At 37.8% G+C, this 463,117-nt stretch overlaps 1 protein-coding gene across 1 annotated transcript; it reads right to left on the bottom strand.

The window, feature by feature from the left end:
* Positions 1 to 79,811: 79,811 nt before the first annotated feature.
* Positions 79,812 to 402,116, bottom strand: gabra2a (gamma-aminobutyric acid type A receptor subunit alpha2a). The gene is made up of 10 exons (XM_088933041.1): positions 400,817 to 402,116; positions 400,101 to 400,186; positions 397,749 to 397,864; positions 374,984 to 375,051; positions 321,072 to 321,292; positions 313,255 to 313,337; positions 271,772 to 271,915; positions 228,464 to 228,616; positions 152,420 to 152,622; positions 79,812 to 81,664 (listed from the first exon to the last, which is right to left on the bottom strand). Exons 2-10 carry the CDS (start codon positions 400,169 to 400,171, stop codon positions 81,359 to 81,361), a joined length of 1,365 nt encoding a protein of 454 aa, XP_088789167.1. The 5' UTR covers positions 400,172 to 400,186; positions 400,817 to 402,116; the 3' UTR covers positions 79,812 to 81,358.
* Between the last annotated feature and the right edge of the window lie 61,001 nt (positions 402,117 to 463,117).

The raw sequence follows: 463,117 nt of genomic DNA, 5'->3' as shown, positions 1-463,117 counted from the left end.
AGATTCAGCAACCAGCTTTGGCCCTCTGTCAGCTCTGCCAGAAATTACTGTTGCTGAACTTCAGTCTGTGCACATTCTTCTTGGGTCCGGCAACAAAGTAGACAGTTAGGAGAACTCGGTTTGTTCCGGCTATAGCTTGGTGCTGAATATGCTCGGATAAAGAAAGTCTTTCATAAAAAGAAAGTCTTATTTTGTTGATCAAAAATAATGATGGTTTTGCAAACACAAGATTTCTTCTACTCCAGAAAGAATATCTTGGGCAGAAATCCATACTTTACTGTCTCACTTTCTCATCCTGGCATCTTGGAGAAATGTTTAAGTCCTGACTTGGACAGCTTGAGTCAATTTGTTGGAAAAGTGATATTGGGAGAGAGAAGAGGAGCATGAATAATGAATTCATGAATAATGAATTGGGTGCTATCTTTTAAGATGCATCAACTGGTAATTAGTTGATGAGATTATCAGGTATAATCCTGGTACCCACCCTGAAGGTCTCCCATTGGTGGATCTTCTTTTGAATAATGATCTTTGATCCATTGTTTTAAGGAGAAACAGAATTTATGGAGCCCATCTGTACTATATATAATTATGTTCAGCTTGGATACAGTTTTACGAAGTATCTTATCAGAAGGGGCTCTTATCAGTTTCCTGTGCACATACAGAGAGATGCCAGTCTGCCTTGTCAAGGCAACATAAAGATTGCTAGAAATCTTTAATAACACTTAATTCTTAGTTAAATAATTTGCTTTTCCATTACATTGATTAATCTAATTTTCCACACAGGGTGTTAATGGAAAAGAGTTTAATAAATGGAGCTTCTAACCCTGAATGATGTGTACAAAATTTCTGTAATCCTAGAAAATGGGTTTTAGTATGGTAGCAATTAAATTATTGTAGCCACTGGGTATTTGGCAGGGAGACACAGTGGTATGACTGTCTGTTCCAGACGCAGGTTGGTAATAACTGGGGCCAGAATTGCATGTTACCCTGCTAACAGGGAGGGCAGAAAGGCTAAATGTTAAATTTTCTAAATGCTCACTAGTAAGTACAGTGTTCTCAACAAAATTCACTGACGAAGAGAAACACTCAGTCTTTCATTGTTTTACTCGGGTGTAGTCAGTTTCATTTTGGGATTAGCCCTCTTTGTGTTTGTAAAAGGCATTAAAATTACAAATTCTTTCTTTAAAACTAGGGTTTTTTAGTCTCAAAAACTTCATAGTACACCTATAAACCTTAATGCAAAATGATTGTCCAGAGAGGTTAGAGGGGGAAGCAGCAACAGCCTGGGTATAGGCAAACTAGGTGAATGCCTAGGACCCCAAGGTTGCCAGCTGAATCAATGTGCAACATAAAATATTTTTTTATCAGTACGTTCAAATGTGAGAGAAAAAATCCCTATATCTTAATGAAGTACATAATATGTTTCTGAAGCACAGAAAAAAAGAGCAGGATAAGTGATCTCAAAACAGAGGTACACCAAATCATTTATTCCATCCATAATATGCATAATAATGTAAAATATTTTTATTTGGTTTTGAGTCTGTGAGGTTCATGTAACTACCAAACTGTAGACATGACACATTTTCAATCAATAGAAATAGACTAATGGAGGTGTTTTAGGTTTAGGATTCACATTTCCTTCAATTGTACACATGCCATGTGGGTTGCCTGGCTGAAATCGTCATGCCCCGGCCAAACAAAGGTGTAATAGCAAATGTACAGTACAAAAGACTGTTCAGTGATTATACAGTATTTAATCAGCATTAAATCACATTATTTTACTTACGGTTTATCCTGTATTTCATTAAATGGACGTATTGTGAGCTCAACCTATAGCTCTTTGGATTGCAGTCACTCTCGCAGGGAGTCTTTGTTCCAAAGAGCAGAGAGGAGTTTTTCAAAGGTCAAGTTGATTGAGACATACCTGAGGTTCATCCATGGCATAAAACCATCTCAGTGGACTGACCATCACGAGCACCAGTCATTCAGTAGTCGACTTCCATCATATGAAGATGTAATTCATGATAAAAAAACACAATTTCACACCTACATGATGTTCCCAGCACTTGTTTTATTTTGCTACTCTATGAATTATTCCCTGAAGCATACCATCAAAGATTTCAAAATTATAGAGTAGCTGATTTTGACAAAGTTAAACAATTAATTTTGCTTGCAGTATTTAGAAACTGTCCACCTGACTATATGATAACTTAATTGAATAAGCAGACTGTTACATTGCTCTCACAAGTGGCAGAGTTAGCAGGTGAATTTCTGTTGACTTATAAAAATGTGTGTACTATTTACGTTCAACCCTCCTCTCAGGGAAATTATAAAAACACAATAGCTATGACATCTAGTGTGACATTCAATCTTTACCTAAGGTCTGTTTCTTTGAAGGTCTTATTATGCAAAATGTTTTAGATCTATGTGCTTGGAGATCCTGAGTGATTTGACTTTCTTTTTGTCTCATTTAACTGAAACAGAAAAAAAAGACTTTCTTATTCTTATTGGAATTTGATTTATTATAAAACCACTAACATCGACACAGGACAAGGACTGCTGCAGTTTATAGCCTCCCATTTACAAATGTGCTGAACTCTGCAACACTGTACCCTTTTGACTGGATATAACACCTCAGTTACAGCACATTATTCCATATCAATATTCCATATTAAGTGGATTTATAGATGGACAGCAGAGAAACATTAATGAACTAATCATTTTACTAGCATCTAATGCACCACAAGTACCACCTATAGATTGCATTAGACAGTGAACCAAACATCCTGCTGCACAGTACCCGCAACACAGAAATAAGAATTAAGTGGCTGCATTTGTATATTACACATAAAATTGAATTTTATAAAGTATAAAAGTTTAGAATTTCTAAAACTTGATTTAAAGTACCACAGATAATTAATGCTGTTATTTTCTATTTATTTTTTCTATGATTATAAAAGTCCTACTGTAATTGAGTGTTGTTTTATAAAGGTCAATTAACAAATTGTTCAATATTCTAAGAAAAAAAATTGTTTTTAAAACTTTTCATCTTAATTAAAGATGTGGAAATGTTTCATTGAGTTAAATGAATGTACCTGAATAATTCATTGTTAAGTATTAATACTTTGAAATGGTTGAAAAATATTTGTATATTTATGTTTTAACGTGCTTAGTCTAACATTACTAAGCTTATATTCTGTACTTCATAAAAAGTTATAACATTTTATCCTTTTCTAAGAGTACGTAGTAAGAACACTACTTGCTGTTATTGTAAAAAGATAAATGTTGTAGTGATTTAACATCACTAGATAGTTATACTAATTTGAAATCGTGTAACTAAACAGCTAAAGAATCACAAATGGACGTTTTGGAAACATTTTGACATTCCTTTCTTTAAAAAAAAAAACGTATATTGTTCTTGTAGTGGTAATGAGTACTGTAATGTAGCAAGCTGCACCCAGGCAGTTCAAAGCGCGATCAGAGCATTACTTTTTGTTTGTTTGTCATTGAGCCGAATGCATAAAAATAGTCCACTATTATAGCTTATTGTGAACATGATGTGTCTTCTTCAGGGTTACACCTGAATTGAGAAAATCTATATTTTGTATTAATCCAAATGTCAGCAGCCAGTAATCAGCCAACTATTTAACTTGAAATTGAAAAATAATAGTCTAAACTGTACTATACAGATGCAGCCATTCAAAATGCATGGTAGAACCCTGTACCGCGCGAAATTATCTACAGTTCACCGCATTGTACCGCAGTATGTGATTGGCTGGCCAAAATGACCGACAGGGACACTCGTGGTTCAGTGGTTGTCAGTGAAACGATTTCATTATTTAATCTCCTTACTGTGCATGTTTTAATCTGATTAATATTGAATATTAATATGGAAATTTACAACTAAAGGGAAATTTTACTAGCTGAGCATAAAAAGAAGAGGAGCACAACATGTCTGAAGGTCATAAACGATATTAATTTAGGAACATAAACATACTGTTGTATTTCACTTTCTTCCTAAACATTTTAAGCATCAAAGTCTTTCGGTTTCATACTGTGGTTATTTTGGAAAAGTTTTTTATGTGTTCCTTCTGACTATATTAAGTTTATATATTTTGTAAAAAGTTATAATGTTTTAACCTTTTCTATGAATATTTGCGCTCGTTGTCACAATAAAAAAACACATGCTTTTTAGAATTTGATTAATAAGGAATATAATATGGAATCATGTATCTAAAGAATAACAATATAATTATATTTATATAGCTCAAATTATCACAGTAGTACACTTTCTTTATAATCATCTGCATCAATTTAACTCATTCAGGAGCGATTACTTGGAAACTTTTTGCCTGCCCTTTTCAGCTACAGCTTAAGTTATTAAGTGGAACGTTGGTGTAATTGCTTAGGTTTAGGTTTGAATCCTGCTGTCGCCATGAGTTTTCTTTTAACAAATAAACATTTCTTTGAAAAACCAATAAAGTAAATATTATCAACACTATATTGAATTTGTTGGTATTTCTAAATATCACAACACGTTCAAAGTTAAGTGAGTTAAGTGATTAACCTTTTCTATGAACCTTTTCTCGTTATCGCAGTAAAAAACCTCATACTTTTTAGAATCCGCTAAATAGGAATATACTATGGAATTGCTTATCTAAAGAAATTAATAACGACATTAATTTAAGGATCTAAATAAATGTATATATATAGCTGGTAGTATTACTGTAATCCACTTTCTTTGTAAACACGTTTTATTTTTAATTTGACTCATTCATGCAAGATGAAGTGTTATGTCCACTATATTAACATGCTTTCTTTTGTATATGTATTATAACATTTTCAATGTTAAGTTATATTAATAATGAGATAAAAATGTGAATTAGCAAATGTGAATACTGTCAATTGTTCAACTGGTTTAATTCAAAAGACTTTATTCAGTGGGGCAATTTAACAGATGCCTCAAGCCTTAAAATGAAATCGTATATATTGTAATTAGAGAATAACAAAGCAGTATTAAAAATACCACTGAAACTATAATAATGTGTCTGATCATTATTAACAGTATTAATTTAATAATAATAATAATAATTTCAAGCTTCTTGTATCTTTTTCTGAGTATTTTTTTCTTCGGTTTTCATAAGCTTTCCTTATTAAAATACCTATTTATGAGATGTTTCAAATCTCAATAACTTTCTGAACAAACGACACAGAGCCTGCAACCTACAGGTTTAAAGATCGCAATTTATAAAATTTTTCACAGCTTTTATTTAAACAATATCTAGTACACTGATTGTATTTCTGACTGTTATGTCACAGTTCAATATTTGAACAATGCCTTGTTTCGAATCCCGCACACTGCCGAGGGACAATCTTTTTCCAATTAAGAATTTACGTTGTATACTCTTTAGGCTTTTAAAAATTTTAAACTGTGTATTATAGCATGTTAATCATTAAACATTTAAAAGTCAGTATATTTTATAAAAACAAGATTGTTCTGTTGGACAAAAGTACACAACCTTCCACCTTCATCATAAATATTTTAATTATGCAGAAATATTTTATGCACCAAAGTCTTTACGGAAGATATTACTAATACTATTAATAACGTATGACCTTGGACAGGCTGTAAGCTAAAAGTTCACTATCTTTGTAACCGTCTGCATCAGTTTAACTGTTGCAACACAAAAAGCCTTTATTTTTTTATTGACAAAAAGTAACACCACACTCTCTTGTTTAAACGGATTGTTTCATTGCTGCACAGACTGTTAATCCAGAGGAAAAGAGTGCCTCTTTCTTCAAAGCATTTTGTTGATACGATCATGTATTCTTTTCCAATCATACAAAGTAAGTGCCTATAATGGTTTCCAGGAGATTGCTCATAAATGATATCAATTTAGGGGGTTCACTTTTTTTCTGTCTTTCCCTACTCTCTCTCACCCACTGCAATTCGGACACAGAATGGTTAAAAATGGGAACAGGTCAGGCAGATTGAGGGATGGGGGAGGCGTCTTCCCACCTATATCACTAAAATGCCAAAGAGAAATGGCTTGAGTGACATACAGAGTCAAAAACATATGGTGTCGTCTTCTCCCCTTTAAAGGTACACTCCTTGTGGAAGAATTTTCACCCGAACATATGCCCATATGCGAACATATGCAAAAGCAAACTGAATACAAAATGTACTTGCAAGAATTACAAACATTAAAAAAACATACTTGCTTCATACTGTTATACTGCACAGTGTATTAAAACACTCTATGGTCACTACACTGTGAGTAACGCTGCACACTAAACCTCTTTCCCGCTATTTTCACAGGGGCAAGGTCACATACTGTAGCTGATTCACAGCTGGATACAATTTTATCTTGCCTCATGAAAGCAAAAAATCAGATATTTGTCAACATATTTACTAAAACTATTCATCTCAGTAATCCCATTGTGTTAGTCTCACTGTATGCCCCATTGCTCACTCAATGTTCACACTCCCAGTAAAATAGAAAACCCGTTTTCCACATTATCACCTCGCACCAGGGGGAAAGGAAAAGTGCCCGCGGTCAGTTTTTTCACTAACAAAGTTAATTAAAACAACAGACAACTTACTGCACTATAGCTTTGGTAAAGAGACAGACTATGGCAGACTACTGTATGTCATCCCACTGTGCTTTCACAAACAAAGATGTCCATGGAAGCCAAGTTCAAAATCTACTTTGAACAAACTGCAGTATGTCCAAAATTCAGCAGCCAGGATCCTGACCAGGTCTAGTGCAAGTGATCCCATTACTCCTATCCTGGAGTCCTTGCACTGGCTTCCTGTCAAATTCTGTGTGGACTTTAAAATCCTCATGCTCACATATAAGGCCCTGCGTGGCTTGGCACCTCAGTACCTGTCTGAACTATTATCGCCTTACTCCCCACCTCGCAACCTTCGCTCTTCTAATTCTGGTGTCCTAACTGTCCCCCAAGCCTGTCTACATTGTATGGGTGACAGGGCCTTCTCCTGTTATGCCCCCAAGCTCTGGAACTCTCTGCCCAAGGATATCAGAGAGTCACCTTCTGTAAACTTCTTCAAATCCAGACTCAAAACCTTCTTCTTTAGAAGAGCCTTTACTTAACTTGTTCCATTCTTCACCCTTCTGCTTTTCCTAGTACCACCATCCACGGTCTCCTCTGTATATTGTAATTGTTTTTTATCTTGTGTATTATTTTTATTTATTGTTATTCTCATTCTGTAAAGTGGTTTGAGAAGCCACCTTTAAAGGCTCTACATAAAATAAAGTTTATTATTATTATTATTATTATTATTATTATTATTATTATTAGCCAAATGCTATACAGTGTCTCTTGTTGACTTCCCATTTCTTTTCATCTTCATTATTTGGTGTAAGAGAGTCTTCCTGATTTTGGCCATAGTCCGTCTCCTTTCCAAAGCTATCGTGCAATAAGTTGTCTGTCCCGACAAATGGTACAGATAAACGTGTACTGTACTGACGAGCTAATATCTGGAAAATGTTTCTTTCCTCAAATGGAACACAATACAAAATACTGATAATTAACACAATTCGCCAGGAAATGTGATAGACGCATTAGCAAGTTAATGCAATTCTGTTGAGAAGCCGGTCGTGATCTTCTCTCCTAGCCTCAGCAGCAGACAGCAGATAATTGTTTTCTTCCCTGTTTAGCTGATCTGTCTGCTGCTATTGAAAAGCCGGGCATGATTTTTTAGCACCAAAGAAAGTGTACTACTGTGATAATTTGAGCTACAGTATATGAATATAATTATATTGTTATTAATTTCTTTAGATACGTGATTCCATATTATATTCCGTATTAATCAAATTCTAAAAAGTATGTGTTTTTTACTGCGATAACAAGCTTAAGTATTCACAGAAAAGGTTAAAACGTTATACTGTAACACATACGGCCACCATTGGTTGTGAGAGCCAGCTTACCAGCGCGGTGACATCACCGCCCTTCCTGAATAACAGGGACCGGAGCCGCCGGGCTAGTGGGAGATTTCCCTTTGGCTCAAGTGGCTGGGTCCCTGTTGAGTGACACTGGAGGCCCAGATTCGAGTCCCTGATGGTGGGGGGCCGACCTGAGGCAGCAGAGGCGAACGCGTATACCCACGTGAACCCCGGAGCATTACATTGGTGTCAGAAGCGGGCAGGATGGACTACCCGTGGCAGTCAAGCCCCGGCTGACCCTAAAAGAGACCGAACCCACTGGCAGCGCACACACAGAGCCTGAGCAACTCCTAGGTGCAACAGGCGGCCACAGCCCTTACCAGGGCTAGCCAGTAGTGGTCCCGCTGGTAGAACTGGGGCGACTGCCCACTACTCCCTCCCAGCAGATGCCCCAGAGAGGAGATACTCTCCTCGCAGGAGCTGGCCAGCTATTCCCACACCCGCCAGCGTGGGTACGACCCAGTTGCTACGACGAGGAAGTGCCTTGGGAAACATACGAGGTGCAGTTCCAGCTTGTGGCCCGGACGAATGGCTGGAGCCAGGCAGAGGTGGTCGGCCACCTGGCGGCGGCACTGGAAGGAGCGGCCTGCCAGGTGCTCCTGGATGTCCCGGAGGAGGACCGAGGTGAATACGCAGCGCTGGCAGCAGCTCTCAAGTGGCACCGAGCAGGAGAGCGACTGGGCCCGGTCGCCGCTGATGTCATGTTCCTCCCCCGCCGAGGATACCCAGTTTTCCCCCAGGAGGTGCAGCAGGAGATGGCTCTCCAGGCCTTTCTCAAGGCCTTCTCACCTGAGGAGCTGCGGCACCATGTACAGCTGGCCGCGCCGGCCTCGCTGGATCAGGCCTTGGCTCTTGCTACATGGGCTGAGGGGGAAGAGGAGCCAGCCTGCGCAGCGACCCCCATGGAACAGCCCCGCAAGCTGTTTTGGCGACGCTGCGGGAAGAGGGGACACCAAGCCCAGGACTTCCGGACCCCAAAGCCTCGCACTCCTAGATCCGCGTTCGGAAATGGGAACGGGGCGGCTCAGCACGGGGATGGCTTGCCCTTGAACACCTCAACCCCCTCTCCGGAGTGCACTGTGAAGACCGGCGCCCCGCACGCCACCGTGGGGCAAGTCGATTGTAGCTGAGGCCTGTACCTCCATTGCCAAATCAAGGACCAACCCTGCCTGGCCCTGCTTGACACCGGTTCATCAGTAACCCTACTCTAGCCTGGCGTCCTCCCCGACACCGAGGGCACCAACCCCCCAGGATGGGAGGCCTCCGGCCTGTGGCTGAGGACCGTGACGGGACAGCTTACTGCAGTCCGGGAGAAACAGATTCTTGCCTTCCATCTAGGGCCCTCACACCCATCCAGGTGGACTGCATCCTGGGGTTGGACCTGCTGCAGCGGGCAGGGGCCAGTTTAGACTTGGGCCGACAGGAGTTGGTGTGGCAGGGAGAGCAACTTCACCTGATGGAGGGCAGGCCGGAGCCGGGGGAAAAAGAGGCAGTGGCAGTGGCGGTGGCAGTCGCCGGGGCGGACCGGGCCTGCGAGCCGGGGAGCGAGCGTGCCGAATCCTGCCCTTGAGTCACCTGGGGGGCGAGACAAGGCGGCGGTGGTGGGGGCTGAGCGTTACATTGGCGTCAGAAGCAGGGTGGGATAGCCCTTCGCCGAAGACGGCGAATTAGGCGGGGGAGAGAGTAACACATACAGCCACCATTGGTTGTGAGAGCCAGCTTACCAGTGCGGTGACGTCACCGCCCTTCCCTGTGAATAGCAGGGACCGCAGCTGCCAGGCTGACGGGAGATTTCCCTTTGGCTCAAGTGGCTGGGTCCCTGTTGAGTGATGCCAGAGGCCCGGGTTCGAGTCCCCGATGGTGGGGGGCCGACCTGAGGCGGCAGAGGCGAGGGCATATACCCCTGTGAACCCCGGAGCATTACAATACATTTTATAACATTTCGTAAATATATAGTACAATCACATTCTCCTGTCTTCCCGTGGTGTGAAGCAAATTAACAGGTGATTGAGAAAACAGCCACTGCCCACTGAGCTGAGTCAGCGAAGAGGCGGCGCCGTAAGGAGACCGTTCTGCAGCTTACAGTGTTTATGGCACTGAATGCGTCTGCCTTTAAAACTTAATAATGGAATGTAAATCATTTCTTTTAACTTTAAATCTATTAATTATCATTAAATATAGCTTTCTCACCAGTTAGTTTTATATTTGAAACCATCGTTAGATAAAGCGGGGGCTTATTGTACTTTCTAATGACATTACACATGGAAAGATTATACATTTTGAAATTTATTTACATGTATTCATTTTGAAATTGAAAAGTTTTATCAACACAAATATCACAGACTATTTTTGATTGGGTTTCTGACTGTTATGTCACAGTTCAATATTTTAAATACATCTAAATAAAGTCAGGTGTCAGGTGCATAAACTATTAGTAATCGATAACTAATATTATAATTCGCACTGTGATAAATTGTTGCACTTCCACATCTTGTAAAAACATTAATTTGCAGGACTGTGTTCAAACATACATTAAATCTGACGATCAAAAAATAAGTAAAATACAAACTTATAAAATAAAGATACAATATCATTTAAAATTAAACCAGGGTTCATCTGTCAATCCCTACTCTCTCCCTCACCTGCTCTGATTTGGACACAGAATTGTTAAAAATGGGAACAGGTCAGGCAGGCAGAGGGAAGGGGGAGGGGAGAGGCGTCTTTGCCAAAGATTAATGGCTTGAGCGACATACAGAGCCAAAAACGCTTGGTGCCGTCTTCTCCGCTTTAAAGGTAAGCTCCTTGCGGAATTTTCACCTCGAACATTTGTCCACTAGCTAACATGCAGAACTGTGCAAACTGAATACAAAATGTACTTGCAAGAGTAGCGATTATAAACATAAAAAAACATACTTGCTTAATACCAGTGGTTCTCAAACTTTTTGGACCAAGTACTACTCCTGATCAAAATATCCAAGTACCACCTAAAAGTCATCTTATCATAGGAACCCCAGAATAAAATTTGTTTGATATAGCGACTTTAAAGGTGGCTTCTCAAATTACTTTACAGAATGACAACAGGAACAACAACAATTAAAAATAAACAATGAAAAAGCACCATTTCAGTGAGAGGGGTGAGCCTGTTCAGTTGAGCAAAGCAGATGTGAATTCATTGGTCAAGTCTTGATACAATTCACAACAGAGTCTAACAGATTTTAAATCGTCAGGCATTTTTTTGACGGCAAAGGCCAGTAGTATAAAGCGACACCTTTCGTCAAACTTTTTGACAGGTGCCACGCCCCCTTTTTCAGCCAATGGGTGTCCACGGTGGGGCGGATGACCCGCCCCCTTTTCATCCAATGGTGCATTGTTATGGTCGGATGTCCCGCCCCCTCCCGAGCCAATGGTGTGTCGTTAAAGGTCAGATGTCCTGCCATCCCCCACCAAGCGGTCCTGAGCCTCAGGGTCCAAAAGCCCCTGCCACCGCATCCCTCCCGAGCCAATGGTCAGCGGGGGGGGCACTAAAATTGATCTCATAGCGAAAGTTCATAAAAGTTTTAAATTTTAAGCCCGTTCAATTAACAGTGACAATAAACGGATGGATATCGGAGTTATAGTTTTTCTTTTGTTTTAAATGCTGTTTTGTATATACATTTTAGGTTTATATTAATGTAAAGTTTTCTAATTTATAATCACTACATGTATTTTACGCAAAATGTAAATGTTCTTAAAAGTGCATTGTGGAAAAATAAAACCCTCAAAACGTCAAGGAAGGTTTGTGAACACGCAGCTATAAAGAAAAGATACATTTTCTTATAGCGATACTGTTGCAACACAAAAAGCCTTTATTTTTTTATTGACAAAAAGTAACACCACACTCTCTTGTTTAAACGGATTGTTTCATTGCTGCACAGACTGTTAATCCAGAGGAAAAGAGTGCCTCTTTCTTCAAAGCATTTTGTTGATACGATCATGTATTCTTTTCCAATCATACAAAGTAAGTGCCTATAATGGTTTCCAGGAGATTGCTCATAAATGATATCAATTTAGGGGGTTCACTTTTTTTCTGTCTTTCCCTACTCTCTCTCACCCACTGCAATTCGGACACAGAATGGTTAAAAATGGGAACAGGTCAGGCAGATTGAGGGATGGGGGAGGCGTCTTCCCACCTATATCACTAAAATGCCAAAGAGAAATGGCTTGAGTGACATACAGAGTCAAAAACATATGGTGTCGTCTTCTCCCCTTTAAAGGTACACTCCTTGTGGAAGAATTTTCACCCGAACATATGCCCATATGCGAACATATGCAAAAGCAAACTGAATACAAAATGTACTTGCAAGAATTACAAACATTAAAAAAACATACTTGCTTCATACTGTTATACTGCACAGTGTATTAAAACACTCTATGGTCACTACACTGTGAGTAACGCTGCACACTAAACCTCTTTCCCGCTATTTTCACAGGGGCAAGGTCACATACTGTAGCTGATTCACAGCTGGATACAATTTTATCTTGCCTCATGAAAGCAAAAAATCAGATATTTGTCAACATATTTACTAAAACTATTCATCTCAGTAATCCCATTGTGTTAGTCTCACTGTATGCCCCATTGCTCACTCAATGTTCACACTCCCAGTAAAATAGAAAACCCGTTTTCCACATTATCACCTCGCACCAGGGGGAAAGGAAAAGTGCCCGCGGTCAGTTTTTTCACTAACAAAGTTAATTAAAACAACAGACAACTTACTGCACTATAGCTTTGGTAAAGAGACAGACTATGGCAGACTACTGTATGTCATCCCACTGTGCTTTCACAAACAAAGATGTCCATGGAAGCCAAGTTCAAAATCTACTTTGAACAAACTGCAGTATGTCCAAAATTCAGCAGCCAGGATCCTGACCAGGTCTAGTGCAAGTGATCCCATTACTCCTATCCTGGAGTCCTTGCACTGGCTTCCTGTCAAATTCTGTGTGGACTTTAAAATCCTCATGCTCACATATAAGGCCCTGCGTGGCTTGGCACCTCAGTACCTGTCTGAACTATTATCGCCTTACTCCCCACCTCGCAACCTTCGCTCTTCTAATTCTGGTGTCCTAACTGTCCCCCAAGCCTGTCTACATTGTATGGGTGACAGGGCCTTCTCCTGTTATGCCCCCAAGCTCTGGAACTCTCTGCCCAAGGATATCAGAGAGTCACCTTCTGTAAACTTCTTCAAATCCAGACTCAAAACCTTCTTCTTTAGAAGAGCCTTTACTTAACTTGTTCCATTCTTCACCCTTCTGCTTTTCCTAGTACCACCATCCACGGTCTCCTCTGTATATTGTAATTGTTTTTTATCTTGTGTATTATTTTTATTTATTGTTATTCTCATTCTGTAAAGTGGTTTGAGAAGCCACCTTTAAAGGCTCTACATAAAATAAAGTTTATTATTATTATTATTATTATTATTATTATTATTATTATTAGCCAAATGCTATACAGTGTCTCTTGTTGACTTCCCATTTCTTTTCATCTTCATTATTTGGTGTAAGAGAGTCTTCCTGATTTTGGCCATAGTCCGTCTCCTTTCCAAAGCTATCGTGCAATAAGTTGTCTGTCCCGACAAATGGTACAGATAAACGTGTACTGTACTGACGAGCTAATATCTGGAAAATGTTTCTTTCCTCAAATGGAACACAATACAAAATACTGATAATTAACACAATTCGCCAGGAAATGTGATAGACGCATTAGCAAGTTAATGCAATTCTGTTGAGAAGCCGGTCGTGATCTTCTCTCCTAGCCTCAGCAGCAGACAGCAGATAATTGTTTTCTTCCCTGTTTAGCTGATCTGTCTGCTGCTATTGAAAAGCCGGGCATGATTTTTTAGCACCAAAGAAAGTGTACTACTGTGATAATTTGAGCTACAGTATATGAATATAATTATATTGTTATTAATTTCTTTAGATACGTGATTCCATATTATATTCCGTATTAATCAAATTCTAAAAAGTATGTGTTTTTTACTGCGATAACAAGCTTAAGTATTCACAGAAAAGGTTAAAACGTTATACTGTAACACATACGGCCACCATTGGTTGTGAGAGCCAGCTTACCAGCGCGGTGACATCACCGCCCTTCCTGAATAACAGGGACCGGAGCCGCCGGGCTAGTGGGAGATTTCCCTTTGGCTCAAGTGGCTGGGTCCCTGTTGAGTGACACTGGAGGCCCAGATTCGAGTCCCTGATGGTGGGGGGCCGACCTGAGGCAGCAGAGGCGAACGCGTATACCCACGTGAACCCCGGAGCATTACATTGGTGTCAGAAGCGGGCAGGATGGACTACCCGTGGCAGTCAAGCCCCGGCTGACCCTAAAAGAGACCGAACCCACTGGCAGCGCACACACAGAGCCTGAGCAACTCCTAGGTGCAACAGGCGGCCACAGCCCTTACCAGGGCTAGCCAGTAGTGGTCCCGCTGGTAGAACTGGGGCGACTGCCCACTACTCCCTCCCAGCAGATGCCCCAGAGAGGAGATACTCTCCTCGCAGGAGCTGGCCAGCTATTCCCACACCCGCCAGCGTGGGTACGACCCAGTTGCTACGACGAGGAAGTGCCTTGGGAAACATACGAGGTGCAGTTCCAGCTTGTGGCCCGGACGAATGGCTGGAGCCAGGCAGAGGTGGTCGGCCACCTGGCGGCGGCACTGGAAGGAGCGGCCTGCCAGGTGCTCCTGGATGTCCCGGAGGAGGACCGAGGTGAATACGCAGCGCTGGCAGCAGCTCTCAAGTGGCACCGAGCAGGAGAGCGACTGGGCCCGGTCGCCGCTGATGTCATGTTCCTCCCCCGCCGAGGATACCCAGTTTTCCCCCAGGAGGTGCAGCAGGAGATGGCTCTCCAGGCCTTTCTCAAGGCCTTCTCACCTGAGGAGCTGCGGCACCATGTACAGCTGGCCGCGCCGGCCTCGCTGGATCAGGCCTTGGCTCTTGCTACATGGGCTGAGGGGGAAGAGGAGCCAGCCTGCGCAGCGACCCCCATGGAACAGCCCCGCAAGCTGTTTTGGCGACGCTGCGGGAAGAGGGGACACCAAGCCCAGGACTTCCGGACCCCAAAGCCTCGCACTCCTAGATCCGCGTTCGGAAATGGGAACGGGGCGGCTCAGCACGGGGATGGCTTGCCCTTGAACACCTCAACCCCCTCTCCGGAGTGCACTGTGAAGACCGGCGCCCCGCACGCCACCGTGGGGCAAGTCGATTGTAGCTGAGGCCTGTACCTCCATTGCCAAATCAAGGACCAACCCTGCCTGGCCCTGCTTGACACCGGTTCATCAGTAACCCTACTCTAGCCTGGCGTCCTCCCCGACACCGAGGGCACCAACCCCCCAGGATGGGAGGCCTCCGGCCTGTGGCTGAGGACCGTGACGGGACAGCTTACTGCAGTCCGGGAGAAACAGATTCTTGCCTTCCATCTAGGGCCCTCACACCCATCCAGGTGGACTGCATCCTGGGGTTGGACCTGCTGCAGCGGGCAGGGGCCAGTTTAGACTTGGGCCGACAGGAGTTGGTGTGGCAGGGAGAGCAACTTCACCTGATGGAGGGCAGGCCGGAGCCGGGGGAAAAAGAGGCAGTGGCAGTGGCGGTGGCAGTCGCCGGGGCGGACCGGGCCTGCGAGCCGGGGAGCGAGCGTGCCGAATCCTGCCCTTGAGTCACCTGGGGGGCGAGACAAGGCGGCGGTGGTGGGGGCTGAGCGTTACATTGGCGTCAGAAGCAGGGTGGGATAGCCCTTCGCCGAAGACGGCGAATTAGGCGGGGGAGAGAGTAACACATACAGCCACCATTGGTTGTGAGAGCCAGCTTACCAGTGCGGTGACGTCACCGCCCTTCCCTGTGAATAGCAGGGACCGCAGCTGCCAGGCTGACGGGAGATTTCCCTTTGGCTCAAGTGGCTGGGTCCCTGTTGAGTGATGCCAGAGGCCCGGGTTCGAGTCCCCGATGGTGGGGGGCCGACCTGAGGCGGCAGAGGCGAGGGCATATACCCCTGTGAACCCCGGAGCATTACAATACATTTTATAACATTTCGTAAATATATAGTACAATCACATTCTCCTGTCTTCCCGTGGTGTGAAGCAAATTAACAGGTGATTGAGAAAACAGCCACTGCCCACTGAGCTGAGTCAGCGAAGAGGCGGCGCCGTAAGGAGACCGTTCTGCAGCTTACAGTGTTTATGGCACTGAATGCGTCTGCCTTTAAAACTTAATAATGGAATGTAAATCATTTCTTTTAACTTTAAATCTATTAATTATCATTAAATATAGCTTTCTCACCAGTTAGTTTTATATTTGAAACCATCGTTAGATAAAGCGGGGGCTTATTGTACTTTCTAATGACATTACACATGGAAAGATTATACATTTTGAAATTTATTTACATGTATTCATTTTGAAATTGAAAAGTTTTATCAACACAAATATCACAGACTATTTTTGATTGGGTTTCTGACTGTTATGTCACAGTTCAATATTTTAAATACATCTAAATAAAGTCAGGTGTCAGGTGCATAAACTATTAGTAATCGATAACTAATATTATAATTCGCACTGTGATAAATTGTTGCACTTCCACATCTTGTAAAAACATTAATTTGCAGGACTGTGTTCAAACATACATTAAATCTGACGATCAAAAAATAAGTAAAATACAAACTTATAAAATAAAGATACAATATCATTTAAAATTAAACCAGGGTTCATCTGTCAATCCCTACTCTCTCCCTCACCTGCTCTGATTTGGACACAGAATTGTTAAAAATGGGAACAGGTCAGGCAGGCAGAGGGAAGGGGGAGGGGAGAGGCGTCTTTGCCAAAGATTAATGGCTTGAGCGACATACAGAGCCAAAAACGCTTGGTGCCGTCTTCTCCGCTTTAAAGGTAAGCTCCTTGCGGAATTTTCACCTCGAACATTTGTCCACTAGCTAACATGCAGAACTGTGCAAACTGAATACAAAATGTACTTGCAAGAGTAGCGATTATAAACATAAAAAAACATACTTGCTTAATACCAGTGGTTCTCAAACTTTTTGGACCAAGTACTACTCCTGATCAAAATATCCAAGTACCACCTACAAGTCATCTTATCATAGGAACCCCAGAATAAAATTTGTTTGATATAGCGACTTTAAAGGTGGCTTCTCAAATTACTTTACAGAATGACAACAGGAACAACAACAATTAAAAATAAACAATGAAAAAGCACCATTTCAGTGAGAGGGGTGAGCCTGTTCAGTTGAGCAAAGCAGATGTGAATTCATTGGTCAAGTCTTGATACAATTCACAACAGAGTCTAACAGATTTTAAATCGTCAGGCATTTTTTTGACGGCAAAGGCCAGTAGTATAAAGCGACACCTTTCGTCAAACTTTTTGACAGGTGCCACGCCCCCTTTTTCAGCCAATGGGTGTCCACGGTGGGGCGGATGACCCGCCCCCTTTTCATCCAATGGTGCATTGTTATGGTCGGATGTCCCGCCCCCTCCCGAGCCAATGGTGTGTCGTTAAAGGTCAGATGTCCTGCCATCCCCCACCAAGCGGTCCTGAGCCTCAGGGTCCAAAAGCCCCTGCCACCGCATCCCTCCCGAGCCAATGGTCAGCGGGGGGGGCACTAAAATTGATCTCATAGCGAAAGTTCATAAAAGTTTTAAATTTTAAGCCCGTTCAATTAACAGTGACAATAAACGGATGGATATCGGAGTTATAGTTTTTCTTTTGTTTTAAATGCTGTTTTGTATATACATTTTAGGTTTATATTAATGTAAAGTTTTCTAATTTATAATCACTACATGTATTTTACGCAAAATGTAAATGTTCTTAAAAGTGCATTGTGGAAAAATAAAACCCTCAAAACGTCAAGGAAGGTTTGTGAACACGCAGCTATAAAGAAAAGATACATTTTCTTATAGCGATACCGTTAATAAAAAAACATTTTTCTTAATAATATTCATAGAGGTCTGTTGCTGAATCAATCACAGGCACCAGTCCACATTTTTGGCGCGTTTTAACAGCTATGAAATTTAGGCAGACACAGATGTATGACTTAAAATAATGTAGACTTTAACATTATAATAGTCTTTTCTAAAATGTTTTTTAAAAATGTTTCTTTTAAAATAATTTCTACATCCCAACACGGTCACACCCCATGGTACCTAAGATTAAAGGATATGGTGGTGTAGAGAAATGTTTATCTTACAAAAACATGTGTTTCTTAGAAACGGATGCTTATCGGGGAGGGAGTTCAGACAATGTGTATAAGGACACGAAGCCTAAGTGCTGGCTAGCGGCCGGTCAGTCTCGAGTGATCTACTAACTTGTCAGAAATTGGAGAATGGACCGCAGTGATCAAATCCCACACTCTGAAGACGCTGTGTTTTCAGACCTAACACTACACGACTTGATAGATGTTGATGATTTCCAAGATTTCCCAGGTATGTATATTTGGCTTATTATGAGATAAAATTATAACGTTACTTTGCTTGTCTCATGTAGCCATGTTGTTACCTATAGATGCAAAACGTTGTATAATATTTGTATATTATACAATATTGAATTATTATAATGGAATTACAAGGGAGTAATGTGGCAGTGACTGCTGGCATCCATTCTTTTCCATTAGATGCACCGAAAACAACAACGACACAGACCGTCGGTTCGATAGCTGTCAAACGATGCCGTTGCCACTGCCAGAACTTTACGGCATTAACTACATGCTGCTGAACGAGAAAGCTGAGTTTTTGGTTTGGTATGAAGAATGCAAGGGAACTGTGTTTAACTTACAGACTGAGCTGAAACGCTACAGCCGACTGGATGTAGCAATTCTAAGAGAAGGATGTGTCAGGTTTCGGGACGAGTTCATGAACATGACCAGACGGGTGCGTGTGACTGAGTTGGGGGCTGCTTGCGTCGACCCTTTTCAGTTTGTGACCATCGCTAGTGCGTGTATGGCCATGTTCAGATTGATGTTTTTACAGGAAGAGATGATTGCGTTGCTACCCCATGACAATTACCACAACCTGCAAAAACAATTTTCTACACCCAGCATTCAGTGGCTTATGTACATCGAACACACAGAGCACGTTAAAATCCAACACGCATTAACCACACCTGGTGAGTTCAAGGTCAGGCCATATTTTCTGGATGGTTGTGTAGTAATTGGTGGAGTGCAGACAGCCTTTGAATTCAACGGTTGCTTTTTTCATGGCTGTAGTGTTTGTTATTGTGAAAACGATTTTAATCCACTGACAAACACTACTTTTGGTTGGTTGTACAGAAAGATGATGGTGAAAATTAATTTTATCAAAATGAGAGGTTTTAAAGTACGTGTTTTGTGGGAGCACGAGTTCAGAGACATGCTTGATGAAAATGGAGACTTGAGGAAATTTCTCGCAGTTGCACAGTTACCAGAGCCACTGCAGCCGCGCGATCGCTTTTTAGGGGGAGAACAAATGCCATTTGTTTGCATTACACAGGGCAGCCCGGTGAAAAAAATAATTACTATGATTTCACCAGTCTGTATCCGTTTGTGAACAAAACTAAAAAAACCCACTGGGTCACCCCAGAATAATTTCTAACAACTTTGGAGATTTAAAACGGTATTTCGGTTTAGCAAAGGTGAAAGTTTACCCACCCAGACGTTTGTACTTTCCAGTTCTTCCAACCAAAATTGACAATAAACTGTTTTTCACACTGTGTCATATGTGCACTGAAACAAAACAGACCACATCCTGTGAGCACAATGATGAAAATGGCGCTTTGACTGGTGTCTGGTGCACTCTGGAATTACAGAAGGCCTTAGATCTGGGGTATAGGGTGGGTGAAATTTATTAAATTTGGCATTTCGAAAAGTCCTCACGATCTTTTTTCCGCCTACATCAAGCTGAGTCTGAAAGGGAAACAGGAAGCTTCGGGGTTTCCAGACTGGTGTACTGATGTCTCGAAACAACAAAGATATGACGGATATGATATGGCCAAAAGACAGCTTTCAAAAATTGCCTTGAACAGTTTGTGGGGCAAGTACGGGCAAAGACCCAATTTACCACAGACCACCATTGTGAGAAACCCCGATGAATTGTTCAGGTACTTATTTGCGCCTTATCATGAGGTGTCAGCCTACGAGTTTATCGATGAAAACACAGCCTGTGTTATGTGGAAACACACTAAAGACCACTATACATGCCATTCAAACACTAACATTTTCATCGCTAGCTTTACAACCGCCTATGCCCGCTTGGAGTTATACAAGCTGCTAAATGCTTTGCAAGACCGCTGTCTGTACCACGACACAGACTCCATTATCTTTGTATCTTTGACTACTTGGGTGAGCTGACCAACGAAATTGATGCTGGTCAACACATCACTGAGTTTGTGTCAACTGGACCCAAGTTGTACGGGTACAAGCTGTCTGGAGGGAAAGCCTGTTTAAAGGTGAAAGGTATTACGCTCAATGTGAACAATTGCGAAAAAGTTAACTTTGAGAGTCTGCGGGACTTGGTTTTTGACTATGGCATTAACCCTTATGATGAGTGCCGGGAATTTAAACACATTTCTATTCAACAGCCGCTGATCGTGCGTGTTAAAAAGGATTGGCGCATTGAGACCCGGACCTTAAAGAAAACCCAGAAAGTGGTGTACGACAAGCGGGTGCTGCAAGAAAATTTTACATCGTTGCCATAAGGATATTAACACGATGGATGTCAGGTTAAAGCACCCTTTTTCATGCATTTTGTCCGAACCCTCGAATTGCGGTAAAAGTTATTTTATAAAACAACTCTTGGAGAACGGTAATGTTGTTATGACTCGTAAATCCGAAAACATCGTCTGGTGGTACAGCTGCTGGCAACCTCTATACGTGGAGTTGCTTGTGAAATTTCCATACATCCAGTTTATAGAAGGTCTACCAATGTCGTTTTCTGATGACCAGCTACTGCCGCCTGATAGAGTAAATTTGATTATAGTTGATGATTTGATGGAGTCTGCGTGTGAAAGTAATGAGATAGAAAAAGCTTTTACCAAATACATACACCACAGAAACCTTAGCATTATGTATACTGTCTAAAATGTGTTTTGTCAAGGCTGGAAAAGTAGAACCATAGCGTTAAATACAAAGTACACGGTGCTGTTTAAAAACACTAGAGATAAACTACAGATTACAACCCTGTCCTGGCAGATGTACCCTGGTAAAGCCAAGTTTTTTTTGGAAATGTTCAATGACGCTACTAAAAAACCTGTCGGTTACTTGTTGGTGGATTTAAATGCCGACACCCCAGATGACTATCGCTTGCGAACAGGTCTTTTCCCCCTAGATGTACCCGTGGCTTTTGTATTTCAAAAATCTAAAAGCCGGTGATCTCGCAACCATAGACTCAGTCGAAAAAACACGTTCGGTCCATCTAAATGTCTTCACGTGTTCGGAGAAACCTGACTCTCTTACATTTTCTGATAAAAGCCGGCCCCAATCAGCGGAAAGCTATTCTCTGCTGGGGCTTCAAATGATTTTGTACAAGCCATAGCTGAAATCGCCTTGAATACCTTGAAAGGGAACATACTGTTATCTGCTAAGCAGTTTGGGGCCCTGAAGAGAAAGCCTAAGCTTATAAAGACTTTGAGTCGAATGGGTCTTTCCTTCAAAAGAAAGAGACTCTTGGTGAACCAGTCCAGCGGTTTTATCGGGACACTGTTGAGTATTGCAGTACCCTTGATTACGGGGCTTCTACAATGCCGATAATGGAGCACGCTGAAAAAATGTACCTTGTACCTCAGAAACAACTCGATCGCCTCCGGGAGCGGTCCAGCAACGAAAGCGATGTGAGAAAAATAACAACCCGCAGGTTGGATGATGAAATGAGAGACATTCTTCAGAACTCGCATCTGGCCGAATATGAAAAAGTGAAATTGTACAACCAGGTATTACAACATATTTGACATTAGTATGCCAGGAGACTTCTGAAAAGTGGACTTTACCTGTTGTGCTACCCGAAAATGCACCCACCGAGCTATCACACATGTTACCGCAACAACCGTCATCGATCGATGCTGACTTTGGGTATATTTTAGACAGCGTGTCTCAGCGGTTCCGGAGAAATGCCGAGATATTGTTAAAGACTATAGCATGCAATGAACCGTTAATAGCCTGGAATGAAAAAGGAGAATTTGTGTACATGGGGGTACCCGTTGAGGGCTCTCACATGATTAATCTTGTCAGAGCTCTCACGCAGCAGCAACCAGTTGCGGCCGGTAAGAAGCCAAAAGGTTGGGATGTGTTCATGGAGGCTATGGCCGAAATCAACGTACCGGGCACATTGCTAGCCAACGTTGGCAACAGAGAGCTACTTAAAAAACTCAAGTCTGCCCCGTTGGGGTGTGCAGCGTCTGTCAAAACTTTAAAACCCCCTGTAGAGATGTCGACGCCCGACCTGGTCTCTATGATAACTGCAGAAACGTCTAGGAGACGATCATTAATACCGAGACCGATATGGTTGTCTTTGTAACATTTTTCTCTCACCTAAGGGTATGTGTGTTTGTGATAAATGACTTGACTTGAAATGTATATTAAAAAAGCGTGAGCGTTATAGTTACGGTAAAAATGTTTGTTATAAATGACTTGGATGCAATAGGTATTAAAAAAAGCTTGAGCAATATAACTGTGATTCGAATAATGGTTCGAATTCATTTTTATTTTAGATGGCTGATTAACATTTATGACATGTTTTAAATCAGGGGTGGGGAACGTCCGACCCGCAGGCCGTATATGACCCGTGAAATCATTTGGTCTGGCCCTGCCAAGGCAACCGCAGGTGTAGAGCTAATTTTAACAAAAGTTCGATAAATGTTCGATATATATGTTTATGCTTTGCGCATGCGCACAAAATACTGCGCGAGTGTGTGTGCGTGTTGCAGACCGGGCAGCTAACAGATTTGTTTAATGTTTCTGCTGTTTGGCAAGTGTTTGTTGTGTTCTTAAAATAAAGAGTTGTTTAATTTACCAATTAACTGTCTGGTTTATTCAACTTTCACTCAGGAGAAAAAATCTGCCTTTAAACTTGAAAGAAATAATGATTTGACATTTATCGTGATAATTATCGATATCGACTGATATGAAAATTTTTATCGTGATAATGTTTTTGGCCATATCGCCCAGCCCTACGGAGGCGGGACTTGAAATTCAATAAATCTAGGAGATTTTTCATAGCAACATAAATTTATATTAAGTGAATCATAATAATAACGTAAATTTTGAGGGACAAGCAAGGAACGTCCATTACGGGATAAACAGGACATATACGAGTACATGACGGGACAGACACGTATGCTTCTCATCGGCTGCCTGCGGCCCGTCTGCCTGTATTGCGGTGACTCAGAGTACAGTCAGTGCCAGGCAGGCTGGGAGTGTATATGTTGCGAAAGTGTTAACACACTGTGGCGAAACTACGGCGATCCGGTGATGATGAGACGAGATGCGATGAGATGTTGTCTACTTCTTTGTCGACACAGATGATAACTCCAATCCAACCTTTATCCACATGTCCAGGATCAACAATCCTCAGAAAAACTAAATCTCAGATGAAGATTAAGGAAATTACGGGAACATGCTCATGAGGTTTTATGAACTGTGGGATGAAGTCAAGCAGTTCATAAAGATGAAGGGAAAACCTGTCAGGGAACTCAATGATAGCAAGTGGCTGTTTGATCGACTGTGCTCCAGACTGACCGACACAAACCTGGAAAAGCAGTTGCGAGTAGCAACATCATCAATACCAGCTAACATCACACGCCTCACCAAAGAGAAACAATTCCAGCCATCACATTAGGGGTGAGTTAATTAAATGTTTGACCAAATATAGCAGGCTAATTTTTCAATTGATAATTTTGTATGGCCCGCGAATGATGTTATAAATATCCAAATGGCCCTTGGCAGAAAAAAGGTTCCCCACCCCTGATTTAGATGATGCTTTCATGCTATATCATGAATACATCACTCCACTGAGTACTGAGTGTTTACTTATCATTTACTTATCTATCATTTGCCTGTATCTTGTTCCATCAATTTCCTGATCAATCTTGACAAGCTCCACAGTTCCAGCTGATGAGAAGCCAGAATAGCCAGACATAACACTTTACATTTAGACCAAAATGTTCCAGCTTTTTTTGCTCCAAATCTCTCTTTCCATCTGTTTTCAACATTTACAGAAACCCTGCTGTGATGTTCACATTTACTTGACTTTTAACATCCCTAGTGAGTTTTACATGCAGACATCAAAAGGACAGTGCTCCAATACATGTGTGACATAAAGGTCACTGCATATCCTGTTCGAAACAAAAGTGGTCAACATAGGATAAAAGGAAAATACAATGTTTTATAATGCAATGAGCATGAAGAATACATTTCTGTACCTTTAATAGTATCTTAGCTATGGCTTAGCTGAATTGTTCTCAATATCACTATGTGTCTCTCACTATGTGTCTCTTGATCTCCTCTGCCTGTGTGTGAACAAACATTGGTGCATGAAGCTAGGCTAGCTTGAGTCTAGATATGATTTTAAAATAATCATTATGTAAAATAGTAGGTGGGTTGGCAGTGCTTAGCTGACACCAAAACACGGCTGTCTTCCCTTTTAGCTGCATGTACTGTGTGAGAAAAAGAAAAAAAGATGATTGCATTAAAAAACATGCATCAATACATTCATGGATGCACATAATCTACACTCAAAATATATGCAATTATATAAAAGGCAAGATGCTGAAATATTTTTCTTAACTGTGAAATGCCAAATATATATGAAATGCAAAATACATTTGAAATGCAAAATTCATAAAAACAATCTAAAGATAGATACGTATTAATATGCATAAACATTGAAACTTCAAATTTAAATATGATCAAGTAGTCTAGCCTACTGTATGTCTGATGTTTGATGCATTAATTGTCCACAAACCTTAAACCTGGATGTACATATACTGTAGATGAATACCACAGTATCTTCTTGCAGTGCTACATAAATTGAACAAACATCTTTGTGAAATTGAAGGCAAATAGAGATAGTGTTTAGTTATATTTAAAGAAAGCTCTTGTTTTATTGGTGTAACATACATTTATAATTTGGAAATGTTTATCACTGCTCTGTTGTTTGGAAGCTACAGGTATTATATAACATAATCTCTCATGAAGCAATGCCAAGGTCAAAGAGGCAAAGAACAATCTATCCTATAAATATAATATGCCTTAGTTCAGTGGTTCTCAAACTGTGGTACGCGTACCAGGAGTGGTACGCAGAGTGCCGCCAGCTGGTACGCCATATGACTCTGAAACTTTGCTGTGTGCGCTGAAAAATCGGGACGGGTTTTCATATTTTCTATTTTAAGACGTTTCGAATACTCAGCCTCTGTACTACGATACAGCGCGCTAATACTTGAGTGGACACAGAGCTACAATGTAATTCTATACCACTCTATAGGAATGCATGCTATGAACGTAAGTGACCAATTGTATTTAAAAAAAACGTATCTCCAGCAATTAGAGAGGTGGGAGAATGTGCGTGATTTTGGAATAATGCCAATGTTGTAAACACAGTAATGCATAGAAATGCGTGCTAGGAATGCTGGTAATCTTGTTAGCACTGGAAAGTGTGATAGATAACAGAAAAATATTTAAGAACTGTACTTGGTTCATTTGAGAAACATACAAAGAGCGCCTCTGAGTTTCGCTCCCATGCACGTGAAATAAAAACTTATTTTAACTTCTGAGACAGACTCCTGAAACAGAAACGAGGAAAACTGCAAGCTTGCGGATTGCTAAAGCAGGTACACCCCACACTTTTTTGAAGAACCTTATTTACCATTGGCAAAAGAGCTGACACATATTATGTGAGGAGAAAAAGCTGCTAAACAGCTCGACCTGCTGCCCCCTCTGAAAGACAATCACTCATAGAATTATTGGTGGATGATATCAAAAGTAAGATGAGCAGATGCTTTTCACTGCAATTAGATGAGTCTGTAGTCGATTTGGCCAATTCGCTCGTTTACGTTAGATACGAGTTTGATGTACGTCCCATGAGGACTTTCTGTTCTGTAAACCACTACCAACAGGAACTACAGGAGAGCACATATTTTGTTCAGCTTCTGAATGAATTTATCAAAGAGAATGGCATCTACTGGATAAAATGCGTCAGAGTTTGTACAGACGGTGCTAGAGCAATGACAAGCCGACACAGCGGTGTAGTTGCACGAATTAGAGAGGTTGTTGCAGAAATGAATGGACGCATTGCAACATCCACCACGAGACCTTGGCCGTCAAGAAAATGCCTGACGATTTAAAATCTGTTAGACTCTGTTGTGAATTGTATCAAGGCTCAAAAAATGAATTTCATCTGTTTTGCTCGACTAAACAGGCTCACCCCTCTCACTGAAATGGTGCTTTTTTTATTGTTTATTTTTATTTGTTGTTGTTCCTGTTTTTTTTCTGTAAAGGGCTTTGAGAAGCCACCTTTAAAGGCGCTATATCAAATAAAGTTTATTATTATAATATGTATTATTTGTGTATGTGAGTGTGTGCGCACACGCACGCTCATGTTGGTCATTGAGAATTTCTGGGGTTCCTATGAGAAGATGACTTGTTCCTATGAGAAGGTACTTGGATGCTTTGGTTTGATCAGGGGTGGTACTTGGTCCAAAAAGTTTGAGAACCACTGCCTTAGTTAATAAATACATTATTATAAATACAAAAAAGACATAATAAAATAGGCTAGACAGAATACATTCATGTCTGAAAGGTGTTGTCTCCCAAATTAGTTATTGTTAACAATAATAAGCATAATCCAAGGATGGAGAGTACATTATATTATACTGGAATGGTAACTCGTAATTAGAGCTCTTGCTGCTTGCCACACTATTTGGTCTTGTATTTACCCCCAACCCATCTTCTTTTCCATTATATTTGTATTGGTGTGGTGTCTAAGATGTCAGTTACTTGGATGAAAACCAACTCTTTTCCAGCCTGGCAGGATTCCATTCTCCTGAATTAGCTAAAGTTGACAAACTGCTGATTTGGTAGTGCTGATTTTACAGATTACTGTGACAGGTACAGGCTTAAAGTAAACACTAAGATATCAACAATTGTAATTGTTCTTGAAACAGATCTTTAAAATGTATAAACAGAAATTGATCTTGAAACTGACAAGTGAAAGGGAGAGAAAATTGTACAGAATGCTCCTAGATTGAAGTTGAAGGATAACTTGTATTGCAACATTAAAACTGGGATACATTTGCCACAGGCGATGGAGTCAAATGATCCAGTTAAATTCTTGAAAAGGGCCCAATGTGGTTTCCTGGTTTGTTGAAGCTGGAATTCGTAGTGGAGATGGCACACAGGATCTGTGGAAACCATTTTACAAGCACCCAAGAAAATATATAGTGTTCTATTTTAATTCATGGCTCCAGTTTCTCTGCTGAGGAATTTTAATGAAAGTATGCAGTTGTTTGTTTTAGAATATGTTTTATTGTTTTCACAATACTCAAAATCCTTCAAATTGACAGACTTTTTTATGTGGCAAAGTGTAGCAAAGTGAAAAAAATAGATTAAACTGTACTATACAGATGTAGCTATTCAAAATACATGGTACAACCCCGTACCGCGCGAAATTACCCACAGTTCATCCCGTTGTACGACAGTACGTGATTTGGCTGGCCAAAATGACAGACAGAGGCACTTGATTGTTAATGAAACAATTTAATCATTTAATCTCTTTACTGTGCATGTTTTTATTTGCTTAGTATTGAAAACTTAAATGGAATTTTACAGCTAAAGGGAAATTTTAGTTGCTGAGCATAAAAAGAAGAGGAGCATACCGCATCTGAAGGTCATAAACAATATTAATTTAGAAACATAAACATATTATGTAAACTGTATATGGCTGGTATTGGTAGTTTAAATAAAAAAATAGACACCAGTATTCCACTTTCTTCCTAAACATTTTAAGCATCAAAGTCTTTCATTCAGTTACATACTGTGGTTCTTTTGGAATAGTTTTTTTACGTTCTCCTTCTGACTATATTAAGTTTATACACTTCATAAAAAGTTATAAGTTATATAAGTTATAATGTTTTAACATTTCCTGTGAATATTTGTGCTTGTTATCACAGTAAAAACGCATACCTTTTAGAATTTGATTAATAGGGAATATAATATGGAATCGCGTATCTAAAGAAATTGATAACAATATAATTATATTAATATACTGTACTGTATTGTTAAATACAGTAGTATTTAACAAACATTTCTTTGAAAAACTAAAATAACAAATATTATGGGCACTATATTGACTTTTTTATATTTGTAAATATCACATGTTCGAAGCAAAGTGATTTATTAATAACAACGAATAATTTCAAACTTCTACTGTACTGCCACTGTAGTATAGCTTGTTGGAAATACATTTATTTGATCTGCAGCAAAGTTGAACTTGTTCAGAGCACCCTACATTACAAACTTTCTTCACAAAATTCTTAAGTTCAACAAATGAAGGAAGAAGGGTTATTTTTACAATTGGCACTCCAAGATTCTGACTGATTTAATTCCCCTCATTTAGCTGAAATAGAAAGTGATAAAACACAATGTTTCGGCTGTTTTCACAAGAGACAGCTTGTGAAAACTCCAGCTGAATCCCCAGATTTAAATCCAATAAAGATGGTATGGCATTCCTGACTTGAGTGTTGTACTGTGATATAGACGTTGGTAATGTCATCCCCATTAAACAATGTGCTTATCGCGCAAATCCTGCTAAACTAAAAATTAGACACAAGAAGAGTATTATTGGACAATGTTTTGAGAATCTGGCGGAATTTCTCTGTAAACTGACGAGTTATAGAAGAGACACATTGAGTATTGCTTCTTTTTACACTTGTAAAAAATAACATTCCGATGTTAATGTGACACGGCTCACACAACCTGTAATGTTGGCTGTATGCGTCACAATAACCTTTTAAATCTCAAGCTGTTAACTATACTTCACACCTGCCTGTCAAGATCATGGTTTCAAAATTAAAAAAAAAACATTAAACCTTTATTGGATGAGAATGTTACAATTGTTTCACAAGGATGTGAAACATGACAGTTGTTACATTGGAACAATAATAGGTTTATTCCATGCTGAAAAGAGAAAAGTTGTTTTCTCTCTTCTCTTTTAAGCATGGAATAAACCTATTTCTTGTTCCTTTGCAGACTACGCATGCTGACGCAGCTACCCATCTGAATTTGTTACAGTTACCATCAGGAGAAAGTAAAGTTTATTTTTAAATTTATTTATGACTGAATAGTTTCTCAATTGCTTTGTCAATCTGCCCGTGGGGGGAAGGGGGACTCGTATGCTGGGCAAACGTTCAATGACAAATTCTTCCACGAGGGTACCAAAGTATAAAGTATACAAAGAATATACTGTAGGGGGGAAGGAAAAGTGCCCGCGGTCATTTTGTTCACTGACAAAGTTGTATTGTCAGTATGCTTAAAAGCCGCTTGTAAGAGCAAGGTGTCTAAACCATGATTTACAGCTTTTAAAGTCACGCAATGTTCGAGTTAGGCAGGAACATGTCATTCTATCTTATTTTTTATTTAATTTTTTAAAATAAATATAAGGTAACCAGCAATCAAATGTCCTATTTTTTCTTAACACTCGTTTTAACACTTGAATTTTGGTCACTGTTTTTTAGGTGTAGCCATTACTTTAATACTCTTTTCTGTATGATTATCAATAGTGGGTACATCTCTCTCTCTACACTGGTGCGTAGGCACGGGGGTTGTTCTGGCTGTGCTAAAAAATAAAAGTGCCATTTTTCAGTCAATAATAGGTTTATTCAGGTGTCTGAATCACTGTGTCCGTCCTCGCCGAACCCGAAAATACTACAATATATATTTCTCAATATCACCTAGTTTGCCTAGTTTGTAAAACTCTTAGTTGCTACATTGTGGGTGTTGTGGTTTAAATGTTATTAGCTCGTGAAAAGCATCCCCCTATCCCAGTGCATAGTGCCACATTAAATAAAACCACAAGAAAAAGAGATTCACAACGCAAAGCTGTGTCATTCTTCTGTGTAAAAAATCGGTTTGAACATCATGGGTGCTGTTTTAAAAAAGCTATTGAGTAAAGAATATGAATTTTCCTGCTGTCAGCAGTATTGTGAATATAGTTCACCCTTACCTGAATTAAAACATGACATAAAGAAAGGGCTTCAGAAATCAAACAAACCTGTATATTCCCTGCTTACAGCCTGGATAACTGGAGACTTCTTTGTTTGTTTCGGTGCTGTTCTGTGTTCCTATGGTCATATCCGGGTTGTATGTACAAACTTGTATTGAGTGGTATTTCTCGCATTGTGAACATGTGTACACAGCGGTCCCGCAGAGTGTAGGGCGCAAACCCATGTGAGCCTGAAAGTGTTACATTATTAATAATACTGTGTCTTCCGTGTCGCATTAACATTGGAATGCTCTTTTTTACAAGTGTAAAAAGAAGCGATACACAACGTGTCTCCTCTATAACTCTTCAGTTTACAGAGAAATTCTGCTAGAGCCTCACAACCTTGTCCAATAATACTCTTCTTGTGTCTAATTTTTAGTTTTGCAGGATTTAAGATACAGTATATGAATATAATTATATCATTATTAATTTCTTTAGATACGCGATTCCATATTACATTCCCTATTAATCAAATTCTAAAAAGTATGCGTCTTTTTACTGCGATAACGAGCATAAGTATTCGCAGAAAGGTTAAAACATTATAACTTTTTACAAAGTATATACACTTAATATAGTCAGAAGGAGCACGTAAACACTTTTCCAAAATAACAACAGTATGTAACCAAATAAAAGACTTTGTTGCTTAAAATGTTTAGGAAGAAAGTGGAATACTGGTTTGTATTTTTTATTTTAACTACCAATACCAGCCATATACAGTTTACATAATATGTTTATGTTCCTAAATTAATATCGTTTATGAGCATGTGAAAGGCATGGTGAATCACAGAGTCTCAAAACTTGATTTCAAACAAATACGTGATCGGATCAACGAAATGCTGTGGTGTTACTTTTTGTCAACGAAAAGTCTTTTCGTGTCGCAACAGTTCAACTGATGCAGACAGTTACGAAGAATATGGAACACGGTAATACTTTGAGCTTACAGCCTGTCCAAGGTAATTCATTATTAATACTATTAGTAACATCTTTGTTAAAGACTTTGATTCATGAAATATTTCTGCATAATTAAAATATTTATGATGAAGGTGGAAGGTTGTGTACTGTTGTCCAACTGAGCAATCTTTTTAATGTTTAATGATTAATGTGCTGTAATACACAGTTTTAAATTATTAAATGTCTAAAGAGTATACAACTTAAATTCTTAACTGAAAATGATTGTCCTTCAGCAGTGACCAGGATTTGAAACCAGGCATTTTCTGGTGACAGCTCAAATGCTGTACATGAGAGGTTACGCTTTATTAGCTCCACCTGGCGGTTTTAGAAGGTGATTCTGGATACTATTATCATAACTGCGGTATGTGTCACACACCACGCCTCCTGCATTTTACCACAGCGTACTTTGTGCATTTTGAATGGCTGCATCTGTATGTTGTGTGCAGTGTAGTTTGTGTCCTGTCATTGTGATAAATATCTGTTTAACCAAGTGTGTCTGGATTATTACTCTATCCTCTGTGCTGGAGAACAAAAAATTCACGTGCCTCTAATTATACCTGCCACTCAGGTTTTGACACGACCACCAGTCATCGGAGATCTATCTACCTACAAACAAGCTAACCAGTTCCAGCAGCTGACTAATCACAACAAGCGCCACTGTATGTGTTAACCATCACTACCCGCTATGCCATTTTCTCTCATCTCTATTGAAACCCTCTGAACTCTCTGCTCTTTGCTTGGTATTGAATTCTCTCCTAGAGAGCTCCTACCTCGCCCTTTTTGGAAAACTTTTTGACTAAACCACTCGGTCAATTCCTGATTTCACCATTTTCGTAACCCCCCATTTTTTTGTGTGTGGAACAATGTGTTATTTACTTTTTAAAAACAGTCCAATCTTTTAAATTGTTATAATAATAATAATAAACTTTATTTTATATAGCGCATTTAAAGGTGGCTTCTCAAAGCGCTTTACAGGATGACAATAACAATAAATAAGAAGAATTCAACAATAAATAAGAAGAATACACAAGATAAAACACAATTACAATTACAACAATACAACAATAACAATAGAGGAGACCTGGGAAGGTGGTACTAAGAAGAGCAGAGGGGTGAAGAATGGAACCAGTTAAGTAAAGGCTTTTCTGAAGAAGAGGGTTTTGAGTCTGGATTTGAAGGAGTTTAGAGAAGGTGACTCTCTGATATCCTTGGGCAAAGAGTTCCAGAGCTTGGGGGCATAACAGGAGAAGGCCCTGTCACCCGTACAATGTAGACAGGCTTGGGGGACAGTAAGGAGGGCAGAATTTGAAGAGCGGAGGTTGCGAGGTGGGGAGTAGGGTGATAATAATTCAGACAGGTATCGAGGTGCCAAGCCATGCAGAGCCTTATAGGTGAGCATGAGGATTTTAAAGTCTACACGGAATTTGACCGGAAGCCAGTGCAAGGACTCCAGGATAGGAGTAATGTGAACACTTGCACTAGACCTGGTCAGGATCCTGGCTGCTGAATTTTGGACATACTGCAGTTTGTTCAGAGTAGATTTAGCTACCCTAGCGAGTAGAGCATTGCAGTAGTCAATTCGAGAGAATACAAATATGTTGATCAGCTTTTCAGCCACAGTTAATGATAGCATAGGGCGTAGTCTTGCCATATTTCTAAGGTGAAAAAAATATGTTTTGACAGTACACTGCACATGTGGGTCGAATGTTAAGCCAGAATCGAATATAACCCCAAGGTTTTTCAATTTTGATTGAAGCTCAAGTACAGAGCCATCTACAGATAGGGTTACAGGACTGGCTCTACGAAGCCAGTACTGTAACCTGTTACAAATTGTTGTACAGGTCTTCCAGGTGGATAGATACTGTATGCGAGGCTTAATCAAACCATGCCTGTCCTTCAAGTATACTTGCTGAGAAGGATCTTCGGCCTGACTCCTGCCTGACTACCGCCTAACTAGGAGATCAGTGAGAGGCCTGATTGACATACTGTAAATGGGAGCAGGACCATAATTGGAAACATCACTTGGAAGTCCTCATATTTGTGTACTGGCTTGCCCATTGACTCTCTTATAGTTACAGCACGAGCTTTCTCTGTACCCAGATCCACAGTTTGTTGTGTGGTTCACAACATTGCACAGCAGATTAAAGAGAAGGTCAGTGAAGGAAGGGTCATTTGTTATCCCTAGAATGACCAGCTTGATGATATTGGGTGTGGTTTTGGATGACTGGACAGGCATTCAGCTTTTAATAAAGCTGTTGGTGCAGTTGACAGATGTCACATTTGCATCAAGCCGCCAAAGTGGAGTAAGGAATATTATTTCAATTACAAGCAGTTCTTCTTCATGCAGATGCAAGATATCGGTGACACCAGCAGACATTTCCCCAACATCTTTGTGGGGTACCCAGGTTCTGCTCACAATACTTATGTTTTTAAGAACAGCCCAATTTATGTCAGTGTTTAGTGTCCTCCACCAGGATTTTTTCTGCTTAGTAATAGTTGGTATCCCTACAAAGAGAAACCATTTGCAGTTATTACACCATTCAAGCTGCCCTTTCAAGGAAGGGTACAAGAGAGATTTAATCATTTTCATATTATTATTGAGCAGGCCTTTGGGATGATGAATGACTCAATGGAGGGCAACACTATTTAAGGAGTTGGAGGTGATCATTGCATGTGCATTTTTGCAAAACATGTGCCTCAGCAATGGAGATGTGGTAGAGCCAGAGTCAGAGGATGTTGATGATTCTCTGATTCAGGATAGTAGTGGCAACCACATCGGGGAAAGCTCTCAGCACAAGTTTCCACTCCTGATACTGTTCAGGGTCACCTGGTGGAGCACGATTATACACTGCGAACACCTAAAATCTCTCAATGAGGATCAATGTTTTAATGTTTCACATTTACAATTTTTAAAGTTTGTTAGGTATATATACATTTTAGGTTTCAAAAACTCTCTCTATCATCCATTTAGAGTTCATTTTTTTCTGTTAGGTTCTACACTACAGATTAGTTTTGATAATGGCTTCACCTTTCTTTGTTCCCTTGTCACCTTTGTACTGCCCTTAACCAAAAAAAAAACAGATTTCTGTGAAGTTGTGTTCTGTGTTCCTGCAAAAAATAATCAGATGAAGTCAAGTATTACTTTGAAATGATAAAACATTGAACAGTAATCCCCACGTTTATGTAAATAATTTTGTATGTGTGTGTATTTAAGCACACGATAGTTGAGCATACAATGACAGTCCACAGAAGCCAACATGACATGATGGAAATAAATGTTTTCTTCTATTTTCATCCTGGTCCAGCAAGAATGACAAGCCATCAAAACTGATTGTAACTTCTGAATATAGTAAAAAAAGTAATGGATAAAAAATAATTAAACTCTTAATTTTCCTGAATTTGCTCTTACATTGCCACTCACTGAGAAACCAAAAATTCACATTAACATCTTGAAATAACTATGTACACAATCGCTGAAAGCAAAAACCTGAATACAAAATGACCATGCTAAGTGTAGGTTATTAATCAACCATTTTTTCCGCAGAGATCCAGCATTCTGTCCATTTGTTCCTCTGACTTTTGGAGTCGGGCTACATCTCTGTTTTCTGCCTTTTCTTGTCTCTTCTCTTGCCACTTGCAATACTCTTTAAAGAACTTTCCCATTCCCTTATACTTCTTTTGCATTTTCTGGGGCTTTTTCCTGTACTTCTAGGTTTTCCTGAAGGCCCTGGTCTCTCCTGCTCTGGCTCTTATTTGGTGGTTGTCTGGGGCTCAGTTGGGTTCTGAGCTGCGGTGGGGGGTAGAAGAGTTTGGAGGTCTAAATGAATTGATGTGCTTGATGTGTCCGACCTTATCCCATTAGATTGTGTCAGTGGCCTCTGTTGAGCACTGTGCTTAGAAGAAAACACTCTTACAGGCCTAAGTGAGGGTCTCTGGTCAATGGCCTTCTGCATCGCGGCATAGAAAGCCATGACAAGGTTTTGATGTCATCTTGGACATCCTAAAGAAAGAGAGATAGAAGAAGCTCATAGGGGGTCTACAAATGCAGTTACCTTTGTCAGGGAGGTGAGAAATGGACAAGGTCAAGGAAAATCAAAGATTCTATCTTGCATAAAGCTCTATCATGGGACATGAGAGTGGACCTTGGAGGAAGGCCGCAGTTTCCCGAGGTTGTACAGACATCCTTAATGCCCAATGTGGTACCCAGAAGTGAGAAAGATCATCCTCATTGAACTGACGGTGCTATTGGGAAGAAGGATGTGGGGACAGTTGAGGACAGCCAATTGAAAGAAAGTTGATTTATGTGCAGTAAATGCACATTATGAATTCCACACACTGAAGAGTTATTACTTTACCAATTCCCTTTGCCACAGGTATTATTTCACAGCAATGAAGGACAACCCACTGCTTGGGATCTAAACGTAGCACCAAATTCATCAGTAATGCCAGATGAGACAGAGTTGAGCTCTGTCAGCTAATAAGTAATGTCAACTAATAACTATACTGATGGAAAAAAGAAACGCAACACCTCCTTATCAACTTTGGCCCTCCCGTCTGTGCGGAACATGCTGAAGAGTGACTCATCCGTGAAGAGGACCTGATGCCACTGTTGACAAGTCCATTGCAGCCTCTGTCTGGCCCAAGCCAGTCGGGTGTGACGTCTAGGAGGTGTGTGCAGAGGGCCTCTGACAGGTCGCCCTTGCTCTAAGGCCAGCAGCATGGAGCCTCACTGTTCTCTCACTGAGGCGGGCATTGTGTCTGCCAGCAGTTTCAGCAGCTATAGGGGTGGAAGATCTGAAATGATCTCACAGATGAACCAGTCTGATGTGTCGGTCCTGCTCTGGTGTGGTCCACAGATTCAATACACGGAATACATTTATTAATACATAGAACTGTGCATTCAGTCTGCCTGGATACAAATGGCAAATCTTACTGTGAGGGTTATCATAATGCAAGGTATATAATCACGAAGAGATGCAAAACACAAAGAGATACAAACAAGTAATATGCATTCAGTATACCATTCAGCTATACCGTTTCGTTAATCAGTCTCATGAATATAAATTCTACATTAGCTACTCATAAGTGCGTTACTCATGCGAATTAAATTGATGTCAACCCTTGTTGAGGTATAATCGAATTCTCAATCAGGAATGTAGAATATTGGGTTACTTATCCAGATATGGATTCGTATTTCCTGGTACAAACACCAAAGGCCAGCTGGCAGCTACATCCAATCGCTGCAGTGTTCGATAGTTGTCTCTATGCACAGAGGTTGACTGCGGGTCTGCGCAAGTCACTCCTTAGATGGGAAGAAGACTGGTTCGTTCCCAGTGCAGTGCTAATTCTGACTAAAACTATCCAGATTGTCGACAAGAGTCCAACTATAAGCTTCTGTTGATCAGGGTGTTCATGTTGGCTTTTTGCAGAATTCTGTCTGGTTACGTACGGGGTCCTCGACCTCAGCGCTTAGAACAAAGTCCAAGTCCCAGTGCAGATAACACAAGCAGTCATGTGATTATCTCTGAGGATAAGTGAAAACGGCTGAGGAGAGCAAGTTCTGAGCTGCAGTGCACCTGCAGTGTCTCTTTATCCAGAACAAATACAGGTGATGATTGGTCGAAAGTTTAACGGGCATTTGAGACCCACGAGACCCACATGGGGATACCACTCCCTGATTGGTTGCTCAAGGTGAGAGATGAGTAACAATGACCTCTGACATCTAGGACTGCAATCCAGATGTTCCCAAGAATGTCATAGACAGACGCCAGGAATGGCCATTGATTATGATAGCCAGGCATGGCTGGGTGCATCCCAATTTGGGAGGTGCTCCTTGTCCAAAATCAGAAACTACATAAATTAGCTATGAAGAAAGATGGGGTCTCATTTAGGTAAGCACAGGAACACTTAATTCTGTCTTATTAATAAGCATTGCTGCTTCAGTAGAAAAAATATGTTTATACCCATCACATTTTATTTCAAGTAGGAAACGTTTAACAAAATAGCAAAAATGTTAAATACACTTGATTATATAACTCAACTTGTATTTTAAAAGACTGTATTTACTGTTTGACATGGGTCTTAACAAATTCCCCTACCTCACTATATGGTTCAGGCTGTAGATTTAAAAGCCTGAGAATGTGCAAACCTTAACAAAAACCTAACATAGTTGGTTTCTCTGCAAGGTACAACCGACCATACAGCAAGGTTTAAACAGCCATTACAATAAATGTACAATATCAACAGGACATTATGAATATATATATTAGAGGTCTCTGTTTTCTCATTTGACATTTGGTAGGGAGACATCCTGGGGGAAGCTGAACTTGAAGCTCCATTCTCAGATCATCATCTCTGGGTGGAGTAAGGCAACTCAAGCAACCAAAGTAGCTCTGAAGGACACAACCATGGATCAGAGAAATGATGTGAGTTCTGTGAAAACCTGCTGGACCACACCACATTGTCCTCCAACCAGCTGACACACCACAAGGACCACTTCTCTAAGTTGGCTGTGGAGGCCGTGCTCGGGGAACTAGAAAGCCATTTCACTAATCTATTTCACTAATAAACTTGGAGGAAGTATGACAGACTACTACCTAGATGAGAGTTTTTTTGCTTCACAAGAAAATAGGTCTCAATCAGACGGGTAGAATTGCAATGGATGATACTCATTGCAAATACTGGTCTGGACACAGACAAGATCTAGATATTTGACTCATGTGCATGGGTTGACTCAACAGCCAAGGTGACGTAGGGACACTGAACATAATGCAGTGAACTGTGTGTGGTTGTGCCAGAACTGACTGGCAGCTAAAGAGACTGTTCTGTACTTTTTTGGTCTTGAAATAGCCCTTTCCATACTAAAAACAGCAATTAATAGTTCTTTGTACATCCCAGTATCGACATTAATCACTCACTCTATAAGTGGTGTCAGAAGCTGGATGGAGCCGGTGTACAGAGATGCAGGAATCAAGGTAATGGAGGCAATAGGCAGTAGCTACTCATGGTCTCAAAAGCAGTTAGAGAGATGGTGTTGAAGGTGGTCCATGGTACTCCCAGTTGTGGGCAAGACCCTGCAAAGGCAGAGGACTCATCTCTGCTGCTGCACATGTTACATCTGTGTGGCACTGAAGGGCTCAGTAGGCTGGTCTCATGCTCCTTTGCAGTAGCTACAGACAATAGAGCGCATGGAGCACATTGGAGTGAATTTCAAAGTCCCTTTTCAAACAGTGAGGCCCGAAATCATTTTATCTTGGTGGACATGGAGCATTTAACAAAGTGGCAGGAGGCTTATGCCTTGCCTGATCAGATCGCACCCACAATGGTTGAAGGTAGCAGGAAGGTAGCAAGCATCGGGGTGCTTGAATGTCCAGGGGTGAAAATTTGAATCCTGGGTCTTTTGAGAGCTGTGCCAACAGCTGGGGATTAAGACTTGTGCCACCCACCTGCACCTACAGAGTAAAAAGTTAGTGGAATGTTTCACCCTTGCCATACGTTTTTCCACCCTTACTGCAAAGCAACAGAGGACTGGGACCATCAGGGCTGGGACTCCCCCAGGCCCTGCTGGTGTATTGACCAGCACTGCATAGGTCCACTGATTGCACTCCAGCACCTCTCATGTTTGGGATGGAGCTCCAAACCCCTATAGACCTGACATTTGGAGTGATGCCAGGTAGGGAATCAGCTGGTACTGACCCCAATTATCTGGCTGACCTTCAGAAGAGGATGGAGGGAACCCACTTGACAGAGGTAAACATTTGCAAGAAAAGATACTATGATCTAAATGGTAGGTGGCAGCTTTTTGGTCAGGTGAAGGTTTTCTGCCCCAGGCATTAAAAAGGTGTCTTGGCACCTTTTATACATTGGCTGAGTAATATTGCTCCAGGGTATTAGTTTACCACACACGTTCATCCATATTATTGCTATTTATTTTCAATGTGAATTTAATATTGAAGGTACTTGTTAGGGATTCGGTACGAGGGACTGAACCAGTGAGTGAACCCACTTGCAGGAGCGAACAAAGCCAAGCCGTAATCCGAAAGCAAGCCGTAATCGTAGGAACGAGCCGAGAGTCCAGGGGAAGCCAGATATCCGAAAGGGAACGAGTACCGAAGCCGAAGCGTGATCCGAAGTCGTAGTCAGTAGAGCAATCCGATAATCCAGGGGTAGCCAGTGATCCGAAACAGAGCGAAAGTAACCAAGCCAAACCGAGATCCGAAAAGCCGAAGTCCAAAGGGAAAAACCACAAACCGAAAGCCAAGACGAACACAGAGTAGAAGTAGCGCAACCAGGAAGCTCGAATGGAAAAACCAATACTGAGCAACGAGGTAGGGAAGGACAGGTGTTTAAGTAGGATGAGACGGGGGTGTGGTGGTGAATGGGAAAACTCATAGGTGAACTGATGGATAGGGGCTACGCCTACTTCTGCCTCTCCTTTGCCGGGAGGCAGGGATCGTAACAGTACTGGGATGTACAGTATAAAATTAATGAAAATGGCAATATAGTATACATATTATATTATTAAAGCAAGAGTCTGTTAGAAGTACAACTTGTGTACTTGCCAGGCATTTAACCCAGGAATTTTCAGGTGGCAGATGAGAGCAGTACCACTGAACTAAAGAGAATGGAAAGTTGCAATATTAACTTTTTAAATATATTGATCAAAAGATAGTATAGACTTCAACAAAAGTGATTGCTTGTATAAACTATAATGCAATTTACAGTACATGACAAAATTATTCTAATCACTTCTTAAAACTTTTATTTTAATGTGGCTTTTTTAAGTAATTATTTACTTTAAAATGCATTATGTTTTTAAAACCACGTTGTGTAATATTAAGCTTTCTAATTTAAAACACTAGTTTTAGTGTGCTACTTCTACAATGTGCTACTTCTACATTTCTTCAGCTTCTGCCTCTTCCTATTTCCCTTTACACAAAGTTGACCATCATATAAATATGTTCATCTCTAGGAACTACTTCAAACATACACAACATTTATATGAGCTTTCTAGACTGTTCTGATCACAGTCTCCCTATCTCCTTCCCTTTCCCCAGTGACAGCTAATATAATACTCCACCATGAAATCCCATTCACTTTATCCTTCTACCATTCTTTCTCCACATTCTCCCACCTTTTGCCCATTAACTCTTTAACTAAACTTGATAAGGATGCTGCCACCTCTACACTCAACCAATTTAAACTGTGCTTAACTGAGAATGAAGAAGATGTTTACTGCCCTTGGCCTAAGACCACTATTGCTCAATCCCATCTTTCTCCTTAGATGAAACTGAAGTAAGACTAAGTTTTCTTTTATTTTGCTAACATAATAATAATAATAATAATTGCTTACACTTATATAGAGCTTTTCTGGACACTCCACTCCACCTTTTCTGGACAGGTAATGGGGACTCCCCTCCACCACCAATGTGCAGCATCCACCTGGATGATTTGGCGGCAACCATAGTGTGCCAGAACGCTCACCACACATCAGCTATCAGTGGGGAGGACAGCAGAATAATGAAGCCAATTCATAGATGGGGATTATTGGGAGGCCATGATTGGTAAGGGCCAATGGGAAATTTAGTCAGGATGCCGGGATTACACCCCTACTCTTTTTGAGAAATGCCCTGGGATTTTTCTAATGACCACAGAGAGTCAGGACCTCAGTTTTACGTCTCATCCGAAGGACATACCAGATGATTAATAACAACTTGACTGATCTAAACCCAGGCATTAAAATATCCCCAAATCAATTAAAAAAAAACACTATTTTATAATATTAATGTACTATGCAGTTGTATTCTATAACAATCTAAACTTGAGTTCATCTGCTTATGTGGTTGCAAAGCTTTTGAGATGATTCTGTTTTAAGGTGGCCTTAAGTTCATTCTTACTGAGTCATATACAAGTGTATGATCATAATATAATCATTAAGCAAGGCAGTTTTTGCACATGAAACTATCTGTTTCATACTGTTTAAATTTCAGGATTGTACATATACCTGTAATTAATGTCTTTTAAAGGTCTTATATATGCACACGTATATGCTATAGTCAATGTACCATCATTTGTTATGGAAACAGATAGGTGGAGTTCTAGCGGAGAAGCGGGGGGTGCCCCGCCCCTTCCTCTATCATTCAATTATCTCTTTACTATTTAAACCCTAGCCCTGTTAACACACACATCTAGAGTTTTTTTAATTCCACTTACTAGAATTCTGAGCGCTAGACCTATAATGGCTCACAGGCCTAATTGTCCATCATCTACAGACCTCCTTCCTCTGCTTCAGCACCTTGAAGATTCTCCACGCTGGTCGTTTTCTGCTGTTTTGCCATCTCGGCCTTCTAATTTTCAACCTAATCCCCCCTCCCTTGTCGCCAATGCTTCTGCATCTCCCATCCAGCCTCCCACATTACGCCGGTCAAACCTCAGATATGCCGACTCATCTGTTTTACAAGGACTGGCCTCTTCTAAGGCTGCTCAAATCTCTGTTTGACAGATGTATTCCTATTCCTCCTCACTCTGACCATTTAGCCCCTTTTTCTACTTTTATTCGATTCAGTTTTAGCTCAACCAGTCCTCCATCCTTCTCTCTCTACAGCAGTACCTGCAGCTCTGCCTTCTGCAAATTAGACAACCCGTCCTCCTTCTCTCAACTCTCAAGTTCCGCCTTCTCCTACAGAGCTACCCAGTTCTCTAACAGATTCTCTTTCTGTGCAGATTTCCAGGCAGCTTTCTCAAACTCACGAACTACTTTCTCTCTCTGTAGCCAATATTAACTCCCGTCTGCTCAAGCTTGAAAATTTCCTTCATTCAGCTCAGCCTCTTTCAGCCCCGCTCCAGTCTCTTTTTTTTCCACCCTCAGTACAGCTAAAGTCTCAGACTCTATGCTGCTCTCAGGCCACCCTCATTTTTACTGTCAGATCCTTGAAGGTAAAGATGTAAATTCTGTTTCCCTCATATTAGATGACTCTGATCGCAATTACTGAGTAGTGGAATCTGGTGATCTATAGTTTGCTCTAAATCGTGGGATCTACGTCTTCTTAAGTTTCACTCTTGGCAAATTTATTCTGAATGTCTCTATTTTCAGGGATGCCATCTGTTCTTTCCACCCTCCGCGGTGCCAAGAGTGGACTACTACTGCTTATCTTTGTTTGTTAAAGTGGTTCTTTATTTTGCCAATTAAATTTTCAGTTTGAACCGATTTGTAATTTTTCCTCTCTTCCTGTTCTTAAGTACATAAGAAAAAGATGACCAAACTCTGGGTCTTCAGTTTCCTATGATAGAATCCCCAAACCCCCAGGGCGTCAACCCTGTTTTAGTTTTTTGTCCGTGTAAATTAGCAGAACTGGCAGCCGTAATTGGCGAACTACTAAACCCCAAGACAAACCGGTGAAAACAGACCACCGCCTTGCGGCATCTAGTCACTCAATGTAAGCCCATGAGCAGTGAACTAGAGAGTGTTTTTTTCAAAGAGACCCTGAAGCTTGACTATGGCGATGTGCGTGACACGTTCAATCCAGACGTGGTGTATGACGCTGCCATCGGCAGTGGGTATCAGACCCAGCTAAACGGCATTTGCCAGAGAATAGAAGCAAAGTATCCCCCTAAAATAGACTGGTTCATCTTGAGACAAACCAAGCAAAAGCCTGGAGAAACATGTAATGATTTCTTGGAGAGACTGACCCCCCTCTTCAGTGACCTCAGTGTCCTGCCCCTGCCTGCTCCTAACGACGATGGCTCAGTATACGAAACTCAACTTACCTGTCTTTTCGTGGATGGCCTGCTCCCCAAAATAAAACTCATGCATCGACTGGGACACCTCCCGGTTGACTGAGGTGTGTAGCCATGCTTATCATGCTGAGAGACATTTGGCATCAAAGAAAGAGAGAAAGGCACGGAAAGACAGCCATCAGCTACACCAGCTCCAGATGGCCCAGCTCCAGTTCTATCAAGGAGGAAGAGGAAGGAGCCGAAGGAGGGGACAAGGAGGGCCTGGCCGACACGAAGGCTACCGAGGAAGAAGGAGAGACCGAGGAGAAGGAGATCGCAATGCATGTTCTCACTGTGGAAAAACAGGACATTGGGCAAGAGAATGACCCAACAAGGAGGGGGGAGAGGAAGATGATGGGGGCTGGGACTCGGGCACCCCCGGTAGGAGTAACAGTCAGCACACCATGGCAACGGAAAAAGAAAGATTGACTGAGGTAGGGCCTGAGGGCACCGCTTTCATACTGCCTGTCGTCTCCTCCCCTTCCCAGTTGCCCAAATCACCCTGTACATTAATGGCGATCCCTACGACTTTTTAGTTGACACAGAGGCAACCCATTCTCAGCTTAGAGATGATGCGCACCGTTTCAAGTTGTCATCAAAATCTATGCTGACAAGAGGAGTAACTGGCACTCCGACAAAAGCCCATTTTACCACACCACTCACTGTGGAATGCCAGAAGCATGGGTTTGGGCCTACCAACCACTCATTCTTACTCTCAAGAGAATGCCCTGTTAATCTGTGTGGCAGAGATTTGCTCTGTAAAATGGGCCTCATCATTATCTGTTCAGAACAGGGACTCAAGCTAACCTGCAATGAAGACTGCTTGCCTGAACCATGCTTGTCCAACAATCCCCCACGGTCCCGGACTATTACTACAGCTGGGACCTATTAGGAAAGGATGTGGGTCAGGTTTCCCAAATGATTCTAAATGACGCAGCCAGACTGTGGCCTGGCCAGGGGAATTTTCAAGATATTGATAAGTTGCATTGTACGGCCTTGGTTAGTTGCGGGGGCCAGGATGAAGGGTTTGAGGAAGTCTGCTTTAGAGATAGACAGTGCAGCGATAGACTAAAAGGGAATGGTTATCTGGTCTCAAGGGATTTTGCTGCCCTTGCCGTGCCCCTGACTACCGAATAGCAGTCTCTGTATCAGGTAGGTACGCACCCACACGTGTCTCTGGCAAAAGCTGCAGGCTTCCGCTGGAAAGATGTGGGTGTCTTTGTCCAACAGTGTGTTACTAGCCAAGCATGGACAGCCCCAGATGCTGAAGGCATTAGGCGTAACTCTGCTCTCCAGGCCAGCTGGCATCCCTGCTCACCTGTTTTTAACACCTGGAGGACAGTGCACCTGACTACCTCTGATGACAGGATGGGCTGATTGTTTGCCTCAGTCCCAGTTCACACTACACATCCTGCACTGGAGGGAGTCCCGGATTCCCACTTGGCCGCCCACAAGTGCGACGTGGGCCTGATAAAGGATGTCGCCCCCCTAGAGGTGGTACCAAAATCTACCTTTAGGCCCTGCAGGCCGCAGTATCATTGAGACCTGATGTTGAGGCTGGATTGGAACCTGTTGTGGACAACTTGGTTGCTGAAAAGATTTTCATCCCCTGCCTAACATCTCCATGTAACACTCCAGTTTTTCCTGTGCAAAAGGCCGATGGGGAATCTTGGCATCCAGTCCAGGACCTATGTGCAGTAAATGCCTCCATCCATGCTCAGGCTCCAGTGGTCCCCAACCCCACCACCATTATGTTTGTTTTTTTTATCCCCGGGGACTCAAAGTTTTTCTCTGTCATTGATTTGGCAAATGTTTTTTTCAGCGTTCCGGTTCATCCTGAGTCTCAGTTTTGGTTTGCTTTTACATTTAAAGGGAAAAAGTACACATGAACTCGGATGCCCCAGGGGTATACCGAGGCACCTACTATTTTCTCCTTGACACTGCAAGAGTGTCTCTCAGGGTTCTCTTTTAAGCATGGCAGCACCCTCGTCCAATATGTGGACTACCTGTTGGTTTGTTCGTTTAGTGAGGAAGCCTGCACTCTAGACACTAGAGATCTCTTAATCTTTTTTAGCTGAAACCGGTAACAAGGCCTCACTTTCTAAAGTACAGCTCGTTAAAGAATGTGTTAATTAGGCCACGACATCTCCACCAATTCTCGTTCGATTGGCACTGAACGAGTGGCAGCCATTCAAAAGATTCCAAAGCCTCGAACCAAAAAGGAGATGATCTTTCCTTGGTTGTACGGGATACTGCAGGTCCTGGATTCCTGGCTATGCCTGACTAGCACAGCCCCTGTCTGACATGACTCATGCTCCAGGTCTAACCGTGACTGACTGCTTGACGTGGACTCCCGATGGAGAAAAAGCTTTCGTCGACCTTAAAACAGCCCTGATGTCAGCCCCTGCCTTGGGCCTTCCTGACATGACTAAGGGTTTCACGCTGACTGTTGACGAGAAACATGGGTTCTACAGTGCTGTACTTTTACAGGCCCACGAAGATTGTTTTAAGCCTGTGGCCTATTACTCTCAGTGCCTCACTTCTGTGGCCCATGGCCTGCCAGCCTGCCTTCGTGCTGTTGCAGCAGCAGCTGCAGCCTTTATGGCCTCTGCTTCCCTGGTGTGCTACTGCCCTCTTATGGTCCTTGTACCTCATGCGGTGGCCTCCATCCTCCATCCTCCTCCAGAGTAAGACCTCACACTTTTCTCCCACGTCCACCCTCCATTTCCATCACATGCTTCTGTCCCTTCCTCACGTCACTATTGAACGGTGTACGGTGCTGAATCCATCCACCCCATTGCCCACGGAGGATGAGGGGGAACCACATGATTGCCTGGAGGCCAACACCTCTCAGGAAACCCCCAGATAGGATCCTTGGCTCCCACGTCAGAAAAGGGGTAAGTGGAAAACAGCTGAATATTCTTTCTCCAACGAGGTGTGGCTGGGGCCCACGGGTAAACCCTGCTTACCCAGCCATTTTTTTCTCTTCCCTACATTGCAAAGTTGACACATGGAAAGGACCATGTTTCAAAAGAAGGGATGGTGAGTATGGTAAGTGCACAGTGGGATACAAGGGGGTTCATGACCTTTGCCGAAAATTTCCGGTAAGCCTTTCAAACCCTCGGGGTATGTCCACAGACCTCACAACTCTTGATGAGTTTCTGGTGGCATACTACCAGAAAATGTCTAAACTTGTCTAAAAGCAGACATATCACTCTGCAACGGAAGCTAAGCAGGTGTGAGCCTGGTCAGTATCTGGATGGGAGACATGGGAAAAACTAAGGTTGCTGCTGGAAGAGGTGTTAGTGGGGCCAGCAGGGGGTGCTCACCCTGCGGTCCATGTGGGTCCTATTGCCCTAGTATAGTGATAGGGACAATACACTGTAAACAGGTTCCATCCTTCGGATGAGATGTAAAACTGAGGTCCTGACTCTCTGTGGTCATTAAAAATCCCAGGGCATTTCTCGAAAAGAATAGGGGTGTAACCCTGGCATCCTGGCTAAATTTCCCATTGGCCCTTACCAATCATGGCCTCCTAATAATCCCCATCTATGAATTGGCTTCATTACTCTGCTCTCCTCCCTACTGACAGCTGATCTGTGGTGAACGCTCTGGCGCACTATGGCTGCCGTCGCATCATCCAGGTGGATGCTGCACATTGGTGGTGTTGGAGGGGAGTCCCACTACCTGCAAAGCTCTTTGAGTGGAGTGTCCAGAAAAGCGCTATATAAGTGTAAGCAATTATTATTATTATTAATATTCACAAACAGGTTAAAGCTGCCCTACCTACACCAGACCAAGACTACTGCCACGCTCTCCAGCCAGGAGATTGGATCCTGGTGAAAGTCTTCAGGAGGAAAAAGTGGTGTTGGCCCAGGTGGAGAGGCCCATACCAGGTGCTACTAACCACAACCACCGCCAGTAAGGTTGCAGAAAGAGTACCATGCATCCCACTGCAAGAATGTGCCAAGCGATCTACAAGTAGACAGCCTATCAGAGCAGTGATGACGTCTCAGCATCTTTGGCACCCATTCCGATGCTTGGGGTTGTCACTCGGTACAAGCCGTGTGGACTCGTCTCCCTCAGTCTGTTCATCATTGTCCCCATTTGTTTGACAACTGACTCTGTGATTACTGGAGGCCTGAACGGGACTACTCCAGTTCCGAAAAGCAGACAAAAGAGAGACATTGTTTCCTCACTGGACTGTCTGAATGAGACTGATCATGCTGATTTTCAAGACAATTTGTAGTATCGTTACATGAACTACACTGTGAAAAGTACTCGACCAAATGCATTCTGTTATGTGTGTAGCTTGATGACTCATTCTACAGCCTCTCCTGGTAAGTTGAGCCCGCAACCTGTGGCGGGACTCTTCTCGAAATGTATAGGTCTAAGTCTCCAATCTGTAGCTAATTTTCGCTAGCTGCAAATAACCCGCTATGAAATGTACTCCTTTATTAATATAACGGTGGATGGCTTCGACACAATTAAGCAAGAATTAAGAGGGGTCAGGCTGATGGTATAGCAAAATAGGTTTGTGCTAGACCTCCAGAATGCAGCCTCTGGAGGGGTGTGTGCTTTGATAGGGGATTTGTGCTGTACCTATATCCCTGCTAATGATGATGACCATGGTAACCTCACAATTTAAGCAATACACAATACCCTCACAATACACCAGCTGAAAGAACTTAAGGACAGAGTAAATCAAGAGCAGGGCATTGACTATTGACCCCTTCTTTTCATGGTTAAAATTCTTATTTGGGTCATGGGTAATGTTTTTTTTTAAACTATACAGGTGTTTCACAGACGTAAGCGTAGTACGTAATCCAGGCTTTAAGTTTACAAAATCAAAGTGTTTCAAATGTTTAATAAGAAGTAAAAACAACTTACAGCTTACACAAAGACTCAAACCACAGTTTGGAAACACAAGTGTTAAGAAGTTGTGGTGCTCTAGCAGTGCTCTCCTAAGGCTTGCCACTTATAGAATTTTAGAATTTGATTAACAGGGAATGTAATATGGAATCGCATATCTAAAGTGCATGCTTACCAGCGCGGTGACGTCACCGCCTTTCCCTCTGAACAGCTAGTAAAATAATAGGCAGTGAAAACATTTGTCTGTCTGTGGGGGGAAGGGTGGCTGTCTTTCATTGGAAGGTCCACCTATTCTACTCTGAGAATGTAGGGGGGAGGAAAAGTGGCCGCGGTCTATTCACTGATAAAGTTGTCTTACCAAAAAGTACAGTATGCTTAAGAAATGTTAAACCGATTCTATTTATTTTTTTGCACGGCCAGCCGGTCCGAACCACACAGACACCAGCTAGCCTGCTAGAGCACCACAATTCACACTCAACCACATCACAGATCACAGGTCAGTCCCAGTGTCATCAGTCTCGGTGTTGAGGGCAGATCTCACTGTAGCTCGACTGGTTGCTTCCCTGTTGAGTGACGATGGAGACCTGGGTTCAATTCCCCAGCTGGAAGGGCATGAGCCCGAAAGCGCTACATCATTAATACTGTGTTGCATTAACTAACTTTTCAGTTTATTCCGCCAGACAGTACATGAATATAATTATATCGTTTTTAACTTGTTTAGATACATGATTCCATATTATATTTCCTGTGTAGTATCCTCTCACGAGGCACAAGTAATGTAGGGGTTTGGGCATTTACTGGGACAATTGTTAATTGTGGCAGTAAATCACAAAATTATTCTTTTAATGGTCTTAGAATCCAACCATGCGGTATAACTCAAACAATGCACACACATAGGTACTAATACACGAGAATACATTTATTAATACATAAAATGTGCATGTAAACCTAACAGATCTTATCGTGAGGGTTAGCAGAATACAAAAGGCATATTCATTCAGTTACGAAGAGTTACACATATCAAGAGGGACATACGTTCAGTATATCATTCATTTAGACCGTTTCGTAAATGAACTTGGTTACATTAGATACTCAAAACAAGTACATAACTCTTAGGAATTAAATTGATATCAACTGGTTAGAATAACAATTGAATTCTCGAGCTGTAATGCAGTGACGTTGAATACTCATCCAATCTCTGGGGATTCAGATCTCCTGCAGACACAAGCAAAGAAACTCTGGCTCGGTGCCAAGCAGTGCTCGGTGCGGCTTGCAATGTGGTGGAGAAGTTTCCTGCGACTGTTGAAGCTCTCTGACAACCAGCTAGTTAGTGTTGGCTGAAACTAGCAAGAGTTTGTGCACAAGAGAATAGTCTGTGGGTCCCAGCAGGTCAGGAAGAAGACCGGTTAATTCCTGATGAAGCGCTAGCTCTGAATACTGATTCAGCTGTCCACAGTTCCGACCTGTTCACGAGGCTTGCTGCTGATGCTAACCTCGGGTGGATCCTTTGGTCACGTGTTGGCAACCTCCGTTCTCGACTCTTAGAACAAAGGAAAGTTCTGGCACTTGGACATACTGGCCGTTACGTGGTGGTCCAGGCTGAGTCTCAGGATGGTCAGGAGGCATGCTGCGAGAATGTCCTGCCCTTGGGATCCTTTCTGCTCCTGGGCCGTCCTGCCCTGGAATTCTTCCCTTGGGAACTGTTCTGCGCTTCCCAACTGTTCTGGCCTGTGGGCCGTCCTGCCCTGGAATTGTCCTCTTGGAATTCTGTGTTGCCTGTTTTTACCTGGAGGAACTTCAGGTCGTTCATTGGCTGAAAGTTTCATGGGCATCAGAGACCCACGTGGTATTACCACGCCCTGCTAGTCCCTGATTGGTTGATCAAGGTGAGATATGAGTCACTCACCCCTGACACTTAGGAATGCAGTCCAGATGTCCATCTGGCACACCCTAGACAGATAGGTGCCAACGGATGACCATTGATCATGATAGCCAGGCTTAGCTAAGTGCATCCCCATTTGAGAGCTGTCCCTTATCAAAAGAAAACCTTAAATCAGCCTGCATGAATAGCTTCTCTGTGGCTGCACCACAGAGATGAAGAGAGAGATGGGGCCTCATTTGGGAAAGCACAGCAATGCTTAATTCTGTCTTATTAACAAGCATTGCCGCTACACCTGCTAATCAAATTCTAAAAGTATGCTTTTGTTTACGCCGATAATGAGCGAATTCACAGAAAAGGTTAAAACAATCAATTTTCACAAAGTATATAGACTTAATATGGTCAGAAGGAGCACATAAAAAAGTTTCCAAAATAACCAGATGTAAGACTTTGATGCTTAAAATTATTAGGGAGAAAGTGGAATACTGGTGTGTATTTTATCTTTAAAATACCAATACCAGCCATATACAGTTCACATAATATGTTTATGTTCCTAATTTAATATCGTTTATGAGCATGGTGAATCGGAGATTCTCAAAACTTACTTTGTATGATTGGAAACGAATATGTGATCGGATCAACAAAATGCCATGGTGTTACCTTTTGTCAATGAAAAAAATGTCTTTTTGTTTACAATGATGGTTACAAAGAAAGTGGACCAGGGTAATACTTTGAGCTGACAGCTTGTCCAAGGACATTCATTATTAATACTATTAGTAATATATTCGATAAAGACATTGATGCATTAAATATGTCTGCATAATTAAAATATTTATGATAAAGGTGGTAGGTTGTGTACTTTTGTCCAACTGAGCAATCTTGCTTTTATAAAATATACCAACTTTTTAATGTTTAATGATTAACACGCTGTAATACACAGTTTAAAATTTTAAAGTCTAAGGAGTATACAACTTAAATTCTTAATTGAATAAAGATTGTCCCTCAGCAGTGATCGGGCTTCGAAACCAGGTGTTTTCTGGTGACAGCTCAAATGCTGTACATGAGAGGTTAAGCTTTATTAGTTCCACCTGGCGTTTTTACAAAGTGATTCCGGATACTATTAACATAATCTAATTTGCATGTGGTAAAATGCAGTATGACGTGATATGACACGTCCACCACGTTGTACCTCACTCATTTTAAATGGCTGCATCTGTATACGATTTCATTTTAAGGCTTGAGGTGTCTGTTAAGCATAGTGTAGTTTTTGTTACCACAACACAACTTTGTCAGTGAAAAAAATGACTGCGGGCACTTTTCCTTCCCCCTTATATTCTCATGTACAAGTAGAATAGGCGAACCTTTCAATGAAAGACTGTCCCCCTTCCCCCCATGGACAGACTGACAAAGCAATTGAGAAATGTTAGCTATAAATAAAAAATAAATAAAAAATAAACTTTCTTTCTCCTTATAGTAACTGTAACAAATTGTCACATTTCACATCCTTGTGAAACAATCATGACATTCTTATCCAATCAAAAGTTTGATGTTTTTTTTTTATTTTGAAACTGTGATCTTGACATGCAGGTGTGAAGTAGAGTGAACAGCTTGAGATTTAAAAGGTTATTCTAATTACAGGTTGTGTGATCCGGCTTGCTGGCTTGCCAGCGCAGTGACATCACTGCCATTCCCTGTGAATAGCAGGGACCTAAGCCGGCAGGCTGAGAGATCTCCTTTTAGCTCAACTGGCTGGTTCCCTGTTGAGTGACGCCGGAGGCCTGGGTTTGATCCCCCAGCGTTGTAGGGTGCATACCCACATGAGCCTGAAAGCATTACATTATTAATAATATCTTCCGTGTCGCATTAACATTGGAATGTTCTATTTTACAAGAGTAAAAAGTGGCGATACACAACGTGTCTCCTCTACAGTTTACAGAGAAATTCCACCAGAGCCTCACAACATTGTCCAATAATACTTTTCTTGTGTCTAATGTTTAGTTTAGCAGGATTTGCACGATAAGCACAATGGGGATGACATTACCCACGTCTGTATCACTGTACAACACTTGTCTGAGTAGGAGTGTCTGTTAATAAAACAGAGTGCCTTGCAATACATACAGTGGTGTGAAAAAGTGTTTGCCCCCTTCCTGATTTCTTATTTATTTGCATGTTTGTCACACTGAAATGTTTCAGATCATCAAACAAATTGAAATATTAGACAAAGATAACACAAGTAAACACAAAATGCAGTTTTTAAATGAAGGTTTTTATTATTAAGGGGAAAAAAATATCCAAACCTACATGGCCCTGTGTGAAAAAGTGATTGCCCCCTAAACCTAATAACTGGTTGGGCCACCCTTAGCAGCAACAACTGCAATCAAGCGTTTGCCATAACTGGCAATGAGTCTTTTACAGCACTGTGGAGGAATTTTGGCCCACTCATCTTTGCAGAATTGTTGTAATTCAGCCACATTGGAGGGTTTTCGAGCCTTAACCACTTTTTTTAAGGTCATGCCACAACATCTCAATCGGATTCAGGTCAGGATATTGGCTAGGCCACTCCAAAGTCTTCATTTTGTTTTTCTTAAGCCATTCAGAGGTGGACTTGCTGGTGTGTTTTGGATCATTGTCCTGCTGCAGAACCCAAGTGCGTTTCAGCTTGAGGTCACGAACAGATAGCTGGACATTCTCCTTCAGGATTTTTTGGTAGACAGCAGAATTCATGGTTCCATTTACCACAGCAAGTCTTCCAGGTCCTGAAGCAGCAAAACAGCCCCAGACCATCACACTACCACCACCATATTTTACTGTTGGTATGATGTTCCTTTTCTGAAATGCTGTGTTACTTTTACGCCAGATGTAATGGGACACACACCTTCCAAAAAGTTCAACTTTTGTCTCGTCAGTCCACAGAGTATTTTCCCAAAAGTCTTGGGGATCATCAAGATGTTTTCTGGCAAAACTGAGACGAGCCTTTATGTTCTTTTTGCTCAGCAGTGGTTTTCGTCTTGGAACTCTGCCATGCAGGCCATTTTTGCCCAGTCTCTTTCTTATGGTGGAGTCATGAACACTGACCTTAACTGAGGCAAGTGAAGACTGCAGTTCTTTGGATGTTGTTGTGGGGTTTTTTGTGACCTCTTGGATGAGTCGTCGCTGAGCTCTTGGGGTAATTTTGGTCGGCCGGCCACTCCTGGGAAGGTTCACCACTGTTCCATGTTTTCGCCATTTGTATATAATGGCTCTCACTGTGGTTCGCTGGAGTCCCAAAGCTTTAGAAATGGCTTTATAACCTTTTCCAGACTGATAAATCTCAATTACTCTGTTTCTCATTTGTTCCTGAATTTCTTTGGATCACAGCATGATGTCTAGCTTTTGAGGATCTTTTGGTCTACTCCACTTTGTCAGGCAGGTCCTATTTAAGTGATTTCTTGATTGAGAACAGGTGTGGCAGTAATCAGGCCTGGGTGTGGCTAGAGAAATTTAACTCAGCTTTCCAAAGATGTGATAAACCACAGTTGATTTATGTTTTAACGGGGGGGCAATCACTTTTTCACACAGGGCCATGTAGGTTTGGATTTTGTTTTTCCCTTAATAATAAAAACCTTCATTTAAAAACTGCATTTTGTGTTTACTTGTGTTATCTTTGTCTAATATTTCAATTTGTTTGATGATCTGAAACATTTCAGTGTGACAAACATGCAAAAAAATAAGAAATCAGGAAGGGGGCAAACACTTTTTCACACCACTGTATACTGTAACTACTTCAGGTGGGTGGCTGCGTCAGCATGTGTAGTCTGCAAAGGAACAATTAATAGGTATATTCCATGCTGAAAAGAGAAGAGAGAAAACACAATGTTTTGGCTTTTTTCACCACACTGTATCCCAATATTTTGTTTTTATTCTTTCATTACATAGTCTAGAAGCTAGGTTAATAGGTTCTAGTTTGCTTTGTGCCTGTACTGTTTTATGGGTGCACACACTGAGTAATACAAAAGTTCTAAATGTCTTTGAAATTAAAAATGCAACATAAGAGACAACAGTAATACTTACCTTCTGCTTTAAGGATCACGAACAATCAGAAAAAATACCATAATAGGTGGTTTTATTGTGATTGAAGAAAAACAATTTCCAGAGATGAGAGACAAATTAATTCTGTTTGAGTTAATTATATATAATAATATTAATTGCTTACACTTGTATATCGCTTTTCTGGAAACTCCACTCAAAGCGCTTTACAGGTAATGGGGACTCCCCTCCACCAACACCAGTGTACAGCATCCACCTGGATTATGGGATAGTGTCCCCGCCACTATACTGGGGCTTTAGGACCCACATAGGCTGCAGGGTAAGCTCTCAATGCTGACCCCTTTAACACCTCTTCCAGCAGAAACCTTAGGTTTTCCCACGAGGTCTCCCATCCAGGTACTGACCATGCTTGCCTCGGTTAAACTGATGTTTTCGTTTTCTGGTGCTTTTTGGCCCGTGATCCTCTCACTGAAGAAGGAGGTGTGACATGTTATATATATTTTTGTTACTCACACACATGTCTGCATTAAACATCATCTGCTAGGTGTTTGCCCAGTCTTGAATTTAAATTTAATTCAGTCTTGACTATAAATCATTTTAAATGGATGATATCCTCAGATCAGCAAGCAACTAGCAAGTAATGAATGGCCTTCTCTCTGCTTAAACATATTTATTTAAAATGCCATCTTTTTTCTGTTTAACATTCAAACTGAATTATTAGTATTGATGAATAACCTTGTTATAGACAAATGTTTTTACTGCCTCTTTCTTTTTGCACTCCTTTCATTGTATATGATTCTCTGAGAATCCAGAACATTTCTGAGTAACTTCTTTGCAGCCCAATAGTAAAAGAAAAATCCCCATACAGTTTTCTGTTTGTGTAGGTGGTCTTTTCCTCTTATCATTTTATATTGCAATTATTTGTATATTTCAACACATTTACAGAGTTTTCAGTTAGTGTTTTAATTTCATTCGTGTGCACATCAAATCAAGTCTACCGGAGTAAGGGTTTGCTAATATATTTGCTCTCTGTCTTACATGAAAAACTGTTTCTGCTTGAAGTGTCAGGTCAATTTAAAAATCTATACAATTTCCCAAGTGTTTAAAAATGCAATGCAGAAGTCCAAATGTACATGTATCTCAGCAACACACCCACGCATTCTAAGCAGTCATGTGCTAAATTTATATCCACCTCTTGAGATACTGGAATGAAGTACAAAAACTTACAGTTTTCTACAATAAATAATTAAACCTTCATGCTCATTACCACCAATGCTAAAAATATATTTTTAAGTAAAAGTAAGAGTAAGCTTTGACACTCATAGAATGTAGAGCAGAAGTTTATAAATTGTGACCAATAATTTCAATTCACAGATTTTATCAGTTGTTATAAAATGTGATGCAGAAAAAAAGCATGCACCTTCATTTTTCCATGAATGTTAATCATATCAACAAATTACAAAAATGCAGCCATTCAAAGATCGTGGTACAAACCTGTACCGCACGAACCACCGCACCGTACCACGATACGTGACTGGTTGGCCAAAATGACCGACAGGGGCACTCGTGGTGCATTGTTCGGTAGTGAAAAGATTTAATCATTTAATCTCTTTACTGTGCATATTTTAATCCGCTTAGTATTGAATATTTATATGGAATTTTACCACTAAAGGGAAATTTTAGTAGCTAAGCATAAAACGAAGAGGAGCATAATGAAGGTTATAAAGGTCATAAACGATATTAATTTAGGAACATAAACATATTACGTAAACTGTATGTTGCTGTTATTGGTATTTTAAAGAAAAAATACACACCAATACTCCATTTCTCCCTAAACATTTTAAGCACCAAAGTCTTACATGTGGTTGACCTTCCGACCATATTACTGTAATATCTGTATTGCTGTTTCAGTGCATGTAGGTCGGGTGTTCAAATCCAGCAACCGCTATGAGTTTTCTTTTAACAAAAACTAAAACTAAATAGCAAATATTATAAACACTACAGTATATTGACATTTTTGATATTTTCAATAACACATGTTCATACTGTATGTACAGTACACAGCGGTACTGCAGGTTGAACTGTAGGGCACAAATCCACCTGAGCCCAAAAGCCCAACATTATGTGCATTCGCCTGGGGCAGCGCGGTTTTCATCGCTCTTTGCGGGAGTGCTGGCTGTGACGAATTAAACCGGTTTCACAGGTATTTTTAAAGTAGAAGGGAACGAGTCTTCCAGCAACAGACACCTTCCCCCTCCTCCAAAACCCCCTTTTTTGCTTACAGTAGTACTACTTACAGTAGTACTTAAGTACAGTACTTACTTATGGTAGTACTTCTCCCGTTAAGAAAGCTAGGTGTTAGCATAAACTATTAGTAATCAATAATATTAAATTTAGCACTGTAATAAATTGTGCTAATAATAAATTCTATTCTACTCTGAGAATGTAGGGGGGAGGAAGAATGCCCGTGGTCTTTTCACTGATAAACTTGTCAACAAAAACTTCAAGCTGTCAACAAAAACCATCTGTCAAAAAAAGTTTTTTTGTCCATAATATTGCTATTTTGCTATTGCTAATTGCTATTGCTACTGAGTCTCTCTGTCTACAGTACATTGTTTGTGAACAAACCGGTTTCACAGGTATTTTCAACCCCCAGCCACTGTTGTTTCATCAGTTGTTATCCTGTAAAGCGCTTTGAGAAGCCACCTTTAAAGGCACTATATAAAATAAAGTTTATTATTATTATTAATATTGATCATATTTTTCCTCTCAGAACTTATAAATTGTTGTTGTTATTGTTGCTATCCTGTAAAGCGCTTTGAGAAGCATACTGTCCAGCTTGTCAGATGCATTCTCTTGTAAAATAATAAGTAGAGCTTTGGGCTTATTAGTGCTCCACTTACAGCAACCCAATGTAAATACATTTTGTCTCCAAATCCACCACCACTTGTATGAATCATAGCCCTGCCAAACGATGCAAATTACGCTGCAATGGTTGTGTGCAGGAATTATTCAGTATGGCATCTCCATGTTCAAGTAAACACTGCTCTGTGTGCAAATGCAAATGCATTTAAAAAAAGTTTTAAACACCCCTTCTACCTCGCCCCAGTCTGCGAGGACTGTATCCTGGGGTTGGACTGGTTACAGCCAGTGGGTGGTTGCCTTGACTTGGGCGTGGGGGACGGGGTGCTGGGCCGGGGGTGGCGGGTGCCCTCCAGCGGCAAGGTCAGTTGGCAGTTTGTGGTTTCGTGGTCGCTCCGTGGGGGAGTTCTCCAAGCGATGCACGGCCAGCCGGTGGCCGCCAAGCAGTGACCTCACAGCTGGAGGGCACCTGCCACCCCCGGCGCAGCACCCCGTCCCTCACCTCCAAGGCCTCCCACAGTGCACAGAGTGCCTTACAGACTTGGGGTGATGGGCAAGCTTATCTCATCATCCTGGGAGTCAGCTCTGCCACGCTCGCTCCGACAGCCCCCTCCGCTTCCCGCTCCGGTCAACCCACACGCCCTAGACACCTCCTGCCCTGCCCACCGCGAAACTGATTCGTTCCCCCTGCCCCACCAACTCTCGCCGGCCCAAGTCAAGGCAACCACCCACCTGCTGCAACCAGTCCAACCACAGGATACAGTCCTCGCGGACTGGGGCGAGGTAGAAGGAGTGTTTCACCCATGCAGCCCCAAAGTGCACGGTGAGTGCCCTGGGGGTCTGGCTGCCTTGTGCCCGGCAGGACACCAGGCCGCAGCAGGGTGATGGTTGAACCGGTACCCCTCCGTTGATGCCCACCGGTCTCCTCGAATACGGCATCAGCCTGCTCGGCCAGAGCCAGGGCCTGCTCCAAGGGGACCAGCGCAGCCAGCATCATGTGGCGCTGCACCTCAGTCGGCGTCAGGACCCAGAGGAACGCCTGGAGCGCTATCACCCGGTGGGCCTCCTCTGCGAGAGTAGGGTAACCCTGGCGGGCTAAGTAGACCACGTCTGCAGCGACGGGACCCAGTGGCTATCCCGCTAGGCAGCAGCGTTGGGCCAACCTCGCTAGCAGTAGTCCTGGCGCCTCCCCTCTCCTGCTAAAACACCTCTGGAGGGCCGACACCAACACTACGTAATCGTACCGCTGGTCCCCGGGTAAATCCAGCAACGCCTGGTAGGCCTTCCCCTCTAGGACCGCAGCGAGGTTGACCTCCATCTCCACCTGAGACCAGCCGTTTGCCCAAGCTGCCATCTGGAACTGGGCCTCAAACATTTGCCATGGGACCTCCCCATTATAACGGCTCGACCTCACCGGCGCAGGCTGGTGCAGGGGTAGCGGGCTGGATCCCACTGGTCTGGCGTCTCCTTCCCACCACACGGCCTGAGGCAACCCAGAAAAGGGCCCTCCTTCTGCTGAGTAGGTCACCGTTGGGTAGTCCTAATAAGGGCTGTGGCCACTAGCAGTGCTGAGGGGTCGTCCCGGCCCCTGTCGGCTGCTGCTCGCCCCCAAAAGGTGCTTTAGGGGGTCACTCGGCTGCTGGGGGAACCAAGGGGGTGCGGAACCAGGGAACTATTAACATGGAAAATGGGTGATCTCCCCAGACTGTACGCCCGTTTCACTGTTACCTGGATACCTCTTGGGGGATATCCTCTATATTCTCTTGGGGGATATTCTAACAACAAGTGATTGTAAGACGATCTGTCAAAGTGCAATGAAATACAATTTGCTGGACAGTATGCTTCTCAAAGCACTTTACAGGATAACAACAATAACAACAACAATTTTACAAGTCCTGGGAGGAAGAATATCATCAGTATTAATAATAATAATAAACTTGATTTTATATAGCGCCTTTAAAGGTGGTTTTTTTAAAAAAAAACTTTTTTTAAATGCATTTGCATTTGCACACAGAGCAGTGTTTACTTGAACATGGAGATGCCATACTGAATAATTCCTGCACACAACCATTGCAGCGGAATTTGCATCATTTGGCAGGCCTATGATTCATACTCTCACGGCAGGACTGACTGCGGAGGATTGGGATCCTATGCGGTGCTCTTCGGAAGGATAAATGATAGACGAAGGCGTAGTCAGAGTAGTAGCTGAGTCCAGAATCCGGGTAGGCGTATCAGGTACGTAGGTACAGAATCGGGAAACTAAGGCGTATTCGAGGAAGCAAGCAGGGTTCAGGTTCCGGGAAGGCATTGTAGAAGTGTCGGTACAAAATCAGGAGGCGAAGACGTCGTCAAGGAGGAGAAGCAGGGTCCAATATCCAAGAGTGTGTAGTAGGGGCGTAGGTACTAAGTCGGGAGGCAAAGGCGTGGTCAAAGAACAACAGGGTCAAGATCTAGGAGTTACAGGAGATACAGTAGTATCGCAGAATGAGAACTAAGGATGCAGCTCAGGGAGAAAATCTCAATCGTGAGCATTGAAAGGGGGTCTGGCGAAGGTTAAAATAGAGGACAGATTGGTGCGTGCACGTTTGGTACGGAAAGAGCTCATGGGAATGTGGGAGCACTTGCCTGCATGGGAGCGATTCATGACAGTACCCCCCCCCCCCATTAATGGGAGGCTCCGGACGCCGTAGATAGAGGAGGAGCATGGGAGTGAAGAAAGTCCGAGATAAAGGTCTTGTCCAGGATGTCACGGGCCGAGACCCAGGTTCTCTCCTCAGGACCATATCCGAGCCAGTGAACCAGAAATTGTCTCAAACCCCTATACCAACAACATTTGAGAGTCTTGTTGACTGTATAGTTGGTAGATCCAGCGATGGAGCGAGGTGGAGGCGGACGAGGTTGTGGCCTGGAGAGGGTTGACCTGTGGTAGGGCTTGAGAAGGGAAACATGAAAGGTGGGGTGAATGTGAAGGGTGGGGGGGAAAGCCAGGCGGTAAGTGACTGGAGTGATCTGGGAAATGATCCGGAAGGGACCAATAAATCTGGGCCCCAGCTTGCGAAAGGGTTGATGGAGAGAGATGTTGTGTGTGGAGAGCCAGACAAATTGTCTTCTGCGAAATCTGGGAAAAGGCCTTCTGTGCTGATCCACGAAGGTCTAATAGCGGTGTGAGGCTTTTAGGTGGGCACGCCGGGCCGTCTTCCAGAGTTTCCTTTGGCAGAGATATATAATTGGATCGAAGGGAGGTCCGAGTCAGAAACCGGTTTCTGGAGGAGCAAAGGTTGATAACCCAGGGAGCATAGAAAGGAAGACATGCCAGTAGCTGAAGAGTCTAAGGCATTGTGAGTGTACTCAGCCCACGGCAGTAAGGAGGTCCAGTCTTCCTGAGTGGCTGAGACATAAGCCCGCAGGTAAGTAAGTAGGTCCTGGTTAAGTCTTTCAGTCTGGCCGTTGGCTTCCGGATGATAGCCAGAGGTGAGAGAAACGTTGGTGCCCAAAGCACGGCAGAAGGCCTTCCAGAAGCGCGAGATAAACTGGGGACCTCGATCGGAAACGATGTCCTCAGGGATCTCATGGAGATGAAAAACCTGCTGTACAAACAGGTTGGCCATTTGTTGGGCGGAAGGCAGGGAGGAGCAGGGAACGAAATGAGCTGCCTTGGAGAACCTGTCAACGATGACCATAACCACCGTGTTGCCCTGGCTCCTGGAAAGGTCCGTGAGGAAGTCCACAGAAATATGAGACCATGGCCGTGTGGGTACTGGGAGGGGTTGGAGAAAACCAGCCTTCTGGTGACAGGGTGTTTTAATCCGAGTGCAGGTGGGACAAGCTCTCACATAATCTGAAACGTCAGCCCGTAAGGAGGGCCACCAGAAGTCCTCAGAAACAAGTTACAAAGTCCGGCGGACACCAGGATGACCAGCAAAGCGAGAGTCATGAGCCCACTGAAGAACATCGGAGCGGACCTGATCAGTCACAAACAGTTTGTCCGAAGGGCACGAGGGAGATACGGACTGGTCCTTGAGGGCGTTTCGGACGAGGTACTCGATGTTGGGGCGGATGGCCGCAATGATCTGGTGAGAGGGTATGATGGGTTCAGGAGGGAGTTCGAGCTCCGGTGAATCAAACAGACGGGAGAGGGCATCCGCCTTGATATTCTTAGAGCCGGGGGTGTATGTGATGAAAAAGGCAAAATGGGCAAAAAAAAAAAGGGACCATCTGGCCTGGCGAGAATTGAAGTGCCGATCAGACTGGAGATAGGAGAGGTTCTTATGGTCAGTGAGAATGAGCTCCCTCCAGCCAATGCCTCCATTATTCCAGAGCGAGCTTGATGGCCAAGAGCTCTCTGTCTCCCACAGCGTAGTTAACCTCAGCCGGGGAGAGGCGCCTGGAGAAGAAGGGACGGGGTGGAAAGTAGTGCTATCACCGTGTCGCTGAGACAGGACAGCTCCAACGCCATGGGCAGAGGCATCGACCTCCAGGACGAAGGGCAGTGAGGGATCAGGATGACGAAGGAGGGGAGCCGGAGTGAAGAGGTGTTTCAAACGTACGAAGGCCCGATCAGCCTCATCGGTCCACTTGCCCAAAGTCTTGCCCTTACGAGTGAGGGCAGAGGTGGGAGCGGCGACGGAGCTGAAATCACGAATAAAACAATGATAGAAGTTAGAGAATCCGAGAAAGCGTTGAACCTGCTTCAAGTTCCGGGGGGTTGGCCAGTCCCTAATGGCAGCCGTCTTGGAGGGGTCCATCTGGATGCCCAGGGAAGAGATGACATAACCAAGAAATTCAACAGTGGAAACATGGAAAGAACATTTTTCCAGTTTGGCATAGAGGCTGTTCTTTATAAGACGGGTTAAGACCTCCATGACGTGAATAACATGCTCCTGAAGGCTAATGGAAAAAAACAATATATCGTCCAGATAGACGAGCGCGTACTGGTAAATGATGTCCCTGAAGATGTCGTTCATAAAATTCTGAAAGATGGCCGGAGCGTTGGCAAGACCAAAAGGCATGACTCGATATTCATAATGGCCATGAGTGGTGATAAAACCCGTCTTCCATCCGTCCCCCTCTCGAATACGGATAAGGTTGCAAGCGCCCCGCAGGTCGAGTTTGGAAAAAATCTTTGCACTCCAGAGCAGCAGGAATGAGAGGCAGAGGGCAGCGGTTCTTAATAGTGATTTCGTTCAGACCGCGGTAATCAACGCACGGTCGTAGAGAACCATCCTTCTTTGTAATAAAAAAGAAACTGGAGCAAGCAGGAGATGAGGACGGACGGATGAAACCAGACTGCAGGGAGTCCTGAATGTAAGTATCCAGTGCCTTGGTTTCTTGCATGGAGAGGGGGTAAACGCGCCCTCTAGGTGGTAAGGCTCCGGGGACCAGATCGATAGCGCTATCGTAGGGGCGATGAGGGGGAAGAGAAAGAGCTCTTCGTTTGCTAAAAGCCACATGAAGGTCGGCATAATTGGGGGAAATAAGAGGGGACGTGACGTGAGAGATCTGCATAAGGGGAAGTCTCGTGGGGAGCTGCCAACAGTGGGTTAAGCAATGGGCACCCCAGGCAGTGAGTTCCTTGTCAGACCAGGAAATGTGGGGATTGTGTAACTGTAGCCAAGGGAAACTGAGAATAAGTGGGAGAGAAGGAGAGTGAAGGAGGAGAAGCTGAATACGTTTCAGGTGGGTGCTGACAGATGCGAGGCGGCGAAGTAGAAAGATTGAACCTGACTGAAGGTGGCCGTCAGCGCTGCCTGGAACTGCGCTAGGTCCGAGGTTTCGGGGGCATTCCTGGCGAGCAAACCTGCAGCCCACTCCATCTCGCGGCCAGAAAGGTAGGCGACCATAAATACAATACGTTCGCGGTCGGTCGGAAAACAATCCGGACGAAGGTTAAAAGCCATCCAGCATTGTGTCAGATAAGCCTGACACATATTCGGGGTGCCATCGAATCGGTCCAGTGTGGGAGGAGGCAGAGGATAAGAGGAGGCAAGAGAAACTGGAGGCAGAGTGGGATTAGCGGGAGGGTGGGAAACGAAAGGCTGAGGAGGGGAACTGGAGACCAGGTTAGCGAGGTGTTGGACCCTGGCATTGAGCTGGTCAAGTGCCTGGGAGAGCTGGGACAGGAGGGCCATGGGATTAAAGGAGCCTGTGGGATCCATATTTTGGCTCATGATTCTGTCACGGCAGGACTGACTGCGGAGGATTGGGATCCTATGCAGTGCTCTTCGGAAAGATAAACGATAGACGAAGGCGTAGTCGGAGTAGTAGTGTAGTCCAGAATCCGGGTAGGCATATCAGGTGCGTCAGTACAGAATCGGGAGATGAAGGCGTAATCGAGGAAGCAAGCAGGGTTCAGGATCCGGGAAGGCATTGTAGAAGTGTCGGTACAGAATCAGGAGGCGAAGACGTCATCAAGGAGGAGAAGCAGGGTCCAATATCCAAGAGTGTTTAGTAGGAGCGTAGTTACTAAGTCGGGAGGCAAAGGCGTAGTTGAAGAACAACAGGGTCAAGATCCAGGAGTTAAACAGTAGTATCGCAGAAGAAGAACTAGGGACGCAGCTCAGGGAGAAAATCTCAAACGTGAGCACTGAAAGGGGGTCTGGCGAGGGTTTAAATAGAGGACAGATTGGTGAGTGCACGTTTGGTACGGGAAGAGCTCGTGGGAAGGCGGGAGCGCTTGTCTGCGTGGGAGCGATTCATGACACATACAAGTGGTGGTGGATTTGGAGACAAAATGTATTTACATTGGGTTGCTGTAAGTGGAGCACTAATAACCCCAAAGCTCTACTTATTATTCTACAAGAGAATACACCTGACAAGCTGGACAGTATACTTCTCAAAGCGCTTTACAGGATAGCAACAACAATAACAACAACAATTTACAAGTTCTGGGAGGAAAAATATGATCAATATTAATAATAATAATAAACTTTATTTTATATAGCGCCTTTAAAGGTGGCTTCTCAAAGCGCTTTACAGGATAACAACTGATAAAACAACAGTGGCTGGGGGTTGAAAATACCTGTGAAACTGGTTTGTTTACAAACAATGTACTGTAGACACAGATACTCAGTAGCAATAGCAATTGGCAATAGCAAAATAACAATATTATGGACACTCAATTGACTTTTTTTTTTAAACTTTTTTTTGACAGCTGGTACAGCACCCCACCTCACCAGCATTATATTCTCATGTATGGGTAGAATATGTTCATTGTCTTCCAATAAAAGACGGGTTCCTTTCGCTGAAGTCGGGAGACATTAGAAGCTTGCCACACCCGGACTGTTACACCAACGCATTAGCAAGTTAAAGCAATTCCATCAAGGAGCCGGGTGCGATAATTGTTTTGTTCCTTGATTTTCTGATCTGCAAGGCCATTTGGCTGCAGCGAATGTGAATTCTGTCCAGCATTGCCAGATTGTGAAAAAATAAAAGTATTTTAATCAAGATGGGGGGTAAGGGAGTCGTCTCTATGACACTCTCCCTTATAAAATTAATGTGAAACAAAACAAAAACTAAAAATAAGATACAATCTACAGACATTCACAACATAGACATATCTTAAAACATTTACATATATTGTTAAATTATTACTTTAAATATATACATTAAGTTACTGAAACAGCCAGTTAATAAAATCGTTGCAATTTTGTTCTTGTTTGGAGGTGAGGATATTCTGACAACAATTGATGAAAAGACAATCTGTCAAAGTGCAATGAAATACAATATTATGCTGGGTAAACATTCCGAGGTCAAATTGTTCTGCGACAGGGGTACCTTTAAAGCGCTGGCCAAATACGAAGACAGTACGTACAGTTATAATTCAAACTGAATTAAAAACTACACATCCCAGTTACCATGGTGGTGCTTATGATGATTGTGTTTAACCAATGAAACAGGGCAAAAAGTCATTCACATGACTTTGGGGTCTAGAAAGCTTAACCTATCAGCAACAAAGTGAAATTTACACGATAGGCCACCTCAAACTGTCAGTTACACGACTGTGTATGTCGCTTAAGCCACTCCTATTTGGCATTTTAGTTATGGAAGCGGAAAGACGCCCCCCTCCCCCACCTCTGGGTGCCTGACTTGTCGCCATCTTTAACCGTTCCGTGTCCGAGTCGTAGTAGGTAGGGACACGTACGAAAAAAAGTTCATCCCAGCTACAATACATATATATTTTTGTGGTAAGAGGGAGCAAAACATCAGTATTTACTGCTAGTAATTAGTGTACAATTTATAGTTGAAATCTGAGCCTAAATATAAAGTTCATATCTTGACAAACAAAGCAATGTAGGAAATGCACACACAGAAATACACAGAAAATAAATCCGTTCTGACATCTCAAATCAGTTTCGATCAAGGTCTCCAAAACAAACAAGAAAAAGAGCATTTTCAGAGAGCAATTACGCTGTGTTTATGTTAAATAAATGATTAGATTTATGAGAAATCTAATGTCTTATTCGTTTAAAACAGTGAAATGTCAGCTGCAAAAGATCACCCGTTTTTCGTGCATAAAAAGTGGTTATTAACTCTTGAAATCTGTTTTTATAGGCTTTAAAGTCGTGCAATGTCTAAGCCGGAATACATCATTATATCTAGTTTTTTATTTCTTTTTAAAAAAAATGTTTAAATCGTTTGCCCAGCCTAACAGTATTGTTGTTATTGTTGTTTTTATCCTGTAAAGCGCTTTGAGAAGCCACCTTTAAATGCGCTATATAAAATAAAGTTTATTATTAATTTGCTGGACAGGTGAACATTATTATGCAGAAGACAAAGATAACGATTTACGTTGCATTGCCAGATTGTGAATCAATAAAGACATTTAATTAAACACGGGTTTGCAATTTAAATGGAAATGGGGGTGACGGGAACTCTTAATCTAAATAAAAATAAAATAAATAAAACAGGTTTCGATAGTTAATAACCACTTTTTATGCGCGAAACACGGGTGATTTTTCTTCCTCCTGATCAGCTTAGAAATCTGTGTATGCTGTAAGGTTTTTACTTCTTAATTAAACTTTTAAAATACATGTTTTGAATAGAAACAACATATGCTGTTGTCTTTCTGGTATGTAGAACAGATCAGCAGGTCTTTTTTCCCCAATCAGAGGGGTTTCAGATGGTGTCAGCCAATCACCATTCTGAAGCCGTATCGTAATCTCTGGTATAGGGACATCCCAGAATTCTGTTGCATAGTTTAAATCATTTTCATTTTAGGAAATTATGAAACGCTCGATTAAAAGCAAGGGAGATTGTCTGTTATAGTGGACATAAAAACAAGAGTTTGCTGCGGCATTATTGGAAACCCAATTTTAACAAAAAATCGCCGGCATTATATCCTAGAAGACACAGACTGGCGCCAGACCAGGAGCATGCCCGGAGCGTAAAAGAAAATGCCTGACGAACTAGGGATTGGACAGTTTCCAAGTGTTTGTACAATCGATGGAAATGTTCAAATAAATGTCCAAAAGAAATAAACAAAAAAATCATTTATTCCTTTATCATATTGGCTAGCTAATGTCCTCTCTTTGCTAGTTAGTGGCTGTGTTTCTGCATTGCGTAGCAACGAGTGACTATATTCTCAGGCGGAGGAACGTAAATAGCTTAATTTTTTTGTTAAATATTTTTTTTAAAATTAAAATTCATTTTATACAGCAATCGCATATTTGGGGACCGTTTCATAAAACTTTGATGCTTAAAATGTTTAGGGAGAAATGGAATACTGGCGTGTATTTTTTCTTTCAACTACCAAGACCAGCCATATACAGTATAGCTTACATGCAGTAATATGTTTATGTTCCTAAATTAATATCTTTTATGAGCATGTGAAAGGCATACTTTTTATGATTGGAAACGAATGCGTGATCGGATCAATGAAATGCTGTGCAATCTTGCTTTCATAAAATATACCAACTTTTTAATGTATAATGACTAGCATGCTGTAATACACAGTTTAAATTTAAAAGTCTTAAGAGTATACAACTTAAATTCTGTATTGAATAAAGATTGTCTCTCAGCAGTGATCGGGATTCGAAACCGGGTGTTTTCTGGTGACAGCTCAAATGCTGTACAGGAGAGGTTAAGCTTTATTTGCTCCACCTGCCGGTTTTACAAGGTGATTCCGGATACTATTAAAATAATCTAATTTGCATATGGTATATTGCGACACGCCCACCGTGTTGTACCGCAGTGCACCCCGATCGTTTTGAATAGCTGCATCTGTATATTGATCTCTTTAGCAATGTCCAAGTTTTAAAAAAAACATACTTATTTCGTCAAAGATGTGGAGTCCACAGTTGTTTGTTAAAAACAGAAATCACAATGCAACAGCGTTCACCTTGACACCTTTATGACTTTATGGCTGATGACGTTTTATGATTTGAAATAGTTTAATACAGTACACGTTGCATATTACAGCACAATACACAATGAAACTCAGCAGCAGTACAGCACATGTAATGGAAGCTTCCATGCATGCATCATGAAACAAACCCTGAAGACAGCAAGGTATTAAGAACAGCTTTGTTAAAAAAGCAATACATTTAATAACTATCCAAAACACAATATTTTCTGTAAATAAAACATACTTTTTTATTGTGGAACTTTGTTTCCATAATATTCTGCATACCGCTTCAACTTGTACATTTACAAATATAAACCAAGTGTTTTCTTTCTCTGTGTTAATTCCAGGTATGCTGTAATTTCTATGTACTCTTGTTTTAAAATCAATTTAATATATTTTGCTTCTTATTCAAACATATTCAATATATCTAAAAAACATGAAGTGCATTAATCTAGTTATTTTCATGTCCATAAATCATGTTAAATATTTGAATTATGCTTTTTTTAATATTAAAAACAGAACTAGCATACTTTATACTTGTCTCAAAATCACATTAATATTTTAACATAGAAATCTATACTTTTTTGATATTCTTCTCAAATTCTTCTCCAAATTCAACAGAAAGTGTTTATGTTGTTGTGTCAAAATACTGAGTTTTGACTGTAAAACATTCATATGTATGAGGATGCCAGGCTGAGATTCAACCTCATGCGCAAATAGACCTTTGGATTTAGGGTTAATTAGCATTTTTTAAGAATGCTGATTTTCTTTCTCTTTTGACCTAGGTTTCACTATTGAACTCATCAGATATTAGAAAATTCACTTCAGATATTATGCTAAATCATGTAAATGTAAAGATCCCCACAAACCAGATGTATTTTATTTCAAATAACAAAATGCTTCTGAAAAACAGCAATCCTAATAATACACTGTTTCTGTTTGTTTACAGGGAGTGACTGACAGATGCAAAAACTGCCAACAGAAACCATATTTCTAGCCACAAATAACTATTAAACGCAAGGGGGCAAATTGCAGATTCCACTTTTTGAGTGAGGGAACTTAATGGTTTCATATCTCTACAGATATCTGTGAACACTTAGTGGAATGTTGACATGTTGCAGCTATAATCACTGCTGGATGTAGACTAATCCACTATTAGAGCTATTGTCTAATACTGTATTTTGGTAGGGGTGTTTAGAAATACAGACCATTTAATTAAATTATTGAAACTCATCTCTCAAAATAATGCATTTTGGTCATGAATTATTACAGTAAATATGGACTGTTAATGAATTATTTCACCTAGAGTATAAACTCTAGATAAATATTGACAGTTTGTGTTTGTTTTTTTTCTCATATCTAGACGCCAGTTAAATGTACTACTCTAAATCACTGCCCCCTTATATAGATAAAAAACAAAGAGCATACTCACTATAAATGAAAAGACTTTGTAAACTATAGTTTAAAGTTTAAAGTTATCAATTTATTGTAAAAATCACATAGGATATTTATATAGTGCAATCTGCAGTATTTTGGGTTTGATTCAGACGAAAGCTTATTGTTTCATCGAAAACTTAAAATAATTTGTTATCATTCCACATAGTCGCTTTAATTGGTGTTCTTTTTATTATTACTGTAATACGAAATACAATGTCTTCACATTTCAACAATTGGTGCTTTTACGTTTTCAGGGTGCGTTGATAATAATAATAGTAATAATAATAATAATACACATATAAGGATCTTGTACATTACACATCTTTGCATTTTAATTGACAAATACATGCTTTTTTTGTTTTCCTAAATTATAAATATATTCATAACCAGAACAGTGTTAAAATGTTGAGTGAGACCCTCTCTGTCAATTTCAGTATAATGCAGTACTAACTTCTCTCCAATATGCAGTCAATGTGGTTTATACCAAAATTGACAGTTCTACATTTACACAAAAAACAATTTAAAGTCTTTAAAAATAATTGAATAGTGTCATTTTAATAATTGAATCATTAGTGTCATTATATGTGTCTCTTTTACTAAACAATCATGGTACACAAAATATACAGCACCTATGAATCATGGCTATGGAAGAATAGAAAGAATGGAAAAAACAGACAACTAATATTCTTCTATTATAATCTCTCTATATAATATTTATATATAATTTAAAATGAAATATTTTATTCGTAATTGCACTGCTTATGCCTTGCATGCACATGAGATGCATGCATTCTGTCCTCATTCATTACATCCATTTTCTGTCTAATTTAGGATTTTTTTTAAGATTGCTGTTTTGACATGAGATTCTGCTTTTTTATAATTAAATTATCCCCTTCATATTACTTCTAACTGTGCTTGCATACCTTAGGACCAAACTGAACACCCTGAAAGACATTTCCTCTTATATCGCTCTTTTAACAAGCTTCATATCACAACATGGGGCACCATGGGGGATATTGTATGTGTCAAGTTAATACTCTGTTAGAAATGTCGCTTTTTCTAACACGGTCTATAGTTAGTTCTCACGGACACTCTACAAAATGAAATATTGTAATTATATGCAGAGGATTCCACATTCAGGATTCCACATTTGTTCCATTACAAAGGATGACAAATAACAGTAAAATCAGTGAAATGTGTAATCATCTGCGTTTTTCTTTTTTGTGAATTTATGGTAAACCATCCCATAGGTAATTGCAGCTAAGCTAGAAATGATTTTTTAAATATTGGTGTGTAGAAGCATTTTTTAGGAAACCAATAATTTGGATGTTAATGTATATAAGATAGAGACACACATGTCTTTTTCATAGATCTCTAGAATCTTGACATGTTGAGGAACTGTATAGCAGCATGCATCAACCTCCACATGGTGGATTAGCATTTATATATATGTAAAATGGGTAAAGACCTGAATTGTATACCAGGTAGTTTGTAGCAGAATCATGAAACTTCTCCGATACTCAAAAAAACGTCAGTGGAGCCTGCTGAAGAATTATGCAATATCCTTGAAAACTAATGGTGTGAAGCTCTTTTGTTACATCTTACAATCAAATCACAGTTCTAAAGAATGACTTCAGTGTGATTCCTTCCAATGAAGTAATTGTAGAACAATAAATATGCAAGAGGAAATATTTAATATTTTTATGTGCTATAACATGAGGCTAAAATACCTATTATCATACTGTAGATAATATGGAAGATACATGTCTCAAAAAAAGTTCATCAACCCGTGCCAAAGGTCTGCAGTTACTGGTAAAGCCTTAGCATTTACTGTACTGTAGAATAAATGTTATACTATCATAATGCAATGATTTCTGGATTTCATTCATTTTCTAACATATGATTATGCTTTTTTTTTGTTCCATGTACTTTAAAAACATTATTCTCTCTTGATAGCATGGAAGTTAAGGACACAAGTATGTAATGTAAACATCCATATTCTTAAAAACCACATGCACGTCTTTGTAATTAATGCTTGTAAAGTATAGGCATTTGATAAGGTATATATCATATAGAATGTTGATTGTACAAAATTCAAAAACCCTGCATTACTGGATTCACCCTGAGAATAAAGAGAACACCCATCAATTCAGAAAAAAATGAAAACTTAACAGTTATTGGAAAATCATATACAACTCAGACCTTTGTTTCATTTGCCATTAAAAGTGACATGCTTCCTCATGTTTTCATACACACTGGGGCCAAATTAAAGCACTTTGTAGTCATACTGGATGCGTATGAAACTGAACAGCAGACATAGAAAGATATTCAGATAAATACAGTATACAGTATCACACTATTTTGTCAATTAGGAAATGACAAGTTACTTTGACTTTTGTGCTTTGTGCAAACATTTGTTTAATTATTTTTCATGCATTAGTAAATTGGGACAATGAAAATAATTAGCTTTTAATATTTGAAGATGTATTTCAAAATGATAACATCTTTTGACACAGCAAGTATTGCTATTGAGGTGAAAGTGAATTGTTCATACTCAGATAATATTTCAAACAAGGCTCAAGTTTACCACTAGTAAACTTGAGCTAGTATCATAATTACAATATATAACATGTATATTATCCAAGCAGATCAATCAGAATAATTTGTTGAATTACACAAAACATAATAAATATATATATATATTCCTTCTTGTTATCAAGGACTAAACCTTGAGGGTACTTGCTTCTTTCTGTAAATGATACACAAGTAGCTGACAAATATTATAATTAGAAATCATGATTCTTGCCCTGGAATTGCATTGTAAACAAAGGTCTTCAATTTAAGAAAATGTGAATAAATAAATTTAAAATACTGTACGTTCTAATTAATTTGTATTTACCGTCCTCACCATTGTATAAGCAGGTTGATTATATTGTGTTGTCAGAACAAAACTAATGCAAAGTTCTCTTTAGATGTTTATTAAGTTAAAAATGTCTAGCCATTTAAACTCAAGTCCTCAATAAATTAAACCAAATTCCAATGCCTATGAATGAGAGCCTGGTGAAGTAGGAATATAATATCAGGTGGAATCATTTTATATACAGTACCTGCATACATGAAAATAAACACTTTTCATAGGTTACTACTAATACATGTATATAAATAAAAAATACATAAGCATTGTGTAAAACTCTATTTTAGGCTGTGCAGTGCCTAAGAGAACATTTTTTTCTCAAGGAAATAAATAAATAGTCAAAATCTAAATTGTCTTTATATTTTTAAAGCAAAATAAAATTCATTTTTTGCACTCCAAACATTGCTTGTACAAATAAACAATGAGCAGAAAACAGCATAGTGGTGTGAACAAAATGAGGGTTGCAAGCAGGTATTATCATTTACCCTGCCCTTTTATTTTGCATGTCTTCATATAACCTTTAACAGAAAAGCACACGAATCATCACAAGGCAAAAGATTGCTAAGAAATAAACCGATGTTTAAAAGGACATTCGTATACTATATACACTGATGCACAATGAAAATGCAATAGTCATTATATCAATTTCTCATTGGGCACACAAAGTAATTTACATTTAATACTGAGCATGTAGGCTTCTGAATTAACTTAGGAGTATAGTTCTTTGGAGTAATAATGTACTGATACCAAATATAGCCAATACCAATTTTATGGAAATATTAGGTGCTTATAGTGTTAGTGATGAAGATCGAGTTAAGATTGGCAAACTGGGATCTATATAAATGGCCAGCATATGAAGGATTTCACAAGATGTTCTTTCTTTATCCCCAAAACTACCATTTAATTTATCATTCTCGGGGAGCTAAAATTATGCCCCTCTCAGGGTTACTTTTATTATTTGTATCAAAGGCTCCGATGAGGTGTACAAAAAATAGGCAGCTGCATAGGATGTCAGACAGTTGGGCATACATTGATATCACATATACTCAACCCAATTTATTTTGATATTGCTGCCTTACATTACAAAGTGAATTAATTAAGAACAAACTTGAATTTACAATGTACAGTATACATATCTTTATATCTCTTCACATACTGCAAACTTCAAGCTAATAAATTAGCAGTAATGAAGAACATGTGACACTCAAACAGTGAAGGGGAAGTGTACATTCAGAAGAAGATTGAAGAAAATACAGTGGTTGTTCAGTGAATAATGGATCAAAACATGAAAAAGTCTACTAAACCCAATATGTAGTTTTACAAAATATGAACAAAATAAGAATCATTTGAAATGTTCAAATATCTTTATATGTATAATATACAGGTAAATGTATTTCTTACATAGCTCAAATGTATTTAAAACAGGAATTTAAGACAACTTCAGAGTACAGAGTCAATATTAATTACAGCCTCTATAATCACAGCACATTTTCAACTAGATTTGGAACTACAGGTGACAAGAAATATAAGAAGTGATTTTTTTTAAATGAGGGTAGTCCATTCACCACTCAGGTGCATTTTTTTTTTAGTAGTAAATTGTATCTGAAGATCTCATTTAGCTGTTAAGGTGTTTCTTGAAGGAAACAGAGGTACTGGCTTCAACACAATGGCTGTGGGTAGTTTGTTCCAGGCTCTCACAACCCTTTGTGTAAATGCATGTCCGCAGTTCTCGTTCCTAAGTACAGATGCAGCCATTCAAAGTGCGCGGCACAGACACGTACCAGAGGCAATTGGCTACGGCCTCACGCATCTTGACGCGCGTTGACGCAAAATACCGCAGTACGAGATTGGTTGACCGACAGGGGCACTCGTGGTGCGTTGGTCGGTCGTAGAAAGATTTAAATGTCTTTACTGTGCCCGTTTTAGTATTGAATATTTATATGGAATTTTACCACTGACCGGAAATCTTAGTAGCTGAGCATAAAAAAAAAGGAGCATATTGTAACACGTGTGAAGGCCATAAATGATATTAATTTTGGAACATAAACATACAGTATATAGCTGGTCTCGGTACTTTAAAGAAATACACACCAGTATTCCATTTCTCCCTAAACATTTTAAGCATTGAAGTCTTTAACTAACGTGATACCGGAGACAACAAGCATACTTTAAGAATTTGATTAAAAGGGAATATAATATGGAATCGCGTATCTAAAGAAATTAATAACGATATAATTATATTCATGTACCGCAACACAAGAATTGTACACGCTGTACGATGTCTGTTGATAATGTTTTGTAGGGCTTTTTCAACACTCCTCATGCGACCTTGCCGGTGGCGCTGTGGGTTAGGTTCCTGACTCCCACATCACCCGCTGGGTGTTTGAATCCAGCTGGAGCCGTGACTTTTTTTTAAACAAACATTTCTTTGAAAAAATAAAACATTTCCCTGGGTCAGAGATTAAATAAAACTTCACTCGCACCAAACAAATTTATATTTCTAACTATCACAACATGATCGAACTTAAGTCATTTTAATAACAATGAATAGTCACCTAGGCGTTACAATATAAACATTTATATTGATTTAAATCGCGTTTTGATTTAAATCGCAAACGCATGTTTAAATATATGTGTTTTTTGTTTCACAATCAGACAAATGCAACATAAATTGATATCTTTGTCTTCTAAGTATCTTAATAAACTTTCAGCATAGCTTTCTCCCCGTTTAGATTTATTTTTCTTGGGATCTTGGGATCAAACGTGGAAAGATTAGATTGTAATCGTTTTTATTTTTTAAATACATTTTATAAAAGTGTAATCTATACTAAAAAGCTGTACACCACCTGCTATAAAGATACATATTGTAATACTTTCGGGTTTGGATAGGACGGACACAAGAACTCAGACTTCAGAACTCAGAACTCAGACTTGCGGAGTTAAAGCAAGTTAAAGTTAAAGCACCTTGAATTGAATTGAATTGAGAGAGAGAGTACAGCCAGGACAGACAGGCAAAGAACATACACTCCACAGACATTCACAACAGCGACATATCATAAAACGCTTGCACATATTGTTAAATTATTACTTGTTTTTCAGGAAGTTAAAAAAACACTTGAATTACTTAACCAGTCTCTCGAAATAAAATTATTTTTCAAGCAATGCAACTAACGAAGGGCAAGGTGTTTTTTTAATCCAACATTGACAGCCACATCTTAAATCTTGTCAGTCAGCTCTTTTTTCTCTATTTGAATTGTGGCGATTCAAACAACTTGGGATAACAAGTGGTCTCAAAGTCACCATCGTACAGGGTGTACAATTCTTGTGTTGCGGTACATGAATATAATTATATCATTATTAATTTCTTTAGATACGTGATTCCATATTATATTCCCTTTTAATCAAATTCTAAAAGTATGCTTGTTGACTCTGGTATCACGTTAGTTAAAGACTTCGATGCTTAAAATGTTTAGGGAGAAATGGAATACTGGCGTGTATGTTTTCTTTAAAGTACCAAGACCAGCCATATACTGTATGTTTATGTTCCAAAATTAATAACATTTATGGCCTTCACACGCATTACAGTATGCTCCTATTCTTTTTATGCTCAGCTACTAAGATTTCCCTTCAGTGGTAAAATTCCATATAAATATTCAATACTTAAACGGGCACAGTAAAGACATTAAATATACATATACATACTGTATACAGTACAGTTTGCATACAGTAATATGTTTATGTTCCTAAATCAATCTCTTTTATGAGCGTGTGAAAGGCATGGTGAATCGGAGATTCTCAAAAATTACTGTACTTTGCATGATTGGAAACAAATGCGTGATTGCGAAATGCTGTGGTGTTACTTTTACAAAGACGGTCAATGAAAAAAAGAATGTGGACCAGGGCAATACTTTGAGTTTACAGCTTGTCCAAGGTCATTCATTATTAATACTATTAATAATATCTTCGTTAAAGACTTTGATGGTGACAGCTCAAACATGAGAGGTTGAGCTTTATTAGCTCCACCTTGCGGAAATTCCGGATACTATTATTTTCTTTGCGGTACTATACGAGAATTTATGTTAACTCGCGGTAGACTGCGTAAAGCGCACCGCAAAATAATGCGGTATCGCCCGCTTGTTTTGAATGGCTGCATCTGTACACTTCCCCTTAGTTTTTATTTGTGCTCTTTGGGTAGTACTACACTGTTGTTTCTGAAGAGGTCCATAGAGTTAACTTTATAAATGTTTGTGAGGGTTTTAATATTTGAATCAGATACCATTACAGTTTTAAATTTTCAAGATTAAAAAAGATTTAGTTCTTGTTGCCTGTCAGTGTGTGACAGAGCATGGGGCATTCCTATATATAGTTCATGTGGGTAGTTGCATCAGCATGTGTAGGCTGCAAAGGAACAATTAATGGGTTTATTCCATGCTGAAAAGAGAAGAAAGAAACCATACACCCGAAGAAGGCTCCACAGCCAAAACGTGTTTTCTTTCTTCTCTTTTCAGCACGGAATAAACCTATTACTTGTTCCTTTGATTCCTATATATATCTCATTAGTAGATAAAATCATTGTTCAGAAAACTAAAAAAAAAGTTGCACCCTAATAAACATTTTTTTTATCAAGGTAAATTTCAATCTCACTGAGCCCTATTTCATATTTATAGTTTATGGTGTTTCTGCCTAAAATTTATATTTTTGCTATTTATGACCTATATATAGTAATACATACATATATAATACAGTTTGTGAATTACTCTTTTATATGGAACTTTATTAAAAGTCCTCTAAAAATTTAATTTTGTTTACTTATATCTATTACTGCTATATCTTGTTAAAAAAACTCTGTCAGTTAAACAAAGCTTACCCTTAGTCTGGGTCCAACATTAGCAATTAATGGTTAATGGGTATTATCCCTCTCTGGAAATATATCTGCAATTTATTTAGGCCCATAAGTACCAGCTCTTGTTTCCTTAAGTAAATTAAGTACTGACCTTTGATTTTTCACATATTGTAAGTAGAGGCCTATGATTAATTTAATCTTTTGTGAACACTTGAGTAAAATATTCATTTAATACTTCTCACTACCATTTTTTCCTATCTTCAGCACTGAGACTTTTAATTTAATTATTTGCTGTTCTTTAGCTGCTATTGTATTTAAAAAAAGTTACTTTAGTCTTCCATTGCAATCTTTATTTCTCTGATTCTGTTAGCTTTTTAATATCCTTTCTCACATCTTAATGAATTGCCCTTCATTAATCTCCTTTTTAACTAGATGATTCCCAGTCATTTTAAAAATTGATTTCTTTATCCTTATATTCATAAAATATTTATTAAGCAATTTGGACTACTGCTTTCTAAACTTGGGTCTGCCTAGTTCTTGGATGAAACTGTTCTGTGCTTCATTCTCAACTGATTCCATATCTGTTCTATTCCATTCTTTTTCACTTAAGCTCTGAATCAATTAATCATAGTCAGCTTTCCTGATAAAATAATAAACGCCAGCAAAAACCTTAGTTTTTTTTACAGTAACTGGTGCATATAGTTTAAAATGCAGTTTTTTATATGTTATATTATGATTAAAGCTACTTAATGTTTCTCTCACCTTGGTTTTCCTCACTCACACCTATTTAATAATAAAAACAATAATTGGTAACACTTATATGGTGCTTTTCTGGACACTCCACTCAAAGTACTTTACAGGTAATGGGGACCCCCCTCCACCAACACCAGTGTACAGCACCCACCTGGATTATGCGATGGCAGCCATAGAGTGCAAGATTGCTCACCACACATCAGCTATCAGTGTGGAGGCGAACAGCGTAATGAAGCCAATTCATAAATGGGGATTATTAGGAGGCCAGGATTGGTAAAGGCCAATGGGACATGTGGCAAGGATGCTGGGGTTACACCCCTACTCTTTTCGAGAAATGCCCTGGGATTTTTAATTACTACAAAGAGTCAGGACCTCGGTTTTATGTCTCATCCGAAGGACAGCGCCGTCACTATACTAGGGCATTAGGACCCCCTGTAGGCCCCTCTAATACCTCTTTAAGTAGCAATCTGGTTTCTCATCTAGGTACTAACTAGACTCACACCAGTTTAGCTTCAGTGGGTTGCCAATTGTAGTTTTAACTACTGATTTGATCCTTGATGCTGTTTCCTAGTTAATGTGAGGAAAATTAGAATATCCAAAGATGTTCATTTTTTCCTTTGCACATAACTGATTTGATTATATATATATATTATAATTTGAATCTGAGAGGTCAAATCAGATCCATGAATATGTTAAATTCCTCTGTCTGGATACTCTTTTTGATGTTTAGTTCTAAACCACCACCTCTTCTATTTATGTTTTTCTATTTCCTGTTTCCTCAGAATTCTGCATATCTTGGAATGTGTAATTCAAATTCCAATTGCATTGTAATTGACTGCTAATGGAGTAGCTCCTAATTTTTCTAGTTTAATCCTAACACCCCCTGAAATTTAGATATAATAATTTAATCACTTAGTTTTTTTCATTTTTCTCCGGGATTCTGTTTTTATATCCCTGTATATCTACCTTGCAGGTTCTACCCTCCCATTCTTACAGTTCCATTCCTTCTTAGTGTTTTTAAATGTATTTTTAGTTTCTTTCCATAAGCTTCCTTATACTCTTTCAAGTGTAACCCATCACATCCTTACAAATAGAATTAGCCAAATAAAAGTTTCCATTTACTGAGAAATTTGGAGCCTTATTCTGCACATTATGTTCTCAGCCATGTGTTATGTTTGTGGATTAACATTTTCATTTGTTGAACATGTAACATTTTGTAATCAAGCAATCATGCTTTGCTGACAGAAGAATGAGTTCAATCAAATAAAATATTTATCTATTTTGTTGATATATTTATAAAACATAAGCTGCTGAGGTTTCTGGCAATTAAGTGATTCATATACAGTGCTATTACCTTGAAGTAATAAAGTCTAACTGTTAAATATAATAAAAATGATCATCCTTACTGATTAATTTGTATACCACAGAAAAATAAAATACATATACCTTTAATACCCCATCCTCTAGAAATCTGAAAAATTCAGGCCTGTAAATAATCTTTAAAAACAGTCACAAATTTTAAATAAAACAAGAACAATTAATGGTACAACCATGCACCACTTGAGTAATTAAGATATCTTGATTGCTTACAAAAATCTTCTCCAGTAAACAACAGCCATGGGGAGATAACAGACTAACTACCATTAAAACCACCAAGATGCTATCATTTTGTTTGAAGATGGCTTGATTGTGAGAAAACTTTCATGGAGAATAATAATCAGATGTGCTTAAATAATAATCAGTCTGCTCCTGAGACATCCGCTCTGTGAGAAAAAGGCTATGTCCTTAAAGGTAGAAGTACATGGTACCTACACCGATCAGGGTACATTTAATTTATCTTAGCCATCTGCCTAATAATTTTCAAACTGCCAATAGTACAGTATGGGGAATTTCAGAAAGAAATAACCTCACCAGAGTTAAGTAGCTCACCACTTAAATATTAGGGAGTCATTTGGTGAGAGAGAAAATCATCATATTCGTTTCACAAAACATCTGAAGCTGCAACAGAGAGAGTAGTGGAGTGTTTTAAGCATTTTGTTGCATTACTCAAGCTAACTGATGAGATTTTGGAAGTATTATGATGTGGGGAGAAATCTCTTATAACACACACACACAAAACAAAATTTTGTAGATTGACAGCATCCTTACTTTTCAGCAATACATTGACAAAATCCCTGAGACACCAGTTTTTTCATTTCTGCGAGCCAATACAGAAGTTTCAATTTTCCAGCCAGATAATATAAGATCACAATATGATTGAAAACACCAATCAAGGTTTTGCCATGGCAAGCTTCTTCTTCTGACCTCAATCAAGCAGAAAATCTATGATACCAATATGATAATACCATAAACAAGAAACAGCTTTGCCACTTCACTGGTGCATGATGGAAAAATAGCAAAAAATACCAAAATAATCCATCCAGAAATTGACCAAGTTACCATTGCCAAGATTAAAGTAATGCACATTGAGGTCACATGTGATACTAACCTTTTAATATTTTCACTTTAACAATTTGTTCACATTTTCTGTGACTTTGGTCAAATTACTAAATTAAATGCATTGGAAACCATAGTTGATTTTACTTTGTGCATCAGTATATGTTTGCTTCACAACACAGATTATTACAAGATACTTTGCAACTTAATTTAGAAAAAAAGGCATCATGGAAACGTCCTAGGCATATTAAAAAGCTTCCACTTCCTTACATTTCTATAGATCATGTGTAATATCAAGTGGGTTTTATTGCTTAACATACTCTGCATACTATACTATCATACAATTCTTTTTAAAGTAATTGGAAAATAAAAAATGCCTAGAACAAGTGAAATAATAGACTTTGTTAAAGTGCATCTCTCAGTTTGACAATTTGACTGTAGGAGGAGGAAGTACATTTCAAGTTTAATGACAACTTTAATTGGGAGCTGAACAAGAAAAAGGAGGTGTTAAAAATTTTATTTTTTTAAATTATAATGTGACTTTGACAGTAATACCACCATGCAAAGGACTAAAGAATTATAATAAAGGAATTGCTTTAAGAAACAATGAGTTTTAACATCAAAAGAATATCTGATGTACATTAGGACTCAGTCTTTCTTCAGTTCCATGTCAGACCCTCCCAATATTTTAATAAACATATATACAGTGTACTGAGATTAAATGTGTGCCACAGCTCTGAACGTATTAGAATAATTACTGTACACTACTGTAACAGTTTGCACTAAACTACATATTTACTTACAATATAAATGTTTATAACAAAGATTTATTCATGTTCAGATCAACTAACAACTGCTAATTTATGTAAAATTAATAAAAAATAAACATTGAATCTATATATCTAAAATGTTCTTCAGTACAACATGATGGCCTGCTCCAAAGAATTGCAGTATACATTATATAGAAATACAAGGATTTTTTTCAAACATATTCCTAAAGATTACTTTAAGTTAAATTAGATAGTATTTATTACAATTTCTCCAATTTAAATAATGTATTATTTAAATTTAACACAAATCAGTCATTCAATCTTAAAAACTATTCCCTGCAATTTAGTATGTGGCCACTAAAAAGAAGTAGTCATACTCATAATGCAAAATGTTAAGTGTTACAATACTAGATTGTTGTTATGTATTTAAAAAGAAGATGTATTTGTGAATCATTTAAAAAATCTTTAGTCCATAATTTATGGGTTATATACATAATAATTCTTCTCAGTACATAAAAATATACAAATAAGGGCTTGACTTTTATACAGTGTATTAATATAATAAATCAATTTTCCTTTAAAAAACAAGCCAATGCGCAACCTGTAACTGATTGTAATGTATTAAATAATTTTGGAATAATACTAACCAAAGATAGTATATGTACATAATGACAGAACATAAGATTAGATTAGCAATAAAACAGAGTACCAATTTTCCATAGCAATAAAACCCTGTGTAGGAAACAAAATCAAAGCTTTCATAAATATTCTCACAGAAAATTAAATACAAAATATTTTGCTATGAAACATCTTTCAAAATTTAAGCACTTGTAGGTATTTTGGTCCATTAAAAATCACTAACTGAAGACAACACTAAGCTATACAACTGCTGCCTACAAGAGCTTATGCTAAAAAGCTGAACAAATTGAAGTGCACACATCATCATTGATTTTATTAGTCTCATATCACAAAAATGAAGAAAAATATTTTTAAAGCAGGGATTCATAACATGACTAGAAACATCTGAAGCACAAATATACTGTGTGAAGAAAAAATATCAAAATTAATATTCTGAAACAATGTATATACAGTACAACCTAATGACAAGTCAATCAAAGAGCTTTGCAGAAATAAATCGGGGAAAAATTCTTAAATAAAATTTAAAAAGCTTGGCTATCTTAGGCCAATTTACCAAAGCACATAGATTAGCAGTTATTTGTTGTATTTGGCATGTCTTCAGTCCTATATTTAGAATAATTTACATTGTGTTTTACCATCTACTTTGACGGTACCAGACCTTTTATGACAGGTTCCCTGTTTAAGTATGTAGCCCAGTAAACTAGGTTAAAACTTCCAAATAGAACAGGAAACATTATTCGTGACATCCTATCAATTTTGCTTACACTGTTGAATGTCTTCTTGTTTTCCACTGGTTTGGCTTCTGGTTTGGTCTTGTTTGGATCTGAGGTGGCACTTTTGGATATTGTGGGTAGCACAGAGTCCTTTGTAATATTTGGTGCATAGTTCGCTACTGCCACTGCATATGCATTGTTTTTCTTAATGATGGAGGCCTTTTCTTTCTTCTGTAAAAAGAAAACCAAGAGCATTGATTTTGAAAGGTCAGTTTTGCAGGATTTGTTAACATCAAAATTGATTGATGCATCCAGGGCATTCTTAATAATCATTAATGAAATTACAGAAAGGCTAAGGTATCAATCTGAATTCAAAAAGAAACAGAAGGTTGGATCTAGAACAGTAAAGCACAGTGGTTGCATTTAACTCATTACACCACGGTACAGAATTATTTGACTTAAACATCAATATGAAAAAAAAAATCAGTATATACATTCCAATAACATCTTTAGTAATAAACATTCACCTTTTTGTGTCTATAACTGGGTAAATGTATACTTTAAAATATGAATTGATGTAAACAAGCTTAATGTTTTTCTTCTTTATTCTTTTTTTATGTCTGCTCTACATTTTTTTTCCCCACTCAAAGTAAGTATATAAAAGTTTGCCTGGATACAAACAGCATCTTGCTATGTGAGGGTTATAAAGCTATAACAGATATCAAGAGATACAAAAACAAGGCTTATACATTGAATATACCATTGTCTATACTAAGTCATTAATTGGACTCATTAATCATACACAACATTCAGACACTCATAAGTGGATAATGTTACTTAGATGAATTAAATTGATATTAGCATGTGTTTGGATTGCAATTGATTTCTCAAGATCGGTAATGTTCAATATTGAGCTAGAAATCCAGCCATTCAGAATGCACAGTGAATAATGTATGCTGTAACATGTAACGTGATACTGGTATATCTATGGATATGAATTCAGGTGATTTACCTGTGTGTCATGTCCCTGTTCTTGTACTCGATTCACGTGGCCGACGTTTTAAAACTACATTACACACTGTTACATTACACCCCCACTGCGAGTTGTGAGAAAGCGCTTTAAGCAAAAGTGAGAAACCACTTTAAAAAATCCTAATTTGGAGAAAAAAGTCCTGTATGTAATTTTTTTCCACATTGCAGTGTATAGTCTGACTGTGTAACTTAACAATAAGTAAGACAAACTATTCCACAGATAAATAAAAATTATTATTTGAGTTATTGTAAAACCAGCACAGCAAATGCACATATTTTTCAATGTGAAAAACCTAAGACCAAACCTATGAGTACCCCAACAACCAGATCACTGGTACAACACACATGTATAACAATTGCAATATTAGGCAATAAACAGTAGAACCACAATTTTATTTGCCATTGTATTATCAATTACAACAGATACAAAGTTTAAAACAAATCTGAAACCTTTCAAAAACAGAAGTTATTAACCTACTGTATTTCACATGTGCATATAAGATTATGGTGTGCCCAGTGGGGGTTTTGTTTTGATTACATTATGAATAAGTCCCTGAGACACATCGTCAAAGGTTTTGAAATGACAAAACAATCAAAACTTGTCACAGATGTCAGAAAGGCATGCTGTGGAATGGCAGGAGAGTGAAAAAAGACCCTATGCGTAGCGGCGAAACGGGGGTTAACCCAGGCTCAGGAGGTCAGATGATGTCTGGTAGAAACCTTTGCCCTCAGGCCACTGACATGGGGAGACATGGTGCAAGGGTCTCAAGACATCCCATCCCTTAATGCTGAGCAAGGAGGAAAGAGTGACCTGGAAATATATAGCCCCAGACAAAGACAACCCAGAAGGACAAGCAAAGCACAGGGAAACTAGGGATAGGACAGAATAGGAGGGCCCTTTAGCTGTAGAGGGCGTGACAAAATTTTGTTGAGTTTGCGTGTGAGGAAGGGATACTTTCTGATATGTCATTAATTGCTTGCAAAGTAGCTGATTTTGACCAACTTAAACAGATATGTTTGCTTAAAGAATTTAAAATCTGTCTGCCTGACCATATTGTAACTTATTTCATTGAGCACAAAATTATCTTGCTCTTACAACTCGCTGTGTTAGCAGATGTGTTAACACGTGGGAATGTGTTTATTACTTCTGTTAAGTCCTTCTCTCAGGGAAGTGATCAAAGCTCAACAGTTGTGATACCTACTGTGATATCCAATCTTAACTGAAGATTTGTTTCTTTGAAGGTCTTGTTATGCAAAATATTTTAGACCTATGTATTCACTTATTAAACTTTGATATCCTGTCTGATTAGTCTTCCTGTTTGTCCCATTTAGCTGAAACAGTAAAAGCAGACATACTGTTGTTAATCTTAGTGGTATTTCACATATTATAAAACCACTAATATCAACGCAGGACTTACAGCTGCTGCAGTTCATAGCCCCTCATTAATGTACAAATGTGCTGAACTCTGTGACACTGCACACTTTTGACTGGTTATAACACTTTTCCCAGTCTGGGGGTGGGGCTGAAGTTAGTGTCGTCCTTCCTAAATGTAATAATTGACACGACTCCAATACCACCATGGACTTGAGAGATTGTGAATGTAAAGTGAAAATGTAACATAAAATGATACAGATGCAGCCATTCAAAATGCGTGAGGTATTTCGCGGCATACCCCGGTGGGCGTGTCACAGTATCACGCGGTATGACGCAGTTAACGTGGTGTCACGTGGTTAACTATCCGGCGTCGCCTTGTAAAACCGCCAGGGGGAGCTTAACCTCTCATGTACAGCATTTGAGCCTTTAATTTTGAACTGTGTATTACAGCATGTTAATCATCAGTCATTAAAATGTTGGTATATTTTATGAAAGCAAGATTGCTCAGTTGGACAAAAGTACACAGCCTACCTTTATCATAAATATTTATGCATCAAAGCCTTTACTGAAGATATTACTAATAGTATTAATAATGGATGACTTTAGACAAGCTGTATACTCAAAGTATAATTTCTTTAGCACATTTGTACAAGCACTTGGAATCTGTCCAAGCCATACTTTGTCAGGCATTTTGTTTTACTTCAACGGGCATAAAAACTTCCTTGCTTTTAACAGGGCGTTTCATAATTTCTAACTACGAAAATGATTTAAAATGCGACACTTATCATTCAACTAGAGCTTAAAATATCACAAGGATCCTCAAGAGCACAGCAAAGAGTGTATTAAAAGACACTTGTATTTATCAACGCTTTCTTTTCCGTATACCAGATTTTATGGAACCACTTCAGAGGGGTGTCAGCCAGTCAGATTCCAGGATTCGGCACTTTAAAGGAAAAATACACACCGGTATTCCATTTCTCCCTAACGATTTTAAGCATTTAACTAGCATGTGAAATAGCGTGTGAAAAAGTGGTAGTTTTAAGCTTTTCTGCTAATATAATATGGAATCGATATTGATTTAAATCGTGTTCTGATTTAAATCGCAAACGCGTGTTTAATTATATGTGTTTTTTAATCATAATCAGGCTAATGCAACATAAATTGATACAGTATCTTTGTCTTCTAAGCATCTTAATAAACTTTCAGCATAGCTTTCTACCCGTCAAGATTTATATTTCTTGGGATTTTGGGATCAAACGTGGAAGGATTAGATTATAATCGTTTTTATTTGTCAAATACGTGATTGTATTTCTGAATGTTATGTGACACCTACAGTAGTTCACTGCTTTAAATACATCGAATTAAGAAAGTTATGTGTAGCACTTTAGATCTTTTTTCTGAACCAGGGAAAATCTGATCATGTTTCTCTATAACAATAATAAAAAAAACTTTATTTTACATATCGCCTTTAAAAGTGGCATCTCAAAGCAATACAGTAGATCGAAAAACAGTTAAAAGGGACCAGATTAAATACCAGACAATCGCAAACGCATTTTCAATAAAATTATTTTATTCATTCAGCAGTTTGTGAGAGGAACATCCAGCAGGGAGAGACACACACACCGGTTTTCATTGACAAAATTGTTTTTTTTCAATTCCTTTTGTCTAACAGGAATGTTTTGTTTGTGGACAAACTGTTAGACAAGAGGAAAAGACCGCCTCCTCCTACGAAGCATTAATCGCGTATCTAAGGAAAATTGCAGTATACCTTTGTTCATGCACATCATTATACAGTACAGTATCTCAATTTGTATTTCGATAAAAAAAATCGTTTGCCCAGCCACTACTGTTGTTATTGTTTTATCCTGTAAAGCGTTTCCTTTTTCTGCGTTTTCCATTTCCTTTTTCTGATCACTCGCTTTCTGGATACACATCTCACCTGTCCTGTTCTTTGTTTTCCTGGTTTGCTGATTATGCCTGCTGCGGTCCACTCCTACCCTCACACCTAAAGAATACTATTTTAAATTTCTTGGCGCAGTTCATTAACCCTTGTATGTGCTGTCCGCGCCCAAAATGCAATTAAAAAAAAGTAAAAAACCGCGCTCAAAATGCAATTTAGAGCTTAATAAGATACACTCCACAGGCAAAATTAAAGACAAAATTAAAGACGATTAAAATCTGTAATCTTTCCACTTGTACTGTGAGTCATCGGACAGTTTCTGCTTTGTGTAAGGATGGTGAGAAAGCTGTGTTCAATGTATTTAAGGGACTCAGAAGTAAAAGAAGATGCTTCATATTGCGTGACTAATTTTAAAAACCAAGTTATAAATGCAGACGCTCCCTCGGTGCCGCGCCGGGTGTAAATATCAAAGTATACATTCCCAACAAGAATTGTACCCATCTGTCAAACAAATAAAACACCTTGAATTGAACTGAGGGAGAGATGGGGGTAGTGGGACAGAGATACTGTAGACAGACTCAAGGCAAATAAGATACTTATGGGTACGCAGACATTCACGACAGCAACATACGAAACGTTTGCACGTACTGTATAGTTAAGTTATTACTTGGTTTTCAAAGTGCAACGAAATACAATATTGTTGTTGCTGCTGTTCTGGTTGTTTTTATCCCGTAAAGCGTTTTGAGAAGCCACCTTTAAAGGCGATATATACTGTAAAACCACTGATTCTTATGGAATGTGCTCCGCAGGAGATTCAAATTTTTATTTATTTATTTTTTAATCGCGTATCTTAGGAAATCTCAGTATAACTTTGTTCATGAACAGTGGCATGTTACATTATCATTCGTTTTTTTAACAAGGCTCGCCAGCTAATGTGAATCGAAACCTGTCTTGCTAGCTTTTAAAGTCGTGCATGTGTAAACTGTACTAGAGGGCATGCAAGTTACTCTGCCCCTTTCAGCTGCAGGGAGTCCCTCTGCTGCAACACACAGCAGACAGAACGGGAGACTATTGCCTTTCATATCTGACACCAGTGAAGTAAAAGGGGTGTCTAAAGGGGTGATTTTAGACCACATTTTAGTTACTTTATTTTGTTTACTTTTAACATTTCTGTAATTTACAGTAGATGTCACAATAGAAGCCCGAAGCCTATTATACTCAGTCTAGCCTTGGATCCTCTGAGTCCCTTGACTCAGTTATTGCATATTAATTTCTTGAGATACGCGATTCCATATTATATTCCCTTTTAATCAAATTCTAAAAGTATGCTTGTTGACTCCGGTATCGCGTTAGTTAAAGACTTCGATGCTTAAAATGTTTAGGGAGAAATGGAATACTGGTGTGTATGTTTTCTTTAAAGTACCGAGACCAGCCATATACTGAATGTTTAAGTTCCAAAATTAATATCGTTTATGGACTTCACACGCGTTGCAGTATGCTCCTATTCTTTTTATGCTCAGGCACTAAAATCTCCCTTCTGCTTTGTGTAAGGATGGTATCAAGAGCAATCTTAAGTGGTGAGAAAGCTGTGTTCAATGTATTTAAGGGACTCAAAAGTAAAAGAAGATGCTTCATATTGCTTGACTAATTTTAAAAACCAAGTTATAAATGCAGACGCTCCCTCGGTGCCGCGCCGGGTGTAAATATCAAAGTATACATTCCCAACAAGAATTGTACCCATCTGTCATGCAAATAAAACACCTTGAATTGAATTGAGGGAGAGATGGGGGTAGTGGGACAGAGATACTGTAGACAGACTCAAGGCAAATAAGATACTTATGGGTACGCAGACATTCACGACAGCAACATAGGAAACGTTTGCACGTACTGTATAGTTAAGTTATTACTTGGTTTTCAAAGTGCAACGAAATACAATATTGTTGTTGCTGCTGTTCTGGTTGTTTTTATCCCGTAAAGCGTTTTGAGAAGCCACCTTTAAAGGCGATATATACTGTAAAACCACTGATTCTTATGGAATGTGCTCCGCAGGAGATTCAAATTTTTATTTATTTATTTTTTAATCGCGTATCTTAGGAAATCTCAGTATAACTTTGTTCATGAACAGTGGCATGTTACATTATCATTCGTTTTTTTAACAAGGCTCGCCAGCTAATGTGAATCGAAACCTGTCTTGCTAGCTTTTAAAGTCGTGCATGTGTAAACTGTACTAGAGGGCATGCAAGTTACTCTGCCCCTTTCAGCTGCAGGGAGTCCCTCTGCTGCAACACACAGCAGACAGAACGGGAGACTATTGCCTTTCATATCTGACACCAGTGAAGTAAAAGGGGTGTCTAAAGGGGTGATTTTAGACCACATTTTAGTTACTTTATTTTGTTTACTTTTAACATTTCTGTAATTTACAGTAGATGTCACAATAGAAGCCCGAAGCCTATTATACTCAGTCTAGCCTTGGATCCTCTGAGTCCCTTGACTCAGTTATTGCATATTAATTTCTTGAGATACGCGATTCCATATTATATTCCCTTTTAATCAAATTCTAAAAGTATGCTTGTTGACTCCGGTATCGCGTTAGTTAAAGACTTCGATGCTTAAAATGTTTAGGGAGAAATGGAATACTGGTGTGTATGTTTTCTTTAAAGTACCGAGACCAGCCATATACTGAATGTTTAAGTTCCAAAATTAATATCGTTTATGGACTTCACACGCGTTGCAGTATGCTCCTATTCTTTTTATGCTCAGGCACTAAAATCTCCCTTCTGCTTTGTGTAAGGATGGTATCAAGAGCAATCTTAAGTGGTGAGAAAGCTGTGTTCAATGTATTTAAGGGACTCAAAAGTAAAAGAAGATGCTTCATATTGCTTGACTAATTTTAAAAACCAAGTTATAAATGCAGACGCTCCCTCGGTGCGCTGCTCTGGTGCGCCGGCTGTTACACAGTGCCTGTCTGCCGTAAGCGTTACAATATACATACCCAACACTGCTTGTACCCATCTGTCATGCAAATAAAACACCTTGAATTGAATTGAATTGAGGGGAGAGGGGGGGAATACTAAAGCCAATACTGGCTCAATACCCTCAATGGGCTTTGACGTGCTAATGCGTTGGTTTAACAGTCCGGGTGTGGCAGGCTTCCAATGTCAACTCGACTCGATTGGAAGACAATGAACGTATTTTAGCCCTAAATGAATTAATAGCAAACATGGTTTACATAAAATACATTTTTCCAAGAAAGTTTATAATAATACGATCTATAGTTGAAATCTGAGCCTACTTTAAAAATAAAGGAAAAGCATTTTCAGAGAGTAATCATGCTGTGTTTATGTAGAAAAAGCGATTAGGTTTACGAGCAATCTAATTACCTATTCGCTTAAAACGCTATTAAAAATTTACTCTGTTGCACACACACACACAATAGAAGCAGGCACCGCTGTCAGAAGGGAAGATATGTTCAAAATATCGCAAATATCGATCATGTTGCGATATTTTGAAATATAAAAGTCAATTGATTGTCCATAATATCGCTATTCTATTTTTTCGAAGAAATGTTTGTTAAAAGAAAAGACCAGCACCAGCTGGATTCGAAAACACAACCTGTCAGCTGGTAGTCACGTCTACAAGACAGCTCACATGAACAGGCAGGCGAAACAGCCCTACACAGCCCTACACAGCCCTGTCGCAGCACACGAATACCGTTATTAAATTCTTTAGATACGCGATTCCATATTATATTCCCTTTTAATCAAATTCTAAAAGTATGCTTGTTGACTCCGGTATCGCGTTAGTTAAAGACTTCGAAGCTTAAAATGTTTAGGGAGAAATGGAATACTGGTGTGTATTTTTTTCTTTAAAGTACCAAGACCAGCTATACACTGTATGTTTATGTTCCAAAATTAATATCGTTTATGGCCTTCACACGCGTTACAGTATGCTCCTATTCTTTTTATGCTCAGCTACTAAGATTTCCCTTCAGTGGTAAAATTCAATACCTACAACGGGCACAGCAAAGACGTTTACTGTCTTTCTACGACAGACCAACGGACCACGAGTGCCCCTGTTGGTCAACCAATCACGTACTGCGGTGCCACGCGTCATCTTGCGTCATACTGAGCGACGTCACCTGCGGTACGTGTCTGTAACGCGCACTTTGAATGGCTGCATCTGTACATAAAATTAATAAACACATCAATATAGTATACATATTAATTTCATATTTTAATTACAGAAATATATTTGAATATATACAGAGAAATATATGAATAGTAATTCTCACTTTATAAACTTGCTAAAACCATGGATGTGCTTTATTCAGGCCTGTGTGTATAAACAAGTATATACAAAAAAGTATAAACAAAAAAACTAAGGTTTCTAAAAATGCAACCAGGTACTAGATGTTGTTTAAGAAAAAGTTGTAAATATTCTTATAAATTGCAGTGTTTAAAAAGCCTGTGGCTTGAATGTTCTGTGTGTTTTGCTCTCAAGGTTATTGACATCTGAAACATCATGTCTCAAAAATAAGTATTTTAATGATACATTGAAAGTTGTGAAAACAATGAAAAATCACCCTCAAAATATAGTTTGCAATTATTAATTATTCACAAATTAATATTCTTAATAATGTTCTGAGATATTATTGTACTTCAGTTGTTTTTATTTTAGCTACCACTCTACCTTCACTTTTTTGCATTTTTTTATTCTGGGGGGGGTTTGTTTCAGTATTTTTAATACCACTTTGTTATTCTAGATAATTATATATGATTTTGTTTAAAGACTTGTTGTAAACTGGTAGAACTGGTTTTTACTCCCGCCATTGACAGTTTTCATGTTTGTTAACTCATTCATGTCCATTCATGTTATTAATTTATTAATATTATTTTAATATTTAACATGTTGTGATATATAAAATATAAAACAAGTAAATATAGTGTGCATATTATTTACTATTTTATTTTCAGAGAAGGAGTCTTTATTTGTTAAAGATAAAGATTGTGTTCTAACCAGGAATTGAACCTGGGACATTCTTAATGATAGGCAAGCACTTTACCACTTTACCAAAGCATCACTTAGCAATGTACTTAGACACGGCAAAATAATTCCAAAATAACCAGAAGTAAATAAGGCAAAGAAATTGATGTAGGTTTTTATAAAAAAAGTGGAATACAGTACTACTGCCAGTCATATAAATATATTATATTTTGATCCATAAATTAATATAGTTAATGACTATAACTATAACTAATAACTATTTTTAATTTTTAGGTACCAACATTTCCATATTACTATTCTCTATTAAGTGGATTTTAAAAAGTACTACAATTTTTTAACATCAATAACAACAGCAAGTATTCATAGAAAATGTTAAAACATTATAGATTTTATAAAGTATATATATACGTACAGCTATATACAGTATGTATAATATATTTATATATTTTTGTTGTCAGCTATCATTTTTTTCTTTTAGTTACAAAATTCCATATTAATATTCCATATTAAGTAGATTGAGTGAATCACATAACTAACTGCACTGCATTACAGACACCACATTACTGAGAAATGATGCACATTCTGTGTGGCTGCATCTGTATACTCATCCATAGCAGTGGATTCATAACTCCTGTACAGAAGAATAAGGGAGCAGGTGATAGGGTGCTTTGCATTGGTGTCTAATCCATGCTGTACTGGCTACATGCTCATCCAAACCAGGTGCAGCTTGTAATATCAGGAAGAGAGAGGTTCTGCTGAAGTTTCGTGCTGACAGTAAGTGCTCTCCAGTGGGTTGTTTGGGTTAGCATTTAGCTGAACAGGAGAAAAGTATTTGCATGTTGATAACTGCTTGGTCTAGGTGAGTCACACAAAAGGGGCCAAACTCGGTTGGCTCCCAGAAAATTGGTTACTGCTGAATAATGAGATACTCAGGCGTTTTTATGAAAATCTAATCATATTATTCAGGTGATTGAGCAGATACACAGTGGAAGCTAGGTAGTTGTGAGGCCCTGGCTGAAGGCTAAACCTTGGGCAGAAGTTTGTCTTTACATATTAGCTCACTCTCTAACTCAGTGATTCCTAAATCTTAGACAACAGTTGTGATGGTTCTGTTTTCAGCTAGCCAATTTAGTTCAGTGGAGAGAATTAGAGTTAGAAGTGATGTGTACTACTTGGGAAAATAAGGTTGGTGATTGATTAAAATGTCAATGGGTCTCCATGTTCTACAAGTACCTGGTTGGTTGGTCATCTTTTTAGATGATTGATGACAACCTGTGACTTTAAGACTTTATTTAATATTTGTGCAATACTAGATAAAACATCACTATGGAATCAGTCTGTATTATTATGTTTATGACTTTCAGATCACCTTCCAAATTAAACATATTTGCTGCTGCTTAAGTTTGACAAAACAGACACTATGTTCCTTGGTTGTTCACATTACCACAATATTTTTGGACATTGCTACAGATGCAGCTATCTAGAATGCGCAAGGTGTCTGGCTGTATGCTGCTGAAGGCAATGCGGTATTCCAGACAGCACCACATCATTGTGCCTTTTTCCTAATAAATTGATGCAGAACTGCACTCTGTAAAATTGTAACAATACATAATACATAGTGGCTTTAAATGATATTTAAAAGCAAATAGTCATGCAAAAACAAAACAGATGTCAAATACATTTTAAGTAGTGATTTGAATGATTTTGTCAGTGGCATACTGTAAGTTTCACTGTAGTTGGAACAAGACTGCATTATATATTTTTTTTCTAAAAAAGTAATATTGCAATTTGCTGCCAAGATACAGTATGCACTGCTCAAACATTTATTTAATATAATTTTAATAAACACTTTCGGAAAACAGTACTAAATACCAAAACCCAAGCAAAATGTACCGCAATCGATTTGTAGCATGCCCAGCTCATGGAAATGTTTCACACTATTGTGCCCATCTTTATTGGTGACATTTTAGATATTAAACTGAGAAGAACATACATTTTTAATAAAATTAATTATATATTGATACAGTACAGTGCATTGTGTGGAATGAACTGGGTTTAAGAAGCCAGCAGAATGTCCTGATTGGTGGCAAAACACACACAATACTCAGGAGCTTGGTAGTGAGAGGGAGAACAAACAACATAGTGTAAAACCCACACAGACAGGGAAAAACCTGTTGTTTCAAAAGAGCTTTTAGTTTCTTTTCTCTCTATCTGGCCTTCTGGTTGTTTTATTGACAGGTAGTTTTCATTTTCTTTTATATCTCATAGTGGTATTATAAACCAATTAACATGGTAACAAATTGCTCCACAGCATAAAAAGCTTTCAGTGTGAGCTTTTTCACACATCAAGATGTATAAAACAGGTACCCACAATATGCTCTGCAAGAGAAAGTGCTTCAACATTTTTGATGAAGCCAAATGATTATATAAACTATGATTACATCAACATCTAAGAAAAAGGTAGCTACAGAAAAAAACATTAAATATTTTAGATTTCAATTATACATACTGGCTTTAAAAGTAGTATTTAAAGGTACATAATATACATACAAAACTTCAATGTGGCTTTTGTGGTTCAGTTACTGGCAAAACTAATTTTCTTTACTCTCCTATTGCAGAACAACTTGGAAAAACTTTATGAGCTTGCTTTTCACTGTAATAAAATAAACATGCTTTCTATCCTGACAGCCCATACATTTTATTTCTGATAAATGCCTATGAATCATATATTGTGTTAAATTCTAGTAAATTGTAATCTCTTATTCAGATCAATTAAACATTTTGATTCAAAGGATGATTGAATTGATTTAAAATAGAGTTATGACTACATTTATTCATACTAACTTAATATTTAACATTCTATGGTATATGAAATGAACAAAATTTCAGTATACATATTATTTATAATATTCATTTTATGTTTAGAGAGAGCATTATCCCCAAGTGGCAATTTGTTAAAAAAAGAATACAGCATGTCATTGTCCAGAAATCAAACCCAGGCCTCCCACATGACAGGCGAGAATTTTGCCATTGAACTACCATAGCTTCACTATGATCGAAAGACCAAATGTGTGGGACAGTGAAATTTATTTTTGTTACTTCATGTATTTATATGCCATGAGCTACAAGCTTTGCTAAGTGATGGGTTTATTTGATATGAAGTTTTATTTTCCATTACACTGCAAAGAAACAGTATCTAATGTGTAAATATTATATATAGACAACAAATCTGTACAATTACTGTATAACTGATGTTATAATTGTTTGGAGAGGAAGTGAAACAATATGAACAAGAAGTATTTTAAAATAAAACAATATGAATTTAAAAAAACACTGAAAATAAAAAATACACAAAATATCTGAGAACACACAAAAAACATCATATAATAAATATTGAAATGCTGTGGCAAAAGTGTGGTTTCTTCTCCTTAAAAATAATATTTTGTGCTCATTGAATCTTTATGGGATTGGGTAAAACCCAGAACAATGGAACACAGACGATAACTGAACAGACTTTAGGATTTTTTTTAACTGGTCTATTTTAATACATTTCTGTACTGTTTACTTAAAAAAAATCTATGGGAAAGGAATCAAAACACAGTTCACTTTATAAAGGTTTGCTTTCCATAGTGTTTGCTCATTTTCCTGAGTTAGTATAATCTTCAGACATGACTAGTTTACTAACTTTCATTTACTTCTGCATTTTCTGAAAGGTTAGCAATGTTTACAATTCATAAATTGATTGACTGGATCACAGAGCAGTTCAATTAAGGTTTCACAATTTTACTTTACACCTGGAGACAAAGAAACATCTTCCAGATGAGAGTAGTGTCAATTCACAGTGGAGGAGGTGTGCCGCATACTCCATAATGCTCTTAGGCTTCTTTAGAAACCTCTGTTTTCAAAAGGCATTTAGATTTATTTGATTCTATATGCAAAACTTAAAAAAAAACAATTGAGGAAAAACACATTTTTCATATTTGATTCAGAAATTAATCAATCAGAGATAATCAAAATAATTCCAAAATAACACCAGAGAAAGTAAAGTTAAAGAAGGCTAATTGGGAATACCTGCAGGTCCCACCCAGCATTGGTGGTTTATAAGTATGTTGTTTATTGTTTTTATTTTCAACCTTGCAACTAAGTGTACATGGAAAAGGTAGTTAAATCAAGCATGTCAACATTTTCCCCAAATAAGTACAGCAAGTGGCCAAGTTAAAGAATGCAATGCAGAAAATGTATTTGAAGAAAGTGGAAAATTGTTTTATAATTTATATTTTATTTTCAGCTACAACCACCAGCTATATAATTATATTTATATTCAAAAATTAAGAATTATCAATGTTTTTAAAAATTATTATACGTTGGCTTTGGTACATGGCTTTGGTACATGGAAAAGGCAGTTAAATCAAGCATGTCAACATTTTCCCCAAATAAGTACAGCAAGTGGCCAAGTTAAAGAATGCAATGCAGAAAATGTATTTGAAGAAAGTGGAAAATTGTTTTATAATTTATATTTTATTTTCAGCTACAACCACCAGCTATATAATTATATTTATATTAAAAAATTAAGAATTATTAATGTTTTTAAAAATTATTATACGTTGGCTTTTTTATTTTCAGCTACCAAAACTATGCTCAACATATCGCATGTTTTATGAAATAGGATAATAGTACCTTGTAAAACCACCAGGTGGAGCTAATAAAGCTTAACATCTTACAGATGCAGCCATTCAAAACACTGCGGTACAATGTGGTAGGCGTGTTGCATCAAAACGCGTCATAACGTGTCTGTGTCTTTACCATATGCAAATTAGATTATGTTAATAGTATCCAGAATCACCTTGTAAAACCACCAGGTGGAGCTTATAAAGTTTATCCTCTCGTGTACAGCATTTGAGCTGTCACCAGAAAACACCTGGTTTTGAATCCCGATCACTGCTGAGGGACAATCTTTATTCAATTAAGAATTTAAGTTGAATACTCTTTAGACTTTTAAATTTAAATTGTGTATTACAACATGTTAATCATTATACATTGTTGGTATATTTTATGAAAGCAAGATTGCTCAGTTGGACAAAAGTACACAACCTACCACCTTTATCATTAATATTTTAATTATGCAGCAATATTTCATGCATCAAAGTCTTTACCGAAGATATTACTAATAGTATTAATAATGAATGACCTTGGACAAGCTGTAAACTCAAAGTATTATCCTACATTCTTTGTAATCGTCTTTGTAAATGAAAATATTTTATTTTTTCATTGACAAAAGTAACACCACAGCATTTCGTTGATCGTTCTTTCGTTCTTTGTTAAAAGAAAGCTCAGGCCAGGAGCGGGTTCAAACCCCGCCTGCCAGCATGGGAGTCACATGCCAAATCCATTACACCACCGTGTCGCTTGATAGCTTAAGCTTCAACTGAAAAGGGCAGGCAAAATGTTTCCAAGTAACCACGGGTGAATGAGTCAAATTCATGCAAATGTTTACAAAGAAAGTGGACTACAGTAATAATTTGAGCTATATGAAAAAAAATAAATTATTAATTTCTTTAGATTAATTTCTTCAATATTATAATCCAATTCTAAAAAGAATGCCTTTTTTACTGCGATAAGGAGTGCAAGTATTCATATAAAAGGTTAAAACATTATAACTTTTTATAAAGTAGATAATATAATCAAAAGGAGCACATAACAACTTTTCCAAAATAACCACAGTAAGTAACTGAATGAAAGACTTTGATGCTTAAAATGTTTATGAAGAAAGTGGAATACTGGTGTGTATTTTTTATTTAAACCACCAATACCAGCCATTTACAGCTTACATAATATGTTTATATTCCTAAATTAATGTCATTTATGACGTTCGGAGATGTTATGCTCTTGTTATTTTTGTGCTCAGCTACCAAAATTTTCCTTTTTTGTTGTAACATTACATATTAATATTCAATATTAAGTGGATTTAAACATGCACAGTAAAGAGATTAAATAAAGCAATCGTTTCGTATATAACAACCAATGCACCAAGAGTGTCGCCTGTCGGTAATTTTGTCCAGCCAATCACATACTGCGATATAATGTGCTAATCTGTAGATAATTTCACGCAGTACAGGGTTTTATCACGCAGTTTGAGTGGTTGCATCTGTACATGATTCCATATTAAGTAGAAAAGTAGGCTTTCAGAATGTTATGGTACTGTACTTCAGAGTACAACTACTTAGTAGTCTAATATGAGAGTGTTATCTACTGGATCCAGGCTCAACATGTGGCATGTAATCCCCGTCACAGAAAAACAACAGTACAGCCATGTTATATTTTTAAGTGGTACCTAAGCTATGCATTTTTTCTAAATGTGATAATTAGACTGAGAAAAGTATATAATATGAAACTACCTTGTCACTAACATCTAACACGGTCCTTTCAACCTTCTTTGGGCAGTGAAGCTAAAAATTTGGAATAGGGTGCAGTATACAGCTGTTTGCTTCTTCTAATGCATGTTTGATACAAATTCTAGATGGCTGCATCTGTAACTTTAATATGTTAATTAAAAAGCATACCAGAACATCTTTAACTTATTGGCAACTGGCTATATTATTAATACCTTGATTAAAAGTGTTTCAATGAACTTTATTAAAATCCTGTACACCAAATAAAATGTGTCTCCTTGTGTTTTAGCTGGAAACATTTTACTTGATCATTTTAAGTCATACCTTACATTCCTTCTTTTGGTTATCTGGAATTTTAACTTTTGCTTGATTGCTGATATGGTTTTGATTATTCTAACTCTGTCATATTTGAAGTACGTATGGTTGTTCTGCTGCCTCATACCACACTACAATCTGAAGATCTCTCCAACCAAATATATTCCCATGACAAGTCTTTGTTCCATGGAATAAAGGTCATCTGCAACTTGATCCCAAGATTTGTCTAAATTTCTTTCCCAAGTGTCATAGATTCTCTTATTTTAAAGTGATTAATGTAAAATTGTTTTGTTTGCTGTGGTTTTTTCATTGAAATGGTTGTATATTATTATGAGTGGGATTATAAAAATAATCCATTCACATATAATTAGAAACTGGAAACTGGAACTGGAAGTCTTGGAAGCAAATAGCACAAGGCAGAAAAACAGTCAGTCCAGGGCACTTGCAGGACACATATTTTAGAGATACCAGTTAATGTAGCTAGCAGGTTTTTGAAAGGTTGGAGGAAACTGAAGAATCATTGGCAGAGCATGCAAACCACACAGTATCCCAGGTAGGAATCAAACCAGGATGCTAAGAAATGCAAAGCAACTGCACTTACTGAAACATAACCATGTTACACCTGAGCAAATTCACCAATAAAGATTATATTATTTGGCTGATGTTTTTACCCAAAATACCTTACATTATCAGTAATGTATACAGCTAGGAGACATTCATGGAGCAATTTGGATGATTTTTTTTGCTCAAAGGTAAAATAGTACTGCCCCACCTGGGACATGAACCCAAAACATTGTTGTTACAAGTCCACTACTCAATTTTACTATCTAACAAAAATGTAGTTGTTTAGTTAAACACCAAATAAGACAAAGAAGAGGCATGATTCAAAAAGTTTTAATAGCTATTGGTGTAACTTGCCTGGCTGAGGAGAAAGACAGCTCAGCTGAGAGACCCTATAACAGATGCTAAATTCAGAAGTTACAAAAACTAATGATAACATATGAACAAGGATATGGTTAGTAGGTTGAATATTGATTAAAAATAGCAGACTGAATGCATAAGAAGGAAAATATCCAAAAGAAGCTATAATACCATTTAAAAATCAATTAAAGAGAGAATATTTTAGGATATGCAGTATTTATGTATCCCAAGATACACAAGATACAGTGAACCACATAGCATAGTATGCTGTATAGTAATGTAATAAGTCTAACACAGCTTGAAAGTTAAGTACAGATACAGCCATTCACAATTTATGGTACAACCCCGTACCACATGCAATTACCCACAGTACACCGCAGTACATGATTTGGCTGGCCAAAATGACCCACAGGGGCACTTGTGATGCATTGGTTGTTAGTGAAACAATTTAATTTCTTTACTGTGCATGTTTTAATCTGATTACTACTGAATATTTATATGGAATTTTATAACTAAAGGGAAATTGTGTTAGCTGTACATAAAAAGAAGAGGAGCATAACGCATCTTAAGGTCATAAATGATATTAATTTAGGAACATAAACATATTATGTAAATTGTATATGGCTGGTATTGGTAGATTAAAGAAAAAATACACACCAGGCATTCCACTTTCTACCTAAACATTTTAAGCATCAAAGTCTTGTATTCAGTTACATACTGTGGTTATTTTGGAAAAGTTTTTACGTGCTGCTTTTGATTATATTAAGTTTATATACTTTGACCTTTTTTGCAAATACTTACACTCGTTATCGCAGTAAAAAAACGCATACTTTTTAGAATTTGATTAATAGGGAATATAATATGGAATTGCATATATAAAGAAATTAATAACGATATAATTATATTCATATACTGTAGCTCAAATTTTCACAGTACTACATTTTCTTTGGAAATGTCTCCATCAGTTTCACTCCTTCCCATGTGATTATGTCTGTGGCGTAATGGGATAGGCATGTGAGTTCCATTCTGGAACCCAGCAGTTGCCGTGAGTTTTCTTTTAACAAATACAAATGTATTTGAAAAACTAAAATAGCAAATATTATGGACACTATATTGACGTTTTTTATATTTCTAAATATCACAACATGTTGGAAGCTAAGTAATTTATTAATAACAATGAATAATTTCAAACTGCAACTACTGTCGTTATTACTGATAATAAATATTATCAACCGTGTATTGAATTTGTTGGTATACCTAAATATCACAAAACGTTCAAAGTTAAGTGAGTTAAGTGATTACCATTTTCCATGAATACTTGCCCCCATTATCGCAGTGAAAGAAACGCATACTTTTTAGAATTTAATTATTAGGGAATATAATATGGAATTACGTATCTAAAGAAATTAATAACAATATTAATTTAAAGATCTAAATATACAGATGCAGCCATTTAAAACAAGCAGGCGATAACGCATTATAATGCGGTGCGCTTGTCGCGGTGTAACGCAAGTTACCGTATTAATACCGTATATTCTCACATAGTACAGCATGGTACCGCAAGTAAAATAATAGTATCCGGAATTTCCGTAAGGTGGAGCTAATAAAGCTCAACCTCTCATGTTTGAGCTGTCGCCATCAAAGTCTTTACCGAAGATATTACTAATATATTTACAAGCTGTAAACTCAAAGTATTGCCCTGGTCCACATTCTTTGTAACCGTCTTTGTAAACGAAAAGATTTTATTTTTTCATTGACCGTCTTTGTAAAAGTAACACCACAGCATTTTGTTGATCCAATCACTCATTTGTTTCCAATCATGCAAAGTACAGTAATTTTTGAGAATCTCTGATTCACCATGCCTTTCACATGCCCATAAAAGATATTGATTTAGGAACATAAACATATTACTGTATGCGCAAACTGTACTGTATACAGTATGTATATGTACATTTAATGTCTTTACTGTGCCCGTTTTAGTATTGAATATTTATATGGAATTTTACCGCTGAAGGGAAATTTTAGTAGCTGATCATAAAAAGAATAGGAGCATAATGCGTGTGAAGGCCATAAGCGATATTAATTTTGGAACATAAACATACAGTATTACAGTATGTAAACTGTATATGGCTGGTCTCGGTATTTTAAAGAAAAAATACACACCAGTATTCCATTTCTCCCTAAACATTTTAAGCATTGAAGTCTAACATCGAACTAACGTGAAATAACGTGTATAAAAAGTGGTAGTTTTAAGCTTTTCTGCGAATACGGTCGATACCGGAATAAACAAGCATACTTTTAGAATTTAATTAATAGGGAATATAATATGGAATTGCGTATCTAAGGAAATGAATAATTATATTCACGTACTGCAAAACAAGAATAGTATACGCTGCACAATGTCTGTTGATACTGTATGTGTAGGGCTGTTTCACCACTCATCATGTGACCATGCGAGTGGCGCAGTGGTCTAAGTTCCCGACTTCTAAGCGAGAGGTCGGCTGTTCAAATCCAGCTGGCGCCATTGGTTTTCTTTTAACAAATAAAAATTTCTTCAAAAAACTAAAATAGCTAATATTATTGGGATTATATTGACAGTGATAAGTTCTTGCTTTGTGCTGGGTTTAGCACTTTTCCAAACATAGTCTTTCAGCGAATGCCATAACATCTCTATTGGATTTAAATCTGGGGATCCGGCTGGAGTTTTCACCCAGTTCACTCCTTCTGCTATAAGCCTCGCCCTTGCTGCTGTGTGTTTCGGATCGTTTCGGTGCCTTGATGCAAAGTGCTCCCTGATATATGGGGTGGCATGCTGTTTGACCATGACTTCCTCGTCACAAAGCTTTAGAGAACTTAACATTTTTATGATCAACAAATTGTAAATACGACGTTTACATTAGTGTTATTAATTTTTCACTTGAGTGTATGGAGGATTGTCAGCTGTCACTGAGAGCAGACCTCCCCTCTTAGGCTGCGCAAATGATTTTTTAAATTTTTATAAAAATATGGAGGCTGTATTTGTTACAATATAAAGATTTATTGTTGTTGTTTTTATCCCATAAAGCGCTTTTGAGAAGCCACCTTTAAAGGCGCTATATAAATGCGCTGATTCTTATGGAATGTGTTTTCTTTCTTCTTTTTTTCAGCATGGAATAAACCTATTACTTGATTCTTATAGAAGCCCGGTTCCGCCAGGGATTAAAAAAAAAAAACATGGAATTGCGTATCTAAAGAAATAACAGTATAACTATATTCATGCACAAACAGTAGCATGTTACAATATTAATTTGGGTGTCTCCTCTTGCCAGAAAGCGCTAAATTGCATTTTGAGAGCGGTTTTGGACTTTTTTAAAATTACAACCCATAAATAAAGTTGATACTGTTTAGACTTTTAATTATTTTAAACTGTATTACAGAAGCACAATGCACAATGCAACATAAATCGCTACCTTTGTCTTCTGCATAATAATGTTCACCTCTCTGTCCAGCAAATTAACAATAGTAATAATAATGAACTTTATTGTATATAGCGCCTTTAAAGGTGGCTTCTCAAAGCGCTTTACGGGATAAAAACAACAGAGCTGTTAAACCGTTTTTTATCTATTTTTCAGTGCAGCCAGCCGGCTGTCAAGTGGTATTAAATGCAACTTTTTTGTATAGATGACTTTGCTAAAATGTATTTAAAAATAAAAATGATTACAATTGGCACGCCTGAAGCTTTTTCACAAAACCTCCTAGAGTAACGAAATTTCTTGCGTTGTACAGCTTTCAGCTAAATATATTTATCGCTTACACCTGACATTTGAGGTGCCCGATAAAAACCGGTTTAACAGCCGGTTACACTGGTACAATTTTGGCATGTTCCTTGTAACTACACTGCTGTCAATATTGTAGCAATAGACAAAATGAAATGCTTGGAGTACGTAATGTAGGGATTTCTATATTTATGTCTTTATTTAGTGGTTTCATTAGTGACAAAGGCTAAACTTTCAGCTTCAGTAACGTGTACGCCGTATGGCCGACATTAGAGGTATTTTGCGAGCTGGCTTGCCAGCATGGTGACGTCACTGCCTTTCATGTGAATAGCAAGGACCTGCTCTCACTGTAGCTTGACTGGCTGGTTCCCTGTTGGGTGATGCCGGAGGCCTGGGTTTGATCCCCCAGCTGGTAGGGTGCATACCCACATGAGCCTGAAAGTGCTACATTATTAATAAAATCTTCCATGTCACATTAACATTGGAATGTTGTTTTTAAGAAACAACATTCCAATGTTGTTTTTTAGAAGTGTAAAAAGAGGCGATACACAACGTGTCTCCTCTATAGTGCTTTAGTTTACAGAGAAATTCTGCCAGAGCCTCACAACATTGTCCAATAATACTCTTCTTGTGTCCAATTTTCAGTTAAGCAGGATTTGAGCTACAGTATCTGAATATAATTATATTGTTATTAATTTCTTTAGATACGCGATTCCATATTATTTTCCCTATTAATCAAATTCTAAAAAGTATGCATTTTCTTACTCTATTCGCAGAAAAGGTCAAAATATTATAACTTTTTACAAAATATATAAACTTAATATAGTTATATAGTCAGAAGGAGCACATAAACACTTTTCCAAAATAACCACAGTATGTAACCGAATGAAAGACTGTTTTCACAACCTTCAAACTATTAAATGTCTATTTTTGAGACAGGGTGGTCCAGACCAATCTTTAATTTTCTACAACTCCCTCTATATTCCGTGTTCTAACCTTTTGTATGATTACAAAAGTACTTGCACAGTTTTTAGAATTTGATTAATAGGGAATGTAATATGGAATCACATATCTAAATAACTTATTAATGATATTGTATGATTTAATTATATAAATATATATTATTACCATAGTCCACTTTCTTTGTAAAAATCTGCATCATTATGACTCATTCACTCACTGATTACATAGAAACATTTTTCCTGCCCTTTACAGCTATAGCCTAAGCTGCCAAGCAGCTTGTTGGCATAATGCCTTCAGAGTGTGATTCGCTTTTTGGAAGGTTGGTGGGGTTCAAATCCTGGTAGAGTTCTCCTTTAAAAAATATGCATTTAAAGAAGTTAATATTATGTACATTATATTGACTTTTTTATATATCATGTGTAACATGAACAATGTAACATTCTCTGGCACAATAGGCAACTGATTCTTTTAAATTTAAAGAAAATCAAAAATAAGAAATAGCCTGTCCCTACCTTAAATTGCATGACTTTCAAATACATGAAAAAATAAGGGTTAGATAGTTATTTATGAGTTTAGATATTTATAGAGGATATAGACTTTTATACATGATCATCTTAGAATCCTTGTGTAAGATGGATTTTTAACTTTTTAATTAAACATTATACACTGTACAGATGCAGCCATTCAAAGTTCATGGTACAAACCCCTACTGCACGCATCTACCCACAAACCACCGTGGCGTACCACGGTACGTGATTGACTAGCCAAAATGATTGTCGGGCACTTGTGGTGTATTGGTCAGAAGTGAAAAGATTTAATAATTTAATCTCTTTACTGTGCACATTTTAATCCGCTTAGTATTGAATATATATATGAAATTTTACCACTAAAAGGAAATTTTAGTAGCTAAGCATAAAAAGAATAGGAGCATAACACATCTGAAAGTCATAAACGATATTAATTTAGGAACATAAACATATTATGTAAACTGTATATTGCTGGTATTGGTATTTTAAGGAAAAAATACACACCAGTATTAAATTTCTCCCTAAACATTTTAAGCATCAAAGTCTTACATGTGGTTATTTCTAAATGTTTTTACGTGCTCCTGACCATATTACTGTATGTTTATATACTTTGTGAAAAGTGATTGTTTTAACCTTTTCTGTGAATACACTCGTTATCGGATTAAACAAAAGCATACTTTTAGAATTGGATTAATAGGGAATATAATATGGATTCGCGTATCTAAATAAATTAATAATAGTATAACTATATTCATGTACTGTTGCACAAACAGTAGTATAAGACTTTCCATTGATATGTGTATTGCTGTTTCAGAGCTTAACACACGACTTGCCTTGGTGGCCTGATAGATTAAGTGACTGACTTATACCCTGAGGTCGGGTGTCAGCTGTCGCCTTGAGTTTTCTTTTAACAAAGTCACATGACTTGTCACAGCAAGTCATGTGACAAGCTCTAAAACAGCAATACACATATCAATGAAAAGTCTTATACTACTGTTTGTGCAACAGTACATGAATATAGTTATACCGTTATTAATTTATTTAGATACGTGAATCCATATTATATTCCCTATTAATCCAATTCTAAAAGTATGCTTCTGTTTACTCCGATAACGAGCATATTCGCAGAAAAGGTTAAAACGATCACTTTATAAACGTACAGTAATATGGTCAGAAGGAGCACGTAAAAACGTTTCCAAAATAACCACATGTAAGACTTTGATGCTTAAAATGTTTAGGGAGAAATGGAATACTGGTGTGTATTTTATCTTTAAACTACCAAGACCAGCCATATACAGTACAGTTTACATGCAGTAATATGTTTTTGTTCCTAAATTAATATCTTTTATGAGCATGTGAAAGGCACGGTGAATTGGAGATTCTCAAGACTCACTTTGTATGATTATAAACGAATATGTGATCGGATCAACGAAATGCTGTGGTGTTACTTTTTGTCAATGAAAAAATAAAGTCTTTACGTTTACAAAGACGGTTACAAAGAATGTGGACCAGGGTAATACTTTGAGTTTACAGCTTGTCCAAGGTCATTCATTATTAATACTATTAGTGATATCTTTGGTTAAGACTTTGACGCATAAAATATTTCTGCATAATTAAAATATTTATGATAAAGGTGGTAGGTTGTGTACTTTTGTTCAACTGAGCAATCTTGCTTTCATAAAATATACCAACAATGTATAATGATTAACATGCTGTAATACACAGTTTAAATTTAAAAGTCTAAAGAGTATACAACTTAAATTCTTAATTGAATAAAGATTGTCCCTCAGCTGTGATCGGGATTCGAAACCAAGTGTTTTCTGGTGACAGCTTAAATGCTGTACATGAGAGGTTAAACTTTATAAGTTCCACCTGGAAGTTTTACAAGGTGATTCCAGGTACTATTAACATAATCTAATTTCCATACGGTACAGCGCGGTATGATGCAAAATGACGTGTTATGACACGTTTCATTGTGACACACCCACCGCGTTGTACCGCAGCATACCCCACTCATTTTGAATGGCTGCATCTGTACATTTTGGATTTGTAAACGCATCACGCATATTGTACAGATAAAATTCCATTCCTTCTCAACTCTTCCTTATGTGTGAAACAATCAGCAGGTTGCTTAGGAAGGTCACCACCTGCTGAGCTCAAAGAGGCAGACCTGAAAGGAGGCGTGAAGTTTAGCAATACATCAAGACCATATTGCAGGTTTACACTGAGCATGTCTGTCTGCCTTTAAAATTTAATAATCTAACAAAAATAATTTATTTTAACTTGAAGTCTTTTTAATTCCCATTTAACATAGCTTTCTCATCAATTTTATATTTGAAACCATTGTTAAACAAAGCAGTTGCTTATCGTACTTCTTAATGGCATTATATGTGGGAAGATTATACATTTTAATCATTTTTATTTTTCAAATACATTTTAGAAAAGTTTAATCCACACAAATACCAAACATTATTTTCGGTTGTATTTCTGGATGTTATGTCACACTTAGTTCAATATTTTATATACATCTAAACAAGTAAGTCAGGTGTTAGCATAAACTATTATGATAAGATCACGTTATAAGCCACATACAATTTCTTGCATTAGGAATTCATCTTTTCGCATACCCCAGCTTGCTCTCCATGAGACACAGACAGGGAGAGAGAAGCTTGGGGTCAGAGCACAGGGTCAGCCATTGTCAAATCAAATCAAAGTTTATTTATCAAATGCACAACAATACAGCGTGCAGCAGTAGTTGCTGGCAATGAAATGTCTTTTCTGCAAGCTCCCAAAAATCACAAGAATCACAAAAACACAAAAATCACAAAATTAAGGTTACGAAAATAAGGTAACATAATAATAGATGTAATAGGAATTGAATAAAACTCAATATGAATAGAGCTGCTATGTGTCCATGGTGTATGCAATATATACAAGTAGTGCAGAATGCTGAATACAATGAAAACTGTACATCCATGTAGCCATTACAGGTGATTTGCTAAGGGAGCTGCAGGTTGGCTATTTAGCAGTCTTATTATCTAAAGGTAGAAGCTGTTCCGTAGTCTGTTGGACTTGGACCAAATGCTTCGGTACCGTTTACCGGATGGTGACTGGAATGACTGGGGTCCTTGAGAATGGACCTGTCCATCTTAAGACATCTAGCTGAGTAGATATCCTGGATGTTTGGTAGCTCACAGCCGGTAATGAGCTGCACTGACTTCACCACCCTCTGCAGTACTTTGCGATCCCGGGCGGAGCAGTTCCCATACCAGGCAGTGATGCAACCAGTCAGGATGCTCTCAATAGTGCACCTGTAGAAGTTGGCCTGGATATGTGATGGCATGCCAAACCTCTTTAGCCTACAGAGAAAGAATAGGCATTGCCGTGCTGTTTTGAACACGGTGTTGGTGTGGTGGGTCCAGGTTAAGTCCTCTGAGATGTTATCTCCCAGGAACTTAAAACTGATGACCCTCTCCACTGCAGTCCCACTGATGTAGATAGGTGTGTGATCTCCTCCCTGGTGTTTTCTATAGTCCACAATCATCTCCTTAGTCTTACTGATGTTCAGAGAGAGGTTGTTCTCCTGGCACCATGCTGCCAGGGTTTCAACCTCCTCCCTGTACGCAGACTCTTCACCACCTGTGATCAGGCCGATGACTGTTGTATCATCCGAAAACGTAATGATGGAGTTTGAGTTATGGCTGGAGACACAATCATGGGTAAATAAGGAGTAGAGGACAGGGCTAAGCACACAGCCTTGGGAGGCTCCAGTGTTTAGAGTCAGGGTAGAGGATATGTTGGTGCCCATCCTCACCACCTGCGGACGTTCTCTCAAGAAGTCCAGGATCCAGTTACAGAGGGAGGTGTTCAGTCCCAGGTCCTTGAGCTTGATGACAAGCTTTGAGGGCACTATGGTATTGAATGCTGAGCTGTAATCAACAAACAACATTCTCACATATGTTCCTTTCTTATCCAGGTGTGAGAGGGCAGTATGGAGGGCAGTGGCAATAGCATCTTCTGTTGACCTGTTCTGGTGATACGCAAATTGCTGTGGGTCTAGGGTGTCAGGCAGTGAGGAGGTGATGTATGCTTTGACCAACCAATCGAAGCACTTCATGATAACTGATGTGAGTGCAACAGGGCGGTAGTCATTCAGGCAGCTGACTCTGGGTTTCTTAGTAACAGGGACATTGGTGGCTTCTTAAAGCAGGAAGGAACTTTAGACTGAGTTAGAGAGAGATTGAATATGTCCAAGAAGACATCTGCCAGCTGGTCTGCACATGCCTTCAGAACACGGCCAGGGATAGCATCAGGGCCAGGAGCCTTGTGTGGATTGGTCTTTTTAAAAACTTTACACACATCCGCTTTGGATATGATCAGTGGGTTTCCGTCTTGGATTTCTGGAATCTTCCTGACTGAATCTGCATTACTGACCTCAAACTGAGCATAGAATGAATTTAGCTCATCAGGAAGAGAGGCAGACTGTTGTGCGATATACAGATGCAGCCATTCAAAACAAGCGGGGTATACTGCGGTACAAAGTGGTGGGCGTGTCGCAGTATACCGCGATTACCATATGCAAATTAGATTCGAATTCGATTATGTTAATAGTATCCAGAATCACCCTGTAAATCCGGCAGGTGGAGCTGTCACCAGAAAACACCCGGTTGCGAATCCTGATCACTGCTGAGTGACAATCTTTATTCAATTAAAAATTTAAGCTGTATACTTTTTAGACTTTTAAATTTAAACTGTGCATTACAGCATGTTAATCATATACATTAAAAAGTTGGTATATTTTATGAAAGCAAGATTGCTCAGTTGGACAAAAGTACACAACCTTCCACCTTTATAATAAATATTTTAATTATGCAGAAATATTCTATGCATCAAAGTCTTTACCAAAGATGTTACTAACAGTATTAACAATGAATGACCTTTGACAAACTGTAAACTCAAGGTATTACCCTGGTTCACATTCTTTGTAACAGTCTTTGTAAATGAAAAGACTTTATTTTTTTATTCACAAAAAGTAACACCACAGCATTTCATTGATCCGATCACGCATTCGTTTCCAATCATACAAAGTAAGTCTTGAGAATCTCCGATTCACCATGCCTTTCACATGCTCATAAAAGATATTAATTTAGGAACAAAAACATATTAATGTATGTAAACTGTACTGTATACGGCTGGTCTTGGTAGTTTAAAGAAAAAATACACAACAGTCTTCCATTTCTCCCTAAACATTTTAAGCATCAAAGTTTTATAAAACGGTTCCCAAATATGCGATGGCTGTATAGAATTATACGCACCATCACAGACTACAAAACGCAACCCAGCTACAGATGCAACCATTCAAAGTTCGCGGTACAAACATGTGCCGCAGGCATTTCCCTACGTCATAACGCATCATACCGCGGTACGTGATTGGCTGGCCAAAACGACCGACAGGGGCACTCGTGGTGCATTGGTCGGTCATGGAAAAGATTTAATCATTTAATGTCTTTACTGTGCACGTTTTAATCTGCTTAGTATTGAATATTTATATGGAATTTTACAACTAAAGGGAAATTTTAGTAGCTGAGCATAAAAAGAAGAGGAGCATAACGCATCTGAAGGTCATAAACGCTATTAATTTAGGAACATAAACATATTAATGTATGTAAACTGTACTGTATACGGCTGGTCTTGTTGGTTTAAAGAAAAAATACACAACAGTCTTCCATTTCTCCCTAAACATTTAAAGCATCAAAGTTTTATAAAACGGTTCCCAAATATGCGATTGCTGTATAGAATTAATTTTAATTTTAAAAATGTATTTAATATGAAAATTAAACTGTTTATGTTCCTTCACCTGAGAATATAGTCCCTTGTTGCTATGCAATGCAGAAACACAGCCACAAGTAACTAGCAGAGAGAGGACATTAGCTAGCCAATATGATAAAGGAATAAATGACTTTTTTTGTATTTTTGTATTTCTTTAGCACATTTATTTGAACATTTCCATCGATTGTACAAGCAATGAAAAACTGTTCAATCCCTAGTTCATCAGGCATTTTCTTTTACTAAAACAGACATAACAACTCCCTTGCTTTTAACAGAGGGTTTCATAATTTCTAAGAATGAAAATGATTTGAACTATGCGACACTTATCATTCAAAGAGAGCTCAAAATATCACAAGGATCCTCAAGAGCGCTACAAAGACAGCAGAAAAAGATATGTGTATCAGATACATGAGAATCCAAGCTTTTTTATCTACACTAAGAAGGAGCCTTTAAAATTTCTTTATCACACAGTAAAAAGTCAAAATTCTGGGGTGTGCATATATGAGAGAATATGGCACGGCTTCAGAAGGCTGTCAGACAATCAGATTTCAGGACCGGAATTATCTGTTTTATAATCGGGAATATAATATGGAATCACGTATCTAAAGAAATTAATAATGATATTAATTTAAGGATCTAAATATCTAAATCTATGTATCTATATAGCTGGTAGTATTACTGTATTCCACTTTCTTTGTAAACATGTTTTGTTAACACCCGAATCGCAGGTGGATTCTGTTTTTTGTTATGGTCTGTAGGTAGTCAAATCCCGCTTAACTAAAAATTAGACACAAGAAGAGTATTATTGGACAATGTTGTGAGGCTCTGGCAGAATTTCTCTGTAAACTGAAGAGTTATAGAGGAGACACGTTGTGTATCGCTTCTTTTTACACTTGTAAAAAAAACATTCCAATGTTAATGCGACACGGAAGATATTATTAATAATGTTGTGCTTTTCGGTTTGTGGTGTATTGGTCATTAGTAAAAAGATGTAATCATTTAATCTCTTTACCGTGCACATTTTAATCCGCTTAGTATTGAATATTTATATGGAATTTTACCACCAAAGGGTAGCAAATTTTAGTTGCTGTGCATAAAAAGAATAGGAGCATCTGAAGGTCATAAACGATATTAATTTAGGAATGTTAACATATTATGTAATCTGTATGTTGCTGGTATTGGTATTTTAAAGAAGTACACACCAATATTCCATTTCTCTCTAAACATTTTAAGCATCAAAGTCTTATAGGTTATTTTGAAATGTTTTTACGTGGCGCGTCTGACTATATTACTGTATGTGTGTTGCTGTTCCAGTTGTGTCACATGACTTGCCTTGGTGGCGTGATGGCTTAAGTGGCTTTATTACAGTATAAGCGTGAGGTCGGGTGTTCAAATCCAGCAGTCGCTACGAGTTTTCTTTTAACAAATAAACATTTCTTTGAAAAACAAAAATAGCAAATAGCAATATATTAGCAAATAGCAAAAATATTATGGACACTACAGTATATTGACATTTTTTTATATTTCTAAATATCACAACATGTTCATACTGTATGTACACAGCGGTACCGCAGGGTGTAGGGCGCAAATCCACATAAGCCCGAAAGCTCTACATTAATGTGCATTTGCCTGGCGCTGCACAGTTTTCATCACTCTCTGCGGGAGTGCTGGCTGTGCTGAATTAAACCGGTTTCACAGGTATTTTCAAAGTAGAAGGGGGCGAGTCTTCCAGCGAAAGAGACCTCCCCCCAAGGACACATGGTTTCTTAGAAAAAACACTGCGTCACACCACACAGCTGCCAGCAAACTGCACCGTGCCGGGCCACCACTGCATCACACAGCTGCCAGCGCACCTCACCGTGCCCGGCCACCTCTGCATCACACAGCTGCCAGTGCACCTCACCGTGCCCGGCTACCACTGCGTCACACAGCTGCCAGTGCACCTCACCATGCCCGGCCACCACTGTGTCACACCACACAGCTGCCAGCGCACCTCACCATGCCCGGCCACCACTGCGTCACACCACACAGCTGCCAGTGCACCTCACCGAGCCTGGCCACCACTGCGTCACATAGCTGCCAGCGCACCTCATCGTGCCAGGCCACTACTGCATCACACCCTGCAGCCAGAATACTATACTATGCTGACAGTAGGAAATTTCAAATATTCTTTACTCAGCAGCTTATTAAAAACAGCTCCCATGATGTTCAAACTGAATTTTTACACAGAAGACTGACACAGCTTTCCATTCTAAATCTCTTTTTCTCATGCTTCTCTTTAATGTGGCACTATGCACTGGAATAGGGGAATGCTGTTCACAAGCCAATAGCATTTAAACCACAGCAGCCACAATGCTGCAAGTAAGTGTTTTACACACTAAGCAGATCCTTGCTTTGGCTTGTGAAACCTGTTTTTTTAATATGGTACCATTAGACGTGCAATACACTGGGATAGTGGGGTCTTCTTCATGACTCAATAGCTTTTTAAGCACAACAGCCACAATGCTGCAACTAAGTGTTTCACACACCAGACAGCCTCTCTCACCTTATACATGCTTTGAGTTGTGAAACCTTTCTTTATTTTTATATGATTTTTTTACTGTAATCAAGAGTTGTGCACACTAGGCAGGCCTTTTGACCTTTCACAGTCATGCTTTGTTGTGTGAAACTTTAATTCTCTTTTTAGGAGTTTTTGAACATGGTCTTTTTTTCCCCAATCAGAGGCTCACCACAATTCACACTCAACCACATCACAGATCTACCACACACGCCTCAGGACGGTGACGTCACTGCCTTTCATATGAATCCTTTCATATGGAAACATTTTGACACTGTGCTTAACAATCCTAGGAAGATCACAAAACAAGCCTGTTAGCCTGGTTTTTGCCTAAAAAAATCACCCAAGAAAGTGAAGTACTGTAGCATTAACTAGCAAAGGTGTTTCGCAGATGTAGGCATAGTACGTAATACAGGCTTTACGAACTCTAATAATTAATAACCCTAATTAATTGAATCCCAGGTGTGAGTTCATAAAGCCTGAATTACGTACTGTGCCTACGTCTGCGAAACACCTGATCATCTACTCGAAAGATTTCAGTGCTTTGTGTATATTCTAATCGCAGTGGGGGCAGTGTGTGTGGGGACAGGTTTGGTTGACATTGCATTGGGGATCTGTGTTCTTGAAACCTGAAACATTTTCTCTGAAAACGTTTTCTTCCCAGTTTAGCTGATCTTTTGCTGCCTACAAATGCTTACACAGCTCCCTAGGTAAATTATCATACTCGACTGAGAAAGCTTTAGAGAACTTAACATTTTTATTATTAGCAACTTGTAAATACGACGTTTACATTGGCGTTATTCATTTTTCACTTGAGTGTATGGAGGAGTGTCAGCCTGCTATGTTTTGGCTGTGAATCCTTCTTCAGGTGTGAGGGTCTTCAGCTCAAAATGAAACGCTTGGAGTTTGTAATGTAGGGAGCTCTGAATGAGTTAAACTTTAATGCAGGAAAACTGTATTTCCCAGAAGCTATACTGATTCTTATGGAAGCCCGTTTCCACCAGGGAGTAAAAAAACGCGCTATGGTATTCTCTACGATGCAGTGCAGTTAAAACTGTTTACTGTTAGTGACCATACTGCCTGCCTGCGGGCACTTTTCCTGTCAGTGGGGGAGTGTGGACTGTCTTTCATTATAAGGTTAGTCTATTCTACTCTGAGAATGTAGAGGGGGTGGAAAGTGCCAGCGGTCATTTAATTAGTATTACAATTCGCACTGATTCCCTTGCGAAGATATGGACATAAGAATATTTGTGCATGGTCAAAAAAAATGGCATAAAAACAGCAAAGTGAAGGCTGTGAAAACATTCACAATGTACTGTATACACAAAGCAAGTGTTCTCACAACTCGAGAAGGTTTCGTGAAAACTTTATATCATGAAAAAATAAAGTATTTTCGTTTACAAAGACAATTACAAAGAATGTGGACCAGGGTAATCCTTTGAGTTTACAGCTTGTCCAAGGTCATTCATTATTAATACAATTAGTGATATCTTTGGTAAAGACTGACAGCAGGAACATTCCTATTCTTTACTCAGCAGCTTATTAAAAACAGGGTGTTCAAACTTTTTTTTTACACAGAAGAATGGCACAGTTTCGTGTTGTGAATCTGTTTTTCTATGTTTACAAAGAAAGTAGAATACAGTTATACTACCTGCTATATAGACACATATTTTTAGATATTTAGATCCTTAAATTAATATCATTATTAATTTCTTTAGATAAGTGATTCCATACTATATTCCCTATTATAAAACGGATTATTCCGGTCCTGAAATCTGATTGGCTGACACACATTCGAAGAAGTGCTATATTCTCTAATATACGCACACGCCGGAATTTTGACTTCACTGTGTAATAAAGAAATTTTAAAGACTACTCCTTAGCATAGGTAAAAAAGCTTGGATTCTCATGTATCTGATTATCTTTTTCTGCTGTCTGTTGCACTCTTGAGGATCCTTGTGATATTTTGAACTCTCGTTGAATGATAAGTGTCGCATAGTTTAAATCATTTTCATTCTTAGAAATTATTATACACTCTGTTAAAAGCAAGGGAGTTTTTATGTCTGTTATAATAAAAGAAAATGCCTGATGAACTAGGGATTGGACAGTTTTTCAGTGTTTGCACAATTGATGGATATGTTCAAATAAATGTGCTAAAAAATAAACAAAAAACAAGTAATTTATTCCTTTATCATATTGGCTGGCTAATGTCCTCTCTCTGCTAGTTAGTTGTGGCTGTGTTTCTGCGTTGCATAGCGACGAGGGACTATATTCTCAGGCGGAGGAACGTAAACGGCTTAATTTTCGTGTTACATTTTTAAAATTAAAATTCATTCTATACAGCAATCGCATATTTGGGAACCGTTTTATAAAACTTTGATGCTTAAAAGATGCTGGAAAACTGTTGTGTATTTTTTATTTAAACTACCAAGACCAGCTGTATACAGTACAGTTTACATACAGTAATATGTTTATGTTCCTAAATTAATATCGTTTATGACCTTCAGATGCGTTATGCTCCTCTTCTTTTTATGCTCAGCTACTAAAATTTCCCTAGTTGTAAAATTCCATATAAATATTAAATTCTAAGCAGATTAAAACGTGCACAGTAAAGACATTAAATGATTAAATCTTTTCCACATCCAAATTTTCCAAATCTTTGCCAGCCAATCACGTACCACGGTATGATGCGTTATGACGTAGGGAAATGCCTGCGGCACATGTTTGTACCGCGAACTTTGAATGGTTGCATCTGTAGCTGGGTTGCGTTTTGTAGTCTGTGATGGTGCGTATACCGCTCCACATGGTCCGTGTGTTGCAGCCATGGTAATATGACTCTAATTGTATTTAGCTATTTTGATAGCTTTCCTGAGATCGTATCTGGATTTTTTGTATTTATCCATATCACCAGAATTGAAAGCAGCTGTCCTAGCTTTAAGTTTGGCGCGTATCTCGCGATTTACTCACGGTTTTTGATTTGGATATGTGCGAACAGTAATCCTGGGAACCATGTCTTCAATGCATTTACTGATGTAGCCAGTAACATAGTCCGTATACAGATTGATATAATTTCCAGCAGCTTCACGGAAGATCTGCCAGTCAGTGTTAGCAAAACAGCGATTTTGTATAAAATCTGATTCATCCGACCAATGTTGAATGGTTCTTAACGCTGGCCTCTCCTGTTTAAGCTTCTGCTTGGAAATGGGAAGTAGCAGAATGGAGGCGTGATCGGATTTGCCGAAAGGAGGTCGGGGGAGGGCTTTGTAACCATCCCGGAATGGAGTGGAAACATTGTCCAACGTGTTTGTTCTGCACGTCGGGCAGTCGATGTGTTAATGTAGATTAGGTATTGTTTTCTTCAAGTTCGCACCGTTCAAATCACCCGCTATGATGAATGCCCCCTCAGGATGTGTATTCTCGTGTCTGTTAAGGTAAGAGTGTAGTTCATCCAGTGCCTTTGCGAAATGTGCCTGCAGTGGAATATAGCAGTACACGAATTCTCAAAAGGTACCTTTTGTCTCTCGTGTAAACTCATAATTTTGAAAGTGCCTTGCAAAAGTATTTACCCCACCTTGGACTTTTTCACTTTACTGTGTTACCGCATGGAACAATGATGAACTGAGACGTTTTTCCACTCATCAACACAAAGTACTCTATGATATCAAAGTGAAAAAAAATCCAGACATTTTACTAAATTAAAAATAAATAAAACAGAAAATAACTGTAATCCAGTTTCTTTGTAAAAATGTTTTATTTTTAACTTGACTCATTCACGGATGATTACTTTTGAAACATTTTTAAGCTGTTTGTCTCAGCTGTGTTTCTGAGCAGCCTGTTGGTACAGTGGGTTTGTCAACAGGGCTTCTGTCTAGGTGATCAAAGTTCAATGCCTGCTTTGGGCACACGTTTTTCTTCTAACAAAGACTTTATAAAAAGTAAAATAGTAAATATTCATTTTTTTATATAACATATTCAATATTAAGTGATATTAATAATAAAATAACAATGTGAATTTGCAAACGCGAATAGGTGTGAACAGCTTAGAATCTTTGTGTAAGCGGTAAGATTTTTTAAACTTTTTAATTAAACATTTTAAACACTTTAATTTTGTAAGCGCAACACGCATTCTGTACAGATACAATACAATCATATTATCCTGTCTTCCCGTGGTGTGAAGCAGGTTGCTGAAAAAGTAGCGTACTGCCCACCGTTTTGCAGCTTGCAGTGTTTATGGCACGGAGCGTGTCAGCCTTTAAAACTTAATGATGCAATGTAAATCATTCCTTTAACTTGAAATCTTTTAATTATCATTAAACAGCTTTCTCACCATTTAGCTTTATATTTGAAACCATTGTTAAACAAAGCAGGGGCTTATTGTACTTTTGAATGACTTTACACATGGAAAGATTATACATTTTAATAGTTTTTTAAAAATAAATTTTAATCTACAAAAATATCACAGGATATTTTCGATTGTATTTCTGAATGTTATGTCACATTTAGTTCAATATTTTATATACATTTAAATAAAGTCAGGTTTCAGATGCATAAACTATTAGTAATCAATAATTAGTATTAAAATTCGCACTTTGATAAATTGTTGCACTTTTTCCACATTAAAAACATTAATTTACAACACTGTGTTCAAGCATACATTAAATCTGACTTATCAGAAAATAAGTAAAATACATACTTATAAAATAAAAAATGAAGGTAAAATATAATTTAAAATTAAGACTTTTACTTATTTTCTGTCTCTGTGTATTCTCACCCGCTGCGATTCGGACACAAAATGGTTAAAAATGGGGACATGTCTAATCTATGACTAAAGAAAATGTCAAAGAGGAATGGCTTAAGTGACATACAGGGCCGAAAAAGTTTGGTGCGGTTTTCTCTTCTTAAAAGGTACAGATGCAGCCATTCAAAGTGTGCGGTACAAACCCGTACTGCATGCAACTACCTATATCATACCGCAGTACGTGATTGGCTAGCCAAAATGACCGACAGGGGCACTCGCAAATTAACGATATTAATTTAGGAACATAAACATATTATGTAAACTGTATATTGCTGGTATTGGTAGTTTAAAAAAAATACACACCAGTATTCCATTTCTCCCTAAACATTTTAAGCATCAAAGTCTTACATGTGGTTACATGCTCCTTCTGACCATATTACTGTACGTTTATATACTTTGTGAAAATTGATTGTTTTAACCTTTTCTGCAAATATGCTTGTTATCAGAGTAAACATAAGCATACTTTTATAATTTGATTAATAGGGAATATAATATGGAATCGCGTATCTAAAGAAATTAAAAATGATATAATTATATTCATGTACTGTACCACAAACAGTAGTATAAGACTTTCTATTGATTCTGTATTGATTCTGTATGGGTGTTTCACTGCTTGGCAAGCGACTGCATCTGTGGCCTGATGGCTTAAATGACTGACTTATAAGGCTGAGAGCGGGTGTTCAAATCCAGCTGTTGCCATGAGTTTTCTTTTAACAAATAAACATTTCTTTGAAAAACTAAAATAGCTAATATTATGGGCACTATATTAATCATTTTATATTTCTAAATATCCCAACATGTTCGAAGCTAAGTCATTTATTAATAACAACGAATAATTTCAAACTGCTACTGATATTACTGACAATAAATATTATCGACACTATATTGAATTTGTTGGTCTTTCTAAATGTCACAAAACATTCAAAGTTAAGTGATTACCATTTTCTTTTAAATTATACATTTTAAACACTTTAATTTTGAAAACGCAACACACATTCCGTACAGATACAGTACAATCACATTCTCCTGTCTTCCCGTGGTGTAAAACGATTTAGCAGGTGATTGATATAACAATGCATCGCCCAAACCAGGGTAAAGTTAGCTTGAAGTTTGAAAATGATTTTGGCACGCTTGTATGTTTTCCACGAAACCTCCTAGAGTTACGAAAACACTTGCTGTGTGTACAAAGTACATTGTGACTGTTTTCACAGCCTTCACTATGTTGTTTTTAAGCCATTTTTTTTTTTACCACGCTCTAATATTTTTTTGTAAGGGAAACACAGAAAGCCTTCAAAACCAAATGTATTTTAAAGACCACGACTTTTGAAAATTTTCACAGCCTCCACATAAAACTATCAGTGAGCTAATTCTCTTTTTTTAAAACCTCTGTTTTTTCATTGATGCGTAATTACTCACTAACTGGAACCTAGGGGGACCGCTGTGTACATAAGTTCACAATGAGAGAAATACTGTTCAATATGGCTTCGTGCGAAAAACCCGTATATCACCATAGGAAGCAGAACATTGCAGCCTCCAATTACCCAGACTGTAAGCATGGGAATAAAGCTTTGTTTGATTTCTGAAACCCTTTCTTTATGTCCTGTTTTCATTCAGGTAAGGGTCAACTATATACACAATACTGCTGACAGCAGGACAATTTAAAATATTCTTTACTCAGCAGCTTATTAAAAACAGCTCCCATGATGTTCAAACCGATTTTTTTACACAGAAGACTGACAAAGCTTCACGTTGTGAATCTCTTTTTCTAATCAAACATTTGTCAGTCTGTCCATGGGGGGAAGGGGGACTGTCTTTCATTGGAAGGCTTGCCTATTCTAATTTGAAAACGAAAAGGAAAAAAAAGTTGTAAAACTGTTTTTTTTTACAAGCAATTTATCCAGTGGGGCAATTTAACAGTATATACCCCAGCAACTTTAGCAAAGACACTTATCTGACAAAAACATGGTGATTTTCTATTAGCTGAGGGTCTGTAGAGTAGATTTGAGGTATTTTTGGAGAGGCACAAACGTTTGTTTGGTTGGGAGGGGGGTGAGACCGCTCCCTGCCAATCGCTGCACGGTCCCAGTCTGGGAATGGGTGGTGCTATATAACCCCCAGCAGTTTTGACAGAGATGCTTATCTGAGAAAACCATGGTGATGTTCTATTACCTGTGGGTCTGTAGAATAGATTTGAACTACTTTTGGAGAGGCACATTTTTTTGTGTCAGGAATGAGACTTTTTCCTGTCTAGCAGTGCATAGCTCTGTGTCAATTTGCAAGGAGGAAGTGATATAAAAACACCAATAAGATTGCAAGAAAGCAAACAATTAATGAAGAATGGCTCAACTGCAAAATTTTATTCTGCCTGGCATGCCTTTTTAAACTCTTTGCAAGTTTGCAGCTCGACCCAGACATATAAAAGACCTTCAAGAATGTGGCTTCCCTCTTCTGTCTTTTCACTACCTTGTTTTTCTTTAATTTCTCTTTTTCCATTGCTTTGCTTTTCCAAATCTCTGGTTTCCTTTTTTCCTACTCATTTATTCCTGTTTTTTTATATTATTGTTGGATTTACAGTTTGCTTAGGTACCAAATCTTTCATGCCATGATGATTGTTTACATTTGTTCATTATTTTATATGGTATCATGTAATAATAAATATAAATATTTTAAATATATAAATAGTTTAATAAACTAACCAAGTTTCAATATGTCACTTGATCATTTGGCATCTTTCAGTACTCTTAAAGCCTTATCTAACAACAATTTATTGATACTGAACTGAAAGAATGTTCACATGTCCCAATATTGGTACAATGGGGAACATGTCTTATATCATATCATTTTTATTTGGGGACATCTTTTTAAATGTTTCTGTAACATTTTAATCCAAAATTGGATTTAGTGGATTTTAGTGCTTGTGAGGACATTGTACCAGGACCAATGCATATTATTGCACTGCTTGTTAATAAGACAGAATTAAGTGTTACTGTGCTTCCTAAATGAGGCCCCATCTCTCTCAACCTCTAGCTATTCATGCAATCTGATTTAAGGTGTTTTTTTCTGATAAGGAGCAGCTCCCAAATGGGGATGCACTTAGCTATGCCTGGCCATCATGATCAATGGTCATCCCTGGCACCTATCTGTTTATGGAATTCCTGGGGACATCTGGATTACAGAACTAGGTGTCAGGGGTCATTGACTCATCTCTCACCTTTGTCAACCAATCAGGGACTTGCAGGGCGTGGTAACCCCACATGGGTCTCTAATACCAAACTCTCAACCAATCATTGCACATCTGTGTCTTGGTTAAAATGGTGGCACAAGCTCAGATCTTTACTCTTCTTGGCCATTTTCACATACCCTCAGAGACAATCACGTGACTGCCGGTGTTGTCTGCAATGGGACTTGGACTTTGTTCTAAGCGCGAACCAGAGGATCCCGTACATATTCAGGCATAATTCTGCAACGACCAACGTGAATGCTCCGCTTGATTAATGGAAGCCTGCAGTTGGACCCTTGTTGACAATCTGGATAGTTTTATTCAGAAGCAGCGCTTGACCGGGAACGAACCAGTCTTCTTCCCGCTAAAGAGTGACTTGCAAGGACCCACAGTCACTTTCTGTGCATTGAGAACTTCTACTAGTCAGCCAGACTACTAGTAGACCCCTGGGAGAAACGACTGCACTGTGAGCCGCAGTTAGATTCCTCCCTCTGTCCTACTCTGAGCTGCACCTGACACCTATTGGACGACCACTGCGACAGAGTTTGCAACAGCTGGCTTTGGCGTTCGTGCCTGGAAATCCATACACAGTAGATAAGTAAACTCAATGTTCTACATTGCATCTCGGGAATGTAATTGTTACCTCGACACAAGTTGTTATCAATTTAATTAATGAGTAATATATTTATTTTCTAGTGTAATAGTGGTTAATGAGGCTGATATAACGTTTCTCTGTTGTGTATCTCTTTGTGTTTGAATCTCTTCATGATTATATACCTTGCATTTTAGATAACCTTCACAGTAAGATCTGCCACCTGTATCCAGGAAGTCTGATATATATGTTTGGTGCACAATTTATGTTCAATAAATGTATCTCGTGTATTGAATCTGCGTGTGTGTGTGTATGTGTTGCTGGTTGTTCTGACGATTGATTGTCTAATAGCCATAACGAATCAATCATCAATCATGATTATTGCTACAATTAACCAATTATCCCAGTAAATTCACAAAACTGCTATATGGGGCGGAGCAGTAGCTCTCTGCCTAAGGAACTACACCTGTGGCTGGAAGGTTGCTGGTTCAAATCCTGCAGCCAGCAGAGGAATACTACTCTGTTGGGCCCCTGAGAAAGGCCCTTAACTCCAACTGCTCCAGAGGTGCTGTACAATGGCTGACCCTGCACTCTGACCCCAGGCTTTTTTCTCCCTGTCTGTGTGTCTGTGTCTCATGGAGAGCAAGCTGGGGTATGTGAAATGGTAAATTCCTAATACAAGCTAATAAAGTAATCTTACACCGTTTAATCATTCATGCAGCCATCCTGAAGGAGGCTTTATATTCTGTTATATATTTTAAGTTTGATGTTGAACTAGATAACCCAAACTTATAATCTGTAAATGCTGTGAGTTACGGTTTTCACCTGTACACCTGTATCCTAAAAGTATAGTTTTATCTTTGATAACATCACTACCTGTTTTAAGTTCTAACTGGCCTCAGTCGATAACAAATCTGAATGTTGTACACTGCAGTATTATTTTGTGAAAAAAGGAATTTAATGATTTAAAATAGCTAATTTTATGGAAATTAAAATTAGGAAAATGTCAGACTCTTCGTACTTTAAAACTTAGATCATATTTATATTTTATGACACGCAAAACTTAGCTTTAGTGGCTACTATAACTATTAATATTCATTTATAGCACTATTATACTGTTTAAACCTAATTTAATCTAATTAGATGCATTAAATGCATCTGTATCACTAGTAAATGTTTGAAGTGCTTTTTCATATTTTCTGTCTTACATACTGCTTGAAGTATAAATACACAGTTTGTAATGTATAGTTTTCTTTTAAAAATCATTGCTCGAGGTTTTAAACTCTGCAGAACAGCAATAGTCAGTGTACAACAAAACACCACCACTATTGTAAAAAGTTAATCTTTTTAATAAAACAATTAATTTATAATATTCAAGCTATAATTTGTTCTTATTCTTGGCTTTACTGTCATTATTTTTACAGCTCTCATAGAAAGTCTGTCTGCTGTGTGAAGGAAATGAGGTTATTCATTCTCTTTGGGAACCCCCTGAGCATACTTTTTTCTGTATTCAAGCAGGGATTTTATAATAGACCTGCATTCATAACAATTTTGATTCCAAATTAAATCTAGGATCCCTGCATATCATTTTAAGTATGAAACCTTTGGGAGTTTTTTTGTGAATAAAACATCAAACATGGGATTGTGTATAGCACAAACAAAATCTTGTTAAAATTTGAAAACTCTAAACAATAAAGGATGTTTTAATTCTTAACTTGTGAACCATGCCAATAAAAAGCATCCTTGTGAATATTTGTATTACTTATGAAAGGAAAATAAAAATGTTAGGAGCTCCCAAGGGACAATGATTCTCTTGCTGGAAATGTATATTTCTTGAAAGATTAGTTTCTTTGTTTGTTTAGTTGTTTTGATGGGTTTTATCATGATGAAAACATTTGATTCTTTTCCATGAAAAATATGTATAAACTTGCCAAGCTAAAACTATACAGAAAATATTTTCTTCCTACCATACATGTTTTTCATTTGCAATAAAATGTTTATACCCACTCTTAACTGTGTATATTGAGGTCCTATTACTTTTCAAAACAAATGACTCAGTAGATTTAATTTAAGTAAGGTATATCATATTATCTGATATTAGGGTTTGTGTGTTCATTTCATGCCATGCTAACAAATAAGCCTGCTTGCATCTCCCACCTGGGATATCAGTAAATAATGGCGCATTTGCTCTCCCATTGGTACTTCAAAGATAAGAAGGGCTGTGAAACTCTGAAGTAAAGATAAGTGTTGCACAGACACCTCCATAAAACTTCTCTGCCATGAAGGAATTAAGCTTGTAGATTCTGAAGTCAAAGAGAAGAGACCCACTATTCCAGAGACAAGAGTAGAAAATTAGGGTCATAAATTGAGAGGGTATGCAAGATAGCCACACCAATCCTTTTGTCAAGGTTCAGTTTAGGGAACTGGGCAAACATACCTTAAAATCATCCATATATATATGTACGACACGTAACATGATCACCTTATTGTACATTTCTGTTCATTTTAAACAAAATAATAGCAAAGTTATACTCAAAAGAAATTATAAATAAAAAGTAATCTAAATATCAAACCTGTATCAGTCACACATAAAATGTTATGAATTTTCACAAATACAAGGTATTTTGTCCTGTTCCTCCTTAAAGACACAGTTAGAATTCCTGATCTCAGATTTGAATCCAGCCAACAAACAATCTACTTGTACTCCACAGGAATGCTTTCAGATTGGTTCCAAAACTGGCTTATACTGCACCTCATACTGAAGAATCCTAAAGGATCAGGTGATGACTACTTCCCCAGTATCCAAAACAAGTTGAACAAACACACCAGAAGTCTTTAATTTGTGCACCTCCTACAGAAATAATTCACATTTACCTTGTGCTTGGGTTCTCTGTTTGACCTTCATAAGTAATTAATGTAACACCATGCTGTTTGGCTCAAACTAAAATTTAGGTAGCAAGTGTAGTTGTTCTACACCTGAGTAACTTTCGCTTTTTTATCTTTTCTCTGTTTCAACCATTTTCTTGGTTCTATTCATAATGTATTATTTTTATGATTTTATTCCTGATAAACTCATCTATTTTAATAAAATGAAGCAGTCCTGAACTGAGTTCACACAGAACCACCTCACCACTATCTTGAGTTTGGGTTATGAAACATTGTTACACTGAGAACATTAACACTTTTCAGAGCACACAATCATTTAAGGCAGGCATTGGCAACCTTTCAGAAGGGGCATGCCAAGAGTTAGCTCATGCATTTGATTTGACTGATTTGCGTCCAATTGATATTTTTTAATGTCAATAATAACTACTTAAAATTAATCAATAAAAATGTAATATAAAATATAATAATATCAACAGTTAATAAAAATGAATATGCATGTCTCATCGTTTACTGTAATCCTTGCTTTCCCTTTCTGAGTTCCTCAGACTCAGGCTTGTAGCTTGACACTTTAAGTAAGCACTGTCAATCTCCTGAAACAAAATGTATTTATTTATGAGGCAGCATAAACTGCCAGTGCATCAAGGCAGATAGAGTAACAAGAAAATTCTTTATTTCCACCACTGTAGTCATCTCATTATTAAGCTCATAATTCAAAACCCTGACACAAAGATTTTGCCAATGAATAATACAATGCAATTTTACCATGAGGTGGCCAATGTGATCCATAATGATCTTTAAGAATTCCTTCTTTCTTCTGACTATAGCAGTGGCACCGTCATCTCTCACAGAAAATATCTTCTTGATGTCAATTCTTCTTTCCTCAAAATGATTAATAAACATTTTAGCTATGATTCCCCTATAGATGTGCCATTTATGCATTTTAGCTAGCACAGCTCTTCTTGCTAATCACTGTACATTGTTTATATCCATGCATTTAAAAAGCACAATGCTAAATACTTGTACATTTTTTAATGCCAGAGTCTGTTGTTTGTTAACATTTTTGGCCATTTTACTTGCATGCATCTCTCCATTGATCTAGCAGACTCAGGTAAATTTGATAGACTCAGCCTTGTTTATCTTATCCTTGAAGTTGTTGTCGTTTTTGTCTGAAAATGTCATTGGACACTTGATGTCTGACAAACAATGCTCTCACAACATAGAGCACAAACAGCACATCTTGATGTTGAAAAAAATAATTAATTTCTTCAAAAGGGGTGAAAAGAGCAAACATTACAAGATTTGATTACACTAGTTTACAAGATTTATTTTATATCTTCTCATAGTGTTTCTATAACGTCTAGCACACATGGTATGAGTCTTGCGTTTGAAAGTTTTGACAGTAAGATTGATTGATTGACTAAAGATTTACACCTTTACTGCAGTATCTATAATTCACAGAAATCAACTATTTTCTGAACTAAAATTAACTCAGACTATTACATTGTCCATACTGCTACCACAGATGCATTAAATGCAAAATGCATTATATTCTGCCTTCAGTTTTAAGTTTTTGTAATTTTGCTCCTCTGCTGGCCATTTGTATATAGTTAACACTAGACCAAAATTAAAACTCTATGGTATCTTTAACTTTGAACCAGGAAAGAGGATGTAATGTTAGTACTGAAGCACATCATCAGTAATGGGCTGCTAGTGTATCGATCTGCTCTAATCTACTTGATTCCTCCAATGAAAGCATAGCCTGTGAGATAATATGTCATGTCATGTAATTTGCCAAACATGCTTTATACCATACGGTGTTGCGGGAAGCCGGAACTTACCCGGCAAGCAATGAGCGCAAGGCAGGGAACACCCTGGACAGGGTGCCAGTCCATCGCAGGGCAAGTGCAAGCCAATCCAACATGGCGACAATTTGGAGACCGTGGTAAAGGCCTAGGGGGGAAATTTGGCCTGGATGCCAAGATAACTCCCTACTCTTATCGAAAAATGCCCTGGGATCTTTAATGACCACTGAGAGTCAGAACCTCGGTTTAACATCACATCCAAAAGACGGCGCCCACTATGGTGTAGTGTCCCCGTCACTATACCGGGGAATTAGGACCCACACAGACCGCAGGGTGGGCGCCCCCTGCTGGTAGAGTTAATATGTGTTTATTATTTAATCTTTACATGTTATATAGTTATGTTTTAGAAGAATATTCTTGGGTTAAATTGCTTAGAGAATCTAAGCTAAGCTTAGGAAACTTAGTACAGTTTAACAGTCTACTTTATTTTGTATATTAATAGTACAGTTAATATTTTTCATAATACAAATCTAGAATGACATTTTTGTTAATATATTATTATAAATTTATAATCTGTAAATTGTAAATCATTATAAAATTAGAAATACAAACTGTGAACCAATGTTAATTAGTAATTAAGTTTATTTTGCATCGTTTTAGTTTACTCACTATATAAAGTTAAATGCTTGGTGTTTGTGTCAATAAAACACTGAAGCTTGGATTCCTGACTCCGACGTAATTTTTGAAGTTTTTTTAGCTTGGCTGGCTGTCAAATTGCGGTAGTAAATATGCAAGGAGGACAGTACTGTAAAGGGCAATAAATCCAGCTGCTACACCAAGATACCACAGCAGAAGACTCCTGTAGAGTGCAGCACACTCTGTTGTTCTATTATAGAGGATAGACAGTCAAGATTAGCTCTATAAGCTCCAGCTCATCATCTAAATCAGTTAGCACAGCCACAGCCAGAGCCCACGCCAAAGCAGAAGCAGAAAAGGTCAGTGTATCCTTTGCACAGAAAGAGTTAACCATGAAGAGAGTGAAAGCCGACCTGGCACATGCAGCCACAGAGGCCACTTTAGACAAACTACAGCTTGAAAAAAAGACAGCTGCAGCTCTAGCTCAAGCTGAATTTTTGAGGCAGCAGTACTATTGGAAGGGGAGGAATTTTGCAACAAGACTAGTGTCACTGTAGCGAACCAAAGTGTAGCTCAACACACAGAAGAGTATGTCCAGAAGCAAGCTAGGTTGCTAAATAAACCTCAGTCCTTGCCAGGCTTAGAGCCAATGAATTCGATGTCATTATCACCAGCCCAGCATGATGTCACTCAGGTGACACATCATTCAGCTGATAGAGATGACACCGAACCAGACTCAAGAGCAGCCCCAGGCAAGAGAGAGTCAAGCAGGCTGATGAACACACACACAGCAGCTCCTAACACTCACTCTCTGTTCCTCAAGCAGAAAGATACCACCCCTGCTGGAGATCTGCACATTAAGACTGAGTGCTAGTCATGTTCTAGTTCTAGGACTCAAGCTCATAGCATGATGGACTTTGCTAAATATCTAGCACGTGGGGAGCTTGTGAACATCTTTCATCAATGGCAGATGTCAGAGACTTGGACCTTACTGCCAGTAAAGAGCTGGATCTGCTAGCAAAATGGCTGGCAAGGAGTCATCACAGCATGTTAAATGGATCCAATCTGTGTATATTAACAACCTCACAGCAGCTCTTAAAATGATATGGAACAGATTAAGAGAATGCTACTGTGCACCAGAAGCGCACTTTTTTTGAAACTGGACAGCTTCGTGGCATCAATCTCATAGTGGAGAATCTGCCGCATGCTGTGTAGGAGAAATGGACATGACATGTCCTTTCCTCCATTCTCCTTCTTCACAAAATTCATTGGTCAAAAAGCTAAGACCAGAAATGACCCCAGCTTTGCACTCTCCAGCTGCAACTGATCTCAAACATAGACCCGTGATGAAGAACATCAACACAAAAATGCTCATATTCATCCAGAAGACTTATGTTGCAGCTACTGTAGAATCCTGCGCAGACACCACCAAGAAGGTGGATAAATCTGGAAAACAGTGCTCCATCCACAGCAAGTCACACCCTCTCAGTAAATGCCTCTGCTTCAGAGCAAATAATTTGGAAGAGCATAAATCCTACCTATAGACAACAGATTGTGCTACATCTCACCATTCCACATCACAAAGGACTGCAGGATAGCAGCGAAGTGTAAGGAATGCATTATTGAAAACCACTGCACAGCCAAGCACCCTGGCCCTTGCCCCTGGACCTCAAAAGCCTCCACTCCTGCATCTGAGGGCAGGAGCAAGAAGACCGAACAGCAGTGCCTGCAGTCAGCTCTCGATGTACTGAGGTGTGTAATGAGTGGTTAGCAGCAAAATCTTGTTCTGAGATATGTCTGGTGTAAGTTTATCCAAAGGGACATCATGAAAATTCAGTCAAGATGTACGCCGTACTTGATGACCAGAGCAACCGATTATTGGTGAGATCAGAATTCTTTGACTTGTTAGGCATTGAAAGCATTTCATCTCCTTATTCACTGAGGAGTAGTTCTAACAATAGGAAGACAAGCTAAAGGCTTCCACGTTGAAGCAGTAAACAGAGGGATCAGTCTAGACCTTCCTCCTATAATTGAATGTAACCAAATTCTAAATAACAGATCTGAAATACCTAGCCCAAATGCAGCTCTTCACCATACCCATCTGATGCTCATTGCAGCCCACATTCCAACTGGATTCAAATGCCAAAATCCTTCTCTTGCATGGAAGAGTCAAAATCTGAGTTCATAAGGTGAGGCAACAAATTAATGGCCCACACAATGCCCCATTCACTCAGAAGCTAGATTTTCGATGGGTCCTAGTTGGTGAAGTATCCTTAGGGAATGTACACAAGCCATGCGTATGCACCTATAAAACTAATATTCTAGAGAATGGTTGCTCTAGCTTCCTTTCCCTATGCCCAAATTATATCCACCTGATAGAAAGACTGAGCCATGACAGAGTGCAAAAGGATTTTCTTTTTGATGGCCTCCCAGAAAGCCTGAAAGAGAAAGCAGCAGAAGACAAACTTGGGAAAACAGTGTTCAACACAACACAGAATGATAACAAGCCAACTCTCTCCATCAAAGAAGAAGCCTTTCTAAGGATTATGGATGAATAATTTTACAAGGATGAAACAAACAGCTGGGTGGCTCCACTCCCTTTTAGAGATCCGAGATGTCACCTTCCAAACAATCATGTACAAGCATTCATGCGTCTTGCCTCTCTACATCGCACTTCAAACAAGAATCCAGAAATGAAAGAGGAATTTGTGGCCATTGTGGAGAGAATATTCAAAAATTCCATGCTGAGCCAGCACCTCCTCTGAAAGAGGGGGAGGAGTGCTGGTATCACTCTTCGGAGTCTAACACCTGCATAAGCCAGGTTAGATCAGAGTGATCTTTGTATCCAGTGCACAACATGGCATGTCCCTCAACAATGTGCTTCTCACAGGTCCAGACTTAAACAACAGTCTGCTGGAAGTCCTGATGCGTTTCAGAAAAGAGCAGTGGCACTATGTACCCACTGAATACCAATCCAGCTGATTATGCCTCAAGGTCAGTTCCTGCATCCCGACATGCCAGCACTACATAGCATACAGGACCAGAATTATTGTACAAACCATACAAAGGTGTACCAGAGAAACACTATGCCTATGGGTTAGTCAATCCAGAGTCTGACACTGAGGTCCAACCCCAGGTGATAGGTTTCATCACTGAGATTAAAGACAGACATCTCATCTCCAAATGCTTTGAATTTGAATGTTTCTCCACCTGGAACTCACTCTTGAGAATTGTAGCATTCTTAATACACATAGAACGTTTAACTTTGATCCACGAAACATGATGCAATATCATTACTGAAGCACATTGTCAGTAAACGGCTGTCAGTGTATCAGTCTGCTAAAGTCTACTTGGTTTCTGCCAGGGAAAGCATTGCCTGTGAGTAAATAATAAACACATATTAAATCTTTACATGTTATATAGTTATATTTTAGAAGTTAAATTGGGTTCCAAAGAGTGGAAAACTCCGGTTTCTAGTCTATTGTGTATAGTAATAACATAGTTAATATTGTTCATAATACAAACCTAAAATTATCTTTTGTTTATATAGTATTATACATTTGTAATCTATAATAATATTAAATTATCATAGAAATAGAAATGCACTGTGAACCAATGTTAATTAGTAATTAAGTTTATTTTGTATCTTTTTGGTTTACTCCTAATTCAAAGTTACATGCTTGGTGTTTCAATTAAACAATGAATTCAATGAATGGATTGTTGACTCCAATGAGTTTGGCTGGCTGTCAAATTGCAGCAGTAAACACTCAAGGACGATTGTACACCTTACCTTAAATTGTAATTTGTGCCAAAAGTCTGGGAGAACAAATCCATATTCTTGAGAATAACTGTCTGTTATATTTTCCAGTTTTGTAATGCTAAGATCCCTCCACATTACACAGAACACCAACAAAGCAGAAATTCTTGGCTTATCAAACGGGTTCTGGCAGCAATGTTCATATGACCTATTCGTTGTTCCTCAAACCAAGCATGTTAAAATCAAACATATAAAAAATGCACTTTCTTTATCACAGTCAAGTTATTCAGTTATGTCTGTATCTTCTGAAATCAAGTTTCAAAGCACAATATAACACAAACAATTTAGTATGCAGTAACATACTATGTAAAAATATAGCATATTAAAACAACACAAGGTTTTACTTTATACAGATCCAGCCATTCAGAATGCGCATGGGATAATGCAGTACTGTGAAGTTTACTTCGCCTTCTTAAAAATACTCAGTTGTTGGACTACACTAACTTGTCAAACTGCCAGGTGGAGCAGTGAAACCTTAATGTGGCATCTAGAAGTATTTGGGCTGTCGCCAGAGAACATCTGGTTTCAAATCCTGGTCAATGCTAAGGGACAGTTTTAACAGTGAATAACATTACAATAAGAACATTACTAATTCAATATATGAAAATAGTTTATTATTCTACTGTCACTTGTTGTGAACCTATGTCCTTCTTTTGGGCTTACATCCACATTGAGATAATCTATATAGTGCCTTAATGTAAATTTCAGCAATTAATAATCAGGATAAGTTAACTTTAAATTTAGATTGTGATAAATATATTTCATACTGTAGTTGAAATAAAAAAGACTATGATGCATAAAATGTTTATGAAAAAGGTTGGATACTGTTGTGTATTTTTTTTTATTTTAGCTACCACTACCAGCCATATACAGTATGTATGATATACTTATATTAACAATATAAATGAATATTGTTTATGATGTTATGCTCCTGATATTTTTATGCTTAACTACCAAAAGTTCCCTTTAGTTGAACTTTTGGTTTTAAAATTTCATATTAATATTCCATATTAAGCATGTACGGTAGAGAGATTAAATGAATTAATAATTTCACTAACATCCAATGCACTGCAAGTGCCACCTGTCGATCATCTATGTCCAGTGAATCACATGCTGCGGTAACCTGCAGTCCCAATCCCGCATTACAGAGTTTTAATGCACATTTTGAATACATTTTTGGTGTATTTACTGAATTTGTAATTAAAAACATTAATTAAAAAATGTTAAATAAAATTCGATAAATACTACTTATTTAATTTAATGATATTTTCAGTTAACAAAATGTTGTTTGTGTAAAGTGAATAATCTGAACTGGTGCTCATATTGGTAGAACCCAAATTTCTGATTAAATGCCTCCATAATTAAGGCATGCTCCTGAAAATTATGTGTTTAGGAAAACAAATCCCTCTGTATAATTTACAAAAGCTCTGATAACTTGATGCCAGCTGAGTACCAAAAACCTGCAGTGACAGTCATAAGGAAGGTTTCAGTGAAGATAAGGTGCTGAACTAACCTTTTATACAAAATACGATGTGCTATTATCTTCCAGTGTCTGTTTCAGTATTTGCTTACAATAAATGCATAGATATTGTGCACTTTCTGTTTCCAGGAAAATGAGAAAGTTGGTCTTTAAAAACATTCCCACTATTTATTTTGTCAAAGTATGCATTGCTGAAAAACAAACATTAAATACATTTATGGGATAAACATGATTAAAATCGATTATAATAACAGAATTAAGATGCAGCCATTCAAAATGTGCGCTAAAAATCTGTAATTCACGAAATTATCTACAGTTTAGCACATTATACTGCAGTACGTGATTGGCTGGCCAAAATGACCAACAGGTGGCACTCGTGGTGCATTGGTAAAATAATATTGTGTGGCACGATGGGCAACCAATTCTTTTAATATTAAAGAAAATCAAAAATAGGAAACAATAACGTGTGTGCCTCAAATAGACATTGCATGATTTCAAAACCCATAAAAAATGGGTTTAGAGAAAAACACAAAATCCACAAAAAATGGGTGATTTTCCTTCTGAACAGCTTAGAATCTTTGTGTAAGCTATTAGTTTTTTTTTAAATTAAACATTTTAAACACTCACAAAACAATTTTGTAAATGCAACACACATTTCGTAACGATACCGTACAAACACATTTTCCTGTCTTCCCGTGGTGTGAAGCAAATTAGCAGGTGGCTGAGAAAATAGCACATCGTCAACTGAGCTCAGTCAGAGAAGAGGTGGCACCATAAGGAGACTGTTCTGCAGCTTGCAGTGTTTATGGCACTGAGCGTGTCTGCCTTTAAAATTTAATAATGGAATGTAAATCATTTATTTTCACTTGAAATCTTTTAATTATCACTAAATATAGCTTTCTCACCAATTAGTTTTATATTTGAAACCATCATTCAACAAAGCAGGGGCTTATTGTACTTTCTAATGACATTTATACAAATGATTATAAATTTTAATCGCTTCTAATTTAAAAAAAATAAATTTTAGAAAGGTTTCATCTACACAAATATCACAGACTATTTTCGATTGTTTTTCTGAATGTTATATCACAGTTCAATATTTTATATAATCTCACTGTGTTAATTTCACTGTATGCCCCGGTACTCACTCAATGTTCACACTCCCAGTAAAATTAAAAAGACATTTTCCGCGTTATCAGCTCACACCATTGGCGAAGGAAATGTGCTCACAGTAATTTTTTTCACTGACAGACAAAGTTGATTAAAACTCATTCAAAAGGCTGTGGTGTGTTAACACAAACTCGGTTTAACAGAGCCACTTGTAAGAGCAAGGTGACTTTCTACTCGATTAAATAAAGCTATAGTACAGACATATTTTAAATTCTTAAAGCAAAATTAGCTGTTTGTCAAAATCTGCTACTTTGCAAGCAGTACACGACTTCTCAAAAGGTAACTTTTGTCTCTCGTACAAACTCAACAAAGGTTTATTTTTTATAATTCCAAAATTTGAATGCCTCGGGGACCATTATAATATTGTAGTGCATATGGTTCGTGCACGAAAATCAAAATACCGCCCCCCCTCCCAGTCGTGTCTCGTCACCTGCTGTTCCAAAGCCATATGGTTTCAAAGTATGTGTGAAATATCTTTTCTTACTCTAGTTACTAATCCAATCTATTTTTACTCTTCTGGCTATGTAAAAAATATAGCCAAAAGGATTGCTGTAAAGGTAAAATTTCAAGCTGAAAAGACAAGACTCAACGTGTCGTCTAACTCTTCAGTTTACAGCTCATTCACGGTAATTCATTATTAATATTGTAACAATGGCAGGCATACAGATAGAACACGCCAGTTGCATCGGGGTGACAGTACAGCCCTCTACTTCCCTGCACATTTTAGGGATGTTGTCTGCATAGACTGAAAAAGGTCTTCTGTAGCCCAGCCACCAAAACCTCTGTTGAGCAACACAGGAGAATTTGTTACAATAATATTGTAGCGGCGAGGCTTATTAAAGTACAGGAATTAAGTTTTCTGCTCCCTTGCCAGTCCCTCTCTCCTTCATCTCAGTGGTGCTTGATACAGAGAGGCCATTCCATTTGATTCACAATTAAGGTGTTTTTCTAGCTGATAGAGTGTCCTGATAAGGAACAACTCCTCAATGCTGAGATTCTCCATCAACCCTAACAAATGGTTATCTGGCGCCTTAATGTCTGGGAGATTCCAAGGGAGTCTTATTCAAAGTTGGTTTACAACTCTAAGGTCAGAGTGCATGGTTACTCATCATCAGCCAATCAGGAACTGGTAGGACAGTTTAACCCCATGTGGGTCTCTGATGTCCATGAAACTTTCAACCAATGAACGACCTGCATTTCCTCCAGGTAAAACAAACATCACAGAGCGCCTGTAGAACAGTTCCCAAGGGCAGAAAAGTTCCCAGGAGCAGGACATTCGCGCAGCACGCCTGCTGGACATTCAGCCTCAGGGCTCCTCCTGAACATCCTCAGACTCAGCCCGGACCACCACGTAACGGCCAGTGAGTCTTTCCTTTGTTCTAAGAGTCGAGAACGGAGGTTGCCAGCGAGTAACCGAAGGATCCACCTGAGGTTAGCCTGCAGCAAGCCTCGTGAACCCAATCTGAAGCTAAGGATTCAGGACTAGTGCTTCATCAGGAACGAACCGGTCTTCTTCCTGACCTGCTGGGACCCGAAATCACTTTTCTCCGGTGCACAAACTTTGCTAGTTTCAGCCAACACTAACTAGCCGGTCTTCAGAGAGCATCAGCAGCGCATCGCCGAAGGAATCTCTCCCACCACGTTGCAAGCCGCACCGAGTATTTCCTGGCACCGAGCCAGAGAGCGCCGATTGGACAGCAACAAGCTTGCCACTGCTTCTTTGTGCCTGCAGGAGATCTGAATCCCCACAGATTGGATGAGTATTCAACATTCTGCATTACCGCCTATTTATGATTGTTCATAAATCACTTATTCTATATAAACACAGCGTAATTGCCCTCTGAAAATCCTCTTTTTCTTGTTCGTTTTAGAGACCTTGATCGAAACTGATTTTAGATGTCAGAAAGGATTTATTTTCTCTGTATTTCCTACATTGCTTTGTCGAGATTTTAACTTTATATTTAGGCTCAGATTTCAACTATAAATCGTACAGTAATTAATAGCAGTAAATACTGATGTTTTGCTCCCTCTTACCACAAAAATATATATGTTTTATAGCTGGGATGAACTTTATTTCGTACGCATAGCTACTACGGCTCGGACACGGAACAGTTAAAGATGGCGGCAAATCACGGACCCAGGGGGGGGGGGGGGGGGTGTCTTCTCGCCTCCATAACTAAAATGCCAAATAGGAGTGGCTTACGCGACATACACAGTCGTGTAACTGACAGTTTGAGGTAGCCTATCGTGTAAATTTCGCTTTGTTGCTGATAGGTTAAGCTTTCGAAACTCTGCCCCAAAGTCATGTGACTGATTTTTCGCCCTGTTTCGTTGGTTAGACGCAATGATCACAAGCACCACCATGGTAACTGGGATGTGTAGTTTTTAATTCCGTTTGAATTATAACTGTACGTACTGTCTTCATATTTGGCCAGGGCTTTAAAGAGAGGGCGCACAAAAAAATGTTGGTGCCGTTGTCTCCGCTTTAAAGGTACCCCCGTGCCAGAAGAATTTGACCTCGGAACGTTTGCCCAGCGTACTAATATAGGCACATCCCAGAATTTTGACTTCACTGTGTAATGAAGAAATTTTAAAGACTACTTCTTAGCGTAGATAAAAAAGCTTGGATTCCCATGGACAGTATCTTATACATATACAGTATCTTTTTCTGTTGTCTTTGTTGATCTCTTGAGGATCCTTGTGATATTTTGAGCTCTTGTTAAATGATAAAAGTGTCGTAGTTTAAATAATTTTCGTTGTTAGAAATTATGAAACACTCTGTTAAAAGCAAGGGAGTTTTTATATCTGTTATAGTAAAAGAAAATGCCAGACGAACTAGGGATTGAACAGTTTTTCAGTGCTTGTACAATTGATGGAAATGTTCAAATAAATGTGCTAAAGAAATAAACAAAAAAATTATTCCTTTATCATATTGGCTAGCTAATGTCCCATCCTTGTTAGTTAGATCAACGAAATGCTGTGGTGGGTGTTACTTTTTGTCAATGAAAAAACAAAGTCTGTTCATTTAAAATGACGGTTGCAAATAGTGTGAACCAGCGTAATACTTTGAGTTTTACTGGTGGAGCTCATACAGCTGTGTCTGGATATCTTGGTCAAATATTCGGCTAGTGTGTATTGTCTGTTTAGGGTTCTGTAGCATTCCACACGGCTGGGCAGCTTGTTCCCCCCTCCCGCTGGAAGACTCGACCCCTTCTACTTTGAAAATACCTGTGAAACTGGTTTAATTCGTCACAGCCAACACTCCCGCAGAGAGTAATGAAAACCACATGTAAGACTTTGGTGCTTAAAATGTTTAGGGAGAAATGGAGTATTGGTGTGTATTTTTTCTTTAAAATACCAATAACACCAACATACAGTTTACATAATATGTTTATGTTCCTAAATTAATATCGTTTATGACCTTTATGACCTTCGTTATGCTCCTCTGGGTTTTATGCTTAGCTACTAAAATTTCCCTTTAGTGGTAAAATTCCATATAAATATTCAATACTAAGTGGATTAAAATGTGCACAGTAAAGAGATTAAATGATTAAATTTTTTCACTAACGACCAATACACCACATTATCTTCCGTGTCGCATTAACGTTGGAATGTTTTTTTTACAAGTGTAAATACATTTTAGCAAAGTCATGTACCATAAAAGTATGGTAATTAAAAACCATAAATACTTTCGCTGGAGTTTAAATAAAGTCGATGTTTTCTCTTTTGGCTAGACTTGATTATTTAACCATGAGATAAACAATAGATTGTCATTAAACAATCTTATGTTTATTAACCTTCCTTGTTATGCACAGTGAGAATGATAATGTAATGAGAATTAATTTAATCACAGAGTGCTCATAAATTGTGCTAGGAAGAAAACAGATAGGTGTTCTGAAAGGTCACATATAAACAGGTTTTCGATGGACAGAATGATAGTGTAACGATTTCGGGTTCGTATAGGATAGACCCAAAAACTCAGACTTGCGGAGTTAAAAGCTGCCTTTATTTTCTTCTCCGTCACCACCTGCCAGCGAGCTCTCCCGCTCCCCGACCAGAGAGAGATACACGACGAGCCCTGCTGATAAAGCACCTTGAATTGAATTGAATTGAATTGGGGGAGGGCAAGAGAGAGAGAGGGCGAGCGAGCGAACGAGCGAGAGAGAGAGAAACACCCAGGGGTGCAGAACCAGGGAACTATTTACATATTAAAACTATTTCCCAAATTTAAAATGTGCTTTTCTATATTTATTGTCAATTAATTGTCCATAATATTGCTATTCTATTTTTTCAAAGAAATGTTTGTTAAAAGAAAAGTCACGGCAGCAGCTGGATTTGAATACACAATCTCTGGTTTACAAGTCAGGCACCTAGACCACAGTACCATCACAAGGTCACATGAGGAGTGGTGAAACAGCCCTACACAAACAGTATCAACAGACATTGTACAGTGTGTACTATTCTTGTGTTGCGGTACATGAATATAATTATATCGTTATTAATTTCTTTAGATACGCAATTCCATATTATATTCCCTATTATTCAAATTCTAAAAGTATGCTTGTTGACTCCGGTATCGAGCGTATTCGCAGAAAAGCTTAAAACTATCCCTTTTTATATACGTTATTTCACGTTAGTTAAAGACTTCGATGCTTAAAATGTTTAGGGAGAAATGGAATACTGGTGTGTATTTTTTCTTTAAAGTACCGAGACCAGCCATATACTGTATGTTTATGTTCCAAAATTAATATTGTTTATGGCCTTCACACGCGTTATGCTCCTATTCTTTTTATGCTCAGCTACTAAGATTTCCCTTCAGTGGTTAAATTCCATATAAATATTCAATACTTAAACGGGCACAGTAAAGACATTAAATATACAGATACATACTGTATGCAGTACAGTTTGCATACAGTAATATGTTTATGCTCCTAAATCAATATCTTTTATGAGCATGTGAAAGGCATGGTGAATCGGAGATTCTCAAAAATTACTGTACTTTGCATGATTGGAATTAAATGCGTGATTGCAAAATGCTGTGGTGTTACTTTTACAAAGACGGTCAATGAAAAAAAGAATGTGGACCAGGGCAATACTTTGAGTTTACAGCTTGTCCAAGGTCATTCATTATTAATACTATTAGTAATATCTTCGGTAAAAACTTTGATGGCGACAGCTCAAACATGAGAGGTTGAGCTTTATCATCTCCACCTTGTGGAAAATCCGGATACTATTATTTTACTTGTGGTACCACGTGGTATCATGCAGCACTATGCGAGAATTTACGGTATTACACTGTGTCAAGCGCACCGCAAAATAATGCGGTATCGCCCGCTTGTTTTGAATGGCTGCATCTGTAAGTGATGGTTTAGTGATTAAGGATTTCTTCACGGAATTCTGTAAGTTAAACAAAGGGGGGAAGAAGGGTTATTTTTACAAGTGCCAGTAACTGGAGAACAGCAGATCAATATGTTGAAACCGTACCATGACAGTGAAGACGTGTTACACCTTTAAGTGAGCCAGAGACTGTTGTTTATGTTGTGACAATGTTGTGTGGCTCTGTGGGAACGTTTCTGTAAACTGAAGTGTTATAGAGGAGATACGTGTATCACCTCTTTTTACATTAGTAAAAACGTTCCAATTTAAATGCAATACGGAATATTGCAAACACGTTGGATATTGTTTACACTCCCTTCCAGGATTGGACCTCGTTTCAGCAAATCCGATTACACCTCCATTCTGCTACTCCCTGCCTATAGGCAGAAACTAAAACAAGAGAAGCCTGCAACAAGGACCACCCAGCTCTGGTCAGAGGAATCGGACTCTATTCTAAGTCACCGCTTTGCCACCACTGACTGGCAGAATTTTTGCGAAACTGCCGGGAACAACATTAACCTATACAAGGACTATGCTACTGGCTACATCAGCAAATGCATAGAAGATGGTGTCCCCAGGATTACTGTTCACACATACCCAAATCAAAAACCATGGGTAAATGACAAAGTACACACTAAACTCAGAGCTAGTGCATCCACCTTCAACTCTGGAGACAAGAACAAGTACAGAAAATCCAGATCTGATCTCAGAAAAGCATTAAAAAAACCATAGCTACAATGTGAAACTGGAACCACAATATCACGATGACTGGGACACTCAGAATATGTGGCATGAAATCCGAACCATCACAGACTACAAAGCAAAACACAGCAACATGACACACACCGCCTTTCCCCACGATGAACTAAATTCATTATACACACGGTTTGAAGTCCATAACATGGAACAAGCTAAGGAAATCCCAGTAAACCAGGGGGAATACCCACTGTCTGTCTCCAGACCTGACGTGTACAAAGTCGTTAAAAAGAATAGTCCACACAAAGCTCCTGGCCTTGATACTATCCTTGGTCGAGTCCTGAAGGCCTGTGAAGATCAACTAGCGGACATCTTCATGAACAAATTTTATCTCTCCCTCACTCAATGCACAGTCTTCCCTTGCTTCAAGAAAGCCATCATTGTTACAATCCCCAAGAAAACCAGAGTTAGCTGTCTTACCGCCCCATTGCACTCATGTCAGTCATGAAATGCTTAGAGCGGCTGATCAAAGCACATATCACCTCTTTACTGCCTGACACCTTGGACCCACTGCAATTTGCATATAGACAGAACAGATCAACTGAGGATGCATTCACCACTGCTCTACACACTACCCTTTCACACCTAGATAAGAAAAGAACATATGTGAGAATGCTGTTTGTTGATTACAGCTCAGCATTCAACACCATCGTACCCTCAAGGCTTATCACCAAGCTCCAGGACCTAGGACAAAGCTCCCCTTTCTGCAATTGGATCCTGGACTTTCTGACGGGCTGACTGCAGGTGCCAAGAGTAGGCACAAGTAAATCCTCCACCCTGAGTCTGAACATCAGCGCCCCCCAAGGCTGTGTGCTCAGCCCTCTCCTCTACTCCTTATTCACCCACAACTGCATCACCAGGAACAAAACAAATTCTTGCAGACGATACAATGTTATAACGAACGGTTATGAGTCTGAGTACAGGGAGGAGGTAGAAATGCTGACAGCATGGTGCCAGAACAACAACCTTTCTCTGAACACCAGCAGTACTAAGGAGTTGATCGTGGACTACAGGAAGCATCGGGGAACAGACCATACACCCATTCACATCAGTGGGTCCGCAGTGGAGTCAACAGTTTCAAATTCCTAGGTGTCAACATCACAGATGATCTAACCAGGACCCACCACACCAACCTCATAGCCAAGACTGCACGGCTGCACGGCAGCACCTATTGTTTCTTCGCAGACTAAATAAGTTCAGCATACTGTCACACATCCTTTCCAACGTCCACAGGTGCACCACTGAAAGCATCCTAAACGGCTACATCACTGCCTGGTATGTTAACTGCTCCGTTCGAGAGGTACTCAAGAGGGTGGTGAAACTGGTTCAAAACACAAACTGTGTGCTACCAGACATCGATTATATCTACTCTGTTAGATGCCTCAAGAAGGCCAAGTCTATCCTCAGGGACCCCTGTCACCCTAACCACAACTTGTTGTGGTTTCAGTTAACATACCATAACTTGTTGTGGTTACCAAGTGGTTACCGAAGTATACAGACCAAGACCAAAAGGTTTCATTACAGCTTCTTCCCCCACACAATAAGACAGCTAAACAGCCTACCACAGCAGACACCTGCAATTACCCAAAAGGCCACCGGTGAATAGGCAACCTACTTGAACTGATAGGGTGCACCAGCGCCCTCCTGTCACCTTGCACTCTCAGGACACATATGAACAGTGCTAAATACCTACTATCCTTGTATTACTTTCGCACAATCTGTAATTGTATTGTAAATAGCAATTGTATAATTTATTGTATTGTAAGCTTAACCTAATCCCTATAAACTTCTGTCCTACTATTATTTTATCCCTCTTAACCGGCTCGCAGATAAAGCATTTAATTGCCGACAACACTGCTGTATGCTGTTCTGTTCGTGCATTGATAAATAAACCTTGATTGATTGATAAATTATTAATAATATTAGTAATAAATGACCATGGATGAGCTGTAAACTAAACACGTTGAGTCTTGCCTTTTCAGCTTGGAATTAACCTTGGCTATATTTTTTTACATACTGTAGGATGTGTAAAATATTTTGTTATTATAGCTTGTTGCAAACGTGATGTGCCTCTTTCAGGTTTACATCCTTTTTAAGAAAATCTATATTTTGTCTTAATACAGATTTCAGCAATGAGAAATTTAACTTTAAATTTTGATTAAGAAAAATATTTCACACATACTGCACTGTTCACACAACAACCCCAAGTTCAGCATGCGTAAACCGAGGAAAAAATATCAGCTCCACAAAACAGATCAAAGATCCTGAACAAGCCCCAAGATATGCTACATCTCCACTATAGTTATGGCAAGGTGAAAGTGGGGAGCTGATTTTTAAAAAAAACAAAAATATCAAAAATAAGAAACAATGAGAAGCCCCTGCCTAACTCATGACATGTCTAACAAGCACATTGATTTTTTTTTAAAAAAGCCATGACACACTGCTGTCTGGCATACCATGATCTACTGCAAATTTCACATTTTAAATTACTGCATCTGTATGTTGCTGACTACAGGGCTCAGTCTGCATTTTTTGCAAGTGCATTTAACAGATGAGCTACTCAAGAGACCTTTGTGGTGCCATGTTTTACTGAAAATATAGAAAATAGTAACATTTTAGCAGTTATCCTATACTAGTCACAGAAATTGCACAGTAAGTGGCTAGCAATCACTGTAGGATATACAGTTGAGAAATAGAATTATTATAGAACATTTGCATTTTAATAAGGGGAAAATTCCTGAAATTAGATATCGCAAGACAATTTACTGGATGAACAGTCAAAGTTGTAGTAAAAAAAATAGTTTGTAAAATAATTGGGTGTGCATGTATTTTAAGAGATCCTTTCTTTCAGACAAAGTAGATCTTTCCCTCTTGTGTCATCTGTTTTGAGACATAGAAAACAAATTTGAAAATAGACCAGGCTTTTTTCAGGGATGAGGTAATAAATTTACATTTTCTATCCCTTAGAATCTTTGTTGAAATTCATGCTGTTTTCATTTACATTTTATAGTAATATAGTAAATCTCAAGAGTCTATGATTTAATCTGAACTAGATAATGAAAACAGAGCTATACACCATTTACAATTATTGTCCCTCCACCTACTACCTCCATATGGAAACAATCTGTAAAACTGAAAGGACTGCCTTTAATAGACTTAATCATTTTGCAGAAAAGTTTGATAAACTGTCCAATCACTAAACAAATTGGACAGGGTATAAATATATGAAAATCTGAAAGTGGGCTATTTGAGGTGAGTGCCATTTAATATAAATGTCATTTATTTTCTTATTAAAGTTGCTCTAGAATTATCTTAGAAATACAGTCATGTCACTTCTGCTTCATTGTTTCCCTTGATTTCCAGCCACAGTTATATTCTTTTTATGTATTTTCCTTTATTCTGGCTTGTTGCATAATGTAACTTTTAAGCTTCAATTAGAAATAAAAGCATTGCAATATAATATAGTACTGCTAATCTTCAGGGTCTGTAGAAATGCAAATAATTTCAAAGAAAGGGTGCATTGTACCTAGATCTAATCAAAATGTATGGGAAGTCTTATATGAGTAAACTAATCTTTATTTTATAGCACTTTTCATGTAAAACATGCAAAACAATTAAACATTGTAAGTATTAAAAGAAATCTTCACCTATTGTTGAGAGGGTCTTTGTGAACTTCATACAGATGCAGCCATTCAAAGTGCGCGGCACAGACACGTACCGGAGGTAATTGGCTACGGCCTCGTGCATTGTGACGCGCGATGACGCAAAATACCGCGGTACGTGATTGGTTGACCGACAGGGGCACTCGTGGTGCGTTGGTCGGTCATAGAAAGATTTAAATGTCTTTACTGTGCCCGTTTTAGTATTGAATATTTATATGGAATTTAACCACTGAAGGGAAATCTTAGTAGCTGAGCATAAAAAGAATAGGAGCATACTGTAACGCGTGTGAGGGCCATAAACGATATTAATTTTGGAACATAAACATACAGTATATGGCTGGTCTCGGTACTTTAAAGAAAAAATACACACCAGTATTCCATTTCTCCCTAAACATTTTAAGCATCGAAGTCTTTAACTAACGTGATACCAGAGTCAACAAGCATACTTTTAGAATTTGATTAAAAGGGAAGATAATATGGAATCGTGTATCTAAAGAAATTAATAACGATATAATTATATTCATGTACCGCAACACAAAAATAGTACACACTGTACGATGTCTGTTGATAATGTTTCTCCAGGGCTTTTTCAACACTCCTCATGTGACCTTGCCGGTGGCGCAGTGGGTTAGGTTCCTGACTCCCCCATCACACGTTGGGTGTTCGAATCCAGCTGGAACTATGACTTTTTTTTAACAAACATTTCTTTGAAAAAATAAAACGTTTCCCTGGGTCAGAGATTAAATAAATCCTCACTCACACCAAACAAATTTATATTTCTAAATATCACAACATGATCGAATTTAAGTCATTTTAATAACAATGAATAGTCACCTATGCATTACAATATAAACATTTATATTGATTTAAATCGTGTTTTGATTTAAATCGCAAACGCGTGTTTAAATATATGTGTTTTTTAATTCACAGTCAGACAAATGCAACATAAATTGGTATATTTGTCTTCTACGTATCTTAATAAACTTTCAGCAAGCTTTCTCCCCGTTTAGATTTATTTTTCTTGGGATCTTGGGATCAAGCGTGGAAAGATTAGATTGTAATCGTTTTTATTTTTTAAATACATTTTAGAAAAGTGTAATCTATACTAAAAAGCTGTACACCACCTGCTATAAAGATACATATTGTAATACTTTCGGGTTCGGATAGGACGGACACAAGAACTCAGACTTGCGGAGTTAAAGCAAGTTAAAGCCTGATTTTATATATCACCTTTAAAAGTGGCATTTCAAAGCAATACAGTAGATGTAAAAACAGTTAAAAGGACCACAGATTACAAAGTAAATACCCAACACTGATTGTACCCATCTGTCATGCTAATAAAGCACCTTGAATTGAATTGAATTGAATTGAATTGAATTGAGGGGGGGGGAGGGCGAGTGAGAGAGCACAGCCAGGACAGGAAAATAAGATACACTCCACAGACATTCACAGCAGCGACATATCATAAAACGTTTGCACATATTGTTAAATTATTACTTGTTTTTAAGGAAGTTAAAAAAACACTTGAATTACTTATCCATTCTCTCGAAATAAAATTATTTTTCAAGCAATGCAACTAACGTCGGGCAACGTGTTTTTTTTAATCCAACATTGACAGCCACATCTTAAATCTTGTCAGTCAGCTCTTTTTTCTCTATTTGAATTGTGGCGATTCAAACAACTTGGGATAACAAGTGGTCTCAAAGTCACCGAACTCACAGAGCTTCAACAACAGATGACAATTTCCTTAGTCCTTCCTTAGTCTTCCTGAAATTGTCAGATTATGAGTGAATAAAAGCATTTTATTAAAAACACATTTGCGTTTGTTTGGGAGCTATATTATGTATTTTTCATATGTAAGATATAATGATGTGTTCCTGCTTACACATCGCACGACTTTAAAAGCTAGAAAAACAGGTTTCGATTCACATTATCTGGCAAGCCTTGTTTTGTCAGGACAAAGGACAGCACACTCTCTCTCGCTTGCCCTAAACAGACAATACACAGAGGGGAGGGCAAGCGAGAGAGAGAGAGAGGTGGGGGGTGATATGTGAATATGATAATGTGAATTCCATCAAGTCAGGCACCTGTGAATTTGCAGTATTCCCAGAAAGAGCCGCATCCCATCCACTGTTCCTCCAGAAAGCTTATGCAGAAGTGTAGGAATTAAATATGGAATTAATATGGAATTTAATATGGAATTAAACCGGTTTCACAGGTATTTTCAAAGTAGAGGGGGGCGAGATTTCCAGCGAAAGACAACCCCCCCCCTCCAAAACCCAGTAAGTACAGTACTTACTAGTTAAGAAAGCTAGGTGTTAGCATAAATTATTAGTAATCAATAATATTAAATTTAGCACGGTAATAAATTGTGCTAATAATAAATTCTATTCTACTCTGAGAATGTAGGGGGAGGAAGAATGCCCGTGGTCTTTTCACTTACTGCAATGTTATGGACATTCAACTGACTTTTAAAAAAAAAAAAAACTTTTTTTTGACAGCTGGTACAGCATCCCACCGCGCCCAAGCGCCAGCATTATATTATCATGTACGGGTAGAATATGTTCATTGTCTTCCAATGAAAGAAGGGTTCCTTTCGCCGTAGTCAGGAGACATTAGAAGCTTGCCACGCCCGGACTGTTACACCAACGCATTAGCATGTTAAAGCGATTTCATTGAGGAGCCTAGCTTTCTTAACTTGTAAGTACTGTACTTACTGGGTTTTGGAGGGGGGGAGGTGTCTTTCGCTGGTAATCTCGCCCCCTTCTACTTTGAAAATACCTGTGAAACCGGTTTAATTCGTCACAGCCAGCACTCCCACAGAGAGGGGGGTTGTACTTGCAGTGCATCGGTATAGATGGGAATGCCAGAGCCGAGTCAAGTCTAGCCATGTGTGAGTCTAGTCTCACAGATCTTCAACAGCAGATGACAACTTGTGAGTTCGATTAAGAATGAATAAAAGCATTTCATTAATAACGCGTTTGCGTTTGTCTGGGTGCTGACAAAGTAAAAAACAATTACTTTTTGACAATGAAGAACTGTGTGTGTGTCTCTCTCTCTGCTGGCGTTTGTAATCGTTTTTATTTTTAAATACATTTTAGCAAAGTAATGTACCATAAAAGTATTGTGAGACATATTTGGGTTAACATGTTCAGTGTTCAGTGTGTGGTAATTTGTTTGGTGCGAGTGAAGTTTTATTTAATCTCTGACCCAGGGAAAAGTGTGGTGTGGACGGCTGAGGAGAGAATGCAGGCTCGCGCTGTGTCCGTTATTCTTTTTGTCTTCTTCAGGCTTGGTCGGATAGTTTTTGTTTTTGTTTTATCAATAAAGTTTGATAATCGGCCAGTGAAAGCTCTGTTGTCCTTCACATGAATGCCTGAAACATAATACCGAACCCAGGATTTTACAGTATTTTTTCTTTAAAATACCAATAACAGCAACATACAGTTTACATAATACATTGATGTTCCAAAATTAATATTGTTTATGACCTTTATGACCTTCGTTATGTTCTTCGTTAATGTCTAAGCCGGAACACATCATTATATCTCATTTTGTATTTCTTTTAAAAAAATAATTAAAATCGTTTGCCCAGACTAACAGTATTGTTGTTATTGTTTTTATCCTGTAAAGCGCTTTGAGGAGCCACCTTTAAAGGCGCCATATACAATAAAGTTCATTATTATTACTGTTGTTAATTTGCTGGACAGAGAGGTGAACATTATTACGCAGAAGACAAAGATAGCGATTTACGTTGCATTGTGCATTGTGCTGCTGTAATACAGTTTTAAATAATTAAAAGTCTAAACAGTATCAGCTTTATTTATGGGTTTTAAATAAAGGCGATTTAAACACGATTTAAATCAATATAAATGTTTATATTGTAACGCATAGGTGACTATTCATTGTTATTAAAATGACTTAACTTCGATCATGTTGTGATATTTAGAAATATAAATTTTTTTGGTGCGAGTGAAGTTTTATTTAATCTCTGACCCAGGGAAACGTTTTATTTTTTCAAAGAAATGTTTGTTAAAAAAAAAAAGTCATGGCTGCGGCTGGATTCGAACACCCAACATGTGATGTGGGAGTCAGAAACCTAACCCACAGCACCACCGGCAAGGTCAAAAAGGAGTGTTGAAAAAGCCCTGGAGAAACATTATCAACAGACATCGTACAGCGTGTACTATTCTTGTGTTGCGGTACATGAATATAATCATATCGTTATTAATTTCTTTAGATACGCGATTCCATATTATCTTCCCTTTTAATCAAATTCTAAAAGTATGCTTGTTGACTCCGGTATCACGTTAGTTAAAGACTTCGATGCTTAAAATGTTTAGGGAGAAATGGAATACTGGTGTGTATTTTTTCTTTAAAGTACCAAGACCAGCCATATACTGTATGTTTATGTTCCAAAATTAATATCATTTATCGCCTTCACACGCGTTACAGTATGCTCCTATTCTTTTTATGCTCAGCTACTAAGATTTCCCTTCAGTGGTAAAATTCCATATAAATATTCAATACTTAAACGGGCACAGTAAAGACATTAAATATACATATACAGATGCAGCCATTCAAAATGCGCGGGCGATACCGCATTATTTTGCGGTGTGCTTTACGCAGTCTACCGCGAGTTACTGGTAAATACCGTTAGTTACCGTAAATTCTCCTATAATACCGCAAGCAAAATAATAGTATCCGGAATTTCCACAAGGTGGAGCTAATAAAGCTCAACCTCTCATGTTTGAGCTGTCGCCATCAAAATCTTTAACGAAGATATTACTAATAGTATTAATAATGAATGACCTTGGACAAGCTGTAAACTCAAAGTATTGCCCTGGTCCACATTCTTTTTTTCATTGACCGTCTTTGTAAAAGTAACACCACAGCATTTTGCAATCACGCATTTGTTTCCAATCATGCAAAGTACAGTAATTTTTGAGAATCGATTCACCATGCCTTTCACATGCTCATAAAAGAGATTGATTTAGGAACATAAACATATTACCGTATGCAACTGCTCCCATTGTTAGGTGTTAATGTGTTGTTAAGTGTGAATTTGTACCTGTTTCCCTGAGGTCTGGCTTTTTTTCTGGAAAACCATAACTCTGGTCTTGTCCAGATTGACTGTCAGCGCCCAGGTCTGACAGTGCTGCTCCAGCAGTGACAGGTTCTGCCGCAGCCTCTGTTCTGTGGGCGACAGCAGGACCAGGTCGTCTGCAAAGAGCAGGAACTCGATTTCTGTAATTAATGCAGATCAGTAAATCAAGGGACAAAACAATTGTTGCGCCCGGCTCCTCAATGGGCTTTGACGTGCTAATGCGTTGGTTTAACAGTCCGGGTGTGGCAACCCTCTGATGTCTCCTGACTTCAGCAAAAGGAACCTGCCTTTCATTGGATGGGAAAGCAAGAGCCGACCGCTACGCCGCCCTCGTGTTTCGAAATCTTGTGACTTTTGAAATTTACTGGGGGTGGACCACGTCTGTAAATTTCGATGGGTCCAGAGGCAAAAGTGCCTTGCCTTGCAATCTCCGGGAAACCATTAGTAGCATGGTGAATCGGAGATTCTCAACCCTTACTTTGTGCGACAGGAAAAGAATTTGTAATCGGATCAACGGAATGCTCCGTAGAAGGAGGCGCTCTTTTCCTCTAGTCTAACAGTCTGTCCACAAACAAAACATTCCTGTTAAGCAAGAGGACTGTAAAAAAACAATTACTTTTTGTCAATGAAAACCGGTGTGTGTGTCTCTCTCTGCTGGATGTCCCTCTCACTCTCTGTTGAATGAATAAGAGCATTTTATTAAAAACGCGTTTGCGTTTGTCTGGTATTTACTTTGGTCCTTTTAACTGTTTTTCCATCTACTGTATTGCTTTGAGATGCCACTTTTAAAGGTGATATGTAAAATAATGTTTTTTATTATTGTTATAGAGAAACATGATCAGATTTTCCCCGGTTCAGAAAAAAAGATCTAAAGTATACTAGTTTGTCACTCTTCTCATCCCCTCTCTGCTAAATGGCTTTTGAATAGAGTCACATGAAGAAAGAGGTGAAACAGCCCTACACAGCCCTGTCGCAGTACACGAATATAATTATATCTTATTAATTTCTTTAGATACGCGATTCTTTTAATACAGTCTTTGCTGTGCTCTTGAGGGTCCTTGTGATATTTCACGCTCTGGTTGAATGATAAGTGTCGCAGTTTAAATAATTTTCGTAGTTAGAAATTATGAAACGCTCTGTTAAAAGCAAGGGAATTTTTATGTCCATTGCAGTAAAAGAAAATGCCTGACAAAGTAGGGCTTGGACAGATTCCAAGTGCATTTTTGCAATTTACGTTGCATTGTCCATTGTGCTGCTGTAATACAGTTTAAAATAATTCAAAGTCTAAACTGTATCAGCTTTATTTATGGGTTGCAATTTAGAAAAAGTAAAAAACCGCACTCAAAATGCAATTTAGAGCTTTCTGGCAAGAGGAGACACCCAAATTAATAATGTAACATGCCACTGTTTGTGCATGAACAAAGTTATACTGCTATTTCCTGAGATACGTGATTAAAAAAAAATTTAAAAAATTTTGAATCCCCGGCAGAACACATTCCATAAGAATCAGCGCTTTTATATATCGCCTTTAAAGGTGGCTTCTCAAAACGCTTTACAGGATAAAAACAACAATAACAGCAACAACAACAATATTTTATTTCATTGCACTTTGAAAACCAAGTAATAACTTACCTATATGTGCAAACGTTTTATGATATGTCGCTGTTGTGAATGTCTGTGGAGTGTATTTTATTTGCCTGTTCGCCTGGTTCTCTCGCTCACCCTCCCCCCCTCTCTCCCTCAATTCAATTCAATTCAAGGGGCTTTATTAGCATGACAGATGGGTACAATCAGTGTTGGGTATTTACTTTGCTTTGAGATTCCACTTTTAAAGGTGATATATAAAATCAAGGCTTTAACTTGCTTTAACTCCGCAAGTCTGAGTTCTCGTGTCTGTCCTATCCGAACCCGAAAGTATTACAATATGTATCTTTATAGCAGGTGGTGTACAACTTTTTAGCATAGATTACACTTTTATAAAATGTATTTAAAAAATAAAAATGATTACAATCTAATCTTTCCAAGTTTGATCCCAAGATCCCAAGAAAAATAAATCTAAACAGGGAGAAAGTTATGCTGAAAGTTTATTTAGATACTTAGAAGACAAAGATATCAATTTATGTTGCATTTGTCTGATTGTGAATCAGAAAACACATATATTTAAATACACGTTTATGATTTAAATCAAAACGCGATTTAAATCAATATAAATGTTTATATTGTAACGCATAGGTGACTATTCATTGTTATTAAAATGACAAAATTCGATCATGTTGTGATATTTAGAAATATAAATTTGTTTGGTGTGAGTGAGGTTTTATTTAATCTCTGACCAAGGGAAATGTTTCATTTTTTCAAAGAAATGTTTGTTAAAAAATAAAGTCATGGCTCCAGTGGGATTTGATCACAGACCGTGTGATATGGGAGTCAAGAACCTAACCCACAGCGCCACCGGCAAGGTCACATGCAGAGTGCTGAGAAAGCACTACAGAAACATTATCAACAGACAATGTACAGCGTGTACTATTCTTGTGTTGCGGTACATGAATTTAATTATATCGTTATTAATTTCTTTAGATACGCGATTCCATATTATATTCCCTTTTAATCAAATTCTAAAAGTATGCTTGTTGACTCCTGTATCATGTTAGTTAAAGACTTCGATGCTTAAAATGTTTAGGGAGAAATGGAATACTGGTGTGTATGTTTTCTTTAAAGTACCGAGACCAGCCATATACTGTATGTTTATGTTCCAAAATTAATATCGTTTATGGCCTTCACACGGGTTACAGTATGCTCCTATTCTTTTTATGCTCAGCTACTAAGATTTCCCTTCAGTGGTAAAATTCCATATAAATATTCAATACTAAAACGGGCACAGTAAAGACAATTAATGTAAATCTTTCTACGACAGACCAACGGACCACGAGTGCCCCTGTCGGTCAACCAATCACGCACCGCGGTACCGCGCGTCATCGTGTGTCACAATGTGCGATGCCGTAGCCAATTACCTCCGGTACGTGTCTGTACCGCGCACTTTGAATGGCTGCATCTGTACATACAGTATACAGTACAGTTTGCATACAGTAATATGTTTATGTTCCTAAATCAATCTCTTTTATGAGCATGTGAAAGGCATGGTGAATCGGAGATTCTCAAAAATTTACGGTAACTCGCGGTAGGCTGCGTCAAGCGCACCGCAAAATAATGCGGTATCGCCCCCTTGTTTTGAATGGCTGCATCTGTACATACTTTTTTCTGCTGACGCTACAGTACTTTATAAGGTGGACATACAGAACTGTTTGAACTGGAATGTAAGAATATTGGACACAAGGGCTGCTATATAATTCTGTACTGTGTTATATAGGAACCCATGTTACGAAATTAAGCAACCAATTGTATTAAAATAAGTTATCTTTGGTAAACAGGCAAGAGGAAGATGAGCATGATCTTGGAATGCTGCCAATCAGATAAGCAGAGGAAAGGATGAAATATGACAGAAACATTTAAGGACTCTTCTAGTTTAATCACTTTAAGAAAAATATCCCAAGCATCTCTGTGTTTTGCTCTCATGTGGATGAAATAAAAACTTCTTTAAACTTCAGAGACAGACTCCTGTTTATTTTTTAGGGAGAAGCGGAAATGGTTCTCCAAAATATACTTTCAACAAACTATTATTAAGAAATTGCCAGAATCTTTTTTGTAGCAGAGGCACTGACATTTGATTGAAATGGTTATAGGATTATTATCATTTTTTATCAACAGGGGAGACATTGCCTCATATAGTGTGTCCACCCCTAAAAGCAATACAGTTATAAATCTGTTGTCATAATTCTGTCTCATTCCTCTTGTAGTGGCTGAACAAGACTCTGTGTATTTGCTGGTAATAAATGCCAAATTCCAGTCTTTTAAGAAAGTTAGACAAACAGAATAAAAGCACATGCTGTCAAGTGAGGGTGAACTCACAGCAATAGCAGCAAATGAAGTCTCAGGACTTGATCTGTAGTTGCCATCAAATATTACAAGTAAAGTTCTGCAGTAACAAGATAGTCCAGCTCAGCTCAGAAGATTACATTTGTATCATTGATTGGTTTACTGTTAACAACAACTAGCATTTCATTCTGTATGTCTGCTCCACACTCATTGATATTAATTAGGGTGATCTACATAAAAAGCTAGATTCATTTGCAAATGAAGTGGTGGCTGTGTTGTAGTTGGAATGGTTCTGGAATCATAACTGGAAAGTTTGGCATTCAAATTATGGACAGGATGTTTCTGTTGTATCCTTCTTAAAGGTACATAATTTAACCTGCTTCTATAAAAAACCTAGCTGTACAAATAGATACAATATACATTCTTTTGGATAAATTCAACAAATAAATGAATAATGATTTAAAGAGGAGTTAGTGACATACTGTAGCACCTAGTCTGAACTTCAACATACCAATAGTTTTCTTGATGAGTTGGGTATATTGGCTGCATTCTGTGTTTTGTCTTTCTTGATTTTCACCTGACATACAGCAAGTCAAATCACCTCTACTCTCTCACTTATGAGGCAGTCTTATAGATCTTTTACATGTCAATGTCACTTGACATTGTATCATAGTCGTCTTTAATAATCAATTAACCAAAATGACACGAACTTATTTAATCAATATTCCTAATTTTATCCATCCATTTTTAATTATTCAAAGGGCCTTGAGGGAGCTGGAGCCTATCCCAGTAACCAACGGGTGCAAGGCAGGATACACCCTGAATGGGATGCTAGTCTGTTGCAGATATCCTATAGTATCCTTTTTTATTCTAAAACTGCGATGCAAAAATAGAATTATAGGTTTATTTTGAAGTTCAGCATATATAGATATATGAAATATAAAAGATTGTGAAGCTGAAGAAGGCTCAACAGCTGAAATTGTGTTTCCCTTTTATGTTTTTCAGCATGGAATTAAACTTTACTTGTTTCTATATAAAATATAATGTATTAGCAATATAAATTTGAAGGAATAATGTGTTTTAGTGACTTGTTATAGCTATGTCAATACACGTACCATTATTTTTTAAACAAATTCTGCAGTAATTTATTATTCACATAGATTTCCAAATTGTAAATACTTTACCTTGTCATTCACTACACTTTTCCCATCCCAGGCCCATCCACGTTTTGTAAAGTAATTCACTGTTGCAAACTCTATCAGTGCAGAGAAGACAAAAGCGTAACACACAGCGATGAACCAATCCATAGCAGTTGCGTAGGCCACCTTAGGGAGTGAATTGCGGGCACTGATACTCAGTGTTGTCATCGTAAGCACAGTTGTAACTCCTGAAAGTGAAAAAAGACATTTAATAAATAGATCATCAGTTGTGATATATGAAACATATCAATCACTAATATACAGTTATATGCAAAAGTTTGGGAACACCTGGAAAAATTACGTTTTGATGATTTTCTAAGTGAAAAGAAGTTAACACAACCTCTGCAGCAAACAAATTTAATGCACAGTTACTATTTATTTGCTGAATTTAACAGATGGGAAATAAATAAATAAATGTGTAAAAGTTTGGGCACCCTATCAGTCAGTATTTAGTAATACCCCCTTTGGCAGAAATCACAGCCTCCAAACGTTTCTTGTAGCCTGTTACGTCCCAGTGTGTGTTCTGTGTGTGTTTTTTCTGTTATGTCCACACTGCTGACCCTTGATTGTTCTCCCTTCCCCATTGGCTAACCATCACACCACTGTTTCAATATGATGTAATCATCAATCAGCCCTCAGCCAATCAGAACTCATTTTATTCACTATATAGCATGGAGGCTTTCAGAAAGAAAAGGCCTTTCGTTTGACTTTGGTCCCGTTTGGTTTTGGTTATCGCTTCGCTTCGCTTCGCTTCGCTTCTGGTTATTGCTTCGGCTTCGTTTGTTGGTTTGTTTTGCTTTGTGTGTGTGTGTGTTTTCGTATAGCTTCGGCTTTGTTGTTTTGTTGGTTTTTTTGTTAGTTTCTTTGTATTTTCGTTTGTTTGTGTGTTCATCCTTGTTTTGCCGTTACCTTGCCCCAGTGTTACATGTTCAACTTTTGTGTTCTTTTGTACCCTGCTCCTGTTGATTACTCTTGTTTTCCCTTATTTGTATTCCTGGTTCACTTGTGTTTTTGTGTGAACATTTGTATATAAGGTTAGTTTAGGTTGTTGGGTACACTTACACACTTAGTTGATTTTGTATTAGTACACTAGTTTAGTACGGGTGAGTGCCGTTTGTCTTGTATGGTTTTGGGTAGTCAGTGCAGGTTAGCTAGGGTGTTGAAGACGCCGAAGAATGTGTGTTTCGGGTTTTCTTTTGTAGTCAGATTAGCTTTCCCTCACTGTCCTAGCCAGCTCCATTTTGTTTCTTATTTTCTTTTCTTTGGCACCATTCTAGTTCCTTACCCTTGTTATCATACTTCCTAGTCCCTCACCAAACCCACCCCTGCTTCCAAAAGAATTATCCTAAATGTTACACCCCTTTACCCCTAGACACTTGGGGTTGTAACATAGCCAGCTTACAGTCTTTCTATTCTTGCTTTAGGAATTTTTTCCCACTTTTCCTTGCAGAACGCTTCTAGTTCAGAAATATTCTTAGGTCATCTTGCATGCTATGCATGTTTGAGATCTACCCACAGATTTTCAATAATATTAAAGTCTGGGGACTATGAAGGTCATTCCAAAACATTAACCTTTTGAAGTCATGGTTGATTTTGAGGTATGTTTTGGATCATTGTTTTGTTGTAATATCTAACCTCTTTTCAACTTCACTTTCTTCACTGACTGTGCTTCCAGGATTTTTTTATACTTGGTAGAATGCATTCTTCCCTCTACCTGCACAATATTTCTTGTACAACTGGCTGACACACAACCTAACACAAAGCATAATAGATCCACCCCAATGCTTAACAGTTGGCAAGGTGTTCTTTCCTTCAAATGCTTCTCCTTTTTTTCTCCAAATGTACCTTTGGTGATTGTAGCCAAAGAGTTCAATTTTTACTTCATCAGCCCACAGCACTTGGTTCCAAAATGCCTCTGGCTTATCTCAGTGTTGTGTTGCATACTTCAGATGTTGATTTTTGTGATAAGATCGCAGGTAAGGTGCAGGTCCTTTGCAGTGATTTGGAGGTTTTTCTTTGCATTTCTGACCAGTCTGCAAGCGGTTCTATCAGAGATTTTTCTTGGTTTTCCAGATCTTGTCTTGACTTCAAAAGTTCCCCTTAACTTCCATTTCTTAATGACATTTCGGACAGTGGAAATTGCAAACAGGAAGCATTTAGATATCTTTTTATAGCCTACCCCTGCTTTGTAAGAGTCAATTATCTTTATTTTCTGATCCTCAGTCAGCTGCTTAGAGGTGCCCATGGTTGTTGAGTGTAAGCACAACACCCTGAGAGGTTCGAAGAGTCAGAGAATTTATTAAATTCTGGAATTGTCATGATCTGACTTAGATTAAGGCCTAACAAATTTAGTTCTGAGCCCTTACAAAAAAAATAACACCAGTGGATCAACTGGAAGGGTGCCCAAACGTTTGCACATGCCACATTACTTTTTCAATCATACTTTTTCAATCTGTTAAATTTAGCAAATAAATAGTAACTGTGCATTAATATTTGGAGAAACATGTCAAGTTTAAGTTTGGCCGCTGCAGAGGTTGTTAACTTCTTTTCACTTAGAAAATCAACAGAACACTTTGGCCAGGGGTGCCCAAACTTTTGCATAAAACTATCCCCTCTAGTACATTATATAGTTAATATTTAATTAAATTTAACATCTTTTATTAATTTTAATTAGGCTATTAGTACTTCGGTTAACACTAAAATAATTAGGAATTACAGACAAACACAACATTGCAACAATATTATTTCTATATTTTGCTTGGTGTGCTCAGTCTGCCTGGTATGTGGGAAGACAACCTAACCATATAGACAGACTGCTACACTGATGAAGACAATTTTAAATATGCTCAAAACCTGGGGTATAATTGTATGAATTTACTGTATTGACATCTTACAGATGCAGGCAGGTTGAAATTTGTAGTTTGTTATCCTGACAACTTTAAATTATGAACTTCAGTTATAATAAAAAATATAACAAGGTTAAGAATAAAAGGTGTATCTTTCATAATACAGTATTTCCTGATTAGCTGGAATTAGAGAGACAAAAACAGTCCCAAAAATACATGGAACGAATACGAAAAATGCTTTGAATACAGTTTTTTAGGAAATACTCTCTTTAAGCATTGTATTTCATATACAAATAATTTTCAAATACAAATAAATGAACAAATAAACCCCTGTAGTAATGTGGAGTTAGCAATTACAGATATTTTTCCAGATTATTTGAATTAATTTGTATTTGTATAATTCACTTGCAAGTTGCCTGAAATGCAAGTCAAAAATTCAATTTGCAGAAACAACCATAATTGATAAAATGTGGATGGAAATTATTACATCATCTCATCTAAAGGAATGTAATAAGAATCACAGTATTACAGTATTTAAAACATATTTGCAATGCATTTTGAAGAATTTGAAATATTCTTCACTTCCAAGGCATTATATGAAATGACAGCATTAAAAATATCGTATGAGCAACTATACTTTAAAATTAATATCTATTTGAAATTTTCTCAAACAAAAGTATTTGAACCGGATCTTGTCTGAAATGTATCTGATTGTGATGGTTTATAATAGGCAACTTAGAAGTACTGCAGAACATTTAACTGAATATCAAAGTGATAAAACTGGAAGCAATGTGAATTTAATAAAATTAAACAGGAATTTCACATGGAAAATAACTTTAATATTCTTTAACTTGAGATAATAATTGCACATTATTAGGAATTAGGCATTTCATGAAATGAAATTGACTAATTTCACAACTTCCCTGCAATGTATTTATGTGTGTGTATGTACAGTTAATATGTACAGATACATGCTTTGTGATGCCACTCTTTTGCCTTCTAAAAGGTGGTAATACCTTATTGTATGGATAAGATTGCAGTTTGGACCTATAGCACTGCAGCCCTAATTACAGTACTTGCATTAGTAAAGATACATACAGATGTAGCAAATCAAAATGCACAGTAAAACCCCATATCCAGGTTTTGGGATGCAGGTTGAAATGATACGTGATTCGTTGACCAAAGATGACCGACAGGTAGCACTTGTGGTGGAATGGTTGTTAGTTAAACAATTGCTTCATTTAATCTCTTTACTGTGCATGTTTAAATCCGCTTAATGCTGAATATTAATATAGACTTTTACAACTAAAGGGAAATTTTGGTGTAGCTGAGCATAAAAATAAGAGGAGCATAACATCTCTGAACGTCATAAACGATATTAATTTAGGAATATAAATATATTACACTATAAAAAGCATTCCTTTTAGAATTTGATGAATATGGAACATAATATGGAATCGCATATCTAAAGAAATTAATAACGATATTTAAAAATTTATTTATTTTCATAAAGCTCAAAGTATTACCGTAGTCCAGTTTCTCTGCATCAATTTGACCCACCTGTGATTATTTGAAAACATTTTTCCTGCCCCTTTCAGCTACAGTTTAAGTTGTCAAGCAGCGTATTGCTGTAATGGCTTTGGCATGTGACTCGCATGATGGAGGTTGGGGGTTCAAACCCAGCTCCCAGCATGAGTTTTCCTTTAGCTTATAAACATTCCTTTGAAAAACTAAAATAGTAAATATTATGGAAACTACAGATGCAGCCATTCAAAATGCACAGTACAAACCTGTACCGCGGGCAACTACGCGTGCACCACCGCACCGTACTGCGGTACGTGATTGCCTGGCCAAATGACCGACAGGGGCACTTGTGGTGCATTGGTTAGTAGTGAAAAATTTAATCATTTAATCTCTTTACTGTGCACATTTTAATCCGCTTAGTATTGAATATTTATATGGAATTTTACAACTAAAGGGAAATTTTAGTAGCTGAGCATGAAAAGAAGAGGAGCATAATGCATCTGAAGGTCATAAACGATATTAATTTAGGAACATAAACATATTACGTAAACTGTATATAGCAGGTATTGGTAGTTTAAATAAAAAATACACACCAGTGTCCCACTTTCTTCCTACACATTTTAAGCATCAAAGTCTTTCATTTGGTTACATACTGTGGTTATTTTGGAAATGTTTTTGCATGGTCCTTCTGACTATATTAAGTTTATATACTTCATAAAAAGTTGTAATGTTTTAACCTTTCCTATTTGCGGTTGTTATTGCATTAAAAAAACGCATGAATTTGATTAATAAGGAATATAACATGGAATCATATTTCTATAGTTAAAGAAATTAATAACTATATAATTTTATTGATGTAGCTCAAATTATCACAGTAGTACACTTTCTTTGTAAATGTCTGCATCAGTTTAACTCATTCACCTGTGATTATGTGTGTGGCATAATGGCTTAAGCGTGTGCCTTGCATGCTGGAGGTGGGGGGTTTGAACCCAGCTGTCACCATGAAATTACACAATATAAGCTTAATAATGTTAGAACAAATACATTAAAACCAAAACCCATTTAAGTTACCAAGTTAAAAAGACTTTGATAAATGAAATACTTATGAATAATTAAATTAGTTATGATGAAGGTGGAAGGTTGTGTACTTTTGTCCAACTGAGAGATCTTGCTTTTATAAAATATACCAACTTTTTAATGTTTAATGATTAACATGCTGTATAGTATACACATTTTAAAATTATTAAAAGTCTAAAGAGTATACAACTTAAATTCTTAATTGGAAAAAGATTGTCTCTCAGCAGTGACCGGGATTCGAAACCGGGCATTTTGTGGTGACAGCTCAAATGCTGTACATGAGATGTTAAGCTTTATTAGCTCCACCTGGTGGTTTTACAAGGTGATTCCAGATACTATTATCATAACATGCGCTATGATGTGTGATGATGCACTGTGATGCACCACGCCTACCGTGTTTTGACGCAGCCTATTTCGCGCATTTAGAATGGCTGGATCTGTAGAAACCTCAGAAATTGTGAAAACCTCAAAACTTGTGAGTTCCATTTAGGGGTTTCTTTACATTTCTATAGTCTCTCTCATCATTCTGGAGATTGTTGGGCTGGTGGTTAAGTGACCTGTAAAACTGTTTTTTTACTCCCTCTATGGCACAATTTACACATTTTCTACAGTAGCTCTATGATATGCAGGTTCATCCATATTATTGATGCTCTTATTATTAGTGTTAGTTTAATGTTTAACACTGTGTTAGGTAAAATTAATAAAAGTCGACATACAGTAGCATACATATTAATTATTATATATGATTACTAGAGATAGATATTTTTTTAACCCCAAGGGGCAGTTAAAATAAGGTGCATTGGCTGGGAATCAAACTCAGGTCTCCTGCATAGCAGGCAGTGCATGTACTGTATCTACATTATTAACAAAGCTAGAAACATTGCTTAGTGATGTGTTTATTTAATCTGACATTTCATTTTCTATTACACTGCAAAATAAACATTATATAATATATAAATATTATATAAAAAACACCCATAATTAAAATTACGGATGTTATAGCTGCTTGAAGAGGATGTTCATGGAAAATATAGTTAAAACAAGAATATCAAAGCTGTGTTCAGTTAAAGAAAAACCTTGCAGCATACAGTACACGACTAACAAAGTCATTCAAATCACTACTCAGAACTTATATTACTCTGGATTTATGTAAAAAACATAATCTTAATGTGTTTATGTGCTTTTGAAAATTATATTTTTTAAACCACTGTGTATATATTTTAATAATGACAATATTAAATAATTTGTTTTCTAATTATAATTCATACATAATTAGTAATAAGTCTCTATACTGTATACAATAAAAAATTATCATTCTGATAGTGTTATAGAGCACTGTGACATAAAGTATCTCATGTGTGTAATTATTGTATTTAATGACATTTTTGCTAGTACACTGTGAATACAGTATAATTAGTACAGGAAAGCACTAATGGGTTAATAAACAATACTCTACTGATTTGTCTGACTTTAAGAATTCACTGCACCACCTGGCCAGTTTTACAGAGTAGTGCATCAGAGTCTGCATCGGATTATTAAAAAAAAACAAAAAAGTTTTATGACAGAGTGCTGTCTGTCATACCAAGGCACCTTATGTGATATACTGACTGACACCTTGTGCATTCTACATGGGTGCATCTGTATATTTTATATTGCTTCCCCACATTGTGTAGAATATGTAAATTGTGTTAACATAAACACATAATCTGAGCTATAAGCCTCTTATAGCTTTTTATAGCTTGTTTTAATACCAGTATGCAAAACCTGTACTTTTCTACCTTAGACATTATCTACAATTTCTTTGTCCAGTCTTGAGTTTTACCTAAATATTTCAATTTAATTTGCTACTTCTTCAGTGTTAGTTCATCCTCCTCTGTAAATGTGATGAGTTTAATAACTACGCCAGAATTTAACTGATACAAATTAGGTTGTGCAATGGTCTATGCTTGAATTCCTGTGGTACTCTAATAATTACACCCCAAATGTAGTGTTTTTTCTTTATCTAGACTTTTTGGCTAAAGTAATAAGTATAGAATCTACAGTACCCTCCAAAAATGTTTGGACAAGAGTTCAGATTAGTCCATTATAGATGTACTCGCAGCATATTTGGATATCAAATCACAAGATAAATATGAGACAAGAGCAGAGCACATCCCCTTTTACCTATGGGTATTTTTTATGCATACATGTTTTACCATTATACAACAACAGCATGTTTTTTGTTCAACCCCCACATTTTACATGCATAAGTATTTGGACAAATGGGTTTCCGGTGTTTCTACTTGCCAAGAGGTTACACATTGCAACAATTTCACACACATAAAAGGTCTAGCAATGGTTAAGGTCTTTTGAAATTGCTTCTGAAGTCTTTCACTTGCATGTCAGCAAAAACCAACATAAAAACCAGAGACCTCACTATGACAGAAAAGAAAAGAAGAGAAAAAGAGAGGAAAGAAAATGACCATCGGAGGAATTGTTAAGACATTTGGTATTGCGAAATGAACAATCTGGAATGTTCTTAAGAAAAACAAAACAACTGGAGGAGTCAAGAACACACAGAAAACAGGGTGTCCAAAAAAGACAAATGTAGTGTGTGACAGAAAAATATTTCTAAGTGTAAAGAACAACCCCAAAAGTATTGTTAGTGAAATCAAAAATAATCTCAAGAGTGTGGGGATGCAAACTCAACTACCACAATCTGTAGAAGACTTCACCAAGAAAAATTCAGAGGCTGTACTGCAAGGTCTAAGCCCCTCATAAGCAGCAAGAACAGAAGAGCTTGATCGGAATTTGGAAAAAATACTGATATGAGTAGCAGGAGTTCTGTAACAAGATTTTATGGACAGATTAAACCAAAATAAACATCTATCAAAGTGCGGAGAAAAACAGGAACAGCTAATGAACATAAGCATACCACTTCTTCAGCTAAGTATGGTTGAGGGAGTATCATGGCTTGGGCATGTATGGCTGCTTCTGGAACAGACTCAGTTGGCTTTATTGATGACTTGAAGCTGAAGATGGCAGTATTAGGATGCGTTCAGAGATAAACAAACAAATCTTGTCTGCAAATGTAAGAAAAAGTCTGGCACCAGACTAATTGGGCTGCACTTTATTATGCAGCAGGACAATGACCTGAAACATATTGTATGCTTAACATAGGATCTCTTCAGACAGAAAAAAGTGAAACATTTTAAGCTGGCCAATTCAATCAACAGATCTGAGTCCAACTGAGCATGCATTTTATTTGTTTAAAAGGAAATGTGTTAATTTGTTCTGAAGGCAGAAAGCCCAACCAACAAGCAATAACTTGAGACTGCAGTTAAAGCCTGGCAAAGCATCTCAAGTGAAGAAACAAAGAGTCTGGTGATGTCAATGGTATGGAAGTTTGATGCAGTTATTGCATGCAATTAATTTGCAACAAAAACCGACCTTTTCAGTTCTTTAATTTGCTTAAAGTTAAGGGTCCTAATACTTATGCTCACTTATATTTTGTGGGACTGAACACAACACAACATGCTTTGATTGAATAATGATTAAGTGTGTTTGCAAAATATATCCTAAAATTAAAGGTGACCTTTTGAACTTTGACTCAGCATAATTTGTTTTAGTTCAAGTTCACATTTATTTGTCATTCCAGCCATATACAGCTATACTGTGGAAAGAAATATTGTTCCTCCTGGTCCACGATGCAAATACAGGCAGGACAGATAGGACACTGACATAGACATTGTAGACAGTGTACACATAGTGCAAATTACAAGGCAACACATAATACAATATACACAACACACTGGGGGGATTTAAATTATGTTTCTGGAAATGGGGTGGGCGCAAGAAGATTCCTGGGTGTTGAGGAGCCCGACAGCCTTCAGGAAGACACTGTTACAGAGTCTGGTTGAGCTAGCCCGTACACTGTGATCTTTTCCCAGGTGGTAGGAGGGCAAAGAGTTTATGGGAGGGGTGATAGGGGTCATACACTATACTGGAGGCCGTGTGTAAGCAGCGTTTGCGATAGGTGACAGAAATGGAAGGGAGGGAGGCTCCAATGATCTTTTCAGCCATTTCCACAATTCGTTGCAGGGTCTTGAGGTCTGAAGCGCTGCAATTCCCAAACCAAACAGTGATACAACTGGTCAAGGTGCTCTCAATGGTGCTTCTGTAGATAGTGGGAAGACTGGGTGGGGGAAGGTTTGCCCTCCTCAGTTGCCTCAGGAAATATAGACGCTGCTGTGCTTTCTTGGCTGGGGAGGTGGTATTGAGGGACCAAGTGAGGTTATCTGTAATGTGTACACCAAGAAACTTGGTGCTTCTAACTGTCTCCACAGGGGAGCCGTTGATGTACAGTGGGAAGTGATCGGCATGGGCCCTCCTGAAGTCACTGATTATTTCTTTTGTTTTGTTTACATTAAGAGATAGGTTGTTGTCTGTGCACCAGTCCACTAGTTGCTCCATCTCCTCTCTGTATGGTGCCTCATCGTTGTTAATAATGAGGCCCACCACTGTCATGTCATCAGCAAACTTGATGATGCAGTTTGAAGTGTGTTTGGCAGTACAGTCATGAGTCATCAATGTGAACAGAAGTGGACTGAGCACACAGCCCTGGGGGGTTCCGGTGCTCATTGTGATGGTGCTGGAGATGTTATAACCAAGTCTCTTGGTCCGAAAGTCCAGAATCCAGTTACAGAGGGAAGTGTTAAGGTTCAGCAAGCTCAATTTTTCTGTCAGCTTCTGAGGGATGATTGTATTAAATGCTGAAGTGGTTAATGAACACCATTCTTATATGGCTGACTTCTATGGCACTGGTATAATAGTGGTGGATTTGAAGCATACAGGGATGACTGCCTGGCACAAGGAGATATTAAAAATATCTGTGAGGATGTCAGCTAGTTATTCTGCACATTCCTTGAGCACGCAACCAGGTATATTATCAGGTTCAGCAGCCGTACGTGGATTAACTTTGGCTAGTGTCCTCCTTATATCATCTGCGAACAGGCAAAGCACCTGATCGTTGGGAGGAAGTGTGGTTTTCCTTGCAGGCACAACGTTCATCGCTTCAAATTGTGCATAGAAGTTGTTCAGCACATCTGGGAGGGAGGCATCACTGTCACTGACACGTGGGGTAGTCCTATAATTAGTAATGGTTTGGATGCCCTGCCACATGTGCTGTGTGTCTCTAATGTCCAGGAAGTGGCCATGGATTTTTTGTGCATAGGAGCGCTTTGCCTCCCTGATGGCACGGGACAGGTTGGCCCTCACAGTCCTGAGGGCTGCCCTGTCGGCTGATCTGAATGCAGCATCACAGGTTCTTAGCAGTGCATGGACCTCTGCAGACAGCAATGGCTTGTGGTTGGCCTGTGTGATGGTGGATTTGGAGACAGTGATGTCATCTATACACTTACTGATGTAGCCAGTCACAGATGCTGCATACTACTCTGAGTTGATACTGTATGTGAATTTCAATTTCTTGTTTATACAACAGGGAAATCTCAATTTTAGGTTTTTGTTCCAATACTTTTGGAGGGCACTGTATATCTACCATAACAAAGCTATTTAATTGTGGATCACGCATCAAATTTTGCCTGAGACCACACATTCATATCTTCTTACTTCAATCTGTTAAGTACAGTATACGGCAGAATGTGTATATTGGTGTCTAGCATAATAATAAAGTCATTGTATTCCAGCAGGGAACTGGACAGGAAGTTAAATGCATTTTGAAAGTCATATAACATCAAACAAATATTAAGGCATTTCATACTCATCATCTGAGGGCCTGGAGTTCTCAATCACATTATATTTGAGACACCTAACCTTTTGCAAAGTTGTTCTTATCCTTTCTGTGAATGCAATGTAATCTAAACAGTCAGTAGGTGAACAGCATATAAACTGTGAATACGTATAAAACTAGAATCTAAATATAAGCTCATCTATATGCTTGAGTCTGATAAGGGACAACAAAACATAATTTTCTTAGTACATTTGTATAGAAGTATACTTCTCAAAAGATTGCTTTTATCTTTTCTGTTGTTTCTACACTACAAAAACTGTTGTTAACTCTGTGTATGCTAAAATAACTATCTTCACATGGGCAGATTCTGTTACACAGTTCTATCTTCATTAAGTTACTGCACTCATTTTCTGATTTCATGATCTTGATGATCATTTTAATTCATTGCTACATGGCTGTATCACAAATCTGATACTATTTAATAAAATGGGTACATGATTAAGTGTCAATAACCATATGAAGTAAATTGCTGTTAATCCATGTGCTTATGCACAAAGTGTGTGTAGTAATTTAACAATTAATTGAGATGATATAGGTTGCAAATTGGAATGATTGCTTAATAAGTGTCTTTTTAAGAGACTATATTGACCTCTTAATGCTGGCGGACAGCAATACAAGTAAGAAACTTGATCAAGACCCTGCCATACTCATCATCCCCTGATCCAAGTATTCAAGTTCAAATATTCCATCACAATATTATTAAATGCTCCTTTAAATTTAGTCATTCTTATTAACAAACCTACAAAAATTGAGAACAGGACTCATATTCACTGACTGATTTTCTGGCTCCTCATCATCTCCAGCTAAACTGGCAATCTGACTTTTCCAACCATGTGTAACGGGAGCCGGTCTGGACTCCCGTGTAGTGCGTTTTTAGAACCCTATGCAGATGGTATGATCCGGAAGAGACTGGAGAAGGACAATAGGAAAAAACTGAGAGGAATTGATGGGAGAACTGACAGGGGGCAGTGCCGATGTTGATCCAGGTGCAAGTGGGAGTGCATGCGAACACATCCAGTGGGAGTCCAAAAGGGAAAAACAGGGTGCAGTCCAAAGTCCAGGTAGCCGGGGGATCAATCCAAGGCAAACAGTTAAAAACAGGAAACGGGTCGGAACTGCAACAGGAACTGGAACAGGGAAGTTAAAAACACGATGACAAGGCCAGGCACTCCGAGCCCCAGACCCAGATGGTCAGGACGCCGTAATGAAACCTATGCCGTCGGGTCTTTCCTGGACCCGCTGGTAGGTGGGCTTCCGGGCATTCATCTTCCAATGCTGAGTCCAGGAGGCACATAACTTAGTGACGGGTTAAACAGGATCAGGTGCACATAATAATGAAACTTATAATAAAAGGTCGGAGCGCCCTGTAGAGGAGGGATGATGACCATGACACATGTGACTGCAAGCAGTCCAAGTCTGGACTTTTTTCCTACACAACAGGCCAAGAAAGTGAGTCAATAAAGTACAGAATTCTGTCCAAGATATTGTTTCTAAAACAGAAGAAACCTCACATTTGTGAGACCAATAACAAAATTGATCAACAAAATTATACATTTAGACATATTGGTATTTTCTCCAAGTTCCATAAACACTCCACATTCTGGTACAATTACTTTCTAAACCATGTAGCATGATATGGTTGGTCTAACTCTCAGTTTTAATATATTTCACTTTCTATGGCAGTGCTTGCTGCCATTTTAATACTTAAATCTTAATCATGAACATTTCAATATAGAGAAAAAAAAAACAACTGCAGATATTTTACAAATTGGGGTTTCAAAAATGCAGAATATCAGGAAATAAAAGAGCAGGTTATTCAACACGTAAATTAAATAGTTATAACCCCCGAATAATTTCTACCACGTATATACCCAAGCGGCTGATACAGTTAGAGACATGTGAATTAATGGTTTTTAGACACAGCTTTGTTGAAAAGAGTAGTAATTCAGGGACACTTAGTTAAACAAATGATAAAAATGACAATACACACAAAAACTACACAAGGTATAAAAAAACAACAAATACACTATGTACAAATTTACAAATAAATCCTCCAGAGGCCTAATGTTCTAACCACCTAGACAAAACCCGATGGTTATTAAGTCAGACTTTTATATAATTCCAACCAAGGCCCAAAGAAGAGCTAAGCAGCCTTCTAAACTAACCAGAATACAACCTGCAGTTAAATCTCTCTCTCTCTGTAAACCCAAATGTCCCAATATAAATGGGGACCTATCAGATCAGAATTCCCTAAAAACTACAGAATAGCAAGTTCTCTTAACAAGATACAGTAAATTAGAATTTAGAATTGGTTAAGCCACCCACATCTTTCACACCAGAGTGAAGAATTTAACATTTGTTTGCTTCACATTCCATATGATCACATATAAAGTATATAGTGGGTCTCACGTTCTGCAAATTTAACATTCATGATTTGGTCTGGCCGAAGGGGTCTTGTATTGGAAGAACAACAGATAAAACTGAGCCGAAGATTGTTAAGCACAGCTTTCAAATTAGTTGTGCATTAGAGACTAAAATCATGAGATGGATCTAGCTAGTAAAGAATGAAGAATGGCACAGGGTGAAGAAATATCTGTAGCTGCATTTACAATATCGATGAAGTGGTGAACTTTATTAGATGTCTTTTACAAATCCCTTTTGATATTGGTGTACTAATGAGTTCATATATGTGCCTAGATATGAAAAAAAACCTTGGCAAATAGTAAGGTATTGAGTAGACAGGTCACAGTTTAGGGTATATTTGTATAATTTTCTGTAAAATAAATAAAATGGTAATATTAGCAGCCCTTTACAGTTAACCCTTTTTAATGACAGTATGTGTAATTTAAAGCAGATGGGGACCTAACTGGCCTCAAAAGGTAAGAGAGAATTCAGGAGGACTGCTGTCAATGCCAGGTGATTTATCCTTTTTCATGTTCTGCAAAGCCTCCCTTAGATCACATAGGGATATAGGTACCCGTATTAAAGCTCCTTTTACAGGAGCTTAAACATGTTCCTGAATTGCTTAATTTTGTTTAGAGTTTATTTGCATATGACCCAAAATTAACATCCTCTGTGCCAATCTAGAGACAGCATGTTCTAAAAAAGTCATGTTATGTTAATAAAAAAGTCTTATTAATATAAGACCTGCAGTTCTGAAACTCATACAGCAGAATTATATTTAATGAAACCCTTACATGCTTTCTTTATAAAGTAGCTTCATCAACTGAGACAAGGTTTAAATCACAAAACTAATTAAACTAATACAATTTAGATTCAAACTGTGCCAGAAATGTTTCATTTTGTAATAGTGTGTCAAAACAGTAGTGCGAGACATATAAAACCTTACAACTCTGCAGAAACAGGCATGGTGATTTACCAATTAATTTATTATCAATGTGCATAATATCTCAAATTTGTGTATAAAACATCAGTTCATGAGTACAATTTATGTCTACCTAAAAATATGTCTGTGGCTGAGGGAATAAACAAGCTCCATATACCAACCATAATCAGATGAGAAACAGTTTCTCAAGTGCAGTAGATGCCAGAGACTAGGTATTCATATCCTTTGAGTTTGATCTGTGTGATTCATTACGCCATTTATTTACCCAGTATTACAGTATTACAAACCCAGTAAAAAATGTGGAAATTAAATCTAGTTCTAATATTGATGTGTATTGAGGAGTGTAGATGCACCCAATCAGAATGCTTGGGGTGTAGAGCCTTACTGTAACAACTACCCAGTATGATGGAAAGTACTGCCGAAAACCTTTTTTATTTTTTCAAATACTCTGCACAAATTAAATGTGTATGTGACAAATATTAATCATCTAGTAAGAGATTGTGAGTGTATAGTGAATATTTAACACACATCGTGGCTTTAAAAACATAATATTTAAAAGGAAATTAACATACGTAAAAAAAAAATAAAATAAAAGAATGAAAGAATCATGCCATGCACTATAAGTTGCATTAGTAGATGCAGATGTAGCTAGTAAGTCACCCGTTTGGGTTTTATGGAAGTTGGAGTTCCGAAGCTAATGCGCAGCGTCAGTGAGTGTACTGGAAAAGTGTATTGGGGATGTGTCTAAAATTAAACTAAAAATATATATTTTTTAAATTAAATTCTCTATATTTGACTTAAAGTTCGTTTTACTGACAATTTCATTTTACGTTACACTTGATTTTTGCATCACAAAGAAATTAAAAATTGCAAATTGCAATTTTAACATACTGTCATACATACAATTCATACAAATGTGAATGCAGTGTAGTGAGACATATACAGTATGTATTGCTCATATTCAGCACTACAGTATTACTACTGAACCATGTTGTGGAAGATATTGTGAATTGCTGAGTTCTGTTAATTTAGCCTTTACAAAAAGGTATAGTAAGACAGAATAAAGGCGACTTGACTTATCTGCAGCAACTAATTGGTGTTAAGGTGTTAAGAGTATAAGTAATCACATCTAACGACAAGTGTAAAACCAACTTATGTCATATATGGAAAGAGAGGACAAATACAATCACCTCATAATCATTATCATAATCATCATAAAACAGAGCAAACGTGTAAAACAAAGTTCTTTCTGAGCATGTGTACTGTATATAAAAAGTGGGAAACTCTTGTAGTTTGCCTGTTCTGAACAGCAGACACAGCATGTGTTACTGTCCTTATTGAGCTCAATAAAAATTAATCTGCACAAGGGTGTATCCTGCCCTTTTATGAAGAATTTCCCCCAACAATTTAGCTTAGTTGGCAAGGATTTTTCCAGGTCTCCAGTGATTCCCCGACAGCATACAGGGTGAGTATATTTGAGGTAATTTAATTTCCAGTAAGGGAAGGACCAAAACTGTAGTGAGAATATAAATAATAATTTAAAAGGAAAAGAATAAGGATATGTCTGTGAGAGATTCAGGGCAAAGATCCCTAAACTGAGACAAGACAGTTCCTCTGAGCTTAGTTTCAAAACCAAGACAAGACATGGTCCTATAGTGCCAGCAAGATGCCATCTGAGTCTGATTGGAAAAAGTCCCTAAACGGAACAAGGCTGAGCTGACCAATGATACAGCGCCAGCAAAATGCCCTCTGAGTCCGGGCGGGCTACGTAAATGGAATAAAGCTGACCTGAGTAATGGTATACCTCTAGCAAGATGCTCTATGAGTTTGGGCAGGCTCAAATAAGTTGTACAGATGAATTTAAAGAGTTTAAAAATGGATGAGTAAAAAGAAGAGTTTTACAACTAATGAAAACAGGAACAAGTAGTGTTGGGCTGCAAGCAGCAGGGATGATAGAGAAGAATGCGAGATGTGGAGAGGACACAAAGAAATTTAGTTTAGTGATATACTGCAGGAAAGTATGGAAGTGTAAAATGTAAACCATACAGGGACTTCACTATGAGTAACTTATTTTTTATCATTTGCTCCAAAAGCACAATAAAGAAAAAATGATAAATGTTAAATCACAAACTAATTAGAAGCAACATATACATTGCTGTTGAAGAGTTTCAGCAGATGGTGGCGTGAATGTGTTTAGCCAGCAAGACTAGCTAAAAAAATGACTTTAAATTAATTACACTAAAATTAAGAAGACAATTACGTAACTAGGAAATATAAGAGAATTACAAAAGGTATAAGTACAAATATTGGTACAGTACAGGTGAAACTGGATGAGTTAAGATAAACATAGTATCTGTACAAAAAATAGTTGAAAACTGAAATATATGAGGACAGCACAGTGCAGTCTGGATGGGGTTTGTATGTTCTCCTAGCATTCCTGTGGGTTTCCTCTGGGTTATCTGGATTTCTAGCACAGTCCAAAGGTATACTGGTGGGTTAAAAGGTTTCTAGGAAAATTGGCCTTGGTGTGAGTGTGCACTATGTGTGTCTGTGTGTCCTACAATGGTGCATATTGCAGAACTGATGCCTCATACTGAGTGCTGGATAGGAATAAGCTCCAGCTCCCCTGCAACCCTGAGTTGAATAAAGCAATTAAAAAAAATGGATGGATGAAATATATGATTAAGACCCCTAGTCAAAACAGCTAAGTCTTTAGTCTAGATGTAAAACTGCAAAAGAGTTTACAGTTTACAGCCAGGGAGTGAGCTCTAGAGTTGTGGAACAAGGCTTCTGAAAGCAAACACCCTGAAATGCTTGTGTATTTACAAAGGTACTGTTAAAATATCTGCTTTAGCAAAGAGTAAGGCCCTGCATAATACACAGGGAACATTAAAATGTTAAGCATTGCAGGGATTTGGTGTGTAAGGCTGTAAAAGTTAAAAGTAAAATTTTGAACTGAATGAGCTGAGTCATAGAAAACCAATAAAGACATGTCAGAATTAGGGCAATGTGGTAATAGAGCGTGAACATGTTAGAAGTCACACAGCTGAGTTTTGGCCCATATGACGTGGTTAGAAAACGAGTAGGGTAACCCATTATAAAGACTTATTTAGGCAATCTAGTCTATGTGAGATGAAGGCATGATTCAGGGTCTTTGCAGCAATGTAAAAAATGTGGGCAGTGTTTCTGAGGTGAAAGTTAGACATTACAGGTGGCTTTTATTTGTGCATCAAAACCGAGCTCAGGATCAAACAAGATCCCCAGATTTCACAGAGTAGGGTGTATTGTGAAGCCACTATTATTTTTAAATTTTCCAGGAAAATTGGATTTGCAGGCAGGTAAAAATGCAATACATTTAACACAACATGAAACCATTATCAAATAATAGAAATGCATTTATGCTGAACAACAAAGTAAAATATATAATCTGTTGTCCAAATTAAGTAGGTTAATAGCTGTGTAAATAATAAAGTTAAAAATAAAATAAATAAAATAAGAAAGATAACTTAGTTCTATTGAATTTTAATATGAGTTGTCAAATTAACAACCAGACGGAAGGAGCTCAGATTCACTGTCCAAGGAGCAGTAATGATAGTCAGTGATTATACTGGCCTTCTCCACTGTTTGTTAGATGTAGATGTCTTAAAGCTGGAGTCTATGCTTGGAGAATTGACAAAGAGAGAGTCATCAGCAAACTCAATAATGTGTCTATCCTCAAAAGGGATTATATACTGTAGCTGTCTGTATACAGATTGTATAGGATAGAGGATAACACACAGCCCTGTAGAGACCCAATATAAGAACAAAGCTGCTTTGCTATACTGTAAGACTGCTTAGTCTCACTCTTTGTGATCTTTTGATCAAAATCCAACCTACAATATTAAAGTCTATATTAAAATTTGAGAGTAATCTCTTCACTTACAAGTGTGTCCGAATGGTCTTAAACGTTCATGAGAAATCTATATATATAGGCCTGGCAGATTAATAGGAACCTTCTAGATGTGAATATAAGAGATTCAGTAATATGAAGGTAGCATCTGTGACACCTGTTTTAGCCCTGTAGGTAAATTGCCTGGCATCCTGTAGGTGCTCTAGCTGATGGAGCATATGTCTTTTAACAAGTTTCTCAAATTAATTCCTAACTAAAGAGGTCAATGCCGCATGTCTGAAATCATTTACTGTCTTGGGGAATGTGGTTTTATTACGTTTGTTTCCAAATTTTGTTGACTTTCTGCTGATTCAGAGACATTTTGAAAATATAATGAATTATAGTACTGAAAAAGAGATTATTATATGGGGTAATATTCTCTTGTAGCATTGCCTATATGTTAAATTATGCCAGTACTAATGTAATCTATTCTGAGGCAATCACTGACTCTTTAAGGGTTGCCAACTCAGAGTAGTTCTCTCCCTGTCAAAACATGGTGTGACTATGAGCCCTGTGTTGCCTGGTGCCACTAGAATCCACATTCTGCCCACAAGTGTCAGGCACCTTTACACTAGAAATTGTTGTCATTTAACTCTGGTGGAGTGCATAGCTGTCTGAAGATGGAGAAATAGTAAAGGAGATTAAAGCTGCAGTGTCTAGGAATTATACTTCAGTCCCTCCTGACTTAACAATTCAAGAATATCTTTTTGGCACAATTGCTGAGACACTGGACAGTTGCCACTTCATGAGCCTCAATGCTAGTTTTAGTGATTAGCCTTATCATTGATCATCAAAGTTTGATAATTCTGTTTGTGTAATTCTATTATTCCTTCCAAGAAATTGTCTCAAATCTAAAACTCCCAAGCTCAGGTGCAATAGGGAATGGCTGAGGTCAGAAGAGGATCTGCTGATCTGTACATGGAGGATCATAGGCAATCTACCTGGATTGGCCATCAGGTGGTTAATGAGGAACTGAAGTAGGACATATACTGCACATATACAGCACTACAGTATTACTACTAAACCACAGGGTATTAGAATAATGAAATCTGTTAATTTAGCCTTTACCAAAAGGTATAAGATAAGATAAGATCACTTTATTAGCCATATACAATTTCTTGCATTAGGAATTCATCTTTCCGCACTCCAGCTTGCTCTTCATGAGACACACAGACACAGAGAGAAGCCTGGGGTCAGAGCGCAGGGTCAGCCATTGTACAGCACACCTGGAGCAGCTGGGGTTAAGGGCCTTGTTCAGGAGCCCACCAGAGTAGGATTCCTCTTCCAGCTGCGGGATTTGGCACAGATCCTTAGCCACAAAGCCACCACTCCGCCCCATTGATATAGTAAGACAGCATAAAGGTGACTTGCTTTTAAACCTGCAGAAACTAATCTCCTTCTAAAAGGTGTTAAGAGTAGAAGTAATCACATCTAATGACACAATTAATACTCAAAATGTGAAACCAACTTTTGTCACATATGGAACTCAGGATACATTAACAAGTAATAATGCAATCATTTAAATGTTTTTTGTTGCTGTTGAGTCCATCCATACTTCAATTATCAGAAAAATACATAATCCTTTCAAGGTCTGTGGCAACATGGAGCCTATCCCAGAGGTATAAGGTGCAAGGTGGGACTACACTCTGGATCATAATTTGAAAATGAACCTGTGTTCTTGCTAGAGTATTTTTATATATCTCAAATCACCTTAAATATTGCAATGATATATGCTTGCTGTTAAATTCTAATTGTGATGAGTTTCTATTAAGAAGATGTAAAAATCAGTTGGCAAATAAAAAGCCTCAATCAATGATTGGCTTGACGTTGTGTATCTGATGGATCAGGTTAATGACTTATACCTCTGCATTGTAATCTAAGGTAGACCTAACAATTTTTATTTTTTATCTACCATAGATAAAACAGAAAATAAGTAACGATGGCACCATTCCCACTTAATTAAGGAAAAGTTTAAATATTTGGAAATACAGTAGAATGATAAAAGTAGAGCAGGTTCTTATTCTGCTGATTCAGCATTAAATTGAGGAATAGATTGCACAGCATGATTCTCATTTGTTTGCTTGAAGACATTTATTCTTAATTACCCCCATTCATTGACAGGCTGCTCTTTTAACAGAATGTATCTGGCAATCCTTATAAAGTGTTTCAAATAAATAATGTAGGTAATTACTTAAAAGACAACCCTGTTACCCTTTGAGAGTAATTGATGAAAATGAATCGATATTGTAAATGTATGCAGGTCCCTATTTTTGTAAGTGATTAATTTGATTCAATTAACTCTTTTAAAGGTTTACTCTTTAAGGTGGATGTAGTAAGAGCTGGTATATTTTTCATACGTCCCTTAAGTATTTAAGGGATTTAAGCATCTAACCATGCTTAATAATGCGGATGCCTTAAGTCCCTCTTACTGGTTACTAGTATATTTACAGTATATACAGTACATATTTTACAATTTTTATGTTACTATAATAATGAACTAGAAAAACAGTTTTAAGGAAAACTAGGTTGTTCCTGTTTATGTTGTTAGTGAACCAGTAGGTTGTATTAATCTCCCTAGACCAGAATGTTCAAACAAATGCTGTTCTTCAGATGACACACTAAACCAAGGTCCTGACTATTTTGTCATTACAGATTCCATGCCTTTGTTAGTATGAGAAGAGATGCTAATCCTGGTGTCCAGGATTTCCATACTGAAGTTGGATTCAATCTGTTCTCACTAAGTTTTCATTTCAATTGGTGAATTAATATCTCAATTATCCACCTGATCTGATGTACTATATATGAGAATGCTGGCACACAATGTTGCTACAGATGCAGCCATTCAAAATGAGGTAGGTACGCTGTGGTAAAATGTGGTGGGTGTGGCACAATATACCCCATTTTACCATATGCAAATTAGATTATGATAATAGTACCTGGAAGCACCTTGTAAAACCTTGTAAAACTGCCAGGTAGAGCTAAAAAAGCTTAACGTCTCATGTACAGCATTTGAGCTGTCGCATGAAAACACTGCTGAGGGACAATCTTTTTCCAATTAAGAATTTAAGTTGTATACTCTTTAGACTTTTAATAATTTTAAACTGTGTATTACAGCATGTTAAGCATTAAACATTAAAAAGTCGGTATATTTTATAAAAGCAAGATTGTTCAGTTGGACAAAAGTACACAACCTTCCACCTTCATCATAAATATTTTAATTATGCAAAAATATTTTATGCATCAATGTCTTTACGGAAGATATTACTAATAATGAATGACCTTGGGCAGGCTATAAGCTCAAAGTATTACAGTATTCTTTGTAACCGTCTGCATTAGTTAAACTGTGGCAACACGAAAAGACATTATTTTTCCATTGACAAAAAGTAACACCACAGCATTCCGTTGATCCGATCACTTTTTTTTTTCCAATCATAATTTTCAGAATTCACCATGCCTTTCACATGCTCATAAACGATATTAATTTAGGAACATAAACATATTATGTAAACTGTATATGGCTGGTATTGGTAGTTTAAATAAAAAATACAAACCAGTATTCAACTTTCTTCCTAAACACTTTAAGCATCAAAGTCTTGCATTCGGTTACATACTATGGTTATTTTAGAAAAGTTTTTACGTGCTCCTTCTGACTATATTAAGTTTATATACTTTTTAAAAAGTTATAATGTTTTAACCTTTTCTGTGACTATGTTCGTTATTGCAGTAAACGAAAGCATACTTTTTAGAATTTGATTAATAGGGAATATAATATGGAATCGCATATCTAAAGAAATTGATAACGATAAAATTATATTCATATACTGTAGCTCAAATCCTGCTTAACTAAAAATTAGACATAAGAAGAGTATTATTGGACAATGTTGTGAGGCTCTGGCAGAATTGCTCTGTAAACTGAGTTATAGAGGAGACATTGTGTATCGCCTCTTTTTACACTTGTAAAAAAGAACATTCCAATGTCAATATGACACGGACGATATTATTAATAATGTAGCACTTTCGGGCTCACATGGGTATGTGCCCTACCAGCTGGGGGATTGAACCCAGGCCTCCAGCGTCACTCAACAGGAAAGCAGCCAGTTGAGCTACAGTGAGATCTGCCTTCAAATGTGATGGATCAGGTCCCTGCTATTCACATGAAAGGTATTGATGTCACTGTGCTGGCAAGCTGGCTCGCAAAATACCTGTAATGTCAGTGACGCGTTACTGAAGCTGAAAGTTTAGCCTTCGTCACTAATGAAACCACCAAATAAAGACATAAATAAAAGACATTAATATCATCCCTACATTAAAAACTCCAAGCATTTCATTTTGTATATTGCTACAATGTCACAGCTTGAGGAACAGTGAATCTGTCTCCCAATAATGCTCAATATGTTTACAGTATATATAAATATGTTATGATATGTCTTTGTTGTAAAGGTCTGTAATGTGTCTGTAGATTTTATTTTTGGTTTTGTTTCATGTTAATTTTATTAATTTTATTTGCTTTGGCAACACTGATTGTACGCATCCGTCATGCTCATAAAGCACCTTGAATTGAATTGAATTGAATTGAACTGAGACAGAGAGTGAGGGAAAGAGAGAACAAGCAAGTGCCAGAGAGAGCAAGACAGAGAGTCAACCGTGGTTGAAAACCAAAGAAAAAAATGACTCTGAAAAAGTTACAAGAAGCTTGTAAGTATTATTATTAAATTAATACTGTTAATAATGACCAGACACATTATTATTGTTTCAGTGGAATTTTTAATACCACTTTGTTATTCTCGATTCGAATTACAATATATACGATTCCATTTTAAGGCTTGAGGCATCTGTTAAATTGCCCCACTGAATGAAGTGTTTTGAATTAATCCGGTTGAACAGCTGTTAAGCATACTGTAGTTTTTGTTAACACAACACAACTTTGTCAGTGAAAAAATGACTGCGGGCACTTTTCCTTCCCACCTATATTCTTATATATGAGTAGAATAGGCGAACCTTCCAATGAAAGACAGTCCCCCTTCCACCCATGGACAGACTGACAAATGTTTTCACAAACTTCACTATGTCACAGCCCTCACTCAAATTACCCAGACTGTTAGCATGGGAATAAAGCTTTGTTTTATTTCTGAAACCCTTTCTTAATGTCCTGTTTTAAATCAGGTAAGGGTCAACTATATTCACAATACTGCTGACAGCAGGAAAATTCCTATTCTTTACTCTACAGCTTTTTAAAAACAGAACCCATGATATTCAAACCGATTTCTTACACAGAAGACTAACACAGCTTTGCATTGTGAATCTCTTTTTCTCGTTTTATTTAATGTGGCACTATGCACTGGGATAGGGGGATGCTGTTCACGAGCCAATAGCATTTAAACCACAACACTCACAAAGCCTTGCTTTGGGTTGTGAAACCTTTTAATTTTTTTTAAATACAGTAATACTACCTGCTACAGATGCAGCCATTCAAAGTTCGTGGTACAAACGCGTACTGCACGCATCTACGCACGAGCCACCGCGCCGTACCGCGGTACGTGATTGGCTGTCCAAAATGACCAACAGGGGCACTTGTGATGCATTTGTCTTTAGTGAAAAGATTTAATCATTTAATCTTTTTACTGTGCACATTTTAATCCGCTTAGTATTGAATATTTATATGGAATTTTACAACTAAAGGGAAATTTTAGTAGCTGAGAATAAAAAGAATAGGAGCATAACGCATCTGAAGGTCATAAATGATATTAATTTAGGAACATAAACATATTATGTAAACTGTATATGGCTGGTATTGGTATTTTAAAGAAAAAATACACACCAGTATTCCATTTCTCCCTAAACATTTTAAGCATCAAAGTCTTACATGTGGTTATTCCAGAAACGTTTTTACGTGCTCCTTCTGACCGTGTTGCTGTATGTTTATATACAGTACTTTGTGAGAAAAGTGATAGTTTTAAGCTTTTCTGTGAATACGCTCCATATTGGATTAAACAAAAGCATACTTTGAGAATTTGATTAATAGGTAATATAATATGGAATCGTGTATCTAAAGAAATTAATAACAATATAATTATATTCATGTACTGTAGCACAAACAGTACAGATACAGCCATTCAAAGTGCGCGGCACAAACACGTGCCACAGGCATTTGGCTACGTCATAACTTGTCATCACGTCATCAACGTACATGATTGGCTGGCCAAAATGACCGACAGGGGCACTCGTGGTGCGTTGGTCGGTGGTGGAAAGATTAAATCATGTCTTTGCTGTGCATGTTTTAATCCGCTTAGTATTGAATATTTATATGGAATTTTACAACTAAAGGGAAATTTTAGAAGCTGAGCATAAAAAGAAGAGGAGCATAACACATCTGAAGGTCATAAATGATATTAATTTAGGAATATAAACATATTACTGTATGTAAACTGTACTGGATATGGCTGGACTTGGTAGTTAAAAGAAAGAATACACACCAGTCCTCCATTTTTACCTAAACATTTTAAGCATCAAAGTTTTATGAAACGGTCCCCAAATATGTGATTGCTGTATAGAATGAATTTTAATTAAAAACAATTATTTAACACAAAAATTAAGTTGTTTACGTTCCTCCTCCTGAGAATATAGTCCCTCATTGCTATGCAACGCAGAAACACAGCCACAGGTAACTAGCAAAGAGAGGACATTAGTTAGCCAATATGATAAAGGAATAAATGCCTTTTTTGTTTATTTCTTTAGCACATTATTTGAACATTTCCATCAATTGTACAAGCACTGAAAAACTGTCCAATCCCTAGTTCGTCAGGCATTTTCTTTTACTATAACAGACATAACAACTCCCTTGCTTTTAACAGAGCGTTTAATAATTTCTAACAACGAAAATGATTTAAACTGCGACACTTATCATTCAACCAGAGCTCAACAACAAAGACTGCAGAGAAAAAGATATGTGTATCAGATTCATGAGAATCCGAGCTTTTTTATCTATGCTAAGAAGTAGTCTTTAAAATTTATCACACAGTAAAAAGTCAAAATTCTGGGGTGTGCCTATACCAGAGATTATGGCATGGCTTCAGAATGGTGATTGGCTGACACCATCTGACACCCCTCTGATTGGGGAAAAAAAACCTGCTGATCTGTTCTACATTCTACATATTCAAAACGTGTATTTTAAACGTTTAATTAAGAAGTAAAACCTTACAGAGTACACAGATTTCTAAGCTGATCAGGAGGAAGAACAGTCACCCGTGTTTCGCGCATAAAAAGTGGTTATTAACTATTGAAACCTGTTTTATTTTATTTTATTTTTATTTAGTTTAAGAGCTCCCATCACCCCCATTTCCATTTAAATCGCAAACCCGTTTATAATTAAATGTGTTTAGTGATTCACAATCTGATAATGCAACGTAAATCGTTATCTTTGTCTTCTGCATAATAATGTTCACCTGTCCAGCAAATTAATAATAAACTTTATTTTATATAGTACCTTTAAAGGTGGCTTCTCAAAGCGCTTTACAGGATAAAAACAACAATAAGAACAACAATATTGTATTTCATTGCACTTTGACAGATTGTCTTTAAATCAATTGTTGTCAGAATATCCCCACCTCCAAACAAGAACAAAATTGCAAAAATTTTATTAACTGGCTGTTTAGTAAGTTAAAGTATATATTTAAAGTAATAAATTCACAATATATGTAAATGTTTTAAGATATGTCTATGTTGTGAATGTCTGTAGATTGTATCTTATTTTTAGTTTTTGTTTTGTTTCACGTTAATTTTATAAGGGAGAGTGTCATAGAGACGACTCCCTTACCCTCATCTTGATTAAAATACTTTTATTTTTTCACAATCTGGCAATGCCAGACAGAATTCACATTCGCTGTAGCCAAATGGCCTTGCAGATCAGAAAATCAAGGAACAAAACAATTATCGTGCCCAGCTCCTCAATGGAATTGCTTTAACTTGCTAATGCATTGGTTTAACAGTCCGGGTGTGGCAAGCTTCTAATGTCTGTTGGAAGACAATGAACACATTCTACCCGTACATGAGAATATAATGCTGGCGCGCAGACGCTGTAGGGTGCTGTACCAGCTGTCAAAAATTTTTTTTTTTAAAAGTCAATTGAGTGTCCATAATATTGCTATTTTGCTTTTGCTAATTACTATTGCTACTATCTGAATCTCTGTGTCTACATTGTTTGTAAACAAACCGGTTTCACAGGTATTTTCAACCCCCAGCCACTGTTGTTTCATCAGTTGTTATCCTGTAAAGCGCTTTGAGAAGCCACATTTAAAGGCGCTATATAAAATAAAGTTTATTAATATTATTAATATTGATAATATTCTTCCTTCCAGAACTTGTAAATTGTTGTTGTTATCCTGTAAGGCGCTTTGAGAAGCATACTGTCCAGCATATTGTATTTCATTGCACTTTGACAGATCATCTTATAATCACTTGTTGTCAGAATATCCCCCCCTCCAAAACCCCTTTTTTTTGCTTACAGTAGTACCACTTACAGTAGTACTTAAGTACAGTAAGTAAGTACAGTACTTACAGTAGTACGTCTCACGTTAAGAAAGTTAGGTGTTAGCATAAACTATTAGTAATCAATAATATTAAATTTAGCACTGTAATAAATTGTGCTAATAATAAATTCTGTTCTACTCTGAGAATGTAGGGGGGAGGAAAAATGCCTGTTGTCTTTTCACTGATAAACTTGTGTCAAGCTGTCTACAAAAACCAGCTGTCAAAAAAAAGTTTAAAAAAAAAAGGCAATTGAGTGTCCATAATATTGCTATTTTGCTATTGCTAATTGCTACTGCTACTATCTGAGTCTCTGCGTCTAAATTGTTTGTAAAGAAACCGGTTTCACAGGTATTTTCAACCCCCAGCCACTGTTGTTTCATCGGTTGTTATCCCGTAAAGCGTTTTGAGAAGCCACCTTTAAAGGCATTATAAAAAATAAAGTTTTTTATTATTATTATTATTATTATTAATATTGATAATATTTTTCCTCCCAGAACTTGTAAATTGTTGTTGTTATTGTTGTTATCTTGTAAAGCGCTTTGAGAAGCATACTGTCCAGCTTATTGTATTTCATTGCACTTTGACAGATCGTCTTATAATCACTTGTTGTTAGAATATCCCCCAAGAGGATATTCCCCCCAAGAGGTTATAGAAGATATCCCCCAAGAGGTATCCAGGTAACAGTGAAACGGACGTACAGTCTGGGGAGATCGCCCATTTTCCATGTAAATAGTTCCCTGGTTCCGCATCCTTTGGTGTTTCTCTCTCTCTCTCGGGCCCGCGCTCTTGGTGGGCTTGTCTTGTGTCTCTCTCTCATCTGGGCGCGGGAGTGCTGCTGGCGGGTGGTGACGGAGAAGAAATAAAGTGTAGTTTTTAACTCCACAAGTCTGAGTCTCTGTGTTCGTCCTCAACAAACCCAAATTCATTACATTGGTATCAGAAGCAGGAGGATGGACAGTGAACGGCCGATGATGTCAGACTCAGAGAAGCGCCGGTTCCCCCAGCAGCCGAGTGACCCCCTAAAGCACCTTTTGGGGGCGAGCAGCAGCCGCCAGGGGCCGGGACGACCCCTCAGCATTGCCAGTGGCCACAGCCCTTATCAGGGCTACCCAACGGCGACCTACTCAGTGGAAGGGGGGCCCTTTCCCAGGTCACCTCAGGCCGTGTGGCAGGAAGGAGACGCCAGACCAGCGGGGTCCAGCCCGCCACCCCTGCACCAGCCTGTGCCGGTGAGACCGAGCCGTTATAATGAGGAGGTCCCATGGCAAATGTTTGAGGCCCAGTTCCAGATGGCCTGGGCAAACGGCTGGTCTCAGGTTGAGATGGCGGGCCACCTCGCCGCAGTCCTGAAGGGGAAAGCCTGCCAGGTGTTGCTGGATTTACCCGGGGACCAGCAGTACAACTACGTGGTGTTGGCGTCGGCCCTCCGGAGGCTTTTTGGCAGGAGAGGGGAGGCACTGGGACTGCTGCGGGTAAGGTTGGCCCAACGCTGCTGCCTAGCGGGAGAGCCACTGGGTCCGGTCGCTGCAGACGTGGCCTACTTAGCCCGCCAGGGTTACCCTACTCTCCCGGAGGAGGCCCACTGGGAGATAGCGCTCCAGGCGTTCCTTCAGGCCCTTGCGCCGACTGAGGTGCAGCGCCACATGATGCTGGCCACGCCTGACTGACACAGCTTCGCGCTATGAATCTCTTTTTCTAAGAGAACATGTTTCCGTGGGGGGAGGTGTCTTTCGCTGGAAGACTCTTCCACTTTGAAAATACCTGTGAAACCGGTTTAATTTGTCACAGCCAGCACTCCCACAGAGAGTGATGAAAACCGCGCAGCGCCAGGCAAATGCACATTAATGTTGGACTTTTGGGCTCAGGTGGATTTGCGCCCTACAGTTCAACCTGCGGTACCGCTGTGTACTGTAAATACAGTACAAACGTGTTATTTTGAAATATAAAAAATGTCAATATACAACATAAACAATATCTTGTTTGGAGGCGGGGATATTCTGACAACAATTGATTTAAAGACAATCTGTCAAAGTGCAATGAAATACAATATTGTTGTTGTTATTGTTGTTTTTATTCTGTAAAGTGCTTTGAGAAGCCACCTTTAAAGGCACTATATAAAATAAAGTTTATTATTAATTTGCTGGACAGAGAGGTGAACATTATTATGCAGAAGACAAAGATAACGATTTACGTTGCATTGTCAGATTGTGAATCACTAAGCACATTTAATTATAAACGGGTTTGCGATTTAAATGGAAATGGGGGTGACGGGAACTCTTAATCTAAATAAAAATACAATAAATAAAACAGGTTTCAATAGTTAATAACCACTTTTTATGCGCAAAACACGGGTGACTTTTCTTCCTCCTGATCAGCTTAGAAATCTGTATACGCTGTAAGGTTTTTACTTCTTAATTAAACATTTAAAAACACGTTTCGAATATGTAGAATGTAGAACAGATCAGCAGGTTTTTTTTCCCCAATCAGAGGGGTGTCAGATGGTGTCAGCCAATCACCATTCTGAAGCCGTACCATAATCTCTGGTATAGGTACACCCCAGAATTTTGACTTTTTACTGTGTGATAAATGTTAAAGATTACTTCTTAGCGTAGATAAGAAAGCGTAGATAAAAAAGCTCGGATTCACATGTATCTGATACACATATCTTTTTCTCTGCAGTCTTTGTTGTGCTCTTGAGGATCCCTGTGATATTTTGAGCTCTGTTTGAATGATAAGTGTCGCAGTTTAAATCATTGTCTTTGTTAGAAATTATGAAACGCTCTGTTAAATGCAAGGGAGTTTTTATGTGTTATAGTAAAAGAAAATGCCTGACGAACTAGGGATTGGACAGTTTTTCAGTGCTTGTACAATTGATGGAAATGTTCAAATAATGTGCTAAAGAAATAAACAAAAGAAGTCATTTATTCCTTTATCATATTGGCTAACTAATGTCCTGTCCTTGTTAGATAGATCAACGAAATGCTGTGGTGTTACTTTTTGTCAATTAAAAAATAAAGTCTTTTCGTTTAAAATGAAACAAAAGACTGTGGACCAGCGTAAACGGTAAAACTTTGAGTTAAAAGCTTATCCAAGGTCATTCATTATTAATACTATTAGTAATATCTTCGGTAAAGACTTTGATGGTGACAGCTCAAATGCTGTACATGAGAGGTTGAGCTTTATTAGCTCCACTTTGCGGAAATTCTGGGTACTATTATTTTACTTGCGGTACCATGCAGTATTATGCGAGAATATACGGTATTAATACTGTATTATATAGTAACTTGAGTTATACTGCGACAAGCGCACCACATTATAACGGGGTATCGCCCGCTTGTTTTGAATGGCTGCATCTGTAGTATATAGACATATCTATTTATATGTGTATGGCTGTTTCACTGCTTGTCACATGACTGCGACGTGAAGTGACTGACTTATAAGCGTGAGGCCAGGTGTTCAAATCCAGCTATCGCCACATGTTTTCTTTTAACAAATAAACTTTTCTTTGAAAAACTAAAATAGCAATAGCAAAATAGCAATATTATGGACACTCTATTGACTTTTTTATATTTCTAAATATCACAACATGTTCGAATCTAAGTCATTTATTAATAACAACGAATAGTTTCAAACTGCTACTGATGTCATTATCATCAATATGTGAAAAAAAGTTAATCCTGTTTTTTTATGGTCTATAGCTCAAATCCTGCTTAACTAAAAATTAGACACAAGAAGAGTATTATTGGCCAATGTTGTGAGGCTAAAGAAATCAATAACAATATTAATTTAAAGATCTAAATGTATTTAACGCTTACGCTTGACATTAGAGGGTGTGTCTGCTCGCCTGCGCGGTGACGTCACCATCTTTCCCTTTGAATAGCTAGCATTGACCTGTACCGTGTCGATCCCTTTAGATCTCCCTTCAGATTTAAAAGGTTATTAATAATATCTTCAGTGTCGCATTAATATTGGAATGTTCTTCCAAGTGTAAAAAGAGGCGATACTCAACGTGTCTCCTTCATACATTTTCAGTTTACAGACCGTACAAGATCATTTTGTATGAATAATGTCTTCCGTATCGCATTAAAATTGGAACTCTTTTCACAGGTGTAAATCCACCTATTTTCTAACCGCTTTATCCAGGACAGTTAGTTTCACAACTCACCCTTCCCTCTGCCTGTCTGACTTTCTTTTTAACCCTTCTGTGCCCGAATTACAGCGGGTAAGAAAGAAACAAAGTGAAAGAGCATACATATATGAAAATTCATATTCTTTACTCAACAGATTTTTAAAAACAACACCCAGTGATGTTCAAATCATGATGTCCGTGATTTCTTTACACAGAAGACTGACACAGCTACTGTATATGCGGCTAGTGTGTATTGTCTGTTTAGGGTTCTGTAGCATTCCAGTTAATGTTGTGTTTGTACTTGCAAGAATAGCGATTACAAACATTAAAAAACATACTTGCTTTATACTGTCCAACCGAGCAATCTTGGTCATGGTCTTTTTCATGTTTAACATGGAGTAATACAGTTTAAAATGATTAGAAGTCTAAACAGTATACAACTTGAATTCTTATCTCTGTTAATATAACTATATTAAATAAATACAACTTCTTTGTATAGATGACAATCTAATCTTTCCACGTGTGATCCCATGAAGAAGTACAATATGCTCCTGCTATACTGTGATTAATTTCTTCAGATATGTGATTCCATATTATAGTCCGTATTAATCAAATTCTAAAAATGTTAATATAGTGTCCATAATATTTGCTATTTTAGTTTTTCAAATACATTTTTATTTGCAAAAAGAAAACTCATGACGACAGCGGGGACTGAACACTAGACTTACAGCACAGAAACCATTCACTTAACCCATTAGGCCACAGATGTAATCACATAGGAAGGAGTGAAACTGAAGCAGACATTTCTAAAGAAAGTGTACTACTGTGATAATTTGAGCTACAGTTTATGCATATAATTATATTGTTATTAATTTATTTAGATACTCGAGTCCATATTATATTCCCTATTAATCAAATTCTAAAAAGTATGCTTTTGTTTACTGCGATAATGAGTGTATTCACAGAAAAGGTTAAAACACTATAACTTTTTACAAAGTATATAAACTTAATATAGTCCGTTCAGCAGGACCCCACCTGCTGGATCGGACAAAGATGCGGCGAACAACAACAATAGGTGGGCAGACGCCGGGGGAGACGAGGCGGCGTACTAGCGCGACTACGAAGGCGTCCGCACAGACCACCGCTGCCGTCTATTTTGTTAGCTAATGTTCAGTCACTGGACAATAAGATAGATGCGCTACATTGTCGGATCAACACGGAAAGGGACCTGAGGGAATGCTGTGTATACGCCTTCACTGACACCACCATCCAGCCAAAGGGGTTCACCATTTAACGCATGGACAGAAACCACCAAGCAACCGGCAAACACAAAGGAGGAGGTGTTTGCTTCCTGGTCAACAGCAAATGGTGCACCGATGTGAAAGTAATCTCTAAATCCTGCCCACCAAATCTAGAACACCTGACCATAAAATGTTGACCCTTTTATTTGCAGAGGGAGTTTTTCGCCACCATTATCACAGCCGTTTACATTCAACCTCAAGCCTGCGTGGAAGCAGCACACAGAGAATTCCACGACATTATCAACAAGCATGAAAACTCCCACCCGGAAGCCATCTCAGTTGTAGTCGGGCACTTCAACCACTGCAATCTGAGGAAAGTACTGCAAAAATAAATTCAGCATGTCCCTGTACCGACAAGAGGAGGCAATATTTTGGACCACTGCTACACAACAATAAAAGGAGCATACAAAGCGCTTCCCAAACCGAGTTTCGGTAAGTCGGACCACATCGCTCTCCTGTTGCTTCCTGGGTACAAACAGAAGCTGAAGACCTGTCCCTTTGCGAACAGGTCAGTGCGTTGTTGGTCTGAGGAGATGGAAAGCAGGTTAATAGACTGCTTTGATAGTACAGACTGGGACACATTCAGAGCTCTCGACACAGATTTAAATGAGTATACGGACGCGGTCACCAGCTATATTAAATACTGCACCAACATTTGTGTACCAGAAAAGAAAATTAGGACATTTCCCAATCAGAAACCGTTGTTCAACAATGACATTCGCAGTAAAATAAAAGATAGATCCACTGCGTTCAAATCGGGGGACAAAGAGCTGTACAGGAAATCACGGTATGCATTAGAGGAAGCCATAAAATGCGCTAAACGGAGCTACAGAGTGCAGCTTGAAACGTAGTGCGCTGACACCTGGAGGCTGTGGCAGGGATTACAGTCCATCACAGGCTACAAGGGCTGTAGCCAGGAGATCGACACGAACAACACATCCCTGCCGGACGAACTGAACCATTTCTATGCCCGCTTTGATGCTCTGAACACGGGCACTGCTGAGAAGACCCCAAGTGTGTAGGGTGAGTTTGTTCTGAAACTCTCAGAGCAGGATGTGCAGAAGACTCTGAGCAGGGTGAAAATCCATAAGGCTGCAGGGCCTGATGGGATACCACCTCGCGTCCTGAGGACATGTGCAGCCCAGCTGACCACAGTGTTTATGGACATCTTCAACTCCTCCCTGTCACAGTCCATTGTCCCCACCTGCTTTAAAAAAAACACTATTGTTCCACTCCCCAAAAAGGCAAAAGTGACGTGCCTGAATGATTACCGCCCAGTAGCATTAACATCTGTGGTGATGAAATGCCTGGAGAAGCTGGTGTTGTCACACATGAACTCCTCCATCAAGGAGTCCCTGGACCCCTTGCAGTTCACCTACCAGAACAACAGATCAGTTGATGATGCTGTCTCCCTGGCTCTACATACACTTGGAACACCTGGACACTAAGAAGTCATATGTGAGAATGTTATTTGTGGACTACAGTTCAGCATTCAGTTCCATCATGCCCAGTCAACTGGTGACAAAGCTCAGGGGATTAGGTCTGTGCAACTCTGTCTGCAACTGGCTGCTGGACTTTCTTATCGAGAGACCACAGGTGGTGAGGATAGGCAATAAAACATCAACACCACTCACCCTGAGCACTGGAATCCCACAAGGCTGCTGTCTGAGTCCAAGGTTGTACTCCCTGTTCACTCACGACTGCACAGCAAGACACAGCAACAACCGCATCATTAAGTTTGCGGATGACACCACTATAATAGGACTGATCAGTGATGATGACGAGTCCACTTATAGGGATCAAGTCGTACAGCTGCTTAGGTGGTGTCATAGCAATAACCTGGACTTGAACGTAAATAAAACGAAAGAGCTAATAGTGGACTTTCGGAGACACAGGCCACACACTCACAGCCCACTCAGTATTGATGGAACGGAAGTGGAAACAGTCACCAGCTTTAGGTTTTTGGAAATTCACATCTCTAAAGATCTAACCTGGACTGTGAACACTGACTCTACCATGAAGAAGGCTCTTGAGGTGCCTTAAGCGATGGGGGATGCCAGTACCTGTGTTGGTTAACTTCTACTGCTGCACCATCGAGAGCATCCTCACCAACGGGATCACCGTGTGGTACGGCAACACCTCTTCTCGAGAAAGAAAGGCACTGCAGAGAATGGTCAATATGGCCCAGAAGATCATCAGCTGTGGTCTCACCAACATTAAACAGCTTTATGCGGACTGCTGACGTGGTAGAATTCTGGCCATCACAGAGGACAGTCACCACCCCAGGCATGAGCTCTTCACCCCACTGCCCTCAGGCATGAGATATAAGAGCATACGGACACTTACCACTAGATTCTTCGATAGCTTCTATCCACAAGCAGTGAGATTGGCGAACACATTTAGCCATGCCCCTCGGACCACACCTACACCATCTACCTCATTATGATTTCGTATTTATTGCACATCTCCAGTCATTGTTTACACGTCTGTATTGTTTACATTCAAACTGTTTACTTGTTTACTTGTACATTGTCTAATGTTTGTTTGTATATTGTCTTGATGCACTGTCTGCACTTTGTGTTTTTAAACTTGTTTTAACAATTGAGAGACTTTCTGTAAGTAAGAATTCCATTGTACCAGTACATGTACCAGTTACATATGGCAATAAAGTTCAAGTTCAAGTTCAAGTTCAAAATAACCACATGTAATCGAATGAAAGACTTTGGTGCTTAAAATGTTTGGGAAGAAAGTGAAACACTGGTGTGTATTTTTTATTTAAACTACCAATACCAGTATATACAGTTTACATAATATGTTTATGTTTCTAAATTAATATTGTTTATGACCTTCAAAGGCATTATGCTCCTCTTCTTTTTATGCTCAGCTACTAAGATTTCCATTTAGTAGTAAAATTCCATATAAATATTCAATACTAAGCAAATTAAAACATACACAGTAATGAGATTAAATTATTAAATCTTTTCACTAACAACCAATGCACCATGAGTGCCCCTCTCGGTCATTTTGGCCAGCCAATCACGTACCGTGGTACAATACAGTGAACTGTGGGTAATTGCGTGCGGTACAGGGTTGTACCTTGCATTTTGAATGACTTCATCTGTATGTATCACTGATGTGGCTGATGTGTTTCAGTTTTGACTGAAGATTCCTCCTATATGTGAAGCAGTCTGAGATCCTTTGGCAGGAAAAGTACTGTATAAATGCAAGGCTTGATGAAGATGTACATACTTAATTCTTAAGAATAATGCACAGTCATCTTATCCCATTGTTCAAAGCACATGTAATAAATTAATTAGGAGTATTTCTGCCAGTATATTTAAATTGTGTTTTATTAATGCTATATAACGTTATATATGCTATATTTCTACTATAGTTTTATATTGCTATCTATTTACTTTACTTATTCACATTTTACTGTACCTCTGTATATGTTGTGATTCTTTTCCCTTCAAAAGTCTCTGTGAGAAAACAGCCGTAAACTCAATGCTCTTTGAGTTCAGACAGTGTAGATGTTAAAGTACTAGTAAATTTTAAAATTGAATGTTCTGAATGTCAAAGTTAATTCTTTACGCTATATGATGCACACAGCTTTTTGGAACATGTGCTAGGCAACCCACATGATTTAAAGATCTATTCTGCAGCTTTTTTAAGTTTGCAAACATTTTTTTCCTTCTTCATCATTCCAAACACTGTATTGCTGTTGTCATCCATGAATGCAATGCACTTCTCATTCTTTTTTACAAGTTTCTTTTATTTAATAGACAATCCTACTGGCAATCTCACTGGGTGTGTTATGTACCTCACTCAATTTTGACCAACATTTTTAGTCAAAATACTGAACAATTATTAGAAATATTTTCACTAAACAATAATTACTTTCATCTGTTGTGACTCCATAGTAAGTGATATCATTTTCTTCAAAAGTTTTCAAAGCAGCAGCAACATAATGTAAAGAGATAATAATTACCATTGTCTTGTTTCTAACACTTGCAAACTTTTGTGCCACCTCAAAATCAAAGAATGTCTTCTGCAGCAAGACAAATGTGCAATCCATTGACTTGAAAATATTGTGATACTTAAAAATGTGAATCTGCTGCAATAAAAACATCCTCTGATTTGCTGCTGTGATTTACTGGTGTCCATCAATTCTGATACTCTCTCCTTAAACTGCTTTCTTTTCTGTGTTCACATGAGTAAACCATTTGCTTCTGAGACATAAGAGACATAAGTGCTACATAAGGTCTACAAACTGATCAATTAGCTTTCCATTCTTCTGTACCACTTCAAAAACTTGGGAATCTTCTCTTTAGCAGTGATTTTTTATTATCAAAAAATGTAGTGGTAGCAAAATACAAATATCAAATAAAGATATCTTGACAAAATGATAGCGGTATAGTGTGGGATCAGATAAGATGCTGAAGTTTGCAATGTGCCTGAGCAAGGGATGGGAGGAATTGGAAAAATTGAACTTGTCAGAAAGTAAACTTAATGGGGCAGCAAACTATACATGTTGCTAATCAACACACAATCACTCAATCTTAATAATAAGAACCATTTCACAATTAAAGCCTTTGACGAAAAAGAATCAAGGGAAAAACCCCAGGACATTTTAACACTTTAAAAATATTTGAAAATTCCTCCCAGAGATTTAATTACCAAAAAGGAGGACATGTCTGGGAACAAATGTACACATTTTAACCCTATACTACTCAGATGATAAAACGTATACCTCCCTAACGATAAAATTATTGTATAAATGAATTCACATATCATTAAACATCTCTGCACCATAATCAATTATGTCAATTAAGGTGATTAATCAAAGTCTTGATATATTGCAAAAAATGATTATACAAGTCCAACTGAGTTGCTTCTACAACACATCAATGGCATGTAAGTGTAAATACAGATGCAGCTATTCAAAACACGTGGGGCATTTTGCGGTACACCGCGGTGGGTGTGTCGCATCAAAACGCAGTATCACGCGGTGTAACGCTTCATTTGACATCACACCGGAAAGTATCCGGAATCACCTTGTAAAACCACAAGGAGGAGCCAATAAAGCTTAACATCTCATGTACAGCATTTGAGCTTTTAAATTTAAACTGTGTATTACAGCATGTCAATCATCAGTCATTAAAAAGTTGGTATATTTTATGAAAACAAGATTGCTCAGTTGGACAAAAGTAACAACCTACGTTTATCATAAATATTTTAATTATGCAGAAATATTTTATGCATCAAAGCCTTTACCGAAGATATTACTAATAGTATTAATAATGAATGACTTTGGACAGGCTGTAAACTCAAAGTATTACGCTGGTCCACATTCTTTCTAACCGTCATTTTAAAGAAAAATACTTTTATTTTTTTCTTTGACAAACACCACAGCATTTCGTTGATCTAACTAACGAGGACAGGACATTAGCTAGCCAATATGATAAAGGAATAAATGACTTTTTTTGCTAATTTCTTTAGCACATTTGTACAAGCACTTGGAATCTGTCCAAGCCCTACTTTGTCAGGCATTTTCTTTTACTATAACGGACATAAAAACTCCCTTGCTTTTAACAGAGCGTTTCATAATTTCTAACAACGAAAATTATTTAAACTGCGACACTTATCATTCAACCAGAGCTCAGAATATCACAAAGATCCTCAAGAGATCAAGAGCACAGCAAAGACTGTATTAAAAGATACTTGTATCAGATACATGAGAATCCAAGCTTTTTTATCTATGCTTTCTTTTCCATATACCAGAGATTATGGTACCACCTCAGAAGGGTGTCAGCCAGTCAGATTCCAGGAATCGGAACTTTAAAGAAAAAATACACACCAGTATTCCATTTCTCCCTAAACATTTTAAGCATCGAAGTCTTTAACTAACATGTGAAATAATGTATAAAAAGTGGTAGTTTTAAGCTTTTCTGTGAATACGCTGGATACCGGAGTCAACAGGCATACTTTTAGAATTTGATTAATAGGGAATATAATATAGAATCGTGTATCTAAAGAAATTAATAACGATATAATTATATTAATGTACCACAACACAAGAATAGTACACGCTGTACAATGTCTGTTGATTCTGTATGTGTAGGGCTGTTTCACCTCTCCTCATGTGACCTTGCAGGTGGTACTGTGGTCTAGGTGCCTGATTTATAAACCAGAGATTGTGTGTTCAAATCCAGCCGGCACTGTGACTTTTCTTTTAACAAACATTTCTTTGAAAAAATAGAATAGCAATATTATGGACAATTAATTGACAATAAATATAGAAAAGCACATATTAAATTTGGGAAATAGTTTTAATATGTAAATAGTTCCCTAGTTCTGCACCCCTGGGTGTTTCTCTCTCTCTCTCACTCGTTCGCTCGCTCACCCTCTCTCTCTCTCGCCCTCCCACCCCCTCTCTCTCAGTTCAATTCAATTCAAGGTGCTTTATCAGCAGGGCTCGTCGTGTATCTCTCTCTGGTCGGGGAGCGGGAGAGCTCGCTGGCAGGTGGTGACGGAGAAGAAAATAAAGGCAGCTTTTAACTCCGCAAGTCTGAGTATTTGGGTCTGTCCTATCCGAACCCGAAATCGCGAAAGTATTAATGGTTTTTTTTTACCATACTTTTATGGTACATGACTTTGCTAAAATGTATTTACACTTGTAAAAAAAACATTCCAATGTTAATGCAACACGGAAGATAATGTGGTGTATTGGTCGTTAGTGAAAAGATTTAATCATTTAATCTCTTTACTGTGCACATTTTAATCCGCTTAGTATTGAATATTTATATGGAATTTTACCACTAAAGGGAAATTTTAGTAGCTAAGCATAAAACGAAGAGGAGGATAACGAAGGTCATAAAGGTCATAAACGATATTAATTTAGGAACATAAACATATTATGTAAACTGTATGTTGCTGTTATTGGTATTTTAAAGAAAAAATACACACCAATACTCCATTTCTCCCTAAACATTTTAAGCACCAAAGTCTTACATGTGGTTTTCATCACTCTCAGCGGGAGTGCTGGCTGTGACAAATTAAACTGGTTTCACAGTTATTTTCAAAGTAGAAGGGGTCGAGTCTTCCAGCGGGAGGGGGGAACAAGCTGCCCAGCTGTGTGGAATGCTACAGAACCCTAAACAGACAATACACACTAGCCGAATATTTGACCAAGATATCCAGACACAGCTGTATGAGCTCCACCAGTAAAACTCAAAGTATTACGCTGGTTCACACTATTTGCAACCGTCATTTTAAATGAACAGACTTTATTTTTTCATCGACAAAAAGTAACACCCACCACAGCATTTCGTTGATCTAACTAACAAGGATGGGGCATTAGCTAGCCAATATGATAAAGGAATAACTTTTTTGTTTATTTCTTTAGCACATTTATTTAAACATTTCCATCGATTGTACAAGCACTGAAAAACTGTTCAATCCTTAGTTCGTCGGGCATTTTCTTTTACTATAACAGATATAAAAACTCCCTTGCTTTTAACAAAGCGTTTCATAATTTCTAACAACGAAAATTATTTAAACTACGACACTTTTCTTATTCAACAAGAGCTCAAAATATCACAAGGATCCTCAAGAGATCAACAAAGACAACAGAAAAAGATGTGTATAAGATACTGTCCATGGGAATCCAAGCTTTTTTATCTACGAGTTGTTCGAGTTGAAATTGTGGACTTGTCCTCTACCTGTGAGCAAAATATGAAAAGCCCTTAGCATCTTTGACCTTGATTAGGATGCCATAAGACAGATGCAGAAAGGGGGACGGCGATTCATACAGTGAGCTCTATTTGATGCAGGAGAGTAAGAGCTACAGATAAAGCAAGTGATGCTAGAATGACCAGCAAAAGCGCAGCAGAAGTGCTCAATATTGGGCCTTCCACAATAGATGCTTTACTCAGTAAAAGCAGAGCTTAAAATATACCTATATGAAAGAGACATAATTTGACAGTAAAGGAAGATGAAGAAAAGGGATTCTTCAAGTATACACAGGTTTTGGGCTGGTTTGATATTTGGAATCAAGACAGCTGAAAATATTTATTGCACTGATGTACCTTATACAGTAGGTACAGATGCAGCCATTCAAAACAAGCGGGGTACGCTGCGGTACCACACAGTGGGCGTGTCGCATCAAAACGCGTTATATCACGTCATTTCATGTCATACCATCCTTTACCATATGCAAATTAGATTATGTTAATAGTATCTGGAATCACCTTGTAAATACGCCAGGTGGAGCTAATAAAGCTTAACTTCTCATGTAAAGTATTTGAGCTGTCACCAGAAAACATCCGGTTTCAAATCCTGATCACTGCTGAGGGACAGTCTTTATTCAATTAAGAATTTAAGTTGTATACTCTTTAGACTTTTAAATTTAAACTGTGTATTACAGCATGTTAATCATTATACAATAAAATGTTGGTATAGTTTATAAAAACAAGATTGCTCAGTTGGATAAAAAATTACAACCTACCACCTTTATCATAAATATTTTAATTATGCAGAAATATTTTATGCATCAAAGTCTTTACCGAAGATATTACTAATAGTATTAATATTGAATGACCCTGGACAAGCTGTAAACTCAAAGTATTACCCTGGTCCACATTCTTTGTAATCGTCTTTGTAAACGAAAAGACTTTATTTTTTCATTGACAAAAACCAAAGCATTTAGTCGATCCGATCATGTATTCGTTTCCGATCATACAAAGTAAGTCTTGAGAATCTCCAAATCATCATGCCTTTCACATGCTCATAAATGATATTAATTTACGAACATATTATGTAAACTGTACTGTATATTGCTGGTCTTGGTAGTTTAAAGAAAAAAAACAAATCAGTATTCCATTTCTCCCTAAACATTTTAAGCATCAAAGTCTTACATGTGGTTATTTCGGAAATGTTTTTACATGCTCCTTCTGACCGTATTACTGTATGTTTATATACTTTGTGAAAATTGATCGTTTTATCCTTTTCTGCGAATACGCTCATTATCGGATTAAACAAAAGCATACTTTTAGAATTGGATTAATAGGGAATATAATATGGATTCGCGTATCTAAATAAATTAATAACGGTGTAACTGTATTCATGTACTGTTGCACAAAACAGTAGTATAAGACTTCCCATTGATATGTGTATCACTGTTTCAGAGCTTATCACATAACTGCATCAGTGGCGTGATAGCTTAAGTGACTGACTTATAACCCTGAGGTTGGGTGTTCAAACCCAGCTGTTGCCATGAGTTTTCTTTTAACAAATAAACATTTCTTTGAAAAACTGAAATAGCAAATATTATTGGCATTATATTGACATTTTTTATATTTCTAAATATCACAACATCTTCGTACTGTATGTACACAGCGGTACCGCAGGGTGTAGGGCACAAATCCACATGAGCCCGAAGGCCCTATATTAATGTTGTGCATTCGCCGGGTGATGTGCGGTTTTCGCATCTCTCTCTCTCTCTCTCTTTGCGGGAGTGCCGACTGTGCCGAATTTCACTCCACAAAGTCTGAGTCTCTGTGTCTACATTGTTTGTAAACAAACCGGTTTCACAGGTATTTTCAAAGCAGAATAGGGCAAGTCTTCCACCTTCCACCCACGGACACATGTTTTCTTAGCCAAACAGATTCACAACGCGAAGCCATGTCAGTCTTCTCTGTAAAAAAAATCGGTTTGAACACCATGGGTGCTGTTTTTAATAAGCTGCTAAGTAAAGAATAGGACTTTTCTTTCCTTCGTGTTGTGAATCTGTTGTGAATTCTAAAAGTATGATTTTGTTTAATCCGATAACGAGTGTATTCGTAGAAAAGGATAAAACAATCAATTTTCACAAAGTATATAAACATACAGTAATATGGTCAGAAGGAGCACGTAAAAACATTTCCGAAATAACCACATGTAAGACTTTGATGCTTTAAATGTTTAGGGAGAAATGGAATACTGGTGTGTATTTTTTCTTTAAACTACCAAGACCAGCGAAATACAGTTTACATAATATGTTTATGTTCCTAAATTAATATCGTTTATGACCTTCAGATGTGTTATGCTCCTCTTCTTTTTATGTTCAGCTACTAAAATTTCCCTTTAGTTGTAAAATTCCATATAAATATTCAATACTAAGCGGATTAAAACATGCACAGTAAATAGATTAAATGATTAAATCTTTCCACTACCGACCAATGCACCACGAGTGCCCTGTCGGTCATTTTGGCCAGCCAATCACGTACCGCGGTACGCCGCGGTGGCTTGTGGGTAGATGCATGCAGTACGGGTCTGTACCACGAAGTTTGAATGGCTGCATCTTTATCTGAGGCCTAGGGACAAGTAGCATACATTTTTTAGAGGCAGTGGTGACATGGACTAGTTGCATGGTGTTTTGTCCTACTGTTTTAAACAGAAATAGTGAAAGCGAAAGTAAGTAAGGAAGAAAGGAAAGTGAAATGGGGATTGGCCAAGTGGGCTTCTGTGGAACTATAAAGGTAAGTACAGTATTCCATCTGAATGAGAGTAGCATTTTTGTTTTTACAAAAACTCCCAGATGAAGAAGATAACCATCTAATGGTTGCCCACCACCTCAGGCAGTGAGATTAGGGAGATTCAAAATTACACACACTTCAAATCAGGCCAGGGGCTGTGAAATGAGAAGGTTGAGTGGGTGTTTAGTGACTGGTGGGCTCAAGTGGGAACTGTGAAAAATAGGATTGGAGTTAAAAAAGAGATAAAACGCAGAATACATTGTAGACTGGGGCCATAGACTCAGTGCATTAGATTGGGAATGGGAAAGGTGCAGGCAGAGATTTCAGAAGAGAGGTTGAAGTAAAAAAGCTACTTATTCTACTTCTGTCCTAATTTAGGGGAGGCAAATAGTAGTCAGATCATTGAATTCTATGAGAGAATTTGCTTATGGGTCAAGCAATTTGTATTTGATAAGATATCATAAGATAATGTGAATGATACAGTCAGTGCCGGATTTCCCACTGGGCACTGTGCCTACGAAATATTTAGGGCCTACGAAGGAGGGAAACACTAGTGACTAACGAAAAACAAGCTGAAACAACATGCTTGTGATTGACTCTAGGTGCTCTGAATCAATAATCATATGCTATCTAGTGGCTGTTCTAGAAACTAGAAGTATCGAAGTGATGGTCGAATATATACCACACTTAGCATTAGAATAGTTCAAAGTGCATCATCTCAACTGATGTCAATTAGCGTTTACCCCTCTTTTTGCACATTTCGGAGTGAAGATACCTAGGGCTTACGAACACTAAAATCCGGCCCTGGATACATTAAATACAATATACTGTAGATTTTAAGTGCTTTTAAAACTAAGAACAGTATTTTTTTTTCTTCACACAGTAGTTTGTGGGAGTGTTACAGAAGCTTCCCAGTCACATTTTTGTAACTGATACCCTGATATCTTTTATGAAAGGGTGGGATGACCCTCTTACCTTAGTAACCATTCTTATGTTTGTTTTTAAATTTCATATTTCTGCATCTAAATTTGCTGTAAAGTATGTTTTAGGTCATCAGAAATCTGAGAGGACTGATGCTTGAAATACACCATTTCTTCTAAGTGTTTTTCTAAACTCAATACTGACAGACTAACTGACATTCATAGTCAGTATTTAAGGCTTGCCTCACCATATGTCTGGCACTCTGTCAATGGTGAGTCTAGTTTGAGTGAGCTAGATGACTACATGTCTCTCCCTCTGCAGTCAGAGTTACTTTAGACTATAATTAGGCTTCAGCGTCTCTCACCACTACTATGTTCCAGCACTACTATGTCCAATCCCTAGAAACCTCCTCTTGCCGGACCCTATATCTTTCTCAGCTGCTTAGCTTTTGCCCATCATAAAGCACTAATTCCAAGCAGCTCAAAGTCTACAATAACCAGCTTTATCACAACAGCCAACTACCCAGTTTCACAGCACAACCTCCTAGTAGCCACCTTTAGCCAGTTAATCACCATGCTTTCTGGACAGACCCATCACTTTGGTCCTGCCCACCCGCCTACCATTTCTTCCAATTGGGTTCCTCTGAGGAAACCCAAAGCCTTGTGCTTGGAACTCTGATCGCCAGCCTACTGCAAAGCTGGTACAGTTTATGTCTGTTATGCTATCTTTAGTATTGTGTGGATTCTGTGCAAGAACTAAGCGCTAATACGTTGATTCATGCATATGTGTTCTGGTCTGGCTGCCAAGTTATAATAATAATAATTGCTTACACTTATATAGCGCTTTTCTGGACACTCCACTCAAAGCGCTTTACAGGTAATGGGGACTCCCCTCCACCACCACCAATGTGCAGCATCCACCTGGATGATGGAAGTTGGAAACACATTCTATTTTCAAGTAATTCTGTTATCAAATAATTATGTTTTGATTTTTCTATCCAACTTATTGACTATGCACCTTTATTTCATTTACTTATTTTGTGGAGTTCCATTAGGGATTTTGGAATTAAAATGTACCCTGAATATGTTTTTGCCTAAGTTTTAACTTTTGTAGACATTACTGCACATATTACTTTGCAGAAGAACAATTAATGTTTGAAATTATTTTGTGGCAACATTTCTTTTGTATCCTTCAGAGCAGTGTTCTCAAAGTTATATTCTCTACAATTTGTACAACTTTAGTCTCATGTTCGGAAACAGACGAAGACATCACATCAAGCACACCTTCTGCTTCCTTACACATCACATTTATCAAGCTGATGGAATTAGAATTAAAGCACTGCTGGTATGGTTACCTCACTCGCATTTTCACTTCTATTCTGCATCTTATTTGCACTTCCGCTGTTACTACCATCGCTATATTTGCGTTTAAGAGTCCGAGATTTCAGCCTGTGATCCATAATAACCTTTTTGTTTTGACTGCTTCTTTTAATTACAATTTGAACTTTCAAACTCAAAGTAAGATATTCAAAAGTAAGAACAAAACTGTACGAACAATAATAAGTAGAACAGTCGAACCACACTTGTATATCAAAGTGTAATCAGCGTAACCATGCAATCATGACAACTAGTGATGCGCAGGTTGACTTGGGTTAAAAAAATATATTTTAGGTCGGGTTGGGCGGGTGTGGGTTGATATTTGACCAAAAGCAAAATATTGAGGAAAACAGACCATTTGTATCTTAAATTAAAGTGATTTGAAGGTTTAAAACTGACGTTTTATCATATTTAATCCCCAATTGGTTGTATCACAAGTCAAAGCGAGAGAAAATGTAAGTAAACAGACAACAGTGTATTACAAAGAAAAAAAAATGGCAACCTCGTTGGAGCAGATCAGGACACAACTCCAGAACAGTGAGATAAAAATAAAAAAGAGAGAGGGACAAAAGAGCCAGGTTTGGCAAGCTAGTCAGCACAACTGAAGAAAAAAGCACTGGTTACATTATCTCCATCGATTGTGAGACACTTTACAAAAATGACAGTCACAAGACTAGGCTACTTTAGTCTGTTAAAACAATGAATCTGGATATGCTGTTTCAATAAATGTTAATCAAATGAATGTTCGAATATTGTTTGGTGTAATTTCCAATGGAGCGGGTTCGGACCGGCTTCTCGTAAGTACTTTTATCATTTTAAATTGGGTTGGGCAGGTGCGGGTAAAGAAAAAGCCGACCCATGCATCACTAACAACAATAGACTGCTGCATGGTGGCAAGGATATCGCTGCCAAACTGACTGTCTCGTTTTCAATATGTGACATCATTTCATTCGTGGTGCATTGTGTTGCCTATCACTCTACATAAACTGACACTTTCATTTACAAAAAGTACAGCTACAGATGTAGCCATTCAAGATGCGGTAAAACCCCATACTGCGGGAAATTATCTGCAGAATACCGCGGAATACCGCAGTATGTGATTGGCTGGCCAAAATGACCAAAAGGTAGCACTTGTGGTGCATTGGTTGTTAGTGAAATGTTTGGTTAATTTAATCTCTTTACTGTGCATATTTAAATCTGCTTAATAGTGAATATTAATATGGTATTTTACAACTAAAGGGTCATTTTGGTAGCAGAGCATAAAAATAAGAGGAGCATAACGTCTCTGAACATCATTAACAATATTAATTTAGGAATAAAATGTATTTTATTAAAATGTATTATCAAACTGCATATGGCTGGTAGTGGTAGTTGAAATAAAAAATACACATACGTATTTTACATTCTTCATAAACATAAACAAACTTTAAGCATCAAAGTCTTTCACTCAGTGACTTACTGTGATTATTTTGGGAAAGTCCTGACTACTTTAAGTTTATGTACTTTATAAAATGAATACTTGTGCTTGTTATCGCAGCAAAAAAAAAAATACTTTTTAGAATCTGCTCAATAGGAAATATAAAATAGAATCACATATCTAAAGAAATTAATATTATCTAAATATATTTATATAACTCAAAGTATTACCATAGTCCACTTTCTTTGTAAACATCTGCATCAATAGAACTCATTCCCTTGTGATTACTTGGAAACATTTTGCCTGTCCTTTTAGTGGCACGTTAGTATAATGGCTTCGGTGTGTGACACACATTCTGGAAGATGGGATTCAAATTCCGTTCATGGCATGAGTTCTTTTAAAAAATACTAAAATTGTAAATATTATGGACAAAATATTGAATTGTTTGGTGTTTCTAAATATCACAACATGTTCAATGTTAAATTAGATCAACAACATGAATGGACAAACATCCGCCAGGTGGAGCTAATAAAGCTTGACATCTCATGCACAACATTTGAGCTGTTGCCAGAAAACGCCCAGATTCAAATCCAGGTCACTGCTGAGGGACAATCTTTTAACAATTAATAATTTAAGTTGTATACTCTTTAGACTTTTAATAATTTTAAACTGTGTATTACAGCATGTTAATCATTAAACATTAAAAAGTTGATATATTTTATAAAAGCAAGATTGCTGTTGGACAAAAGTACACAACCTTCCACTTTCATCATTAATATTTTAATTATGCATAAATATTTTATGCATCAAAGTCTTTAACTTGGTAACTTACAGTGGGTTCTGGTTTTAATGTACTTGTTCTAACATTATTAAGCTTATATTCTGTACTTCATAAAAAGTTATAACTTTTTATCCTTTTCTAAGAATACGTAATACCACTTGCTGTTATTGTAAAAAGATAAACGTTATTTAACATTACTTGATAGTTATATTAATATGGGATCATGTAACTAAGCAGCTAAAGTATCACAAGAGGACGTTTTGGAAACATTTTAACATTAGTTTCTTTTAAAAAAAAACTTCTATTGTCCTTGTAGTGGAAATGAGCACTGTAATGTAGAGAGCTGCACCCAGGCGGTTCAAAGCGCGGTCAGAGCATTACTTTTCGTTTGTTTCTCATATAGCTGAATGCATAAAAATAGTTGACTATTACAGCTTATTATGAACATGATGTGTCTCTTTCAGGTTTACATCTGAATTGAGAAAATCTATATTTTGTCTTAATCCAAATGTCAGTAGCCAGTAATCAGCCAATAATTTAACTTGAAATTAAAAATAAAACTTTAAACTGTTGTAGCAGCAAGGCTTATTAAAATACAGGAATTAAGTTTGCTGCTCCCTTGCCAGTCCCTCTCTCTTTCATCTCAGTGGTGCTTGATACAGAGAGGCCATTCCATTTGGTTCACAATTAAGGTGTTTTTCTAGCTGATAGAGTGTCCTGATAAGCAACAACTCCCAATGCTGAGATTCTCCAGCAACCTTAATAAATGGTCATCTCTGGCGCCTCAATGTCTAGGAGATTCCAAAGGAGTCTCTTCCAAAGTTGTTTACAACCTTAAGGTCAGAGTGCATTGTTACTCATCATCAGCCAATCAGAAACTGGTAGGGCAGGTTAACCCCACGTGGGTCTCTGATGCCCATGAAACTTTCAACCAATGAATGATCGTAGTTCCTCCAGGTAAGACTCAGCGCGCCTCCTGGGCATTTCTCAGACTCAGAACTCCTCCTGAACATCCTCAGACTCAGCTCGGACCACCACGTAACGGCCAGTGTGTCCGAGTGCCAGGACTTTCCTTTGTTCTAAGAGTCGAGAACGGAGGTTGCTAGCGCGTAACCAAAGGATCCACCCAAGGTTAGCAGCAGCAAGCCTCGTTTACCCAATCTGAATCTAAGGATTCAGGACTAGTGCTTCATCAGGATCGAACCGGTCTTCCTGCCTAAGTAGTGTGACCTGCTGGGACCTGCAGTCACTTTTGTCCTGTGCACAAACTTTGCTAGTTTCAGCCAACACTAACTAGCCGGTCTTCAGAGAGCATCAGCAGCGCATCGCAGCAGGAATCTCTCCCACCACGTCGCAAGCCGCAACAGCACTGCCTGGCACCGAGCCAGAGAGCGCTGATTGGACACAGCAACAAGGCTGCCACTGTTCTTTGTGCCCTCGGGAGATCTGAATCCCCAGAGATTGGATGAATATTCAACATTCTGCATTACAGCTCGAGAATTCAATTGTTACCTCAACCAGAGTTGATATCAATTTAATTGCTATGAGTGATGTACTTGCTTTTGAGTATCTAGTGTAGAAGTTGTAACCAAGTTCATTTACGAAACGGTCTAAATGAATGATATACTGAACGTTTGTTCCTCTTGGTATTTGTAGCTCTTGGTGATTGAATATATGCCTTTTGTATTCTTCTAACCCTCACGATAAGATCTGTTATGTTTATATGCACATTTTATGTATTAATAAATGTATTCTCGTGTATTAGTACCCATGTTTGTGCGTTGTTTGAGTTATCCCGCAAGGTTGATTCTAATAGCCATCAGAAGAATCATTTTGTGACTTGCTGCTACAATTAATAATTGTCCCAGTTAAGCACAAAACCCCTACATTTACTGGTGCCTCGTGAGAGGATGACTACACTGCACTATATAGTACAACGCCTGGAATTGAACCTGATCCATCAGCGTCATTCAACAGGGAACCAGCTGGATGAATTATTGTAATGGATACGGCCGACATTACAGGTTGTACGAGCTGGTTGCCAGCGTGGTGACATCACCGCCCTTCCCTGTGAATAGCAGGGACCTCAGCGCCCGGGCAGAGGGGATATCTCTCTTTAGCTCAGCTGGCTGGTTCCCTATTGAGTGATACCAGAGGCCTGGGTTTGAGCCCCAGTGGTGGAGGGCCAACGTGAGGCACAAGTGGTGAGGGCACAAACCCACCAGAATCCAAAAAATGTTGTATTATCATATGTGATGGTTTTGTGTTTAAGGATTTCTTCATGGAAATCTTTAAATTAAATGAGAGAGGAAGGATTATTTTTTACAATTGCCAGTAATCAGGGAACAGCTTATCAACACGATGGGCAAATTATTTTTTTATTTTTAAAAATGAAATAAAAAATAAGATACAATGAAGTGTTCCTGCCTAACTCAATTATTGCATGACTTTAAAAGCTGTAAAAATGGTTTAGTTAAAAACCACTTTTTTATGCACCACAAACGGGTGATTTTTAATCCTCGTGATCAGCTCATAATCTTTGTGTAAGCTGTAAGATTTTTACCTTTTAAATTAAGCATTTAAAATACTTGAATTTAATAAAAGTTGTACTGATTTAATACCTCTTGATATTAATATTAATTAGGAGTCACATAACTCAGCAGCTAACATATCACAAGGAGACATTTTGGAAACATTTTGTTTTTTTAATATATATTATTGTCCTTATAGAGGTAATAGGCAATGGACTGTCACGTAGTGCGCTGCACCCAGGCAGTTCAAGCCCGATCAGAAAATTACTTTGTTTCTTACATAGCCAAATATATAAAAATAGTCCACTATTATAGCTTGTTGCTGGCTATGGTGTGAGTGTGTATATCTGGATGAATTATTATAAGTGATGATTTAGTGATTTAGGATTTCTTCACGCAATCATTTTAAGTTAAAGAAGGCAAAATGGTTAGATTTATATGTTGTTTATCGTCTCTTCTTATATTTGTAAAAACATTCCAATTTAAATGCAATATGGAATATATTATTAATAACATTGTAACAAATTCAGATTCTTGGGCTTATGCACTCATTGCTCTTGCCCCAGTTTACCTTTCACTGCATGGACTTGAACCCAGGTCTCTTATGTTGCTTAACAGAGGTTTTTCCAGCTGAGCTACAGAAGACCTCCTTCAGCATCAGCACTTCAGCAGCCCTGTTATGCACAGGGGAGCAGAGGGATGTACTGTCACCGTGCTGCATCCGGCTTGTACCATCTGTATGCTACATTATTAATATTAATGTTACAATATTAATAATGAATGACCATGGACGAGCTGTAAACTGAAGAGTAAGACATGTTGATTCTGGTCTTTTCAGCTTGGAATTTAACCTTTACAGTGATCCTTTTGGCTATATTTTTTACATAGCCGGATGAGTAAAAATAGATTGGATTAATAACTGGAGTAAGAAAAGATATTTCACACATACTTTGAAACCATATGGCTTTGGATCAGCAGGAGGCTAGACCCGGCTTGGAGGAGGGGCGGTATTTTGATATTCCTGCGCGAACCGTATTAGCTACAGTACTAAAATGAGTCCCTGAGGCGTGAAATTTCGGAATTATAACAAAATAAACCTTTGTTGAGTTTGAACGAGAGACAACAGGTACCTTTTGAGAAGTCGTGTACTGCTTGCAAAGTAGCAGATTTTGACAAACAGCTAATTTTGCTTGAATAATTAAAACTCTGTCTGTACTGTAGCTTTATTTAATTGAGCAGAAAGTCACCTGCTCTTACAAGTGGCTCTGTTAAGCAGAGATTGTGTTAACACACCACACCCTTTGAATGAGTTTTAATCAACTTTGTCTGTCAGTGGAAAAAAAGACAGTGGGAACTTTCTGCTTCCCCCGTGGTGCGAGGTGACAATACGGAAAATGTTTTTTTTTTATTTTGCTGGGAGTGTGAACATTGAGTGAGCACTGGGGGGTACAGTGAGAGAGTAACACATTGAGATTACTGATATGGATAGTTTTAGTAAATACGTACAAATATCTGAATTTTTGCTTTCACAAGGCATGATAAAATTGTATCCAGCTGTGAAGCAGCTACATGACCCTGTGAAATTGTGGGAAAGAGGTTTAGTGGGCAGCGTTACAGTACAGTGACCATAGAGTGTTTTAATGCACTGTACAGTATAACAGTATAAAGCAAATATGTTTTTATAATGTTTGTAATCGCTATTCTTGCAAGTGCATTTTGTATTCAGGTTGCTTCTGTGTGTTAGCTGGTGGGCAAAAATTCGAGGTGAAAATTCTTCTACAAGGAATGTACCTTTAAAGCAGAGAAGACTGCACCAAATGTTTTCCACTCTGTATGTTACTTAAACCATTCCTCTTTTACTCTTTCTTTAGTCATAGAGATAGGAAGACGCCTCCCTCCTCCCCTTCTCTCTGCCTGCCTCACCTGTTCCCATTTTTTGCCATTCTGTGTCTGAATCGCAGTGGGTGAGAGAGAATAGGGAGAGACAGAAACAAAGTGAACCCTGTTTTTTTCATAGTCACATTTAATGTATGTTTGAACACAGTCTTGCAAATTAATGTTATTACAAGATGTGGAATTGCAACAATTTATCAATAATAGTATTTAGTGATTACTAATAGTTTATGCACCTGATGCCTGACTTTATTTAGATGTATATAAAATATTGAACTGTGACATAACAGCCAAAAATAGTCTGTGATATTTGTGTAGATGAAACTTTTCTAAATTTATTTTTTTTAATTGAAAGCGATTAAAATGTATAATCTTTCCATGTGTGAGAAAGCTATGTTTAATGATAATTAAAAGATTTCAAGTGAAAAGAAATGATTTACATTCTGCATGCATCCTTACGGCACCACCTCTCCTCTGACTGAGCTCAGTGTGCGGTACCCTGTTTTCTCAACCACCTGCTAAGTCGTTTCACACCATGGGAAGACAGGTGAATGTAATTGTACTGTATCTGTATTAAATGAGTGTTGCGTTTAAAAATGTAAAGGGTTTAAAATGTTTAATTAAAAAGTTAAAAAAAACTGACAGCTTACACAGAGATTCTAAGCTGATCAAAAGGAAGAAAAAACACCTATTTGTGGTTTTTCACTAAACCCGTTTTTATGGGTTTTAAAACCATGCAATGTCTATTTGAGGCACACACGTTATTGTTTCCTAGTTTTTATTTTCTTTAAAATTAAAAGAATCGGTTGCCCATCGTGCCACACATATTATGTTAATATTCTGTTATTAATGTTAATATTATGTTACATTTTTATGTTTTTGAGAGACTTCAGAAGGCTTCAACTGATGCATGAAAAATATAGCATAATGCCTTCTCGCGTTATAAACTTGCTGGCACCTGTGATCCGCCTTACTCAAACTAAGGTTTCTAAAAATGCAACCAGGTACTACATATATTGTTTAAATAAAAGCTGTGAAATTTTTCACAAATTGCGGTCTTTAAACCTGTAGGTTGCAGGCTCTGTGTCATTTGTTCACAAAGTTATTGACATCGGAAACATTGTGTCTCATAAATAGGCATTTTAATAAGCGAAGCTTATGAAAACAGAAGAAAAAAATAACTCAGAAAAAGATAGTATTAATTTAATAATTTTAATTTCAAGATTATTGTGTCAATAATGACTAGACACATTATTATACTTTCAGTTGTATTTTTAATACTGCTTTGTTATTCTTGATTCTAATTACAATATATACGATTCTGTTTTAAGGCTTGAGGAGTCTGTTAAACTGCCCCACTGAATAAAGTGTTTTTAATTAAACCGATTGAACAGTTGACAGTATTCACGTTTGCTTATTCACATTTTTATTTCATTATTAATATAACTTAATATTGAATAGGTTATAATATATATACAAAAAACCCAAACATAGTGTACATAATATTTACTATTTTATTTTTTAATAAGTATTTGTTAGTGAAAAACTTGTGCTGTAAGCAGGTGTTAAATCTGGATCACCTAGACAGAACCTCTATTGTCAAACCCACTGCACCAATGGGCTGCTCGGAAACACACCTGAGATGAACAGCTTAAAAATGTTCAGAAAGTATGAATGAGTTAAATTAAAAATAAAACGTGTTTGCAAAGAAAGTGGATAAAGTAATACTACCAGCTATATAAATACATATATTTAGATCCTTAAATTAACATTGTTATTAATTTCTTTAGATAAGCGATTCCATATTATATTCCCTATTTAGCGGATTCTTTTTTTTTTACTTAAGGTTAATGTTTTTTACTGTGATAACGAACAGAAGTATTCATAGAAAAGGTTAAAACATGGAATACAGAGAGAGTTTCAGAAATTAAGGTCTGGAACACACTGTCTCAAAAATAGACATTTAATTGAAGTTTGTGAAAACAGTGACAAATCACCCCAAACAAAATACAATTTTAAAATACAAGCAGTTTGAAATTATTCATTGTTAATAAATATATTAACTTTGAATTGATATTTAGAAATACCAACAAATGCATAGTGTCGATAATATTTACTATTTTAGTTTTTCAAAGAAATGTTCATTTGTTAAAAGAAAACTCATGGGGAAAGCTGGGTTTGAACCCCCAGCCTGCAGCATGCAAAGCACACACCTAAGCCATTACATCAGCATGCCGCTTGACAACTTAAGCTACAACTTAACAGGGCAGGCAAGTTTCCTAGTAATCATGTGAATGAGAAATTGATGCAGATGTTTAGGAAGAAAGTGTACTACTGTAATAATTTCAGCTATATGAATATAATTTTATCTTTATTAATTTCTTTAGATACATAATTCCATATTACATTCCCTATTAAGCAAATTCTAAAAAGAATGCTTTTTTTACTGCGATAACGAATGCAAGAATTCACAGAAAAGGTTAAAACATTATAACTTTTTATGAAGTATATAAACTTAATATAGTCAGAAGGAGCAAGTAAAAACTCCCAAAATAACATAGTAGTAACCAAATGAAAGACTTTGATGCTTAATGCAGTTTGTTTAGATCTATCAAATTTGTATTGTTTTCCCTATGCTTCTTGGCATATTTGCTCAAGTTCTCTAAAGGTTCTAGTAAATCACTCATGGATAGCACTTATCAAGTCTTTTCATAGATATGCAATAGGATTCAAGTCAGGACTTTGAATTTCTTAATCTTTAAACTGTTGAAGAATTGTTGTGCAAGTTTTAGCTATGCACTCATCATCATTTTTAGAGTTTAGTTATACACTTTTTGTCATATTTAGAGAGATACAGTATTTACTACCTGTCCTAATCTGAGCATTATGGTTCCAGGGATATACAATGCATATAGAATAGCATATCTGAGAAGCAGAAAAGATACTGATTTACAAATGTATACAAATATTTTATTCTTGATGTTAAACTGCAAAAACATGTACAGATGCAGCCATTCAAAATGCGCGGGCGATACCGCATTATTTTGCGGTACGCTGTACGCAGTCTACCGCAAGCTACCGGTAAATACCTCGAGTTACCGTAAATTCTCCTATAATACGACAAGCAAAATAATAGTATCCGGAATTTCCGCAAGGTGGAGCTAATAAAGCTCAACCTCTCATGTTTGAGCTGTGGCCATCAAAGTCTTTAACGAAGATATTACTAATAGTATTAATAATGAATGACCTTGGACAAGCTGTAAGTGTAAACTCAAAGTATTGCCCTGGTCAACATTCTTTTTTTCATTGACCGTCTTTGTAAAAGTAACACCACAGCATTTCGCAATCACGCATTTGTTTCCAATCATGCAAAGTACAGTGATTCACCATGCCTTTCACATGCTCATAAAAGAGATTGATTTAGGAACATAAACATATTACCGTATGCAAACTGTACTGTATACAGTATGTATATGTATATTTAATGTCTTAACTGTGCCCGTTTAAGTATTGAATATTCATATCTAATTTTACCACTGAAGGGAAATCTTAGTAGCTGAGCATAAAAAGAATAGGAGCATACTGCAACGCGTGTGAAGGCCATAAACGATATTAATTTTGGAACATAAACATACAGTATATGGCTGGTCTCGGTACTTTAAAGAAAACATACACGAAACATGGTTTCATTATGACCAGAATCGGTCTTGAGATATTTTTAACTTGATTTACAGTATTTGAGAGGTATGTCTTAACACCGATACTACAGTGCTTAAGTACTGCTCACGTATATGTTTCTAGGTTTATATTATGCATTTCATACGGCCAAATTACTTTTGAGCAACTAATAAGAAGCGCGAAACGGTATGCGTTTTAGTTTCGTTTTGTGCTGGGACCCGTGGATTGATTAGAGATATCAAGTACATACAAGTCATTTTTTAAATGTTGTAGTTCGTCTTGAAAAAATGTTACGAGTACATCATCTATCAACAATTACACAGGTTCTGTTTCCATATTACGGATTTTGGTTACGTAATATTATTTTCTAGATTTCACGTTGTGAATATATGATTTGGGCAAACAGAGCTGCAAAGAAGTACATTATGGGTTGTTGTTTTTTTTTTGCAGTTTTATCTAGAACAAGCGATGCTTAAACCTTTGTCTGATTCTTGTGAAACTATCCACACGACAGTTACAGTACCTAGGAGTTGACTTCAGTGATGTCACTGATGGGATGTTTCTAAAAATCCATCCTCTGTAAAATGTCTTCTCTAGTTGTCTTGCATATGTATTCGCTAATGAAGCTGTGTGTTCTGAGCCTGGATCTCTACATTTCTGTATGAACCAGCTTAGAGGGCTAAAGACAGCTTGTGTTTAAATTGAGTGCAAGGCAATTTATGCTTCTAAAGTCATGGTCAGCATTTATTATTGTACTGTGCTGTAAACTTGTTCAGTGCTAAGTCACATTATTTTATAGCGTTTTTATAGCGTTATCAAATCCGGTGGCGCTGTGTGTTAGTTTCCTGACTCCCATGTCACATGGTCTGTGATTGAAACCTGTAATACCGGTTTAATTCGTCACAGCCAGCACTCCGGTTGTAAAGTAGAAGCAGGCGAGATTTCCAGCGAAAAACACCTCCCCCTTCTTCAGGTGTGAGGGTCTTCTGCTCAGAATGAAACGCTAAAATGTAATGTAGGCTCTGAATGGGTTCAATTATGATTTGGGCTTGATTAAGGTCGCTGCCTTTCATCTAAAACCCTACTTGAATCCTTCTAAACTAAAAATCAGTGTTTGTGAGTTCTAAATAAAGAGGTATCCAGGTAACAGTGAAACGGGCGGACAGTCTGGGGAGATCGCCCGTTTTCCATGTAAATAGTTCCCTGGTTCCGCACCCCTTGGTGTTTCTCTCGCTCTCTCTCGGGTCAACTGATCATTAGCTCGAAAGATTTGAGTGCTTTGTGTATATTCTAATGGTAGTTGGGGCAGGGTGTGTGGGAACAGGTTTGGTTGAAATTGCATTGGAGATCTATGTTCTTCACACCTGAAACATTTTCTCTGAAAGCATTTTCTTCGCAGTTTAACCGATCTTGTTACAGCATGTTACAGTTTACTATTATTAACCATATTAATTTTAAGTGCTTAATGTAAAATCTTGTAAAAATATATTTTCATTGTTCAAATATACATTAAGTCTGACTATCATATAATAATTTAAATACAAAACTAAAGAAAAAATAGGGTTAAATATAATTCAAAATATTTTGCTAACAATGTTAACTGTTTATGAATAATAAAATGTATTAACTAAGGAGTAGGATGGCACAGTTGTTAGTATGTTTTTTGTTTTGTTTCTTTTTCATAAATACAACAGTAGTACCTGATGTCTCAGTGGCTTTCAAAATTAAATTATGCATGCAAACCTGTGAACTAGAAAGATAACTAAGATATCCATCCATTATATTCCATAATATCCATGAAATATATGGCGCTGAAATATGTGTGACGCAGTGGTGGCCTGACATGGTGAGGTGCCCTGGCAGCTGTATGATGCAGTGGTGGCCTGGCACGGTGAGGTGCGCTTGCAGCTATGTGACGCAGTGGTGGCCTGGCACGGTGAGGTGCGCTTGCAGCTATGTGACGCAGTGGTGGCCTGGCACGGTGAGGTGCGCTGGCAGCTGTGTGATGCAGTGGTGGTCGGGTATGTAGAGGTGCACTGGCAGCTGTGTGTTGTGACGCAGTGGTGGCCTGGCACGGTGAGGTGCGCTGGCAGCTGTGTGATGCAGTGGTGGCCTGGCACGGTGAGGTGCGCTGACAGCTGTGTGGTGTGGCGCAGTTGTGGCCTGGCACGGTGAAGTGCGCTGGCAGCTGTGTGATGCAGTGGTGGCCGGGCACGGTGAGGTGCGCTGGCAGGTGGGTGATGCAGAGTGGCCTGGCACCGTGAGGTGCGCTGGCAGCTGTGTGGTGTGACGCAGTGGTGGCCTGGCACGGTGAAGTGCGCTGGCAGCTGTGTGGTGTGACGCAGTGGTGGCCTGGCACAGTGAAGTGCGCTGGCAACTGTGTGATGCAGTGGTGGCCTGGCACGGTGAGGTGCGCTGGCAGCTGGGTGATGCAGTGGTGGCCTGGCACGGTGAGGTGCGCTGGCAGCTGTGTGGTGTGACGCAGTGGTGGAAATGTTCACCATGTTTCACCATGCTGAAAATGTTTGTACCAGACTTTTTTGAGGCCTGTTTAATTGTGTCTGAAGTCTGATGTTGTAAATTTTATTGTTAAAAAGATCCATGAAGTTAGCTGGTACTGTTGGTATTGTAAGTGGCAAGTAGAGCTCATAATTTAGATTTTGTGTAGTTGCTAGCGTTGAACTGTGTGTTGGATGCACATGAATATATTCATTATATGCCAGCGCACCTCACCGTGCCAGGCCACCACTGCGTCACAACACACAGCTGCCAGTGCACCTCTACATACCCGACCACCACTGCATCACACAGCTGCCAGCGCACCTCACCGTGCCAGGTCACCACTGCATCATACAGCTGCCAGGGCACCTCACCGTGTCAGGCCACCACTGCGTAACACCACATAGCTGCCAGCGCACCTCACTATGCCAGGCCATCACTGCGTCACACCACACAGCTGCCAGCGCATGTAACCATGCCAGGCCACCACAGCGTCACACCACACAGCTGCCAGCGCACCTCACCGTACCAGGCCACCACTGCGTCACAACACAGCTGCCAGCGCACTTCACCGTGCCAGGCCACCACTGCGTCACACCACACAGCTGCCAGCGCACCTCACCGTACCAGGCCACCACTGCGTCACACCACACAGCTGCCAGCGCACTTCACCGTGCCAGGCCACCACTGCGTCACACCACACAGCTGCCAGCGCACTTCACCGTGCCAGGCCACCACTGCGTCACACCACACAGCTGCCAGCGCACCTCACCGTACCAGGCCACCACTGCGTCACACCACACAGCTGCCAGCGCACTTCACCGTGCCAGGCCACCACTGCGTCACACCACACAGCTGCCAGCGCACCTCACGGTGCCAGGCCACCACTGCATCACCCACCTGCCAGCGCACCTCACCGTGCCCGGCCACCACTGCATCACACAGCTGCCAGCGCACTTCACCGTGCCAGGCCACAGCTGCGCCACACCACACAGCTGTCAGCGCACCTCACCGTGCCAGGCCACCACTGCATCACACAGCTGCCAGCGCACCTCACCGTGCCAGGCCACCACTGCGTCACAACACACAGCTGCCAGTGCACCTCTACATACCCGACCACCACTGCATCACACAGCTGCCAGCGCACCTCACCGTGCCAGGCCACCACTGCGTCACATAGCTGCAAGTGCACCTCACCGTGCCAGGCCACCACTGCGTAACACCACATAGCTGCCAGCGCACCTCACCATGCCAGGCCATCACTGAGTCAGAGATTAAATAAAACCTCACTCGCACCAAACAAATTTATATTTCTAAATATCACAACATGATTGAATTTAAGTCATTTTAATAACAATGAATAGTCACCTAGGCGTTACAATATAAACATTCATATTGATTTAAATAACGTTTTGATTTAAATCGCAAATGCGGGTTTAAATATATGTGTTTTTTGATTCACAATCAGATAAATGCAACATAAATTGATATCTTTGTCTTCTAAGTATCTTAATAAACTTTCAGCATAGCTTTCTCCCCGTTTAGATTTATTTTGGGATCAAACGTGGAAAGATTAGATTGTAATCGTTTTTATTTTTTAAATACATTTTAGAAAAGTGTAATCTATACTAAAAAGCTGTACACCACCTGCTATAAAGATACATATTGTAATACTTTCGGGTTCGGATAGGACAGACACAAGAACTCAGACTTGCGGAGTTAAAGCAAGTTAAAGCCTTGATTTTATATATCACCTTTAAAAGTGGCATCTCAAAGCAAAGTAAATACAATTGAGAGGGGGGGGGGTATATTTGCTTTGTGTATAAAGTACATTGTGAATGTTTTCACAGCCTTCACTTTGTCGTTTTTATGCCATTTTTTGACCACGCACGAATATTCCTATGTCCGTATCTTCGCAAGGGAATCAGTGCGAATTTTAATACTAATTAAATGACCGCGGGCACTTTCCACCCCCTCTACATTCTCAGAGTAGAACAGACTAACCTTCTAATGAAAGACGGTCCACCCCCCACGGACAGGAAAAGTGCCCATAGGCACTTAAACTTAATATGGTCAGAAGGAGCACGTACAAACGTTTCCGAAATAACCACATGTAAGACTCTGATGCTTAAAATGTTTAGGGAGAAAGTGGAATACTGGTGTGTATTTTTTCTTTAAACTACCAATACCAGCCATATACAGTCTGTAATGTAGGGATTTCTATATGTCTTTATTTAGTGGTTACATTAGTGACAAAGGCTAAACTTTTAGCTTCAGTAACGTGTACATATCTCCCCTTTTTATAAAACGACATGGTTGAAAACTGTTCCAGACCCACTGTTGTTTCATCAGTGAAAAGTACATCATGAAATGCCTCTCCCTGTTCAATCCACTGGAAAAAAGAAAAGGAGCATAAAGCTTCTGATGGTCATAAACGATATTCATTTAGGAGCAGCATCAGAGGTATGTTTTTAACTGCACTGCATTGGAGAGAATACCATAGTGATTTTTTTTTTACTCCCTGGCGGAAACTGGCTTCCAGAAGAATCAGTATGGCTCAGAGATTAAATAAAACTTCACTCGCACCAAACAAATGTATATTTCTAAATATCACAACATGATCGAATTTAAGTCATTTTAATAACAATGAATAGTCACCTATGCGTTACAATATAAACATTTATATTGATTTAAATCGCGTTTAAATCACCTTTATTTAAAACCCATAAATAAAGCTGATACTGTTTAGACTTTTAATTATTTAAAACTGTATTAAAGCAGCACGATACACAATGCAACGTAAATCGCTATCTTTGTCTTCTGTGTAATAATGTTCACCTCTCTGTCCAGCAAATTTACAATAGTAATAATAATGAACTTTATTGTATATGGCGCCTTTAAAGGTGGCTCCTCAAAGCGCTTTACAGGTTAAAAACAATACTGTTAGGCTGGGAAAACGATTTTTTTTTAAGAAATACAAAATGAGATATAATGATATGTTCCGGCTTAGACATTAATGAAGAGCATAACGCGTGTACTATATACACTGCAAGTACAACCCCCCTCTCTGCAGGAGTGCTGGCTGTGACGAATTGAACCGGTTTCACGGGTATTTTCAAAGTAGGAGGCGAGATTTCCAGCGAAAGACACCTCCCCCCCCCCCTCAAAAACCCAGTAAGTACAGTACTTACTAGTTAAAGGCTAGGCTCCTCAATGAAATCGCTTTAACATGCTAATGCGTTGGTGTAACAGTCCGGGCGTGGCAAGCTTCTAATTTCAACCCGACTACGGAGAAAGGAACCCTTCTTTCATTAGAAGACAATGAACATATTTTAGCCCTGAATGAATTAATAGCAAACATGGTTTACATAAAAGACATTTTTCCAAGAAAGTTTAGCCTTTGTCACTAATGAAACCACTAAATAAAGACATAAATATAAAAATCTTAAGATTTTTAAAATACATGACTTTGCTAAAATTTATTTGAAAATAAAAACAATTACAACCGCCAGGGGAGGGAGAGAACAGGGGAGGGATGTTGGTTTTGCATAAGGGGCGGGGCTATGGAAATTAGGTCTGTTTGGGAATGTGTAGTTACATGTTCTGGCTGTTTGTGAATTATCGTTGTTGAGTATGGAGTGTTGAGGTATTGATTTTGTGTAATGCTTTATGTTGAAAATTGAGGTGGATTTTGTTTATGATAAACAGGATAAACTGGGATGGGAGGAAGGTTTGGTTTTGCATAAGGGGCGGGATTATGATAATTGGAGGACTTTGCGAGAGTAAAATGGTTTGATATATTTGATTTTGTATTGTGGTTGTTATCTATGTTTTTGGTTGGTATTATGTTTATATGGTTGTTTTTGTTGGTTGGTTGTTATTATGGTTATTAATAATACGATCTATAGTTGAAATCTGAGCCTAAAAAAAAAGAAAAAGCAAGTGATTAGGTTTATGAGCAATCTAATTACTTATTCGTTTAAAACGCTATATAAAATAAAGTTTATTATTAATTTGCTGGACAGAGCGGTGAACATTATTATGCATAAGACAAAGATAAAGATCCTGATCAGTTTAGAAATCTGTGTACGCTGTAAGGTTTTTACTTCTTAAACTTTTAAAATACACGTTTTGAATAGAAAGAAATCCTCTTCCTGGTACAGTATGTATAGCAAACCAGGAAATTATTAAACGCTCGGTTAAAAGCAAAGGAGATTGTCTGTTATAGTGGACATAAAAACAAGAGTTCGCTGGCATTATATCCTGGAAGACACAGACCGGCGCCAGACCGGTAAAATGCCTGATGAACTAGGGATTGGACAGTTTCCAAGTGCTTGTACAATCAATGGAAATGTTCAAATAAATGTGCAAAAGAAATAAACAAAATAATCAATTATTTCTTTATCATATTGGGTAGCTAATGTCCTCTCTTTGCTAGTTAGTGGCTGTGTTTCTGCATTGGGTAGCAACGGGTGACTGTTCTCAGGCGGAAGATGTAAACAGCTTAATGTTCGTGTTAAATAATTTTTTTAAATTAAAATTCATTCTATACAGCAATCGCATATTTGGGTACCGTTTCATAAAACTTTCATGCTTAAAATGTTTAGGGAGAAATGGAAGACTGGTGTGTATTTTTTCTTTAAACTACCAAGACCAGCCATACACAGTACAGTTTACATACATACAGTAATGTTTATGTTCCTAAATTAATATCGTTTATGACCTTCAGATGCGTTATGCTCCTCTTCTTTTTATGCTCAGCTACTAAAATTTCCCTTTAGTGGTAAAATCCATATAAATATTCAAAACTAAGCGGATTAAAATGTGCACAGTAAAGACATTAAATGATTAAATCTTTGCACTACCAACCAATGCACCACGAGTGCCCCTGTCGGTCATTTTGGCCAGCCAATCACTTACCGCGGTGCCCTCCGGTGCCCTGCGGTGGCTTGTGGGTAGGTTACTGTACCGCGGGTTTTTACCACGCATTTTGAATGGCTGCATCTGTAGATAGGTTGTTGCCTAATCTTTAAACATTTAACAGAATATGTTAAAGACTTAATGGTAAGACTTGTACCTACTGTTGGTTTACTGTTACTGTTGAATAGTTAAGCATACAAAATTGAAAGCTTTCAGCCTTTCATCAAATACATTTGGTATTACATAGCAAACAGCACAAAATGTGTCATGTGAGGGGAGAAGAAAGAAGTGTTGTACTGGTCTTTTTTATAATCTTATTTATACAATATTAATACGTACCTACTGTAAAGATAGAAAATAACATTACAGTTCTTTTATAATTTTAAACAATGTCATTCACTAATAAAATAATTGAATAGACATATACATAAGTTCTTAAAGAATGTGTAGAACTGTTTTTCTTACTCTCCCTATGGCAGGACTCACACTTTTGAGATCTCTATACTATGGAGGTACGTAATAGCAAAAAAAGTTTTATCCCTGCTTTTCAGTCTAACTCTCTCATCCTAGCGCTAATCCCGCATCAGCAGGGTCAGCTTGTTGGCAGCTTGTTGGCACGCCCAACAAGCTGACCCTTTTTACGTACTATGGAGGTACGTAATAGCAAAAAAAGTTTTATCCCTGCTTTTCAGTCTAACTCTCTCATCCTAGCGCTAATTTTCCCATTGATAAAAAATAGTAATTTTCATATACATTGATGAGATTTATTTATTTTGCTGTTATTTATCATGCAAAAAGGAGCTGACCATAAAAGACAGGGTAAGCTTTTATCAACTAAACTGCATATTTACCATATTTCCTAGGATTTTCACAACATGTAAATTGTCTTTTCGGTAATTATTTCTCTTAATATGGTATTCTGTGGCGTTATGTCATTTGGTGGAAACCTGCTATGAGGGATCTATAAGAATTACAATGTAAAGTATTGTTCTGCAAGCTCAATACAAAGTAAATGTGGTTTAAAAAATTATTGAGTTTAAAAAGCATCAATTGAATTAAGGATAGGCTCTTGAATAGCGACATTATGTGATGAGGAAGCATAAGTATTCTTATACAATTAAAAAAAGAAATAAAAGTAGGCTACAGATGAATCAAACTTTCCTGTTATGTTATTTTACATTTTATGTTATTTTTTGGGCATGCTCAAGTTTAACATGTTGAGTACACCACCATGTTGCTTGAATATTGATGTTTATGCTCATAAGAAATTCCAGGTTTCTCATTGTGTAAAAAATATACAGAAAGCATTGTCCAAAACTCTCTCATACTGTACACACAAACACTATTTATTTTCTCTGTTTCTGTATTACAGATTCTATCGTCTAATAAGGGTTACATTTGAAGATGCTATCCACTCACTAACATTAGTTTGTTTAGAAGAATACGTAACTGTGAGATGAAAGTGCTGATTGTATTGAATTAAACCTTTAAGAAATAGACACAAGAAAGCAACATTTAGTGACAACAACTTGCAACCCGATACATTACTTACTTCAGCTGGTGGTACAAAATCAAGATTTTATCTGGGTGTACTGCCAGCTGAAGTAATGCTGTCTTAATGGTGTATTTTACAGTTTACTGGCACATTTATCTATTAGAATTATCAAGACTAAAACATCAGTGAGAAATATATTGTACATAGCTAGGTATATATACAGATGCAGCCATTCAAAACGTGTGAGGTACACCACAGTACAACGCGGTGGGCGTGTCGCATCATAACGTGGTATGACGCAGTGTAACGCGTCATATGACGTCATATCGGAAAGTATCCGGAATCACCTTGTAAAACCGCCAGGAGGAACCAATAAAGCTTAACCTCTCATGTACAGCATTTGAGCTTTTAAATTTAAACTGTGTATTACAGCATGTTAATCATCAGTCATTAAAAAGTTGGTATATTTTATAAAAAAGCAACATTGCTCAGGTGGGCAAAAGCACACAACCTACCTTTATCATAAATATTTTAAGTATGCAGAAATATTTTATGCGTCAAAGCCTTTACCAAAGATATTACTAATAGTATTAATAATGAATGACCTTGGACAAGCTGTAAACTCAAAGTATTACACTGGTCCACATTATTTGTAACCGTCATTCTAAATGAAAATACTTTATTCTTTCATTGACAAAAAGTAACACCACAGCATTTCGTTGATCTAACTAACAAGGACGGGACATTAGTTAGCCAATATGATAAAGGAATAAATTACTTTTTTTGTTTATTTCTTTAGCACATTTATTTGAACATTTCCATCGACTCTACAAGCACTGAAAAACTGTCCAATCCCTAGTTCATCGGGCATTTTCTTTTACTGTAACAGACATAAAAACTCCCTTGCTTTTAACAGAGCGTTTCATAATTTCTAACAACGAAAATGATTTAAACTGCGACACTTTTATCATTCAACGAGAGCTCAAATATATCACAAGGATCCTCAAGAGATCAACAAAGACAACAGAAAAAGATGTGTATAAGATACTATCCATGGGAATCCAAGCTTTTTTATCTACGCTAAGAAGTAGTCTTTAAAATTTCTTCATCACACAGTGAAGTCAAAATGCCGGGATGTGCCTATATTAGAAAATATAGGACTTCTTCGAATGTATGTCAGGCAATCAGACTTCAGGACCGGAATTATCCATTTTATAATGGGAAATATAGTGTAAAATCCTGGGTTCGGTAAAATGTTTCAGGCATTCATGTGAAGGACAACAGAGCTTTCACTGGCAGATTATCATTATTATCATTATTAATAATAATGATATTAATTTAAGGGTCTAAATACCTAAAAATATGTATCTATATAGCAGTTAGTATCACTGTATTCCACTTTCTTTGTAAACACGGAAAAACAGATTCACAACGCGACGCTGTGCCACTGTGTAAAAAAAAAACGGTTTGAACACCCTATTTGTAATAAGCTGCTGAGCTAAGAATAGGAATGTTCCTGCTGTCAGAGGGGGTGGAAAGTGCCCGCAGTCATTTAATTAGTATTACGATTCCCACTGATTCCCTTGCGAAGATATGGACATAAGAATATTCGTGTGTGGTCAAAAAATGGCATTAAGCACTTAATGTTAATATGGTCAGTAACTGTAAACTGTAACATGCTGTAACAAGATCGGCTAAACTGGGAAGAAAATGCTTTCAGAGAAAATGTTTCAGGTGTGAAGAACATAGATCCCCAATGCAATTTCAACCAAACCTGTTCCCACACACCCTGCCCCCACTGCCATTAGAATATACACAAAGCACTGAAATCTTTCGAGCTGATTATCAGGTGTTTCCGTCAACAGCACTCCCATGCCCAGACGAGAGAGAGACACAAGACAAGCCCGCCAGCCCGAGAGAGAGAGAGAGAGCGAGAGAGAAAAGAGAGAGAGTATCACCAAGGGGTGCGGAACCAGGGAACTATTTAGATGGAAAACGGGCGATCTCCCCAGACTGTCCACCCGTTTCACTGTTACCTGGATGTCTCTTTATTTAGAACTCACTCTCCCCCCTGCCTGTCTGACTTTTTTTAATCCTTCTGTGCCCGGATTGCAGCGGGTAAGATATTTTTCCAAGAAAAAAAGATAAATTAAAAAAAGATCAATTTCACCGGAGCCTATTCTCTTCTTGTGTCTAATTTTTAGTTTAGAAGAATTCAAGCAGGATTTCAAATGAAAGGCAGAGACCTCAATCAAGCCCAAATCATAACTGAACCCATTCAGAGCCTAAATTACATTTTAGCATTTCATTCTGAGCAGAAGACCCTCACACCTGAAGACGGCTTGCGTTTTCTCTCTTCTCTTTTAAGCATGTGTACAATGCTGTAATACAGTTTAAAATAATTAAAAGTTTAAACAGTATCAACTAAACTCCATTAATATAAGTATCGAGTGGTATTAAATAAATACAGCTTTTTAGTATAGATTACACTTTCTAAAACGTATTTAAAAAATAAAAACGATTACAATCTAATCTTTCCACGTTTGATCCCAAGATCCCAAGAAAAATATATCTAAACGGGGAGAAAGCTACGCTGAAAGTTTATTAAGATACTTAGAAGACAAAGATAACAATTTATGTTGCATTTGTCTGATTGTGAATCAAAAAATACATTTAATTAAACACGCGTTTGCGATTTAAATCAAAATGGGGGTAACGGGGACTCTCTCTCTTACTATCAACACTAGTTCAATTGTGGTTCTTCTCAGATACTGTAGTTCGGCATTCAGGTAGATTGCCAGGCGAAATAAAAACAGGTTTCGATAGTTTTCCTCCTGATCAGCTTAGAAATCTGTGTACGCTGTAAGGTTTTTACTTCCTAATTAAACTTTTAAAATACACGTTTCGAATAGAAGCAACATATGCTGTTGTCTTCCTGGTATGTAGAACAGATCAGCAGGTCTTTTTTCCCCAATCAGAGGGGTGTCAGATGGTGTCAGCCAATCACCATTCTGAAGCCGTACCGTAATCTCTGGTATAGGGACACCCCAGAATTCTGTCGCATTTCATTTTAGGAAATTATGAAACGCTCGGTTAAAAGCAAGGGAAATTGTCCGTTATAGTGGACATAAAGACGAGTTTGCTGCGGCGTTATTGGAAACCCAATTTTAACACAAATTGCCGGCATTATATCCTAAAAGACACAGACCGGCGCCAGTGGGAGCATGCCCGGAGCGTAAAAGAAAATTCAGACGAACTAGGGATTGGACAGTTTCCAAGTGCTTGTACAATCGATGGAAATGTTCAAATAAATGTGCAAAAGAAATAAAAAAATAATTTATTCCTTTATCATATTGGCTAGCTAATGGTCTTCTCTTTGCTAGTTACCTGTGGCTGTGTTTCTGCGTTGCGTAGCAACGAGTGACTATATTATCAAGCGGAGGAATGTAAACAGCTTAATTTTCGTGTTAAATAATTTTTTTTAATTAAAATTCATTCTATACAGCAATCGCATATTTGGGGACCATTTCATAAAACTTTGATGCTTAAAATGTTTAGGTAGAAATGGAAGACCGGTGTGTATTTTTTCTTTAAACTACCAAGACCAGCCATATACAGTACAGTTTACATACAGTAATATGTTTACTGTATGTTCCTAAATTAATATCGTTTTATGACCTTCAGATGTGTTATGCTCCTCTTCTTTTTATGCTCAGCTAATACAATTTCCCTTTAGTGGTAAAATTTCATATAAATATTCAATACTAAGCGGATTAAAATGTGCACAGTAAAGAGATTAAATGATTAAATCTTTTCACTACCGACCAATGCACCACGAGTGCCCCTGTCGGTCATTTTGGCCAGCCAATCACATACCGTGGTGGCGCACGCATAGTTGCCCGCAGTACGGGTTTGTACTGTGCGTTTTGAATGGCTGCATCTGTACCTATGATTTAGGTATGTACATTCTATGAAAATACTTGTTCCACAAAAACAAAATTATTTAAGTATGTATGACTACAATGATGATCACTATTTATCATTTCTACTTCTGTGACTGTCACTTTTTCAAAATGTTTGAATATACTGCATGTTCAATGCAGTTTAATTTAGCATCCACAAGTATAATGTTTTGTACAGAAATTTTAGGCTAGAAAATACATATGTTAAACATGATTATTTTTTTAAAGATAATGGCTTACTTTGAGATTAATTTTGTTGTAATCATTTTAAATCTAATATTCTTTAAATGTAGAATGTGATTCTGATTTACAGGATCCAGAAATCATTAATGAGAATAATGACTTACTTACCCTCTTGTTTAAATTAACACAATTTCCTAAATTAGCGCTCTATACTACATTTCAAGTGTGGATTTACTATTTTTGTCCTTGCTGAACCAACACTGCAGAACAGTTAGAGTCAGTGAATAATAGTGAAAAATAATTTCTATAATGAAGTTAAGTTTTCTAATTGATATTGAGTAATGACAATTAGTAATTGGACTTAGTTAAATTTAATACATATTGCTTCAACTATATACCATCCATTTCCTAACTCACATGTAGAGACACACACATACTCTGTTACCATGACCAGTTTTCCAAGAAGCCAATTAACATACCACTATGTCTTTGGACTGTGGGAGGAAACCGGAGTACCCAGAGGAAAACTCAGGCGAACTTGGGGAGAAAATACAAACTCCACACAGATAGCATCCCAGGTCCAGGACTGAACCCTGTGCCCCAGCACTGCAGGGCAGTAAAAGTATAATATTGTTTCTAATTATACAGTCCAAAAATTTGAATGGTGCCTGAACAAAGCATCTCTTAATTACAAAACCTACAAATGTCTGTAACTTTATTATTCAAGAGATTTTTGGTAATATTTCAGTTTTTCAAATATATCTCTTATGACTATCCTATGTACAATAACATGACTCCCACAACAGCTATATATTTGTTTTAATTATTTCTGAGATTCAAAAGTATAGCTCATGCCAGTAAATTCAAAGTGTTTTTAAAACTTAGCTGACAAATACAGACGTCTTTTCTTGAACTTTAATAATAATAATTGCTTACACTTATATAGCGCTTTTCTGGACACTCCACTCAAAGCTCTTTACAGGCAATGGGGACTCCCCTCCACCACTACCAATGTGCATCATCCACCTGGATGATGCGACAACAGCCATACTGCGCCAGAACACTCACCTCACATCAGCTATCAGTGGGGAGGAGAGCAAAGGTATGAAGCCAATTCATAGATGGGGATTATTAGGAGGCTATGATTAGTAAGGGCCAATGGGAAATTTAGCCAGGATGCTGGGGTTACACCCCTATTCTTTTCAAGAAACTCCCTGGGATTTTTAATGACCACAGAGAGTCAGGACCTCGGTTTTATGTCTCATCCGAAGGATGGTGCCTGTTTACAGTATAGTGTCCCCATCACTATACTGGGGCATTAGGACCCACACTGGGGTGAGTGCCCCCTGCTAGCCACACTAACACCTCTTCCAGCAGCAACCTTAGTTTTTCCCAGGAGGTCTCCAATCCAGGTACTGACCAGGCTCACATCTGCTTAGCTTCAGTGGGCTGCCACTTCTGAGTTGCAGATTGATATGGCTGCTTACTTTGAGAAGCAATCATAGCAAACATGTTTTCATGGATGACTGTGTATACTAGAGGGTATAGAATTGATTTTATACCTTAAGAAAGACAGCCATGTGAACTGTGAGGCATGCTGATGATGTGAGTGTCATCTGTTATGTATTATCTGTGAACTAAATTTCACTGTTCCTCAATGCAATCTTCACAATACAGTTGTTTCAAAAAGCTGAGTAACAAACAATGTATATTATATACCAATATATAGTACACAATTGGATCCACTAATGCCCTAGTCCTGGGGTAAAATTGTATCCTGTAGATTTGTTCCAGTCAAGTTTTTTTCACAGGATAACAGATTTAAATTTTCTAGTTTGAACACATTTTAAAATTTTATTTTAGTTCTTAAAACAGTATATGTTCTTTATTCTGGTTCTGGTCAAGAGGGAATGCTGGTGCATTTGGCTGCTGTTCCTCTCACCAGTTTTTCATTTATCTACTTATTTATGTTTTTTTTTTCCTTTTTCTTCTCGGCAACACTGATTTCTAATTTATCTATTTTTATCCGCTTCATGTTATCCGCTCCACATTACAAATTCACAAATGCGACTTCCACTTGCATTGTGAATTTGCTCATCTGAGGACCTTCACCACTTGCTACCGCCTTACTGTGGATTTCCTTCCCGTCTTGATTCATCGATCATGTCTCTGAGGTACACTGCACTGCAACTTCTTCAACTAAAACAAAGCTACTTCCTGGTGAAAGACACATTCGATTATTGCCATTTTACTGGGATTTTACGACCGAGTCGCTACATCCATCGCAGCACAGGACGCCGTTTCTTTCATTTGTCTGCCAGCGGAGTCCTATCCCTGCCTTTCGGCGCACGACTGTAAGTCCATCCCGTACCGGCGCCGACCTCAAAAATCTCCTCTCAGTATTGCACCTGGAGCGCACTCCGCTTCCCCCTGAATCCCCGAGACTGGCCAGATCAGCGCTACTCAATACCCGCTTCATAAACAACAAGGCTCTTCTTTTATGTGACATCATCAAAGAAAAAAAACTGGACCTTCTGTGCTTAACCGAAACCTGGCACAAACAAAATGATGGACTCCTGTTCAACCAACTAGTTCCTCCTGGGTATGGTTTGTTTGACCTTCCATGTCTTTCAGGAGGGGGCATCATTGTTATTTACAAACTTTTTTACAGTCTAAGTCCTATTACTATACCTCCTCCCTCTTCTTTTGAGTGTCTTGTTTTAAATGTTTCTATTCCCCAATCTACTATTATTGCCACAGTTTATAGACCACCCAAACCCAGTGAAGCCTTCTTAGGTGAGTTTGCTGATTTTCTCTCATTTTTATGCCTTAAGTTTAAAAGGATCCTTATTCTAGGGGACTTTAATATACACATCGATTCAAGGTCTTCCAGTCTGGCTAAAGACTTCCTTTCTCTACTGGGATGCTTTGATCTTACTCAGTTTGTTTGTACCCCTACACATAACAAAGGACACACCTTAGATTTAATTATTGCAAATGACTCTCTTGTCTCCCACTGCTCTCCTCTTGATCTAGGCCTCTCTGACCACTTAGCCATTCTTTTCAATCTGGAATTACCTGTTTCTAACACTTCCCCCCCACGCTCTGTAAATTTCCGCAACTGGTGATCAATTGATCACCCAAGGTTTGCAAATTCTGTTCTGTCCTCATTATCTTGTTCCTCTTCCTCTGACCCTCTAGAGGACAACATACAGTTACTTGACAGTGCTCTTTTATCTACCCTCGACACCTTTGCTCCTTTAAAAACTCGAACCATCTCCTTCTCTCGCCCTGCCCCCTGGTACAATGACCATCTGCAATCCATGAAGGCAGCCTCTCACAAACTTGAGTGTAGGTGGCATCTTTCTAGCCTAAATATACATTATCAGGCTTGGAGAGATTACTTATCTGAATATAAGGTTACTATAGAGTCAGCTAGATCCACCTACTTCTCTCACATCATTGGAAATCAAAAAAACAACCCCAGACATCTTTTCTCCACCATCAACAGACTGCCCAAGCCAAACTGCCGCACCACATTACCTGCCTCATCACAACTTTGCAACACATTCTTAGATTTCTTTAGTTCTAAGATTGACAACATCCGGCATTACATTCTCTCCACTACGCATATCATTTCCATACTTCCTCCCTCCTCATCCAACTTCTCTGGTTCCCTTCTCTCCAGCTTCTTTCTTCTTGACTCAGCATCCCTCAATAAACTAGTTACACACATGAAACCCACCACATCTATTTTAGATCCCATTCCCACCACTTTATTTCAGTCCTGTTTCTCTTCTCTCTGTCCCATTGTCCTCAATATTATACATGAATTCATGAGCACTGGCATTGTACCAATGGTCCTCAAAACTGCTGCCATTACCCCCGTGCCAAAAAAGCCTAACATGGCTCTCGACAATCTTAACAATTTTCTCCCCATCTCCAACTTACCCTTTCTTGCTAAAATTCTAGAAGGTGCTGTCACACTTCAGTTACATAACCACCTCATGACAAACAATCTTTTCGAACCCCTCCAATCTGGCTTCTGTCAACTTCACAGCACAGAAACTGCCCTGGTCAAAGTCACCAACGATCTTCTAATAGCTTCTGATTCTGGTTCTCTTTCTATACTCATCCTTCTTGATCACAGTGCTGCTTTTGACACTGTTGACCATAACATCTTACCTTTTCGTCTTGAGACTGTGTTTGGAGTTTCTGACACTGCCCTCAAATGGTTCAAATCTTACCTCACTGATCGCTGTCACTTTGTCTCTCTTAATGGGTACAGGTCTGAAATTGGTCTTGTTAAGTCTGGTGTTCCTCAGGGCTCAATGCTGGGCCCCTTGCTCTTCAGCATTTACATGTTCCCACTTGGTCAGCTTTTAAGATCACATGGCCTCAGCTTTCATTTTTACGCTGACGATACTCAAATATACATCCATACCAAACCTGAACTGATGTGGCTGTCTCTATTCTATCTAATTGCATCTTTGACATAAAAATTTGGATGACTCAAAACTTCCTTCATCTTAACTGCAACAAGACTGAAGTCATGCTTATTGGCACCCCCCATCAACTTCGTAAAGCCAGTCCTGTAACCCTATCTGTAGATGGTTCTGTACTTGAGCTTCAATCAAACTTGAAAAACCTTGGGGTTATATTCAATTCTGGCTTAACATTTGACCCACATGTGTAGCATACTGTCAAAACATCTTTTTTTCACCTTAGAAATATCACTAGATTATGCCCTATGCTATCATTAACTGTGGCTGATCAACACAACACATTTGTATTCTCTCGAATTGACTACTGTAATGCTCTACTTGCTGGAGTATCTAAATCTTCTCTAAACAAACTGCAGTATGTCCAAAATTCAGCAGCCAGAATCCTGACCAGGTCTAGTGCAAGTGTTCACATTACTCCTATCCTGGAGTCCTTGCACTGGCTTCCTGTCAAATTCCGTGTAGACTTTAAAATCCTCATGCTCACCTATAAGGCTCTGCATGGCTTGGCACCTCAGTACCTGTCTGAACTTTTATCGCCCTACTCCCCACCTCGCAACCTTCGCTCTTCTAATTCTGCTCTCCTTATTGTCCCCCAAGCCCGTTTACATTGTATGGGTGACAGGGCCTTCTCCTGTTATGCCCCCAAGCTCTGAAACTCTCTCCTCAAGGATATCAGAGAGTCACCTTCTCTAAACTCCTTCAAATCCAGACTCAAAACCCTCTTCTTCAGAAAAGCCTTTACTTAACTGGTTCCATTCTTCACTCCTCTGCTCTTCTTAGTACCACCATCCACGGTCTCCTCTATATATTGTAATTGTGTTTTATCTTGTGTATTCTTTTTATTTATTGTTCTTGTCATCCTGTAAAGCGCTTTGAGAAGCCATATTTAAAGGCGCTTTATAAAATAAAGTTTATTATTATTATTTATATTTGGAATCAGTCCTGTGAGTTTCAGAAATGACACATTTTGGTGTGTTGTGTGAACTGAAACCAACTGGGCCCCTGCATTTCATGGTATGAATGTTTGATACCACTTATGTATGTTCATCATAAAATGGTCACCTATTAATAGCATTTTAGTCAGAAAAATGTGAGGGAAGACTTCTTCAGGTTCTGTATGCTAAAGTTGTTATAATTTGCTTGAAATGATACTACAAAAATAAATAAACCAAAATTCTAAACAAGAAAGCAGACAAGGCCTATTATTTAACTTAGAATTAAGTATTATTAAAGTTTTGATAATAATAATATTATAATAATAAAGATAATAAACTTTGTGTGCTTTGACCAAGCAGCCTGGTGCTGCCTATGTGAAAAAAAGAAATGTAGCTAAACAGCCTACCTCTTTCTGATCTAGTGGTCTAGTGGTCTTTCTGATCTAGTGCAATGACCTAGTGGTCTTTGCATGTAAGAAAGTAAGGGAAATTTGTCTTTTGAATGATGGTCTTCCCCACGACATGGACAATCTAAACTGCCATGCTGGATGTGCACTGGTGGCACCTGGATATCTTGCAGAGGGACATAGGTACATCTGGACCTGATCTTAAATCACAGGCATGGTCAATAACCCAAAGGTAAATCCACAAATAAGTGATCAGCAGGGTGTGTATCACGTATACCTGCGGGCATCTCAGCCAATCACTAACAGTCACCCCATATAAACTGTAACCCATCACATTTTTGCAGGATAACCACTGGCTTCTAATTTCTCTTCTTCTTTGGAAGGCAAAAACTCTTTCTCTCTCTACTCGGTCTGTACCAGGGACCCACCCCACACAGAGAAGCTGCTATGGACAAATCTGCCCTTCTCCTTTTACCAGCATAGCCTTTAAACTCATCAGGCACATTTGGATGATAGATTTTCTGAGTAAAACTTCATTATTAACATAATTCTTGACACCTGAACTATGATTACAAACACAAGGTTTAGTACATGCATATTTACTTGTGTCTGAGAATATAATTTTGATTTAGTTATATGAGGTTGATGGAACCTACGATCTAGATTGTAACATGTTATCGTCAATGCTTACTTTAACTCAAGTTATTAACTCTGACCATTGTAATCCTTGAGTAAATGATCAGCATTCTGTGTTCACAGCATATCATTTCACCTATATATTCTATTATACGTGTTTTTATACATGTTTTGGTTAAATTAGTAAACGTTATATTGTATATTTAGAATCTGTATGTAAGACTGTAAATTATTATGTTTGATTGATTCTTAATAGTTATCAAGTATGCATTTTATTGTTACAATTTCTGATTGTTACAGCAAATTAAAACCTCCCTCTTCTACAGCTGTAATAAAAAAACAGCTGATATAGTAATCACTTAGCATGACGTCTGGGAACTATTGCACTAGGAACTAACAGAATCCTACTGTAATACATGAGAATGATTAGTGTCTACAGGTGATTTACACATTTTCATGTATTTGTAATTCTAAAAGAATCATCTGTAGATATCTGGGTCTCCTGACCTGGCTTCAGGGAATTTTGGGACATACATCAACTGTTGTATGTGACACCAGAGAAATAGCTGAAAGGCAGGACAACATCTTCGAGAAAAGCCACTGGACCATAAGTAGAATTTGGACTCTTAAACCCCGATTCATGGTAATAACATGGCTGGACTCAAACTATATAAACCTCTGTAAAACTGTTGCAATTCAGGGCACTGTGGGAAATGCACCTCGTGTGTGTCTCCTATAGTGTTCTCCGGAAGTGGTCACTTTCGTTACAATTAAACTCATCTCAAACCTTCACTGGACTGCACTGTGACTCCTTGCATCCCTATATACCCAACACAGTCAAATGTAGTTGCTTTTCTCATTTCAGATTAAATGTAGATATTTATCTGAATATTCTGTAAATATTGACTTACCAAAAACTGTCCTTGCAGGCACAGACTCTCTGTTCAACCAAAATGACACTTGAGACAGAATGACTGTCATGATGCATGGTAAGTACGTCTGAATAACAAAATAGCCAATCTTCCTTTTCAAGTGAAAATGTGCTGTCATGACTGTATATTCACCTAGAGAAAAGGGAAAAAAAGAATAGTCTGGTCAACAAGTTTTATTTTGGCACAAAAATATAAGCAATTGCAGATTCAGCCACTTGTAGACCATGTTTTACATTTTCCTAGGTAACAAAAAAATTTTTGTTTTGAAAGAAGATCAAAAAGTGACAACCAATCGTAAAATGGGAAGCAAGTAAAGGTTTATCCCATGCTGAAAAGAGAAGAAAAGAAACAGAATGTTTTGTCTGTGGAGCCTTCTTCAGGTGTGGCAACCTTTACTTATTACTTTGCAGCCTACACATACTGACACAGTTATAGTACCTATATAAAATGGGAACCATCAGGTATAATGTGGCCAGTACAGTGTCTATGTTCTATACACCCTCGAACATGTTTCACTTGTTGTTGTATCAGTACCTCACAGTTTCAGGCATTTACATTATTTTCCTTATCTACTCCTCATACTCAGATTTAAGGGGAAAAAAGTATATATTAAAAATACATAACTGAAATATCTATATTCTATAAGTCTTCACCTCTTTAAGTTAATGCTTGGTGGAAGCTATTTTGGCAGCCATTACACCTGTGAGTCTGAGGGGATAGGTCTCTATCAACGTTACTGCCTGCAGATTAAATGAAAACTGCTCCAGCTCTGTATGGTTCCATGGGAACATTGATGGACTGCAACCTTCACGTTATGACAAACTTTTCATTTAATTTAGATCAGGGCTAAGATACCCTTGGCCTCTTGATAGCCACTCAGATAAGTTTCCTTCTTGCTTGGTCATTCAGTTTGGAGGAACAGCCTGATGTCCTCCTCCCACTTAATAATTGTTTTGACTGTGCTCCAGGGACATATTCAAGGCCTTTGATGTTTGTATACCCATCCCCTGTTCTGTGTCCTCCACAGTTTTGGGTTGGATCTCTTTTGAAAGTTCCTTGATGCTCAAGTCTTTGCTTTGAAATGCAATTCCCAGGTCAACTACTACTGGATTACTGTGCAATTCCTGAACTGATTAATCTACAGTGAAATCATGTGAATCACTACAGTGTAACATACAGTGGTGTGAAAAAGTGTTTGCCCCCTTCCTGATTTCTTATTTTTTTGCATGTTTGTCACACTGAAATGTTTCAGATCATTAAACAAATTGAAATATTAGACAAAGATAACACAAGTAAACACAAAATGCAGTTTTTAAATGAAGGTTTTTATTATTAACTGAAAAAAAAATCCAAACCTACATGGCCCTGTGTGAAAAAGTGATTGCCCCCTAAACCTAATAACTGGTTGGGCCACCCTTAGCAGCAACAACTGCAATCAAGCGTTTGTGATAACTGGCAATGAGTCTTTAACAGCGCCGTGGAGGAATTTTGGCCCACTCATCTTTGCAGAATTGTTGTAATTCAGCCACATTGGAGGGTTTTCGAGCCTTAACCGCTTTTTTAAGGTCATGCCACAACATCTCAATCGGATTCAGGTCAGGACTTTGACTAGGCCACTCCAAAGTCTTCATTTTGTTTTTCTTAAGCCATTCAGAGGTGGACTTGCTGGTGTGTTTTGGATCATTGTCCTGCTGCAGAACCCAAGTGCACTTCAGCTTGAGGTCACGAACAGATGGCCGGACATTCTCCTTCAGGATTTTTTGGTAGACAGCAGAATTCACGGTTCCATTTACCACAGCAAGTCTTCCAGGTCCTGAAGCAGCAAAACAGCCCCAGACCATCACACTACCACCACCATATTTTACTGTTGGTATGATGTTCCTTTTCTGAAATGCTGTGTTACTTTTACGCCAGATGTAATGGGACACACACCTTCCAAAAAGTTCAACTTTTGTCTCGTCAGTCCACAGAGTATTTTCCCAAAAGTCTTGGGGATCATCAAGATGTTTTCTGGCAAAACTGAGACGAGCCTTTATGTTCTTTTTGCTCAGCAGTGGTTTTCGTCTTGGAACTCTGCCATGCAGGCCATTTTTGCCCAATCTCTTTCTTATGGTGGAGTCATGAACACTGACCTTAACTGAGGCAAGTGAAGACTGCAGTTCTTTGGATGTTGTTGTGGGGTTTTTTCTGACCTCTTGGATGAGTCGTCGTGTGCTCTTGGGGTAATTTTGGTCGGCCGGCCACTCCTGGGAAGGTTCACCACTGTTCCATGTTTTCGCCATTTGTGGATAATGGCTTTCGCTGTGGTTCGCTGGAGTCCCAAAGCTTTAGAAATGGCTTTATAACCTTTTCCAGACTGATAAATCTCAATTACTCTGTTTCTCATTTGTTCCTGAATTTCTTTGGATTGCAGCATGATGTCTAGCTTTTGAGGATCTTTTGGTCTACTTCACTTTGTCAGGCAGGTCCTATTTAAGTGATTTCTTGATTGAGAACAGGTGTGGCAGTAATCAGGCTTGGGTGTGGCTAGAGAAATTGAACTCAACTTTCCAAAGATGTGATAAACCACAGTTGATTTATGTTTTAACAGGGGGGGCAATCACTTTTTCACACAGGGCCATGTAGGTTTGGATTTTTTTTTCTCCCTTAATAATAAAAACCTTCATTTAAAAACTGCATTTTGTGTTTACTTGTGTTATCTTTGTCTAATATTTCAATTTGTTTGATGATCTGAAACATTTCAGTGTGACAAACATGCAAAAAATAAGAAATCAGGAAGGGGGCAAACACTTTTTCACACCACTGTAGGTGGAGGCCATTTAACTTGATGTGTGATTTTGAAGGTAAAACACTTGAATTAATTTAGGTTTGCTATTACAAGGGGTAGACATTTATTTGACAAACAGACAACTAATTCATGAATATAGTTTGAAAGTGTTCTATGTAAAAAAATGACTATGCATTTCTTGACTGGCCATGTTCTTTATATACCTGTAGAAAATTAAAATAACAATACAAAACAGATATAACAATATGCTATATAACAATATACTTTGTGCTCTTATTACATTCTAAATGTTTTGAAGAACACTTTTATAAACACATACATACAGGAATCTGTAACCATCAAACATTAATCTGAAAAATTAAATAAAAAGTAATCAATGATAACATCTTATGCAGTCTTTTAGAAAACATTTTTATGGCTCATAAGCAGAGGTTAGTCCAGACATCACCAGCAAATGTTCACACGTTATCTTGATGATTAGCAATTTTATCTGAGGAAGGTATTAAATAAAGAAAATGGTGATTCAACCAATCCACGTGATGTAACTGCTCAATATGAGTAATTATTATTAAGTAAATTATATGTCACAATCATATTCTTATTTAGCAATTGTTTCATACAAAATGTTTCCAGCTTATATTGTCATTGTCATTCTGTGTTGCTGAATTTAAAGATTTGTAACTAATAATATATTTTTTAAAGAAAAGAATTGTTTTTTGGTAATATCTTTATTTTTCCAATATTATTCCTACATTATTCAACATTAAACAGGTCTATCAGCTATGAAAGTCCTATAATGCCTTTCAAAAGTATTTGGTCAGAAAAGTAAAAATAATATTCCACGTGGAATATTATTCTATTCAAAATTAAATACTTGTCTAAAATTGAAATGCATTGTTATGACTGAAAGGTGAGGGGTCAGTCTGAGACGCATCTAAAGTTAGCGTCATTTGAACTTCTATGCGGATTATCCTTTATCTGAAGGCTTTGAACAAAATGTATTTTTGTTCTAATGTTATAATGTATTATAATCCTATATAATACATTTACACAGTAATCCTTTGCTATATACAAATTTACCTTGTGCCAATTTGAGTATCCACACAAAATACTCAGTGTACTACTTTACCTTGCATGACCCCCAGAATGTGAGTACCTGTGAGTTTGAAAAGAATCTGTGAGCTGCAATGTGGAGGAGGAGGAGAGAGAGAAAACCATCCATTTCTTTCTAAGTCAGCTTCCTTTGTGACTAGACATAGTAGGATGCATTATTGCATTGGGCTTTAATGGTTATTGATATTTGATTATGCAGAGAAGTGTTAGTGATTTCCTAAATAAATGTGACAGTCATTAGTTAAATAATAAAATAAACAAATAAATTAATTAATCCTAAAAAGGACGAAGAGTACACTTTTCCTAAGTGGGCTTAATCTGTAAAGAGCTTAGAAGAAAGAGAAAGTGATTGATAAGTTGCATGACTTCTGTATACAGTAATTAAATAAGCAATTCAAATGGCTTAGAAAGGGATATGATTCTTGTAGTTAAATGTGCAAGATTAGTGATGTCTCTGGATATAATAAAAGGTCTTCATAAGTTATGAGAAGGTCAAAGAAGTGCTTTGGTGCTTATAAATCCAAAATGTGTAAACTAAAGAAAATGAGGATGCTATCAGAGCAAATATTGCCAGTGGTATTCCTTCTTTGCTTAAAAGTTTCATACCATATAATCCAGACACTAAAAAAACCCTTGAGTATGTATATAATATATAATAAATATAAGATAATTCACATTCATTGAGAGTAAAGTCCAGGAGTGGTAGACTGAAAGGGGTGGTTCAACAACTTTGAAGTGTTACAGTCTACATAAGGCAGAATAAGCAGATGAGGAGGCAGTATCAAAGCTTCCTGCTGAACTGAAGAAGCTGGTTAATGAAGAAGACTACCGGATCATGTCTTCAGCACTGACGAAACATGGCTATTTTGGAAGCATATACAGTACCTGATTGATAAGATTAAAAAATAGTTTCACTATAATTTTATACAATTTAGGATATAACATTGATAGTCTGTTTTTCTTTTTAATTGAAATATACAACATTTCAATTTAGTCTGATGTTTTTGTGTTCATTTATTGGAAGTGAAAAAAGAATGTGCTTTCATAGGTTCATTCGTGACTTTGGTTCCCCTAACTAGCTATGTGCAACTAGTGTGACATATGGAGCATACTGGAGTAGCTCTAACAGCCAAACTACAGATGCAGCCATTCAAAACGTGTGGGGTATTTCGCGGTATACCGCGGTGGGCGTCATACCGGAAAGTATCCGGAATCACCTTGTAAAACCGCCAGGAGGAGCCAATAAAGCTTAACCTCTCATGTACAGCATTTGAGCTTTTAAATTTAAACTGTGTATTACAGCATTTTAATCATCAGTCATCAAAAAGTTGGTATATTTTATGAAAGCAAGATTGCTCAGTTGGACAAAAGTACACAACCTACCTTTATCATAAATATTTTAATTATGCAGAAATATTTTATGCATCAAAGCCTTTACCGAAGATATTAGTAATAGTATTAATAGTGAATGACTTTGGACAAGCTGTAAACTCAAAGTATTACGCTGGTCCACATTCTTTCTAACCGTCATTTTAAACAAAATACTTTTATTTTTTTCTTTGACAAACACCACAGCATTTCGTTGATCTAACTAACGAGGACAGGACATTAGCTAGCCAATATGATAAAGGAATAAATGACTTTTTTTGCTCATTTCCTTAGCACATTTGTACAAGCACTTGGAATCTGTCCAAGCCCTACTTTGTCAGGCATTTTCTTTTACTATAATGGACATAAAAACTCCCTTGCTTTTAACAGAGCGTTTCATAATTTCTAACAACGAATATTATTTAAACTGCGACACTTATCATTCAACCAGAGCTCAAAATATCACAAGGATCCTCAAGAGATCAACAAAGACTGTATTAAAAGATACTTGTATCAGATACATGAGAATCCAAGCTTTTTTATCTACGCTTTCTTTTCTGTATACCAGAGATTATGGTACCACTTCAGAAGGGTGTTAGCCAGTCAGATTCCAGGACCGGAATTATCTGTTTTATAATCGAAGATATGTAATCATGTATCTAAAGAAATTAATAATGATATGTATTTCACTTTCTTTGTAAACACGTTTTGTTAACACCCGAATCGCAGGTGGATTTAGTTTTTTGGTCTGTTATGGTCTGTAGCTCAAATCCTGCTTAACTAAAAATTAGACACAAGAAGAGTATTGTTGGACAATGTTGTGAGGCTCTGGTGGAATTTCTCTGTAAACTGAAGAGTTATAGAGGAGACAGGTTGTGTATCGCTTCTTTTGACACTTGTAAAAAAAAAACATTCCAATGTTAATGCGACACGGAAGATAATGTGGTGTATTGGTCGTTAGTGAAAAGATTTAATCATTTAATCTCTTTACTGTGCATATTTTAATCCGCTTAGTATTGAATATTTATATGGAATTTTACCACTAAAGGGTAAAATTTCAGTAGCTAAGCATAAAACGCAGAGGAGCATAATGAAGGTCATAAACTATATTAAATTAGGAACATAAACATATTATGTAAACTGTATGTTGCTGTTATTGGTATTTTAAAGAAAAAATACACACCAATACTCAATTTCTCCCTAAACATTTTAAGCACCAAAGTCTTACATGTGGTTGACCTTCTGACCATATTACTGTAATATCTGTATTGCTGTTTCAGTGTGTGTCACATGACTTGCCTCGGTGGCGTCATGGCTTAAGCGAGTGATTTACAGTACTGTATAAGGTTGAGGTCGGGTGTTAAAATCCAGCAATCGCTATGAGTTTTCTTTTAACAAAAACACTTCTTTGAAAAACTAAAATAGCAAATATTATGGACACTACAGTATATTGACATTTTTTATATTTCAAAATAACACATGTTCGTACTGTATGTAGAGTACACAGCGGTACCGCAGGTTGAACTGTAGGGCGCAAATCCACCTGAGCCCAAAAGCATTCGCCTTGTGCAGCGCGGTTTTCATCACTCTCTGCGGGAGTGCTGGCTGTGACGAATTAAACCGGTTTCACAGGTATTTTCAAAGTAGAAGGGGTCGAGTCTTCCAGCGGGAGGGGGGAACAAGCTGCCCAGCCGTGTGGAATGCTACAGAACCCTAAACAGACAATACACACTAGCCGAATATTTAACCAAGATATCCAGACACAGCTGTATGAGCTCCACCAGTAAAACTCAAAGTATTACACTGGTCCACACTATTTGTAACCGTCATTTTAAATGAAAAGACTTTATTTTTTCATCGACAAAAAGTAACACCCACCACAGCATTTCGTTGATCTAACTAACAAGGATGGGACATTAGCTAGCCAATATGATAAAGGAATAACTTAATTTTTTGTTTATTTCTTTAGCACATTTATTTGAACATTTCCATTGATTGTACAAGCACTGAAAAACTGTTCAATCCCTAGTTCGTCGGGCATTTTCTTGTACTATAACAGATATAAAAACTCCCTTGCTTTTAACAGAGTGTTTCATAATTTCTAACAACGAAAATTATTTAAACTGCGACACTTTTATCATTCAACAAGAGCTCAAAGAGATCAAAGAGATCAACAAAGACAACAGAAAAAGATGTGTATAAGATACTATCCATGGGAATCCAAGCTTTTTTATCTACGCTAAGAAGTAGTCTTTAAAATTTCTTCATTACACAGTGAAGTCAAAATTCCGGGATGTGCCTATATTAGTACGCTGGGCAAACGTTCCGAGGTCAAATTTTTCCAGCATGGGGGTACCTTTAAAGCGGAGATGACGGCACCAAAACTTTTTGCTGCGCCCTCTCTTTAAAGCCCTGGCCAAATATGAAGACAGTACGTACAGTTATAATTCAAACTGAATTAAAAACTACACATCCCAGTTACCATGGTGGTGCTTGTGATCATTGCGTTTAACCAACGAGACAGGGAGAAAAATCAGTCTCATGACTTTGGGGCTGAGTTTCGAAAGCGTAACCTTCAGCAAAGCTTCAGCAACAAAGCGAAATTTACACGATAGGCTACCTCAAACTGTCAGTTACACGACTGTGTATGTCGTTTAAGCCACTCCTATTTGGCTTTTTAGTTATGGAGGCGGGAAGACGCCCCCCCCCCCCCCCCCCCCCTCTGGGTGCCTGATTTGTCGCCATCTTTAACCGTTCCGTGTCCGAATCGCAGTAGCTACGCGTACTAAATAAAGTTCATCCCAGCTACAATACATATATATTTTTGTGGTAAGAGGGAGCAAAACATCAGAATTTACTGCTATCAATTAGTGTACGATTTATAGTTGAAATCTGAGCCTAAATATAAAGTTAAAATCTCAACAAAGCAATGTAGGAAATACACACACAGAAATACAGAGAAAATAAATCCTTTCTGACATCTAAAATCAGTTTTGATCAAGGTCTCTAAATCGAACAAGAAAAAGAGGATTTTCGGAGGGCAATTACACTGTGTTTATGTAGAATTAGTGATTTATGAGCAATCTAATTTCTTGTTCGTTTAAAACAGTGAAATGTCAGCTGCAAAATATCGCACCAGAAAGAGCACTCTCTCTGCCTGTCATAGACATTCAGGAAAGGGTGAATGAAGTCATGTCAAGTACAATAATTCAGTGATCAATAATAACAGTTGTAGGACAAGTAACAAAAGATAGTGAAAACTAAAGCTTTTTAAGGCTAAAACTAAAATTCATTCTACAAATTAAGGCAAATGAAAATTCAGGATGTTAAAGTGCTAGAGGTGTAAAAAATACAAAAATGCACATGAGCAAAAAGTTTTAGAAATGGAGCGTTAAGTAAGTAAGGTGTTACTTTGAAATAAGTAAACAGAAAAAAAGCCATGACTATATATAGTGCAGAAGAGGGATGCAGGAACACACTACACAGGTACATCAATTTCCCTTCGCGATCAATAAAGTCTTATCTATCTCTAAACATGAAACAGAGTGAGGAATCAGAAAATATATAAAAAACAGCAATTCTGTCAGTGAGCCCTAAATGAATTAATAGCAAACATGGTTTCATGGAGGGCTTCTCAGATAGTTGGGCATTCAGGTAGATTGCCAGGTGAAAGGATTTGTAAATATATTTTGTTAAAGCAAGTCAGTTTTTCCGCAACACATAAAAGACATTTTTCCAAGAAAGTTTAGCCTTTGTCACTAATGAAACCAATAAATAAAGACATAAATATAGAAATCTTAAGATTTTTTTTATTCAATGTTGGTAGCAGGATGAACTGTCAGGTTGAGCTAAGTGTATATTTTGTCGCAGAGTTGCTGCAAGATGTTAACAGTGAAAAAAGGTATTTAGAAATGAGTTATTTCAAGAAGAAAATTTTCAGAATAATTGCGAATCTAGCAGGATAGAGAACGCACAGAAAATAGACAGATTGATCAGATTAGTATGAAAAGCCATTTAGCAAAGAGGGAATGAGAAGTGTGATAAACTAGTATACTTTAGATCTTTTTTTCTGAACCAGGGAAAATCTAATCATGTTTCTCTATAACAATAATAAAAAACTTTATTTTATATATCACCTTTAAAAGTGGCATCTCAAAGCAATACAGTAGATGTAAAAACAGTTAAAAGGACCACAGATTACAAAGTAAATACATATAAGAAAGACAAGCAGTTAGAGGTGCTACCAAAATTAGAAAATGAAGCAGATACAGACACTAAGTCTTCTGAAAAGAAAGGTTTTGAGGTTAGATTTAAATGCACTCAGGGTACGTGACTGATATCACTGGGGATACAAATCAAGAGTTCTGGGGTGCAGCTAGAGAAGGTCTTGTTACCCACAGAATGTAGATGTTCTTGAGGACAGCTAGAAGACCAGAGTCAGGCGGACAAAGGTGGGGAGTAGACAGATAATAAGCCATATAGGTACTGAATGAGGATGAGGATTTTGAAGTTGACTCGAAACCTGATAGGAAGCCAGTGCAAGGACTTGAAGACAGGTGTAATGCATCCCTGTTAGGATTCGCTGTCATATTCTGAATATATTGAAGATTGCTCAGTGTGGATTTAATTTGTGTGCATTTATTAATTCTAGAAAAAAAAGCCTTTCTTGATTTCTCTAGTTCCTAGTTTCTCTAGTTCACTATAAAATAAACTATTATTCCACAATGCAGAGTATTACATGGCCAGTATTTACATATGATATTTGTGATTTTAAGAAATTAACACAAGCAGCTTTTGGGGATTTAAGTGTTGGCTGAGTTATTGCAGGATAAAAGACTAGAGATGTTGGTAAGAAAAAGAAAAATTTGGGAAAGTTGAGGAATACACTGATAACAAGAACACTTCCTAATGGGGTTAGGCATACTTTTGATGAAGATGATGAAGTTAACAGACTGTTTGTTTACATAGATACTGAAATGAGGATTGCATTTTAGATTTTGTGTAGTTGTTAGCATTGAACTGTGTGTTGGATGCACATAAATTGAAGGAATGGGCAAACATAGCTGATGCTGATCCACAGAGCCAGCATATTAAGATGTTTATAATTAGAGGCAATTTGTTTAAATAACTAGGTATGGATACTGATGTGCAAGAGAGGTGGAAAGGCTGTTTCCTTAAGCCAGCACTATAAAATATTTTTATTCTCAGTGAGATGCTGCCATTTCATAGTGGGTTTCTAACACTGTGTATAGTTCCATCCACACAGTGCCTTTACTTCCATCCATTTTCTAATCTCTTTATCCAGTACAGAGGATTTGGAGCCTATCCCAGTAAGCAACAGACACAAGGCAGAATACACCCTGGACATAGCGCCAGTCCATCACAGGACAGACAGACACAAACACACACACACCAGGGCCAGTTTTCCCATAAACCAATTAACTTACCAGTATGTTTTGGAGTGCGAGAGGGAGTCATATCACACATATGAAGAAAAACCATGTAACCCAGAGAGAACATGCAAACCCCACACACACAGGAATTGAACCTAGGACCCCAATGCTGCAAGATAGCAATGCTAACCACTTTGCCACCATTAGAAATAGATGGATATCTTAGTTATCTTTCTAGTTCACAGGTTTGCATGCATAATTTAATTTTGAAAGCCACTGAGACATCAGGTACTACTGTTGTATTTATGACAAAGAAACAAAACAAAAAGCATACTAACAACTGTGCCATCCTACTCCTCAGTTAATACATTTTATTATTTATAAACAGTTAACATTGTTAGCAAAATATTTTGAATTATATTTTACCCTATTTTTTCTTTAATAGTTTATGCTAACACCTTACTTTCTTAATTAGATGTATTTAAAACAGTGAACTAAGTGTAACATAACATTCAGAAATACAATCAAGAATAGTTTTGTGGTGTTTGTATATACACACACACACACGATAGAAGCAGGAAGCAGAAGCAGGGACCGTTGTCAGAAGGAAAGAAGATGACTATTCATTGTTATTAAAAATGACTTAAATTCAAACATGTTGTGATATTTAGAAATATAAAAAGTCAATTAATTGTCCATAATATTGCTATTTTATTTTTTTAAAGAAATGTTTGTTAAAAGAAAAGTCGTGGCGCTGGCTGGATTTGAACACCCAACCCGTGGTTCAGAAGTCGGGCATATAGACCACAGGACCACATACAGTATCAGCAGATATTGAACAGTGTGTACTATTGTGTTGCAGTATATGAATATAATTATATCGTTATTAATTTCTTTAGATATGCGATTCCATATTATATTCACAGAAAAGCTTAAAACTACCACTTTTTATACACGTTATTTCACATGTTAGTTAAAGATTTCGATGCTTAAAATGTTTAGGGAGAAATGGAATACTGAATACCATATACTGTAATACTGTATGTTTATGTTCCAAAATTAATATCGTTTATGGCCTTCACACGCATTATGCTCCTATTCTTTTTATGCTCAGCTACTAAGATTTCCCTTCAGTGGTAAAATTCCAAATAAATATTCAATACTAAAATGGGCACAGTAAAGACATTTAAATCTTTCTACAACCGACCAACGCACCACGAGTGCCCCTGTCGGTCAACCAATCACGTACCGCGGTATTGCGCGTCACGATGCACGATGACGTAGCCAATTACCCCCGGTACGTGTCTCTGCCGCGCACTTTGAATGGCTGCATCTGTATGTGATAATTGCCACAACATCTAAATCCTGGATGAAACGTTAAATGCACTGGAAGAAGAGCTAAAAGAACTTTGAGGGCTCAAAACAGTGACAACTCTTTAAACTTGTTTCGACTTCACACCTCTCCTCACCTCTCTCCATTTTGCACCACCTGAGTGGCCACTCTGCCTCTCCCCTGCTCCCTCGTCCTCCATTCTCCCATCTTTTGTTCTACCATGCTATTTAATCTTTGCTGTCTGCCCTGTCTTTCTCACACACGAAGAAGGCTCCACAGCCAAAATGTTGTTATCTTTCTTCTCTATTTAGCATCGAATAAACCTAATACTTATACCAATTACTAAGGTGTGTGCAAACAATAAAGAACTACGTACAACATACAACATAAACATACAACACAGGTTACTATATTTTCAATAAGGTCTCCCAGAGTCCTGATGTTCTATTCATCCAAAAAACCCAGACTGCTACCAAGTATTCAACTCTTAAATAAAGCCTACAGAGACCAAAATAAGAGATAAGCTGCCTCCAATACAACCTGCAGTTAAATCTCTCTTTCAGATGCCACAAAATAAATGGGAGCCTATTCTATAAATGTAACGAACAGTTCTTTCCGGACCCTATGCAGACGACACAATCCAGAATTGTGAGGAAACATGGGGGAAAAACACAAGAATAAGTCCATAGCCAGGCAATCCATCCAGGAAATTAAAACCAGGAACCGGGTCGGAACCGGAAAGAGGAACAGGAACAGGAACCGAGACTTAAAACCATGACGGAGCCAGACTCATCAGTACCGGGCTCGCACGATATGGAAATCAGATGCAGAGCCCAGAACTGACTGAGTGTCTGGCTTTTAAGGGGGGCGGGAAGGAGGCTGGAACAAGGGGCAGGTGCACAGAATAAGTCCAAAGTGAAAAGAGCCGGAGCACCCTTAAGGAGGAGGGACTACAATCGTGACAATAAATGCATCCGCAAGAAGGAAAGGCCATCTTTAACCAAGGTATCTTTTACTCAAGAAACCCACGTTCCCTAAAAAACTCTAACAAGGTTCAAATACATAGCTCCAGTGTTCGTCTAGATGATCATGAAATAGGGGCTCTCGCCTGGCACAATATTCAAAGTGAGCTTTGACTGCTCCTGACTGCTCTCAGAGGCCTAATGTACTAATTTGTGCAAGCAAACTCTATGCACCCTCCTGCATATGTTTGTTCTTACCCAAAAGTGTGCAGTACATTTCTGGATTTTATCATGCTGTAGGACTGCATTACCACATCAGAATTTGGGACAGCTTGCTATCATCGACCTTAAAATAAGAAATGTTTCAAGAAGTTCTGGAGGATAATATCAGGCTATCAATTCATCAGCTAATGAGCTGAAAGTGGGTGTGGAATGTTTCTTATATCTTTCAATTCCCTTTTGAGTATGAATTACCACTAATCAGATTATTTGATATGTTAGTGTTCTTATTTTCAAACTGCTCTTTGACATATTGCCTTTTACAATTCTCCTAACCAAACATCTCATATGTGCTAGTTGAAAGTAAGAGAACTACCCTCTAACCCATCCTCCTTACATTGTATCATGGATGTTTTATAGTGCTTCATATTGGAAAAAAAATCACAATTTGTAAATAAGGAAATGCTACTCTTCCTGGCAACCATTCCTCAAAACGTTTGATCAAATCTCACTGCAGCTTCTTATTTGATGTTGAAGTTTCATGTAAACATTTTTATATATCATATAATTATAATTTTTTTTAATTATCTTGGTAACTAATGTATCATCATTTATATAAGATATGATCACTTTATTGGCCATATACAATTTCTTGTATTTGTCTTTTTGCATACCCTAATTTTCTCTCCATGAGACACACACACAGAGAGAGAAGCTTGAGGTCGGAGTGCAGGGTCAGCCATTTATACGGCACCCCCCGGAGCACTGAGGGTTAAGGGCCTTGCTCAGGGGCCCAATTCCTCTGCCAGCCGCGGGATACAAACCAGCAACCTTCCAGCCACAAGCACAGATTCTGAGACATAGAGCCACACCGCCCTGTATTTAAGAATTAACATTGCCGTTGTCATAAGACACTAAAGATCATACAAATCTGCATTTACCTCCACTTCCTTATGATTTTATATTTTATGAGGTCCATCGTGCATAATGGATTCTGTATGAATAGTGGATTCATATGATCCTCTGTTGTTAATGAAGGGCCCACTAACATTACAAAAAAATGGGAAGCCATTGATGAAGCTTTAGAGCACTTTGATAATTCAAATACACTAGATATAAATAATAATTAAAACAGTATAATTCATTTCTGACTGATGGATAAACTAAAAACTCCAAAATACATTATATATTAAAATACATTACATATTAAATCTTTGGGCATGCGCTCTGGTATTAAAGTTTAACTTGAAAGACAATTTCTGAAAAGTTTTATAAATCAGACATGAGTGACATTACAGCTACAGTACATTACACTTGCAAGTTGTCTACCTGTGATTTTGCCTGTATGCCCTGCAATAGACTGCGGTTACATCCAGGGTATAGTCCTGCCTCATGCTCTGTGCTTTCAGCATAAGCCCCCGATTGACATGGCTGAGCCCAGAAATAGAAGACTTCTGGGATTGGATAGATAGATTAATTGCATCACATAAAAAAGAGATGAAAAAGGCCAATAATGTTTATTCTTACTTTCTTCTTCATACTGAAAAGACCTGTGCAATATTTAAAAAATAAATAAAACGGTAAACTCATAAAGGAGACTTACTGAGACTTCCTGCCATAATTAGAATGTCACTGATATTACCTTTTATTTTCCCTTTATACACTTTTTTCACTGTGATGATTTTCTCCTACATGCATACATACAAAAAAACCTTGTCAACACAGACATCAGAAATAGTCTACTATACTGTAAACAGGGCTTTGGAGGTAAGACATTAGAGCTAAAATGAAGCACCAGAAAATGACCAGAAACCATTGTTTGTAAGAATTAATGTTGATAACTCTGATGATATGGAGTATTTTTGTAATATAAATTAGTCTATTATTATAAACATAAATAAAATATTATTCGAATATGAGATTATCTACTTTAATAGTCAAAAAACACATTATATAGTTTCAGAGGGAAATTGCAACTGGCAACTCTATTCTATTTGCTGAAGAATGCAATGAAACTAGAAGCATAAAATATTTATATATAGATAAGAATAATCTAATGCTCAGTTATGTCTTCTGATGCTACTGTTGTCCACAAACTAATAGTGTAACACACACTGGCAGTTGCAGTAGGAAGTAAAGTCAAATAATAACACATTCTGATCCCTTCTCTCATTTGTTCATACCCAATGGATTAGATATCTCTGATACTACATGTTATCACTGACCAATACAAAATATTGTTTTCAAGAGTTTATATATAAGAATCTGGCTGGATAGTGATTTCTGTTTTATAGAATATGAGCCTCTTAGCTTGCACTGTTATGCCCAGTGTGGGCGTGGCTTTGGGAGAGCCTGATGTTGTCCCTAGCAACCAGTGCATTCACAAGGGGTCTCAGCCTTCTTCCAACCTCGTGCAAACCTGCTTAGGATGCATCTCCCAATCACCATTATCAATCAGGCACATCAGAATTCTTCAAATGAGCACACTAGTTAAGGATTATTCCCTGCCTGTTCAGTGCTCTGACATAGAGTTACTGTACTGCTCCTCAGTACTGAAGTGTCTTTAACTTATTCCACCTGTGGTACAATGCAGGGAGTGTCTGGTGTGAGGGGCGGAGCCCCGGATTAAGGAAGATACACTGCGGTGGAAACCACACCTGAGGTGATTAAGTGAATGAATGGCAGTTGTAGAAGTGGTTTAAAGCAGGAAAGATTCAGCAGGACCTCGGCCTTGCTGTGGCTGCAGTGGTGAGATAACAAATGTGGAGGCTCCACTGTGAGAGAGCCGGGCTGAAGCGTGACAGTAGCGGGTGTGAGACGCTACTAGTCGGAGCAATGTTAGAAGGGCGTGCCACCATGTACAGTATGAATGAGCAAAGACTTGATTAGCCACTGTAGAAACCCCGTGAGGGGGTGGAGAAGATCGACAATTCCAGAGGGGATTGTGAGAGGAATAGCCTGCGAGGAAAAGAAGAGACTGACAGAAGAAACAGCTTATGAGATCGTCGAAAGATTTAAAGGGACAGCATCCTGCTAGGGTATGAGAGCAGGGCTGTCGTGTCCGCTGTATGAGTGAGTTGTGATTTGATAAATGAACTACTGTGGGTGGACCACAGTGGGTTGTGTGGTAGAGGGACCCTCCCACTGGCAATACATTGGTATCGGGGAAGCGAGTAGGGTTTATCTAGCTGCACCCTCTGGGAGATAGTGCAGTGGTGGCTGGGCACAGTGAGGACGCAGTATAGTGCAAGTCACGGTATTAATACCGTATATTCTCGCATAGCACCGCATGATACCGCAAATAAAATAATAGTATCCTGAATTTCCGCAAGGTGGAGCTAATAAAGCTCAATCTCTCATGTTTGAGCTGTCGCCATCAAAGTCCTTACCGAAGATATTACTAATAGTATTTACAGTATAATGAATGACCTTGGACAAGCTGTAAACTCAAAGTATTGCCCTGGTCCACATTCACCATGCCTTTCACATGCTCATAGAAGATATTGATTTAGGAACATGTATACTGTACTGTATACAGTATGTATATGTATATTTAATGTCTTTACTGTGCCCGTTTAAGTATTGAATATTTATATGGAATTTTACCATAACGTGTGTGAAATCCATAAACGATATTAGTTTTGGAACATAAACATACAGTATGTAAACTGTATATGGCTGGTCTTGGTACTTTAAAGAAAAAATACACACCAGTATTTCATTTCTCCCTAAACATTTTAAGCATCGCAGTCTTTAACTAATGTGAAATAACATGTATAAAAAGTGGTAGTTTTAAGCTTTTCTGCGAATAGGCTGGATACCGGAGTCAACAAGCATACTTTTAGAATTTGAATATTAGGGAATATAATGTGGAATCGCGTATCTAAAGAAATTAACAACGATATAATTTGGTTTCTGTCAAAGCGCAATGAAACCTATAACTTGATTCTTATGGACGCCTGGTCCCGCCAGGGATTAAAAAATAACATGGAATTGCGTATCTAAAGAAATAACAGTATACGGTAACTATGTTCATGCACAAACAATAGCATGTTACATTATTAATTTGGGGGTCTCCTCTTGCCAGAAAGCGCTAAATTGAATTTTGAGTGCGGTTTTGGACTTTTTTTTTAAATTACAACTCATAAATAAGCTGATACTGTTTAGACTTTTTTTAAAACTATTACAGCAGCACAATGTGCTTTTTCACGAAACCTCCTAGAGTAACGAAATGTCTTGCGTTGTACAGCTTTTCAGCTAAATACTGTATATTTATCACTTATGCCTGACATAAGAGGTGCCCGATAAAAACCGGTTGAACAGCCCTGTTGGAAGTTTCGTGAAAAAGGAGTTTCGTGAAAAAGCTACAGGAGTGCCAATCGTAATCGTTTTTATTTTTAATCGTTCAATGCAGATGGCTGGTGGCATGTTCCATAAGAGTACGGTAATTAAAAAACCATTAATACTTTCGTTGGAGTTTAAATAAAGTTGATGTTTTATCTAGGGGCTGCTCGCCTGCGTCTGAATAGCGGCTTCTTAACTGTGAAAACATGTGTCTGTCTTTCCGTAGGGTGAAGGGAATCTGATCTGCAAGGCCCTTTGGCTACAAAAGTAAAAAGAAGGCACTCACTCTCTCTCTCTCTCTCTTGATTATTACATCCAATAATCAAAAATGACACAATAAACATAATAACGACCAACCAACAAAAACAACCATATAAACATAATACCAACCAAAAACATAGATTAAAACCACAATACAAAATCAAATATATCAAACCATTAAAGCAAAACCGTCCTCCAATTATCAACAAGTCTCAATATCTTGTACGAATTATTCATAATACAAACCAAAAATAGCCCGCAAACTCTCTCAAATTCCTCCAATTATCATAATCCCGCCCCTTATGCAAAACCAAACCCTCCTCCCATCCCAGTTTATCCTCTTTATCATAAACAAAATCCACCTCAATTTTCAACATAAAGCATAAAATCAATACCTCAACACTCCATACTCAACAATGATAATTCACAAACAGCCAGAACATGTAACTCCACATTCCCAAATAGACCTCATTTCCATAGCCCCACCCCTTATGCAAAACCAACATCCCTCCCCTGTTCTCTCTATCCGCTGGCATTTGTAATCGTTTTTATTTTTAAATAAATTTTAGCAAAGTCATGTATTTTAAAAATCTTAAGATTTCTATATTTATGTCTTTATTTAGTGGTTTCATTAGTGACAAAGGCTAAACTTTCTTGGAAAAATGTCTTTTATGTAAACCATGTTTGCTATTAATTCATTTAGGGCTAGACTATGTTAATTGTCTTCCAATGAAAGAAGGGTTCCTTTCGCCGTAGTCTGGAGACATTAGAAGCTTGCCACACCCGGACTGTTACACCAATGCATTAGCATGTTAAAGCGATTTCATTGAGGAGCCTAGCTTTCTTAACTAGTAAGTACTGTACTTACTGGGTTTTGGAGGGGGGGAGGTGTCTTTCGCTGGAAATCTTGCCCCCTTCTACTTTGAAAATACCTGTGAAACCGGTTTAATTCGTCACAGCCAGCACTCCCGCAGAGAGGGGGGTTGTACTTGCAGTGCATCGGTATTGATGGGAAAGCCAGAGCCGACCGCTACACCGCCCATGAGTTATGCTCTTCGTTAATGTCTAAGCCGGAACACATCATTATATCTCATTTTGTATTTCTTTAAAAAAAATCGTTTGCCCAGCCTAACAGTATTGTTGTTATTGTTTTTATCATGTAAAGCGCTTTGAGGAGCCACCTTTAAAGGCGCCATATACAATAAAGTTCATTATTATTACTATTGTTAATTTGCTGGACAGAGAGGTGAACATTATTACACAGAAGACAAAGATAGCGATTTACGTTGCATTGTGCATTGTGCTGCTGTAATACAGTTTAAATAATTAAAAGTCTAAACAGTATCAGCTTTATTTATGGGTTTTAAATAAAGGCTATTTAAACGCGATTTAAATCAATATAAATGTTTATATTGTAACGCATAGGTGACTATTCATTGTTATTAAAATGACTTAAATTCGATCATGTTGTGATATTTAGAAATATACATTTGTTTGGTGCGAGTGAAGTTTTATTTAATCTCTGACCCAGGGAAACGTTTTATTTTTTCAAAGAAATGTTGTTTAAAAAAAAAAGTCATTGCTCCAGCTGGATTCAAACACGCAACATGTGATGTGGGAGTCAGGAACCTATCCCACAGCGCCACCGGCAAGGTCACATGAGGGTTGTTGAAAAAGCCCTACAAACATTATCAAGAGACATCGTACAGTCTGTACTATTCTTGTGTTGTAGTACATGAATATAATTATATCGTTATTAATTTCTTTAGATACGCGATTCCATATTATATTCCCTTTTAATCAAATTCTAAAAGTATGCTTGTTGACTCCGGTATCACGTTAGTTAAAGACTTCAATGCTTAAAATGTTTAGGGAGAAATGGAATACTCGTGTGTATTTTTTCTTTAAAGTACCGAGACCAGCCATATACTAAAACGGGCACAGTAAAGACATTTAAATCTTTCTACGACCGACCAACGCACCACACAAGTGCCCCTGTCAGTCAACCAATCACATACCACGGTATTTTGCATCGTGACACGCAAGGCCATAGCCAATTACCTCCAGTACGTGTCTGTGCCGCGCACTTTGAATGGCTGCATCTGTAGGTAGTGTGTGTTTGTGTAACCCAACCTGGTGGCGTCGGGAAGAGGACGTCAGGGCTGGAGGCAGACCTGGGAGTCTGAGGCACTGATTGTGTATGAAACAGTGGCCTAATGGAGTAGGAGCAGGAGGCTCTGTTTTGGGGTCTGGGAGCAGGAAGTTCCTAGCAGTGAGGACAACAGGATGAACTTGGTGAACTTGAGACTCCGAAGATAAAGGGCCCAGAAGTAATGGAATGCAGAGTCATGTATCCTGTTACCCCGATGAGGGTGTCAGTGTGATCAACACAAGTTCTGCTTTTGTCTATATACAGTATGCTGAATTGTCAACATATGTTATGTTGCAAGGCATAACTGCCATATGTTCCTGGCAGAGTTACAGAAACAATGAGGAACTTGCTTGACTGCTCTTCATGTGCATGGCTAATGTCTAATCCCTTTTATGGACCTGGTTCACAGCAAAACATATGTAATCCATCCATTGCAGAAATAACCATTTAACTTGTTTTACTGTATAAAAAGACCACCCTTTGTAATACTACATTAAGTCCTGCTTGACAAAGCTTGGCTCCCATATGCATTTGCATAAAGGCATTTTCTGCTGCATGAACGCCAGAGTTGTTGCCTTTTACCTGATACTACAGTTTTGGTACTGTGAGCAGTGTACTCCCGACTGGAGGGGGGTCACGGTGGAGAAGTGGAGAAAAAGGATAGGTGGCACTTCATTGAAAGGAGGTAAGGACTCCTCTTTTATTAAAAAATCTCTTTTTCATCCCACGACTCCATCTGGGGTGCTCTTGGTTGTAGCAAGAACTAGTAAATCTATGATGTGTGTGCTAGCAGACATCTGGGTATTGGCGCCGTGTGTGGTAGGTCCCAGGATGCAAAGTGGCAGTGGAGAGAACAGTAATTACAATAGTCTGTGTTCCACCCTGCGGACATGGTAATACCAGGGGAGTATAACCTGGTGCATGGACACGATACAACCAAGGGAGTGTAACTTGGTATTCGTATTGCTTTAAAGCCAGGAGCGATTACCTGGTACGTGTGTTGCAGAGATGCCTGGTGAGGTTAACTGACACGTGTGGAGAATTGTGATAAGCAAGATGGGCTGGTGTGAGAAGTTAGTGGAAGTTTCTCACTGGGTGTCAGAAAGAAAGAAACTTGGCAAGTGTGAGGATAAATTGAAACGGAAATATAAGCTGTCAGACGGAATATGGTCTGGAATGTAGAAAAATATATGAGCAATGGACTAAGAATAAACAGATGAACAGTGGAATGATTTTAGGGAAGCATTTGAGAGCAAGGCAAAACATTGCTGAGAAAACAGAATGGGACAAGACACAGAAGTCCCTAAAAAAAGTTTAAAGCAATGGCGGAGAGAAATGAAATGCTTGCTATCAGTCATGACAAGGCAGACAAAAATGATTAAGGAATATAAGGAAAAAAATGACAATTTAAAGAAAGAATTGGAAAGATATTGTAACAAATAGTTTGGCAATTCAAATCTGAAAATTATTAAGACCCATTCAAAAGAAAAATGAGGATTGGGTTAAATATCCTGATTGGCCATACCCAGATGGAGGGTCAAACTGGTACGATGCCTGGTATGATAGAGACCGGGACGGCTCCTGGCCACCCCCTCATGGCAACCATATATTCGTAGGTTAACGACAGAAGGACTATAAGCAACAGAAGGGTAAACAGCCTGAGGAAGAAGAGGAAGGGGGTGAGGAAGCAGGAGGTACGATACCGCGTAACAAGCCTGAGGATATAGACAGATGGGCAAAAGAAGTACCCCACCCAAAATCAGGCATGCAACAAACATGGAGCACCTTGCAAGAGTTAAAGGATACATATGGTATTAAACCTATAGAGGCAGTCATGATTCTTAGAAGGGTGCGAGAAAAACGGACAGCTGAACTAAGAACATATCTACAGATGCAGCCATTCAAAATGCATGGTACAACCCCTTACCACACGCAATTACCCACAGTGCACTGCGGTGTACCATGGTACGTGATTTGGCTGGCCAAAATGACCGACAGGGGCACTCGTGGTGCACTGGTTGTTAGTGAAACGATTTAATTATGTAATCTCTTTACTGTGCATGTTTTAATCCTCTTAGTATTGAAAATGTATATGGAATTTTACAACTAAAGGGACATTTTAGTAGCTTAGCATAAAAAGAAGAGGAGCATAAGCATCTGAAGGTCATAAACAATATTAATTTAGGAACATATTACGTAAACTGTATATGGCTGGTATTGGTTGTTTAAATAAAAAATACACACCAGTATTCCACTTTCTTCTTAAACATTTTAAGCATCAAAGTCTTGCATTCGGTTACATTCTGTGGTTATTTTGGAAACATTTTTACGTGCTCCTTCTGACTATATTAAGTTTATATACTTTGTACAAAATTTGTTTTAACCTTTTCTGCGAATGTGCTTGCTATCGCAGTAAACAAAAGCATACTTTTTAGAATTTGATTAATAGGGAATATAAAATGGAATTGCATATCTAAATAAATTAATAACAATATAATTAGATTAATATACTGTAGCTCAAATTATCACAGTAGTACACTTTCTTTAGAAATGTGTGCTTCAGTTTCACTCACATAACCACATTTGTACTCTGCATTGTTCTATTTTATACCGTAACACGGGAATACACACTATTTAAATTATTGTTGCTGCTGGGCTTTGAGCTTTAAGTCACATAATTACTTCTTCGACTTGCTTGCAGAGAAAGTCATAATAGAGAGTCCACATTACCCCCGTTTTGAATAAAATCGCAAACGCATGTTTAATTAAATGATTTTATTTATTCACAATCTGACAATGCAAGACAGAACAAAAGCATCTATGAAATAACAAATAATGTCCCCCATTGTCCACCATTCCCCCAGTGAATCTGTCTCCCAATAATGCTCAATATGTTTACAGTACATGTAAATATTTTATGAAATGTCTTTGTTGTAAATGTCTGGTACATGTCCATAGATTTTATTTTATTTTTTGTTTTGTTTCATGTTAATTTTATTATTTTTATTTGCTTTGGCAACACTGATTGTACCCATCAGTCATGCTAATAGAGCACCTTGAATTGAATTGAGAGAGAGAACAAGCGAGTGCCAGAGATAGCAAGAGAGAGAGAATGCAAATCCTTTCACCTAACAATCTACCTGAACATAAAGCAGGTGGTCTCGCAACTCTAGGAGGTCTCCTGAAAAATTTTGTGCCAAAATTGTTTTTGAACGTCAAGCTAACTTTACCGCGGTTGAAAACCGAAGAAAAAATGACGCTGAAAAAGTTACATGAAGCTTGAAATTATTATTATTAAATTAATACTGTTAATAATGACCAGACACATTATTATTGTTTCAGTGGTATTTATTATTCTCGATTCTAATTACAATATATACAGATGCAGCCATTCAAAATGAGTGAGGTACACCATGGTACCATGCGGTGGGTGTGTCGCATCCTAACGCGGTATGACGCAGTGGGACGCGTCATATGACGTCATATCGGAAAGTATCCAGAATCATCTTGTAAAACCGCCAGGAGGAGCCAATAAAGCTTAACCTCTCATGTACAGCATTTGAGTTTTTAAATTTAAACTGTGTATTACAGCATGTTAATCATCAGTCATTAAAAAGTTGGTATATTTTATGAAAGCAAGATTGCTCAGTTGGGCAAAAGTACACAACCTACCTTTATCATAAATATTTTAATTATGCAGAAATATTTTACGCATCAAAGCCTTTACCGAAGATATTACTAATAGTATTAATAATGAATGACTTTGGACAAGCTGTAAACTCAAAGTATTACGCTGGTACACATTATTTGTAACCATCATTTTAAATGAAAAGACTTTATTTTTTCATCGACAAAAAGTAATGCCACAGCATTTCGTTGATCTAACAAGGACGGGACATTAGCTAGCCAATATGATAAAGGAATGAATTACTTTTTTTGTTTATTTCTTTAGCACATTTATTTGAACATTTCCATCGACTGTACAAGCACTGAAAAACTGTCCAATCCCTAGTTCGTCGGGCATTTTCTTTTAGTATAACAGACATAAAAACTCCCTTGCTTTTAATCATCATTTCTAACAACGAAAATTATTTAAACTGCGACACTTATCATTCAACCAGAGCTCAAAATATCACAAGGATCCTCAAGAGCACAACAAAGACTGTATTAAAAGATACTTGTATCGGATACATGAGAATCCAAGCTTTTTTATCTACACTTTCTTATCTACGCTAAGAAGTAGTCTTTAAAATTTATCACACAGTAAAAAGTCAAATTTCTGGGGTGTCCGTATACCAGAGATTATGGTACCGCTTCAGAAGGGTGTCAGCCAGTCAGATTCCAGGACCGGAATTATCTGTTTTATGATCGAGAATATAATATGTAATCATGTATCTAAAGAAATTAATAATGATATTAATTTAAGGATCTAAATATCTAAATCTATGTATCTATATAGCTGGTAGTATTACTGTATTTCACTTTCTTTGTAAACACGTTTTGTTAACACCCGAATCGCAGGTGGATTCTGTTTTTTGGTCTGTTATGGTCTGTAGCTCAAATCCTGCTTAACTAAAAATTAGACACAAGAAGAGTATTATTGGACAATGTTGTGAGGCTCTGGCAGAATTTCTCTGTAAACTGAAGAGTTATAGAGGAGACAGGTTGTGTATCGCTTCTTTTGACACTTGTAAAAAAAAAATTCCAATGTTAATGCAACACGGAAAATAATGTGGTGTATTGGTCGTTAGTGAAAAGATTTAATCATTTAATCTCTTTACTGTGCACATTTTAATCCGCTTAGTATTGAATATTTATATGGAATTTTACCACTGAAGGGAAATTTTAGCAGCTAAGCATAAAACGCAGAGGAGCATAACGAAGGTCATAAACTATATTAATTTAGGAACATAAACATATTATGTAAACTGTATGTTGCTGATATTGGTATTTTAAAGAAAAAATACACACCAATACTCCATTTCTCCCTAAACATTTTAAGCACCAAAGTCTTACATGTGGTTGACCTTCCGACCATATTACTGTAATATCTATATTGCTGTTTCAGTACGTCACATGACTTGCCTCGGTGGCATCACGGCTTAAGCGACCGATTTACAGTACTGTATAAACGTGAGGTTGGGTGTTCAAATCCAGCAATCGCTATGAGTTTTCTTTTAACAAAAACACTTCTTTGAAAAACTAAAATACCAATTATTATGGACACTACAGTATATTGACATTTTTTATATTTAAAAATAACACGTTCGTACTGTATGTACAGTACACAGCGGTACCACAGGTTGAACTGTAGGGCGCAAATCCACCTGAGCCCAAAAGCCCAACATTATGTGCATTCGCCTGGCCCAGCGCGGTTTTCATCACTCTCTGCGGGAGTGCTGGCTGTGACGAATTAAACCGGTTTCACAGGTATTTTCAAAGTAGAAGTCTTCCAGCAAAAGACACCTCCCCCCCTCCAAAACCCCTTTTTTTTGGTTACAGTAGTCGTACTTAAGTACAGTACAGTAAGTACAGTAAGTACTTACTGTACAGTACTTACTTACGGTAGTACTTCTCGCGTTAAGAAAGCTAGGTGTTAGCATAAACTATTAGTAATCAATAATATTACATTTAGCACTGTAATAAGTTGTGCTAATAATAAATTCTATTCTACTCTGAGAATGTAGGGGGGAGGAAGAATGCCCGTGGTCTTTTCACTGATAAACTTGTGTCAAGCTGTCAACAAAAAACAGCTGTCAAAAAAAAGTTTTTTTTTAAGTCAATTGTGTGTCCATAATATTGCTATTTTGATATTGCTAATTGCTATTGCTACTGAGTCTCTGTGTCTAAAGTACATTGTTTGTGAACAAACCAGTTTCACAGGTATTTTCAACCCCCAGCCACTGTTGTTTCATCGGTTGTTATCCTGTAAAGCGCTCTGAGGAGCCACCTTTAAAGGCGCTATATAAAATAACGTTTATTATTATTATTAATATTGATATTCATATTTTTCCTCCCAGAACTTGTAAATTGTTGTTGTTATTGTTGTTTTTATCCTGTAAAGCGCTTTGAGAAGCATACTGTCCAGCTTGTCAGGTGCATTCTCTTGTAAAATAATAAGTAGAGCTTTGGGGTTATTAGTGCTCCACTTACAGCAACCCAATGTAAATACATTTTGTCTCCAAATCCACCACCACTTGTATGAATCATAGCCCTGCCAAACGATGCCAAACGATGCAAATTCCACTGGTTGTGTGCAGGAATTATTCAGTATGGCATCTCCATGTTCAAGTAAACACTGCTCTGTGTGCAAATGCAAATGCATTTAAAAAAAGTTTTTTTTTTTTAAAAAGCCACCTTTAAAGGCGCTATATAAAATAAAATTTATTATTAATATTATTAATATTGATGATATTCTTCCTCCCAGGACTTGTAAAATTTTTGTTGTTATTGTTATTATCCCGTAAAGTACTTTGAGAAGCATACTGTCCAGCATATTGTATTTCATTGCACTTTGACAGATCGTTTTATAATCACTTGTTGTTAGAATATCCCCCAAGAGGATATTCCCCCCAAGAGGATATAGAGGATATCTCCCAAGATGTATCCAGGTAACAGTGAAACGGGCGTACAGTCTGGGGAAATCGCCCATTTTCCATGTAAATAGTTCCCTGGTTCCACAGCCCTTGGTGTCTCTCTCTCTGTCTCTCTCTCTTGGGCCCGAACTCTTGGCGGGCTTTTGTCTCTCTCTTGTCTGGGCGCGGGAGTGCTGCTGGCGGGTGGTGACAAAGAAGAAATAAAGTGCAGTTTTTAACTCCACAAGTCTGAGTCTCTGTGTTCGTCCTCAACGAACTCAAATTCATTACATTGGTGTCAGAAGGATGGACAGTGAACGGCCGATGATGCTGGACTCAGAGAACCGCCGGTTCCCCCAGCCCCTGGGACTCCAGAGGCCGTTGGGAAACGGGAGCGGGGCGGCCTAAAGAGGGGAAGGCCACCCTTGAGCGATGCTACCCCCGCTCCGGAAAGCCAGAAAGAGTGCTTCACCCCGCCTGCTGTGGGAAGGGTTGGCCACAGCCGGGGCTTATTACTTCCCTGCCTCATCGAGGGCAGACCCTGCCAGGCCCTCGTCGACACCGGTTTGACCATCACCCTGCTGCGGACTGGTGTCCTGCCGGGCACCGAGGCAGTCGGACCCCCAGGGCGCTCACCGTGCACTTTGGGGCTGCAAGGGTGAAACACCCCTTCTACCTTGCCCCAGTCCGTGAGGACTGTATCCTGGAGTTGGACTGGTTGCAGCAGGTGGGTGGTTGCCTTGACCTGACCAGCCGTCGTCGCTCCCCCAGCATCGCCACGCTGGCCGTCTCCTCCTCCCCATCTGATTCCCCATGCGCCCCTCCGTTGGTGCCCACCGGACTCCTCGAATACGGCATCAGCCTGCTCAGCCAGAGCCAGGGCCTGCTCAAAGAGGACTGGCGCGGCCAGCATCACGTGGCGCTGCACCTCAGTCGGCGCCAGGTGCAGTTTAGAAATCTGTGTACGCTGTAAGGTTTTTACTTCCTAATTAAACTTTTAAAATACGTGTTTCCAATAGAAGCAGCATATGCTGTTGTCTTCCTGCTATGTAGAACAGATCAGCAAGTTTTTTTTTTCTCCAATCAGAGGGGTGTCAGATGGTGTCAGCCAATCATCATTCTGAAGCCCTACCGTAATCTCTGGTATAGGGACAACCCAGAATTCTGTTGCATTTTCATTTTAGGAAATTATGAAATGCTTTGTTAAAAGCAAGGGAGATTGTCCGTTATAGTGGACATAAAAATGGAAGACTGGTGTGTATTTTTTCTTTTAACTACCAAGACCAGCCATATACAGTACAGTTTACATACAGTAATATGTTTATGTTCCTTAATTAATATCGTTTATGACCTTCAGATGCATTATGCTCCTCTTCTTTTTATGCTTGGCTACTTAAATTTCCCTTTAGTGGTAAAATTCCACATAAATATTCAATACTAAGCAGATTAAAACGTGCACAGTAAAGAGATTAAATGATTAAATCTTTTCACTACCGACTAATGCCCCTGTCGGTCATTTTGGCCAGCCAATCACTTACCCCGGTAGACTGCGGTGGCTTGTGGGTAGTTGCGTGTGGTACGGGTTTGTACCGTGCATTTTGAATGGCTGCATCTGTACGATTTCATTTTACGGCTTGAGGCGTCTGTTAAATTGCCTCCCTGAATAAAGTGTTTTGAATTAAACTGGTTTGTCAGTCTGTCTGTGGGGGGAAGCGGGACTGTCCTTCATTGGAAGGTTCGCCTATTCTACTCTGAGAATGTAGGGGGGAGGAAAAGTGCCAGTGGTAATTTTTTCCACTGACCGCTTTTTCCAAGCTGTTTTGTGTAAACTACAGTATGCTTAAGATCTGTTCAGTCGGTTTAATTCAAAACACTTTAAGCTTTATTAAGTTTTACAAGGTCTTACACTGTGCTTCCAGATCCTATTATCATAATCTATTTTGCATACTGTATAATGCAGTATATTGCGCCACACCCACCGCGTTTTACCGCAGCATACCTTACTCATTTTGAATGGCTACATCTGTAGCAAATAATGAGTGTGAGGGAAGGCCAATGGTGTGGTGGTGGTTTAAGGAGTATTAATTGCCTAAGACTGACTGGAAAAAAATCTCAGTCTGTCAGCAGAAAGACAGTGAGGATGTGTCAGACTTTACTGAACAATTTGTCACTGTATGGCTTGAGTGCTCAGGTCTAGTGAATGATGATGATGTTTACAGTGATACCTAGTCAGTGATTTAGCTAATTTAATATAGTGGGCTCAAGCCATACATTGCCAAAATATACAGTTGCATTCCCCAGACATAGCATGGGACTATCAGTCTTGGTTTGCCACCTTATTAATGAAGCCCAGAAAGTAGAAAGGAATATGTATGCTAAAGTACACACAGTTCAGATGGGGTGCAATTCTGACTACTCCCTCAGGGATATCAGGTAAATCTCCCAAGGAAAAGTTAGTTAATAAGCCGGTATGTAATTTTTGTAAGAAATGGGGGCACTTTTGGAAGCAGTGTAGGAAAAGGCTGGAGACTGAGGTGCAGAACAGCAAAGAAAAGGGAAGAGCCCCTTCCTATAATCCAACTGATAGAGAGGAGCAGAGAAGCCTCGTCTCCCAGTTTAAAAACCTGTCAGAAGCAGAGAAGAGATCTTTACGAAAGATATTCAATTAAAGCTAGAAACCTCCCTTGAAGCCTCCCTAAGCTTAACTCAGAATTTAAGTAAACAAGAACTAATCCTGCAGTATACAGTAAATGGTGTTTCAGTATTCTTTTTGTGGGACACCGAGGCTCAACTGTCATGTTCATCAGCCATAACTGCTGAACGATGCCACTTACAACTTGAAGGCAGCAGGAGGTTACAGGAGTAGGGTGGCAAAGAGTGTGTTTTTTGGTCAACACTTAATCGTTCGCTGTCCTCATGCAGTTCACACGCTGCAGTCGCTTAATCAGGTCAGTCAGGTAAATGCCAGTCGTAGGACAAAATGGCAGGTTATGCTAGAAGCACCCAATATAGCAACTGAACGAGAGTAAGCGCTTAACCCCACGACTCTTTTGCCAGAACCAAATGAAAATTACCTTTTGGAACATGAACAGGAGAATGTTCGGGAAGTGCAGAACACCCCCTTGACAATGCAGATTTAATCCTATACACTGATGGGGCATGTTAAGTGCATGAGGGGGAACGTACGAGCAGGTAGCATGGGAGAGGGAAAGTCAGCACAGCAGGCCGAACTAAAGGCCCTTATCCAAGCTTGTAAATATGCTAAAGATCAAACTGTGACAAATACGGACTCAAAATATGCTTTTGGAGTTTGACATGATTTCGTGTAAACTTTGGAGGAATAGAGATTTCCTGACAGCAGCTGGACCCCGGTAAAAAATGCAGACCTAGTGGCTGATTTACTAGTTCTCGCTTATTCGAAACAGTTAGCTGTAGTGAAGTGTAAAGGCCATTATAAAGAGAACTATTATGTAGCAAAGGGAAAAGCTTTTGCCGACGCTGCTGCAAAACAAGCAGCAATGGAATATGGGTGGCCAGAACAAGAGCCGGAGAGATACTTAAGGACTATGGAGCTATGCCAGACACACATTCAAGAGCTACAGAAAAAGGCTCCACGGAATGAGAAATTGTCTTGGTTGGAAAACAATGTTAGCCTGGGAAAGGATGACATCTGGAGATGTCAACAGACAGGGCATCTGGCCTGTCCAAGGTTTTTGATGCCCTTTGTGGCCAGACAAATGCACTCTGTTTGCCACCCAGGGGTGACCCAGATGGTCCGGAGATTTGCACAAAGCTGGATAGGGGTGGGTTTTGCGGCCTATGCTCAAGATGTTGTGGAGAGATGTGGAGCGTGCCAACAGAAATCTACCTCAGACTCAGTAAAGACCCCTCAACAGCAGCGGCTGGCCCCAAAGGGTCTGTTTTTACATTGACAAATTGACTATTGACTCAGACCAGGGTGTCAATGAGCTTACTGATTGTTACAATACTGCCAACTTCTGACCGAAGCAGTTCAAGGAGCCAGAAAACAGGTGTTGGACACCTGGGGGTCACCTGCCGAAGGCGGACACAACCTGATTCCTGGAGAGTGGGTCTGGATCAAGAAGATACCTTCACAGACTCTCCAGCCACAGTGGGAAGGACCTTTCCAAGTTCTCCTGACTACCAATTCCGCCGTCCGTGTTGCTGGTTGAGACCGCTGGGAATACGGGAGCCATTGCTGATGAGCCAGTTCCCCCCAGGATTAAGGACGATGAAGTTCCTAATGTTATTAACATTGCTGTATGAGGGGAGATTGGGGTTCTTCACGAGAAGATCATTGGTCACAAAACGGAGAACTTGGAGTCAATACATTTGCATCAGTTTGCTAAGGATAATAATAAAAGTTCATGCTGGGTGTGCCTAGCCACTCCCCAGTATATAAAAGGGAGGTTTCCCATGATGCCCATCCCTTATAATTTTCCCGATTATTTAGGGGCACTGCTGAGAATGGATAACATAGTGGGAACTACATGGGAAGGCTGTGGCAACACAATGACGGCTTGCACCTTCATCAGATGGTTACAGGAATTAAATATTAGCTATACACGGTAAATGTGACTAGCTCCGACATGACTTCCCAGTGGCCTATTATGAGAACTATCATGCGAAACAATAATGAAGTTAATTTCAGTACAATGGCCTCCCCAAGGTACCTACTTTATATGTGGGAATAATGCATATACCTGGCTTCCAACAAAATGGAACTGGAGCTGTTATCTGGGTTTTGTGGCTCCTCACGTCCAGATTCAGACCCATAGCCCATTTTCATCTGACCACTCAAGGATATCCCCTCAGGCCATTACATAGACTGAACGCTTCTTTGCCATAGCTTTCCCCATGTATGGCACAGCAAAGTTATCGGTAGAAGTCATCAATAAGGCAGCTTAATTAGAGAAATCGGCTAATAACATGTCAGCTAGTCTTGAAATGATTAACGATGAAATGGTAGCCTTGCGAACTGTGGCCATGCAGAATAGACTAGCCTTAGACTATGTATTACCTGCTCAAGGGGGGACATGTGCAGTGATCGGAGCAGAGTGCTGTATATATATCCCCACCAATTCTTCACAGACTTGGCACAGACTATCTATGATGAGGGACAGAAATACCATAATTATAATCCGAATGATTGGGGAATTGGCAAATGGCTTCAGTCTCTTTTCGGGTCTTGGGGAGGCACACTTGTACAACACTCGTTTCTAAAGTCAAAACAAAAGGAAAGGAAATCTATTGATGCTTATGTGCAGAGAATAGTGGCTTATGCTATATTTTATAAGGGGGGGCTGAGGGAATTATTCTTAATTCCTTTTCTTTTTACATTTGAAACATTTGTGTCTTGTAACTTTCCACTCCAACGGTTGTCAAAGTATGTAGTTCTGCTTTTGTCTATATATGCTGAATTGTCAACATATGTTATGTTGCAAGGCATAACTGCCATATGTTCCTGGCAGAGTTACAAAAACAATGGGGAACTTGTTTGACTGCTCTTCAAGTGCATAGCTAATGTCTAATTCCTTTTATGAACATGGTTTACAGCAGAACATATGTTATCCATCCATTGTAGGAGTAACTGTTTAACTTATTTTACTGTATAAAAAGACCACCCTTCGTAATACTTCTTTGAGTCCTGATTGACAAAGTTTGGCTCCCACATGCATATGCAATAAAGGCATATCTGTCTGAATGTACATCAGAGTTGCTGCCTTTTACCTGATACTACAGGGCCAATGGGAATTTTGGGCAGGATGCCAGGGTTACACCCCTATTGTTTTCGAGAAACGCCTTGGGATTTTTCATGATCACAGAGAGTCAGGACCATGGTTTTACATCACATCTGAAGGATGGCACCTTTTTACAGTATAGTGTCCCCCTCACTGTACTGAGGCATAAGAACCCACATAGACTGCATGCTGGCCCCACTAACACCTCTTCCAGCAGCAACCCAAGAGGTTAGCCTACTGAGCAGTATGAGAACATCTCCTTGCCTTTCACAATTAGCCATACTACCTGCGAGTCTGGCTAGGGGGGACCTTCACTGACTGGGAAATTTCTTTGACCTTGCAACATTCAGACATCTGTTTACTTCCCTGCTTACCTCCACTACCTATTCAGGGGCTAGATGGTTCCCCTCTGGGATCTGGTCTAGTTCAGTTCAAGACACAACCCATAACCCCGGCCATGGGGGTGTTACATCATGAGCAGTTTGAACTTCTCTGTATAACTTTGCCTCTCTGCCCTCTGGTCCTTGGATATCCCTGGCTGTCATAAGCTGATCACAACCTACACCTGGACTGGACTACCAGACACCTCAATGCCTGGAACCCAAAATATCAGGAAACCTGCTTGCAAAACCTGCAACTTCTGGAATGCCTGTCCCTGGCCCTGGCTAGTTTACCAGACTAATGCAAAGAGTTTGCAGATGTTTTCTCCAATTCACAAAGTTTACTGTTGCACCAACCCTATGGTTGTCACTTTAATCTCCTTCCAGTGATGATGCCTCCAAAAGGCAGCTTGTTTGCTTTCTCCATACCAGAAACAAAAATAATGAAGAACACCTTTGAACCTTGTCACCCACAGGGTTGTTTTTTTGTGGCCAAGAAAGATGAATCTCTTTAACCCTTCATGTATTATATCAGTCCAAATAAGATCATGAAGAAAAATCGGTACACTCTCCCACTTATTTCCTCACTCTTAAAGATAGCTGGCCAAGCGACAGTTTTCACTAAAATCAACCTAGAGATCCAGCTGTTCAGAATGCTCACTGGATAGTGCAGAAGATCGCAGTATACACATTGCACACCAACTCACCACACTGCCCTTTTTAAAAAATATTCTGCTGCACTACTTTGTAAAACCGCAAGGTGGCACAGTGAATGCTTAACGTGAAGTTTGGAAGCATTTGTGCTGTTGCCAGAAAACATTTGGTTTCGAATCCTGGTCAATGCTATCTAATTCTAGAATTTAAGTTGTATGGTGTTTAGACTTTTATTAATTTTATACTATATATATACAAAAAATAGTTTATTATTATAGCTTGTTGTTAATGCAATGTGCTTTTTCAGGTTTACATCTGCATTAAAATAATCCATATTTTGTCTTAATGCAAATTTCAGCAACAAGTAATAAGGAAACACTTTAAATTTTGATTATAAAATATATTTCACACACTGTACTATAGTGGCTTTAAAACCCTACAGTACCATACTGTATTTACTGTGTATACTATATATTTAAAAACCAGTTACATAATACTCCAGTTGATTACTGCTCAGTACCATATGATGTGCAGTATTACACAATCTAAAAACATCCTGGGAGCTTAAATGATTCTGGGAAAATTGGCTCATGCATATAAGTGATGGTTTTGTAAATAAGGAATTCTTCACAGAATTCTTTAAGTTAAACAAAGGAGGGAAGAATGGTTATTTTTATCTAGCCTGTAACTAGATAACAGATTATCTAAATGTTAAAACTGTAAAATGATGGAGAAGACAGACGTGTTACACCTTTCAATGAGCCAGTTACTCACTCTGTTGTTTATTAATATACTGTCGAGATACAGATGGTTTTGTTATGTGAATCTTGTTCATAAGCTTGTTATGGTTTTAGAACAATGTGCTCACTTATTAAACTTATTAAACAGATCCTATCTGATTTGACGTTCTTTTCTTTTCATTTGGCTGAAAGAGAAAAATATGTAGTTTTATCAGACACTCTGAGTCAAACCTATGTCATACAGTGATACAGACATGAGCAATGCCACCCCAATATAACAGTGTGCTTAGGGTTAGGGTTAGTTTAAAAACATGAACAAAGATTACATTTCTGACATGTCACATGTGATAATCACATGAAGTCATATCCACAGACATGCCAAACCAATAGTGTAGAGAGCATATTATATTAATATACTGTGTAACAAAGTTTGTACTGTACCAAAGTTTACCTTGGTCATAACACTCTACGTTACAAACTATGAGCGTTTCACTGTCTGTTGCAACAGCATCAACAGCAGAATGTATTTAAAACAAACATGTTAAAATGTTTCCAAAATAACCACAAGTGAAAGAATTAAAGAATTTGATCAAAAACATGCATAGGAATATAATTTTAGATGCTGTATACATGTAAAAAACCTAATTGCAATTTCTGGTTAAGGGCAACTTTAAATTATCCTGCTATTTACAAGGAACCTCGAGATTGTTGGTCTGGAGGTTTTTTCATGTTTTTACTTAATATTCAGAAATGTTAATATACTTTACAGCTTATTTTATTGTTAGAAAGTGTTTATTATGCTTAAGAAACAATTAGTTTTAAAAAAATAACTCAGGGTAGAGCTGGAATCAAACCCCACACCCATTTGCGTGGTACCAGAGAATCCTACCACTGATGTATTTAATGGAACATGTCACCACTTTCCCCAATTAACCACAAGTGGATGCAAGGGATGTTGATGCAGAAAATGTTTATGAAAAAGGTAGAATACTAATGTACCTTCTTTTTTTTATTTTAGCTTGCATACTGTTCCATCCATACCACTACATATGGTGTATTTACAGCCTTATTTTATTACTCACTTTGTTAAGGTGTAGGGGTGAAACCTACACTATTATGTTACAATTTTATGTATTTGAGAGACTTCAGAACTCTTTAAATGATGTGTAAAAAATGTTTCACAATGTGTGCTGTGGTGAAAAAGCTATTGAGCACAGAACATATTTCCTTTATGTAGTTTATTCTTATCTGAGTATAAACAGAAAATACACTTCCATAAATTAAAAAAAAAGTTTCACAAATTAAAGAGAGGTTGAAACCATAATTGTAAAGGATTTTAAATTTGTATTATTCTGCTTTATATGGTCAGGTGTTTCATATATATATAGCTTTTAAATAGCAATTATTGCATTATGAATTTGCTTACACCAGGGTTCCGCTTTCTTCAAGCCTGTGTGTAATAACTATTACATATAGCATAAACTAAAAAAACTAAGGTTTCTAAAAATGCAACCAGGTACTAGATGTTGTTTAATAAAAGTTGTGACAATTTTCACAAACCGTGATCTTTAAAATGCCTGTGGTTTGAAGGCTGTGTGTGTTTTGTTTGCAAAGTTGTTGACATCTGAAACACCGTCTCAAAAAAGTCATTTCAATAAGAAAGTGAAGGCTGTGAAAACACTGCCAAATCACCCGGAGTAAAATACAGTTTGAAATTATTATTTATTAATAATAAACTAATATTGTTAATAATGTTCAGAGATGTTATTGTACTTCAGTTTCAGTGGTCTTTTTAATACCGCTCGAGTCAAGGTGAACAAGTCAAAGAAACTGATGCAGATGTTTACAAAGAAAGTGGAATATGGTACTACTACCAGCTATATAAATATATTATATGTAGATCCATAAATTTATATCATTAATGACATTAGGAAACTATTCTAATTTTCAGCTGCCAAAATTTCTTAAGTTACATGACTCAATATTAATAATTCCTATTAAGTGGATTTTAAAAAGTATTACAACTATTTTTATAACAAAAATGACAGCAAGTAAACAGAAAAGGTATAAAGCTGAGGTTGCTTATAGCCGCAAGGGTGGTAATGTGTCAGAATCCAAGCACAAGAGACGAGAGAGTGGGGAAACACCCGAGGAGACCTGACTGATTGAAGGTGTGGAAGCTCTGGGAGAAAGGGAATCTGAAAGGAAATGGAAACAAAAAGGTGATGACAGAATAATTGATTACCGGCTGACAGGGCTCAATCAATCAGTAATGAAAGGGAAAATGGAAAGCTCTGAGACAGAACTGCCTGGCAGAGCAAGGAAGGCCCCAGTTAGTCAGCAAGAAAAGAAGCAAAGTGTAGCGGCAAGGTTTATTAAAATACAGGAATTAAGTGTGCTTCTCCCTTGCCAGTCCCTCTCTTCTTCATCTCAGTGGTGCTTGATACAGAAAGGCCATTCCATTTGGTTCACAATTAAGGTTTTTTTCTAGCTGATAGAGTGTCCTGATAAGGAACAACTCCCAAGGCTGAGACACATGAACCACCCTAACAAATGGTCATCTCTGGCGCCTTAAAGTCTGGGAGATTCTGGGAGAGTCTCATCCCAAGTTTGTTTACAACCCTAAGATCAGAGTGCATTGTTACTCATCCTCAGCCAATCAGGAACTGGTAGGGCAGGTTAAACCCACGTGGGTCTTGAATGCCCATGAAACTTTCAACCAATGAATGACCATAGTTCCTCCAGGTAAAACAGGCAGCACAGAGTCCCCCAGGGCGCCTCCTGGACATACCTCAGGGAGAACATTCTCTTCACAAAATTAGAAAAATGCAATTCCACACATCTGAAGTGCCCTTCCTGGGACAGAATCTCTCCTAGACAGGCATCCAAATGGACCTCAGGAAGGTTGTGGCAGTAAGGGACTGGCCCACTCCAGCTACATTCCAGCAGATCCAATGTTTCTTCACATTGATGTTTAATTCAAAACTTCAGCACGACTGTGTCTCCAATCACTGACCTAAGAAGGGGCCCAATCAAGGCAAATGGACCCTCGAAGCACAGCATGCCTTATAGGAGCTGAAGAAGAGTTTCACCACAACTCTGATACTCGCCATTCAGATGTTACATGACCATTTGAGCTGGAGGTGGACACCTCAGATGTTGGAGCGGGTGTAGTCCTCTCTCAGCATTTTAGAATGCCACCCAAACTTCACCCCTGTTCATATTTGTCCATCAGGCAGGCTGATGGTCCCTATTCGTCTCCCGATTCAATTTTCCATCATCTATCAAATGGGTCCAAAAAATGTTAAAGCCAACACTCTCCAGAATGTACATCATGAATGACGCGCCTGCTGATCCAGTCCCCATCATTCTGCCACACTGTATCATCATGACAACTCTACTAGAGGTCAAACAGAAGTTCATTGAAGCTCAGAACACTGAGCCTCCCCCTAAAAATACTTTGTCAAAACACAAAAATATGTGCCAGTACAAATCTGACAGGATGTCGTCAAATGGGACCACTCCTGCAAATGGGCCAAGGACTCTCGCCAAGCACATGCGGGGCACCTCTTCTCTTCATATTTCTCCCAGTTCCTGATCGGCCGTGGCATCGTATTTCAGCAGGCTTCATTACAGGCCTTCACTGCTCCTGAAGACACTCCATAATCCTTACTGTGGTCAATTGGTTTTCAAAAACAGCTCATTTTTCCAACATTTGAGACTCCCATCCAATTGGCAGACATTTTTGTAAAAGAGGTATACATCCATGGTCCCTGAGAATATGAGTTGACCTGTCCTCTGGATAAAACACAGAATCAAACAACCAAACAGAATGGGTGAACCAGGATCTAGAGACCTACCTTCACCTTTCTGCCTTTTAAGATGACTTGGCTCCACTACTTCTCAAGAAAATATACTCCTAAAAACCTCCACAGGCAAATCACAGAATGCTCTAATGATCCAGTGGAGAGGATGCTCACAAGGACCACCCAAGGACCATTGGGTAAGTGGAGCGACCTATTTTGCCCAGGGAGGCAGCAGTTCCAGTGCTGCCTCTAGCAGCCAGCATATTTACATGGGGTCTCAGCCTTCTTCCATCTCCATGCAAACTCATGCAGGATTCATCTCCCAGCCTTCATTAATCTATTCAATTGAACAAATTATTTACGGATTATCCCCTGCCTGCTCAGTGCTCTGATGTTAAGCTAACGTACAGTACTACTGCTTAGTACCAGTGCCTTTAATTTTTTCGTCAGGGAATTTTTCTCTATATCATTTTCTTCTAGGGCTACTCTTTCTCTGCTCCACAACCTTCTAACTTTTGCTGTCTTCCTCGCTTTATAGCTCACTAATCTCTCTGTAGTTTCGCCCAACGCTTCCATGTAGGGAGCCTAACTTATCAGATAGCTTCACTACTAAACCCTGCATTCTCCACATCTAGCCCCCATCTAAAACCTAGGTAAACCTCTTTCCCACAAGTTCCGAAGCATTTCTGAGTGCCTGTGCTTTGGCTTGCTATTTGCGCAGATGCTGAGGTTCCGTAGCATAACATGCACCATTCTAAATGTACATACTGCCCTTATTGGACTATGCTGATGAGGTTAATGGAATGAAACAAAACTACTCAAAACTACTGCTGGATACTAGACAGCTTTTTTATAAACTAATTCATGATCTTTAAGTGGGAAAACAACTTCCTATCATACTAATTTATTAGTTTTCTGTAATATCTTACAATGTAAAATTAAGTACTTTAATGAAACTGAATTTTTCAACAACATAGCAGCTGGGTACAAGACAACATTCAAATTGTTGCTGCTAATGACTGTAGCTGCTGAGTAAACTGAAACTATAAGTCTTTGAATCTGAGAGTGGTTTCAGTTCTGTGACTAGATTGTTTTCTGCCTTGCACATGCTTTTGTTAACATTAACATAGCCTGATACATTATTTGTTATTGATCTTTTTTTTCACTGTTTTGTCTTCATTGAAAAATGTGTACAATGCTCTTGGTCAAGTTGCCATTAGCATTTGTTTTCAGTTATATTATCTGCATCTGGTAATGTTTTGCATATTATCCTTGCTACATCACAAATTTTAAATGTTCTACAAGAAATTAGCTATTTAATATGTTTTGTTATTTTTTTCTTTTACATAAACAATACAGTTCTTTAGCTCTCACTAGTGATCATCCTTGCGGTTAAAAAAAATAAACAGTACCTGCAGGGGCAACATTTTGTAATCTATACAGACCATGAGCCATTGTTGGGTACTTTAATTTATGCAAAACTGATGCCCTAATATCGTCTCCTCAAATGCTGTGATGTAGTCTGATGCTAGGAGCATATGAATACGAGCTGGGGTATAGGTCTGGCAGACATCTAACTAATGCTGATGCTTTGAGTCATCTTCCCTTGAAAAATGAGTCATCAGCAATGCCCCCAACATTGGAGGTTCTTTTGTTGGAAATAGTGCCAGATGGACCCCTGTAGGCAAGACAAATTGCTGACATGATAGCAAAAGATCCAGTCTTGTCACGTGTTCTCCATTGGGTTCTGCATGGATGTCCAGCTGCAATTAGTGACTGCTGATTTACAGTGTTTTTCCAGAGGCAGCGGGAACTCAATGTCCACAAGAATAGTGTTTTGTAGAGCTGCCATATGGTGGTTCTTGGGTTGGCAAGAGATAGAGTTTTTAGGTTCTTAGGTTACATGGGGCATGTCCAGGGGTAGTACACATGAAAGCTCTTGAAAGAAGTTATGTGTGGTGGCCTGGTCTGGACATTCAAGTAGAGCGGGAAAGGGGGTGTGCAAAATGTCAGCAAACACACCATGCACCACCAAAGGCACCTCTGCATCCCTGGGAGTACACCTGGACTTTGCAGGACCAGTGAGGGCAAGATGCTATTGGTCATAGTGGATGCCTACTCAAAGTGGCTAGGAGTCATTATAACATTATATCATCCATCTCTTCAAAGGCTGTGACTAAGGCACTACATAGATTATTTGCAAAACATAGGGTACCAGAAACAATTATGTCAGTCAATGCCACGTCTTTCACATCAGATGAATTTAAGAAATGTATATGTCGCAATGCAATACATTATGTTACAGTTGCTCCTAACCACCCTGTGCCAAATGGGCAAGCAGAGAGAATGGTACAGATTAGAGTGGGGGTATAGCTCGCAGATTCCAACCACAGGATTGGGTACATATCCGTATTTACGCTGGGGGCTCAAAGTGGGTACCCCCTACAGTTGTAGAGGCAACAGGACCACTGTCATAATTAGTAGTGATGGCTGATGGTCGCATTCATTGCCGGTTGAGCCTGACAGCTAACAGTCTCTGGTGGCGGGAGACCTGGAGGTTACCTCGACCCTGACCACAGTTGCAGTTGTGCATGAGGAGTCAGATTTGTCCAGTCTTGAGGATTCAGGATGGACCGCCCTGTCCACTTTGACACACACTCTGTTCCTGTCCCTGTTTAACCGGCAATACACACCGAAACAGAGCCTGTGGTTGAAAGGCCTAGAGGCCCCCATCCAAGACATCAGCATCAGGCCCTTCTGTGGATGAAGAATTATGTGGACTAGGGACAAGGGGTGTGGTGTACTGTGGAACTGAAAATTAGCTAGGGGGGTTTAAGTTCTGAGGGGAGTTGTTTTCATAGCTTTCAGTTAGCTGTTCTTTGGAAGCCATGCTGTTTAATAAAGCGTTCAACATAATCCTCGAGTGCCTCCATGTTTTGAGGTAGATACAGATGCAGCCATTCAAAATTCATGGTACAATCCCGGACCACGCGAAATTACCCACAGTTCACTGCATTGTACCGCAGTACGTGATATGGCTGGCCAAAATGACTGACGGGGCACTCGTGGTGCATTGGTTGTTAGTGAAATGATTTAATCATTTAATCTCTTTACTGTGCATGTTTTAATCCACTTAGTATTGAATATTTATATGGAATTTTACAGCTAAAGGGAAATTTTAGTAGCTGAGCATAAAAAGAGAGGAGCATAACACGTCTGAGGTCATATATTAATTTAGGAACATAAACATATTATGTAAACTGTATATGGCTGGTATTGGTAGTTTAAATAAAAATACACACCAGTATTCCACTTTCTTCCTAAACATTTTAAGCATCAAAGTCTTTCATTCGGTTACATACTGTGGTTATTTTGTAAAAGTTTTTACATGTTCCTTCTGACTATATTAAGTTCAAATACTTTGTTAAAAGTCATAATGTTTTTACATGTCCTATGAATATTTGCGCTCATTATCGCAGTAAAAAAACGCATACTTTTTAGAATTTAGAATACGGAATATAATATGGAATTGCATATCTAAAGAAATTAATAACGATATAATTATATTATTATACTGTAGCTTTTAAATGTTAATTAACGTTTTTAAAAATATGCGCACTCTGGAGTCAAGAAAATATTAGATAATTACATAACTGTAAATTAGCATGTAATTATGTGAAAGGAAACAAGTTATTACATACTTCATTATTGTAGAACAGTGAACCTTATCAATTGCACCCAAAAAGTGGGAAAAGAGGCCTGTAATTCTAATTACAGAATTATGCTTATGATTCATATCAGTATTTGTGAAAACAGAAACACAGACAATGCCCATTCGTTATGTATTTGAACAATCCATGCCTATACTGACATTGTAACTGGGAGACTGTGAGTTCAAATTAATGCCAGCATATCACTCTGCAACTCACAACTGGCAACCCACGGAAGCTAAGCAGGTGTGAGCCTGGTCAGTACCTGGATGGAGATCTCCTGGGAGAAACTAAGGTTGCTGCTGGAAGAGGTGTTAGTGGGGCCAGCAGGGGGCGCTCACCCTGCGGTCCATATGGGTCCTAATGCCCCCGTATGGTGACAGGGACACTATAGTGTAAACAGGAAGGCGCCGTCCTTCTGATGAGACATAAAACCGAGGTCCTGACCCTCGGTGGTCATTAAAAATCCCAGGGCGCTTCTCAAAAAGAGTAGGGGTGTAACCCCAGCGTCCTGGCCAAATTTCCCATTGGCCCTTACCAATCAATGGCCTCCTAATAATCCCCATCTATGAATTGGCTTCATTACTCTGCTCTCCTCCCCACTGATTCTGGTTCAGTATGGTTGCTGTCGCATCATCCCGGTGGATGCTGCACATTGGTGGTGGAGGGGAGTCCCCATTACCTGTAAAGCGCTTTGAGTGGAGTGTCCAGAAAAGTGCTATATAAGTGTAAGCAATTATTATTAAAAATTATAAATAATAATAATTATTATTATAAATTCCATGTGAAAGTACCACTGTGATATCCCTGTGATATCCTTGAGCAAGGTACTATACTTGATTTACTCCAATAAAATGCTCTGCTCTACAAATGGATGCAAATCTAAGCCTCTTTGGATAAAAGCATTTGTCAAATGTGATCAGTTGCATATACTGGTATCATGTAATTTTAACATAATTTCAGTATATCAAAACTTATTTTCACCATTATAACCATACAATTATATATATATAATAACCATGCACTTTAAATGATATTGTTCTTTTATGTATTTACATTTTTTCTTTTGATTTCAACAAATTCACCTCCACAAAAATTATATTACTTGAATCAAAAAATACTAATTTACTTGCTAGTATATTTTGATTATAGTTTGAAATACATTTAAAAATATAGAAATGTGGAAAAAATATAAGTATTAGCAATTCATTTTATAGTTCATACAGATTTTTGTAAGCATGATATTGTAAGTGATTTTGATTTTCAAAGCAGTATGTAATTGCATATCTCAATCAATATCAATATCTCATTAGGCTCCAAGTGAAAATAACTCAAAAGTACAAAAGCATTTTTGCTATTTTGTTCTCCACTTTATACAATGCATTAATTTATGTGGATTAAAAAAAATCACAGGAAAGTGGAAGAAGATTTTTCAATAGGTAGGACCACATTGCAATTTGGCCTTATTTTTCTCCACCATACAGTCCATAGAGTACCATTAAAACTCATACCAATGTTCATAACTGTGTTTTCAGGTCTAATTGTGAAGTACATACTGTAGTACTTTATGTGAATACAGTTTTGGTAAAAGAATACTAAATAGCCCTTGAAATAACAAATGCATAATCAAAATATATACCTACGTACAATATTTTTCAATGTATTTTTCAATGTACTCACCAACCAGAATCACTTTGTATCCATAAACATTTGATAGCTTTACTTACCTGTACTAGATTTTATAGTCTCTTTTCCAACAGTTTGACCAAGCAAATCATATTGGTTTAATCGGGAACCATCTTCTGCAACCACCACTGATTCTGATGCATTTCGAGTCCAAATATATGTTACTTCTGTGATTGTGTATGCATCTGTAAAGCACATAAATACAAAAGAAGAGAAAATAAATAATGGATGCAAAGATTAAGCAGAACTATATAGAATTTGTACTCTGAAATTACTGTTAGTCCTTTTACTCTCAGTAGCATTAAGCTTATTTACTGTCTGTGTCTTGATTATGATACAAAATTATACAAAATGAATAAAGGCTATAACTGTAAATTACATTATTTTCCATAATTTCTTATCTACTCTTATCTTATCTACTTATCTACTTTTAATTTTTTTTATTTTTTCAGATACTGTATACTACATATATACAGATGCAGCCATTCAAAACGAGTAAGGTACACCACGGCACAACGTGGTGGGCGTGTCGCATCATAAAGCGGTATGACGCAGTGTAACGCGTCATATGATGTCATATCGGAAAGTATCCGGAATCACCTTGTAAAACCGCCAGGAGGAGCCAATAAAGCTTAACCTCTCATGTACAGCATTCGAGCTTTTAAATTTAAACTGTGTATTACAGTATGTTAATCATCAGTCATTAAAAAGTTGGTATATTTTATGAAAGCAAGATTGCTCAGTTGGGCAAAAGTACACAACCTACCTTTATCATAAATATTTTAATTATACAGAAATATTTTATGCATCAAAGCCTTTACCGAAGATATTACTAATAGTATTAATAATGAATTACCTTGGACAAGCTGTAAACTCAAAGTATTACGCTGTAAGTATTATTTGTAACCGTCATTTTATATGAAAATACTTTATTTTTTCATCGACAAAAAGTAACACCACAGCATTTCGCTGATCTAACTAACAAGGATGGGACATTAGCTAGCCAATATGATAAAGGAATAAATTACTTTTTTTTGTTTATTTCTTTAGCACATTTATTTGAACATTTCCATCGATTGTACAAGCACTGAAAAACTGTCCAATCCCTAGTTCGTCGGGCATTTTCTTTTACTGTAACAGACATAAAAACTTAAACATATAGCAACGAGTGACTATATTCTCAGGCGGAGGAATGTAAACAGCTTAATTTTTGTGTTAAAGAATTTTTTAATTAAAATTCATTGTATACAGCAATCGCATATTTGGGGACCGTTTCATAAAACTTTGATGCTTAAAATGTTTAGGGAGAAATGGAAGACTGGTGTGTATTTTTTCTTTTAACTACCAAGACCAGCCATATACAGTACAGTTTACATACAGTAATATGTTTATGTTCCTAAATTAATATCGTTTATGACCTTTAGATGCATTATGCTCCTCTTCTTTTTAGGCTCAGCTACTAAAATTTCCCTTTAGTGGTAAAATGTCATATAAATATTCAATACTAAGCGGATTAAAATGTGCACAGTAAAGATTAAATGATTAAATCTTTTCACTACCGACCAATGCACCACGAGCGCCCCTGTCGGTCTTTTTGGCCAGCCAATCACTTACCCCGGTAGACTGCAGTGGCTTGTGGGTAGTTGCGTGCGGTACAGGTTTGTACCGTGCATTTTGAATGGCTGCATCTGTATACCACTTAGATGACCACATTGGGTTTAAACTGGGTTGGGTGACAATAATTTTAATTTATTTTTTTTCTACTTTTTGGCCTCTGGCTTCTTAAATGCCTAATTCCAAAAACAGGTATTCCAAAAAGATTCACCAGCTAAAACATTTCAAATGTTTATACATGACTTGCCACCATCATCTAATTAGACAATGCATACCTGCTGGCAGATAAAGATTTGAATTTAGCAAGCCATACGCTGACAACACATTATTACATTATAATAGAATGTACAAGTCAGTTATGTTGATACACTGATAACAGATGACAGGATGTAGTAATTAAAATTTTGACAAACTAGGAAGTCCTACTGAATAACTGCATTAAAAATGATGTAAGAATGCGCTAGGACTAGCATGTCACACAGTTCAACTCACTAGGTTATAAAATTCTTACTGTTATATAAAAGTAAAAAAACTGAAAAAAAGCTTTGACAGAGCCTTAGATTTGCACCTTTGCTGTATCTTTTTCTTTCAATAAAGATAATGAGCAAATAACATTATTTTATTTTAGGAAACAGGTACCAATGATTCGGTTATGAAATTAACTTTTAAAAATAAAATAAATAAAAATCTACAAACAATAAAACTCATCACAATGCACAAATATTGTTGCTGTTGAATGAGGCTTTCAGATATTTATGCACAGTGTAACAATGATATGGACATATTATTGTTCAACCACAAATACAAAAAACAAGTGATTTTACATGGATTAGTATACTGTAGGTGTAGTTTTAGCATTTGAGTGATACTACCAGGCTACTGACTTTGGTTTCCATCTGGTCCTAAAAAGGGAGATGGAAGCTGAACATTCCATTTTACCTGCCTATCAGATGTGTGGGTTTGGTGCCTCTCTCCAAGCTGAATGGGAAATGTAACTGCACATACATACTGTATGCTTACATGTGGTCTAGATTGTCCATCCAAAATAAATTACTAGAAAAATAATCTTATGAATTGTAATACAGCAGGAAGAAAGTATAGATTTGAAGTTGTGACAGAAAAAAAAATATTTCCACTCTCCACCTCAGCACAGACACATCTGGTGCTCCCAATGTACCCCCAAGCATTGTGTAAAATTTTTCAAAATAACAAAATACTACACAATCAAAAAGAATGTCAGTGCATTATGAACGTCACACACATTAGAAAAATGTTCACAAATGTAACATACAGTACCTGTATCTGTGTACAAATGTTAACAAATAGCATCATTACTGTTGTAATAATAAGTGCAGATATTGTACACACATCATTACTGCTATTGTGACAGCTATCTTTTAATAGGACATGTTATTTTTAGTTTTCACTGGGATCCCTGTTCTAAACAAGATTTCTCAGACAACTTAAAAACATATTGTCTACTGTTCTTGTTGGACTAAGTATTTATTCTCTAAACTCTATGGGTTCACTGAAGTTCTAAAAGTCTAGTCCTAAATCGCTTTGTATCAAACTTGCACTTGTTTTGTTTATAGACAGAACATATCCTACTTTAAAATACATTTAAAATAAAGTATTAGCAATATTTAAAGAATGTTAATTACAGATGACCAACTTTCAGAGCATACAAGCATTGCCACCGCAGCTAACTGCCTCCTTTTTTCTTACTCTACATCTGTGTTTAAATGCCATTTATTTGACAGGAGAGCCTACTCAAACACTTTTTCAGCTGCTTCAGATTATGATTCATCTGATTAGTTCTGCTCATACAGAGTAGATGCATTTATTTCTGCAAGAGATATAAGAAGTAAAAAAACTTCCTGCTAACCAGAAGACTTTCATTTTTTCGCCTTATACACAATTTAGGTTTAAAATATAAAATACTCCAGACAAATGGATAAATATTTACTTTGTTCTCTTCCTCTCCTTGGTACATATTTCATTGAAAATGTAGAAATCCAAAAGCATAGACCAAAGTCTATTTATTTTATTCACACAGATTGTATACTCTGCATTAAACCACACCATTATTATTTTTTTTAGACTTTTGACCTATTTTTTTCTTTCAAGAAGACTGTTTTCTAAGACCCCAAAATGGACAGAAATGAATGCAGGACAAAACCCAGGTTCTCGACCCAGGTTCTCTACCACACGGCATCCCATCAATCACATTACTATTCAGAACCAGATATGAGTATAAATAGACAATTATTTTCACTCATATCTGGAATAGAGTATTGCAACTATCACTAGGATTAAAATTCAGATGTTCCTTAAGGGTGTTGACAATTTCATCTCCACTCCACTGGTAAACCTAAATCAGTTAAAACATGAAACAACCATAAAATGCTCACTATTAAATGTTCGCTCACTAGGCAACAAATCAGTTCTGGTTAATGATATGGTGCTTGACACCAACTCTGACCTGTGCCTACTAAAAGAAACCTGGCTTAGGCCCACTGACACTATTCCTTTAATTGAAGCCTCACCTAATGGCTATACTTTTTACAGAAAGCTCATTGCTCAGGGCGTGGAGGTGGCCTGGCAGCCATCTTCAGTGAGTCTTTGAGAATTGAATTAAAAACTATTGATGACTTTCACACATTTGAAGCAATGCTCCTTAAAATAGCATCCAAATCATCTACATAGATTCTTTTAGTGTACAGACACCCAGGACCATTTGCATTGTTGCTTGCCGAATTAGGTGAACTGCTGTCTGATTTAGTTATTAACTTAGACAAAGTTGTAATATTAGGTGACTTTAACATACATATGGACGTACAGACAACACTTTCAGTAAATATTTCTTGTCTCTCCTCGACTCTGTAGGTTGTAGTCCGCATATAACAGGACCAACACACATATACAATCATACACTAGAATTAATTATCACTCACAGAGCTGATATTCATCATGTACTAGTCCATCCCATCAATAACTCTTTTTCTGACCACTCTTTAATTACTTTTAAGATTCAAATGCACTTGAGAGCTGCCAAGGAGAAGACTATTACAACTCGACACATCAACGGAGGTACTTCATTAAATTTTATGAACACAATGAACAATGTTAGCCTCATCTCCAGTAATAATGTTCATTATCAGACATACTGTAATTATAATACAGTGGTCAGACAGGCCCTTGATGAAATTGCCCCATTAAAGACTAAGGTAGTCAAAACCACTACACACTCTCCATGGTAAAATGATCACACACGATCCCTTAAACAGGAGCGCCACAAACTAGAGCACAAATGGAGGTCTACTGGTTTGCAAGTATTCAAGTCAGCATGGACTGATAGCCTGCAACATTATAAGAAAGCCCTAATTAGAGGTCGTTCAGCTTGCTACTCTGAACTTATAGATAGCAACAGAAGTAACTCTTGCTACCTATTTAAGACAATAGCTAATCTAACAAATAAGACAGATTCTATAGCACCATCTAACTTTAATAGTGACGATTTCATTAACTAATTTAACTATAAAATTAACACCATCAGACTTTAAATACAATCAAATAAGCCGCAAAGAAATCTGGTAGAGACACAATATGAGCACCTCTTTTGTGTTTTTCAATTAGTTAATGAACAATAACTCAAGAAATTAATTATTAAGAAAAAGTCAACCACCTGTCTGCTAGATCCCATCCCCACTCAGCTAGTCAAAGATTCCCTCGAAGTACTGGCAGGACCTACAGTATAATTAGTATAATGAACATGTCCCTTGCATCAGGCGTTGTACCTGACCAATTTAAGGTAGCGGTTGTTAGACTGCTCCTTAAGAAGTCAAATTTGGATCCACAGGTTCTTAAAAACTACAGGCCTGTTTCAAACATCCCATTTCTATCTAAAATTCTTGAGAGAATAGTTGTGGCCCAGTTGCAATCGTACCTGGATTCAAATAATATACTTGAGAAATTTCAGTCTGGTTTCTGCCCAGGCCACAGCACTGAAACTGCATTAACAAGAGTCGTAAATGATATTCTGTTAGCTACTGATGAGGGGAATGCAACAGTGCTTGTGCTTCTAGATCTTAGTGCTGCCTTTGACACGGTTGACCACTCTGTTTTGTTACACAGGCTTGAGTTTGAGGTTGGCTTATCTGGAACTGTCCTTAAGTGGTTTGCTTCATATTTAAGTAATCGTTTTCATTATGTTCAAATATCGAATAATTGTACTGCTTCATCAATGTCACCAGTTCAATTTGGGGTACCACAGAGATCGGTGCTGGGACCTATATTGTTCTCTCTTTACAAGCTGCCGCTAGGTAGGATAATATGAAAACAATATTAACTTTCATTCATATGCCGATGACACTCAAATATACATTTCGTTTACTCCAAACGACAACTCTTCTATTATCACTTTAGTTAATTGCATTAATGAAGTAAAGACTTGGATCTGTGAAAAAGTTTTGTTACTTAACTCTGATAAAACTGAGGTTCTGTTGTTTGGAGGAAACAATACTGATAGGACTACTATAAATTCAGCGCTTAACTCAGAGGATTTAAAAAATTGCCTCAAAGACGCAGCACGTAACCTAGGCGTCATATTAGACACAAGGCTCTCATTTAACTCTCATGTTAAAACAGTATCTAAAACATGCTTCCTACAGTTAAGAAATATTGCAAAACTATGGCAGTTTCTCTCCACTCAAGACACAGAGAAATTAATACATACTCTTGTATACAGAAGGTTAGACTAATGCTAACCTTCTGTATACTATTATCAGGGAGCACCCACCACTCCTTCAACACCTTACAGCGAATTCAGAATGCAGCAGCTAGAGTTGTTACTAGGAGCAGAAAGTATGACCATATTACCCCCATACTTAGCTCTCTTCATTGGCTTCCAGTCAGGTACAGGGCGGACTTCAAAATCCTTCTACTTACTTACAAGGCTCTTAGAGGTCAGGCACCTATCTATCTAATGGAACTTATTAATGTTTACCATCCAAGTTGCCTGCTTAGATCACGGAATGCAGGTCTACTTCATATTCCATGAATTAATAAAATAACAGTTGGCGGTAAAGCCTTTAGTTACAGGGCCCCTAGCTTATGGAACAGTCTCCCACCCCATATTCGGGATGCTGAGTCAATCTCAGTATTCAAATCCAGACTGAAGACCTATTACTTCAGCCTAGCCTACTCACACCTTGCATTATAGCCTGCTGCAACCATGGCTGCTGGTGCTGCTGTACATGCCATTGTGTGTCTGAGACTGAAGAGAGAAAAAGAGGTATAGAAGACCTGGGACTGAAGAAAGAAATAAAAATACAGGAAGACTTATGACCAGAGAAGGAAACTGAATAGAATACCTGAACTGCTAGAAAATGAATGGAGCAAGTGTTAGGAAAGCCCTTCTTGTTTTTTTTTATTTAAATAGTGTTTTCATTAGAAGAGGGAATACAAATTTACAATTGGGAGAATATCTGCCCCAGGTATTTAATGAGGAAACTTTGAAGTCATTTAGGAGCTTAAATTAGACCTAGGTTTATTTTTCTTGTTTTGTTCATTAATAAAATAAATACTGTTAACTGACCACTCCATCTCTAACTGTGTCTGTGTGCAGGGATCTGCCTATTTTGTGTATCATAAGATGACCATGTCCCCTGTGGCATTACAGTAGGTACTGGCAGATGTTTACAGCTGTGTCAACAGTTGATTATAGTTAAAGATGATTTCATTAAGTGATTTGTATAACTGGTTTGGTGATCTATTTTAGATACTGATTAAATAAAATGAATATGACACCTTGTGCATTGCCAAAAATTTAGAGCAAGATTCTGAACCAATAAAAATAGTCATATTACACAACATGTCATAAACACAAGATACCCTACAAATTAAAAACATAGTAAGATGACAACACATATTTAAGATGTATTTATGTGAAAAAATATACACTACAAAAATAAATCATCAATGTAAAACTGTAGAAATCAGTCACTACACAATCTGTAAAATGACAAAATATAACTTATAATTTAAAATACTCTAGAATGACTTAAATAATTCATAATCACAATGATATGACATTATACACAATTAATATAAATATATATATATTTACTTTATATTTACATTAATATATTTTCTATCAAACTACTAAACATACTATAAAAATAAACAACAAAATCAAAGAAACCCTAGCTCTTAGTATGACCTCCTGACTAACTCAGAGTTTCCTTTCTAAATACTGGGGGCTAACCTGCTACTGGTATGTCAGAAAGTTTGTCAGAAAGAAAAAAAAAGTCTTTCCACATTCACACTCCATATGTCCTTATTAATTTTATATTACGTTCAGTTTTTAATCTTGCTTCAGTTTATGTCCTATATAGTTCTTTCTTACAGCCCTTTTCACTTGCCTCAAGTCTTACAGTTGTTACATTGTTTTTTCCAGCATTGGTTCTAGCTGTGGTCCTTTTCATTTAATCGGATTCAAAATAGTATAACACCTACAACAATACACAGCATTTGGAGTGTGGCAACTTCTAATCACAGTGTTTCCCGAGCTTCAGGTGCTCAATAGTTGATTTATAATAGGCTGGAGCAGGCCACACAGCAGTTCTCTGTTCCAACAATTGCATATTAACAACATCTTTCATGCTGGCATTCTGTTGCGCCCATCTTAAAAAGTATCCAGGAACTATATAACTTGTAACAGGGTTCCTGTCCGGACTTTGGTGAAATGACATGCAGCAATCGCTGACTCAGTTAATACCTCTTCTTGTAGGTCAGTGATGGGATCTCTTGGGAACAATTATTCTCCTTGAAAAGTATTTATCAGAATTGTAGAAGAAGGATTTTTTTTTTCTGTTCTTAGGAGGGAAAAGAAAAGAGAGCTTAACTATAGAACTTGGACAAGGCTCTGCAACAAATGCTGAACAGCCATGTGAAGTTCTTCCCTAACCCTTCACAGCTACGACTGCCCAACACCTCCTCCATCCCCCCACAACCATGGCCGCCTACAGCTACAACCCCCGACAGCTACTCACCCCCCCTTCCCCCACAGCTGCCACTCTCCAACACCTACGCCATTAACACCTGCAGCACTGAAAGCACTATGAGCAACCTCCCCCAGGCCAGGCTGACCATCACGGCTGACCAGGTCAAGAGGGAAAAAAAGCCTTTCTTGATTTCTCTAGTTCCCTTTAAAATAAACTTAAATAACAGACTTTTTAAATAACTTTTTAAATAACAGACTGTATGTTTACATAGATACTGAAATGAGGATTGTATTTTAGATTTTGTGTAGTTGCTAGCATTGAACTGTGTGTTGGATGCACATTAATTGAAGGAATGGGGCCATTTCATAGTGGGTTTCTAACACTGTGTATAGTTCCATCCACACAGTGCCTTTACTTCCATCCATTTTCTAATCTCTTTATCCAGTACAGAGGATTTGGAGCCTATCCCAGTAAGCAACAGACACAAGGCAGAATACACCCTGGACATAGCGCCAGTCCATCACAGGACAGACAGACACAAACACACACACACCAGGGCCAGTTTTCCCATAAACCAATTAACTTACCAGTATGTTTTGGAGTGCGAGAGGGAGTCATATCACACAAATGGAGAAAAACCATGTAACCCAGAGAGAACATGCAAATCCCACACACACAGGAATTGAACCTAGGACCCCAATGCTGCAAGATAGCAATGCTAACCACTTTGCCACCATTAGAAATGGATGGATATCTTAGTTATCTTTCTAGTTCACAGTTTTGCATGCATAATTTAATTTTGAAAGCCACTGAGACATCAGGTACTACTGTTGTATTTATGAAAAAGGAACAAAACAAAAAGCATACTAATAACTGTGCCATCCTACTCCTTAGTTAATACATTTTATTATTTATAAACAGTTAACATTGTTAGCAAAATATTTTGAATTATATTTTACCCTATTTTTTCTTTAATAGTTTATGCTAACACCTAACTTTCTTAATTAGATGTATTTAAAACAGTGAACTAAGTGTAACATAACATTCAGAAATACAATCGAGAATAGTTTTGTGGTGTTTGTACAGATGAAACGTTTCTAAAATGTATAACGTAACAAAATTAAAGACGATTAAAATCTGTAATCTTTCCACTTGTATGTCATTAGAAAGTACAACAAGTTTCTGCTTTGTCTAAGGATGGTATCAAAAAGTAGTCTAAGTGGTGAGAAAGCTGTGCTTAATGATAATCAAGGGACTTAAAAGTAAAAAGAGATGCTTCATATTGCTTGCCTGATTTTAAAAACTAAGTTATAAATGCAGACGCTCTCTCGGTGCCGTGCCGGGTCTAAATATCTAAACATACTGTAGCGCATTCGCAGAGGCCGAAGAGCACCCGGCTGGGGTGCGCGGGGAGGGGCAGGAGAGGAGTGAAAGTGGTCAGGGCAGGGTTTAGGAAGGCCGGTGACCAGTACGGCTGTCCCACAGTGAAGCGGGCATGCAATCTGGTGAGGTAGCCATTTTCCTTGTAAATAGTTCCCTGCTTCTGCATCCCTGGGTCTCTCTCTCTCTCTCTCTCTCTCTCTCTCTCTCTCTCTCTCTCTCTCTCTCTCTCTCTCTCTCTCTCTCTCTCTCTCTCTCTCTCTCTCTCTCTCTCTCTCTCTCTCGGATGCGCGGGTGGTATGTTGGCTCGCGCTGCTGGCGGCCGGGGGCTTTCTGTCTCTGGTTCGAGGAGCGGGAGAGCCAGGCTGGCAGGTGGTGACGGAGAACAAAAATAAAGGCAGCTTTGACTCCGCAAGTCTGAGTTCTAGTGTCCGTCTTATCCGAACCCAAAAGTATTACAATATATATCTATATAGCATTTGGTGTACAGCTTTTTAGTATAGATTACACTTTTCTAAAATATATTTAAAAAAGAAAAACAATTACACTCTAATCTTTCCAGGTTTGATCCCAAAATCCCAAGAAAAATAAATCTAAATGGGGAGAAAGCTATGCTGAGACTTTATTAAGATACTTAGAAGACAAAGATATCAATTTATGTTGCATTTGTCTGATTGTGAATCAAAAAACACATATAATTAAACACGCGTTTGCGATTTAAATCAAAACGCGATTTAAATCAATATAAATGTTTATATTGTAGCGCATACTGTACAGCCTCCATTTGTCTATAAAAATTTAAAAGATCGTTTGCGCAGCCTTAGAGGGGGGGTCTACTCTCACTGACAGCAGACAATCCTCCATACACCCAAGTGAAAAATTAATAATACCAATGTAAACGTCGTATTTACAATTTGTTGATAATAGAAATGTTAAGTTCTTTAAAGCTTTGTGATAGTTTACCCAGGCAGCAAAAGATCAGCTACACTGCGAAGATGCAACACCGAAGATATGATTAATAACCTTTTAAATCTGAAGGGAGATCTAAAGGGATCACCCCCCCCCCAACCAACACACAAACACACACACACACACACACACACACACACACACACACACGATAGAAGCAGGAAGCAGAAGCAAGGACCGTTGTCAGAAGGAAACTATTCATTGTTATTAAAAATGACTTAAATTCGATCATGTTGTGATATTTAGAAATATAAAAAGTCAATTAATTGTCCATAATATTGTTATTCTATTTTTTCAAAGAAATGTTTGTTAAAAGAACAGTCACGGCACCGGCTGGATTTGAACACACAACCTGTGGGTTACTAGTCCGGCACGTAGACCAGCAGGCTACTGAGGAAGTCGCATGAGGAGAGGTGAAACAGCCCTACACAGCCCTGTCACAGTACAGAAATATAATTATATCATTATTAATTTCTTTAGATATGCGATTCCATATTATATTAGCAGAAAAGCTTAAAACTACCACTTTTTTACACGCTATTTCACGTTAGTTAAAGACTTCAATGCTTAAAATGTTTAGGGAGAAATGGAATACTGGTGTGTATTTTTTCTTTAAAGTACCGATTCCTGGAATCTGACTGGCTGACACCCTTCTGAAGTGGTACCATAATATCTGGTATACGGAAAAGAAAGCATAGATAAAAAAGCTTCTCATGTATCTGATACAAGTATCTTTTAATAGAGTCTTTGTTGTGCTCTTGAGGATCCTTGTGATATTTTGAGCTCTGGTTGAATGATAAGTGTAACAGTTTAAATAATTTTCGTAGTTAGAAATTATGAAACGCTCTGTTAAAAGCAAGGGAGTTTTTATGTCCGTTACAGTAAAAGAAAATGCCTGACAAAGTAGGGCTTGGACAGATTCCAAGTGCTTGTACAAATGTGCTAAAGAAATTAGCCAAAAAAGTCATTCCTTTATCGTATTGGCTAGCTAATGTCCTGTCCTCGTTAGTTAGATCAACGAAATGCCGTGGTTTTTGTCAAAGAAAAAAATAAAAGTATTTTCGTTTAAAATGACGGTTAGAAAGAATGTTGACCAGCGTAATACTTTGAGTTTACAGCTTGTCCAAAGTCATTCATTATTAATACTATTAGTAATATCTTCGGAAAAGGCTTTGATGCATAAAATATTTCTGCATAATTAAAATATTTATGATAAAGGTAGGTTGTGTACTTTTGTCTAACTGAGCAATCTTGCTTTCATAAAATATACCAACTTTTTAACGACTGATGATTAACATGCTGTAATACACAGTTTAAATTTAAAAGCTCAAATGCTGTACATGAGAGGTTAAGCTTTATTGGCTCCTCCTGGTAGTTTTACAAGGTGATTCCAGATACTTTCCGGCATGACGTCAAATGACGCAATACACCGCGTGATACTGTGTTTTGATGCGACATGCCCACCGTGGTATACCGTGAAATACCCCACCCATTTTGAATGGCTGTATCTTTAGGTGCCACTATTAAGAGGAGCAGCTGCTGGCAATGATGTTGCTATTACATTCCTATGTGGCTGTCAGATAGCTGAGGATACCCTCAAGTAGTGGTCAGTGGATTTAAGAGTCAGAAAATGATTGCTGTACTCTTCAGGGAAAGTAAGCTCTGTGAAGATGGTCCCCCTACAAACAGCACAAATGAGAAAACCCATTTGATTAAAACAATGGTGCAGTTTGTTTTGGTGTGATCTTCTTTTGAATCATAATTGTAATATGCATTCACAACTGTAACAATATTTTTCAGGTTTTACTCACATGTGTAACAATCATGATAACAATCATGACAAATTAAGCTTACTAATTTTAAAGAGGTCTTTGCTGGAGATGCAGAAAATATATCAGAAATCATTTCAACTCTAAATGCTGGGGTCAAATCAAATATCACAATTAAGAGATCTGGTTGTTATGATCTTATAAAAAAGGAAGGCACTATATTGAAATGTAAAACACTCACCCCACCGGACTCCGAAAACACACTGCACCCATTGTTTACATCCAGTAATTAAAAGTACAGAGTGTGATAGTAACTGTAAACTTTCTTGTAGACAGTCATGTGATTACCCTAAAAAACAAGGCACTATATCTCAGTAACAAAAGCACAAATGCTACTTTCATCGGCACAAACCAGCTCAAGTGGAGCACTAATGAAGGTAGTGGGTTTCAGTGATTGCCCCGCCCTGACTGAGCAGTCACTACCCTGTGCACAGACATTGTCACAGTTCAGCTCAATGCTGTGGGTTTCAGTGATTACCTCGCCCTGACTGAGCAGTCACTACCCTGTGTGCAGACTTTGTTCCAGTTCAGCTTGTACAGCCATTTGAGGGATTGTCAGCACTAAGTTTCTCTCTCGTCATGATGCCTCACATTGTAGCAAGGATGTTTTTGTAGGAAGTGGTGAAGAGGAAAGTGAAATATATGACATATATGATCTCCAAATACAGACAGACACATCCCTCCTCTATCCTCATGGTAAATAGACAATTAAAGACATTAAAGAACTACTTGGGACAAAACTGATTGTATTACATATCTTAAAAATACTACAATATCCATACACTATGTTTTCTCAGATATAGTCAGACTAATGTAATAATAATAATTTCAGATGATAAGATTTTCATATTGAAAACCCCAAATTAATTATATATGTATGTAGAACATCATATCATATATTGACACTATTTTTACCTTCAAGACAATGTGAGAAAGGCTGTTATTTTAAAATTGTAAGAACACATTTAGATTATTATGCATTATTGGTGCTGAGATTAATCAGATGTACTGTATTTACAGCCTAAAAAAAATAACTAACAGTGATTCAAGTATTCAAAATCCTCACGGCATTGACCAAGGCCGTGTCCCAATATCCATACTCGCAGTCTTCATATGGCCATTCCCATAAAAGAACAAGTAAAGATTTGTTCCATTCTGAAAAGAGAAGAAAAAGAAGCCTTCTTCGGGTGTCAAATGGGTTTCTTCTTTGGGTGTGGAAGGCTCCATAGCCGAAACGTTGTGTTTCTTTTCTTCTCTTTTCCACATGGTAGAAACCTTTACATGTTCCTTTGCAGCCTATGCATGCTGACGCAGCTACCTACTTGAACTACTGTACATTCCCATAAAGGTCTGCAAGAGCTTAGGATGTCCCATTTCTAATTTTTGTTTCACAGGGGTGTTCATGAGTGCACCCAATGAGCCCTTTATGTACTTTTTTTAACTCCACATCAGACCAGACTTCACGGAAAGATATTACCCAAAATTCCATACAAAATTGTAACATTTCATGAGCTAATCTATCAAAACAGAGTGAAGATGACACGGAGAAGAAAATATTCAAATGTATTTTTTTTTTCAGTTTTAAAACTCATTTTACATAAAACACATTTCATTAGGCTGCACTAGATTCATATGTAGGTACGAAGTTTACATAAAGCTTTACTCATTGTAAATCATGCCCCCTCAACAAAAATGAACGTTATGTTCCCATGTATTTAATTGTATAAAGCTTTAAATAAATAGAGAGAATTACTGCCCTTAGCCACTGCAAATAAAAGTAGCAACAACAGAGAGCGTATGGAGCGTGAGCAGTAACCAACAAGTGATGTCATGCGAGGGTGTCCCAATACCCTTTATACAACAGTGCTACCTCCACACCTGCTGTATATTACAAAAGTATAGTCTGAGAGGAAAGGATTAGGGGTTTTGGGACATACAGATGCAGCCATTCAAAGTGCGCGGTACAGACACGTACCGGAGGTAATTGGCTACGGCGTAGCGCATTGTGACGCACGATGACGCGCGGTACCGCGGTACGTGATTGGTTGACCGACAGGGGCACTCGTGGTCCGTTGGTCTGTTGTAGAAAGATTTACAGTAAACGTCTTTACTGTGCCCGTTTTAGTATTGAATATTTATATGGAATTTTACCACTGAAGGGAAATCTTAGTAGCTGAGCATAAAAAGAATAGGAGCATACTGTAACGCGTGTGAAGGCCATAAACGATATTAATTTTGGAACATAAACATACAGTATATGGCTGGTCTTGGTACTTTAAAGAAAAAATACACACCAGTATTCCATTTCTCCCTAAACATTTTAAGCATCGGTCTTTAACTAACGAGATACCGGAGTCAACAAGCATACTTTTAGAATTTGATTAAAAGGGAATATAATATGGAATCGCGTATCTAAAGAAATTAATATCGATATAATTATATTCATGTACCGCAACACAAGAATAGTACACGCCGCACATTGTCTGTTGATAATGTTTCTGTAGTGCTTTTTCAGCACCCTCCATGTGACCTTGCCAGTGGTGCTGTGGGTTAGGTTCCTGACTCCCATGTCACATGCTCTGTGATCAAATCCCACTGGAGCCATGACTTTTTTTTTTAACAAACATTTCTTTGAAAAAATTAAACGTTTCCCTTGGTCAGAGATTAAATAAAACCTCACTCGCACCAAACAAATTTAGATTTCTAAATATCACAACATGAGCGAATTTAAGTCATTTTAATAACAATGAATAGTCACCTATGCGTTACAATATAAACATTTATATTGATTTAAATCGCATTTTGATTTAAATCGTAAACGCGTGTTTAAATATATGTGTTTTTTTATTCACAATCAGACAAATGCAACATAAATTGATATCTTTGTCTTCTAAGTATCTTAATAAACTTTCAGCATAACTTTCTCCCCGTTTAGATTTATTTTTCTTGGGATCTTGGGATCAAACGTGGAAAGATTAGATTGTAATCGTTTTTATTTTTTAAATACATTTTATAAAAGTGTAATCTATGCTAAAAAGTTGTACACCACCTGCTATAAAGATACATATTGTAATACTTTCGGGTTCAGATAGGACAGACACGGGAACTCAGACTTGCGGAGTTAAAGCAAGTTAAAGCCTTGATTTTATATATCACCTTTAAAAGTGGAATCTCAAAGCAAAGTAAATACCCAACACTGATTGTACCCATCTGTCATGCTAATAAAGCACCTTAAATTGAATTGAATTGAGGGAGAGAGGGGGGGAGGGCGAGCGAGAGAGCCAGGACAGACAGGCAAATAAGATACACTCCACAGACATTCACAACAGCGACATATCATAAAACGTTTGCACATATAGTTAAGTTATTACTTGGTTTTCAAAGTGCAATTAAATAAAATATTGTTGTTGTTGCTGTTATTGTTGTTTTAATCCTGTAAAGCGTTTTGAGAAGCCACCTTTAAAGGCGATATATAAAAGCGCTGATTCTTATGGAATGTGTTCCGCCGGGGGATTCAAAATTTTCTTTATTTTTTTTTAATCGCGTATCCAATTAAATAGCAGTATAACCTTTATGTGATATCACCTTAAGGACAGCACATACAAGGGTTAACTGCACAATGAACCACGCCAAGAAATTTAAAATAGTCTTCTTTAGGTGTGAGGGTAGGAGTGGATCGCAGCAGGCATAATCAGCAAATTAGGAAAACAAAGAACAGGACAGGTGAGACATGTATCCAGAGAGTGAGTGATCAGAAAAAGGGACAGCTGTTACGCCCAGGTTTTCGACGCAATTGTTTTAACTTGCTAATGCATCAGACACATTTCCTGGTGTCCTGGTATTAGCTCATCGGTATGGTGTAAGTTTTATCTGTACCATACCATACAGTATATAGGTACAGAATTCAAGCTGCACCACTGTATCACTTTGGTAAGGAGACGGACTATGGCCAAAATCACGAAGACTCTCTCACACCAAATAATGAAGATGAAAAGAAACGGGAAGTCAACACGGGACATTGTCCAGCATTTGGCTTCGACGGACATCTTCGTTTCTGAAAGCACAGTGAGACGACATTATAAAGGGGAGAGGAGGCAAAGAGAATCTAAACCGAGGACAATTCAAAGGTAAATAACTTTCTAAAAATACTTTTATTGCATGTAAATACAACTACGCACATTATTTTTAAAACTAACTGTTGATCTCTTTTTTTTGAGCTATCGACAAACTGACTGATGAAAATGATGAGCTACCGGCGATGCAAGTCCAAAGACGGCTATGGGCTGACCACAGGAGGCTTGGATGGAGATACAGAAAAACCAACACATTCCCCATGATAAGGCTAAAAAACAAAGAGGAAAGACTCAAACAAGCACTCCAATGGATTGAACAGGGGGAGGCATTTCTGGATGTACTTTTCACCGATGAAACAACAGTGGCTCTGGAACAGTTTTCAACAATGTCATTTTGCAAAAAGGGGAGATATGTGGACAAGCCAAAGCCCAAACATCCACTGAAGGTTCACGTCTGGGGGGGTATATCTAGAAGAGGCCCGGGACCACTTCTTCGAAGGAATTATGGACCGTGAATTCTTCGAGGAAGTCCTGGTCACACAGCATGCCGCCCCATATATCAGGTAGCACTTTGGATCAAGGCACCGTCTCTTTCAAGACAATGATCCGAAACACACAGCAGCAAGGGCGAGGCTTGTAGTAGAAGGAGTGAACTGGGTGAAAACTCCAGCCGAATCCCCAGATCTAAATCCGATAGAGATGGTTTGGCATTCGCTGAAAGACTACGTTCGGAAAACTGCTAAGCCCGTCACAAAGCAGGAACTGATCGATGCGATCTATAAATTCTGGGAGGAAGAACTGACCGAACAAAATTGTAACAATTTTATTAACAGGCTGTTTTGTGTTCTTCCTAGGATTGTTGACCGGGGCGGGGGACATTCGGGTCTGTGAGTCTGAGAAAGACAGTCTCACGTTTGTGGACAGTCTGTCCACAAACAAAACATTCCTGTTAGACAAGAGAAATGTAAAAAAACAATTAATTTTTGTCAATGAAAACCTGTGTGTGTGTCTCTCTCTGCTGGATGAATAAAAGCATTTTATTATAAACGCGTTTGTGTTTGTCTGGGTATTTACTTTGTAATCTGTGGTTTACATCTACTGTATTGCTTTGAGATACCACTTTTAAAGGTGATATGTAAAATAAAGTTTTTTATTATTGTTATAGAGAAACATGATCAGATTTTCCCTGGTTCAGAAAAAAAGATCTAAAGTGCTACACCTAACTTTCTTACTTGGATGTATTTAAAGTAGTGAACTACTGTAGGTGTAACATAACATTCAGAAATACAATCGAGAATAGTATTGTGGTGTTTGTATAGATGAAACGTTCCTAAAACGTATAACGTAACAAAATTAAAAACGATTAAAATCTGTAATCTTTCCACTTGTACTGTATGTCATTGTAAAATACAAGAAGTTTCTGCTTTGTGTAAGGATGGTATCAAAAAGTAATCTAAGTGGTGAGAAAGCTGTGCTCAATGTATTTAAGGGACTTAAAAGTAAAAGGAGATGCTTCATATTGCTTGACTAATTTTAAAAACTAAGTTATAAATGCAGACGCTCCCTTGGTGCCGTGCCGGGTGTAAATATCTAAATATACATTTGTCCCGGGCAGAGGCCGAAGAGCGCCCGGCTGGGGTGCGCGGGGAAGAGCAGGACAGGAGTGAAAGTGGTCAGGGTGGGGTTTAGGAAGGCCGCCGACCAGTGCGGCTGTCCCACAGTGAAGCGGGCGTACAGTCTGGGCAGGTATAGATTACACTTTTCTAAAACGTATTTGAAAAATAAAAAGGATTACAATCTAATCCTTCCACGTTTGATCCCAAAATCCCAAGAAAAATAAATCTAAACGGGGAGAAAGCTATGCTGAAAGTTTATTAAGATACTTAGAAGACAAAGATACTGTATCAATTTATGTTGCATTTGTCTGATTATGATTAAAAAAAACACATATAATTAAACACGCGTTTGTGATTTAAATCAAAACGCGATTTAAATCAATATAAATGTTTATATTGTAACGCATACTGTCCAGCCTCCATTTCTCTATAAAAATGTACTCTATTACAAATTTACAATTTGTTGATAATACAAATGTTAGGTTCTCTAAAGCTTTGTGATAGTTGACCCACCCAGGCAGCAAAAGATCAGCTGCACTGGTAAGATGCGTCACTGAAGATATAATTAATAACCTTTTAAATCTGAAGGGAGATCTGAAGGGATCCCCCCCACACACACACACACACACACACACACACACACACACACACAATAGAAGCAGGAAGCAGAAGCAGGGACCGTTGTCAGAAGGGAAGAAGGTGACTATTCATTGTTATCAAAAATGACTTAGATTCGATCATGTTGTGATATTTTGAAATATAAAAGTCAATTGATTGTCCATAATATTGCTATTCTATTTTTTCGAAGAAATGTTTGTTAAAAGAAAAGTCACAGCACCAGCTGGATTTGAACACACAACCCGTGAGTTGGTAATCAGGCACGTAGACCAGTGGGGTACAAGGGAAGTCACATGAAGAGAGAGGCAAAACAGCCCTACACAGCCCTGTCGCAGTACATGAATATAATTATATCTTATTAATTTCTTTAGATACGCGATTCTTTTAATACAGTCTTTGCTGTGCTCTTGGGGATCCTTGTGATATTTCGAGCTCTGGTTGAATGATATGTGTCGCAGTTTAAATAATTTTCGTAGTTAGAAATTATGGAACGCTCTGTTAAAAGCAAGGGAGTTTTTATGTCCGTTGCAGTTTTTTTGCAACATGAATATAATTATATCGTTATTAATTTCTTTAGATACGCGATTCCATATTATATTCCCTTTTAATCAAATTCTAAAAGTTTGCTTGTTGACTCCGGTATCACGTTAGTTAAAGACTTCGATGCTTAAAATGTTTAGGGAGAAATGGAATACTGGTGTGTATGTTTTCTTTAAAGTACCGAGACCAGCCATATACTGTATGTTTAAGTTCCAAAATTAATATCGTTTATGGCCTTCACACGTGTTACAGTATGCTCCTATTCATTTTATGCTCAGGTACTAAGATTTCCCTTCAGTGGTAAAATTCCATATAAATATTCAATACTTAAAAGGGCACAGTTAAGACATTAAATATACATATACATACTGTATACAGTACATTTTGCATACGGTAATATGTTTATGTTCCTAAATCAATCTCTTTTATGAGCATGTGAAAGGCATAGTGAATCGATTCTCAAAAATTACTGTACTTTGCATGATTGGAAACAAATGCGTGATTGCGAAATGCCGTGGTGTTACTTTTACAAAGACGGTCAATGAAAAAAAGAATGTGGACCAGGGCAATACTTTGAGTTTACAGCTTGTCCAAGGTCATTCATTATTAATACTATTAGTAATATCTTCGTTAAAGACTTTGATGGCGACAGCTCAAACATGAGAGGTTGAGCTTTATTAGCTCCACCTTGCGGAAATTCCGGATACTATTATTTTAATTGCGGTATTATAGGAGAATTTATGGTAACTAGCGGTATTTACCGGTAACTCGCGGTAGACTGCGTAAAGCGCACCGCAAAATAATGCAGTATCGCCCGCGCATTTTGAATGGCTTCATCTGTACCCCAAATTATGTCTACCAGCTATATACAGATGCAGCCATTCAAAGTTCGCGGTACAGACCCGTACTGCATGCGTCTACCCACAAGCCACCGCGGCGTACCACGGTATGTGATTGGCTGGCCAAAATGACCGACAGGGGCACTCGTGGTGCATTGGTCGGTAGTGGAAAGATTTAATCATTTAATCTCTTTACTGTGCATGTTTTAATCCGCTTTGTATTGAATGGAATTTTACAACTAAAGGGAAATTTTAGTAGCTGAGCATAAAAAGAAGAGGAGTATAACGCATCTGAAGGTCATAAAGATATTAATTTAGGAACATAAACATATTATGTAAACTGTATATTGCTGGTATTGGTATTTTAAAGAAAAAATACACACCAGTATCCCATTTCTCCCTTAACATTTAAAATATCAAAGTCTTACATGTGGTTATTTCGAAACGTTTTTACGTGCTCCTTCTGACCATATTACTGTACGTTTATATACTTTGTGAAAATTGATCGTTTTAACCTTTTCTGCTAATACAGTCGTTATCGGATTAAACAAAAGCATACTTTTAGAATTGGATTAATAGGGAATATAATATGGATTCGCTTATCTAAATAAATTAATAACGGATTAACTATATTCATGTACTGTTGCACAAACAATAGTATATGACTTTCCATTGATATGTGTATTGCTGTTTCATGTGTATTGCTGTTTCACTTATAACCCTGAGGTCGGGTGTTCAAACCCAGCTGTCGCCATGAGTTTTCTTTTAACAAATCAACATTTCTTTGAAAAACTAAAACAGCAAATATTATTGGCATTATATTGATATTTTTTATATTTCTAAATATCACAACATGTTCGTACTGTATGTACACACCAGTACCGCAGGGTGTAAGGCTGGCTGTGCCAAATTTCACTCCACAAAGTCTGAGTCTCTATGTCTATATTGTTTGTAAACAAACCGGTTTCACAGGTATATTCAAAGTAGAACAGGGCAAGTCTTCCAATGAAAGACAGTCCATCTTCCACGCACTGACAAATGTTTTCTTAGAAAAACACATTCACAGCGCGAAGCTGTGTCAGTCTTCTGTGTAAAACAAAATCGGTTTGAACACCATGGGTGCTGTTTTTAATAAGCTGCTGAGTAAAGAATAGGAAATTTCCTGCTGTCAGCAGTATTGTGTGTATAGTTTAATGTACAGGTAGTAGAGGTCTAAAGTAGAGGTCTTTAAAATTAGGGTGGGCAAACGATTTTTAAAAAATAAATCAAAAACGAGATATAATGATGTGTTCCTGCTTAGACATTGCACGAGCTATAAAAACAGGTTTCGATAGTTAATAACCACTTTTTATGCATGAAAAACGGGTGACTATTCTTCCTCGTGATCAGCTTAGAATCTCTGTGTATGCTGTAAGGTTTTTTCTTCTTAATTAAACATTTAAAATACACAAATTTCATAAAAATACCACACGTTTAGAATAGAAAAAATCATATTCTGTTGTCTTCCTGGTATGTAGAACAGATCAGCAGGTCTTTTTTCCCCAATCAGAGGCTCTGAAAACAACGTGCCACCCACTGCACTGCATTAGAGGGGGAGGTGGCACAGAGAGGGAGGAAGCGTGGAGCTCAGTATTGTACAGTGGTATTTACAAATAACCATAGATTACAGATTTTAATTTTCTTTAATTTTGTTATACATTTTAGAAAAGTTTAATCTATGCATACACCACAAAACTATTCTCGATTGTATTTCTGAATACTATGTATAAAAAAAAAACTTGCAGCTTACTCAAACGATTCTAAGATGATTACGAGGAAGTGTATTGCATGTCTAATGGTCTAACCCCATTTTCCCTGTTTTGATTAAAATCGCAAATGCGTGTTTAATTAAATGCCTTTATTGATTCACAATCTGACAATGCAATGTAAATCGTTATCTTTGCATTCTAAGTCCTTTAATTCACTTTAAGCACAGGTTTCTCACTATTTAGATTTATTTTTCATACCATCGATAAACAAAGCAGGAGTGTATACTACTTCCTCATGGGATCAAACGTGGAAAGATTAGAGTGTAATTATTTTTATTTTTTAAATTAATTTTAGAAAAAATACAAAAAAGTTGCATTTAATACCACTCGGTAGTTATATTAATAGAGAGCTTAAAGATCAAACAGCAATATCTCATACACTGGGACTGATCTGTGATCTGTGATGTGGTTGAGTGTAATTGTAGCGCTCTAGAAGGCTAGCTGGTGTCTGTGTGGTTCGGCTGGCTGGCTGTGCTGCAAAATAAAAACAACTCTTAAGCATACTGTAGTTTTTGTTAGACCATTAGACATGCAATACATTTCCTTGTGATCATCTTAGAATCTTTGAGTGAGCTGCAAGTTTTTTTTACTTTTTAATTATACATTTTAAACACTTTAATTTTGAAAACACAACACACATTCCATACAGATACAGTCCAATCACATTCTCCTGTCTTCCCCTGGTGTAAAACGAAGTAGCATGCGATTGCGATTACAATGTGGTGCCCACACTGGGGTAAAGTTGGCTTGAAGTTCGAAAATGACTTTGACACACCTGTAGCTTTTTCATGAAACCTCCTAGAGTTATGAAAACTCCCACTGTGTGTACAAAGTATATTGTGACTGTTTTCACAGCCTTCACTATGTTGTTTTTAAGCCATTTTTTTATACTCGAATATTCTTTTGTTCATATCTTCGCAAGGGAAACACAGAAAGCCTTCAAACCAAATGCATTTTAAAGACCACGACTTGTGAAAATGTTCACAGCCTCCACATAAAACTATCAGTGAGCTAATTCTCTTTTTTTAAACCTCCAGTTTTTCATCAATGTGTAATTACGCACTAACTGGAACCCGGGAGGACCGCTGTGTACACACATTCACAACGCGAGAAATACTGCTCAATACGGCTTTGTGCGAAAAACCTGTGTATCACCATAGGAAGCATAACAGCGCAGCCTCCAATTACCCAGACTGTAAGCACAGGAATAAAGCTCTGTTTGATTTCTGAAACCCTTGTGTTATGTCCTGTTTTCATTCAGGTAAGGGTCAACTATATACACAGCACTGTCTTAAAAACAGCACCCATGGTGTTCAAACCGATTTTTTTTACACAGAAGATTGACACAGCTTCGCGTTGTGAATCTGTTTTCTAAGAAAACATTTGTCAGTGCGGGGAAGGTGGACTGTCATTCATTGGAAGACTTGCCCTATTCTACTTTGAAAATACCTGTAAAACCGGTTTGTTTACAAACAATGTAGACACAAAGACTCAGACTTTGTGGAGTGAAATTTGGCACAGCCAGCACTCCTGCAGAGAGAGATAGAGATGCGAAAACCATGCAGTGCCAGGTGAATGCACAACCTTAATGTAGGGCTTTCGGGCTCACGTGGATTTTCGCCCTACACCCTGTGGTACTGCTGTGTACATACAGTATGAACATGTTGTGACATTTAGAAATATAAAAAATGTCAATATAATGCCAATAATATTTGCTGTTTTAGTTTTTCAAAGAAATGTTGATTTGTTAAAAGAAAACTCATGGCGACAGCTGGGCTTGAACACCCGACCTCAGGGTTATAAGTCAGTACAACATGCAACAGTACATGGATATAGTTATACCATTATTAATTTATTTAGATATGCGAATCTATATTATATTTCCTATTAATCAAATTCTAAAAGTATGCTTTTGTTTACTCTGATAACGAGCATATTCGCAGAAAAGGTTAAAACGATCACTTTTCACAAAGTATATAAACATACAATAATATGGTCAGAAGGAGCATGTAAAAACATTTCCGAAATAACCATATGTAAGACTTTGTTGCTTAAAATGTTAAGGGAGAAATGGAATACTGGTGTGTATTTTTTTCTTTAAACTACCAAGACCAGCCATATACAGTACAGTTTACATACAGTAATATGTTTATGTTCCTAAATTCATATCTTTTATGAGCATGTGGAAGGCATGGTGAATCGGAGATTCTCAAGACTTACTTTGTATGATTGGAAACGAATGCGTGATCGAATCAATGAAATGCTGACAAAGAATGTTGACCAGGGTAATACTTTGAGTTTACAGCTTGTCCAAGGTCATTCATTATTAATACTATTAGCAATATCTTCGGTAAAGACTTTGATGCATAAAATATTTCTGCATAATTAAAATATTTATAATAAAGGTGGTAGGTTGTGTACTTATGTTCAACTGAGCAATCCTGCTTTCATAAAATATACCAACTTTTTAATATATAATGATTAAAATGCTGTAATACACAGTTTCAATTTAAAAGTCTAAAGAGTATACAACTAATTAAGAAAATATTCTTAATTGAATAAAGATTGTCCCTCAGCAGTGATCGGGATTCAAAACCGAGTGTTTTCTGTTGAAAACTTTATGCTGTACAGTGGTGTGAAAAGTGTTTGCCCCCTTCCTGATTTCTTATTTTTTTGCATGTTTGTCACACTGAAATGTTTCAGATCATCAAACAAATTTAAATATTAGACAAAGATAACACAAGTAAACACAAAATGCAGTTTTTAAATGAAGGTTTTTATTATTAAGGGAAAAAAAAATCCAAACCTACATGGCCCTGTGTGAAAAAGTGATTGCCCCCCCTGTTAAAACTTAAATCAACTGTGGTTTATCACATCTTTGGAAAGCTGAGTTCAATTTATCTAGACACACCCAAGCCTGATTACTGCCACACCTGTTCTCAAAAAATCACTTAAATAGGACTTGCCTGACAAAGTGAAGTAGACCAAAAGATCCTCAAAAGCTAGACATCATGCTGCAATCCAAAGAAATTCAGGAACAAATGAGAAACAGAGTAATTGAGTCTTGGGGATCATCAAGATGTTTTCTGGCAAAACTGAGACGAGCCTTTATGTTCTTTTTGCTCAGCAGTGGTTTTCGTCTTGGAACTCTGCCATGCAGGCCATTTTTGCCCAGTCTCTTTCTTATGGTGGAGTCATGAACACTGACCTTAACTGAGGCAAGTGAAGCCTGCAGTTCTTTGGATGTTGTTGTGGGGTTTTTTCTGACCTCTTGGATGAGTCGTCGCTGCGCTCTTGGGGTAATTTTGGTCGGCCGGCCACTCCTGGGAAGGTTCACCACTGTTCCATGTTTTCGCCATTTGTGGATAATGGCTCTCACTGTGGTTCGCTGGAGTCCCAAAGCTTTAGAAATGGCTTTATAACCTTTTCCAGACTGATAAATCTCAATTACTCTGTTTCTCATTTGTTCCTGAATTTCTTTGGATCGCAGCATGATGTCTAGCTTTTGAGGATCTTTTGGTCTACTTCACTTTGTCAGGCAGGTCCTATTTAAGTGATTTCTTGATTGAGAACAGGTGTGGCAGTAATCAGGCCTAGAGAAATTGAACTCAGCTTTCCAAAGATGTGATAAACCACAGTTGATTTATGTTTTAACAGGGGGGGCAATCACTTTTTCACACAGGGCCATGTAGGTTTGGATTTTTTTTCCCTTAATAATAAAAACCTTCATTTAAAAACTGCATTTTGTGTTTACTTGTGTTATCTTTGTCTAATATTTCAATTTGCTTGATGATCTGAAACATTTCAGTGTGACAAACATGCAAAAAAATAAGAAATCAGGAAGGGGGCAAACACTTTTTCACACCACTGTATATGAGAGGTTAATCTTTATTAGCTCCACCTGGCAGTTTTACAAGGTGATTCCGGATACTATTAACATAATCTAATTTGCAAACGGTACAGCGTGGTATGATGCGAAAAGACGTGTTATGACACGTTTCATTGCGACACGGCCACCGCAGCATACCCCGCTCATTTTGAATGGCTGCATCTGTACATAACTGATATGCAATATTTTAAGGGAATTACCTAAAAGTTGTTACTAAACGTTTGTATTATATCTTGTTAACTATATACCTTTTTAGTTATATTTTACTAAATCCATCTCAGGATATCTGGTCTCAAAAGATAACATAGCCACATGATGTCTTTACGCACAGCTGACATAGTTCTCAGGGGAATGACGGAGTGATCTCTCCTGGAACAAATGGTCTATACAGCAGAAGGAGCTGCTTGTCACGCAAGCCGGCAGTTAAGAATATAATGCTCAGCTTTCTAGAATGACCATATATAGCCACAATGCAAGTAGAGATTAATGTGGGAGTATATCTTGTATCATTTGCTTCACGGTATAAAAGAGCTCTGTAAGCATTGTCTTTAAGTCTTTAAGACTTCCATATGCATATGAAAAAAGATGACTTTCAACACACAAACGCTCAGCTGATGCCGTTTTTCTGGCACAACAAGTAACAAGCTACTTCAAGTATTAGATCTTCTGACAAAGAAAAGACATAGTGCCAGTTATAAAGCACAAATCGGTTTACTGTGATCTATCTGAGACAAAAGATTAGTAAAGGACAAAGGGAACTCACTGAGGATAGATCTTAGGCTATTCAAGGGTTTCTATTACCAAAGATTGTGAAGGAATTGTGATAATTCCTGGGTCTATGTAATTTTAACAGAGCCTGGGTAGATTCCTTCTCAGAACGAGCTTAACTGGTGACGGATTTGCTTAAGGGGGTGTAGTGCAGTCTAAGGACAAAATTGCCTTGACCCCTGCAGCAGAAACCGCTTTTAAGTACGTGAAACAAGCTCTTTTGCAGATGGCCATGGAATAGATTCCCTCAGATGGATCAACTGTTTTTATGTCTATATGTGAGTGAAAGAAATGGGTACTGGGCTTCTGCGCATGGAGGAGCATGGAGGTAGGCATTGCCTGGTGGGTTATACAGAACATCTCGATGCAGTGACTAAGGGGCAGGGGCCATGTTTAAGGGCTGTGCAGGCTACCTGCCAGGCTGTACAAGCTATGAATAATCTGGTGATTAGACCAGCAGGCCGAGCTCAAGGCGCTCATAGAAGCTTGTAAATATAAGAAAGATCAAATTGTAACTATTTATATGGACTCACGGTATGTTTTTGGAATCTGTCATGACTTTTGGAAATTATGAAAAAACGGGGACTTCCCGACAGCTACCGGGACTTCAGTCAAAAACACTAAGCTAATGTCAGAGTTATTGGAAACTCTGTCTCTTCCAAAACAAGTATCTTTGGTAAAATGTAAAGGTCATAACAAGGAAGACACCCTGGTGGCCAAGGGAAATGCTTTAACAGATGCGGCAGCCAGGCAAGCTACCATGAAATATGGGTGGCCAGATCAGGAATCAGAGGTATATTTGAGATCATTGGCCTTTCAGCCTTTCAGAAAGAAGCCCTGAAAGAGGAAAAATGGGCATGGTTGGAGAGAAACACAAGTTTGGGGGGGGGGGAATGGTTTGTGGCAGTGCCGAAAAACACTGGTCATTTAAGGTGATCACAAGACATCCCATGAGGCTACAAGACGCACCAGACTTATCCAAAGGGACTTTGAGTCTAATAATTGATTGTTTGTTGCAGTATTGATAAACTCCTAACAGAAGCAGTACAAGGTGCCAGGAAGCAGGTGTCGGAAGCCTGGGGACTGCCCGCCGAAAGAGGACACGACCTGATTCGAGGAGAGTGAGTTTGGATAAAAAATATATCCCATTTCAGACACTACAACGCATCCAGAGGGCTCCTTCCAAATTCTCTGGACAACCGATCCAGAAGTTTGAATTGAAGGATGGGACTGGTGGATTCATGCATTTTCGACACACACCAGAACCTGCAGGAGACTGATGAAATGTTGATATTGCTGTGTTAAATAAGTTTAACTAGGGATGTCTTAGAACCTCATGCACAGCACCACATGGACATTGGGGAGAGCATGTCATTAATACATTCTTGGATCTCTCTTACCAGCTGGCTTGAGACTAACAAGCGTTCATGTTGGGTGTGTTTAGCCCCAAGTATATTAGAGGGGTGGTTTCCTCTCATGCTCATGCCTTACAATTTATTAGACTATTTAGAGGCTTTGTTGAAACTGGGTAATATAAGATGGTGGGGTTGTAATGATACTTCAGATTATTTTCTTAATTTTCTTAAATGGTTAAGGGACCATGAGGTTACAGATACCAACGTGTCCAACTTGTATTTGCCTACTATTCAAAAGAATGATAACAGGTGGAATCGAAAGAATAATGCATACCCTTGGCTATCTACTAAACGGAACTTTTTTAGGCTTTGGAGTACCACATGTGCGAATACAGACACATAGCCCATTCTCTCCAAATCACTCCAGAATATATCCTAAGGGCTATTACCTGTATTCGGGTCATTCAGGTCACAATATCTAATAACTATTGTCATACTAACTTGTATTAGATCCCTCTGCACTAAAGCTACTACTTCAGTCCTGACCACACGTTTAGGATACCAGAAAGAATAATGAAATTCACTCACAAATAATTCATCAGTAATCACAGGATACATTTAGAAAACAATTGGCTAATCGCAATATTTTCTAAAGGGGGGACTGAGGGAATTAACTAAAAGTTCTTACTAAACGTTTGTATTATATCTTGTTAACTGTGTATATTTTTAGTTATATTTTACTAAATCTGTCTCAGGATATCTGGTCTCAAAAGATAACATACCTACATGATGTCTTTACACACAGCTGACATAGTTCTCAGGGAAATAACCGAGTGATCTCTCATGGAACAAATGGTCTATTCAGCAGCAGGGGCTGCTTGTCACTCAAGTCTGCAGTAAAGAATATATATGTAAAGCTCAGCTTTTTAGAATGATCATATATAGCCACAATGCAAGTAGAGAGTCATGTGGGAGTGTATCTTGTATCATTTGTTTCACTGTATAAAAGATAGCTGTAAGCAGTAAGTGCCACACACCGCAAGACTTCCATATGCATATTAATAAAGATGACTTTCAACACACAAATGATAACGATACTGTTTTTTCTGTCACAACACTTCTTTTGAAGTTTCCACTTGGAAAATGTTCTTTTTCATTCTGGCTTGTAAATGCTAGCTCTCTTTCTACATACGCATCATGAAAAACTTACAGGTAGCTGCAGCATCTTCTGCTTCCCAACAAACTATCTCCTGGTAGTGCTGCTAGCCACTAGTAACGCAACCTGTTTGCTAATGTTCTGTAACCCATATCATACATGATTCTCATCCACTTCATTCACCATCAGTATTCCTCTACTGCATATCTGAGTCTACTAAATCAAAGAAGCTCAGGTTTGCATCATACAGATGCAGCCATTCAAAATGCGCGGGCGATACCGCATTATTTTCCGGTGCGCTGTATGCAGTCTACCACGAGTTACCGGTAAATACCGCTAGGTACCGTAAGCAAAATAATAGTATCTGGAACTTCCGCAAGGTGGAGCTAATAAAGCTCAACCTCTCATGTTTGAGCTGTCGCCATCAAAGTCTTTAACGAAGATATTACTAATAGTACTAATAATGAATGACCTTGGACAAGCTGTAAGTGTAAACTCAAAGTATTGCCCTGGTCCACATTCTTTTTTTCATTGACCGTCTGTAAAAGTAACACCACAGCATTTCGCAATCACGCATTTGTTTCCAATCATGCAAAGTACAGTAATTTTTGAGAATCGATTCACCATGCCTTTCACATGCTCATAAAAGAGATTGATTTAGGAACATAAACATATTACCGTATGCAAACTGTACTGTATACAGTATGTATATGTATATTTAATGTCTTAACTGTGCCCGTTTAAGTATTGAATATTTATATGGAATTTTACCACTGAAGGGAAATCTTAGTAGCTTAGCATAAAAAGAATAGGAGCATACTGCAACGCGTGTGAAGGCCATAAACGATATTAATCTTGGAATTTAAACATACAGTATATGGCTGGTCTCGGTACTTTAAAGAAAACATACACACCAGTATTCCATTTCTCCCTAAACATTTTAAGCATCGAAGTCTTTAACTAACGTGATACCGGAGTCAACAAGCATACTTTTAGAATTTGATTAAAAGGGAATATAATATGGAATCGCGTATCTTAAGAAATTAATAACGATATAATTATATTCATGTGCCGCAACACAAGAATAGTACACGCTGTACATTGTCTGTTGATAATGTTTCTGTAGTGCTTTTTCAGCACTTTGTATGTGACATTGCCGGTGGCGCTGTGGGTTAGGTTCCTGACTCCCACCTCACACAGTCTGTGATCGAATCCCACTGGAGCAATGAATTTTTTTTAACAAACATTTCTTTGAAAAAATGAAACATTTCCTGAGTCAGAGATTACTTAAAACCTCACTCGCACCAAACAAATTTATATTTCTAAATATCACAACATGATCGAATTTAAGTCATTTTAATAACAATGAATAGTCACCTAGGCGTTACAATATAAACATTTATATTGATTTAAATCGCGTTTAAATCGCCTTTATTTAAAACCCATAAATAAAGCTGATACTGTTTAGACTTTTAATTATTTAAAACTGTATTACAGCAGCACAATGCACAATGCAACGTAAATCGCTATCTTTGTCTTCTGTGTAATAATGTTCACCTCTCTGTCCAGCAAATTAACAATAGTAATAATAATGAACTTCATTGTATATGGCGCCTTTAAAGGTGGCTCCTCAAAGCGCTTTACAGGTTAAAACCAATAACAACAATACTGTTAGGCTGGGCAAACGATTTTTTTTTTAAGAAATACAAAATGAGATATAATGATGTGTTCCGGCTTAGACATTAACGAAGAGCATAACACATGGGCAGTGTAGAGGTCGGCTCTGGCTTTCCCATCTACTGTATACACTGCAAGGACAACCCCCCTCTCTGCGGGAGTGCTGGCTGTGACGAATTAAACCGGTTTCACAGGTATTTTCAAAGTAGGAAGTACAGTACTTACTAGTTAAGAAAGCTAGGCTCCTCAATGAAATCGCTTTAACATGCTAATGCGTTGGTGTAACAGTCCGGGCGTGGCAAGCTTCTAATGTCAACCCGACTACGGCGAAAGGAACCCTTCTTTCATTGGAAGACAATGAACATATTTTAGCCCTGAATGAATTAATAGCAAACATGGTTTACATAAAAGACATTTTTCCAAGAAAGTTTAGCCTTTGTCATTAATGAAACCACTAAATAAAGACATAAATATAGAAATCTTAAGATTTTTAAAATACATGACTTTGCTAAAATTTATTTGAAAATAAAAACGATTACAAACGCCAGGGGAGAGAGAGAACAGGGGAGGGATGTTGGTTTTGCATAAGGGGCGGGGCTATGGAAATGAGGTCTGTTTGGGAATGTGGAGTTACATGTTCTGGCTGTTTGTGAATTACGTTGTTGAGTATGGAGTGTTGAGGTATTGATTTTGTGTAATGCTTTATGTTGAAAATTGAGGTGGATTTTGTTTATGATAAAGAGGATAAACTGGGATGGGAGGAGGGTTTGGTTTTGCATAAGGGGCGGGATTATGATAATTGGAGGAATTCGCGAGAGTATAATGGTTTGATATATTTGATTTTGTATTGTGGTTGTTATCTATGTTTTTGGTTGGTATTATGTTTATATGGTTGTTTTTGTTGGTTGGTTGTTATTATGGTTGTTAATAATACGATCTATAGTTGAAATATGAGCCTAAATAAAAAGAAAAAGCATTTTCAGAGAGCAATTACGCTGTGTTTATGTAGAATAAGTGATTAGGTTTATGAGCAATCTAATTACTTATTCGTTTAAAACGCTATATAAAATAAAGTTTATTATTAATTTGCTGGACAGAGCGGTGAACATTATTATGCATAAGACAAAGATAACGATCCTGATCAGTTTAGAAATCTGTGTACGCTGTAAGGTTTTTACTTCTTAAACTTTTAAAATACACTTTCGAATAGAAAGAAATTCTCTTCCTGGTACAGTATGTATAGCAAACCAGCACGTCTTTTTTCTCCAATCAGAGGGGTGTCAGATGGTGTCAGCCAATCACCATTCTGAAGCCCTACCATAATCTCTGGTATGGGGAGACCCCAGAATTCTGTCCCATAGTTTAGACAGATGATAGATACTTTTATTGATCCCGTGAGGGAAATAAAGTAAATCATTTTCATTTTAGGAAATTATTAAACGCTCGGTTAAAAGCAAAGGAGATTGTCTGTTATAGTGGACATAAAAACAAGAGTTCGCTGGCATTATATCCTAGAAGACACAGACCGGCGCCAGACCGGGAGAATGCCTGCAGCGAAAAAGAAAATGCCTGATGAACTAGGGATTGGACAGTTTCCAAGTGCTTGTACAATCGATGGAAATGTTCAAATAAATGTGCAAAAGAAATAAAAAATTTCTTTATCATATTGGCTAGCTAATGTCCTCTCTTTGCTAGTTAGTGGCTGTGTTTCTGCGTTGGGTAGCAACGGGTGACTGTTCTCAGGCAGAAGATGTAAACAGCCTAATTTTCGTGTTAAATAATTTTTTTAAATTAAAATTCATTCTATACAGCAATCGCATATTTGGGTACCGTTTCATAAAACTTTCATGCTTAAAATGTTTAGGGAGAAATGGAAGACTGGTGTGTATTTTTTCTTTAAACTATCAAGACCAGCCATACACAGTACAGTTTATGTACATACAGTAATGTTTATGTTCCTAAATTAATATCGTTTATGGCCTTCAGATGCGTTATGCTCCTCTTCTTTTTATGCTCAGCTACTAAAATTTCCCTTTAGTGGTAAAATTCCATATAAATATTCAAAACTAAGTGGATTAAAATGTGCACAGTAAAGACATTAAATGATTAAATCTTTTCACTACCAACCAATGCACCACGAGTGCCCCTGTCGGTCATTTTGGCCAGCCAATCACTTACCGCGGTGCCCTCCGGTGCCCTGCGGTGGCTTGTGGGTAGGTTACCGTACCGCGGGTTTTTACCGCGCAATTTGAATGGCTGCATCTGTACATGCTTCTCAATCACTACTTATCTAAATCTATTTGAACAAACATGCTCAAGCTGCATTATACACACTTCTCATTCATTCCATGTTACATGCAGCTGAACTGGTTTGCTCTTAGCTTAATGTTCAAGATCTGTATCTGTCTTAGGGATCCTTTTAAAGGAGTGTTACAGCACTGATCTCTGACCAGCTCTGCCATTTCCTTAGCCAGGCCAGTAAACATCAAAGTATTAAGAACACTGTCATTTTATATTTGTTGGCTTCTTTCTTCATAAGAAATTGACCAAACTACAGAAAACAACGTAATAGAATTCTGCGGAATTAACAGCAAACTATAAATTATACAGATGCAGCCATTCAAAGTGCGCGGTACAAACCCGTACTGCATGCAGCTACCTACATCATACCATGGTAAGTGATTGGCTGGCCAAAATGACCGACAGGGGCACTCGTGATGCATTGGTCGGTAGTGAAAAGATTTAATCATTTAATCTCTTTACTGTGCACATTTTAATCCGCTTAGTATTGAATATTTATATGGAATTTTACAACTAAAGGGGAATTTTAGTAGCTGAGCATAAAAAGAAGAGGAACATAACGCATCTGATGATTATAAAGGATATTAATTTAGGAACATAAACATATCATGTAAACTGTATATGGCTGGTATTGGTAGTTTAAAGAAAAAATACACACCAGTATTTCACTTTCTCCCTAAACATCTTAAGCATCAAAGTCTTACATGTGGTTATTTCGGAAATGTTTTTACGTGCTCCTTCTGACCATATTAAATTTATATACTTTGTGAAAAGTGATAATGTTTTAACCTTTTCTGCGAATACGCTCGTTATTGGAGTAAACAAAAGCATATTTTTAGAATTTGATTAATGGGGAATATAATATGGAATTGCATATCTAAAGAAATTAATAATATATAATTATATAATTATATAATTATATTCATATACTGTACCTCAAACAGTAGTATAAGACTTTCTGTGGATATGTGTACATCTGTTTCACTACTTTCCACATAATTGCATCTGTGTTGCGATGGCTTAAGTGTGTGCCTTATAAGCCTGAGGTCCGGTGTTCAAACCCAGCTGTTGCAATTAGTTTTCTTTTAACAAATAAACATTTCTTTGAAAAACTAAAATAGCAAATATTATGGACACTATAATCATTTATTAATAACAACGAGTAATTTCAAACTGCTGCTGATATTATTTCTGACAATAAATATTATCAACACTATATTGTCATTACAAACGTATGTAATGTTGGTCGTACGGCGTATGCGTTACTGAAGCTAAAAGTTTAGCCTTTGTCACTAATGTAACCACTAAATAAAGACATAAGTATAGAAATGTATTTATGTCAAGGTCAACTATCTACATAATACTGCTGACAGCAGGAAAATTCCTATTCTTTACTCAGCAGCTTATTAAAAACAGCACCCAAACTGATTTTTTACACAGAAGACTGACACAGCTTTGCGTTGTGAATCTCTTTTTCTAATAAAACATTTGTCAGTCTGTCCATGGGGGGAAGGGGGACTGTCTTTCATTAGAAGGTTCACCTATTCTACTCTGATAATGTAGAGGGGGAGGAAAAGTGCCTGGGGTCATTTAATTAGTATTAAAATTCGCACTGCTTCCCTTGCGAAGATATGGACATACTGTAAGAGTATTCGTGCTTGGTCAAATAATGGTGTAAAAATGACATAGTGAAGGCTGTGAAACATTCACAATGTACTTTGTACACACAGCAAGTGTTTTCATAACTCTAGGAGGTTTCATGAAAACGCTACCAGCATGCCAAAATCATTTTCAAACTTCAACCTAACTTTACTCCGGTCTTCACAGACTTCCTTCTTTGAACTCAACTGTGCTTCAGTAAATAATGTATGGTTTATCACCTTCTGCAATGCTTTTAGTTTAGCAGGATTTGTGCAATAAGCACATTGTTAAATGGGGATGACATTACCCATGTCTATTATCACTGTACAACACTACTTAAGGTGGGTAGCCATGTCAGCCTGCGTAGTCTGCAAAGGAACAAGTAATAGGTTTATTCCATGCTGAAAACAGAAGAGAGAAAACGCAGTTTTGGCTGCAAAGCCTTCTTCAGGTGTGAGGGTCTTCAGCTCAAAATGAAACGCTTGGAGTTTGTAATGTAGGGTGCTCTGAACGAGTTAAACTTTTGATGAGGGCTTGCCAGATTGGTGATGTCACTGCCTTTCATAAAACTAGGAGGGACCTGGTCTATCAGGGTTGAAAGCATATCTCACTGTAGCTTGACTGGCTGCTTCATTGTTAAATGACGCTGGAGGACCGGGTTCAATTCCCCAGCTGGTAAGGCGTAAGCCTGAAAGTGCTACATTATTAATACTATCTTCCGTATTGCATTAACTAACTCTTAAATTTATTCCGCCAGACAGTACATGAATATAATTATATCGTTATTAATTTGTTTAGATACGCAATTCCATATTATATTCCCAAATTCTAAAAGTATGCTTTTGTTTACGCCGATAACAAGCAAATTCACAGAAAAGGTTAAAACTTTATCACTTTTCACAAACTATATAAAATTAATAAGGTCAGAAGGAGTACGTTAAAACATTTCCAAAATAACCACAAGTAAGACTTTGATGCTTAAGATGTTTAGGGAGAAAGTGGAATACTAGTGTGTATTTTTTCTTTAAAATACCAATACCAGCCATATCCAGCTTACATAATATATTTATGTTCCTAAATTAATATTGTTTATGAGCATGTGAAAGGCATGGTGAATCAGAGATTCTCAAAACTTACTTTGTATGACTGGAAACGAATACATGATCAGATCAACGAAATGCTGTGTTGATACTTTTTTCAATAAAAGAATAAAGACTTTTCGTTTACAAAGAGGGTTACAAAGAAAGTGGACCAGGGTAATACTTTGAGCTTACAGCTTGTCCAAGGTCATTCATTATTAATACTATTAGTAATATCTTCGGTAAAGACTTTGATGCATAAAATATTTCTGCATATTTAAATATTTATGATAAAGGTGGTAGGTTGTGTACTTTTGTCCAACTGAGCAATCTTCCTTTTATAAAATATACCAACTTTTTAATGTTTAATGATTAACAAGCTCTAATACACAGTTTAAAATTAAAAGTCTAAAGAGTATACAACTTGATCGGGATTCGAAACCTGGTGTCTTCTGGTGACAGCTCAAATGCTGTACATCAGAGGTTAAGCTTTATTAGCTCCACCTGGTGGTGATTCCGGATACTATTATCATAGCTGCGGTATTATGCGGGATGGTGCGATATAACGCGTAATGACGCGTTGAGATGCGACTCGCCCACCACGTTGTACCACAGTGTACCTAGCTCGTTTTGAATGGCTGCATCTGTAGGACAATGTGGAAACTATGGGAAATTGCATTATAAAACTAAACACAGGAGGCAGTTTTTACACATATAATTGGGGCAGTCTGGAACAAGCGACTTAACCATATTATGAAAGATCATTCCCTAACATTTTACAAAAAAAGGACTTGATTAAATTGTATCAATTAAGAACTAACAATCTAAGGCAGGGATGCCCAACCTTTTTTAATGTAAGATCTACTTTTTCATTTGCCAGTCCAGCGCGATCTACCAGTTTGAATTTGAAGCTCTAATATAGGAAAAACAGACTGTGGGCACATCAGTAAAATAACGATACCCATTACTAAAATAACAGCAAATAAAAGCAAGTGACTCATGTTACAATGAACCAGTAAAGTTCCCCATTTTAGAAAAAACAATACCCTAACTTAATGCGAGCAATGGCTGAGAAGCTTACTTGAGAACACTTGTAATTTTTTTTGGAACGTGTTGACTGTCACGGCCTCCAGTAATCAAATACAAGCCCCTGCTGCTTTACGCAAACGCACTAATCAGACACAAGCCCCTGCTACTTTCCACAAACACCGATGCACATCCCAATTACCCAACCATGTCCCTCGTCATGCACCACACCAACAGTCAACCCACTACTTAAGGGATCCACACCTGCTTCACCTTGCTCAGTATTGAGTTAATCCTCACAGAACTCCCTTTGCTAACCTTCTTCGCCTGACAAACGGTTCATCCTGAGAAATCCTGGCTACTAGACCCATGCTTCCTCTTGACCACAAACATTGGCTACGCGACTTGACAAAGTAAACCCAGCTTCCATTCTCTGCTTAATATCTCTCTCTCTAACATCTTGTATCAAGAACCGCATAGGGTCCAATCCCCTTTGCTGAGACCTCCATCCCGCTTATCCTCCCTGCACCAAGGAGATAGAGCTTTCCAGGAATATATGATTGAAGAGTCCTCTTGGAACAATGAAGCCCTAATTTTCCAATTTCGCAGAGGACTATCTGAAGAACTGAAGGACCACCTGATGCTGCTACCTCTTGACTGCCGAACGTTAGATGGATTTATCTCCCAAGTGCAAGAACTGGACCATCGCATACAGGATCGCAAAATGGAACACTTACTAACTGAATGGCTTGACCCCCCTCGGTCGCCATCCTCCCCCTTTTTAGAAAAACACACCACTGTCCCACTCTCTCGACTTACCAGTGAGGAAAGAGACAGACGTCGGCGGGAGGGACGCTGTCTTTACTATGGAGCCCTTGGTCATCTGCACACTTCGTGTCTAGCCAAACAGTCCAAGCCATCTCCAGATTCCCTTACCAGCACGACTAAGGACAGTAACATCTCACTTACACGTCCTACTTCCGGGTTGTTCCTCCCTGCAGCTCTTGCTTGTGGTAAAGGTCAACTTTCTCTTACCGCTTTTGTTGATTCATGTGCGGCCGGGAACTTTTTAGTTCTCTTGCCGAATCCTGGAATATCCCTCTGGTGTCCGTAACACCCCCAATCTGCATTCTAACTCTGGATGGCTCTCCCCTATCTCCTGGTCTTATTCAGAGGTAAACAATCCCGATCTCACTGCAAATCGGTGCTATGCATTTGGAAGAAATTCAACTGCTTTTCCTTCAATCTCCTTTACACCCCTTACTGTTATGAAGCACGATCTGCATTTCTCCTGGTCACAGAATTAATTATTAGCCTGGGGTCCCCATTGTCATACGCAGTGCTGCTGTCTGCCTCTAAAACATTCAGTCGCCCACATATCCCAAGAAGTCTCACCTAGTATTCCACCACCATACACCGACCTGTGCAGAGCTTTTAGTAAACAAGAGGCACGTTCTCTTCCTCAGCACCGCCCCTACGACTGTGCCATAGATTTGTTACCAACAACCCCATCTCCTAGAGGACGCATCTACCCCCTCTCAAGAACTGAATCTGAAGCATTATGAACATACATTCAGGACTAAAGTCAGGATTTTTATGCCCCTCCACCTCTCCTGCCGTATTGATTACCAGGGTATCAACGAAATTACAGTATTACAGAACCACTAGACCATGCCTTTAATACCGGTAGCTTTGGAATCTGTGAGGGGCGCCACCATTTTTACAAAACTCGATCTCCGTGGCGCATATAATCTAATCCACATCCGGGAGGGGGACGAGTGGAAAACTGCATTCATGACCATCCACAGCCACTAAGAATGTCAAGTAATGCCCTTCAGTCTGGTAAATGCCCCTGCTGTCTTCCAAACCTTCATTAATGACATATTCAGAGACATTATTCAAAAATATGTTCTGGTCTATCTCGATGGCATCTTATTTTCAGGATCATGTCACCCATGTCTGAGAGGTTCTATCTCACCTCATCCAAAGTAAACTATATGTCAAGCTTGAAAAATGTATTTTTCACACTTCTAAAGTACAATTTCTGGGATACAGCCTTTCACCCCTTGGCGTTGAAATGGATTCTGCAAAGGTTACCGCCATCAGGGACTGGCCAACCCCCAAGAATCTCAAGCAGATCCAATTCTTCCTAGGTTTTGGGAACTTCTACCGCCATTTTATTTGCAATTTCAGTTTTGTTGTCATCCCTGTAACCACTTTGACTGGACAGGGCCCTAATCAGAGCAAATAGACCCCCCAAGCAAACAAAGCTTTCCTCCACCTTAAGCATCTTTTCACCACAGCCCTGCTATTCCGACATCTTGACCCCTCTCTACTCTTCATAGTTGAAGCAGATGCTTCCGGCCATGGTGTGGGTGTCATCCTGTCACAACGTCAGATTGACAAGGGGACTCTCCACCCATGTTCTTTTTTTCCCAGACGATTGTCCCCAGCTGAGATGAATTATGACATGGGGAACAGAGAGCTACTCGCCATAAAGTTCGCTCTAGATGAATGGAGACATTGGCTGGAGGGAGCCCAAAATCCCTTCACCATCCTCACGGACCATAAAAAATTATCTTACATCCAGTTTGCGAAATGGTTTAACCCTCGCCACGCCTGGTGGTCTCTACTGAATGTCTTCATTATTCTGCTCTCCTCCCCACTAATATTTGATGTGTGGTGAACATTCTGGGGCACTGACTGCTGTCGCATCATCCAGTGCTGCACATTGGTGGTGGTGGAGGGGAGTCCCCATTACCTCTAAAGCGCTTTGAGTGGATTGTCCAGAAAAGCGCTATATAATTGTAAGCAATTATTATTATTAATTATTATTCTTTTCTAGGTTTAGCTTTTTCATCACATATTCTCCTGGATCCAAGAATGTTAAGGCTGATGCTCTCTCCCGCCTCCATGACCCTCCTGAAGCAGAGGACGAGTCTGAGCCCATTATCCATCCCAGCAAGATTCTCGCAGCTGTCAAGTGGGACATTGAAGACCAATGTCAGACGTGCCCTGGTTGGTGAAATGGTCCCTCCCCAATGCCCTCCGGACAAACTTTTTGTCTCCAATCCCATCCGCTCAGCAGTCCTTCAGTGGGGTCATGACTCCCATTTCACCGGTCACCCTGGCTCTAAATGCATATTGGAATTAATTTCAAAGGAATTTTGGTGGCCGTCCATAAAAATCGACGTCGCCAAATATGTGCTGGCCTGTGCCATATGTGCCAGGATTAAATCCCCTTGTGCCAAGAAAGCGGGACTCCTGCAACCCCTTCCTGTGCCCGAACGCCCCTGGTCGCATATTTCTGTCGACTTCCTCATGGACCTGCCCAGAAGCCAAGGTAAAACTGTTATAATAAGTAAAGAAACCCAATCGTCCTGGGTTGCGGATATGTAAGCCAGGGTTTTCGGAGGGAGGTGATGTATTCTTCAACAGATGGGTTCTTAGTATCTGGGAGGGTGTCCGGGATTACTTTAATCAGGAAAGTCCACATCATTCGTTTTGTGATCCGTTTTGAAATGTTGTTCTATATTTCCCTTTTTCGTGTAGACGCTAGCATTGCAGATTTGAACGCGAAAGTACAAAAAAAAGCATGCTCCCATTCCTTGTGGTAACGGTAAGTTTTCAGACTTTTTGCTTCATCATTTTCGCTCAAACACTACAACTATGAAATAGCCTATCAGACTTATCAAACTGTTGGCGAATTTGTCACGGCCAGTCTGTTTTGCTCCACTATGCACTGTAGCGAATGTGGGGTTCATGCTGCAATAACCAAAAGAACGTTCTTGGGTAGCACACACAACACTCTCTATTTACGGAGCTCCTGTAGCCTTTTTTTCAGTGTCAGCCAGCACTCAGGGAAGAGACTTTTACAACCCATTCGACAAGGGTTAAACACACACAAGGGCAGTAAAAAGTATGGCATTTCATGCACAGATCTGAATGATTTTTTCTGCTATCGAATAAAGTAGCCAAATAGCCTATTTTTTTTTGCCAAACATTCTTGCGATCGAATGGCAAGCACTCTGAAATTGACTGGTTGGGCACCCCTGATCTAAGGAGTTAATTTTGCTGAATGACCTCTTGTTTTAGGCAAACATTTATAATAATAAAATTAAACATTAAGATTATTCATATAAAAATGTACTAAATATGATCTGTTTAAATAACAGATTGTGGCACTCTGACTTTTTTAATTTAATGTCATTTTAATGGGTTAGAAAAGTCAAACTCTTGATGAACACTATTAAAAAAGTATGGAGAACGGACCTTTTATAACCCTCATGTAAAGGATAGCAATGGTCTTATAAATTGAATATGTTTTGCATATTTTACTTACAGCTGCCAAACTTCAGAGGACAGGCATGGGCGTCCATGGGAAAGTCTTCAAGATGCATGGGACACTCTGCCTGAACAGTCAGTCTAAGAAAGAAAACATTATTTTTGAATGTATCCTTAACCAAGCAAATCATCCTTAAGGCTAAACAGTATTCAGAAATTTTGGAGTCATGCTAAATCTTCTCCTATATTTTAAGCCACACATGATAAATTTAAGACACATATTTGTTCCATCTAAAAAATATTGCAAGAATTGGGCACTTTCTATCAATGTTCAATGCTAAGTGTTTGATTAATTTACAGTATTTATAACATTAAGGCTTGATTTCTGCAACTCCCTAACACTCTTTGTAGTAAGTTGCAATATGTCCAAAACTATTCTTATTCTTATTATTAAGCTAGAGAAAAAAAAAGTTTTAATTGAAACCACTCATTCAGGACAGCTTTATAATATTATCACAATTTTATTTTTTTACAGTAGGAAGTGCTAATAGGCAGTGTTGTAAGACTAACAAAAGGTCTCAGTCTTGAGACAGGAGTTTTAAATCTTTAATCTTGGTACCCTGTTGTCTGGAGCTTATCATGTTCCTCCTCCTTTTTCTACATACCTCAAATGCCAGCAAGTAATCATATGAACAATACGTGGGATTCAGGATTTAGTATTTTGGGGGTTTTTAGTCTTATTTCTAATGTGTCTATGACTCTGTCTTATTTGTAATGTGTCTATGACTATATCCTCACATTAATCCCCCACCCTCTACAAAAGACGTTTGAGACTCATCACTGTGTTGGTGGGGCTATTTTTGTTTACATAGAGGAAAGCATAGCTATAGTTATGATAAAGTGTTATATAGACTTTATTTGTATTGACAGGCCTTGTCTTTGATTACATCAGTGGTATGTTTGGGCAAAAATTCTATGGTATTGTTTAACCTGGGGTGTGAAAGAAAATATTTGATTATTGATGTACTTCATTGTGTAAATCCATTGGAGAGCTTGATAATGCATTTCAATCGTGAATTATGGTAAAATTAATAATATATTAGACTGTCCAGATCCCATTTGACATCTAAGCACACTTTTTCCATAGCAGATTAAATAAAGTTTTTATTAAGGGAAATATGCAGTCATCTGTCCAGGTGAAGTGTTTTTGTTTTCCTCATAAGACTGGCTAAAGTAGTGCAATGTCAGTGAATTGGGTAATAAAATATCAGCACCAACTGATGCTCAATCTATATAGGGGTGGCACGTGTTCAGATAGTTTTGAAGTTTTCTGCATAATGCCAGACCGAGATGTGTCTGAGATATCATTTCTTAGTGTAAACAATAGAACATTTAGTTCCATGACTTGTTAAGACCACTTCACGGGTTTTCTGAAGAATGATTTGGATGTGATAAAGATGGGGTTGCCAGAAGGTGCTATTAATGATGATATCATCCAAATTGACAGCAAAAATCATAACAGTCTGAAAGGATTTTTTTCTGTTAGTCTTTGGATTGTGGCAGTTAAACCATGTTAACAAAAAGGCCTAAAGGTGAATTAAAAATGCTAAATGGTGTTCAGAACACGTTGAGAGGTTTTGCATGGTAGTAAGTGAAACGTTCCAATATTCCTTGCTGAAGTCAGTCATGGTAAGATATTTAGATTTTCCTAGCTGTCAAGTAAATCTGAAGTGTGAGGTTAAGTGTAAGGTGTTAAGTGAATGGAAGTTCATATACAGTAACATCCTATCGTTTGGGTTTTGGTATGATTACAGTACTACTGCTATAAACACTGAAGATGGGGAAGTGACTTTGAAAGTGAGCTTGGTGCCAAGCTCATCTTTAAGCATTGTCACCTTGTATGGTGGCACATATTGCATTTTCTCCTTTACAGGTGTTCTAGTGTTGATATTGATGCCTTGATGGATGAGAGATGTTTTCATGGTTTACACTACTGAAGTCCATGTCATATTGTTTGGAGAATGAAATGTGATGTCTAGCTAGATGACATCAAATAGAAAATGCATCAGCAATTTCATCCTCATCCTGTACTTTCATAACAAGCTGATAGTGTGCACATAGTTAACCTGTTGTGGCTCTTTTCTCTTTTTAAAAAAAGCTTGATGCAGAACATTTGCCTTTCCTCTCATTGTTCTCTGGTCTCCAGTTCACAGTTCATTGGCTAGGTTCCCTTCAGTAAAGTGTATAAGCCCTGCCATTTTGTCAAGAGCATATTATTCATCTTATGCAACAACTTTATGACTTTTTGTCCAGGTTTAAAACTAGTTCTTCTAGGTTGCTTGGGTCTGCATTGCTAGGGCTGATAACTGTTCCAGACCGCCTCTCATCTGGTCAGTAATGTTCTGATTATAACATTCTTCTAATATTCTGCCATAAAGTAGCTCAAAGGGTAAGTTTGTGGAACCTAATTTCCTGCTTTTGCATATAGCAGCCAGACATCCCAGTCTTTACCAGTCTCTGACGTGAAACATGTTCTTGAGTGTAAGACTGAACAACTCAAAGAATTCCACTGTCTGAGGGTGTCATTGAGTGTTACATAGTGCCTAATAAGTGGTGGAAATTATGAAGCAGACCGGTTATAAAGTTATAAGCTCTTGTGGAATGCATACAAAAGAAACTGACTGTCCTAATAATTTGGATTTCAGTGGGAATGCTTTTGGTTAACATGTTTCATAGTCCCAGACAATGAGAATAAATCTTTTACCAATGCTACTTTTTTCCAGACTATCCACAATATCACAATGATTTAAAACATTTTATATTAAATTAGACTAGTAAAAGTGTGTCAGTAATGACACAGTTTATTTAAATGCCATAAATGTCCATCAATTTGTGTATCCTAAATACAAACTTTAATCTTTTGACATTTAGGCACAATCAGCTGTTGCTCAAAGCTGTAAAGGGATGAGGTTGTATACATAGGTACATGCTGTCCCAGGATTACATGTTTTCAGCAATGAAAAGATTATAATAATAATAATTCCTTAAACTTATATAGCGATTTTCTGGATACTCCACTCAAAGCACTTTACAGGTAATGGGGACTCCCCTCAGCCGCCACCAATGTGCAGCATCCACCTGGATGATGCGACGGCAGCCACAGTGTTCCAGACTGCTTACCCCACATCAGCTATCAGTGGGGAGGAGAGCAGAATAATGAAGCCAATTCATAGATGGGGATTATTAGGAGGCCATGATTGGTAAGGGCCAATGGGAAATTTGGCCAGGATGCCGGGGTTACACCCCTACTCTCCCATCAAGGTAATAACCAGGCTCACACCTGCTGAGCTTTAGTGGGTTGCCATATCACTATTATAATATCACTTCATAATATGAAGGTCATATTATACCTAGCAGTGCATTTCAGGGTTCAAGATGATGAAAAATTGTTCACAAGCCAGTTTTTCCATTATTTATTCTTTAGAATTAATGTCCAGATTTAGCTATTTTTCACGTATTTTAGACAAGGTAAATGTCTCTTAGCATCTCTCCATCAAAAATGTGTTTTTGAAAAAAATGGTCCTAATAAGAGTCCTCTGTTCTAGTTTGCCAGGGAAGCAGACTTTAATTGCTTCTATTTGCCAGTCAGAGCAGTGGCAAGCCCCCTTGCCCACTTAGTATGAGGTAGTCCATTAATTGTAGCCTTTCATTCAAACAACAGCCCAATATCATTCCAAATCTTTGAGCCACAATTTAGTTCTAGCACCAGAAGATTCTTGTTATTATTATGTTATATTATGTATTATGTATCATTTCAGTCAGTTATTGTCCTTTGGAGGTTAGATCTAGATCGTGGTTAATTGTATGCCCTGTATGCTGTGGAAGTACAGATTCAGGGTTAGGTCTTTGTGGAACTGACAAGCAGGAATCCAATTGCAGGAATTCAGCAATCTTCAGAGGCTGGAAGAAAAAACCAAGGTTGAGGGCACTGGGGACTTGCCAGAGACAGCTGAGGGTGAATGGAGATGAAGCAGAGTTATGGTGTATGGGGATCAGGCTGTGTGGAAGGCAATCATAGCACAAGAGAAGACAGAGCTACGTTATGAGCTTCAGGATTTAGACTTCTGCTTTCAGATTTCAGGTTAACGCGTCTCACAGGTCATTTCTCAAAAAAGCACTATCATGAGTAGTTTAATGTCAGAGCACCATTAGATGTTAGTTGGAGGAATGATTGGCAGATTGATTTGACGACTGATAAGAGTGAAGGGAACACTGACAATTGGCCTAAGAATGTTATGAGAACCCTGGGATAAATGCAACCACTTATGGGAATGTGTCATGCCCTCTGCAGCCAGAGGGCGCTCCTTCTCTGTCCTGTCTCTCATTTCCGGTTCTCTGCTGTCCTTCCGGTGTTTCTCTCTCTAGGGCTATATATTTCTGGGTCTTTCAGTCTGCTTTCGCTCAGCATTGACGTTCGGATGTCCTGAAACCCACCTACAGATGCAGCCATTCAAAACAAGCGGGCGATACCGCATTATTTTGCGGTGCGCTTTACGCAGTCTACCGCGAGTTACCGTAAATTCTCGTATAGCATACTTTTAGAATTTGATTTATCAACAGACATTGTACAGTGTGTACAATTCTTGTGTTGCGGTACATGAATATAATTATATCGTTATTAATTTCTTTAGATACGCGATTCCATATTATATTCCCTTTTAATCAAATTCTAAAGTATGCTTGTTGACTCCGGTATCACGTTAGTTAAAGACTTTGATGCTTAAAATGTTTAGGGAGAAATGGAATACTGGTGTGTATGTTTTCTTTAAAGAACCGAGACCAGCCATATACTGTATGTTTATGTTCCAAAATTAATATCGTTTATGGCCTTCTCACATGCGTTACAGTATGCTCCTATTCTTTTTATGCTCAGCTACTAAGATTTCCCTTCAGTGGTAAAATTCCATATAAATATTCAATGCTAAAACGGGCACAGTAAAGACATTTAAATCTTTCTACGACCGACCAACGCACCACGAGTGCCCCTGTCGGTCAACCAATCACGTACCGCAGTATTTTGCGTCAGCGCGCATCACGATGCGCGAGGCCGTAGCCAATTACCTCCGGTACGTGTCTGTGCTGCGCACTTTGAATGGCTGCATCTGTAGCACCAGGTCGCCCCACGTCCGCTACCTGAGGGCATACTGTAGGTTTCTATACAGCATTCCCTGAACAGCTGAGCCCGGGCTAACCCCCGTCTCGCCGTTACGCATAGGGTCTTTTCGCTCTCCTGCCATTCCACGGTCTGTCCCCTCCAACATCCGTGACAGAATGTTACTGTGTCCCAGGCCAACAATGGACCTGACACCTGCAGCCCACCAGTGTATAACACAAGGGACATGATTTTTTTTTTCATGTGCCTTCTGATTCTCCATCATGTGTCAAAACAATAGGTCTCAATCCAACTCTCTTGAGTGGTGAGACATAATAGTCAGATTTAGTTCTATTAGTGTTTCTCAACCAATTTTTTTCAAGTATACACACAGACATCTCCCCGTTCTCTATGTCAGTAAGCAGCATGGTGTCTGTTGATTTAGCAGACTATGCAATTTGCTGTTTCATAATAAACTAAAGAAGCACTGTATTAAGTTACAATGTATTAAGTCAGAGATGTCCAATCCTGTTGTGAAAGCTGAAATGAAAATAAAACATGCAGACACTCAAGTCAAGGACTGCTCACTCTTGTATTAAAAAGCATGTACACCAGAGTAAAATGTCAATGTACAGTGCAAAATAATTCAACTAGGTAACAGGGCTAGAGTGTTTGTCAGTGGGGACTATATATCTTAAACTGGTTTGCATCCTGCAGAATAAAGTGCAAGAACAACTATCAGAGAGGCATTAAACATTTTACTGCAACCATATTAAAAAAAGTATTCCGATTGAATTATTTCATCTAAACTGAATTGTGACTTATGATTAATTTCATTCACAAGAAATTCCGTAAAAATGTTTTATTTATAATATTATTTTGTGGTGTTATAACACACTTTATTAAACAATTTTATTATTTATGTACTGTGCTTGATATTCTCTTTTTTCTCCAAATGACTGTCAAAACAAAACTGCTGTTTCAGGGAATTTCAGTACTCACAATAACGGTTTTAATACCGCACTGAATGGAAAGGGTCAAACATGTTTCTACAATAAACTATAGTACAATTGATGCTACCAGGCAGGTACCAAAACTTTAGCCGATAGCAATCACCATCTTCAGATGTTGTATGTTAAAAGTGAAGACCCAACTGATCTTATTTGGTTAACTCACTAGGTTCTCATCTCTCTCCAGCTATTGACATTTCCAAACATGTAACTGCAAGCAATCTGAGTCAGGACTTTTTCTAAATGATGCCTGGATGAGAGAGTGAGTCAGTAAAGTGCAGAATTCAGTCCAATATATTCTTTTTGAAGCAAAATAAATCTTTTGATTGCAAACCCAGTTATTTTCACCTGACAAAATAAGACAGTTAGACTCTTCTTATGTCAACATTAAATATCAGAGTATATTCAGAACCACACTATAGTTGGGACTAACCGAGTTTCCCCCACCTGCCTAACTTGCTGCCAGATCCCAGGAAGACAAACTCTTCACAGACTGATTTTAAAGACCGAAGTTCAGCCAGATGCTAAATTTGTCAGAGTTGCCTAGCAATGCAAGGCAGAGCTCTCTCTTTCTCTTCCTCTCTCTCTGCAATCAGGATACTCACAGCATAGAGAGAACAGCAATCGGACCTACCCCAGGCTCCATCTAACCAGTGGAAAGTTTAAATAATCAAGGATGTGTGGCCAGCGGATCTTTGTGCATAAAACCTTTTTGATTCACATTACAATTCTTGAGAGTTTAACTACAATCCAAACACAAGTTTCATGTTTAGTTAATGATATCAAAAACATATTTACATGTATCTGAGAATAAATGTGATTATGTGTGACTGATAGAAACTACGAGATACACATCTATTATAGTTGACGTTATAGTCAATGTGTACTGTAACCATGAACTTATTAAAACTTTGTAAATCCTGACTGAATAATCAGCCTTTCTGAATAATCAGCCTTTCTGATCACAGCTGATCAGTTCAAATACATTTTATTTCGTTTTTTGTTTTGTTATGCATGTTTTGGTTTTGAATCCATAAATTGTGCATCGTAGATTTAAAGTAAGTGTGTAAGACTATAAATCATTATGTTTGATTGGTTGCTAAAAGTTATTAGGTACTCTTGCAATTTACTGTTCTATTCTGAATTTACTGTACAATGTCTGAATGTAACAGTAAATTAAAACCCCCATCACCTACACGGCATAAGATATCTTGACAGACCAAGTGGAGACTAAATCATGGAGAAATTGAGACATGGACCAGTGTTGGCATGGGTATTACAAAGCAATGCTAACCACTGCGTGTATTGCAAATATCCAAATTTCCAAAGATATACTGATAGGTTAACTGACTTCTGGGAAAACTGGTCTTGGTGTGAGTGTGTTTGTGTCTGTGTCTGGATGGACTGGCATCCCGTCCATAGTGTATCCCACCTTTTACTATTGCTGCCAGCTCCTCTGAGTTTCTGAATTGTATTAAGTGGTTAGAAAATTGATGTATGTATATTAAGAAAAAAATGTGACAGAAAATTAAATAGATAAACTATAAAACAGGCTGACATTAACCCATTTTAACATACTTAGACCATATAACATATTTTATGTTATATGGAACATTAACATGGAACAAGACTGAAATGATAAAGACAAGTGTGAATATGGAGCAGTTAAATATGTCAATAGAACCAGGATTTCAAGAAAGTTTCAAGTGGTACCTCATTGTATATAATAGTGTCCCATCTTCTTGAATTCTTAGCAGCTTGTTTGGCATTGTCATATTGTGAGCAACTGATTTCTTTCCATTATGGAAGAAAGTGTCTGGAGTCCAGATTTTGCTTGCCATCAGGTTGTTCAATCGAAGGATGTTCATTGGTCCATGAAATTTTAACCTTTCATCTTTCCAGCTTTGTCGGAAGAAAACATCTATGGTGTATTCCTGTCAATTAAAACAAAATACCAATTTTAACAATTATTGTTAGAGAAAGGCTTCAGTTTTTACCCAAAAACCATTACAGAAAAAGATTTGAAAAGATCAGTAATGTAAACTGATGTGGATGGGTAAATAGAAGCTATTGAAGTAGTGCGTCTCATCTATTGTATTTTTATTAAATATTTTACCAGGACAGCATGATGGGGCAGTGGTTAGTATTCCAGCTTCACAATGCTGGGACCCTGGACTCAATCCCAGACATAGATGTGAATGTGTTTGTGTCTCTGTGTGCAATGGACTGTGATCCCATCCAGGGTGTAATCTGCTTGCCAGGATAGTCTCCGGCTCCTCCACAATCCTTTAAACAAACATTTAAACTTGTGAAACAGGGAAACTTTGGCTTTGAAGGAAAGCCACCTGTTGATACAACAACCCGTAGAATTGAAGCAAACCTGGTCTGATTGAATCATTAGCACTCCAGTTTCCTCCCACAGTTCAAAAACATACAGATAGGTTAACTGGCTTATGTAAAATTGGTGTGGGTTTCTGCACATTTGTGTCTTTGTGTGCCTTGCAATGGACTGGCATTTGATCCAGAGTGTTACCTGAGTTGCACCTGTTGCTTACTGGGAAAAGCTCCAGGTCCCCCATGACCCTCTATTTGATAAAGCAGTTAGATAATGTATGGACAGAAATATATAAGATAAGAGCAGTCAAGCGAAAAGAGCAATACATCTCACATATCGTATCTGACTCTATTTCACTTTAGTATTAGCTGTACTGTAAATAAACCACCCAGGTTTGAATTTCTATTCAACCCCACTTCCCCACCAACAGGAAAGGGGCAATGAACCCTTTCAAAAACCCTTATGAACATATTAACATATGAACCTCACAGGCAGGTGTCCCAGCCTGACTTGAATTTAGCTGTGAGAAGCTGTAAGGAGTTAATGCTAACCACTACATCACTGTGCTTCAGATAAAAAACAACTATCCAAACGTCTCTAGCAATAATGTACTAACCATGATCATCAATTAGTACAAAATAACTCTAAAAGTATTTGCAGACTATATCAATTTAAATGTCTTTAAATTGATAAAACACAGGTATATAGTGGAAATTCCAATGTAAAAGACAGAAAGTAATAAAGCAATGGCTGTTTTATTACTGAAATATGGCTAACAAGTGCCAGATTAAGTAATGCCCACTTGGTGTACTTACATAGGCCCCCAGTTTAATGGGGGCCCTTATCACTGACCAAGACAAAGAAAACAGACAGGCTGCACTACTTTGTTTTAAAATTTCTAGTTCTCAAAATATACTGATGGAAAAAAGAATTGCAACATCTCCTCCTCCACACTCTGGCCCTCCCGTCTGTGTGGAACAGGCTGAAGAGTGACTCATCCACGAAGAGGACCTGACGCCACTGCTGACGAGTCCATCGCAGCCTCTGTTTGGTCCAAGCTAGTCAGGTGTGACATCTAGGAGGTGTGAGCAGAGGGTCTCTGACAGGTCGTTGTGCTCTAAGGCCAGAAGCATGGAGCCTCACTGTCCTGTCACTGATGTGGGCATTGTGTCTGCCAGCAGTTTCAGCAGCAGTACGGTCTCAGATGGACGAGTCTGATGTGTCGGTTCTGCTCTGGTGTGGTCACTCGAGGGCAATCGGATCTTGGACAGTCATCTGTCCTACCGGTCTGCTGAAACCTTCTTTGCAGTTGGGACACATTGGAGTGGCTTACTAGTGTCTGGCAAAGCTGGCACTTAAAATGCTTGCTTGCAGCATGACAATGGCCCTCACCCTTGCTTCTGGTGACATTCGAGGCATTATGAAATGCACAGAAAACTGACTAAGTGTGGCCTTTTTCTTGCAGTTAACTAAACTTTGAATTTAGGCCTTTTTAAAGGTGACCTGAACAGGCATTGTTCCACCTGGACCTCGTTGGGTAAAAGTTCACCTAATGAGCTTTTGTGTGATTGGCAAGTGCAATGCCTCACTGCACAAGTTGTATTGCTGGTCAGAACAAAACAAATTGACAACTTTTTGTGAAAGCACATAAGCGATAACTATAATATTCTCATTCCAGAAAATGTTGCGTTTCTTTTTTCCATCAGTACAGATCCAGCCATTCAAAATCTGAGGAGTACATTTCATTAAAACACGGTAGGCGTGGCGTGTCACAACTCGTCATAATGCGTCATACCACACTTATGATAAAAGTATACGGAATCACTTTGAAAAACCACCAGGTGGAGCTAATAAAGCTTAACTTCTCATGTACAGCATTTGACCTGTCCCCAGAAAATGCCCAGTTTCGAATCCTGGTCACTACTGAGGGACAAACTTTTTCCAATTAAGCATTTAGGTTGTATACTCTTTATACTTTTCATAATTTTAAACTGTGTATTACAGCTTGTTAATCATTAACTATTAAAAAGTTGGTATATTTTATAAAAGCAAGACTGCTCAGTTGGACAAAAGTACACAACCTACCACCTTTATCATAAATATTTTAATTATGCAGAAATATTTTATGCATCAAAGTCTTTACGGAAGATATTACTAATACTATTAATAATGAATGACCTTGGACAGGCTGTAAGCTCAAAGTATTACTGTGGTCCACTTTCTTTGTTACCGTCTGCATCAGTTTTTTTCGACATGAAAGGACTATTTTTTCATTGACAAAAAGTAACACCACAGCATTTCGTTGAGCCGATCACAAAGTAAGTTTTGAGAAGCTCCGATTCACCGAGCCTATAATGGTTTCCCGGCGATTGCTCATAAACAATATTAATTTAGGAACATAAACACATTATGTAAACTGTATATAGCTGGTATTGGTAGTTTAAATAAAAAATACACACCAGTATTTCACTTTCTCCCTAAACATCAAAGTCTTTCATTCGGTCACATACTGTGGTTATTTTTTAATAGTTTTTACATGCTCCTTCTGACTATATTAAGTTTATATGCTTCATAAAAAGTTATAGTGTTTTAACATTTCCTATGAATATTTGTGCTCATAATGGCAGTAATAAAACACATACTTTTTAGAATTTGATTAATAGGGAATATAATATGGAATTGCGTATCTAAAGAAATTAATGACGATATAATTATTTTCATATACTGTAGCTCAAATTATCACAGTAGTATACTTTATTTGGAAATGTCAGCATCAGTTTAACTCATCTGAACACGACTGCATGTGTGGCTTAATGGGTTAGGCGTCTGCCTTGTGTGCTGGAAGTCAGGGTTTTGAACCCAGCTACCAGCTATACCAGCTATGCCAATTATGCTAGCAGCCATATCACCCTGCAACTCACAAGTGGCAACCCACTGAAGCTAAGCAGGTTCTGGTCAGTACCTGGATGGGAGACCTCCTGGGAAAAACTAAGATTGCTGCTGGAAGAGGTGTTAGTGGGGCCAGCAGGGGGTGCTCACCCTGTGGTCTGTGTGGGTCGTAATACCCCAGTATAGTGGCGGGGACACTATACTGTAAACAGGTGCTGTCCTTCAGATGAGATGTAAAACTGAGGTCCTGACTCACTGTGGTCATTAAAAATCCCATGGCGTTTCTCGAAAAGAGTAGGGGTGTAACCCTGGTGTTCTGGCCAAATTTCCCATTGGCCCTTACCAATCAGCCTGTTAATAATCCCCATCTATGAATTGGCTTCATTACTCTGCTCTCCTCCCCACTGATAGCTGATGTGCACATTGGTGGTGGAGGGGAGTCCCCATTACCTGTAAAAAGCACTTTGAGTGGAGTGTCCAGAAAAGCGCTATATAAGTGTAAGCAATTATTATTATTATTATTACCACCATGAGTTCTATTTTAACAAATTAAAATTCATTTGAAAAACTAAAATAGCAAATATTATGGACACAATATTGACATTTTTGATATTTCTAAATATCACAACATGTTCGAAGCTAAGTGATTTATTAATAACAACGAATAATTTCAAACTGCTACTGTCCTGCCACTACAGTATAGCTTGTAGGAAACACATTTGTCTTGCATCAAAGTTGAACTTGTTCAGAGCGCCCTACATTACAAACTCCATTTCATTTTGAGCTGAAGACTCTCACACCTGAAGAAGGCGAAACGTTATGTTTTCTCTCTTCTCTTTTCAGCATGGAATAAACCTATTACTTGTTCCTTAACAATGACAACATTGCATGCTAGTGAAAATTCCTTCCCATCCCCCTGAATTTGAAATGCTATTTGAATAATTTCAAACAACTAAAACTTGTATTTTAGATTGTGTGTAGTTGCTTGCATTGAACTGTGTGTTGGATGCACATGAGTTGAAGGAATGGGCAAACATAGCTGATGCTGATCCACAGAGCCAGCATCTTAAGATGTTTATATTTAGAGGCAATTTGTTAAAATAACTAACCAGGTATTGATACTGAATATGGCTGTCTCCTTAAGCCAGCACTATAAAATAATTTATCCTCAGTGAGATGCTGCCATCTCATAGTGGGTTTCTAACACTGTGTATAGTTCTATCCACACAGAGCCTTTACTTCCATCGTTTATCTAATCTCTTTATCCAGTATAGAAGATTTGGATCCTATCCCAGCAAACAACAGACGATCCCCCAGCAATGTAGGGTGCACACCCACGTGAGCCCGAAAGTGTTTCATTATTAATAATATCTTCCGTGTCGCATTAACATTGGAATGTTCTTTTTTACAAGTGTAAAAAGAGGCGATACACAACCTGTCTCCTCTATAACTCCTCTATAATCCACCATTTCCAAAGTGTACTACTGTGAAAATTTGAGCTACAGTATATGATTATAATTATATCGTTTTTAAATTCTTTAGATACACGATTCCATATTATATGCCCTATTACTCAAATTCTAAAAAGTATGTGTTTTTTTTAACTGTGATAACGAGCGCAAATATTCATAGGACATGTTAAAACATTATAACTTTTTATAAAGTATATAAACTTATAGTCAGAAGGAGCATGCAAAAACTTCCAAAATAACCACAGTATGTAACCGAATGAAAGACTTTGATGCTTAAAATGTTTAGGAAGAAAGTGGAGTACTGGTATGTATTTTTTATTTAAACTACCAATACCAGCCATATACAGTTTACATAATATGTTTATGTTCCTAAATTAATACTGTTTATGACCTTCAGACGCATTATGCTCCTCTTCATTTTATGATCATCTACTAAAATTTCCCTTTAGTTGTAATATTCCATATAAATATTCAATACTAAGCAGATTAAAACATGCATAGTAAAGAGATTAAATGATTAAATCATTTCACTTACAACCAATGCACCACAAGTGCCTCTGTCTGTCATGATCGCAACCCCTCCTCTTAAGGGCGCTCCTTTAGTAAACTAGTCAGGTTTACAGTTTAAAGACTATCAAATACTGTAGAAACAACAGAACCAAGGGGATTCAAAAAAGCAAAGACACCTCTGTTGGCTTTTGTAAAATATATGTCCCTTCCCCTGTAAAAAAATGATGAAAATGGTACATCATTTTTCCTCTATCAAATTACATTAGCGCTAAGGGGACAGCTTTGACTGCTGCTTTTAAAACATGCATATGAAGTGATGTTTTTTTTAAAAAAACAAAATATTATTAAAAATAGGGGGTTATGAAAGTGGAAAATATCAGAAAATAGCCAAGCAGATAAATCCATAAGTAAAATAAATAATCACAACCTCCAGCCTGTAAGATTTTGCCAAGGATATACCCGAGCAGTTGGTATAAAGTCACCTGAGTTTTATGTCCTCTGGCACAGCTTTAGTAATAATTAGTAATAATTCAGACACACTGGATTAAAAAAAATATGTATTAATAATGACAATACACATACTAAACTAGACACAAAATAAACATACATAAAATACACAAGTTTTGCTTTTTACAAATTTCACAGACATTCAAGAGGCCTAACATCCTAACCACCCAGAAAAATCCCAAGATTGTCACCAAGTATTCAAACTCTTATATAATGCTTAAGTTAATAAGAGAAAGCTACATTTTAATTCATTTCATTCAAACAGAATACAATCTCTGGTTAAATCTGTCTCCCCCTACAAACCTAGATGTCACAAAGTGATTTCTAAAAATGCTACTCTAAAAATGCACTCACTACGCAGGAGAGGCCATTTTTAAACAAGGGATTATTTACAGTGGAGTTCCCTAAAAAACACAGAATAGCAAGCTCTCTTAACAATGTTCAAATACTTAGCTCCTATCTGGTCTTTTGTTGTCCACATTCCTCTTCCTATCTCATCTTTCTGTTTTATATCCAGTTCCAGGTCTGTTGATTGACACTTAATTGACACTTAATCATTTACACAGAACTTAATTACGTAAGGTAAACCAAGGTAAACCTTACGATTACTTTGATCAAAGAATCTGGGACACTTACATCTCGGTAATCATCCCCTTGTTTTGAAGTTGGGAATGTTGACGCAAGCCAGGTGTTACCAATTGTATCTAGATTCACTTCATAATGCATACAGAAGTATTTATGCTTATAGGTATATAATGCTATATCTATAATCAAACTATTAAACATTTTAACAATGCAATATATATTGTTGCTATATAAAACTGTATTTACATAATGAACATGGTCTTTAATTCACTTCCAATAATAAGCTGTTTTACGATCAATGTTAATTCACTTACTTTAAAAATAATAATGCACTGTAATACAGGTGTCTGTATATGTCTCAAAAATACCCATGTCAACAGATCTATGAAAATACCATTCTGAATACATAAACCATAAATAGGTGTAGCTTGCTTGAAATGTGATCCAGTTATAACCAGGAAAGCACAAAACAAGTGGGTGATTCTCTTGTCAAACAATTTTTAAATCAAAATGTATGATTGGATGATTGAGCAAAATGTCATGCAGTGTCTGACAATGTTATACATCTATATTATACAGTGGTGTGAAAAAGTGTTTGCCCCCTTCCTGATTTCTTATTTTTTTGCATGTTTGTCACACTGAAATGTTTCAGATCATCAAACAAATTGAAATATTAGACAAAGATAACACAAGTAAACACAAAATGCAGTTTTTAAATGAAGGTTTTTATTATTAAGGGAAAAAAAAATCCAAACCTACATGGCCCTGTGTGAAAAAGTGATTGCCCCCCCTGTTAAAACATAAATCAACTGTGGTTTATCACATCTTTGGAAAGCTGAGTTCAATTTCTCTAGCCACACCCAGGCCTGATTACTGCCACACCTGTTCTCAATCAAGAAATCACTTAAATAGGACCTGCCTGACAAAGTGGAGTAGCCCAAAAGATCCTCAAAAGCTAGACATCATGCTGCGATCCAAAGAAATTCAGGAACAAATGAGAAACAGAGTAATTGAGATTTATCAGTCTGGAAAAGGTTATAAAGCCATTTCTAAAGCTTTGGGACTCCAGCGAACCACAGTGAGAGCCATTATCCACAAATGGCGAAAACATGGAACAGTGGTGAACCTTCCCAGGAGTGGCCAGCCGACCAAAATTACCCCAAGAGCGCAGCGACGACTCATCCAAGAGGTCACAAAAACCCCACAGCAACATCCAAAGAACTGCAGGCTTCACTTGCCTCAGTTAAGGTCAGTGTTCATGACTCCACCATAAGAAAGAGATTGGGCAAAAATGGCCTGCATGGCAGAGTTCCAAGACGAAAACCACTGCTGAGCAAAAAGAACATAAAGGCTCGTCTCAGTTTTGCCAGAAAAAATCTGGATGATCCCCAAGACTTTTGGGAAAATACTCTGTGGACTGACGAGACAAAAGTTGAACTTTTAGGAAGGTGCGTGTCCCATTACATCTGGCGTAAAAGTAACACAGCATTTCGGAAAAGGAACATCATACCAACAGTAAAATATGGCGGTGGTAGTGTGATTGTCTGGGGCTGTTTTGTTACTTCAGGACCTGGAAGACTTGCTGTGGTAAATGGAACCATGAATTCTGCTGTCTACCAAAAAATCCTGAAGGAGAATGTCCGGCCATCTGTTCGTGACCTCAAGCTGAAGCGCACTTGGGTTCTGCAGCAGGACAATGATCCAAAACACACCAGCAAGTCCACCTCTGAATGGCTTAAGAAAAACAAAATGAAGACTTTGGAGTGGCCTAGTCAAAGTCCTGACCTGAATCCGATTGAGATGTTGTGGCATAACCTTAAAAAAGCGGTTAAGGCTCGAAAACCCTCCAATGTGGCTGAATTACAACAATTCTGCAAAGATGAGTGGGCCAAAATTCCTCCACAGTGCTGTAAAATACTTTTTGCCAGTTATCGCAAACGCTTGATTGCAGTTGTTGCTGCTAAGGGTGGGCCAACCAGTTATTAGGTTTAGGGGGCAATCACTTTTTCACACAGGGCCATGTAGGTTTGGATTTTTTTTTTCCCTTAATAATAAAAACCTTCATTTAAAAACTGCATTTTGTGTTTACTTGTGTTATCTTTGTCTAATATTTCAATTTGTTTGATGATCTGAAACATTTCAGTGTGACAAACATGCAAAAAAATAAGAAATCAGGAAGGGGGCAAACACTTTTTCACACCACTGTATATGAATTACATCTGTGTAAAACTGCTGTCTTTACATAGCAGCTTTGTTGTTAAGTCATTTCTCAATTCTCTTCTACTTGTTCTACCCCTTCCTTGTTGTCTCCCTGTGCAGTTAAAGTGATCTTATATTGTGTGTTTCTGTACTGCCCATTGACAACCATTAATCCACAACATACTTAGATATACCAAAGTAAACTTTACAATGGTTTCTGATCAAGGGACCCATCTCAACAAACATCCTCTCTGCTTTGAATCTAGAAGTGTTTACTCGGCCGAGTGTCACAAACTTCACAAACTAAAATCTAAGTGACACTTCTCAGTCACCTAAAGCTGTAACAATATTAATAACCATAACTATAGCATTGATAGCATAAAGTAAATATTGTTTTTAAAGTTCTTAAAGGGTTCTTAAAGCCCAGACATGTATTTGGATTATAGGGGACAGAATTCTGGTTGTCCTTACCTTTAGAGGAAATATTCCTCTGGAACTCACATATTATATAGCTGTATTTTGTGTTAGCTTCGAATTTACTTTGTAATTGTGTTGTTTATTATTAATACAGTGCCTATAAAAAGTCTACACCTACCTTGGATTTTTTCATATTTTATTGTGTTACAGCATGGAACCATTATGTTTTTAACTGAAATGGTTTGGCACTTATCACCACAAAGTACTCTATAATGTCAAAGTAAAAAAACAATCCAGACATTTTACTAAATTAATTAAAAATAAAAACAAGAAAATAATTTAATGCATAAGTATTCACCCCAATGCTTTGACACACCTAAATCAACTGTGAAGTAACTCTCTTCTCCAAATCACATAATTACTTGACTGGAGTCCACCTGTGTGCAGTTGAGGTGTTTCACATGATTTCAGAATAAGAACACCTGTGTCTGGGAGCTTCCCCACGTAGTTAGTGTATTTCCAAGGAAACACTACACCATTAAGACCAAGGAACATTCCAAGCAGATCTGAGACAAGATTTTTGAAAAATACCAGTCAGGGCAAGGATATAAGAACATTTTCAGGGCATTGAATATACCTCGAAGCACAGTGAAGTCCACCATTAAAAGATGAGAAAATATGGAACAACTGTGAATCTGCCCAGAACTGACCTAACACAGCACATCACACTGAGAACACCATCCCTACAGTGAAGCATGGTGGTGATGCTTCTCTGCGGCAGGGACTGGAAAACTCAAAGATAGAAGGAAAAATGGATGGAGCTAAGTACAGAAAAATCCTGGAGGAAAACATGTTGCAATCCACAAGAGCACTGGTACTTGGAAGACCATTTATCTTCCAACAGGACAATGATCTAAACCATATAGCAAAAGCCACACTGGAGTGGCTTAAAACCAAAAAGGTTAATGTCCTGGAGTGGTCCAGTCAAAGCCCAGACCTCAGTCTAATTGAGCGTCTGTGGAATGACTTAAAAATTGCTGTTCACAATTGAGCAATTTTGCCAAGAAGAATGGGCAAAAATTCAACTGTCAAGATCTGCAACGCTGATAGAGACTTACCCAAAGAGACTCAAAGTTGTAATTGCTACCAAAGGTGGTCTTACTAAGTATTAACTCTGTGGGGGGTGAATACTTATGCATTCAATTATTATTTATTGTATTATTTTCTGTTTCAGCTAAATTAGACAAATAGAAAGTCAAATTAGTAAGGATCTCAGAGTTTGATAAATGAGTGCATTGGTCTGAAACATTTCGTATAACAAGACCATCTGCTTCTGGATACTATATAGATGCAGCCATTCAAAATTTGCAGTAAAACACTATACTGTGCAAATTATCTGCAGTCTAGCACGTTATACTGCAGTACATTATTGGCTGGCCAACATGACTGACAAGTGGCACTTGTGGTGCATTAGTTGTTAGTGAAATGATTGGTTCATTTAATCTCTTTACTGTGCATGTAAAGCCACTTAATATTTAATATTAATATGGAATTTTACAACTTAAGGGAAATTTTAGAAGCTGAGCATAAAAAGAAGAGGAGCATAATGTGTCTGAAGGTCAAAAACGATATTAATTTAGGAATATAAACATAATATGTAAACTGTATATGGCTGGTATTGTTACTGTTAACTGTTATTGTTAAAAAATACACACAAGTACTTCACTTTCTTCATTAAAATTTTAAGCATCAAAGTCTTTCATTTAGTTACATACTGTAGTTATTTTGGAAAAGCTTTTACATGCTCCTTCTGACTATATTAAGTTTATATACTTCATAAAAAGGTATAATGTTTTAACCTTTTCTATGAATACTTGCGCTTGTTATCTCAGTAAAAAAACACATACTTTTTAGAATTTGATTAATAGGGAATATATATATGGAATCGCATATCTTAAAAAAATAATAATGACATAATTATATTCATATAGCTCAAATTATTACAGTAGTACACCTTCTTTGTAAACATCTGCATTAGTTTGACTCATTCACCCATGATTACTTAGAAACTTTTTGCCTACCCTTTTCAGAGATAGCTTAAGCTGTCAAGCAGCACGTTGGTGTAATGGCTTTGGCATGTGACTTGCATGCTGGAGGTTCGAACCCAGCTCTTGCCAAGAGTTTTCATTTAACAAATAAACATTTCTTAGATAAATATTATCGACACTATATTGAATTTGCTGGTATTTCTAAATATCACAACATGTTCAAAGTTAAGTGATTTATTAATAACGGCTAATAGTTTCAAACTGTTTGTATTTTAAAATTGTATTTTGTTCGGGGTGATTTGTCACTGTTTTCACAAACTTCAATTTATTAAAGTCTATTTTTGAGATAGGGTGTTCCAGACCTCTGTTTAATTTCTGAAACTCCCTCTGTATTCCATGTTTTAACCTTTTCTATGAATACTTGTGCTTGTTATCACAGTAAAAAACCTCATACTTTTTAGAATCTGCTAAATTGGAAATATACTATGGAATCACTTATCTAAAGAAATGAATAACTATATTAATTTAAGGATCTAAATATATGTATTTATATAGCTGGAAGCATTACTGCAATCCACTTTCTTTGTAAACACATTTTATTTTTAATTTGACTCATTTACGCATGATTACTTTTGAAACATTTTTAAACTGTCTCAGCTGTGTTTCGGTGCAGCGGGTTTGTCAATAGAGGTTCTTTCTAGATGATCTGATTTCAATACTTGCTTTGGGCACAAGTTTTTCTTCTAACAAAGACTTTTTAAAAACTAAAATTGTGAATATTATATTAACTATATTAACATTTATTTTGTTTTACATATTATAACATATTCAATGTTAAGTGATAAAAACGTGAATGACACAGAGCCTGCAACCTACAGATTTAAAGATAGTGATCTGTGAAAAATTTCCCAGCTTTTATTTAAACAATATCTAGTATCTGGTTGCATTTTTAAAAACCTTAGTTTGAGTAAAGCGGATGCCAGGTGCAAGTGACTTCATAATGCAAGAAGGCATTATGCTATTTTTTATGCATCAGTTGAAGCCTTCTGAAGTCTCTCAAAAACATAAAAATGTAACATAATATTGTGTGGCACAATGAGCAACTGATTCTTTTAATTTTAAAGAAAATCAAAAATAGGAAACAATAACGTCTGTGCCTAAAATAGACATTGCCTGGTTTTAAAACCCATTAAAACGAGTTTAGTTAAAAACACGAAATCCATGAAAAATGGGTGATTTTTCTTCCTTGTGAACAGCTTAGAATCGTTGTGTAAGCTATAAGGTTTAAAGGTACACTCCCTGTGGAAGAATTTTCACCTTGAACATTTGTCCACCAGCTAACATGCAGAAGCAAAATGTACTGCAAGAATAGTGATTACAAACACGATAAAAACATACTTGCTTTATACTGTTATACTGTACAGTGTATTAATAATAACACTCCAGGGTCACTACACTGTGAGTAAAGCTCCCACTAAACCTCTTTCCCACTAATTTCATGGGGGCAAGGTCACGTACAGATGCAGCCATGGGTGCCAAGTGGGCGATACCGCATTATTTTGTGGTGCACTTCTCGCGGTGTAACACAAGTTACCGTATAATCTCGTATAGTATCGCATGATACCGTATGTTACCGCAAGTAAAATGATAGTATCCGGAATTTCCGCAAGGTGGAGCTAATAAAGCTCAACCTCTCATGTTTGAGTTGTCGCCATCAAAGTCTTTACCGAAGATATTACTAATAGCATTTATAATGAATGACCTTGGACAAGCTGTAAACTCAAAGTATTGCCCTGGTCCACATTCTTTTTTTCATTGACCGTCTTCGTAAAAGTAACACCACAGCATTTCGTTGATCCAATCACGCATTTGTTTCCAATCATGCAAAGTACAGTAATTTTTGAGAATCTCCGATTCACCATGCCTTTCACATGCTCATAAAAGATTTTAATTGAGGAACATAAACATATTACTGTATGCAAACTGTACTGTATACAGTATGTATCTGTATATTTAATGTCTTTACTGTGCCCGTTTAAGTATTGAATATTTATATGGAATTTTACCACTGAAGGGAAATCTTAGTAGCTGAGCATAAAAAGAATAGGAGCATAACGCGTGTGAAGGCCATAAACGATATTAATTTTGGAACATAAACATACAGTATTACAGTATATAAACTGTATATGGCTGGTCTCGGTACTTTAAAGAAAAAATACACACCAATATTCCATTTCTCCCTAAACATTTTAAGCATCGAAGTCTTTAACTAACATGTGAAATAACGTGTGTATAAAAAGTGGTACTTTTAAGCTTTCTGCGAATATGCTCGATACCAGAGCAAACAAGGGAATATAATATGGAATCGCGTATCTAAAGAAATTAATAACGATATAATTATATTCATGTACTACAACACAATAGTACAAGCTTTACAATGTCTCTTGACACAGTATTAAACTTAACATTTTTATCAACAAATTGTAAATACGACATTTACATTGGCTTTATTAATTTTTCACTTGAGTGTATGGAGGATTGTCAGCTGTCACTGAGAGCAGACCCCCTCTATTAGGCTGCGCAAACGATTTTTTAATTTTATATAAAGAAATGGCGGCTGTATGCGTTACAATATAAACATTTACTGTCAAACTTTAAATCAACAATTGATTTAAAGACGATCTGTCAAAGTGCAATGGAATACAATATTGTTGTTGTTGTTATTGTTGTTTTTATCCCGTAAAGTGCTTTCAGAAGCTACCTTTAAAGGCGCTATATAAAGGTGCTGTTTCCTATGTAATGTGTTTTCTTTCTTCATTTTTTCGGCATGGAATAAACCTATTACTTGATTCTTATGGTTTGTGTGAGAAGCCAGGGTATCACCTTGTTCCCCCCTCCGGCCCCTCTCTGTGTACAGTAGAGCCTCCTGTTCTGACTGGTGGAGCTCATACAGCTGTGTCTGGAGAGAATCCAGGGTATCAGCTTCAACCACACGGCTGGGCAGCTTGTTCCCCCCTCCCGCCCCTCTCTGTGTACAGTAGAGCCTCCTGTCCCGACTGGTGGAGCTCATACAGCTGTGTCTGGAGAGAATCCAGGGTATCAGCTTCAAGCTCCAGACACAGCTGTATGAGCTCCACCAGTCAGGACAGGAGGCTCTACTGTACACAGAGAGGGGCTAAACAGACAATACACACTAGCCAAATATTTGACCAAGATAAGAAACAACAAAAAGAAACAGACCCTGATGAAGTACAGGCTCAGTGACCACAGCCTGGCCATAGAAACTGGGCAACACAGGCAGACCAGAGGTGCACTTCCTACTGCACTGTGACAGATACTCTGGGACTAGAGAAACATTCTTCCCTAAATTTAGAAATCTAATCCCAGAGTTCCCACACCTGCCAGAAATACAACGGGTCCCAATCCCACTGGGAGAGGGAGGAGGGAACTCAGTGGAACTGGCAGCCCAGTATGCGATCTCCTGTCACAGCCTGAGGAACAGTGAGCCTGTCTCCCAATAATGCTCCTTCTGTCTACAGTATATGTTAATATTTTATAATATGTCTTTGTTGTAAATGTCTGTAATACAGTATGTCTGTAGATTTTATATTATTTTTATTTTTTGTTTTGTTTCATGTGAATCTCATTATTTTATTTGCTTTGGCAACACTGATTGTACCCATCGGCCATGCTAATAAAGCACCTTGAATTGAATTGAAATTGAGAGAGGGCGAGCGAGAGAGAGAGAAACACCCAGGGGTGCAGAAACAGGGAACTATTTACATGGAAAACGGGCGATCAACATCAACATCAATTAACGCTATTATCAGTTCAGGGAAAGATATTCTGCTCACAATATGCATGAAGGTGTGGCTTTTAACAGCAATTGTAACAGCTCTTATCTGTTACTAAAGGGTGGAAATATTCCATTGTAACAAGAAAAGGAAGTAGATAGATTACATAGGTTTTTATATAATACATGCATTTAATTTACTATCCTCAGATGGCTGTTTATTCTCATTATGAGAGCTTGCTTTGTTGTTTTTACCCCCGTACTATCAAACTATTAAACTCCCAGCCTCTCTCACCCTCACCTCACCTCTCACCTATGATCTGAACCTCACAGTGCCTTCTTTCTTACCAAAAACTCAAACACACATTGAAATCTACCTCTACCTTACATGTCAAAAAGCTCACTCCCCATAATTTCTATCCTTTTATTTCATTCTGTTGATGCATGTTTTTGCACATCTGATGTTGTTTTGCACATTACTTGTTACTTTTTGTTGTTTTGCACATTGCCTGTTGTTGTTTTTCGCACACTGCCTGTTGTCTCTGTCTTTCTTTTATTACACAATTGTAGTGTTGTTTTTTTTTGTACTACTTATCGTTTGAGAGCTAGCTAAATAGCATTTCGTTATACCATATACCTGTATATGAGTATAATGACAATAAACTTGAACTTGAACTTAATAGTGGACTATTTTTATGTATTTGGCTATGTAAGAAACAAAGCAATTCCCTGATCAGGCTTTGAATCGCCTGGGTTCAGCACACTACATGACAGACCACTATAAGGACAATAATATATCTATTTTTTAAAACGAACATCAAATGTTTCCAAAATGTCCCCTTGTGATATTTTACCTGCTTAGTTACATAACTCCATATTAATATTACTATCAGGAGGTATTAAATCAGTACAACTTTTATTAAATTAAAGTATTTTAAATGTTTAATTAAAAAGTAAAAATCTTACAGCGTACACAAAGATTCTAAGCTGGATTCACGAGGAAGAAATATCACCTGTTTGTTGTGCATAAAAAGTGGTTTCAAACTATCTAAACCAGTTTTTTACAGCTTTTAAAGTCATACAATGTTTGAGTTAGGAACACGTGATTGTATCTTTTTTTTTCATTTTTCATTTTTCAAGCTGTTCCCTGATTTCTGGCAATTGTAAAAAATAATCCTTCCCCCCTCCCTCGTTTAATTTAAATATTTCCGTGAAGAAATTCTTAAACACAAAACCATTGGGTATAATAATTCATCCATTTGGTTCCCTGTTGAATGACGCTGATGGACCAGGTTCAGCTCCAGGCAGTGTACTATATAGTCCAGTTTAAACTGTTTTTTAAATTCCAAGTTAAATTGTTGGCCGATTACTGGGTGCTGACATTTGGATTAAGACAAAATATACATTTTTTTCAATTCGGATATAAACCTGAAAGAGATACATCATAAGCTATAATAGTGGACTATTTTTATGCATTTGGCTCTATGAGAAATAGACCCAAAGTAATGCTCTGATCGCGCTTTGAATCACCTGGGTGCAGCTCGCAACATTACAGTGCTCATTACCAATCCAAGGACAATAGAAGTTTTTTTTTTACAGAAATGAATGTCTTAATATTTCCAAAACGTCCACTTTTGATACTTTAGTTGCTTAGTTACACAATTCCATATTAATATAACTTTCAAGTGATGTTAAATCACTTCAACATTTATCCTTTTACAATAACAGCAAGTGGTGTTCTTACTACATATTCTTAGAAAAGAAGAAAACATTATAACTTTTTATGAAGTACAGAATATAAGCTTAATAATGTTAGAACAAGCACGTTAAAACCGGAACCCACGTAAGTTACCAAGTTAATGACCTTGATGCATAAAATATTTATGATGAAGGTGGAAGTTGGTGTACTTTTGTCCAGCTGAGCAATCTTGCTTTTATACAATATACAGACTTATTAATGTTTAATGATTAACATGCTGTAATATACAGTTTAAATTATGAAAAGTCTAAAGAGTATACAATTTAAATTCTTAATTGGAAAAAGATTGTCCCTCAGCAGTGACCGGGATTTGAAACCAGGCATTTTCTGGCAACAGCTCAAATGCTATACATGAGATGTTAAGCTTTATTAGCTCCACCTGGCAGTTTTACAAGGTACTTCAAGATACGATTATCCTATTTAAAAAAACATGCGGTATGTTGTGGTAGGTTGCGCTACCTCCACCACGTTTGAACGCCGCGTACCTCGCTCATTTTGAATGACTGGATCTGTAGGTATATTAAGCAGGGAAAAAGCATGGAAACATCTGGGTTCAAATCAGAATGTCTTCCAAAAAATGATGTTCACACAGTGAAATGGAAAAGAAAACAATGCTGTACATGAGACGTTAAGCTTTATTAGCTTTACCTGGCAGTTTTATAAGGTGCTTCCAGATACTATTATCATATAAACATGCGGTATGATGCAGTATATTGCGCCACACCTACCACGTTTTAACGCAGCGTACCTCGCAATTTTAAATGTCTGAATCTGTACTACTACCAGCCATATACAGTATGTATAATATATTTATATTCCTAAATTAATATTGTTTATGATGATATGATGTTCAGAGATGTTATGCTCCTGTTTTTTTATGCCCAGCTACCAAAATTTCCCTTTAGTTGTAAAATTCAATATTAATATTCCATATTAAGTGGATTTAAACATGCACAGTAGAGACATTAAATAAAACAGTAGTTTCACTAACACTTAATGCACAACAAGTGTTACCTCTCGATCATCTTTGGCTAGCGAATCACGTATGGCGGTTGTCTGGAGCTCAAAACCCACCTGTACATCTGTATGCCTCAGGGTCAAATTAATAGGTGTACAACATCATCGCCTTACCAGTATAATTCAGCCCTTCCTTTAAAGCTAATGCAGAACACACATCCTGAGCCTTGCTACTGATATTGCAAGAACAGAGTACAGACATTCTTTGGACAGGACAAAGCCACAGCAATAAGCTCAGAAGCACTAAAATATGAATCTACCTCGGTTTCACTAAGTGGAGGTACTAAGTGAACATGTCTACTTATATCGATATTGGTTAGACCCTCTGAGGAGTTAGGCAATGGGAAAACAGAACTAGGCTGCATAGCAGAGACCTCACCAGCTCTCAGAATCTCAATGCCAGGCTGACACAAACACACCACCACATCTGACTCAAACTCCAATTTACAAAGCTCCATCTCTGTCCGAGGCAGTTCCTGCTTTTTAATCTGAACTGCTATAGCAGCATCAGACAAGGGCACTAAGCCTGGAGATGATGAGGCTTTTATATCAGATTTTAACATTTGTATCGGTTGTAACGTTAATACAATGGTGAATATTATTGTGATTCTACTGTTTATCGCCTAATATTGAAAGCCATCCATATGTGTTGCAGCATTGATGTGGTGTTGGGGATGTACAGTACACTATTATTCACAAATTCAGTTGTGAATTTCAGTCTACTCAGTCTATGTATAGGGCAGGCATCATCAAGCATATACTTGTAAGTAGCATAAACCTTTGTTGTTGTGGAAAGATGGTACTTTCCATAAGTATTTTGTATACAAACATAATTGCAACTGTTCCTACTGTTAGACAATTTCAATGAAATACTGTACGTAAAGCAGTTAGTTTAGTATAGGGTATTCCACATGCCATTTATCATATTAGTTATCTCCAAATTGAAAAAATAAAAAGGTATAGGGCATTATCATGCAGTGTAATGCAGCATGTATTTTGCACTAATGTGCATTTTGCCTCTTCATTTTGAGTGGCTACACCTGTATATACATAATTATATGTCAAATAATATTTAATATTCATATGAAACGTATATCACTATTCATATGCAAAACATTGAATATTGTGAAATATTTGTAAGAGTAAACAGACAGACATCTCATTAAGTCTGCTGATGACACAGCCCTGGTTAGCTTATTAAGAACCCAGAAAAAAAGAAGTACATTATCATTTTTAGTAATAAAAAGTAATACCCCTCTCTGATAATGTAATAATTGGTCATTGTAGTTTTGATGATAACCTAGGACTGTTCATAGACATTAATCTACGATGGGACAAATCAGACAACATTTATAAAAATGCCAACCTAGCCTTTTTTCTTCCCTTAAGGTAGGCAGAACTGTTTTAATACCTTTCTGCAAATTACTAATTGAAAGTGTTTTAACATACTGTGTCACTTTGGCAACACCAGTATCCCTAATAATAATATGTTTGGATTCATTCATTTTCTCTCTGCTTACTCCTGGAGAGGGTTGCATTAGCCCAGACCAGACTTCCTTTTCCAACAGTCTCCAGCTTCTACTGGGGGATTCCTACAGATGCATCCATGCAAAACGAGCAGGGTACGCTGCGGTACAATGGGGTGGGCGTGTCGCATCAAAACGCGTCATAACGTGTCACTTCGCGTCATACAGCATGCAAATTAGATTATGTTAATAGTATTCGGAATCACCTTGCAAAACCGCCAGGTGGAGCTAATAAAGCTTATCCTCTCATGTACAGAATTTGAGCTGTCACCAGAAAACACCCGGTTTCGAATCCTGATCACTTCTGAGAGACAATCTTTATTTATCCAGTGGGGCAATTTAACAGATGCCAAAAGTCTTTGAAAGGCTTCTTTTAAAAATTAAAATAGCAAATATTATGGACACTATATTGACATATTTAGAATTTGATTAATAGGGAATATATAGATGCAGACATTCAAAGTTCGCGGTACAAACCCGTACTGCACACATCTGCGCACAAACCACCACGCTGTACGGTATGTGATTGGCTAACAAAAATGACCGACAGGGGCTCTCGTGGTGCATTGGTCGGTAGTAAAAAGCTTTAATCATTTAATCTCTTTACTGAGCACATTTTAATCCGCTTAGTATTTGATATTTATATGGAATTTTAGAACTAAAGGGAAATGTTAGTAGCTGAGCATAAAAAAGAATAGGAGCATAATGCACCTGAAGGTCATAAACGATATTAATTTAGGAACATAAACAAATTATGTGAACTGTATATTGCTGGTATTGGTATTTTAAAGAAAAAATACACACCAGTATTCCATTTCTCCCTAAACATTTTAAGCATCAAGATCTTACACGTGGTTATTTCGGAAACGTTTTTACGTGCTCCTTCTGACCATATTACTGTACATTTATATACAGTACTTTGTGAGAAAAGTTATAGTTTTAAGCTTTTCTGCGAATACGCTCGATATCAGAGTAAACAAAAGCATATTTTTAGAATTTGATTAATAGGAAATATAATATGGAATCACGTACCTAAAGAAATTAATAACAATATAATTATATTCATGTACTGTAACACAAACAGTAGTATATACACATATCTGTTTCACTGCTTGTCATGTGACTGCGTCAGTGGCGTGATAAGACTTCCTATTGATACAGATGCAGCCATTCAAAATGACTGGGTTATACCATGCTAAAACGCGGTGGGCGTGCCCCGGTATAACACGGGTTACCGTACAATACTGCATAATACCGCAAGTAAGATAATAGTATCCGGAATTACCGCCAGGTAGAGCTAATAAAGCTCAACCTCTCATGTACAGCGTTTGAGCTGTCGCCATCAAAGTCTTTACAGAATATATTATTAGTAGTATTAATAATGAATGACCTTGGACAAGCTGTAAACTCAAAGTATTACCCTGGTCCACATTCTTTGTAACCGTCTTTATAAACGAAAATACTTTATTTTTTCATTGACAAAAAGTAACACCACAGCATTTCGTTGATCCAATCACACATTTATTTCCAATCATACAAAGTAATTCTTGAGAATCTCCGATTCACCATGCCTTTCACATGCTCATAAAAGATATGAATTTAGGAACATAAACATATTACTGTATGTAAACTGTACTGTGTATGGCTGGCCTTGGTATTTTAAAGAAAAATACACACCAGTATTCCATTTCTCCCTAAACATTTTAAGCATCAAAGTCTTACATGTGGTTATTTCGGAAACGTTTTTACGTGCTCCTTGCTCCTTCTGACCATGTTACTGCACGTTTATACAGTATACAGTACTTTGTGAGAAAAGTGATAGTTTCAAGCTTTTCTGCGAATATGCTCGATACCAGAGTAAACAGAAGCATACTTTTAGAATTTGATTAATAAGGAATATAATATGGAATCTCGTATTAAGAAATTAATAACGATATAATTATATTAATGTACCGTAGCACAGTAGTATATACACGTATCTATTGATATGTGTACGGCTGTTTCACCACTTGTCATGTGACCGTATCAGTAGCGTGATGGTTTAAGTGCCCGACTTATAAGCGGAAGTTTGGGTGTTCAAATCTAGCTATCGCAATGAGTTTTCCTTTAACAAACTTTTCCTTGAAAAACTAAAATAGCAATATTATGGACACTCTATTGACTTTTTTATATTTCTAAATATCATAACATGTTCGAATCTAAGTCATTTATTAACAACAACGGATAATTTCAAACTGTTACCGATATCATTATCATCAATATGTGAAAAAAGTGAATCCTGTTTTTTTATGGTCTGTAGCTGAAATCCTGCTTAACTAAAAATTAGACACAAGAGTATTATTGGACAATGTTGTGAGGCTAAAGAAATCAATAACGATATTAATTCAAAGATCTAAATATATTTAACGCATATGCCTGACGTTAGAGGGTGTGTCTGCTCGCCTACCCGGTCACGTCACCGTCTTTCCCTCTGAATAGCCAGCAGGAACCTGTACCGTGTGGATCCCTTTAGATCTCCCTTCAGATTTAAAAGGTTATAAATCATATCTTCAGTGTCGCATTATCATTGGAATGTTCTTCCAAGTGTAAAAAGAGGTGATACTCAATGTGTCTCCTTCATTAATTTTCAGTTTACAGACCGTACAAGATCATTTTTTATGAATAATGTCTTCCGTATCGCATTAAAATTGGAACGCTTTTCACAGGTGTAAATCCACCTATTTTCTAACCGCTTTATCCAGGACAGGTAACAGTTTTACAACTCACCCTTCCCCCTGCCTGTCTGACTTTCTTTTTAACCCTTCTGTGCCTGAATCGCAGCGGGTAAGAAAGAAAAACATTTTTCCAAGAAAGATCTGATGACGAGGAAAAAAAATCACCCGTTTTTCGTGCACAAAAAATGCTTATTAACTACCGAAACCTGTTTTATCGCTTTTAAAGTCAATGCAATTTCTAATTTAAGCAGGAACACATCATTACATCTAATTTTTTATTTCTTTTTTTTTTATTTAAAAATTCGATTGCCCAGCCTAAGGGGCGTTTATAATGTTGTGGCATTATTATATAGGACGGACACAGTGACTCAGGCACTCGTTGAATGAAAAACGGTGCTTTATTTTTCAGTACAGCTGAGTACAGAGAGACACACACACACATTTTTTCATTGACAAAAAGTAACGCCACACTCTCTTGTTTAACGCACACAGGCAGCTGAAGCACCATGTCCCTTCCCGTAAAAAGTCTTTGTCTCCATACTATGGCCGCTGTAGAGCAGGCTCGCAGATTTTTTTGTAATGTGAACTCAGCCCAATCCCTTGGTGTATTTATATTATATTCTCATGTATGAGTAGAATAGGTTCATTGTCTTCCAACAAAAGACAGGGTCCTTTCGCCCAAGACAGTCAGGGGACAGTAGAATCTCGCCACACCCGGACTGTTACAGTAACTCAATCAACATTAATAGCCTTGCAAATGAGCTCACGCTGTTGGATATATTCTCGACGCACCAGAGATGTCACATTTTACTGTACATGTCAAACTGGTTGCTTTCAATTGCAGATGTGCTCCCCCGGAGACTTTTTTTCCTCATAGCACTTTACACTTAGTTTAAACTACTGAGTGAAATAGGTTTAATACAGGTGGGTAGCCACATACAGCATGTGTAGGCTGCAAAGGAACAAGTAATAGGTTTATTCCATGATGAAAAGAGAAGAAATACAACACAATGTTTTGGCCGTTTCAGGCTGCGCTGTTCTACTTCCTATGGTGATATATGGGTTTTTCGCATGAAGCCGTATTGAGCAGTATTTCTCATGTTGTGAACATGTGTACACAGCGGTTCCCTGGGTTCCAGCTAGCACGTAATTACGCATCGATGGAAAACTGGAGGTTTAAAAAAAGAGAATTAGCTCACTGTTTTATGTGGAGGCTGTGAATATTTTCACAAGTCATGGTCTTTAAAATGCATTTGGTTTGAAGGCTTTCTGTGTTTCCCTTCCAAAGATATGGACAGAAGAATATTCGAGCATGGTAAAAAAAATGGCTTAAAAACGACATAGTGAAGAATGTGAAAACAGTCACATGTACTTTGTACACACAGCAAGTGTTTTTGTAACTCTAGGAGGTTTTGTGAAAAAGCTACAGGCATGCCAATTGTAATCATTTTGATTTTTAAATACATTTTAGAAAAGTGTCATCTATACAAAAAAGTTGCATTTAATACCACTCGATATTAATATATTAATAGAGATAAGCTCTCTATTAAAGCTCAGATCAAAGATCAAGCACAGATCAAACAGCAATATCTCACACACTGGGACTGATCTGTGATCTGTGATGTGGTTGAGTGTGAATTGTGGTGCTCTAGCAGGCACAGACAACTGGCTGTGCTGAAAAAATAAATAAAAACCGGTTTAAGAACTCTTAAGCATACTGTAGTTTTTGTTAACACAAGTTTATCAGTGAAAAGACCACTGGCATTTCCCCCCCCCCCCCCCCCCTACATTCTCAGAGTAGAATAGAATTTATTACAGTGCTAAATTTAATATTATTACTAATAGTTTATGCTAACACCTAACTTTCTTAATTAGATGTATTTAAAACAATGAACTAAGTGTAACATAGCATTCAGAAAGAGAATCGAGAATAGTATTGTGGTGTATGTATAGATGAAACTTTTCTAAAATGTATAACAAAATTAAAGACGATTAAAATCTGTAATCTTTCCACCTGTAATGTCATTAGAAAGTACAATAAGTTCCTGCTTTGTCTAACAATGGGATCAAAAAGTAGTCTGAGTGGTGAGAAAGATAGATACTTTATTGATCCCATGAGGGAAATTGCAGAAACCTGTGCTTAATGATAATCAAGGGACTTAGAAGTAAAAGAAAATGATTTACGTTGTTTAATTTTAAACACTAAGTTACGAATGCAGACGTAATTGGTGCGTTACGGCCATTGTGCAATACTGAGCTCCACGCTTCCTCCCTCTCTCTGTGCCACCTCCCCCTCTGACGCAGCGCAGTGGGCGACACGCTGTTTTCAGAGCCTCTGATTGGGGAAAAAAAGACCTGCTGATCTGTTCTACATACCAGGAAGACAACAGAATATGTTTTTTTCTATTCAAAACGTGTATTTTAAACGTTTAATTAAAAACCTTACAGCGTACACAGAGATTCTAAGCTGATCAGGAGGAAGAAAAAGCACCCGTTTTTCGTGCATAAAAAGTGGTTATTAACTATCGAAACCTGACTTTATAGCTTTTAAAGTCGTGCAATGTCTAAGCAGGAACACATCATTATATCTTGTTTTTGATTTATTTTTTAAGAATTAAAAAAATCGTTTGCCCAACCTAATTTTAAAGACCTCTACTGAAAGTTTTCGCAGCCTGTACATAAAACTATATACACAATACTGCTGACAGCAGGAACTTTCCTATTCTTTACTCAGCAGCTTATTAAAAACAGCAGCCATGGTGTTCAAACCATTTTTTTTTAACACAGTAGAGTGACACAGGTTCGCATTGTGAATCTGTTTTTCTAAGAAAACAAGGCAGACTGTCTTTCATTGGAAGACTTGCCCTATTCTCCATTGAAATCGAAGAAGGTGAAAAAAAACGTGAAACCTGTTTGTTTACAAACAATGTAGACACAGAGACTCAGACTTTGTGGAGTGAAATTCAGCACAGCCAGCACTCCGGGCGAGAGAGAGAGAGCCCCAGTCGGGCGCTCCTCGGCTGCAGTTCCAGGCGTATGCACAATATCGGGTTTGTACCCTACACCCTGCGAAACCGCTGTGTACATACAGATGCAGCCATTCAAAGTGCGCGGTATAAACCCGTACCGCAGGCAAATCATCATGTCATAGCGCGTCATATCGCGTCATACCGCGGTACGTGATTAGCTAGCCAAAACGACTGACAGGAGCACTTGTGGTGCGTTGGTCGGTCGTGGAAAGATTTAATCATTTAATGTCTTTACTGTGCACGTTTTAATCCACTTAGTATTGAATATTTATATGGAATTTTACCACTATAGGGAAATTTTAGTAGCTGAGCATAAAAAGAATAGGAGCAGAATGTATCTGAAGGTTATAAACGATATTAATTTAGGAACATAAACATATTATGTAAACTGTATATTGCTGGTCTTGGTATTTTAAAGAAAAAATACACACCAGTATTCTATTTCTCCCTAAACATTTTAAGCATAAAAATCTTACATGTGGTTATTTTGGAAACATTTTTATGTGCTTCTTGCTCCTTCTGACCATGTTACTGTACGTTTATACAGTATACAGTACTTTGCGAGAAAAGTGATAGTTTTAAGCTTTTCTGCGAATACGCTCGATACCGGAGTAAACAAGCATACTTTTAGAATTTGATAAATAGGGAATATAATATGGAATTGTGTATCTAAAGAAATTAATAACGATATAAATATATTAATGTACTGTAACACAAACAGTAGTATATACGTATTGATATGTGTACGGCTGTTTCACCACTGCTTGTGTGACTGTGTTAGTGGCGTGATGTTTTAAGTGCCTGACTTATAAGTGAGAGGTTGGCTGTTCAAATCCAGCTAGTGCTAAGAGTTTTCTTTTTAACAAACATTTCTTTGAAAAACTAAAATAGCAATATTCTGGACACTCTATTGGCTGTTTTATATTTCTAAATATCACAACATGTTCGAATCTAAGTCATTTCTTAATAACAACGAATAGTCACCGTCTTTCCCTCTGAATTGTTCCCGTAGCAGGAACCTCTATCGTGTGGATCCCTTTAGATCTCCCTTCAGATTTAAAAGGTTATTAATAATATCTTCTGTGTCGCATCTTCCCAGTTTAACTGATCTTTTGCTGCCTATGCATGCTTACACAGCTCCCTAGGTAAATTATCATACTTGACTGAGAAAGCTTTAGAGAACTTAACATTTTTATTATCAACAAATTGTAAATACGACGTTTACATTGGCATTATTAATTTTTCACTTGAATGTATGGAGGAGTGTCAGCTGTCAATGAGAGCAGACCCCCCCTCTTAGGCTGGGCAAACGATTTTTTTATTTTTAAAAAAGAAATAAAAAATTAGATATAATGATATAAACATTTACTGCAATACAATACTGCAACGTTTCGGCTGTGAATCCTTCTTCACTGGTGAGGGTCTTCAGCTCAAAATGAAACGCTTGGAGTTTGTAATGTAAGGCACTCTGAACGGGTTAAACTTTAATGCAGGAAAAATGTATTTCCCAGAAGCTACAGTATACTGATTCTTTATGGAAGCCCGTTTCCACTAGGGAGTAAAAAAAAACACACACTTTTTCATTGACAAAAAGTAACGCCACACTCTCTTGTCTAAAGTACCACGTCTCTTCCCGTTAAAAGGAGGAGACACTTTACACTTTAACTCTTCAGTTCACAGAGAAATTTCACCAGAGCCTCTTCTCTTCTTGTGTCTAATTTTTAGTTTAGCAGGATTCAAGCAGGATATCAGATGAAAGGCAGTGACCTCAATCAAGCCCATAGCTGAACCCGTTCAGAGCCTACATTACATTTTAGCATTTCATTTTGAGCTGAAGACCCTCACACCTGAAGAAGGCTTCACAGCTGAAACGTTGCGTTTTCTCTCTTTTCTTTTAAGCATGTGTATGATGCTGTAATACGGTTTAAAATAATTAAAAGTCTAAACAGTGTCAACTTGAATTCTTATATCTATTAATATATCAAGTGGTTTTAAATAAATACAGCTTTTTAGTATAGATTACACTTCTCTGAAATGTATTTAAAACATAAAAACGAATACAATCTAATCTTTCCATGTTTGATCCCAAGATCCCAAGAAAAATAAATCTAAATGGGGAGAAAGCTATGCTGAAAGTTTATTAAGATACTTAGAAGACAGAGACAAAGATTTACGTTGCATTTGTCAGACCCATTGATGTGGATAGGTGTGTGATCTCCTCCCTGGTGTTTCCTATAGTCCACAATCATCTCCTTAGTCGTCTGATGTTCAGAGAGAGGTTGTTCTTCTGGCACCATGCTGCCAGGGTTTCAACCTCCTCACTGTATCCAGACTCCTCACCATCTGTGATCAGGCTGATGACTGTTGTATCGTCCGCGAACTTAATGATGGAGTTTGAGTTATGCGTGGGGACACAATCATGGGTAAATAAGGAGTAGAGGACAGGACTAAGCACACAGCCTTGGGGGACTCCAGTGATTAGAGTCAGGGTAGAGGATATGTTGGTGCCCACCCTCACCACCTGCGGACGTTCTGTCAAGAAGTCCAGGATCCAATTACAGAGGGAGGTGTTCAGTCCCAGGTCCTGGAACTTGATGACAAGCTTTGAGGGCACTATGGTATTGAATGCTGAGCTGTAATCAACAAACAGCATTCTCACATATGTTCCTTTCTTATCCAGGTGTGAGAGGGCAGTATGGAGGGCAGTGGCAATAGCATCTTCTGTTGACCTGTTCTGGCGATATGCAAATTGCAGTGGGTCTAGGGTGTCAGGCAGTGAGGAAGTGATGTATGCTTTGACCAACTACTCAAAGCACTTCAGGATAACTGATGTGAGTGCAACAGGGCAGTAGTCATTTAGGCAGCTGACTCTGGGTTTCTTAGGAACAGGGACAATGGTGGTTTTCTTAAAGCAGGAAGGAACTATAGACTGAGCTAGAGAGAGATTGAATATGTCCGAGAAGACATCTGCCAGCTGGTCTGCACATGCCTTCAGTACGCGGCCAGGGATAGTATCAGGGCCAGGAGCCTTGCGTGGATTGGTCTTTTTAAAAACTTTACACACATCTGCTCTGGATATGATCAGTGGGTTTCTGTCTTGGATTTCTGGAATCTTCCTGAATGGATCTGCGTTACTGGCCTCAAATCGAGCATAGAATTAATTTAGCTCATCGGGAAGAGAGGTAGACTGTTGCGCGATATAGCTGGGTTGCGTTTTGTAGTCTGTAATGGTGCGTATACCACTCCACATGGTCCATGTGTTGCAGCCGTGATAATATGACTCTAATTTTACTCTGTAGTTGTATTTAGCGATTTTGATAGCTTTCCTGAGGTCGTATCTGGATTTTTTGTATTTATCCATATCGCCAGAAAAGAAAGCAGCTGTCCTAGCTTTCAGTTTGGCGTGTATCTCGCCATTTACCCATGGTTTCTGATTTGGATATGTGCGAACAGTAATCCTGGGAACCACGTCTTCAATACATTTACTGATGTAGCCAATAACATAATCCGTATACAGATTGATATTATTTTCAGCAGCTTCGCGGAAGATCTGCCAGTCAGTGGTAGCAAAACAGTGATTTAGTATCAAATCCAATTCATCTGACCAACGTTGAATGGTTCTTAACGCTGGCCTCTCCTGTTTAAGCTTCTATTTGTAAACGGGAAGCAGCAGAATGGAGGCGTGATCGGATTTGCTGAAAGGAGGTCAGGGGAGGGCTTTGTAACCATCCCGGAAGGGAGTTTAAACATTGTCCAACATGTTTGTAGATGTAGATTAGGCATTGTTTTCTTCAAGTTTGCACCGTTGAAATCACCAGCTATGATGAATGCACCCTCAGGATGTGTATTCTCTTGTCCGTTAAGGTGAGAGTGTAGTTCATCCAGTGCCTTTGTGAAATTTGCCTGCGGCGGAATATACACCACTGTGAGAACTACCGATGTGAACTCCCTCGGGAGATAGAAAGGGCGACATTTTATTGTCAAATGTTCAAGATGTGTAGAGCATGATGTTGAAATAATATCCACGTCTGTGCACTAGGAATTGTTTACCATGAAGCATACCCCGTCGCCTTTGCTCTTACCCGAATCCATTGCTCTGTCCCAACGGTGAACAGAAAATCCTCCCGGGAGGATAGCAGAGTCCGGAACAGACGGGTCAAGCCAGGTTTCAGTGAACGCCAGCATGTTGCTGTTCTTGATGTCCCTTTGGAAAGCAAGCCTTGCTCTCAGTTCATCAAGTTTATTGTCCAGTGACTGAACATTAGCAAGAAGTATACTCAGGAGCGGGGCACCATTGCTGCGCTGCCTCAATCTTACCAGAACGTCTGCCCGTTTACCCCACTTCCTACGACGCCGTCTTCTTCCCAGTATAGGTACAGGTGAGACACCACAGTCCATATAGTCGGCAGTAATTATTGGTGTAGATTTAACTGTGCCAATATTCGATCTTATGTCTATAAGTGTTTGTCGGTCATATCTAATCACCGAGCAAGCAGTATGTGCAGTTAGCAGTACAAAAAATAAAGAAATAGACAAGGACGAATGGGAGCTTGCAGGACAGCATCCTTTCCTGTATGGAGACTTTTCGGCAGCAGCGGGAGCAGTACGACTCATTACTAGGGAGGATTGGGAGGTTAGAGACACTCCTGAAGATGCAGAAGCCTGAGACAGTATGTTCCGGTAGTCAAAAAGCTAGGGCAGCTGTCTCCGAACAGACCTTCATCTCCTGATAAGTGCCTCTCCCTGCTATGCAATTTGCAATGTCTGGCAGAAGGTGTATCTCCAGAAAACCCTCTGCCCCCCCCAGAGCACACACCGCCTCAGGACACCCCATCCCGCCCTCTATGCTCACCACCGCCTAGGACTTGGCTGATGCTGTCCCAGCTGTCTATCTCCCCTCAGGAAGCACCAGAATTCACAGATGCCAGTGCAACGTACAATTCTCCCAGATATCCAACTGTTGCCCATCAGTCAAGTGAAGGATGGGGGGTGTACTTGCAGGGCATCGGTTTAGATGGGAAAGCCAGAGCCGACCGCTACGCTGCCCTCGTGTTTCGAAATCTTGTGACTTTTGAAATTTACTGGGGGTGGACCACATCAGTAAATTTCGATGGGTCCAGAGGCAAAAGTGCCTTGCCTTGCAATCTCCGGGAAACCATTAGTAGCATGGTGAATCGGAGATTCTCAACACTTACTTTGTGCGATTAGAAAGAATTAGTGATCGGATCAACAAAATGCTTCGAAGAAGGAGGCGCTCTTTTCCTCTAGTTTAACAGTCTGTCCAGAAACAAAACATTCCTGTTAAACAAGAGTGTGGTGTTACTTTTTCTCAATGAAAAAGTGTGTGTCTCTCTCTCTGCTGGAGCGCGTACGGTGGGGTGCTGTCCCAGCTGTACAGAAAATTAAAGTGCCCTTTTTCATTCGACGAGTGTCTGAGTCATTATGTCCGTCCTACTGTATATAATAATGCCACAATATTATAAACACCCCTTAAGCTGGGCAATCGAATTTTTTAATTTAAAAAAAATTAAAAATGAGATGTAATGATGTGTTCCTGCTTAACTTAGAAATTGCATGACTTTAAAAGAGATAAAAACAGGTTTTGATAATTAATGAATACTTTTGGTGCATGAAAAACAATCCAGGCACAGAAGGGTTAAAAAGAAAGTCAAACAGGCAGGGGGAAGGGTTGGTTGTGAATCTGTTACCTGTCCTGGATGAACCGGTTAGAAGATAGGTGGATTTACACCTGTGAAAAGAGTTCCAATTTTAATGCGATACGGAAGACATCATTCATAAAAAAATGATCTTGTACACTGAAAATGTATAAAGGAGACACGTTGCGTATCGCCTCTTTTTACACTTGGAAGAACATTCCAATGTTCAGCTATTAACTTTCAGCATTGCTTTCTCATCATCTAGATTTATTTTTCATACCATTGTGAAACAAAGCAGGGGCGTATTGTACTGTACATCCTCTTGGGATCAAACGTGGAAAGATTCGATTGTTTTTTTAAATACATTTTAGAAAAGTGTAATCTATACTAAAAAACTGTATTTATTTAATATCACTTTATAGTTATATTAATAGAGATAAGAATTCAAGTTAATACTGTTTAGACTTAATTATTTTAAACTGTATTACAGCATCGTACACATGCTTAAAAGAGAAGAGAGAAAACGCAACATTTCGGCTGTGAAGCCTTCTTCAGGAGTGAAGGTCTTCAGCTCAAAATGAAACACTAAAATGTAATGTAGGCTCTGAACGGGTTCAACTATGGGCTTGATTGAGGTCACTGCCTTTCATCTGAAATCCTGCTTGAATCCTGCTAAACTAAAAATTAGACACAAGAAGAGAAGAGGCTCTGGTGTAATTTCTCTGTGAACTGAAGAGTTAAAGTGTAAAGTGTCTCCTCCTTTTAACGGGAAGAGACGTGGTGCTTTAAACAAGAGAGTGTGGCGTTACTTTTTGTCAATGAAAAAGTGTGTGTTTTTTTTTACTCCCTAGTGGAAACGGGCTTCCATAAAGAATCAGTATACTGTAGCTTCTGGGAAATACATTTTTCCTGCATTAAAGTTTAACCCGTTCAGAGTGCCTTACATTACAAACTCCAAGCGTTTCATTTTGAGCTGAAGACCCTCACCAGTGAAGAAGGTTTCACAGCCGAAACGTTGCAGTATTGTATTGCAGTAAATGTTTATATCATTATATCTAATTTTTTATTTCTTTTTTAAAAATAAAAAAATCGTTTGCCCAGCCTAAGAGGGGGGGTCTGCTCTCATTGACAGCTGACACTCCTCCATACATTCAAGGGAAAAATGAATAACGCCAATGTTAATGTCGTATTTACAATTTGTTGATAAAAATGTTAAGTTCTCTAAAGCTTTCTCAGATAATTTACCTAGGGAGCTGTGTAAGCATGCGTAGGCAGCAAAAGATCAGCTAAACTGGGAAGATGCGACACTGAAGATATTATTAATATACACACGATAGAGGTTCCTGCTACTGGAGCGATTCAGAGGGGAAGGCGGTGACTATTCATTGTTATTAAGAATGACTTAGATTCGAACATGTTGTGATATTTAGAAATATAAAAAAGCCAATAGAGTGTCCATAATATTGCTATTTTAGTTTTTCAAAGAAATGTTTGTTAAAAGAAAACTAACGGCAGTAGCTGGATTTGAACAGCCAACTTCTCACACATAAGTCAGGCACAACATCACAACATCATAACACTAACACATAACACTAACACAGTCACATGAGAAGCGGTGAAACAGCCGTACACATATCAATAGATATGTGTATATACTACTGTTTGTGTTACAGCACATATAATTATATCATTATTAATTTCTTTAGATACGTGATTCCATATTATATTCCCTATTATAAAACGTATAATTCCGGTCCTGAAATCTGACTGGCTGACACACTTTCGAAGCTGTGCTATATTCTCTCACATACGCACACCCCAGAATTTTGACTTTTTACTGTGTGATAAAGACATTTTAAAGACTACTTCTTAGCGTAGATAAAAAAGCTTGGATTCTCATGTTTCTGATACACGTATTTTTTTCTGCTGTCTTGGTTGCCCTCTTGAGGATCCTTGTGATGTTTTGAGCTCTCGTTGAATGAAGTGTCACATAGTTTAAATCATTTTCATTCTTAGAAATAATGAAACGCTCGGTTAGAAGCAATGGAGATTATGTCTGTTATAGTGTACATAAAAATGAGAGTTCGCTGCGGCAATATTGGAAACCCAATTTTAACAACAAATTGCTGCCGTTATATCCTAGAAGGCACTGAGACCAGGACCAGTAGGAGCACTCCCGTACTGTAAAAGAAAATGCCTGACGAACTAGGGATTGGACAGTTTTTCAGTGCTTGTACGATCGATGGAAATGTTCAAATAAATGTGCTAAAGAAATAAACAAAAAACAAGTCATTTATATCTTTATCATATTGGCTAGCTAATGTCCTGTCCTTGTTAGTTCGTTACTTGTGGCTGTGTTTCCGCCTTGCGTAGCAACGAGGGACTATATTCTCAGGCGGAGGAACATAAACAGCTTAATTTTCATGTTAAATACATTTTTAAAATTAAAATTAATTCTATACAGCAATCGCATACTGTTTTATAAAAGCAATAAGGCACCTGAGGCCTGTGCTATATTGAGGATATAGTCACAGTTAAAAGGGTTGCCGGTCCTCTGCATTGCGTCAGGCCTAACAACACCTTTTAACCGTGACTATATCCACGATATACAGTAGCACGGCCTCTCATGCCTTATTGCTTAAATAATTAGATTCTGAAAAGTATGAGTTTCTTTTACTGCGATAATGAGCGCAAGTATTCATGGAAAATGGTAATCACTTAACTCACTTTGAATGCTTTGTGATATTTAGAAAGTCCAACAAATTCAATATAGTGTCGATAATATTTAGTCAGTAATAATATCAGTAGCAGTTTGAAATTATTCATTGTTATTAATAAATGACATGTTGTGATATTTAGAAATCTAAAAAATGTCAATATACAGTAGTGTCCATAATATTTGCTATTTTAGTTTTTCAAAGAAATGTTTATTTGTTAAAAAAAAACTCATGGTGATAGCTGGATTTGAACACCCAACCTCAGCCTTATAAGTCAGTCACTTAAACTATCACACCACAGACACAGACATGCACCAAACATTGAAGCAGAAGTACACATATCAATGGAAAGTCTGATACTACTGTTTGTGCTACAATACATGAACATATTTATATCGTTATTAATTTCTTTAGATACGCGATTCCATATTACTGTATATTCCCTATTAATCAAATTCTAAAAGTATGCTTTTGTTTACTCCGATAATAAGCATATTCGCAGAAAAGGTTAAAACGATCAATTTTCACAAAGTATATAAACTCACAGTAATATGGTCAGAAGGAGCACGTAAAAACGTTTCCGAAATAACCACATGTAAGACTTTGATGCTTAAAATGTTTAGGGAGAAATGGAATACTGGTGTGTATTTTTTCTTTAAAATACCAATACCAGCAATATACAGTTTGCATAATATGTTTATGTTCCTAAATTAATATCGTTTATGACCTTTAGATGAATTATGCTCCTCTTCTTTTTATGCTCAGCTACTAAAATTTCCCTTTAGTTGTAAAATTCCATGTAAATATTCAATACTAAGCAGATTAAAATGTGCACAGTAAAGAGATTAAATGATTAAATCTTTTCACTACCGACCAATGCACCACGAGTGCCCCTGTCGGTCATTTTGGCCAGCCAATCACGTACCGCGGTATGCCGCGGTAGCTTGTGGGTTGTTGAGTGCAGTACGGGTTTGTACCGCGAAGTTTGAATGTCTGCATCAGTAGGTGTCCCCCTAGACAGCTGAGAGATATAATTCCTCCAGTGTGTCCTGGGTCTCTTTCCAGTACACCTCTAGAGGGAGGCATCCAAGGGACATGTATTGGAGATTTTTTTTCCACTTCCCCTAAATGACAGTCAGGAGTCCATTTCAGAAGTTAAAAGAAGTTTTTTTTATTTCATATGCATGGGAGTGAAACACACAGAGATGCTCAATGTATTTTTCTCAAAGTAATTTAATTAGAACAGAACAGTCCTTAAATATTTTTTTCTGTTATTTTTCACATTTCCCTGTGCTTATCAGATTGGCAGCATTCCAAGATCACACTCAACATACTCTTCCCTATTTGTCAAAGGTGTGAACTTATTTTAATACAATTGGTTACTTCGTTTTGTAGCACGTGTTCTTATATAACACAGTATAGAATGACTTAGTTCTATTCCAGTTCAAACCAGTTCTATATGCCCACCTTATAAGATACTGCAGCTTCAGCAGAAAATGTATGTACAAAGTTCATAGAGACCCTCTCAACACATGCTCACCAGATGCCCAAACCATCTCAACTTGCTCCTCTTGATCCAGAGGAGAAACTACAATACTCCAAGGTCTTCCCAGATTGCTGAGCTCCTCACCATGTTACGTAGACAACCCCAGGACCACTATGGAGAAACTGTATTGTTCCTCCTGTATCTGTGGCTTGATTGTTGTACGGAGACTACTTTCCAGCACTCTGCCCTAAGTTTTCCTGAAGAGGCTGAGGAGTGTCTTTTTTTTTACTTAATTATTTTAGCAAAATGTCTGGATTTTTTTTCCACTTCGACATTATAGAGTACTTTGTGTTAATGAGTGTTAAAAATTCTCAGTTAAATAGAGTATATCATGCTTTCATGCTGTAACACAATACAATGAGAAAAAGTCCAAGAGGGACGTAGATTTTCTATAGGCACTGTAAATCAACTTGAACTCTGAAAAGGTCCTCTCTACTCCTGCCGCTGTCAATGGGAGAGAGATTGCAATTCGAAGGCCTACAGACTGAGTTCCCAATATCCCCATTTAACTAAATACAGGAGAAATCACAAGGAAAACTATGTATTTTAATTACATTTAATTGCTGAACTGTCCTTTGTATTGTACATTCGCTTAATTTTTTTTTTGGCCAGGTAGCACCAATTTTAGCCAGGTGACTCACACAGCATGTGCACAATTGCAGGAAATGTGAATCTATCGACATCTAGTAAAACATTTCCAGTAGGCCACATGTCTAGCTTGAAAATGTGACATGTCTACTGTTTGCTAGTTGCATGGATCTGACAGACTCAAAACCAAATGAAATACAAATTATTACATTATTACACGTTGTGCATTATTTCAATGACTTGATTTGGTGTACCTCTGTTTTGAGATCACTTAGCCAGCTCTTTTTTTCTGAACCTCATAAACACTATGTACTCGATTATGATTGGTCATTTTTTTGGCTGGGCTCCTATTAGAATAACCCACAGCAGCAACAGAAAGAGGTGCTATAGGGATTTTTTTGCTTACACTTGAATGTGCCAATTAAAAATGTTTTGCTGCACATTGAGGGGGCCCCCGGTGACCTCGGGCCCCTCGGCTGTCACCTACTTTGCCTATGCCAGGGGCTGCCCTGAATTGACCTTTGGCCTAAAGTGCTCTACTACATAGTACACTTATGAACAACTCTGTGCTTGTTATAGACAGTCCATGACTAACACATTCTAATAGCAACTCAGGTTAAGATCAGGGAGGGTGTTCCACCCAGTCTCCCAGTTACATCAGATCAAAGGACAACATAGTAAGTGTCTAAGAACATCAAATACTCTGAAAAGTTGCTAGGTGCATTAACTTAAAAAAAGTAGTGAGACAAACTTGAACTACATACAGTAGCACCAAGCCAACAAGATGCCTAGTTCCAGAGCCAATGCTGTGTGTAGATGTAAGTCAGTATATTTCAAGCCAGCTCCAGCTCCTTCCCATAAGTGAATTCATGTTCCACATTCAAAGAGCCAGTTTCCACTGACACGATCTAGTCCTGCCCATGCCCATCACCTAACTTGCATCACACCAGACCCCTATCCTTCATAGTGCTTGTGGTGAACTCACACAACAGCTCTATGTAGCCATTTCAGGGTAAGCCTGGCCAGGTTACGTGGGTGACTTGGTCAATAGGTGGTTGCCAGCTATCACTACCCCCTAGCCTGACTCCACTTCCCCGTGCCCTAAGTCCAGGTGTGGGTCCCTAAATCCCTGAGCTGGGTGAGTTCTCAGTTTTTAATGGAACCATCATGGACATCTAGTTTGGATAATTATTTGTATGGCCCCTCACCTTAGACCAATTGCCAATGGTACCCCTACCATAATCACAAAGCTCCCAACAACATAGCTCTAAGGTTTCATGGAGCACTCAACACAATTAACAACAAGGTCATGATCCCAGGAGAGGCATACAGGTGAGGCTAGTCAAATAAAAATAAATGGGGTGATTCTAGCTGAAATAAACAGAGGGGGATTAGAATGACTCTGTGAGCAAGTTGTGTCTGAAGAGAGTAAGTATGGATGTCAAATGTAAATCTGGCATGGCTAGTTTGTAAGAAGGATAGCAGAACTGAAGGTTGATTTAGATACTGGGTGATTGTGAGAGTAATGCTGTAGCTGGATAGGGAGACGGAGATTGGTATGAAGAAACTGACAGCTGGGTCACTTGAAAGAAGGCCAGTGAAGAAACTAACTTTCTTCTACTTTGTGAAAGTGGAAGAAAAAGAAGATCCACGGAGAATTACACATTAAGTTCTGTCTACAGCATGAGCAAACATGAAAACAAAACATATGAAGTAACTGCATAGTTTTATAGTATGATATCCTTAATGAGATCCTGTGAATTTTTCCTCTAAGGAATTATGTCTTGTCTGACCAGAAAATTTCTTGATTCATATTTGCAGTTTTCCAGTTTCAAATGTTGTTAATTCATGGTGAGATTTGAGATGGATTTGCCAATCTGCCATACAGGCCAGCATTTTGGAGTTTTTTTGAGACTGTTGACTAATGAACATTTTCTCCCATCCCAGGCTTTGAACTTTGTATTACTTTCAAAGTTTCCATTGGTCTCACTGTGGCATCCTTAACCAGTTTCCAAAACTAGTCTTTGTTTGGGTGGTAAAATTATATCTTCTACTTCTTGATAACTGACTTCACAGTACAAAGAGGAATTCCTTTGAAAATATTTATATCCTTCTTCTAATATGCACCTTTCTCCAATTTTATCCATGAGATATTTTAAAGCTCCTTTGTCTTCATAACTGAATCTGTACACCACTATCATTACACAAAAGCAGTGGCCATTCACTACTTTACTGTGAAAGTAATGTGTACACCTGAACTAATTCAAGTTTGTCATAGCAAAGAGAAAAAAAAAATATTTATGCAATCAACATATTTTGGTTTCTCATCTTCATTTGCTGCTTTTGCTGACATTTAATTTATTTCACCCATAGAACAGTTCAGCTTGAGAATTCAAGTTTGGACTAAAAATATTTTAAAAATGTGTATATATTATTTGTAATTCAACAAAATTGAACATGGGTGGAAGGGGTGAAAACTATTGCAAAACACTATAATGACATTTGTGAAACTCATGTCAAAATCATTTAACATTATTTTTTACATTTGGATCTCACTTTTGAAAAATTAGTCCACATGAATACAGTGAATATTGACTTTTTAAATTAATTATACATTCATTAATTTTATAACTTAAAATGTATTTATGTATTATTAGCAGATGTCACAATCAAGCAGCACTTAACATTTAAATATTGCAGTTCATTCAAAAATTCTTCTTAATTTCCCTGTTGTTTCTACATTTAAGTGTGTCAAAAAGTACAATAATGGCCATGTATTTAGCAGTATAGTGTTGAAATACCACATACAGATGCAGCCATTCAAAGTGCGCGGCACAGACACGTACCAGAGGTAATTGGCTACGGCCTTGTGCATCGTGACGCGCGATGACGCAAAATACCGCGGTACGTGATTGGTTGACCAACAGGGGCACTCGTGGTGCGTTGGTCAGTCGTAGAAAGATTTAAATGTCTTTACTGTGCCCGTTTTAGTATTGAATATTTATATGGAATTTTACCACTGAAGGGAAATCTTAGTAGCTGAGCATAAAAAGAATAGGAGCATACTGTAACGCGTGTGAAGGCCATAAACGATATTAATTTTGGAACATAAACATACAGTATATGGCTGGTCTCGGTACTTTAAAGAAAGCATACACACCAGTATTCCATTTCTCCCTAAACATTTTAAGCATCGAAGTCTTTAACTAACGTGATACCGGGTCAACAAGCATACTTTTAGAATTTGATTAAAAGGGAATATAATATGGAATCGCGTATCTAAAGAAATTAATAATGATATAATTATATTCATGTACCGCAACACAAGAATGGTACATGCTGTACGATGCCTGTTGATAATGTTTATAGGGCTTTTTCAACACTCCTCATGTGGCGCTGTGGGTTAGGTTACTGGCTCCTACATCACATGTTGGGTGTTCGAATCCAGCGGGAGCCATGACTTTTTTTTAACAAACATTTCTTTGAAAAAATAAAACGTTTCCCTGGGTCAGAGATTAAATAAAACTTCACTCGCACCAAACAAATTTATATTTCTAAATATCACAACATGATCAAATTTAAGTCATTTTAATAACAATGAATAGTCACCTATGCGTTACAATATAAACATTTATATTGATTTCAATCGTGTTTAAATTGCCTTTATTTAAAACCCATAAATAAAGCTGATACTGTTTAGACTTTTAATTATTTAAAACTGTATTAAAGCAGCACAATGCACAATGCAACGTAAATCGCTATCTTTGTCTTCTGCGTAATAATGTTCACCTCTCTGTCCAGCAAATTAACAATAGTAATAATAATGAACTTTATTGTATATGGCGCCTTTAAAGGTGGCTCCTCAAAGCGCTTTACAGGATAAAAACAATAACAACAATACTGTTAGGCTGGGCAAACAATTTTTTTTTAAAAAGAAATACAAAATGAGATATAATGATGTGTTCCGGCTTAGACATTAACGAAGCGCATAACACGGGGGCGGCGTAGCGGTCGGCTCTGGCTTTCCCATCTATACCGATGCACTGCAAGTACAACCTCCCTCTCTGCGGGAGTGCTGGCTGTGACGAATTAAACCGGTTTCACAGGTATTTTCAAGTAGAAGGGGGCAAGATTTCCAGCGAAAGACACCTCCCCCCCTCCAAAACCACCCAGTAAGTACAGTACTTACTAGTTAAGAAAGCTAGGCTAAGTACTGGTGTGTATGTTTTCTTTAAAGTACTGAGACCAGCCATATCCTGTATGTTTATGTTCCAAAATTAATATCGTTTATGGCCTTCACACGCGTTACAGTATGCTCCTATTCTTTTTATGCTCAGCTACTAAGATTTCCCTTCAGTGGTAAAATTCCATATAAATACTCAATACTTAAACGGGCACAGTAAAAACATTAAATATACATATACATACTGTATACATTACAGTTTGCATACAGTAATATGTTTATGTTCCTAAATCAATCTCTTTTATGAGCATGTGAAAGGCATGGTGAATCGGAGATTCTCAAAAATTACTGTACTTTGCATGATTGGAAACAAATGCGTGATTGCGAAATGCTGTGGTGTTACTTTTACAAAGACGGTCAATGAAAAAAAGAATGTGGACCAGGGCAATACTTTGAGTTTACAGCTTGTCCAAGGTCATTCATTATTAATACTATTAGTAATATCTTCGTTAAAGACTTTGATGGGGACAGCTCAAACATGAGAGGTTGAGCTTTATTAGCTCCACCTTGCGGAAATTCCGGATACTATTATTTTACTTGCGGTACTATACGAGAATTTACGGTAACTCGCGGTAGACTGCGTAAAGCGCACCGCAAAATAATGCGGTATCGCCCGCTTGTTTTGAATGGCTGCATCTGTAGCATCACATGTCACAGGTGGTATCATTATTGGTAAATTACCTATCTTCTTCTGTAGCAATATTGTCCACTTAATCTTTTTGCCTTAGAAATGCTTATTTAATTAGTGATTACTGTACCAGACAGGTTCCATCCCACTGGGTGAACTTGTTGTGGACCTGTAAGCACTCTAAACTCACTGTTTTTTTCTTTTACCCAATGAACAACTCAAAGCCATTCCTGCAGAGGAGACACTTGAAACAATTCAGTGTGAGAGAACCAGAATCTAGAAAGGCAGGCACATATGTATAAACATTATTTTTATATAGAGTTGAGCCCCTTTTGGCTAGACTTTCTGGTCTTCACTCTAAAATCCAGCAGCAGAGCCATGAGCTAATACTTGCATCTCCTACCCTTCTTCCATCAGGGCTGAGTCTCCTTTTCTCTGGCCTGTAAAGCACACACTCATGCTTCACATTAACACACCATACAATAGCAAATTCAGAGGCTTAATAATCATCTCTCCAACCTTCTTTCATCAGGTCTACAGAATTCAGGTAAGTCTCCTGCTCTCAGGTTTTCACACTATTACCCCAGTTCAACAACCACTGTTCACCCATTCACAACACAACTGAAGTTAAACCTCTGGGTCAAGAGACCACATAGAACAGAAGCCGTGTTCCTTCACAGCCACTATGGGCTCCTAAATCTGACATGGTGTTCCCCTCTTGAGGATGTCTACATGGACTCTCTCCTGCTTCTCTTCCCCAGTGTACCACTCACACATATGCAAGCACTCCGTGCACACCATGATATCGACACACAAACCCTCCTTTCTAGCAACCTCAGTCACATAGATCACAAACTCATACCACATTCGCAGTGCTGCTTTTACATCCTCACAACTGCCTGCACTTCTCTAATGCCTGGCAAGCTAGTATTCAACACAAAAATACGCATAAACCCCCTTTCTATCTCAGGCTACTGTAAACAGGTTTACAGGAACCTTTCTCTCTCACACACTACTCCTTCAAAATAAGTTTTTCCCTCCATAATACCCACATGGAGTTACCCTATGTTTGTGTGTCCACAGCTGATGTTTTAATTAAATGGAAAAGCTCTCAGGTTTATCCAAATAATGCACCAACTCCCTGCAGCTGAGCCGCTTCCAAAACAGTACCGCCTAATGGCTTGTCACAATTACTAAAGATAAAGACTAAAAATTAGAACAAAACAAATTATTAATATTACAACTATCAGACAACATTGGAACATTTCACATTGCAGTCCACCTAGCTTTTGAATTTGAAGAAACTGACTGACAGAAAAATAATTCAAATTAAAAAATGCAATGCCTTTGAATTTTGCATTCACTTTCCACTTGTGGAATTTTAAATTGTATTTTGACAAAAAATATATGATGACAATTTTTTTTAATAAAGAATAAAAACACCTATGTTCCTGTTATATTTTGCATTTGTTCACACAGGTTTTCACCCCCCAAGCACATGTCAGACATAATTTATATCAAAACTTGCACAAAAAGGCTTCTGGGCTTTATGTCACAATGATGCTAAACCTACACATGGGAAGCATTTCAAAGCTGGGCCTCTAGTTTTGGCCCTGTATAACCTGATTACTGCTTATAATTGAATGAAAATAAGGAATTATTTTTAAATTCCCACTTTGCTTCGACTATAAAGACTATTTCTTTTTGCAAGGTATACACTATACTAACAGGACTCTCTTGCAACCATAGTAGTTAGATCAGGAAAAGCATGACGAAGTGAAGATCTTCATTAAAATCTAAGTTCAGTTTCTTAAAATAAGTTTATTTTGTCACTTATACATGTAGTATGACATTCCTCCTTAAACCCTAAAAAAAACACAAGTATTGGTGAAGATTTTGTGAAAATTCTGCCAGCAATGGAATTGTGGGATAACTTAACTTCATAACTGATAAAGAACTAGAAGAAAAAAAAAACAGCCATTACCAAACACTAAAACAATAGCCTACACTTCTTTTTATACTCAGCAGTTTTTTTCCACTGCTGGTGTGGAACAAACAGCGGGGTGCCTCTACAGTGTGTGGACAAGGATAAGACAACTATAAGCCATCTTTTGAAAAGCTGTTCAGGTATTGGTTTCCAAGATTTCTAACAATAAATTGTATCTGATTTTACCTGAACATGAAGTTAAACTCACAAAAAGAATAGAAGAAATGTCTATCAAAAGATGAGATCCATTAGATTATTGTATATATGCATTATGAGTAAATGTGGAAGCCTTTTTTGTCCTTTTAAGGTAAAACATCAACTCATAGAAATTCACTAAAAGATAATGTTCAGAAATATCTCAATTCTGTATCTTTCATGTATCAAAATTCAGTATCTTTATTTTGCTCAATTTCCTATTTTTCCTTAAATATTATCTTTCTGTTTTCCTCTTTCCTCCATCTGGCAAATTTTTAGTAAATCTTCTGGAAATATACTTCTCCATTTGTCTCTTTTTAGCAAGTGTCTGATTAAGAACTACAGAATGTTCTTCTGAACCTTATGGTCCTATACTTCTGCCTCTGTGCTGAACAATCTGGACTGGAGTTCATTGTGGTCCTGCTTGGTCTTTATTTTCTGCATCTCACATACAGCCACTCTGTGCACTTACTGCAGGATCTAGTTTTTCTCTTTGCTCAGTTTTATGTACTTTCGACACATTTTCCAGCTCTGCCTGAAGGTTTTGGCTGCATAACCTGTTCATCGCTCACGTCTTTCAATTGTTTCTTGAGTGTGTTTTTGCTTTAGGCTTGGTTAGACTGCAGCTGGGTGATCTTTGTCTCAGAAGGTGCCATCTTAATCTCCAGGATCTTCTTCTGCTCTTCTCTAACTTGCAGGACTCATGAAATCATGATGCAGTTTTCCCAAATCAGCACTTTGCTAGCTGTCCATTTGTTTGGTGCTCTTGGAGAAGATATTTCAAAGAATGTATTTTCTCTTCTTCTCCATTAAGTCTTACAACGTATCTTGCTGGTCTTTGAGCTGCAGCTGCAAGAGCTGCACTCTGGTGAACAGTTCCGGAATCTCAGTTAATTGGTCCAGGCATTGGAGTACAAGTGGGCTGTTGCCCCATGGTCATGTAAGCTCTGCAGCTCATTTGGACTTCTTAAAACCTCAGCTTTTGTTATTATTTTCAGTCTTATAGTTCATAAGCTTTGACCTAAATAAGGAGACTCATGAAACCTGAGCAAATTAAATCTCATAATGTTTCACTAATTTTGGGAAAAGAAGTCTATATTGAAGAAAATCTGTTTCCAGATACATACAGTACAACAACTTAATTTTCAAAATTTTCAACAACCCAACCATCATTTACCATTGTAGAGCCCTTTTAAATACAAAACAATCTTAATTACAGTCATGTACAAATTTGGCATTTTTAACCATTAATTAATTCCCCTGTGACTATTTAAAAGCAATAGAGGCCATGTAGCTGAATTAACAGTTTTTTATTCACAACCCAGTCTACTACAACCAAATATCAATTCGGGAGGGGTCAACCTATTTTAAGTTTGCATTTATCTTTCTGTCTACATCAAAATTTGTACAGACCATTTGCATTTCAACGAAATGGAACATCAGATAGAAGGGGGTGAAGGGGTGGTGCGGTTGCTCTGTGGCTAAGGATCTGCCTTTGGCTGGAAGGTTGCTGGTTTGTATCCCGCGGCCAGCAGAGAAATCCTACTCTGTTGGGTCCCCGAGCAAGGCCGTTAACCCCAACTACTCCAGGGGCACCGTAGAAATGGCTGACCCTGTGCTCTGACCCCAAGCTTCTCTCCCTGTCTTTGTGTCTCATGGAGAGCAAGTTGGGGTATGCAAAAAAAGACAAATTCCTAATACAAGAAACTGTATATGGCCAAAAAAGTGATTTTATCTCTCTCTGTCTTATAAAATGTTTCAAAGACATTGTATATATAGTATTTATGTTCTTTAAGTGGTTAGCATTGCTACTCCACAGCACTGGGGTCCTGGGTTCCATTCTGGATCCGGGATTTAATATGCATGTAGTTTGCAGATTCTCCCCGTCTTCACTTGGGTTTCCTCCAGGTGGTCTGGTTTCTCCCCCCAGTCCAAAGTCTTACCAGTTGATTAATTGGCTTCTGGGAAAACTGGCCTTGGTGTGAGTGTGTGCATGTCTATATGTGCCCTGTGTGTTCAGAATGTATCTCAACATGCATGCTTTGCTTGTCGGAATAGGCTGCCGCTCCTCAGCAACCCTGAATTGGATGAAGTGGTTGGAAAATGGACAGATGGAAAAATCTAAGACATAAGTATTTATAATTGTGTACATAATAAAATGAAATTGTCCTTTCCCTTCAGAATATGGCAAAGTTGTGAAAATAACCAATAAGAAATAAAAAATATTTTAATACTACATACTAATTCTATATAAAGATCTATCCATTCAGAATGCACACCAAATAATGCAGCAGTTTGTGGTGTATGTCATGCTTTTTAAAAAAAAAGCTTTTTAAAAAAACCTCCATGTGGCACAGTTAATGCTTAAAGTGGCATGTGGAAGCATTTGGGCAGTTGCCAGCAAATGCCTGGATTCAAATCCTTGACAATGCTCAGCCCCTTGGGACAATCTTTTTACAGTTATATAATTTAAATTTTGTTTAGACCTTCATTAATTGTATACTGTATATGGCAGTATGTTAAATAATAGATTAGTTAAAAAAAGAAAGTAGGGCTATTTTACAAAAACAAAATTGCTCAGTTTGATATATAGAAACAGTTTATTATTATAGCTTGTTGTGAATGTAATGCAATCCTTTCAGGTGTACATCAGCATTAAAATAATCTTTATTTTGTCTTAACACAAATTTCAGCAATAAGTAATCAGCAAACAATTTTACTTTACTTTTTGATTATAAAATATATATTTCGCACATACTGTATTGTAGTGGATTTAAAACCATACTGTATCATAATATACAGTATATTTATACGGTATACCAATCACAGTGAAGTTCATTGATGTGTATGCTACTGTTTCGGTATATCTGTGGATGTGATTCATGTGATTCACATGTGTGTCACTTTGGGAATTAGAGTCTTTGCTCTTGTATCTGATTCATGTAGTGGACATTTTTTTCCTCATTGCAGTATATAGTCTAACACTGTGACTTAACAATATGTAAGACAAACTATTCCACAAATAAATAAAAATGCACATTTGAATTATTGTAAAACCACTAACATTAACACAGCACATGCATATTTGTTTCAGTGTGAAAAGGCTAAGTCTGAACCTGTGAATAACCTCAACAACCACATCACTGGTACAACACACATGTATAACAACTGCCATATTAGGCAATAAACAGTAGAACTGTGATTATTTGTGCACATAGCACATATTTAAAACAAATCTGAGATCTTTTTAAAAAGAAGTTATTATCTCTACTCCATCTCACACCTGCATATGAGATCACAGTTTTTAATTTGATGATACTGAGGGTGTGAAGATTCAGTGAGCACCAGGGCACTATTTAATATACTGAGGTTACTCAGCAGAAATAACTTAAGTAAATAAAGTAAAAGTTGACAAAATTCTGGATTTTTGGTCTCACGAGTCAAGATCAAACTGTATCTAGGGAACTAGTTATGTGCAGTTGGCCCATTGAAGTTTTCAGGAAAGGCAGTTAGTGGTCAGCGTCCCCCACCGTGTAGTACCCATAGAGTGTTATTTTTAATATAAAATCTTTATCTTACCAGTACATTTTTTAGACATCTGTAATTGCTATTCTTGCAAATACACTTGGCATTGTTATTCAGCTTGTGTCTGCGTGATTGTTATATCTGTTTTTTTATGTTGCTTCCCACTTTCACCTTGTGGTGACTATAGTGGGGATGTAACAGATTTGGGGGCTGGTCAGGGAACTTTCATCTGTTTTGTGGAGCCGGTATTTTTTAACTTGGTGTGCATGTGCACTTGGGATTATTTTAGTCTTAGTGCTCCTTTGTATTACGGGTGCTGTGTAGGAGTAATTAGTGGTGTGTCCATCAAGGCATTCATTTAAGAGAATTTTACTCTGTGCATGACTTTGGGGCAGTTTGAGAAATGTCGCAAGGCAGATATTTTATTGATAGCAGGCTTCTTTAGTCTCCAAGGATATCAGAGAGTCCCCCTTCATGGGCTCTTTCAAATCTAGACCCAAAACCTTCTTTTTTATAATGGCTTTTATTTAAAAAGATCAGACTTCTTGTGACTTACAGTAAGTGTGTTCTTACAAGGCATAGAGATGGGGAATGTGAAAGTTCCACTACATTCTGTGTATTTATAGTCTCATTTAATTACTGGCATTGTTCAAGTAGAGGTGCGGCCTACAGAAGTATTGGTGTGGTATTTGAGAGTCTTCATAAGTCCTTAATTGAAGCACAAAAAACTGTAACTCAATACTCACACAAGATGCATAATTGTTAAGGATTTTGGGTTTTTGTTTGTGTTATTTTGCTTTATATGGTGAGGTGATTTGCATAAATAGCTTTTGAACACATTACATTATGAATTCATTTGCACCATGGATCTGCTTTATTCAAGCCTATGCATAATTGAGCTTAAACAAATAAAAACTAAGGTTTCTAAAAATGCAATCAGTTAATAGATGTTGTTTATATAAACATTGTGAACATTTTCACAAATTGTGATCTTTAAAATGTGTGTGGTTTGAAGGCTCTTGCAAAGACACCGATCTGAAACATCATCTCTCAAAAATAAGTGTCTTAATGAGAAAGCGAAAGTTGTGAAAACAATAATAAATCACCCTCAACAAATTACAAGCAGTTTTAAATTATTTGTTATTCACAAATTAATAATATTCTGAGACATTAATATACTTCAGTTGTTTATATGTTTAGCTACCACTCCTCCTTCATGTTTTTGCAGTTTTTCATTCTGAGGGTTTCCCAGCCTTGTCTCATTTTTCCATGGTACTACTCCTTGCTATATAAATATATTATATTAAGATCCATACATTTATTCAGTAGCTATTTTTATTTTCAACTACCAACATTTCTTTACTTACATGATTCCATGTTAATATTCCCAATTAAGTGGATTTGAAAAAGTACTACATCTTTTTAACAACAATGCCGATGGCATCGGGCTAAGCTACAGACTCTGTGGCTAAAGATGTGCCCCAGTGGCTAGAAAGTTGCCGGTTCGTATCCTGCAGCCGGCAGAGGAAACCTACTCCATTACGCACCTGAACAAGGCCCTTAACCCCAACTGCTCCAGGGGTGCCATATAAATGACTGACCCCAAGCTTCTCTCCCTGTCTGTGTGTCTTATGGAGAGCAAGTTGGGGTATGTAAAAAGATAAATTCTTAATACAAGAAATTGTACAGTATATGGCCAATAAAGTGATCTTATCTTAAAGACTTGATGCAGAAAATGCTTACGAAGAAGGTGGAATACTGTTGTGTATTTTTTTAGCTATGACTACCAGCTATATACAGTATGTATGATATATTTATATTTCTAAATTAATGTAGTTTATGGCATACAGATGATTATGCTTCTGTTGTTTTGTCAGCTGACAAAATTTCCCTTTAGTTACAAAATTGCATAATAATATTCCACATTAAGTGGATTTACAGTTGATAAACAGTAAGGAAACATATTATATGAAGCAATGGTTTCACTAACATCAAATGCATCAGAAGTGCCACCTATCGATCATATTAGGCCAGTGAATCACATAAAGTACCACATTGCGTCACAGGCAACATTCTGAGTGGCTGCATTTGTATGAATGCTTGAAGGAAGACAAAAACAGTTTTGCATTGCAGCCTGCCTCTTTTGCTGAGTCTAATACAGGAACAGTGATTTCCCATGGCAATTTGTGATTTAAATATGTTAACACCAACATCATGCATTGCAAAAAAAAGTACAAAATTAAAATGTCACAGATAAAATGTGTAATGTTAAAGATATTATTGGCTTCACTTTAGTCATAGTCAGTTGAACAGAGGCTCTCTTTTCTTCCCTCCCTCTGTTGGAAGGCTCATAGCAGCTTTCTTCTTCAGAGTAGATTTTAACCAAACCTCCATCTTGTCTCTACCTACAGTTCTTACAGGAATTACAGGTTAATTAGCCTTACATCAAATCCATGGAATGTATATACGAGTCATTTAGTTAGAAGACCACTAAATAAAGCTCTGTTTTGGTAGATAGTCTGAATGGACTTGGAAACATAGAAACTGTGTTACTAATGTTTTGATGTACAGATGCAGCCATTCAAAACAAGCGTGGTATGCTGCGGTACAACGCGGTGGGCGTGTCTCATCATACCGCACTGTATCATATGCAAATTAGATTATGTTAATAGTATCCAGAATCACCTTGTAAAACCACCAGGTGGAGCTAATAAAGTTTAACCTCTCATGTACAGCATTTGATCTGTCACCAGAAAACATTCTGTTTTGAATCCCAATCACTGCTGAGGGACAATCTTTATTCAATTAAGAATTTAAGTTGTATACTCTTTAGACTTTAGACTTTTAAATTTAAACTGTGTATTAGAGTATTTTAATCATTATACATTAAAAAGTTGACCATATTTCTGTACGTTTATATACTTTGTGAAAAGTGATCGTTTTAACCTTTTCTGCGAATACGCTCGTTATCAGATTAAACAAAAGCATACTTTTAGAATTTGATTAATAGAAAATATAATATGGATTTGTGTATCTAAATAAATTAATAATGGTATAACTATATCCATGTACTGTTGCACAAACAGTAGTAAGCAAGACTTGGAAAGGTCAGAGGACCTGCTTAGTGTGTAAAAAACTTACTTTCAGCATTGTGGGTGCTGTGGTTTAAATGCTATTGGCTTGTGAACAGCATTGCCCTCTTAACAGGGGTGCACAGTGCCACATTAAATAAAAGCATGAGAAAAAGAGATTCAGAGTGCAGTCTTCTGTGTAAAAAAATCGGTTTGAACATCATGGGTGCTGTTTTTAATAAGCTGCTGAGTAAAGAATATTTGAATTTTCCTGCTGTCAGCATTATTGTGTATATAGTTAACCCTTATCTGAATGAAAACAGGACATAAAGAAAGGGTTTCAGAAATCAAACAAAGCTTTATTCCCATGCTTACAGTCTGGGTAATTGGAGGCTGTGCTGTTATGCTTCCTATGGTGATATACTGGTTTTTCACACGAAGCCATATTTAGCAGTATTTCTCGTGTTGTGAACGTGTGTACACAGCGGTCCCCCCGGGTTCCATTTAGTGAGTAATTACACATCGATGAAAAACCAGAGTTCGTGATCTTTAAAATGCATTTGGTTTGAAGGCTTTCTGTGTTTCCCTTGTGAAGATATGAACAAAAGAATGTTCGAGCGTGGTCAAAAAAATGGCTGAAAAATGACATAGTGAAGGCTGTGAAAACAGTCACAATGTACTTTGTACACACAGCAAGTGTTTTCGTAACTCTAGGAGGTTTTGTGAAAAAGCTACAGACGTGCCAAAATCATTCTCGAACTTCAAGCTAAGTTTACTCTGGTAACCTGTCCCCACACACCCTGTCCCCAATGCGATTAGAATATACACAAAGCACTGAAATCTTTAGAGTGGATGATCAGGTGTTTCGCAGACGTAGGCATAGTATGTAATTCAGGCTTTATGAACTCACACCTGGGATTCGATTAATTAGGGTTATTAATTATTAGAGTTCATAAAGCCTGAATTACGTACTATGCCTTCGTCTGCAAAACACCTTTGATAGTTAATGCTACTTCACTTTCTTGGGCGTGATTTTTTTAGGCAAAAACCAGGCTAACAGGCTTGTTTTGTGATCTTCCTAAGATTGTTAAGCGCAGTGTCAAAATGTTTCCATATGAAAGGCAGTGACGTCACCGTCCTGAGGCATATGTGTGTGGCAGATCTGTGATGTGGTTGAGTGTGAATTGTGGTGAGCCTTTGAAAAAAAAAGACCTGCTGATCTGTTCTACATACCAGGAAGACAACAGGATATGATTTTTTCTATTCGAAACGTATTTTAAACGTTTAATTAAGAAGTAAAAACCTTACAGCGTACACAGATTTCTAAGCTGATCACGAGGAAGAAAAAATACCCGTGTTTTGCGCATAAAAAGTGGTTATTAACTATCGAAACCTGTTTTTATAGCTTTTAAAGTCGTGCAATGTCTAAGCAGGAACACATCATTATATCTTATATATGAAAAGTATGTAATATATCTTATATATGAAAAAGTGTGTGTGTGTGTCTCTCTGTACTCAGCTGTACTATAAAATAAAGCACCATTTTTCATTCAACGTGTGCCTGAGTCACTGTGTCCGTCCTATATAATAATGCCACAATATTATAAACGCCACAGTTAGTCTTGGCAATCGAATTTTTTAATTTTAAAAAATAATAAAAAAATAGATGTAATGATGTGTTCCTGCTTAACTTAGAAACTGCATGACTCTAACAGTGATAAAAACAGATTTCGATAGTTAATAACCACTTTATGTGCACGAAAAACGGGTAATTTTTCTTCCTCGTCATCAGATCTTTCTTGGAAAAATATCTTACCTGCTGCAATCCGGGCACAGAAGGGTTAAAAATCAGACAGGCAGCGGGGAGGGTGAGTTGTGAAACTGTTACCTGTGCTGGATAAAGCGGTTAGAAAATATGTGGATTTACACCTGTGAAAAGTGTTCCAATTTTAATGCGATACGGTAGACATTATTCATAAAAAATAATCTTGTACGGTCTGTAAACTGAAAATGTATGAAGGAGACACGTTGCGTACCGCCTCTTTTTACACTTGGAAGAACATTCCAATGTTAATGCGACACTGAAGATATTATTAGTCCAGAAGTCCAGAAAAATATTAACATTTTTGTTTAATGAACAGGAGATTCTTTTTTAAACAGAGTAATGTGAATTTAGAATAAATGTCCTAACAATTTCCTGATGCCAACATTGTGAATCTATTACAAAAATTTGTATTTGATCTTGGATCATTAAGCTACGAGAAGCAAATTCGAAAAAGGGGCCAAATGTTCCCCTCATTGGTAACTATTTTACCTTCCTCCTCAATAAAAATGTAATAATTTTTATTAAGAGCATACACATACAACAAAATTGTATTGTGAAATATTAGATTAATATTTCACTGATTAACTTTATGGCTGATTTTAATCTTTTCTCCCAGACAGAAACTTAATAGTGCTTGCTAGAATAATTAATGAAACCCATTTGTTGTTTTTTTAAATGTCAACTTTTTTCAAGGGATTTGTCCCCACAGTTCAACCCCCACATCAGCCAATCAAGACAACAATTTGTTTTATGTTTTCGATCTATTCTACCAACAACTTCAGCAAAAAAGCTCTCCATGTCCAACAGGCCAGGATGCAGGCCATCAATCTAAATTTGTAAACACCAAAATGCATAAACTAAAACTATATGAAGGCGAAAAATTTAAAAAATATTTATTTTTAGTCAGTGACTAAAGATCATGCTCATTTTCACTTTATATTACAAACAACCAATTCAAATAAGTAATACGTCGATTGAATAAAACAGTCCATGTCACTTTTTTTTATGATTGTTCAACTAAGAAGATTGTTGAACTAAGAAAATTGATGACTGTCTTTTGATTTTTTCTTGTCATGCTTTCCTGGACTGCAATGGAGTAAAACTACTGTTGCCATGGTAACCGGCCCTAACAGGAAGGTGGAGTTTTGGCCTGAAATGCAATCAGACATCAAGCCTGACCACTTGTGTGCTATTACCACCGCTCCAGCCTCAGCTGGCTCAGGCTACTTAAGGTCAGCTCAGACTTTATTCAGGACTCTGGTATACAGTCTGCTTGAGTAAGTCTTCACAAGAGATTAATTCTAGCTTGTTACTGGGTTTCTCTTTGCTTTATTCTTTATTGCTTGTGTTCACTAGTTTTTGTGTTTTCCAGTTGCTATCTTTGTTCTTGTGTTCCCATGTCACTCTCTTTAGTTCTTGTGTTGCCCCTCTTGTGCTTGTTGGATTCCTGATCTGGCTTTTCCTGACCTTGCTCTTAGTCTCTCCCTTGGCTTCTCTATGGTGTTTACAATATCTCAAATTGGAACTTGGCTTCCTACAACCTCATCTCCTGGACTTTCCCTTGTGTTGCGTTACTGCATCTACCTGGTTTTGACTCCTGCCTGCATGACCCTTGAGCTGGTTCTATACAGCCAAAGCCAATCCTGATAGCGTACAGATTGCTCAGCCCAGCCCCAGTGTACTCACAGCACTGCTATCACCCCGAGTGCTTTGTACAGTCAGCTACAGTGCTTTTCCAGTGGGGGCATAGCACTTCTGCTGCCCTGAGTGCTTTTTAGCTAGGACACAGTATAAACTCCACTCACACCTTGCCCCTCCCATTTGCCTGTTTTCCCCTGCTTTGCTTTGATGGTTGCCCAGCATATGGGTTCATCACCAAAAAAAGTCCATCTCTTGGGTCACCACAAATGATGGACATTGCATTTCTAGCATAGCTTTCTTTCATCTCATATTAGAAACAGGTAATTATTCTTTTCAATTTCCCATTGGTACCTTGTGCTTTATCATTTTGATTTTCATATAACTGTTATATAATATAAAGGCTTTGAAATTTGAAAAAAAAACAGGAAAAATATTTAATCTTTGGAGCCTCCTTCAATTGAATCCTTACATGTTATTGACATTGTATTTGTTACAAAGTTTAAATCTAACTTGAATTGAAATCCTTATCTCACATTGCACAACACAATAAACATGATAAAATAATGATATTGCTTTAGACTGATTATACCTTAGGTTTTAAAGAGACACGGTTATATTGTTTTATCCATCCATCCACTTTCTAATCACTTTATCCAGTACAGGGTCAGGGGAGAGCTGGAACATAACCCGGAAAGCAATGGGCACAAGGCAGGGTACACCCTGGACATGATGCCCATCAAGGGCACACATAGACACAAAGATGCACACACTCACACCAGAGCCAAATTTCTCAGATGCTGATTAATCTACCAGTTTGTCTTTGGAACAGTGAGAGGAAACCCATGTGAATACGTGGAGAACCTAGAATCTCCTTGCAAATAACATCCCAGGAATTGAACCCAGGGCCCTAGTGATACAAGGTATCAATGCTAACTACTGTGCCACAGTGGCACCCCATATTGTTTTATAGATATCTTTAAAGCCTGGAATGACTAAAGGCTGAGATTAATGGAAAATTCAGAATTAAGATATTATGCTAAGACCATCCTTGAACCAGAGATAGTTAAACTCTCAATTCATAGGAGTAATCCAAATTTTGACAAAGGTAATCTTTTTATCTTCACTCTCATATATAGAGTATGTGTACAGAATTTCAGTATTGTATATAAAAAAATTAGCATACAAATGCAACTTGGACTCACCATGTCAGTATCAGAAACTGGTCCAAAACTAGTAACATAGATATCAGTCTTTACTTCTGTTACACGATCTGCAATGCAAAAAAAAATAGATAAATGAGTATCATAATCTGGTTAAACAACACTCTTGTTAATGATGCATGAAATCTTCCTGCAGCTGTATAGAACAATGTTATTTTAGCATTAAACATATATGACTCTGTTGCCATGGTGACTCTATGTCACAATAATGCAATGTATTAATTAATTTCCATATGCCTTTCAGTTGTGTTGACTCTGCACGTATTAAAACACAGAAAAAGAACGGTTTTATTTAAAACCTTTAAGTGAATTATGTTTGCATCACAATCAGTATCCTAAACCTGTACCAGATTTTGTCCTTTCTGTAACAGATCTTTAATGAGAATATGCAACACCATTAGGCTGACTAATCAAACAGGCTTTTGCTTTCTTCTCTCCTATGACTCCCACCTACATTCCCTCTAAGCAAGATGACCTACATTTTAAAACACATCTCATTAGGATAAACAAAATGCTTCAAAGCAATACAATAAAGCTGAGTGCTCCTTGTAAATTGAATACCATGCTTACTATATTTTCAATGAATTTCACACTAATGAACAAGTATATGTAAAATATCATAGTCGTGTTGTTATATTCAAAATGGTTTAAATATTTTCTAATAAACGTGGTAAACTATTTGTGAAATATGTCATATTTAGCAATGTTTGCTAAAAGTTAGCAACCGTAATTTCTTTCCAAAGAAGGAAAATTATGGCAGGTGCAGAGGGATGGTTGTTTTCCTTGGAGTTGTTGAGGCCAAAGAACTATTTGTTTAAGAAAAGGTAAGAAAGTTATAATGCTGAAATCTAACAAATTACAGGTGACCTCTGTCTCTGATGCGACTAAAGCATCAATTGCTAGAAAAGATGAGAACAAAGGAATGCTGACTATACAAAATACTAATATGTAATATTATGAAAAAGTGTTGTTAATATTATTAAGCATGAGATTATATTGTTACAAAGGAGAGGGTTACAAAAATGGGTGAATATCAGGATTTGACCAAGCAGCTTAGTCAATAATAAAAAAAATAATATCAACCCCAACTTGTAATGATTGCTCCAAAAATATACCTGAGCTTTTGATAAAGTTAGAAGCATTTGGATTCTTTGTTCTCTGGCACAGATTTTGCGAAAAGCATAATAATTCAGGCACTCTTGGTTAAACAAATATTTATTAACAGTGACAGAGACACACACTACAGTACACAAAACATAAACATACAACACACACGTTTCTCTATATTTACAGTATGTACCGATCTACTTCTAGACCACTCAGAAAACCCCAGACTGCTAGCAAGTATTCGACTCAAGAATAATGCCTACAGAGGCCAAAAAGAGAGAAGCTGCCTAAACTAAATGCAACACAACTTGTAGTTGAATCTCTTCTCTACAAATCCAGATGTCACAAAATAAAGGGGAGCCCATCTCCCGATTCTAAACATGCACCCACCAAGCAGGAAGGCCATTTTTAGGTATTCTTCATTCGAAAAGCCAGGTTCCCAAAAAAAACAGAATAGTAAGCTCTGTTTTTGCAAGGTTCAAATACTTAGCTCTAATCATTTATTTTTTTGAATGATCAAGATGAAGGGAATCTTGCCTGGCACAAGCTTCAAGTTCCATCTCTTTCTATCTCCTCTCTGTCATGATTTGATCTTTCCTAGTTTTCCTCTCTTGTCTTCCAGTCTTGATCTGATCTTATATGGTGTCTTTCTGAACTGTTGATTGACATTTAATCATTTACCCAAAAATTCATTTACTTTAATTAACTAAGGTAAACTTTATGATTTCTTTGATAACAGACTCATGACTTCATCTTAAACAAACATTCCCTTTACTTTGAAACAATATCAAAATCTCTAAACTCTTAAGAGATACTGCCTAGTCACTTACAGTTGTAACAATATTTTATAAGAGAAGATAAGATCACTTTATTGGCCATATACTTGTATTAGGAATTTGTTTTTTCACATACCCCAACTTGCTCTCCACGAGACACACAGACAGGGAGAGGAGCCTGGGGTCAGAGCACAGGGTCAGTTTTTTTTAAACTTGTAGCAAGTGATATTTTTAGTTTTTATTTATCTCCTCCAACTAGAGTGCTGTACTGGAGCTCTGTGAAGTTGCCCCCCCTACAAACATATATATCAGATGTTGAATTTAGGAAGGGAGACAATAACTTCAGCCCCAACCCCCACTTCTGGACAGATAGGGAAAGATGTTCTATCCAGTCAAAAGGGTGCTGTGTCTCAGAGTTCAGTACATTTGTAGGTTACTGGCTATGAACTGAAGCAGCCACAAGTCCTGCTCCATTTCCACAGAGTAGTAAAGGTGGCTGTTCAGTAATAAACTACAAAAAATATATATCAGTCTCCATCCAATTACCATGTGTGTTTAATTACCATCGCACGAATCCTACAGTTACATTAATATGGAGATGAGATATTTGGCAGTTAAAAATATCACTGGTGGTAATTTTGGAAGGCTTTTGACATAATTAAAAAAAATTGTATTGTCTATACAGTGGTATTGAACATTGAAATGCTCATGGACTGTAATTTAGCACATTGTACCCAAGCAGCAGTTTAGAACAGTGGTTAAAACAGGTGGTTCCTATTTGGAAGAACGTGGTTCAATCCTGATCAGAGAGATCCTTTTGGCTATATTTTTACATAGCCAGACGTACAGATGCAGCCATTCAAAATGCACGGTACAAACCCGCGGTACGGGAAACTACCCACAAGCAACCGCAGGGCACCGCGGTAAGTGATTGGCTGGCCAAAATGACCAACAGGGGCACTCATGGTGCATTGGTCGGTAGTGAAAATATTTAATAATTTAATCTCTTTACTGTGCACATTTTAATCTGCTTAGTATTGAATATTTATATGAAATTTTACCACTAAAGGGAAATTTTAGTAGCTGAGCATAAAAAGAAGAGGAGCATAACGCATCTGAAGGTCATAAACGATATTAATTTAGGAACATAAACATTACTGTATGTAAACTGTACTGTGTATGGCTGGTCTTGGTAGTTTAAAGAAACAATACACACCAGTCTTCCATTTCTCCCTAAACTTTTTAAGCTTGAAAGTTTTATGAAACGGTTCCCAAATATGCGATTGCTGTATAGAATGAATTTTAATTTTAAAAAATTATTTAACACGAAAATTAAGCTGTTTACATCTTCCGCCTGAGAACATAGTCACCCGTTGCTACCCAACGCAGAAACACAGCCACTAACTAGCAAAGAGAGTACATTAGCTAGCCAATATGATAAAGAAATAAATGATTATTTTGTTTATTTCTTTTGCACATTTATTTGAACATTTCCATCAATTGTACAAGCACTTGGAAACTGTCCAATCCCTAGTTCATCAGGCATTTTCTTTTACGCTGCGGGCATTCTCCCGGTCTGGCGCCGGTCTGTGTCTTCTAGGATATAATGCCAGAGCTTTTTGTTAAATTTGGGTTTCCAATAACGCCGCAGCAAACTCTTGTTTTTATGTCCACTATAACAGACAATCTCCTTTGCTTTTAACCGAGCGTTTAATAATTTCCTAAAATGAAAATGATTTACTTTATTTCCCTCACGGGATCAATAAAAGTATCCATCATCTATCTAAACTATGGGACAGAATTCTGGGGTCTCCCTATACCAGAGATTACGGTAGGGCTTCAGAATGGTGATTGGCTGACACCATCTGACACCCCTCTGATTGGGGAAAAAAGACGTGTTGATCTGCTATACCACAAAAATATTTAAAATAATGTATTGTAGCTAGGATGAACTTTTTTTCGAACGTGTCTCTACCTGCTGCGACTCGGACATGGAATGGTTAAAGATGGCGACAACTCAGACACCCAGAGATGGGGGGGCATCTTTCCGCCTCCATAACTAAAATGCCAAATAGGAGTAGTTTTTAATTCAGTTTGAATTATAACTGTACGTACTGTCTTAATATTTGGCCAGGGATTTAAAGAGAGGGCGCGCCAAAATTTTTCGGTGCCGTCGTCTGCGTTTTAAAGCTACCCCTGTCGCGGAAGAATTTGACCTCGGAACGTTCACCCAGTGTAATTATTGTTTCATTGCACTTTGACAGATTGTCTTTAAATCAATTGTTGTCAGAATATCCCCACCTCCAAACAAGAACAAAATTGCAACGATTTTATTAACTGGCTGTTTCAGTAACCTAAAGTATATATTTAAAGTAATAATTTAACAATATATGTAAATGTTTTAAGATATGTTTATGTTGTGAGTATCTGTAGATTGTATCTTTTTTTTAGTTTTAGTTTTGTTTCATGTTAATTTCATAAGGGAATCTTGATTAAAATACTTTTATTTTTTCACAATCTGGTAATGCCAGACAGAATTCACATTTGCTGCAGCCAAATGGCCTTGCAGATCAGATACTGTATCAAGGAACAAAACAATTATCGCGCCCGGCTCCTCAATGGAATCGCTTTAACATGCTAATGCGTTGGTGTAACACTCTGTGTCTACAGTACATTGTGAACAAACCGGTTTCACAGGTATTTTCAACCCTCAACCAATGTTGTTTCATCGGTTGTTATCCTGTAAAGCGCTTTGAGGAGCCACCTTTAAAGGCGCTATATAAAATAAAGTTTATTATTATTATTATTAATATTGATCATATTTTCCTCCCAGAACTTGTAAATTGTTGTTGTTATTGTTGTTGTTATCCTGTAAAGCGCTTTGAGAAGCATACTCACAAGCTTGTCAGGTGCATTCTTTTGTAAAATAATAAGTAGAGCTTTGGGCTTATTAGTGCTCCACTTACAGCAACCCAATGTAAATACATTTTGCGTTTTACATTGCGTTTTACCAACAAAACAGGGCAAAAATCTGTCTCATGTCTTTGGGGCTGGGTTTCAAAAGCTTAACCTATCAGGAACAAAACGACATTTACATGATAGGCTACCTCAAACTGTCAGCTGCTTGGCTCTGTATGTCGCTTAAACCATTCCTCTTTGGCTTTTTAGTTATAGAGGCAGGAAGACAACTCCCACCCCTTCCTTCTGGCTGCCTGACTTGTCGCAATCTTTAACTATTCTGTATCTGAATCGCAGTGGTTGAGAGAGAGTAGGGAGAGGCACAGACAGAAAAAAGTGAATCCCAGCTAAAATACATTTATATATTTTTGTGGTAAGGGGAAGGAAAACCTCAGTATTTACTGCTAGTAATTAGTGTAAGATTATAGTTGAAATCTGAGCCTAAATATAGAGGTAACAACAAACAGATAAACAGAGCAAAGCTGGAAATGTGTAATTCTTCTGGAGCAAAAATATGAATTCAAAATAAATGCATTTGACATATCAAATCAATTTCAATCAAGGTCTCCAAAAGGAACAAGAATAACATGTTCAGAGAGCAACTACTTTATGTTTACATAGAATAAGCAATTAGAAATTTGAGCAATCTAATTTTTTATTTACACTGAAATTTCGGACAATTTGCAGAAGATCCCACCAGAGGCAGCATTAAGGGTAAATTAAGCCACGTGAAGTGGAATAATTCGGTGATCAGTAATAACACTTTAAAATGTACATAGATTAATGTAAAGACGTCACAATTAAAGAGGTCTATAGAACAAGAAACAAAAGGTAAAAGTAAACATAAGATTTATAAGGCTGAAGCTAAAATTCAGTCTAAATAATTAAAACAAATGAAAATTTAGAATGTTAAAGATGCAAATAAATGGTTTAGATGTAAAAATACAAAAATGCATATGAGTAAAAAGTTTTTGAAAGTTATTTGAGCAATTCTTACTTTGAAATGAGCAAACAGAAAAAAGCTATGAACAAACAGAGCAGAAGAGGAATGCAGGAACACTTGCAAAAGCTTCAACAAAAAATCATGTTATAAAAGATCACGTGAACCTGAAGCAGATTTGGCAGCATGAGGGCCTTGAATAAGTAGGTGCATTTCTGGCAGGGAGAGTATGAAGGTTTGAAAAGAAGAGTATAAATGGGATAGGGAGTCAGAAATTTAGCAGAACATGTAGTACAGATAAAGCCATTCAAAACAAGCGGGTTATACTGCGGTAAAACGCAGTGGGCGTGTCGCGGTATAACACAGGTTACCGTATAATACCGCAAGTAAAATAATAGTATCCGAAATTACCGCCAGGTGGAGCTAATAGAGCTCAACCTCTCATGTACAGTGTTTGAGCTGTCGCCATCAAAGTCTTTACTGAAGATATTACTAACAGTATTAATAATGAATGACCTTGGACAAGCTGTAAACTCAAACTATTACCCTGGTCCACATTCTTTGTAACCGTCTCTGTAAAAGAAAAGACTTTATTTTTTCATTGACAAAAAGTAACACCACAGCATTTCGTTGATCCAATAACGCATTTGTTTCCAATCATACAAAACAATTCTTGAGAATCTCCTATTTACCATGCCTTTCACGTGCTCTGTACTGTACTGTATATGGCTGGTCTTGGTAATTTAAAGAAAAGTCTTTTCACTGATAAACTTGTGTTAACAAAAACTACAGTATGCTTAAGAGTTGTTCAACCGTTTTTTTTTTTCAGCACAGCCAGCGGACTGATCACAGATCAGTCCCAGTGTGTGAGATCCTGCTGTTTGATCTGTGCTTGATCTTTGATCTGAGCTTTAATAGTCTGAGCTTTATATTTATCTCTGTAAATATATTAATATCGAGTGGTATTAAATGCAACTTTTTTGTATAAAGCTGTATTTATTTAATACCACTTGATAGTTATATTAATAGAGATAAGAATTCAAGTTGATACTGTTTAGACTTTTAATTATTTTAAACTGTATTACAGCATCGTACACATGCTTAAAAGAGAAGAGAGAAAACACAACGTTTCGGCTGTGAAGTCTTCTTCAGGTGTAAGGGTCTTCTGCTTAAAATGAAATGCTAAAATGTAATGTAGGCTCTGAACGGGTTCAACTATGATTTGGACTTGATTGAGGTCACTGCCTTTCATCTGAAATCCTGCTTGAATCCTGCTAAACTAAAAATTAGACACAAGAAGAGAAGAGGCTCTGGTGAAATTTCTCTGTGAACTGAAGAGTTAAAGTGTAAAGTGTCTCCTCCTTTTAACGGGAAGAGACGTGGTAATTTAAACAAGAGAGTGTGGCATTACTTTTTGTCAATGAAAAAGTGTGTGTGTTTTTTTTTTACTCCCTAGTGGAAACGGGCTTCCATAAAGAATCAGTATACTGTAGCTTCTGGGAAGTACATTTTTCCTGCATTAAAGTTTAACCCATCCAGAGCGCCCTACATTACAAACTCCAAGCGTTTCATTTTGAGCTGAAGACCCTCACATGTGAAGAAGGATTCACAGTCGAAACATTGCAGTATTGTATTGCAGTAAATGTTTATATCATTATATCTAATTTTTTATTTTTTTTTAAATTAAAATAATCATTTGCCCAGCCTAAGAAGGGGAGTCTGCTCTCATTGACAGCTGACTCCCCTCCATACACTCAAGTGAAAAATTAATAACGCCAATGTAAACGTCGTATTTACAATTTGTTGATAATAAAAATGTTAAGTTCTCTAAAGCTTTCTCAGTCAAGTATGATAATTTACCTAGGGAGCTTTGTAAGCATGCATAGGCAGCAAAAGATCAGCTAAACTGGGAAGATGCGACACTGAAGATATTATTAATAACCTTTTAAATCTGAAGGGAGATCGAAAGGGATCCACACAATAGAGGTTCCTGCTACTAGAGCGATTCACCGAAAGACGGTGACTATTCATTGTTATTAAAAAATGACTTAAGATTCAAACATGTTGTGATATTTAGAAATATAAAAAGTCAATTATTTGTCCATAATATTGCTATTTTAGTTTTTCAAAGAAATGTTTGTTAAAAGAAAACTCATGGCACTAGCTGGAGTTGAATAGCTGACCTCTCACTTATAAGTCAGGCACTTAAACCATCATGCCACTAACACGTTCACATGACAAGTGGCGAAACAGCCGTACGCATATCAATAGATATGTGTATATACTACTGTTTGTGTTACAGTACATGAATATAATTATATCATTATTAATTTCTTTAGATACGCGATTCCATATTATATTTCCTATTAATCAAATTCTAAAAGTATGCTTGTTTACTCCAGTATCGAGCGTACTCGCAGAAAAGCTTAAAACTATCACTTTTCTCACAAAGTACTGTATACTGTATAAATGTACAGTAACATGGTCAGAAAGAGCAAGGAGCACGTAAAAACGTTTCCGAAATAACCACATGTAAGAATGCTGGTGTGTATTTTTTCTTTAAAATACCAAGACCAGCAATATACAGTTTACATAATAAGTTTATGTTCTTAAATTAATATCGTTTTATGCTCCTATTCTTTTTATGCTCAGCTACTAAAATATCCCTTTAGTGGTAAAATTCCATATAAATACTCAGTACTAAGCGGATTAAAATGTGCACAGTAAAGACATTAAATGATTAAATCTTTCCACGACCGACCAAGTGCCCCTGTTGGCGCCTTATGACGCGCTATGACGTAATGATTTGCCCACGGTACGGGTTTGTACCCCGCACTTTGAATGGCTCCATCTGACAAGGCACAGGTTAAAAGTAAGTTCTTATGGGGCATTTTAAGACTAGAGATGTAGGTAGAAAAAGATCATTTTGAAAGCCACTGAGACATCTGGTGCTACTGATGTATTTATGAAAAAAAGACACAAAAAGTGTGCTTACCACTGTGCCACCTTATTCTTTAGGTAATACATTTGCTTTTTATAAACAGTTATAGTTAAACATTGTTATTAATTGCTGATTTTTAGTCAGCAAAATATGTAAATTATATTTACCCTCATTTTTCTTTATGTTGTAATTTTGTATTTTACTTATTTTCTGATTGTTGTTTAACATATATTTGGACAAATTCTTGTAAATTAATATTTTTACAAGATGTGAAAGTGAAACAATTGATCAAAGTGCAAATTTTAACATTAATTATTGATTACTAATAGTTTATGCTAACACCTGACTTTCATATTTAGATGTACTCTATATAAAACATTGTTTGAAAGTGTGAAATAACATTCAGAAATACAATTGAGATTAGTCTGTGGTATTTCTACAGATGAAAGTTTTCTCAGATTTATAAAAAATTAAAATCGATTACAATGTATAATCTTTCCACGTGTAATGTCATTAGGAAGTACAATAAGCTCCTGCTTTGTTTAATGATGGTTTCAAAATAAAACTAACAGGTGAGAAAGCTATGTTTAATGATAATTAAAAGACTTGAAGTTCAAAGAAATGATGTATGTTGCTTGATTAATTTTAAATTAATTAATTAATTAAATTTAATTTAATTTAATTTAATTAGTCAGCAGCCATATCACCCTGCAACTCACAACTGGTAACCCACTGAAGCTAAGCAGGTGTGAACCTGGTCAGTACCTGGATGGGAGACTTCCTGGGAAAAACTAAGGTTACTGCTGGAAGAGGTGTTAGTGGGGCCAGCAGGGGGCACTCACCCTCCGGTCCATGTAGGTCCTAATGCCCCAGTATAGTGACGGGGACACTATACTGTAAACAGGCACCGTCCTTCGGATGAGACGTAAAACCGAGGTCCTGACTCTCTGTGGTCATTAAAAATCCCAGGGTGTTTCTCGAAAAGAGTAGGTGTGTAACCCCGGCGTCCTGGCTAAATTTCCCATTGGCCCTTACCAATCATGGCCTCCTAATAATCCCCATCTATGAATTGGCTACATTACTCTGCTCTCCTCCCCACTGATAGCTGATGTGTGGTGAGCATTCTGGCGCACTATGGCTGCCGTCGCATCATCCAGGTGGATGCTGCACATTGGTGGTGGTGGAGGGGAGTCCCCATTACCTGTAAAGCACTTTGAGTGGAGTGTCCAGAAAAGCACTATATAAGTGTAAGCAATTATTATTATTAAATACAAAGTTTTAAAGGCAAACACGCTTGGCGCCATACATGCTCCAGGCTGCAGAATGCTGTTTCTGTATTGCCGAGCTTCATGCCCCCTCTCTCTCTTGGTGCTGCCTCTTCTCTGACAGAGGTCAGTGGGTTGTACGCTATGTTCTCAGCCTCTGATTGGAAAAAAAAGACCTGCTGATCTGCTTCACACCACAGGAAGAGACGAGAATGTGATTTTTTTTTGTACGAAACGCATGTTGTGTATACAAAATTAAAATGTTTTAAATGTTAAATTAAAAAGTAAAAAACTTACAGCATACACAAAGATTCTAAGCTGATCACAAGGAAGAAAAAACACCCATTTTCCGCAAATAAATGTGACTTTTAATTATCTAAACCCGTTTTTTATAGCTTTTAAAGTCATGCAATGTCATAAGTTAGGTAGGGGGAATTTATTGTTTCTTATTTTTGACTTTCTTTAAAAAAGTAAAATAATCGGATGCACATCATGCCGTACAATATTATGTTACATTTTTTTCTTCAGAACGCTTTGACCGATGTGAATGAAATGTAGCACAATGTGTGCTGTGGTGATATCGCTATTGAGCACAAAACATCTTGTCAGAAGAATTTCATATGTAGTGTATTTTTATCTGAGTAAAAAAACAAAACACAGATTCACAAATTAAAGAGAGGTCGCACCCAAAGTGTTTGTGTTATTCTGCTTTATACAGTCAGGTGTTTCGCATGCATACAGTAGTTTTTTAATACTAATTCTCACGTTATGAACTCACATACACCTGGAACCCACTTTTTTCAAACTAAGGTTTCTAAAAATGCAACCAGGTACTAGATGTTGTTTAAAAAAAGGTGTAAAAAATTTTACAAATCGCGATCTTTAAAATACCTATAGTTTGAAGGCTCTGTGTCATTTTTTCGCAAAGTTATTGACATCTGAAACACTGTGTCTCATAAATAGGCGTTTTAATAATAAAGCAAAGGTTATGAAAACCGGAGAAAACAAATGAATCTGAACAAAATATAAGAAGTTTGAAATTATTATTATATTATATATAGAATATATTATTTATTATTTTATATAAAAATATATGTTATATATTTTACCAAAAGTTATAAAATTTTATATAAATGTTTTTATATTTCTCATGATAACTGCAGTAGTCTTAACATTTTTGTACATTCTTACGATACATTTTAGGTGCACATTGCAAAAGTTATATATACAGTATGTATATATGAACAAAAAAAGACATACATTTCAATAATTGTTCATTCGAATCCCTTTTAATTTTAAAGTCTATTAATCCTTCTTTTATTTCAGATATTTAATTTCAAATCATTACATTTACAGTTTATTCAGTGTAGCTTTCACATCACATCGACCATTTTTAGCATACTACAGATTTTGATTTTTTTGGGGTCAGTATTCATTGTAATACCAAACAGAAACATTTTTTTTACTAATATTCAAAACTGTAATAAATCAGTTCAAGTTTCACATGTGTAACAATTATGACAACATTTCCAAAATATTAAACATATTAATATTTGAAGTATTCACGCAACATAAAAGAAAACATTTTTCTCAAATTACTTTAGATTTAAAATAAAACTGTGGGGCTGTTAATATATGCAATTGAAAGATCAAAGAGTGGTGTCATAATTAAAATATAACATGCATAATATAAAATAATATATCAACGTCACAAAGTGATGTCAAATCCCCCAAAAGATGCTTTATCTTGGGAACTAAATGCTTTGGGTTTCATTATTAGTGCTGTTTGTAGGGAGGGGCAACTTGTACAGAGGGACCAGCTTTACAGAGTTGTGTTCAGTTCCTGGGGTTCTAGCTACATGGAGTTTGCATGTTCTCCCTATGTTCTTATGGGTTTCCTCCAGGTTAGTTGTCTCCCAAAGTCCAAAAACATACTGGTAGGGTAATTGGCACTTGGGAAAATTGGCCCTGATGTGAGTGTGTGTCTGTCTTTGTCTGTGTGTATTTTGTGATGGACTGGCTTCCAGGCCAAGAAGTATCTTGCCTTGTGCCCATTGCCTTGTGACCTTGCGCCCATTCATATTTTGTTTAGTTAACAAATAATATTTTCAAATGCTGCAGAAGTCTGTATGTGTGATACATTTCCAAAGTTGGTATACATATTTATTAACTACCTGTAGTAGGTCAACTTAGTATACAATGCAAGTAACAAAACACATAATACAATTTTCTGTTTTTTGTATATACAGTACTCTCTGCATATTTATATATTTGCTTATTTTTTTATAAATAGAACAACAATAGCCTTTTAATGCAGAATGTTGCTCATTTTAGCCTTTAAAGTAGCTTGAAAGACAGATTGAAACTTTGAACTTGGTTCGAATTGCCTATTTAGTTCAAACTGATTACTTCTTTAGTTTTAAAAATATTGGCACGACTACAAATAAAGGTTAATTCCATGCTGAAAAGTAGAAAGAAGAAACATATTTTACCCGAAGAACTCTCAAAATTGTCTCTTGTCTTTTCAGTGTGCAATTAACTTTTGTTTCTCCTCACTTGAACTAATACAAGGCTGGTCTTCCTGATTAGCCATTCACATACTTGACCATTCCAAACATATGTTTGCCAATAGACAGACCTCCTTTTCTTGGTGAGTAGCTACAGAGGATACCAGCCTGACCTGGTACTATTCTTCTTATAATAACCAGCAAAGCTCTCCAGAAATTAGCAGACTCACTTGATGAAAGGTAGAAAATATATAATAGAAAATATCTATGAATATATGACCTGTATATTATAATTAAAAGTAATACATTTTCACTCTTACACTGTTAAGTAAAAGAACTATGTTCCATAACATAAAACAATTATGTGAGAATAAGGTATTTTCTCAGTATACAGTATACAAAGCAATGCAACATAAAAGTTTTGCTCATCTTCATTACCTCATCCCTGGTGTTATCTATATTATCATTATGTCTAGCCTGAGCATATGGCCAAAAATTACAATCAGTGTTACTAGATGTGAGATAACACCAGGCATGTACTTATGGAGCACTCAGAATGCTGGAAGCATAATGCACCATTCTGTGAAATATCTGCCACGTTACACCGCATGCTTACACCCAAAATATTTTTTATTTTTTCAAATAGTGATGCAGGATTGCTATTTTGTAAAACCACCAGGAGTCACAGTGTATGCTTATCGTGCTTTGTGTGTAACTTACTCTATAGTAAAGTATTAACCCATTAGTGCTTTGCTGAGCTAGTCATAGTGTGCAGTAATACTAACAGTTTTTTTTGTTTTGTATTTATTCGATACATTTAATACATTATACAGAATTATTCGTAGTTGAGTACCAATAGTAACTTGAAAGGAATTTAAGTTTTTATTGTGTAATATATTATACATAATGGCTTTAAATACAAAATACGATTTGTTATTACCTGTGAGGGAATTAAACTTAAAGTTTAAACTATGTTTCTTTACTAAATCCATCTCAGGATGTCTGGTCTCAAAAGATAACATAGCCACATGGAGTCATTACGCATAGCTGTCATTGTTCTCAGGGAAATGACCAGGAACCTCTCCTGGAACAAATGGTCTATTCAGCAGGAGGGGCTGCTTGTCATGCAAGCTCACAGTAAAGAAAATATATGTACTGGTCAGCTTTCTAGAATGACCATATATAGCCACAATGCAAGTAGAGAGTCATGTGGGAGTGCATCTTTTATCATTTGTTTCACTGTATAAAAGAGCACTGTAAGCGTTGTCTTTTAAGTCTTGTGTCCCAACGCAAGACTTCCATATGCATATGAAATAAAGACATAAACTTTCAACACATAAAAAATCTCAGCTGATGCCCCTTTTTTGGCACAAAACCTGTTTATAGTAGGTCACCTTAATACATAGTGATCATAACAAAACATATAATCCAATTTCCTGGTACTTTTTCATTTTTATGTATTTGCTTTGCATAAAATAGATGCAACAATGGTATTTTAAGGCAGGAAGCTGCTTTTTAAATACAGTTCATTGCTCAAAAGACAACCTGAAACTTTAAACATTCTTTGAATTGCCTATTTATTTGAAAAAGACAGAGAAATTGATTACTTCCTCATTTTTTAAAAAAAGTATTGACACTGCTTTGAAGTATAATGACATGCTAGTTAAACCCTTTTTAAACAAAACACTATTGTTTGCTAATGTTCACTTTTTAATGCTGAAATGGCAACTCTTTTAATTAAAGTATGATATAGGAAACAGATTTATTTTTACTGCTCACACAAAAGGTAGCCCTTTTTTCACGTTTCACTCTGCAGGGAGTTCCAACCTCTACATCCTCAAAGGGGATTCAAAGAAGATACAAAAACATTTTTCGGTTGGTTTCAATCACTAATCTAAAATTTTCTTTTTTCCATTTTTAATGTCACTATGTTATTTTAGATTAGAATTATAAAAGCTAAAATACATACAGATGCAGCCATTCAAAATGCACGATACAAACTCGTACCGTGGGCAACTACGCGTGAGCCACCACGCCATACTGCAGTACATGATTGGCTGGCCAAAATGACCGACAGGGGCACTTGTGGTACATTGGTCGGTAGTGAAAAGATTTAATCATTTAATCTCTTTACTGTGCACATTTTAATCCGCTTAGTATTGAATATTTATATGCAATTTTACCACTAAAGGGAAATTTAGTAGCTGAGCATAAAAAGAATAGGAGCATAATGCATCTGAAAGTCATAAACAATACTAATTTAGGAACATAAACATATTATGTAAACTGCATATTGGTGGTATTGGTGTTTTAAAGAAAAAATACACACTAGTATTCCATTTATCCCTAAACATTTTAAGCATCAAAGTCTTACATGTGGTTGTTTCGGAAACGTTTTTACGTGCTCCTTCTGACCATATTACTGTACGTTTGTATACTTTGTGAAAATTTATCATTTTAACCTTTTCTGCGAATATGCTCGTTATCATATTAAACAAAAGCATACTTTTAGAATTGGATTAATAGGGAATATAACATGGATTCGCATATCTAAATAAATTAATAACAGCTTAACTGACTGATTTATAACCCTGAGGTAGGGGGTTCAAACCCAGCTGTCGCCATGAGTTTTCTTTTAACAAATAAACATTTCTTTGAAAAACTAAAATAGCAAATATTATTGGCATTATATTGACATTTTTTATATTTCTAAATATCACAACATGTTCGTACTGTATGTACACAGCGGTACCGCAGGGTGTAGGGCGCAAATCCACGTGAGCCCGAAAGCCCTACATTAATGTTGTGCATTTACCTGGTGCTGCGCAGTTTTCATCTCTCTCTCTCTCTCTCTCTCTCTCTCTCTCTCTCTCTCTCTCTCTCTCTCTCTACTTTGAAAATACCTGTTCTACTTTGAAAATACCTGTGAAACCAGTTTGTTTACAAACAATGTAGACACAGAGACTCAGAGAGTGGAGTGGAATTCAGCACAGCCAGCACTCCCGCAGAGAGACAGATGAAAACCGTCTTCAATTAGTTTCAATTCAGTAAATTATTATTGTTAATAATGTTCAGAAAGTTCATTATACTGTAGTTTCGTATTTTTCTATACAGCTACCAAAATTTCCCTTTAGTTACATGATTCCATTTTAATATTCCTAAATAACTGGATTTAAATATGTATAATAGTAAAACAGATTAAATGAAGCAACTGTTTCACTAACATGTAATGCACCACAAGTGCCACCTATCAATCTGCTTTGGCCCGTGAAAAGTTTGGTGTCTGTAATGGTATTGGTATATGCTACAGCTGTGGATAAGATTTTTGCAATACATTCTGAGTGACTGCATCTGTAGATGTTAATATTAAAGTCATATTATATTAAAGAAATATTACATGTATGACCTAGCACCTAAAAGTTAACAACTTATTTTCAAGCATCCTGTTTAGTGCTGCAAATGCAGATAAATGATTATCCAAACATAATCAGTGTCCTACAATGCTAATGAAAGTAAGCAAAGAGAAAGTCGATGCTTTCCTAATGAATTTTAAATGTATTATTATCTGCTGCATTTGTTGTGTTTGCTGTGTTCAATCTTTAAATTATTTTACCTTAAATTTTAGACAGTATGTAATAATGTCCAAAGTACATTTCCTTTTTTCTAAACTGAAGGTGAACAAAATATAATGTGTGATTCATTTAAGTCTCAAAATATTTACAGATACAGCCATTCAAACTGTGTAAAACCCCGTACTGTGCAAAATTATCTGCCATTTAGCGCGTTATACCGTAGTACGTGATTGGCTGGCCAAAATGACTGACGGTTGGCACTCATGGTGCATTGGTTGTTAGTGAAATGATTGCTTCATTTGATCTACTTACTGTGCATGTTTAAATCTGCTTAATATTGAATATTCATCTGGACTTTTACAGCTATGGGGAAATTTTAGTACCTGAGCATAAAAAGAAGGGGAGCATAATGTGTCTGAAGGTCATAAACAATATTAATTTAGGAATATAAACATATTATGTAAACTGAATATGGTTGGTATTTGTAGTTTAAAAAATATATATACACCAGTATTACACTTTCTTCATAAACATTTTAAGCATCAAATTCTTTCATTTGGTTGCATACTGTGGTTATTTTGGAAAAGATTTTACGTGATCCTTCTGACTATATTAAGTTTATATACTTCATAAAAAGTTATGTTTTAACCTTTTCAATGAATACTTGCACTCATTATCGCAGTAAAAGAAACGCATACTTTTTAGAATTTGATTAATAGGGGATATAATATGGAATTGCGTAACTAAAGAAATGAATAACGATATAATTATATTCATATAGCTCAAATTATTACAGCAGTACACTTTCTTTGTAAACATGAAAACGCTGCCCACTAAACCTCTTTCCCACAAATTTCAAGTGGGCAAGGTCACGTAGCCGATTCACTGCTGGATACAATTTTATCTTCCCTCGTGAAAGCAAAAATTCAGATATTTTTCAACATATTTACTAAAACTATCCATCTCAGTAATCTGTGTTAATCTCACTGCAAGCCCCTTTTCTGTTTAAACTCCCAGTAAAATAAAAACTGTTTTCAGCATTATCACCTCGCACCAGGGGGGAAGGAAAAGTGCCAGCGGTCATTTAATTATTTCACTCTACAGCTCTCTGCCCATGCATCCTGGACAGACAAAGTTGATTAGAACTCATTCAAAAGGGTCTGGTGTGTTAATACAAACTCTGCTTAACAGAGCCGTTTGTAAGAGTAAGGTGACTTTCTGCTCAATTAAATCAAGCTACAGTACAGACAGATTTTAAATTCTTCAAGCAAAATTAGCTGTTTGTCAAAATCAGCTACTTTGCAAGCAGTATATGACTTCTCAAAAGGTACCTTTTGTCTCTCATGCAAACTCAAAAAAGGTTTATTTTTTCTAATTCCAAAATTTGAACAATAAGCCTCAGGGACTCATTATAGTATTGTACGGTACGCGCAGGAAAATCAAAATATGGCCCCCCTCCCTGCCGGGTCTCGCCTCCCGCTGTTCCAAAGCTGTACAGTTTCAAAGTATGTGTGAAATATCTTGTCTTACTTCAGTTATTAATCCAATCTACTCATCCAGCTATGTAAAAAAATATAGACAATAGGATCGCTGTAAAGGTTAAATTCCAAGCTGAAAAGACGAGACTCAACATGTCTGCTCTAACTCTTCAGTTTACAGCTCATCCATGGTCATTAATTATTAATATTGTAACGAACGGCGGACATACAGATGGTACAAGCCAGTTGCAGCGCAGTGACAGTAGAGCCATCTACTCCCCTGTGCATAAAAGGGATGTCGGCTGCATAAACTGAAGAAGGTCTTCTGTAGCTCAGCTGGCAAAACCTCTCATGAGCAACGAAGTAGACCAGGGTTTGAGCCCATGTGGTGAAGGATGAACCGGGACAGGAACAGCGAAAGTACAAGCCCAAGAACCCGAATTCATTACAAAATTATTTATAATATATTCTGTATTGTATTTAAATTGGAATACCTTTACAAATATAGAAGAGGCGATACATAATGAGTAAATATAACCCTTTTCCCTCCTTTAACTTAAAGAATTCTGTGAAGAAATCCTAAATCACGAAACCATCACTTATAATAATAATTCATCCAGATACACACACTCACAATGTAGCCAACAACAAGCTATAACACTGGACTATTTTTATATATTCAGCTATATAAGAAACAAAGTAATTCTCTGATCAGGCTTTGAACCGCCTGGGTGCAGCGCACTACATGTCAGTCTATTTCCTATTACCGCTATAAGGACAATAATATTTAAAAAAAACTAACGTCAAATGTTTCAAAGTGTCCCCTTGTGATATTTTAGCTACAGTGTACAGTGTACATAAGGGAATTAAATCAGTACAACTTTTATTAAATTCAAGTATTTTAAACGTTTAATTAAAAAGTAAAAATCTTACAGCGTACACAAAGTTTCTAAGCTGATCATGAGAAAAATCACCCTTTTGTCGCGCATAAAAAAGTGTTTTTTAACTATCTTAAACAGTTTTTACAGCTTTTAAAGTCATACAATGTTTGAGTTAGGCAGGAACACATCATTGTATCTTATTTTTATTTCGTTTTTAAAAATAAAAAAAATAATTTGCCCATCGTGTTGATAAGCTGTTCCTTGATTACTGGCAATTGTAAAAAATAATCCTTCCTCCTCCTTCGTTTAATTTAAAGATTTCCGTGAAGAAATTCTTTAACACAAAACCATCACATATAATAATTCATCCAGTTGGTTCCCTGTTGAATGACGCTGAAGGACCAGGTTCCATTCCAAGCAGTGTACTATATAGTACAGTTTAATTTTTTTTTTTTTAATTGTTGGCTGATTACTGGCTGCTAACATTTAGATTAAGACAAAATATAGATTTTCTCAATTCGGGCATAAACCTGAAAGAGACATATCATGTTCACGATCAATTATAATAGTGGACTATTTTTATGCATTCGGGAATATGAGAAACAAACCAAAAGTAATGCTCTGATCGGACTTTGAACCGCCTAGGTGCAGCTCGCTACATTACAGTGTTCACTACCACTACAAGGACAATATAAGTCTTTTTAAAAAAAGAAATGAATGTCAAAATGTTTCCAAAATGTCCACTTGTGATACTTTAGCTACTAAGTTACACGATTCTATATTAATACAACTATCAAGTGATGTTAAATCACTACAAGATTTATCTTTCTACAATAACAGCAAGTGGTGTTCTTACAATGTATTCTAAGAAAAGGATAAAATGTTATAACTTTTTATGAAGTACAGAATATATGCCTAATAATTTTAGAAGTACGTTAAAACCAGAACTCACTGCAAGTTACCAAGTTAAAGACTTTAATGCATAAAATATTTTTGCATAATTAAATTATTTATGATGAAGGTGAAGGTTGTGTACTTTTGTCCAACTGAGCAATCTTGCTTTTATAAAATATACCGACTTTTTAATGTTTAATGATTAACATGCTGTAATACACAGTTTAAAATTATTAAAAGTCTAAAGAGTACACAACTTAAATTCCTAATTGGAAAAAGACTGTCTCTCAGCAGCAACCAGGATTTGAAACCGGGCGTTTTCTGGTGATAGCTCAAATGCTGTACATGAGACGTTAAGCTTTATTAGCTCCACCTTGCGGTTTTACAAGGTGCTTCCAGAAACTATTATCCTATTTCAATTTATATGCGGTATGATGTGGTATATTGCGCCATGTCCACCGCGTTTTAACGCAGCATACCTTGCCCATTTTGAATAGCTGGATCTGTAAGTCTCAAAAACAATATTATTTACACTCATTGTTAATGACAATAAATACTTATCCTGCATTTCTTCATTACATAAAAGTTACTTTTATGAAAAGACACTAACTGTTCTTATAACCATATTATTCTTACCATATTCTTTCATGAGAAATAAGTGGTTCTTTATAACTGCAACTGATCGATTTATTGATTTTTGAAAGTTAAAGAAATTATAAAAAGAAATGTTTGTATTAGCAAAACTAAAAACATTTCATAAATCGTATTATTAGTAGTAAAGTTTTGAGATAAGAGTTGCAAAATCCTCTGGCCTGCAAAACAGTAAGCAGAGGTTCATTCATTTCTGAAAGAAAATCTGCTTCAAGAAAAAACAATTGCTGTCACACTACCTTTTGAGTACACTGCAGATACCAGCAAAGTATACCTAAAAAACACAAAGATCCCCAAGCAAAAAATAATAATTTGTTCATCAGTTGCTAGTGATGGGAAAAATGGTTCAAACTTATCATTAAAAAAACAGATTCAAATCTCAAGAATCAACCTAAATTCTCAATTGTCAAAATAACTTCAATATTTTTTTTCAGAAGATGAAAACTCCCAAGAGTGAAAACAGGGTGGGTATTTTAAGTGGCATTCAATAGCCCAGACAAGTTCATTGGGGCTTTTCAATGCTTTCTCATGCTCTCCAGCTTTTTCAGATAATCTATCCTGCCAGTGGTTGCTACAGCTCATTGAACATAAGTGACTTGGGAAATCTGATGAGGCACCCTCTTACTTCCTTGTACTAGGTAAACTAAATCAGAATTTCAGTTCCATCTCATGGGTTAGGTAAAAAAAAAAATTAAAATGTTACTTTTGATTAGAGCCAAGAAAAAGCAGACATTTTAGCCAAGTAATACATAACGTGTTCTGCATTGAGATTACAATAAATAAATTCAATGGTTATAGCTATGATTATGCTTAAATCACATTTCCATGGAACCTTATGTTTGCCCATTTTGATTGTCTACCATTTTAACTAGTGTTACATAAGATTCTGGAATTGCATGGTGTGTAATATCCTTTTAAAAAATCCCTTCCACGTTTTATTGCAGATACTAAGATTTGCAGATTTTTGACTTTCATGTTTAACTGCATTGTAGGGAAGCTTAAATTAATCTTAAGCAAGGGTTAGTTTTAAAAAAAAGCAATGCAATTTAAGACTAGGCTATGAAAACATAATTTTCAATGCACGAGCTCTCCAAATCATTGATTTGGTCACATGCTAGTGCTGTTAAATACAATTTTCCAAATATTTATCAGACAGTCCATCCACGTGATTTATGTAAAATATAAAAAAATCTGAAACATAATGAATTGCAATCAACAACTAAAACAGTGAAACAAACACCAAAGTGAAGTTCATAAGCCAAATGATTCACAAAAGTGAACTGAGTTCACAATTCACAGTTCAAACACATGAATATTGAATATGCTAAAAATAAGATCTTAATACTGTAAGTGCTGGAAACCCTTTACTGTCTATAAATATATACAATATAAAATAAAAGAAGTAAGTTCTGTTAAACCCTGTGTTGAGATACACTTATCTAATGTGTTATGAATAGTTCGTAGGAAAGTTATGTTTTCAATTCCTACTATGTTAATATTACTGTATTGTGAAAACCAAAATGAAGAAAATGTCAGAATGTAATTTAACCTGCAGATATCCCTGTATGCCAAAACAAACAAAAAATCTGAAATAATTTTGATTTCTATCAAATCCAGAAATTTGATTTTAAAATCAAGTTACTTTTTTCAAGCATAGAATATAGAATTGACCCTATCTTGAAAGCCTGTCACTGCAGTAGGATGAATAGGAAATCAAATTAGCTTTAACAGGATTCTAACATCCAAAGCATTCATATCATAGTTATATTGACTTGATAGAAACATGACACAGTTAAACTACAGAAAAAAACAGTGAGCAATGGGGGCATTTTTTAATATGTTATGCCACTACAATTTTAAAATAATATATTATGCTTAATGAACTGTTAGGGAACCCTGTGGACACACCGCCAGCAATGGATGTGTGTACATGAGCCATTACATTCTATACTGGTTATGACAGTTAGTGCAGAAAGCTTTTACATATGGAGCTGAAAAGCTTTATTTTTAATGGTATGCTACTGTACTACATTCCATCTGTGCATGAGTGCCCACTGTATAATTGTAGCATTAGAGAGAAAAGTTTCCTTTTACTGGTTGATGCAGAAGTGCAGATTTTACTGAGCCTAGTATTATCACAAGGCATTACATGCAAAAATAGAAGCTAAAACACAAACAAATATTCAAACACAGACATTCAGTACAGCAAATTTTAAATATACATATCTTCTGCACTTTTGTAACTATATTTGTGGCCATAGAGAAACATCAACAAATAATGTGTTCCCTAAAAGGAGTCTACTGGTGTGTGAATAGGAAGAATTTTGTGGGTTGCAATACTAAGAAGCAGTAATGCACCAGACCTGAATGCAAGATACACTTAGTGTGTCAAAGTATTGATTGTGGTATTGACAGCTTTCTTGACAAAACCAATTTAGGAGAAAGAAGCATTATGAGAAAACCATTTTGCAATATGCAGCAGCACAAGCTTTGAATCCAAAGCACAAAATGATCCAAACAAACTTAATTTATAAACTATGCAAATAAGATTTTACATAACAAGATTCTCCTATTTTAATAGAAATCTATACCTCACAACTTTTCATTCTATTCCAAAGTCAATTCCCATGAATTAATTTTATTCTAAGACTGTGTTAGTAAAATAATGGTCTTCAGGATTATTCTATTTAAACGTGGTGAAAAGGCAAGTTTTTATTTTAATTAAAACTTAACACATGTGCAATAACTGTCTTCAAACAATAAGAAACTATTTTTACCTCCTAATCCAGGTCTAAGGCGATTATCATATCCATCCAGTAGTCTGTCAAGAATTCTTGTGAAGAGAGTAATATTATTTTTGAATGCATCTGTTGTTGGGTCAGCCCCTACCGATCTAAACAAAAAATACATATGTTAATATGTGTATTTTATGAAAGCACATCAAATTTAAGAATCTAATCTTACAATCTTTTCCTGGTCTCCTTTTCTAAGTAAACATATATAAATGCACATACAAACATATCAGCATATACTGTAGATATATTTATTATTACATTATTTGAACCCACACACAGAAAATAAAATGTGGGAGGTGGCAATCTTTCACATTACAATGAAATAACACATACATTTAACCCATTTAAATACATGTAATCAAAATAATTTAGTCAATTTAATTTACTTCCTCTCCTTTAGTTTGTTTTACTTTTTTAAACCCCAACCATTGTGTTTTTAACTTTCATTTTATTCTAAGTGTTGAGCAATCTAGTACATATTATTTTAAGCTGTCTTTTCTGAACATTGTTTATATATTTGTTTGGTTTATTATACATGTAGCATCATAACATCTTTACTACAAGCCTTATACAGACTTGACTTGCTCTGTCATTATTTCCTTTTTGTCTTGCAAAATTCCATGCTGACTTGAATTGCTATATTCTTTTTTACTTTTGTTGTTGGTCAGTGAAAAGTCTTTATTTCTTTATTAAATTGTCCACACTTGTGATTACCTCTGATTTTTCCTCAACATATAAATGTAATCTTTTCTTTCCTGCTTAAAAATAGTTAATCCCATACTTATTTATTTTCTTGAGCACTCAAAACATGATTAACTGAATCCATCAAATCAAACTGCAAATTAATTGAGTGTGCATAATATTATATGCAGATCAAACATTCACAATGTATTTATAACATTCTCCTCTTAGAAAAGGGTGATCTGTTGACAATCCTTTCAAAGGCCAATCAGTTAGATACTTTAGAAACTGCATTTCTCTTCAAACAGCATTATTTTTTTTATTTCTAGCTTTTTATGTTTTTACGTGCTTTATACATTTGTGATAAAAAGCTCTTGCACTTCACATTTTGGAACAAATTAACTGAGAATGTCAGAACAAAGCACACAGTCCAGTGCTGAAAACATATGCAAACTTAAGACACTATCTGTGTTTTTCTTCATTTCCAAGATCTCCATTTTGAATATTAAAGCTCTTATTCTAAATATTCTTTCAGGGTAGACCATGTAAATTGCACATGAGCAAGTTATTATTCTGCATATCAGTCTGCAAAGTATAGACATGACTTAGAATGATTTTGTTTAACCACCTTTCTACACAACTGAAAATTTCATAGGCAGCATGTTAATATCTGGCTTAGTCCTCAAATGTTTAATATTATAGTTCTTGAACACCTCTTGTTTATTATCGTTATATTTAATCTTTATATAGTTATATCTGAATATTAGCAATAGATGATCCCGTTTTACACTTCCTAAATTCAAAATGTGTCATATTGGCCGTGTTTACTGAATGTAATAGCAAATGCAAATACATGTTTGATGTTTCCTATTTACCCATTAAAAATAATAACCACGCAAGTGAGTACACTAGCATTTTTTTTTTACTTATAAAAAGGGAACTATTGACATTTGTATGGTAGCATATCTGTTATGCACAAAAAAAAAGATAAAGGTTATATTAATTTCAAAATACCATGTATTGTCTTACTGGAAGAAACATGGATTCAGAGACTTTGTTAGCTTTCAACCAGAATAAAACGTACAGTACGTAACATAATAACAATAAAAACACGTGACATTTAAAATCGAATTAGTCATCTGGGTTAAAGCCTAAAGTCGAAGCCATGTAAAAAAACGGCTCCATTTTGATTGATTTATAAACTATATTGTCAAATCACACACTATTTATGATAGTTTCAAAATGCAGTCCTTTAGGCAGAGCGGTCTATTATGTTTTGTCAGTTCACATCCTGTCGTGAATTGCTCATTGTAAAGCCGATGTGTCCTACTGTGCATTACTCAATCATTAAAAACTGTTCCTCAGAATCTCCGAGGCAGCAGTGCCAACTCTGTGAAGTTGTGTACTATCTCCACCTAGAGGAGCAGAGCCTGAACATCAGCTGTGATTTGGCTATTTGACAGAATGGACTATCGTCTTCTACTGTATTTTAACAATTTTATCGATTGTTTTAGACACCCAAAAGGGTTACCATACCAAGTTACACTGCTTGACATTACACGAATAACGTCATAAAAACCCGATATTTCCACCCCACTTTGAATCCTTGTCTCTAATTTTGATTTACATTTTGGATTTAAAAAAAAAACTTACCTCGCGTGCCACAGTATCATCAAAGAACAGCAGATGAAGAAATACTGAAAACTGTGCACCCTCTCCCTCATAGCTGATATTTACACCTACACAAAAGAAGGAAGAATGGTGGTATTAAAACCGGAGTTGGGCAAGACATGATTAAACTGTACATAAAATACTAAAATCATGATAACTTTAAACAAGTGTTATAAATATACAGCGTACCAATAAGGCAAATATAAGTACAAATATTTACTAATACGAAACTGGAGTTCTTTTTCCATTTAGATGAAAAATGTATATATCCATTTATTTTCACTATATAGATTTTTAATTTGTATGATGATTTTTATTGTGTGTAGCGATATATACTAAGAATACTCAATTAGCATACATTAAAAACAATCACGTCTCTATGTGACGATAATTTCTTCTGGTTATTCATGGCTGATTAGTCAACAGTACGAATTACATTAGGTAACTTTAGATGAGAATCTTCTAACACAGTAATATTAAAATACACAAATAACATAATGAATGCAAAAATTCTTATATACTTTAATTAACTCAAATTGTTGCTTGCAAACCCCCACATTTATTGTTATATGATAGAGAGCCAGAAGTGTTACATTGACTGCACTTGCTTTACTGTAAATGACAAAGGTTATCCAGCACTGAAATGGAAAGGCGAGTTTTATTTCTAATTGATAAGTCGTTTAAAAGAAGACGCTTACCTGGAAGGAGGGATGTCTTTCTTTATACTGATCCTGTGGAAGATGGGAAAGTTGTGCCTAAGAGTACACTGCTGCAGTAAGATTCCGTTCAGTGTGATTTAGGCAAGACCCTGGGAGCGCGCAAAGAAAACGAGGGCGAGCCTGAATAAATTCCAAAGACCAAGGAATCACTTGGACTGCCAATAGTTTGTGTACATCCCAGAGCCTGTCACCCACACTGCCCCGATCTTCCGTTAGATAGCTCTGGATTTTAGTTCTTTTCACCTGCTGACATTCGGTTCTTAATTCTCTGCGGTGTGAGCCGAGGAAACAAACTACAAAGAAATAGGAGGAGAATCACTGGGTCTTAAAGCCTGCCAAGTTTAGAATTTAAGGAATTACCGCTTGAGAATTATGTGTAGAAACGCATATTTATGTGCACTTAATAGCAGTAAAGATGATAGTGCTATTTATTATATTAAGATTTCTCGTACCCAGATTTTATATAATAAAAGGCCATCAAGGTTGCACTGTATGCTTGTGTAATGAGATGTTAACTTCTGTGTACCAGGCCAAGTACAGCACATACTGCCGCTGTAAACACAACATACATCACGTTTTAATTCCACCTAAGCCATTCTCATGTTGTGTGTAGGTGTATTGAATCATATCAATATTTAAGCAAAAAGACTGTAGACTTAAAATTCGCCTAATTAAAATACACGAACAAGCAGAGAAAATGAGAACATAAACATATAATTAAAATTCCAATAAGGGGGAGAGGGAACATTAAGCACACTGAAAACCAAATAAAGGGCAGTGAATTTTAAGTTGTTACTATTGACATACCGGCTCGTATAGATCGATGTAATTCTCTCCTGCACATCACTTTGTCGAAGACAATAGAAATGCTTCTGAAACAAATCAACCTTTGACGTGAAATCAACCTGAAAACCCTTAACATGGCTTTTATATGATAATAAATGTAGTACACAAGGTGTTGTTACGCTTTCTAGTCTTATAATAATGTTGACAATGTAAGTTAACTATTGTGCCTGTGGTAGAACAGTCTGCACTATAAATAATTGAATGCAAGCTTTCGCTCACCGCAAGTAGAGATGTGATTCATTAATATGCATTATTTGCCCATTGGCGCAAGTCTAATTGAAATTCTCAAAGATGAGATATCTTGTCCCCAACAGTCCTCAGGAAAAAATACACAAACTAAAACAAGACGTGAGATGCGATTAAAATATGGTTGATAGCTTTTTATGACCCACCATCAATTCTTCTGTCTAGAAATATTCATGTGTGTGCGTGCGCGCGAGCGTGTCTATGTGATTCATCACTCTATTGGAAAGCAGTAGCATGTGTTCTATTTCTGTGGTTGCTTGCTGTTTAAACCCTGCACTAAAGCTCGCTCTTACTGCAGAAGGCGAATCGCTCGTCAATGTGATTGACAAATCAGATAAATGTGAAAGGAAAATAGCTACAATTAATTGTTTTAACTGCCAATATGTAAGGCAGATAAACATATATACGAAAATAAAATAAAAATTACAATAGACACTTCCCTTTTGTTATATAAACGTAATATGTATTCTTATAAAAGGAACAATTACACTAAAGGAAAATACAATTTTTTAAAATGATAATCTGTTTATAACAGTATCGGCGATTTCTATAACCAACACACACTTCCTCACACATATGGGATGCAAGAATCTCAGAATAATTGTGCACATTCGACATGTTACCAAGTTAATATTAAGTCCTTGTTACTGAAAGGCGGCTTCTAACATCTCGCTTTAAGCAGTATCGAACATACAGTGGCTGCATGCTACGTGTAAAACATATAGTACGTGTAAAACATATGGAGTGAAGAACAGTGACAGCTCATTTTGTGGAGGTTTATTTTTTATTAAAAAAATAAATCTTTAATTAATATTTGTGTGTATATTACTATTGACTAGTTATTATTACTGTTACTAAATGCCTACGCAACAAAGCAGTTATGCAGCACAAAAGAGCGAACTAGAGAAGCTTAAATATAGAAACGTGAGAGGCCTTTCGAATTAATGTACAGACTAATGTAATAAAATATTTGAGACTAACACTTCCTGTCTTAATAGAGAAAATAGCCTAGTGTTTCTTGCGCGGTTGTCCATTAGTTTGTTTACGCTCTGATAATGCAATTTATTCGTTGTTGTTTTTTATTCCACTCAGATAATGGCAAAAGAATCGCAACTTATGCTGGGGGAACCATTTCAAATATCCGAGGGAGACTATTGGTATAAATTCACATTACTGTACATTTACATTACATTTTCTGTTCTCCAGTATGTCAGCATTCAAACAGAATTCTCAAAGGTTAAATTAAATGCCTGTTATGACCCTTTTTTGTCAGAGCCAATCTAACAAAAAGATTGGCTTTGACGTTTTTGGCATTTATAAGGTATATACATTTGGTTTAGAAAACCAACATGAATGAATGATAATTTAAAACCCAAACTCCCTAACAGTCATTTCCAAGGGGAACGTATGTGCCCTTAATATCTTCTTATTTTGGAAAGTATAGACAGTACATGCCTGCTTTAAGACTTAGAGTAACCACTTGTGCATCAAGTCTGCAACTACAGATATTTTAGATGGTTTACTCAGAAAACACACTAGAAAAAAAACACATTTCATTTTCTTTCTTTATAAGTTAAAAAAATGTTCACATCTTTACTTCCGGTGAACGAAAGCTTGCCTTCAATTATTTATATTAGTACTGTACATGTAGGAACCCATTTTTTCCAGACCTTGTCTGGTACAGTATATCTGCTACTTTGGATAAAGATCTGAGACTGAAAGATCAAAGACAAAAAATCTTCATCAGGTTTTCTAAACCCAGGTCCTGACATGGATTTCATAGACTTCCAATTAAATAAATTAAAGATTAAAATAATAATAATAATGATTATTATTATTATTATTATTGACATTCAGACAGACAAAGCATTCACTGGACACTCATGAACCTCCCCTAAATCTCTAAATAGAGGTGAAAATAACTGACAGTTAATGTCACCTATCTGTCACGATCAGTTCTTTCCGGACCCTATGCGGACGACACAATCCGGGGTAGAGTGAGGAAAAACTAGGAAAAAGTCATGCAGGATATGGGAATAAAAACAGGGGGGCATGTCCAAGGAGTGCTGGTGGTCAGGGAAGGTGTAGCGAGGCAAAAAAATCCAGGGATGAGCCCAAAGAGATATCCAAAAAACAAGCATAAGTCCATGGCCAGGCCATCCATCCAGGAGATTAAAAACGGGAACCGGGTCGGGACCGGTGGGGGGAACGGGAACAGGAACAGAAAGTTAAAAACATAACGGAGCCAGACGCATCCAGGACCCGGGCTCGCATGATGCAGAAACCAATGCAGAGCCCTGATTAGTGTCAGCGTCTGGCTTTTAAGGGGGAACTGAAAAGGAGCTGGAATAAGGAACAGGTACGGGGAATGAGGCAAAACAAGGAGGACCCGGAGCGCCCTTAAGGGGAAGGCACTACAATCGTGACACTATCACAGCAGCAAAAAGAGAAATGCGCACAGTTTAAATTTAGTATGAAGACCATTGTTTCTCTTGTCCTGTTTTGATTTCTTGGTGGATTGTTCTTTGTTTAGTTTCAATATTTTGGAAATTTCTTTATAACTTTACAATAAGGATGTTGGGATCCTATTGTTTTGGCAAGATTTCTTTTGCAATTGTATTTTTCTGTAAAAATGGCAATTAGCATTATGTGGGCTTTGAGTACAGCACGTTTTTATTCTGAATTCATCAGAAAAATGATCTTAGATAAGATGGTAAAATGATTGGGTTGCTTAATTAGGATATGTAATACACTGTTTTAAAAGAGTGTTATCTTGTTTCTTATGGTACAGTATATAGTTTGTGGTGGTGTGTTTTGATTTTGCTGCTCAAAGCTATTAAAAACTTAAAAACAACAGGTAAGGCTGTTGTTTTTATTGTGGTCTATTGCATTATTGTGGTCAGTCCTGTGTCATTAATATGTTAGTTTTTTTTAAAAAATACATGGTTTCCCTGGTATGGAAACAAATTTAATGGTTCGATGTGGAGGATGTTGGAGATTACATTCGTGTGCAATGCTTTGTGAAACGATTAAAAAAATATTGTTGTTTATCATGATGCAAGTTCAGTGTGAAGGTGTTGTAACCACACTGAAACTATATTATACAGATGCAGGTGTCTGTGAGTTTGACTAAGAGATTAACAAAACAACAGGAATGTTTACAGATGAGGGGAGATAATTGTTACGATCCCTGCCTCTCGGCAACGAAAGAGGCAGAAGAAGGCGTAGCCTTAGTTCATTAGTCCACCTATCAGTGTACGCTTTCACCACCACACCTCCGTCTCATCTGGTATTTAAGCATTAGTCTTTCCCTACCCCCTCGCTCAGTATTGGTTTCCCTTTCGAGCTACTTAGTTGCACTACGCCTTCTACCTCCTCGTACTGTTCTGGTTCCGACTTTGGTTTATCCCCTTTTACTACGTCTTTTGGATTACGGCTCGGCTTCGGTTGCTTTCTCCTAGTTTGGTTCTCTGGCTTCCCCTGGACCCTCGGCTCTCTCCATCGTCTACGGTTTTGGATTACGGTCTGGCTTTGGCTACTCTCTCCCTGTTTGGATCACTGGCTTCCCCTGGACTCTCGGCTCTCTCCTTCGGCTACAGTATTTGGATCACGACTTGTCTCTATCGGCTCCCACAAGTGGGTTCACTACTTGGTTTCGGTTTCACTGGCCGAATCCGTAACAATAATTCCATTTTTTTTGTTTCAATTATATGATTGACCTGAGGGACTAACTTCAACCTGAATAATTTGATCGAGACTCCCACCAACTTTTTTACAAAGAATACAATACAGGAATACAATGCCTCATGTCTGCAAACCTAAATGGACTTGCTCCTTTTTTAACTTGGGGCCTGTGGTCCATATTCACTGTTGATGCTGAAGATTTTTATTGACTTTGTCAATACTGTACCTTTAAGGATTTTAAATACTTGAATCACCCCACATTGTCCTCTTTTCTTTTTAATAGAAAATGCCTTCAGTTGTTTTAACTTGTTATTTAGACATTCTATTAAGTACATGAATATAGCTGATTGCTCCTATTTAGACCAATTCAAGAGCAGCAAGGCCTTTTTGTGAAATGTCCCTTATATACAATATTTGAATGATGTGTTAGGCACTCAGGCAATTTCAACAAAGTGACAGTGTGTTGTGCAATATAGAGTGGTGTCTGCACTAAAACTTCTCCCAGACATACATTAGTGAATACCATCAAACAGAAATTTCATGAAATATCTGTTAATATTCTCATTTATAATTATATCCACTGTGTTTATAGCTTCTCTTCTCTGTAGCAAAGTACCACGATTTAAACATTTTTTGCAGTTTTTCTAATGTTATAGGTGTTTTGAACCGCACAGACATCTTCATTAAAGTCCCCACAGGGCCAAACAAGGATGATTTTGTTAACAGAAAATCAATTCAGAGCATCAAAGTAAAGGTAAAAATAAAATTCTTAATGGCCTCTAGTTTAGTTTTAATTACCATCCTCTCTAAAGCTGTCCTTTAATATGATTATGTTTTTTGAAAATTCAACAATGCTTTCTTCCCTAGGAGGCTGGATGACCAATAATCCATGTATATTTATATGGGATTAAGACATTTTTAATTAAATAAATAATCTTTTAGAGGTAAGCATTTGTTTTTTAATGGTGGTTACAGGAGCCATGTTTTTTTTTCCCGTACAAAAATGCATCCTAGTCAAAATGAGTTGAGCAAGCTTTGCCATATTAAATATTTCTACACATCTAGTGCTGCTGTCCTTAAATTTAGGCAAAGTTTCCTCCGTGGGCAGTCCCTGAGTATTTTCCTAAGTAAGTAAGCAATTCAGTGTTTGAAGGTTGTACACACTTTTTTGCAGAACTCAGTTACTCCTTATTCCACATTTTCTGCTTTTCTGTTATATCTATGTATATTTTCTGGTATATCCCTTTTTGTAACTTGTCTTTTAAAATGCAGTGGTGCTCCGTTAGTTTGGTTGGTCTGATTTGGGAAATTCCAATCTCAAAGGTGGTCACATTATCTGGTCTCCACTCAAATTGACCTTTTATCTAGATACACTATTACAGAATTGGGGGATACTTATCTAGTCAGACACCCCAGGTGTGCAAAACCATAAAACATGTCATTCTCCTGGCATCATTAGATTCTGTTGCAACTTGACATTGTTGCACATGGGGTTAGTGAAAGGTATACTAAACATAGTGTGCATGTCAGAGGGGAGGACTGTAGGTTCAGACAAGATAATAGCTGTTGTCTGAACTACTGTACATTCCCCAGGGAGCTGTGCTATCTTCGGTTACCTGACCAATTGGTGGAAGTCATGGCAGTTTAAAAACCTGGATGCTATAGCATCCGGGATCAGTTAACATCTGGTGTCTGGAGACAGAGGGCAGATCCTCTTCTATGCAATCTGCACCAGAGGGAGAGAGAGAAGGAAGAGTGGTATAGGCTCCTTCAATAAGGGGCTTAAACATAAACTGCCAGGACAGCGCTATCTATTTTCTATATCAAAACAAAGTAATCAGACACCTCTTCTTCATTATTTGTGGGTCATCTCTTTTATGTTCTATCTCTCAGCCATCAGCTGTTTCACAAGTCAGTTTGGCTTACTCATATCTTTTCTCTATTAGCTTCATTTACTCCACCTTGGACTCAGTGAATCTTCTTACAAAAGCCCTGATGCTCAGCTTCCTCAGGCCTTTCCCAACTACCGCGCACACCTTCTGAAAGGAACAACCCAATTTTATATTGAAGATCAAAGCTGTCAGATATCAAATCCTTAATGTTAGATAGCTGCATCCTTTCACAGAGTGATTTTGCAGAGGGAAGGAATGCAATACTGAAAGGCAAAATTAACGTTTTCTTTGCAATCTGTGTGCTGGGATGCCTACTGGGAATCATACCAAAGGGCCTCCATCACTTATTCCTTTTCCATGACGCTATTGTCACGAGATCAAGGCCCTGGAATCAAAGACACTCCTCCACCTTGACCAATTTAACAAGGCACAACTAATTAACCAATCTCCAGCTCTCTCTTTCTACCACACCTCCTGGGACCAGCACACTTCATTAGGTTTCCAGTGCTCAAAATTGGGTTTCCTGAGCTTTATTCTCACGTTCTCAGTAGACTCCCTTTGTACACTATCGTTCTCGGACTTGCATATTGACTTGACTTCGACTTCACATCACGGAAAAAGGCCTTGGTTGCTTCTCTTTTCCCCTGCGTAAGCATCACCGCATCACTCTCTCTCCTACTGTGCCTGAAGACTACTGCATAGGGTCCAACATATATAACTCATCTCCGACTATGCTGCCTGATAGAATACTGAAGCAAAGAAAAATGGAACCCAAGTACGACACCATTCATTCTGTTATTTCTCAACATTTCCACGCATTGATGCAGCTACACTTCTCACAACAGCAACTCTCAAATTAAGTCTCAAGACTGACAACTGCATCACATCCTCAGGCTTCTCCACTTATACCAGTCGCCGCTACACCATCTGCTGCCACCCCCCCTCGGCTACCTCTTTTACCCACCCCTGAGAGATTTGATGTAGATCCAGCTCGATGCTTTCTTACTTAATGTTCTCAGGTATTCAAATTAAACTTGGAACTATATCCCACATTTTAAGAGAAAGTAGCTTTCGTAATCTCTCTCCTAACCGGACATGCACTGAATTGGGCTAACAGCATTGCTGGACAAAGGGGCACCTGCAATTTATGATGTCTTTCAAGTAAAGATTAAAACAATCTTTACCTGTGGAGAATTCAAACAACATTGTCACTGCGTCAGGGAAAATGTTCCATTTTAGAATATTCCAAAGAGTTACGCATATTTGCAGCCGTAACTTCCTGGCCCTTATTTTTCAATTTCATCTGGGACTTTCAGAGGAAGTAAAGGACCACCTTACACTATTCCCCCTTACTGGAAAAACCCTCCCGGACATTATCTCCCAGACAGTAGAACGGGATAGCAGAATCCAGGAACGAAAATATGAGTGATCTCTTTCACCCACACCTGTACCTTCACAGCCACCATCCATTAAAGCATCTGCTTCTGAACAACCTATGGAAATTGTGCATGTTAGTTTAACTCCAGGAGAGAAAGGGACGCTGCCTTTACTGCGGGCTCCTAGGACATCTGAGAGCTACAGAAATGTATCGTCAATTGTATTGTTAAGCGCCTTGGGGCAAGCTTGTTGTGAAAGGCACTATATAAAAATAAATATAATTGAATACATGACGTTGTTTGCAATGCTCACAAACCGGCAATGAATCCACAGTGAGTAAGAAAACTCTTCTTGTCAAATCTTCTGCCAGACTATTTTTTACAGCAGCTTTGTATTGGAATAATACCCATCTATCTATTTCTGTTTTTATTTACTCCGGTGTGGCTGGTAACTTCTTAGACTCTTCTATTACGAAAGCCTGGAATATACTTGACCCTCCAGTTCGTGTACAAACTTTAAATGGTTCACTTGTGTCACCTGGATTGGTCAAATGGCAAACGATTTTATTAACATGACAGATTTGCGCCACCTACCATGAAGCAATATAGTTTTTCATCTTGATACACCCACCCACCCTCTGGTACTAGGATACCCATGGTTACAGAAGCATGATCCACATATTTTATGGAGCCAGAATTAATGTCTTGCTTGGGGATATCAATGTCAACCTTTGAAAGTAGCCACAGCTCAGTTACAACAGGACAAATTTTGAGATCCCTCCACCATATGCAGATCTAGCAGAGGCATTCAGTGAACAGTGAACAGGTAGAAGGCCTTATCTCTTCTACCACATCACCTGTACGATTGCACTTTTGCAATTTTTTTACTATCAGGCACATTACCACCTCGGGGAAGAGTTTATTATTTCTTGAATACAGAGTCTGAGGCTTTAGAGAAGTACATTCAAGAATCCCTGAATGCAGGAATAATTCGACCATCTACATCCCCGGCATGTGTGGGTTTCTGTTTTGTAGAATAGAAAGACAGGGGCCTTCCACCATGTGTAGATTATTGTAGACTAAACACAGTAACAGTTGTGTTGTAATTGGTCTTATCAGCAACAGTGATGAAACTGCCTACAGGAGCGAGGTAGCAGAGCTAGTGGAGTGGTGCCACAACAACAATCTCACACTGGCAAAACATTGTTTAACATTGGCAAAACAAAAGAGATTATAGTGGACTTCAGGAAGCACGGTGGACGTCACACACCCATCATCATTCACGGGGCTCCAGTCGAAACTGTCAGCACCTTCATGTTCCTCAGCCTCCAGATCACTGAAAGGCTGAGCTGGTCAGAGAACATTGCTGCCATCCTCAATAAAGCCCACTAGCGCCTTCACTACCTGAGACAGTTAAGGAAGTGGGGGATGAGCAAGACAACACTCACCAATTTTTACTGTAATACAATTGAGAGTGCTCTGACTGCTGGTATTATGGTGTGGTATGGTGGAGCCACAGTACAGGACAGAAAAGCCATCCAGAAGGTTGTGAGGTCCACGCAGAAAATCACTGGGACCGAGCTACACTCCATCGACCGGATATATCTCGACCATTGCCACAACCGGGCTTGAGCTATACTTCGGGACCCAATTCACCCTGGGCACGATCTGTTTTCACCCCTGAGTTCTGGTAGGAGGTATTGCAGTATCAGAACACTGACTAAAAGATTCACAAACAGTTTCTTCCCCCAAGCAGTCCGCATCTTAAACAGCTCAAATTAGCACCAGCACATATTAGCCCCTGTACTTAAGGTACTGCACTGTTTGCACTATGTCCTGTCTTGGCTGTATCATAATGTCTATTGTCTGAATTTATTGAATTTATTTTGAATCTTGAATCTTGAATCTTGAATTGCTATCCATTACCACTGATACCGGCAGCTTTAGAATCTGTTCATGGAGCTACCATTTGTACCAAAATAGGTCTACAAGGGGCATAGAACCTCATTCGTATAAAGAGAGGGGGATAAGTGGAATACAACTTTTATAACTATCCATGGACATTATAAATATTTAGTCATGCCCTTTGGCCTAGTGAATGCTCCAGCTGTTTTTCAAGCTTTTATTAATGACATCTTCAGAGACATTATACAAAGATTTGTTTTACTTTACCTCAACGACACTTTAATTTATTTCAACAATCCGCAGGACCATGTTCTCCATGTCAGGAAGGTTTTATCACGCTTTATTGAATATAAACTTTATGCCAAATTGTAGAAGTGCACCTTCCACGTCGAGAAGATACAATTTTTAGGGTACATCCTTTCCCCCCTTGGTGTCGAGATGGATCCCAGTAAAATTTCCGCCATCAAAGATTGGCCTACTCACAAAAATCTGAAACAAATTCAGAGTTTTCTTGGTTTCACCAATTTCTGCAGATGATTCATCCCCAATTTTAGCTCAGTAGTGGCACCCATCACGGCCCTAACTCAAAAAGGTTAGCCTCAGGTTAGCCAGACATTCCTGGGTTTTAAGGTGATATATTGTCTTGATTGTGGTGATTGTGCTCTGCCATTTCCTTAGATCCAGGACATAACCATACATAATCATGTTGAACTTTATGGTTATTCTACCAGCTTTTCTATATTAAATTGAGAACACAATGTAGTTACCAGTTCTGATAGTAAGTGCTCACAAACTTGCAAATAAGCAAGCATTCAACCAGACCATCAGTCTTAAGGTGGTAAAATGAGGTCCAGAAAAATGTGAATTTTGCATGATGAAAATGTTTGTCAAAGAACTGTTTCATTTTAGTCAGTGATGATGAAATGCTGATGAAAGTAATCTACAATGATAATAACGAAGACTAAATGGCCTTGCATTTATGTTTTTATTAAATAAGATGAGACAAAATCATTTGTTTGACTAAAATTCAGATGAAAAAGGATTTTGTCTCATGAAGTTTAACATTCATACATTTACTTTCTGTCTGGCAAATAATACCCAGTCACAGGAATATGTGCTGACAGTAACAGGTATAATCTTAGGGTTGTGATTGCAGATTGCAAGGTGACTCATAGAGCTATAATTGTGTAATAATTTGTAAGTACTGATTGTTCTGTTTGTTTCCTTTTTCTCTTTTGTTTTGTATCAGTTCTTAATTTCTAATTATATTTTTTTCACACCCCACATCATGAGCCCATATTGTACTTTAATACAGATGCAGCCACTCAGATTGCATGTTAGAACTCGTTACCACTTTAGAACTCAATGCTACGTCAGACATGTTGCGATTCATTGCAGTGTAATTTGGCTGTGTCATTCACTGGCCAAAGGCAATCGATAGGTGGCACTTTTGGTGCATTAGATGTTTGTGAAACCGTAGCTTCATTTAATCTCTTTCCTTACTTCTTTAAATCCATTTAATATGGAATATTAATTTGGAATTATGTAATTAAAGGGACATTGTGGTAGCTGAAATAATAAGAACATCTCTGAATGTCATAAACGCTATTAATTTATGAAGATAAATATATTATACATAATGGTAATATAAAAATGAGCTACCTGATGACTTGCCGTGATTATTTTGGAAAAGATTTTGATGTGCTCATTCTAACTATATAAATTGTATATACTTTATAAGATGCTATAATGTTTAAACTTCTTTTATGAAGACTTGCTGTTGTTATTTTTGTACAAAAAGTTGTACTTTCAGAAATATATTTATTGTCATGACTGCCAGTCATCAGTATGGAAGCCCGTTTCCGCCAGGGAAAAAAAAAGGCGCTATGGTATCTCGCAGTTGCGACTTAGTATCTCAGAATTGCGACTTCATATCTCAGAATTGCGACTTAAAAACTCAGAATTATGACTTTTTATCTCACAATTGCGACTTCGAAATAGCCCACATTTCATTGTCTGTCCTTTTGTTATTGTAATGGATTCCAGTTCTAGGGCTTGTGCCCTCGCTGCTCCCACCCTAGTTTGTGCCTCACTAAATTGGCTTGAACCCAGGTCTTTACGACGTGGGTACGACGATGGCTGATGCACTCTCCCTGCTCCATGACCCCCTGGACCTGGACCGCACACCTGTACCAATCATTTTATCCAACAGAATCATGGTGCAAATTCAGTGCTCTATTGAGGACCAAGCCAGATGTGCCCTGGACAGAACTATGGTCCCTCTGTGCTGTCCTCCTGACAAACTCTTTGTGACGGATCAGTTGCGTTGACTCCCGGTTCGCGGGTCGGCCTGGTGTCAGACGCACTCTGGACCTTCTGACCAGGGACTTCTGGTGGCCTCGCATGCGAGCTGATGTTATATAGCGGCTGACTTCATTACAGTTGACTTCATCATCTCCCTAAAAGTCAAGGTAATACGGTAATCATGGTGGTCTCCAATCGCTTCTCTAAGTCAGCTCATTTTGTTCCCCTCCTTACCTTGCCTACAGCCCAGGAAATGGCGACACTATTTGTTTATCATGTTTTCAGGATACACGGTCTGCCCAGGGATGTGGTTTCTGACAGGGGTCCCCAATTTGTCTCTGTCTTTTGGAAAGCCTTTTGTGAAGCACTTGGGACCAGTGTATCTTTAACTTCTGGATATCATACTAAGGCCAATGGACAAGTTGAAAGTACTGAAGTAAGACACAAGATGTGAAAACTTAAGTCAGTTCTGCCAGAAGATTATACTTCTAAGCAACAGGGGTTTATGGCAGGAAAGGGGGTTAACTGATAAGGATTCCAGATGCGAGCTAGGAACCCCCTGGGGCTTAATCTTAAACTGACCATTTGGCCAGGGTCTCTTAACTGGCCAAATACCATGACCCCCCTCTTTACCATAACACAGAATGACGTCCGAAGCAGCAAGGAAGGACTATATAAACCTAAAGTTTGTACCGGCACATTGAACAATACTTCAGTTTTGTTGTTTCTTGCGGGAAACAAGACTTCGGCTTTATTGTTCCTTGCATGCAATAAACTCATCTGTTTAACTTCATCTCGGGATCCAGAACCTTATTCTTTCTGTTACAACAGTACTAACCAAAGCCTCCTTACATTTCTGAGAGCCTTCACCTCCACATCACAGGATGACTGAACATCGCTGCTTCCCTGGGCAGAGTATGCTCGCAACTCACTTACCTCCTCCTCCACAAGTCTCTCTCCGTTCCTCTGTTCATTAGGATATCAGCCCACTCTCATCCCTAACACCCCTTCGGATAGGGATTTGCCTTCAGTGCAAAAATATATTTCCAAATCGCAAAGGACCTGGAGAATGGCCAGGACAGCCCTCACCAAGTTGATTCAGCACCAGGCCAAATTTGCAAACTGGCATCGCAGATCATCCCCCCATTTTCGGTAAGGACAGTTCGTCTGGTTGTCCACAAAGAACTTATTGCTACACCTGCCTTCCAAGAAGCTTGGCCCCAGGTACATTGGCCCCTTCCGGATTCTCTCTCAGATCACCCCAGTCACATATTGTCTCGCACTTCCCCCCACCTTCAGAATCCACCCATACTTCCACGTCTTTCTCCTGAATCCCTTCCACCATTTGCCTCTGGCTGCACCCCAACGTCACCCACCACCCCCACATCTTATTCAGGGCTGCCCAGCATATACGATCCGCAAGATCCTGGACTCCAGATGGCACCGTGGTACTCTCCAGTATCTAGCTGACTGGGAGGGTTATGGACCCGAAGAGAGATCTTGGGTTCCAGAGAAGGATATTTTAGACCCCACTCTAATCAATGATTTTCACCGAGACTTTTCTGATCGGTCTTCTCTGGCATCGGAAATTGCCTGTGAGGGGAGGGGTACTGTCACGACTGCCAGTCATCAGAGATCTATCCACAAACGAACTAACCAGTTCCAGCAATGGACTAATCACAACAAGCGCCACCGCACATGTTAAACCATCACCTCCCGCAGTACCGTTCTGCACTCATCTCTATTTACACCCTCAGAACTCTCTACTCTCTGCTCAGTATTGATTTCTCTCCTAGAGAGCTTCTACTTCACCCCTTTTTGAAAACCCCTTTTGTACGACCACATTCTGCTTTTTGGACTTACCTTTTTCTCTTGACCACAAACCCGTCTGTCGGTTTGGATTGGACACCTGTGTTTTTGCTGCCTCTACTCTCTCTCTTGTCTGAATAGGATCCTCCTATTATCTCACTTGGATTCCTCACACTTATTATAGTATATTAATATGAGATCCTGTAACTGAAAAGGAATTTTAGTAGTTGAAAGTAATTAAATAAGTTGCTCTGAAGTTTCTCTAGTACAACTTTGATGAAAAGAGTAAGAATTGAGGCACACTTGATTAAAAAAATATTTATTAACAATGACAGCGACACACACTACAATATACAACACACAAGTTACTCTGTGTATACAGTATGTACAAACAAGGCGTTTCCAAGGCCTAATGAACTAATCACCCAGAAACGCCAGACTCTTACCAAGCTTTTGACTCTTAAATAATGTTTACTGGGGCCAAAACAAGGAATAAATTGCCTTTTAAACTACTGTAAATGCAAGACAACTCACAGCTAAATGTCTCTCTGGTATCTCGAATGCCACAAAATAAATGGGAGCCTATCTCCCTATTCTAAAAATCTACCCCCAGGCAGGAAAGGCCGTCTTTAACCAAGGTATTCTTGAATTCTCATTACTCCTGAGCTGACTGGTGTTTTTCTGGACTGTTGATTGACACTTAATTATGCATAATTTAATTAATTGAGGTAAACCAAGGTAAACTTTGTTTACTTTGATCACAGTATCTGGACCCCTATATCTTATGCCCCCTTTGTTTTGAAGCTCTAGGAAGTGAAAATACTGACACTAGTCAGTTATTACACATTGTGTCTAAATTCTTACAGATCTCTGTTGTCATCTATGTCATCTACTAGGTAAAATGTAGATTTGTATATAATTGTGCCCTCAAAAAAAAAACAAAAATTTCATTAAAAAAGACAATAAACTACAAACATATAAGATTAGTGATGTTATGAAAAAAGTACATTCCACATTGTTTGATCTCCCTGCCCCGCTTCTTCCTTCTTTGTAGAAAACAATGCTGGGACCCCCTGCAGAGTGAGAACAGCAAAAGGGGAGGAGGGGAGCAACAGACTAAAGTATGAGTTATAATTTATCTGACCACGTTCTTAGATAGATACTTTATTGATCCCGTGAGGGAAATTACAGTGCAACAGCAGCTTAACACAGCCAACACAGCACAGTGAAACAAATGATACAATAATAATAATAATAATAATACAATACATACAATATAATACAATTAGTACAGTGAGAAGTGCACTAAGAAGAGTTACTCACAGTCCAGAACATACAAAGAACAAACCAGAACAGTACACAAAAAGTTGTATTGCACAATATCAGTATTAATATAAATGAATTGCACACTGGCATATATTGCACAAAAATGGTTGTAAATGGGAAAGCCAGATGTAGCAGACAGTTTACTATTCAGTCCAAAAACAGGTCAATGTCAATGTTGCCCCTGCCCAGACGCAAAGTGGATGCTTTGTACCGTCTTATGGCAGAAGGCAAGAATGACCTCCTGTAATGAATCCCTGTTGCACCATGGATTGATCAGCCTATTGCTGAACGTGCTCTTCATTTCCACATGTCATAGAGGGGATGAGAGATGTTGTCCATGACGGCCTCTAGTTTGGACACAATTCTTCTCTCAGCCACTACCTCCAGGGTTTCCAGGCCAGACACAATGACTAAGCTTGCTCTTCTGAGCTTGTTCAGCCTGTTAGAATCCCCTGCTCTAATCTCAGAGCCCCAGCATACCACTGCATATCAAATGGAGCTCGCCACAACCGACTGATAGAACATATGTAGCATCTTTCTACAGATGCAGCGATTCAAACTGCGCGGTACAAATCCGTACTGCATGCAACTTCCTAGGTCATACCGCGGTACGTGATTGGCTGTCCAAAATGACCGACAGGGGCACTCGTGGAGCATTGGTCAGTGGTGAAAAGATTTAATCATTTAATCTCTTTACTGTGCACGTTAATCCGCTTAGTATTGAATATTTATATGGAATTTTAGAACTAAAAGAAAATTTTAGTAGCTGAGTATGAAAAGAAGAGAAGCATAAAGCATCTGATGATCATAAACAATATTAATTTAGGCACATAAACATATCATGTAAACTGTATATGACTGGTATTGGTAGTTTAAAGAAAAAATACACACTGGTATTTCACTTTCTCCCTAAACATTTTAAGCATCAAAGTCTTACATATGGTTATTTCGGAAACGTTTTTATTTTTATGTTTTAACCTTTTCTGCAAATACGCTCGTTATCGGAGTAAACAAAAGAATACTTTTAGAATTTGATTAATAGGGAATATAATATGGAATCACGTACCTAAAGAAATTAATAACGATATAATTATATTCATATACTGTAGCTCAAACAGTAGTATAAGACTTTCTATTGATATGTGTACGGCTCTTTCACTGCTTTCCATGTGACTGCATCTGTGGCGTGATGGCTTAAGCTTGTGCCTTCTAAGTCTGAGGTCCGGCACTCAACCCCAGCTGTTGCCATGAGTTTTCTTTTAACAAAAAACATTTCTTTGAAAAACTAAAATAGCAAATATTAAAGACACTATATTGACATTTTATTTATTTCTAAATATCACAACATGTTCGAAGCTAAGTCATTTATTAATAACAACGAATAATTTCAAACTGCTACTGATATTATTACTGACAATAAATATTATCGACACTATATTGAATTTGTTGGTGTTTCTAAATATCACAAATTCTAAAGTTAAGTGATTATCATTTTCCAGGAATACTTGTGCTCGTTATTATGGTAAAAGAAACTCATAGTTTTCAGAATTTATTTAAGCAATAAGTCATGAGAGGCCATGCTATATCGTGGATATAGTCACAGTTCAATGGTGTTGTTAGGCCCGATGCGATGCGGAGGGACGGCAACCTTTTAACTGTGACTATATCCACAATATGGCACAGGCCTCGAGTGCCTTATTGCTTTTATAAAATGGTCCCCAAATATGTGAGTGCTGTATAGAATGAATTTTAATTTAAAACATTTATTTAACATGACAATTAAGATGTTTACGTTTCTCCTCCTGAGAATGTAGTCCCTCGTTGCCATGCAATGCAGAAACACAGCCACATGTACCATTAGCTAGCAAAGAGGACAATAGCTAGCCAATATGATAAATACAGGGAAAAAAGCAACTGGGAAAAAAAGACCTGCTGATCTGTTCTACATACCAGGAAGAGAACAGAATATTATTTTTTCTGTTTGAAACGTGTGTTGTCTTTATGAAATTCATGTATTTTAAAAGTTTAATTAAGAAGAAGAAAACTTACAGCGTACACAAAGATTCTAAGCTGATTACATTATCATTCTCACTGTGCATAACAAGGAAGATTAATAAACATAAGGTTGTTTAATGACAAACTATTGTTTATCTCATGGCTAAATAGTCAAGTCTAGCCAAAAAGAGAAAACATCAACTTTATTTAAACCCAAGCGAAAGTATTAATGGTTTTTAACTCCCATACTTTTATGGTACACGACTTTGCTATACCCTTCTACTTTGAAAATACCTGTGAAACTGGTTTAATTCGTCACAGCCAGCACTCCCGCAGAGAGTGATGAAAACCGCGCTGCGCCACTCCTATTTGGCATTTTAGTTATGGAGGCGGAAAGACGCACCCCCCACCTCTGGGTGCCTGACTTGTCGCCATCTTGAACCATTCTGTGTTCGAGTCGCAGTAGGTAAAGACACGTATGAAAAAAACTTCATTCCAGCTACAATACATATATATTTTTGTGGTAAGAGGGAGCAAAACATCAGTATTTACTGCTAGTAATTAGTGTACGATTTATAGTTGAAATCCTGAGCCTAAATATAAAGTTAAAATCTCGACAAACAAAGCAATGTAGGAAACGCACACACAGAAATACACAGAAAATAAATCCGTTCTGACATCTCAAATCAGTTTTGATCAAGGTCTCCAAAATGAACAAGAAAAAGAGCATTTTCAGAGAGCAATTACGCTGTATTTATGTAGAATTAGTGATTAGATTTATAAGCGATCTAATTTCTTATTTCTGAACATTATTACGCAGAAGACAAAGGTAGTGATTTACGTTGCATTGTGCATTGTGCTGCTGTAATACAGTTTAAAATAATTAAAAGTCTAAACAGTATCAGCTTTATTTATGGGTTGTCATTTAAAAAAAGTAAAAAAAACACACTCAAAATGCAATTTAGAGCTTTCTGGCAAGAGGAGACACCCAAACTAATAATGTAACATGCTACTGTTTGTGCATGAACATAGTTATACTGTTATTTCTTTAGATACGCGATTGCATGTTTTTTTTTAATCCCTGTCGGGACAGGGCATCCATAAGAATCAAGTAATAGGTTTCATTGTGCTTTGACAGAAACCAAATTTCCCAAATTTAATATGTGCTTTTTTATATTTATTGTCAATTAATTGTCCATAATATTGCTATTCAATTTTTTCAAAGAAATGTTTGTTAAAATAAAAGTCACTGCACCAGCTGGAATTAAACACCCAACCTGGGGTTTACTAGTCGGGGACCTAGACCACAGTACCACCCGCAAGGTCACATGAGGAGTGGTAAAACAGCCCTACATAGACAGTGTCAACAGACATTGTACAGCATATACTATTCTTGTGTTGCAGTACATGAATATAATTATATCGTTATTAATTTCTTTAGATACGCGATTCCATACTATATTCCCTATTAATCAAATTCTAAAAGTATGCTTGTTGACTCCGGTATCGAGCGTATTTGCAGAAAAGCTTAAACCTACCACTTTTTATACACATTATTTCATATGTTAGTTAAAGACTTTGATCCTTAAAATGTTTAGGGAGAAATGGAATACTGGTGTGTATTTTTTTCTTTAAAGTACCAAGACCAGCCATATACAGTTTACATACTGTAATACTGCATGTTTATGTTCCAAAATGAATATCGTTAATGGTCCTCACACGTGTTATGCTCCTATTCTTTTTATGCTCAGCTACTAAGATTTCCCTTCAGTGGTAAAATTCCATATAAATATTCAATACTTAAACGGGCACAGTAAAGATATTAAATATACATATACATACTGTATACAGTACAGTTTTGCATACCGTAATATGTTTATGTTCCTAAATCAATATCTTTTATGAGCATGTGAAAGGCTTGGTGAATCGGAGAGTCTCAAAAATTACTGTACTTGATTGGAAACAAATGCGTGATTGGATCAACGAAATGCTGTGGCGTTACTTTTACAAAGACGGTCAATGAAAAAAAGAATGTGGACCAGGGCAATACTTTGAGTTTACAGCTTGTCCAAGGTAATTCATTATAAATACTATTAGTAATATCTCCTGTAAAGACTGCAAACATGAGAGGTTGAGCTTTATTAGCTCCAGCTTGTGGAAATTCTGGATACTATAATTTTACCTGCGTTATCATGCAGTATCATGCGGTTCTATTCGAGAATGTACGGTATTAATACCGTAACTTGCAGTATACCGCGTCAAGCGCACCGCAAAATAATGCGGTATCACCTGCTTGTTTTGAATGGCTGCATCTGTACGTTATAAACTCCAAGCACTTCATTTTGAGCTGAAGGCCTCACACCTGAAGAAGACTTCACAGCCCAAACATTGTGTTTTCTGTCTTTTCTTTTCTATGCAGGGTGACACAGCTACCCACCTGAAGTAGTTACAGTAGATGTATTGCAAGGCACTCTGTTTTATTAACAGACACTCCGACTCAAGTATTGTACAGTGATATAGACGTGGGTACTGTCATCCCCATTAAACAATGTACTTACCGCGCAAATCCTGCTAAACTTAAAATTAGACACAAGAAGAGTATTTTTGGACAATGTTGTGAGGATCTGGCAGAATTTCTCTGTAAACTGAAGAGTCATAGAGGAGACACGTATCAGCTATTTTTACACTTGTAAAAAAGAACATTCCACTCAGTGGGCGATGCATTGTTATCTCAATCACCTGCTAATTCGTTTTACATCACGGGAAGACAGGAGAATGTGATTGTACTGTAGCTGTATGGAGTGTGTGTTGCGTTTACAAAATTAAAGTGTTTAAAATGTATAATTAAAAAGTAAAAAAAAAAAAACTTACAGCTTACACAAAGATTCTAAATTCTAAGATGATCACAAGGAAGTGTATTGCATGTCTAATGGTCTAACCCCATTACCCCCATTTTGATTAAAATCGCAAATGCGTGTTTAATTACAGTGGTGTGAAAAAGTGTTTGCCCCCTTCCTGATTTCTTATTTTTTTGCATGTTTGTCACACTGAAATGTTTCAGATCATCAAACAAATTGAAATATTAGACAAAGATAACACAAGTAAACACAAAATGCAGTTTTTAAATGAAGGTTTTTATTATTAAGGGGAAAAAAATATCCAAACCTACATGGCCCTGTGTGAAAAAGTGATTGCCCCCTAAACCTAATAACTGGTTGGCCCACCCTTAGCAGCAACAACTGCAATCAAGCATTTGCGATAACTGGCAATGAGTCTTTTACAGCACTGTGGAGGAATTTTGGCCCACTCATCTTTGCAGAATTGTTGTAATTCAGCCACATTGGAGGGTTTTCGAGCCTTAACCGCTTTTTTAAGGTCATGCCACAACATCTCAATCGGATTCAGGTCAGGACTTTGACTAGGCCACTCCAAAGTCTTCATTTTGTTTTTCTTAAGCCATTCAGTAGTGGACTTGCTGGTGTGAATTCATGTGACGAATTAAGCAGAATTCATGGTTCCATTTACCACAGCAAGTCTTCCAGGTCCTGAAGCAGCAAAACAGCCCCAGACCATCTCACTACCACCACCATATTTTACTGTTGGTATGATGTTCCTTTTCTGAAATGCTGTGTTACTTTTACGCCAGATGTAATGGGACACACACCTTCCAAAAAGTTCAACTTTTGTCTCGTCAGTCCACAGAGTATTTTCCCAAAAGTCTTGGGGATCATCAAGATGTTTTCTGACAAAACTGAGACGAGCCTTTATGTTCTTTTTGCTCAGCAGTGGTTTTCGTCTTGGAACTCTGCCATGCAGGCCATTTTTGCCCAGTCTCTTTCTTATGGTGGAGTCATGAACACTGACCTTAACTGAGGCAAGTGAAGCCTGCAGTTCTTTGGATGTTGTTGTGGGGTTTTTTGTGACCTCTTGGATGAGTCGTCTCTGAGCTCTTGGGGTAATTTTGGTCGGCCGGCCACTCCTGGGAAGGTTCACCACTGTTCCATGTTTTCGCCATTTGTGGATAATGGCTCTCACTGTGGTTCGCTGGAGTCCCAAAGCTTTAGAAATGGCTTTATAACCTTTTCCAGACTGATAAATCTCAATTACTTTGTTTCTTATTTGTTCCTGAATTTCTTTGGATCGCAGCATGATGTCTAGCTTTTGAGGATCTTTTGGTCTACTCCACTTTGTCAGGCAGGTCCTATTTAAATGATTTCTTGATTGAGAACAGGTGTGGCAGTAATCAGGCCTGGGTGTGGCTAGAGAAATTGAACTCAGCTTTCCAAAGATGTGATAAACCACAGTTGATTTATGTTTTAACAGGGGGGGCAATCACTTTTTCACACAGGGCCATGTAGGTTTGGATTTTGTTTTTCCCTTAATAATAAAAACCTTCATTTAAAAACTGCATTTTGTGTTTACTTGTGTTATCTTTGTCTAATATTTCAATTTGTTTGATGATCTGAAACATTTCAGTGTGACAAACATGCAAAAAAATAAGAAATCAGGAAGGGGGCAAACACTTTTTCACACCACTCTAAATGCCTTTATTGATTCACAATCTGACAATGCAATGTAAATCATTATCTTTGTCTTCTAAATCTCTTAATAAACTTTGAGCATAGCTTTCTCACCATTTAGATTTATTTTTCATACCATCGTTAAACAAAGCAGGAGCGTATTGTACTTCCTCATGGGACCAAACGTGGAAAGATTAGATTGTAATCGTTTTTATTTTTTAAATACATTTTAGAAAAGTGTCATCTATACAAAAAGTTGTATTTATTTAATACTACTCGATAGTTATATTAATAGAGATAAGCTCTCTATTAAAGCTCAGATCAAAGATCAAACACAGATCAAACAGCAATATCTCACACACTGGGACTGATCTGTGATCTGTGATGTGGTTGAGTGTGAGTTGTGGTGCTCTAGCAGGCTAGCTGGTGTCTGTGTGGTTCGGGCCGGCTGGCTGTGCCGAAAAATAAATAGAACCGGTTTAACAACTCTTAAGGAAACTGTAGTTTTTGTTAACAAAACTTTATCAGTGAAAAGACCATGGGCACTTTTCCTCCCCCCTACATTCTCAGAGTAGAATATGTGGACCTTCCAATAAAAGACAGTTCCCCTTACCCCCACGGACACACAGACAGATGTTTTCACTGCCTATTATTTGACTAGCTATTCAGAAGGAAAGGCAGTGACATCACCGCGCTTGCAAGCATGCTCTTTAGATATGCAATTCCATACTATAGTCCCTGTTAATCAAATTCTAAAAGTATGTTTTTGTTTACGCCTATAACAAACGAATTCGCAGAAGAGGTTAAAACATTATCACTTTTCACAAAGTATATAAACAATATGGTCAGAAGGAGCATGTAAAAATGTTTCCAAAATAACCACATGTAAGACTTTGATGCTTAAAATGTTTAGGGAGAAAGTGGAACACTGGTGTGTATTTTTTTCTTTAAAATACCAATACCAGCCACATACAGTTTACATAATATGTTTATATTCCTAAATTAATATAATTTATGACCATGTGAAAGGCATGGTGAATTGGAGAGCCTCAAAACTTACTTTGTATAATTGGAAACAAATATGTGATCAGATCAACGAAATGCTGTGGTGTTACTTTTTGTCAATGAAAAAAAAAGTATTTTTGTTTACAAAGAGGGTTACAAAGAAAGTGGAACAGGGTAATACTTTGAACTTACAGCTTGTCCAAGGTCATTCATTATTAATACTATTAGTAATATCTTCTGTAAAGACTTTGATGCATAAAATATTTCTGCATAATTCAAATATTTATGATAAAGGTGGTAGGTTGTGTACTATTGTTCAACTGAGCAATCTTGCTTTCATAAAATATACCAACTTTTTAATGTATAATGATTAACATGCTGTAATACACAGTTTAAAATTAAAAGTCTAAAGAGTAACTTAAATTCTTAATTGGCTAAACATTGTCCCCCAGCAGTGATCAGGATTCGAAACCAGGTGTTTTCTGGTGACAGCTCAAATGCTGTACATGAGAGGTTAAGCTTTAATAGCTCCACCTGGCAGTTTTACAAGGTGATTCCGGATACTATTAACATAATCTAATTTGCATGCGGTAAAATGCTGTATGACGCAATATGGAGCACCCTGCTCAGCTGATCAGCACAAGCCCTCAAAATTCTGGGACAGACGTCATCTGGTCCTGTGGCCTTACCCTGGTGCAGCCTCTTCAACTCCCTCTTCACCTGGTCAGTCTGGCCTGGGGGGTGGTACTCATAGCGCTGTCAGTGCTGCAGTTATTAATGGCGGAGGTGTTGGAGAGTGGCAGCTGTGGGGGATGGGGGGGTGAGTAGCTGTTGGGGGTTGTAGCTTTAGGCGGCCATGATTGTGAGGGGATGGAGGAGGTGTTGGGCAGTCGCAGCTGCGAGGGCTTAGGGAGCGTATGGCTGTGGGGGAATGGGTGGTGAGCCACAGACAGCCCTGAATCAAACCTGTTAAAAAACTGGTTCAGCTTCTTTAGCTTAAATATATATTTCCAGATTTACACAGTTTAAATTTGAAGACAGAATTACCAACAAATGGTTCAATGACAAAAAAGTCAAAACAGACAGATCTGGTGGTAAATTAATTACTACACGAGTCAAAATGAGTAAGGAAGATTGTTGAGTTAAAAAATATGTGAAGTTATATTCACAGATATCCATACATCAATATCCATATCTATACATCCATACACCATTCTTGCAGACTGCCTTCATCAAGATGTAATTATTTGCACTTAATATTGTTACAGGTTGCGGTATGCGACAATGGAGGTTTAAGAATCTAGACCTCTAGTGTGTAACACTTTGTAATGTAAACATTTCTAGTTTCAAAACAGAGGGGATGCTTGCTGAAATGTAGGGGGTCCATAGTCTGTGATCAAAGTAATCATAAAGTTTACCTTGATTTACATTAGTTAATTGTTTTTTGGGGTAAATGATTAAGTGTGATGATTTGGAATGTGATTGGTTAAATCTAAACACAGTTATAAAACTTTTATAAAGGATGTGCACACTTATGCAACCAAGGCATTGAAAGTTTTTATTATTAATTAATTTTCCTAAAATTTTTATTTGCTTAATTATTGTTGGTTACAAAATATGCCAGCAGTCATGTCACCCTGCAATTTACAATTGGCAACCCACTGAAGCTAAGCAGGTGTGAGCCTGGTCAGTACCTGGATTTGAGACCTCCTGGGAAAAACTAAGGTTGCTGCTGGAAGAGGTGTTAGTGGGGCCAGCAGGGGGTGCTCACCCCATGGTCCATGTGGGTCCTAATGCCCCAGTATAGTGACGGGGACACTATACTGTAAACAAGCGCCATCTTTCGGATGAGATGTGAAACTGAGGTCCTGACTCAGGGTGTTTCTCGAAAAGAAAAGAGTAGGGTTGTAACCCTGGCGTCCTAATAAGCCCCCTCTATGAATTGGCTACATTACTTTGTTCTCCTCCCCCCCCCCACTCCGACGGCAGGTGGAGCGATGTGTCGCATTTAATGGCAATGTCAGCTTAAAGATTTGGTTCAAACCATCAAATGGAGACGGGCGTGCCAACAAACAAACCCTGCTGATGCGGGATAAGCGCTAGGATGAGAGATTGTTGGTTACAAGATTTTATAAAAGGTGAAAAAAGCTTTTACATCAACAAAAGCTGAAATTTCAATAAGGGTGTGTAGAATTTTGATATCCACTGTACAGTATATCGATACAGTATACTGGTAATTTGCAGTTCATTGACTTGTATGCAGTTGTTTTGGCATATCTGTGGACATGACTTATCCAGGAAGTCATGCTGTGAGAATAATAGTCCTTGTTCACGTACTTGATCCATGTGGTTGTGGGTTCAGAACTACAGTATCCATTGTAAAAGAAGTATCTTCCATTTTAAAAAGACCAAGAACATCTCATAATAATAGCATTGGACTACCTTTAATTACACAAATAATGTGCTATAGAAAGCAGCATTTGTGCTGTTTTTATCTGGAGATGTACAGAACCTGTACATATGCCATAGATATGCTGCGGTCCTAAAATCCTGAGGTTAAATGCTATTGAGACATGATGAAGTAATAAAGTAGGCTAATTTATTATAAATAAATAATATCACCACAGCTCATGCAGATTTTTTTTCAATGTGAAAACTCTCAGACTGAATCTGTGAGTAATAGTGTTCACCCAACCAACAACACACCTGTGTGACTTGCAATATTAAGCAATAAACAGTAGAATTGCAATTATAGTTTCCATTGTATAAACAGTTTCAACAGATACAAATTTTAAAACAAATCTTTTATAACACAAGTTATTAACCCCACTGTACTTCCCACCTACATGTGAGATAATGGCATGCCTAGTGGGTGTTTTGTTTACATTATACTATGAATTAGTTCCTAAGACATACTATCAAAGGTTCCAAAATTATTTAAAAAATCAGTAAATCAAAACTGTGTCGAGTTTGTATGAGAGACAGGGGTTAGTTACAGTATATACTGTTTGCAAAGTAATTGATTTTGACAAACCAAGCAAGCTAATTTTGCTTGAACAATTTAAAAACTATCTGCCAAACTGTATTGTAACTTATTTAAATGAGCAGAAAGTTACTTTATGCTCACAAGATGCCGAGTTAGCAGATGAGTTTGTGTTAATACATAAGAATGTGTTTACAACTTTTGTTTGACGCTCCTCTCAGGAAAATTATAAATTATAAAAACAATTCCGACACCTACTGTGACATTCAATCTAAACTCAAGGTCTGTTACTTTGATGGTCTTTTTATGCAAAATGTTTTAGAACCCTGTGCTCACTTATAAAACTCAGATTTCCTGACTGATTTAATTATGTATATCTCATTTCGCTGAAATGGAAAAAAGGCCTGTTTTAGTACAACTCTAAGGTCAGAGTGCATTGTTACTTATCATCAGCCAATCAGGAACTGGTAGGGCAGGTTAACCCCACGTGGGTCTCGGATGCCCATGAAACTTTCAACCAATGAACGACTGTAGTTCCTCCAGGTAAAACAGGCAGCACATTTCTCAGACTCAGCGCGCCTCCTGAACATTTGTCAGACTCAGAGCTCCTCCTGGACAATCACGTAAGGGCCAGTGTGTCCGAGTAGCAGGACTTTCCTTTGTTCTAAGAGTCGAGAACGGAGGTTGCCAGTGCGTAACCAAAGGATCCACTCAAGGTTAGCCCAAGCCTCGTGAACCCAACTGCGAACGCTCACCTGATCAACAAGCGAACTATGGTCGGAACTGTGGAAAGCTGAAATCAGTATTCAGAACTAGCGCTATATCAGGAACGAACCGGTCTTCTTCCTGTCTAAAGAGTGTGACCTGCTTGGACCCGCAGTCACTTTTCTCCTGTGCACAAACCCTGCTAGTTTCAGCCAACACTAACTAGCCGGTCTTCAGAGAGCATCAGCAGCGCATCGCAGCAGGAATCTTTCCCACCACGTCACAAACCGCAACAGCACTGCCTGGCACCGAGCCAGAGAATGCCGATTGGACACAGCAACAAGCCTGCCGCTGTTTGTGTCCACGGGAGATCTAAATCCACACAGATTGGATGAGTATTCAACATTCTGCATTACCGCTCGAGAATTCAATTGTTACCTCAACCAGTTGATATCAATTTAATTCCTATGAGTGATGTACTTGTTTTATCTAGTGTAGAAGTTGTAATCCAAGTTCATTTACGAAACAGTCTAAATGAATGATATACTGAATGTGTGTCCCTCTTCGTTTGTAACTCTTTGTGATTGAATATATACCTTTTGTATTCTGCTAACCCTCACGATAAGATCTGTTATGTTTATATGCACATTTTATGTATTAATAAATGTATTGTCGTGTAATTAGTATCCATGTGTGCGTTGCTGAGTATCCCGCTGGGTCAGTCTTCTAATAGCCATCAAAGAAACATTTTGTGACTTATTGCTACAATTAATAATTGTCCCAGTTAAGCACAAAACCCCTACATTTACTGGTGCCTTGTGAGAGGATGCCTACAGCAGCTAAACAATGATAAGATTTGTATGCTATACTGTTTAGAATAAGAAACTGCTAGCACCTTCATAATAAAAAGAAAAGCCACAGAGACCAAAAAAAAAACTTTCTTGTAGCAAACCCATTGGAATAGATAATAGATTATTTTTCTTACAAGTTTCTCAGAACAGGGAATTAGCATCACCAACATCTTGTTTCACCCAAAACCAAACATAAAACTTCCTGGCAATATCCACAATTTAAACACCAGCAATTGATTGAGTCTACAATAGTCATTACCGATGCCCAGAATAATCGCCAGAGATCACCAGAGCAATGACAGGAACATAATCTGCTTGACAGATTTCTGTTTTATATGATATCTGATATGTGTCAATGCCTATTCTTTAGTACCACAAGATCTATTTATGGCCTGATCATTCAAGCACTAGTCCTTATCAAACATAAGGAAGGAGACCATTCTGTAGCTTGCAGTGTTTATGGCATTGAGTGTGTCTGCCTTTAAAACTTAATAATGGAATGTAAATCAGTTCTTTTAACCTGAAGTATTTTAATTATCATTAAACATAGCTTTCTCACCAGTTAGTTTTATATTTGAAACCATCATTCAACAAAGCAGTAGCTTATTGTACTTTCTAATGACATTACACATGGAAGGATTATACATTTTAATCGTTTTAATTTAAAAAAATACATTTTAGAAAAGTTTCATCTACACACATACAGATGCAGCCATTCAAAGTGCGCGTTACAGACACGTACCGCAGGTGGCGTCGCGCATTGTGATGGAAGATGACGCTCGGTACTGCGGTACGTGATTGGTTGACCGACAGGGGCACTCGTGGTCCGTTGGTCTGTCGTAGAAAGACTTACAGTAAACGTCTTTGCTGTGCCCGTTGTAGATATTGAATTTTACCACTGAAGGGAAATCTTAGTAGCTGAGCATAAAAAGAATAGGAGCATACTGTAACGCATGTGAAGGCCATAAACGATATTAATTTTGGAACATAAACATACAGTATATGGCTGGTCTTGGTACTTTAAAGAAAAAATACACATAAGTATTCCATTTCTCCCTAAACATTTTAAGCATCGAAGTCTTTAACTAAAGAGATACCGGAGTCAACAAGCATACTTTTAGAATTTGATTAAAAGGGAATATAATATGGAATCGCGTATCTAACGAAATTAATAACGATATAATTATATTCATGTACCGCAACACAAGAATAGTACACGCTGTACATTGTCTGTCGATAATGTTTCTGTAGTGCTTTTTCAGCACTCTGCATGTGACTGGGTTAGGTTCCTGACTCCCATGTCACACTGTCTGTGATCGAATCCCATGGAACTATGACTTTATTTTTTAACAAACATTTCTTTGAAAAAATGAAACGTTTCCCTTGGTCAGAGATTAAATAAAACCTCACTCGCACCAAACAAATTTATATTTCTAAATATCACAACATGATCAAATTTAAGTCTTTTTAATAACAATGCTTTTTAATAACCTATGCGTTACAAAATAAACATTTATATTGTTTTGAATCGCGTTTTGATTTAAATCGTAAACGCGTGTTTAAATATATGTGTTTAAAGGCGATATATAAAAGCGCTGATTCTTATGGAATGTGTTCCGCTGGGGATTCAAAAAATTTATTTTTTTTAATCGCGTATCTAAGGAAAATAGCAGTATAACTTTGTTCATGCACATCATTATACAGTATCTCATTTTGTATTTCTATAAAAAAAATCGTTTGCCCAGCCACTATTGTTGTTATTGTTTTTATCCTGTAAAGCGCTTTGAGGAGCACAGCTTTCTCACCACTTAGATTACTTTTTGAAACCATCCTTACACAAAGCAGAAACAGATTGTATTTTCCAATGACATACTGTACAAGTGCAAAGATTACAGATTTTAATCGTCTTTTTTCTGAACCAGGGAAAATCTGATCATGTTTCTCTATAACAATAATAAAAAACTTTATTTTACATATCACCTTTAAAAGTGGCATCTCAAAACAATACAGTAGATGTAAACCACAGATTACAAGGTAAATACCCTTAATCGTTTATTAAATTTAATCATCTTTTTTCTGAACTGGTTTCACAGCGAAAGACACCTCCCCCCCCTCAAAAACCCAGTAAGTACAGTGCTAGTTAAGAAAGGCTAGGCTCCTCAATGAAATCGCTTTAACATGCTAATACGTTGGTGTAACAGTCCGGGCATGGCAAGCTTCTAATTTCAACCCGACCACGGCGAAAGGAACCCTTCTTTCATTTGAAGACAATGAACATATTTTAGCCCTGAATGAATTAATAGCAAACATGGTTTACATAAAATACATTTTCCAAGAAAGTTTAGCCTTTGTCACTAATGAAACCACTAAATAAAGACATAAATATAAAAATCTTAAGATTTTTAAAATACATGACTTTGCTAAAATTTATTTGAAAATAAAAACGATTACAAACGCCAGGGGAGAGAGAGAACAGGGGAGGGATGTTGGTTTTGCATAAGGGGCGGGGCTATGGAAATAAGGTCTGTTTGGGAATGTGGAGTTACATGTTCTGGCTGTTTGTGAATTATCGTTGTTGAGTATGGAGTGTTGAGGTATTGATTTTGTGTAATGCTTTATGTTGAAAATTGAGGTGGATTTTGTTTATAATAAAGAGGATAAACTGGGATGGGAGGAGGGTTTGGTTTTGCATAAGGGGCGGGATTATGATAATTGGAGGAATTTGCGAGAGTATGATGGTTTGATATATTTGATTTTGTATTGTTATCTGTTTTTGGTTGGTATTATGTTTATATGGTTGTTTTTGTTGGTTGGTCGTTATTATGGTTATTAATAATACGATCTATAGTTGAAATCCGAGCCTAAATAAAAAGAAAAGTGATTAGGTTTATGAGCAATCTAATTACTTATTCGTTTAAAACGCTATATAAAATAAGTTTATTATTAATTTGCTGGACAGAGCGGTGAACATTATTATGCATAAGACAAAGATAACAATCCTGATCAGTTTAGAAATCTGTGTACACTGTAAGGTTTTTACTTCTTAAACTTTTAAAATACACGTTTCGAATAGAAAGAAATCCTCTTCCTGGTACAGTCGCATGAAGAGAGAGGCGAAACAGCCCTACACAGCCCTGTCGCAGTACACGAATATAATCATATCGTTATTAAATTCTTTAGATACGCGATTCCATATTATATTAGCAGAAAAGCTTATAACTACCACTTTTTCACACGCTATTTCACATGTTAGTTAAATACTTCGATGCTTAAAATGTTTAGGGAGAAATGGAATACCGGTGTGTATTTTTCCTTTAAAGTACCGATTCCTGGAATCTGACTGGCTGACACCCTTCTGAAGTGGTTCCATAAGATCTGGTATAGGGAAAAGAAAGCGTTGATAAAAAAAGCCTGGATTCCCATGTATCTCAGAAAGCGAGTGATCAGAAAAAGGAAAAGCTGTTAAACCCAGGTTTTACGCTCTCTCTCTGTTGAATGAAAGCATTTTATTAAAAACGCGTTTGCGTTTGTCTGGGTATTTACCTTGTAATCTGTCGTTTACATCTACTGTATTGTTTTGAGATGCCACTTTTAAAGGTGATATGTAAAATAAAGTTTTTTATTATTGTTATAGAGAAACATGATCAGATTTTCCCTGGTTCAGAAAAAAGACGATTAAAATCTGTAATCTTTCCACTTGTTTGTCATCGGACATTAATGAGTACAACCCCCTCTCTGCCGGAGTGCTGGCTGTGACGAATTAAACCGATTTCACAGGTATTTTCAAAGTAGGAAGTACTGTGTTAACTAGTAGCTAGGCTCTTTAATGAAATCGCTTTAACATGCTAATGCGTTGGTGTAACAGTCCGGGCGTGGCAAGCTTCCAATGTCAACTCGACTCGATTGGAAGACAATGAACGTATTTTAGCCCTAAATGAATTAATAGCAAACAGGGTTTACATAAAAGACATTTTTCCAAGAAAGTTTATAATAATACGATCTATAGTTGAAATCTAAGCCTAAATATAAAGGAAAAGCATTTTCAGAGAGCAATCACGTTGTGTTTATGTAGAAAAAGCGATTAGGTTTATGAGCAATCTAATTACCTATTCGCTTAAAACGCTATATAAAATAAAGTTTATTTAAGATGAATGATAAGTGTCGCAGTTTAAATAATTTTTGTATTAGGGCTTGGACAGATTCCAAGTGCATTTTTGCAATTTACGTTGCATTGTCCAATGTGCTGTTGTAATACAGTTTAGAATACAGTAAGTCTAAATTGTATCAGCTTTATTTATGGGTTGCAATTTAGAAAAAGTCAAAAACCACACTCAGAATGCAATTTAGAGCTTTCTGGCAAGAGGAGACACCCAAATTATAATGTAACATGCCACTGTTTGTGCATGAACAAAGTTATACTGCAATTTTCCTTAGATACGCGATTAAAAAAATAAATTTTTTGAATCCCCAGCGGAACACATTCCATAAGAATCAGCGCTTTTATACAGTATATCGCCTTTAAACACATATATTTAAACACGCGTTTATGATTTAAATCAAAACGCGATTCAAATCAATATAAATGTTTATTTTGTAATGCATAGGTGACTATTCATTGTTATTAAAAAGACTTAAATTCAATCATGTTGTGATATTTAGAAATATAAATTTGTTTGGTGCGAGTGAGGTTTTATTTAATCTCTGACCAAGGGAAACGTTTCATTTTTTCAAAGAAATGTTTGTTAAAAACTAAAGTCATTTAGCTGTCTTTAGCCCTCTAAGCTGGTTCATACAGAAATGTAGAGAACCAGGCTCAGAACACACAGCTTCATTAGCGAATACATATGCAGGACAACTAGAGAAGACGTTTTACAGAGGATGGATTTTTAGAAACATCCCATCAGTGACATCACTGAAGTCAACTCCTACTGTAGGTAACTGTCGTGTGGATAGTTTCACAAGAATCAGACAAAGGTTTAAGCATCGCTTGTTCTAGATAAAACTGCAAAAAAAAACAACAACCCATAATGTACTTCTTTGCGGCTCTGTTTGCCCAAATCATATATTCACAACGTGAAATTAGAAAATAATATTACGTAACCAAAATCCGCAATATGGAAACAGAACCTGTGTAATTGTTGACAGATGATGTTCTTGTAACATTTTTACAAGACGAACTACAACATTTAAAAAATGACTTGTATGTACTTGATATCTCTAATCAATCCACGGCGATATAGTTAAAGCAGTCCCCGCACAAAACGAAAATAAAACGCCCTGGGCATACCGTTTCGTGCTTCTTATCAGTTGCTCAAAAGTAATTTGACTGTATGAAATGCATAATATAAACCTAGAAACATATACAGTACGTGAGCAGTATTTACGTAGTATCGGTGTCAAGACATACCTCTCAAATACTGTAAATCAAGTTAAAAATATCTCAAGACCGATTCTGGTCATAATGAAACCATGTTTCGTGTATGTTTTCTTTAAAGTACCGAGACCAGCCATATACTGTATGTGTATGTTCCAAAATTAATATCGTTTATGGCCTTCACACGCGTTGCAGTATGCTCCTATTCTTTTTATGCTCAGCTACTAAGATTTCACTTCAGTGGTAAAATTCCATATAAATATTAAATACTTAAACGGGCACAGTTAAGACATTAAATATACATATACATAGTGTATACAGTTTGCATACGGTAATATGTTTATGTTCCTAAATCAATCTCTTTTATGAGCATGTGAAAGGCATGGTGAATCGATTCTCAAAAATTACTGTACTTTGCATGATTGGAAAATAATGCGTGATTGCGAAATGCTGTGGTGTTACTTTTACAAAGACGGTCAATGAAAAAAATAATGTGGACCAGGGCAATACCTTGAGTTTACAGCTTGTCCAAGGTCATTTATTATTAATACTATTAGTAATATCTTCGTTAAAGACTTTGATGGCTACAGCTCAAACATGAGAGGTTGAGCTTTATTAGCTCCACCTTGCGGAAATTCCGGATACTATTATTTTGCTAGCGGTATTTACCGGTAACTTGCGGTATTTACCGGTAACTCGCGGTAGACTGCGTACAGCGTACCGGAAAATAATGCGGTATCGCCCGTGCATTTTGAATGGCTGCATCTGTATCACAGACTATTTTCGATTGTATTTCTGAATGTTATGTCACAGTTCAATATTTTATAGACATCTAAATAAAGTCAGGTGACAGGTGCATAAACTATTAGTAATCAATAATTAGTATTAAAATTAAAAAGTGTTGCAGTCTTTTCTGCTTTAAAGGTATACATCTTGTGGATGAATTTTCACCTCGAATGTTTGCCCAGCAGCTAACACACAGAAGCAAACTGAATACAAAAAGTACTGTACTTGCAAGAATAGTGATTACAAACATTAAAGAAAACATACTTGCTTTATACTGTTATACTGTACAGTGTATTAAAACACTCAATGGTCACTACACTGCCCACTAAACCTCTTTCCCACAATTTCAGGGGGGCAAGGTCACATAGCTGATTCACAGCTGGATACAATTTAATCTTGCAAACATTCAGATATTTGTCAACATATTTACTAAAACTATCCATCTCAGTAATCTTTCTATGTTAGTCTCAATGTATGCCCCAGTGCTCACTCAATGTTCAAACTCGTTTCCCGCATTGTCGCCTCAAACCAGAGGGGAAGGAAAAGTGCCCTTGGTCATTTTTTTCACTGACAGACAAAGTTGATTAAAACTCTTTCAAAGGGTGTGATGTGTTAACACAAACTCTGCTTAACAGATCTGCTTGTAAGAACAAGGTGACTTTCTGTTCAATTAAATAAAGCTACAGTATAATATTTTAAAATTTTCAAGCAAAATTAGCTGTTTGTCAAAATCTGCTACTTTGCAAGCAGTACTCAACTTCTCAGAAGTTACATTTTGTCTCTCGTGCAAACTCAACAAAGGTATATTTTTTTTATAATTCCGAAATTTGAACAGTATGCCTCAGGGACTCATTATAGTATTGTAGTGAATACAGTTCGTGCAGGAAAATCAAAATACCGTCCCCCCCTCCCAGGCGGGTCTTACCTCCCGCTGTACCAAAGCCGTATGGTTTCAAAGTATGTGTGAAATATCTTTTGCTACTCCAGTTATTAATACAATCTATTTTTATTCATCCAGCTATGTAAAATCTATAACCAAAAAGATTGCTGTAAAGGTTAAATTCCAAGCTGAAAAGACAAGACTCAATGTGTCTAAACTGTCTTCAGTTTACAGCTCGTCCATTCATTATAAATATTGTAACGAACAGCAGGCATACAGATGGTACAAGCCGGTTACAGCGCGGTGACAGTACAGACCTCTACTCCCCTGTGCGTAACAGGGATGTTGGCTGCATAGACTGAGGAAGGTCTTCTGTAGCTCGGCCGCCAAAACCTCTGTTGATCAACACAGGAGGCTTGGGTTCGAGCCCATGTGGTGAAGGATGAACCGGGACAGGAGGAGCAAGAGTACAAGCCCCAAAACCCGAATTTGTTATGATATAATTAGTAATATATTCTGTACTGCATTGGTTTTACAAATATAAACACATTGTAAATATAACCCTTTCCCTCCTTTAACTTGAAGAAATCCGTGAAGAAATCCTAAATCAAGAAACTATCACTTATAATAATTCATTCAGATAAACACACTCACACCGTAGCCAACAACAAGCTATAATAGTGGACTATTTTTATATATTTGGCTATTTAAGAAACAAAGTAATTCTCTAATCGGGCTTTGAACCACCTGGGTGCAACGCACTATATGACAGTCCATTGCCTATTACCACTACGTAAGGACAAGGATATTAAAAAAATAAAACTAACGTAAAATGTTTCCAAAATGTCCCCTTGTGATATTTTAGCTGCTTAGTTACATGACTCCATATTCATATTACTATCAAGAGGTATTAAATCAGTACAACTTTTATGAAATTCAAGTATTTTAAACGTTTAATTAAAAAGTAAAAATCTTACAGCGTACACAAAGATTCTAAGATGATCACAAGGAATAAAAATCACCCATTTGTCATGTATTAGAAGTGTTTTTTAACTATCTAAACCAGTTTCTTACAGCTTTTAAAGTCATGCAATGTTTGAGTTAGGCAGGAACACGTATCTTATTTTTTATTTCGTTTTTAAATATTAAAAAAATGTTTGCCCTTTGTGTTGATAAGCTGTTCCCTGATTACTGGGAATTGTAAAAAATAACCCTTTCCCCCTCCCTTGTTTAATTTAAAGATTTCCATGAAGAAATCCTTGAACACAAAACCATCATGTTTAATAATTCATCTAGCTGGTTCCTTATTGAATGACGCTGACGAACCGGGTTCAGTTCCAGGCGGTGTACTAAATAGTACAGTTTAAACTTCTTTTTAAATTGCAAGTTGAATTGTTGGCTGATTACTGCCTGCTGACATTTAGATTAAGACAAAATATAGATTTTCTGAATTCGGATGTAAACCTGAAAGAGACACATCATGTTCACAATAAGCTATAATAGTGGACTATTTTCATGCATTTGGCTATATAAGAAACAAACTGAAAGTAATGCTCTGATCGTGTTTTGATCCGCCTGGGTGCAGCTTGCTTAGCTGCTTAGTTACATGATTCCATGTACATGATATTAATATAACTATCAAGTGATGTTAAATCACTACAACATTTATCTTTTTACAATAACAGCAAGTGGTGTTCTTACTACGTATTCTTAGAAAAGGATAAAATGTTATTACTTTTTTGTAAAGTACAGAATATAAGCTTAATAATGTTGGAACAAGCACGTTAAAACCAGAACACACTGTAAGTTACCAAGTTGAAGACTTTGATGCATAAAATATTTATGCATAATTAAATTATTTATGATGAAGGTGGAAGGTTGTGTACTTTTGTCCAACTGAGCAATCTTTCTTTTCTAAAATATACCTACTTTTTAATGTTTAATGTTTAACATGCTGTAATACACAGTTTTAAATTATTAAAAGTCTAAACAGTATACATACTAAATTTTTTGAGATTGTCAATCAGCGGTGGCTGGGATTCGAAACTGGGCGTTTTCTGGCAACAGCTCAAATGCTTTATTAGCTCCACCTGGTGGTTTTACAAGGTACTTCTGGATACGATTATCCTATTTCAAATAACATGCGGTATGTTGCCGTTGGTTGCACTATGTCCACCATGTTTTAACACAGCATACCTCGCTTATTTTGAATAGCTGAATCTGTAGTTATATTAAGCAGAAAAAAAAGCATGGAAACATCTGGGTTCAAATCAGAATATCTTCCCAAAAAATGATTTTCAAACAGTGAAATGGAAAAGAAAAAGCTGTCAGACAGAAGAGCTCAACACAACACTAGTAGGCACTTTATGTTGTAGCGAGGACTATGACTAAACAGATTGTTTTGTATTTTTTTCCCAGATCAGTAAGCAGCTTAGCTGTCTGATTAATGGAGAAGGAACCTGAAGAAGTAAGATAGTGTTTAGAGAAGAGCTGGGAGTTTACTTTTTAGTACTAGTACAATTTTTGTTTCTGTTCATATGCTACAGTTTTTTGTATTTAAAAAAGTTAAACATTTAAAAGTTACAATGTGTCCCCACATAGCCAAAGCTCATGCCACACTGCACATTGTCTGAAAAAAGCTAAAAAAAATTCTGTGAAAAATACTGAAAATGCAGGCAGTTATATTTGACTCAGTTCTATTCGAATATTAGCAAAGAGCAATGGTAATTAACTCTAAACAAAGCTACAGTACACACATATGCAGTACAGTATATGAAACAAAGAAATAATCATTTATTTTGCTGTATACTCAAGCAAATTGAATTTGAGATGGAAAAGTAAATGTGAGCTAAAAGTACAGAATGTTATTCCTTTATTTTTGGGTATTTCTGCACATCCTGTACATGCTTTAATATTTTTGAAAAATATCACTTTTTGGACTATGGGAGGAATCTGGAACACCCAGAGTAAACCAACATTAACGGGGGGAGAATATACAAACTCCATGCAAATTGCACCCCAGGTTCAGAATTGAACCCAGGAAAAGAACTGGACCAGCCCTTCAAGGCAGCAAATATTAATCACTTTGCCACCATGTTGCCCCATGGTTGAAGCTTTGCTTAAAATGCACTACCAGACTGAGGTGTATTTACTGTATTCTTGCATCCTGTGAACAACTGCTATCGCACACAGAGGGCACTTAAATAATTGCAAAACTCTTTAGTGTAGTTTTGTGCACATAAATCAATTTAGGTTTGCCACAGCCCTTACACAAATATAACTTTTCAATTTTTCTTTCATATTTTATTTGCTGTTTTTCTGTTTTATTTCTTGAATGTGTGGAGTAGAATATGTACTGTATACAATAAGTTACAATATAAAATAAGTGATAAAAAACAAACAGCTTTACACATGTATCATTTAAATAATTAAATTATATCAATCAATATAAATATCATTGCCACTTTGTTTACATTTGCAACTATGCAGTACCAGATTTTGGATTGATAATGGTATATTTTTAAGTTTGTCAATGCTGAATATTGTTTAATTATTAAATACAATGTCTGTAGTAGAACTGTTTCATAAATATTTTCATTCTTAATATTGACAGCTATACATGCGTGAATACACTTCATACTGTAAAATTTAAACCATATTTAAGTTAAATTCAATAAGAATCAGATGATACTGTATCATTTGTAATTTTTTTCTTTCAACTCTTTCAACTTTAGTCACCTGTCTACTCAGGTGCACTATATTAGTACCTCCATTGTATTTGTTGACACTAATTAGAGAGAAAGCATGACTTTTGGTTTTTATTTTGGTTTTTAGTCTGCTTTCAAAATCTAATTTTTATTTTCAAAATGTTGAAAGTCTCTTTCAAAATCATCAGTTTAAAGTATGAGTTATACTTTACCTGACTATCATGTTCTTAGCATGAATAAATTTGCATTTTTACACAGTTTAAACTCAAAGACAGGATTTACTACAAATAGCTCAACAAATAAAAATAGTAAAAACAGTGGGATCTAGTAGTAAATTAATTATTACTCAAGTATATAAAAGTAATGTCAAAATAAGTAAGGAAAGTTATTGAGTTAAAGAATTCCATGAAGTAATATCAACAGATACTCATACATCAAAAATTGCAGCCATTTTTGCAGAATGCCTTAATCTAGATGCAATTATTTACACTTAATATTAATATTTCCCCTTATCAGGCAGTTGTTACTAGTTCACTTTGACTTCTAGGGTATTGGAATAGACAGACGGCTCACAGACAGGATATTAGCTTATCCTAAACCCACTGAACAGCTTCCTGGTGTCTAAGCCTCGTGTCCCTATGCCAACTGGTTGTGGTGACATCTAGCAGGTTCTGCGCAGTGGTAGTACTGTTGGGCCATGTCCCAAAAGCTGCACTGAGCCCTAAGCCCTTCCTACAGGACTGCACTTGTGTGTTGTAGAGCAGATGTGGACTTAAAGTGTGCATGGATTTGAGGGTACATTATGAAAAGGGTATTGGGACACCCTCGCATGATATCACTCATTGGTTAAGGCTCACGGTCAAAGTGCTTTCTGTTGTTGTTGCTTTTGTGCTGCTAATTTTAGAGTGGATAAGTGTACACCAGCAGATATTTTTTTCCAAATGTTTTTTTTCATTTTCTGCTCACAGTTTGATGAAATTGAATGTAATTTCATTTGTCCCTGCACAAAAGTAGTGGCATCACATGTTTATATATTTTGAGTAGACTCAACTCAGAATGGGCAAAGTAAACTAAATAAGGAAAACTTGGCAATACCCACTCTTGGTTTTCATACTGTATTCTAAACCCTCATCGCATTTGTGTAATACTGCTGACTCCTCTCATTGTGTGCTTTTTTTCTTTGTTTTCATACTGTGAAGTGTTTTGAGAAGCCACTTTAAAGTCACTATATAAAACAAAAATTTTTCATCATTAATATTTTCTAGAAGACACTGGTTAATTAAAGCAAGTCCAAATCAGCGTTATGTATAATGTTAAAAACATCTTATATATTTTGATGCTTGCTACTAGACCAGGGAGTCTTATTTTATTTTTGACTGACTTAAAAAATGAAATAGGAAGAAACAGAAAAAAATAAGAAAAGAGTCCAGAGAAATTCAGACATCACAAACATCGACAACTGACCTAAAGGAAACATTTTACACAAGATCAGGAAAAGAATAAAGTGTAAATAAATGTATTTTTTACTGTTTTCAAGTTTGTTAATCACAAAACCAAGACTTACTGTACAGTAATTTATCTAGTTCATTGATGATTTTAGTCAAAGTGACTGATAATATCACCAAACCTACTCAGAAATAGAAGTAGTCCAGTAACCTCCTATACATGAACAGTGTTTAATCAAAAAGTTTCAAATTTCATATTCCATGTGAGTTTGGATATTGAGATGTCATTTTTGTACACATGACACATTAACAAGACTTAAATAACTCATTATCTGGATGCACAGATTTACCACACTTAACACCCAAAATTAGACAATGAGGCTGGAGTCTCAAATCTCAATAAAGTGTCTTATTTTAAGGACAGTCCTACTGCTAGATGAGTGTGGGGTTTATTCCTTTGTTTACATGTGTTACCGTGAACAATTCCAAATCCATTACTGAGAGAGTCTACAGTTTCTAGATCAGTTTTTTGCCTTTTCTATAAAATTAACTTCATGCAGGTGAAAAACCCTGACATGCTTTGATCAACTTTAGAGTACATGGGCCCAGCACATTAACTGCTTTACTGCCGGATCCTGTATAGAGCGAATTGTTACGAGCATGAGGGTGTGTGGATCACAATGCCAATGCATGCCTGTTAAACAAATAGAAAATGGATGGATCACAAGAGACACTCTCTGTATTCTGTCCTGCAGTGTGAGATTCTGTGGATCAGTGATTAGCTGCCTCACCTTTTAGCTAGTCTGATTTTGACAGAAATATTTTGCAGACCTGAGTGGGAACACACTTATGGCCATGATATTACCTTAGCTGTCTGTTGTTACTGGCACACGCACAGAAGAAATTCACAAAGAACCAAATTTGGAAAGTTTTTTATTTTAGTTTTTTATTTTTTATTTTTTATTTCTGATACTAATTAAATGTATAACATGCTATGGTATATAAACTAATAAAAATGTCAATGTAGCATACAAATTTGATTATATTATTTGAGAAAAATTACCCCCACAGGCTGAGCATTGATTTAAAATATTATGTTTTTTAAAGCCATGATGTTAAATATACTGTATGTTACAATCAAAACATAAAATATAAATAATTACTATTTATGCACAGATACTAATAATTATTTTTACTCTATTTAATTAAAAAAATAAACTTCAAAATTTAAATTTAAACTGAGGGGGTAGAAATAAACATAGCAGAAAGACAAAAACACACACATTGATACTGTACAATCCTGGCCTCTAAATGCAAACTCAATCACATGCTGTTTGTCTCTCAACTTTGCATTCTGTGACAGATACTTTCTATTAAAGTTCAATTCCATTTTTTATTTGGATTATTCAATGGTTAGGATTTTTAAATTAGTTACATTATTCCAGATGCAGTACAAGGAAATGTCCTAAACTGCAGCATGCAAGTCCTATAATTCCAAATAGTAATTCATTTTGGGAAATAAAAGCATAAATAAGAAACCCAGACCTTTGTTTGTGCTCTGATATCACACTCGGTCTGTAGAAAACACTGACCTCAGGGGAAGTAATAAGTACTAATTTTTTTTTTATTGAAAAACAAGAGCCTACAATTTCTTATAGTATCCCAAGTACAGAAATGAGTGAAGACAATCTTCTTTTCAAATATGTGTAAGAATCCAAATCCTTTGTCACTACAACATGAAAATGGACATACCCAATAAGGGGTTTATGATTGTGAAAAATGTGTGAATAGGTATGCCATAGATTCTGTAATTATGTGAGTCTTTCTTCTAAATTCTAAATTATTTGTAACTATGCAACCATTCTGGCTACAATATCAAATATTTACTTCACCGTAATTCATATCTAGAAGTATATTTGACAATTTTAAACTTTCTTCAATCAAGTTTAAAGATAAAAGTGTCAGGATTTAACCAAACAGACAATGGATGCAAAAGAAAAGTGTAGAAATGTGTAGCGGTGAGGCTTAATAATAAGGCAGAATTAAGTGTTTCTGAGCTTCCCAAATGAGGCCCCATTTCTCTGTTCGTCTCTGTGGTGCAGCCACAGAGAAACTATTCATGCAAGATGATTTAAGGTTTCCTAGGACAGCTCCCAAAGGGGGATGCACTTAGCTAAGTCTGGCTATCATGATCAATGGTCATCCACTGGCGCCTATCAGTCTAGGGAGTGCCGGATGGACATCTGGACTGCATTACTAAGTGTCAGGACTAAGTGACTCATATCTCACCTTGATCAACCAATCAGGGACTGGTAGGGCTGAGTAACCCACGTGGGACTCTGATGCCCATGGAACTTTCAGCCAATCAACAAGCTGAAGTTCCTCCAGGTAAAAACAGGCAACACAGGCCTGGAGATTCAGATTCAACAAGATTCAGAGATTCAACAAGATTCAGATTCAACAAGATTCAGATTCGGGAGATTCAGTAAGATTCTGGAGAGGATTCTGTGGACTGTTCTAAAGGGAGTTCAAAGGAGAATTCCAGGGCAGGACGGCCCAGGAGCAGAAGGCTCCCAAGGGCAGGACATTCTCGCAGCGCGCCTCCTGACCATCCCGAGACTCAGCCCGGACAACCACGGAACGGCCAGTGTGTCCGAGTGCCAGAACTTTCCTTTGTTCTAAGAGTCTAGAGTGGAGGTTGCCAGAGAGTAACCAGCAGCAGGCCTCGTGAACAGGTCGGAACTGTGGACAGCTGAATCATTATTCAGAACTAGCGCTTCATCAGGAACGAACCGGTCCTCTTCCTGACTTGCTGGGACCCACAGTCATCTTTTCTCCTGTGCACAAACTTTGCTAGTTAAAACCAACACTAACTAGCCGGCCAGTGAGCATCTGCAGCGCACCGTCGCAAGCCGCACAGCACAGCCTGGCACCGAGCCAGAGAGCGCGGATTGGACAGCAACAGCCTGCAACTGTTTCTTTGTGCCCGCAGGAGATCTGAATCCCCAGAAATTGGATGAGTATTCAACTTCAATGCATTACAGCTCGAGAATTCAATTGTTATCCCAACCAGTTGATATCAATTTAATTCCTAAGAGTTATGTACTTGTTTTGAGTATCTAATGTAGAAGTTATAACCAAGTTCATTTACGAAACGGTCTTAATGAATGATATACTGAACGTATGTCCTCTTGATGTGTAACACTTCGTAACTGATTGAATATATACCTTTTGTATTCTGATAACCCTCTCGATAAGATCTGTTAGGTTTACATGCATATTCTATGTATTAATAAATGTATCCTCGTGTATTAGTACCTGTGTGTGCGCGTTGTTTGAGTTATGTCGCGTGGTTGGATTCTAAAGCCATCAAAAGAATCAACTTTGTGATTTACTGCTACAATTGATAATTGTCTCAGTAAATGCCCAAACCCTACAGAACTGGTGCCTTCAGAGAGCCACTATGATTACATATTTGGCGTCCCTGAACGGCTATGAAACACTACATTTATGGCGTCCCTGGGTGGGCGTGGCAAGACTGAAATGAATCAACCAAGCGGAATAATTCATATAAAACGCCGCGGGTTTCATACACGACAATACAGTGTGCTGAAAGCCGAAAGGAAAAAAGTTCCCCTTGCTCTTTAAGCAGTGCTTGATTGTTTTGTGATCTTTTGCAATCTACCGGGTTGATTGCATACTTGATCTTGTGGTTTTCTGTGGTAAAACTGTGATTTCGTACTTAAAAGTAATACTCTTTAAGTTTAACGATGGTTGCTAAAAGGTCTGAATTCGAGTCGCTATTAAGCACTCTCTCTAGCAGCGACAAGTCTGACCACGATCTCTTCCATATCTCCGTCAGCGGAGAAGCTAGAATAAATCTCCATTCTCTGAGAGAGCTAGCGAAGGACATAGAGAGATTTGACCCCGCAGTGTCAGAGAATAATATCGAGAGTTATATTCAGGACCTCAGGTATACCCTGCAGTACCTGCCAAACGCCACAGAACAGGAGAAAGTGTTTCTGGTCAGGAAAACTACCAGCAGAGCTGTACATGAGTGGATGGCTAGGCAGATGAAAGAAGTCTGTAATGACTTTGAACAGCTTTGTCATGCACTTATCGAAGAATACAGTGCGTTTATTGACCCGACTGCCGCGATAGCTGCCGCTCTTAACATTAAGCACGAGAGAGCAGAGTCCCCTCGCGAATATTACGAGAGACTTAGACGAACTTATTTTGCAGGGCGAAATGATGAGGGTTGCGAAGAGAACATACATTTCAAGGGTTTATTCATTGCGAATCTCCACCCATCAGTCAGAAAGATGATCTTAATGCATACAGATGCACAGACCATGAAAATGACTGATATTAAGAGATTCGTGCAGAAAGCCTGGGAGTATGATGTCCAAAGTCGCTCTGAGCAAAAAGCTGCTAAAGCGACTGTGTTCGCCGTCAGAGCCAGCAGGGTTAATTCCCCCCTGCTCGAAGGAGCACAGGCTCCTGAGCTGGCTAAGCCCCGTTCCAAAGCACTCACACAGGACCGCACCCAGCGTCCTAAGTGCCATGAGAACACCGGGGAAGGGAAAGGGCTAGAAAAGGCTGAACAAAAGGATTCAGTAGCCGCCCGCCTGGCCAGGCTTGAACAAGCTTTATTAGGACAGGGACAACCGCTCCCCAAGGCTGCCGGAAGCGTGAATGAGCTGATACTCTCCACTGGAGGAGGCGGAGACCCGCCCCCTCTCCCTCCCTCAGTCTATCTGATTGAGCGGAAGGGTTCCTGCCTGGATGAGGTCAGCCACTCCCAAGCGAGTGCTGACTCCACCCCTGAAGTCACAGAGCAGGCAGTAAAACACAGAGGAAAAGCAGGAAGCTTTTACCTCAAGGCTGCCATGGGAGATGTCTTACCCAGTGAGACACTGATTGACACTGAGGTTGAAAGGTGTTTGATGTCACACGGCAAGCTCAAACGGGTAGAAAAAGAAAAGGGTATGCGACTCAGAGTGGAACCTTTGGTGGATCACCAGAAAGGCAAAGTGTGGAAACAGGTCAAGGCTCCTAAGCCTTCTGTACAGAAGGAAAGGGGGGCCAAGAGGCAGACTGTGCTTACACAGTGCCCACCGAACACAGAAGCCTATGCGGAGATTCCTTCTGTTCCCTCTGGACAAGAAATAAAAATATTTTCTTGTTCCCCGGATATACAGGGAAGTCGTGCCCTGGCCAAGGTCCCAACAGCCTCCATGCCACAGGAGCGGTGCTCCGAGCAGCCGCCTGATCCACCAGGTAAAGCACACACCTTTTACATCCCTAAAGAGGAGCAGATCTCCCCACCTGGCGATGAAAAGGAGCTTTCCCTGTGCACCCTGGCACCCAAGAGGGGTCAGGACCACCACCCTGCAGTGGTGGAAGGGATCCAGATGGCAGGAGAGCAGGTTGGTGATGTAGCCCTCACCCTTAGCCCTGACAGGTCCTCTATTAGTGAGGATCTGCTTGAGCAGCTGTCACAGGGCCACCACCAGGTGCCCCTGGTGCAACATTCACAGGTTAGACAGGAGGTCCAGCTGGACGCTGAGACTACTGCGCTGTGGACACACCTGATCCCAGATGCCGATTCCCTCTGCTGTGACCCAGGGAACCTGCAGTCAGGTAACATTATTTCTCACAACTACCAGGTAGTGAGTGAGACTGACCTGATTGTTCCTGCCTCAACGGCAGGGTTTCCAACACACCCAGTCCCCCAGAAGGGACAGGGAATGAAAGCCGAGCCGGTTTTCTTACAGCCACCAGCTCAGTCTGTCAGTCTGAGTCTGACCAACAGTGGTTCAGCCAGACTGGAGCTGGATGGTCAAGCCACCCGCCTGCCAGTGCAGGACATCGCAAAGAGGGATGTCAGAATCCCCGCCTGCACTGACATGGGCCTGGTGGGTGATAGTAAGTTCAAAGACAATGAACTAGCTATCCCAGTGCGGGGGCAGCTCCCTGAACCCCTAGCGAGGGAAGGGGGGAGCGAGCAGGTGTCCTACACCCACGCCCAGCGAACGATTGTAAACATGCCGATAGAGGGATTCCTCAATCAGGAAGTGTGCAGGGTGGACCTGAACAGTGAGAATGGGGTAACAATCCCAGATCACTCAGGTGCTCCAGATGACCACTCAGCCGAGGGTCAGGCATGTTCCACCGCTGCACCGCCCCCTGCAGGTTTCCTAGAGCACAGGCATGAACAAATCGAAAAAGCAGATGCCCTGGAAATGGAGGAGCAGCATCAGCCGCTGCGTCAGATCTCCCCAGATTTCCAGGATGTTGGTGCCCAGGATGCCACATGGCATACTGAGAAAGACACCATGTACACGCTGCGCCAGCTTAGAAAGGCGACAGTCACTCAGAAGGAGATGACTGGGATCAGCCACCCGAAAAGACTTTTGGGAGGACTGATCGCTGCCGCCACTGTTGCACGTTTGCTTTTTCTGGTAGGTTTGTGTGCTACTGGCACTCTCACCCTGACTGCCCCAAGAAGGCAGGTGTCAGAGATACCAGAGGGTAGTGACAGACTGTATCGACAGCAGCAAAAGTTGGAAAGCTTAGGGAAAACCCTACAGGCAATTTCCTATGCAACAGGGTTAAACCTTATTCCCCAACCAGTGGACATGATTGTTGGTGTTATACAGTGGGTTTAAGCTTGTGTGCAACAGGCCAGAATGTTGACACAAGACCTGTTAAGGGAGCTTAGTGCCACTGTAGCCAGTCTAACCACGGCACAATTCCCAACCCACTTGATTCCACTCTTCTCAGTAGAGGAGTGTGTGACATTAACCCCATCGTTCATAGCTCACCCAGAAGGCAAACCAAGATTGAATTCGGTTCCAAATCTTGAGATGGGTATGGCTACCAAAGCTATCCATTGGCTGTGTCTAAACGATTCACCAATGAAGGGTGTAAAGCTACTAACGAGCAGAGGAAGGTTAATGAACCCCATGAAGAGCAGGTGGGAAGTAAATGGCTGGTCAGCACACCACGTTTAACTGACACTGTGACTTGTGACAGGCATGATGCAGCTACCTAATAAAACAGTTCCTTTAAGTTCCTGAGGAGGCCATAGTACAGCATGGTAACTTAACACTGTACGGTCTAGAACCAGACAACATAAGACCAAACTTGAGGTCATGGATGCCTTCAGGTGCCACACTAAGGAATTGGATAGAAATCCAAGAAACAGTAAGCCCTGAAGAGGTACAGGTAGTTAGTTTGCTTTAATGGAACAAACCTCCAAACCACCCTAGCAGATACCCAACACAGGTGTTGTGGTTTATCGGGGGGCTGGGAACAGGAACTGGTGTTATTGTAACACTGCTGCCGGGTAGCTGGATCATGACTGACAGTGTACTCTGAATGATGTACTCTTACATCAAGATGTACTCCAGGTAGCATGAATGAGTCAAAGGTAGCATGCCAAAAGAAAGGAAGTGACTTCTCCCCAAATATCTACCACAGAGGTATCAGATATTGACAGTGAACTTCCTGATGTGTAATTCCTAGACTTAGATAATGTCTCCTACCGTGTTTATACATACTCCAGATGTTATTCATCCTGTTTGTATCCAATGCTGGTTCCGGTATGAATTCTCGAGGAGTAATGTAGACATTTAAGATTAATGTTCTAATGGCAAGGGACATCACTTAACTCTGTTTTGTTTTGAAGGCAACAACGCCTCAGGACCTCGTGACCTTCAAAAAGGGGGGATATGTAGCGGCGAGGCTTAATAATAAGGCAGAATTAAGTGTTTCTGAGCTTCCCAAATGAGGCCCCATTTCTCTGTTCGTCTCTGTGGTGCAGCCACAGAGAAACTATTCATGCAAGATGATTTAAGGTTTCCTAGGACAGCTCCCAAAGGGGGATGCACTTAGCTAAGTCTGGCTATCATGATCAATGGTCATCCACTGGCGCCTATCAGTCTAGGGAGTGCCGGATGGACATCTGGACTGCATTACTAAGTGTCAGGACTAAGTGACTCATATCTCACCTTGATCAACCAATCAGGGACTGGTAGGGCTGAGTAACCCACGTGGGACTCTGATGCCCATGGAACTTTCAGCCAATCAACAAGCTGAAGTTCCTCCAGGTAAAAACAGGCAACACAGGCCTGGAGATTCAGATTCAACAAGATTCAGAGATTCAACAAGATTCAGATTCAACAAGATTCAGATTCGGGAGATTCAGTAAGATTCTGGAGAGGATTCTGTGGACTGTTCTAAAGGGAGTTCAAAGGAGAATTCCAGGGCAGGACGGCCCAGGAGCAGAAGGCTCCCAAGGGCAGGACATTCTCGCAGCGCGCCTTCTGACCATCCCGAGACTCAGCCCGGACAACCACGGAACGGCCAGTGTGTCCGAGTGCCAGAACTTTCCTTTGTTCTAAGAGTCTAGAGTGGAGGTTGCCAGAGAGTAACCAGCAGCAGGCCTCGTGAACAGGTCGGAACTGTGGACAGCTGAATCATTATTCAGAACTAGCGCTTCATCAGGAACGAACCGGTCCTCTTCCTGACTTGCTGGGACCCACAGTCATCTTTTCTCCTGTGCACAAACTTTGCTAGTTAAAACCAACACTAACTAGCCGGCCAGTGAGCATCTGCAGCGCACCGTCGCAAGCCGCACAGCACAGCCTGGCACCGAGCCAGAGAGCGCGGATTGGACAGCAACAGCCTGCAACTGTTTCTTTGTGCCCGCAGGAGATCTGAATCCCCAGAAATTGGATGAGTATTCAACTTCAATGCATTACAGCTCGAGAATTCAATTGTTATCCCAACCAGTTGATATCAATTTAATTCCTAAGAGTTATGTACTTGTTTTGAGTATCTAATGTAGAAGTTATAACCAAGTTCATTTACGAAACGGTCTTAATGAATGATATACTGAACGTATGTCCTCTTGATGTGTAACACTTCGTAACTGATTGAATATATACCTTTTGTATTCTGATAACCCTCTCGATAAGATCTGTTAGGTTTACATGCATATTCTATGTATTAATAAATGTATCCTCGTGTATTAGTACCTGTGTGTGCGCGTTGTTTGAGTTATGTCGCGTGGTTGGATTCTAAAGCCATCAAAAGAATCAACTTTGTGATTTACTGCTACAATTGATAATTGTCTCAGTAAATGCCCAAACCCTACAGAACTGGTGCCTTCAGAGAGCCACTATGATTACATATTTGGCGTCCCTGAACGGCTATGAAACACTACAAATGTAATCAAACACGTTGCAAAGGCAGACCTCCTTTCATGTTATTTATCACCCACATGCCATTTTGTTTGGCAATTCATTGTTGCCAGAAAAGGGGAGGGGATAATAGAACTAAAAATAATGAGAAATAATTTATTTTTTATTAGGGATACGAGAGTGGAAATAGTCTGTGAAGAAAGATATGAGATGTGAAAAGAGGGTTACTAACTTCTTTCTGCACAAAGACTTCTTTTGGGACAAAAAATTCCATGCTTCAGCGCTTGGGAGTTAACTGATAAGAGATTACAAGCGCGGGCTAGAGATTCCCTAACTAAGGGAGGATGAAACCAATCATTTAAAGTGTTCAAGGCCTTGAGAATGTACGAACACAGGTGGTCTCCCCCCATTACCATGGTAACAGTGTGTTATATAAACTGGTGCTTTGCAGCTATAATCTTTTGAACAATTTTGATTGTATTGTTCCTTGCATGCATGAAATAAAGCTCACCTATTCGGCTTCATCTCTGGGTCCAGGATTTATTTGTTTGTTACAACAGTCTGTATCTACCTATTTTAAAAGCTAAAAATGCCTGTGATACCTGGCATTTAGCAAATAGTGCATCTCAAAACCAAGGTATCCAAAGTGTTTAACCAGTGTCACAGTCAGAGATTAACTAGTTTTGCAGAATATAATGTAAATAGACCTTGATCACTTAATTTTGAATCCTGATTCTGCACCAAAATAATTGAAAATAGCAGATTATGAAGAGATCGAGCATATACAGTAATGGCATACCATATTAACTACATAAAGCAAAATACAATTTTGACTAAAGTAAGTTGGTCATAATGACTAGGTGTTCAAATCAAATTATTTGTGTTTTCCCTTTTGAATGTACTGCTCTGGAGTATATAATGAGTTAACTGTGAATGTTCTCTGCTTCACCTTGGTTTTCATAGGAATATGACTAGGTACAGATTATCAGTTTGCTAAACAAAACCGATCAATTATTGAACAGATAGTCCAATATGTTTTAATGTTACACTTACAAAGCCCTTGATTGGGTTGGTACATCAGGATTTACTGAGAAAAAATATCTGACACTGACATTATCATAGTCTATATGCAATTACCAAAATAATCAGTCACTATTTGGTATATTCTATTATATTTTGTGCTTAATAAATTACTCCTGTGTAGATGATATTGGGTTTTAATTAACTGTAATTATCAAAATTTTAACGGTAAATTGCAAGAGTACATGATGACTTTTAGGACTTTTTAAATAATTAATTATGTATCTTATCAGAGTGGCCTCTCACCCATATTCTTTTGCATTCATAGAGAGGTACCAGGTTGTTTGGTCAAGGCACAAAAAAGATTATTAGAAATCCTTAATAATAATTAATTATCTAAGTAAAATAATGGTCCTTGTCATTACACCTACTTCCTTTCACTCCACTTTCCAAATATTAGTGTATTACTTCTTACCCTGAGCTAGAAGTACGTATGATGAAATGAACTATAAAGGTGAATGTGGGCATTCCTGTGTAACCCTAGAATATCATGTCTGTTATCACCATTGCTGAAAAATACTATAGAAATATTTTTTACAATATTTGAAAAAGTTAAAAATATTTAAATAATTTTTACAATATGGATTAAAACATAAACTAATATCATATAATCTAGAACTGACCATAGTTCTAAGTCAAGCTGATGCCTTCTCTTTGAAAAAGAACATTGGAATTAACATACTTCCCTCAGTAGCCATATTTTTCAAAGAGTTCCTACATCCAGGCCAAAATGTGCAATGAAATTCAGAAGGGATACCATCAGTTACAGATTTCCTCTTTGCCATGCCCTGAATTATGTTCTTTAGTACAAAGGTGTAGTCACCTTCATCGAATTATTTAAAATAAAACCTACAAAATGGAGTATATCTACAGATGCAGCCATTCAAAATGCACGGTACAAACCCGCAGTACGGTAAACTACCCACAAGCCACCGCAGGGCACCGCGGTAAGTGATTGGCTGGCCAAAATGACCGACAGGGGCACTCGTGGTGCATTGGTTGGTAGTGAAAAGATTTAATCATTTAATGTCTTTAGTGTGCACATTTTAATCCGCTTAGTTTTGAATATTTATATGGAATTTTACCACTAAAGGGAAATTTTAGTAGCTGAGCATAAAAAGAAGAGGAGCATAACGCATCTGAAGGTCATAAACGATATTAATTTAGGAACATAAACATTACTGTATGTACATAAACTGTACTGTGTATGGCTGGTCTTGGTAGTTTAAAGAAAAAATACACACCAGTCTTCCATTTCTCCCTAAACATTTTAAGCAAATGAAAGTTTTATGAAACGGTACCCAAATATGCGATTGCTGTATAGAATGAATTTTAATGTAATTTAAAAAAATTATTTAACATGAAAATTAAGCAGTTTACATCTTCCGCCTGAGAACAGTCACCCGTTGCTACCCAACGCAGAAACACAGCCACTAACTAGCAAAGAGAGGACATTAGCTAGCCAATATGATAAAGAAATAAATGATTATTTTGTTTATTTCTTTTGCACATTTATTTGAACATTTCCATCAATTGTACAAGCACTTGGAAACTGTCCAATCCCTAGTTCATCAGGCATTTTCTTTTACGCTGCGGGCATTCTCCCGGTCTGGCGCCGGTCTGTGTCTTCTAGGATATAATGCAGCGAACTCTTGTTTTTATGTCCACTATAACAGACAATCTCCTTTGCTTTTAACCGAGCGTTTAATAATTTCCTAAAATGAAAATGATTTACTTTATTTCCCTCACGGGATCAATAAAAGTATCTATCATCTATCTAAACTATGGGACTATGGGGTCTCCCCATACCAGAGATTATGGTAGGGCTTCAGAATGGTGATTGGCTGACACCATCTGACACCCCTCTGATTGGAGAAAAAAGACGTGCTGGTTTGCTATACATACTGTACCAGGAAGAGGATTTCTTTCTATTCGAAACGTGTATTTTAAAAGTTTAAGAAGTAAAAACCTTACAGCGTACACAGATTTCTAAACTGATCAGGATCGTTATCTTTGTCTTATGCATAATAATGTTCACCACTCTGTCCAGCAAATTAATAATAAACTTTATTGTATATAGCGTATTAAACCAATAAGTAATTAGATTGCTCATAAACCTAATCACTTATTCTACATAAACACAGTGTAATTGCTCTCTGAAAATGCTTTTTCTTTTTATTTAGGCTCAGATTTCAACTATAGATCGTATTATTGATAACCATAATAACGACCAACCAACAAAAACAACCATATAAACATAATACCAACCAAAAACATAGATTACAACCGCAATACAAAATCAAATATATCAAACCATTAAACTCTCTCAAATTCCTCCGATTATCATAATCCCGCCCCTTATGCAAAACCAAACCCTCCTCCCATCCCAGTTTATCCTCTTTATTATAAACAAAAGCCACCTCAATTTTCAACATAAAGCATTACACAAAATCAATACCTCAATACTCCATACCCAACAACGATAATTCACAAACAGCCAGAACATGTAACTCCACATTTCCAAATAGACCTCATTTCCATAGCCCCGCCCTTTATGCAAAACCAACACCCCTCCCCTGTTCTCTCTCTCCGCTGGCATTTGTAATCGTTTTTATTTTTAAATAAATTTTAGCAAAGTCATGCATTTTAAAAATCTTAAGATTTCTATATTTATGTCTTTGTTTAGTGGTTTCATTAGTGACAAAGGCTAAACTTTCTTGGAAAAATGTCTTTTATGTAAACCATGTTTGCTATTAATTCATTTAGGGCTAGAATATGTTCATTGTCTTCCAATCGAGTCGAGTTGATATTAGAAGCTTGCCATGCCCGGACTGTTACACCAACGCATTAGCATGTTAAAGCGATTTCATTGAGGAGCCTAGCTTTCTTAACTAGTAAGTACTGTACTTACTGGGTTTTTGAGGGGGGGAGGTGTCTTTTGCTGGAAATCTCGCCCCCTTCTACTTTGAAAATACCTGTGAAACCGGTTCAATTCGTCACAGCCGGCACTCCTGCAGAGAGGGAGGTTGTACTTGCAGTGTATACAGCACACGTGTTATGCTCTTCGTTAATGTCTAAGCTGGAACACATCATTATATCTCATTTTGTATTTCTTAAAAAAAAAGTTTGCCCAGCCTAACAGTATTGTTGTTATTGTTTTTAACCTGTAAAGCGCTTTGAGGAGCCACCTTTAAAGGCGCCATATACAATAAAGTTCATTATTATTACTATTGTTCATTTGCTGGACAGAGAGGTGAACATTATTACACAAAAGACAAAGATAGCAATTTACGTTGCATTGTGCATTGTGCTGCTGTAATACAGTTTTAAATAATTAAAAGTCTAAACAGTATCAGCTTTATTTATGGGTTTTAAATAAAGGCGATTTAAACGCGATTTAAATCAATATAAATGTTTATATTGTAACGCATAGGTGACTATTCATTGTTATTAAAATGACTTAAATTCGATCATGTTGTAATATTTAGAAATATACATTTGTTTGGTGCGAGTGAAGTTTTATTTAATCTCTGAGCCATACTGATTCTTATGGAAGCCAGTTTCCGCCAGGGAGTAAAAAAAAACACACTATGGTATTCTCTCCGATGCAGTGCAGTTAAAAACATATCTCTGATGCTGTTCCTAAATGAATGTCGTTTATGACCATCAGACGCTTTATGCTCCTTTTCTTTTTTCCAGTGGATTGAACAGGGAGAGGCATTTCATGATGTACTTTTCACTGATGAAACAACAGTGGCTCTGGAACAGTTTTCAACCATGTCGTTTTATAAAAAGAGTAGATATGTGAACAAGCAAAACCCAAAACAAACATGTATGCCATACGGCGTACGCGTTACTGAAGCTTAAAGTTTAACCTTTGTCACTAATGTAACCAATAAATAAAGACATATAGAAATCCCTACGTTACAGATTGTATATGGCTGGTATTGGTAGTTTAAAGAAAAAATACACACCAGTATTTCACTTTCTCCCCAAACATTTTAAGCATCAGAGTCTTACATGTGGTTATTTCGGAAACGTTTGTATGTGCTCCTTCTGACCATGTTACTGTTTACTGTTACTGACCATTTTAAGTTTAAGTGCCTGTGGGCAATTTTCCTGTCCGTGGAGGGGGGGGGAGGGGGTGGACCGTCTTTCATTAGAAGGTTAGTCTGTTCTACTCTGAGAATGTAGAGGGGGTAGAAAGTGCCCACGGTCATTTAATTAGTATTAAAATTCGCACTGATTCCCTTGCGAAGATACGGATATAGGAATATTCGTGCGTGGTAAAAAAAATGGCATAAAAACGACAAAGTGAAGGCTGTGAAAACATTCACAATGTACTTTATACACAAAGCAAGTGTTCTCACAACTCTAGGAGGTTTCGTGAAAATGCTACAGGTGTGCCAAAATCGTTTTTTTTTTAATTCAAGGTGACTTTACAGCGGTTTTCATTTTCAGATTGTGAATCAAAAAAGGCATTTCATTAAACACGCGATTGCGATTTTAATCAATTACTATATTGATTGAAACACACATTATGTACAGGTACAGTACAGTCACATTCTCCTGTCGTCCAGTGGTGTAAAACGAATTAGCAGGTGATTGAGATAACAATGCACCGCCCACTGAGTGGAATGTTCTCATTTGTTCTCAAGTGTAAAAAGAGGTGATAATTCTTAATAATTCCGTGTCGCATTAACTAACCTCTTCAGTTTATTCCGCCAGACAGTACATGAATATAATTATATCGTTATTAATTTGTTTAGATACGCAATTCCATATTATATTCCCTGTTAATCAAATTCTAAAAGTATGCATTTGTTAGATAACAAGCGAATTCACAGAAAAGGTTAAAAGACTATCACTTTTCACAAAGTATATAATCCTAATATGGTCAGAAGGAGCACGTAAAAACGTTTCCCAAATAACAACATGTAAGACTTTGATGCTTAAAATGTTTAGGGAGAAATGGAATACTGGTGTGTATTTTTTCTTTAAACTACCAAGACCAGCAATATACAGTAGGGTTTACATACAGTAATATGTTTATGTTCCTAAATTAATATCGTTTATGAGCATGTGAAAGGCATGGTGAATCGGAGATTCTCAAGAATTACTTTGTATGATTGGAAACGAATGCGTGATCGGATCAACTAAATGCTGTGGTGTTACTTTTTGTCAATGAAAAAATAAACTCTTTTCGTTTACAAAGACGGTTACAAAGAATTTGGACTAGGGTAATACTTTGAGCTTACAGCTTGTCCAAGGTCATTCATTATTAATACTATTAGTAATATCTTCGGTAAAGACTTTGATGCATAAAATATTCCTGCATAATTAAAATATTTTGGATAAAGGTGGTATGTTGTGTACTTTTGTCCAACAGAACAATCTTGCTTTCATAAAATATACCGCCTTTTTAATGTTTAATGATTAACATGCTGTAATACACTGTTTAAATTTAAAAGTCTAAAGAGTATACAACTTAAATTCTTAATTGAATAAAGATTGTCCCTCAGCAGTGATCGGGATTCGAAACCGACGTTTTCTGGTGACAGCTCAAATGCTGTACAGGAGAGGTTAACCTTTATTAGCTCCACCTGGCGGTTTTACAAGGTGATTCCGGATACTATTAACATAATCCAATTTGCATACGGTATGATGCGGTGTACTGCGACACGCCCACCGTGTTATACTGCAGCATACCCCGCTTGTTTTGAATGGCTGCATCTGTACATGGGATTAATTGCTCCTGTGCCAGTCTAAGAGTATCAACATCTGCAAAACTTTATTAATGCAGTTTCATAGTTAGTAAGAGGCCTAGCATATTTACATTTAAATAAAAATTTTGCCAATATTTACAAATAAGAAATATTGCATAATGAATTAAATTTTTTGATAATAAGGTTATTATTTCAGTATGGTGACAAAAAATAAGTTGTTTAGCATGCTGTGAAAATAAAACTAACTAGGTACTGTATGTAATTCAGTAATTTTAGTAAGATGAGATGTATGCCTCTGTGAGAATTATCTTTAATGAAATCACTGAAGTCACATAAAATGTCCACCAAGCCACAGTTACAACTATATCTGAAACATCTGTAGTGTCAAACAAATGACAAAGTTCAGGTGTCTGTGTTGCAGAAGTCCCTTTATTCATATGCATATGGAAGTCCGGCTTGCGACCACCAGACTTAAAAAATAAGTAGCTGAAGATGGTCCTTTATACCTTAAAACACAAAGAGTTACTATGACATATTCTAAACAAATGATAAAACAGCAACACCTGCTAATTAATTATATCTATGTTGCAGACTAGTTAACAGTTAGTTCTTTTCATGTTCTGGGTGTAAAGCCAGCTTACCAAATAATGCCCCTTATCTAACTGACCAAGGACAGGCAGCATCTTTATATATATTTGAGCACAAAGCCTACTTCAAGCCACTAGACTGCATAGTTTGCAAAAACATACAAAAACAAGAAAATTATATTATTATCTCACTTCCCGGGCATCTCTCTTATCTCTTCATTCTTCACATCCCCTCTTATAATGATCTAATATTAAAATGTTAAAATGTATCAATTAAACCAAATCTTGGGAAAAGTATTAGAAAAAGAAATATAGTCAGTGATGGAATATGTTTTATATTTAGGATTGTTTCTCCCTGAAAGGATAAGATTAATACCCAGTGGGATTATTTGTAAACTTTCCAAGAAAAACTCTCAGCAACCCACTGATGACAGGATTCTTATTCCCCAGGCAACCAAACCATGGAGTACTCCCAAGCTACCACTTCTGTGTGTCTTAAGGACCTAAAATTGGTGAATGTTAGGCCAGCTAGAGAGAAACAAACTGAAAGCTCTTTTTAAACACCAACATTTGCTCTCTGTGTAAAGTTTATACAGTATGTTTCGCCTGTTCTCAGTTCCTGGATTCTTTGTATGAGTGTGTGTGCTGTGCCCACACGTACTGTAGTTTTTAATTTGGCACTTGAGCCACATGCATGGAAAAAAATATATAATTCCTGACATCCCACACACACATCCCACTTATCACATACAGACTATCATTTAGATCAAGCAAAGAAATGTCAAGAAGTAAGAAGAAATATACCAAAGCAATATCCGCAAATATCTATATATTAAATATTACAGCCATACTTGCAGGCTGCCTTCATCTAGATGCAATTACTTACAACACAGTTTTGCAAGCAATCTTTAAAATTATATTAAGATTTTTCAAGCGGTGCATACCTCCGCAACATAGCTATATCTGCAATGTATTTTAATACATACTGGAGTGGTACTAACAGCCTTTAAAATGGCATAGGTTATGCCTGTGGTTAAAAATACAAATTTGACGACCTAAACAATTTTCAACCTATATATAACTTACATTTTTTGCAAAAAAATCTGAATGTGCTCTTGCAATAAAATTTAACAATCACCTCATTGTAAATCATTGTAAAGCAAACCTCTGAAAATCCTTTCAATCTGGTTTCAATTACACAGGACAAAAACAACCCTTTTTAATGTTACTAACAATCTTCTTATGGTTTCTGATTCTTACACTTAATCATTACATTTTACTCTGTCATATTGAGACTCTATTTTGGTTTTTTTTTACATCACTTTTAAATGGTTCAACTCTTATTTTATTCATCACCAACACTGTTTCTCTTGGGGCTTTTAGTTTTGACATTGGGTCTGTTAAGTCTGATGATATTGCGGATGTCTGGGGATATCATTACTGGCCCCCTTTCTGTTCAGCATTTACATGTTCTCACTTGGTCACCTATTAAGATCACATGGTCTAAATTATCATTTCTATGTTGATGATACTCACGTTTTTGTCCGTACTAAACCTGACACTGAAGTAGCATCTCTGATATAAACCTGGATGACTTAAATTGCAATAAGATTGAAGTCATGCTACTTGGCACTGCCCACCACCTACATGAAGCCAATCTCTGCATGGTACTGTGCTTCAATTTCAATCTAAATTGTAAAATTGTGGTAGAATATTTGATCTTGGCTTGCATTTTTGTAAAAACATCATTCTTTAATCTTAGAAACAAAAAATCTGGTATACACTTTTGTTTTTCTTTTTTAAAATTGATTACTGCAATGCCCTGCTCGCTGGGGTAAATAAATCCACACACTGAACACACTCCAATATGCTCATAATTCAGCAGACAGAATACGAGGTAGCATGCAAATGATCACAATACTCCTCTCCTGGCATCATTGCAGAGGCTTCCTATTAGGTTTTGAGTCGACTTCAAAATTCTCACCTATAATCTGGCTCTGGTTTTCTAGATGTCCCTCAAACTTATTTACATTCTATGGGTGACAGGGCCTTCTCTTGCTAAGCCCCAAAGCTCTAGAATTCTATCCCCAAAGATATCAGAGAATGATACCTACCCTGAGTGCATTTAAATCTGTGCTCTAAACTTTTCTTTTTAGTAATGCATTTACTTAATTAGTATCTATGCCTGCTCCATTTTCTAATGTCTGCTGCTTTTCTAAACTCTTGTCTTTCTTATAAGTACTTACTTTGTAATATGCTATCCTTATAATTGTTGTTTTTATATACCTACTGTAAAGCTTTTTAGATGCTACTTTTAAAAGGCAGTATATAAAATGAAGATATATAATAATGATTATGATTCACTGTCCCATCTGGCACGTTTACAGAGTAGTGCAGTCATGCATTAGATTATTCAAAAATTAAAAAGTTATGTCGCACTTAAGTCTGTTACTCACAACAGACTCTGCAATATACCTCCTGACACCTTGCAAAATCTACATGGCTGCATTTGTAACTCCTACGTTATCTATCCTGTTTTTTGAAAACCTAAAAGTGTCACAGTTGTAATCCCTTCCCCTTAAGGGCTCTCCAGCTCTTTAACAGTTTTATTGATTTTGTGCACTTGCCCACTGTTCCAGCACTTGCCTACAAAAGCTGAGTGACCCAGCTGAGTCCATGATTTGGAGCGCCTGGTCCCATTACCCCTTTTTTTTTGTCCGTGATCCTTCACTGGATCTCGCTCTGGTTTTTTACTTTTGTGGTCTCCGTCTTGTATTGGATTACCTGGCTCTGGACTTTTGCTTTCTCTGGATCTCCCTACGGACTTCCCCTGTATTGTTGCATGGACCACACACCCCAGAGCACCAGCGCACTGTCGACACGCCCCCCTGTTCTTCTACCAGCTCCACCCCTAGTCTTCTTTCCCCATGTTTGTTTCACTCCCTCCCAGATTCTGCTGTCTGCATAGGGTCCTGAAAAATGCTTCGTGACAAAAAGAACACATTCAAACTCATATGGTTATTTCTTTACAAAAATTCTCCTGCAATCAGAGGTTACTGTAAAGTTAACTTTTAATTATGAAAGCATTACACATAATTTACAAAAAACAAAACTCTACAACGAAAATATACTTGAGTGATTGAAAATGATAATTGTTCAATCTATACAGAACCAGTGACTTTAGAATATTCAAGCATGATCTCTCTGCTATACTGTGCTACCTTTCATTATAAATTATTAAGTGCTTCAAGCAATTTCTAGTTTCCAAGTGGCTTGCTAGATATAGAAGCAGTTTTAAAATCCCTGTGAACTGAGGCTGTGTTTGGCAGAGCTAGAGTTCTCAAGTTTTTGGTCATGTCTGTTGCTATGAATTATGAAGTATAATAAATAATTGATAAGAATTCAAGGGAAAATCTTTCATTCTATGAAGAGAGATATATTAATGAATAAAGGTTTGAAGATCGTCTTAAAAGGGTTTTATGTTTTGTCAAACTTTTATGTTAAAATAAAATTGAAATAAAATTCAAAAGATTGAATGAAATAATAAATAATAATATGTAAATCAGGACATAAAACATATTAGTCACTTCACATTAGTCTTAGTCATTTAGAATTGTATATATTTTAAAACTTAATTATTTCCATATCCCAAGTTATGCTTTTTTTCTTTTGTTTCCTCATTCATACTGATATTTATTTCTGTAAATCAAGCATATTTCAGTATATGCTAAAATCAGCCTTATCCACTTAATTTTAGGATTGTATTCATATAATATGGATCATATAAAATATTCACCACATAGAAAGCAGTAACAAATCAATGAGTGCAAACTTGAAAATGTAAAACAGTAAATTTAAAATGTAAAAAAAACAACTGACCATCCTTTTTCAGATAGCTTGTGGTTTCCTGATTTGCAAGCTTTTGCAATCAGGCTTAAAATGTATTGACTAATGTATACTATTCAAGCACTGGTGTTTTGAACCAAGAATCTTTACCGTCATTCTTAATTGTAAATTTATTTTGCTTTTAATTTAGAAAGCATTCAGTATTTCAGTGATTTCAGGCCAAAGGCAACCAACTGGCAAATAAAATGTATTTTGTCAGACCTAAGAGTTCTTTATTGACTGCAGAACCTGTACAGTATGTTAGTAAGCTATCCAGCTATCCAGATAACAAAATTCATATTCTTTAAGAACAATAAATATCCTTTATCTATTAAAAATGAGCGATATACAGTAGCTTCATAATGTATTACTATTATATGTTATTTTATTATACCATTATAAGTTTAGTGGTATACTGTTAATGACCTTGTGACACTGTTTTTCTATTCAAACAAATAGATCACTTGTTGTTCAATAAGCTGTTCCTTAACTCTTATTTCAAATAAAGATATCACCTGACACCTACTGTATACATAATTGACCACAGTCTATATTAACATCTTTAATGTAACACCTTTACCTGACCTGGTATCAGGTAACATGTGACACAAATTTTGAGACACAGTCTATGTGGTCTAGGACTGTTGATATTTCTGAGGAGGAAGAATTCTTACACATGTTTATGAAAGCCCGTTTCCGCTAGAGAATAAAAAAAAACTCACTATGGTATCTCGCAATTGAGACTTCATATCTCAGAATTGCGACTTCATATCTCAGAATTGTGACTTAAAAACAGAATTATGACTTAAAAACTCAGAATTGTGACTGCATATCTCAGAATTGCGATTAAAAACTCAGAATTGCGACTTAAAAACTTAGAATTGCGACGTCAAATCTCGGAATTACCACTTTATATCTCGCAATTGCGACTTGACGCACATTTCATTGTCTGTCCCTTTGTTATTGTAACAGATTTGGGTTCTAGGGCTTGTGCCCTCGCCGCTCCCACCCTAGTTCGTGCCTCACTGCATTGGCTCGAACCCGGGTCTTGCCAGCTGACCTAAAGAAGACTTTTAGCATCCCTGTTATGCACAGGGGAGGGCGGTGCTGTCACCACACTGCAACCAGATCGTACAACCTGTATGTCGGCCGTTCCGTTACACTATATTCATAAATTGTACAGGATCATAGGATCTATAGGCCTGAAGACTTGTACAGTCTGATACAAGTAAATATCAAATTAATTACACTAGTTTTTATGGAATCCCATTTCCTCCAGGGAGGCTTCCATAGTACCCAGATGGAATAGTGGATGGTGGGCTTCAGAGGAATTCACAATTATAAAAGCTGAAACTTAAACTTTTTACATATTTCCATTGTATGTCTTGCCCTTTGATTCTTTACATTTCTAATAGAATTTAAGTAAAAAAGGAATTGTACTTTAAAAGCATTAATAGAGGGAACAGTATTAGACCATTTACTTTTGTGGATGAAGTATTTCGCCAACATAATTAACAGATTAATAATAAGAACATACCTTTTAACCAAATCGGATCTAAATATAAAAATATAAAATATCAAAATCTTTAAATTTAACATTTACCTTTAAATGTTTAACAATAACATTTTGGAAATCAATCCAAAACAATTTTGGTACAATTCCTTTTTTACTTAAAAAAGAAGGTCTTCTTTAGCTCAGCTGGCAAGACCTGGTTTCGAGCCAATGCAGTGAGGCATGAACTAAGATGGGAGTGTCGAGGGCACAAGCCCTGGAACCCGAATCCGTTACAATAACAAAAGGACAGACAATGAAATGTGGGCCATTTCAAAGTCGCTATTCTGAGATATGAAGTTGCAATTCTGAGATATAAAGTCGCAATTGCGAGATATAAAGTCAGAATTCTGAGATTTAAAGTCGGAATTCTGAGATACAAAGTCGCAATTGTGAGATACAAAGTCGCAATTGTGAGATACCATAGCGTGTTTTTTTTTTACTCCCTGGCGGAAATGGGCTTCCATACATGTTGGTCAAATGTCAAGCCTGGATTAAATATCACTCCCAAGTTCCTCAAGTTAGATTGAAACTCAAGTTCAGTACTACCCACAGATAGGGTTACTGCATTGGCTTTACTTGATGGGGTTGCGGGGGGAGAC

Source organism: Atractosteus spatula, chromosome 1 (assembly GCF_055471065.1).
Source record: "Atractosteus spatula isolate fAtrSpa1 chromosome 1, fAtrSpa1.hap1, whole genome shotgun sequence".
NCBI classification, from domain to species: Eukaryota; Metazoa; Chordata; class Actinopteri; order Semionotiformes; family Lepisosteidae; genus Atractosteus; species Atractosteus spatula.
The sequence above is the reverse complement of the archived record's forward strand: the minus strand, read 5'-3'. Positions and strand labels throughout refer to the sequence as shown.

What these genes read in the sequence shown, in the direction of transcription:
- gabra2a (XM_088933041.1), bottom strand. Translation starts at nt 400,171, where the DNA reads ATGAGGGAGAGGGTGCACAGTTTTCAGTATTTCTTCATCTGCTGTTCT. An exon ending in ACACTATTATATACAATGAG is followed by an intron (nt 313,338 to 321,071) that starts GTACCACTTGAA and finishes TTTCTTTCTTAG; the next exon opens with ACTGACTGTTCAGGCAGAGT. An exon ending in AAAGTGTAGTGAATGACAAG is followed by an intron (nt 81,665 to 152,419) that starts GTAAAGTATTTA and finishes TTCTTTTTACAG; the next exon opens with AAGAAAGAAAAGGCCTCCAT.